Genomic DNA, 484,701 nt, shown 5'->3' on the forward strand with positions numbered 1-484,701 from the left:
AAGTGAGAAAAAGTGGAGAAAAAGTGGAGAAAAAGTGGAGAAAAAGTGAGAAAATGAAAAATGGAGAAAAGTGGAGAAAAAGTGGAGAAAAAAATGTAGAAAAAGTGGAGAAAAAAGTGGAGAAAAAATGGAGAAAAAGTGGAGAAAAAGTGGAGAAAAAGTGGAGAAAAAGTGGAGAAAAAGTGGAGAAAAAGTGGAGAATAAGTGGAGAAAAAGTGGAGAATAAGTGGAGAAAAAGTGGAGAAAAAGTGGAGAAAAAGTGGAGAAAAAATTGGAGAAAAATTAAGAAAAAGTGGAGAAAAAGTGGAGAAAAAAAATGGAAGAAAAAGTGGAGAAAAAGTGGAGAAAAATGGAGAAAAGTGGAGAAAAAGTGGAGAAAAAGTGGAGAATAAGTGGAGAAAAAGTGGAGAAAAAATGGAGAAAAAGTGGAGAAAAAGTGGAGAAAAAGTGGAGAAAAAGTGGAGAAAAGTGGAGAAAAAGTGGAGAAAAAGTGGAGAAAAAGTGGAGAAAAAGTGGAGAAAGTGGAGAAAAGTGGAGAAAAAATGAGAAAAGATGGAGAAAAAGTGGAGAAAAAGTGGAGAAAAGTGGAGAAAAGTGGAGAAAAGTGGAGAAAAAGTGGAGAAAAAGTGGAGAAAAAATGGAGAAAAAGTGGAGAAAAAGTGGAGAAAAAAATGGAGAAAAGTGGAGAAAAGTGGAGAAAAGTGGAGAAAAAAATGGAGAAAAAGTGGAGAAAAAGTGGAGAAAGAGAAAAGTGGAGAAAAAGTGGAGAAAAAGTGGAGAATAAGTGGAGAAAAGTGGAGAAAAAATGGAGAAAAAGTGGAGAAAAAGTGGAGAAAAAATGTAGAAAAAGTGGAGAAAAAATGGAGAAAAAATGGAGAAAAAGTGGAGAAAAAGTGGAGAAAAAGTGGAGAAAAAGTGGAGAAAAAGTGGAGAAAAGTGGAGAAAAGTGGAGAAAAAGTGGAGAATAAGTGGAGAATAAGTGGAGAAAAAGTGGAGAAAAAGTGGAGAAAAAATGAGAAAAATAAGAAAAAGTGGAGAAAAAGTGGAGAAAAAATGGAGAAAAGTGGAGAAAAAGTGGAGAAAAAAATGGAGAAAAAGTGAGAAGAGAAAAGTGGAGAAAAGTGGAGAAAGGAAAGGAAGTGGAGAAAAAGTGGAGAAAAAGTGGAGAAAAAAATGGAGAAAAAATGGAGAAAAAGTGGAGAAAAAGTGGAGAAAAAGTGGAGAAAAAGTGGAGAAAAAGTGGAGAAAAGTGGAGAAAATGGAGAAAGTGGAGAAAAAGTGGAGAAAAAGTGGAGAAAAAGTGGAGAAAAAGTGGAGAAAAAGTGGAGAAAAAATGGAGAAAAATGGAGAAAAAGTGGAGAAAAGTTGGAGAAAAAGTGGAGAAAAAGTGGAGAATAAGTGGAGAAAAAGTGGAGAAAAAGTGGAGAAAAAGTGGAGAAAAAATGGAGAAAAGTGGAGAAAAAGTGGAGAAAAAGTGGAGAAAAAGTGGAGAAAAAGTGGAGAAAAGTGGAGAAAAAATGGAGAAAAAAATGGAGAAAAAGTGGAGAAAAAGTGGAGAAAGTGGAGAAAAGTGGAGAAAAAGTGGAGAAAAGTGGAGAAAAAGTGGAGAAAAGTGGAGAATAAGTGGGAATTGAGTGGGGAAAAAGTGGAGAAAAAGTGGAGAAAGTGGGAAAAATGGAGAAAAAATGGAGAAAAGTGGAGAAAGTGGAGAATAAGTGGAGAAAAAAGTGGAGAAAAAGTGGAGAAAAATGGAGAAAGTGGAGAAAAAGTGGAGAAAAAGTGGAGAAAAATGGAGAAAAAATGGAGAAAAAGTGGAGAAGAAAGTGGAGAAAAGTGGAGAAAAAGTGGAGAAAAAGTGGAGAATAAGTGGAGAAAAGTGGAGAATAAGTGGAGAAAAAGTGGAGAATAAGTGGAGAAAAGTGGAGAAAAGTGGAGAAAAAGTGGAGAAAAAGTGGAGAAAAAGTGGAGAATAAGTGGAGAATAAGTGGAGAATAATGGAGATAAATGGAGAAAAAATGGAGAAAAAGTGGAGAAAAAGTGGAGAAAAGTGGAGAAAAAGTGGAGAAAAAGTGGAGAAAAAGTGGAGAAAAGTGGAGAATAAGTGTGAGAATAAGTGGAGAAAAATGGAGAAAAATGGAGAAAAAGTGGAGAAAAAGTGGAGAAAAAATGTAGAAAAAGTGGAGAAAAATGGAGAAAAAATGGAGAAAAAGTGGAGAAAAAGTGGAGAAAAAGTGGAGAATAAGTGGAGAAAAGTGGAGAAAAAGTGGAGAAAAAGTGGAGAAAAAGTGGAGAAAAGTGGAGAATAAGTGGAGAAAAAGTGGAGAAAAAGTGGAGAAAAAGTGGAGAAAAAATTGGAGAAAAAATAAGAAAAGTGGAGAAAAGTGGAGAAAAAAATGGAGAAAAAGTGGAGAAAAAATGGAGAAAAGTGGAGAAAAAGTGGAGAAAAAGTGGAGAATAAGTGGAGAAAAAGTGGAGAATAAGTGGAGAAAAAATGGAGAAAAAGTGGAGAAAAAATGGAGAAAAAGTGGAGAAAAAGTGGAGAAAAAGTGGAGAAAAGAATGGAGAAAAAGTGGAGAAAAAGTGGAGAAAAAGTGGAGAAAAGTGGAGAAAAGTGGAGAATAAGTGGAGAAAAAGTGGAGAAAAAATGGAGAAAAAGTGGAGAAAAAGTGGAGAAAAAGTGGAGAAAAAGTGGAGAATAAGTGGAGAAAAAGTGGAGAAAAAGTGGAGAAAAAATGGAGAAAAGTGGAGAAAAAGTGGAGAAAAAATGGAGGAAAAGTGGAGAAAAGTGGAGAAAAAGTGGAGAAAAGTGGAGAAAAAATGGAGAAAAAAATGGAGAAAAAGTGGAGAATAAGTGGAGAAAAAGTGGAGAAAAAGTGGAGAAAAAGTGGAGAAAAAGTGGAGAATAAGTGGAGAAAAAGTGGAGAAAAAAATGGAGAAAAAGTGGAGAATAAGTGGAGAAAAAATGGAGAAAAAGTGGAGAAAAAATGGAGAAAAAGTGGAGAAAAAGTGGAGAAAAAGTGGAGAAAAGAATGGAGAAAAAGTGGAGAAAAAGTGGAGAAAAAGTGGAGAAAAGTGGAGAAAAGTGGAGAATAAGTGGAGAAAAGTGGAGAAAAAAATGGAGAAAAAGTGGAGAAAAAGTGGAGAAAAAGTGGAGAAAAAGTGGAGAATAAGTGGAGAAAAAGTGGAGAAAAAGTGGAGAAAAAATGGAGAAAAAGTGGAGAAAAAGTGGAGAAAAAAATGGAGGAAAAGTGGAGAAAAAGTGGAGAAAAAGTGGAGAAAAAGTGGAGAAAAAAATGGAGAAAAAATGGAGAAAAAGTGGAGAATAAGTGGAGAAAAAGTGGAGAAAAAGTGGAGAAAAAGTGGAGAAAAGTGGAGAATAAGTGGAGAAAAAGTGGAGAAAAAAATGGAGAAAAGTGGAGAAAAGTGGAGAAAAAAATGTAGAAAAGTGGAGAAAAAATGGAGAAAAAAAATGGAGAAAAGTGGAGAAAAGTGGAGAATAAGTGGAGAAAAGTGGAGAAAAAGTGGAGAAAAAGTGGAGAAAAAGTGGAGAAAAGTGGAGAATAAGTGGAGAAAAAGTGGAGAAAAAGTGGAGAAAAAGTGGAGAAAAAATGCAGAAAAAATAAAGAAAAAGTGGAGAAAAAGTGGAGAAAAAATGGAGAAAAAGTGGAGAAAAGTGGAGAAAAAAATGGAGAAAAAGTGGAGAAAAAGTGGAGAAAAAGTGGAGAAAAAGTGGAGAAAAAAATGGAGAAAAAAATGGAGAAAAAGTGGAGAATAAGTGGAGAAAAAGTGGAGAAAAAGTGGAGAAAAGTGGAGAAAAAGTGGAGAAAAAGTGGAGAATAAGTGGAGAATAAGTGGAGAAAAAGTGGAGAAAAAATGGAGAAAAAGTGGAGAAAAAGTGGAGAAAAAAATGTAGAAAAGTGGAGAAAAAAATGGAAGAAAAAAATGGAGAAAAAGTGGAGAAAAAAGTGGAGAAAAAGTGGAGAAAAGAAATGGAAGAAAAAGTGGAGCAAAAGTGGAGAAAAAAATGTAGAAAAAGTGGAGAAAAAGTGGAGAAAAAGTGGAGAAAAGTGGAGAAAAAGTGGAGAAAAAAATGGAGAAAAAAATGGAGAAAAAGTGGAGAAAAAGTGGAGAAAAAGTGGAGAAAAAGTGGAGAAAAAAATGGAGAAAAAATAAAGAAAAAGTGGAGAAAAAGTGGAAAAAAAATGGAGAAAAAGTGGAGAAAAAGTGGAGAAAAAAATTGAGAAAAAGTGGAGAAAAAGTGGAGAAAAAGTGGAGAAAAAGTGGAGAAAAAAATGGAGAAAAGTGGAGAAAAAGTGGAGAAAAAATGTAGAAAAAGTGGAGAAAAAGTGGAGAATAAGTGGAGAAAAAAATGGAGAAAAAGTGGAGAAAAAGTGGAGAAAAAAATGGAGAAAAAGTGGAGAAAAAGTGGAGAATAAGTGGAGAAAAAATGGAGAAAAAGTGGAGAATAAGTGGAGAATAAGTGGAGAAAAAGTGGAGAAAAAGTGGAGAAAAGTGGAGAAAAGTGGAGAATAAGTGGAGAATAAGTGGAGAATAAGTGGAGGAAAAAAATGGAGAAAAAGTGGAGAATAAGTGGAGAAAAAAATGTAGAAAAAGTGGAGAAAAAATGGAGAAAAAATGGAGAAAAAGTGGAGAAAAAGTGGAGAAAAAGTGGAGAAAAAGTGGAGAAAAAGTGGAGAAAAAGTGGAGAATAAGTGGAGAAAAAGTGGAGAAAAAGTGGAGAAAAAGTGGAGAAAAAGTGGAGAAAAAGTGGAGAAAAAGTGGAGAAAAGTGGAGAAAAAGTGGAGAAAAAATGGAGAAAAAATAAAGAAAAAGTGGAGAAAAGTGGAAAAAAAATGGAGAAAAAGTGGAGAAAAAGTGGAGAAAAAATGGAGAAAAAGTGGAGAAAAAGTGGAGAAAAAGTGGCAGAAAAAAATGGAGAAAAAGTGGAGAAAAAGTGGAGAAAAAAATGTAGAAAAAGTGGAGAAAAAATGGAGAAAAAAATGGAGAAAAAGTGGAGAAAAAGTGGAGAATAAGTGGAGAAAAAGTGGAGAAAAAGTGGAGAAAAGTGGAGAAAAAGTGGAGAAAAAGTGGAGAAAAAATGGAGAAAAAGTGGAGAAAAGTGGAGAAAAAGTGGAGAAAAAAAATGGAGAAAAAGTGGAGAAAAAGTGGAGAAAAAAATGTAGAAAAAGTGGAGAAAAAAATGGAGAAAAAAATGGAGAAAAAGTGGAGAAAAAGTGGAGAAAAAGTGGAGAAAAAGTGGAGAAAAGTGGAGAAAAAAATGGAGAAAAAGTGGAGAAAAAGTGGAGAAAAAGTGGAGAAAAAGTGGAGAAAAAAATGGAGAAAAAGTGGAGAAAAAGTGGAGAAAAAAATGGAGAAAAAGTGGAGAAAAGTGGAGAAAAAGTGGAGAAAAAGTGGAGAAAAAAATGGAGAAAAAAATGGAGAAAAAATAAAGAAAAAGTGGAGAAAAGTGGAGAAAAAGTGGAGAAAAAGTGGAGAATAAGTGGAGAAAAAATGGAGAAAAAGTGGAGAATAAGTGGAGAATAAGTGGAGAAAAAGTGGAGAAAAAGTGGAGAATAAGTGGAGAATAAGTGGAGAATAAGTGGAGAATAAGTGGAGAAAAAGTGGAGGAAAAAAATGGAGAAAAAGTGGAGAAAAAGTGGAGAATAAGTGGAGAAAAAAATGTAGAAAAGTGGAGAAAAAAATGGAGAAAAAATGGAGAAAAAGTGGAGAAAAAGTGGAGAATAAATGGAGAAAAAGTGGAGAAAAAATGGATAAAAAATGGAGAAAAAAAGTGAGAAAAAGTGGAGAATAAGTGGAGAAAAAGTGGAGAATAAGTGGAGAAAAAGTGGAGAAAAAAATGGAGAAAAAGTGGAGAAAAAGTGGAGAAAAAATGGAGAAAAAGTGGAGAAAAAGTGGAGAAAAAGTGGAGAATAAGTGGAGAATAAGTGGAGAAAAAGTGGAGAAAAAGTGGAGAAAAAAATGGAGAAAAAGTGGAGAAAAAGTGGAGAAAAAAATGGAGAAAAAGTGGAGAAAAAGTGGAGAAAAAAATGGAGAAAAAGTGGAGAAAAAGTGGAGAAAAAAATGGAGAAAAAGTGGAGAAAAAGTGGAGAATAAGTGGAGAAAAAATGGAGAAAAAGTGGAGAATAAGTGGAGAATAAGTGGAGAAAAAGTGGAGAAAAAGTGGAGAAAAAGTGGAGAATAAGTGGAGAATAAGTGGAGGAAAAAAATGGAGAAAAAGTGGAGAAAAAGTGGAGAATAAGTGGAGAAAAAAATGTAGAAAAAGTGGAGAAAAAAATGGAGAAAAAAATGGAGAAAAAGTGGAGAAAAAGTGGAGAAAAAGTGGAGAATAAATGGAGAAAAAGTGGAGAAAAAGTGGAGAAAAAGTGGAGAAAAAGTGGAGAAAAAGTGGAGAAAAAGTGGAGAATAAGTGGAGAAAAAGTGGAGAAAAAAGTGGAGAATAAGTGGAGAAAAAGTGGAGAAAAAGTGGAGAAAAAAATGGAGAAAAAATAAAGAAAAAGTGGAGAAAAAGTGGAGAAAAAAATGGAGAAAAAGTGGAGAAAAAGTGGAGAAAAAAATGGAGAAAAAGTGGAGAAAAAGTGGAGAAAAAGTGGAGAAAAGTGGAGAAAAAATGGAGAAAAAGTGGAGAAAAAGTGGAGAAAAAAATGGAGAAAAAGTGGAGAAAAGTGGAGAAAAAGTGGAGAAAAAGTGGAGAAAAAAATTGGAGAAAAAAATGGAGAAAAATAAAGAAAAAGTGGAGAAAAAGTGGAAGAAAAAGTGGAGAAAAAGTGGAGAATAAGTGGAGAAAAATGGAGAAAAAGTGGAGAATAAGTGGAGAATAAGTGGAGAAAAGTGGAGAAAAAGTGGAGAATAAGTGGAGAATAAGTGGAGAATAAGTGGAGAAAAAGTGGAGGAAAAAATGGAGAAAAAGTGGAGAAAAAGTGGAGAATAAGTGGAGAAAAAATGTAGAAAAAGTGGAGAAAAAAATGGAGAAAAAAATGGAGAAAAAGTGGAGAAAAAGTGGAGAATAAATGGAGAAAAAGTGGAGAAAAAATGGAGAAAAAATGGAGAAAAAAGTGAGAAAAAGTGGAGAATAAGTGGAGAAAAAGTGGAGAATAAGTGGAGAAAAAGTGGAGAAAAAAATGGAGAAAAAGTGGAGAAAAAGTGGAGAAAAAAATGGAGAAAAAGTGGAGAAAAAGTGGAGAAAAAGTGGAGAATAAGTGGAGAATAAGTGGAGAAAAAGTGGAGAAAAAGTGGAGAAAAAATGGAGAAAAAGTGGAGAAAAAGTGGAAGAAAAAATGGAGAAAAAGTGGAGAAAAAGTGGAGAAAAAAATGGAGAAAAGTGGAGAAAAGTGGAGAAAAAAATGGAGAAAAAGTGGAGAAAAAGTGGAGAATAAGTGGAGAAAAAAATGGAGAAAAAGTGGAGAATAAGTGGAGAATAAGTGGAGAAAAAGTGGAGAAAAAGTGGAGAAAAGTGGAGAAAAAGTGGAGAATAAGTGGAGAATAAGTGGAGGAAAAAAATGGAGAAAAAGTGGAGAAAAAGTGGAGAATAAGTGGAGAAAAAATGTAGAAAAAGTGGAGAAAAAATGGAGAAAAAAATGGAGAAAAAGTGGAGAAAAAGTGGAGAAAAGTGGAGAAAAAGTGGAGAATAAATGGAGAAAAAGTGGAGAAAAGTGGAGAAAAAGTGGAGAAAAAGTGGAGAAAAAGTGGAGAAAAAGTGGAGAATAAGTGGAGAAAAAGTGGAGAAAAAAGTGGAGAAAAAGTGGAGAAAAAATGGAGAAAAAGTGGAGAATAAGTGGAGAATAAGTGGAGAATAAGTGGAGAATAAGTGGAGAATAAGTGGAGAAAAGTGGAGAAAAAAATGGAGAAAAAAATGGAGAAAAAATGGAGAAAAAGTGGAGAATAAGTGGAGAAAAAAATGTAGAAAAAGTGGAGAAAAAATGGAGAAAAGTGGAGAAAAAGTGGAGAAAAAAATGGAGAAAAAGTGGAGAAAAAGTGGAGAAAAAGTGGAGAAAAAGTGGAGAATAAGTGGAGAAAAAGTGGAGAAAAAGTGGAGAAAAAATGGAGAAAAAGTGGAGAAAAAAATGGAGAAAAAGTGGAGAAAAAATGGAGAAAAAGTGGAGAAAAAGTGGAGAAAAGTGGAGAAAAGTGGAGAAAAAGTGGAGAAAAAGTGGAGAATAAGTGGAGAATAAGTGGAGAATAAGTGGAGAAAAAGTGGAGAAAAAGTGGAGAAAAAATGGAGAAAAAGTGGAGAAAAAGTGGAGAATAAGTGGAGAACAAAATGTAGAAAAAGTGGAGAAAAAAATGGAGAAAAAATGGAGAAAAAGTGGAGAAAAAGTGGAGAAAAAGTGGAGAAAAAAATGGAGAGAAAGTGGAGAAAAAGTGGAGAAAAAAATGGAGAAAAAGTGGAGAAAAAGTGGAGAATAAGTGGAGAACAAAATGTAGAAAAAGTGGAGAAAAAATGGAGAAAAAATGGAGAAAAAGTGGAGAAAAAGTGGAGAAAAAGTGGAGAATAAGAGGAGAAAAAATGGAGAAAAAAATGGAGAAAAATAAAGAAAAGTGGAAAAAGTGGAAGAAAAAGTGGAGAAAAAGTGGAGAATAAGTGGAGAAAAAATGGAGAAAAAGTGGAGAATAAGTGGAGAATAAGTGGAGAAAAAGTGGAGAAAAAGTGGAGAATAAGTGGAGAATAAGTGGAGAATAAGTGGAGAAAAAGTGGAGGAAAAAATGGAGAAAAAGTGGAGAAAAAGTGGAGAATAAGTGGAGAAAAAATGTAGAAAAAGTGGAGAAAAAAATGGAGAAAAAAATGGAGAAAAAGTGGAGAAAAAGTGGAGAATAAATGGAGAAAAAGTGGAGAAAAAAATGGAGAAAAAAATGGAGAAAAAAAGTGAGAAAAAGTGGAGAATAAGTGGAGAAAAAGTGGAGAATAAGTGGAGAAAAAGTGGAGAAAAAATGGAGAAAAAGTGGAGAAAAAGTGGAGAAAAAAATGGAGAAAAAGTGGAGAAAAAGTGGAGAAAAAGTGGAGAATAAGTGGAGAATAAGTGGAGAAAAAGTGGAGAAAAAGTGGAGAAAAAATGGAGAAAAGTGGAGAAAAAGTGGAGAAAAAATGGAGAAAAAGTGGAGAAAAAGTGGAGAAAAAAATGGAGAAAAAGTGGAGAAAAAGTGGAGAAAAAAATGGAGAAAAAGTGGAGAAAAGTGGAGAATAAGTGGAGAAAAAATGGAGAAAAAGTGGAGAATAAGTGGAGAATAAGTGGAGAAAAAGTGGAGAAAAAGTGGAGAAAAAGTGGAGAAAAAGTGGAGAATAAGTGGAGAATAAGTGGAGGAAAAAAATGGAGAAAAAGTGGAGAAAAGTGGAGAATAAGTGGAGAAAAAATGTAGAAAAGTGGAGAAAAAAATGGAGAAAAAATGGAGAAAAGTGGAGAAAAAGTGGAGAAAAAGTGGAGAAAAAGTGGAGAATAAATGGAGAAAAAGTGGAGAAAAAGTGGAGAAAAAGTGGAGAAAAAGTGGAGAAAAAGTGGAGAAAAGTGGAGAATAAGTGGAGAAAAAGTGGAGAAAAAAGTGGAGAAAAAGTGGAGAAAAAAATGGAGAAAAAGTGGAGAATAAGTGGAGAATAAGTGGAGAATAAGTGGAGAATAAGTGGAGAATAAGTGGAGAAAAGTGGAGAAAAAATGGAGAAAAAAATGGAGAAAAAAATGGAGAAAAAGTGGAGAATAAGTGGAGAAAAAAATGTAGAAAAAGTGGAGAAAAAATGGAGAAAAGTGGAGAAAAAGTGGAGAAAAAATGGAGAAAAAGTGGAGAAAAAGTGGAGAAAAAGTGGAGAAAAAGTGGAGAATAAGTGGAGAAAAAGTGGAGAAAAAGTGGAGAAAAAATGGAGAAAAAGTGGAGAAAAAAATGGAGAAAAAGTGGAGAAAAAATGGAGAAAAAGTGGAGAAAAAGTGGAGAAAAAGTGGAGAAAAAGTGGAGAAAAAGTGGAGAATAAGTGGAGAATAAGTGGAGAATAAGTGGAGAAAAAGTGGAGAAAAAGTGGAGAAAAAAATGGAGAAAAAGTGGAGAAAAAGTGGAGAATAAGTGGAGAACAAAATGTAGAAAAAGTGGAGAAAAAAATGGAGAAAAAATGGAGAAAAAGTGGAGAAAAAGTGGAGAAAAAGTGGAGAAAAAATGGAGAGAAAGTGGAGAAAAAGTGGAGAAAAAAATGGAGAAAAAGTGGAGAAAAAGTGGAGAATAAGTGGAGAACAAAATGTAGAAAAAGTGGAGAAAAAAATGGAGAAAAAAATGGAGAAAAAGTGGAGAAAAAGTGGAGAAAAAGTGGAGAATAAGAGGAGAAAAAAATGGAGAAAAAAATGGAGAAAAAGTGGAGAAAAAGTGGAGAAAAAATGGAGAAAAAGTGGAGAAAAAGTGGAGAAAAAGTGGAGAAAAAATGGAGAATAAGTGTAGAAAAAGTGTAGAAAAAGTGGAGAAAAAGTGGAGAAAAAGTGGAGAATAAGTGGAGAATAAGTGGAGAATAAGTGGAGAAAAAAATGTAGAAAAAGTGGAGAAAAAAATGGAGAAAAAAATGGAGAAAAAGTGGAGAAAAAGTGAAGAAAAAGTGGAGAAAAAGTGGAGAATAAGTGGAGAAAAAGTGGAGAATAAGTGGAGAAAAAGTGGAGAAAAAAATGGAGAAAAAAATGGAGAAAAAAATGGAGAAAAAGTGGAGAATAAGTGGAGAAAAAGTGGAGAAAAAGTGGAGAAAAAAATGGAGAAAAAAATGGAGAAAAAAATGGAGAAAAAGTGGAGAATAAGAGGAGAAAAAAATTGTAGAAAAAGTGGAGAAAAAAATGGAGAAAAAGTGGAGAAAAAGTGGAGAAAAAAATGGAGAAAAAGTGGAGAAAAAGTGGAGAAAAAGTGGAGAATAAGTGGAGAAAAAAATGGAGAAAAAGTGGAGAAAAAGTGGAGAAAAAGTGGAGAATAAGTGGAGAAAAAAATGGAGAAAAAGTGGAGAAAAAGTGGAGAAAAAGTGGAGAAAAAGTGGAGAAAAAGTGGAGAAAAAGTGGAGAATAAGTGGAGAAAAAGTGGAGAAAAAGTGGAGAAAAAAATGGAGAATAAGTGGAGAAAAAAATGTAGAAAAAGTGGAGAAAAAAATGGAGAAAAAAATGGAGAAAAAGTGGAGAAAAAGTGAAGAAAAAGTGGAGAAAAAGTGGAGAATAAGTGGAGAAAAAGTGGAGAATAAGTGGAGAAAAAGTGGAGAAAAAAATGGAGAAAAAAATGGAGAAGAAAATGGAGAAAAAGTGGAGAAAAAAGTGGAGAAAAAGTGGAGAAAAAATGGAGAAAAAGTGGAGAATAAGTGGAGAATAAGTGGAGAATAAGTGGAGAAAAAGTGGAGAAAAAAATGGAGAAAAAAATGGAGAAAAAAATGGAGAAAAAGTGGAGAATAAGTGGAGAAAAAAAATGTAGAAAAAGTGGAGAAAAAAATGGAGAAAAAGTGGAGAAAAAGTGGAGAAAAAAATGGAGAAAAAGTGGAGAAAAAGTGGAGAAAAAGTGGAGAATAAGTGGAGAAAAAAATGGAGAAAAAGTGGAGAAAAAGTGGAGAAAAAGTGGAGAAAAAGTGGAGAAAAAGTGGAGAAAAAGTGGAGAATAAGTGGAGAAAAAGTGGAGAAAAAGTGGAGAAAAAATGGAGAAAAAGTGGAGAAAAAAATGGAGAAAAAGTGGAGAAAAAAATGGAGAAAAAGTGGAGAATAAGTGGAGAAAAAGTGGAGAAAAAAATGGAGAAAAAGTGGAGAATAAGTGGAGAAAAAGTGGAGAAAAAGTGGAGAAAAAGTGGAGAAAAAGTGGAGAAAAAGTGGAGAATAAGTGGAGAATAAGTGGAGAATAAGTGGAGAAAAAGTGGAGAAAAAAATGGAGAAAAAGTGGAGAAAAAGTGGAGAATAAGTGGAGAAAAAAATGTAGAAAAAGTGGAGAAAAAAATGGAGAAAAAAATGGAGAAAAAGTGGAGAAAAAGTGGAGAAAAAGTGGAGAAAAAGTGGAGAATAAGTGGAGAAAAAAATGGAGAAAAAAATGGAGAAAAAGTGGAGAAAAAGTGGAGAAAAAAATGGAGAAAAAGTGGAGAATAAGTGGAGAAAAAATGGAGAAAAAGTGGAGAATAAGTGGAGAATAAGTGTAGAAAAAGTGGAGAAAAAGTGGAGAAAAAGTGGAGAATAAGTGGAGAATAAGTGGAGAATAAGTGGAGAAAAAAATGTAGAAAAAGTGGAGAAAAAAATGGAGAAAAAAATGGAGAAAAAGTGGAGAAAAAGTGAAGAAAAAGTGGAGAAAAAGTGGAGAATAAGTGGAGAAAAAGTGGAGAATAAGTGGAGAAAAAGTGGAGAAAAAAATGGAGAAAAAAATGGAGAAAAAAATGGAGAAAAAGTGGAGAATAAGTGGAGAAAAAGTGGAGAAAAAGTGGAGAAAAAAATGGAGAAAAAAATGGAGAAAAAAATGGAGAAAAAGTGGAGAATAAGTGGAGAAAAAAAATGTAGAAAAAGTGGAGAAAAAAATGGAGAAAAAGTGGAGAAAAAGTGGAGAAAAAAATGGAGAAAAAGTAGAGAAAAAGTGGAGAAAAAGTGGAGAATAAGTGGAGAAAAAAATGGAGAAAAAGTGGAGAAAAAGTGGAGAAAAAGTGGAGAAAAAGTGGAGAATAAGTGGAGAAAAAGTGGAGAAAAAGTGGAGAAAAAAATGGAGAATAAGTGGAGAAAAAATGTAGAAAAAGTGGAGAAAAAAATGGAGAAAAAAATGGAGAAAAAGTGGAGAAAAAGTGAAGAAAAAGTGGAGAAAAAGTGGAGAATAAGTGGAGAAAAAGTGGAGAAAAAGCGGAGAATAAGTGGAGAAAAAGTGGAGAAAAAATGGAGAAAAAAATGGAGAAGAAAATGGAGAAAAAGTGGAGAATAAGTGGAGAAAAAGTGGAGAAAAGTGGAGAAAAAATGGAGAAAAAAATGGAGAAAAAAATGGAGAAAAGTGGAGAATAAGTGGAGAAAAAATATGTAGAAAAAGTGGAGAAAAAAATGGAGAAAAGTGGAGAAAAAGTGGAGAAAAAAATGGAGAAAAAGTGGAGAAAAAGTGGAGAAAAAGTGGAGAATAAGTGGAGAAAAAAATGGAGAAAAAGTGGAGAAAAAGTGGAGAAAAAGTGGAGAATAAGTGGAGAATAAGTGGAGAAAAAGTGGAGAAAAAGTGGAGAAAAAAATGGAGAAAAAAATGGAGAAAAAGTGGAGAAAAAAATGGAGAAAAAGTGGAGAATAAGTGGAGAAAAAGTGGAGAAAAAGTGGAGAAAAAGTGGAGAAAAAGTGGAGAAAAAGTGGAGAATAAGTGGAGAATAAGTGGAGAATAAGTGGAGAAAAAGTGGAGAAAAAAATGGAGAAAAAGTGGAGAAAAAGTGGAGAATAAGTGGAGAAAAAAATGTAGAAAAAGTGGAGAAAAAAATGGAGATAAAAAAGGAGAAAAAGTGGAGAAAAAGTGGAGAAAAAGTGGAGAATAAGTGGAGAAAAAAATGGAGAAAAAAATGGAGAAAAAGTGGAGAAAAAGTGGAGAAAAAAATGGAGAAAAAGTGGAGAAAAAGTGGAGAAAAAGTGGAGAATAAGTGGAGAATAAGTGGAGAATAAGTGGAGAAAAAGTGGAGAAAAAGTGGAGAATAAGTGGAGAATAAGTGGAGAATAAGTGGAGAAAAAGTGGAGAAAAAAATGGAGAAAAAGTGGAGAAAAAGTGGAGAATAAGTGGAGAAAAAAATGTAGAAAAAGTGGAGAAAAAAAATGTAGAAAAAAATGGAGAAAAAAATGGAGAAAAAGTGGAGAATAAGTGGAGAAAAAAAATGTAGAAAAAGTGGAGAAAAAAATGGAGAAAAAGTGGAGAAAAAGTGGAGAAAAAGTGGAGAATAAGTGGAGAAAAAAATGGAGAAAAAGTGGAGAAAAAGTGGAGAAAAAAATGGAGAAAAAGTGGAGAAAAAGTGGAGAATAAGTGGAGAAAAAATGGAGAAAAAGTGGAGAAAAAGTGGAGAAAAAGTGGAGAAAAAGTGGAGAAAAAGTGGAGAAAAAGTGGAGAATAAGTGGAGAAAAAAATGTAGAAAAAGTGGAGAAAAAAATGGAGAAAAAGTGGAGAAAAAGTGGAGAACAAGTGGAGAAAAAGTGGAGAATAAGTGGAGAAAAAGTGGAGAAAAAGTGGAGAAAAAATGGAGAAAAAGTGGAGAAAAAGTGGAGAAAAAATGGAGAAAAAGTGGAGAAAAAGTGGAGAAAAAGTGGAGAATAAGTGGAGAATAAGTGGAGAAAAAGTGGAGAAAAAAATGGAGAAAAAGTGGAGAAAAAGTGGAGAATAAGTGGAGAAAAAAATGTAGAAAAAGTGGAGAAAAAAATGGAGAAAAAGTGGAGAAAAAGTGGAGAACAAGTGGAGAAAAAGTGGAGAATAAGTGGAGAAAAAGTGGAGAAAAAAATGGAGAAGAAGTGGAGAAAAAGTGGAGAAAAAAATGGAGAAAAAGTGGAGAAAAAGTGGAGAATAAGTGGAGAATAAGTGGAGAATAAGTGGAGAAAAAGTGGAGAAAAAGTGGAGAAAAAAATGGAGAAAAAGTGGAGAATAAGTGGAGAAAAAAATGTAGAAAAAATGGAGAAAAAATGGAGAAAAAGTGGAGCACCCTTTGGTGCCTTTCATGTGGCACTAAGGGGTGCTTAGCTTTGTATTTAGCCAAAAAAAAATGAAAAAAAAAATGACGTAGGGTTCCCCCTAGTTTTGTAGCCAGCTAGGGTAAAGCAGACGGCTGCAGCCTGCAGACCGCAGCTGGCAACCTCACCTTGGCTGGTAATCCAAAACTGAGGGCACCCCACGCTGTTATTTTAAATTAAATAAATAATTAAAAAAAAAAACACGTAGGGGTCCCCCCAAAATTGGATCACCAGCCAAGGTAAAGCAGACAGCTGGGGTCTGATATTCTCAGACTAGGGAGGTCCATGGTTATTAGACTCTCCCCAGCCTAAAAATAGCAGGCCGCAGCCGCCCCAGAAGTGGCGCATCCATTAGATGCGCCAATCCTGGAGCTTCGCCCCAGCTCATCCCGCGCCCTGGTGCGGTGGCAAACGGGGTAATATATGGGGTTAATACCAGATGTGTAATGTCACCTGGCATCAAGCCCTGGGGTTGGTGAGTTCAGGCGTCTATCAGATACCCGACATCACCAACCCAGTCAGTAATAAAAAAAATAGACGACAACCACATTTTTATTTGAAAAAACACTCCCCAAAACATTCCCTCTTTAACCAATTTATTAGAATGAAAAACAAATCCAGGTCTGGTGTATTCCAAGGGGTTGCCATGACGATCCACACTCTCCCAGTCAATGAAGAGCAGGATGTTCCCCATTGGCTGGGAGAGCAGTGCAGTGACCTGAGCTAACATCAATGGGTCAGCCCAGGTCACTGCAGGGGATGACAAGTGCTGCTGTCAGCGAGGTACATTACCTGCGCTGATCTCCAGCACACTGACAGCCCCTGTCACTGAGTTCAATGACCGGCGCCTTCACAGCCAAATATCGCGAGAGGCCCGTGACGTCACCGCTAGTCAGTCTCGGGTCGGAAGCGAGAGGTGATGTGACAAGCGGCGGCCATGGAGGACAGTGACAGCGCTGAGGTCGGGATGGCGGGACTTCATCATCGCAGGTAAGCCGAGCGGGGCCATGTGTGTGTGTGTGTGTGTGTGTGTGTGTGCGTGTGCGTGTGCGTGTGTGTGTATGTATGTGTACATGCCGCGGGCAGGAGGGGGCGGAGCGAGCTGAGCGGGGAAGTGTGTGCTTCCTGCACGTAACTAAGATAAACATCGGGTTACTAACCAAAGCGCTTTGCTTGGATACCCGATGTTTATCTTGGTTACCAGCTTGTGGCAGGCTGCCAGCGATGGCTCCTGCACACTGTAGCTGTAAAAAGCCCTGCTTTTTGCTGCTAGAACCGTTCTCGAACGTATCTAGAACTATCGAGCTTTTGCAAAAAGCTCGAGTTCTAGTTCGATCTCGAACAGCCCCCAAAATCACTCGAGCTTAGAACTGGAGAACCGCGAACCGCGAACCGCGCTCAACTCTAGTAGTCTTATTTGATTATATCCTAACATGAGTAAACTAGCAGTATCTTAAGCCTATTTTACAAATTCAACTTTTTCAAAAGCACATAATAAAAATGTAAATGAGATCAATGTAAAAGAACACTGATAAAAATTAGAGAACACTTTCAGATACCTGCAAGTTATTGGTGTTAATCTGGCACCTGGGGATAATTTCTTTAATTATCTGACAAACACTATGTAACTGGCAACCTAACTTTCCAGTTTGCACTGACTTTGCAAAAATGGTGTGTCATTCCAAAGTGACTGAAACCCTCCGGCACCAGGTTGTCCAGATGAGGGCCAAAGGGGTGACCCTTTCAGCCATAGCAAGAGAAGTTGGTTGTTCCAGGTCTGTGATTTCAAAAATATTGCATCTTTACAACATCACAAACTCAAGTCCTCCAAAAAGGCTGGTCACCCTTGAAAGACAATGCGGACAATCTCCATGGGTAATCGTTTCAACACTGCAGCTGGAATTTCTCACCAGTTCAGCACTGAACAGGGTAAGGAGCTGTCTTGTCATACAATGTCACGACGTTTAAGAGCATTTGGACTGAAAGCCCACTTTGCAGTGACCAAACCTCTCAGCAGAAAGTATCAAAGGCTAGACCCATCTTTGGTGAGGAGCATGTTGTATGAAAAGAGGAGAAGCGGTCCACAGTTCATTTTAGCGATGAAAGCAGGTTTGATTTATATGTGTCTGATGGGAAACATTATGTTCGTTAACAAACTGGTTAAAGACTGAACCCAAAGTGTATTAAGGAGTCATTGAAAAGGTGATGGAGGAAGTGTCAAGGATTGGGGAATGTTTTCTGCAGTAGGAGTTGGACCTCTCATTCAGCTACATGACAGAGTGAATACAAGTGTGTATCAGAACCTTCTTCAACAACACGTGGTTCCTTACTTGCGTTCATAACTCAATCAGCCAGCAATTTTCATGCAATCCTGATCTAAACCCAATAGAAAACCTCTGGAAAATCCTTGGTGGAAAAGTTATAGCCAGGGAATCCACAACAGTCAAAGAACTATGGAAGAAACTGGAATAGGAGTGGTCCAAAATCACACCAGAGCACCATGAGAGACTAGTGATGTCCTATGGCCGCAGATATGCTGAAGTCATTCAAACCAAAAGCCTGTACACTTTCTACTGATTGATGACTGTGGTTACCTTCAGAATATGTAGTTATAATTAGGAATGGGCGATCACCCAGATGGTCGGGATCGGGGAGACTCACCCGATTATTTTGTGAAGATCGGTGATTGGGGTCGAAATAACACGATCTTGCATCCCGATCACTGATCTTTGACATTAAAGTTATGGAATGGGGTGGGGGGGGCTCTGAAATAAAGAAAACAGTTAATAATAAACATTGTCATTATACTTTACTTACGGGTCCCGCGACGCATCCTGCAGACTGTCTCCCGCTGCTTCTCCTTTCGAGTCCGATCATTGCTGTGCCACCCGGTAACAAAAAGACCTTCCGTGACGTCATAGCATGTGACCAGTCACGTGTGAATGTTCTATTATCTCATTGGCTAGAGACTAGTCACATGGCTATGACATCATGCTAGGTTCTGTCAGTGCAGCTCGCCGGTACCCGGTGCTCGCCAAAGCATCTCAGTACGCAATATATTCCGCAAGCGCTGTGTATCAGCGAGATGCTCGGGCACATACTCGGCTCCCTGTCCCTGCATGTCGGCGCTCTTTACAGAGTCAGTCTACATGCAGGGATTAGCTGCCACAGCCGGTGAATAGCGACGCCGGGAATCAGGTAATCGGAGATCACCGTTGCTATAATAACCCGCCCTTCTTTTTATTATGGCAGCGGTGACGTTACCGCTTACCAATCCACATCCTCTGCTCACTCATGGAGTGATTAGACGCACGGGGAGCAGCAGCGTTCTTCCTCCCACTCCCCCCCCCCATGCTTTGTGATATAGCAGAGCTGCATGGATTTTAGAAGACAGAAGACCAGATTGTGGAGTGGTAAGAGGGAAAAATAAAGATGGAGTCCCTAAGGGTGTCGGTGTATTTATTTCTAATAAAGTATTTTTTCTCTGTGTGGTGTCTTTTTTTAACCCTTTATTGGAGATTCTTAATGGCTGGGTCAAACTTGGCCAGACATTAAGAATCTCGCGCTTTATATCAGCTGGTAAACAAAGCTGGTATTATACCCTTATTACCCAGCGTGCCAACCGGCCTGCTGAAACAGTTGGGTACAGCACCAGAAGATGGCGCTTCTATGAAAGCGCCATTTTCTGGGGCGGCTGCGGACTGCAATTTGAAGTAGGGGGCCCAGAAAGCTTGGGCCATCCTGTGCTGAAAATTCCAATCCCCAGCTACCTAGTTGTACCTGGCTGGACACAAAAATTGGGCGAAACCCATGTTGGTGTTTTTTTTTTAATTATTTCATGAAATAATTAAAAAAAGGGCTTCCTTATATTTTTTAGTTCTCAGCCAGGTACAAATAGGCAGCTAGGGGTTGGGGGCAGCTCGTACCTGCCTGCTGTACCTGGCTAGCATACAAAAATATGGCGAAGTCAGCATCATTTTTTTTTAGTTTTTGGGCAAAAAGCTGAAGGAATAAAAAAAAAAAAAAGGGCTTTCCTGGATTTGCCATGGCCAGTGAAGGTAACAGCAAGCACTGGTGGTTAGCAGCCAGTAGCTGCTTGGATTACCCTTAGCAATAGAAAATGCAGTGGGAGCCCACACATTTTTTTAATTATTTTTTTAAATAACTAAAAAAAAAAAAATGTGCTTCCCTGTATTTTGATTGCCAGCCAAGGTAAAGCAAGGCAGATGGGGGTGGTAGCCCGTAGCAGTTTTCTTTATGTGCGCTAAGAATCAAAAATACAGTGGGTTATATGTTGTCTCCAGGGGAGGCTTGACACTAGGTTTAAAAAAGAGTTAGCTCCTCCTCCCACTGCATATAACCCCAGCTAGGCGGGAACTAGCTCAGTTTGGTGTAAAAGCAGTAGGAAAAGGATAACCAAAACCACAAGGGCGGGAGCTGTGTCCCCCAATGAAAGGCTCCAAGAAAGACATTTTACGGTGAGTACACAAAAATGTCCTTTCCTTTCTCGACTTTTCATTGGGGGACACAGACAGTGGGACGTCCCAAAGCAGTCCCTGGGTGGGAACTGAACTATTAACAGTGTATAACATCAGACTAAGAGCTGACTAACAACTGCAACAGCAGGGAACTCATATCAAAACACTGTCAAGAACCGAGCAGTGGCCACTTATAAATGGGCCACTGCCACCTGAAGGACTTGTCTTCCAAGAGCAGCATCCGCGGAGGCATGCGTATGCACTCTGTAGAATTGTGTGAACATGTGCACACTGGACCAGGTAGCGGCCTTGCAAAGTTGGGCCGCCGAAGCCTGATGGCGGATAGCCCAGGAGGCACCCACTGCTCGTGTAGAGTGGGCCCGCACAGATTCAGGGGCAATGGCACCTCGTGCTTTGTATGCCTTACAGATGGCCGTCCTGATCCATCGAGAAATCGTGGATTTAGACGCCGGGTTGCCCTTTTTGTGTCCTACTGGGAGGACGAAGAGGGCATCAGACTTGCGCAACGGTGCTGTTCTGGAGATGTACATCTGCAGAGCCCTGACAAGATCGAGAGTGTGAAGGGCTTTCTCAAAGGAGTGGACCGGGGCCGGGCAGAATGACGGCAACACAATGTCCTTGTTCAGGTGAAAAAATTGTTTAAAAGAACAGAGAGTCCTCAGTGGTTGATACCTTTTAATGGCTAACTGAAAAGATGGTAATAATTGCAAGCTTTCGAGACTACTCAGGTCTCTTCATCAGGCATGCAATTATTACCATCTTTTCAGTTAGCCATTAAAAGGTATCAACCACTGAGGACTCTCTGTTCTTTTAAACAATTTTTTTTATCTCTACTGGCTAACACGGTACAAAGATATATTTTACTTGTTCAGGTGGAAAGAGGATACGACCTTCGGAAGGAAGGCGTGGGAAGGCCGAAGGACCACCTTATCAAGATGGAATATCAGGTAAGGTGAGCGAGAGGAAAGAGCTGCCAGTTCGGACACTCGCCTGATAGAGGTAATAGCGACTAAAAAGGCAACTTTCCAAGACAGTCGTTGAAGAGAGATTTCTCTTAGAGGTTCGAAAGGAGGAAGTTGAAGGACTCCCAGAACCAGATTCAGATCCCAGGGATCTAAGGGGTGACGATAAGGGGGGACCAACTGCGCTACCCCTTGAAGAAAGGTACGGACCTGAGGGCGAGAAGCTGCTTCTGGAAAAAAAATCGACAAGGCAGAAACTTGTCCTTTAAGGGTACTGAGAGCAAGACCCGAGTCCAGACCGTCTTGCAGAAAAGCAAGAACATTAGGGATTGAAAAGGTCAGGGGCGACCGATTATGACGGTCACACCAGGAAAGATAGGTCTTCCAGGTCCTGTGGTAAATGCTGGCGGAGGAAGGCTTCCGAGCATTAAGCATGGCATGGAAACTGCGACCATGGAAAGACTAGGGCGTCGGAGCCGAGCGCTAGCGGGTCTCTTGACCAAGATATGAAGGGACGTATTTTGGCATTCATTCGAGACGCCATGAGGTCCACATCCGGGAGTCCCCAACGAAGAGTGATCTGATGGAACACTTCATCGTGGAGGGACCATTTCCCTGCCGCTAGACCTTGCCTGCTGAGAAAGTCTGCGACCCAGTTGTCTACCCCTGGGATATGGAAAGCTGAAATAATGGGGATGTGCTTCTCTGCCCAAAGAAGAATCCTGGATACCTCCTTCATCGCTGCCTTGCTGCGAGTTCCTCCCTGACGGTTGATGTAAGCCACGACCGTGGCATTGTCTGACTGGATCCGAACAGGGAGGCCCAATAGTAAGGGTTGAAAATTCTGAAGGGCCAGAAATATGGCTCTGATCTCCAGAACATTGATGTGCAGAGAGCGCTCGGAAGGAGACCAGCGTCCCTGAACAGTGTGGTGGAGAAACACCGCCCCCCAGCCTATCAGGCTGGCATCCGTCGTGACTACTTGCCAGTGGACCGGGCGGAAAGACTTCCCTTTAGATAGGGATGAGGCTTGAGTCCACCAGACGAGGGAGCTGAGCGCAGACAGAGATAGGCGGACTGACCGGTCCAGGGAAGCTGGATTCTTGTCCTAGGAGGATAGAAGATCCAGTTGTAGAGGGCGCAGATGGAATTGGGCAAAGTACACGGCTTCTATGACTGCCACCATCTTGCCTAACACTCTCATTCCATTCCGAAGGGATGTGTGATGGCGAGAGCGGAGGGATTGGGTGGCCCGGATCAGGGAAGACCTCTTGTCCTCTGGAAGAAAAACCCGGGACTGAGCCGTTTCATCAGCATACCTAAAAAGTTGATGCGCTGATGAGGAATGAGGGATGACTTGTTGAAGTTGATCAGCCACTCTAGCCTTGACAGCGTGTCTAGGCAAATCTGCACGCTTTCTGAGCAAACGTAAAGAGAGCTCCCTTTGACAAGAAGGTCGTCCAAATAGGGAACGACCAGGATGCCTCTGGGGTGTAAAATGGACATGACGGCCGCCATGACCTTTGTGAAGACCCGAGGCGCAGTGGCCAGTCCAAAGGGGAGGGCCCTGAATTGGAAATGACGGTGTCCTATGGCAAATTGAAGGAACCGTTGATGAGAGACACATATGGGAATGTGTAAATAAGCATCTTGAACGTCTATGGAAGCTAGGAATTCTCCAGGATCCATGGCGGCTAGTACTGCTCTCAATGATTCCAATCGGAAAGTTCGAATCCGTACGAATTTGTTCAGCCGTTTGAGGTCCAAGATAGGGCGAACAGAGCCATCTTTTTTGTGAACGACAAAAAGGTTTGAATAGAAACCTTTGCCGCGCTGTTCAAGGGGCACTGGAATGATAACATTTGCTTTCTGTAAAGAGGCTATGGCCTGAAATAAGGCCTGGCTTTGCGTTTTGGACTTTGGAAGACGAGAATGCAGAAACCTGTTGGCCGGCAGGGAATGGAAATCGATCTTGTAACCTGAGGTGACGATTTCTCGAACCAAGCATCGTGAGTGTGGTCTAGCCAGATATCCCGAAAAAGCAGAAGCCGCCCTCCCACAGGAGTCGGGTCTGCGGGATACCTGGCGTCATGCTGAGGGGGCCTGTACAGAGCAAGGTCCTTTGGGTTTAGGTTGCTTGGAGTGGGAACGCCAAGAAGAGCTCCTTGAGTGACCGGATGCTCAAACTGAGCGTTGGGACGGTCCTTGGGCCGATGGTTTTTGGGGGCAGTCCGAAAGCACTGCCTGCGCCAAGAAGATTTTTTGAAATTTCTGGCTACAGGCCGCTTTTGTGGTAGAATGGTACTTTTTCCACCCGTCGCCTCAGATATGAGTTTGTCCAGGGATTCACCAAATAGACGAAGACCCTGGAAGGGAAGTGTGGACAGGGACTTCTTAGAGGCACTGTCCGCATTCCATATTTTTAGCCACAGAACCCTGCGGGCGAAGACAGCATTGGCTGCCGTTAGGGCTGACCAGCTAGCTGCATCTAGGGAGCCGTGAAGAAAATAATTAGAGGCGAGAGAGAACAAATCAAGAATCTCAATAGCCTCCGGAGGAATATTGCAAGGGCAAAGCAACTTGCGCAGGTTCCTACTCCACATGCTCATAGCTCTTGCCACCCATGTCATGGCAAACAGGGGGCGCAGAGAGGAGCCCGAAGCCTGGAAAATAGATTTGACCGCAGCCTCAACTGCGCGGTCAGACGAGTCCTTGAGAGATGCGTTGTCTGAAACAGACATAACCGTGTGTTTAGCCAGTCTGGATACTGGCGGATCCACAACGGGGGGTACCAACCAGGGCTTAACCATTTCCGGAGGAAAGGGATAAGCGAATGAAGAGGAGGATTTTTTATTAAACCTCCTATCAGGGTGATCCCACCATTTAGATATGATTTGCTGAAAAATCAGATCCTGGGCAAAGGACTTAGGAGGCTTCTTGGCTCGCTTGATTGCCGACTGAGAAGTCGGGTCCGAGGGCTGATCAGAAATTGACAGAGAGTGATTGACAGCCGCTATTAAAGTGTCTTCCATATGCCTAGACTCAGAAGGGACATCTGAATCAGAGTCAGAGCCTCGGGAATCGTGACTACTAAAGGTCACGGAGCCTGAGTCAGACTGACCATCATGTGAGTCAAATGAGGCGGAGAGGTCGCAATGGCACCTTTTGGAGACAGCCTTTTTACGTACTGGGGATGATACACCAGACAAAGGCGGGCTCCTCTGAGGGAGCTGAGCCGGGGGGAGGCTGTGGGAGCCTGTGGAAGGCTGAGATATCTGAGCAGCCAGGTCATCTAACCTTTTAGACATCAGAAGAGCCCATGCAGGGATAGCCTCATCAGATGGGGGTGCTGCCTGAATGGCGGCCGGGGCCGAACCCACAGATTGCACGACCCCCTGGTCCGGCAACACCTGTTGTGACATTGTAGTAGGGGCATCGCAGCCCCAGCAGAGTGGATAGCTTTGACCATTGGGAAACGAGCTTCCACAGGTGGTACAAGCATAGTACAAGTCCATAGAGGATGCCTGGGAAGCTTTATCACCCTTACGGTTTTTACGCATGTCAGCAACAAACGTACAATTATACTGTGAGCCTCTAGCAGTATTACACTACTGTGGGTGAGGAGCTACTAGCAGTATTAGAAAGGGACTGCTATACAGAGCTGGTATATACCAATAGTAAAGTGGCATACACTGCCAAACAGTCAGTATATACCTGCAGGCACAGTCAGTATATACCGCTAAAAGCTGATATACACCGCCAGCCAGCAGGCACACACCGCTAAAAAGACAGCGATATACCGCTGAACAGAGCGGTATATAGTGCTGCAGAGTTGCAGAGCCAAGAAGGCGATCTCACCCATGTCTGCTCCCCATGTGTAATGGCGTCCAGTATTCTCTGGCAGCATGGAGGGGAGAGACGGCCCACTAGAGGGAGCGGCTTCTAAAGCAGTGGAAGGGGCATTGCTAAGAATTCAGGCCGACGCCGGGAGCTAAATTAATGATGCTTCCCCGGATCACGGCCTGCATCGCCCCACCGGCGCCTCCTCCGGCGGCGGTTGGATGCAGGGGACAGGTACACGTCGTCTCCCTACCTGCTCTTGCTCCATCTGAAGACGCGTCGGTCCTGGGATGCGGAGATCTCGGGGACGCATCTTCGGCTCAAGGCTAGCAGGTGCTCGGCTCTGCTTAGCCCTCTGGAGCTACCTTTGTGAGGTGCTTCAAGGGAGCCTGGAGGGGTACGCAGACCCGACCACTTGGGCGCGAGGGAAGACTGACGGCTTTTGCACGCCAGGTTTCCTCTGCCCGTAAGCGGGGAGAACGAGGGTGAGCACACCCTGGTATTGCCCCATAGTCAAAAATAGAATAAAATCACAAAGAAAAAGAAATAAATAAACAAAAAACATGAGCTGGCCTGGGGCTCAGGCCAGACATGTCAGCCTCCCTGCTGACACTAAAAAGAACTGAGCTAGTTCCCGCCCAGCTGGGGTTATATGCTGTAGGAGGAGGAGCTAACTCTTTTTTAAACCTAGTGTCAAGCCTCCCCTGGAGACAACATATAACCCACTGTCTGTGTTCCCCAATGAAAAGGTGAGAAAGGAATATATATATATATATATATATATATATATATATATATATATATACACACATACACACAGTATATATAGATACTATATATATATATATATAAATATATATATATATATATATATATTTATTATATATATATATATATATATATATATATATATATATATATATATATATATATATATATATACATATATATATATACAGTTAGTTCCAGAAATATTTGGACAGTCACACAATTTTCGCGAGTTGGGCTCTGCATGCCACCACATTGGATTTGAAATGAAACCTCTACAACAGAATTCAAGTGCAGATTGTAACGTTTAATTTGAAGGTTTGAACAAAAATATCTGATAGAAATTGTAGGAATTGTACACATTTCTTTACAAACACTCCACATTTTAGGAGGTCAAAAGTAATTGGACAAATAAACCAAACCCAAACAAAATATTTTTATTTTCAATATTTTGTTGCGAATCCTTTGGAGGCAATCACTGCCTTAAGTCTGGAACCCATGGACATCACCAAACGCTGGGTTTCCTCCTTCTTAATGCTTTGCCAGGCCTTTACAGCCGCAGCCTTCAGGTCTTGCTTGTTTGTGGGTCTTTCCGTCTTAAGTCTGGATTTGAGCAAGTGAAATGCATGCTCAATTGGGTTAAGATCTGGTGATTGACTTGGCCATTGCAGAATGTTCCACTTTTTTGCACTCATGAACTCCTGGGTAGCTTTGGCTGTATGCTTGGGGTCATTGTCCATCTGTACTATGAAGCGCCGTCCGATCAACTTTGCGGCATTTGGCTGAATCTGGGCTGAAAGTCTCTCCCGGTACACTTCAGAATTCATCCGGCTACTCTTGTCTGCTGTTATGTCATCAATAAACACAAGTGACCCAGTGCCATTGAAAGCCATGCATGCCCATGCCATCACGTTGCCTCCACCATGTTTTACAGAGGATGTGGTGTGCCTTGGATCATGTGCCGTTCCCTTTCTTCTCCAAACTTTTTTCTTCCCATCATTCTGGTACAGGTTGATCTTTGTCTCATCTGTCCATAGAATACTTTTCCAGAACTGAGCTGGCTTCATGAGGTGTTTTTCAGCAAATTTAACTCTGGCCTGTCTATTTTTGGAATTGATGAATGGTTTGCATCTAGATGTGAACCCTTTGTATTTACTTTTCATGGAGTCTTCTCTTTACTGTTGACTTAGAGACAGATACACCTACTTCACTGAGAGTGTTCTGGACTTCAGTTGATGTTGTGAACGGGTTCTTCTTCACCAAAGAAAGTATGCGGCGATCATCCACCACTGTTGTCATCCGTGGACGCCCAGGCCTTTTTGAGTTCCCAAGCTCACCAGTCAATTCCTTTTTTCTCAGAATATACCCGACTGTTGATTTTGCTACTCCAAGCATGTCTGCTATCTCTCTGATGGATTTTTTCTTTTTATTCAGCCTCAGGATGTTCTGCTTCACCTCAATTGAGAGTTCCTTAGGCCGCATGTTGTCTGGTCACAGCAACAGCTTCCAAATGCAAAACCACACACCTGTAATCAACCCCAGACCTTTTAACTACTTCATTGATTACAGGTTAACGAGGGAGACGCCTTCAGAGTTAATTGCAGCCCTTAGAGTCCCTTGTCCAATTACTTTTGGTCCCTTGAAAAAGAGGAGGCTATGCATTACAGAGCTATGATTCCTAAACCCTTTCTCCGATTTGGATGTGAAAACTCTCATATTGCAGCTGGGAGTGTGCACTTTCAGCCCATATTATATATATAAAATTGTATTTCTGAACATGTTTTTGTAAACAGCTAAAATAACAAAACTTGTGTCACTGTCCAAATATTTCTGGACCTAACTGTATATATACCTTCAAATTAAACGTTGCAATCTGCACTTGAATTCTGTTGTAGAGGTTTCATTTCAAATCCAATGTGGTGGCATGCAGAGCCCAACTCGCGAAAATTGTGTCACTGTCCAAATATTTCTGGACCTAACTGTATATATATATGTATATGTGTGATTGGTACGCTCTCCAATCTTTATGGATCGGGATTGCCCATCCCTAGTTATAATCTCTCTCTGTGTTACAGTCATTGCTCTTCTCTAATTATGATCATCTCATTTTGAGCAAAATAAAGGTTTGATGTTTATGAACTTTGGATCTTTTGAAAAACACTGTTCTAGTAGCATGGTGTACCCCTTACAAAAAAACTTCAAATGCTGATCAATGTAGATTACATCATTGCTGACCATACATTGTTCTCTAATTTTGATCTCCACTGTAGGTCGTGCAATGCTCCTTTGGGAAATGAAATATGCAAATTGCCTCTTCAGAGAGGAAAAGGACTTGAACTCTATCGACTTTTATTAGAATAAACAATCCTAAAAGTCATTATTGACCCTTTAAAAAGCCTTTTCATGACGTATGATAAAAGCCAAACCAGAATAAGAATTTGCAGACATTGTGTCCCCGGATATTGACTTTTAGAATTACTAATTCCAATAGGTGGTACTATAGTCAAAGATTTCTCACTCTATGAAGTGGCAATTTGCATATATAATTTCCCAGAGGGGCATTGCATGGCATATAAGCTACTGTAGAGTGACATGAAAGTCCTGTCACTCCACAAGGAGAAATATTAGCCTTACCCAGTGACAGTAATAGCTTCCACCTTTTATGCCTCAATACAGTTGGATCAATAAATTATGTATGAGACAGAATAGGCAATATTAATATTCCACATTGTGTAGTAATTGTGTCCCTTATTCTAACCCCCATAAGTAATATTGTCTCCCAATTGACCGTACACAGTAATAATGTTCCCCACTTGCTACCATAAACATCCCACTTGCTACCATAAATGGATAATGTATGTTCCTCATTATGGCCTCTATCCTGTAATAATATCCCCCATCCTGGCCTCTTTCTTTAATAATGTTCCCCATCTTGTAAAAATGTCTCCATCCTGGCCCATTTCTTTAATAGTGCTCCCTAATCGTGGCCCCTTCTTTTAATAATGCCCCCCAGCCTCACCTTTCCTTTAACAAGGTCCTCTATTATGACCCCTTCCTTTAATAATGTCCGCTGTCTTGGTCTCTATCCTGTAATACTGTCCTTCATCCTTGCCCCTTTCTTTAATAAAGATCACCAGCCTGTAACAATGTCACTGTCCTGGCCCCTCTCTTTAATCGTGTTTCCTGTCCTTGCCTCCTTTAATAAATGTCCCCCATCCTGACCCTTCTTTTAATAATGTCAATGTCCTGAACCCCATCCTGTTATGTCCTTGGTCAAGCTCACCATCCTGTAATAATGTCACCCAACCTTGCACTCTTCCACAACACATATCTAAGAAACAAGAGAGTCTTCTCAACTGTCCTCTATACTTGGTGCAGCATAGCAGGATGGCACACGGTAGTTATGTCACACCCAACACGCACATAAACGTCATCTGCTGGCTTGTGAACAGCTGGTGGTCTGCATAGCTTTTGTTGTGCTTGTAGCTAGTGTCCTATACCAAGGACACCCGTTCAGCTGAAAATGGCGCTGACGATGGTGGGCTCTCTTCGTCCATGGGCCTGATTGTGATTACACTATCTGCTCAGTGCTTAGTGGAAACTGGGCCTGGTAGCGGTCACACTTATGACTTTTATCTGAATCTGCCTATACATATGCTGCGGGATTATACATACTTTTTTAGAGTTATTACAATTGTATAATCATAATCAGCAACTTTGGTTGAAGACACCAAGTTTTGTTTTTTTTTATCAAAGAATATAGAAGACCTGACACTGGACAAGTGATAAAACTGCGGTAGAACTTCTATAGTTTCTTGCACATAAATTGATAACATTTAGATGGATGCACATGAACAGTCCTACAAAATGTTATTAACAAAGTTATTACTACAGGACAGTATGAGAAAGAGACTTATTCTAAAAGAAATGCTAGAGCCAAAAATAAGAGAATCTGGAGTCCGTGGCTGGAGACTTCAGGCCTCCAGTATGTTAGTAAGAGACAGAATCTTTGTCCTGGAGGTTCTCTACTCAGTATAATGAGACTCACTGATCTTGTTCTTATAAGAGCAATGGAGTAAAATTGAAACTGTCTAAATATGAGGTCCTTGCCTAATTTATAAATGCATCTCAATAAATTTGAATATAACTAAAATGTTAATTAATTTCATACTTCAATACAAAAAGAGAAACACACACGGTATATTATATAGAGTCATTACACACAGAATGACCAATTTCAAATGTTTATTTCTGTTAATGTTGATGATTATGGCTTACAGTCAATGAAAATCCAAAAGTCATTATCTCAGAAAAGTAGAATAATTACGACAAAACACCTGCAAAGACTTCCTAAGCATTTAAAATGGTCCCTTCGTCTGGTTCAGTAGGTTACACAATCATGGGGAAGACTGCTGACTTGGCAGTCATTGACACACTCCACAATGAGGGTAAGCCACAAAAAGTCATTGCTAAAGAAAGGCTGGCTGTTCATAGAGTGCTGTATCCAAGGATATTAATGGAAAGTTGAGTGGAAGGAAAACGTGTGGTAGAAAAAGGGGCACAAGCAACCGGGATAACCGCAACCTTGATAGGATTGTTAAGAAAAAGCCATTCAAAAAATTGGGGGAGATTCACAAGGAGTGGACAGGTGCTTAAGTCAGTGCTTCAAGAGCCACCACACACAGACGTATCCAGGACATGGACTACAAGTGTAGCACTCCTTGTGTCAAGCCACTCATGACCAAAAGACAACGCCAGAAGTGTCTTACCTGGGCCAAAGAGAAAAAAGAATTGGACTGTCACTCAGTGGTCCAAGGTGTTGTTTTCAGATGAAAGTAAATTTTGCATTTCATTTGGAAGTCAAGGTCCCAGAGTCTGGAGGAAGAGTGGAGAGGCACAAAAGCCAAGCTGCTTGAGGTCTAGTGTGAAGTTTCCACAATCAGTAATGGATTGGGGAGCCATGTCATCTGCTGATGTAGATCCACTGTGTTTTATCAAGACCAACGATAGCACACCCGTCTACCAGGAAATTTTAGAGCACTTCATGCTTCCCTCTGCCGACAAGCTTTTTGGAGATGGAAATTTCATTTTCCAGCTGGACTTGGTACCTGTCCACACTGCCAAAAATACCAATACCAGGTTTAATAACCACAGTATCACTGTACTTGATTGGCCAGCAAACTCGCCTGACCTAAACCCCTTAGACAATCTATGGGGTATTGTCAAGAGGAAAATAATAAATCTTTTCTAAAAATCCAGGGTATAAAATTTCTTATTTGTTCATTCTACATAGAATTTAATTTAACACCAGAGATATTGTCAAAAATGGATAACAAAAGGAAACCTGAGTATCAGAAGTGACCGATTACAATGGGAAACACCTATTTTATATTATGGTTTCAAATGGAAAAGATTAGAGGTTCTAATTTAAAATTTTACTCAATTATCTCACTAGCCTAATATTGGAGTATAGAAAAAGAAATAAGTTCCCAATGGTGTAGAAAAAAACTGCAATACTTAGTGTGAAAAATAAGTAATGTGAAAAATGGATCGTATATGCAAGTAGTAATTTGCAATATGAACTTATTTATTATTGTAATATAGGAAAGTGAAAGTAGTTTGTTCAAAAATGGAAAATATGGATTGAAAAAAAACTGTAATAAATGGCAGATTGCTGAGATTGAGAGCTAGCAGAAGGAGGGAGGAGGAAATGTTGGATATTTTTTTTAGGGGTATGGGAGAATTTCTAATACATTTGTCCAGATAGTGAATATTTAGCAATGCGAAGTATTCAGTGTACATGGAATATTGCTTTTATTTTATTTGTATATACATAACAGGAATCTAATAGTAACTCCATACATTTTAAATTCTAATGGTAATACTAAATTGCTTACTCTTATCAGTCTTTTATTTAACTGTCTTGTGTATTTTTTGTACAGTTTGTGAAATGATAGTTTTTTCGTGTGAAATTTTCTTAGTGGTCAATAAAATGTGATTTACAAGAGAGAGCTGGTAGAAGGTATCATAGTATCATCATAGTATCATAGTTTATAAGGTTGAAGGGAGACTTTAAGGCAGGCTTTGTACGTTGCGACATCGCAAGCCGATACTGCGATGTCGCACGTGATAGTCCCCGCCCCCGTCGCAGCAGTGATATCTTCTGATTCCTGGCGTAGCGAACATTATCGCTACGGAGGGTTCACATGCACTCACCTGTCCGGCGTTCCGCCTCCTTCCTAAGGGGGCGGGTCGTACAACGTCACAGCGACGTCACACGGCAGGCGGCCAATCAAAGCGGAGGGGCGGAGATGAACAGGATTCAAACATCCCGCCCACCTCCTTCCTTCCGCATAGCAGCCGGCGACAGGTAAGGAGATGTTCCTGCGGCTTTATACACAGCGATGTGTGCTGCCGCAGAAACGAGGAACAACATCGTACCTATCACGGCAGCGTAATTATGAAAAAGTCGGAGCATACACCGATGATACGATAACGACGCTTTTGCGCTCATTAATTGTATCATCTAGGATTTACACACTACGATGTCGAAAGTGACGCTGGATGTGCGTCACTTTCGATTTGACCCCACCGACATCGCACGTGCGATGTTGCAACGTGGAAAGCCGCCCTAAGTCCATCTAGTTCAACCTGTAGCCTAACATGTTGATCCAGAGGAAGGCAAAAAAAAAAAACAATGTGGCAAACAAGTTCCAATGGGGAAAAAAGTTCCTTCCTGACTCCACATACGGCAATCAGACTAGTTCCCTGGATCAACACCCTGTCATAAAATCTAATATACATAACTGGTAATATTAAATTTTTCAAGAAAGGCATCCAGGCTCTGCTTAAATGTTAGTAGTGAATCACTCATTACAACATCATGCGTCAGAGAGTTCCATAGTCTCACTGCTCGTACAGTAAAGAATCCTCGTCTGTGATTATGATTAAACCTTCTTTCCTCAAGACGTAGCGGATGCCCCCGTGTTCCAGTCGCAGGCCAAGGTGTAATAAGATCTTTGGAAAGGTCTCTGTACTGTCCCCTTATATATTTATACATTGTGATTAGATCCCCTCTAAGCCTTCGTTTTTCCAAACTAAATAACCCCAAGTTTAATAACCTGTCTTGGTATTGCAGCCCACCCATTCCTCTAATAATCTTGGTCGCTCTTCTCTGCACCCTCTCCAGTTCAGCTATGTCCTTCTTATACAGTGCCTACAAGTAGTATTCAACCCCCTGCAGATTTAGCAGGTTTGATAAGATGCAAATAAGTTAGAACCTGCAAACTTCAAACAAGAGCAGGATTTATTAACAGATGCATAAATCTTACAAACCAACAAGTTATGTTGCTCAGTTAAATTTTAATAAATTTTCAACATAAAAGTGTGGGTCAATTATTATTCAACCCCTAGGTTTAATATTTTGTGGAATAACCCTTGTTTGCAATTACAGCTAATAATCGTCTTTTATAAGACCTGATCAGGCCGGCACAGGTCTCTGGAGTTATCTTGGCCCACTCCTCCATGCAGATCTTCTCCAAGTTATCTAGGTTCTTTGGGTGTCTCATATGGACTTTAATCTTGAGCTCCTTCCACAAGTTTTCCATTGGGTTAAGGTCAGGAGACTGACTAGGCCACTGCAACACCTTGATTTTTTCTCTCTTGAACCAGGCCTTGGTTTTCTTGGCTGTGTGCTTTGGGTCGTTGTCTTGTTGGAAGATGAAATGATGACCCATCTTAAGATCCTTGATGGAGGAGCGGAGGTTCTTGGCCAAAATCTCCAGGTAGGCCGTGCTATCCATCTTCCCATGGATGCGGACCAGATGGCCAGGCCCCTTGGCTGAGAAACAGCCCCACAGCATGATGCTGCCACCACCATGCTTGACTGTAGGGATGGTATTCTTGGGGTCGTATGCAGTGCCATCCAGTCTCCAAACGTCACGTGTGTGGTTGGCACCAAAGATCTCGATCTTGGTCTCATCAGACCAGAGAACCTTGAACCAGTCTGTCTCAGAGTCCTCCAAGTGATCATGAGCAAACTGTAGACGAGCCTTGACATGACGCTTTGAAAGTAAAGGTACCTTACGGGCTCGTCTGGAACGGAGACCATTGCGGTGGAGTACGTTACTTATGGTATTGACTGAAACCAATGTCCCCACTGCCATGAGATCTTCCCGGAGCTCCTTCTTTGTTGTCCTTGGGTTAGCCTTGACTCTTCGGACAAGCCTGGCCTCGGCACGGGAGGAAACTTTCAAAGGCTGTCCAGGCCGTGGAAGGCTAACAGTAGTTCCATAAGCCTTCCACTTCCGGATGATGCTCCCAACAGTGGAGACAGGTATGCCCAACTCCTTGGAAAGGATTTTGTACCCCTTGCCAGCCTTGTGACCCTCCACGATCTTGTCTCTGATGGCCTTGGAATGCTCCTTTGTCTTTCCCATGTTGACCATGTATGAGTGCTGTTCACAAGTTTGGGGAGGGTCTTAATTAGTCAGAAAAGGCTGGAAAAAGAGATAATTAATCCAAACATGTGAAGCTCATTGTTCTTTGTGCCTGAAATATTTCTTAATACTTTAGGGGAACCAAACAGAATTCTGGTGGTTTGAGGGGTTGAATAATAAATGACCCTCTGAATAAACTTTTCTCAATTTAAAAAAATAAAAAGAAAAAAGAAATAACATTCTTTTTTGCTGCAGTGCATTTCACACTTCCAGGCTGCTCTACAGTCCAAATGTCACAATGCCAAGTTAATTCCGAATGTGTAAACCTGCCAAATCTGCAGGGGGTTGAATACTACTTGTAGGCACTATATATCGGTGACCAGAATTGTACACAGTATTCTAAGTGCGGTCGCACTAGTGATTTGTACAGAGGTAGAACTATATTTTTTTCATGAACACTTATACCTCTTTTAATACATCCCATTATTTTATTAGCCCTGGAAGCAGTTGCCTGACACTGTCCACTAAAGTTAAAGGGAACCTGTCATCAGAAATTTTGCTTTAAACCTAAACGTTTCCCCCTCTGCAGCTCCTGGGCTGCATTCTAGCAAGGTTCCTGTACTTTTTGTGCCCCCTTTTAAACCAAATTAAATACTTTATAAAACTTGTACCTTTTCCTATGTAAATTTTGTAAATCGTCCATGGGGGGGGGCTCTCTGGTGTCCGTTGCTGTTCCTCCAGCACATTGACGCCGTCCCCCCACGCTCCATTTCATCCATCAGGACGCCGCCCACTGCGCCCGAGGTGCCGCCCACGCCAGGATCGCTGGTGACGAGTGTCACAAGCACGAGATTATGGGCGGCGCTGTGATTGCATCGCAAATGCCCGCCCATAATCTCGTGGACGCGCTGTCCCCCACTGCCTCCAGCGTTCTGCGCAAGCGCTCGCCAGCCAAATGACCTGACGTCACCTCCTTCCCATCTTACCCTGCAGCAGGGCAAGATGGGAAAGAGGTGACGTCGGGTCATCTGGCCAGCAAGCGCTTGCGCAGAATGCTGAAGAGGGGAAAGTGCGGTCACGAGGTTATGGGCGGCACTTGCTGATGACACAGCGCCGCCCATAACCTCTTGCCTGCGCAAAAGTCACCAGCGGTCACACGTGCACACAGTGCACAGTCCTGCTACAGTCGCACAGCGCATGCGCGGGACCACGGGTGCCCAGGGGCGGCGTCCTGAGACATGAAATTCAGCGTTGGGTGGCGGCGTCAATGTGCTGGAAGAACAGCAACGGTCACCAGAGAGCCCGCCACCATGGATAATTTACAAAATTTACATAGCAAAAGGTACAAGTTTATAAAGTATTTAATTTGGTTTAAAAGGTGCCACAAAAAGTACAGGAACCTTGCTAGAATTCAGCCCAGGAGCTGCAGAGGGGGAAACGTTTAGGTTTAAAGCAAAATTTCTGATGACAGGTTCCCTTTAAGTTTACCATCCACCTAAGTCTTTTTCTGTGTCTGTTTTACCCAGTGTTCTACAATTAAGTACATAATTATACATTTTATTTCCTCTACCCAAGTGCATGACCTTACATTTATCTACATTAAACTTCAATTGCCACTTCTCAGCCCAATCCTCCAATTTACATAAATCTCCCTGTAATATAAAATTATCCTCCTCTGTATTGATTACCCTGCAGAGTTTAGTATCATCTGCAAATATTGAAATTCTACTCTGCATGCCGCCAACAAGGTCATTAATATGTTGAAAAGAAGTGGGCCCAATACTGACCCCTGTGGTACCCCACTATAAACTGAGACCCAGTCCGAGTACGTACCATTAATAACCATCCTTTGTTTCCAATCACTGAGCCAGTTTTTAACCCAGTTACACATATTTTCCCCTATCCCCATTATTCTCATTTTATGTACCAACCTTTTGTGTGGCACCGTGTCAAAAGCTTTTGAAAAGTCCATATACACAACATTGCATTTCCCTGGTCCAGGCTTGAACTTACCTCTTCATAGAAGCTGATCAAATTCGTTTGACAGGATCGATCCCTCATAAACCCATGTTGATACTCTGTCATAAGGTTATTTTTCTTGAGATACTCCAGTATAGCATCTCTCAAGAAACCCTCAAGGATTTTACCAACCGTAGGGGTTAAACTTACCAGCCTATAATTTCCCGGCACAGTTTTTGTCCCCTTTTTGAATATTGGCACCACATTTGCTATGCGCCAGTCCTGCGGTACCGACCCTATTATTAAGGAATCTGTGAAGATTAAAAATAATGGTCTATCTATCACAGAACTCAATTCCTGTAGTACTCTGGGGTGTATGCCATCCGGGCCCGGAGATTTGTCAACATTAGTGATTTCGAGGCGGCGGCGTACTTCTTGCTGGGTTAAGCAGGTAATATTCAAGGGTGAATTTATGGTATCACTGGTCATGTCATCTGCCATGGAATTTTCTTGTATAAAAACCGTAGAAGAAAAGTAATTCAGCAGGTTGGCTTTACCCTCATCCCCCCTGCACCATTTCACCAAGACTATTTTTAAGGGGGCCAACACTATCGCTTTTCAGTTTTTTACTGGTTATGTAGTTAAAGAATATTTTAGGATTATTTTTACTTTCTCTCGCAATGAGTCTCTCTGTCTCAAACTTAGCTAACTTAATTTGCTTTTTACATATTTTATTTAATTTTCTATAATTATATAATGCCTCATCACTACCTACCCTCTTTAATTCTTTTAAGGCTTTCTGTTTTTCTTTTATTGCTTCCCTTACAGCTCTATTTAGCCATAGGGGTTTCCTCCTATTTCTAGCATGTTTGTTCCCATAGGGTATATTTTCTGCACAAGCCCTATTCAGGATGCTCATAAAAGTCTCCCATTTGCTTTGTGTACTTTTATTACTTAGTACATCATCCCAGTTTATTGCCCTAAGATCATCTCTCAACCGTTTAAAATTTGCTTTCCTGAAGTTTAGTGTCCTTGTAGCCCCTCTACTATATATCTTACTAAAGAATACATGAAAACGTATTCTTTTGTGATCACTATTCCTCAAGTAACCCCCAACTTGTATATTTGATATGCGGTCTGGCCTATTGGTTAGTACAAGGTCTAGTAGTGCTCCCCCTCTTGTGGGGTCCTGTACCATTTGTGAAAGGTAATTATCTTTCATTGTTATCAAAAATCTATTTCCTTTGCTGGAACTGCAAGTTTTTGTTCCCCAATTTATATCAAGATAGTTAAGTCCCCCATAATAATTACCTCTCCGAGACTCGCTGCTTTATCAGTTTGCTTTATGAGGAGATTCTCTACCTCTTCCATAATATTCGGCATCTTATAACACACCCCTATCAGTATTTTATTATTCATTCCCCCCCCCCTTATCTCCACCCATAGGGACTCTACATTCTCAGTACCCTCACATATGTTGTCAAGCAGGATGGGTTTTAAGGATGATTTTACATATAGACACACACCTCCCCCTCGCTTATTTGTACGGTCATTCCTGAATAGGCTATAACCCTGTAAATTAACAGCCCAGTCATAGCTCTCATCCAGCCATGTCTCTGATATCCCCACTATATCATAATTTTTTTCCAACAATATTAATTCTAATTCCTCCACCTTATTTGTGAGGCTTCGGGCATTAGTGTACATGCACGTTACGTATGACTCTGTACCTCTATTCCTGCTTACTGTATTAACTGTTCTAACCCTTTCCCCCGTACCACCCCCAATTTCATTACTTTGGCCCTGGTCACTATCTGCACTACATTCCCCTTCTATAAAGTGAATACCCTCGCCCCCCATTCCTAGTTTAAACACTCCTCCAGGTGGGAGGAGGAAATGTTAGATATTTTTTTTAGGGGTATCGGAGGATTTCTAATACTTTTGTTCAGATAGTAAATATATATTTAGCAATGTGACGTATTCAGAGCACATGGAAAATTGCTTTTTATTATATTTTTATATAACAGGAATTTAATAGTAACTGCATACATTTTAAATTCTAATGGTAATACTAAATTGCTTTCTCTTTTTCCTATCAGTCTTTTTTTTTTAACTGTCTTGTGTATTTTTTATACAGTTTGTGAAATGATATTGTTTTCCCTGTGTGAAATTTTTTTAGTGGTCAATAAAATGTGATTTACAAGTAAAACATTTATCAACTTCTAGATATGAAATCTTTCCATGTCAGATTTTTGATGTTCAAAAATATGTCATTTGCTGGTAAAACATTTTCCACATTCTCAACATAAAAAAGGCTTCTCCCCTGAGTGAATTCTCTGATGGTAAACAAGACTTGATTTTTTTGCAAAACATTTCCCACATTCTGTACATGAATATGGCTTCTCCCCTGTGTGAATTCTCTGGTGCCTACTTAAATGTGATTTATTTGCAAAACATTTCCCACATTCTAAACAAGAAAAGGGCTTGTCCCCTGTGTGAATTCTTTGGTGCCTGACAAAATGTGATTTATTTCTAAAACATTTCCCACATTCTGAACAAGAAAAGGGCTTGTCCCCTGTGTGAATTCTTTGGTGCCTGACAAAATCTGATTTATTTATAAAACATTTCCCACACTCTGAACATGAAAAGGGCTTCTCTCCTGTGTGTATTCTCTGATGAGTAACCAGATTTGATTTACTTGGAAAACATTTTCTACATTCTGAACATGAATATGGTTTCTCCCCTGAGTGAACTCTCTCATGTCTAACAAGCCATGATTTCCGGTTAAAATATTTCCCACACTCTGCACAAGAAAATCTTTTCTCCTCTGTGGGAATTTTTTTACGTGTAACAAAAGACATTTTGAGGGAAAAACTTTTTCCATATTCTGCACTTGAAAATGGCTTCTTTGCTGTAAGAGAGGTTTGATTATTAATGCTTCTCTTTTTACTTTTTTTTTTAACAGTCTGTGATGAATCACAAGATAGGACCTGTTTAACAGGATCAGCTGATAGATGTTTGCTGTGAAGGGATGATGGGATATCTGGAATAATAGCATTCACTTCAGTTATATCTTGTGTCATATCAAGGTCATCAGAGTTAAAGATGGCAGACATCAGTTGAGCCTCTGATCTCCTAGTACAGTCATCTGCCAAAAATAAAAATTATTATTTTTCACTAAAATATCCTTAAAAATTATGTTCTTATAAGATTTTTAAAATATACATAGAAATTGTAAGTTATGTAGGAAAATTTAGTTATTTTCCAAGAAAAAAATATTCCACAATCTTAACATTGGAACTTATAGAGCATGATGTTCAACCCTCTTTGTTCATACTCCCTTAAAACATTGAAATAATAAGCCACCCAAAAATGTGGAGACCAAAATACCAATAAAAACTTCAACTCCGACTGCAAAAAACAAGATCGCAATGGAGTCTGTCAGTTATTAATGGGAAAACAAAGGTTACCACATTACTAGTGGCTGAAAGGCTGTAGAAAAGCAATATGGCTTCCATAAACCAATCTACCAAAATCTGTGCTCCCACAGCTAAATGTTCCCCCTGCTTCTGAGCCTTGCAGTGTGCTCAAACATTGTAAGACTGAGTTCCATTGTCCTGTAATAATACATTAGAATGGATCCTGAAGAGACCCACTGGCAAACTTATTTCTGCTGGATACGTTTTTTTAACATTGGAGTTTATGGCGAACGGATCTGTAACAAATGTAAGAAAAAAGGATGGCTAAATAGCCATCCATTAATTGATCCGTTCTCTATAGACTCCCATGTTAAAAATACGTATCCAGCAGATGTGTGATTGACTCCAATAGCACAAGCTGACTGGACTGCTGGTAACCAGCTCTGTGTGAGTCCAGGGAGCCTATGACATATAACAAAATAATCAAAAAAACACAACATACATAAAGAAATTATTGAGTGTGATAATCTCACCCAAAGTAGAGACAGTGGTCCCAATAGTGAGTGCCAAAACAAAATTATCAGAACTAACTCAATATAAAAAACCAAAATAGCGTGAGGTGGTCCTCAAAGGAGGAATCCACCAACATTAGGCTTATTTATAGAATGAGTTATGAACGATCTCACCCATTCATCGCAGCTTGGGGTAGACAGAGCTTCCTCAGAGGGTCCTCACAGCATCCAGCTGGCCCTATAATGTCCCTGAGGAGAACTAGTAATGTCTATTACCCCAATGACTTCCGCCCTCACAAGGGCAGACCACATCTAACCCTCTCTTGGTACCCCTACAATGTTCCTGGCCCTCGTCCCGACGCGTTTCATCTCTCTAGAATCATCAGGGGACTCTGGATACACATAGGAGGTCAGAGGTCTAAAGCCCAAGCTCACATAGCACACTGAGGAGCTTTCCGTCATGGCGAAATCGCGGCCCCGGAGCCCCCGGTAACTGAGATCGGTTTTCAAAAACTGTAGATTCGGGAAGGAGAGGACTTGTACCTGACCTCAGGAGGGGTGGTGTCTCCTTCCCGGACCTACGGAGGCTGTGATTGGCTGACGAACGCCGCTCAGCCAATCACAGCCAGTGTAATGTATCAGCCATTGAAAATGGCTGAAGCATTTAAATCCAGCCATAATCAGTGCAGCTGTAGCACTGGCCATTGGCTGAAGCTGGGTGAGCTTTGCTGCACCCGCCCCCAGCTCTGATTGGAGAGATCGGTCTTGTGACCGATCTCGCCAAGCACCATGCATCTGGGACCGGGTGAGCTATAGGAGATCGTTCTCCTCAGCTTCTCCCTCCGTGGAATCTGAGGAGAGCGATCCCTGCGGGTGCCCATCTGTGAGTCACAGCCCCAGATCATCCGCTGCCCTCCTCCATCTGCTTCACCCCTGCATGTGACGTCGCTACTCTCCCGAGGAGAGCAGCGGCGTCACATTCAGGGGGGCATCTGACGCCGCTGCTCTCCTCCCGCTGCGCACCCCCCCACATCTGACGCCGCTGCTATCTTTCTGCAGAGTAGCGGCGTCACATACTGGAGCGCAGCAGGAGAGTAGCGACGTCACATGCAGGGGGGCATCTGACACCGCTGCTCTCCTCCTACACCGCCCCTGCATCTGCCGCTCCACTCCCCCATCTGCCATAGCACTCTCCCCATCAGCCACCGCACTCCCCCCATCAGCCACAGCACTCTCCCCATCAGCCACCGCACTCTCCCCATCAGCCACCGCACTCTCCCCATCAGCCACCGCACTCTCCCCATCAGCCACCGCACTCTCCCCATCAGCCACCGCACTCTCCCCATCAGCCACCGCACTCTCCCCATCAGCCACCGCACTCTCCCCATCAGCCACCGCACTCTCCCCATCAGCCACCGCACTCTCCCCATCAGCCACCGCACTCTCCCCATCAGCCACCGCACTCTCCCCATCAGCCACCGCACTCTCCCCATCAGCCACCGCACTCTCCCCATCTGCCGCTGCCCCCTCCCTGATCTGCTGCCTGCTCTCTCCCATCCCCTTAATCCTCTGCCCCCTCTCCCACCTCTCCCCCTCCTGGAGCTGCTGCAATCCTGCTGCCTAGATCCATTCTGTAAGGTAGCTATCCCCAATCTCACCTCCCACTCTCCTTCCACCCTTTCCCCCTCCCCCCCCCCTTCCTCCGCCGCTCCTGCATCCGTTATGCCCTCACCCATCCTCCGCCGCTCCTCCATCCGCCGCGCCCTATCCCTTCCTCCGCCGTGCCCTCTTCCATCCTCCATCCATCTTTTTTTTCCATCCCACCTAGTCCTCCCCCTTTTTGCAGCACATCTGTGCGTGCGTTCTGATTTTTTTATGTTAAGTAAGAAGTACAAATAAACTTAGTTTAGGGCCAGTAAAATTATACTGTAGTAATCATCAACTACAGTATTTTTTACTGCATATTGTAAGGGTCAGCTCAGTGACACACGTGAGAGCGCAAGTCTCACCGCATCATCCGGCATGGTCGCTCTCTTCCAGACAGGAGTGTGCGGCTGTGTCGGGTGATGCGATGCGAGATTTATGCATCGCTCTCACATGTGGCACTTGCCTTAGTGTCAGTTGCAGGCGCTCATATATATATTTTTTTTTACTGACGTCTGTATTTTTTATTTCGACAAACTAATATTTATTTGTATGGGGGGGTCTAGTTTACAACATGGGGTCACATGTGGGGGAGCTCCACTGTTTGGGCACATCAGGGGGATCTCCAAACGCAACATGGTGCGGCTAACGATTCCAGCTAATTTTCCATTTAAAAAGTCAAATGACGCTCCTTCCCTCTGGAGCTCTGCCGTGCACCCAAACAGTGCACATATGAGGTATCAGCATACTCAGAACAAATTTCCCAACAAATTTTGCGGTCCATTTTATCCTGTTACCCCTCTACAAATTAAAATATTGAGCCTAAAATAACATTTTTGTGGAAAAAAAGTACTTTTTTGTTTTTATGCCTCAATGTATGAAGCACATGAGGGTTCAAAGTGCTCATTACCCATCTAGATTTATGCCATGGGGGGGTCTAGTTTCAAAAATGAGGTCACTTGTGGGGGAGCTCCATTGTTTAGGCACCTCAGGGGGTCTCCAAACACAACATGGCGTACGCTAATAATTCCAACCAATTTTGCTGTGAAATGGCGCTCCTTCTCTTCTGAGCCCCTCTGTGTGCCGAAACAATTACTTTCCACCACATATGAGGTATCTGTGTACTCAGGAGAAATTGCACAATACATTTTATGGTGCATTTTTTCCTGATACCCTTGTGGGAAAAAAAGCTGCCTGGTTGAAATAAAAATTTCATGGTAAAAAAAATATATATATATTTTCACGGCTGAACATTCTAAACTTTTGTGAAGCCTCCAGGGGTTCAAAGTGTTCAGTAAAAATCTAGATAAATTCCATGAGGGGTCTAGTTTCCAAAATGGGGTCACTTGTGGTGGAGCTCCATTGTTTAGGAACCTCAGGGGGTCTCCAAACACAACATGGCATCCACTAACGATTCCAGACAATTTTGCGTTTGAAAAGTCAAATGGCGCTCCTTGCCTTCCGAGCCCTGCTGTGCACCGAAACATTTGATTTCCACCACATATGAGGTATCTGTGTACTCAGGAGAAAATGCACAATACATTTTATGTTGCAATTTTTCCTGATACCTTTGTGAAAAAAAAGCTACCTGGTTGAAGTAACAATTTCGTGGTAATTTGTTTTTTTTTTTTATTTTCACGGCTCAAAGTTATTAACTTTTGTGAAGCCCCCAGAGGTTTTAAGTGCTCAATAAACATCTAGATAAATTCCATGAGGGGTCTAGTTTCAAAATGGGGCACTTGTGGGGGAGCTCCATTGTTTAGGCACCTCAGGGGGTCTCCAAACGCAACATCGCATCCGCTAATTATTTCAGACAATTTTGCTTTAAAAAAATTCAAATGATGCTCCTTCTCTTCTGAGCCTTGCCGTGCGCCCAAACAATTGATTTCCCCCACATATGAGATATCGGTGTACTCAGGAGAAATTGCACAATTAATTTTATGGTGCATTTTTCCTGATACCCTTGTAAAAATGCTAAATTTTATGGCTAAAGTAACATTTTTGTGTAAAAAAGTAAAATTTTCATTTTTTCCTTCCACATTTCTTTGGTTGCTGTAAAGCTCCTAAAGGGTTAATAAACTTCTTGGATGTGGTTTTGAGCAGTGTGAGGTGTGCAGATTTTAGAATGGGGTCACTTTTCGGTATTTTCTGTTGCCTAGGCCTCTCAAACTCACTCCAAATGTGATGTGGTACCTAAAAAAATTATTTTTGTAAATTTTATTGGAAAAATGAAATATTGCTGATGAACTTTGAACCCTTCTAACTTTTTAACGGAAAACAAAATTGTTTCGAAAATTGCGCTGGTGTAAAGCAGACATGTGGGAAATGTTATTTAGTAACTATTTTGTGTGACATATCTCAGATTTATGGGCATTTAATTTCAAATTTTGAAAATTGCGAAATTTTCAAAATTTTCGCCAAATTTCCAATATTTTCACAAATAAACGCAAAACATATCGTCCTAAATTTACCACTGACATGACGTACAATATGTCACGAAAAAACAATGTTAGAATCACCAGGATCCGTTGAAGCGTTCCAGAGTTATAACCTGTCAAAGTGACACTGGTCAGAATTGCAAAAAATGGCCTGGTCTTTAAGGTGAAAACAGGCTTGGGGATGAAGGGGTTAAAGAGGGAATTATTGAGGGGGCGTGGCCAGCAGCACATGGAGGCAGAAGCACAATAACTCTGCTCCTGTGCTTACCGGCTCTATACAGCAGCACAAAGCATTTATTTGAGCTAGCTCCAGTCCTATTTGGAGGCTATAAACCCCAGGAAAGCAGGGGTATGAAGGACGTATGGAGCCGACCTGTCAGTGCGAGATAAGGATCAATCAGATAAGGAGAACAATGGGGAGCAGCCAGGACAGGGGGAGGGGGAGCCGGCCGTGACTTTTGAAATCCAGCCCCAGGCTTTCCCCCCCCACCCAGCAGGCTTACAGGCCTTAGGCTGCAGCATAGGGAGAGATAACCAGGATCTTGGTGAACATTTCTCAGAGCCACAGAGACAGAATATACTATGAGGAAACTCATGACAGAACTAATGGCTTCCTTTACAAAGTCTACTGCTTAAGTTTTTCTAATGGCAATTTGCATATACTCCAGAATGTCATAAAGAGTGATCAGCTTAACATCAATTACTTGCAAAGTCAATATTGGCTAAGAAAATGAACTTTAACCCCCAAAACACATTTCAGCAGCATTGCATTCCTGCCTTAAAAGGAGCAGCTAACATTGTTTTAGTGATTGTTCCATTAACACAGGTGTGGGTGTTGATGAGGACAGGGCTGGCGATCAGTCATGATTAAGTAAGAATGACACCACTGGACACCTTAAAAGGAGGCTGGTGCTTGGTATCATTGTTTCTGTGGCGCCCCTGAGGCTTCCGTCGCCACAGAGACATTGCACCCCATCCAGAGGTGTGATGTCCCATCCTGGGTAAGGAAAGGGGTACATGCCAGTTCCCAGGCAAATCTACACTACACCCATTGTTAGGTACACACTGGGACCAGGGAGAGTGGCAGCAACCCTCCCATGCTGCATGCTGGGAGGGGCCATAAGACCCATCCCTGCTCCTATAGGGTACAGCTTAGCAACTGGGGAGGTGGGAGGAGCCACCAGAGAGCAGACAGAGAAAGGAAGGTCAAGTTAGTTTCAGTTTACCTCAGAGAGTGAGAGAGTGAGAAGACAGCATGTAGCTGTGAAAGAGAAAGGAGCTCTGTGAGTTCAGAGTGTCCGCACAGAGAAAGAAAGCAACAGAGAAGGAGAGAAACAGAGAGTAGAAAAAGAGCTTTAGTCAGGCAGGAGCTAAAGAAAGAAGAAAGTGACGCTTCCTGGTGAAGAACCTGGGACTCAGAGGGTCCAGGTGATACCAAGCAGAGGAAAAGAAAGGATTCCAGGGCCACGGATAGCTTTTGAGCTGTGGTGGCCTGTTCCACAAGAACATCAGTGGAGGGATCAAGCTGCAACAAGGGACGGTCCCTAGAAACCGGAGGAGTGAAAAATCATCTCCAACAGTAAAAACCGAGGCCCAGGGAAAGTTGCAAACTCCCCGGGCCACAGCCCACAGCAGAACCTCTAGAAAGGGGGCAAATAACCGACAGGCGAGCTCCCAGCCCGGAGGCTGTTGTGGAGGCCGAGCCAGGTCCATCCTACAAAGGCAAGGTTTAAGAAGTCAGCTGAGAAAGGGACACAATTAGAGGGGTGCACTGGCATTTACCCCCAGATCTACCCGGGATCGGCGGAGGTCCCTGACGGTGGTCCCAGCAGTCCAAAGGCTCCTGCAGGCCTTGACAAGAACTGTGAGTAAAGACCTTGAAACTGCACCCCTGGTGTTGCCTCAGTTATTTCTCTGCATAGACATTTACAAGCACCAACTGTGCCCCGGGGCACCGCTCCACCTGTGGGGAGCAGTATCATCATTGCTGCCATTCCATCACCCCGGAGGCCTCATACAGCAGTGGCGGCTTAATAGCTCCATACCACAGGTGGCGTCACGAACACAAACTTTATTCACCTCCAACACTGCAGCCATATTTAATTGACACCCACCAGGGCCACGGAGTCGGGCCCCGCCACCACTGACGACCCCCGGACTAGTCCGGCCCGGCACCGGTTGTCCCATAGCCCTGGAGTGGGCGAGTCATTTCTCTTCAGTTAACCATGGTTATCTCTAAAGAAACACGTGCAGCCATCATTGCTCTGCACAAAAATGGCCTAACAGGGAAGAGTATCGCAGCTACAAAGATTGCACCTCAGTCAACAATCTATCGTATCATCAAGAACTTCAAGGAGAGAGCTTTCATTGTTGCCAAAAAGGCTCCAGGGCGCCCAAGAAGGACCAGCAAATGCCAGGACCGTATCTTAAAACTGGTTCAGCTGCGTGATTGGACTACCAGCAGTGCCGAGCTAGCTCAGTAATGGCAGCAGGCTGATGTGAGTGCTTCTGCACGCACTGTGAGGCGGAGACTCTTTGAGCAAGGCCTGGTTTCAAGGAGGGCAGCAAAGAAGCCACTTCTCTCGAGAAAAAACATCAGGGACCGACTGATATTCTGCAAAAGGTACAGGGAGTGGACTGCTGAGGACTGGGGTAAAGTCATTTTCTCAGATGAATGCCCTTTTCGATTGTTTGGGACATCTGGAAAACAGCTTATTAGGAGAAGAAGAGGTGAGCGCTACCACCAGTCTTGTCTCATGCCAACTGTTAAGCATTCTGAAACGATTCATGTGTGGGGTTGCTTCTCAGCCAAGGGAATCGGCTCACTCACAGTCTTGCCTAAAAACACAGCCATGAATAAAGAATGGTACCAGAATGTCTTCCAAGAGCAACTTCTCCCAACTGTCCAAGAGCAGTTTGGCGCCCAACAATGCCTTTTCCAGCATGATGGAGCACCTTGCCATAAAGCAAAGGTGATCACTAAATGGCTCATGGAACAAAACAAAGAGATTTTGGGTCCATGGCCTGGAAACTCCCCAGATCTTAATCCCGTTGAGAACTTGTGGGCAATCATCAAGAGACGGGTGGACAAACAAAAACCAACAAATTCTGGCAAAATGCAAGCACTGCTTAAGCAAGAATGGACAGCTATCAGTCAGGATTTGGTCCAGAAGTTGATTGAGAGCATGCCAGGGAGAATTGCAGAGGTCCTGAAGAAGAAGGGTTAACACTGCAAATATTGACTTGCTGCATTAAATCATTCTGTCAATATAACCTTTTGGTACTCATAATATAATTGCAGTTATATTTCTGTATGTGATGTAAACATCAGACAAACACAATTCAAAACCAGAGGGCAACAGATCATGTGAAAAAATAATTTTGGTGTCATTCTCAAAACTTTTGGCCATGACTGTATGCAAAAAGATATCACAGCAATAGGGGACTGCACATCCCATATAGAGGACAAGATGGCAGAACTAACAACTGCGCACAAAAATTCTCAGAGAGAACAACATCTCATACAAGTGGGGCTTTCCAGTGAAATTAATCATATCCAAAGCAGGGCATAAACACGTGGCAGGCAACCCGGAACAAGCCCTTCAAGGAACACCAAGATGGATCCTCACCACCACATCATATTCCAGAAGAATGGTCTAAAGGCTAAAGGCCCCATCACACATAGCGATGTCGTTAGCGAGATCGCTGAAACGTCACAGGTTTTGTGACGCAACAGCGACCTCGCTAGCGATCTCGCTACGTGTGACACATAGCAGAGACCGGCCCCCTGCTGCAATATCGCCAATCGTACCTGAATGTCCTGGTTCATTTTTTGTTCGCTGGTGTCCCGCTGGGTAGCATGCATCGCTGTGTTTGAAGCCATAACAACGACAAATGACCTCATTGACATGCCTGGGTGGCAGGGTCCCAACGACTGCAGAGGTCGTTATATGGATCGCCATATCGTTGCTGCGTCGCTAATTAGATCTGCCTGTTTGACAGCTCACTAGTGACCATGTAGCGATGTACCAGCGAACATGACCAGTTCATATCGTTGTCGGGATCGCTGGAACGTCGCTACATGTAACGGGACCCTAAGTCTGATGAGAACTAGTAACAATAAGGCTATTATGTGGCTCATTAAGTAAAGAGACTGCTCAAAATTCCAGATAAGATGCAGTGACTGTCTTTGGTTAACCTCGGCATCTGCCCCTCCACGCTCTATCTAAATCAGTCTTCATTTTTGGACTTTTGGAGCTAGGAACTGACCCTGGCACAATCCCTCCAGGGACTGAATATGGACCTCTTCATCTTGCCCCTCAGAACCCCCTTGAACTTTTATTTTCTTTTTTCACTCATTGATTTTCCCGATTTTCCTTTTGAGCTTTCCCATTTGGGATCGCCTGGTGCTTTTGTACCGCCCCGCGCTCGGCTACAGCCGAGCCGCTCGGATCCGAGCTCGTTTGGTGGGTGGCTCGAGTGCCTCCGGACCCGGGGGTCACGTCGCTCTGCAAGGGGTTGCTGGTGATCTCGATGGGGGTGGTTAGGTAGGTCTATGGCAGGAGCCGTGTTTTGAGTTTGTGACACCACCCACGGGACGTGGTGAAGGTGTAGACACCACCGCTGCAATTACGGGGCACCCGGGGAGATGGTCATGCAGCAAGATGTTAACCCCTCTGTGGGCAGGGTTAGTGGCCCCGGGACTTTTTTGGGAAGTGTGAAGTGGCTGGGCGGTGCAGGGCGGTGAGCGGCTGGATGGCACAGTTGTACTCACGATTATTGATACACGCAAGTCTCTGGTAAACCAAGTTGATAATGGTCGGTGCCCGCAGCGTCGCCGCCCACCCGGGTCGGTGGTCCTGGTCTTTCTCCTGCACCTCTTTATGTTCATGTTGACTGCCTATGCCTTATCAATGGGAGTCCGCTCCCCGGCTATATATGTGTCGGTGGAGTCCGTTTGCCCGCAGGCGCTGGCCCGTGGGATCTCTCTGCCTGTGCGGTGGCTTTCTATCCCCTCAGTGGGCTGTTGCCGTCAGTCGGGACTTGGGATGGGAAAGGACCTAAGGTCCAGACCTCAATCAGTGAATTCGACATGGTCAAGTGTCTTCTGGGCCTCGTTCTGGGTCTGAGTACTCCCCTGGTGCTCCGGTTTACAGTCGGTTCCCCGGTTCGGTACCGGCGGGCCACTACCCTGTTCCGGTCCCTTACGGTTCCACCTAGCCGTCTTCCCGGCTCCTGCAGGCCAGGCCACCACCTGCCTCCGAGCCATGGTGTGCGGGCTGCGACCCTCACACCTGTCAGACTGTCACCGGCCTGTGCCACAGGCCTGTCCTCTCACTTCTACTTCCTTCTCTCTCCTCAGACTGACTACTAAACACTGTGCTCCCCACGGGGAACTGACCACTGTTCTCCTCCCTCAGGCCCTCTGGACTCCTCGGTGGGCGTGGCCAACCGCCTTGCTCCGCCCCCTGGTGTGACCATCAAGCCCTGAGGAAGGTGACTAGGTTTTAAAAGGTTAGCTGCTGTTACCTTTTTAGGGGGACGGGTGTTTGTGCAAGGGCCTGTCTGTGACTACCTGGCTAGTCCAGGGCGTCACACTTTTGTCAGGTTTTTTTTCTTAGCATCATAGTTAAATTTGGTGAAGGGCTCAGGCAGCCCCAGTTACTGCCCTGTATTGTAGCTCAATTGAGCTATTTTTTTGTTCTAGGTTTACTTGATTCTTTTTTTTTTTTCAGATTGAGAAACTAAGTTTGGTTGACGCAGCATGATCTATGTAGCAAGCAGCAATATTCTCGGAGGATGTAGAGTATGTAAGCTAAGATTTTTAAGATTAATCTCTTTTTGGCTTCCCTTCCCAAAGGTTGGGATAAGGTACTCAATGCAGCCCATGCCAACTCTGTAAATTTCCTCGATGGTGGTTAGATTCATGTCCATTAATGCTAAAGGGTTAAATTCACTATTCAAGAGATCAGAATTGAGGCCCTCCAAATGAACACGGATGTGTTATGCATGCAGGAGACCCACTTAAACAGTGCTGACAGTTTCAGGCTCAGATATAAGAAATTCCCACATATTATTGGGGCAACCAAAAACAGAAAAAAGGGGGATGGTGGCAATAGCGGTAAAGGATATGGTGGCTTTTTCCCAGGTTGAACAAATTGTAGATCCATAAGGCAGATTCATAATTTTAAAATGCCAGGTCAATAATATTCCATATACAGTGGTGAATATATATGCTCTCAATAAGCGACAGTACAAGTATATTAAGAACATTATTACCAAGGCATGTAAGGTTAAAATAGGTTCCTTTATCATCGTGGGAGATTTCAATTTAGCATTATGGCCGAATATGGACACCACATCCAAGTCAAAAAATCTCAATCCCAGCCCACTAACAAAATTTCTTCACCTAAATGAGATTTCTGACATATGGAGGCTGCGGAATCTGTCAACAAGAGATTACGCGTTCCCATCTCACCTCCATAACATATACACAAGAATAATTACTTTTTGGTAGAAAAAGCAGTAATACCGAAAGTGCTTAATACAAAAATAGCAAACATAACTTGGAGCAACCATGCCCCTAGCACATTAGGCATAGAGGAAAGATACACGACGACTTCATCCCCGATATGGCGCCTAAAACACATGTATACTAAATCATCCATCATATATCTCTCAAACACAACAAGCCATTCAAGACAACTTTGCAATCAATGATAATGGGGAAGTCTCAGACACGACATTGAGGTGTGAACATAAAGCCACTATGAGAGGCCATTTTATAAGTCAGGCCTCGCATTACAAAAAAAAAAAACCCAAACGATGACTACTAACCTTCAATGCAAATTTGCGAGCTTATACAGACTAAATAAAAAGTCATACTCAGCAGCATCGGCGATATCTGCCCTGCATAATCAGCTACATGAGCTGAATTTACAAAAATACGACCATGCCCTTAAAAAGCTCAAAATGTCATACTACTGGCAAGGTAATAAGCCTGGGGCCTTATTGGCCAGAAAAGTCAAGGTAGAAGCAGCAAAACTTTGCATACCATACTTGACAACCTCAAATAAGGAGAAAATAATGGACCCTCAGCAAATTGCCAACAAACAAATTCGCTAAATATTATGCCACTCTGTGTAACTTAAAAGAGGACAACCAAACCCCTCAACCAGTTCAAGACGAGATACTAGCCTTCCTAAGAGCAGTGAAGCTTCCAAGATTGTCCGAGATGCTTAGAACGAGCCTTTCCCAAAAGTTTACAGCGATGGAAATAAGCAAAGCTATATACACTTTGAAGCTTCATAAAGCCCCGCGTCAGGACAGCATTTCAAATGACTTTTATAAGAAGTACAAAAAGTTGGTATCCCCTTACCTTGAAAGAGTTTTTAATGAGGCATGACAGAAAAGCTCGTTCCCTACGGAAATGCTAAACACCCATATAAATCACTCTACCCAAGCCGGGGAAAAGCCTGGACATTCCTGCAAACTGCTGGACAATTTCTTTACTTAACACAGATATTAAGCTGTATGCTAAAGTAATATCCCTATGGCTTCTAAATATCCTCCCAGAACTTATTCATAACGATCAGGTCGGATTTGTAAAAAAATAGACAAACTAGTGATGGAACTCGTCGCCTTATTGATCTTATCACAGGAGTGGAGGCCGGTCGGACACCTTCTCTGCTTCTATCCTTGGATGCAGAGAAGGCATTCGACAGGGTACATTGGGGCTATATGGAGAAGGTACTTCAGTGCTTTGGATTTGGGGGGGGGCAATTTTGTCACCTATTTTAGCACTTTATTCCTGTCCCTCAGCCCAGGTGTATTCATCTGGGTTATTGTCTCAGAAATTGTGTATAACCAATAGAACGAGACAGGGATGCCCTCTCTCTCCACTTATTTTTGTTTTACTGATGGAACCATTTGCCCAAACAATTAGGGAGGGGAGTGGAATCTCAGGAATTATGGTAGGTAAGGTGGAGAACAAGATAGGTCTCTTTGCGGACAATGTCATTTTGTGTGTTACAAACCCTAAAGGTATCTCTACGTCATATTTTTTGTTCTATTGCAGAGTTTAGCCAAGTTAGTTATTATAAACTCAATGTGTGTAAATCTCTGATATTAAATATGGGTATTTTAGAGGATGTCAAAAAGAGTATAGAAGTGGAATTCCCACTGATTTGGGCAACAGACAAAATTCCGTACCTGGGCATTCACTTAACATTTCCAATTAAAAACTTAAAAAAAGAAAAAGTTAACTACTCTAATCTAATGCAAACTATAACAAAAGAGATGCAAGCATATACCAAAGCATTAGAATCCTGGATAGGTCGTGTTTTTAATAGTTAAAATGATGATCCTGCCCCGGGTTTTATATTACTTTCGAAATTTACCTATTAAAGTATCAATAAAGACCCTAAAAATATCCAGTTGGCCCTAACAAGCTTTATATAGAGCCGTCAAAAAGCAAGAGTTTCAACAAAGCTTTTGTACATGCCAATAGATGCGGGAGGTTTGGGGTGCCCCATTGTACAGTCATATTACCAAGCCACACTGATGGACCAGCTTAGACACTGGTGGATGGAGGATTCATCCAAGGCTTGGGTATAATTGGAAACCCAGATAGTGAAACACCCCTCTATGGCCTCGATTATAGGGCACCTCCGCCTCTCGAAAAAAAATGAAAATTCCAGAGTATCCAACAATCCGAGCAGCCACAGGTATGTGGTTATCGAGAATGACGGGCCACAGGTTGATCCCTACGAGAATAAACAAGATTCCATTGTCAGTAATTAATAGAGTAATTCCCTTTGTTAATTTAGATGAATGGATAGCAAAAGGCATACTCTTGACGGGTTGCATTATAAGGCGTTTAGAACTAATGAGCTTTTTGGATATAATCGATAAATTTGGAGTCAACAAAACAGATTTTTATACATATCTACAAATTCGGCACTTAGTAACTGGGGTAACACCAGAACATGATATTCTAATATCTAAATATGAGAAATTTTTTGCAGTTAATAAAGATTCGGCCAAAGGGATCTCGATGGCGTACGAGGCCCTTAATACAGTGCAGAGTCCGCATTCCCTACCATATGTGAAAAATTGGGAAAAAGACTTAAGGGTACATTACACACACTCCGTATAACTGGCATCTAAAGGGTACATTACACACTGCGACATCGCTAGCGATCTCATTAGCGAGGTGAAATTCTAGATCGCAAGTGCGATCTTCCGAGATCGCACATAGGTCATTTTACGCATGTGCGATCTCGAAAGATCGCACTTGCGATCTAGAATTTCACATCGCTAACGAGATCGCTAGCGATGTCGCAGTGTGTAAAGTACCCTTTAGATGCCAGTTATACGGAGGAGCAATGGGTACATGCTTTCCAACTACATAAGAAAATGTCGCATTGCATTAACCATTTAGAGATTTCTAGGAAAATCCTTTACAGGTGGTACTATATGCCAATAAGACTCAATAAAATTCAATCATGTACTGGAGGTGTAATAGATTTACAGGCTCTATGCTTCACATATGGTGGGAGTGCGAGATAATACAGCAAGTATGGAAAGAGGTACAACAATTGTTGAGCAAAATTCTGGGGTATGAGTGGATCTTGGGACCGGGAGCAGCTCTATTGTCTTTAGGGCTAGAAACAATGACTCATGATGATGCAATTAATCACAGCTCATTTGCTGACGGTCGTGAGACCAATCATTGCGAATAAGTGGAAACAAACACTAGTACCGACCATCCAAGAAATCATTACGAAAATGCAACATAATTGTACTATGGAACACATGGTCGCAAGTAGAATGAATAAAGGCTTTCAGTGTGAAATTAATTGGGGGAAGTGGCTGGCCTTTTTCAGACTTTCATGTTAAATGAGTTATCGACGATATAGACATCCTATAAAGTAAAATAATAAATGGATTAACGGTTGGTAGAATGTAAGACGGTTCGGAAGAGAGGGTGCAGGAGGGAAAAGGCCTAGATATAAGTGGTAATGGTAACACCCGGGAATGTGGAGGAAATACCCACATTTATTACGATCACGAGTGGGAGTGGCCCTTGTTGATGGGGTTTGTGGGTTCTGAGTGCCACATCCATCCAACTATCCAAGTTTACTTTAAAGTTTGTCTACTTTTATTCATTGCTATAATCACATGCTAGTGTTTGCTAAAGATTTTGATTTCTACATTCTTTAACCCCTTAGTGACGGAGCTAATTTTCACCTTAATGACCAGACCAAATTTTGCAATTCTGACCAGTGTCACTTTATGAGGTTATAGCTCTGGAACGCTTCAACGGATCCCGGTGATTCTGAGACTGTTTTTTCAAGACATATTGGACTTCATGTTAGTACCAAATTTAGGACAATATTTTTTGCATTTATTTATGAAAAAAATGAATTCTGGCAAAATTTTAGAAAATTTTTATACCGTTAAACCAGAAAGTTCTGTGACAAAAAATAGTTAATAAATAACATTTCCCACATCTCTACTTTACATCAGCGCAATTTTGGAAACAACATTTTTTTTTGTTAGGAAGTTAGAAGAGTTCAAAGTTCATCAGCAATTTCTAATTTTTACATCAAAATTTACAAAATCATTTTTTTAGGGACCACATCACATTTGAAGTGACTTTGAGAGGCCTAGATGCCAGAAAATACCCAAAAGTGACCCCATTCTAAAAACTGCACCCACCAAAGTACTCAAAACCACATTCAAGAAGTTATTATCCCTCCAGGTGCTTCACAGGAACTAAAGCAATGTGAAATGGAAAAAAAGCAAAAAATAAAAATTTTACCTAAAAATGTTGCTCTCCCCAAATTTATTCACTTTTAAAAGACGTAACACAACAAAATGGACCCATAACTTGTTACCCACTTTCTTATGAGAGCTCCGATGTGTGAAGGCTCCCAGTCCTGTGTGCCACCAGCCCCTCTTGTGGCGTCTGTGCCACCAGCCCCTCTTGTGGCGTCTGTGCCACCAGCACCTCTTGTGGCGTCTGTGCCACCAGCCCCTCTTGTGGCGTCTGTGCCACCAGCCCCTCTTGTGGCGTCTGTGCCACCAGCCCCTCTTGTGGCGTCTGTGCCACCAGCCCCTCTTGTGGTGTGCATGCCCCCAGCGTCTCCTTTGACTTATACATCATATTGGAGATGCTGGGAGCATATACATCACAGGAGGGGCTAAGACATAAACATCACAGGAGGGGCTGGGGGCATTTACATGGGATGTATATGCCCCCAGCCCCTCCAGTGATGTATGTGCCTCCAGTGATGTATATACAGCAGTCCTAGTGTCTCCTATGTGATATATGTGCCTCCAGCGTCTCCTGTGAATAATATACAGTGTCTGTTATGTGATGTATATGATTTACCAATCATATTAATCACAAAGAGTTGACTGTGCTCCAGACTCAGACAAACCTGAAAAAGCAGCTGTGAGAAGAAACATGATTAATATCACCAAACATCACAGCCGCACCAAAGAGAAGCAGCTCCGGCCCCCACAATAGGGGTGAGTTAATGAATTGTTTCACCAAATATAGCAGGGTCATTTAAAGATTGATAATTTTGTGCGGCCCCCGAAGGTTGGTAGAAATTTTCAAATGGCCCCCGGCAGAAAAAAGGTTCCCACCCCTGAACTAGGACGAGACTCTCACTGATTACTGCACCCTTGACTATTCCTAGATGCTGTAAATTTTAAAGAAAGCTGCGACATCTAATCACTATGGGTGATGAACAATCTAACAAGAGCTTTTTTGGGGGGAGGGAGGGAACTGGGTTCTGGGGTTATGTTAACCCCGATTTTGTTTGCTGTACGTTTTATGGAAAATGTTTAATAAAAATATTCTGGTTAAAAAAAATGTATTGTCACCATATGCTGCCATCAATCCGTTCGTCCAGCCATCCCGGACAGAGCCTCTACACCTGCTGCCGTTTTCATCTACTACCAGTGACTGTTGCACTCGTACCCCTCAGGCCAGCCGACATAACACCAGTCTCCCGAGTAGCACCTGAACCAATCAATGCAGCGTAAGGCTATGTGCGCACGTTGCGTAAATTCATGCAGTTACGCTGCGCTTTGCAGCGCAGCGTAACTGCATGCGTCCTGCGTCCCCTGCACAGTCTATGGAGATTGTGCAGGGGCCGTGCGCACGTGGCGTCTCAGAGCGCAGCGCTTCGGCTACTGCCGAAGCGCTGCGCAAAAAGAAGTGACATGTCACTTCTTTCCTGCGCTTTGCCGGCAGCTCCTGCTCTGTCTATGGCAGGAGCTGCAGGCAGAGCGCATGGAATCGGCGCTCACTACGGACATTTCTGCAGCGATCTAAAGCGCACATGTGCTCTTCAGATCGCTGCAGAAATTTCTGCAGGGCTAGTACGCAACGTGCGCACATAGCCTAACACCTCCAGAATTAGGAGCTCTGGAGAAAACTAGGCTAAAGTCCATAGACAAGCCCCTCTGGGTTTTTGTGTGTTGTGTCCCAGTGAGTTTACTAAAATCCCTGCTCGTCTGGCAAGCATAACAGCTGGAAAGTAAAACAAAGCAACACACAGCAAAAAATAATGTTTACCCAAAGGTGAACCCCTAAGCTGAAGGGCTGGAACTGCTAGAAACAAGTCCACCTAGAGATATAGCCAGCAAGGAAGTTCAGAGAAAGGTGAACATATATAACCCAACCCAGAATGGGATAGGACAGACCAAAATGGGAAAATGAGAAACACTTGGAGAACAGAGAATCAAAAAGGAACAACAAAGACAATAAGAACCATCAGCATGAGGACAAGGAAGAAAAGGCTATAGCCAACAGACAGAGGAACCAACCATGCAACAACAGGTCACCGGATTGAATAGTATATTGTTTTATCCTTTCATTCTTTTTGGTTTATTTATTCTATAGGAGTGAAGATGGATTGTCCTAGTAAAGATCAACTTACTTTACTTATTATTTACAAGGGGAATTATTGATAAGAACTGGATGAAAGGAAAAATAAATGATAATTGTATTTTATTGTGTTTAAGGGTCTACTGCTTAAATTTAAGTATGTAAATATAAAGGAAAAATTGAAGAAAAAAGAAATTCACACTTTGCTCATAGTGCACATGGAATATTGATTTATCATAAAAGCAAGACCTACCATATGGATTATATATTGATTTTCTAAGTTGTCAGCACATTCTATCTACACTGTAATTTGGCCTTACAAACTAGAGACCTGGGCAGGTAATGGTCACCATACTCTAATTCCAGAGGGTTGGATGGATCCTCTGGGCAGTAAAGCTCTAGCCAAAACCAGTCTCACTACAACCATTTACAATGCCTAAGGCCTAAAACACACTTCCGCAAAAAAAAACGTACATGTCTCACGGTACGTTTTTCGGGTCCGTGTTCCGTTTTTTAGGGGCGTTTCTCCGGTACGTATGGCATCCGTGTGATGGCGTATGCGAGCCGTGTGTGCGTGTGTAATGTCCGTATTGACATAAAATACGTACGTGTGCTGTCCGTGTGCTGTCCGTTTTTAAAGGCCCGCATTCTTACCCAATTAACGATTTTAATCATTCGTCATGAGATCCTGGTGTTGTTGTTTGCTTTCAATTGACCTGATATATTGGAAACAAGTGTTGCAGATTTTGTGATGAAAAACGGACACAGACGACACGTGCTGAACACGGACATACTCCGTGTGCGGTCCGTGCAGGCACGGACCCATAGACTAAAGCGGGTCCGTGCATGCGTGCTGCCGGCCAAAAACGGACATGTCGTCCGTGTAGAAAAGCGCACACACGTACTTACCACACGGACGCACGTTTCGTGTGATTTTACGTGTGTGTGCCATCTACCATTGAATTACATGGGTCTCTGTGTCTCCGGTACGTGCAAATACGTACCGCACACGTACAAAAAAAAACGGATGTGTGTTGCAGGTCTAAAGTAAAGGGGACAGTTTGGGTGGAGGAGCATGTAGTGATTTAGCAGGAGAATGGTGACCACTTGATTAGGATATGGCCGGACTACACCGCAGATAAACAAGACACAGACTGAGACTGAGAAGAATCTGTGACTTCTCTGCATTCAGTGGTTACTACTCACCTGGGTCATTCTCTGTAGGAATCTCCTCTTTACACCACTCATCACCCCTCACATATGTCTCTGTAGTATTAATATGGGTCAGATCTTCACCCTGAAACAAATATTGTAAAAGTCACAGACAGATGGAGAAGTCACATCTATGATCAGCTCTAATCCTGCCATCTCCACCGTTCTCATTACACAAGTATAACACATATAATACTGGTGGATAAAACAAGACTGAGCACAAGACCTTCACAGCCGTCTACACATCATAGGGAAATTTCATGACACCTTCTCTCCATCTACCTGATGATCCTGAGGAACATTGGGATCTTCTTGTTTACAGTCCTGTGGGAGAAGAGGATGGGGACATCGCTCTGGTGTTGTCCTCTTACTGGATAGAACTGGAGGAAACACATACAGCGACTGAATTCATTCTTTACATACAGATAATTATAGGCCGTGTGTATTTAGTCCTGTCTATTACCTGGTGATGTGAGGGGCTGGGGAACATCCATCATGATGTCCTTGTACAGATCTTTGTGTCCTTCTAAATACTCCCACTCCTCCATGGAGAAATAGACGGTGACATCCTGACACCTTACAGGAACCTGACACATACAATGATACTGTCATCATCCCCCGATCCCTTCATAGCGTTACTGTATAATGTCCCAGCATTCCCAGCAGTGTCACCTCTCCAGTCAGCAGCTCAATCATCTTGTAGGTGAGTTCTAGGATCTTCTGGTCATTGATGTCCTCATGTATCAGGGGGTGAAGTGGAGGCCCCGTGAGTGGGCTCAGGGGTCTTCCCCATCCCACAGACACAGGGTCCTGACAGCGCTCACTAGAGGTCTTCTTCACTACTGTGTAATCCTGGTTATGGAGAGACGCAGTAATAAACCTCACTACAGACATTTCCAGAGTCCTCACCTCTCCAGTTCTGTCCATCTGTTATTCCCATAGATAAGAATGATGTAATGTGACGTCATCAGAATCTCTCACCTGTCCAGTAAGCCGGAAGAGTATCTCTAGGGTGAGGTGTAATATCCTCGCCGCCATCTTGTCCCTGTCCTTATCCATCCTTGATGGGGCAATCAGTACAATTCTCTGATATAGAAGATCTCCACTGACAGGATCCGATATTGTAGGGACCTGAATGAGAAGATATAAACCGATGTTCTCCATGATCTATTATTACATGATGATAATTGAAAGATTCAAAATCTGGATTTTTAACCCCTTATATGCCGCAATGAATAGCGATTCTCACATGTAGCCGGTTACACAGAGCAGGTATCTCGCTATCTGGCATCGAGTGTTGTCATTGTACATAGATATAATAATACCGCCATGTTGTATGATCGCACTAATGAGCGCTGCTAAAGGCAAATATCAGGTTTAGGAATGAGAAATATCCCTCATTATAGGGAGAACAAACTCCCTGCACAATGTTGGTGAAATCCCCCCATAACGGCCTCATTATCCTCTATTATCTTCTACATCTGCTGTGCGGTGATTATCTCATGTCCCGGGTTCTACATAAAGTGGAATAGGAAGTGAGGATTTATTACTATTATTATTATTATTATCCCCAGTAATTTTTTTTTTCTTTTTTATAAAACCTTTCAGGTTAAGATAGAGTGTCCACCATAGCCCTGTGCTCCCATAGGAAGACAGCCTATGGTCATGTCTTAATCATCATATAAGGTTTTCCTTTAATTCAGTGTCATCACAAAAGAAAAACCTTAACTGTTACAAACTTATAACCATGAAATCCAAATATAAAAAATCACACAAATATCTGTTTCCACTTCAAAAACTTCCACATCCCCTCTGCATCCAGTCCTCTCTCCAAATCATACTTATAATAGAAATGCAATTTCTCTAAGATCATACTGACACAATCAGTCACCTCAATCACCTCCTCCTTATACACATACAGATTTCTACAATTCCAGAGCACTTCCTTCACACAAGCCAAAAATATCCACAACAATCTATCCTCCGTCCTATTTAATTTACATAACCCAAACATAATAATCTTATAAATCAGACACTGTATCCCAGTCAATTCCATACATAACCCACTCATCTTATTCCAGACATCCTTAGCAAAGTTACATGACCACAACACATGACCCACCTCCTCATCACTTCCACACCGCTCTCTTGGACACCGTTCAGACACAGCCAACCCCTTTCTTTTCTGCACGCTCCTCACCGGCAGCACCCCATGCAAAGACATCCACACAAAATCCTTCTGTTTATTAGACAAGTCACAACGCTCCAATTTTTGCCAGACATCTTCCGCTTCTGCAGACTTCAACCCTGCAATCACGCACATCATATCATTCATACACATTCTCTTAGTCAAAACCCTCTTGTTAAGAAAGCTCAACATAGACATTTTCTCCAGATAAAATTTTTTGATAAAGGCTTCCACCCTCAAATACCACAGCGGACACAGAAAAGCAATTGGCTTACTATTGTCCTGAAAAGACCATTGTAGTCGGTTGGCCATAGTGCCGGCCAAATATCTGGCCATACTAGCAGCTTTAGTTTCCTTAGCAAATAAAGTTATTAAAAACCTAATGCAATTTAACCCAATATAAACCTCCAGGTTAGGGAAACCCAAACCCCCATTCCTTCTACTTTTCAAGAGAATCTCTCTTTTAGCTTTCTTTATGTTACTACCCCATAGAAATATAAACAATAATCTATTTATACGCCTAAAAAAGACACACGGCGGAGGAAACACCAACGCCAAATACATAAGCATAGGCAATATTACACTTTTAATGACCAATATTTTCCCTGTGAAGGATAATTCACGCAGCCTCCAAAAATCCAATTTCCTCGCTATCTTACCACTCATTACATCCCAACTTTTCTCACCTTTCAATTCCTCATCCAAACTAACACCCAACACCTCAATACCCTCATTCACACATTCCATATCCACATCCCTCACCTCATGAGGACTAAAAAGAACCTTAATTTTACTTTTCCCCCAATTAATTTTGAAACCAGACGCAATACAAAATAATTTCACCAACAATTTCACCCTTTGCAAATCACACCCAGAGTCACACAACACACACACATCATCCATGTAGCCCACAGCCTTCACGACCTTACCATCACTACCTGGAACCAAAAACCCTTTCACAACCTTATCTTGCCTAATCAATTGTAACAGAGGTTCTAACACACAAATAAATAAAATAGGAAAAAGTGGACAACCTTGTCTAACACCAGACAAAATCCTAAAAGGTTCTGTGAAAAAACCATTCACCTGCACCACACTCTGAGCACCTTCATACAAACACGCAATCAATCTAACCAAACGCTCAGGAAAACCCATTCTAATCAACACACTAAACAAAAACAAATGGGCCACTCGATCGAATGCTTTCTCAAAATCCAATGCACACACAATTATACTTTTCTTCCTATTCTTACAGTCCTCAATCACATCTCTCACCAGGCACACATTGTCATGTATCCTACGCTTGGGCACCGCACAGACCTGTTCCTCACCTATCACTGAAGCAATCACCTCCTTCATTCTACTTGCCAGAATTTTTGCATAGATTTTATAATCTGCATTCAATAAAGTTATGGGTCTCCAATTCACCAAACTCCTCTTATCCCCCTTTTTATAAAGTAAAACCACCAATCCTCTCTTCATAGAGTCCGGCATCTCCTTCCCTGTGAATAAGAATTTCACCACCTCCAAGAATTCTTTACCCACAATGTCCCAGAACTTGACATAAAAGTCACATGGTATCCCGTCATGCCATGGGAACTTGTTCTTAGGTGATTTGCTTATCACATCATGGAGTTCCCCCATAGTAATATCATCCAGCAACCTAAGCCCTTCATCCTCATCCACAAAGTTCTTCACCACCTGCAGAAACTCATTCTCCCTCCCCATATCACATTCCTTCACATCTACAACTCTCTATAAAATCTTGCCACTTCTTTTATCACACCTTCTCCACGCACTTCTTCACCTTCCTCATTCAGCAAAATTCTTATATCTTTCTTCCCTCCACACATTTTCTTAAAGAAAAATCGAGTACATTTCTCATTCTGCTCTTTGATTTTCACTCGAGAGCGGAACACAATCTCTCGACCTTTCTCAGTTATCCAGTCATTCACCTCTTTCTGCGCTCCCTGCAACTCTTTCTCCACACACATACCAAACGATTTACACCTACGCAGAAAAGCAATCCGTCTATTAAAGCGGGTAAAGGCCAATCTTCTCTGTTTAGCCCTGGTGCAACCAACTTTCCGAAAGAAACCGCGTATCCTACATTTAACCCATTCCCACCATTGCAAAATATCACCAAAATCATTTTTCTGCCTCACCCATCCAGCAAACCTCATAGCAAACATTCTTGTAACCCTTTCATCCCCTAGCACACTCACATTCATTCTCCACCTACCCCTTCCATAAGAAAACTCATCCACCTCAAACACTCCCATCAAACATTCATGATCAGAAAAACACACTCTCTCTTGGACATAATTAGTACAGTAAATTTCATCTCAAAGGAAAAAATAATCCAGCCGGGAGTCCGTGCGACCATCCGCGGCATGATAAGTAAATGGTCCCGGTTTAGTAGTCACTGCATCCTTTAAAGAAAAATCTTTCATTATCTTATTACACAAAATACCTGTTGCATCCACCTTGTTTTCACAGGCACTTGCTCTTGCTGATTTGGAAAATACACAATTAAAATCTCCTACCACAAAAACAGGAACTTTACCGTGTAAAAATGAAATTAACTTCTGAAATAACAAAAGACGGTCATGTTTGTCCACATTTGCGTAAATTCATATGAGCCTGAAGTCCCATCCACGGTAACACAAAGAAACCAGCACACATCTTCCTTCTTCAATCACGGTTTATTCCTTGACAGAAATGTCCTTTTTTTGTATCAACACCCCAATGCCATCATTCCTATTCAAAGTAGAAAAAGACCAGATAGAGTCTCCATATTTCCACTCACTTTTCTTGGGAAGTTTCTTTAATCCACACTCTTGTACACAGACAATATCACTGCCCTTTGAGGCCATAAAATCCAATACCACTGTGCACCTAGGCAAAGAGGTAAACATACGCACATTTTGTGATAGGATTCTTAGTTGTAACACCATAGAGGTATAGGTTTATGGGAACCAAAGAGGGGAATAAGAAACCGCATTCAAGCAGGTGCAGAGCATTCACATTACGACGGATCTTCAAGCATATCCTCCAGGAGAGCCACCTTGCCGTCCTCCAAAAAACCCACACTGGGAGATATAGGATTAACTGCAGAAAGCGCCTCAGATTGCAACTCGTCCCCCAAGTCAGGAGACAATATAGCATAAGGATTATGTGTTTCTATAGGAGGCGCATGAACCCTTGCCAATGGATTACTCCTTAACCTCTTCACAGATTTATGAGACATTTTATTTTTGTCCAGCACCTTCTTAAAAATAGCACTGATCTCTGCCCTGGGCATCCTGGCTTCCTCCTTCTCCTCTGGAGACACAGAAAATGTATACATACTAGGGCTCAAGGGAGAAACAGGCTCAGGGCTCAGAAACTCCTCAATCAGCTCTGCAGGAGTGAGATCCACAGAAGAAGCAGGCAGTGGCACACTAGGAGTTTCTGGCACCACACCCAATTGCTCTGCACACACAGAGGGCTCTGCCACCCCCAATAGGGCTTCCACCTTGGGAAAGTCAATGTCCACCAACATGGCTTGCTTCTCTATCTTGGGAAGATCAACTACCACAGCCCCCATTACAGACACAGCTGGCACCTCAGACACCTGGGGGTTAACAGCGACATTCTCCAGAGCTGTTTGCTTCACAGCCTTATCCCTGTCTCTGCGCCTCACAAAGGCTAGTTTCACACTTTCGTTCAGCGCATTCCGTCACTATGGAGATTAGCGCAGTCAGTTAACGGACCGCGCTATTCTCCATAGAGTTGTATGGATGACGCACTGTAACGCAAGTGTCTGCGTTGCATCCGCTAGACAACGCAGCGGCGTTATTTTGATGCTGCGTCTAGCGGATTGAACGCAGCATGTAACGTTTTTTGGATCGTTAAAATAGCGCACCATGACGGATTCCGTTAGAATGCGTCAAGGTGTCTAATGGTGTCCTATGTTAGCAGATTCCTGCGCTCTGCGTTATGAGGCGGAATCCATTAACGGAATCCTGCATGATTAGTTTGCTGTAGCAATTATCTTGTTTGCTCCCAATTACTGATGGGGTATAAATACATCTCATCAGAGAAGGTGTCCAGATCATCACTCCTGAAGCCCTGCCTGACTACCTGGACCCCGAGATTCCATTGGTGAGAAAGGACAACCTTCCTGAACCCCACCAGCCCCAGTAGCCCACCACCACCCTCATCCCCACCCTCAGGCCCAGCACCACCCCACCACCCTCAGCCGCAGCACCTATTTGTATTGTTTTTTCTTGTAATCAATAAAGAGTTTTTACCTTTTCAAAAAAAAAAAAAAAAAATACAAATACAATTTTGCCAAAGCAGTGTTTGTTGCATTATTTCACGTCATTTTCTCTTGTTTAGCCTATGGTTATTGGTTTAGGTTAAGAGGTGCAATTAAAAATTAGTTTGCAGTGGAAGACCAAAATAACTAAACATAGGTTTTTTGTTTTTTTTGGAAGGTAGCATATGCAAGTGTCACTGGTTAAATTTTTTTTTTTTTAACTTTTTTTTTAAATTTTGATAATTTAAACACACCCTCACAATCAAACCAACACCACCAAAACAACTAGCCCCCCCCCAACCCACCCACCTTAATGTTCCTTTTTTTTTTTAACTATTTTTTATTTTTTTTTAAACTATAGGTTACATCAAAGAAAAAATAACCTGTACTACGCACTAAAAATCATAGTGTTCACTTAAAATTTTGAATTTGACAAAAAAAGTAAGTACCGTATTTTTCGCTTTATAAGACGCACCGGATTATAAGACGCACCCCCAAATTTGGTGAAGGAATAGAGAATTTTTTTTAATAAATGGGGTCCGTCTAATAATGCCAGTGTCTGTCTAACAAATCATATAGAGTATATGTCCCTCATAGCCCCCATCCTAAAATTAGCCCCCTTAATCTGGATATGGCCACCTTATATTGAATATAGCCCCCTTGGGCTGGCACACGTCCCCCAGTGATGCAACATGTCCCCTATGGCTGGCACGCTGCCCCCTGTGGCTGGCACAAACTGGCCCCCTGTGGCTGGCACACACGCTACCCCCTGTGGCTGGCACACACGCTGCCCCCTGTGGCTGTCACACACGCTGCCCCCTGTGGCTGGCACACACGCTGCCCCCTGTGGCTGGCACACACACTGCCCTCTGTGGCTGGCACACACGCTGGCCCCTGTGGCTGGCACAAACTGGCCCCCTGTGGCTGGCACACACGCTACCCCCTGTGGCTGGCACACACTCTGCCCCCTGTGGTTGTCACACACGCTGCCCCCTGTGGCTGGCACACACGCTGTCCCCTGTGGCTGGCACACACCCTGGCCCCTGTGGCTGGCACACACCCTGGCCCCTGTGGCTGGCACACACCCTGGCCCCTGTGGCTGGCACACACGCTGCCCCCTGTGGCTGGCACACACGCTGCCCCGTGGCTGGCACACACGCTGCCCCCTGTGGCTGTCACACACGCTGCCCCCTGTGGCTGTCACACACGCAGCCCCCTGTGGCTGTCACACACGCAGCCCCCTGTGGCTGTCACACACGCTGCCCCCTGTGGCTGTCACACACGCTGCCCCCTGTGGCTGTCACACACGCTGCCCCCTGTGGCTGTCAAACACGCTGCCCCCTGTGGCTGGCACACACGCTGCCCCCTGTGGATGGCACACACGCTGCCCCCTGTGGCTGGCACACACGCTGCCCCCTGTGGCTGGCACACACGCTGGCCCCTGTGGCTGGCACACACGCTGGCCCCTGTGGCCGGCACACACGCTGGCCCCTGTGGCTGGCACACTTGCTGGCCCCTGTGGCTGGCACACACCCTGGCCCCTGTGGCTAGCACACTTGCTGGCCCCTGTGGCTGGCACACTTGCTGGCCCCTGTGGCTAGCACACACCCTGGCCCCTGTGGCTGTCACACACGCTGCCCCATGCTGCTGCTTTTAGTAAAATAAACTCTTTCCTTACCTTCTCCAGCGCTGTGCTCCCTCGTGTACCCCTCCTCAGGGTTGAGCTCCGGCCTCCTGCATTTCCTGGTTCACAGTCCCCGTCATGTGATCGGCACAGCAGTGTGTTATCTCTGCATGCCTGATCATAGTGGCAGGAGGGAGACGGCAGATGCTGGAGGAGGTGAGTAACGAGTTTATTATTTTACTATGGGTAGCAGCATGGGGGCCATAGATAACACAGGGGGAGGGGGCATTTGTGAGCAAAGGGAAGCACGGGCAGATATAATATGCACAGCTCCCCCAGCCCATCACCGCGGTGCAATTTCAGCACCACAGGGGTGGACAGCAGCTGTGCATATTATATGAGCGGGTGCAGGAGATCAAACGCTGCTGCCCTCAGCTTCACAAGTCTATACCAGCCTCCACCAGCTCCCCCAGCACCGCTCCAGAGCGGCCCCACCTCCCCTGGACCCTGCAGTATATAATCCGTATATTCGGTTTATAAGACGCACCCCCTACTTTCCCCCAAAATTTGGGGGAACAAAGGTGCGTCTTATAAAGCGAAAAATACGGTATACTTTTAGTGTTAATCAACGCTCTTCTTAAGTATTGTATTGTTTGTGCTGATTTTTAATTTCCCAAAAAATAGATCTATTTCAGAATGTCTGGACAATCCAGCCCAAGCCCTGACCTATTCCAGGTAATATTAATTTTTTTTAAGTTTTTTTTATTAATTTTTGTTTTTTTAATTTTTTTAGGATGAAAATCCAACAGAGGAGGCGGCGGCAGCAGCAGCAGCGGCGGATCCCGCACCGCTCGATGTAGGAAACATTCAAGAAAGGGGTAGATATATGCATGGAGAGAGCTCGCAGGATGTACAGTAAGTATATCCACTTCATTGACATCACAAATAACGCGACATATCTACTAACCAACATACATGCATACCTCACATAGCTTTATACATACATACTATACCTACCCTATCTACATACCTAACATAACTATCTACCTATTGACACATAGCTACCCTACCTACACACATATCGACGCGTAGTAAGCGTAACTACGTAGGTAACATAGCTACGTTAGCTATGGAGGTACCATCACGAACTACGTACAATTAGTTAGTGGATTTCATTACTTATTTATTTTTATTTTTTTTCCTCTAAGGTCGATGTTCCGAACATTAGAGGTCCTCCTCACTGCTCCCGGAGTCGTCGTCGGCATGGCGGTGGTCGCAGCAATGTGAGTTTGTTTATTTGGGGGTTTTTTTCTGATGCCTTCCATGGTTTCTAAATGTTAAAGATTGATTTTTTTACTTTATTTTTAATTAATTTTCTTTTGTTGACAGGTCTTACGGCGGAGGCAGGACGAGGATTCTGATGGGGAGGGAGGTGGCATCGATGTCGAACTCCTCATCGACCTCGTCCATGCTCGAGAGCCGCCGTGGGACATGAGAGACAACCGCCATGCCAATTCTCTCATCACCCGGCGGCTCTGGGAAGAAGTGGCAGCAGAACTCATAGATGGGTGGGAGGACCTTGACACGAGGAACCGTAAAAGAGGAAGTAAGTATTACAAACATGTTTTGCAAAACTTAACATATTCAAAGATGTATTTAATTTTTTTTTATGGTTTTTTTTTCTCTTTTCAGTTACCCGTCTGACGACCCGGTGGCGTTCACTCTGTGATCGCTTCAAGAGGGACTTAAACAAGGAGATCCAGGCTCCAAGCAGTTCGGCGGCACGCAAGGTCACCCAATACCGGTATCGGCGTGCCCTTGCGTTCCTAAGAGGCAGCATGCTTCCAAGAAGGTATGTATATATTTTTTGGGTGTTAGCATCTTTGAATGTATGTATCCTTTGTAATCGATCACATGCTACGGAAAATGTGACTAATATATGTTAATTTTTTATTTTTTTTTTCTCATTCCACAGAACCGTCTGTAGCACCGTGGAGCCTGCATCCCAAATGAACCCTCTTGGAGCGATTGCTGAACAGAACGTCACCGGTGAACCCTCCAACAGGCCCTCCACTTCTGATCCCTCCCTTCCTTCTACCTCTTCTTCTGAACCCTCCCTCCCTTCCACCTCAACTTCACAGCCCTCCCTCCCTTCTACCAATCCCTCTAATCCCTCACTATCTAACCTCCCATCTTTCCCCTCTTACCCAACCTGCCCATCGGCATACTGGCAAACCTCATTACATGAGGCTGGTCAGAGAGTAGGTGTTCCCTTATCTGACCACTCTGACGCTCACGAAACTCGAACCGCGTTAGGTTCGGGTCGTCAGCGACACAGTGGTCAGAATAGGGGCAGCCCCGAGTTCTTACACCTGAACGCATCGATCCATAGCTTCATCAAAGTTTTATCAGACCAAATAATCGCTGGCTTCAACCTTGTAAACCATAGTTTACAAGTGTTGACCAGCAAGATGGATGAGGTGCTTTCAGCTGTAAGGCAAACACCTAGTCAACATTTTTTTCATTCTGTTATCAGTGACCTGGAAAGCCTACCGTCTGACCAGCAAATCCATGTAATGAGGGCTTTCCAGAATGCCATCCAGCAACTACATCAACATCCCCTTCCCACCACTGCACCACATCTATCCACAGCCCCTCAGATGCCACCCCCAGTCCACTTACAGCCTCCGACACAGACTCACCAATACTCACAATCTACAATACCCACACATTACAGAAACACTATGCACAACACCAGATCTGTCCAAACATCCCTTTATTCCCCATCTCCATTTTCAAGCACACACGACAACACTTCTACATCTCCATCCCCAACCGCACTGTCTCCTGCACTTCCTAACCCGTTACATTATTCTTCTTCCTCCTTCCGAACCCCAACATCTTATCCAACCTCCACCTTTCCATTTTCTAACACTCTGCCTTATACCACCCCTCAACCTACTCCAATACCTCACCCTTCTACAAGCTCTCACCCATCTACCAGCCCTCAACTATCTTGTCTTTCAAGCCCTTTTCTGCCCACCACTTCTCTTTCTTTTTCTACACCCTCACCATTACCTCTTACCCAACCTTCACCTACCCAATCCACACTTAATACCCCAACTGTTGGAGGGAACAATTCTGCGAGCGGTTCCAGCGATGTCTCCACCCCACATTACCAACATTTATAGTGTTTTATTTTTTAATAATAATAATTTAATTTTAAATTTGTTTAATAAATCATTATTTTTTCTTTAACATTGTGTTTGATTTTTTTTTAACTTATTTATTTGAAATAAATATTAAAAATGGGATAATGGTACACATACAGTGGCTGGTGACGATGTTGTGTTATAGCAAGATGCATGCCACTACACGGGTAGAGGAGGTATAGTTCAGGGGGAATTGTGGTGACACAGGGACATTATAGTATAACGACATTTGTGGCAGATGTTATGTGTGTTGTCAATTCACAAGGAGGAAGGCGATTCCTGTAAAGGGGGGGACAGTCATCAGACTACCAGGTTTGCCAGGGTGTCACAATTTCACTGTCTGAACTTGGCTGCAGTTCAACTGGTTTTTGTTTCAGTAATAATGATACAAAAATGAAACCAACTTTGTTTTTTATAAACAAACGTTAGAAAAAAAAAACCCAATAACAATTTGCAATTTTGAAATGCAATTTTAATATAATTTGTAAGAAATTTTAGTAAAATTTAGACTATAAACACAGAACATAACCTAATATACATTAACAGACATGGATTAAAATGTTACACAAAATCACAAAATATACAATCTCAGACACGGATTACAATCTAAGTACATCAAACCATTGTATCCTGCCACTCCAAACTACCAATATCCGACACAAAATAGGACGCAAACTCGTCCCGAATACGCAAGACTTCAGTGGTGGTACGGAAGGATATGTTGCTGTATTGTGTTAGGGTACAGTTTGTCATTTCTTCTTCAAGTGGAGGAACGCCATTTGACAACAAAAAGTTATGTAATATGACACAAGCTTTGATTATTTCGTCAACAGTCTCTACTTTCACATTTATTGCAGTTGTCAAGATCCTCCAGCGAGCAGTTAAAATCCCGAAAGCACATTCGACCATGCGCCTTGCGTGACTTAGGCGATAATTAAATATTTTTTTCTCATGTGTTAGCCCACGACTTGAGTATGGTTTTAATAAGTTTTGGGACAATTGAAAGGCCTCATCCCCGAAACATACAAAGGGGAGTGGTGGTCCATCACTTTGTGGAAGTGGTTTTGGTTGCGGGAAAGCAAAATGTCCTCCGTAAAGATTTCTTCCAATTGCCGAATTTTTTAAAACTTAGGAATCATTTGCTCGGCCAAATGCCCCAATGTCCACGGCCAAAAACTTATACTGTGCATCGGCAATTGCCATTAGTACAACAGAATTTTTTTTTTTTATAATTGTAGTATTCAGATCCAGTGTTTTGTGGCTTAAGAATCCTGACATGCTTGCCGTCCACGGCATCGCAGCAATTAGGGAAGTTGCATATTTGGTAGAATTTTTCAGCTGCATCCATCCATTGCTGCTCTGTGGGGTGAGGAATATATTCGTCTTTTAAACATTCCCACAAAGCCTGGCATGTGGAGTTGACGATTGCAGAAATTGTAGAAATCCCCACTCGGAATTGAAAGTGTAAGGAGGAGTAAGATTCTCCAGTAGCAAGATATCTGTAAAAAAAAAATCAAAAGAAAAATTAATAATCAATCATACTTGGAAAAAAATTAGATTACATTTTGTGTACAACATGCTTACCTCAAAGTAATGAGTAGACGCTCGGCAGGACTAATAGCCTTACGGAAAAAAGTATCTTTCCGCTTGATAAAAGGATCCACCCGCTCCAATAGACGATTAAAAGTTTCCTCAGGCATGCGCACATAGTTGACAAATTTTTCAGGGTGCCTTCTCAATTCAAGGTAAAGAGTGTAAAAGACACCACGGAAAATCCTGCTTTCATTAATGGGGTGAACCCAGTAGCGACGCCTTCTCTGTTGACGACGACGTTGCCGTTGAGCTTCTGAAAATCGATACGCCAAGACATTTGCCTGGTAGGTATATTCAATATAGGCTTCAGCGATCTTCCCCGTTATGACATCCATTTCTCTAGTTTGCTGGGCTGTCTGAGATAGATTGTGCCTCCTCTCATATATATATATATATATATATATATATACACACACACTTGAAAATGTAAATTTCATGAGGAACGCCCCCTAATTGTCCAATTAGCAAAGAAACGGATTCCGTTTTTTTTTTGACGGATAACAGAAGCATAACGGACGTAACGGATCCGTTATTTTACTGGAATCCATTAACGGATTCCAGTAAAATAACGCGTCAAAGGTTCCGTTGGAGATCCGTTGTTTGACGGATGCGTCGTTTTAACGCACCTACAGTTTTGACGGAGTCCTGCAAACGCAAGTGTGAAACTAGCCAAACTGAGATCTCTCCAAAAATGACTGGCGATTCAAGCCAGGGCAAGACCTGCAAGTGTGATCTCCTGCACCACAGATATCACACATAGGGGAAAAGGGACACTCCGAGGCTTCATGCCCCACTTGTTTGCAATTCCTGCAGGCTACACCTGCCTCACAGTTATCAGCTACATGTCCATATTTGAAGCATTTCCTGCAAAAAGAAGGCTGCCCAGGATAGAAAAAATAGCCTCTATCTCCCCCAATGGAAAAATTCCCGGGAGGGTGCATTATTCCACCAATGTTCTCTTGATCTTGTTTAAAACGCACCCAGAATTTTATGTTCCCATTAAACACCCTAAACATATTTTTCTGCTTAATCCCTCCTTTAACAGAAGAACAATATCTAGCCAAAAAAGCTCTAATCATGGCTATTTCTACAAAAGGGTTGTACATATGGACGGTGATGGGCCTCTCCACATTAGAAAAAAGTGGTTTAACCAGGATAAACTGCAGAAACTCGTGCGCCTGGTTCCCTCTCAGCAGCTGGTAAAAATTCAGGCAGTCCTCCTCTGTGTAAAAGGAGATGTCAAATTTATCGGCCTTCGCAAATTCCTGGATGCAAAACACCTTTTCTAGGTCCACTCCAGCCAGCCCCATCACAACATTCCTGACAATGTACTCCAGCCCAATATCCATCCGGTCATCCTCCACCACCTCCAACCGCACAGTATTCTTAATAGCTGCCATTTCTAAAGTGCCCAAGTCACGGGATCACTCCTCCTCAACCCGGAACCCTACTGGGCAAGAACCCCCTGGCCCAGCCCAGGTCCCAGCATGTGCAGCAGACGCCATACACACCAGGACAATGGAGCTAATTCCCCCAGAGAGCCTGAGCCCAGTAATGGGGAATCTCCACATATTTGTTTTTTTTTAAAAACCATTTCAGGTTTAAGTTGACGGTCCACCATCATCCGATTCACCCATAAAGGGAGACAAGAGATCGACACCACTTAAATCATCATGCAGGTTTTGAAGGACGTTTAATAAGTATCAGAAGTAACAAAAAATAATCCAGACAATTATTAACTCATAATTATCTGTTGCCACTTTCGGAATTTCCACACTCCCTCCGCATCCAGCCCACCTCTCACATCACATCTATATATATAATTGCCTTATTCTGTCTGTCTCCAAAATTGTGTCCTTACAGTGACAACTTTCGGATTGGCCGCCGGGCTCGGCCTGGCCCCGCCCACCCCCACGGATTGGCCGCTCGCCTCGGCCTGGCCCCGCCCCCCATGGATTGGCCGCTCGCCCCGACACTCCGCACGCATCGACCGCTCGGCCATGCCCCTTCCCCCGAATTCAAACGAAGCCCCGACTCCCCCAGCCCAGACATAACCTTGCGATGCTGGGACGTGACGGAGCCGGTGCACGCTGGTAACCACGATAAACATCGGGTAACTATATCATGGTTACCAGCGTACACCGGTGCGGGCAATAATGAAGTGTCATGCAGCGGAGAAAGAGTTAAAGACACTGCAAGACACTTCATTATAGGCAGCGGGCACCCCCAGAAAAGAGAAGACAGAAGAAAGAAGACCCCCGATCATACTTACCAGACGCCGACCGGGAGCAGGTGAGGTCATCAAGGTCCTGCAGCGGCGGAACACACACACACACACACACACACACACACACATATAAGAAGAGACACACACACATCAGATCACACTCACTCACTCCTCACACACACATCAGATTGCATCCACACACTCACAACATCCGGCGATATCGCTTACTTCTCGGCGGCGATACTGTGCCGTGTGCAGTGACCTTCCAGGACCTGCCAGAGGATCACATGGCCGGAAGCATGTGGTATCTCCGGATGTTGGGAGTGTGTGAGCGTGTATGTGCGATTTCGTCAGTGTGTGTGCGTGTATGCGATCGGATGTGTGCGTGTATGCGATCGGATGTGTGCGTGTATGCGATCGGATGTGTGCGTGTATGCGATCGGATGTGTGCGTGTATGCGATCGGATGTGTGCGTGTATGCGAACGGATGGGTGCGTGTATGCGAACGGATGGGAGCGTGTATGCTGTCTGATGTGTGACTGTGGAGCACGATGGGGAGTGCGTAGCATGGGGGATGGAGCACGATGGGGACTGCGCAGCATGAGGGATGGAGCACGATGGGGGGTGCGCAGCATGGGGGATGGAGCACGATGAAGAATGCGCAGCATGGGGGATGGAGCACGATGAGGAGTGCGCAGCATGGGGGATGGAGCACGATGGGGAGCGCGCAGCATGGGGGATGGAGCACGATGGGGAGCGCGCAGCATGGGGGATGGAGCACGATGGGGAGTGCGCAGCATGGGGGATGGAGCACGATGGGGGGTGCGCAGCATGGGGGATGGAGCACGATGGGGGTGCGCAGAATGAAGGATGGAGCATGATGGGGGGTGCGCAGCATGGGGGATGGAGCACGATGGGGAGTGCGCAGCATGGGGGATGGAGCACAATGAGGAGTGCACAGCATGGGGGATGGAGCACGATGGGGAGAGCGCAGCATGGGGGATGGAGCATGATGGGGGGTGCGCAGCATGGGGGATGGAGACCGATGGGGGGTGCGCACCTCCCCCCAAAACACACACACACCGCCACACACGCACCGCACAACACACCACACACACACACACACACACACACACACACACTGGGAACCACAAACACCGCCCTACACAGACACCCACACACACAGACAACGCCGCACACACACAACACCCAACACACAAACACCGCGGCACACACAAATATACGCACATACCACACAACACACACATTGCACAAAACATACCTCCCCCCAAAACACACACACGCACCCCACACCCACACAGACAAAACTGCAGATACACAGCGCTCCACAAACAACGCAACACACACAACCCAACTCACACCCCCCGCCACACCCAGACAACACCCAGAACATGTACAGCACCCTACACAAACACTTGGCAACTACACACAACATCTATATATATAATTTTTCAATAAAAAAAGAGATTAAACAAATATACATATAACAAAAATCATACATTAACTACACAATACGTAAATTCTAGAATACCCGATGCGTAGAATCGGGCCACCTTCTAGTTTATAATAAAAGTACAGTTTGTCCAGAACCATACTTACACATTCATCTACATCAAAGGTTTCCTTCTTGTACACATACAAATTTCTACTATTCCATAACACTTCCTTCACACACACAAGAAACAACCACAACACCCTGTCTTTCTCACGCCCTAAATTGCATAGCCCAAACATCACAATGCCATAACTCAGCTTCCGTACCCCAGTCAACTCACCACATAAACCACTCAGCTTGTCCCAGACGTCCCTAGCATATCGACACGACCACAACACATGATGCACCTCCTCATTACTTTCACACCGCTCTCTTGGACACCGTTCAGATACAGCCAAACCTTTCCTCTTTTGCACACTCTTAACAGGCAGAACCCCATGCAAGGACATCCACACCAGATCTTTCTGCTGATTAGACATATCACACCAATCAAGTTTCCTCCATACCTCCTCAGCCTCCGCAGACATAAGGCCATTGATATTACACAACATGTCATCCACACACATCCTCTTCACCACAGCCTTGTTCCGTAAGAAACTCACCATTTGCAGTTTTTCCAATCGGTATTTTTTTTATAAAACATTCCATACGCAAATACCACTGGGGGCATAAAAAAGCAATAGGCTTAGCATTATCAGGCGGCAGCCATTTCAGCCGATACACCATGGTACCTGAGAGATATCTGGCCATACAAGCCGCTTTTGTTTGCTTTGAAAGCAGCTCAACAAAAAAACAGATGCAATTAATGCCAATAAAGGATTCCAGATTGGGGAAACCAGCACCACCATTTCTCCTGCTTTTAAGGAGTATTTCCCTTTTGGCCTTTTCTATAGCGCTGCCCCAGAAAAAAATGAATAAAAGCCTATTGATCTTTTTTAACATCTCCACAGAAGGGGGGAAAACCAATGCCAAATAAATCAGCATGGGTAGGATAACACTTTTAATTATCAAAATTTTCCCAGCAAAAGAAAGCTCCCGCAACCGCCACATGTCCAACTTCCTCGCAATCTTCCCTCCTAACTCCTTCCAGCTTTCTTCACCTCTCAGGTCCTCATTCAGACACACACCCAGCACTTTGATCCCACCACTCACCACTTCCATGTCCGCATCCCTCAATACAGTGTTGCTGAAAAACACTTTCACCTTACTTTTTCCCCAATTGATTCTGAATGCCGAGGCAATACAAAATAGGTTGACTAACAGCTTCACTCTTACAAGATCACTCTCAGACTCACACAGCACACATACATCATCCATATAGCCCACCACCTTAATCGTGTTACCACCGCTGCCAGGGACCAATAGACCCTTAAAAGACTTTATCCCTCCTAATTAGCTGAAGCAGAGGCTCCATCACACAAATAAATAATATGGGCGACAGAGGACAGCCTTGTCTCACCCCAGACAAAATTTCAAAGGATGCAGTCAGGACCCCGTTCACTTGCACCCTGCTCCTAGCACCCCCATACATCCCCATAATCAGTCGTAGGGTACGCACACACGAGCGTGAAAATCGGACGAGTGCAATGCGAGAAATTCTCGCATTGCACTCTGACCAATGTTAGGCAATGAGGTTGAGCTGTTGGTCAGCTTTTCTCGCATCCAGATTCTGGATGCGAGAAAAGCGGCAGCATGCTGCATTTTGCTGCTACCGCCGTATCTCTCGCACCCATTCAAGTGAATGGATGCGAGAGATACATCGGACTGCACTCGGATGTTTTCCCAGTGCAGTGCGATATACGCACAGGCTGACAGTGGAGGAGATGGGAGGATTAACCACTCCCTCTCCTCCGCAACGCCTGCACTCAGCTTCACAGCTGTGACCCGATCGCAAGATCGGGTTACAGTCGCATGACACCCGGCTCACGCTCGCAGCAGAGCCTGAGCCGGGGGACATTAGCATATCGCATCCGATGCTCTCGCATCGGATGCCATACGCTCGTGTGAGTCCAGCCTTACTAACCTTTCAGGAAACCCCGTCCTCTCCAACACACTAAATAAAAAGAAATGTGCCACACGGTCAAAGGCGTTCTCAAAGTCCAGTGCACACACAATCACACTCTTCTTCCGGCTCCCACAATCTTCAATCATATCCCTCACCAGGCAAACATTCTCATGCAGTTTACGTTTAGGCACCGCGCACACTTGCTCTTCCTCAATCACAGTATCGATCACTCCTCTCATACGTCCGGCTAAGATCTTAGCAAATATTTTATAATCTGCATTAAGCAACGTAATCGGTCTCCAATTAGATAACCTCTTCCTCTCACCTTTCTTAAATAACAACACAACCAACCCTTCTTTCATTGTTTCAGGCATACTGACACCAGAGAACAATGCACGCACAACTTCTAGGAGATCTTGGGAGATTATGCTCCAGTAACTTCCATAGAAATCACAAGGTATCCCATCATGCCCCGGGGCTTTGTTTTTTGGTGAGTTACATACTGCCTCATACAACTCCTGCTCTGATACATCACATAACAACCCTTCATGCGCACTCTCAGCCACAACATTTGTAATCACATGTAGAAACTCCACATCATTCTCCAAGTCACACACCTTCCTACCATACAACTCTCCATAAAACCTCCCCACTTCCTCCAGCACACCTTCACCTCGCACCTCATCCCCCTCCTCGGTAATCAGCACATTCATTTCCCTTTTGCCACCACACATTTTCCTAAAGAAGAACCGCGTGCACTTCTCATCCTGCTCCCGAACCCTCACTCTGGACCTGAACATGATTTCTCTCCCACGCTCTCGCATCCAGTCATCCACTTCTCTCTTCATCCTCGCCAATTCCTCCTTGACATCCACTCCCATAGACTTACAACTATGCAAAAAGGAAAGTCTCCTGTTCACACGCGCATACAATACCCGCTTCTTTTTAGCTGTGCTGTACCCAAGCCTCCTAAATAAAAGCCTCACCCTTCCCTTGACCCACACCCACCACTGCACAATATTAGTAAACCTTTGTTTCATTCTCGCCCAAGACGCATATTTCAAGCGGAAAGCTCTGTTCACACTCACATCTCCCAACGCACTGACATTCATCTGCCATCTACCTCTACCATACTCAAAACCCTGCACCTCAAACACCCCACCCAAACATTCATGATCCGAAAACCAGACTTTTTCCTGAACATAGACACATTGAATTGAAGATGAAGAAAAAAAAAATAGTCCAACCTCGAGTTTGCCAGTCCATCATCCGCATGGTAAGTAAACGAGGCTGGCTTTACTGAGACTGCGTCCTGTAGGGAAAAAAATCGCCAACAATCCTATTCCAAAGATGGCCAGTACCATCCACCCTGGACTCCCATGTTCCTGCTCTGGCTTCTTTGGAAAGAATGCAATTAAGATCACCCACAATAATCAAAGGTAATTTACCAGGAAGAAAAAATCTCAGTTGTTCAAAAAGTGCCGAACGTTCATTCTGGACAGCATTCGCATAAATGCAAAATAAATGGAACTCCCATCCCATATAGGACAGAATCAGACACATACATCTACCCTCTTGTATAATCGTCTTCTGCTTTACACAAATGTCCTTATTTTGTATAAGAATACCAATCCCATCGTTTCTATTAGTGCTGGAAAATGACCACACTGCTTCACCATGGCTCCATTCGGTCTTTTTCGGAAACCTGGATAAACCACATTCCTGTACGCATATTACATCGCTGCCTTTAGAGGCCAGATAGTCTAGCACCGCAGCCCGCCTAGTGGCAGAAGCAAACACACGTACATTTTGAGAGGTGATTTTAAGTTGTAAGACCATGGCAGACAGCTATTGAGACAGATGAGATTTTAGAAGATCATTCCTCAGGTTTTTGGAGGGAACTGCAGCAGATCCACCAACTCAGCCACACCCTCCTCTCCCAGGTACACCTCACTTAGAGATACAGGTACAGGGTCGTAAGCCCCAGTGTCGCGGGCGGAGGAGGCGACGCCACGCTCTCCCACTGCTCGGGTCCAGCTGCCGCGGCTGCTGCGGCCTGCCGCTGCTCGGTGGCTCGAGCGATGGGCCGGATCCCGGGGACTCGAGCGGCGCACCTCGCCCGTGATTGAAAGGGGGTTTTTGGGGTGTGGGGATTGTTTATTGTCCGTGACGCCACCCACGGTTGTGGTGATTTGTTGACACCACCGCTGCTCTGTATGGGGATCCCGGGAGGGATGGTATGGAGCAGCCAGTTGTTGTGTTGCCCCTCCGTGGGTAGGGGTTGGTGATCCCGGGGCCCAGTGATGAGGTGGGAGATGCAGGGCTTGGTGGGCGCAGGGACGCGGGGGCAGCGCTGTGCCTTGCGGCACTGTGGTACTCACTCAGCCTGAGACGATGACACAGTTCTCGGTAAAACACACGGCTGGAAAGACGGTTCCCACGGACGGCTGCACTTGCTTTCCCAGTAGGTGACGGTGACGGTCCCTCTGTCCTGCACCTATGATGATAATGGTTGCGATTGGTTCCCACCGGTAACCCGCTCCCCGGCTTGGATATGGGCCGGAGGAGCCCTACTTTGCCCGCAGGCGCTGGCCCTGAGAAACTGGTGCCCTGGCGGTGGCGGTGTCTCTCCGTTACGGTTGGACTGTTGCCTTCAATCGGGACTTGCTTGTTGGGAGACAGACGTCCCCTTCACTGACGGATTTGGCAAATTATGGCGACTCCTAGCCTTGCCGGGATCCGAAAAGCCCCTGCCCTGGTGCTGACTGTTCTTCGTATACTGCTCCAGACCGCCGGGTCACTACCCGTCCGCGGTCCTTCCAGCAACCTCCGAGCAGTCCCCCTGCAGACTATCACCGCCGTCTGCTGACCTTGCTGTCACTGTCCGGAGCACACACCCGGACCAACTTCAGGCTTTCTTCACTGTCCCTTTTACTCCTTTGCTCCTCTACCACTTCACTTCCTTCTACTTCACTCCCTAAACTGCACTGCCTGGTTCTTCCCGCCTCCAGGGCTGTGAACTCCTCGGTGGGCGGAGCCAACCGCCTGGCCCGCCCCCTGGTGTGAACACCAGCCCCTGGAGGAAGGCAACAAGGATTTTTGGTTAGCTTTGGTGTTCCTAACTGGGGTGTAGGGTGTGGTGGTGTGATGACCTGTGACCCCTGGCTTGCCCAGGGCGTCACACCAGCAGGGGGCGACTCACTTTCAGAATCCAATACTAAGGCGTCAAAATGATTAGATGTTGTGAGAGGATCATGCAGAGGTTTCTTCAACCTTTTTAACCCTTTAGAGCCCTTTTGCCTAGCTGCAAGCACCTTAGTAAAAAATAGCAACACTCTCAGGATTAGGCATCCTGCTCTCCGCTCTTTCCTCAGGAGATAAAGTCTGGATATCAAGAGAACTGGATAAGAACACTGCCCCTGGGCTCTCCACCCCTCCAGGAAAATCACCCAGGGACAATGCCCCTCCAGACACAGAGGGGAGTTCCACTACTGGGGGCTCCACTGGTGGAGGATCTGCAGCCACAGCAACTAGCTCCTGAGCAATAGGGTCCTCCACCACAGAAGTATTGCTGTCCTCCACCACAGACAGGGTAGGTTCCACCACTTCCATCTCAGACACCACAGGAACAGGGTCTGCAGGCATAGTAGCACTAGGAGGCTCACTTGGTTGGGCTTTCACAGGTCTCCTCTCACGTGCCACGCGCCTCTCACCACTAGAGCTCCCAAACATCGGCCCGCTGACATTAGGGCAGGCCCTACAGGTATGGTCACTTGCACCACAAAAATCACAGTTGGGTGGAAAAGGACACGTGGATGCCTCATGCCCAGGGTTCTTACAATTCCTACAGGAAATGCCCACACCACAGTCCTCAGAAATGTGACCATAGTGAAAGCACCTCCTGCAGGAGGAGGGCTGGCCAGGGTAATGCAGGAATCCTCTATTACCTCCAATGGAGAAGTTAGCAGGTGGGTGCATGATCCCACTGACCCGCCCCAGGGCCGTGGGGTAATCGGTTCCAGGTGTTGGTTAATGGGATTATGTCACAGGGGCCTGTACCCGGTTCCGTGGCCCTGGTGGTTGCTGAAAGTCAATAAATAATAAAAATAAAAATAAATAAAAAAAATAATAAAACATTTTTTTAAAAAAATAAATAAATAAAAGTATTTCGTGACACCACCTACGGTTCCAGTATGGTTACTGGGGCTGCAGGTCAGACCTCTGGGGTGATGGTTAGGCAGCCAGTTATTTACGCTTCCCGTAGGTGAAGCGGGGTCCCCAGGGCAGTATTAGTAGTACACAGATATGGCGGCCGTTTTTCTTCACAGCCTTTTCAACTGTCACTTTAGTGCAGCAGCCTATGGCTCCTCAAATGAAGAAATAAAGTATGTCACACCAATTCATTAACTCTGACCAGGTTTTACTTGCAGATGTTATTAAAGGGGTTCAGTTTCTGATGTTACAGTTTTTTTGGGTAATCTGGGAACAGTTCAGGATCTCTGCACCAGGTCAGTTGTGTGGCCTCCCTGCTGCACTGTTTCTCCTTGGTACTAGGCTGCCTGTAGCTATACCTCGTCCCTCTCTCACTGTCTTCACCTGTATGGCAGGCGGCGGGAGCTTCTCTAAGGGGCACTGCTGTACTCACTGCGGTCCCTAAGCTCTGTGTAGCGGCTTTGCCTTCAGGTGCTGCTGCGGCCAGGAGAACTGCAGTCTCCCTGGCCCCCGGTCTTTATTGCTGGGCAGATTAGATCCCTCACAATCTCGGACGCCGGTGTCCGATAATCAGCGCTGTTCCTTGGGGATGAACCAGTCAGGCTCCACCTCCCCGATCTCTCCTCTTTTGCCTCACTCTTGATCCCTCAGGCGGTCACACAGTTACTTGTGCGGGCTAAGCACTGCCCTCTCCATTTTGATGTCTTCCCTCACTCTCTGCTCGCACAGACTCCTCTTCTCCAACTGTCAACTGTCTCTCTGACTCCGCCTCCAAACCTGGCTTTAAAGGGGACCTCACCTGAACTCGACTTGTAGAGCTCCCCCTCCAGGCTTGGAGTGAAAATGTTGTATGTGGGATTGATTACCTGATGTGGAGATCCTTCCCTGCCCAGGTACACGTATATTTGTGGCAACTGAACCCTGGAGTGCCACATTCCCCCTTAGTTAAATTCAGTACTCCTGGACTGGAAACACAAACTTATAAAACATTAGCAACAATAAAGAGTAGTACAAAGTCTTAAAAAATAAAAATTACAAAAACCAATAAAACAGAAAAATACAGTCCTTCCGCTGCAAAATGTGAGTATGGTATATATAAGAAAGTTTTTGACCACTACCAGTTCTGTGGTACATTGTTCCATAAAAGTTTAAGAAGATGCAAAAGTTCATGCAAAAAGTCCTGCAGGCTAAACACGCTTGACGGTTACGGATTTACTTAGTTGCAATAAACAAATAAATATATTTTTACATTTTACTAACTACTACACTTTCTATTTAATATTCTTTTATATAACGGGACGGGGGCCGACCAAAGTTGCTACGGCTAGACCTACGTAATGCCTGTGTTACAACTGGTCGGTGCAGTGTACTGGTACCTAGTGCTGGTGCTATGCGTGCACTATCTACTAGTCTGCATGAGGATGTACGCAATATTGGTATGCGTGAATGTTGTCTTAGGCGGGCTTTGCACGTTGCAACATCGGTAACAATGTGTTACCGATGCTGCAGCGATAGTCCCGCCCCCGTCGCACGTTCGATATCTAGTGAAAGCTGCCGTAGCGATTATTATCGCTACGGCAGCTTTACACGCACATACCTGCCGTGCGACGTCCCTCTGGCCGGCGTCCCGCCTCCTTCCTTAGGGGGCGGGTCGTGCGGCGTCACAGTGACGTCACACGGCAGGCGGCCAATTGAAGCGGAGGGGCGGAGATGAGCAGGATGTAAACATCCCGCCCACCTCCGTCCTTCTCATTGCAGCCGGTGGCAGGTAAGTTGAAGGTCCTCGCTCCTGCGGCTTCATACACAGCGATGTGTGCTGCCGCAGGAGCGAGGAACAACATCGCACCTGTCGCTGCACCGGCATTATGGAAATGTCGGAGGCTGCAGCGATGATACGATAACGACGCTTTTGCGCTCGTTCACCGTATCATCTAGGATTTACACACTACGACATCGCAAGTGACGCCGGATGTGCGTCACTTTCGATTTGACCCCACCGACATCGCACCTGCGATGTCGTAGTGTGCAAAGCCGCCCTTAGTCTTACCATAGGACTGGCAGGATCCCCAATAGCAGGGTTCTCTGGTTCTACTGCGACAGGTAGTTCTTCTGAAACATTGACCGGTTCTTCCAGTCTTTCTGGGACTTCTACTGGTTGAGTGCCAGTCAATAATGGTATAATTATGGCTCCATTGTACTGAGGCCAACTTTCAGGAAAGTCACCAAGTACTGTTCTTATCATCTTCTCTTTCTTTTCCTCTTTAGGTTGAGGTATACACGGGATTACTTCTTTTTGCTTCACCCGTTCAGGACATTTTTTAAGGTGGTCTCTAGAAACTGCCGCTGACGTTTTTCCCTTATCCTTGCTGATTAAGCAGATTTTCTTGTTGTCAAATTTAGAGGGCAATACTGTGTATGGTTTTGCTTCCCACTGGTCATCAAGCTTATGGGTCTTTCTTTTTCTTTTTAGAACCATTTCTCCAGGTATTAAAGGAGCAGCTGGTGCATTCTTGTTATAATCTTTCTCTTGCCTTTCTCTAATTTGGTCTAGGCTTCTTTCTACGCACTCCTGTACCTTTTTGTACTGCTCTTGGCGCTTAGTGTCCCAATCAGCTTCAGGTGAACTGGTTTCAGGAACAACAATTCCCATTTCTAAGTCAACTGGTAACTTCCTGGGTCTTGCTCTCATCAAGTATGCTGGCGTGCAATTGGTGGAACTCACAGGGATGTTGTTGTACATGTCCACTAAATCAGGCAACTTCTCTGGCCACATGCTTCTTTCTTCCAACGGCAAGGTTTTCAACAGGTCTATAACAACCTGGTTCATTTTCTCACACATGCCGTTTGTCTGTGGGTGATTCGGTGTAGTTCGGATTTTCTTACATCCATACAGGTTGCAAAACTCCTGGAACACTTCAGCTTCGAATGCAGAACCTTGATCCGTCAACACCTGTTCCGGGTAGCCATGTGGTCTGCAGAAGTAGGCTTGAAAGGTTCTCGCTGCGGTTCTTGCTGTCAAGTCCTTTACAGGTACTACCACCAGAAACCGGGAATAGTGGTCCACCATAGTGAGGGCATACGTATAACCGGATCTACTGGGTGTCAATTTCACATGGTCTAAGGCTACAAGTTCCAGCGGCTGCTTGGTGACAATTGGTTGTAGTGGAGCTCTTTGACTGTTACGATCCTTTCTTCTCAGGTTGCATGGGCCACAGTTTCAGCACCAGTTTTCAATGGTAGTTCTCATGCCAACCCAATAGAATCTGTGGCGTAACAGTACCTCAAGCTTCTTCCACCCGAAGTGTCCTGCTCCATCATGGTACGCCTCCAGCACCATCTGAACATCTCTCTTCGGTACCACTATTTGCCACACCCTGTCATAGGTTCGGGGGTTGATGTAATGTCTGCATAGCCTACCCCTGTAGATGAACAATCTGCTCTTTTCCTTCCAGAGGTGCTGCGCTTCCGGTGGGGCATCTGGTCTAAGACTTGAGTCTGGTTGGATTATTAGCTCTTTAACTAGGCAAACAGCCGGATCGCTGTCTTGCGTTTCCTCCCACCCGTGGTAAGGTAACGGGTTCAGCGTGGCCTCTTGGCATTTGCCTTTAACACCTTGGTTACACTGGGATGCACTGTTGCGGTGAAAAGCCGGTAGCTCTATCTCTTCTAGCTCATCCGAGTCTTCTCCTGCATCTGGTAAATGGGGCATTCTCGACAATGCATCAGCGTTAGCGTTTTTACGGCCTGCCCGATATTTGATGGTGAAGTCATAGTTTGACAACCGGGCCATCCATCGCTGCTCTATTGCACCTAGCTTTGCGGAGTCCAAGTGAGTAAGCGGGTTGTTATCCGTAAATATGCTAAACTTCGCAGATGCCAGGTAGTGCTTGAATCGTTCAGTGACGGCCCAGACTAAGGCCAGGAATTCCAGCTTGAACGAACTGTAGTTTTCTGGGTTTCTCTCAGTAGGACGGAGCTTCCTGCTTGCAAAGGCAATTACACGTTCTTTGCCATTCTGCACCTGCGACAGCACAGCTCCCAATCCCACATTACTGGCATCTGTGTACAGCACGAATTGCAGATTATAATCAGGGTAGGCCAGGATTTCCTCACCGGTCAGGGCCCATTTCATGTGCTTGAAGGAGTCTTCTTCTTTCTCATCTCATTCAAATGGAGGGCCGGAAGTCTTGCCCTTTTTGGTCTGGCCTACCAGGAGATCTTGCAAAGGCGCCGCTATTTTCGTGAAGTCCTTTATGAACCTCCTGTAGTATCCTACCAGCCCCAAGAACTGACGCACCTCTTTGACGGTTGTTGGCTTTGGCCAGTCTCTGATAGCAGTGACCTTTTCAGGGTCTGGTGCCACACCATCCGCACTGACCACATGCCCAAGATACTGAACCTTCGGCTTCAGCAAATGGCATTTTGAAGGCTTTAGTTTCATACCAAACTTTGACAATGCTTCAAACACCTCGGCCAGGTGCTCCAGATGTTCCTCATACGTCTTGGAATACACGATGACGTCATCAAGATATATCAGTACAGTCTCGAAGTTTCGGTGCCCCAGGCAACACTCCATTAGCCTTTGGAACGTGCCGGGTGCATTGCAGAGTCCAAACGGCATGCTGTTGAACTCACACAGACCCATCGGCGGCGTGAATGCGGTCTTCTCTCGATCTTCTTCTGCCATGGAAACCTGCCAATACCCACTGGTAAGATCTAAGGTGGAAAAGAAATTAGCAGCTTTCAGTGCAGCAAGTGATTCCTCAATGCGGGGCAACGGGTAAACATCCTTGTGTGTTATGCGGTTTATCTGCCTATAGTCAACGCACATCCTCATTGTGCCATCTTTCTTTCTTACCAGGACAAGTGGAGCTGACCAGGGGCTACAACTATCTCTATTAACCCCAGCTTCCTTCATTTCCCATAACATATCTTTAGCACACTGATAGTGAGCTGGTGGTATAGGCCTGTATCTCTCTTTTATAGGTGGATGGTCTCCCGTGGGTATGCGATGGTGTACCCCTTTTATCCGCCCAAAGTCTAATGGATGCTTACTAAAGACCCGTTCATATTCCTTCACCACCCGATAAACTCCGTGCCTTTGGTAAGAAGGGGTGGAATCAGTGCCGACATGCAGCTTCTGACACCAGTCTTCCAGCTGTCCCTTGGAGCTGTTGTCCTCCGCCTGGTCGGACGGGGTCAAGGGTTCCACTGCCTGAATTGAGTTGTTGTTGACAGTGAACAACTTGGCAACAGTAGCATATCTGGGTAGCTTGACCTCTTCCTCTTCACAGTTTAAAACTCGTACAGGTACCCTTCCTTTGCGTACATCAACTATCCCCCTGGCTGTCAGGACTGTGGGCCTACTATCTGAGTATATGGGCTCTACCATTGCCTGGTAATCCTGCCCTCTGAGGCCTATCGCTGCCCGACACCAAATCATCACTTCACTTCTTGGGGGTAACACAATGGGGAATGGGTCGCTTACCCGTACACTGCCGATTTCTCCACCAGACAACTCTACCTGTTGTCTCTGCAGAAGGGCCTTGATTTCTTTCTGTAGGACCCTCTGCTGCCCGATGCTGGCAGTTTCTGCAACCTGCTGGAGCAAGAAAAGAACTTCTCCTAGACAATTTAAAACAACATTAGTACCTAATATCATTGTTGGATTTCATTCACGACAATCCGTATCCACCACAATAAGTCCTTGGCCCTTTAGCTCCTCCCTCCCCACCTTTATCGTCACCTCCTTGTACCCTACTTGTGATACCGGCTGTCCATTAGCAGCATATATAGTAAGGTCTGGGTCTGGGCGAGTGAGCTGAGAATCGGCCCAAAATCTTTTGTAAAGGATATGTGGGATCGTCGTCACCTGTGAGCCAGTGTCCAATAGAGCAAGTGTGGGAATGGCATCTAGCACGATAGATAGGAATGGTCGTCCTCCCACATATCTATCGCGCCAGTTCGATGGGCCTGGTTGTTTTATTCCTGGTGGCCGGCCCGCTGCCCCAGGAGTCGCTGGTTTAAAGGACATGACCTGGCAAAGTGGCCCGCCTCACTACAACGGCGGCAGATAGGTTGTCCTGACGAGTCGTAGCGGTCGTTGGGTCTTCCTCTGGGCGGTGGGTTCCTCCTTCCTCGCATCCATGGGATGTCCTCAGGGCTGTCAGCCAACTGGATCCTCTCCGATGACTGTGGTTTCTGCTGGAGTTGCATGGCCTTTAGGAGCATGGCCACATCTTTTGTCAGCTGCTGTACCTGGGAACACAAGTCAGCAGAAGCACCAGGTATTACAGTCTGTCCATTGATTTCTGCTGGAGTTAAGGAAAGGGACGCCACCTCTGAGGGAGAGGTGATGGCTTGCCGAGGTTGAGGTGCGGGGTCTGTAGTCACAGGGACTCGCAGTGCTCTAATGGCCCGGTTCTTCAGAGTTACAAAGTTTAGACTCGGATGCTCCATGACCCATAGGCGCAGCTGTGTTTGATGAATTGGTGAATGTAGCCCCTCAAGAAACTGTTCAATTAACATTTTATCTTCCTCTCTTGCACTTTCAGGGTCTACCTGCTTTACAGCCTGCAGCGCCTCCTGAAGGTTCAATGCATAATCCCGTATGCTATCCTGCGGTCTTTGTTTGCAGTTGTAAAACCTCATTCTTAGCTCAGCTACAGTACAAGTTTCAAAAGCAGCTCTTAAATTAGCAAATATCTGGGTTATTGTCCTTTTATCTGTATTCAGCCAGGATTTAACCTCTCGCTCTGCTGCACCCGTCAGTTGCCCCAGCAAAACAGACTTTTTGCTTGTCAGTCATAGAGTATATATCCAGGAAATTGCACATCTTTTCTCTAAATTCAGCTAGGGTATTGGGCTCCCCAGCCTATTGCGGTAACCATGCCGCCCCTGGGACATACGGCAGAGCAAGCGGCATGATCGGGGCTACAGCTTCAGGTGCTAAAGCTGCTCCAGCGGCATCAGCATCGCCTTGCATCTCCATCCTCACTGTGGCGCAGTTAGTTTTTCAAATGCTCAAAATGGCGGCAAAGCAGTTATTATTAAACAGTTTTCAAGGCACACGTTACGCAGGGTTACTGGGCCTTGTCCAGATCCTGTTCGTGACGCCAAAAGCTGACCCGCCCCAGGGCCGTGGGGTACTCGGTTCCGGGTGTTGGTTAATGGGATTATGTCACGGGGGCCTGTACCCGGTTCCGTGGCCCTGGTGGTCGCTGAAAGTCAATAAATAATAAAAAATAAAAATAAATAAATAAATAAATAAATAAAAGTATTTCGTGACGCCACCTACGGTTCCAGTATGGTTACTGGCGCTGCAGGTCAGACCTCTGGGGTGATGGTTAGGCAGCCAGTTGTTTACGCTTCCCGTAGGTGAAGCGGGGTCCCCAGGGCAGTATTAGTAGTACACAGATATGGCGGCCGTTTTTCTTCACAGCCTTTTCAACTGTCACTTTAGTGCAGCAGCCTATGGCTCCTCAAATGAAGAAATAAAGTATGTCACACCAATTCATTAACTCTGACCAGGTTTTACTTGCAGATGTTATTAAAGGGGTTCAGTTTCTGATGTTACAGTTTTTTTGGGTAATCTGGGAACAGTTCAGGATCTCTGCACCAGGTCAGTTGTGTGGCCTCCCTGCTGCGCTGTTTCTCCTTGGTACTAGGCTGCCTGTAGCTATACCTCGTCCCTCTCTCACTGTCTTCACCTGTATGGCAGACGGCGGGAGCTTCTCTAAGGGGCACTGCTGTACTCACTGCGGTCCCTAAGCTCTGTGTAACAGCTTTGCCTTCAGGTGCTGCTGCGGCCAGGAGATCTGCAGTCTCCCTGGCCCCCGGTCTTTATTGCTGGGCAGATTAGATCCCTCAAAATCTCGGACGCCGGTGTCCGATAATCAGCGCTGTTCCTTGGGGATGAACCGGTCAGGCTCCACCTCCCCGATCTCTCCTCTTTTGCCTCACTCTTGATCCCTCAGGCGGTCACACAGTTACTTGTGCGGGCTAAGCACTGCCCTCTCCATTTTGATGTCTTCCCTCACTCTCTGCTCGCACAGTCTCCTTTTCTCCAACTGTCAACTGTCTCTCTGACTCCGCCTCCAAACCTGGCTTTAAAGGGGGCCTCACCTGAACTCGACTTGTAGAGCTCCCCCTTCAGGCTTGGAGTGAAAATGTTGTATGTGGGATTACATTGATGTGGAGATCCTTCCCTGCCCAGGTACACGTATATTTGTGGCAACTGAACCCTGGGGTGCCACACCACCAATACCCTCTGGGTCGGCTTTAAACCCAACCCAGAACTTAACATTCCCATTAAAAATGGCAAAAATGTTTTTCTGAGGTATTCCACCCCTTACTGAGGTACAATAGCGGTACAAAAAGGTCCTGATCATAGGAATCTCCACAAAGTGATTGTACATGTGGATTGTGAGAGGTTTCTCTACATTGGAGAACAGCGGCTTCGGTAAGAGGAATTGCATGTACTCATGGTCACGTTTCCCCTTCAAAAATTCATAGAAATTGACCGCATCCTCCTCTTGGTAAAAAGAGATGTCAAAATTACCGGCTCTATTGAACTCCTGAATGCAAAAAATCTTGTCCAATGTGAAACCGGCCAATTCCATGACCACATTACGCACCACATACTCCAACCCGATCTGCACCCTGCTGTCCTCAATCACCTCCAAACGGACCGTGTTCTTTATAGCCGCCATGATTAAATGCCCAAGGCACAAGATCTCCGCTCCACTCCGGAGTCTGCAGAGACACGCACCTCCGGCCCAGACCGAGGCAGAACCTCAGCCTGAGCCAAAGGCCGAGAATTCCCCCTGAGCCCAGTAATGGGGAATCTCCACATACCTCGACCTGCAGAGCCGCACACTAGAGATATGGGAGATGCTAGACTGTATGGGCTCCTTCCAGGTAGAACGTCATTTCTGTCACGTGATAGGGGCGTGTTCAAAATGCAGCCGGATGTTTCCAGACGGTACATCTAAATCCCAGTGGCCAGAGAGACCTCTGCTGACGTCACGCTCATGTGACCAGAGAAGGGCGGGGCCTCTACCGACATTGCTCATACCAAGAAGATACATTATTCTTCTAAGTCCACGTGGGCACAGAGGTGATTATAATAGAAGCAAGGTCTGGGGGTGAGAGCTCCAGATGGGGGACAGGGGGTGGAGCCTGCATGATTCTAGTGGAGGGGAGGAAACATTGCCACACCAAAACCAAGCCAGACACGCCCACTAACCTGTCAGGAGCCCGTACATTCTAGTAAACATTATTTTTGGCTGCTCTCTGCTTACAGGACCTGTGATGATGTCACATGGAGGGGAGGAGTCAGGGGTCACATGATCAGCTCCTCAGTGTGTGCAGGACTCTGCTGTGCTGGTTGTCATGGTGCTGGATGAGGGGAAGTTTATGTGTGGGGTTAGGAGAGGTTTGGATGTAGCAGAGCCGTGTATGTACAAGGTGTACGGAGTAGAGCCGTGTGTGTACGAAGTGTACGGAGCAGAGCCGTGTGTGTACGAGGTGTACAGAGCGGAGCCGTGTGTGTACGAGGTGTACGGAGCCGAGCCGTGTGTGTACGAAGTGTACGGAGCAGAGCCGTGTGTGTACGAGGTGTACGGAGCAGAGCCGTGTGTGTACGAGGTGTACGGAGCGGAGCCGTGTGTGTACAAGGTGCATGGAGCCGAGCCGTGTGTGTGTACGAGGTGTACAGAGCGGAGCCGTGTGTGTGTACGAGGTGTATGGAGCAGAGCCGCATGTATACGAGGTGTACGGAGTAGAGCCGTGTGTGTACGAAGTGTACGGAGCAGAGCCGTGTGTGTACGAGGTGTACGGAGCGGAGCCGTGTGTGTACAAGGTGCATGGAGCCGAGCCGCATGTGTACGAGGTGCATGGAGCCGAGCCGTGTGTGTACGAGGTGTACAGAGCCGAGCCGTGTGTGTACGAGGTGAACGGAGCGGAGCCGTGTGTGTACGAGGTGAACGGAGCGGAGCCGTGTGTGTACGAGGTGTACGGAGCGGAGCCGTGTGTGTACGAGGTGAACAGAGCGGAGCCGTGTGTGTACGAGGTGTACGGAGCGGAGTCGCCGTGTGTGTATGGAGCGGAGCCGTGTGTGTATGAGGTGTACGGAGCGGATCCATGTGTGTACGAGGTGTACGGTACGGAGCGGAGCCGCGTGTGTACGAGGTGTACGGAGCGGAGCCGCGTGTGTACGAGGTGTACAGAGCGGAGCCGCGTGTGTACGAGGTGTACGGAGCGGAGCCGCGTGTGTACGAGGTGTACGGAGCGGAGCCGCGTGTGTACGAGGTGTACGGAGCGGAGCCGCGTGTGTACGAGGTGTACGGAGCGGAGCCGCGTGTGTACGAGGTGTACGGAGCGGACTCGCGTGTGTACAAGGTGCACGGAGCGGAGCCGCGTGTGTGTACGAGGTGTGTGGAGCGGAGCCGTGTGTGTATGACCTGTGTGGAGTGGAACTGTGACGCCCTGGACTATCCAGGTCGTCCCAGGTAGACACAACAATACTACACACCCCCCTTCCCAGTTAGGTAACATCAGTCAAACTAAAAGACTTGTCACCACCCTCCAGGTTTGATGTCCACACCAGGGGGTGTGGAGCCAGGCGGTTGGCTCCACCCACCGAGGAGTTCACAGGCCTGGAGGCGGGAACCTAGTAGTCTAGTTCAAGTGAGTTGAGAGAGGAGTTTGGACAGTGAAGGAGGGTGGTTGTGTCCAGAAGCAGACCTGTGCTCAGGCCTGCCAAAGACTACTGCGGTGGCTGGGTTGGAGCCCAGTCACCATTGGCAAGGAGGCAGACAGTAGTGGCCGCCTGCAGGAGACTGGTAATACGACCGGTGGAACCGTAAGGGACCGGGACAGGGTAGTGGCCCGCCGGAACTGAACCGGGGAGCCAACTGGATACCGGTGTAAGACCTGTTAACATTTATATGTATATATATATATATATATATATAGGTTAAAAGACTGTTTGGTGGACTTCCTTGTGTTATGCTGCCACCTGCTGCTCAAGTGACTAGATTGAGTCTGGAACAGGAGGAGGAGGAGTCGACATGTGTCTGTGTGTTTTTGGCAGAGAGGAGTGTGCTGGAGTGGGCTGTAAGATAGAAGGCCTCAGTCTGCCCTGTTTTTCCGAGGTCCAAGTACCTCAGAGTGTTGCGTGGTGTCTCCCCCAAGACACAGATCCAAAGAGGCTGGATGTGGAGCGAGGAGCCAGACAGCACGTGCAAATTACAAAATTACAGATCCAAAGAGGCTGGATGTGGAGCGAGGAGCCAGGCAGCACGTGCAAGTTACAGACCCGGGACAAAGACTGAACTTTAGAGGTGTCTGCCAGCGGAATACGGGCCCCAACGGTGACGAGGTACCCCACGCTGAAACCTGCAGTTAAGTGTGCACACTACTTTTAGTTAGGGACAGATAGGAAAAGACTGCACTGTGTTATACGAGTAAGATAACAAGGACTCTGCGTTTTTTTTTGTTGAATAAGGATTTCTGTGTTTTGCTTTTGGGAGTACAATCTGAGGCTTCCTATCCTTGACAAGTTATTCAAAGTGGTTGTATGTATATTGCATTATATCTACTGCTGTGCACATTCCCGCTTTTCTTCCCCCTCCTTTCCCGCACTATTCCTCCACCTGTGTTGTGCAATACATTATTAAATCTGCATAGATTAACCCCCGTGGTTCCGTGCAGTCCTTGCGTATCCCGTTACCTGCAGTATTACACCGGAGCACCAGGCAGGGTACTCAGACCTTCAACTAGGCTAGAAGCCACCACCATAGTCGAATTAACTGATTGCGGTCTGGACCTCAGGGGTTCATTCCTACCTAAGTGCCGATTGAAGGCAACAGCCCAACCATTCCGGATAAGTGCCACCGCCAAAGGGCAAGAGATCCAAAGGGCCAGCGTCTGTGGGCAAACGGGCTCCTACGACAGATACACGGGGAGCGGACTACTGGTGCCTAAGAACAGGAGTCAAGATTCACACACAGAGGTGCAGGAGAAAGGTGGACATTACCAACCTAATCTGGGAAAAGCTGCAGCTGGCTGCGGGCCCCGTTCATCACTCCGTTTGGTTTACCAGTGACTCCAGTGTCTTGTGTCAGAGTGAGTACACCAGTGCCATCCGGCGCCGCGCTGCACCGCAACACTACACCCTGCACCCAGGCCACGGCCCACCGGACCCCGGGACAAACATCCTGAGGGGTCAACACCTAGCTGCGCTACTACACCGCTCCCGGGGGCCCCCACACCTTCACTGCAGCGGTGGTGTCCATGCTCGAGCCACCACCCGCAGTGCGAGCATGGATCCGAGCGGCTTGGCGGTCGCAGCCGAGCCCGCGGGGTGGTACAGAACCATCTGTGTACGATGTACAGAGCGGAACCGTTTGTGTACAATGTATTCGGAGCAGAGCCGTTTGTGTACGCGGTGTACGGAGCAGAGCCGGGTGTGTACGGAGCAGAGCCGGGTTGTACGGAGCAGATTAGTGTATGAACAACATCTAAGGAGCAAAGCTATGTGTGTACAATGTATGTGAAGCAGAGCCATTTGTGTACAACACCTACGGAGAACAGCCGCATGTGGTGCCGTGTGTGTAGAACGTTTATGTAGCGGAACTGTGTATATTTGTTTTGTGTATTTACCCCTTGTCACACCCAGTTTTCCCCCATTTCTCTGCCCTGAGCTCAGTCCTGGGGTCTCTCTGTGTTATAGATTTGCTGCATTTTGGCAGACTGAGTGGTGTGCTGAGCGGAGCCGTGTGTGTACGGAGCGGAGCCGTGTGTGTACGGAGCGGAGCCGTGTGTGTACAAGGTGTACGGAGCGGAGCCGTGTGTGTACAAGGTGTACGGAGCGGAGCCGTGTGTGTACAAGGTGTACGGAGCGGAGCCGTGTGTGTACAAGGTGTACGGAGCGGAGCCGTGTGTGTACAAGGTGTACGGAGCGGAGCCGTGTGTGTACAAGGTGTACGGAGCGGAGCCGTGTGTGTACAAGGTGTACGGAGCGGAGCCGTGTGTGTACAAGGTGTACGGAGCGGAGCCGTGTGTGTACGGAGCGGAGCCGTGTGTGTACGGAGCGGAGCCGTGTGTGTACGAGGTGTACGGAGCGGAGCCGTGTGTGTACGAGGTGTACGGAGCGGAGCCGTGTGTGTACGAGGTGTACGGAGCGGAGCCGTGTGTGTACGAGGTGTACGGAGCGGAGCCGTGTGTGTACGAGGTGTACGGAGTGGAGCCGTGTGTGTACGATGTGTGGAGTAAAGCTGCATGCCGCGTGTGGTGCTGTGTGTGGGAGGGTGAGGGGCATGTGTGTGTAGTACGTTTACGCGGAGCTGTGTATTTTTTATTGTGTGCTTCCCCCTTGTCACTCCCAGTTTTCCCCTCCCTCCCCCATTTCTCTCCCTGAGCTCAGTCCCAGGGTCTCCCTGTGTTATAGAGTTCCTGGATCTTCGCAGACGTTTCTCCCGTTCTCTTACTTCAGCTACGGTCAGACAACCGTAGATTTTCTCATGTGATAGAATCGGGCCACTTACACCCAAAATGGTGCTGCAATAACAGTTCTGCAATTCCATTTTTCCCTACTGGCATGTGTTCTCACAGAGGCCTCTGTTCTCTCACCTTGTGCTCATTTTTTTTATTTTTTTATCTACTATCCCAGAGACAGATAAAACAGGGACATTTACTGGATCCACTCTGCTGTCCCAAGAGAATATTCACCGTCCAAATGACCACTGGTAATTGTGGTATGATATTTTCTATAGGACCTGAGTAATAGTGTTTTACTCTTCAGTCACTTATTACGACGATTATGGGATAGCAGGGAACCGGAAATCCTAAAGTGACACTCAAGCTAGGTGGCTCTATGCTATCCCTAACTTCAGAGATACTCCAGATGGTGGAGAGGCCTGAGTCTCCTCTGGCCCTGCTCCTGACTAGTCCAGAGCAGAGAGGGACAGGAGATTTTTGAAACCCACAGATTAAGACAGACAAGGGAAAACCAAATTTGTCACACAGCACTCACACACAAAAGGTAAAGACAAAAAGAGATTCAGGAGGAAAAACGAGCAGGAAGGAAGCTACAAAACTACAGGGGTAAACTCCACAACCACTCCAAGCAATAAGCACAACTTTCACCAGAGTCTGGGACACCACACCTCACAGACCAACATAGAATAAACTATAGCTGGCATGGGTAGAAGGATTCAACCAGGATAAATAGGAGGGGAGCAGATGTGATAGGTCTCCCAACAACATGTGATTAAAGGAGCAAGCACACTATCAAAGATTAAACCTATGTATCAGCACACAGCAGTAAATGCCCGAGTCTGCCTGTGTTGATTCCAGACACCAGAGAAACCATCGAGCGGAGTGTCCGAATCTGAACAGAGCCCAATGCCGACATGACAGATAGAGAGGTTTGTACAAAAAATGTGCATTGCATTTAATAAATATCCAAGCTTTTGTCACATACCTTACAGCCCATCTTTGATTCTATATCGATCAAGGGAATGGCAGCTGTTCATGGTATTCAATGATTTTCGTTTTTTCTGTTTTTCATTTTTGCTTTTCCCTCCTCTTCTTCCGAGAGCCATAACTTTTTCATTTTTCCGTAAATATTTCCATACGAGAGCTTATTTTTTGTGGGACTAGTTCTACTTTTGAATGACACCATTCATTATACCATATAGTATACTGGAAAACAGGAAAAAAAATCCAAATGTGGAGAAATTGGGGAAAAAAGTTAAATTCCACAATGGTTTTGGTTTTTTTTATTCACCATGTTCACTATATGGTAAAACTGATGTGTCGGTGTGATGCCTCAGGGCGGTACGAGTTTATAGATACTAAACATGTATATTTTTACTGTTATCTAAGTGGTGAAAAAAATTCAGACATTTGTCCAAAAACAGAATTGTGCTATTGTCGCCATTTTCCAAGACCTGTAACGTTCTCACTTTTTGGGATCTGAGGCTCAGTGATGGCTTCTTATTTACGTCTTAAGCTTAAGTTTTTAATTATATCATGTATAGGCAGATGCGATATTTTGATCACTTGTTATTGCATTTTAATGCAATGTTGCAGCAGCCAAAAAATATAATTTGGTGTTTTTTTTTCTCACTACAGCGTGTACTGATCAGATTAATTGATTTTATATTTTAATAGATCAGGCATTTCTCAACTCAAAGAAACCAAATATGTTTATTTTTTAATTGTTTTCTTTTCAATGGGGCAAAAGGGGGGTGATTTGAACTTTTAGATTTTTATTTTGTCATATTTTTTAAGACTTTCTTTTACAGTTTTTATTTATTTTACTAATCCCCTGTGTAATTAATGCCACTGTCAAATTAAAAATCAAAAATTATCTCAATAAGTAGAGCTGCTACAAAAAATGGAATGACATTCTGATTCATAGGACTGATTATACCTAAAGTTAACCTTAATTCATGAGGCACCAAAACATTTTGTTTGTTTGTGACCACTCCCCTACACCTTAAATAGTCTCATATTCCATCACATGATGCTGGTTATAGAGATTCATTCTGAACTGAAGGTAGCATCTTGTAGCTGCTTGGGGTCCTGTTGCCTGCAGCTCTGGTGTCTGGCTACAGCTTTAAAGTAGATCCTTTTTGTCTATGTTCCCTTGTCTGTCTACCTTCCTCTGTGTCAGACTATTGTAGAGGCAAAGTCTAGTGCACTCGCCGGCCTTTGCATTAGCCAGGGTGAGTGGAGGATTAGATAGGGACTAGGAATGTGACGATGACGAGAGGAATGACTAGTATAGGGACGTTAGGGGACCTCAGGGTTCAGACAAAGGTTAGTGTCAGGAGGGGACCCTACCCCTGTTCCCTATCATACATAAGTACCATGGCTCCCTGGTACTTATGGACCCATGACGTGCCAAGTACGTCATGGTAAAATCGCAGCCCCGGTGGCTGCGATCGGTTCACAAAAAAAGAAGATTTGGGAAGGAGGGGACCTCTGCCTGACCTCAGGAGGGGTTGTGTTTCCTCCCCGGACCTACGGAGGCTGGGATTGGATGACAAATGCCACTCAGCCAATCGCAGCCACTGTAATGTTTCATCCATTGAAAATTGCTGAGACATTGAAATTCAGCCATGATCACTGCAGCTATAGCACTGATCATTGGCTGGAGCTGGGTGACCACTGTTTCATCGACCCCCAGCTCTGATTGGAGAGACCGACTTTTTGACCGATCTCTCCAATCACCATAGATCTGGGGCCGGTGACTTGTAGGTGACCGCTCCCCTCAGCTTCACTCCATCCAAGGAAGCTGAGGAGAGTGATCCCTGCGCGTGCCATTTGGTAAGTTAAAGCCACTGCCCCGATCCACCACTGCCTCTGACCTACCGCTGTCCCCGATCAACCACTGCTGCCAGTGCCCCCTTTCAGCCGCCACAGCAGTCACTGCCCTCGATCCACCGTCGCCACTGCCCCTAATCTGCCACCACAGTCCCCAATCCCCCCCTTTTGCAGCACATCCGTGCGTGCGTCCTGATTTTTTTTTTTCATGCCATGGGGAGTCTAGTTTCCAAAATAGGGTCACATGTGGGGGAGCTCCACTGTTTCGGCACATCAGGGGTTCTCCAAACGCAACATGGTGTGGCTAACGATTTCAGCTAATTATCCGTTCAAAATGTCAAATGACACTCCTTCCCTTCATTCGGAGCTCTGCCGTGCGCCCAAACAGTGGTTTTCTGCCACATATGAGGTATCAGCGTACTCAGGACAAATTGCCAACAAATTTTGCAGTCCGTTTTATCATGTTACCCCTGTAAACATTTTAAAATTGAGCCTAAAATAAAATTTTTGTGGAAAAATAAGTACTTTTTTGTTTTTATGGCTCAATGTATGAAGCACGTGAGGGTTCAAAGTGCTCATCACCCATCTAGATTAATGTCATGGAGGGGGTCTAGTTTCCAAAATAGGGTCACATGTGGGGGAGCTCCATGGTTTAGGCACATCAGGGGCTCTCCAAACGCAACATGGTGCGTCTTAACGATTCCAGCTAATTCTCTGTTCAAAAAGTCAAATGACGTTCCTTCCCTTCCGAGTCTTGCCGTACGCCCAAACAGTGTTTTTTTTTTTTTTGCCACATTTAAGGTATTGCGTGCTCAGAAGAAATTGCCCAACAAATTTTGGGGTCCATTTACTCCTTCTACCCTTGTCAAAATGCAATATTTGAGGCTAAATGAACATTTTTGTTGCAAAAAGTAAAATGTTCATTTTTTCCTTCCACATTGCTTTAGTTCCTGTGAAGCATCTAAAGGGTTAATAACCTTCTTGAATGTGGTTTTGAGTAGCCTGATGGGTGCCGTTTTTGGAATGGTGTCACTTTTGGGTGTTTTGTGTCATGTACATCTCTCAAAATCACTTCAAATGTGATGTGGTCCCTAAAAAAAAAAAAAGTCGCTTTGTAAGATTTGTTGTAAAAATGAGAAATTGCTCATAAACTTTGAACCCCTATAACTTCCTTAAACATTTTTTTTCCCAAAATTGTGCTGACGTAAAGTAGACATGTGGGAAATGTTATTTATTCATTGTTTTGTGTCATATGTCTCACTGGTTTAAGAGCATAAAAATTCAAAGTTTGAAAATTGCATAATTTTCATAATTTTTGCCAAATTTCCGATTTTATTTATTTTTTTTTTTTCACAAACATAAAAAATATTGTGCTAAATTTACCACTAACATGGACCCAATATGTCACGAAAAAACAGTCTCAGAATCACTGGGATCCGCTGAAGCGTTCCGGAGTTATACCCTCACAAACTGCCACTGATCAGAATTGCAAAAAATGGCCGGGTCATCAAGGTGAAAACAGGCTGGGGGCTGAAGGGGTTAAAGGAGGGGAGTGAAGGTGTACTGCTAATGTTAATGAGGCAAAACAATCATTGATCTCGGGGAGACCAGCCAGAGAAAACACTGCCGGAAGCCAGCGAGGGTGCACAACACAGTGAAATCCTAGGTGCATTGCCCCCTGGGAAATATGCAAATTAAAAAAGTCCGCGGAGCCTCTGTTAGGAGTTTCGACGCAGAAACCAGCCAGATATTCCTCCGGGAAGAACCCAGCCAAGGAGTGGCTCTTTTTAGTGGACCACCATATTAAGTGGCCCTTTAAGTCAATATCCAACTTTTTAAGGTTGGATATTTAATGGTTAAGGTTTAACTTTTTCAAGTTTAAAGATATGACAAGGGAAATACTAAGGCCAGGTATCCATTCACAGACAGCTGTTTCGGGGTATTGCCCCTCATCAGTTTGGAGTAGGATTCTGGCCAGGTGGGAGCAATGCCTTCTAGACCAACATTACAAAACAGTAAAATGTTCATTTTTTTCCTTCCACATGGCTTTAGTTCCTGTGAAGCACCTGAAGGGTTAATAACCTTCTTGAATGTGTTTTTGAGTAGCCTAAGGGGTGCCGTTTTTGGAATGGTGTCACTTTTGGGTGTTTTGTGTCATGTACACCTCTCAAAATCACTTCAAATGTGATGTGGTCCCTAAAAAAAAAGTCAATTTGTTGTAAAAATGAGAAATTGCTCAAACTTTGAACCCCTTAAGCGGGCTTTACACGCTGCGACATCGCTAATGCGGAGTCGTTGGGGTCACGGAATTTGTGACGCACATCCGGCCGCATTAGCGATGCCGTTGCGTGTGACACCGATAAGCGATTTTGCATCGTTGCAAAAACGTGCAAAATCGCTAATCGGCGACACGGGGGTCCATTCTCAAAAATCGTTACTGCAGCAGTAACGAAGTTGTTCCTCGTTCCTGCGGCAGCACACATCGCTGCGTGTGACGCCGCAGGAACGAGGAAGCTCCCCTTACCTGCCTCCCGGCCGCTATGCGTTAGGAAGGAGGTGGGCGGGATGTTACGTCCCGCTCATCTCCGCCCCTCCGCTGCTGTTGGGCGGCGGTTCAGTGACGCTTCAGTGACGTCGCTGTGACGCCGCACGGACCGCCCCCTTAGAAAGGAGGCGGTTCGCCCGTCACAGCGACGTCGCCGGACAGGTAAGTATGTGTGACGGCTGTTGTGCGACACGGGCAGCGATTTGCCCGTGTCGCGCAACAGATGGGGGCGGGTACCCACACTAGCGATATCGGGACAGATATCGCAGTGTGTAAAGTAGCCTTTATACATTTTTTTTCCCAAAATTGTGCTGATGTAAAGTAGACATGTGGGAAATGTTATTTATTCATTATTTTGTGTCATATGTCTCACTGGTTTAAGAGCATAAAAATTCAAACTTTGAAAATTGCATAATTTTCGCCAAATTTCTGTTTTTTTTTTATCACAATCATAAAAAATATTGTCCTAAATTTACCACTAACATGAAGCCCAATATGTAACGAAAAAACAATCTCAGAATCACTGGGATCTGCTGAAGTGTTTCGGAGTTATACCCTCACAAAGTGCCACTCATCAGAATTGCAAAAAATGGTCGGGTCATCAAGGTGAAAACAGGCTGGGGGCTGAAGGGGTTAAAGCAGGGGAGTGAGGGTGTACAACTAATGTAAATGAGGTTAGGAGTAGAGATGAGCCACCCCCCTAGAGTTCGAGTTCGGTTCGGGTCGTCGAACGGTGCCCCGTTCGACAAACCGTTCGATGAACCTCTCGAACCCCATTGAAAACAATGGGAGGCAATCACAAACACATAAAAACACATTATAAATGTACACATACAGTTAATACACATTGCCATAACACTTACCTGTCCCCGCGATGCGTCCTGCACTCTGTCTCCCGCAGCTTTTCTATTGGATAATTGCTGCATCCTCCCGGTAACCAGCAGTGATGACAGGACCTATCATGACGTCACATTTCTATTATCTCATTGGCTACAGACTGGTCACATGACTTTGACGTCATGCTAGGTCCTGTCATTGCATCTCTCCAGTACACGGTGCACGTTTGTGTATCGCCGTGTACCGGCGACATGCTCTGGCACACGGTTGACTCCCCGTTCTGCTTCCCCGTTCCGTTATTGCCGGCTGACACAGCCGGTCAATAACGGAGATCACCGTTGACATAGCAACGCGCCTGTTAGCGATGATGTCACCGCTATCAGCACGCAGCGGCACCGGGAATCACGTGATCGGAGCACCGTTGCTATGGTAACCCGTCTGTCAGCGGTGACGTTACCGCTAACAGCCAGCAGCACTGATCATTCATGGAGTGAAAAGCCTGCACGGGGAGCAGCAGCGTCTTTCTCTCATGCAGTGCTGCTGATGGAGCAGAGCTGCATAGGCTGAAGGAGAAAGACAGAAGACCATGGATCGTGGAGGGATGAGAGGGAGTAATAAACATGGAGTCTTTAAGTGTGTCTGTGTATTTATTTCTATTAAAGTATTTTTTCTCTGTGTGGTGTCTCTTTTTTTTTTTAACCCTTTATTGGAGATTCTTAATGGCTGGGTCAAACTTGCCTGACATTAAGAATCTCTGACTTAATACTAGCTAGTAAAACAAAGCTAGTATTAACTCATTATTATCCAGCGAGCCACCAGCATCAGGGCAGCTGGAAAAGTTGGATACAGCGCCAGAAGATGGCGCTTCTATGAGCAGTGGGGGTAAGCAGCCAGTAGCTGCTTGGATTACCCTTAGCTAGCAATACAAAAAATGCAGCGGGAGCCCATATATATATTTTTTAGAATTATTTATTTAAATAACTAAAAACAAAAAGGGCTTCCCTGTATTTTGACTGCTGGACATCACAGTGCTGTAAAAATAAATCTTTAAAAAAAAATGACGTAGTGCTCCGCGGTATTTTTGATTCTCAGTGCAGATAAAGCAGACAGCTGCGGGTTGCCACCCCCATCTGCCTGGCGTTACCTTGGCTGCCAATCAAAATACAGGGAAGCCCATTAATTTTTTTTATTTAAAAAAATAGTAAAAAAAAAATGATGTGGGGTCCCCCCATTTTTGATAGCCAGCTAGGGTAAAGCAGACGGCTGTAGCCTGAAATCCACAGCTGGCAACTTTACCGTGGTTGGGGATCCAATGTGGAGGTCACCCCAGGATCTTTTTTTTAAAAAATAGCAGGCCGCAGGCGCCCCAGAAGTGGCGCATCCACTAGATGCGCCAATCCTGGCGCTTCACCCCAGCTCATCCCGTGCCCTGGTGCGGTGGCAAACGGGGTAATAAATGGGGTTGATACTAGCTGTAAGGTCACCTGATATCAAGCCCAGCAGTTTGTGATGTCATGGCGTCTATCAGACACCTGACATCATAAACTGTTAGTACTAAAAAAATTAATAGACAAAACAAAATGTATTTGAAAAAACACTCCCCAAAACATTCCCTCTTTCACCAATTTATTGTAAAGAAAAAAAAATAAGGGGGTCCCACGATGACTCTGGACCGTCTAGAATGTGGGGGGGCCACGCTCAGGGAACGTATCCCCCATTTTCTAGGAGTGCAGACCCTCCATGTGAGGAGTGTGGGTGCAAAGAATCTGCACCCACTCTCCCCGGGTCCACAGCAGCAGAGTCCATGTCGTAAGTGTTGCTACCAAAGCTGCAATGCCCCGCTCATGAGGTAAGAGCATGCCTAATCAGGAGAACTATTCTACATTTCCAAATATTGGTATTTGCTGATATTATTGCTATTCCACCTACTATATATTGGGGATAGGATCTTGGAGATGGAATACCACTTTAAGTCCAGTTATCCAGCTGAATGAATACTAAACAGAGCTCGCTATTTAGATGTGTTTTCTTGTGGCGTATAACGGACTTTCATGTTTGATAGTCGTTCAGCAGGGCAACTATAAAATCAAATACCTCCATTTGGAAATGTAGTATAGCTTTCCTGATTAACTATGTTCCTTACCTCATGAGCAGGGCATTGCAGTAGCTTACAGATGCATGGTTACCACTACTCACTGTGTCTGAATACAGGAAGCTGAGCTGACAGCCGCTCTGTGCATGCGGCAGTGTCTATTGTGAAGGAGGGGGCCGCGGGGGATCAACGCTGCACAGGTAACGTGGGACACCGGGGAACACCGGTGGAGTTATAGGGGGTGACCTGGCAGGGCCTGGGGAGGAGTTTTCTGTCGCATGTGTCATGGCACATGCGATAAAAATCAGAGGAGTAGGGTGAATGCGGCCAGCGCGCTGCTGTGCGCGTGGCCATCTTCGATTTCCGGGAGGGGATCGGGGGGGGCACTTTGGCGACACTGGGGGACTGGAGGGGACCGGGGAGGAGATTTATCTCCCATCTGACATGTTTGTTCATGCCAGATGGGAGATAAATAATTTTTTACCGGCGCTGTCATTTACTGTAACGTGATCATCGGTATACGGTGTATACCGGTGATCACGTGAGCGGGGACCGGAAAAACCGGCCTGAATCATGATCTCCAGGGTCTCAGCTACCCCTGAAACCCCAGAGATTTTCTGACGCTGGGGGCGCTATTTACTTATTTCTGCCTGCTGTTTATAAACGCCAGATCAGAATAAGGCTACATTCACACGACCGATCCGTTTTTGCGGTCCGCAAAAAACGTTCTGTTTTTTTCACGGGTGCATCCGTGTGGCATTCGTTTCCGTTCCATATACGGTCCGTATGTCATCTGTTTGTCATCCATGTTCCTTCCGGTTTTTTTTTGCGTACTGCAAAAAAACTGAAGGAGGGAAAATACATAAATTTACCCAGGATCCATAGCTTCAACCTACATGAGGCGGTCATATGTTCACTCCAGTGCCATTTTCTACTGCTTTTCACAGCGTAGAGCGCTCTGGTGATTTTCTTGTGCTTGTACACTTCATATCAGTCTTTTCTGTCATTATAATGGCAGAAAGACACATCATGTCCCACTCTCCTGCATTTTGTAATTTTGCACCCTTTGGTGCCTTTCATGTGGCATTAAGGGGTGCTGCCTTGTATTTAGCCAAAAAAATAAATACATTTTAAAAAAAAATGACGTAGGGTTCCCCCTTTTTTTGATAGCCAGCTAGGGTAAATCCATTAGATGCGCCAATCCTGGTGCTTTGCCCCAGCTCATCCCGTGCCCTGGTGCGGTGGCAAACGGGGTAATATATGGGGTTAATACCAGATGTGTAATGTCACCTGGCATCAAGCCCTGGGGTTCATGAGGTCAGGCGTCTATCAGATACCCGACAACACCAACCCAGTCACTAATAAAAAAAAAAAAAATAGACGACAAACACATTTTTATTTGAAAAAACACTCCCCAACACATTCCCTCTTTCACCAATTTATTAGAAAGAAAAACAAATCCAGGTCTGGTGTAATCCAAGGGGGTCCCATGACGATCCATACCATAATCACTGTCCCAGTCAATGAAGAACAGAATGTTCCCCTTGGCTGGGAGAGCAATGCAGTGACCTGAGCTAACATCAATAGGTCAGCCCAGGTCACTGCAGGGCATGACAAGTGCTGCTGTCAGGACCGAGGTACATTACCTGCAGTGACAATCTTCTGCACTGCTGATAGCAGAGCTATCACTGACTTCAATGACCGCCGCCTTCACAGCCAAGTATCGCGGGAGCCTGTGACGTCACCGCTAGTCACAGTCTCGGGTCGGCAGCGAGAGGAGGAGATGTGACAAGCGGCGGCCATGGAGGACAGTGACAGCGCTGAGGTTGGGAGGGAGGGACTTCATCACCGCAGGTAAGCCGAGCAGGGTAAAATGTGCGGAGTACGAGGTGGGTGGAGCCAAGCAGGTAATGTGTGTGCGGAATGCAAGGTGGGTGGAGCCAAGCGGGGCCATGTGTGTGGAGTGCGAGGTGGGTGGAGCCAAGTGGGGTAATGTGTGCGGAGTGCGAGGTGGGTGGAGTGCGAGGTGGGTGGAGCCGAACAAGGCCATGTGTGCGAAGTGCGAGGTGGGTGGAGCCTAGCGGGGCCATATGTGCAAGCGGCGGAGTGCAAAGTGGGTGGAGCCTAGTGGGGCCATGTGGCGCTGAGAACGTCAGTGCCGGGGCTGTATGGCTGGGGACAGGTGAGTGTGTGTGTGTGTGTGTACATGCCGAGTGCAGGAGGGGGCGGAGCCGAGCGAGGAAGTGTCGGCTCCCTGCACACGTAACCAGGGTAAATATTGGGTTACCAAGCAAAGCGCTTTGCTTGGATACCCGATATTTACATTGGTTACCAGCTTACCGCAGGCTGCCAGCAATGGCTCCCTGCACACTGTAGCTGTAAAAAGCCCTGCTTTTGGTGATCGAACCGTTCTCGAACGTAACTCGAACTGTCGAGCTTTTAGCAAAAAGCTCGAGTTCGATCTCGAGCACCCCCCAAAATCACTCGAACATGAAATTGGCGAACCTCGAACATCGCTCATCTCTAGTTAGCAGGGTTTCTATGAGAGGTGGTGGGAGGGGGTAAAGTTGGCATGGGGTGGATCGGGATTAGGAAATATATCGCCTGAAAGAAGCAGCAGTAAAAGGAAAAAGATCAGCTTGTTTTTGGCCAGGTCGTGAAGTTGAAAACAAGCTGGGGGCTGAAGGAGTTAAAGAACTAAGAATGATGGAGGACTGACACTTCCAAACCTCTCTTACCTTACAGCACAAAGCCAGCACTTCAGGGGTTGGGGAGAGGGACTAGAAATGGGTGTAATTGGTGACATCTTTGGAATTGATTAACTGCTTTGGAAAATGGCACATTTAATGAAGAAAGGTCCAAACAGATTATTGTTGGGATAATACATACATTGTTGTCTAAAATAAAACAACTAGGAGGAGGTGAAGACCTCACTTTATATACATCTGTGTGGAACAACCAGACCCTTCCTGAATTCTCACAACTAGATGGATTTGGAAATTAGATTTCATCAGATACAGCACTGGGGTACTGGGTAGAGATGAGCGATGTTCAAGGCTCGACGTTCGCCAATTTCATGTTCGAGTGATTTTGGGGGGTGTTCGAGCTCAAGCTCGAATTAGAGCTTTTTGCTAAAAGCTCGACAGTTCGAGTTACGTTCGAGAACGGTTCGATCAACAAAGCCTAGCTATTTACTAGCTGGCTTTTCACTGTAATAGTGTGAGTCACTGTGAATCACGCTATTACCAAATTTTAGCGTATAGTGTGCGGGGGACGGGGTTTAGATCTGTGCTGCTTCTGAGTGCTGAGATAATGCAGATCCCCATTTTTTTTTTTTCCCCAACCGCGCGTGCAGTGGGGCGGGCCAGGATGTCAGCCACACACAGACACACACAGCTAAGTGGATTTTTGCCAGACAAGCAAGGGCATGTGTCATAGGCTGTGCATGTCACATGTCCTTGCCTTATAAGATCTGGTCATTTTCCCCATCGCCGCCATTATCTGTCTTCTGCGTGTGGGTGACAGTCACTGCTCCCGCTGCTGCTGCTGCTCCTGCTGTGTGCGCTATAGAGATACAGTGCAGGCGTTCATAGCTATAGCTGCTAGGCAGGTCCGCGCAAACGCTGTGTAGGGCTTTAGATAACACTGTCTGCCTACCTCAGCTCAGGCAATTCTTTGCTGCAGTTTTTCATTAGCAGGGATAGAAAGTGAGGCTTCCTTTGTTGTCCTGCTACCTACAGCACCCGTGCATTGTACCCACCTGCCCATTTTTGCCACGCTATTTTATTTGCCCAAAGAGCTGACACTTTTGTGCCATCCTAAAAGTGTCTGGAATACTAAGTTAGTGTTTCTTTTCTGTCCACTGACCCACAGCACCCGAGCATTCTACCCACCTGCCCATTTTTTCTACGCAATTCTAATTGCAAACTGTGCTGCCACTGTTAGGGGCATACTAAAATTGACTGTAATAGTCAGTGTTGGTTCTTCAGCTGTCTATAAAGCTAGACCACCTCTGCATTGTATACACCTGTCCATTTTTGCTAACACATTTTAAGGGTCCAATCTTGTTGCTAACAAAATGAGTGGCAAAAGGACAGATGCTGGTGGAAAGGGGAACAGGCGTGTTGGAAAAGGAAAAAAAGTTTGTGTCCGTGGGGTAGGTGTGAAAGCTACATTAACATCTGCTGAAGAAAGGCCATCTTCCAGAAAAAGTAAGATGTCTACTACTTTCTGTGGACAATCGGATGTGTACAGAGTCGGAGTACTGGAAGCACATCCACAACTGCATCCACAACAGCCACAACTCTGCCTCTGAGCACAAGTCGGGGTGGTTCTGCAGGTTGCATGGGCTCTAAGCCTTGCCTAGCCTGGTCCTTTTTTGACATCGCAAAGGATCTCCCAAATCATGTGATCTGTAAGATTTGTCGCCAATCTATAATTAGAGGCCAAAACCTCACTAGTTTGACAACTTCTTCCATGAATCGTCACATGAATAACAAGAATAAGTCCCAGTGGGAAGCTCACCATGCTACAATGCGGCCTAGTGTAGCGGGCCAACCACCATCTGCCCCTTCAAGTGCATCCACGCGCTCTTCATACTCTATGATTGTGGGAACAGCTGTCACACATGTTTTTCCACGCAGACCTTCCACCTCTTTAACCGCAACAGGCAGTTTGCTTGGCAGGTCATCAGTTCTTTTGGAAGGGGAAACAAGTGCTGATGTAGAGCTCTCTCAGACATCAAGAGCACCAAGTTTGGATGAAGGCAACATCATGTCTCCGCCTGCACTTTCCTCACAGACTTGCAGTTTTCCAGGGACACCCTACTCAACACCGTCTCCACACAGCAGCCAGATCTCGTTCCCTCAGATGTGGACAAATAAAAGGCCATTTCCTCCGAGCCATGACAAAGCTAAGAGGTTGACTTTATCCCTCTGTAAGCTCTTGGCTACCGAAATGCTGCCTTTCCGCCTGGTGGACACAGAGGATTTTCGAGACCTTATGTCAGTCGCAGTACCCCAGTACCAGATGCCCAGTCGCCACTACTTATCCAAAAAAGGTGTGACTGCGCTACACCAGCATGTCGCACAGAACATCACCGCTTCCTTGAGAAACTCTGTGAGTGTGACAGGGTGCATTTCACCACCGATACTTGGACCAGTAAGCATGGATAGGGGCGTTACATGTCGCTGACTGAGCACTGGGTAACTATGGTGAGAGATGGAGAAGGGTCTGCTGAACAAGTCTTGCCGTCCCCACGACTTGTGCGTCAATCCTCTGTATGTCGAAGTTCCTCCACTGCTTCTGCCTCCTCAACCTCGTCTGGGTCCTCCACCTCCGCCCCAAGCCTGCCTGGACAGGCCACCCGCGTTGTAACTGCGCAGAAGGAATCCCGCACACCTCCTTACTATGCTGGCAGCATTGCTCAAGTTTAATAAATGGTTGTCTCCACTCAACCTGCAGCCAGGGAAGGCCGTGTGCGATAATGCTGCAAACCTGGGTGCGGCCCTACACCGGGGCAAGGTGACACATGTGCCTTGTATGGCTCACGTGTTGAACCTTGTTGTCCAGCAATTTTTAACCCACTATCCCGGCCTAGATGGGCTTCTGCACAGGGCACGGTCACTCTCTGCTCACTTCCGCCATTCAACCGCTACAGCTGACCAACTTGCATCGCTCCAGAAGTCTTTAGGACGTAAACATCTCACCCACCTTCTTCCTTCCGCATTGCCGGTGGAGGTAAGGAGATGTTCCTCGCTCCTGCGGTGTCACAAGTAGCGATGTGTGCTGCCGCAGGAACGAGGAACAACATCGCTAATTTGAAATAAATGATTTTTGGTTTTAGGACAACCTCTCCACGGCAGACTATTTTTTCCACTTTTGCAATCGTTTTAGGTCGCACAAAAGTGTCACGCTGCGATATTGTTAATGACACCAGATGTGTGTCACTAACGGCGTGACCCCGACGATAAAACATTAACGATATTGTAGCGTGTAAAGCCCCCTAAAGTGTTGTGATGACTAGCTGCTCTTAATAATTCTCTCAATGTTCAAACAGAAACGTAGGAAGAAAAGCTAATTGTCTCATGCAAGAATGAAAATCCTATATGAGTGGAAAGGCCATGTGGTGACTGCTGGAACCAGAAGCAGAGCAGAATCCTAACAGGGAGTATATTACATGCTGTTAGGATTGGGCTACACTGTTTAATTTTACAAGTAAAGGGCTTCTCCAGGTTTGAGATAAAAATCTGCAGTCATTGTGTGTCACTCTGTGACTGTAGACTTCTGAGTTCTCACACTGCACACTGTCAGGATTCTCTGGTGCCGGCGGTGAGTGGGAGGTCACAAAACTTCAAGTATGGGATTTACATACATGTGGTCACGTGCTGACTAGACACGTATGGCCTTGCTCAATAAAAATGAATTGAGTAAGGCCGGACACATCTAGTCAGAATTTGGCCAGAAATATAAAAATCTGATACTTGCGCTCATATGACCGTCCACTCTCGTCACTGGCACCGGAAAATCCGAAAAGTGTGCAAGCGTGAGAATTCAGAAGCCTGCAGTCACCTAGAGAGACTGGAAACTTTCATCTCAAACCTGGACAAGACTTTACTTATAAAATTAAGCAGTGTAGCCCAATTCTAAGTAAAGTTGTTGTCCAATCTCACAATTATGTAACAGCATCACAACCACCAGCAGTACAGAAATTCATCATCCGAACCACCAGCAGCACAGAAATACATCCATATAACCCCATAAGTTTAGAAACGCAGCATCAAAACCCTCATCACTACAGAAATAAATCATCAAAACCACAAGAATGGTACATCAATTGTAATGTTAGGTCAGACACATACACATTTGTATTGCAGGAATCTGCAACTTCCAGTACTTCCTTAAAGGGAATTTGTCACCAGGATTTTAACACCAATCTGAGAGCAGCATAACGTAGGGGCAGAGATCCTGATTCTAGCGGTGTGTCACTTACTGTGCTGCTTAACGTAGTTTTGATAAAATAACTGTTTAATCAGCAGTAGATTATCATTACAGGACTGCTTGGCGGGCTGCTGGTAGTCCAGCATATTTATGAGCTCTGTATAACTGCTAGATCTGCAGCAGAGAAATCATTGATTTTATCAAAATGACAGCAAACAGCTCAGTAAGTGACACATCGCTGGAATCAGGGTCTGTCTCTACATTATGCTGCTCTTAGCTGGGGGAGCAATAACCTGGTGACAGATTCCTTTTAACAATGGTAAGGAGATACTTGGGAGTCATCAGTCATCATCAGACTGAGGACTATACAGGAACTACAGTAAGACCTTGGTTCCACTTACGTTTTGCACGGACGAGTGCAATCCGATAAAACATCGAATTGCACTCGCACCAGTGTAAAATGGTGGGGCAGTGTCCATGTGCGATTTATTTTTTCATGATATATTGGCATGAAAAAAGAATTACAGCATGCTGCGAGTGTCTGAGAGTCTCAGCTCACTCACCCATACAGGTCTACGGAAGCGTGTGAAAAATCGCACTGCACTTGGATGTCATCAGAGTGCAGTACGATGTACGCAGAGACAGGCCGTGGAGAAGGGGTAGAATTACTCCCTCTGTTCCTCTTGTCCAAAGCTGTGATCTGATTACAAGATTAGATCATAGTCGCACGACACTTTGCTCAGGCTCGCAGCAGAGCCTGAGCCAAGTGTCATTAGCATATCGCAACTGATGCTCTCGCATGGGAAGCAATGCGCAAGTGGGACTGAGGCCCAATGATGAGAATTGGTCAGTATCACAAATAAAGGCTGGAGTCACATTAGCGTATGGCATCCAATGCGAGTGCAACTGATGTGATATGCTAATGACCCTCGGCTCAGGCTCTACTGCGAGCGTGAGTCGAGTGTCTTGCGACTGTAACCTGATCTTGCAATACATGCACACACACACAGACACATTACAGATATTATTAATATGGGGAAGCCGGCAGCAGTCTCACTCACCTCCCCCGCTTGTCTCCGTCCAGCTCCTCCTCGGCATGTGGCTGTGCCGCGCTGATTGGTGGCCATGACTAAAGGCCACTTTACACGCAGAGATAAATCTTTGGCAGATCTGTGGTTGCAGTGAAATCATGGACATATTGTTCCATTTGTGCACAGCCACAAACCTGGCACTGATTGTCCACAATTTCACTGCAACCACAGATCTGCCACAGATTTATCTCTGTGTGTAAAGTGGCCTTAACAGACATGGCCACACACAGAGCACAGACACTGCTGTATATATCTCACAGGAGAGGCTGGGGACATACAGCAATGGGGGGGACATACAGCTCTAGAGGGGGGCATTCAGATCTGAGGTGGTATACAGCACTGGGGTGGGGAACGTACAGCTCTGGGGGGGTATATAGCACTGGGGTGGGGGACATACAGCTCTGGGGGTATACAGCTCTGGGGTGGTATACTGCACAGGAGTGGGGGTATACAGCTCTGGGGTGTTATACTGAACTGGAGTGGGGGGGACATACAGCTCTGGGGTTATACAGCACTGGAGTGGTGGACAACCAGCTCTGGGAGGTATATAGCACTGGAGTTGGGGGGGAACAGACAGTTCTGGTGGGTATACAACACTGGGGTGGGTTTAATAGACATTTCTGGGGTTATATAGCACTGGCTGGGGTTAATAGACAGTTCTGGGGGGTATATAGCACTGGCTGGGGTTAATAGACAGTTCTGGGGGATATATAGTACTTGGTGGGGTTAATAGACAGTTCTGGGGTATATAGCACTGAGTGGGGTGAAGACAGTTCTGGGGTATATAGCACTGGGTGGGGGCACAGGACATACAGCTCAGCGTGAAGTTGATGCTTCGGCTCCTGTCTGACAGTGTCTTCATATGTGGGTTCAGCCTAAAATGTATGGGCTCCTTCCATGTTAGTGGGCGTGAGCAGCTTCATGACAAGTCATACCTGGAAGCAGCCCGTACATTCTAGCATCTCTCTTTTCTATTGGACGCAGTGCACGCTGCGTGCTAGCTCCGCCCACAGATGAACTTAGGCTCTGCAAACCGCAGAGAAGACTGTATTCAGGTGTGGATGTAAAAGTCATCAGCCAGGGAAGTGCGGCTGCCGACATAATCACTGCGGGCCCCAGAACTCGGCCCGGGGGGTGCAGCATACATCACCGCCCTCGCTGAAAGGTGCTGACGCCGTGCCTGGCAGCTGGGAAGACTCAGTGCTGTATCAGTCGGCCCGACAGCGCCCCCCCTAACCCTGCGCCCGGGGCAGATGCCCCACCAGCCCCCCTAGATACGCCTCTGCCTATACCCCCCTCTTTCACATCCTGTGTTTTCTCTCTATATCAGCCCCTCTCTCTTTCCCTCTCCCATGTACAACATTGAGGCCCTACTAACATTTATCAATCACTCCACACCATCCACTACTTGCCACACAGCACACAAAACGCTCACACAAATCACTGAACCACCTGCTCTCCCTCGTTTTCCTCCTCCTCCTAGCCGCTGGTGACATTTCTCCTAACTCCGGCCCCCCATCCTTTAGTATATATAACTCTAATCCTGCAACACATAGAAACCCTGCCAATCTTCTTATCTTATTACGCACTCTAGAATTCACGGTCAGTGTGCAACAAACTCCGGTACATTCAAGACTTCTTCCTCTCCAGCTCCCTTAATCTTCTTGCTCTCACAGAAACCTGGATCCAGCAGTGTGACACCACCACTGCAGCTGCTCTCTCGTATGGGGGGCTTTAATTCTCACATACCCCCAGACATGAGAATAGACCAGGGGGAGGTGTTAGGCCAGGGCATCACAAAAGGAGCAGACTATCAGGACGTCACAGGGTATTGTGCAATCTGCCCTTCTATGCAATATCTATCTCCTCCTTGGTTACGGGTCCATAACCAATGGTGTTGCCAAAACCAGCTAATCAAAATCCTATGAACATTCTGCACCACACCCACCAGACACACCAGTGGACGGCCTGAGTGGAATAGGGTCGCCCACTTGGGGAGTTGATTAAGGGGAGGTCAGGAGCAGTTCAGAGTAGTGTTGAAGGTGAAGGAGAGAGGAGGTCAGGAGCTGGGCTCCTTGGAAGTACTAGGTGGCAGATGTTGGTCTGGGCCTGGTAGGAGCTGGACCCCCGGTCGCAGGGAATCGTGACAAGGGGCACGGTACTGCCCAGAAGGGCAGCCGGCGGCCTTGTGCCATCACCGGGCTGGGGCCAGGGCACGACTGGGTACGTGGACCCTAGGGCAGGGAGTAGCTTCAAGCAACCTATCAATTCACCCGACGAGGACGGAGCCTTCAAGATCGTGTAGTTTCATGCTAACAGAGTCCACCCAGTGAAAGACACAGTGCCAAGGAAAAAGGTCACAGATCAACAGGCAACACAGCAGAAACGGGACCCAAAACGTGCTCCCCCCAGTGGCAGCGGTATCCAGAACTCTGGTTTACTAAGTTGTCGGTGTCAGCGTTATTGGACTGAGTGAGTACGCAGTGACCCCTTACTCCCCAACGGCACCCCCCGTTATCATCATCCCCCTACCTGTGGAGGGGTTAAACACCTGGCTGCCCACTCCATTGCCACCGGGTACTCCTATCGGCAGCGGTGGTACTCCATCTTACCACACACCGCGGGTGGTGTCACGAATTATAGACACTGTCCCCTGTATATACCCCCTTTTTAATTCAAGTGTCCGCACGACCCCTGGGTCCGGAGACCCCTCGAGCCACCGCAGATCTGGATCCGCCTGCTGACACGGGGCAGAAAACTTTCACCCCAGTGTGCATTCTAGGTCATCCCCTCAGTACCCTCACTTATGTTTCCTTCCTTTGAAGTTCACACCATTAGACTCTTCAAACCATTCTCCCTGCGAGTGGCAGTGGAGTATCGCCCTCTAGGCTCCTCCCATCAGTTTCTCGATCACTTCGCCACTTGGCTTCCTCACTTTCTATCCTGTGACATTCCCACTCTCATCATGGGAAACTTTAACATCCCTATCGATGACCCGCTCACCCCATCGGCCACCCATTTTCTTTTTCTAACCTCCTCTTTCGACCTCACTCAGCTCACTAACTCTCCTACGCATGAGAGCGGGAATACGCTGGATCTGGCCTTCTCCCGCCTTTGCACTCTTCATGACTTTACAAATTGCCCTCTCCCACTCCCTGACCACAACCTTCTCTCCTTCTCTGTCATGAACTGTCTTCACACCCAGGACATACCCATTTATCGCCCATACAGAAGTCTAAGCACCATCAATACCCAGCTGCTTATGAACAATATTCAGTCATCCTTGGATCACATCTCCTCCCTCTCCTGCGCAGACTCTGCAGTGGCACACTATAATAAGACCTTGCAGAGTGCCCTGGATGAAGTTGCACCAGCTACATGCAGGAAAAAGCCACACAGGCAGCGGCAGCCCTGGCACACACTTCAAACTCTCTTCCTCCAGCACTGTTCAAGGTGTGCAGAGCGTCTGTGGAGAAAATCACATTCAGCAGAAGACTTCATCCACTATAAGTTTATGCTCAAAACCTATAACTCTGCTCTCCATCTGGCTAAACAAGTCTACTGTACCACCCTCATCACATCACATGCCAACAATCCTAAACGACTTTGAAACCTTCCACTCCCTCCTCAGCCCTAAAGTACAGACCCCAGTCACCAGTCTCAGCTCTGATGATCTGGCCACTTTCTTCTTACAAACGATCAACCACATCCGTCAGGATATTTCTCAAAAATCTCCTCGGAGCCTTGATCCCCTCCCCTCCCACGCCTCAAGCTCACTTTCCATCTTCGAGCCTGTCACAGAAGAAGTGACCAAGCTCCTCGCATCTTCTTGTCCGACAACCTGCACCAGTGACCCTATTCCCTCACACCTCTTTCAGGCTCTCTCTCCAGCTGTCACTACCTATCTAACCAAAATTTTTAACCTATTTCTCTCGCTCTCTCTCATCAGGTACCTTTCCTTCACCATTTAAACATGCCATCATAACCCCTCTACTTAAAAAACCTTCCCTCGACCAGAATTGTGCTGCTAACTAAAGACCGGTCTCTAATCTTCCCTTTATCTCCAAGCTCCTGAAAGACGTGGTGCACTCTCGATTAATCCGCTACCTCTCTGAAAACTCAGTTCTTGATCCATTTCAATCCGGTTTCCGCTCCTTACACTCCACCAAAATGGCCCTGACCAAAGTCTTCAGTGATCTATTAGCAGCAAAATCAAATGGCCATTACTCCCTATTGTTTCTCTTGGATCTCTCAGGTGCTTTTGATACTGTGGATCACCAACTCCTCCTCACCATGCTCCGCTCTATTAGCCTCAAGGACACTGACCTCACCTGGTTCTCCTCCTCTCTGACCGCTCCTTCACGGTTTCCTTTTCCAGATCTTGCACCTCTCCTCTCCCCCTCATCCTTGGGGTTCCTCAAAGCTCAGTCTTTGGCCCCCTTCTCTTGTCTCTATACACCGCCCCTATTGGACAAACCATCAGCAGATTTAGTTTACAGTACCATCTCTATGCTGATGACACTCAACTGTACACATCATCTTCTAACATCACCCCTGCATTATTACAAAATACCAGGGATTGTCTGTCTGCTATCTCTCAAAGTATGTCCTCCCTCTATCTGAAACTGAATCTCTCCAAAACTGGATTTCTTGTGTTTCCTCCCTCTACTAACCAACCTATACCCGACATATCAATTGCCTTGATGGTTCAATCATTACTCCCCAACGGCACGTTCGCTTTCTTGGGGTTATATTTGACACAGAACTTTCCTTCATTCCCCATATAAAATCACTCACTCGCACAGGTCACCTGCATCTTAAAAACATCTCCAAAATTCGACCGTTTCTCACTTGTGAAACTGCACAAACCCTTACTGTCTCTCTTATTCATTCCCGCCTGGATTACTGCAACTCATTACTGATCGGTCTCCATCTGACCAAACTTTCTCCTCTGCAATCCATCCTGAACACAGCAGCCAGGGTCGTATTCCTGTCCAGCCGCTTCTCTGATGCCTCCACCTTGTGCCAGTCTCTACACTGGCTACCTATAAGCAATATAATACAATACAAACTTATCTCTCACCCACAAAGCTCTCCACAGCTCTGCACCACCCTATATCTCATCCCTCATCCTGGGCTATCATTCTAACCGTCCTCTCCGTTCCGCTAATGATCTTAGACTAACATCCTCCATAATATGAAGCTCACACTCCCATCTCCAAGACTTCTCTCGTGCTGCACCAGTTTTCTGGAATGCACTACCGCAAAGAATGTGACTAATATCCAGACCCCATGTTTTTAAGCGTGCATTAAAACACATCTCTTCAGACAAGCTTATCACCGTAACTTAATAACCTAACTTTCTCCTATCCCTCCTTTAAAATGCTATCCATAACCTTCTCTCTCCTATTTCTGTCATCACATCCTCCATACAACAAATGGCATGTAAGTGCACCTAAAAAGTTTACTGTCTTAGGACGGGATCATTCAACTATATATGAAATCAATAATCTATCATAACGATGGCCGGACCTGATACTACAAGCATGCCTTGCCTTTTGTGTCCTCCTATTTACCCATAGATTGTAAGCTTTGGAGCAGGACTCTCATTCCTACTATATCTGAACTTTGTACTATTTTGTTTTTTTTCTGTACAAGCCCCCACTTGATTGTAAAGTGCTGCGGAATATGTTGGCGCTATAAAAATAAACATTATTATTATTATTATTAATAATTATAATTATTATTATAATTATTAAAGCCAGGGAAGGAGTCTTGCGAGGATAATTTGCATATTCCCAGTGCCTTCTGGGATAAGTGAAGAGTCACCGCGAGCTCAAGGAGAACCAGGTTTTGGCCGTTACAGCCGGAAGGAAGACTTCTGAAAGCCGCGCGCCTGTCTTCGCCTGTCTTCTTCATTGTGAGCGTGAGTGAGCACAGTGTGAGCAAAAGTAAGTGTGAGTAGAATTGTTTGTATTTAGTTGTTTAATTACTTAACATTTGTTTAGTGCTATCCCCATTAGAAAATGTGCTCCACTATTGCTAATGCGATCCAGTGTACATCTTGTCTCATGTATGCAGTCCTTGAAAATCCGTTCGAGGGTGCATACTGTTGTTCGAGATGTGAGCAAGTTGCACATTTGGAAGCCCAGATACTGGATCTAAATGAGCAGCTGGCAACTCTGAGATGCATTAGCAATATGGAAAGGAATGTGCTGCTCACTGAGCAGCAGCTTGCTGGGTCAGATGTGGGGGGGGATCGTAGTAGGGAGCGGCAGGACGGTGAGGTAGGTAGCTGGGTGACAGTTAGAAAGGGGGGTAAAGGGAAAAGTGCTAGGAAGGCTAGTCCTGAACTGACACACCCCAATAGGTTTGCAAACTTGGCAGATGAGGGGGATGTCATTACAGGGGTAGCATTGCTGCAGCAAGGCATGACCTCTGAACGCCAGAGGAGTGTCTGCTCCAGTAAGGGGGGGAATAGGAGTGCAGGGCAGGCAAGACAGGTACTCGTAGTGGGGGACACAATTATTAGGGGGACAGATCGGCGATCCCTGTCTTTGTGACAGATTGCCCTAACAGTGTGTTGTCTTCCTGGCGCTCGAGTTTGGCACACCGCTGATCAGGTTGACAGATTACTGGGAGGGCCTGGGGAGGACCCAGCGGTCATTGTACACATTGGCACAAATTACAAAGTTAGAGGTAGGTGGAAGGTCCTTAAAGATAATTTCAGGGAATTAGGTTGTAAGCTTAAAGCATGGACCTAAAAGGTGGTATTTTCAGAAATACTACCTGTGCCACGAGCCACACCAGAGAGGCAAAGAGAGATCAGGGAGGTTAACAGGTGGCTCAGGAATTGGTGTAGGAAAGAGGGTTTTGGGTTCCTGGAGAATTGGGCCGACTTTTCAGTTGGCTACAGATTCTATGCTAGGGATGGGCTGCATCTTAATGGGGAAGGTGCAGCTCTGCTGGGGCAGAAAATGGCTAGAAGGTTGGAGGAGTGTTTAAACTAGGAATGGGGGGCGAGGGTATTCACTTTATAGAAGGGGAATGTAGTGCAGATAGTGACCAGGGCACAAGTAATGAAATTGGGGGTGGTACGGGGGGAAGGGTTAGGACAGTTAATACAGTAAGCAGGAATACAGGTACAGAGTCATACGTAACGTGCATGTACACTAGTGATGGGAAATCTAGTTCATTTTGGTGATTAGTTCACCATGAACTAGTTCACTGAAAAGATTAGTTCAAAAGATTAGCTCATTTAGTTCAGTATTTCTCTCCACCCTATCCTGTGAGGAGCTGATAGGAAATGCATCATGTGACCTGTGAACTAAATGAACTATATGAGCTTCTGAACTAAATGTTCTACTGAGAATGAATCAGGACAGCCTAGTTCAGTCTGATGCATCTCACTGAGCCCAGCAGCGCCCCCTGTGTAAAGTGTAGAGTACTGACCCATAATGAATGTGTATGATGGAGCCCAGCAGCGCCCCCTGTGTAGAGTACTGACCCATAATGAATGTGTATGAGGGAGCCCAGCAGCGCCCCCTGTGGTAGTGTAGAGTACTGACCCATAATGAATGTGTATGAGGGAGCTGAGGAGCAGTTCAGCATCCACCATTTTGAGAACAGAACATGAGCCAGTGGTAAAGATTTTAGCAAGACTGATCTAGGCTACAGGAGGGTGATCCTCTACAGGAGGGTGATCCTCTACAGGAGGGTGATCCTCTACAGGAGGGTGATACTCTACAGGAGGCTGATCCTCTACAGGAGGCTGATCCTCTACAGGAGGGTGATCCTATCACACAGACAGGTGAGGGGCATGAACCACACACACAAACACTCTCTCCCATACACACATATGAGCTGTGTCTGTCTACTGTGCAATTTCAGTTTTTATTAATATTATTATTACTATTATATTTGTATGTGATGTGTGGTATAGTGTTACTACCTTCTTTTCCAGCATCAGGAGCTATAAAGAGCCAGTGTGAGAGCAGGAGCCTCCTGCAGCTGTAGAGGATCACTCTCTGTCTTCTCACACTGCTGTTTAGTTCAAAAGATTAGTTCATTTAGTTCAGTATTTCTCTCCACCCTGTCCTATGAGCTGACAGGAAATGCATCATGTGACCTGTGAACTAAATGAACTATATGATATGCTGAACTAAATGTTCTACTGAGAATGAATCAGGACAGTCTAGTTCAATCTGATGCATCTCACTGAGCTCAGCAGCGCCCCCTGTGGTAGTGTAGAGTACTGACCCATAATGAATGTGTATGAGGGAGCTGAGGAGCAGTTCAGCATTCACCATTTTGAGAACAGAACAGGAGCCAGTGGTAAAGTTTTTAGCAAGACTGATCCTCTAGACTACAGGAGGCTGATCCTCTACAGGAGGCTGATCCTCTACAGGAGGCTGATCCTCTCTACAGGAGGCTGATCCTCTCTACAGGAGGCTGATCCTCTACAGGAGGCTGATCCTCTACAGGAGGCTGATCCTCTCTACAGGAGGCTGATCCTCTCTACAGGAGGCTGATCCTCTCTACAGGAGGGTGATCCTCTCTACAGGAGGCTGATCCTCTACAGGAGGCTGTGTGATGGTGGGCTATGGGGGAGGTGTATCTTGCTGTACAGATTCCTATTTCAAGCTGGGTTCATTGTCTTATTTGAACTACTTCTGTGTACATTTCTATTGTTGTAGGTAATCACCCCCTAAAATGCAAGGTTGTATCCTCTTGAGGCACTTCCATCCCTGGGAGTAGGGGGAGGTGGGCCTAGAGTCCAACTAGTGTAAACTCTGCTTACCTGGGAGATTCAGTCAGAGTGAGCTGAAACTTGAAGAGAGCAGGAGCCCCAGCCTGGGTGGCTGTGGACACGGACGGAGCTAGGCCTGTGTGGCGTCCAGTGGATTGTGTGGGATTTCTGGGACTCTGAAAAGGACTATTACGTTGTGATCTGGCACTTTAGATTATCGGGAGGTGCCCCGAATCTGTTTTATTTGGACTTGTCGTGTGCTGTTCCAGTGTTCTTGTGAATAAACCTGTTGGATCGTCCCTCGGCCTCGTCCATCCTTTGCTCTGTTGTACACCCCCGTCACAAACTGGTTGGCAGCGCTGGGATCAGAGCAGAAAGAATGGAGGACAACGGCCCATTAACATCTGGAATCAGAACCTCAGAGTACAAGAACTGGACTGTGGTGAGCCTACAAACAATGGCCCGTGAATTAGGAGTCGGTTACAAAGGACTCTCTAAGGAGCAACTAATTGAGGCATTGGAAAACGCTTGCCTGCAAGATGGCACCGAGGAAGGATTTCCACAGCAAGGGGAGGAAAGACGGGAGCTGGAGGTAAATACCCAAAAAAGTCAATGGATTGTGTGGTATGAGGAGGAAATGGCACTGCTTGGAGATGAGGCCACCATAGTAGATAAGAGGGAGGCCATGCGTGGAGCTAAAGAGAAGGAGCGCAGGATGGAGGAGATGGCACTGCTGGATAAGGAGCTCGCTGTGGAAGCAGCTAGAGGCTCCAGACAGACTGTAACCCCAGCACCCACCATGAGGGAACTTCCCAGGGTGTCCCGCAAAGACTTTAAGCCGTTTAATGAGGCTGCAGGCGACATTGAGGGCTTCTTCCAGGACTTTGAGCATCAGTGTCGATTAATGGAAGTCCCGGACAGGGAGCGTGTCCGGCATCTGGTTGGGCTCCTAGAGGGGGGAGCTGCTGAAGCCTATAGAGCTATGGACCCTCGGTGGAACTGTGAGTATGCGGATATTAAACAGACTATTCTAGAACATTATGCTGTGACCCCAGACACTTACAGGACTCAGTTCCGTGCTTTAGCCTGTGATGGGGAAGTGTCTTTTAAGATATATGCTCATAGACTCAAACAAATATGTAATCGCTGGCTGGAGGCAGAGGAGGCCTTATCTTGGGGGACCTTCCTGCAGGTCATCCTAAAAGAGCAGTTCTATGCCAGGTGCCCAGCGGAAATCAGAGAATGGGTGCGTGAGAGAAAGCCGTCAACTGTGGAACAAGCTGCTGCTCTCGCTGATGAGGTGCTCACCATCAAGCCTCAGTGGAGGGTTCTGTTGGAGGATGGAGAGACGCCTAATAGCTCCACAACACCGGATGCCCCCAGTTATTCTGTCCCCATTGTTCCCCGTTCCTCTAAGCCACCACATGTTGATACCCATGTTAATGTGCCTCCAGTTGCTTCTACTGCACTTTCTGGAATACGCCAGGGAGAGGAAGTAACAGAGCGCAGGTGTTATGTTTGTAGGCATCCCGGGCATTTGCAGGCCTCATGCCCAGCCAGCCCATGGAGGAATCATCCTCAAACCCCTACAGCACCTTCAGGTGGGAGCCGGCCTCCAAGTTCCCCTACCCCTTACCCAAGAGGACGCCTTGGATGGAGGGAGACCCAGCTCAGATGCTATCAATGTGGACAGCCAGGGCATCGGCAAGTCTCCTGCCCAGCTGTTCAAATGAGGACTGATCCTACACCCAATCGGATTGTTAATTATTTACAGCCCAGTGCCATGGAGGAAGATGTGGCACCGTTATGTGAGGACTGGCCTAGTGACTCAGCCCCCCATGTTGCACCACCAGGAGTTTACGGGGTGCGACCCGCAGTTATGATGACTTCTGCTCATCGAGGTAAGCACTTGCAGGAGGTTGTGCTGGATGGACAGAGACTTGTTGGATTTTGTGACTCGGGTGCTTTCCTCACACTGGCTGATCCCCGAGTGGTTCGGCCTGAGGCAATCCATAGAGGACCTGGGATTGTTATTGAACTGGCTGGTGGACAATGGAGGACTATTCCCACAGCCACTGTGGATCTGAACTTTGGTTTTGGGGTCAGGCGATGTGTGGTTGGGGTGATGGGTGGTCTTCCTGCAGACATTCTCCTAGGCAATGATGTGGGAGATATACAATGCCGATTTGTGGGTGCAGAAAGCAGAGTTTGAGTGAGGGAATACACAAAAGGAACCTTGTCCTTCCAACCCTATCGCTCTACAGGGGATTACCTACACCTTTTCCATCCAATACAAGTGTGGAAGCCAACACCAGAATGCTGATGGACTGTCCCAGCCAGAAGAACCATAGACTATTCACAGCTGAGCAACATGGACGTAAGTGAGATGGCCAGAGGTCTGTGTAGACCTCGTGGCATACTCACTTATTAAAAAGGGGGGACAGGTTGTGATGGTGGGCTATGGGGGAGGTGTATCTTGCTGTACAGATTCCTATTTCAAGCTGGGTTCATTGTCTTATTTGAACTACTTCTGTGTACATTTCTATTGTTGTAGGTAATCACCCCCTAAAATGCAAGGTTGTATCCTCTTGAGGCACTTCCATCCCTGGGAGTAGGGGGAGGTGGGCCTAGAGTCCAACTAGTGTAAACTCTGCTTACCTGGGAGATTCAGTCAGAGTGAGCTGAAACTTGAAGAGAGCAGGAGCCCCAGCCTGGGTGGCTGTGGACACGGACGGAGCTAGGCCTGTGTGGCGTCCAGTGGATTGTGTGGGATTTCTGGGACTCTGAAAAGGACTATTACGTTGTGATCTGGCACTTTAGATTATCGGGAGGTGCCCCGAATCTGTTTTATTTGGACTTGTCGTGTGCTGTTCCAGTGTTCTTGTGAATAAACCTGTTGGATCGTCCCTCGGCCTCGTCCATCCTTTGCTCTGTTGTACACCCCCGTCACAGGCTGATCCTCTACAGGAGGGTGATCCTATCACACAGACAGGTGAGGGGCATGAACCACACACAGAAACTCTCTCTCTCTCATACACACATATGAGCTGTGTCTGTCTACTGTGCAATTTCAGTTTTTATTATTATTATTATTATTATTACTATTATATTTGTATTTGATGTGTGCTAGTGTTTTACTACCTTCAAGTGTGAGATCAGGAGCCTCCTGGAGCTGTATGAGAATCACTCTCTGTCTCCTCACACTGCTGTTTAGTTCATAATGAACTAATCTCTGTCAGGATGGTGACTACATGAACTAGTTCACTCTGAAGATTAGTTCATTTTGAACTACTCACTCACGAACTACCCATCACTAATGTACACTAATGCCCGAAGCCTCACAAATAAGGTGGAGGAATTAGAATTAATATTGTTGGAAGAAAATTATGATATAGTGGGGATATCAGAGACATGGCTGGATGAGAGCTATGACTGGGCTGTTAATTTACAGGGTTATAGCCTATTCAGGAATGACCGTACAAATAAGCGAGGGGGAGGTGTGTGTCTATATGTAAAATCATCCTTAACACCCATCCTGCGTGACAACATATGTGAGGGTACTGAGAATGTAGAGTCCCTATGGGTGGAGATAAGGGGGGGGGAGAATGAATAATAAAATACTGATAGGGGTGTGTTATAAGACGCCGAATATTATGGAAGAGGTAGAGAATCTCCTCATAAAGCAAATTGATAAAGCAGCGAGTCTCGGAGAGGTAATTATTATGGGGGACTTAACTATCCTGATATAAATTGGGGAACAGAAACTTGCAGTTCCAGCAAAGGAAATAGATTTTTGATAACAATGAAAGATAATTACCTTTCACAAATGGTACAGGACCCCACAAGAGGGGGAGCACTACTAGACCTTGTACTAACCAATAGGCCAGACCGCATATCAAATATACAAGTTGGGGGTTACTTGGGGAATAGTGATCAGTAATAGTAAGATGTCTAGTAGAGGGGCTACAAGGACACTAAACTTCAGGAAAGCAAATTTTAAACGGTTGAGAGATGATCTTAGTGCAATAAACTGGGATGATGTACTAAGTAATAAAAGTACACAAAGCAAATGGGAGACTTTTATGAGCATCCTGAATAGGGCTTGTGCAGAAAATATACCCTATGGGAACAAACATGCTAGAAATAGGAGGAAACCCCTATGGCTAAATAGAGCTGTAAGGGAAGCAATAAAAGAAAAACAGAAAGCCTTAAAAGAATTAAAGAGGGTAGGTAGTGATGAGGCATTATATAATTATAGAAAATTAAATAAAATATGTAAAAAGCAAATTAAGTTAGCTAAGTTTGAGACAGAGAGACTCATTGCGAGAGAAAGTAAAAATAATCCTAAAATATTCTTTAACTACATAACCAGTAAAAAACTGAAAAGCGATAGTGTTGGCCCCCTTAAAAATAGTCTTGGTGAAATGGTGGAAGGGGATGAGGGTAAAGCCAACCTGCTGAATGACTTTTTTTCTACGGTTTTTATACAAGAAAATGCCATGGCAGATGACATGACCAGTGATACCATAAATTCACCCTTGAATATTACCTGCTTAACCCTTGTGTATATGGACTTTTCAAAAGCTTTTGATACGGTGCCACAACAAAAGGTTGGTACATAAAATGAGAATAATGGGGATAGGGGAAAATATGTGTAACTGGGTTAAAAACTGGCTCAGTGATAGGAAACAAAGGGTGGTTATTAATGGTACGTATTCGGACTGGGTCTCAGTTCATAGTGGGGTACCACAGGGGTCAGTATTGGGCCCGCTTCTTTTCAACATATTTATAAATGACCTTGTTGGGGGCATGCGGAGTAGAATTTCAATATTTGCAGATGATACTAAACTCTGCAGGGTAATCAATACAGAGGAGGATAATTTTATATTACAGGGAGATTTATGTAAATTGGAGGATTGGGCTGAGAAGTGGCAATTGAAGTTTAATGTAGATAAATGTAAGGTCATGCACTTGGGTAGAGGAAATAACATTTATGATTATGTACTTAATTGTAGAACACTGGGTAAAACAGACACAGAAAAAGACTTGGGTGTATGGGTGGATGGTAAACTTCACTTTAGTGGACAGTGTCAGGCAGCTGCTGCCAGGGCTAATAAAATAATGGGATGTATTAAAAGAGGTATAAGTGTTCATGAAAAAAATATAGTTCTACCTCTGTACAAGTCACTAGTGCGACCGCACTTAGAATACTGTGTACAATTCTGGTCACCGATCTATAAGAAGGACATAGCTGAACTGGAGAGGGTGCAGAGAAGAGCGACCAAGATTATTAGAGGAATGGGTGGGCTGCAATACGAAGACAGGTTATTAAACTTGGGGTTATTTAGTTTGGAAAAACGAAGGCTTAGGGGGGATCTAATCACAATGTATAAATATATGAGGGGACAGTACAGAGACCTTTCCAAAGATCTTTTTACACCTAGGCCTGCGACTGGAACATGGGGGCATCTGCTACGTCTTGAGGAAAGAAGGTTTAATCATAATCACAGACGAGGATTCTTTACTGTACGAGCAGTGAGACTATGGAACTCTCTGGCGCATGATGTTGTAATGAGTGATTCACTACTAACATTTAAGCAGAGCCTGGATGCCTTTCTTGAAAAATTTAATATTACCAGTTATGTATATTAGATTTTATGACAGGGTATTGATCCAGGGAACTAGTCTGATTGCCGAATGTGGAGTCAGGAAGGACATTTTTTCCCCATTGGAACTTGTTTGCCACATTGGGTTTTTTTTTGCCTTCCTCTGGATCAACATGTTAGGCTACGGGTTGAACTAGATGGACTTAGAGTCTCCCTTCAACCTTAAAAACTATGATACTATGATTATTAAAACTTTGTTGGATTTTTTTATTGGACCCTTGGTTCTGGAGAAATTCTGGCAAACGCGAGATAGGAAAATCATATTCATTATGAATGAAATGTCCTAGCATCTGTCTCATTTTGAAGGTCACAAATTTCAGACTCCACACCAAAGCTCCTGTATACAGACACCATACCAGAACTACTGTATACAGACCCCAGACCAGAACCTCTGTATACAGACAGAGCTTTTTGGAGGAGACCCTCAGTTTTCATATGAGATGTGACCCGCAAATTAGGCAACCACAGTGACTACTGATTTGTAATGTGAGACTTTGATAGTAAGTACCATATAAGGCTATCACTCTCGCAGTCTCACATTGAAAAATGACCTACCCCGAATCAAGGGATCTGTATACAGGAGGTCACAGATATCTGAAAAAACGTACTAGAAACTCAGTTTAGGTGTCACACTGGGTGTGGGGAGAGACAATTAGCAAGTGGACTTCAGGGAATAAAGGGGGCTGAAACACAAAGGTTGGGGGGGGGAACCAGGGGGCTAATGCGCTGACCCTGACACTGGGGGGCCCTGTGCTAGCCCTCAAACCACAGGTACCTATAAGGGTAAGGAGGTGTGGCCCGCCAACGTGCCCCTGTCTCCTAACAAAACCCTAGGACTAAATCCTACCACCCACCGATCCACAGAGGGAAAAATAGACACAAAAACAAACATCAAAAGGGGAAAAAAAGCAAAACAACAAATTAATCTTGAGAGTCTTCAGAATCTATAGCAACAGTCTGGAGCCACATGCACTTTTGTGAAGCAACTCCTCCAAGTGAAGAGTATAACCCGCACTGGAGGAGTGAGAGGTCCCACATTATAAAGGCCCTTAATTACCAGCTGGAGGAAAGGCTCCTCAAACCTGGCCAACAGAAAAAAAAACCCTAAATCAAGCTCTTAAAAGGGACAGTGTCCATTAATGTCTGGACGATCGCCGGGATCTATTACACCTGGTCCCAGCAGCAATACCAGACACATCCGTGACATTAGGTCTCATGTGAAAGCTGAGGGTCTCTCCCAAAATGTTCTCTGTTGGATCTTTAATTGTACCCTTGGTTCTGGAGAACTACTGGTAAAAGCGAGTTTGGAAAACCCCATATGACTCTTTTTAAACAGGCCCCCAGACCAGAACTCCTGTATACAGACCAAACACCCGGTATGCATACCCAAGACCTTAGCTACTGTATATGTACCACCCCCGCGACATCTGACGGGCTGCTCTGATCCGGATCCGCGGTGGCTCGAGGGGTCTCCAGACCCGAGGGGGGTCGCGCGGTTACTCAAATTAATAGGGGGGGAGTTATATACAGGGGATTGTTCGTGACGTCACCCATGGGTTGTGGTAAGGTGGGATACCACCGCTGCTTTGATGGGGGAGCGTCTGGGGGCGATAGGATGGCAGCTGGAGATGTTAACCCCTCCGTGGGTAAGGGAGAAGGTGCCCCTTGGCTCGGTGAAGAAGGCTATGGGACCCGTTGGGAGGAGAGGGGCACAATGTACTCACATAGGTATAGGTGCCGGAGGAGCCCGTTTTGCCCGCAGGCGCTGGCCCTCTGATTTCTAGTCGGTGGCGGTGGCTGTATATCCTCACGGTGTGAGCGGTTGCCTTCAATCGGGACTTGGTTGTTAGGGAACCCCGGGGGTTCCTGTCACATTCGGATTTGACTATTGACGGCGGCTCCAAGCCTGGTCGGGGTCCGATGGCCCTGCCTCTGTGCTTAGCTTCACTCCGTTCCCCGGTCCGGTACCGTTGGGCCACCGCCCAGCCCCGGTCCTTACGGCTCTGCGGAGTTCCAACTCCTGCAGATGGCCACCACCGTCTGCCAACCTTGCAGTCAGTGCCTGGGCTCCTACCCAGACACCTGCAGTTTGTGACCTCTCCCTTTCACCTCCTGAACTGAACTACTGCTTTTCCCGCCTCCAGGCTTGTGAACTTCTCGGTGGGTGGGGCCAACCGCCTGGCTCCGCCCCACCTGGTGTGGAAATCAGACCCTGGAGGGAGGCAACAAGGGTTTTTGTCTGACTAATGGAACTGTCTGGGGGGGGATGTCTTGTCTGTGGCTACCAGGCTAGTCCAGGGTGCCACACATACAGACCCCATACCAAAACTACTGTATACAGACCCCAGGTCAGAACCCCTGTAAACAGACAGAGATTTTTGGAGGAGACCCTCAGCTTTCATATGAGATGTAAACTGAGTTTCTAGAATGCTTATTTAGAAATCTGTGACCTCCAGTATACAGATCACTTGATTCGGGGTAGATCATCAAGAGAACAATCAAAGATCCAACAGAGAGGTTTGGGGGGGGAACCTCAGCTTTCATATAAAACCTAAACTGAGTTTGTAAGACGTTTATTCAGAACTCTGTGACCCCAAATGAGGCGACCACAGTGACTGCTGATTTGTAATGTGAGACTTTGATAGTAAGTATCATATAAGGCTATCACTCTCGCAGTCTCACAATGAAAAATGACCTACCCCGAATCAAGGGATCTGTATACAGGAGGTCACAGATTCCTGAATAAACATTTTAGAAACTCAGTTTATGCCTCATATGAAAGCTGAGGGTCTCCTCCAAAAAGCTCTCAGCCTGTATACACGGGGTCTGATCTGGGGTCTATATACAGAAGGTCTGGTATGAGGTCTGTATACAGGAGCTTTGGTATGGAGTCTGAAAATTATGACCCCCCCAAAATGAGGCAGCAGCAGTGACCTTTCATTCATAATCTATTGGATTTTCCTATCTTGCTTTTACTGGTCTAGTCTGGGGTCTTTGTACAGAGGGTCTATTTAAAGAGAGGTCTGGTCTGGGGTCTGTATAAAAGGGGTCCTGTCTGGGGCCTATATTCAAGAGGTCTGGTCTGTGGGTCTGTATACAGGAGGTCTGGGGGTCTATATACAGGAGTTTGGTTTGTGTACAGGGGGTCTGGCATATATATATATATATATATATATATATATATATAGGAGGTCTGGGGGTGTCTATACAGGAGGTTTGGTCTGTGTACAGGGGAGTCTCTATACAGGAGGTCTGGCTTGGAGTCTGTATACAAGAGGTCTAGTCTGGGGATATGTGTACAGGGGGTCTTGGATCTGTATACAGGAGGTCTGGTCTGGGGTCTGTATAAAGGGGATCTGATCTGGGAGTCTGTATACAGGATGTCTGATTTGGGGTCTGTATAAAGGGGTTCTGTATATAGGGGGTCAAACATAACCAAAAGCTCACTCTTCCCTGCTCACAAGCTAATTTGTTTTTTGGCTTTTATAAAAAAAAAGTGCTTTCATGCAAAGTGCTTACCCATACCTCCCAACATTTAAAGATGAGAAAGAGGGAAAAAGTATGCGGTGCGCGTAGCGTGCCGTGGCAATTTTAAGTCACGCCCCCTAACCACACCCATTTTGCAATCTGTCACGCCCACATCCAATCCTTTTCAGCACTACTGATCACATTGTTTAAGGCTGTGTGCCCACGATCAGTGTTTGCAGCATTTTGGATGTAGCGTGTTTTTGCTGTGTCTAAAACGCTGCATTGTACAATACAAGCACAGTGGAGGGATTTCTAGAAATCTAGTGCCCACTGTGCTTGTTTTTTCTGCAGCACTGACCTGCAGAGCGTCTTTCCAGACTGCAGCATATCAATTGTTTGCTGTAGTTGCATGCGTCCTCCGTAGCGAGAACACAGCAGGAGACCGCAGCGCACTGAACCCTGATCGTGGGCACAGGCAGCTGCGTTCTCCTGTGGAGGAGACTTGCAGCCCCGCAGGTCAGGACCCGCTGCCTCCAGGACACAGCGAGTCCTGATCGTGGGCATAGGCAGCTGTGGTCTCCTGCGGAGATGTGCAGCCGCGCAGGTCAGGATGCGCTGCCTCCAGGACACAGTGAGTCCTGATCGTGGGCACAGGCATACGCACATATACGGTACATATTTGAAGCCAAATTCCCTAAAATACATATAAACAGACAAATCTATACACAGTCTTCTGCACTGACATGCATAGATATATACATCATACATATACACACATTGGAGGTAATAATATGGGGAAGCCAGCAGCAGCCGCACTCACCTACCCCGCTTCTCTCTATCCAGCTCCTCCTCGGCATGTGATCACTTGGCAACACTTGAAAAGACCTAGCCATGCACAGTGCACACTGACACCGCTGTGTATGTATCACAAGAGAGGATGGGGGTTTTATATACTGTAAATATATATATAATATATATATATTACAGTTAGGTATAGAAATATTTGGACAGTGACACAATTTTCACGAGTTGGGCTCTGCATGCCACCACATTGGATTTGAAATGAAACCTCTACAACAGAATTCAAGTGCAGATTGTAACGTTTAATTTGAAGGTTTGAACAAAAATTTCTGATAGAAATTGTAGGAATTGTACACATTTCTTTACAAACACTCCACATTTTAGGAGGTCAAAAGTAATTGGACAAATAAACCAAACCCAAACAAAATATTTTTATTTTCAATATTTTGTTGCGAATCCTTTGGAGGCAATCACTGCCTTAAGTCTGGAACCCATGGACATCACCAAACGCTGGGTTTCCTCCTTCTTAATGCTTTGCCAGGCCTTTACAGCCGCAGCCTTCAGGTCTTGCTTGTTTGTGGGTCTTTCCGTCTTATGTCTGGATTTGAGCAAGTGAAATGCATGCTCAATTGGGTTAAGATCTGGTGATTGACTTGGCCATTGCAGAATGTTCCACTTTTTTGCACTCATGAACTCCTGGGTAGCTTTGGCTGTATGCTTGGGGTCATTGTCCATCTGTACTATGAAGCGCCGTCCGATCAACTTTGCGGCATTTGGCTGAATCTGGGCTGAAAGTATATCCCGGTACACTTCAGAATTCATCCGGCTACTCTTGTCTGCTGTTATGTCATCAATAAACACAAGTGACCCAGTGCCATTGAAAGCCATGCATGCCCATGCCATCACGTTGCCTCCACCATGTTTTACAGAGGATGTGGTGTGCCTTGGATCATGTGCCGTTCCCTTTCTTCTCCAAACTTTTTCTTCCCATCATTCTGGTACAGGTTGATCTTGGTCTCATCTGTCCATAGAATACTTTTCCAGAACTGAGCTGGCTTCATGAGGTGTTTTTCAGCAAATTTAACTCTGGCCTGTCTATTTTTGGAATTGATGAATGGTTTGCATCTAGATGTGAACCCTTTGTATTTACTTTCATGGAGTCTTCTCTTTACTGTTGACTTAGAGACAGATACACCTACTTCACTGAGAGTGTTCTGGACTTCAGTTGATGTTGTGAACGAGTTCTTCTTCACCACAGAAAGTATGCGGTGATCATCCACCACTTTTGTCATCCGTGGACGCCCAGGCCTTTTTGAGTTCCCAAGCTCACCAGTCAATTCCTTTTTTCTCAGAATGTACCCGACTGTTGATTTTGCTACTCCAAGCATGTCTGCTATCTCTCTGATGGATTTTTTCTTTTTTTTCAGCCTCAGGATGTTCTGCTTCACCTCAATTGAGAGTTCCTTAGACCGCATGTTGTCTTGTCACAGCAACAGCTTCCAAATGCAAAGCCACACACCTGTAATCAACCCCAGACCTTTTAACTACTTCATTGATTACAGGTTAACGAGGGAGACGCCTTCAGAGTTAATTGCAGCCCTTAGAGTCCCTTGTCCAATTACTTTTGGTCCCTTGAAAAAGAGGAGGCTATGCATTACAGAGCTATGATTCCTAACCCCTTTCTCCGATTTCGATGTGAAAACTCTCATATTGCAGCTGGGAGTGTGCACTTTCAGCCCATATTATATATATAATTGTATTTCTGAACATGTTTTTGTAAACAGCTAAAATAACAAAACTTGTGTCACTGTCCAAATATTTCTGGACCTAACTGTATCATTGGTGCAACTTGTGCAGCCAAACAGGGGCCCATTATCTCCTCCAAGGTAGGTGGAATTGTGCATTTTGAAGAGCACTTGGACTATAAAGGGCCCATATACTGTTCTTACACAGGCACCCTTTTCTCTCTGTGTCTACCAGTGACAGAACAAAATACAGAAATTAAGTGAAAATAAACTGTTAGTTGTGTATATGCTAGCTAAAACTGGGGACTGGCTGGTAGAAGTAGAGAACTGTGTTTGTTAATATTATATATAAATAAATATGATAAAAATTTTAATTGTAATTTGCATTTTCTGTATATTATTTTTAGGGACCAACAACATATCTTTCTTTTTGAAACTAAACATTCTGTTAAATGAACACAAGATTGAGATACATCTGTACTTTAGCTAATAAATTTCGTGACTTGTATATCTGTCATACACAGATTTTGTCATAGTTAAGGCTCGGTCACACGTAGCGACGCAGCAGCGACCACGATGATGATCTGACCTTATCAGGATCGCTGCTACGTCGTTACATGATCGCTAGTGAGCTGTCAAACATGAAGTTTTAAGCAACGACGCAGCAGCGATCATAACGACTTCTACAGTCGTTGGGACGTGTCACACGCGTCGCTGTGCGACGACTCAGACCTTGATAGAGGCGTGGTGTTTACTAGAGATGAGCGAACCGGTCGCGGTTCGGTTCGAGGTCGGTTCGCCGAACGGGGGTCCCGTTCGAGTTCGGTTCATCGAACGTTCGACGGACCGAACTCGAACCAATAGGCTATAATGGGAGGCAATCACAAACACATAAAAATGCATTATAAATGTACACAAACAGTTAATAAACATTGCCATAACACTTACCGGTCCCCGCGATCCCTTCTGCACTCTGTCTCCTGCCGCTATTCCATCCGATGATCGCTTAATCCTCCCGGTGACCTGCACTGCCAGCAGAGATGCAGGACCTATCGTGACGTCAAAATAGCCATGTGACCAGTCACGTGGCTATTATCTCATTGGCACGTCCTTTTTTTGTAGTTTTTTGGCAAAAAAAATAAAAAATGCTTCCCTGGATTTTCCATTGCCAGTGAAGGTAACGCCAAGCAGTGGGGGTTAGCAGCCAGTAGCTGCTTGGATTACCCTTAGCTAGCAATACAAAAAATGCAGCGGGAGCCCATATATATTTTTTTTTAATTATTTATTTAAATAACTAAAAATAAAATGGGCTTCCCTGTATTTTGATTGCTGGACATCACAGTGCTGTAAAAATAAATCTTTAAAAAAATGACGTAGCGCTCCGCAGTATTTTTGATTCACAGCGCAGATAAAGCAGACAGCTATGGTTTGCCACCCCCATCTGCCTGTCGTTACCTTGGACCGTCTAGAATATGGGGGGGAGACACTCAGGGAACGTATCCCCCATTTTCTAGGAGTGCGGACCCTTCATGTGAGGAGTGTGGGTGCAATGAATCTGCACTCACTCTTATCGGGTCCACAGCAGCAGAGTCCATGTCGTAATGGTTGCTACCAAAGCTGCAATGCCCTGCTCATGAGGTAAGGGCATGCCTAATCAGGAGAACTACTGTAGAGGAAGCTCTGCTCACTGGTATATAGGTGCTCAGAGGTAATAATAGATAAAATTAGTGAGTAACCTCGGCACTCTAAATCTCCCAGACTAAGTCAGTAAGTCACAACGGATAGTAATGCAAAATCACTCTTTATTGGTCCGTATTAAGAAAAAAAAATGTTTCATAAGCATATATGTTTTTGTCCAAAACAAGTTACAAATGACGTTTCGGCCTGAGCCTTCGTCAGATTGGACTTATCTGCATGTAATCATGAAAAATGACAATAATCAGTATCACATAAGAGTGAGAGAACAATAACATAAACTCGAACAATGTAGAGGTACAATTGGGATGCAGCAAAAAAATTGCAACACAGCAAGAAATGAAACACATGATACAAATGTCATAATACAGTAAAAGGACAATATAGTAATGACAAATATGGGGTCAGAGTAGGCTTAGACAGCTCTGGTACGAAAGAGATGTCAATCATAAAGTAACATGTGCAGTAGGTGTAGAGCTACACTATGCATGGCAGAGCTAATGGGTAGACCGATCATAGAAAAAGTGGAGGAAAAAGTGGAGGAAAAAGTGGAGGAAAAAGTGGAGCACCCTTTGGTGCCTTTCATGTGGCACTAAGGGGTGCTTAGCTTTGTATTTAGCCAAAAAAATGAAAAAAAAAATGACGTAGGGTTCCCCCTAGTTTTGTAGCCAGCTAGGGTAAAGCAGACGGCTGCAGCCTGCAGACCACAGCTGTCAACCTCACCTTGGCTGGTAATCCAAAACTGAGGGCACCCCACGCTGTTATTTTAAATTAAATAATTTAAAAAAAAAACGTAGGGGTCCCCCAAAATTGGATCACCAGCCAAGGTAAAGCAGACAGCTGGGGCCTGATATTCTCAGACTAGGGAGGTCCATGGTTATTGGACTCTCCCCAGCCTAAAAATAGCAGGCCGCAGCCGCCCCAGAAGTGGCGCATCCATTAGATGCGCCAATCCTGGTGCTTCGCCCCAGCTCATCCCGCGCCCTGGTGCGGTGGCAAACGGGGTAATATATGGGGTTAATACCAGATGTGTAATGTCACCTGGCATCAAGCCCTGGGGTTGGTGAGGTCAGGCGTCTATCAGATACCCGACATCACCAACCCAGTCAGTAATAAAAAAAAATAGACAACAAACACATTTTTATTCGAAAAAACACTCCCCAAAACATTCCCTCTTTAACCAATTTATTAGAATGAAAAACAAATCCAGGTCTGCTGTAATCCAAGGGGTTGCCATGACGATCCACACTGTCCCAGTCAATGAAGAGCAGGATGTTCCCCATTGGCTGGGAGAGTAGTGCAGTGACCTGAGCTAACATCAATGGGTCAGCCCAGGTCACTGCAGGGCATGACAAGTGCTGCTGTCAGCGAGGTACATTACCTGCGCTGATCTCCAGCACACTGACAGCCCCTGTCACTGAGTTCAATGACCGCCGCTGTTACGGTTGCTGCGAGCACTGGAGACTATGTCCAGATTTCTTGCTACTGCACATGTGCGAGCGCTGGAGACTAAGTCCTATCTTGGAGTCATTGCACATGTGCGGGTGACATCATCGCTGACACGAGGTCACATGTCTCTGACACCTTCTATGCCGATTGGTCGCTGGTCATGTGCTTGTGATGCCTTGCTCAGTGATAGGCCAGCATGACGTCACTCCTGTCGTTTTGGCAGCGGATTGGCTCTGGTGTCCTCCATCTTGGATGAGGCACAGAGTCTATATAAGACCCTGACACACGCCGCATGGCGCTCAGTCCTCTTGGTTCATGCATAAGAGTAGACGCTCTGTGCGCGTTCCTCTAGGCATTCCTCTGTCTATGCTAGGTGAGCGGTACCGGCAGGGTAGCGTTCTTATACCTTACAGCTTCGGCTGCTGTCCGTATCCTTACCTCTTAGGGGAGCGGACATAGGCAGGTGCCTGAGGCACATGGTCTGGCTGGGCCTTGTGGTTCGACTCGTAGGTGGACGTTGCCGCTAGGGTAACGTTCCTTATACTGCGTCTGGCAGTTGTTCGTATCCTCGCACACTAGGGGAGCGAACAGAGGTAGGAGCTTTGTGCGGCTTACGCTGCTGTTCGTCTCTTTTGCACCACTAGAAGAGCGGACCTAGGCAGGTGCCATATCTAGTGGTTCGTGTCCTCGCACACTAGTGGAGCGAACGCAGGTAGGAGCTTTGTGCGGCTTACGCTGCTGTTCGTCTCTTTTGCACCACTAGAAGAGCGGACCTAGGTAGGTGCCATTTCGCACACATTGCCTTTGTCTCTGATTATTAACAGAGATCATTCCACACACCCTCCAAGTAAGGGAGGAATTGCTTTACTTACTTATTATATCCTTCTGTGAGTTAACAGAGGTATTGCACTCTGCCATAGTCTGCAGCAAAGTCTTTGCACGGTGGACCCTGACTTTCTGATACTCCTTTAGGTTATTATCAGACAGCCCCCCGTAACAGCCGCCTTCACAGCCAAATATCGCGAGAGGCCCGTGACGTCACCGCTAGTAAGTCTCGGGTCGGAAGCGAGAGGTGATGTGACAAGCGGCGGCCATGGAGGACAGTGACAGCGCTGAGGTCGGGATGGCGGGACTTCATCACCGCAGGTAAGCCGAGCGGGACCGTGTGTGTGTGTGTGTGTATATGTGTACATGCCGCGGGCAGGAGGGGGTGGAGCGAGCTGAGCGGGGAAGTGTGTGCTTCCTGCACGTAACTAAGATAAACATCGGGTTACTAACCAAAGCGCTTTGCTTGGATACCCGATGTTTATCTTGGTTACTAGCTTCTGGCAGGCTGCCAGCGATGGCTCCTGCACACTGTAGCTGTAAAAAGCCCTGCTTTTTGCTGCTAGAACCGTTCTCGAACGTATCTAGAACTATCGAGCTTTTGCAAAAAGCTCGAGTTCTAGTTCGATCTCGAACAGCCCCCAAAATCACTCGAGCCTAGAACTGGAGAATCTCGAACCACGAACCGCGCTCAACTCTAGTGTTTACCCCTTTGAGTTGCCTTTTTCACGCCCCTCTGTTCCGATTGGTGATCGCTACAGTGCATTTGCATTGCCTTTTTTCACGCCCTCTGTTCCGATTATTGATCGCTACAGCGCATTTGCATTGCCTTTTTCACGCCCCTCTGTTCCGATTGGTGATCACTACAGCAGTACAGGTGTTGAAAGTTCCACAAAGAACGATGCACTAACGACACAGAGACTCTACGGCAAACCGCAAGAAACAAAGAATGGAACAAAGAATGAAATCACTGTAACGTCTTCGGCAAGAATCGGAACGCTGTTATGACCACCAATCGGAGTCGAGGGGGCGTTGTAAAATACACCGCAAAAGCACGCCCATGTCACTGCCTTCAGCGTCGTCGCGATCGTCGTTGCTACGGTGTCAAACACAAGGATGCATGTGGCGCAGCGGGATAGCAGCGATCAAAAAATGACCTGGGATATTCGAGTGCGAGCAGCGATCTCGCAGCAGGGGTCTGATCGTTGTTATGTATCACACATAGCGACGTCGCTGTCAAGGTCACTGCTACGTCACAGAAAATGGTGACTTAGCAGCGACGTCGTTGTCGCCGTCGTTGTGTGTGACACCACCATTACATTATGCAGCCCAACAGCTGACAAAAATAAAAGTGGACAAAAGTAGAAGCCTTCTCTGAAGCCATCTTCTTCAGGCCCCCCAAAACTGGAGGGGGACAAGTAACTCCTCAACTTGCACCTAAACCCAAAAAACATTCAGGTGTCTCACTATTAGATTTTTCCATTGTGCAGGCCTATGGCTGACAAAAGTAAAAGCCCCAAAGTAACTCCTTAAGGCTATGTCCGCACGTTGCTTTTTACCTGCTTTTTACCTGCTTTTTTGCTGCTTTTTCAACTGCAGCGTTTAATGCCAAAATGGTTGTGTTCTGCTTTTCAAGCAACGTCTATGGGAATTTGGGTTTCTTGTCCGCACTATGCAGTTCAAACTGCAGCCTTTTTGTTGCAGAACTTTGGTCAAAAACTCAGCTTTGCAGTGCAAAACCCAAATGGCAAAAACAATTGACCTGTTTGTCACTTCCAGTCCTGTGACTCAGGTCCATGGTTACTGGTTAACTTTTGAAACTGTTAAAACGTTCAAGGCATTAAAACATTTTACTGAAAACTTTAACTGGATAACTGGAACAGGTTGGCAGTCACTGAAATAACTGGGCACAGTTACCTTATTGTGGTGTTGCTGAAGGGTGTGCGGGGCTTGGTGTTTCTTCAACAACCCTAGCTGGTTGTGGCTCCACATCTAGAGCGTACCAGCCCTGCTCCCCCTGGTGCCTGGTATAGGACACCACGTCGCCCACTTTCAGGTCTTGACCAGGGTGGCCCCTGGGAAGGTGGGTCCTCACGTCCCGCCAGGACACAAACACGCCCACACTCAGGCCCGGTTCGGAGATAAACCTCCATCCCTTTTTCTGTTGGAACCGGTCCACCACTCCAATGTAGCGGGCCCCACATGCTCCCCAAGTCGCTAACCAAAGGGTCTGCTTTTCTTGCAGGTCACGAGCCTCCGCTTGGGCCCTCCAGGTCTCCCTTTCCTCTTGCTCCCGGGCCATGGCCTGGCTCGCCTCCTCAACCTCCTGTGACGGGGCAGCACCCAAGTCGGCGGCGTGAGTTGGGATCCTGCGCAGGGCAGGTTGGCTCACCTCCAGAAGTTCCGTTGCCAGAGCTCCGGCAACGGCAGCTGGCAGGGCCTCCAGGGCTGGATCGGCGGTGCTCCTCTCCGTGATAGTGGTAGGCGAGGTCATCACCAGTGGGGTGTCAGGTGTCGCTGCTGTGTCTTCGGTTGGTGACGGCAGCGGTGCGGCCTGGTCTCGTTGTTGGGACTGGGGTTGCAGACTGCTCCACGGCTGGGGTCAGTATCAGGACACTGCTGGTGGTCGGCTCCAACTGGTGCTCTCCAGTGGTACAGTACTCTCATTCCACCTCCACCCCAAGTGACATCAGCAAGGGGGTGTGGGTGGCCACCTCCTGGCCCAGCACTGGTCATGCAGCCTGGCTCTCATGGGCCCGCACCGCCACAGCTAAGTCCTGCAGCTCCGCACGGCTCTCCATCATTTGCTGAAGTGACTGCGCCCGGACGCAGGACTGGGTGAGCTCCCAGTCCAGCCAGGCGGCAGTGCCTGGCTCCAAGTCGCTGGACTCCTGCTCCCCTGAAGCAGACAATCCTTTCTCCCCAGCATCCAGAAACTTGTTTTTGCAGAGTTACGGTGTCTCTGCCTTGAGCCGTCCTCTTACATCTTGGACACACCTTAGTGGTGGGGAGTTCAGGTTTCGCGCCCTTTACTGATAGCGCAGCAGTTTTACAGTCCAGAAAATGGCGGCAAGTTCAAATTTGGCAATAAAGTCCAAAAAGGCGCGCTTGTCACCAATTTTGGCGGGTCTAGTCTGAATCCTGCGGACTACGCCAGTTTTTAAAAGCTGTCGCTCCCCGGGGCACCCGAGCTGCTCGGATCTGGGCGGTACGTGGTTCGAAGGGTCCCGGACTCGGGGGCACCGTCGAACAGTTTTTAAATGAAAAGGAAAAAATAATAAAAAAGTCTGACTACGCCACTCACGGTGAGCGGCCAGGGATAGTAGGGCCGCCGCTGGCAGTCTTCCCTGGGGGTGATGGATGGGGCAGCATGGATGGTAGAGCCCTCCACAAGCAGGGCTTTTTCCCCAGGAGTAGGTAACAGTTAACGTGGAGGCGCAGGGCAATAAATCAGTCCAGACAGGGGAGTGCAGTTTGGTTGCTTTTACTTACAGCTGGGTTCGCACCCTGGAGACGTCCTGGATCCCAGATGGGCCCGAGTCCACTATAGCTGTGCCAGCCAACCTAGTGCCACTCTCCCACCGATGCACTCTGGTGTGTTTGTCAGTCCTCCCTGGCGTGGAGCTCTTGGAGGTCCGTCTGGTGTCTGGGCCTGCTGCAGGCAGCTTGGACTATTTAAGGGAATATGTCCTGGTCCTCCCTTTGCTGCTCATGCCTCGGACGTTAGTGGTGGCAGATGAGTCCTGGAAACACACCCGCCTGGCAGAGTTAACAGATGGCTTGAAGTCCCGCCTGGCAGAGTTAACAGATGGCTTGAAGTCCCGGTCTGTTCTGGGATCTGCACCCCCGTGCGTGCAAAGTACTGGGAACCGTGGATGTCCACCCCACAGGATCCCTCTGTCCTTGGAGCTTGCTCTATCGCCCTCCAGCTACTTTATTCCCTGAGTGGCTGTTGTTTCTCCTCAGGTCCTTGCGGTGTCTTTCTACTCCTCTTTCCCTGTGTCTCAAGAGTCCTTTGTCTGTCTTGACACCTTTGTTACGACTGCTCACTTTCACCTACTTCACTTCCTCCTCACTCTCTTCCTCCAACTTCACTCACTTTTTCTAAACTCACTGTTCCGCTGTCTACCCACATCTCCCAGGCCACCCGCTCCTCCTCCAGGTCTGATCTCTCCCTCCCCAATTGGCTGCCTGTTAGCTCACAGTGCCCAGCCCTGTCACCTGGTTCTATGGGAGTCTCCCGTCCGGTTTTTGGAGTGTATGTTTCCTGGTGAGCTAGTGTGTGTATTGACTGGCGCAGTTATGCAGGACCCGAGGTGCTGCTGTGGTGTTACTTTGTTTTGGGACACCTGGTTACCGCAGGGGCATTACACTACCATAAATGGATTATGTATGTTCCTCATTATGGCCTCTATCCTGTAAAAATATCCCCCATTCTGGCCCCTTTCTTTAATAATGTCAATATCCTGAAACCCATCCTGTTATAATGTCCTTGGTCCTGGTCACGATCCTGTTATAATGTCACCCAACCTGGCACTCTTCCACAACACATATCTAAAAAATAAGAGAGTCTTCTCAACTGTCCTCCTCTATACTTGGTGCAGCATAGCAGGATGGCACATGGCAGTTATGTCACACCCAACACGCACACCAACGTCATCTGCAGGCTTGTGAATGGCTGTTGGTCTGCATAGCTTTTGCTGTGCTTGTAGCTACTGTCCTATACCAAGGACACCCAATCAACTGAAAATGGCACTGACGATGGTGGGCTCTCTTCCTACATGAGCCTGATTGTGATTACACTATCTGCTAAGTGCTTAGTGGAAACTGGGCCTGGTAGCGGTCACACTTATGCCCTTTATCTGAATGTGCTGACCCTATACATATACTGCAGGATTATACATACTTTTTTAGAGTTATGTTATTACAATTGTATAATCATAAGTTTGGTTGAAGACACCAAGTTTTCTTTTTATCAAAGAATATAGAAGATCTGACACTGGACAAGTGATAAAACTGCGGTAGAACTTCTACAGTTTCTTTCACATAAATTGATAATATTTAGATGGATGCACATGAACTGTCCTTCAAAATGTGATTAACAAAGTCATTACTACAGGACTGTATGAGAAAGAGACTTATTCTAAAAGAAATACTAGAGCCATAAATAAGAGAATCTGGACGCCATAGCTGGAGACTTCAGTCCTCCAGTATGTTAGTAAGAGACAGGATCTTTGTCCTGGAGGTTCTCTACTCAGTATAATGAGACTCACTGATCTTGTTCATAAAAAGAGCAATGGAGTAAAATTGAAACTGTCTAAATATGAGGTGCTTGTCTAATCTATAAATGCATATTAATAAACTACAATATAATAAAAAAGTTAATTCATTTCGTAATTCAATACAAAAAGGGAAATACATTAGAGTCATTACACACAGAATGATGAATTCAAGTGTTTATTTCTGTTTATGTTGATGAATATGGCTTACAGCCAATGAAAACCCAAGTCATTATCTCAGAATATTAGAATAATTACCACAAAACACCTGCAAAGACTTCCTAAGCATTTAAAATAATAATAATAATTTTATTATTTTATATAGCGCTATTAATTCCACAGTGCTATACATACATTGGCAATGTATGTAATGGTCCCTTAGTCTGGTTCAGTAGGTTACACAATCATAGGGAAGACTGCTGACTTGACAGATGTCCAGAAGGCAGTAATTAACAAACTCCACAGGGATGGTAAGGCACAAAAGGTCATTGCTAAAGAAGCTGGCTGTATCCAAGCATATTAATGGAAAGTTGAGTGGAAGGAAAAAGTGTGGTAGAAAGGTGCACAAGCAATCGGGATAATCGCAACCTTGATAGGATTGTTAAGAAAAGGCCATTCAAAAATTTGGGGGAGATTCATAAGGAGTGGACTTCTGCTGAAGTCAGGGCTTCAAGAGCCACCACACACAGACGTATCCATGACCAATGACCAATAGACAACGCCAGAAATGTCTTACCTGGGCCAAAGAGAAAAAGAACTGGACTGTTACTCAGTGATCCAAGGTGTTATTTACAGATGAAAGAAAATTTTGCATTTCATTTGGAAGTCAAGGTTCCAGAGTCTGGAGGAAGAGTGTAGAGGCACAAAAGGCAAGCTGCTTGAGGTCTAGTGTGAAGTTTCCACAATCAGTAATGGTTTGGGGAGCCATGTCATCTGCTGGTGTGTAGAACCACTGTTTTATCAAGACCAACTTTAGCGCAACCGGCTAGCAGGAAATTTTAGAGCACGTCATGCTTCCCTCTGCCGACAAGCTTTTTGGAGATGGAAATTTCATTTTACAGCAGGACTTGGCTCCTGTTCACACTGTCAAAAGTACCAATACCTGGCTTAATAACCACAGTATCACTGTGCTTGATTGGCCAGCAAACTCGCCTGATCTAAATACCATAGAGAATCTATGGGTTATTGTCAAGAGGAAGATGAGAGACATAATTGTCTAGAATACTAAGACTTCCCTTTCTAAAAATCCAGGGTATGACATTTCTTACTTGTTCATTCTACATTCTAGAATTTAATTTAAAACCAGATATAGTAAAAAATGGATAATAACAGGAAACCTGAGTATCAGAAGTGACAAATTACAATGGGAAGCACCTATTTTATGTTATGGCTTAAAATGCAAAAGTTTAAAGGTTTTATTTTAAACTTTCACTCAATTATCTCAATAGCCTAATATTGGGTTATAGAAAAAGAAATCAGTTTCCATTGGTGTAGAAAAAACTGCAATACTTAGTGTGAAAAGTGAGTTTTTAAAAAAAAAGATCATACCAGATGTTCCGACGAAGTAGGAATGGATCGTTTATGCAAGTAGTAATTTGCAGTATGAACTTATTTATTATTGTAATATAGGAAAGTGAAAGTAGTTTGTTCAAAAATGGAAAATATGGATTGAAAAAAACTGTAATAAATGGCAGATTGCTGAGATTGAGAGCTAGTAGAAGGAGGGAGGAGGAAATGTTGGATATTTTTTTTAGGGGTATGGGAGAATTTCTAATACATTTGTCCAGATAGTGAATATTTAGCAATGCGAAGTATTCAGTATACATGGAATATTGCTTTTATTTTATTTTTATATACATAACAGGAATCTAATAGTAACTCCATACATTTTAAATTCTAATGGTAATACTAAATTGCTTACTCTTATCAGTCTGTTATTTAACTGTCTTGTGTATTTTTTGTACAGTTTATGAAATAGTTTTTTCGTGTGAAATTTTCTTAGTGGTCAATAAAATGTGATTTACAAGTAAAACATTTCTCAACTTCTAGATATGAAATCTCCCCATGTGAGATTTTTGATGTTCAAAAATATGTTTATTTGCTGGTAAAATATTTTTTGTATTCTGAACATTAAAAAGGCTTCTTCCCCAAATGAACTCTCTGATGTTTAACAAGACTTGATTTTTCTACAAAACATTTTCCACATTTTGTACATGAATATGGCTTCTCCCCTGTGTGAGTTCTCAGGTGGCAGTCTAATTGTGAACTTTGATGAAAACATTTCCCACATTCTGAACATAAATATGGCTTCTCGCCTGTGTGAATTCTCAGGTGCGTAACTAAATGTGATTTAGTTGTAAAACATTTTCCACATTCTGAACATGAAAAAGGCCTCTTCCCTGAGTGCATATTCTGATGGTTAATCAAATTTGATTTACTTGCAAAACATTTACCACATTCTGAACATGAATATGGCTTCTCCCCTGTGTGTATCCTCTGATGTGTATAAAGACTTGATATATCAGCATAACATTTCCCACATTCTGAACATGAAAAGGGCTTCTCTCCTGTGTGAGTTCTCAGGTGGTAGTCTAATTGTGAACTTCGATGAAAACATTTCCCACATTCTGAACATAAATATGGCTTCTCGCCTGTGTGAATTCTCAGGTGCGTAACTAAATGTGATTTTTCTGCAAAACATTTCCCACATTCTGAACAAGAAAAGGGCTTGTCCCCTGTGTGAATTCTTTGGTGACATTCAAATTGTGATTTAGTTATAAAACATTTCCCACATTCTGAACAAGAAAAGGGCTTGTCCCCTGTGTGAATTCTTTGGTGCCTATCAAAATGTGATTTACCTCTAAAACATTTTCCACATTCTGAACATGAAAAAGGCCTCTTCCCTAAGTGCATATTCTGATGGTTAATGAAATTTGATTTACTTGCAAAACATTTACCACATTCTGAACATGAATATGGCTTCTCCCCTGTGTGTATCCTCTGATGTGTATAAAGACTTGATTTATCAGCATAAGATTTCCCACATTCTGAACATGAAAAGGGCTTCTCTCCTGTGTGAGTTCTCTGGTGTCTACTAAAATTTGATTTAATTGCAAAACATTTCCCACATTCTGAACAAGAAAAGGGCTTGTCCCCTGTGTGAATTCTTTGGTGCATATCAAAATGTGATTTAGCTGTAAAACATTTTCCACATTCTGAACACGAAAAAGGCTTCTTACCAGAGTGCATTTTCTGATGGTTAATCAAATTTGATTTACTTGCAAAACATTTACCACATTCTGAACATGAATATAGCTTCTCCCCTGTGTGTATGCTCCGATGTGTAAGAAGACTTGATTTATCAGGATAACATTTCCCACATTCTGAACATGAAAAGGGCTTCTCTCCTGTGTGTATTCTCTGATGGATAACCAGATTTGATTTACTTGCAAAACATTTTCTACATTCTGAACATGAAAAGGGCTTATCCCCTGTGTGAATTCTTTGATGCCTATTAAAATTTGATTTACTTACAAAACATTTTCTACATTCTGAACATGAATATGGCTTCTCCCCGGAGTGAACTCTCTCATGGCTAACAAGCGAGGCTTTCTGGTTAAAATATTTCCCACACTCTGCACAAGAAAATCTTTTCTCCTCTGTGTGAATTATTTTACGTGTAACAAAAGACATTTTGAAGGAAACACTTTTTCCATATTCTGCACTTGAAAATGGCTTCTTTGCTGTAAGAGAGGTTTGATTATTAATGCTTTTCTTTTTACTTTTATTTTTCTTAACAGTCTGTGATGAATCAGAAGATAGGCCCTTTTTAACAGGATCAGATGATAGATTTTTACTGTGACGGGATGATGGGATATCTGGAATAATAACATTCACTTCAGTTATATCTTGTGTGATAACAAGGTCATCAGTGTTAAAAATGGCAGACATCAGTAGAGCCTCTGATCTCCTAGTACAGTCATCTGCCAAAAATAAAAATGTATTTTTTTCACTAAAATATCCTTAAAAATTATGTTCTTATAACATTTTTAAACTATACATATAAATTGTCAGTTATGTAGCAAAAAAGAGAATTTTGTTGACTTACCGTAAATTCTTTTTCTTATAGTTCCGTATTGGGAGACCCAGACCATGGGTGTTTAGCTTCTGCCTCCGGAGGACACACAAAGTACTACACTTAAAAGTGTAGCTCCTCCCTCTGAGCTAATACAATCCCTGGTGAGCAGACCCAGCCAGTTTAGTGCAAAAGCTGAAGGAGAATAGCCACCCACAAGTAGAACAGAGCAAGAGCCGGAACAACCGGAGACTCTGTCCACGACAACAGCCGGTGATAACACGCAGAACAAGAAATTGCCAACAGGCAACAGGGAGGGTGCTGGGTCTCCCAATACGGAACTATAAGAAAAAGAATTTACGGTAAGTAAACAAAATTCTCTTTTTCTTTATCGTTCCTTTGGGAGACCCAGACCATGGGACGTTCCAAAGCAGTCCCTGGGTGGGAATATACAGAAAAAACTAAGAAGTAGGCAGAACCTAACTTCACAAATGGGCGACAGCCGCCTGAAGGATGCGTCTGCCCAAGCTCGCATCTGCCGAAGCATGAGCATGCACTTGGTAGTGCTTCGAGAAGGTATGCAGGCTAGTCCAAGTGGCAGCCTGACACACTTGTTGAGCCGTAGCCTGGTGCCTGAAAGCCCAAGAGGCACAGACAGCTCTGGTCGAATGTGCCTTGATCCCCGGCGGGGGAGGCACCTGAGTACTCTGGTAGGCGTCCGAAATGGTCGATCTAATCCAACGGGCTAAGGTCGGCTTAGAAGCAGGGAGGCCCTTGCGCCGACCTGTGGATAGCACAAAAAGAGAAGTGCACCGCCTAAGTGCAGCGGTGCGAGACACATAGATCCGGAGAGCACGCACCAGATCCAGAGTATGCAGCGCTTTTTCAAAGCGATGAACAGGAGCCGGACAGAAGGAAGGTAAGGTAATGTCCTGGTTAAGGTGGAAAGGAGAGACAACCTTAGGAAGAAAGTCCGGAGTCGGACGGAGAACCACCTTGTCTTGATGAAAAACTAAAAAAGGTGACTCCGAAGAGAGAGCAGCCAAATCAGAGACTCTCCTGAGGGAGGTTATGGCCACCAGAAAGGCCACCTTCTGAGAAAGACGATACAAAGAAACCTCCCTAAGAGGCTCAAAGGGGGGTTTCTGCAAAACCGTGAGAACCAAGTTAAGGTCCCAGGGATCCAAGGGCCGCCGGTAAGGCGGAATGATGTGAGACGCGCCTTGCATGAAGGTGCGGATCTGAGCCAGCCGAGCGAGACGCCGCTGGAACAGAACTGACAGAGCTGAGACTTGTCCCTTGAGAGAGTTGAGGGACAGTCCTAGCTGCAGACTGGACTGTAGAAAAGACAGAAGGGTCGGCAAGGAGAATGGCCAAGGAGGATGGTCGGTAGAGTGACACCAGGACAGGAAAATCTTCCAAGTCCTGTGATAGATCTTAGCGGAGGATGACTTACGGGCCCGAGTCATAGTGGAGATGACTTCAGGAGGAATACCAGAAGCCGTCAAAATCCAGGACTCAAGAGCCACGCCGTCAATTTGAGAGCCGCAGAATTCGGACGGAAAAACGGACCTTGCGAGAGTAGGTCTGGACGGTCCGGGAGATGCCACGGCATCTCTACAGACAGATGGAGTAGGTCTGTATACCAAGCTCGCCTGGGCCAGTCCGGAGCAATGAGGATGACTCGATGGCCCTCCATTCTGATCTTGCGCAGGACTCTGGGCAAGAGAGCTAGAGGGGGAAACACGTAGGACAGACGAAACTGGGACCAGTCTTGAACCAGAGCGTCCGCGGCGAAGGCCTGAGGATCGTGGGAGCGAGCCACGTAAACAGGAACTTTGTTGTTGTGACGGGATGCCATTAGGTCCACGTCCGGAGTGCCCCATTTGCGGCAGATTGACTGAAACACTGCCGGGTGCAGGGACCACTCGCCACCGTCCACGGTTTGACGGCTGAGATAATCTGCCTCCCAGTTTTCCACGCCTGGGATGTGGACTGCGGATATGGTGGACTTGGAGTCCTCTGCCCATTGAAGGATGCGTTGTACCTCCATCATTGCCAGGCAGCTGTGTGTCCCGCCTTGGTGATTGATGTAGGCAACCGCTGTCGCGTTGTCTGACTGGACTCGAATGTGCCTGCCTGCCAACAGGTGGTGAAAAGCTAGGAGAGCTAGAAGCACGGCTCTGGTTTCCAGCACATTGATTGAAAGGGCTGACTCGGACGGAGTCCAAGTGCCCTGCGCTCTGTGGTGGAGACATACCGCTCCCCAGCCGGATAGACTGGTATCCGTGGTGAGAATCACCCAGGACGGGGCCAGGAAGGAGCGCCCTTGGGACAGGGAGAGGGGCCGAAGCCACCACTGAAGAGAGCTCCTGGTCCGTGGCGACAGAGCCACTAACCTGTGTAAGGAGGAAGGCCGCTTGTCCCAACAGCGGAGAATGTCCAGCTGCAGGGGGCGCAGATGGAACTGGGCAAAGGGAACAGCCTACATGGACGCCACCATTTGACCCAGCACCTGCATCAGACGCCTGAGGGTATAACTGCGGGGCCTCAGTAGAGAGTGCACCGCTAGCTGGAGTGACTGCTGTTTGACTAAGGGCAACTTCACAAGTGCCGGCAAAGTATCGAACTGCATCCCTAGGTACGTGAGACTCTGGGTCGGAGTCAGGGTGGATTTGGGAAGATTGACCAGCCACCCGAATTGGGCTAGAGTGGCGAGAGTGAGCGAGACACTCCGCTGACAGTCTGCGCTGGATGAGGCCTTGACTAGAAGGCCGTCCAGGTAAGGAATCACTGCCAACCCCTGGAGGTGCAGAACCGCAATCACTGCTGCCATGACCTTGGTGAATACCCGAAGGGCCGTGGCTAACCCGAAGGGGAGAGCCACGAATTGGAAATGATCTTCTCCTATTGCAAAACGTAGCCAACACTGGTGTGAAACTGCAATTGGCAAATGCAGATAGGCCCTCTCTGATGTTGATGGATGCCAGGAAATCCCTTGGGTCATAGAGGCAATGACTGATCGCAGAGACTCCATGCGAAAGTGCCACACCTGAACATGCTTGTTGAGAAGCTTGAGATCCAGGATGGGCCGGAAGGTACCGTCCTTTTTGGGAACTAGGAAGAGATTTGAGTAGAAACCTCTGAACCGTTCCCGGGCGGGAACCGGTACAATTACTCCGTTGGCCTGCAAGGTGGCATGGCCTGTGAGAAGGCGGCGGCCTTGGAGCAAGGGGGGGGTTGAGAGAAAAAATCTGTTTGGCGGGCTGGAAGAGAATTCAATCCTGTAGCCGTGGGAGATGATATCTCTCACCCACTGATCGGAGACGTGTTGAAACCAAGCGTCGCCAAAGTGGGAGAGCCTGCCACCGACTAAGGACGTTGCTGGAGCGGGCAGCCTTAGTGGCAGCACCTCCTGCGGTCTTCTGTGGACGTGCTTTTGGGCGCCAGTTGGATTTCTGGTCCTTGGCTGAGTTAGCGGACGAGGCCGAGGGCTTAGAGGACGACCAGTTGGAGGAACGAAAGGAGCGAAATCTCGACTAATTCCTACCCTGGGCAGGTTTCCTGGTTTTGGTTTGTGGCATGGAAGTACTCTTCCCGCCAGTAGCTTCCTTAATAATTTCATCCAGCTGTTCTCCGAACAGCCGGGACCCAGCAAAAGGGAGCCCAGCAAATAACTTCTTAGAAGAAGCATCTGCCTTCCACTCTCGAAGCCACAAGATCCTGCGGATAGCGAGGGAATTAGCCGAAGCCACCGCAGTGCGGTGAGAAGCCTCCAGCATGGCAGACATGGCATAAGATGAAAAAGCTGAAGCTTGGGAAGTTGAGGCAACAATTTCGGGCATAGATTCCCTGGTGAGGGAATGCATCTCCTCTAGAGAAGCAGAGATGGCTTTAAGAGCCCACACTGCTGCAAAAGTCGGGGAAAACGCGGCCCCCGCCGCTTCATACACGGATTTGGCCAGAAGGTCAATCTGACGGTCAGTGGAATCCTTAAGGTAGGTGCCATCAGCCACCGACACAACGGTCCGGGCTGAGAGCCTAGACACCGGAGGATCTACCTTTGGGGAATGAGCCCACTCCTTGACCACCTCAGGTGGAAAGGGAAAACTGTCATCAGAACCACGCTTTGGGAAGCGTTTGTCAGGACGGGCCCTGGGCTTGGTCACAGCGGCCTGAAAACTGGAGTGGTTAAAGAACACACTCTTTTCTCTCTTAGGCGAGGTAAACTGGTGCTTTTCTGCCAGTTCCAGTACAGAATTAATGGAAGCAATCAAGTCACTAATATCTGAGTCACTCTCGGACAGATCAATGGGGTACATGGAGTTAGCCTCCGAGCCCCCTGTAAAGGCATCCTCCTCATCCTGCGAGTCAGCTCTTGAATCAGAGCCACGGGAGGAGGAGGGAGAGGGAACCCTGCGTCTCTTCTTAGGAGGACGGGGTCTGGGCCCTGATGATGAATCCTCTGTGAGCTCCGGTCCTGAGGGACCCTTAGCAGCAGAGGCACCCTGTGAAGGGGGCTGATGCATATTCATCAAAGTCCTGGACAGAAGTCCCATGGACTCAGCAAAAGACTGGGAGATAGACCTAGAAAAGGATTCTACCCAAGCCGGGGGTTCAGCCACAGGAGCAGGAGCAGCCTGAGAGACCACTGGGGGTGAGACTCCAGGCTGTGGCACCGCCAAGTTAGAGCAGACATCACAATGTGGGTAGGTGCTCGGTTCAGGCAGCAGGAGCTTATATGCAGCGCATACAGCATAAAGCTTTGGAGCCTTGCTCCTCGTGTGAGACATGCTGCTGGAGTGGGGGCTCTGCCAGAGAATGAACCCCAGAGAGTATATATAGAGGTCCACAACCAGAGACCGGTTGTGGCTTACCAGACCGCTGGAGCGGTGTTGTGTGCCCTCCAGATCCCAAAGCCCGGACCCCCAAGCACAGCACCTCAGCAGGGATGCAGAGTGCAGACCAGTGCCGAGTGAACTCTGAAAAAATGGCCGCCGGAGCGAAGAGAGGGGGCGGGACTTGCTTGACGAGCGGGATCTGGAGGGCCATAGAGACCTACAGGGGAGGAGACACGCACAGCAGTGGGGAGTGTCCCTCCCCTGTGCAGAACGGCCGCCGGGAGGAGCCGAGCCTGTCCCTCTGCATGAGTGACATGCGAGGACAGTGAACAGAAACAAGGCCTTCGGCAAAGCCGGGGCCTAAATTTGAGTGGCGAGGCCGACGCGCAGGCACCATCGGTGCGGTTCTCGGGCGACAGCTAGAGAACCCGCCGGAAATGCCAATAAATACAGTAAGCACACTCTCCCCAAACAATAAAGCACAGGGACCCCCAATATATAAACGTCTCAGGTACTTAGCTGCTGAGACGCAGGGCCAGGTCCCTGGGGATGAGTGCTCCGGTCCAGCAGGGTCCTGAAGGGCTGCGGATGGAAACCGGTCTCCTGCCAGGCATGGAGACCGTGCTGGCTCCCACTTCAAGCCAGAGCCCAGGAGGGATGGTGAAGGAGCACGGCATGTAAGGCTCCAGCCTAGGAAATCAACCTTACAACACCGCCGACACAGTGGGGTGAGAAGGGACATGCCGGGGGTCCAGACGTGGACCCGCACTTCTTCAATCTCATTCCAAAAGGAAAAAATCATATGAGAATGCATGTGTGGATGTATGCCTCCTGAACACAAAGCGATAAACTGGCTGGGTCTGCTCACCAGGGGGTGTATTAGCTCAGAGGGAGGAGCTACACTTTTAAGTGTAGTACTTTGTGTGTCCTCCGGAGACAGAAGCTAAACACCCATGGTCTGGGTCTCCCAAAGGAACGATAAAGAAATTCAGTTATTTACCAAGAAAAAAATATTCCACAATCTTAACATTGGAACTAATAGAGCATGATGTTCAACCCTCTTTATTCATACTCCCTTAAAACATTGAAATAATAAGCCACCCAAAAATGTGGAGACCAAAATGATACCAATAAATACTTCAACTCCGCCTGCAAAAAAACAAGATCCCAATGGAGTCTGTCAATTATCAATGGAAAAACAAAGAATACCACATTACTAGTGGCTGAAAGGCTGTAGAAAAGCAATATGGCTTCCATAAACCAAACCACCAAAATCTGTGATCCCACAGCTAAATGTTCCCCTCGCTTCTGAGCCTTGCAGTGTGCTCAAACATTGTAAGACTGAGTTCCAATGTCCTGTAATCATCCATTAGACTGGATCCTGAAGAGACCCACTGGCAAAATTAGTTCTGCTGGATCCGTTTTTTTAACCTTGGAGTCTACGGCGAACGGATCTGTAACAAATGTAAGAAATAAGGATGGCTAAATAGCCATCTGTTAATGGATCCATTCTCTATAGACTCCCATGTTAAAAATACGTATCCAGCAGATGTGTGCATGAATCCAATAGCACAAGCTGGGCACTAACATGGCATATTTGTAGTTTCTCTCTGCAACATCCACTGCATGCTAATTTCAATAAAAAACAATTATTTTTATTTATACAGCGCCAATGTATTTCACAGCAGTTTACAATTTAGAGGGGACATGTACAGACAATATCAGACATTACAGAATAACACAATTCAACTCATACCAAGAGGAGTGAGGGCCCTGCTCATAAGCTCCAATCTATGAGGAAATAGGGGAGGCACAAACGGTGAATGGTAAAAAGTGTTGGTATTGTATGGTCCGGCCATCAATATAATAAATAGGGGATTCAAATAACGCTGCATGAACCCGTCACCAGCCAGTATGTGTACAAGACTGATATACTGTATTTTTCTAACTAGAAGACGCACTTTTTTTCCACAAAATTTTGAGGAAAACTGGGGGGTGCATCTTATAGTCCGATGGCTGCAGTGCTATGGTGGTGGAGCGGGTGAACGGGGGTGCGGTGGTGGTGGAGCGGGTCATCAGAGGCAGGAGCAGGCTGTAGCAGCACCTACCGTGACCATGTGGGCCCGCTCATTAGCCTCATTTCATATGCACTGCATCCCAACGCATATCATCTCTCAGCCCTGAAGCTGCTGAGAGGTAGCCGGGATGATGGGCGGAGGGTGCGCGCATACTAAACAGCCAGCCAGCGTGATCATTCCTGGCTCCTACAGCCTCGAGTGATCATGTGTGGCTATATTCACTGCCTCCCGCGTATCATCATCAGCACAGGGGGCAGTGAATAAGTATACTCACCGGTCCCTGCAGCATCGTGTTGTCCTCCTGTCTGCCAGCCCGCTGATGTGTGTGGAGAGCGGTGCGCACAGCGATTATGTCTCCTCACAGGTCAGCGGCGCTGCTGCTGGCACAGACAGGAAGACGAGCGAGGCTGCGTGGAGTGAGGAAAGGTGAGTATACAGCAGGAGTCCTCCACTTGTAACCGCATATCAGTCCGCGGCTGATGTGAATGCGGGATCAGCGGTGACTTCAGTCAGGTGATGTGGTGACAGCTGAAGTCACTGCTGATCCCGCGCGGCTCACTTCACTTGCGGCCTGACCCACACTGTTGTTCTCTATGGCCGCTCTCTGTGATTATCAGATGTAGCAAAGCTGGATGTGTCGTGGGACCTCGTTTGGATTACGTCGGACCTGGAGGGGTGTTTTAGGGATTAATGAAGTGGTGAAAGACAGGGCTTTTTTGTGTTTTGTTTCAAATAAAGGATTTTTGGGTGATTGTGTTTATTTACTTTCACTTACAGTTTAGTGATGAGGGGGTGTCTCATAGACGCCTGCCATCACTAAGCTAGGACTTAGTGGCAACTATGGGCTGCTGACATTAACTCATTATTACCCCGATTGCCACCGCATCAGGGCAATCGGGATGAGCCGGGAAACTTCCCGGGACTGTCGCATCTAATGGATGCGGCAATTCCGGTTGGCTGCTGGCTGATATTTTTAAGCTTGAGGTACTCCCAATAATGTAGGTCTCCCCAGCCTGAGAATACCAGCCTCCAGCTGTGAGACATTATCTTGGCTGTTTATCAAAATTGGGGGGGACCGCACGTCGTTTCTTTTTTAAATTAATTTACTGTACAATATAGACCCTCCCACCAAGGTCTGTGATTGGCTGTAGTCAGACAGCTGTCACTTAGCGTGGGTGCGGGTCTGCCTGCAACCAATCACTGCCACCGGTGAGCAGGAAAGAGTGAATATGTTATGAGACTAATGTGCGGACAGCAAAAAAGAAAACTCAGACTTTGCTGGGGAAGGACATTCATGCAGTTTTGAGACCAAAACTACACCCAAAAAACGTGCAAAAATGCGTCAAAAAACGCAGCGTGCGCATATAGCCTAAACGTTTATGTTTTTATGTGATGGGGACATATATACAAGGATGGGGATAATATGCAAGGCAGGAGAATCATTACCAGGATGGGTTACCTTAGTAGAGAATTTGGGGACATTACCCCCATAACAGTGACAGCAGCAGATCCTCGCCCTATAACAGTGCATATCCGGTGCAAAATTCTGAGTAAAGAATTGCAACTAATAGGGGTGTATAATCCTCCACCTTATAACAATAGTGTCATGAATTTGGTGGCGGAAGCTATCCAGGATAATCCAGATGTACAGGTGATATGTATGGGAAATTTCAATAACACTATCCAACCATATTGGGACAAATTTAACAATGACCCGTCCACGGCGAAACTGCTTATTTGAGGGTTTGGCGAGATAATAAAGGATCTGGCACTGACAGACGTTTCAAGGGTTAGATACCCGGGAGTTCGCCAGTTTTCCTGTTACTCAAAGTCAAATGAAACCCTATCTAGAAATTACACAACACTGGGGTCTGTGGGCACTCTGCAGCTGGTGGAATCAGTGGCATACCTGCCTAGAGCCATCTCAGACCATTCCCCCATATTGACCTGCCTCCGGTTCCTTCCTGGGCCTGACCTTTCTGGCTGCAAATTATTGAGGCTGAACCCATTATTTCCACCCTAAATCACTACTTTAGAGTAAACAACAGAGAGTGTGTATCTCAAAATACTATATGGGATGCCATGAAAGCCTGCTTACGAGGGGCACTAACACAAGGAGTTAGTAGGTCTAAGACTAAGGGGTACTTTACACGTTGCAACATCGCTAGCATCGGCTAGCGATGTCCAGCGTGCTAGTACCCACCACCGTCGCACATGCGATATCTTGTGATTGCTGCCGTAGCGAACATAATCGCTACGACAGCTTCACACGCACATACCTGGACGGCGACGTCGCTCTGGCCGCAGGACAATCCCTCCTTCAAGGGGGAGGTCCGTTCGGCGTCACAGTGACGTCACCGCAACGTCACTAACCGGCCGGCCAATAGAAGCGGAGGGGTGGAGATGAGCGGGACATAACATCCCACCCACCTTCTTCCTTCCTCATTGCCGCCGGCGGCAGGTAAGGAGATGTTTGTCGTTCCTGATGCTTCACACACAGTGATGTGTGACGCCGCAGGAGCGACAAACAACATTGTATCTCCTATTGGTGCGACATTATGGAAATGAACGACGTGACACAGACCAGCGATTTTTGACGCTTCTGTGCTCGTTCATTGTCGCACATAGGATTTACACGTTGCGATGTCGCTACCGGCGCCGGATGTGCGTCACTAACAACGTGACCCCGATGATATAACCGTAGCGATGTCGCAACGTGTAAAGTACCCCTAAAGCCCACTTTACACGTTGCAATTAGTTGTACAATCGCATTTGCGATGTGACACGCCCAGGTTGCATACGGGATCTATGAGATTTCACGTTGGTCGTTCATTTGCTGTCACACGAGCGTTAGTAGTCTATGTTAAATTGGTCAATTTTGTGTGCGATCCTTTAGATCATGTGTTCTGTGACGTATGCATTGAGCACCTTTTTTTTTTTTTTATTTATTGACTTGCCAAGCGTGTGTAATGTGGGATGCGTTTTTACTATGTCATCTGCCATTCAGCTCTGCTACATGGCCGCTAACAGCAGACACAGACAGCCATGTAGCAGAGCTGAATGGCAGATGACAGCAGACACAGACAGAGCCGCACTGTCAGAATGAACTCGGGTGAACTTCACCCGACTTCATTGTGATGCTGCGGCTCTGTCTGTGTCGCGCCCTGATTAGCGGTCACCTGTGAAGACTCACCGGTGACCGCTAATCTCCTGAGTAACTGAAGTTAGCAGCCCTCTCTCATATACTCACCAATCCCCGATCCCCGGCGCTGCACGGCATTCACACTGCTCCGGCGGCTTTTACTGTTTTGAAAAAGCCGGCCGCCCATTAAACAATTTCGTATTCCCTGCTTTCCCCGCCCACCAGCGCCTATGATTGGTTACAGTGAGACACGCCCCCACTCTGAGTGACAGGTGTCACACTGCACCCAATCACAGCAGCCGGTGGGCGTGTCTATACTGTGTAGTGAAATAAATAATTAAATAATTAAAAAAAACGGCGTACGGTTCCCCCCATTTTTAAAACCAGCCAGATAAAGCCATACGGCTGAAGGCTGGTATTCTCAGGATGGGGAGCTCCACGTTATGGGGAGCCCCCCACCCTAACAATATCAGCCAACAGCCGCCCAGAATTGCCGCATACATTATATGCGGCAGTTCTGGGACTGTACCCGGCTCTTCCCGATTTACCCTGGTGCGTTGGCAAATCGGGGTAATAAGGAGTTATTGGCAGCCCATAGCTGCCAATAAGTCCTAGATTAATCATGTCAGGCGTCTATGAGACACCCTCCATGATTAATCTGTAAGTTACAGTAAATAAACACACACACCCGAAAAAAATCATTTATTAGAAATAAAAACACACACATATACCCTGGTTCACCACTTTAATCAGCCCCAAAAAGCCCTCCTTGTCCGGCGTAATCCAGGATGATCCAGCGTCGCTTCCACCGCAGCTGCATGGAGGTGACCGGAGCTGCAGCACACAGCCGCTCCGGTCACCTCCACACAGCAAATGAACACAGCCGCGCGATCAGCTGCTGTCACTGAGGTTACCCGCGGCCACCGCTGCATCCACCGCTGGATCCAGTGACAGCGGGTAACCTCAGTGACAGCAGCTGATCGCACGGCTGTCTTCATTTGCTGTGTGGAGGTGACCGGAGCGGCTGTGTCTGCTGCGGCTCCGGTCACCTCCATGCAGCTGCGGTGGAAGCGACGCTGCATCATCCTGGATTACGCCGGACAAGGAGGGCTTTTTGGGGCTGATTAAAGTGGTGAACCAGGGTATATGTGTGTGTTTTTATTTCTAATAAAGGATTTTTTCGGGTGTGTTTATTTACTGTAACTTACAGATTAATCATGGAGGGTGTCTCATAGACGCCTGACATGATTAATCTAGGACTTATTGGCAGCTATGGGCTGCCAATAACTCCTTATTACCCCGATTTGCCAACGCACCAGGGTAAATCGGGAAGAGCCGGGTACAGTCCCAGAACTGTCGCACCTAATGTATGCGGCAATTCTGGGCGGCTGTTGGCTGATATTGTTAGGGTGGGGGGCTCCCCATAACGTGGAGCTCCCCATCCTGAGAATACCAGCCTTCAGCCGTATGGCTTTATCTGGCTGGTTTTAAAAATGGGGGGAACCGCACGCCGTTTTTTTTAATTATTTAATTATTTATTTCACTACACAGTATAGACACGCCCACCGGCTGCTGTGATTGGGTGCAGTGTGACACCTGTCACTCAGAGTGGGGGCGTGTCTCACTGTAACCAATCATAGGCGCTGGTGGGCGGGGAAAGCAGGGAATACGAAATTGTTTAATGGACGGCCGGCTTTTTCAAAACAGTAAAAGCCGCCGGAGCAGTGAGAAAGCCGTGCAGCGCCGGGGATCGGGGATCGGTGAGTATATGAGAGAGGGGGATAGACTGACATGGACAGAGAGTGAGGGACAGAGATAGTGACCGACTGACAGAGATTAGTGCATGACAGACATTGTGAGGCGCTTCAGAACTCAGCTTTTCAGCTGCGCTCTGAAGCAGACCTTTTTTAAGCTGCGGTGCAGAGCGCACACCTGCGCACATAGCATCAGACAACAAAATCGTATGAGGGATGTCACACGTTACAATTGACTAGGTTCGTGCAACAAAACGCTCAATTCTAGAGAATGATACGATGTGTTTGCGATCAACGGTTTTGCGTTCAATCCTGATCGCATGTAGCTGTCACACGCAGATACCTCACAAACGATGCCGGATGTGCGTCACTTACAACTTGACCCCAACGACGGATTGTGAGATATATTGAAGCGTGTGTAGCGGGCTTAAGTCGCGTCAATTTGGGATATTTCTTCGGGATAGGGTTCAGACCACGGAATGCATGTACATAGAATCTGCAACTACTCAGAACCTGCTGGAATGGAAAGAGGCTCAGAAGTCATACGATACACACCTTAGGGAAAAGGCTAAGAATAGGCGGATATTTTCACAACACAATTTTTTTGAGGAGGGTGAGAAAGCGGGGCATTTATAATAGCCAGGGCGCAGTAGGGAAATTCCTTTGTGGGAGCCAAAAGAGAGAGTACGGGCTCGGTGGTCCATGAATCAGAGCGGATCTTACAGGTTTTTGCTGACTTTTATCAACATTTATATAGATCCAAATTAAGTTTCAATGAGGACCAGATTGACTCTTATCTTGCAGATATATCCCTCCCCAGGCTCTCAGAGACTGATCGGGTCTATCTGAACGGCCCACTGCAACTGGAGGAACTGCAGTTGGCGGTGACTTCCCCGTCTAATGGCCAGTCCCCGGGATCAGATGGTCTTCCCATAGAGATATACAAAAAATTTAGGGTCATTCTACTGCCGCAGCTTCTGGACACGTTCCGAGGGGTGGCTGAGGCGGGTTGTCTGCCTCCATCAATGCAGGAGGCAATTGTTCTGGTCATACCTAAACCAGGTAAAGATATCCTACTCCCCGATTCATATAGACCAATTTCTCTCCTCACCACAGACATCAAAATCATAGCCAAGGTATTAGCAACTAGATTGAACAAGGGTATGTCCTCTCTGATTCATTCCGACCAGTCCGGTTTTATGCCCTCTAGAGCTACGGCAGTTAATATTAGATGCCTTCACCTCATTTTGCAGCTTCCAGTGGATAATCCAGGAGATAGGGTTATCTGTTCCCTAGACACAGCTAAAGTGTTCGAATCTATCGAATGGAACTTTCTATGGGCAGTTCTTCGCAAATTTGGGTTGGGCACGAACTTTATCTTGAGGGTAAAATTACTATACGGCATGCCCACAGCCAGGATTAGGATTAACGGGCGTCTTACTCCAACATTCAGTTTAGCTAGGGGTACTCGACAAGGGTGCCATCTTTCACCTCTACTATTTGCAATGGCTATAGAGCCCATGGCAGAAGTCTTGCGTCGACACCCAAACATTATAGGTTTCAAAAGAGGGGGCTGGGAGAAAAAGGTGGCCCTATACTCACATGATACTCTACTTTTTCTGGCGATGCGTACGTCTCACTACCCTTGGCTATGGAAACAATTCAGGATTTTGGGAGATACTCCGGATTGATGATAAATTGGGGGAAGTCTGTAGATCACATGGATAATATCCCTAGATATCCCTCCTCAGGATTACAAATTTCCTTGCAATTGAAATATTTGGGAATCAAAGAGTCTTATTGCAGCAATATTTTAAATCATCTAGTCTCTCTGAGGTCCTAGAATCAGATTCCATTCGTCACCGGAAACCGCACCCACCCTTTTACTGATACATAAGCTATGAGAACAGATTAAAAGCATGCAAGATATTCATGAGCCCTCGCAGTTTACCTCTATCTGGGAGACCCCATGGTTGTCCAACCTAAATAATTTGGAGGGGTTTGGAGATTGGGGAAGGAGAGGACTAACCAGACTTGTACAATTGCTAGACGGACACAGTTTTAAGGAATTCTCTAAATTAAAATAAGAGTTTGATCTTTTGAATGGGGAATTCTATAGAATACCAATAAGGGATATCAAAAGTAGATAAATTGCTTCAAAACCTCACACTTTTCTACTTTTAATAAAAAATAATTTTTATTGAAGATCAAAATTTGCATACATACATATAACCAACACTAAAAACAATAGTAGGAGAGGAAAGGGATAGAGGGGTACAATAGACTCCCTGATGTTAAACAAGATAGATCTCGTTAACTATTTATGCTCCCTGCTGCTGATTTTTGTTTATAGGATTTTCTATAGCACTGCTGAGCCTGCATTTTTTTGATTGCTGAAGGGGAACCCTACAGAGATTTGATTGTGTTCCTGGGGGGGTTAACATTATTATCTGCTCTGGTCATATAACAGGTCACGGACCCTATCTGTGTGATTAAACTGGAATCCAGTCCTCTTAAGCTGGGTTCACACATAGCGATAGCGACAACGACGTCGCTGTTACGTCACCATTTTCTGTGACGCAACAGCGACCTTGTAAGTCACTGTTATGACACGCGTCGCTGTGCTACATGTGCAGAGAGCAGGGAGCCGCACTTAGCGCTGGCTCCCTGCACTCCTAGCTACAGTACACATCGGGTTAATTACCCGATGTGTACTGCAGCTACATGTGCAGAGAAAACTCCACACATAAACAGATAAAATCATTTGTATTTTTATTAAATTCTCAAAATAAAAACACTTAAAAAGGGAGAAGAGGACACCAGATCAAAAAGGTCCAAGCGATAACAAAGTATAAAATACAATTAATATTCCATGGAAAAATAGATAAATATGGTTACATAAAATACAAATGCATATAACAACCAAGTGCCAGTAAAGCGTAATATTACAGAGTAAAAGATAAATACAAAGAGCACCATAGATAGTAAAAAATGAAAAAATAAAGTGCAATGCATATGATTCACAACCAGGTGGCAGTGGAGAATGAGAAAAAATTATAAAAGTGCAATAGCTTCAAAAGCCACTAGGTGGCATAGAAACGCCTATTAGGGTAAGAGTATAAATATAAAGGTTAAAGTGCATATTCTCACACGGCCACAAGGTGGCAATGTAACCATACAAAAGAAAGTCCTGGTCAGAAGAACCAGAGACTTAAGTATATTGTGTCTTGTTCAGCAAAAGGACGCTGTACAGGCAAGTAATTACTGACCAGGAAGGATGCAAGAGGGAATATCAGATAAAAATAAATAAAAATACTTCAAAATGAAACAATCAATCTTGCTAATATATAAATACAAAAACTATATAATAATACAGTGCGTAAAATGTGTTAAACATATTGCAAACTACATGTTATTTTTATCTAGAAAATGAAATAACTAACAAGGTAAAGACGTGTGCATAAATATGCACACATGAAAACTCAGAGTGTAAATATATATATGTATAATCACATATTCATATATAAACCGAGATGTGAAAAAAATACATGAGAAAAAATATATAGAAAAATGTGAAAAAATATGTGTAAAAAAGTGAAAAAGCTGCATCAAAAGTTGATACAGAACACACACAAAAAAAAACAAAAAGCTAAAAATAAAGCTGATCTACCAGATCAGACACCCACAATACTTTGCACTGACGAGGGGCAAGCACCCCGAAACACCGTGTCTGCAAATTGGGATTCTGATCTGGCTTATATATCCTGAGTCATATTGCAAAGGATTGTTAAAAATCGACTTGTGACTTTTAGGATCGCTACTTCCAATAGGTGGTGCTGCACTAGAGTTTGTCTCCTTTACTGTAGAGACAATTTGAATATTTCTTAGAGGGGCGTGGCAGCTATAAGTCCCCTTACTTGGCATCCAGACTGGCTTGCAAAGTCTCCTTAAGGAGAATAGTGTTCCCCCATGGTCCCCACATAGCTTTCTCTTGAGCCAGATCAGACACCCCCATACTTTGCACTGACGAGGGGCAAGCACCCCGAAACACCGTGTCTGCAAATTGGGATTCTGATCTGGCTTATATATCCTGAGCCATATTGCAAAGGATTGTTAAAAATCCACTTGTGACTTTTAGGATCGCTACTTCGAATAGGTGGCGCTGTGCTAGAGTTTGTCTCCTTTACTGGAGAGACAATGAGAACTGGCAAGAAATGAGAGAAGCCCTGGAGAAATTTTGGCCAATTCTTATGACAGACCCGACCCTCAAGAAAATCGTATCAGGAGGTCCATCCTTTACATACCGTAGGGCTGACAATCTGAGGGACAAACTAGTTAGGAGCCATTTTTTGGGGGATAGTGTGAGTAAACCATTTGGTTCAAAATTACCCAGCTGGGGTTTTTTCCCCTGCGGCAAATGTATTTTGTGCCCAAACATGGCAAGGACATCAGAATTTTTTTCTAGTGATGCTTCGAGAAAATTTAGGATCACAAAACATATCACTTGTGATTCCGAAGCGGTGGTGTATTATGCTAAATGCCCTTGTAATCTTATATATGTCGGACTCACAACAAGGAAGCTAAAAGTGAGGATTCGGGAACATGTGTTGGACATTAACAATGCGCTAAAATCGGACGAAATTGCTAGTCTTAAACCTCTGCCGAGACACTTTAAAACCCACCATGGTTGTGACTCTTCTCTCTTGAAAGTGTCAGGGATTGACAAAATTTTGATCAATTCACGAGGTGGAGATGTGAAGAAATGCCTGTCCAAAATGGAAACTCAATGGATATGGCGCCTTGACACTGTACGACCACATGGCCTTAATGAGGTTCTTAGCTTTGTACCCTTTCTCTGAAGTGTTCTGTATTTATCTCCAATTCTAGTGTGTTGTGTTGTTTTTAATTGTTTTTAGAATGATTTTAAAATCCCTTTTCTATATTCTAGTGTCCCATTGTGCCTTTTTGCTTTGCCGGTTGGTTGAAAGTGACTGGAGGAGGAGCTATCAACTGATGAAAATCTCATTGCATTTATGCCCTTTTTGTACCATTTGTATTAATTGTGTTTTTTATGTATTTGTATCCATATATATATAATTTTTTTCCTTATATTCTGTGTTTATACACATCTTTTTTATAATGTGAGGCATGTTCTTGCCCTATATTTATTCATAATCTCTTTTGCACGATAGTTTTTTTTAGTTTTTTTTTGTGTGTGCGTGTTCTGTATCAACTTTTGATGCAGCTTTTTCACTTTTTTACACATTTTTTCACATATTTTTTCACATTTTTCTATATATTTTTTCTCATGTATTTTTTTCACATCTCGGTTTATATATGAATATATATTTACACTCTGTGAGTTTTCATGTGTGCATATTTATGCACACATGTCTTTAACTTTTTAGTTATTTCATTTTCTAGATAAAAATAACATGTAGTTTGCAATATGTGTAACACATTTTACGCACTGTATTATTATATAGTTTTTGTATTTATATATTAGCAAGATTGATTGTTTCATTTTGAAGTATTTTTATTTATTTTTGTCTCACACCAACCTTGAACTCATGGCCTTGGAGCCAATATGGCTGTGTCTATGTCTCTTGCTTCTTGAGCCACATTGCTCGCTTTCTTTTCTTGTTGTAGTTTTGGCACGCTTAGTCTTCACTTCCTTTTGTTTTGAGTAAAAACATATGTAACAAGTATTTATGCATAAAAATTTTTGTGCACATATTTTTGTATTTACTTTTTCATGAAAAAGGTACATTCACGATTCGTTGTTTTACGCAATTTTTAGTGTAATTTTTACCAGCTTCGAACTTGAGGCTTTTTTATCTAAGTGATTATGTTCAGTTCCTTGCCCTTGAGCCATTGTGCTCGTCTAAATAGGATTCTTTTCCTACCATGGTTTCAGCGTCTGTGTGCTGGGGGCAGGCCTCCCTGTGTGGCGTATTCCGGATACGTCATCATTGGGGGTGTGCCCTCCAGTGTCTGGATGCTGTCTATGGCTGGAAATGTTGCTCTAGTAAACTCCTCCCCTTCCGATGGCACGCCCCCCTTTTCCGATAGCCGATTGGCTATCATTTGCTTAAATAGTGTCACTCACTACACTTACAACCACACCCCTTCTGAGGAAGCGACGGTGAAACACGTGTCAAGGGTTGTCCTTGCGGTAATTATACATACATTCTTTATCTTCCATGTGGTTACTTTATCTGATGTTCCCTCTTGCATCCTTCCTGGTCACTAATTACTTGTCTGTACAGCGTCCTTTTGCTGAACAAGACACAATATACTTAAGTCTTTGGTTCTTCTGACCAGGACTTTCTTTTGTATGGTTACATTGCCACCTTGTGGCCGTGTGAGAATATGCACTTTAACCTTTATATTTATACTTTTACCCTAATAGGCGTTTCTATGCCACCTAGTGGCTTTTGAAGCTATTGCACTTTTATAATTTTTTCTCATTCTCCACTTCCACCTGGTTGTGAATCATATGCATTGCACTTTATTTTTTCATTTTTTACTATCTATGGTGCTCTTTGTATTTATCTTTTACCCTGTAATATTACGCTTTACTGGCACTTGGTTGTTACATGCATTTGTATTTTATGTAACCATATTTATCTATTTTTCCATGGAATATTGATTGTATTTTATACTTTGTTATCGCTTGGACCTTTATGATCTGGTGTCCTCTTCTCCCTTTTTAAGTGTTTTTATTTTGAGATTTTAATAAAAATACAAATGATTTTATCTATTTATGTGTGGAGTTTTTTCATGTAGGCTTTAATTGACACTTTTTTGAACTCCCTTACTTGTTCAGTGTTGGTATATCTACATGTGCAGAGAGCAGGGAGCCGCGCACACTGCTTAGCACTGGCTCCCTGCACTCCTAGCTACAGTACACATAGGGTTAATTATCCGATGTGTACTGCAGCTACATGTGCACAGAGCAGGGAGCCGCGCACACTGCTTAGCACTGGCTCCCTGCACTCCTAGCTACAGTACACATAGGGTTAATTATCCGATGTGTACTGCAGCTACATGTGCACAGAGCAGGGAGCCGCGCACACTGCTTAGCACTGGCTCCCTGCACTCCTAGCTACAGTACACATCGGGTTAATTATCCGATGTGTACTGCAGCTACTTGTGCAGAGAGCAGGAGCCGGCACTGGCAGCGAGAGCGGCGGACGCTGGTAACGACGGTAAATATCGGGTAACCAGGGAAAGATCTTCCCTTGGTTACCCGATGTTTACCCTGGTTACAGCTTACCGCAGCTGACAGATACCGGCTCCTGCTCCCTGCTCGCTTCATTTCGTCGCTCTCTCGCTGTCACACACAGCAATGAGTGTGTAACAGCGGGAGAGCGACGACCAAAAAATGAAGCTGGACATTCAGCAACGACCGGCGACCTCACAGCAGGGGCCAGGTCATTGCTGGATGTCACAGAAATGCTGGATGTCACGGGACGTCGCTGCAACGTCACAGAAAATGGTGACGTAGCAGCGCCGTCGTTGTCGCTATCTCTGACACCACCCTTAGACATACTGCGACAGGTGAAGGTAATGAGCCTGTGGGGAAACTAATATAGGTAATACTGGAATAGCCACACACATATGATAAACAGCACACAATGTGGTATTCTTTGACCATGGATAATTTTGTTATAGACCCATTGAAGCCTGTTCTATGGATAACCAGTGATGAAGAATTTCCACTATACCATTATGAACTGAGGCGGTACTATTCTTTGTGAGGGGGTGTTTCCTGACCAATTAAGATATTGGATATACTGGACCCATTCTTGTCATTCTAAGTGTGGATTCATCCAGTTTCTGGTCAGTATATTTATGGAGACTAGCACATGTCTATATAATGATTGGCGAAGGGCACTACTGGACTCCAAGGTAACAATGACCCTTTGTTGTTTTTATACAGATTGGAATTAATGAATAAACTTTTCAAGGATCTAGTTAAGACGCCCCTGATGAGCCCTGAGACTACTACTATCAAAGGGCGAAAAGCGTTGGAAGATTCTTGGATAGTATAATCTTGTATTTACCTTCTATTCAGTTATTACCGGCTACTGAACCCACAGACTGTTTGATATACGCGACCAACCTTAGGCACCCTATCGCTGTCAGCCCCGGATGATGATACAAATTAGTTACCCTGGACTGTGCACTCTTTTCTCTCTGTGGTTTTACTGCTTTGGGTTAATACACTCCTTTGAGTCAGTGCACTTATCCTAGTACTAGGAAGGGACTGCCTAGGGTCCAGTCACCGCGGAACGGGGGCGTCACTACAAATCAGGACGCCGACCCCCGTGCTCGAGGAAGGGAAAGGTTAGGGCTGTGGCCCCTCTATCCCTTTCCTACTATTGTTTTTAGTGTTGGTTATATGTATGTATGCAAATTTTGATCTTCAATAAAATAAATTTTTTATTAAAAGAAGAAAAGTCTGAGGTTTTCAATAGCGAATTCTACAAATAACCAGTTAAGGCATGCATATTTAGCAGAAGGCAATATTGCCGGTCAGGCAATTCAACACCACAGAATAATACAGAGAATAGCTTTTTTGAGTGGTTCCTCTGGTTTAAATATCTGTAACGTATAATGAAATATTAGATGGAGTATTAGTACACCATTTGCCGAACTCTAAAGGGAGATGGGAACAGGAGCTCGGTCCTATAGAGGATAATCAGTGGACGGAAATTTTGAAAAGAGTAACTCACCTGTCTCTGGGGGAAGCCCACAGATTGTCTCAGCTCTATGTGATTCCTCGAGTTTTTGACACAGTACAGACCAAAAGTTTGGACACACCTCATCTCTAGAACAACTGTTAAGGGGAGACTTTGTGCAGCAGGCCTTCATGGTAAAATAGCTGCTAGAAAACCACTACTAAGGACAGGCAACAAGCAGAAGAGACTTGTTTGGGCTACAGAACACAAGGAATGGTCATTAGATTAGTGGAAATCTGTGCTTTGGTCTGATGAGTCCAAATTTGAGATCTTTAGATCCAACCACCGTGTCTTTGTAGAAAAGGTGAACGGATGGACTCTACATGCCTCGTTCCCACTGTGAAGCATGGAGGAAGAGGTGTGATGGTGTGGGGGTGCTTTGCTGGTGACACTGTTGGGGATTAATTCAATATTGAAGGCATACAGAACCAGTATGCCTACCACAGCATCTTGCAGCGGCGTGCTATTCCATCCGGTTTGCGTTTAGTTGGAGCATCATTTATTTTTCAACAGGACAATGATCCCAAACACACCTCCAGGCTGTGTAAGGGCTATTTGACTAAGAAGGAGAGTGATGGGTTGCTACGCCAGATGACCTGGTCTTCACAGTCACCAGACCTGAACCCAATCGAGATAGTATGGGGTGAGCTGGACGACAGAGTGAAGGCAAAAGGGCCAACAAGTGCTACGCATCTCTGGGAACTCCTTCGAGACTGTTGGAAAACCATTTCCGGTGACTACCTCTTGAAGCTCATCAAGAGAATGCCAAGAGTGTGCAAAGTAGTAATGAAAGCAAAAGTTGGCTACTTTGAAGAACCTAGAATATAAGACATATTTTCAGTTGTTTCACACTTTTTTAAGTATTTCATTCCACATGTTTTAATGCATAGTTTTTATTGCCTTCAATGTGAATCTACAATTTTCAGAGTCCTGAAAATAAAAAAAAACTCTTTGAATGAGGTGTGTCCAAACTTTTGGTCTGTACTGTAGGTGCCAGACCGGACTCTACCTGTCCATAATGTGGGGCAGACTTTGCATCCATGCTTCACATGTTGTGGTCTTGCCCCAACCTGGAGGCGTTTTGAAAAGGTCTAGCCGAAATCATTAATAGAGTGTATAACATACATCTGAACCTCACCCCCTTTGTGTGCATACTGGGATATTCTGAAGATCTGAAGGTGGAAGAGGAGGGAAAGCTAGCAGTTGCCCGTATGCTATTCATGGCCAGAAAATTAATAGCACAAAACTGGATCTCAGACCAAGTTCCAACTATCTCAGAGTTTGTCAACAAGATTAACTTGCTGGTAAATCTGGAAAAAGAAATGTATTTGAAAAGGAACTGTATGGTCAAATTCGAAAAGATCTGGGCCCCGTGTATAGATGACTCTGGTCTGGCATCTAGGGATTTGTTTAGGTTCAGAATTGGCTTATTTTAATCCATGGTAGGAATAACTGAAATGCTGCACGGATCTAGGAATTGTTATGTCTCCCTCTGAATGTATAACTCATCTCTGACCAAACACTGGCATGTACTTCACCAACTAGGACAGGAGTGGGGAACCTCCGACCTGCGGGCTGCATGTGGCCTGCCATCACCTTTTCTGCGACCCCCGGGAAGATTCCCGAGGGCGGCAGTGCTCGTGCCGTCAATGCGGTCTTGCAGGTCGCTGGCCCTTTAAATCCCCACATGCGCTGCTTGTGCGCTCCGAGGGGTTCTCCCGCTGGACAGTGCTAACGTGATCAGGAATTACTTTGTGGGCGGGTTTAGCGCTCTGCGCTTCCGTCCCACAGCAGCTTCACAGCTTCCAGCGTTGTGTGGCCTCCCTCTGCCATCCGGAGTGGAGTGCCCACCCTCTCCCTCCGATGCGGTGTGTCCAGCACCCGCTCTCTGTTGCTGTGTGCCCAGTCCAGTGCTTTGTGCTCCCCATCCCAGTTCTGTATAACCTCCCCAGAGTTGCGTGCAACCCTCAGCGCTGTGTGCCCCCGAATGCTGTATATCACTCCAGGTTTGCACCCCCCCAGTGATGTCAGGGCTCCACAAGTGCTGTGTGCAGCCCCCCAGTCCTGTGTGCAGAACCCTCAGTGATATCTGTGCCTGCCCCCAGCCCCTCTTGTAGTGTCTGTGCCCCCAGCCCCTCTTGTGGTGTCTGTGCCCCCAGCCCCTCTTGCGGTGTCTGTGCCCCCAGCCCCTCTTGCGGTGTCTGTGCCCCCAGCCCCTCTTGTGGTGTCTGTGCCCCCAGCCCCTATTGTGTTATGCATGCCCACAGGAGGGGCTGGGACATATACATCACAGGAGGGGCTGGGGGCATTTACTTGTCTCCAGCCCCTTGTGTGATATATGAGCCTCCAGTGTCTCCTGTGAATAATATACAGCGTCTGTTATGTGATGTATATGATTTACCAATCATATTATCACAAAGAGTTGACTGTGCTCCAGACCGAGACAAACCTGAAAAAGCAACTGTGAGAAGGAACATGATTAGTATCACCAAACATCACAGCCGCACCAAACAGAAGCAGCTCCAACCGCCACAGTAGGAGTGATTTAATTGTTTCACAAAATATAGCAGGGTCATTTAAAGATTGATAATTTCGTGCGGCCCCCGAAGGATGGTAGAAATTTCCAAATGGCCCCAGGCAGAAAAAAGGTTCCCCACCCCTGAACTAGGACGAGACTCTCGCTGATTACTGCACCCTCGACTATTCCTGGATACTGTAAATTTTAAAGAGAGCTGCGACATCTAATCACTATGGATGATGAACAATCTAACAAGAGCTTTTTTGGGGGGGGGAGGGAGGGAACTGGGTTCTGGGGTTATGTTAACCCTGATTTTGTTTACTTTATGTTTTACGGAAAATCTTTAATAAAAATATTCTGGTAAAAAAAAAAAAAAAGTATCACCAGCTGCCGCCATCCATCCGTTCGTCCATCCATCCCGGGCAGAGCCTCTATACCTGCTGCCGTTTTTATCTACTGCCAGTGACTGTTGCTCTTGTACCCCTCCGGGCAGCCGACGTAACACCAGTCTCCCCAGTAGCACGCGAACTGCTGCCTGCAGCGCAACACCTCCAGCATTAGGGGCTCTGGAGAAATCTAGGCTAAAGTCCTTAGTCAAGCCCCTCCGGGTTTTTGTGTGTTGTGTCCCAGTGGGTTTACTAAAATCCCTGCTCATCCGGCAAGCATAACAGCTGGAAAGTAAAACAAAACAACACACAGCAAAAACTAGAGTTTACTTAAAGGTGAACCCCTAAGCTGAAGGGCTGGAACTCCTAGAAACAAATCCACCTAGAGATATAGCCAGCAAGGAAGTTCAGAGAAAGGTGAACATATATAACCCAACCCAGAATGTGATAGGGCAGACCAAAATGGGAAAATGAGAAACACCTGGAGAACAGAGAATCAAAAAGGAACAACAAAGACAATAAGAACCATCAGCATGAGGACAAGGAAGAAAAGGCTATAGCCCAACAGACAGAGGAACTGACCATGCAACAACAGTTCACCGGATTGCATAGTATATTGTTTTGTCATTTCATTCTTTTTTGTTTACTTATTTATTCTATAGGAGTGACGATGGATTCTCCTAGTAAAGATCAACTTACTTTACTTATTATTTACAAGGGGAATTATTGATAAGAACTGGATGAAAGGAAATAAATGATAATTGTATTTTATTGTGTTTACGTGTCTTCTGCTTAAATGTAAGTATGGAAATATGAAGGAAAAATTGAAGACAAAAAGAAATTCACACTTTGCTCTTAGTGCACATGGGATATTGATTTATCATAAAAGCAAGACCTACCATATGGATTATATACTGATTTTCTAAGTTGTCAGCACATTCTATCTACACTGTAATTTGGCCTTGCAAATTTGAGACCAGGGCAGGTAATGGTCACCATACTCTAATTCCAGAGGGTTGGATGGATCCTCTGGGCAGTAAGCTCTGGCCAAAACCAGTCTCACTGCAACCATTTACAATGCCTAAAGTAAAGGCTATGTGCACACTTTGAGTCGAGGTAGTTGCAGTTCTAAACGCATCCTCTGGCAGAAATTGTTTTTGTCATATTTGGTTTTGTTTGCAAAAACGCTAAAATTACGCTTGCGTTTTTGCAGCGTTTGCTTTTTGAATACAAATACACTACTAAATAAAGTTTTAACATCCAAACACTATAAAAAAAAGGAAAAAAATAGTAACAAATTTCTTGATTACAAACATATACAAAATAGCTAATTTTATTAAAATGATAACTGTATTCTATTATTTATGTATAAAATAACGATAAATTATTGATTTTCATTATTTAAATTGTCGGCCTGCGTGTGTAAGGCCCCTTTCACACGTCAGTGATTCAATACGTTTGTGCTTTTTTTTAAACGTACCAGAATCACTGACATACGCAGACCCGTTATAATGAATGGGTCTGCTCACACATCAGTGATTTTTCACTGCACGTGTCTCCGTGCGGCGTACCCGCGTGTCCGTGATTGCCGCACGGAGACATGTCCATTTTTTTCTGGCATCACTGATGTCCCACGGACCACGCAGTGGTGTGATCCGTGAGACGCGTGCCAGAAAAAAAGTACTTTTAAAATAAAAAACATTTTTACTCACTGGGCTTCAGCGGCGCTCTTTGCAGCCCGTGCAGCCTGCTGCTTCTGAGCTGGCTCATTACTGTCGCGCATATTCATGATGCACGACACAGCCGACCCAGAAGCAGCTGCTGCGGGGGTCAGCGCCGGCCGGATGCTGCACCGCGGGAGCGATCAGCACCATGGAGAGCGGGAGCGCGAACAGGTGAGTTAATCTCTAAGTGCAATCACGGGCCACGGAGAATGGAGCCCGGATTGCACTTAGACAACCCACGTGTGCCATGATTCACGGCACACGGAGGGACATGTGCGTGTTGTACACGCCAGTGAAAAACGTCAGTGTTTTTCACTGACGTGTGAAACGGGCCTAAAGGTACATATCATCCCTTAATATAATGGCAAAAACGCATGCGTTTATTTTGTCCAAAAAGCATGCTTTCTGCATCAAAAAAGCATGCTAAACGCTTGAATTTTGATTAAGGATGTGTTTTGAAACATCTCATTGACTCTGTTTTCAAAACGCTGCCAAAATGGCAAAAACAATTGACATGTTGCTTCTTTAAACGCTGTTTTTTTGACAAAATTTCTGCATCCAAAACGCAGCGTTTTTAACAGCATTGTGCGCACAATAAATCCATATTTCCCATAGACTTTGCTTGAAAACCAAAACGCATGCCTTTTTGCATTAAAACACTGCAGTTGAGGAGTCCAAAATGGCCGCCGATGCAGGAGGATGTATCTGACAGAGCTCTGAGACATCCAGAGACATCTGAGCCCCTGCCCGACTTAGATCCATCTGAAGCCTCCATATACCGTCCCTGAGAGCCAGCGGACCCCAGGAGACGAGTATTGTGGGACAGGACCCTACCTGAATCCCAGCAGACATCATTCTCCAGGGAGGCCTGGGACCACGCTGCAGACGCTGAGACCAGGAGTGCGGTGAAAACCGCCCAGAGGAAGGAGAGCCGACGGGTGAAGAAGGAGCAGAGGCTTGAAAATCCGGGAAGAACACAAGGGAGGAAGGGATACCCAGAAGTCCCAAAGCAGAGGAGAAGCAGACACTTACCCGGCCTGGAGGAGGGAGAGACACTGAAGCAGAGTGGAGCACGAGCCAGACACAGTGAGGGGGAGCCGCCTGGTGACTGTCGGGCCTGAGAGAGAGCCGGCTGGAAGCAGGCAGTGAAGTGACAGGCGACCGGCAAGAGAGAGGAGGCTGGTGAGTGGAAATCCCCCGTGCATAGGGGGTGACAACCAGCCGGGTAACTGGCTGGTCCTAGGACACATACACCCCCTGGCTCTAAAGCCAGTGCCATGCACGAGAGCACCATTATTCACTAGGGCTGTAAATTAACCCTCACCCCCGCAGCACGAGTCGCATTGCTCTGATAAGAAACACAGGGGCTGCATACGGGTGTGGAGGAGTCTGAGGCTGGTTTACCTGGAGGGGGGGAGAAGAGGGAAAGCTAAGACCTCCAGAGAAGAAAGTAAGCCCTGAGATCTGATAACATCCGGTGCCCTTATAACATCTGAAGAGTTAACCCCTGACTCAAGTCTGATCCTGTGGCAGTACAAGGAGAGGGGTGCTACGGTTTCCTCTTCCATGATATAAGTAAAGAAGGGAGAAGGAAGAAAATTCGGGGTAGTGCTGTATAACTGTCTTTTCAGAGCCTGCCTTTTCTCTATATAGAAAAATCCCTCACTTTCTGCACTGTACTCTGCTGCCATCTTGTGGACATTGGAATAATAACTTGCTGCAAAAGAGATTTTCACAGAATGGAGCCATGAAAGAGATGTGCACCCCTGTATAATGTCTGAGTAGAGGGGGGCTTGTCTTACCGCCCAGATAGAGGACATAAGTGAACAACTATAACTTTAACGGTCTTACATCTATAAACAATATTGAAAGGTGACATAATATATTGTGCAGACCAGGTGACGATCAGGGTGGGGTGAGGAGGAGAAGAGGTCCAAGCTGGTCATATAGACTGAAAGGGGGGCAGTCGTTTGTGACCCCTCTAGACAAGTTTCTTACTAAAAGAGACCGTGCAGTGAGTGACACCATGCCACCAAAGTCACGACAACAATCAACCCATAAAAGCAATCAAGCGAAAAATAAAACTACGCAGTCGGGTTCTGTGAATATGGACCTAGACTCTACGCCTTCGCTGTCTGCTTTGATGTCTCAACAGGAAGACGGAGGAGGGTCACGCGACTCCCCATCAGAATCTGAGCCGGGAGATATGGAACACCATTTTGACCACAGAAAATTAAAAAAGTATCTGGATCTCCTTCCTACCAAGGAAGACTTCAGATCCCTGATCTCGGAAGTAAAAGAAACCTGTAAGTCAGAGATTAACTCAATCCGCCAAGATGTTGGGCTTCTAGCAGATAGAGTGGACTCAGTGGAAAAGGATCACGATACCACTAGACAGTACATCATCAAATTACAAAAGAACGTGACCTCTTATGCTCGGGCACTGAGTGAAACTAACAAACATCTGGAGGACCTAGACAATAGGGGGCGCCGTAATAATATCCGAGTGAGAGGCGTCCCTGAGGCTACAGGTAGTGAAGACGTCCACGCCATACTTGAAACCATATTCAACACTGTACTGGAGCGCCCTACAACTCAAAGGATAAAATTGGACAGAGCACATAGAGCATTACGCCCCAGGGGGCCTCAAAATTACTCTCGTGACATTATTTGTTGTGTCCATGACTTCCAACTAAAAGAGTCTATCATGGCCAAAGCCCGCACTTCGGAGGGAATTGAATATAAAGGGACTCGGATCCAATTATTCCCTGATCTATCTTGGATCACCTTACAGAAAAGGAGACATCTGCAGCCACTACTTGCATCCCTAAAAGATAAGGGCATCCGATACCGCTGGGGGTTCCCGTTTGCCCTCATAGCCTCAAAAGATGGTCGTACGGCTGTGCTACGCTCTACTCAGGACCTCCCAGCCTTCTGCACTGATCTGGGAATCCCTTCGCCTTCCCTGGTGGACTGGGAATTGGAGATGCCATCCAATCCACCCCGTCCGATCTGGCAACAAGTGGACTCTAAGGGGGGTTCTCCCTCATCACGGCCTAAGGCACAACCGGCTCCGACCTGAGACGACAATTTTATTTTTTCTTTCTTCTAGGAACAGGAGCCCTGAGTTTGAGTCTCTGGTTCCAGGCTGTAGTCCCCCCCTTGGGGGGTGGCTTCATGCCTTCCCCGATTTATTATAAGGACTTTGGTTGGTCTTTTCTTTCATAACTAGTTGTTCACTTTCTTTTTTCTTTTCTGATATTGATATATCTGGTTACGATTCCTCATATCATTTGCATTGGTTTGCTACTAGGGTGGTGAGATCCGAGTGCTCCCCTCTCTTAGATGTTTAGAATCTAGCTTTAGACACTGACTGTGATAGCAGTGTGTCCATAGCCACAAACTCCCTTTAAGGGTTAGAATTACCCTGGTTCCTCCTACGGAAGAGTGGGTATAGGAGGTTAGGGTTTAGATATTGGTAAAGTTTTAAATTATGCCAATTTTTTCTTCTTTGACCCTGACCGGGGAGGACGGAGGCGGAGGTGAAGGCTTTTGCCTGCGGCTTCACTCCTCACCGGTAACATTTATGACATGTAAATGTTATGCTTTATATGTTATGTGTTTTGTCATTGTCTTTTACCATTCCTTATGTGTTTACCCTGATTGTGGTGAGGGAATCTTTAGTACCCCATTGAGAGACATCCATCATGGGCCGTCAGGCAAGTTTGAGATGGGCAATACCCGGTTAGCCTTCGTATGTAATGCTAATTTTGCTTTATACTACTATAACTTAAAATATGGTTAAAATTTTAACACTAAATGTTAAGGGTTTAAACTCAAACATTAAGAGGCGAATGGCACTAGGTGAGATGCGGACCCAGCGAGCTGATGTGGTTTTCTTGCAGGAAACGCACTTGAATCTCAACGGGAACTGCAATTTCGCCAAACACCTTTACCCTACGATTTTTTTAGCCTCTCAGGAAAGGAAAAAAGCCGGTGTGGCGATCTTGATATCAAGGACCTGTCCCATTCAAGTTACTACTTCCCTGGCAGACCCACAGGGTAGATACCTTATCCTACAAGGGACATATAAGGAAGTTCCAATCCTTTTGTGTAACATTTATGCCCCTAACACCTCCCAGATCCTTTTTTTGAACCGGGTATTCCTCAAATTAACACGCCTTCCCCCCTCAGTGTGGATAGTGGGTGGAGATTTTAACACTATTTTCTCTGACTCTTTAGACAGGTTGACCATTAACAATCAATTGTCGAGCCCGTCTCAACTTAAATTGACAGCTGCCTTTCGAAGACTGATCCGCAGGTTTGCCTTATTTGATTTGTGGCGAGTTAAACATCCCTCAGAAAAAACCTTTACCTTCTACTCTCCCCCTCATGGTACACACACCAGGATCGATTTCTTCTTTGGCAACATTCAGGCCCTTAGATGGACGAGCAAAGTGGATATTGGTGCAATAACGTGGTCAGACCACGCGCCAATGACTCTCACCCTAGATCAGACAACCCAACGTACAAGAGTCTGCCACTGGAGGCTCAATGAGTCCCTCCTCAAGAGAACTTCCTACAGAGACAAACTGGAAGCAGGATTGATGGAATACTTTGAGAACAATGAGGGGTCAGTGCCCAATTTTTCTACTATCTGGGAAGCCCATAAGGCCGTCTTTAGAGGGCAATGCATAGCTTTAAGCTCCCGCATCAAAAAAGATAGACTATATCAGAGAGATCAGCTCCTTAAAAGTCTCAGAGACTTAGAAAATAGGATGACCCTTAACCCATCAATACGTACCCTTAGAGGTATAGTAAAGACTCGTGCCCAACTGAAGGACCTAGAGGTCAATATAACAGAAAAATTACTACTCTATAGCAGGCATAAATACTATGACAAAGGAAATAAATCGCACTCTCTTTTAGCCCACCAACTTAGGGAGGAGAGGGGGAACTCATCCGTTTATGCCTTGAGAGATTCGGGAGGGAATACGTTATATGACCCCACTAAAGTTGCAAAGATTTTTCAGGATTATTTGTCAAGATTGTATTCTTTGCCCAGCACCCTTCCTACAGACCCAGGAAAACAGAGGGAGCTAATCCACTCCTTTCTTGAGCAGTGTAAAGCTGGTGTCACACACAGCGACAACGACAACGACGTCGCTGCTACGTCACCATTTTCTGTGACGTTGCAGCGACGTCCCGTCGCTGTCGCTGTGTGTGACATCCAGCAACGACCTGGCCCCTGCTGTGAGGTCGCCGGTCGTTGCTGAATGTCCAGCTTCATTTTTTGGTCGTCACTCTCCCGCTGTGACACACACATCGCTGTGTGTGACAGCGAGAGAGCGACGAAATGAAGCGAGCAGGAGCCGGCACTGGCAGCTGCGGTAAGCTGTAACCAGCGTAAACATCGGGTAACCAAGGGAAGACCTTTCCCTGGTTACCCGATGTTTACGCTGGTTACCAGCCTCCGCCGCCCTTGCTGCCAGTGCCGGCTCCTGCACTGTGACATGTGGCTGCAGTATGCATCGGGTAATTAACCCGATGTATACTGTAGCAAGGAGAGCAAGGAGCCAGCGCTAAGCAGTGCGCGCGGCTCCCTGCTCTCTGAACTGTGACATGTAGCTGCAGCACACATCGGGTTAATTAACCCGATGTGTGCTGCAGGAGAGCAAGGAGCCAGCGCTAAGCGCGGCTCCCTGCTCTCTGAACTGTGACATGTAGCTGCAGCACACATCGGGTTAATTAACCCGATGTGTGCTGCAGGAGAGCAAGGAGCCAGCGCTAAGCGCGGCTCCCTGCTCTCTGAACATGTAGCACAGCGACCTTATGATCGCTGCTTCTGCTGTGTTTGACAGCTAAGCAGCGATCATTACAGCGACTTACAAGGTCGCTGTTACGTCACCGAAAATGGTGACGTAACAGCGACGTCGTTGTCGCTGTCGTTTAGTGTGAACCCAGCTTAAGCTGCCTACCCTTACTAAGACTGCCGTAAACACACTAAATAAAGAAATCACGTGTGAAGAGGTGGGGGAGGTGCTTAAACTACTTCCTAATGGAAAATCACCGGGTCCAGACGGCCTGACATACTTCTACTACAAGGCATTTGCGGATCGACTTACCCCCTATTTAGTTAAATTATTTAATAGCTTCCTCACGGGCTCCCCTATACCCACAAGTATGTTACATTCATATATTACGCTTATACCCAAACCTGGGAAGGATGCTATGGAATGTGCCAACTATAGGCCCATAGCACTCCTTAATGCTGATTTGAAAATCTTCACTAAACTACTAGCTCTACGCCTTTCAGTTCTACTTCCTCACCTAATACATAAAGACCAGGTGGGTTTTGTCCCTTGTAGACAGGGAGGGGACAATACTAGGAAGATCATTGACTTAGTAGAGGTTGTTAATAAGACAGAGAGTGAAGCACTCCTTCTTAGTTTGGATGCGGAGAAGGCGTTTGACCGTCTGGGGTGGCCATTCATGTTCGAAACATTGCATCAATTTGGAATTTCAGGTCCATTTACTACTGCCCTGAAAAGTCTATATTCATGCCCCTCAGCTTCGGTCAAGCTTCCTTATGCCACATCCCAACCCTTTCAAATACACAATGGCACTCGTCAGGGATGCCCTTTGTCCCCCCTTCTCTTTGTCATGTGTATTGAACCATTGGCTGCTGCTATTCGCAATGACCCTAATATACATGGAGTAATGGTACGGGATAAGGAATTTAAGCTATCTCTATATGCGGATGATGTCCTATTGATCTTGTCCCAACCACATATCACCCTCCCGAATTTGCATTCCTTGTTACTACAATTTGGAAGGTTGTCAGGGTATAAGGTCAATCAGAACAAAACAGAAGCTCTGCCTCTTAATATTCCACAGATGCGGGTCTCCTCCTTACAGGGAAACTACAATTATAAATGGAGAAATATATCCTTGACATACCTTGGGATACAATTAACATCTCAGTATAAGCTCTTGTATCAGCAGAACTATCCTAGTTTATTTACTGAGATAAAAAGGCTCCTGCTCAATTGGATCAAGCTCCCATTGTCTCTGTTTGGCAGAATCTCTGCAGTCAAAATGTCTGTTCTGCCAAAGCTCCTTTACCTGTTTGAGACCCTTCCGGTGTGTGTGCCATACAAAGAATTGCGCAACATTCAGTCTAGTATACTTCAATTTGTTTGGGCCCATAAGAGACATAGAATCAAGAAAACAACATTATTTGACAGTAAACTGAGAGGAGGCCTGGGGGTCCCTGATATTACTAGGTACTATTGGGCAGCACACTTACGTCACATCCCTGCATGGTCTAATCGCAGTGCCTTCTCTAGATGGATGGAAATAGAGAAGTTATGGCTAGCCCCAATACACCCTAACTCCTACCTTTGGGGCACCTCATCTAATAAGCCTGACCCACATACTCTGGGCCCTATAGCCTTTACGAAGAGGATATGGGACTGTTGTGTCAAGAAGTTTCCACTTAAATCTGAACACTCTCCATTGACTTCTTTTCTTTTTAATCCCAGAATGCTAGACGGTATGCATGGTATAACGACAAAAACATGGTTTGACAGGAAACTCTTTTGCTTTGCTGACATAGTAGACGCACACTCCAGAGTCCTTCTCCCCTACGCCACCATAGCTGCTAAATTTAATCTCCCAGGCAATTCCCAATATCGGTATTTACAAGTTAGACACCTGATGCACTCCCTTTTTGCCTCATTAGAAGTCTCTATCCCTACACTTTTTGAGAGATTGTGCAGAGCTGGGGCCTCTACTAAAGGCCTCATCTCCGATATATATCGTATTTTAATGGCTCCGTGCCCGGAAGACAAGCCAAATCATACATATATGAGGAAATGGGAAGATTTCCTTGGTGAGTCCATTCCCTTGTGTATGTGGAGGCGGATCTGGGATACGGCCTCTAAGACATCTTCATGCTATGTCTATAAGGAAAATCAGTATAAATTACTCATGTATTGGTATCACACCCCATCACTACTACATAAACTAAACCCAGCTATACCTGACAACTGTTGGAGGTGTGGAGCCACAGGAGGAGACATACCACACATATTCTGGGTATGCCCCAATATCCAGTGTTTCTGGAGGTTGGTGCAATCTCTTATTTATAAAGTAACTAATCTTCGGATTCCCCTGGACCCTAAATTCTATTTATTAAATATACCACTTGCTCAGCTGGGGAAAAGAGTGAAGCGGTTACTATTACACATGACCACAGCAGCTAGATGTCTGATTGCCCGCAACTGGAAGTTAGCTCATCCACCCTCACTTACCGATCTCCAATCTCGGATCCAAGATGTGAGAAGGATGGAGTATTTATCTGCCCTGTCAAATAACACAGTAGATCTTTTTGAGAGTGTTTGGTCACTTTGGGATACTTATTGGGCCAACAAAGAATAACAGTGAAATACGGCCTTGATGGAAGCCTGATATGCTCACCCTCCTCAATCCATCCCCCCTCCCTTATGTTTCCCTGTCTAGTATTGTATTGTTCGTCTTGTCATATTCCCTGTTTTCAGTGTATTAGTGGATAATATGGATACTGATTTCTGGTTTACAGTCATTAACAAGTTTGTGAGACATATCCATGCATCCATGTATTTTTTTTTGTATCTGTTTTGAAAATCTTAATAAAACATTCAGTTATAAAAAAAAAAAAAACACTGCAGTTGAAAACGCTGCGGAAACGCATGAAAAAACGCAAAGTGCGCACATAGCCTAAAGGGGAAAGTTTGGGTGCAGGAGCATGTAGTGATTTAGCAGGAGAATGGTGACCACTTGATTAGGATATGGCCGGACTACACCGCAGATAAAGCAGCCACAGACTGAGACTGAGAAGAATCTGTGACTTCTCTACATTAAGTGGTTACTACTCACCTGGGCGGTTATCTGTAGGAATCTCCTCTTTACAGCACTCATCACCCCTCACATATGTCTCTGTAGTATTAATATGGGTCAGATCTTCAGCCTGAAACAAATATTGTAAAAGTCACAGACAGATGGAGAAGTCACATCTATGATCAGCTCTAATCCTGCCATCTCCACCGCTCTCATTACACAAGTATAAAACATATAATACTGGAGGATAAAACAAGACTGAGCACAAGACCTTCACAGCCGTCTACACATCATAGGGAGATTTCATGTCACCTTGTCTCCATCTACCTGATGATCCTGAGGAACACTGGGACCTTCTTGTTTACAGTCCTGTGGAAGAAGAGGACGGGGACATCTCTCTGGTGTTGTCCTCTTACTGGAAAGAACTGGAGGAGACACATACAGGGACTGAATTAATTCCTTACATACAGATAATTATAGGCCGTGTGTATTTAGTCCTGTCTATTACCTGGTGATGTGAGGGACTGGGGAACCTCCATCATGACGTCCTTGTACAGATCTTTGTGTCCTTCTAAATACTCCCACTCCTCCATGGAGAAATAGACGGCGACGTCCTGACACCTTATAGGAACCTGACACATACAATGATACTGTTATGGTTAATATTTTATATTAAGTTAGATTATCATTTAAGCAATTTATATATCTATATATCTTTGATAATTTTGTACTTTTATATTAGCTTCATAAGTGTTATTCATAAAAGCAATAACACAGGGTGTACTCTTTGTTATAAAGATGCTTTTAGTCTCAAATGTCTTTGTTAATGAATGTCCAGAAAACTGGACAGAACTAGACTTTTAGGAATGCAGCAGGATCCATCATTTACGATCTTGTTTTTGTCAACCTATATACCCATTTAAGGTAATCTATTAGGTCATGCCCCTTTCTTTGTGACAGTAATAAAACTAGTGTCTTGGGCATCTGAGATTTCAGACAAGCCTAGCACACTGACACAATTGGCTGTGTGTGTGTCCTTGTTCTCCGATCGATCGACCAACTTGTTTTAGTTAACACTGGCAAACGTGTGAGACCATTTGTCTTTCTCCTATAGCTTTTTTTGTATAGCAAGGTTTCCACGACATTACATGGTGCCGAAACCCGGGAATTGTCAAACTGGACCTTCTTTGGACCCGACTACAAGGATCTCTCTGGGAACCACTGAATAAAACCGCGGTGAGTAACCCATTGTGTTACAAATAATTCAGTGTTACCTAGAGGGCTCTGGGACGGGTAATTGGTGGTCCTAACAAGACAATTTCTGTTGAACCTTTGCCAGTGTTTGAATTATTTTTTTTTTCTCTGTTCTATGTATCAATGTGTCTTTAGATGTATAATTGAATTGAATGATGGATGAATGAAAATTGAATGAAGTGAAAAGTAACCAACCTTGCCCAACGATTCTGGACAGGAACCTCCGCAATTCTACCTGTATATTTCAGGAGTCGGAGGATTGTTATATGTTGTCTCCATTGTCTATGTGATTGTTATGTCTGGACTGATGTGGTTGTAAACTATGAGGATCCTTGAATGTGGGACTGATTGATCTTTGAGTGACTAATAAGGGACTACGGTCTCTGATTGATAAGGGATCCCGTTAGGTGTGTTCCTTTACATGTGGTGAAGAGAAAAATCGGTCCTTATCAGGATCAGGGAAGTATAATTGTCCATAACAGAGGAATCCTTCATGGTAAGGTAGTACTCTGAGGGTATTGAATCTCTCCTGTAAATTGATAAGGGTACTCTCTTGAAAGAGGTGCTGAATGCAGCTTTGACCTGAATACAGCAGGAGTGTTAATACCAGCGACTGTGGAAGTGTGGATTGTGTAACTGACGTATTGTAAAGTTGTGTTGATGAATCAGAATCGTTGTCCTCAGTGTCTGTTCTGTTTTGTGTGAACTCAAGAGAGGAAAACTCACAGTAGTTGAAGTTTTTGCTCAGCCTATTTACCCAGACCAGGGAATATACAGTATAAGAAGTAAAACTTACTGTAGATATAATTGTCATGCAGTGCCATTACAGGGAGTTGAAGGAAAGCTTTTGAACTGGGTAGTAAATACACATCACTACGCCCCCACCTGGGTGACATCCTTCTTTTGTCCAGGAATTGATTCAGTTGACTGAGAAACTGCAGAGGCGGCTATTGAATAATTACAGATTACCTCAGGAAATGTTATATGAACCCATAGAGACTGTTACAATTGTTTTTGGTGCAGTAGGGTTTGTATTGCTGTTCATTTGGTTGTGTGTCAGAATCTCTCTAGCTCACAGGGCTGGACAACCGGTGTTAGTGCTTCCTTAGAATCCGTCTTGCGAGTCCTGAAGAAGACTGGGACAGGATTAAATTGAGAGTCTGAGAGACTCAAGCTGTGCTAAAAGGAGTTCTACGGTTAACTCAGCACAGGCACAGGTGTTGCAGTCATGGGGACTGGCAATAGTAAGGAATTCACTAACTCAACGGCCATTGTCCCAGTTCCAGCATGTGAGATAGTGGAGAGGCTGAAAGGAAAGGAAGCAGTAGATGGATGTGAATTTATACTGAAGAAATTTGGTATGGGCAAGTGGGGTAATCTAGAAGAGGGGGAATGGGAGAAGTGTATTTGCAACTGGGAAGGATGGCTGAAAGATAAGAACAAGTTTGAACAGGCTAGGATGTGGTTAGATGTAGCCAAGCGTCTCTCTATGAGTGAGCATAAATCAGAAGAAACCAAGCATGGTACTGTCTATCAAATCTATGATAGTATTAAAAACCCTGAAACTCTTGAAGTCCCTATACTGAATGTAAAACATACAATCCCTTCAGCACCCCCACCTTATACAGGATCAAAGGGATGGGCATGCAGGTCTTGTGGTCAACAGAACTCCCCTGGGGCTAACTATTGTTTGTCTTGTGGGTCCCCACGCCCAGAAATAATGCACAAGGTGCCTCTGTTCCCAATGAGGACCACAAGTCATGTACAGTTTACACCCCCGGGAGTGGATGGGAATAACCAACCAGTACACCATCACCCTCAGGTATGGCCAATAGAAACATATCGGCCCTGGTCCCCCAGTGAGCTTATTGCCCTTGCTACTCAACTCCCCGATCCCCGAAAAACCCCCCTTACATTTAGAACGCGCCTTCAGGGTGTCCAAGAGGCATATCGGGCCACGTGGGATGATCTTGTTTCAGTCATTTTACAGAAAGGGAGCGACCCCTTACTCATGGAAATTACTCAAATGATGCCAGGGCAGGAACCTGCTATTAAGAACACAACAGATTCAGGACGAGACTTTGTACAGAGGTTGCTGCACTGGGCTCGTGCAGAACAGGATAAGAAACAAGATCTGTTGCAGACTGTAGTGCAGGACAAAACGCAGTCAGTCTCAGAATATGCCTCTGTGTTAGAACAAGCATGGCTAGATTTTGGGTATGAGCATAATGATGATAAAGATCGCCGATTATTGTTGCAGTGTTTCATGAATGGCCTTAGACCTACAGTACAGACTGCTGTGCGTACTAGTCGCCCAGAATGGCGCAATATGCAATGGGTTGATTTGAAAGAAATAGCCAGGGGTGCTGAACTAGAAGCCATGTCAAAAAAAAAGGGTTAATTTGGCCCCTATGCAGCCCAGAAGAGGAAGGGGGAGGGGGAGAGGAGGAAACTGTCGACAATCAGGGGATAGAGACTACAGCAATGTAGAATGTTGGTCTTGTGGGAAAAAAGGGCATTTTTCTGCCAAATGTCCCACGAAATCAACAGCTACTACTCTGACCCCTCCATAGGAAACTGGCAATCCAGATGTCTCCCTTTGCCCCGTTGTCACCCCTCAGGGACCTACACTTACTGTTCCTATTTCTCTGGGGGAGGGACAAACTGTTACATTCATGGTAGACACTGGAGCAGCCCGTACAGTATTAATGCAAGAACATGTTCCGGAGGACATATTGTCGCCTGAATTTGTGACTTGCGAAGGGGTAGAGGGACGACCTACTAAATTACAAATGACTCAGCCTCTCCGACTGAATTTGCATGACTCACTTTCAATTGTGACCCAGGTTTTAGTCTCCCCTGATGTACCTTTTAATTTGTTAGGGACAGATGTGTTACAGAAGATTGGAGCCTGCATAGAATTCACTCCAAATGGCCCCATTGTTCCAATGCCTTAAAACTGAACCTTTTACTATTGGCCCTGAAGCAGTTGATGCATTCCACACCCTCAGGTCCACCCTCTCTGCCTCACCAGCTCTTGGGATCCCAAACTATGACAAATCTTTTACTCTTTACTGTCACGAACAGGCAGGCCATGCATCTGGCGTCCTCACTCAAGAACATGGTGGGCGACAACGCCCTGTAGGATATTACTCTGTAACTCTAGATTCAGTCATTATGGGTTCCCCTTCATGTGTACGAGCTGTGGCGGCTGCTTCAGAACTCGTTAAAAAGACAGAGGACATAGTGTTAGGCAACACTCTCACAATTCAGGTTCCTCATGCTGTATCTGAAATACTCCAACAGGCTCAGACCCGCCATCTGTCAGCATCCAGACTGACAAAATATGAAGTATCTCTTCTCACACCCCCTCATATTGTTATCAAACGTTGTAATGTTCTAAATCCAGCCACACTATTACCAGTGGATTTAGAAAAGGGAGGAAAAGTTCAGGATGGGGAAAAGGGAGAGACTGTGAGCCAAGACGTGGAAGCTAAGGTAGACATGACACATGAACATAACTGTCAGGCATTGATGGAAGCAGAAACAAAGGGCTTGGCAAATATCACTGATGTACCACTCACTAACCCCTCAGCTGAGTATTTTGTAGATGGTTCCAGAGGTTGGGACAATGATCAAGGACGGTTCATCACCGGGTATGCAGTAGTCCACGATGGTAAGGCAGTAATAAAAGAACCACTCCCCTCCAGCAGTTCTGCGCAAGAGGCTGAGCTGAAAGCACTCTCTGCAGCGTGCAATCTGGGAAGGGGTAAGGAGATTAATGTATTTTCTGACTCACAATATGCTTTTGGGGTAGCACACGACTTTGGCGCCATTTGGCGAAGCCGTAATTTCCTGACCTCTGCTGGCAAACCCATAAAGAATGCGCAGGCGGTAGAGCAGCTACTGACAGCACTCACCCTTCCCCGAAGGGCAGCCATAGTCAAAGTATCGGCACACACACGGGAACAAACTCCCCTTGCAGTAGGGAATGCACTGGCCGACAAGGTGGCTAAAGAAGCAGCAAGACTACCTCTGACAGACATACTGGCCATTACAGACATAGCCCTCTCAGGGAGCTTAGTGACCGATAGTGCGGGGTGCCCCCTTACAGCAAAGGAGGCTGGCACCGTACCGGCCCCAGTGGCCGTTGATCGTGAACTGTTGCAGGTCTTCCAGACCCAGGCCCCCTCAAACGAACAGAATGCGTGGGTCAAAGTGGGCGCTGTACGGTCAGAGTCAGGGGTATGGCAGGTAAACACCCGGATTTGCCTCCCACGCTGCCTGTTCCCCATGATGGCTGCCCTTGCACATTCCCCGGTGCATAATTCAAAGGGTGTGATGTGTGCAGTAGTGTTACAAAACTGGTGTGCCCCAGGGTTCCCGAATGCGGCTGCAAAGTATGTTCAGGGATGTCTTGTTTGTGCAAAACATAACCCCGGTAGGCCTATTCGAGTCCCACAGAAATGCACACCAAAACCAGATTACCCGTTTCAGAGACTGCAGGTGGACTACATACAGCTACCTAAGGTGGGTACTTATGAATACGCCCTGGTATGCATTGATCTTTTCTCTGGGTGGCCGGAAGCTTGGGCAGTATCCAAAGCAAATACAAAAACTACTGCCAAGAAGTTGATAAGTGAGGTGGTTTGCAGATATGGGGTTCCCGAAACCATAGAAAGTGACAGGGGTACTCACTTCACTGGGGAATTAATGAAACAGATCATGGCTACTTTGCAGATAGAACAGGCTTTCCATGTTCCCTATCACCCACAAAGTAGTGGGAAGGTGGAACGCCTTAACGGTACTCTTAAATTAAAAATCCAGAAGTGCATGGAGGAAACACACTTGTCCTGGGTAGATTGTTTGCCCATCGCATTGTTTTCAGTGCGAACTGCCCCAAGGGGTATAGAGAAGCTGTCCCCATATGAAATACTGTTTGGTGGTGTTCCTAAGACAGGATTGTATTTTCCACAGCAATTGCAGGCTTCATATGGTACTCTCACTGAGTATGTCCTTGAGTTGCATAAACATTTGAATGTCACTCATAAACGTGTTCTCTCCTCCATCCCAGACCCCAACTGTATACGTGGCACACACACACTGGCACCAGGAGACTGGGTTGTGGTCAAGAGACACATAAGGAGACCACTGGAACCTAGATACAGTGAGCCATTTCAAGTGATACTGACCACTGCCACTTCTGTCAAGCTCGAAGGCAAAGACACTTGGATCCATGCGAGCCACTGCAAAAAGATCCTGAACCCTGGTAAAAGCAGAAATGATGACCCTGCCCCTCTGGACCATGCTGATGTCAATTGTGTCCCTTGCCTGGTCTCTCAATGAGGAGCTAAAAGAGGACTGGGATAATAAACTGATAAAGCATCACCAAGTCTTGCTCCGAGACATGGACTCTGGAGACCGCCCTAAGAACTGCTGGATATGCACTCATAGCCCAATAGCCTCTAATTCTATGCCATATCTCGCTGTGCCTCTGACTCCATATGAGGTTTTCAACTATAGCTGTTTCCACGAAGAGACTTTTGATTCCGTCTACTATAATGGAGGAAACCTCACCAGCAGCCATGTGGTTCCGATCCAAATTGCGGGGTGGGTGGAGAGCCCATGGTTACAGACAAATGGTTACAGGAACACCATGAAAACAAGGACTCTTGGTGGAACAATACTTTTTCATTTCTTAATCCCGCTAATTGGTTTAAGGGTATAGGTGGGTGGCTGATGGGCATTCTGCAAGGCATCCTACAGATGGGAATGTTGGTACTATTAGTGTATGTAGCTGCAAGAATTGGTATATTTGTTGTGACAACATTATGTAAAGAGACTCGTAAGATCAAACATCACAGGCCGTCAGTTAACACATCTGCAAAACATCAAAGTGCTCCCTTGGTAAACATATATGATGAAGTTTACAAACAAGATATCTATCGGTGAACGGGGTTGGCCCCTTCATGCTGTCACAGCATGGGGATATAGCTGGTGGATAAATTGTCTGTAAATAATAAAAAGGGAGGAATTGTTATGGTTAATATTTTATATTAAGTTAGATTATCATTTAAGCAATTTATATATCTATATATCTTTGATAATTTTGTACTTTTATATTAGCTTCATAAGTGTTATTCATAAAAGCAATAACACAGGGTGTACTCTTTGTTATAAAGATGCTTTTAAGGCCCCGTCACACTAAGCAACATCGCTAGCAACATCGCTGGTAACGAACAACTTTTGTGACGTTGCTAGCGATGTTGCTGTGTGTGACATCCAGCAACAACCTGGCCCCTGCTGTGAGGTCGTTGGTTGTTGCTGAATGTCCTGGGCCATTTTTTAGTTGTTGCTGTCCTGCTGTGAAGCACAGATCGCTGTGTGTGACAGCGAGACAGCAACAACTAAATGTGCAGGCAGCAGAAGCCGGCTTCTGCAGAGGCTGGTAACTAATGTAAACATCGGGTAACCAAGAAGCCCTGTCCTTGGTTACCCGATATTTACCTTTGATACCAGCCTCCTCCACTCTCACTGTCAGTGCCGGCTCCTGCTCTGTGCACATGTAGCTGCAGCACACATCAGGCAATTAACCCGATGTGTGCTGTAACTAGGAGAGCAAGGAGCCAGCGCTCAGTGTGCGCTGCTCCCTGCTCTGTGCACATTTAGCTGCAGCACACATCGGGTTAATTAACCTGATGTGTGCTGTAACTAGGAGACTGGGGGCTGGTCACTGGTTGCTGGTGAGCTCACCAGCAACTCGTGTAGCCACGCTCCAGCGATCCCTGCCAGGTCAGGTTGCTGGTGGGATCGCTGGAGCGTCGCAGTGTGACAGCTCACCAGCAACCTCCTAGCAACTTACCAGCGATCCCTATCGTTGTTGGGATCGCTGGTAAGTTGCTTAGTGTGACTGGACCTTTAGTCTCAAATGTCTTTGTTAATGAATGTCCAGAAAACTGGACAGAACTAGACTTTTAGGAATGCAGCAGGATCCATCATTTACGATCTTGTTTTTGTCAACCTATATACCCATTTAAGGTAATCTATTAGGTCATGCCCCTTTCTTTGTGACAGTAATAAAACTAGTGTCTTGGGCATCTGAGATTTCAGACAAGCCTAGCACACTGACACAATTGGCTGTGTGTGTGTCCTTGTTCTCCGATCGATCGACCAACTTGTTTTAGTTAACACTGGCAAACGTGTGAGACCATTTGTCTTTCTCCTATAGCTTTTTTTGTATAGCAAGGTTTCCACGACAATACAGTCACCCCCGATCCCTTCATAGCGTTACTGTATAATGTCCCAGCATTCCCAGCAGTGTCACCTCTCCAGTCAGCAGCTCAATCATCTTGTAGGTGAGTTCTAGGATCTTCTGGTCATTGATGTCCTCATGTATCAGGGGGTGAGGTGGAGGCCCCGTGATTGGGCTCAGGGGTCTTCCCCATCCCCCAGACACAGGTTCCTGACAGCGCTCACTAGAGGTCTTCTTCACTACTGTGTAATCCTGGTTATGGAGAGACACATTAATAAACCTCACTACAGACATTTCCAGAGTCCTCACCTCTCCAGCTCTGTCCATTATTCCCATAGATAAGAATGATGTAATGTGACGTCATCAGAATCTCTCACCTCTCCAGTAAGCCGGAACAGTATCTCTAGGGTGAGGTGTAATATCCTCTCCGCCATCTTGTCCCTGTCCATATCCATCCTTGATGGGGCAATCAGGACAATTCTCTGATATAGAAGATCTCCACTGACAGGATCCGATATTGTAGGGACCTGAATGAGAAGATATAAACCGATGTTCTCCATGATCTATTATTACATGATGATGATTGAAAGATTCAAAATCTGGATTTTTAACCCCTTATATGCCACAATCAATAGCGATTCTCACATGTAGCCGGTTACACAGAGCAGGTATCTCGCTATCTGGCATCGAGTGTTGTCATTGTACACAGAGATATAATAATACCGCCATGTTGTATGATCGCACTAATGAGCCCTGCTAAAGACCCGCAACACACATCCGTGTAATTTGTACGTGTGCGGTACGTATTTGCACGTACCGGAGACACGTACACACGGAGACCCATGTTATTCAATGGTAGATGGCACACACACGTAAAATCGCACGGAACGTGTGTCCGTGAGGTAAGTAAGTGTGTGCGCTTTTCTACACGGACAACATGTCTGTTTTTGGCCAGCAGCACGCAGGCACGGACCCGCTTTAGTCTATGGGTCTGTGCCTGCACGTACCGCACACGGAGTATGTCCGTGTTCAGCACGTTTCGTGCATGTGCGTTTTTACACTAGCGATCTTATTTTTATTTTTTTTAATTAAATTCAGTAAAATTACTTTTTTTTCTGCTGTTCTCAGTCATACTTACATTGGCGCTCGGTTTTTTTCTTCCCCCGGCTCATACCGCTCCCCGATCACCAGCGCGGCGAGGAACAGCTGTGCAGAGAATACGCGGTAACAATTACTTTGAATATGCCAGCCGCTCATTAATCAATCTCGTATTCCCTGCTTTCCCTACCCACCGACACCTATGATTGGTTGCAGTCAGACACGCCCCCCCACGCTGAGTGACAGCCGTCTCACTGCACCCAATCACAGCAGCCGGTGGGCGTGTCTATACTGATGCATGGAGGTGACCGGAGCTGCAGCAGACACCGCCGCTCCTGTCACCTCCACGCAGCTAATGAAGGCAATAGCGCGATCAGCTGTATTCAGCGTTGGCCGCGAGTAACCTCAGTGACAGCTCAGCTGATCGCGCTATTGCCTTCATTAGCTGCATGGAGGTGACAGGAGCGGCGGTGTCTGCTGCAGCTCCGGTCACCTCCATGCAGCAGAGCTGGAAGCGACGCTGGACCATCCTGGAGTACGCCGGACATGGAGGGCTTTTTCGGGCTTATTAAAGTGGTGAACCAGGGTATATGTTTGTGTTTTTTATTTCTAATAAAGGATTTTTTTGGGTGTGTGTGTTTATTTACTGTAATTTACAGATTAATCATGGAAGGTATCTCAGGGAGACGCCTGACATGATTAATCTAGGACTTATTGGCAGCTATGGGCTGCCAATAACTCCTTATTACCCCGATTTGCCAACGCACCAGGGCAAATCGGGAAGAGCCGGGTACAGTCCCAAAACTGTCGCATATAATGTATGTGGCAATTCTGGGCGGCTGCTGACTGATATTGTTAGGCTGGGGGGCTCCCCATAACGTGGGGCTCCCCATCCTGAGAATACCAGCCTTCAGCCGTATGGCTTTATCTGGCTGGTATTAAAATGGGGGGGACCGCACGCCGTTTTTTTAAATTATTTATTTATTTTACTGCACAGTATAGACACGCCCACTGGCTGCTGTGATTGGGTGCAGTGAGACAGCTGTCACTCAGCGTGGGGGGCGTGTCTGACTGCAACCAATCATAGGCGCCGGTGGGTGGGGAAAGCAGGGAATACAAGATTGATTAATGAGCGGCCGGCATATTCAAAGTAATTGTTGCCGCGTATTCTCTGCACAGCTGTTCCTCGCCGCGCTGGTGATCGGGGAGCGGTATGAGCCGGGGGAAGAAAAAAACCGAGCGCCAATGTAAGTATGACTGAGAACAGCACAAGACCTTCACAGCCGTCTACACATCATACAGAGATTTCATGACACCTTCTCTCCATCTACCTGATGATCCTGAGGAACATTGGGATCTTCTTGTTTACAGTCCTGGGGAAGAAGAGGACGGGGACATCTCTCTGGTGTTGTCCTCTCACTGGATAGAACTGGAGGAGACACATACAGGGACTGAATTCTTTATTTACATACAGATAATTATAGGCCATGTGTATTTAGTCCTGTCTATTACCTGGTGATGTGAGGGGCTGGGGAACCTCCATCATGACGTCCTTGTACAGATCTTTGTGTTTTTCTAAATACTCCCACTCCTCCATGGAGAAATAGACAGCGGCATCCTGACACCTTATAGGAACCTGACACATACAATGATACCGTCATCCCCCGATCCCTTCATAGCGTTACTGTATAATGTCCCAGCATTCCCAGCAGTGTCACCTCTCCAGTCAGCAGCTCAATCATCTTGTAGGTGAGTTCTAGGATCTTCTGGTCATTGATGTCCTCATGTATCAGGGGGTGAGGTGGAGGGCCTGTGATTGGGCTCAGGGGTCTTCCCCATCCCTCAGACACAGGGTCCTGACAGCGCTCACTAGAGGTCTTCTTCACTACTGTGTAATCCTGGTTATGGAGAGACGCAGTAATAAACCTCACTACAGACATTTCCAGAGTCCTCACCTCTCCAGTTCTGTCCATCTGTTATTCCCATAGATAAGAATGATGTAATGTGACGTCATCAGAATCTCTCACCTCTCCAGTAAGCCGGAAGAGTATCTCTAGGGTGAGGTGTAATATCCTCTCCGCCATCTTGTCCCTGTCCATATCCAGCCTTGATGGGGCAATCAGGACAATTCTCTGATATAGAAGATCTCCACTGACAGGATCTGATATTGTAGGAACCTGAATGAGAAGATATAAACCGATGTTCTCCATGATCTATTATTACATGATGATGATTGAATGGTTCAAAATCTGGATTTTTAACTCCTTATATGCTGCAATCAATAGCGATTCTCACATGTAGCCGGTTACACAGAGCAGGTATCTCGCTATCTGGCATCGAGTGTTGTCATTGTACAGAGATATAATAATACCGCCATGTTGTATGATCGCACTAATGAGCGCTGCTAAAGGCAAATATCAGGTTTAGGAATGAGAAATCTCCCTCATTATAGGGAGGACAAACTCCCTGCACAATGTTGGTGAAATCCCCCCATAACGGCCTCATTATGCTCTACATCTGCTGTGCGGGGATTATCTCATGTCCCGGGTTCTACATAAAGTGTAATAGGAAGCGAGGATTTATTATTATTATTATTATTATTATTATTATCCCCAGTAATGGGGACTCTCCACATACCTCCTCCTGCAGAGCCGCACACTAGAGATATGGGAGATGCTAGACTGTATGGGCTCCTTCCAGGTAGAACGTCATTTCTGTCACGTGATAGGGGCGTGTTCAAAATGCAGCCGGATGTTTCCAGACGGTACATCTAAATCCCAGTGGCCAGAGAGGGGCGGGGCCTCTACCGACATTGCTCATACCAAGAAGATACATTATTCTTCTAAGTCCACGTGGGCACAGAGGTGATTATAATAGAAGCAAGGTCTGGGGGTGAGAGCTCCAGATGGGGGGCAGGGGGCGGAGCCTGCATGATTCTAGTGGAGGGGAGGAAACAGCCACGCCAAAACCAAGCCAGCCACGCCCACTAACCTGTCAGGAGCCCGTACATTCTAGTAAACATTATTTTTGGCTGCTCTGTGCTTACAGGACCTGTGATGATGTCACATGGAGGGGAGGAGTCAGGGGTCACATGATCAGCTCCTCAGCATATGCAGGACTCTGCTGTGCTGGGTGTCATGGTGTTAGATGAGGGGATGTTTATGTGTGGGGTCAGGAGGGGTTTACAGTGTGGATGTAGCAGAGCCGCGTGTCTACGAGGCGCACGGAGCGGAGCCGTGTGTGTACGAGGTGTACGGAGAAGATTAGTGTATGAACATCTAAGGAGCAAAGCTGTGTGTACAATGTATGTGAAGCAGAGCCATTTGTGTACAACACCTACGGAGCACAGCCGTGTGTGTAGTACGTTTATGTAGCGGAGCTGTGTATTTTTTATTGTTTCCCCCTTGTCACTCCCAGTTTTCTCCTCCCTCCCCCATTTCTCTCCCTGAGCTCAGTCCCGGGGTCTGTCTGTGTTATAGAGTTACTGGGTCTTCGCAGACGTTTCTCCCGTTCTCTTACTTCAGCTGCGGTCAGACAACCGCCAGGAGCGGCGGTGTCTGCTGCAGCTCCGGTCACCTCCATGCATCAGTATAGACACGCCCACCGGCTGCTGTGATTGGGTGCAGTGAGACAGCTGTCACTCAGCATGGGGGGGCGTGTCTGACTGCAACCAATCATAGGCGCCGGTGGGTGGGGAAAGCAAGGAATACGAGATTGATTAATGAGCGGCCGGCATATTCAAAGTAATTGTTGCCGCGTATTCTCTGCACAGCTGTTCCTCGCCGCGCTGGTGATTGGGGAGCGGTAAGTATGAGAGAGGGCTGCTCACTTCAGTCACTCGGGGGATTAGCGGTCACTGGTGAATCCTTCACAGGTGACCGCTAATCAGTACGCGACACACAGACAGAGCCGCGGCATGACAATGAAGTCGGGTGAAGTTCACCCGAGTTCATTCTCATCGCGCAACTCTGTCTGCTGTCAGCCGACATGTATCAACGACATTGTGCAACACACAAACGGACATCCCACACGGACATTCCACGTACACATACACGGGCATTTTAAACACAAACACGGACATTTTACACGTACACACGGCTCGCATACGCCATCACACGGATGCCATACGTACCGGAGAAACGCCCCTAAAAAACGGAACACGGACCCGAAAAACGGACCGTAAGACACGTACGTTTTTTTTTGTGGAAGTGTGCTTTAGGCCAAAGACAAAATCTCAGGTTTAGGAATGAGAAATAGCCCTCATTATAGGGAGGACAAACTCCCTGCACAATGTTGGTGAAATCCCCCCATAACGGCCTCATTATGACCAGATTCAAGTTAGTCTGCAGTTAGACGTTAGCTGTTAGATATTCATTCATCTATGCTGCACCAACTGTTTTAAAACCAACTGATCATACATAATTTTTATTTTGATCAAGGTACCCTGGACCCCAAGTGCTCAAAATCAATGTCTCAATGTCTTGAATAATATTTGCTAAAAAAATGATCAAGTCTATGTGTAGTTCAGAAGTTATTCATGGAAATCTCTGTTACATAATTCAATACGCGCATAACCAAACGCACTTAATCGTACATAAGTTTAATTTGAAAAGAGGTACCCTGGACCACAAGTCCTCAAAATGAACATCTTAATGTCCTGAATAATATTTGATAGAAAAATTATCACGTCTATGTGTAGTTTAGAAGTTATTCACGTAAATCTGTGTTATATAACGCTATACGCGCATAATCAAACATACTCAATCGTCCATACGATTAATTTGAAAAGAGGTACCCTGGACCACAAGTACCCAAAATGAACATCTCAATGTCCTGAATAATATTTGACCGAAAATTTATCAAGTCTATGTGTAGTTTAGAAGTTAATCACGTAAATGTGTGTTACATAATGCTATACGCGCATAATGAAACGTAATCAATCAGACATAAGTTTAATTTTAAAAGAGGTACCCTGGACCACAAGTACTCAAAATGAATATCTTATTGTCCTGAATAATATTTGCTAAAAAAATTATCACATCTATGTGTAGTTTAGAAGTTATTCACGTAAATCTGTGTTATATAATGCTATACACGCGCAGAATCAAACGTACTCAATCGTCCATACGTTTAATTTGAAAAGAGGTACCCTGGACCACAAGTCCTCAAAATGAACATCTTAATGTCCTTAATAATATTTGACCGAAAATGTATCAAGTCTATGTGTGGTTTAGAAGTTATTCACGTAAATCTGTGTTACATAACGCTATACGCGCATAATGAAACGTAAACAATCGTACATAAGTTTAATTTTAAAAGAGGTACCCTGGACCACAAGTACTCAAAATGAACATCTCAATGTCCTGAATAATACTTGATAGAAAAATTACAAAGTCTATGTGTAGTTTAGAAGTTATTCACGTAAATCTATGTTATATAATGCTATACGCGCAGAATCAAACGTACTCAATCGTCCATACGATTAATTTGAAAAGAGGTACCCTGGACCACAAGTACTCAAAATGAACATCTCAATGTCCTGAATAATATTTGCTAAAAATATAATCAAGTCTATGTGTAGTTCAGAAGTTATTCACGTAAATCTGTGTTACATAACGCTATACGCGCAGAATCAAACGTACTCAATCGTCCATACGTTTAATTTGAAAAGAGGTACCCTGGACCACAAGTACTCAAAATGAACATCTCAATGTCCTGAATAATATTTGACTGAAAATTTATCAAGTCTATGTGTAGTTTAGAAGTTATTCACGTAAATCTGTGTCACATAACTCTATACACGCATAATCAAACGTACTCAATCGTTCATACGATTAATTTGAAAAGAGGTACCCTGGACCACAAGTACTCAAAATTAACATCTTAATGTCCTGAATAATATTTGCTAAAAAAATTATCAAGTCTATGTGTAGTTTAGAAGTTATTCACGTAAATCTATGTTATATAATGCTATACGCGCATAATCAAACATACTCAATCGTTCATACGATTAATTTGAAAAGAGGTACCCTGGACCACAAGTACTCAAAATGAACATCTTAATGTCCTGAATAATATTTGCTAAAAAAATTATCAAGTCTATGTGTAGTTTAGAAGTTATTCACGTAAATCTGTGTCACATAACGCTATACGCGCAGAATCAAACGTACTCAATCGTTCATACGATTAATTTGAAAAGAGGTACCCTGGACCATAAGTACTCAAAATGAACATCTTAATGTCCTGAATAATATTTGCTAAAAAAATTATCAAGTCTATGTGTAGTTTAGAAGTTATTCACGTAAATCTGTGTCACATAACGCTATACGCGCAGAATCAAACGTACTCAATCGTCCATACGTTTAATTTGAAAAGAGGTACCCTGGACCACAAGTCCTCAAAATGAACATTTTAATGTCCTGAATAATATTTGACCGAAAATTTATCAAGTCTATGTGTAGTTTAGAAGTTATTCACGTAAATCTGTGTCACATAACGCTATACGCGCATAATCAAACGTACTCAATCGTCCATACGATTAATTTGAAAAGAGGTACACTGGACTACAAGTACTCAAAATGAACATCTCAATGTCCTGAATAAAATTTGCCAAAAATATAATCAAGTCTATGTGTAGTTCAGAAGTTATTCACGTAAATCTGTGTCACATAACGCTATACACGCAGAATCAAACGTACTCAATCGTCCATACGTTTAATTTGAAAAGAGGTACCCTGGACCACAAGTACTCAAAATGAACATCTCAATGACCTGAATAATATTTGACCGAAAATTTATCAAGTCTATGTGTAGTTTAGAAGTTATTCACGTAAATCTGTGTTACATAACGCTATACGCGCATAATCAAACGTAATCAATTAGACATAAGTTTAATTTTAAAAGAGGTACCCTGGACCACAAGTACTCAAAATGAACATCTCAATGTCATGAATAAAATTTGCCAAAAATATAATCAAGTCTATGTGTAGTTTAGAAGTTATTCACGTAAATCTGTGTTACATAACGCTATACGCGCATAATGAAACGTAAACAATCGTACATAAGTTTAATTTTAAAAGAGGTACCCTGGACTACAAGTACTCAAAATGAACATCTCAATGTCCTGAATAAAATTTGATAGAAAAATTATAAAGTCTATGTGTAGTTTAGAAGTTATTCACGTAAATCTATGTTATATTATGCTATACACGCATAATCAAACGTACTCAATCGTCCATACGATTAATTTGAAAAGAGGTACCCTGGACCACAAGTACTCAAAATGAACATCTCAATGTCCTGAATAATATTTGCTAAAAGAATTATCAAGTCTATGTGTAGTTTAGAAGTTATTCACGTAAATCTGTTACATAACGCTATACGCGCATAATGAAACGTAATCAATCGTACATAAGTTTAGATTGAAAAGAGTTACCCTGGACCACAAGTCCTCAAAATGAACATCTCAATGTCCTGAATACTATTTGATAGAAAAATTATCAAGTCTATGTGTAGTTTAGAAGTTATTCACGTGAATCTGTGTTATATAATGCTATACGCGCAGAATAAAACGTACTCAATCGTCCATACGTTTAATTTGAAAAGAGGTACCCTGGACCACAAGTGCTCAAAATGAACATCTCAATGTCCTGAATAATATTTGACCGAAAATTTATCAAGTCTATGTGTAGTTTAGAAGTTATTCACGTAAATCTGTGTTACATAACGCTATACGCGCATAATGAAACGTAATCAATCGTACATAAGTTTAATTTTAAAACAGGTACCCTGGACCACAAGTACTCAAAATGAACATCTCAATGTCCTGAATAAAATTTGCCAAAAATATAATCAAGTCTATGTGTAGTTCAGAAGTTATTCACGTAAATCTGTGTCACATAACTCTATACACGCGTAATCAAACGTACTCAATCGTCCATACGATTAATTTGAAAAGAGGTACCCTGGACCACAAGTACTCAAAATGAACATCTCAATGTCCTGAATAAAATTTGCCAAAAATATAATCAAGTTTATGTGTAGTTCAGAAGTTATTCACGTAAATCTGTGTCACATAACTCTATACACGCATAATCAAACGTACTCAATCGTCCATACGATTAATTTGAAAAGAGGTACCCTGGACCACAAGTACTCAAAATGAACATCTCAATGTCCTGAATAAAATTTGCCAAAAATATAATCAAGTCTATGTGTAGTTCAGAAGTTATTCACGTAAATCTGTGTCACATAACTCTATACACGCGTAATCAAACGTACTCAATCGTCCATACGATTAATTTGAAAAGAGGTACCCTGGACCACAAGTACTCAAAATGAACATCTTAATGTCCTGAATAATATTTGACCGAAAATTTATCAAGTCTATGTGTAGTTTAGAAGTTATTCACGTAAATCTGTGTCACATAACGCTATACGCGCATAATCAAACGTACTCAATCGTCCATACGATTAATTTGAAAAGAGGTACCCTGGACCCCAAGTACTCAAAATGAACATCTCAATGTCCTGAATAATATTTGCTAAAAATATAATCAAGTCTATGTGTAGTTCAGAAGTTATTCACGTAAATCTGTGTTACATAACGCTATACGCGCAGAATCAAACGTACTCAATCGTCCATACGTTTAATTTGAAAAGAGGTACCCTGGACCACAAGTACTCAAAATGAACATCTCAATGTCCTGAATAATATTTGACTGAAAATTTATCAAGTCTATGTGTAGTTTAGAAGTTATTCACGTAAATCTGTGTCACATAACTCTATACACGCATAATCAAACGTACTCAATCGTTCATACGATTAATTTGAAAAGAGGTACCCTGGACCACAAGTACTCAAAATGAACATCTTAATGTCCTGAATAATATTTGCTAAAAAAATTATCAAGTCTATGTGTAGTTTAGAAGTTATTCACGTAAATCTATGTTATATAATGCTATACGCGCATAATCAAACATACTCAATCGTTCATACGATTAATTTGAAAAGAGGTACCCTGGACCACAAGTACTCAAAATGAACATCTTAATGTCCTGAATAATATTTGCTAAAAAAATTATCAAGTCTATGTGTAGTTTAGAAGTTATTCACGTAAATCTGTCACATAACGCTATACGCGCAGAATCAAACGTACTCAATCGTTCATACGATTAATTTGAAAAGAGGTACCCTGGACCATAAGTACTCAAAATGAACATCTTAATGTCCTGAATAATATTTGCTAAAAAAATTATCAAGTCTATGTGTAGTTTAGAAGTTATTCACGTAAATCTGTGTCACATAACTCTATACACGCGTAATCAAACGTACTCAATCGTCCATACGATTAATTTGAAAAGAGGTACCCTGGACCACAAGTACTCAAAATGAACATCTTAATGTCCTGAATAATATTTGACCGAAAATTTATCAAGTCTATGTGTAGTTTAGAAGTTATTCACGTAAATCTGTGTCACATAACGCTATACGCGCATAATCAAACGTACTCAATCGTCCATACGATTAATTTGAAAAGAGGTACCCTGGACCCCAAGTACTCAAAATGAACATCTCAATGTCCTGAATAATATTTGCTAAAAAAATTATCAAGTCTATGTGTAGTTTAAAAGTTATTCACGTAAATCTGTGTCACATAACGCTATACGCGCAGAATCAAACGTAAACAATCGTACATAGGTTTAATTTGAAAAGAGGTACCCTGGACCCCAAGTGCTCAAAATGAGCATCTATTTAGTTTTTTCAGTTTTTTATGCATTTATCCATAAAAATAACACATCACAATAATAAAATACAATGCACTGATGTGCCCTAATATAAATACACTCAAATTCAGGTGTGAAAAATATAAAACTGGCAAAAAAATGGGCATCAAAGTGGGCACCAAAGTATGTTAGTGAAAGGGTTAAATTGTTTTGGGCCACTGATCTAACACCACAAGTGCATATCTAGTGATGCCCCTAATCAAACTCAAGTGACTCCAGCCTGGCCCAAAGGGGTTCTGGGCATCAAAACTGGCATCAAACTGGGCACACAACCAATTTTCACAGATTTGAATAAGTAACTGGTGTTTTTGAGGGGTTAAATGGCTTTGGGCCACTAATCTCACACCACACTTACATACCTAGTGATGCCACACATCAAATTCAGATCACTCCAGCCTGGCCCAAACAGGTTCTGGGCATCAGAACTGGCATTAAAGTGGGCAAATGGCCAATTTTCACAGATTTGAATAAGTAACTGGTGTTTTTGAGGGGTTAAATGGCTTTGGGCCACTGATATCACACCACACTTACATACCTAGTGATGCCACACATCAAATTCAGTTCACTCCAGCCTGGCCCAAACAGATTCTGGGCATCAGAACTGGCATCAAAGTGGGCAAATGGTCAGTTTTCACAGATTTGAATAAGTAACTGATGTTTTTGAGGGGATAAATGACTTTGGGCCACTGATCTCACAACACATTTACATACCTAGTGATGCCACACATCAAATTCAGATCACTATAGTCTGTTTGGGCCAGGCTGGAGTGATCTGATATTGATGTGTGGCATCACTAGGTATGTGAATGTGTTGTGAGATCAGTGGCCCAAAGCCATTTAACCCCTCAAAAACACCAGTCACTTATTCAAATCTGTGAAAACTGGCCATTTGCCCACTTTGATGCCAGTTCTGATGCCCAGAACCTGTTTGGGCCAGGCTGGGATGATCTGAATTTGATGTGTGGTACCACTAGGTATGTGAATGTGTTGTGAGATCAGTTGCCCAAAGCCATTTAACCCCTCAAAAACACCAGTTACTTATTCAAATCTGTGAAAATTGGCTGTGTGCCCACTTTGATGCCAGTTCTGATGCCCAGAACCTGTTTGGGCCAGGCTGGAGTGATCTGAATTTGATGTGTGGCATCACTAGGTATGTAAATGTGGTGTGAGATCAGTGCCCCAAAGCCATTTAACCCCTCAAAAACATCAGTTACTTATTCAAATCTGTGAAAACTGGCCATTTGCCCACTTTGATGCCAGTTCTGATGCCCAGAACCTGTTTCGGCCAGGCTGGGATGATCTGAATTTGATGTGTGGTACCACTAGGTATGTGAATGTGTTGTGAGATCAATTGCCCAAAGCCATTTAACCCCTCAAAAACACCAGTTACTTACTCAAATCTTTGAAAAGTGGGTTTTGCCCACTTTGATGCCAGTTCTGATGCCCAGAACCTGTTTGGGCCAGGCTGGAGTGATCTGAATTTGATGTGTGGCATCACTAGGTATGTAAATGTGTTGTGAGATCAGTGGCCCAAAGCCATTTAACCCCTCAAAAACACTAGTTACTTACTCAAATCTGTGAAAATTGGCTGTGTGCCCACTTTGATGCCAGTTCTGATGCCCAGAACCTGTTTGGGCCAGGCTGGAGTGATCTGAATTTGATGTGTGGCATCACTAGGTATGTAAATGTGTTGTGAAATCAGTGGCCCAAAGCCATTTAACCCCTCAAAAACACCAGTTACTTATTCAAATCTGTGAAAATTGGCTGCGTGCCCACTTTGATGCCAGTTCTGATGCCCAGAACCTGTTTGGGTCAGGCTTGAGTGATCTGAATTTGATGTGTGGCATCACTAGGTATGTAAATGTTGTGTGAGATCAGTGGCCCAAAGCCATTTAATCCCTCAAAAACACCAGTTACTTATTCAAATCTGTGAAAATTGGGTGTGTGCCCACTTTGATGCCAGTTCTGATGCCCAGATCCTGTTTGGGCCAGGCTGGAGTGATCTGAATTTGATGTGTGGCATCACTAGGTATGTAAATGTGGTGTGAGATCAGTGGCCCAAAGTCATTTAACCCCTCAAAAACACCAGTTACTTATTCAAATCTGTGAAAACTGGGGTTTTGCCCACTTTGATGCCAGTTCTGATGCCCAGAACCTGTTTGGGCAAGGCTGGAGTGATCTGAATTTGATGTGTGGCATCAGTAGGTATGTAAATATGGTGTGAGATCAGTGGCCCAAAGCCATTTAACCCCTCAAAAACATCAGTTACTCATTCAAATCTGTGAAAACTGGGTTTTTGCCCACTTTGATGCCAGTTCTGATGCCCAGAACCTGTTTGGGCCAGGCTGGAGTGATCTGAATTTGATGTGTGGCATCACTAGGTATGTAAATGACGTGTGAGATCAGTGGCCCAAAGCCATTTAACCCCTCAAAAACATCAGTTACTTATTCAAATCTGTGAAAACTGGGGTTTTGCCCACTTTGATGCCAGTTCTGATGCCCAGAACCTGTTTGGGCCAGGCTGGAGTGATCTGAATTTGATGTGTGGCATCACTAGGTATGTAAATGTGGTGTGAGATCAGTGGCCCAAAGCCATTTAACCCCTCAAAAACACCAGTTACTTATTCAAATCTGTGAAAATTGGCTGTTTGCCCACTTTGATGCCAGTTCTGATGCCCAGAACCTGTTTGGGCCAGGCTGGAGTCACTTGAGTTTGATTAGAGGCATCACTAGATAGGCAATTCTGGTGTTAGATCAGTGGCTCAAAGCCATTTAACCCTTTCACTAACATACTTTGGTGCCCACTTTGATGCCCATTTTTTTGCCAGTTTTATAACTTTTGCAGCCTATTTTGAGTGTATTTATATTAGGGCACATCAGTGCATTGTATTTTATTATTGTCATGTGTTATTTTTGTTGTTAAATGCATAAAAAACTGAAAAAAAAAATTGCCGAATAAGAAACTGACGAATAAGAAACCAACTTCAGCCCCGAATAAGAAACTGACGAATAAGAAACCAACTTCAGCATCGTGCATAATGAAACGTACTCAATCGTACATAAGTTTAATTTTCAAAGAGGTACCCTGGACCACAAGTGCTCAAAATGAACATCTCAATGTCCTGAATAATATTAGACAAAAAAATTATTAAGTCTATGCGTGGTTCAGAAGTTATTCACATAAATCTGTGTTACATAACGCTAGACACGCGCATAATGAAACGTACTCAATCGTCCATAAGTTTAATTTTAAAAGAGGTACCCTGGACCACAAGTACTCAAAAAGAACATCTCAATGTCCTGAATAATATTTCATAGAAAAATAATCAAGTCTATGTGTAGTTTAGAAGTTATTCACGTAAATCTGTGTTACATAACGCTATACATGCGTAATCAAACGTACTCAATCGTCCATACGATTAATTTGAAAAGAGGTACCCTGGACCACAAGTACTCAAAATGAACATCTCAATGTCCTGAATAATGTTTGACCGAAAATTTATCAAGTCTATGTGTAGTTCAGAAGTTATTCACGTAAATCTGTGTTACATAACGCTATACACGCATAATCTTCTTCGGTTGGCAATGAACAAGGAATGTATGTCGATTACTGTGGAATGAACATTTATCCTATATAAAGTTATGTATTTTATTTCTTGTATTTGTTATGCGGGGAATAAACTTGAAGTATTATTAATATTATTATTATTATTAGGTGCTTTACATGTTAAAGGGGTGTACATAATAGTATCTACAAAGTATTTGTAATCATTTTTACATTTACGTTATATTGTGTACTTACCAATCTCTTTGTGAAAGTCTGTCAGTAGAGATAGACGGCAAAAACTAACGATTAGTCTGTAACACAGGGAACAGCGAAAGGAATAAATCAGGGGATTCTACTCAGTAATCCGACATCAATGAAATTACGACACTGGTCGTCCTTAGAACCGCTCTCCAAGTCCAGCAGAGGCAAGACAACACAATACCACATGGAAAAGGGTCCACATTCTCCAACAACCCAAGTAGTGGCTGATCTGAACGCTTCCAAGACACAGCAATAACATCCCCTATAAATTTGTATTTTTGTTTCTTCCTGCTTCTAGGGGTCAGACACCTTGTTGGGTAGATAACATTACACTCCACCTCTTTACACAATTATATCATTCAATTCAAAGTGTGGACAACTCCATAATGTCTGTAACATTGTGTAACATGAAGCCTCCTTCAGAGAGAGGAACAAAGGCCACACTCCCCCACTAGATAGGGCAGAGAATGCTAATTGTATTAATGGCTAGAGACCTAGGGGTGCATCACACATAGCGAGATCGCTATTGAGATCGCTGCTGAGTCACGGTTTTTGTGACGCAGCAATGACCTCAGTCATTAGCGATCTCACTGTGTGGGACACTGAGCAGCGATCTGGCCCTTCTGTGAGATCGCTGCTCGTTACACACAGTGCTGGTTCGTTTTTTGGTCTTTGCTTTCCCGCTGTGAAGCACACATTGCTGTGTGTGACAGCGAGAGAGCAAAGATCTGAATGTGCATGGAGCAGGGAGCCAGCGTCTGTAAGCTGTGGTAAGCTGTAACTAAGGTAAATATCGGGTAACCAAGGAAGCCCTTTCTTTGGTTACCCGATATTTACCTTAGTTACTAGCGTCCGCCGCTCCCACGCTGCCAGTGCCGGGTCCCTGCTCCCTGCACATGTAGCCGTAGTACACATCGGGCAATTAACCCGATGTGTACTCTAGCTTGGAGTGCAGGGAGCCAACGCTAAACTGTGTGCGTTGGTAACCAAGGTAAATATCGGGTAACAAGCGCTTGGTTACCCGATGTTTACCGTGGTTACCATTGTCCGCAGCTTCCAGATGCCGGCTCCCTGCAAGTGCAGCATCGCTTCCACTCGTCGCTGCTGGTTGGGGGCTGGTCACTGGTCGCTGGTGAGATCTGCCTGATTGACAGCTCACCAGCGACCATGTAGCGAAGCAGCAGCGATCCTGACCAGGTCAGATCGCTGGTGGGATCGCTGCTGCGTTGCTAAAGTGTGACGGTACCCCTAATTATATTATGTCCATAATAATAGATCAAATCATCAAAAAATGTTCAACTGCTACTGTGAAAAATCCATATGTCCTAAACTAAATGTAGAGCAGATTCCAACTCTGAAGTCAGAATTGTTGTAACACATCAGTAAATTTTGTTCTGCATAAGTTTGACCAAATGAATCAAGCACTTGGAGAGCCATGGACTATTCTGTTCAGAACGAGTTTTTCACCAAAAATTATCTGATAAAAAAAATGTATATGCAAATGTAATGTAATAACAGAATTTCAAAAAGTCTCGTATTCCATTTCAAAAGTTTTACTTCAGCATGGTCCAGTACTGTTCTAAGCGCTTCATGTATCTGGTTTTGCACTTGGAAGTATCATATCTGCCAGTTGCAAAAACCAGCTCTAGTTCCCCGTCATATTGGGATTCCAGCAGCCTTGGTATCTGATCTCCAGTTACGTCTCCCAAATTGGATGGAAGAAGTCAAGATGGAACAGTAAAAAATACATTTCCAATGACATTTGGCAGCCATGTTGCTCATCTGCTTTAAGCATGTTGTCTATTTCTTCAGCTCGTCTGTTCCAAAGTCAGTTCTGTACAGTGAGCACAAATGCTCCAAGCTGTTGAGTTTTGTTCGGACTGGGTCATCATGCATTAGTTTGTTGATTTCGCTGCCAATCTCGACCTTTATTTTAGCCTCAGTTTTCAGTTCTTCAAACATAATGGAAACCATTTTTATAATGATCAATTGCAACTACAACATTTTTTGTTAAACCAAGTTTAGTGTGAAGCCATGGAAGGCTAAATTTTTCTTTTGTTTATTAAACAACAAAGATATAACAGGTACGATATATAGACATATACAGTGTGTCCACCCATATCCTATCCACCGCCATTAACTTGAGAACGGCGGCAGCTATAGGCATAGAAATGGTGTCTAGGTATAGTAAAGTTGCCATGCGCTACGCAATGAAACCACCTATAGAGCACCTGGTGGAAAATAATGGAGTTAGCATTGTTATCTCAAACGGAATGAGATAGAGAAAAAAAGTGATTTACAAAGTTGTAGGGCATCATCAATTCAATACGAATCGACACCTTCCATGCAGAAATGCTATGATATGAAACCCATAACCCCCCCAAAACATTGAATGCTGGTCACGCATATGGCGCTCATTTAACTTTGATGCTCAAAGTGGCCCCCGTCAGCTGCAATGCACATCTGGACTCTGGACAGCATACTGTATCTTGCTGCACCTTGTGCAATATAGTAGGTGACACGTTTGCACAAGTATCTGTGATACGTGGTCGTAGCTCCTGCAATGTTGGTGGAGGGGTCGCATACACGTGCTGTTTGATGTGACCTCACAGAAAGAAGTCCAATTGGGTCAGGTCAGGTGAGCGTGGAAGCCACTCCACGCAGCCACAATACCCAATGACTTGTAGTCAAATTTTAAAATAGTACAGTTTGGAATTTTAGTCCAGTGCACATTTTATAATACATGCCATTTTGAGTTGAGCTGGCTTTATTGTTTTTTCTTCATATAAGTTTCCTACCCATAAAAAAGCCAGAACGTTTTGTGAACAGGTTCTCTCATCCAAGACTCCAAATAGACAACAGCGGATCGAGAGGTATAGGGACAGAGGCCAGGGAGAACAGGATCAATACCACCTCACGCCAAAAGGAGGCAATTACCAGGCATCCCCAGATCATATGGACAGAGTCTGCGTCCTCCAACTGGCACCGCAAGAATTTCAACGTCACCTAGTGATGCAGCCTAAATAATCATAGTGGGGTTAAATATGCTTGGTGCACTATATATATTTCAGTCATTTTAGTGTTAATTGAGGGGGGAGACCTTAGGCTAGGATCACATTTCCGTCAATTTGTATCAGTCACAATCTGCAGCTCTGGTAAACAACGGAATCCGTTTGGCGGATTCCGTTGTTCACATAGACTTGTATGAGCGGCGCATTGTGACTGATTACCTTGCGTTGCATCCTCTGCCCGACTTATCAGTCGTGGAACGACTGACCGTGGTGCGGAAAAAACGCAGTATGCAACGTTTTTTGAGCAGCACAATCCGTAGGATTTCGCCGTGCATGCTCTCTCTGGCTCCCTGCACACGTAACCAGGGTAAACATCGGGTACTAAGTAAAGCGCTTTGCTTAGTTATCCGATATTTACCCTGGCTACGAGTGCAAGGAGCACACACGCGCGCACATACACACACACACTCACACTCAACTGTCCCCAGCCATGCAGTCCCCGGCACTGACGTCCTCAGCGCCCTGGTCCCGCTCAGCTACACCCACCCCGCACTCCGCCCCCCGCACACATTCTCAGCGGCGGAGCGATCAGCTGATCACCCGGCGGCCGTCTCCTGTGAGCGATCAGCAGATCACCCGGCGGCCAGCTGATGTGAGCGATCAGCTGATCACCCGCTGGCTGGCTGCTGAGCGATCAGCTGACCACCCGCGGCCGGCTGCTGTGAGCCATCAGCTGATCACCCGGCGGCTGGCTGCTGTGAGCGATCAGCTGATCACCTGGTGGCCGGCGGCTGGGAACGATCAGCTGATCGCTCTCATTAGCCGGCCGCATGGAGATCATCTGTTCGCTCTCAAAAGCCGGCCGGCTATTGTGAACGATCAGCTCTTTTACAACGGAGTCCGACAGTGAATTCTCATTCTTGTCATCCGTTGTACAACGAATCACTCACGTGCATCAAGCAATGCATAAGACTGATGCAAAACAATGGAAATGTGAACCTAGCCTTAGGCTACTTTCACACATCCGGCTTGAGCTCTGCGGCTCAATCCGGCTGTGCAAGCTATGCAACGGATGCGGTGAAAACACCGCATCCTTTGCATAAGTTTTTCCTTTGCGGCCAGTCCGGTTTTTGCCGCTTGCGGCATGCCACTGAGCATGCGCAGTGGCAAAAACCGCATGCGGCGGCCGGATGCGGTTATTGCCGCATCGCGCCGCATCCGGCCGCCATAGGCATGCATTGAAAAATGCGCCGCATCGGCCGAATGCGGCGCGATGCGGTTTTTATTGCCGCACGAAAAAACGTGCCAGGCAACGTTCCATCCGGCCGACACATCGGCTAAATCTGCCGCATGCGGCAAAAACCGGACGGAACGCAAGGCCATGCGGCACAATGCGGCACTAATTAAAGTCTATGCAGGAAAATCACAACCGGCAGCCAAAAAAAAACGGTTGCGATTTTCCTGCAAAGTGCCGGATTGTGCCGCATAGCAAAAACCGGAGGTGTGAAAGCAGCCTTAGTTGGTGATTCCAAAACCTCCTTCCAGTCCTCCTCTTGCATATTTGGAACTAACAATTCTCAAGTTTTTTTTAAATGCTAAAGGCTGAGATTTGTTCCCCACGGACAACAAGTACGTGTACATAGAGTAAAATTAGCCCTTTGGCCCTTGAGATCAAAGTATCCCTATCAAAGGAAAGGAACAAGGAATGTATAGTTCAGCTCACCTTCAGTAGTCCAGTTTAATTCTGCTACTGCTCAGACTTGCAGACGCTGTGCCTGAATCAAATGAATGAAGAACACATTGTTTTTGTCCAGCTGTGTTAATATTTTTCTATCTGTGGAGTGTTTTTATATCTGACCACTGATGTATTTTTATGGAACACCTTGTGTGGAATAAATATTTGGAAATTTACCTGGCTGAATTTTATAAAAGGAAAGGAGGATATTAAAACAGCCCCCGGTGTTTTTTGCATGTCATGTATCTCTGTTTTGAGCTCCCAGTATAAAAAAAAATAAATAAATGACACCTATCAAAATTAAATTTGGATTGCATCTGGTCAAAGGACAACAAGACATTTTGTTCGTATATATCATTAAGAGCGAAAGCACCGTGCCAGCTTCAGAATGTGGAAGATGAGTGGTCAGACAGTGTGGGCAGATATACATTTTGACATAGGGGTATTTCAGCAATGGTGTCTGAGAAGTGAACGACCCTCTTCGCCTGCCTCCAACCTGCTGCGACAATCTAAGGAGGGGCAGAGGTTTTTGTGTGCCTAGCCTATCTGTTTCCAGGAAACAGAGTAAACAATTTGTCCCTGCTGCATAAGCTAAGTGGCTCACAGAGTTGGCAAGTAAGAACTGGGCATCCAAAACAATGTTGCCTTTAGGTGACCAGCTAAATAATGAAAGAAGAAATCTGGTACCGCTGCCCCCCCAGTTGTTTGGACCTATGAAATGTAGTCAGTTTTAATTTAGGCCTTGCATTGGCCCACACAAACCCAGATATTAACGTATTTAGGGATGAAAAGAAGAATTTAGGAACTGGATCAGGGTTGTGTTGAAGTAAATAGCTAAATTTAGGAAGCAATATCATCGTTATTAAATTAATACGCGCTGGAACCGATAGAGGTAGCTTGATCCACAGTTGAAATTTAGACTTTGCCAGTTCTAATAGAGGGAATATATTGGATGGGCGGTCTTGTTTACCATCTTTTTGTATGATAATTCCCAAGTATTAAAAATTAGAAACCAAATGCAGTGGGGATAGGGTCTCTATATGGGATGCAAGACCATGGGAAAGGGACATCACATTTGGTTTCTTCCACTTTATGCCTAATCCAGAATATTTAGTAAAATCATCTATGATGTTGAGAACCCGAGTTAATGACAGCCCCACATCAGCCATAAATATAATCATGTCATCTGTGTACAGGCCTATAGTATCCACCCAGTCTGCAATATGAATGCCTTTTATCAATCTATCAGAACAAATCTTTTTCACTAAAACTGGCCAGGGCAAAAATAAGAGCTGGAGACAAAAGGCACCCTTGCCAAGTCCCTCTTTCCAACAAGAAAAGTTCAGATTAGATTCCATTAACCACCATTCTGGCCCTAGGAGCCCGATATATGAATTTGGATCCAAGCGCAGAATCTGGGACCAAATCAAAAGTTTTGAAGACATGCCATCTGGAAGTTTCATTCCAGAAAATCAAATGCCTTGGCCACGTCCAGCGAGGCTAAGGCCCATTTATTGTCATAAAGCGCATGGCTCGAAACGTGTCTGATGTGCGGTATAAACATTGGAATTTTTTCTAGACCTCGATATGGTATATTTTTGTACATGGACAATATGAACTTTTGTTTTTAAAAATGAATCATTAAAAGTTGGATTTTATTTACAAGCTAGATGTATCATTCCTTTGTTACATGAGATGTGCGGCACACAATCTACACCTCAAGGGGAAAAAATGCATTAAAAAAACATGAGGTTTTGATGCAATAGTGATGCGATTTCTATTTTCGATGAGGTGTAGATGTGGTGCTGGAATATGGTGTAACTATCACCCCCAAATCTGCATCTCTTGGCAAAAAAAAACAAAAACACAAACGGTTTTCACGCCTTTTTTGTGTGGTTTTCTGCCAGGTAGTGGCAGTTTGGTGCTGAAATCTAGATGCTGGATAGCTTTGAAAGATATAGAATAAACCACATGTTCTCCACTCATGTGTCCTCAAATTCATCCTCACAGATGATTTTTTTATAGCAGCGTAGAACAAACACTTTTTTCATTCGTCTGATCCCTGCACTTAGATGTGTGTGTACAGCCGCTGATTATACGTCTCTTTCGGTGTTGCGCTCATGTGACGCCCTGGCAAAACCAGGTAGTCACACAATAGGCCCCCACATAACACCTTCCCTCACCTAGGTGTGAGGAAAGAGTTAACCTTTTTCACTGACTTAGAAAAATAATAGAAATTCATTCTCCCTGGCAAGACCAAACCAGACTTATTTACGTAATAAACTATGAGACCAACCTCAAGGACGCAGAATGTTTTGACTTAGAGACGACTGAAAAACATCTTGTTATGGAAGAAGAAATATTATAGATTATTATGGGAATATAAGTCATTATGTTAATTTCTCTTGCTGTGAATATGTAATTCAAGCCTTTAATGAATATGTATATTGCATAGTTACGCCCTAATCAACTTTGTATAACCTTGTAATGTAAACAAAATAATACACTTTCTATTCAGAGCCACACATCTCCAGTCTTATGTGTATAACAGCGTCTGCTTGTTTTCATTGCGACGGAATAGCAGGGGGGGGACACCGGTACCCTCTCTGCATTCGGACATCGCTGGCAACAGCTGAGACCGTTAGGTCAACCTAACATAGGTCACATACAGCTGACCTGAAACCCTAGTCACCCCCCGCAGGCACATCAGTGGGCGGGACCAGGCGGTTAGGAAATGCCCACCTAGGGGTCTAGACAGCCCGGGGCGGGAAAACAGTCAGTTAAGCAAACAGCAGTTTGAAGTTGTAGTTCAAGTTGAGAGGAGTAGAGGCTGGAGCTAGGTGTAGCTCCAGCGGAGGAGCAGTTCAAGTTGAACGGTGCCAGGGTCGGAGACCTGGTACCTTGGCTAGGTGGCAGACGGTAGTCTCCATCAGCAGAAGACGGGAAGATGGCTTGGCAGATCCGAGGAGGACCAGGACAGGGTTGGAGCTCGCCGGTACCGACACCGGAGACCGGACCAGAAAGCATGCACAGAGGGGGTACTCGGACCCTGAAGCCAGGACCGGAAACAACGGCCTAGCTAATCAACTGATTGAGGGCAGGATTACAGGTCCTGTCCCAACCAAAGTCCCAAAAGCAGACAACCACCCACAGAGAGGGATAGGGCAACCGCCAGGGCCCATAGATCCCATGGGTCAGCGTCAGCGGGCACGGCTCCTCAGGCACACAGAAAGCCAGGAGCGGACTCCCGTGTTCCCTACCAGGAAGTCTAAACACACAACCATAACTAGTGCAGAGGAACAGATGGCAATCACCAGCCCAGGTGGGGGACCAGAGTACAACCGGCCGCGGCGGCCAGCCACCAGCACCTTGGTTTACCAAAAGAGTTGTGTGATTCATTTACTTGTGAGTAACCAAACATCCCCTGGTATGTCCGGGCGCGCAAGCCCCTGCCATGGCCATACCCTGCACAGAGACACTGGGCCCCGGGGCAACCATCCCTACCCACGGAGAGGTTAACATCCGGCTGCCATTACATATCCCCCGGGTATCCCACAACAGCAGTGGTGGTGTCCCACTTCACCACACACCGTGGGTGGCGTCACGAACCGAATACGGTCAAGGCCGTACAACTACGTCCCCCTTTTCATTCGGCATGTCCGCGTGACCCCCGGGTCCTGAGGATCCCTCGAGCCACACAGCATGTCTGGATCCGAGAAGCCCGGCTGCTGCGGGCGTGGGGGCGGCACACTCACTTGGAGTGGTTGTGTGATACACACTATCATCTATACCCTGTTGTTTAACTAGTTAAACACCTCTTTGGTCCCCTATTACATATTTCTTATGCCTATGGCACAGTTATGATGAAAGCTGTCATTACAAAATGAGACAGTGTCACCTTACAGTCCAGCTCACAGTTGGTTGGCACAATGTACAACACAAATCTCTGGTTGATCAACTACATGTTTATCTTCCACCACTTCCCACTAAACTTGGTTTACTAAAAAAAAGTTGTAGTTGGAATTCATCATTATAAAAATGGTTTCCAGTATCTGAAGAAGTTTAGCACTGTAAACTGAGGGTAAAATAAAGGTTGAAATTGGCAGCGGAATCAGCAAACTAATGCATGATGACCTATGCTGAACAAAACTCATCAGCTTGCAGCATTTGTGCTCGCTGTACAGAACTGACTTGGGAGCAGACGAGCTGAACACATAGACAACATACTTTAAGCATATGAGCAACATGGCTGCCAAATGTCAGCGTAAAGGTATTTTTTACTGTTCCGTCTTGACTTTTTTCAACCCAATTTGGGAGACGTAACTAACGAACATGGAGAAAGGTTTCTACTCTGGAGATCAGATACCAAGCCTGCTGGAATCCCAATATGATGGGGAACTAGAGCTGGTTTTACCAATACTGGTCCTTGTTCTAGAAAGACATTTAAACTGGAATACGAGACTTTTTGAAATTCTGTTATTACATTACATTTTTATATACTATTTTCTATGAAAACTTTGATGCAGATCATATAATTGTTGGTGAAAAACTCGTTCTGAACAGAATAGTCCAAAGCTTTCCAAGTGCTTGATTCAGTTGGCCCAGCTTCTGCAGAACAAAATTTCCTGATGTGTTACAATTCTGACTTCAGAGTTGGAATCTGCTCTACATTTAGTATAGGACATATGGATTTTTCCCAGTAGCAGATGAACATTTTTTGATGGTTTCATCTTTTATTATGGACATAATATAATTAGGTCTCTAGCCACTAATACAATTAACATTCCCTGTCCTATCTAGTGGGGGAGTGTGGCCTTTGTTCCTCTCTCTGAAGGAGGCTTCATGTTACACAATGTTACAGACATTATGGAGTTGTCCACACTTTGAATTGAAAGATATCATTGTGTAAAGAGGTGGAGTGTAATGTTATCTACCTAACAAGGTGTCTGACCCCTAGAAGCAGGAAGAAATAAAAATACAAATTTATGGGGAATGTTATTGCTGTGTCTTGGAAGCGTTCAGATCGGCCACTACTTGGGTTGTTGGAGAATGTGGACCCTTTTCCACCACTTGGTATTGTGTTGTCTTGCCTCTGCTGTATTTGGAGAATGGTTCTAAGGACCAGTGTTGTTATTTCCTTGATGTCGGATTAATGGGTAGAATCCCGATTTATTGTTTTTGCTGTTTTCAGTGTGAAAGACTAATCGTTACTTTTTGGCATCTACCTCTCTAGACAGACTTTCACAAAGAGAGATCGGTAAGTACACAATATAATGGAAATGTAAAAATTGTTACAAATACTTTGTAGACACTTCAAGTTTATTCCCCTCATAACAAATACAAGAAATCTAATACATAACTGTTTATATAGGATAAATGTTCATTCCGCTGTAATCTACATACATTCCTTGTTCATTGCCAACCAAAGAAGCACAGAGAGTAATATACACCTGTTTATATGGGATATGTGTTCATTTCACTATTATCTAAATATATTCCTTGTTCAATCACCACATAAGAAGCACATGGAATAAAATATACACCTGTATACCGTATTTTTCGGATTATAAGATGCACTTTTCCTCCCAAAAAATTTGGAGGAAAATGAGGGTTGCGTCTTAAAATCCGAATGTAGCTTACCGGGTGCTGCCGGCGCTTATCAGTATGGCGCTGTTGTGTGCATCGGCTCCACTCTGCTCTGTGTGAGGCTGGTCTGTTCTGCTCGGTGTGCGGCTGCTTTGTGCTGCTCAGTGCGTGGCTGCTTTGTGCTGCTCGGCGCGTGGCTGTTTTGTGCTGCTCGGTGCGTGGCTGCTTTGTGCTGCTCGGCAAGCGGCTGCTCTGTGCGGCGGTCGGTCATTCTGAAGATGTCAGCGGTCGGGGATTCAAATAATGGCGCCTAGAGTCAGCGCCTCTTTTCAAATTAAACGTTTGCACAATTGAGTACATTTGATTACACGTGTATAGCATTATATAACATAGATTTACGTGAATAACTTCTGAACTACACATAGACTTGATAATTTTTTTAGCTAATATTATTTAAGACATTGAGATGTTCATTTTGAGTACTTGTAGTCTAGGGTACCTCTTTTCAAATTAATCGTATGGACGATTAAGTATGTTTGATTATGCGCGTATAGCGTTATGTGACACAGATTTCCGTGAATAACTTCTGAACTACACATAGACTTGATAATTTTTTTCGCTAATATTATTCAGGACATTGAGATGTTCATTTTGAGAACTTGTAGTCTAGGGTACCTCTTTTCAAATTAAACATATGAACGATTGAGTATGTTTGATTATGCGCGTATAGCGTTATGTGACACAGATTTACGTGAATAACTTCTGAACTACACATAGACTTGATAATTTTTTTAGTAATTATTATTTAGGACATTCAGATGTTCATTTTGAGTACTTGTAGTCCAGGGTACCTCTTTTCAAATTAATCGTATGGACGATTGAGTACGTTTGATTACGCGTGTATAGCATAATATAACATAGATTTGCTTTAATAACTTCTGAACTACACATAAACTTGATAATTTTTTTATCAAATATTATTCAGGACATGGAGATGTTCATTTTGAGTACTTGTGGTCCAGGGTACCTCTTTTCAAATAAACGTATGGGCAATTGAGTACGTTTGATTACACGTGTATAGCATAATATAACATAGATTTACGTGAATAACTTCTGAACTACACATAGACTTGATAATTTTTTTAGTAATTATTATTTAGGACATTCAGATGTTCATTTTGAGTACTTGTAGTCCAGGGTACCTCTTTTCAAATTAATCGTATGGACGATTGAGTACGTTTGATTACGCGTGTATAGCATAATATAACATAGATTTGCTTTAATAACTTCTGAACTACACATAAACTTGATAATTTTTTTATCAAATATTATTCAGGACATGGAGATGTTCATTTTGAGTACTTGTGGTCCAGGGTACCTCTTTTCAAATAAACGTATGGACAATTGAGTACGTTTGATTACGCGTGTATAGCATAATATAGCATAGATTTGCTTTAATAACTTCTGAACTACAGATAAACTTGATAATTTTTTTATCAAATATTATTCAGGACATGGAGATGTTCATTTTGAGTACTTGTAGTCTAGGATACCTCTTTTCAAATTAATCGTATGGACGATTGAGTATGTTTGATTATGCGCGTATAGCGTTATGTGACACAGATTTCCGTGAATAACTTCTGAACTACACATAGACTTGATAATTTTTTTAGCTAATATTATTTAGGACATTGAGATGTTCATTTTGAGTACTTGTGGTCCAGGGTACCTCTTTTCAAATTAATCGTATAGACGATTGAGTATGTTTGATTATGCGCGTATAGCATAATATAACATAGATTTACGTGAATAACTTCTGAACTACACATAGACTTGATAATATTTTTAGCAAATATTATTCAGGACATTGAGATGTTCATTTTGAGTACTTGTAGTCTAGGGTACCTCTTTTCAAATTAATCGTATGGACGATTGAGTATGTTTGATTATGCGCGTATAGCGTTATGTGACACAGATTTACGTGAATAACTTCTGAACTACACATAGACTTGGTAATTTTTTTAGCTAATATTATTTAGGACATTGAGATGTTCATTTTGAGTACTTGTAGTCCAGGGTACCTCTTTTCAAATTAATCGTATGGACGATTGAGTACGTTTGATTACGCTTTTATAGCATAATATAACATAGATTTGCTTTAATAACTTCTGAACTACACATAAACTTGATATTTTTTTATCAAATATTATTCAAGACATGGTGATGTTTATTTTGAGTACTTGTGGTCCAGGGTACCTCTTTTCAAATTAATCGTATAGACGATTGAGTACGTTTGATTATGCGCGTATAGCATAATATAACATAGATTTACGTGAATAACTTCTGAACTACACATAGACTTGATAATGTTTTTAGCAAATATTATTCAGGACATTGAGATGTTCATTTTGAGTACTTGTGGTCCAGGGTACCTCTTTTCAAATTAAACGTATGGGCAATTGAGTACGTTTGATTACACGTGTATAGCATAATATAACATAGATTTACGTGAATAACTTCTGAACTACACATAGACTTGATAATTGTTTTAGCTAATATTATATAGGACATTGAAATGTTCATTTTGAGTACTTGTGGTCCAGGGTACCTCTTTTCAAATTAATCGTATGGACGATTGAGTACGTTTGATTACGCGTGTATAGCATAATATAACATAGATTTACGTGAATAACTTCTGAACTACACATAGACTTGGTAATTTTTTTTAGCAAATATTATTCAGGACATTGAGATGTTCATTTTGAGTACTTGTAGTCTAGGGTACCTCTTTTCAAATTAATCGTATGGACGATTGAGTATGTTTGATTATGCGCGTATAGCGTTATGTGACACAGATTTCCGTGAATAACTTCTGAACTACACATAGACTTGATAATTTTTTTAGCTAATATTATTTAGGACATTGAGATGTTCTTTTTGAGTACATGTGGTCCAGGGTACTACTTTTCAAATTAAACGTATGGACGATTGAGTACGTTTGATTACACGTGTATAGCATAATATAACATAGATTTACGTGAATAACTTCTGAACTACACATAGACTTGATCATATTTTTACAAATATTATTCAGGACATTCAGATGTTCATTTTGAGTTCTTGTGGTCCAGGGTACCTCTTTTCAAATTAATCGTATGGACGATTGAGTACGTTTGATTACGCGTTTATAGCATAATATAACATAGATTTGCTTTAATAACTTCTGAACTACACATAGACTTGATAATTTTTTTAGCAAGTATTATTCAGGACATAGAGATGTTCATTTTGAGTACTTGTAGTCCAGGGTACCTCTTTTCAAATTAATCGTATGAACGATTGAGTATGTTTGATTATGCGCGTATATCGTTATGTGACACAGATTTACGTGAATAACTTCTGAACTACACATAGACTTGGTAATTTTTTTAGCTAATATTATTTAGGACATTGAGATGTTCATTTTGAGTACTTGTGGTCCAGGGTACCTCTTTTCAAATTAATCGTATGGACGATTGAGTACGTTTGATTACGCTTTTATAGCATAATATAACATAGATTTGCTTTAATAAGTTCTGAACTACACATAAACTTGATAATTTTTTTATCAAATATTATTCAGGACATGGAGATGTTCATTTTGAGTACTTGTGGTCCAGGGTACCTTTTTTCAAATTAATCGTATGGACAATTGAGTACGTTTGATTACACGTGTATAGCATAATATAACATAGATTTACGTGAATAACTTCTGAACTACACATAGACTTGATAATGTTTTTAGCAAATATTATTCAGGACATTGAGATGTTCATTTTGAGTACTTGTGGTCCAGGGTACCTGTTTTCAAATTAAACGTATGGACAATTGAGTACGTTTGATTATACGTGTATAGCATAATATAACATAGATTTACGTGAATAACTTCTGAACTACACATAGACGATAATTTTTTTACAAATATTATTCAGGACATTCAGATGTTCATTTTGAGTACTTGTAGTCCAGGGTACCTCTTTTCAAATTAAACGTATGAACGATTGAGTATGTTTGATTATGCGCGTATAGCATAATATAACATAGATTTGCTTTAATAACTTCTGAACTACACATAAACTTGATAATTTTTTTAGCAAATATTATTCAGGACATGGAGATGTTCATTTTGAGTACTTGTGGTCCAGGGTACCTCTTTTCAAATTAATCGTATAGACGATTGAGTACGTTTGATTACGCGCGTATAGCATAATATAATATAGATTTACGTGAATAACTTCTGAACTACACATAGACTTGATAATGTTTTTAGCAAATATTATTTAGGACATTCAGATGTTCATTTTGAGTACTTGTAGTCCAGGGTACCTCTTTTCAAATTAATCGTATGGACGATTGAGTACGTTTGATTCTGCGCGTATAGCATTATGTGACACAGATTTACGTGAATAACTTCTGAACTACACATAGACTTGATAATTTTTTTAGCTAATATTATTTAGGACATTGAGATGTTCATTTTGAGTACTTGTAGCCCAGGGTACCTCTTTTCAAATTAATCGTATGGACGATTGAGTACGTTTGATTACACGTGTATAGCATAATATAACATAGATTTGCTTTAATAACTTCTGAACTACACATAGACTTGATAATTTTTTTAGCAAATATTATTCAGGACATTGAGATGTTCATTTTGAGTACTTGTGGTACAGGGTACCTCTTTTCAAATTAATCGTATAGACGATTGAGTACGTTTGATTATGCGCGTATAGCATAATATAACATAGATTTACGTGAATAACTTCTGAACTACACATAGACTTGGTAATTTTTTTAGCTAATATTATATAGGACATTGAGATGTTCATTTTGAGTACATGTGGTCCAGGGTACTACTTTTCAAATTAATCGTATGGACAATTGAGTACGTTTGATTACGCTTGTATATAGCATTATATATCTTAGAATTTCAAATTCATACAGAAACCTTGAGACATTCATTTTGAGCACTTGTGGACTAGGCACCTTGATCAAAATAAAAATTATGTTTGATCAGTTTGTTTTAAAACAGTTGGTGCATCATAGATGAATGAATATCTAATAGCTAACGTCTAACTGCAGACTAACTTGAATCTGGTCTCATTATGCTCTACATCTGCTGTGCGGGGATTATCTCATGTCCCGGGTTCTACATAAAGTGTAAAAGGAAGCGAGGATTTATTACTATTACTATTATTATTATCCCCAGTAATGGGGACTCTCCACATACCTCCTCCTGCAGAGCCGCACACTAGAGATATGGGAGATGCTAGACTGTATGGGCTCCTTCCAGGTAGAACGTCATTTCTGTCACGTGATAGGGGCGTGTTCAAGATGCAGCCGGATGTTTCCAGACGGTACATCTAAATCCCAGTGGCCAGAGAGGGGCGGGGCCTCTACCGACATTGCTCATAATACCAACATTATTCTTCTAAGTCCACGTGGGCACAGAGGTGATTATAATAGAAGCGGGGTCTGGGGGTGAGAGCTCCAGATGGGGGGCAGGGGGCGGAGCCTGCATGATTCTAGTGGAGGGGAGGAAACAGCCACGCCAAAACCAAGCCAGACACGCCCACTAACCTGTCAGGAGCCCGTACAATCTAGTAAACATTATTTTTGGCTGCTCTCTGCTTCCAGGACCTGTGATGATGTCACATGGAGGGGAGGAGTCAGGGGTCACATGATCAGCTCCTCAGCATATGCAGGACTCTGCTGTGCTGGGTGTCATGGTGCTGGATGAGGGGAAGGTTATGTGTGGGGTCAGGAGGGGTTTACAGTGTGGATGTAGCAGAGCCGTGTGTGTACGAGATGTACGGGGCGGAGCCGTGTGTGTACGAGATGTACGGAGCGGAGCCGTGTGTGTACGAGGTGTGCGGAGCGGAGCCGTGTGTGTACGAGGTGTACGGAGCGGAGCCGTGTGTGTACGAGGTGTGCGGAGCGGAGCCGTGTGTGTACGAGGTGTACGGAGCGGAGCCGTGTGTGTACGAGGTGTACGGAGCGGAGCCGTGTGTGTACGAGATGTACGGAGCGGTGCCGTGTGTGTACGAGGTGTACGGAGCGGAGCCGTGTGTGTACGAGGTGTACGGAGCGGAGCCGTGTGTGTACGAGGTGTACGGAGCGGAGCCGTGTGTGTACGAGGTGTACGGAGCGGAGCCGTGTGTGTACGAGGTGTGCGGAGCGGAGCTGTGTGTGTACGAGGTGTACGGAGCGGAGCCGTGTGTGTACGAGGTGTACGGAGCGGAGCCGTGTGTGTACGAGGTGTACGGAGCGGAGCCGTGTGTGTACGAGATGTACGGAGCGGAGCCGTGTGTGTACGAGGTGTACGGAGCGGAGCCGTGTGTGTACGAGGTGTACGGAGCGGAGCCGTGTGTGTACGAGGTGTACGGAGCGGAGCCGTGTGTGTACGTGGTGTACGGAGCGGAGCCGTGTGTGTACGAGGTGTACGGAGCGGAGCCGTGTGTGTACGAGGTGTACGGAGCGGAGCCGTGTGTGTACGAGGTGTACGGAGCGGAGCCGTGTGTGTACGAGGTGTACGGAGCGGAACAGTGTGTGTACGAGGTGTACGGAGCGGAGCCGTGTGTGTACGAGGTGTGCGGAGCGGAGCCGTGTGTGTACGAGGTGTGCGGAGCGGAGCCGTGTGTGTACGAGGTGTGCGGAGCGGAGCCGTGTGTGTACGAGGTGTGCGGAGCGGAGCCGTGTGTGTACGAGGTGTGCGGAGCGGAGCCGTGTGTGTACGAGGTGTGCGGAGCGGAGCCGTGTGTGTACGAGGTGTGCGGAGCGGAGCCGTGTGTGTACGAGGTGTACGGAGCGGAGCCGTGTGTGTACGAGGTGTGCGGAGCGGAGCCGTGTGTGTACGAGGTGTATAGAGCAGATTAGTGTATTAACAACATCTAAGGAGCAAAGCTGTGTGTGTACAATGTATGTGAAGCAGAGCCATTTGTGTACAACACCTACGGAGCAGAGCCGCATGTGGTGCTGTGTGTGGTGCCGTGTGTGTGTGGGTGGTGGACGTTTATGTAGCGGAGCTGTGTGTATTTTTTATTGTGTTTCCCCCTTGTCACACCCAGTTTTCTCCTCCCTCCCCCATTTCTCTCCCTGAGCTCAGTCCCGGGGTCTCTCTGTGTTATAGAGTTCCTGGGTCTTCGCAGACGTTTCTCTCGTTCTCTTACTTTAGCTGCGGTCAGACAACCGTAGATTTTGTCACGTGATAGAATCGGGCCACTTACACAAAAAATGGTGCTGCAATAACAGTTCTGCAATTCCATTTTCCCTACCACCATGTGTTCTCACAGAGGCCTCGGTTCTCTCATTCTACAGAGACAGATAAAACAGGGACACTTACTGTATCCACTCTGCTGTCCCAAGAGAATATTCACCGTCCAAATGACCACTGGTAATTGTGGTATGATATTTTCTATAGGACCAGAGTAATTGTGTTTTACTCTTCAGTCACTTATCAAGAAGAGTATGGGATAGCAGGGAACCGGAAATCCTACAGTGACCCTCAAGCTAGGTGGCTCTATGCTAGCCCTAACTTCAGAGATACTCCTGATGGTGGAGAGGCCTGAGTCTCCTCTGGCCCTGCTCCTGACTAGTCCAGAACAGAGAGGGACAGGACAGGAGAGTGTTGAAACCCACAGATTACGACAGACAAGGGAAAACCAAATTTGTCACACAGCACTCACACACAAAAGGTAAAGACAATAAGAGATTCAGGAGGAAAAACGAGCAGGAAGGAAGCTACAAAACTACAGGGGTAAACTCCACAACCACTCCAAGCAATAAGCACAACTTCCACCAGAGTCTGGGACACCATACCTCACAGACCAACATAGAGTAAACTATAGCTGGCATGGGTAGAAGGATTCAACCAGGATAAATAGGAGGGGAGCAGATGTGATAGGTCTCCCCACAACATGTGATTAAAGGAGCAAGCACACTAGCAAAGATTAAACCTATGTATCAGCACACAGCAGTAAATGCCCGAGTCTGCCTGTGTTGATCCCAGACACCAGAGAAACCATCGAGTCGACTGTCAGAATCTGAAAAGAGCCCAATGCCGACATGACAGATAGAGATGTTTGTATAAGAAATGTGCATTGCATTTAATAAATATCCAAGCTTTTGTCACTTACCTTACAGACCATCTTTGATTCTATATCGATCAAGGGAATGGCAGCTGTTCATGGTATTCACGAATTTTCGTTTTTCTGATTTTCATTTTTGCTTTTCCCTCCTTTTCTTCCAAGAGCCATATCTTTTTCATTTTTCCGTCAATATTTCCATACGAGAGCTTATTTTTTGTGGGACTAGTTCTACTTTTGAATGACACCATTCATTATACCATATAGTATACTGGAAAACAGGAAAAAAAATCCAAATGTGGAGAAATTGGGAAAAAAGTTAAATTTCACAATGATTTTGGGATTTTTTTTTCACCATTATTCACTATATGGTAAAACTGATGTGTCGGTGTGATGCCTCAGGTCGGAACGAGTTTATAGATACCAAACGTATTTTACTGTTATCTAAGTGGTGAAAAAAATTCAGAAGTTTGTCCAAAAACAGAATTGCGCTATTGTTGCCATTTTCCAAGACCTGTAACGTTGTCACTTTTCAGGATCTGAGGCTCAGTGATGGCTTATTATTTGCATTTTGAGCCTAAGTTTTTAATTATATCATGTATAGGCAGATGCGATATTTTGATCACCTGTTATTGCATTTTAATGCAATGTTGCAGCAACCAAAAAATATAATGTAATTGCTTGAGTTTTTGCTTTTTTGTGCACACCAAATAAAAAAAAGACAAAACTTGAACAATTAGGTACCCGATCAACAAGTGTCCTGCAGCCATACTTGAATTTGGACAGGACTTCTTTATTCCATCCCACCTAGTCCTCCCCCCTTTTGCAGCACATCTGTGCGTGCGTCCTGATTTTTTTTCAAGCCATGGGGAGTCTAGTTTCCAAAATGGGGTCACATGTGGGGGAGCTCCACGGTTTTGGCACATCAGGGGCTTTCCAAACGCAACATGGTGCGGCTAACGATTCCAGGTAATTCTCTGTTCAAAAAGTCAAATGACGTTCCTTCCCTTCCAAGTCTTGCCGAACGCCCAAACAGTGTTTCTTTTGCCACATTTAAGGTATTTGTGTGCTCGGAAGAAATTTCCCAACAAACTTTGGGGTCCATTTAATCCTTGTGCCCTTGTGAAAATGCAATTTTTGAGACTAAATGAACATTTTTGTTGCAAAAAGTAAAATGTTCATTTTTTCCTTCCACATTGCTTTAGTTCCTGTGAAGCACGTGAAGGGTTAATAACCTTCTTGAATGTGGTTTTGAGTAGCCTGAGGGGTGCCGTTTTTTGAATGGGGTCACTTTTGGGTGTTTTGTGTCATGTAGACCTCTCAAAATCACTTCAAATGTGATTTGGTCCCTAAAAAAAAGTCCTTTGTAAAATTTGTTGTAAAAATGAGAAATTGCTCAAACTTTGACCCCCTATAACTTCCTTTTTTTCCCAAAATTGTGCTGACGTAAAGTAGAAATGTTGGAAATGTTATTTATTCATTATATATATATATATATATATATATATATATATATATATATATATATGATTCAATAATTTTTATTAGGTTTTCAAAGTTTATACATAAAACAGTTCTAACAAAAACAATAAAACAGAATGTGCTGTATAGCATTACTTCATGCTATATCAAACAAATAATATTATAGACATATACAAAAGGAGAAACAAAACAAATAACATTGGTAAAAACTATGACATACAGTTGGATTAAGAATTTACAAAGTATGATTTTCAAATAATATGTCAGGAGATGGATGTAGACAAACAATTTTCTTATTAAACTAATTGAATAAGTATCATGTATTACGTTTATACCAGAATTAGGACTAGATTAGATTTAACATTTTCTGTATAGTTGTTAATAAAGTCAGTCCATGGGTCCCATTTTTTATCAATTGTGTTCCAAGAGTTATTAATCAGAGCATGCTTCTCATCATAGAACTTATGAAGGGATATTTTTTCTATTAGACCGTAAATATTTGGAATTTTATTGTATTTCCAACGTGCCGCCAATTCGACTTTGGTAACTAGAAGGATATGAATTACGATGGCCCTGTATTTTATGTTTATTGTATCCAAATCTATCGATAAGAGAGCTAATTGTGGGGTTAGACTTATTTTTGAGTGTATTATCAGATTTATTATTTTAGACACTTTCTGCCATAAGCTTCTGATTCTAGGACAGCTCCAAAAATTATGAACGTCACCTTTTGTATCGCAACCTCTCCAGCATGTTGGTTTTTGGCTTGGGAATATTTTAGCTACTTTGCTTGATTCATTATTTTGTGTCATATGTCTCACTGGTTTAAGAGCATACAAATTCAAACTTTGAAAATTGCATAATTTTAAAAATTTCGCCAAATTTCCATTTTTTTTTCATAAACAAAAAATATTGTCCTAAATTTACCACTAACATAAAGCCCAATATGTCACAAAAAACAATCTCAGAATCACTGGGATCCGCTGAAGTGTTCCGGAGTTATACCCTCACAAAGTGCCACTGATCAGAATTGCAAAAAATGGCCGGGTCATCAAGGTGAAAACAGGTTGGGGGCTGAAGGGGTTAAAGGAGGGGAGTGAGGGTGTATTACTAATGTTAATGAGGTTAGCAGGGTTTCTATGAGAGGTGGCGGGAGGGGGTAAAGTTGGCATGGGGTTGACCGGGATTAGGAAAGATATCGCCTGAAAGAAGCAGCAGTAAAAGGAAAAAGATCAGCTGGTTTTTGGCCAGGTCGTAAAGGTGAAAACAGGCTGGAGACTGAAGTGGTTAAAGAACTAAGAATGATGGAGGACTGACACTTCCAAACCTCTCTTACCTTACAGCACAAAGCCAGCACTGCAGGGGTTGGGGAGAGGAACTATAAATGGGTGTAAGTGGTGACATCTTTGGAATTATTAACTACTTTGGAAAATGGCACATTTAATGAAGAAAGGTCCAAACAGATGGGATAATACATAAATTGTTGTCTAAAATAAAACAATTAAGAGGAGGTGAAGACCTCACTTTATATACAGTACAGACCAAAAGTTTGGGCACACCTTCTCATTCAAAGACTTTTCTTTATTTTCAGGACTCTAAAAATTGTAGATTCACATTGAAGGCATCAAAACTATGAATTAAAACGTGGAATGAAATACTTAAAAAAGTGTGAAACAACTGATAATATGTCTTATATTCTAGATTCTTTAAAGTAGCCACCTTTTGCTAGGATTACTGTGTTGTACACTCTTGGCATTCTCTTAATGAGCTTCAAAAGGTAGTCACCGGAAATGGTTTTCCAACAGTCTTGAAGGAGTTCCCAGAGATGCTTAGCACTTGTTGGCCCTTTGCCTTCACTTTGTGGTCCAGCTCGCCCCAAACCATCTCGATTGGGTTCAGGTCTGGTGACTGTGGAGACCAGGTCATCTGGCATAGCACCCCATCACTCTCCTTCTTAGTCAAATAGCTTTACACAGCCTGGAGGTGTCTTTGGGGTCATTGTCCTAATGAAAAATAAATGATGGTCCAACTAAACGCAAACCGGATGGAATAGCACGCCACTGCAAGATGCTGTGGTAGGCATACTGGTTCTGTATGCCTTCAATTTTGAATAAATCCCCAACAGTGTCACCAGCAAAGCACCCCCACACCATCACACCTCCTCCTCCATGCTTCACGGTGGGAACCAGCCATGTAGAGTCCATCCGTTCACCTTTTCTACAAAGACACGGTGGTTGGATCCAAAGATCTCAAATCATCACACCTCCTCCTCAATGCTTCACGGTGGGAACCAGCCATGTAGAGTACATCCGTTCACCTTTTCTACAAAGACACGGTGGTTGGATCCAAAGATCTCAAATTTGGACTCATCAGACCAAAGCACAGATTTTCACTGGTCTAATGTCCATTCCTTGTGTTCTTTAGCCCAAACAACTCTTCTGCTTGTTGCCTGTCCTTATAACAGAGAGAGGTAGAAAAGGGCCTGTCGGTCCTGAGGAAGGGAGCTGAGCCCCCAGAAACGCGTAGACCAGTGCAAAATAAAGTTACATTAATCCTACAATTTCATCAGTGATCATTGGCGCGGTGAACAAAAGAATTTTCTACCTCTCTCTGTTATCAGCCACCTGGGGTATTGCTGCCGTGATCTGGATTTTACGTGCTTTTACAGGAGTTGTGACTTTCACAACTCCATTTGGTGAGTAGGATTGCTCATTGTGTTTACCCTGCATATATTAGGGTAAGACCCTATTGCGCTTTTCTTTCCACAGCTTTTTTATCTGTTGCCTGTCCTTAGCAGTGGTTTCCTAGCAGCTATTTTCCCATGAAGGCCTGCTGCACAAAGTCTCCTCTTAACAGTTGTTCTAGAGATGAGAAGGTGTGTCCAAACTTTTGGTCTGTACTGTACATCTGTGTGGAACAACCAGACCCTTCATGAATTCTCACAACTAAATGGGTTTGGAAATTAAATTTCATCAGATACAGCACTGGGGTCCTGGGTTCAAATCACACCAAGGGCAACATCTGCAAGGAGTTTGTATGTTCTCCCCGTGTTTGCATGGGTTTCCTCCGGGTTCTCCGATTTCCTTCCACACTCCAAAGACTGATAGGGAATATAGATTGTGAGCCCCAATGGTGACAATGTTGCTGTTGTATGTAAAGCGCTATGGAATTAATAACGTTATATAAATGAATAAATATTATATTATATTCCGAGATTTAGCCGCCTATTGTCCAATCATGGGTTCTGTTCATCGCAGCAATTACAGGAGGAATTTATCCTCCCTCATAGATGATTTTATCATTATATTCAGGTCTAAAACACATTCAAGAAACAAAATAGGATATAAAAAGCTAAAATGCTTTCAGACATGATGCTGAGCACAATATCTAATGCTGGGAGGTCTGGTGAGATTTCTATCTAATATATAAAGCTGAATGTGTGTATGTATGTGTGTGTGTATGTCTGGGATTCGCATCTGCACCGTCGCAGCTACAGCCACAAAATTTTGCACACTCACACTTCTGGACCCTGAGAGCGTCATAAGCTATGTTTTGAGGGGAAATTTTAACCCCGCGCTTTACAGTTATTCACCAAAAAACCTGCCTCCATTAAAGCGAATGGAGCTGGGAGCCACAGTGCAGCCAGAACTTCAGAAGAATGCGCAGCCACGCCCTTATATGGAATGTTGGCGTGTCACAATGTAGCCAGGGAAAGAGACAGACACAGACAGGGAAAGAGGCAGACACAGACAGGCTAAGAAACAGACATAGACAGGGTAAGAGACAGACACAAAGAGACAGACACAGACAAAAAGACAGACTGACAGGGAAAGAGAGAGACAGGTTAACAGACAGACACAGACAGGTAAAGAGACAGACAAAAAGACAGACACAGGGAAAGAGACACACAGGGAAAGAGGGACAGGGAAAGAAACAGACAGGGAAAGTGACAGAGATAGACAGACAGGGAAATAGATAGACAGACAGGGAAATAGACAGAGACAGTCAGAGACAGACAGGGAAAGAGACAGAGACAAAGAGATAGAGAGAGACAGAGAGATATGTACAGAGGGGGAGACAGACAGAGAATGGGAGAGAAACAGAGAGACAGTTACTATCCCAGGCAGCGCCCGGTGCTATGTTGTGAGGTGAAATTTTAACCCCGCGCGTTCCAATTTACCAATCAATTTTGCCCCTATCTACATAATGGGGAAAAAGTGAAACGAAAAGTGTTGGGGGCAAATTGACAGCTGCCAGATGTGAACAAGGGGGACTTAAAGAATGAGAGCGATGGCGCCAAAGAGTATATACCGTACAGTTGCTAAGGTGGGGCCCCGACATGGGATACTCACCACACTCCAGGATATGAACACACACACAAAATGCGCCACACACTACCACGTACTTGAACACATATACCACCCTCAGCACATATTTCACCACACATACACCAACCTCGCCACATAATCGCCCTAAAACACACACAAGTCTGGTATTATCCTTCAAAAATAAAAATCTGATTAATAAGCAGCCAAACTACAAGAACAATAAATGTACCATATAGGAAATACGGCAGCTGTCAGTCACATGACCTGTCTATATGTGTATGTGTGAGCTAATATATACTGTCAGGGGGGAGGGCTTTCTGTTGTCTGGAGATTTATCAGGCTGCCAATAGCAACCAATCACAGCTTAGCTTCTATTTTGCTACAGTTAATTAATCTGAGCTCTGATTGGTTAATATAGGCAACAATTTAATAATTACATTTCTATCTATTTGTTTTGTGTTTTTTGTGTGCAGAATACATTTTTGTTAATACATTCTATTTTGTTAACAGCAGTTATTAACCCGGGCGAAGCTTGGTAGTACAGCTAGTACTCTATAAAATGCCGCTATTTAAATATGTGGAGAATTATCCTCTGTATGAGTAAATGGCAAAGTCACATTGGGACCAGTCACTGATGACCAACGGACAATCATACTTGAAGTGGTCAGATATACTGTATATCCATAAGAGAATTTTGCAGACTGTCACAACTATATATTAGCCATTAGGAATACACTGTATGACCCCTCTGTTTCTCCACAGATCAGAATAAAAATCTGCAGGTCTGGGCAGATAGGCTTCTGGCTATATAGAGTGGTGAACAGAGCATAGCAGTCGAGCGGGGTTCTCAGACAGAAATAACTGAATACTAATGAGAAAAGACTGTCTGGAACACCAATGTGTGTGAACTAAGTGCTAGCTTGAAAAACACATAACTATAATACAGTGGAACCTTGGTTAATGAGAACAATCCGTTCTGGGACTGTGCTTGTTAACCAAGTTACTCGTTCAGCAAAGCAAGATTTCCCATAGGAAATCATTGCAATTCAGACAATTCGTTCCACAACTTGTTAAATGTCTCATCTTAGTCCCCTATTGTGTCATTCCACACATGCACAAACACACACAAACACGTACAAGCACACACAAACACGTACAAACACACACAAACACACAAGCACACACACACATATTATGCTCACCTTACCTTCTGTTCCATCGCCGGTCTCCTGGGACTTGCTGTTCGCCGGTACGGGCTGTGTATCGGGTTACCATTGCGACGAGGGAGGAACGTCCGCACCCAGAGCGCTGACGTCCAAGGCAGGAGACGCTTGCCTCTGATTGGTCAGCGCGCTGCCTTTGAGTAGCGGTGACAGAGGAAGTTCCTGCTTCGTCGCTATGGTTGCCGATACACATCCTGGAGCGGCGAACTACAGGACCCAGGAGGCCGGTGATGGAACAGAAGGTACACATATTATGTTCACCTTACCTTCCGTTCCATCGCCGGCCTCCTGGGTCCTGTAGTTCGCCGCGAGGATTCCTCCCTCGTTGCAATATACCGGCGAACTACAATAACCATGAGGGGAAAGCTGAGAAGGAAAAAGGCAGGGCACTACTCTATATAGTCAGGATCAGTTCACAACCAAGCATGTCACTGCTGTACACTCTGCCGGTAATGCGTTTAACTGTTTTTTGCCAGGATAATCACAGCTCCGTGGTGCTCATATACAAAGTCCACAAGAGTTCAAGGCATAAAAGGTAAGAAAAATTATGAGCACTCACCGGTTGTTTGCTGTGTCACACAGCAAACAATCGGTGAGTGCACATATTTTTTCTTAACTTTTATACAATAACCATGAGGCCGGCGATGGAACGTCAGAAGGTAAGATGAGCATAATACTGTATGTGTGTTTTGTGTGTGTTTGTGTGTGTTTGAGTGGACTGCAAGAGTGGGTTAGAGCGCGGTGGATGTACGGAACCGGAAATGTGTGCGGTGAGTATTTTGCTTGTACAGCAAAGCTTTCTCATAAACCATGTTACAAATTTACAGAAAGCTTTGCTTGTTAAGCGAAATTCTTGTTAACTGGGTTACTCGTTAAGCGAGGTTCCACTGTAAAGTGAAAAAGCTGCACACTAAATACTATAGTATAAGGAAATATTGGAAAGTGTTTTTTAAAGCTAGCACGTAGTTCATAGACATTGGTGTTCCAGACAGTCTGTTCTCATTAGTATTCAGTTATTTCTGTCTGACAACCCCACCCATCTGCTATGCTCTGTTCACCACTCTATATAGCCAGGAGCCTAGCTGCCCAGACCTGCAGATTTTTAGTCGCACATGGAGACGCATTTACAGTTAGTTTCCCGAATAATAAGAGATTACCTTGTCGTGGTTTTCGGGCACAATTGCATTGATCAGAACATTTGTTAAATATCTCTTCTATTTCCAATATCCTTAGCAGTTATGCAATTTTCATTTTACATGTTTTCCATTTTTTCCAGTTAGCCAAATGTATTTTTCATTATTCTAATATTGCTATAGCGGTTATGCTCTACCAATATTTCCATATAATATAGTGTTTAGTGTGCAGCTTTTTCACTTTTTCCTGCTATTGCAGCAGCAGCAACTGAATCAGCTGCTATCAATCTTCATGCTGCTGTTCCAGCATCTCTGTCTCCTGCTGCTCGACCAGCTGTTGGGGCTCCTCATACTGTTGGGCCATAACAACAAGTCTTAGGTTTTCATCATCTTCACCCCCACATCACATGGGCAAAGAATTTTTGCCCCTTACACTGATCCCTATGTTTTCCCTTTTAACTATGTCCCCATCCTGTACCACTTCCTGTAAAATATGTCCCCCATCCTGGTGTATGACCCCATCATGGCTACATCAGGTACGTATGTCACCATCATGGCCCCATCCTTGTATATATGTCACCCTCATGTCACCATTATGGGATCTATAGCCCCATCTTGTCCATATCCTGGGCGCAAACTGTTATGTAGGCCCATCCTGGTATATCTCACAATCATGTCCCCATCCTGGTATATATGCACCCTCCTGGCTCTATCCTGGTATGATCCCCCATCATGCCATGCACCGTTTGAATAATTTAAAAAAAAAAAAAGGACTCACATTCTCTACGCTCCACCCATGTCCTCCTCCGTCGCTGACATGCAGTGCATGAAGTCACTGCCATGTGTGGCCCCTTACAGCGCAGGCAGCTGCCAGAATATTTACTGCTCCACATGGCCGGGATTGTGGGTGTGGGGTTTTGAAAGTATTCATGTCCTTCATTTTCGTCTGGCACGTCGCAGTGAAGGGACCCAACAGGTCTCTGCGCTGCGATGGATTTCTGCTGGTTCGCATTCTCGGATGCACATATAAATGAAACGGGCTTGGCTCGGTGGCCATCCTGCACACCCAGGCCGATTAGCGATACCTGCAACCGCAATTGTTAAGCCCTTGACTGTAGTGCCTCACTTACAAATTCCAGACCTTAAAGACACATTCCTAAACGGCTATTTATAAAGAGTCCTCTTCATTTCTGTCCAAACTCCGATTGTTTTTATTGTATGGGGTCCATGGAATAAGTTCATGATGTCATGATGTGTTGGATTACCGTATTCTTCGGATTATAAAACACAATTTTCCTCCCAAACATTTGGGAGGAAAGTGAGAGGTGTGTCTTAAAATCCGAATGTAGCTTATCAGGGCCTGATGGAGAGGGGTAGCAGGAGGCAAGGGCAATGCTGTGGCGGCTGTACAGGGTCTGCGGCAGCCGTGCAGGGTCTGCAGCGGCCTGTGCAGGGTGTGCGGAGGCTGTGCAGGGTGTGAGGTGGCTGTGCACGGGCTGCGGTGGCTGTTCAGGGTCTGCGGTGGCATTGGCTGTGGGTGATGGGGGCTTCAAATAATGCGTGTGCAGATAGAGCTCTCAGCTCAAGATCTCCGGCCCAGCAGCAGACTTAAGAAAAATGTCGCCCTGAAATCTAGACTTGTCATTGAACAGAGAGCTCAATCTGCGTATGCAATGGTTCCTGGTGCTATTATTTGAAGGCCTCACGACCCGCTGCCGCAGCAGCACCAGCACAGCCGCACCGCACAGCTGCCACTGCCAACTGTTTCTGGGACACCCGACGGCTGCACTGCCCACATCAGAACCCTAGTCCACCATCACTGACGGCCCCCTTTGGTAAGACACTACCGGATTATAAGACAAACCCCCCCCCTTTTTTCCCTCTAAATTTGGGGTGAGTCTTATAAACCAAACAATATGGCAAGAAAAATAGAAACTTGTATAGAAGAGAAAAAGAAATTATGTTAAGGCCTTGTGTGCACAGGGCGTTATTCTAGTGTTTTTTCTAGCGCTTTTTCAAGCGTTTTTCATTGCTTTTTTTTAATCAATAAAAGCAGGCAAAAAGCGTCCCAGCAGTGTCTATGAGAATAGGGACTTGCTGTGCCCACGTTGCTTCTTTTTCAGTTGCTTTTTTTGTTGCTGAAAATAGAAGCACCATGTCAATTGTTTTACCGTTTTTTCCTGCTTTTTTCCCCAATTGACTTCAATGGAGTCAGGGAAAAAAGAAAAACCGCATGTGTAATGCCCACGTTGCTTTATATTTCATCTGCTTTCACACTACATTTTTTTAACATGTCTTGAACTTTTTTGCAGCAAAAGTTGATCCAGTGCAAATATCTTTTAATTTCAATGCATTTGCAATGGACGAGCGTCAACATGCGTTTGCATGCGTTATAGTGAGGATCCAGAGAGTTGCAGTATTTTAACATTTTTCAAAAACACTACTTGTAGCGTTTTTGAGCTTTGTCCAAATACTGTTTGTCACTGGATCCTGACTATACCGCACTCAAACGCATGTGAACTCTGACATGCTTATAGGCAGGATCCTGTTGGGCACAAACCAGCCTGTGATCACAGAGTCTCTCTGTCGGTCTCTCTCTCTCTTTCGGTCAGTCTCTCGCTCTCCGTCTTGTCGGTCAGTCTCTCTCTATCTCTCTCTCTCTCCCTCACACCCCCTCACTCATACTCACCGATCACAGGCGCGGCACGGCTGTCACACTACTCTGGCGGCTTCTCCTCTTTTGAAAATGCCAGCCACTCATTATTCCATCTCGTATTCCCTGCTTCCCCTGCCCACCGGTGCCTATGATTGGTTTCAGTCAGACACGTCCCCACGCTGAGTGACAGCTGTCTCACTGCAACCAATCACAGCCGCCGGTGGGCGGGTCTATATCGTGCAGTACAATACATAAATAAATAATTAAACCCAGTAATGAACTTTTCATCTCTTCCTCCATCCTCCCCACCCATCTCACCTTTCCCTCATATATTTTCCTCCACATTTCACCCAGTGTCCCTAGACACACACGACCTCCTCATGGCCTCTCCTGCTCCCACCTACTAACACTCTCTCTGCTTCTCCTCACTGCTGGAGATATCTCTCCTAATCCTAGTCCTCCTCACCACATCCCTATTGTCACTTCAAACCCTCACCGCAACCTATCACAAATTTTCGCAACCTCTCTAACCTCATACCCATCCACCCAGCCCCCGCTCCCACAGTCCCACCTACATTCATGATCTTTTCATGACTAATTAAGTTTCCTTCCTCGCCATCACAGAAACCTAGCTCACACCCTCTGACACAGCCTCTACTGCTGCACCGGTCTCCAACTCTCTCACACCCCCCGCCCCAGTAACAAGCATGGAGGAGTTGGCTTGCTCCTGTCCGACCAATGCTCCTTTACACCAATTCCACTGCCACCCTCTGTTACCCTTCCCTCTTTTAAGGTGCACTCCGTATGCATCTACGCCCCCTCCAACCTTCAACTGGCTGTCATTTTCCGCCCTCCAGGGCCAGCTACTGCTCTTTTTTTGATCATTTCACCACCTGGCTACTACACTTCCCTTCCACCGACATCCCACCATCATCATGGGTGATTTCAACATCACCATTGACACTTCTCATTCATCTGTCTCCAAACTTCTAACACTCACTTCTTCCTTTGGCCTCACCCAATGGTCTTCTGCTGCTTCTCACAAAGATGGCCACACACTGGACCTCATCTTCACTCGCCTTTGTTCCCTATGTAACCTCTCTAACTCACCTCTCCCCCTGTCTGACCACAACCTACTCACATTCTCTTCCCTCTCTTCTCCAAGTACGCAGCCCCCTCCAACTTTCACACCCTTGCAGAAATATCAAACACCTTGATTTGCACACACTTTCTCAGTCCCTTCTCCCTCTCACAGACATTAATTTTTTACACGATGCAGATGCTGCTGCAACTTTATACAACACTACAATATCTGCAGCTCTCGAATCAGCTGCCCCCCTCACACACATCAAAACCCGCACAATCGACAGGCAACCCTGGCACACGAGTCAGACTAAAGAACTGAGATGGGCTTCCAGAATTGCTGAGCACAGATGGAAGAGGTCTCATTCCACTGAGCACTTCATTGCATATAAAGAGTCCCTCAGGGGGCGTGGCCTAGCAGAGCACGGTGCTAGTCACATAATCTAGGAACTCTGACAACTTCAGGCAGTGAAGCGGCTCACACATTTTACCGGCTCCGGAGCTCCCCCAGAAAGTTATCTGACTTCTTTGCCAGAGGCTCCGGGCTGAAGAGGATTTCTAAGATGGCTGCTGCCTCCCCTCATGCTGCAAAGTCTGCAAGGCCTGCATGCTCTGCTACTTCCTCTGTCTCAAGCAGAGAAAGCTCCATGGAGACTGCAGGCACTGTGGAAATGGTAAGCCCTGATAACCAGCCTCTCGCAAAGGAGGAGATGAAATCCCTCTTTGCAGCTTTCAGGAAATCTATGCAAAATGATATAAAGAGCATGTTGGCAAAGCTGAAGGGGGAAGTTGGAGCCATAGGGAACCGCACAGATCATTTGGAGAACAAAATGGAGGAGTTAACAGGGTCCCACAAAGCCCTGATAGATGAGCATGAGGAGCTTAAAGTTGAAGTTCGAAAGTTAACATCTTAAATGCTGGACCTGGAGGACAGATCCAGGAGAAACAATGTTAGAATAAGAAGAATACCAGAAGAAGTACATGATAAAGATTTGCTCCCTCTGTTACAGGACTTTATTCAAGCTGTTGTGCCTGAAGCAGAAGGGAGAGATATCTTAGTGGACCGGATCCATAGAATCCCTAAGCCTCAAGGACTTAACCCTTCGATTCCCAGAGATACTATTGCCCGCATTCACTTCTATAAAACAAAGGAGGCCTTTCTGCTTGGTTTAAAGAAGAAACCTTCCCTACCAGACAGATTTGCTCGCCTTTTGGTGTTCCCAGATCTCTCAGCTGGCACGCTTGTGAGGAGGAGAGAATTCACCCCTTTTAGGCCCCCTTCACACGTCAGTGATTCTGGTACGTATGTGCTTTTTTTTTTATACGTACCAGAATCACTGACATACGCAGACCCATTATAATCAATGGGTCTGCTCACACATCAGTGATTTTTCACTGAACGTGTCTCCGTGCAGCATGCACCCTTGGACGTGATTCTGCATGGAGACATGTCTGTTTTGTCTGGCATCACTGATGACCCACGGACCACACTATGATGTGATCCGTGAAACACGTACAAGAAAATCACGGACATATTAAATATTAAAAATGTTCAACTTACCTTGCCTGCGATTCGCTCTGCAGCCTCTGCTTTCGGCAGCTCCTGCCTGGCTCATGAATATTCATGAAAGCAGGAACTGCCGACCAGAAAGTAGGTGCGGAGGGCGAACGCTGGAGACCCGAGGAGATCAGCACCATGGACAGCAGTAGTGAAGGCAGGTGAGTAATATCCATGTGCAATTACGGGATCACGGATCACGGATTGCATATGGACAACCCACGTGTGCCGTGAATCACGGAACACGGAGGGACATGTGCGAGTTTTACACGTCAGTGAAGAACGTCTGTGTTTTTCACTAACGTGTGAAACGGGCCTTACAAAGATTCTACGGGATAAAGGCATTATATATCGTTGGGGTTTCCCTATCAAGCTCATTGTCAGTAAAGGTGGTAATACTCGGGTTTGCTTCTCTACTGCGCAACTTGGGAAAGTGTTTGAGGACTGGTATATTCCACCCCCTCCGCCATCTACCTTGGATAAAGATTCACCCCAAAACAGGAGAATTAACCCTGAATTGTTTAAAGCTTTAAGTTCCCATAACTTTCGCCTTTTAAGGTCGTGGTCTCCATTTTTCTGGATTTTTTTTTTGTTTCTGCAGTGGGTGCTGGCTGCTACATTTTGTGGCCGCATCCTGCCCACCTGCAGTTCCTGCCCCACGATCGTCTTTTTTTCGCTCTTAAGGGGGCTTTACACCCTACGATATCGTTAATGTTTGATCGTCGGGGTCACATTGTTAGTGACGCACATCCGGTGTCATTAACAATATTGCAGCGTGTGATACTTACCAGCGACCTTAGGCGACCTCAAAAATGGTGAAAATGTCTCCTTACCTGCTGCCGGCCCCAATGCGGAAGGAAGAGGTGGGCGGAATGTTTACATCACGCTCAGCTCCGCCTCTCCCTTTGATTGGCCGGCCGCTGTGTGACGTTGCGGTGACGTCGCTGTGATGCCGAACGTCCCTGCCGCTTGAAGGAGGGATAGTTCGACAGTCACAGCGACGCCGCCGACCAGGTAAGTACGTGTGACGCTACCGTAGCGATAATGTTCGCTACGGCAGCGATCACAAACAATCGCATGCGCGACGGGGCGGGTACTTACACGCTCGCTATCGCTACAAATTGCTAGCGATATCGCTACCGTGTAAAGCCCCCTTTACTGTTTTGACTGCTTGTCAGTCCATGTGTAGTTCCATCATGTTATGTGAGGAGCAACTTGTTTCTCAGTTTTTCTTTAATTGTTATGTCATGTTATTTGTTGATAGGTCTTGCCTGTTTGTACCGTTTCTTTCTGCAGGGTTAATACTACTTTGCACACAGAGATAAATCTGCGGCAGATCTGTGGTTGCAGTGAAATTATGGACAATCAGTGCCAGGTTTCTGGCTGTGTACAAATGGAACAATATGTCAATGATTTCACTGCAACCACAGATCTGCCAAAGATTTATCTCTGTGTGCAAAGTAGCCCTAAATGTAAAGGGATTAAATTCTCTGCATAAAAGGTCATGGGTCTGGAAGGAGGCAAGGTAGGCGAGCTTGAAAGGGTGGTGGGGGATATTGAGGGGAGATATGTCATTTTAATTGGTCTACTAAACAATGTGCAATTCACTATTGCTTCAGTGTACACTCCCAATGTGGGCCAATTAAAATTCATACGTAAATTTTTGAAGACTTTTAGGGGAGTGGCAAAGGGTTCCTCGTTGATATGCGGAGACTTTAATGTCCCTATGGGTAAATCCCTAGATTGTTCCCACCAAGCACCGGCCAGAAAAGAAATTGGCCACCTGATCCGTGAGTTTCGTTTTCATGATATATGGCGATATGCTCATGCAGGAGAGAGAGACTACTCTTTTCACTCCCTAAGGTTTAATACATACTCTATAATAGATTATATCTTAGTGGATGATTCATTACTGTTGGGTTGTGACCAGATTAACATTGGCCCCATTACATGGTCAGACCACGTGCCCGTTATGTTAACAATTTCAGACGAGGGTCCTACCCGGTCTCCTTCCAAATGGAAACTTAATTATTATATCCTCACTAACCAAGATACCAGCGATGAAATCGCTCGGCAATTAAAAGAATTTTTTGCCATTAATGATAATCAAATGGTCTCGGATGAAACTCTTTGGGCGGCCCATAAGGCATTTGCTAGAGGTGTCCTCATCAAAATTGCAGCAAAGGAGAAAAGGAAAAGGTTAAAAGCATTTAATGATATTTTGTCTAAACTCCAGCTCCTGGAAAGGGCAAACAAGGCCCACCCCTCTGACATTTTCCTTGACTCTATTAGAGGTCTGAGAGATCAGCTGAGATCATTTATGCTGTATTCCTATGAAAAAAATCTAAAAAACCTTAAATCCAAATTCTATAGCTTGGGTGATAGAGCCGGTAGGGTCCTAGCAAGTCGTGTGAAGAAAAGGGAGGCTCAGATGGCCATTCCCTTTTTGATTAAGCACGACGGGTCCAAAGTTTTAAACCCTACTCATATAGCTAGTGAGTTTAAAGAATACTTTTCCCAACTATATAATCTCAAGTCATATCCTCAAACACACCAGCCCACAAAGGGTGAAATTTCTTCTTTCCTTGCTAAACTAAATTTGCCCAAACTTTCCCCCACGGCTCTGGCTGCTCTTAATACCCCCCTTACTGAGGAGGAAGTAGTTCGGGTTGTTAATTCCTCTAAGAGACTTTCTGCCCCTGTGCCAGATGGTTTTTTCTAATTCTTACTACTACCAGTTTGCGCACATCTTGGCTCCATTTTTGGTTACAACGTTCTCACTATGGAGGGACTCATCTGATATCCAATCTGAAAGCTTGGCTGCGACAATCACTACTATTCCTAAACCGGGGAAGCCTCCAACCTCTCCTGGTAACTTCAGACCTATCTCTCTTTTGAATTGTGATGTGAAGTTATATGCAAAAGTCTGGGTACCGGGAGACCTAGTCTCCCGGTACCCACCTGCATGCAACCTCAGATCCTCACATGATCTCCTTCTCTACTCCTCTCTTATCTCCTCTTCCCACAATCGTGTACAAGATTCCTCCCGTGCTTTCCCCATACTCTGGAATGCTCTACCTCAGCATATTAGACTCTTCCCCTACCTTGAAAAGCCTCAGAGGAACTTGAAGACCCATCTCTCCCAACAAGCCTACAACCAACAAAAACCCTCAGTCCAGTACACCACTGCGCAAATAGCTCTGTCCTCACCTATTGTACCATCACCCATTCCCTGTTGACTGTGAGCCCTCGCGGCCAGGGTCCTCTCTCCTCCTATACCAGTCTGTTTTGTATTGTTTATTGTTGTACGTATACCCTCTTTCACTTGTAAAGCGCCATGGAGTAAATGGAGCTATAATAAATAATAATTTAAAAAAACGGCATGCGGTCCCCCCAATTTCAAAACCAGCCAAAGTAAAGCCACACGGCTGAAGGCTGGTATTTTCAAGATGGGGAGCCCACGTTATGGGAAGCCCCCCAGCCTAAAAATATCAGCCAGCAGGCGCCCGGAATTGCCGCATCCATTAGACGCGACAGTCCCGGGACTCTACCCGGCTCATCCCGAATTGCCCTGGTGCGGTGGCAATCGGGGTAATAAGGAGTTAATGGCAGCCCATAGCTGCCACTAAGTCCTAGGTTAATTGTGGAAGGCGTCTATGAGACACCCCCAATGATTAACCTGTAAGTGAAAGTAAATAAAACACATACACCCGAAAAAATCCTTTATTTGAAATTAAAGACAAAAAAAACACCCTCTTTCATCACTTTATTAAAATCTCTAAATACCCCTCCAAGTCCGGCGTAGTCCAAGTCCGGCATAGTCCACAGGAGGTCCCACGACGCATCCAGCTCTGCTACATGAAGCTGACTGGAGCGGCAGTGGAACACCGCCGTTCTCTGTCAGCTGTACGCATCAACTGAAGTGAATCACACTGTCAGCGGAGACGTCACTCATGTAGTGTTTGCGTGTCTGCGGTGATGATGGGTGCGGTAGTGCCGGTGTGTGCGGTGATGATGGGGGTGGTAGTACCGGTGTGAGTGGTGATGATGGGTGCGGTAGTGCCGGTGTGTGTGCGGTGATGTTGGGTGCGGTAGTGCCTGCGTGTGTGCGGTGATGATGGGGGCAGTAGTGCCGGTGTGAGCGGTGATGGGGGTGATAGTGCTGGTGTGTGTGCGGTGATAATGGGTGCGGTAGTGCCTGCGTGTGTGCGGTGATGATGGGGGGCTGTAGGGCCTCCGTGTGTGCGGTGATGATGGAGGCAGTAGTGCCGGTGTGAGCGGTGATGGGGTGGTAGTGCTGGGGTGTGTGCGGTGATATTGGGTGCTGTAGTGCCTCCGTGTGTGTGGTGATGATGGGTGCAGTAGTGCTGGTGTATGCGGTGATGATGGGTGCGGTAGTGCCTGCGTGTGTGCGGTGATAATGGAGGCGGTAGTCTCTCTCTCTCACCCCCTCTCTCATACTCACCGATCACGGGTGCGGCACTGCACGGCTGTCACACTGCTCTGGCTTCACCTTACTCACCTCTCTGCAGACTCCCGGGTCACGTCCGATGGGCTCCAGGACCCACTGGAAAGCAGCTGATGCTGTCACCTGACAGCATCATCTGATCGTTTACGTCCAGCAGTGAAAAGCCGCCGGCTTTTTAACAATCAGATGATGAATCATCTGATCTTCATGAGCCCATGGGACCTGACCCGCGAGTCTGCAAAGGCTTTTAAATAATCAGCTGATGTGTCATCTGATTCAGATCCTTGAACCTGTGTCAGGTTCAAAGACCTGAATCCAATATCATCTGATCGGAAGGGACCCTGGACTCAGGACTACAGCAGAGAGGGGGTTCTTTAGTTCAATAAAGATGGAGTCACTAATTGTGTTGTGTTTTATTTCTAATCAAAATATTTTTCTGTGTTGTTTTTTTTTTTTTTTTTATCTTTACTAGAAATTCATGGTGGCCATGTCTAATATTGGCGTGACACCATGAATTTCGGGCTTAGGGCCAGCTGATAATACACAGCTGGCCCTAACCCCATTATTACCAAAGCGAGGCACCCGATACCAGGGCCGCTGGAAGAGTTGGATACAGTACCAGAATATGACACTTCTATAAACGCGCCATTTTCTGGGGCGGCTGCAGACTGCAATTCGCAGCGGGAAGGCCCCAGAAAGCTTGGGCCACCCTGTACTACGGATTCCAATCCCCAGCTGCCTAGTTGTACCTGGCTGGACACCTAAATTAGGCGAAGCACACGTTGTTTTTTTTTTAATTATTTTATGAAAGTCATGAAATAATTAAAAAAGGGCTTCCCTATATTTTTTGTTCCCAGCTGGGTACAAATAGGCAGCTGGGGGTTGGAGGCAGCCCGTACCTGCCTGCTGTACCTGGCTAGCATACAAAAATATGGTGAAGTCCATGTCGATTTTATTTTTTTAAATTCATTAAAAAAAACAAAAACACATGCTACATTTTCTATTGCTAGCTAAGGGTAACCCAAATAGCTACTGGCTGTTAACCCCCACTGCTTGGTGTTGCCTTCACTGGCAATGGAAAATCTAGGGAAGCCCTTTTTTCTTGAGTTTTTTGCCAAAAAACTGAAAAAAAATTACATGGGTTTCGCCCAATTTTTGTGTCCAGCCAGGTACAACCAGGCAGCTGGGGACTGGAATCCACAGCGCAGAGAGCCCCAAGCTTTCTGCCCCCCCCCGCTGCGTATTGCAGTCCGCAGCCACCCCAGAAAACGGTGCTGTCATAGAAGCGCCATCTTCTGGCGCTGTATCCAACTCTTCCAGCGGACCTGGTGCCGGGTGGCATGCTGGCTAATAAAGGGTTAATACCAGCTTTGTTTTACCAGCTGGTATTAAGTCCGAGATTCTTAATGTCAGGCCAAGTTTGACCCAGCCATTAGGAATTTCCAATAAAGGGTTAAAAATAGACACCACACAGAGAAAAAATAGTTTATTAGAATTAAATACACAGACACACTTAGGGACTCCATCTGTAATACTCCCTCTCACCCCTCCTCGATCCTAGTCTTCTGTCACCGATCTAGCTCTGCTATATCAGAAATCACGGGGGGAAGGAAGAATGCCTCTGCTCCCCATGCTGTGTAATCATTTAATGAATGATCAGAGACTGTGGGTTGGTAAGCAATAACCTCACCGCTGCCACCATTGCCATAGTAACCTAACTTTTGGGTTACTATATCAACGATGGTCTCCGAGCATGAGCCGGTGAATAGCGGTGTCGGTAAACAATCTAATAGATAATCATTTTCCTGTCACTTTTATGCCTAAATGTAGATTGAAGAAAATGGGTTGAACAAGGAAATGACAGATGATCAGAACATTTTTTTTTCACATCTAACTTTAATGAGCTAAAACAAGCAGTCAATAGTAAAAAAAAAAGCATGAAAAGAAGCAGGAAAAAAAGCATGAAGAAAGCATGAAAAGAAGCAAGAAAAAGCATGAAAGCACGAAAACAAGCACAAAAAAAGCAGCTTTTTTGTGCTGAAAAAAAAAGCACCGTGGGCAGATAGTCTTAGGGCGGCTTTGCACGTTGCGACATTCCACGTGCGATGTCGATGGGGTCAAATCGAAAGTGACGCACATCCGGCGTCGCAGTCAATATCGCAACGTGTAAAACCTTTTTGATACGATGAACGAGCGCAAAAGCGTCGTTATCGTATCATCGCTGCAGCCTCCGATATTTCCATAATGCCGGTGCAGCGATAGGTGCGATGTTGTTCCTCGCTCCTGCGGCAGCACACATCGCTGTGTGTGAAACCGCAGGAGCGAGGAACTTCACCTTACCTGCCGTCGGCTGCAATGAGAAGGACGGAGGTGGGCGGGATGTTTACATCCTGCTCATCTCCGCCCCTCCACTTCAATTGGCCGCCTGCCGTCGCTGCGACGCCGCACGACCCGCCCCCTTAGGAAGGAGGCGGGTCGCCGGCCAGAGGGACGTCGCACGGCAGGTATGTGCGTGTGAAACTGCCGTAGCGATAATAATCGCTACGGCAGCTTTCACTATATATTGCACGTGCGACGGGGGCGGGACTATCGCTGCAGCATCGGTAACACATTGTTACCGATGTCGCAGCGTGCAAAGCCCGCCTTAGGCCTTGTGCCCACAGGGCTTTTTTCCATGCTTTTTTTCACCGATAAAAAGGCAAGGACAATGCATCCCAGCAAAGTCTATGAGAATCGTGACGTGCTGTGCCCACAGTGCTTCTTTTTTTCTTGCATTTTTTCTTGCTCAAAAAAGAAGCGATATATCAAAAAATTGTTTCTCTTTTTTCCCTATCTCAATATATAAAAAGAAGCATAAAAGAATCTTGAGAAAAAAATATGAAAAAAAGCAAGAAAGCATGACAAAAAGCATGAAATGACCCACAAAAATGTAGCTTTTTGTGCTGAAAAAAAGCACTGTAGGCACATAGCCTTAGTGTGGTGTGTAAGTGTAGTGTTGTGGTTAGCCTGAAAATAATTACAGATTAAATAAATTCATTGCATAAAGTGCAGTGCATAATGTTGTGAAAACAACGTAGTGATATACAACGTCTAGTGACCGATATGAGAGAGTTTGTGAGGGATAACACCAAATGTAACACACTTGCTCCCCAGTCACACCTGAGTCTTTGTAACGCTAATGAGTCACATGGCACCGAGGAGGGAAAATGGCTAATTGGGCACAATGTGACTGTTTTCAATTAGAGGTGTACTCACATTTCTTGCCAGCAATTTTGACATTAATGGCTGTGTATTGAGTTATTTAGAGGGCACCAAATTTACACTGTTACACAAGCTGTACACTGACTACTGTACATTGTATTATTATTAATTATTATAACGCCATTTATTCCACGGCACTGTACATAAGAAATCAAAGTGTCGTCAGTGTTGTCCCATCAAAAGATCTAATAAAATATATAGAAAAATGTGAGGGGTGTAGTCAATTTTGTGAAATACTGTTAATATTACAGGTTAAATCCAGTGACTTACTGGTAATGTAACCAAATAAAGTTATTAATTTTCACTTTTCCTCTTCTGGCGCAGACTGCTTAGACATTATCCACAAACATAAAATATATTGTCATATCAGTCTCCCTTTGTGACCCCCTCACAGTAAAAATACCCCCTATACAGTATAAATACATATGTCCCCTTTTGTGGCCCCTGTGCAAAATTAAAAAACTTCTTTGTGCCTCTGTTTAGTATTAATGTCTGTCTTTGTACTCAAATACAACAGTAGTGCCCCATTCAAACTGGCAACAATACAGTAGTAACCATTTATTCCCTCATACATGCAAATTACCTATTTAGAGAGGAAGAGTACTCAAGTGCCACATTTTCTTCAATAGCAATCTGAAAAGTCAATATCGACCCTTTAACCAGCTAATCCATATGACTTAGGATAAAAGCCAAACCAGAATCTCAATTTGCAGACACAATGTTTGAGGTATTGTCCCTCATCAGTGTAAAGTATGAGATCTCATTTGGCTGGGTGAGAGGCTCAGACTGGGATCTAATGGGTAATGTTTCTCCTTGTGAAGAGTGACATGGCTAGCAAGTAATTGTAAGGATGTTTATACACTGGAGATCCAAATTAGAGAACAACACACAATTGACTAAATTTTACAGTCATTGAGTAGTCTTGTTTGATTATATCCTAACATGAGTAAACTAGCAGTATCTTAAGCCTTTTTTACAAATTCAACTTTTTCAAAAGCACATAATAAAAATGTAAATGAGATCAATGTAAAAGAACACTGATCAAAATTAGAGAACACTGTCAGATACCTGCAAGTTATTGGTGTTACTCTGGCACCTGGGGATAGTTTCCTTAATTATCTGACAAACACTATGTAACTGGCAACCTAACTTTCCAGTTTGCACTGAGTTTGCAAAAATGGTGTGTCATTCCAAAGTGACTGAAACCCTCTGGCACCAGGTTGTCCAGATGAGGGGCAAAGGGGTGACCATTTCAGCCATAGCAAGAGAAGTTGGTTGTTCCAGGTCTGTGATTTAAAAAATATTGCATCTTTACAACATCACAAACTCAAGTCCCCCAAAAAGGCTGGTCGCCCTTGAAAGACAATGCGGACAATCTCCATGGGTAATCGTTTCAACACTGCAGCTGGATTTACTCGCCAGTTCAGCACTGAACAGGGTAAGGAGCTGTCTTGTCATACAGTGTCACGACGTTTAAGAGCATTTGGACTGAAAGCCCACTCTGCAGTGACCAAACCTCTCAGCAGAAAGTATCAAAGGCTAGACTTATCTTTGGTGAGGAGCATGTTGTATGAAAAGAGGAGAAGCGGTCCACAGTTCATTTTAGCGATGAAAGCAGGTTTGATTTATTTGGGTCTGATGGGAAACATTATGTTCGTTAACAAACTGGTTAAAGACTGAACCCAAAGTGTGTTAAGGAGTCATTGAAAGGTGGTGGAGGAAGTGTCATGGATTGGGGAATGTTTTCTGCAGCAGGAGTTGGATCTCTCATTCAGCTACATGGCAGAGTGAATACAAGTGTGTATCAGAACCTTCTTCAACAACACGTGGTTCCTTACTTGCGTTCATCACTCAATCAGACAGCAATTTTCATGCATGACAATGTCTCCTGTCGCATAGCAAAACGGGTAAAGCAGTTCCTTGAAACAGAAAACATTGAAACAATGAAATGGCCAGCCTTGAGTCCTGATCTAAACCCAATAGAAAACCTCTGGCTGGAAAATCCTTGGTGGAAAAGTTATAGCCAAGGAATCCACAACAAAGAACTGTGGAAGAAGCTGGAATAGGAGTGGACCAAAATCACACCAGAGCACCATGGGAGACTAGTGATGTCCTATGGCCGCAGATATGCTGAAGTCATTCAAAGCAAAAGCCTGTACACTTTCTACTGATTGGTGACTGCGGTGACCTTCAGAATATGTAGTTATAATGAGGAATGGGCGATCCCACCGATGGCCGGGATAGGGGAGACTCGCCCGATTATTTTGTGAAGATCGGGATCGAGATAACATGATCTTGCGTCCCGATCACTGATCTTTGACTTTAAAGTTATGGAATGGGGTGGGGGGGGGAGGGCTATGAAATGAAGAATACAGTTAATAATAAACATTTTCATTATACTTTACTTACAGGTCCCGCGACGCATCCTGCAGACTGTCTCCCGCCGCTTCTCCTTCTGAGTCCGATCATTGCTGTGCCACCCGGTAACAAAAAGACCTTCCGTGATGTCATAGCATGTGACTAGTCACATGTGAATGTTCTATTATCTCATTGGCTAGAGACTGGTCACATGGCTATGACGTCATGCTAGGTCCTGTCAGTGCAGCTCGCCGGTACCCGGTGTTCGCCAAAGCATCTCAGTACGCGATATACTCGGCAAGCGCTGTGTACCAGTGAGATGCTCGGGCACATACTCGGCTGCCTGTCCCTGCATGTCGGCGCTCTTTACAGTCAGTCTACATGCAGGGATTAGCTGCCAAAGCCGGTGAATAGCGGCGCCGGGAATCAGGTAATCGGAGATCACCGTTGCTATAATAACCCGCCCATCAGGTTATTATGGCAGCGGTAACGTCACCGCTTACCAACCCACAGCCTCTACTCACTCATGGAGTGATTAGACGCACGGGGAGCAGCAGCGTTCTTCCTCCCACTCCCCCCCCCCCCCCCGTGCTTTGTGATATAGCAGAGTTGCATGGATTGAAGAAGACAAAAGACCATATTGTGGAGTGGTAAGAGAGAATAATAAAGATGGAGTCCCTAAGTGTGTCGGTGTATTTATTTCTAATAAAGTATTTTTTCTCTGTGTGGTGTCTTTTTTTTAACCCTTTATTGGAGATTCTTAATGGCTGGGTCAAACGTGGCCTAACATTAAGAATATCGGGCTTTAAATCAGCTGGTAAACAAAGCTGGTATTATACCCTTATTACCCAGCATGCCACCTGGCCCGCTGAAAGAGTTAGATACAGCGCCAAAAGAGGGCACTTCTATGAAAGTGCCATTTTCTGGTGCGGCTGCGGACTGCAATTTGCAGTGGGGGGGCCCAGAAAGCTTGGGCCATCCTGCACTGAAAATTCCAATCCCCAGCTGCCTAGTTGTACCTGGCTGGACACAAAAATTGGGCAAAGCCCAAGTTGGTGGTTTTTTTTTAATTATTTCATGAAATAATTAAAAAAAGGGCTTCCCTATATTTTTAGTTCTCAGCCAGGTACAAATAGGCAGCTAGGGGTTGGGGGCATCCCGTACCTCCCTGCTGTACCTGGCTAGCATACAAAAATATGGTGAAGCCAGCATAATTTTTTTTTTAGTTTTTGGGCAAAAAACTGAAGAAGAAAAAAAAAGGACTTTCCTGGATTTGCCATTGCCAGTGAAGGTAACAGCAAGCACTGGTGGTTAGCAGCCAGTAGCTGCTTGGATTACCCTTAGCAATAGAAAATGTAGTGGGAGTCCACACATTTTTTTAATTATTTTTTTAAATAACTAAAAAAAAAAAATGTGCTTCCCTGTATTCTGATTGCCAGCCAAGGTAAAGCCAGGCAGATGGGGGTGGTAGCCGTTTTCTTTATGTGCACTAAGAATCAAAAATACAGTGGAGTGCTATGAGATTTTTTTAAATTATTTATTTATTGTTATACAACTATATATTGAGTACATATATATATATATATATATATATATATATATATATAAAAAAAAAAAAAATATATATATATATATATATATATACACACACACATACATATATAAATATACATACACACACAGTACAGACCAAAAGTTTGGACACTACTCATCTCTAGAACAACTGTTGAGAGGAGACTTTGTGCAGCAGGCCTTCATGGTAAAATAGCTGCTAGGAAACCACTGCTAAGGACAGGCAACAAGCAGAAGAGACTTGTTTGGGCTAAAGAACACAAGGAATGGACATTAGACCAGTGGAGATCTGTGCTTTGGTCTGATGAGTCCAACTTTGAGATCTTTGGATCCAACCACCGTGTCTTTGTAGAAAAGGTGAATGGATGGACTCTACATGGCCGATTCCCACTATGAAGCATGGAGGAGGAGGTGTGATGGTGTGGGGGTGCGTTGCTGCTGACAGTTTTATTCAAAATTAAAGGCATACAGAACCAGCATGCCTACCACAGCATCTTGCAGTGGCGTGCTATTCCATCCGGTTTGCGTTTAGTTGGACCATCATTTATTTTTCAACAAGACATCGACCCCAAACACACCTCCAGGCTGTGTAAGGGCTATTTGACTAAGAAGGAGAGTGATGGGGTGCTACGCCAGATGACCTGGTCTCCACGGTCACCAGACCTGAACCCAATCGAGATGGTTTGAGGTGAGCTGGACCGCAGAGTGAAGGCAAAAGGGCCAACAAGTGCTAAGCATCTCTGGGAACTCCTTCAAGACTGTTGGAAAACCATTTCCGGTGACTACCTCTTGAAGCTCATCAAGAGAATGTCAAGAGTGTGCAAAGCAGTAATCAAAGCAAAAGGTGGCTACTTTGAAGAACCTAGAATATAAGACATATTTTCAGATGTTTCACACTTTAAGTATTTCATTCCACATGTTTTAATTCATAGTTTTGATGCCTTCAATGTGAATATACAATTTTCAGAGTCATGAAAATAAAGAAAACTCATTGAATAAGGTGTGCCCAAACTTTTGGTCTGTACTGTATATACACACACAGTATATACATACAGTGTGTGTACATATATATATATATATATATATATATATATATATATACACATACATACAGTGTATATATATATATGTATATATATATATATATATACATATATATATATATACACAGTATGTGATTGGTACGATCTCCGATCTTTATGGATCGGGATTGCCCATCTCTAGTTATAATCTCTGTGTTACAGTCATAGCTCTTCTCTAATTATGATCATCACATTTTATGCAAAATAAAGGTTTGATGTTTATGTACTTTGGATCTTTTGAAAAACATTGTTCGAGTGGTATGATGTATCCCTTACAAAAAAACCTTCAAATGCTGATTAATGTAGATTACATCATTCCCAACCATACATTGTTCTCTAATTTTGATCTCCACTGTAGGTCGTGCAATGCTCCTTTGGGAAATGAAATATGCTAATTGCCTCTTCAGAGAGGAAAAGGACTTGAACTCTAGCGACATCTATTGGAAGAAGCAATCCTAAAAGTCATTATTGACCCTTTAACAAGCCTTTTCATATGACTTATGATAAAAGCCAAACCAGAGTTAGAATTTGCAGACATTGTGTTCCCAGATATTGACTTTTAGAATTACCAATTCCAATAGGTGGTACTATAGTCAAAGATTTCTCACTCTATGAAGTGGCAATTTGCATATTTAATTTCCCAGAGGAGCATTGATGGTATGTAAACCTTTGTAGAGTGACATGAAAGTCATGTAGCTTCACAAGGAGAAATATTAGTCTTACCCAGTGACAGTAATAGCTTCCACCTTTTATGCCTCAATACAGTTGGATCAATAAATTATGTATGGGACAGAGTAGGCAATATTAATATCCCACATTGTGGAGTAATAGTGTCCCTTATTCTGACCCCCGTACAGTAATATTGTCCCCCAATTGACCGTACACAGTAATAATGATCCCCACTTGCTACCTTAAATATACCACTTGCTACCATAAATGGATAATGTATGTTCCTCATTATGGCCTCTATCCTGTAATAATATCCCCCATCCTGGCCTCTTTCTTTAATAATGTTCCCCATCTTATAACAATGTCTCCATCCTGGCCCATTTCTTTAATAGTGCTCCCCCGTCTTGGCCCCTTCTTTTAATAATGCCCCCCAGCCTCACCTTTCCTTTAACAAGGTCCTCTATTATGACCCCTTCCTTTATTAATGTCCGCTGTCTTGGTCTCTATCCTGTAATACTGTCCTTCATCCTGGCCCCTTTCTTTAATAATGATCCCCAGCCTGTAACAATGTCACTGTCCTGGCCCCTCTCTTTAATCATGTTTCCCGTCCTTGCCTCCTTCTTCAATAATGTCCCCCATCCTGGCCCCTTCTTTTAATAATGTCAATATCCTGAACCCCATCCTGTTATGTCCTTGGTCCTGGTCACCATCCTGTAATAATGTCACCCAACCTGGCACTCTTCCACAACACATATCTAAGAAACAAGAGACTCTTCTCAACTGTCCTCTATACTTGGTGCAGCATTGCAGGATTGCACATGGTAGTTATGTCACACCCAACACGCACAACAACGTCATCTGCTGGCTTGTGAATGGCTGGTGGTCTGCATAGCTTTTGTTGTGCTTCTAGCTAGTGTCCTATACCAAGGACACCCGTTCAGCTGAAAATGGCACTGACGATGGTGGGCTCTCTTCGTCCATGGGCCTGATTGTGATTACACTATCTGCTTAGTGGAAACTGGGCCTGGTAGCGGTCACACTTATGACTTTTATCTGAGTCTGCCTATACATATGCTGCGGGATTATACATACTTTTTTAGAGTTATTACAATTGTATAATCATAAATCAGCAACTTTGGTTGAAGACACCAAGTTTGTTTTTTTATCAAAGAATATAGAATACCTGACACTGGACAAGTGATAAAACTGCGGTAGGACTTCTATAGTTTCTTGCACATAAATTGATAACATTTAGATGGATTCACATGAACAGTCCTACAAAATGTTATTAACAAAGTCATTACTACAGGACACTATGAGAAAGAGACTTATTCTAAAAGAAATGCTAGAGCCAAAAATAAGAGAATCTGGAGTCTGTGGCTGGAGACTTTGAGCCTCCAGTATGTTAGTAAGAGACAGGACCTTTGTCCTGGAGGTTCTCTACGCAGTATAATGAGACTCACTGATCTTGTTCCTATAAAGAGCAATGGAGTAAAATTAAAACTGCCTAAATATGAGGTCCTCGCCTAATTTATAAATGCATCTCAATAAATTAGAATATAACTAAAATGTTAATTAATTTCAAACTACAAAATAAAAAGAGAAACACACACGGTATATTACATAGAGTCATTACACACAGAATGATCTATTTCAAATGTTTATTTCTGTTAATGTTGATGATTATGGCTTACAGTCAATGAAAACTCAAAAGTCATTATCTCAGAAAAGTAGAATAATTACGACAAAACACCTGCAAAGACTTCCTAAGCATTTAAAATGGTCCCTTAGTCTGGTTCAGTGGGTTACACAATCATGGGGAAGACTGCTGACTTGGCAGTCATTGACACACTCCACAATGAGGGTAAGCCACAAAAGGTCATTGCTAAAGAAAAGCTGGCTGTTCATAGAGTGCTGTATCCAAGGATATTAATGGAAAGTTGAGTGGAAGGAAAAAAAGTGTGGTAGAAAAAGGTGCACAAGCAACCGGGATAACCGCAACCTTGATAGGATTGTTAAGAAAAAGCCATTGAAAAATTTGGGAGAGATTCACAAGGAGTGGACAGGTGCTGAAGTCAGTGCTTCAAGAGCCACCACACACAGACGTATCCAGGACATGGGCTACAAGTGTAGCACTCCTTATGTCAAGCCACTCATGACCAATAGAAAACGCCAGAAGTGTCTTACCTGGGCCAAAGAGAAAAAAGAATTGGACTGTCACTCAGTGGTCCAAGGTGTTGTTTTCAGATGAAAGTAAATTTTGCATTTCATTTGGAAGTCAAGGTCCCAGAGTCTGGAGGAAGAGTGGAAAGGCACAAAAGCCAAGCTGCTTGAGGTCTAGTGTGAAGTTTCCACAATCAGTAATGGTTTGGGGAGCCATGTCATCTGCTGGTGTAGATCCACTGTGTTTTATCAAGACCAACAATAGCGCACCCGTCTACCAGGAAATTTTAGAGTACTTCATGCTTCCCTCTGCCAACAAGCTTTTGGAGATGGAAATTTCATTTTCCAGCAGGACTTGGTACCTGTCCACACTGACAAAAGTACCAATACCTGGTTTAATAACCACAGTATCACTGTACTTGATTGGCCAGCAAACTCGCCTGATCTAAACCCCATAGAGAATATATGGGGTATTGTCAAGAGGAAGATGAGAGACATAATTGTCTAAAATACTAAATCTTTTCGAAAAATCCACGGTATAAAATTTCTTATTTGTTCATTCTACATAGAATTTAATTGAACACCAGAGATATTGTCAAAAATGGATAACAAAAGGAAACCTGAGTATCAGAAGTGACCGATTACAATGGGAAACACCTATTTTATATTATGGTTTAAAATGCAAAAGATTAGAGGTTTTAATTTAAAATTTGACTCAATTATCTCAATAGCCTAATATTGGAGTATAGAAAAAGAAATCAGTTCCCAATGGTGTAAAAAAAACAACTGCAATACTTAGTGTGAAAAATAAGTAATGTGAAAAATGGATCGTATATGCAAGTAGTAATTTGCAATATGAACTTATTTATTATTGTAATATAGGAAAGTGAAAGTAGTTTGTTCAAAAATGGAAATTATGGATTGAAAAAAAACTGTAATAAATGGCAGATTGCTGAGATTGAGAGCTGGGAGAAGGAGGGAGGAGGAAATGTTGGATATTTTTTTTTTGGGATATCGGAGGATTTCTAATACTTTTGTCCAGATAGTGAATATATATTTAGAAATGTGAAGTATTCAGAGCACATGGAAAATTACTTCTTATTTTATTTTTATATAACAGGAATCTAATAGTAACTGCATTTTAAATTCTAATGGTAATACTAAATTGCTTTCTCTTTCTCCTATCACTCTTTTATTTAACTATCTTGTGTATTTTTTGTACAGTTTGTGAAATGATATTGTTTTCCCAGTGTGAAATTTTCTTAGTGGTCAATAAAATGTGATTTACAAGTAAAACATTTCTCAACTTCTAGATATGAAATCTTTCCATGTCAGATTTTTGATGTTCAAAAATATGTCACTTTCTGGTCAAACATTTTCTACATTCTCAAGATGAAAAAGGCTTCTCCCCTGAGTGAATTTTCTGATGGTAAACAACACTTGATTTTTCTGCAAAACATTTCCCACATTCTGTACATGAATATGGCTTCTCCCCCGTGTGAGTTCTCAGGTGGCAGTCTAATTGTGAACTTTGATTAAAACATTTCCCACATTCTGAACATAAATATGGCTTTTCACCTGTGTGAATTCTCTGGTGCCTACTTAAATGTGATTTATTTGCAAAACATTTTCCACATTCTGAACAAGAAAAGGGCTTGTCCCCTGTGTGAATTCTTTGGTGCCTGTCAAAATGTGATTTATTTATAAAACATTTCCCACATTCTGAACAAGAAAAGGGCTTGTCCCCTGTGTGAATTCTTTGATGTCTATCAAAATGTGATTTACCTGTAAAACATTTTCCACATTCTGAACACGAAAAAGGCTTCTTACCAGAGTGCATTTTCTGATGGTTAATCAAATTTGATTTACTTGCAAAACATTTACCACATTCTGAACATGAATATGGCTTCTCCCCTGTGTGTATGCTCTGATGTGTAAGAAGACTTGATTTATCAGCATAACATTTCCCACATTCTGAACATGAAAAGGGCTTCTCTCCTGTGTGAGTTCTCAGATGCCTACCAAAATATGATTTATCTGCAAAACATTTCCCACATTCTGAACAAGAAAAGGGTTTATCCCCTGTGTGGATTCTTTTGTGCCTATCAAAACGTGATTTATCTGTAAAACATTTCCCACATTCTGAGCATGAAAAGGGCTTCTCTCCTGTGTGAGTTCTCTGGTGCCTACAAAAATTTGATTTACTTGCAAAACATTTCCCGCATTCTGAACAAGAAAAGGGCTTATCCCCTGTGTGAATTCTTTGGTGCCCTTCAAAATTTGATTTACTTGCAAAACATTTCCCACATTCTGAACAAGAAAAAGGCTTATCCCCTGTGTGAATTCTTTGGTGCCCTTCAAAATTTGATTTACTTGCAAAACATTTCCCACATTCTGAACAAGAAAAGGGCTTATCCCCTGTGTGAATTCTTTGATGCCTATCAAAACGTGATTTATCTGTAAAACATTTTCCACATTCTGAACATGAAAAGGGCTTCTCTCCTGTGTGTATTCTCTGATGAGTAACCAGATTTGATTTACTTGCAAAACATTTTCTACATTCTGAACATGAATATGGCGTCTCCCCTGAGTGAACTCTCTCATGTCTAACAAGCCAGGATTTCCGGGTAAAATATTTCCCACACTCTGCACAAGAAAATCTTTTCTCCTTTGTGTTAATTTTTTTACGTGTAACAAAAGACATTTTGAGGGAAAAACGTTTTCCACATTCTGCACTTGAAAATGGCTTCTTTGCTGTAAGAGATGTTTGATTATTAATGCTTCTCTTTTTAGTTTTTTTCTTAACAGTCTGTGATGAATCAGAAGATAGGACCTGTTTAACAGGATCAGCTGATAGATGTTTGCTGTGAAGGGATGATGGGATGTCTGGAATAATAGCATTCACTTCAGTTATATCTTGTGTCATATCAAGGTCATCAGAGTTAAAAATGGCAGACATCAGTTGAGCCTCTGATCTCCTAGTACAGTCATCTGCCAAAAATAAAAATTATTATTTTTCACTAAAATATCCTTAAAAATTATGTTCTTATAACATTTTTAAAATATACACAAAAATTGTAAGTTATGTAGGAAAATTTAGTTATTTTCCAAGAAAAAAATATTCCACAATCTTAACATTGGAACTTATAGAGCATGATGTTCAACCCTCTTTGTTCATACTCCCTTAAAACATTGAAATAATAAGCCACCCAAAAATGTGGAGACCAAAATAATACCAATAAAAACTTCAACTCCACATACAAAAAACAAGATCGCAATGGAGTCTGTCAGTTATTAATGGGAAAACAATGGTTACCACATTACTAGTGGCTGAAGGGCTGTAGAAAAGCAATATGGCTTCCATAAACCAATCCAGCAAAATCTGTGCTCTTACAGCTAAATGTTCCCCTCGCTTCTGAGCCTTGCAGTGTGCTCAAACATTGTAAGACTGAGTTCCAATGTCCTGTAATAATCCATTAGAATGGATCCTGAAGAGACCCACTGGCAAAATTATTTCTGCTGGATCCGTTTTTTTAACATTGGAGTTCATGGCGAACGGATCTGTAACAAATGTAAGAAAAAAGGATGGCTAAATAGCCATCCATTAATGGATCCGTTCTGTATAGACTCCCATGTTAAAAATACGTATCCAGCAGATGTGTGATTGACTCCAATAGCACAAGCTGGGCACGAGAATGGCATCTTTGTAGTTTCTCTCTGCAACATCCACTGCGTGCTAATTTCATTGAATAATAACTATTTTTATTTATACAGCGGCAATGTATTCCACAACATTTTACAATTTAGAGGGGACATGTACAGACAATATCCGACATTACAGAATAACACAATTCATCTCATACCAAGAGGAGTGAGGGCCCTGCTCATAAGCTCCAATCTATGAGGAAATAGGGGAGGCACAAAGGGTGAATGGTAAAAAGTGCTGGTATTGTATGGTCCGGCCATCAATATAATAGATAGGGGATTCCAATAATGCTGCATGATGCAGTCACCAGCCAGTATGTGTACAAGACTGATATAGATGGAGTGTAAAGAGTGTGTGAAAGGGCGGTAGATATGAGTGGTGCAAGTTTTTATATAATGGACATTTGTAGAATTCTTAGAGAAAATATCTTTCAGGCTCTTGAAGGCAAAATATCCGACCTTTATGGAATATTTACTGTTCTTTTTTTTTATAACTACATTTTGAGAGGCATTTAGAAAAGCTCCTGTGGGTGGGCTGAACGACCCCCATATACTCACTGTGGATAATACTAATCTCCCGCAATTCTTACAATTACCCTGTGCCAAATGTTGAATTAAAAAGGGATTACTGTCACAGATATTAAAGAGGGACTCGTCATACAAGGAGGATTCAGATTTCTATTGTTATTTGTTGCTGAGTGTTATGAATGTAAACACTCTTACACACAGGTAACGAAAAATGGGAGAACCTCCTACAGATAGAACTCGCGCCCGCACCGATCTGGTCCTTGTACAGACTGGAAAGACACTAGCCGCACAACTACAAACACCACCTGTAACCTAACTCCCTAAAAAGCCATCGAGGGTTTTCATATACCTCCTGAAGGATCAGAGTGGAGGCTGCAAGATACTGCCTACAACAGGAGAGGAAGAAGTGCAGGACGACACAAAAACTCAGAGTGAGAAAATAAGAGCATGTTCATATAAGGTAAAAGGAATAAGTGCTGGTGTAACATCCATGCCGGCGACCTCGCATTCTCCTGCTTCCCTCCCCCAGTGTGGTTGTTGGTTCCCTCACCTGTCCAGGCATCCTGCTGCTGTGGCTCCTTCTCTGCCCCATGCTGCAGCTCCACAGAGTATCTGTACTCCTAGCAGGACACCAAACCCCTGCCCGTAGGGAAGGCCTGCGACAATGCCCTCTTTCTTAAAGGGCCAGCGTCCTCCTAACACAGAAGTACCTCTAATGTCAGCTGGGACGCTGTAGGTATTTAAGGAAACTCTGGCATTTGTGAAGATGCCTGGGCAATGAGTTACACATCGACTCATTGCTGTAGTCAGGTTCAATAGCACTGTACTGCTGCTGTTTAAGTTGTGCTAGTTCTGTTGCTTATTCCTGTCTGTATTGGAGTGCTGCTGCCATTATATCTACCTGCTGCTGCCATTATATCTACCTGCTGCTGCTGTGAGCCACCACCTCGGCCGCCTTCCACGATAACTGCCTCCACTAAGTATCGTCACCAGGGGGCGGGGCCTGACCTGGCATGAGAAAGGACGTGTAATAGTAGAGCTCCAGGGAAGGCTGCCAACAAACTGCTCCACTGGGCCGCCGAGACAGCACTCACCACATATTCCATCACCAGACACCTCCCTGCACCCACCGCACACCCTGGCTACAGAACTATGACCGGAGGAGTCAGCAGGTAGCGGCGGGAAGCAGCAGTCATGGAGCACGGGAAGTCCCAAGATGGCGCCAGCTGGCAGCAGGCAGGTAAGACTGCGGCTGCACATGCGGCAATAAAGCTGGTGGGGTTTGTGAGAGCTCTTGGCAAGGGGAGCCTGGCTTCAGCTGGTGGGGCCCCAAAGAGCCCAGTAACTTTGGGCAGATATGCTCCGCTTATGCAGGCGGAGGGGGAGGAGGACAGAGTGGCAGCTAGGGAGGGAGAGATGTCTCCACAGAGCCAAAATGGCCAGGCCCTTGTTGCATAGGAGGCTCAAGCAGCACCAGGTGAAGTTGGCCACCAGGGTGAATGAGCCCACATTAAAAGATGTAACAATAAAATATGTCCTCTCTGCTATCAAGCAATTTGGCACTACCATGAATTCTCTAAATACACAGATGGGGTGTATTAAGGACAAAATTTCCCACATAAGCCAAGGCCTGCAAAAAGTATCCGAGCGCATGGCAGCCTCAGAAGGGAGAATAAGTGACTTAGAAGATAAGCTGCCTCAAGTGTCCAGAAAGGTTGGCAGCTATGAACAAAAACTTGCTGCCTTGATGAACAAAACCGATAACTTGGAGAATAGACTGAGGAGAAACAATGTGAGAGTGATTGGAATGCCGGAAAAAACAGAGGGAACAAAGTGATCTGAATTTTTTGAGAAATGGCTGCACGAGATATTCGGAGATGAGGTCCTTGCCAATTTTATGCAGTTGAAAGAGCACACAGGGTCCCCTCGAGACCACTGCCACCGGGTGCCCCCCCCCAAGACCGGTGCTGATTAAACTGCTTCACAACAAGGACGACATCCTCCGGGCAGCCCGCAACAAAGGAGATGTCATAGTCAATGGTCACAGAGTCTCATTCTTTCCGGACTTCTCCATGGAAATATCGAAACGGAGGCCATATTTCACTGATGTAAAACAATGCTTAAGGACCCTGCAAGTCCCCTACGCCATGTTATACCTGGCAAAGCTTAGAGAGGCAGCATTAAAGGGGTGGTTCACCCATACTTATTATTTGGTAGATCGATATTATGTTGAGAAACAATGTTTCTTTCAAATACCTTATGTTGGCAATAGTGCCTGTGAGAGGTTCTACTGCGGACCGCTGTTCCCCATCGTCTGACCCCCGGGGTCCTTTGACCTCGGGGATCCAGTGATGTCATGTCAAATTCCTGTTAACCTGACATCACCACGGATGGCTGCAGTCTTCCTGACTCACTGAGCTGTGGGCGGTGATTCACCGCTCGTCACAGCCCAGCATCCCTCCTGCTTGCAGCACTCTGTTGTGAGGGAGGAGGGAGCTGATGGGCAGTGCTGAGCGGTGAAACACCGCCCACAGCCCATCATTCACGGACACCGCAGCCAGCAACAAATCAAACAATCCCTGCAACAATGATTTTTTTTGTTCTTTTCCCTTTTCTGAAAGTCAAGTGCCACCGATGTACGTATAATTGGTAGACTGGTCTACTTGCATGATTACTCTCTATTCTTTTCAAAAACCGCTTAGGCCCAGTTGTAAAAGAAGGATTTTTGTGTACTCACCGTAAAATCTCTTTCTCTGAGTCTTCATTGGGGGACACAGGACCATGGGTGTATGCTGCTGTGACTAGGAGGCTGACACTAAGTAGACATAAAAAAAGTTAGCTCCTCCCTAGCAGTGTACACCCTGAGCCGGAGGCGGATCTATGCCAGTTTAGTGTACAAGCAGTAGTAGGAAAAACCTGAACAACCATAACTAATCAAGGCAATAACAGAAAACACACAGTATCTTATCTAAACCTATACTGTATATAAAAACATAAATAAGCCGGGGACAGAAGAACGTGTTTCCATAAAGAACCAGTAACATCCGGCAACTAAGAGCAACCCAATATCCAAACAGGGTGGGTGCTGTGTCCCCCAATGAAGACTCAGAGAAAGAGATTTTACGGTGAGTACACAAAAATCCTTCTTTCTCTATCGCTTTCATTGGGGGACACAGGACCATGGGACGTCCAAAAGCAGTCCCTGGGTGGGTACAGGAGTAATCATACAGATTCAAGACATATCCAAAACTCTGTAAGAATGCTCGGTGCAAAAGTAAACCGGCTTATCATAGGTGTGCGACAGCCCCTTGCTGTGTCCTGAAAACCCTGGAACAGGTAAGAAAGGCTTGACTACGCGGCGGCTCTGTAGAGTTGCTTGGCTGACGCCTGGCGTCTGATTGTCCTAGACGCCCCAATTGCACAGGTGGAAAGGTTTTTACACCCCTTGGAGAAAACCTGACTCTAATCCTGTAGGCCTCTGAAATGGTCGGCCTGATCCAATTCGCAGTGGTAGCCTTGGACGCCAGCATGCCCCTCCTGGGTCCAGTAGACAGGACGAATAGGCCGTCGAAGATGCAGAAGGGCGCGGATCTCGAAACGTAACTCCTCCGAACTCGCACTAGATACGGTGTAAGCCAAGACTTCACCAAGGCTTGAATGGAGGCTGGACCGAAGGATGGAAGTACAATCACCTCATTCAGATACTACTTCCGGTAGGAAAAAACCTGAGACGGGTGCCGAACAATCTCGTCTTGGTGAAAAAACAAGAAAAAAGTGACCCGCATGAGAGGGCTGACAGAGCAGACCTTCCTCCGATTGAAGTGACTGTCCTCAACCAAGCCAACTTCCCGGCTAGGCGTGAGAATGAGGATCGAACGGAGCTAATTGACGAGACCCTAGAGCCAGCTGGAGGTCCCATGGTTCTAGCGGGGAACGATCTAGCGGTGCCAGATGGACGACTCCTTGGATGAACGTCCTGACTTGCGGCCGAGATGCAAGATTTTCTCTGGAAAAGAGAGATAGAGCCGACACCTGCCCTTTGAAGGTTGCTGGCGAGAGACCCGCCAGTAAGCCTGACTGTAGAAAGGCCAGTAACACTGGGAGTAACAATTCAGTGTAGATGAGTTGATGTTGACCTTACACTCTTGAAAGGAGGCCTTTCCGGTGTGGTAGTAGATGTTTGAAGATGGAGGCTTCTGAGTTCTGACCATGGTCTGTAACCCCTGTGGGATAAAGCCTGCCTGGGCTAGTAGCCATGGTTCCACAGCCATGCGGTCAAATTGAGAACCCCTGAATATTGATGGCAAAGAGGACTTTGCGACAGGAGGTTCAGACGATCTGGAAACCACCATGGGGTGGCTGATGAGCTGCGTGAGTTCTGCGAACAACACTTGCCTGGGTCAATCCCTGGCAATGAGAGACACTGGGATGCCCTCTGCTCTGAGATTCTTGAGGACTCTTGTGACTTGATTGTGGAATCGAGACGCCATCAGGTCCACGTTCGGAATATCTCATCTGAGGCAGATCCATTCGAAAGCCTCTCTGTTGAGGGATCATTCACCTGCTGCCAGACCTTGCTGATATAGTCTGCTGCCCAATTCTCCACGGCGGGGAAAATGATTGCGGACAAAATCTGGAGTGGTGAGGCTATGCCCACTGTAAGATCTTCTTCACCAATGTCATTGCCATGACGGCTGAAAAAAATCTGTAGGGCTCGGAGAAAAAAACTCTGATCCCTGAAAAAAAATTGATAGGCAGACGGCTCTCCTGGGAGGACCACCGACCGTGAGCCGTGTGTTTCGGAACACCACTCTCCAGAGTGGAGACTGCCTGCCAGTGTACTGGTATGAAAGACATTTCACTGGACCGGTGAGGGCCGCTGGTCCACCATAAAAACGAGCGGCGGGTTCCCGGAGTCAATTGGATCCTGCGATTCAAGGTGAATAGAGAATTGCCCATCTGTTCGGCCCAGTCAGCTGAAGGAGACGAAGGTGGAAGCGGCAAACGGAACCGCCTCTATTGCCGCCACCATCCAACTGAGGACTCTCCGGCTTGGAGTGACAGAGGATCTGGAAGTCTCTTTGAAGGGACAAGCGTCCTTGGATGGTATCGAACTCCATGCCTAGACCGGTAATCCTGCTGGCCGGGGCCAGAGAGCGCTTCTTCCAATTGATGAGCTAGCCGAGTCGGGACAGGATATCGATGATGACCTGAACACTTAGGAGACAGTCGTCAAAAAGAAGAACCCCTGATCAACAAGGCGACCAGGTATGGAATCACCAAAAATGATCGTCTGCTATTGCGAGACGCAGGAACATCTGTGCTGTTGGCAAATTAGGTGCGACCTGTATGTCTGACGATAGACCTGCTGAAAAACTCTATTATGTACCCTGAGTCCAGCATCTCTCCGACCCAGGCGTCTGTGATCCAAGTCCGCCAGACGTGATTGGGATGAGACAGGCGCCCCCCCCCTCCACCTGGTCTGCGCCCGCGTGCAACGACGAAGAGTCATCTTGTGGGGTAGCACTGTGATCCGGACGTCGTCGTCGTCGTCGATGGCTGGCGTGGCTGAGAAACGACAGAAAGGGCATGCGTTGAGGTACGGAATCTTCCTGTTCCTCTGCGGGGACCTGGTTTTCTTGTGCGTGTGGAACCGAAGCTCCCGTGACCTCGTCGATAACCTGATCCAGCCAGTCCCCAAACAAACGACCTCTTGTAAAGGGGAGGGCTGTAAGTGATATCCTAGAAGCCGCGTCCGCATACTAGGCTCTGCGCCAGATCGCCCGACAGATGGTCCCCGTGCTGCTAGCCGCTTTCACTGGGCAGTAAGCTGCTGACCGAGATGCGATGAGTATGTACTCACCCGCTAGAGCAAACTGTGTGCTAGGTTGTGAACTCCGGATTGCTCGATCCCGCGCGACAAACCGTTGTGGAGGTTATCGGACCCAGACATCTTGGATGCTGCCAGCTAGATGGCGGTGAGGGCAGTAGGAGTACCGTGTCTGCCATCTGAAGAAAAACTGAACAGGCAACTCTCTCGGTGTTTTGATCTGTGGCGTCTCGGAGCGATGCCCCGTGCGGGAGATAGTACTGGAAGATGACCGCTGGAAAAAAACAGCAGGGCGACCATAGGCGAGCCTGCCCATTCCTTCTTGAGAGCCTCAGGAAGGGGGAAAATGAAAATCAAACGACTTACCCTTGTTGAATATCTTGACCGGTTGTCGTCAGTGCTTGTACTGACTTTCAGCAACGACTGGATGGTCACCGAATTGCCTGTCTGCCCGCTTAACCTGTTTTAAGGAGACATGCAAGCACTGGGTAGCCACAGGGTCCGTCTGGAGCTCTAGCGTATGACTTACCGCTTTGGCCGGACTATCCACCCTACCTCTGACATCAGTCCTCTGATCTGGAATCAGCCTCGAGGCTGCATCCGACTCTTCTCCTGAAAAAAGGGTCGGCCGGTCTCGGGGACGAGGAACCCTCGGGGCCTGGAGGTGATGAGATCTCCGGGAGGGCTTGAAACGAGGGCCAGCAGGTCCCCTTCTGCGCTCCAGTGGTAGGGTCTGGATCAGACCAACTGTTGTCCAGAGCCAGCTGGACCGGGGGAGCATGGCCGGGCGTAGGAAGCGACTGCACTGCGCGATGGTCCTAGACGCCCTTGAAAGAGAGTCCACAGACTGGGACAGAGGGTCTACCCCTCCGGAAAAGGGCGCGCAGCGGAGCTCGGGTGCTGGCGGTGACATGGGGCGCAAGCAGAGCGTGGGGCGTAGCCAGGATTGGGAGGATTTTACCTAGCAGGCTGTACATGCATAAAAAAAACTATAAGGTGCTTAGAAAAAAAACACTAGTGACGCTAGGGGGGAAACAGGAGAAAAGGGGAAAAAAATTAAGGAGATATCGTCTGTTCCTAAGCAGGAGCAGCACCCACCCAGGTCCTGTGTCCCACCCAGGTCAGTAGGGGACTCAGAGACTGCGGGGACAGTATTGCTAAAGGAAAAAACGCAGTCCTTCAATTATATATTTTTTTTTTTTTACAGTAGGGGAGGTCGGTCGAGGGATCGAGCAGGAACTGCAGGGGTTATGCTTGGGAAAGAAGCACACGCGCGCAAACAGTGAGGCGGAGGGCTGAGGCCTGAGACATGCCGAAGCAGGGGGCTAGAGTAGTGGGTGGCCCCCGGGAGAAGTCTTACCTGCGTTCTGCCGGCGTCGCTGTGCTCCTCGGCCCCATCCTGCCTGCCGGAGAGTTGTCTGGGGAGATGTGGTGACCACGATCCCCTGCCTGGGCCCAGTGAAGAAGTGAACGCTGGGGAGGCCTGTTGATGCAGAGCGCTCCTGCGCTGCAGTTGTGATCCTCTCTCTGGGTCCTGTAGGGGACGCTGGGAGGAATGGGGGCGTGCTGCAGGCTGAGCTGGCTGTCTCCGAGCAGAAGAAGAGGGGGGGGGCGTAGCCGGAAAAAACGCGCGCGCGCGCAAACCGGGGGATGGAGCGCTCCGGCCCGAGGTAGGCCCCAAGCCGGGGACTAAATTAGTGAGCGGCGGCCGCCGGGAGCGCAGCGCTGCGCGGGGAGCAGATCTTACCTGCGTCCCTGCGTGTCGCTCAGATCCACGGGTCCCATCCTCGACTGCTGCAGCCCCTGGTGAGTGAATCTGCTTCTGGAAGGCATCAGGAGGGGGCTGGGGAGCTGTGAGGGAGACTGCAGAGCGCTCCTGCGCTGCAGTGAAAAATCCTCTGCCTGGGCCCAGGGTACAGGAAAGAAACGCTGGGGGAGGCCTGGTGCTGTGAGCGCTCCTGCGCTGCCGAGCCTGCGATCCCGACACCGGGCGCAGATAATTCCTCGCCGGCTCCACCAGAAGCACCCCTTGGGACGGTACCATAGGGGTCGACGGGGAGTGTGTGCCCTTAAAAAATTAACAATGTCAGTCCCCAAGCAGCCCCTGGGGTGGTACCATGGGGCCGGAGGGGGATAGGGCCTGAGGTCGACTCAAGCGACCCTGGGGACGGTACTCCGTAGAGAAGAGAAGGCAAGGGTTCACTCTGATGCTGGCCTGCAGAAGAGACAAAAGCCTAGAAGAGATGAGAAGGCTGAGCGGCGCCGTATGGCACGAAAAAAACGGAAAAAAGGAATAGCCTAGGCTGAGGTTGGCCCACAGAGATATGGGCCCACTTCAGCCTCCTACGACACTAAGCAAAAAACTGGCATAGATCCGCCTCCGGCTCAGGGTGTACACTGCTAGGGAGGAGCTAACTTTTTTTATGTCTACTTAGTGTCAGCCTCCTAGTCACAGCAGCATACACCCATGGTCCTGTGTCCCCCAATGAAAGCGATAGAGAAATAATCCTGCTTTGACTATCCTGAGGAGGCAGCACCCTGGCAGACTATTCCTTCTCATCACGCTCTTCGTTTTACGCTAGGTTACAGGATGAACTGGTGTCCTCTGTTCGGCTTCTTTTTTTGTGTTTTTCATCCTTGTTTTATGGGGAGTTAAGAATGTATGATACTAATTATGTTGTAGCTCTATATATATTTTTGCCTTTTGAGGTCCTACAGATCTGGGTGCGGAGACGTGTAATACCACTCAGGGGTTGCCAGGAAGGTAAGAGCATGTCTCATATTATTATGTGCCCATTATATCTACTCTACTGTTATGGCAGGGAAAATTAACATCTTAAAGTGGAATGTCCGTGGCCTGGGTGAACCTACAAAGAGGGCGGCGGTTACGGATTATGTCAGGGATTATTTCCTTGCCATAATCTGCCTACAGGAAACACACTTGGATGGGGAGAAAATGACATATTTGAACCGTTCATGGATTAGCCGTAGCTATCACTCCACTTTTTCATCTTACTCCAGAGGAGTCAGCATATTACCATTCCCTCCTACTACAGATTCTCTCATCTCTGGGCATCACAGACTTGGCCCTATCTTGGATTTCTTCATACCAAACCAACCGAACTTTCAGCGTCTCCCATTCTCACACCACTTCCTCATCTCGCCCCCTATCTGTCGGTGTCCCAAATGGCTCAGTTCTTGAACCCCTGCTGTTCTCCATCTACACCTTCGGCCTGGGACAGCTCATAGAGTCCCACGGCTTCCAGTATCATCTCTATGCCGATGACACACAGATCTACCTCTCTGGACCCGACATTACCTCTACTAACCAAAATTCCACAATGTCTGTCTGCTATTTCATCCTTCTGCTCTGCGCGATTCCTAAAACTTAACATGGACAAAACAGAGCTCATTGTTTTTCCTCCTCCTCACTCATCTCCTCCAACAAGCCTTTCCATCAAACTCGATGGTTGCTTACTCTCCCCAGTCTCACAAGCTCGATGCCTTGGAGTGACCCTCGACTCTGCTCTATCCTTCAAGCCCTCTTCAACTCATGCCGATTACAACTCAAAAACATCTCCGTGCTTTCCTTAACCAAGAATCAGCAAAAACATTAGTGCATGCCCTCATCATCTCCCGCCTCGACTACTGCAACCTCCTGCTCTCTGGCCTCCCTTCCAACACTCTTGCACCCCTCCAATCTATCCTAAACTCTGCGGCCCGCTTAATCCACCTCTCCCCTCGCTACTCCCCAGCCTCGCCACTCTGCCAATCCCTTCACTGGCTTCCCATCACCCAACGACTCCAGTTCAAAACACTAACCATGACTAGAGATGAGCGAACCGGTCGCGGTTCGGCTCGAGGTTGGTTCGCCGAACGGACCTCCCGTTCGAGTTCGGTTCGTCGAACGTTCGACGAACCGAACTCGAACTGCATAGGAAACAATGGCAGGCAATCACAAACACAGAAAAACACCTAGAAAACACCCTCAAAGGTGTCCTAAAGGTGACAAACAACTCAAACACATTGGAAAGTGACAAGGACATATACTCATGCGAAAACAAAACAGCTGGACAAGGAAAAAGAGGAGGACACACAGATATAGGCATGGCACGCCCTTCTAAAATCATGTAAAACACCGCAAGGTGACTCCAAGCGGAGTCTCCCTTTTTTCCAAAAATTGGGCCACACACACACCCACCCCTTCAGTGGCAGCACTTGTGCCCCAGTTGTACACTTCACAGCTACATTTGCATCAAGCACATTCAAAAATACGCCATTCTTATCCGTCCCCAGGATGACACCGGGGTAGGTAGCAAAGTCTTTCCTGATCCCAGCTCTGTTCATCTTGGCTTCTTTTAAAAACACAGCAAGCAAGGGTTACTCCAAGCGGAGTCTCCCTTTTTTCCAAAAATTGGGCCACACAGACACCCACCCCATCAGTGGCAGCACTTGTGCCCTAGTTGCAAACAGGATGTTTTGATTTGCATCAAGCACATTCAAAAATACGCCATTCTTATCCGTCCCCAGGATGACACCGGGGTACGTAGATAAAGTCTTTGCTGATCCATGACTTGTTCATCTTGGCTTCTTTTAAAAACAATGTAAGCAAGGGTTACTCCAAGCGGAGTCTCCCTTTTTTTCCAAAAATTGGGCCACACAGACACCCACCCCATCAGTGGCAGCACTTGGGCCCTAGTTGCAAACAGGATGTTTTGATTTGCATCAAGCACATTCAAAAATACGCCATTCTTATCCGTCCCCAGGATGACACCGGGGTAGGTAGCAAAGTCTTTCCTGATCCCAGCTCTGTTCATCTTGGCTTCTTTTAAAAACACAGCAAGCAAGGGTTACTCCAAGCGGAGTCTCCCTTTTTTCCAAAAATTGGGCCCACACACACCCACCCCTTCAGTGGCAGCAGTTGTGCCCCAGTTGTACACTTCACAGCTAGATTTGCATCAAGCACATTCAAAAATACGCCATTCTTATCCGTCCCCAGGATGACACCGGGGTAGGTAGCAAAGTCTTTCCTGATCCCAGCTCTGTTCATCTTGGCTTCTTTTAAAAACACAGCAAGCAAGGGTTACTCCAAGCGGAGTCTCCCTTTTTTCCAAAAATTGGGCCACACAGACACCCACCCCATCAGTGGCAGCACTTGGGCCCTAGTTGCAAACAGGATGTTTTGATTTGCATCAAGCACATTCAAAAATACGCCATTCTTATCCGTCCCCAGGATGACACCGGGGTACGTAGATAAAGTCTTTGCTGATCCATGACTTGTTCATCTTGGCTTCTTTTAAAAACAATGTAAGCAAGGGTTACTCCAAGCGGAGTCTCCCTTTTTTTCCAAAAATTGGGCCACACAGACACCCACCCCATCAGTGGCAGCACTTGGGCCCTAGTTGCAAACAGGATGTTTTGATTTGCATCAAGCACATTCAAAAATACGCCATTCTTATCCGTCCCCAGGATGACACCGGGGTAGGTAGCAAAGTCTTTCCTGATCCCAGCTCTGTTCATCTTGGCTTCTTTTAAAAACACAGCAAGCAAGGGTTACTCCAAGCGGAGTCTCCCTTTTTTCCAAAAATTGGGCCCACACACACCCACCCCTTCAGTGGCAGCAGTTGTGCCCCAGTTGTACACTTCACAGCTAGATTTGCATCAAGCACATTCAAAAATACGCCATTCTTATCCGTCCCCAGGATGACACCGGGGTAGGTAGCAAAGTCTTTCCTGATCCCAGCTCTGTTCATCTTGGCTTCTTTTAAAAACACAGCAAGCAAGGGTTACTCCAAGCGGAGTCTCCCTTTTTTCCAAAAATTGGGCCACACAGACACCCACCCCATCAGTGGCAGCACTTGGGCCCTAGTTGCAAACAGGATGTTTTGATTTGCATCAAGCACATTCCAAATCCACAAGCATTTACTCTCCCCAGGATGACACAGGGGTAGTAAATTCCTTCTGGATCCATGACTTGTTCATTTTGATGAACGTCAGTCTGTCCACATTGTCACTGGACAGACGCATGCGCTTATCTGTCAGCACACACCCAGCAGCACTGAATACACGTTCAGAGACAACGCTGGCAGCTGGACACGACAAAATCTCCAAGGCGTAACTGGAGAGCTCTGGACATTTTTCTATGTTTGAAGCCCAAAAGGAGCAAGGCTCCAGTTGCACAGTCATGGCATCGATGTTCATTTGGAGATACTCCTGTATCATCCTCTCCAGCCGTTGAGTATGTGTCAGACTTGTTGTCTCTGGTGGCCTTGCAAAAGAGGGTCTAAAAAAATTATGAAAAGATTCCATAAAATTGCTGTTACCGGCACCAGATACGGTCCTACTGGTACGGGTAGACTGGTGAAGATGACGAGACCGTCCCATGTTTGTCAAGTTACAACTGGGAGATTCCCTCCCTGCACCTGCACGGTTGTTTAGTGGAAAAGCCGAGCTAAGATCGAGTAACAGCTTCTGCTGATACTCCTGCATACGTGCGTCCCTTTCTATGGCTGGAATTATGTCACAAAATTTGGACTTGTACCGGGGATCTAATAGTGTGGCAATCCAGTAGTCATCATCACTTCTAATTTTGACAATACGACTGTCATGTTGGAGGTAGTGCAACAAGAAGGCACTCATGTGTCTTGCGCAGCCATGCGGACCAAGTCCACGCTGTGTTTGTGGCATAGAGGTGCTAACCGTTCTTTCTTCCTCTGACATCTCCCCCCAACCTCTTTCAACTGAAATTTGACCAAGGTCTCCCTCATCCGCTGAGTCTTCCATGTCCATGGACAGTTCGTCCTCCATTTCTTCATGTTCTCCTGCACCTTGCTCAACATTTCGCCTGCTACTATGCGCCCTTGTCGATCCCTGTTCCCCATGGTCCCATGCCTGCTGCGTTGGTGATGATGAACGTCTGGATCTTGGTGATGTTGTTGTCCCTTGCACATATGAATCCTCCTGTAGTTCCTCCCCTTCATGTTGTCCCACCCCCTGACTCCGAATAGTGTTTAGCGTGTGCTCCAGCATGTAAATGACTGGAATCGTCATGCTGATAATGGCATTGTCAGAGCTAAACATATTCGTCGCCATGTCGAAACTGTGCAGAAGGGTGCATAGGTCCTTGATCTGAGACCACTCCATCGGGTGATCTGCCCCACCTCTGCATCTCGTTGGCCCAGGCTATACGTCATGACGTATTGCACCAGGGCTCTGCGGTGCTGCCACAGTCGCTGTAACATGTGTAGAGTTGAATTCCAGCGTGTCGCCACATCGCATTTCAGGCGATGAACCGGCAGGCCGAAAGACTTCTGGAGCGATGCAAGTCGCTCAGCTGCGGCGCTTGAACGCCGGAAGTGAGCAGACAGTTTTCGTGCCCTGTTCAGAAGGCCATCTAGGCCGGGATAGTGTGTTAAAAATTGCTGCACGACAAGGTTCAACACGTGAGCCATACAAGGTACGTGTGTCACCTTGCCCAGGCGAAGGGCCGCACCCAGGTTTGCAGCATTGTCGCACACGGCCTTACCAGGCTGCAGGTTGAGTGGAGACAACCATTTATTAAACTCGGACCGCAGAGCTGACCACAACTCCTCAGCTGTGTGACTCTTATTACCAAGACATGTCAAGCTAAAGACCGCCTGATGCCGTTGCGCTCGGCTGCCAGCATAGTAATGAGGCGTGCGTGATTCCTTCTGCGCAGTGAGAACGCTGGTGGCCTGACCAGGCAGGCTTGGGGCGGAGGTGGAGGACCCAGATGAGGTGGAGGATGCAGAAGCTGTGGCGGAACTTGGACAGACAGAGGATTGACACACAAGTCGTGGGGACGGCAAGACTTGTGCAGCAGACCCTTCACCATCTATCACCATAGTTACCCAGTGCCCAGTCAGCGACATGTAACGTCCCTGTCCATGCTTACTGGTCCAAGTATCGGTGGTGAAATGCACCCGTTCACACACAGAGTTTCTCAAGGAAGCGGTGATGTTGTGTGCGACATGCTGGTGTAGCGCGGGCACACCTTTCTTAGAGAAGTAGTGGCGACTAGGCATCTGGTACTGGGGCACAGCGACAGACATAAGGTCTCTAAAATCCTGTGTGTCCACTAGGCGGAAAGGCAGCATTTCGGTAGCCAACAGCTTACAGAGGGATAGAGTCAACCTCTTAGCTTTGTCATGGGTCGGAGGAAGTGGCCTTTTATTTGACCACATCTGAGGGACAGAGATCTGGCTGCTGTGTGTAGACGGTGTTGAGTAGGGTGTCCCTGGAAAAATGCAGGTTTGTGAGGAAAGTGCAGGCGGAGACATGATGTTGCCTTCATCCAACGTTGGTGCTATCGATGTCTGAGAGAGCTGTACACACTCACTTGTTTCCCCTTCCAAACCAACTGACGACCTTACAAGCAAACTGCCTGTTGCGGTTACAGTGGTGGAAGTTTTGCGTGGAAAAACAGGTGTGACAGCTGTCCCCACAGTCCTAGAAGATGAAGAGCGCGCGGATTCACTGGAAGGGGCGGGCGGTGGATGGTTCGCTCCGCTAGCCGGCATTGCAGCACGGTGAGCTTCCCACCGGGACTTATGATATTTATTCATGTGACGATTCATGGAAGAAGTTGTCAAACTGCTGAGGTTTTGACCTCTACTAACAGAATCATGACAAATGTTACATATCACATGAGTTGGGCGATCTTTTTCGATGTGAAAAAAGGCCCAGGCTAGGCAAGGCTTAGAGGCCATGCGACCTGTTGATCCACCCCGAATAATGCTCATAGGCAGAGTGGTGGCTGAGGATGCAGTTGTAGACGTGCTACCAGTGCTCCGACTCTGTCCAGGAAGGCGCAAGGTAACTTCGTCGTCGGTTGCATCCTCCTCCACCGCCTCTGTTGACCTCCTCGAGTGCCTGACTGGGGGTTGACAGTAGGTGGGATCTAGAACGTCATCATCAATTGTTGTGTTTGCACTCCCCTCCCCCTCAGACCGAGCCTCTTCTTGCCCTGACCGAATATTTAAGTTGTCATCCCAATCGGGTATCTGCGTCTCATCTTCATCAGTATGTTCCTCATTGTCTATAACCACAGGTGTTACAGTTTGTGACAAAGGGTCAACATTATGCTCAGAAACTTGGTCCTCACGGCCTGAATCTGAGTCACAAAGGTTCTGGGCATCACTGCAGACCATTTCCTGTTCTGTACTCACTGTAGCTTGGGAGCAGACCTCTGATTCCCAGGCTATAGTGTGACTGAACAGCTCTGCAGACTCAGCCATCTCAGTTCCACCATACTGTGCAGGGCTGATGGAGACTTCAGAGCTGGGAGAAATCAAGTGTGATTGGGATGACAACTCAGAGGAATGGTGTTTTTTGGATGCGGTACTTGAAGTGGCTGAGAGGGCACTTGTTGGACCACTTGAGATCCATTCAAGCATTTTCCTTTTTTGCCCATCATCTACCTTTGTTCCTCTTGTTCGTGTCCGTAAAAAAGGGAGCACATCGGATTGTCCACAATAAGTAGTAGACATCTTACTTTTGCTAGTAGATGGTCTATCTTCAGCAGATGATAATGGAGCTTTGCCACCTTCCCCACTGACAAAACATTTTTTGCCTTTTCCACCACGCCTCTTCCCCTTTCCACCAGCATCTGTCATTTTGCCACTCATGTTGATTGCGACAAGATTGTGGACTGAAAATGTGGTAGTAAAAATTGAGAGGTGGTGAAGATTGCAGTGGTGGTCTAGCTTTATTAACAGCAGAATAATAAAGAATAAATATCCCTGACAATGTAACTTAGTTATAATTCGTTGGAGTGTGCAACGCAGGCAGACGTGCTGCAAATGTCTTGGCACTAGTGGGACTATAGCAAAGTCCAATAGCCACGTATAGGATGCCACTAGGTACACTGAGTGTTTGCTAGTATAATGGCTTCGTTATAATTAGTTGGAGTGTGCAACGCAGGCAGATGTGCTCTGCAAATGTCTTGGCACTAGTGGGACTATAGCAAAGTCCAATAGCCACGTATAGGATGCCACTAGGTACACTGAGTGTTTGCTAGTATAATGGCTTCGTTATAATTAGTTGGAGTGTGCAACGCAGGCAGATGCGCTTTGCAAATGTCTTGGCACTAGAGGGACTATAGCAAAGTCCAATAGCCACGTATAGGATGCCACTAGGTACACTGAGTGTTTGCTAGTATAATGGCTGAGTTTAAAAAACTTGGAGTGTGCAATGCAGGCAGATGTGCTCTGCTAATGTCTTTGCACTAGTGGGACTATAGCAAAGTCCAATAGCCACGTATAGGATGCCACTAGGTACACTGAGTGTTTGCTAGTATAATGGCTTCGTTATAATTAGTTGGAGTGTGCAATGCAGGCAGATGTGCTCTGCAAATGTCTTGGCCCTAGTGGGACTATAGCAAAGTCCAATAGCCACGTATAGGATGCCACTAGGTACACTGAGTGTGTGCTAGTATAATGGCTTCGTTATAATTAGTTGGAGTGTGCAACGCAGGCAGATGCGCTCTGCAAATGTCTTGGCACTAGTGGGACTATAGCAAAGTCCAATAGCCACGTATAGGATGCCACTAGGTACACTGAGTGTTTGCTAGTATAATGGCTTCGTTATAATTTGTTGTAGTGTGCAACGCAGGCAGATGCGCTCTGCAAATGTCTTGGCACTAGTGGGACTATAGCAAAGTCCAATAGCCACGTATAGGATGCCACTAGGTACACTGAGTGTGTGCTAGTATAATGGCTTCGTTATAATTAGTTGGAGTGTGCAACGCAGGCAGATGCGCTCTGCAAATGTCTTGGCACTAGTGGGACTATAGCAAAGTCCAATAGCCACGTATAGGATGCCACTAGGTACACTGAGTGTTTGCTAGTATAATGGCTTCGTTATAATTAGTTGGAGTGTGCAACGCAGGCAGATGCGCTCTGCAAATGTCTTGGCACTAGTGGGACTATAGCAAAGTCCAATAGCCACGTATAGGATGCCACTAGGTACACTGTGTGTTTGCTAGTATAATGGCTGAGTTTAAAAAACTTGGAGTGTGCAATGCAGGCAGATGTGCTCTGCTAATGTCTTTGCACTAGTGGGACTATAGCAAAGTCCAATAGCCACGTATAGGATGCCACTAGGTACACTGAGTGTGTGCTAGTATAATGGCTTCGTTATAATTAGTTGGAGTGTGCAACGCAGGCAGATGCGCTCTGCAAATGTCTTGGCACTAGTGGGACTATAGCAAAGTCCAATAGCCACGTATAGGATGCCACTAGGTACACTGAGTGTTTGCTAGTATAATGGCTTCGTTATAATTTGTTGTAGTGTGCAACGCAGGCAGATGCGCTCTGCAAATGTCTTGGCACTAGTGGGACTATAGCAAAGTCCAATAGCCACGTATAGGATGCCACTAGGTACACTGAGTGTGTGCTAGTATAATGGCTTCGTTATAATTAGTTGGAGTGTGCAAAGCAGGCAGATGCGCTCTGCAAATGTCTTGGCACTAGTGGGACTATAGCAAAGTCCAATAGCCACGTATAGGATGCCACTAGGTACACTGAGTGTTTGCTAGTATAATGGCTTCGTTATAATTTGTTGGAGTGTGCAACGCAGGCAGATGCGCTCTGCAAATGTCTTGGCACTAGTGGGACTATAGCAAAGTCCAATAGCCACGTATAGGATGCCACTAGGTACACTGAGTGTTTGCTAGTATAATGGCTTCGTTATAATTAGTTGGAGTGTGCAACGCAGGCAGATGCGCTCTGCAAATGTCTTGGCACTAGTGGGACTATAGCAAAGTCCAATAGCCACGTATAGGATGCCACTAGGTACACTGAGTGTTTGCTAGTATAATGGCTGAGTTTAAAAAACTTGGAGTGTGCAATGCAGGCAGATGTGCTCTGCTAATGTCTTTGCACTAGTGGGACTATAGCAAAGTCCAATAGCCACGTATAGGATGCCACTAGGTACACTGAGTGTTTGCTAGTAAAATTGCTTAGTTTAAAAAACTTGGAGTGTGCAATGCAGGCAGATGTGCTCTGCTAATGTCTTTGCACTAGTGGGACTATAGCAAAGTCCAATAGCCACGTATAGGATGCCACTAGGTACACTGAGTGTGTGCTAGTATAATGGCTTCGTTATAATTAGTTGGAGTGTGCAACGCAGGCAGATGCGCTCTGCAAATGTCTTGGCACTAGTGGGACTATAGCAAAGTCCAATAGCCACGTATAGGATGCCACTAGGTACACTGAGTGTTTGCTAGTATAATGGCTTTGTTATAATTTGTTGTAGTGTGCAACGCAGGCAGATGCGCTCTGCAAATGTCTTGGCACTAGTGGGACTATAGCAAAGTCCAATAGCCACGTATAGGATGCCACTAGGTACACTGAGTGTTTGCTAGTATAATGGCTTCGTTATAATTAGTTGGAGTGTGCAACGCAGGCAGATGCGCTCTGCAAATGTCTTGGCACTAGTGGGACTATAGCAAAGTCCAATAGCCACGTATAGGATGCCACTAGGTACACTGTGTGTTTGCTAGTATAATGGCTGAGTTTAAAAAACTTGGAGTGTGCAATGCAGGCAGATGTGCTCTGCTAATGTCTTTGCACTAGTGGGACTATAGCAAAGTCCAATAGCCACGTATAGGATGCCACTAGGTACACTGAGTGTTTGCTAGTATAATGGCTTCGTTATAATTAGTTGGAGTGTGCAACGCAGGCAGATGCGCTCTGCAAATGTCTTGGCACTAGTGGGACTATAGCAAAGTCCAATAGCCACGTATAGGATGCCACTAGGTACACTGAGTGTGTGCTAGTATAATGGCTTTGTTATAATTAGTTGGAGTGTGCAACGCAGGCAGATGCGCTCTGCAAATGTCTTGGCACTAGTGGGACTATAGCAAAGTCCAATAGCCACGTATAGGATGCCACTAGGTACACTGAGTGTTTGCTAGTATAATGGCTTCGTTATAATTTGTTGTAGTGTGCAACGCAGGCAGATGCGCTCTGCAAATGTCTTGGCACTAGTGGGACTATAGCAAAGTCCAATAGCCACGTATAGGATGCCACTAGGTACACTGAGTGTGTGCTAGTATAATGGCTTCGTTATAATTAGTTGGAGTGTGCAAAGCAGGCAGATGCGCTCTGCAAATGTCTTGGCACTAGTGGGACTATAGCAAAGTCCAATAGCCACGTATAGGATGCCACTAGGTACACTGAGTGTTTGCTAGTATAATGGCTTCGTTATAATTTGTTGGAGTGTGCAACGCAGGCAGATGCGCTCTGCAAATGTCTTGGCACTAGTGGGACTATAGCAAAGTCCAATAGCCACGTATAGGATGCCACTAGGTACACTGAGTGTTTGCTAGTATAATGGCTTCGTTATAATTAGTTGGAGTGTGCAACGCAGGCAGATGCGCTCTGCAAATGTCTTGGCACTAGTGGGACTATAGCAAAGTCCAATAGCCACGTATAGGATGCCACTAGGTACACTGAGTGTTTGCTAGTATAATGGCTGAGTTTAAAAAACTTGGAGTGTGCAATGCAGGCAGATGTGCTCTGCTAATGTCTTTGCACTAGTGGGACTATAGCAAAGTCCAATAGCCACGTATAGGATGCCACTAGGTACACTGAGTGTTTGCTAGTATAATGGCTTCGTTATAATTAGTTGGAGTGTGCAACGCAGGCAGATGCGCTCTGCAAATGTCTTGGCACTAGAGGGACTATAGCAAAGTCCAATAGCCACGTATAGGATGCCACTAGGTACACTGAGTGTTTGCTAGTAAAATTGCTTAGTTTAAAAAACTTGGAGTGTGCAATGCAGGCAGATGTGCTCTGCAAATGTCTTGGCCCTAGTGGGACTATAGCAAAGTCCAATAGCCACGTATAGGATGCCACTAGGTACACTGAGTGTGTGCTAGTATAATGGCTTCGTTATAATTAGTTGGAGTGTGCAACGCAGGCAGATGCGCTCTGCAAATGTCTTGGCACTAGTGGGACTATAGCAAAGTCCAATAGCCACGTATAGGATGCCACTAGGTACACTGAGTGTTTGCTAGTATAATGGCTTCGTTATAATTTGTTGTAGTGTGCAACGCAGGCAGATGCGCTCTGCAAATGTCTTGGCACTAGTGGGACTATAGCAAAGTCCAATAGCCACGTATAGGATGCCACTAGGTACACTGAGTGTGTGCTAGTATAATGGCTTCGTTATAATTAGTTGGAGTGTGCAACGCAGGCAGATGCGCTCTGCAAATGTCTTGGCACTAGTGGGACTATAGCAAAGTCCAATAGCCACGTATAGGATGCCACTAGGTACACTGAGTGTTTGCTAGTATAATGGCTTCGTTATAATTAGTTGGAGTGTGCAACGCAGGCAGATGCGCTCTGCAAATGTCTTGGCACTAGTGGGACTATAGCAAAGTCCAATAGCCACGTATAGGATGCCACTAGGTACACTGTGTGTTTGCTAGTATAATGGCTGAGTTTAAAAAACTTGGAGTGTGCAATGCAGGCAGATGTGCTCTGCTAATGTCTTTGCACTAGTGGTACTATAGCAAAGTCCAATAGCCACGTATAGGATGCCACTAGGTACACTGAGTGTTTGCTAGTAAAATTGCTTAGTTTAAAAAACTTGGAGTGTGCAATGCAGGCAGATGTGCTCTGCAAATGTCTTGGCCCTAGTGGGACTATAGCAAAGTCCAATAGCCACGTATAGGATGCCACTAGGTACACTGAGTGTGTGCTAGTATAATGGCTTCGTTATAATTAGTTGGAGTGTGCAACGCAGGCAGATGCGCTCTGCAAATGTCTTGGCACTAGTGGGACTATAGCAAAGTCCAATAGCCACGTATAGGATGCCACTAGGTACACTGAGTGTTTGCTAGTATAGTGGCTTCGTTATAATTTGTTGTAGTGTGCAACGCAGGCAGATGCGCTCTGCAAATGTCTTGGCACTAGTGGGACTATAGCAAAGTCCAATAGCCACGTATAGGATGCCACTAGGTACACTGAGTGTTTGCTAGTATAATGGCTTCGTTATAATTAGTTGGAGTGTGCAACGCAGGCAGATGCGCTCTGCAAATGTCTTGGCACTAGTGGGACTATAGCAAAGTCCAATAGCCACGTATAGGATGCCACTAGGTACACTGTGTGTTTGCTAGTATAATGGCTGAGTTTAAAAAACTTGGAGTGTGCAATGCAGGCAGATGTGCTCTGCTAATGTCTTTGCACTAGTGGGACTATAGCAAAGTCCAATAGCCACGTATAGGATGCCACTAGGTACACTGAGTGTTTGCTAGTAAAATTGCTTAGTTTAAAAAACTTGGAGTGTGCAATGCAGGCAGATGTGCTCTGCAAATGTCTTGGCCCTAGTGGGACTATAGCAAAGTCCAATAGCCACGTATAGGATGCCACTAGGTACACTGAGTGTGTGCTAGTATAATGGCTTCGTTATAATTAGTTGGAGTGTGCAACGCAGGCAGATGCGCTCTGCAAATGTCTTGGCACTAGTGGGACTATAGCAAAGTCCAATAGCCACGTATAGGATGCCACTAGGTACACTGAGTGTTTGCTAGTATAATGGCTTAGTTAGAATGAGTTGGAGTGTGCAGAGGACAAGAGGGTACAGTGGCAGGATTGTGGTGCTCTGGGTAGAGGAATGGAAGCCTGCCTTTCTATTCCCTCCTAATGGTGAAATGCAGGGAGGAAATCCCTGACCTGGGCTACACAGACGCTGTTGCTGTTTGCAGGACCTGTCACCTATGGCTCTCTGACCCTGCCGGTACGAGCCCTTAAAAGGACTGCTAGAATGTGCTCTCCCTAAGCTGTCTAACGCTGTGTATGCAGCGCATAGAGCTGTATCGGCGATAGGACAAAGGACGGAACTGCGACAGTGATGTCTGACACCAAAGACGCAGAAGGCAGATAATGGCGATCGTGAAGAAAATGTCCGGTTTTATAATGCAGGGACATGTGACATGCAGATCCTATCACACATGCCGTTGCTTCTCTGCCTCAAAGTCCACTTAGGTGTGTGTGTGTCTGTGATTGGCTGACATGCTGGCCAGCCCCACAAGACGCGCGCGCTTAGGGAAGGAAGACAAGAAAAAAAAAAAAAAAATGGCGATCGCCATTATAGAAACAGCAGTGATCTGAAGGCGCTGTTCACGCACACTATACACTGAAATGTGATAATAGTTTGATTCACAGAGTGACTTACACTATTACAGCAGAAACCAAGCTAAGATTTAGCTGTTTTTTGGCTGCTAGAACTGTTCTCGAACGTTTCTAGAACTATCGAGCTTTTGCAAAAAGCTCGAGTTCTAGTTCGATCTAGAACATGCCCCAAAATCACTCGAGCCTAGAACTGGAGAACCACGAACCACGAACCGCGCTCAACTCTAACCATGACATACAAAGCCATGCACAACCTGTCTCCTCCCTACATCTGTGACCTAGTCTCCCGGTACCTACCTGCACGCAACCTCAGATCCTCACAAGATCTCCTTCTCTGCTCCTCTCTTATCTCCTCTTCCCACAATCGCGTACAAGATTTCTCCCGTGCATCCCCCATACTCTGGAATGCTCTACCTCAGCACATCAGACTCTCCCCCACCGTGGAAAGCTTCAAGAGGAACCTCAAGACCCACCTCTTCCAACAAGCCTACAACCACCAATAGCCCTCAGTCCAGTAGACCACTGCGCAACCAGCTCTGTCCTCACCTATTGTACCATCACCCATTCCCTGTAGACTGTGAGCCCTCGCGGGCAGGGTCCTCTTCTCCTCCTATACCAGTCTGTTTTGTACTGTTAATGATTGTTGTACGTATACCCTCTTTCACTTGTAAAGCGCCATGGAATAAATGGCGCTATAATAATAAATTATAATAATAATATTAGTAGTACATAAAGCCAGCCCGTTTGAACCTGTTTCTTCCAAAGTGGATGAAGAGGGGAGGTTACTATGTATCTGGTGCAAAATTTTGAATAAAGAATTGCTACTAATAGGGGTGTATATTCCTCCACCTTATAACAATAGTGTCATGAAAATGGTGGCGGAAGCTATCCAGGATTATCCAGATGTACAGGTGATATGTATGGGGGATTTCAATAACACGATCCACACATACTGGGACTAATTTAACAATAACCCGTCCACGGCTACACTGCCTATTTCAGGGTTTGGCGAGATAACAAAGGATCTAGCACTGACCGACTTTTGGAGGGTTAGATACCCGGGAGTTCGCCAGTTTTTCTGTTACTCAAAGTCAAATGAAACCCTATCTAGAATTGACATGACACTGGGGTCTGCGGGCACACTGCCACTAGTGGAATCGGTGGCATACCTGCCTAGAGCCATCTCAGACCATTCCTCCATGTTGACCTGCCTCTGATTCCTTCCTCGGCCTGACACTGCTCTTGTTACATGGTCCCTCAATCCTTTCTGGCTGCAAATTGTTGAGGCTGAACCCACTATTTCAATCCTAAATCACTACTTTAGAGAAAACAACAGAGAGAGTGTTTCTCAAAATATTATATGAGATGCCATGAAAGCCTGCTTACGAGGGGCACTAACACAAGGGGTTAGTAGGTCCAAGACTAAGGCCGGCGTCACACGCTACGATATATCGGGCGATATGTCGTCGGGGTCACGGATTCCGTGATGGACATCCGTCATCGTTAGACATATCGTAGCGTGTAACAGCTACGAACGACTGTGAACCAGCAAAAATACTCACCTTATCGTTGCTCGTTGACAAGTCGTTCATTTTCAAAATGTCGGTCCTCCTTCTATGCTCCGATTGGGGTATGAACTTTACCTTGTGGGTAAAATTACTATACGGCAGGCTCACAGCCAGGATTACGATTAACGGGCAGCTTACTCCAACATTCAGTTTCGCTAGGGGTACCTCTACTATTCGCAATGGCTATAGAGCCCATGCATGAAAGAGGTCTGGCATCAACACCCAAACATTATAGGTTTCAAAAGAGGGGACCGGGAGGAAAAGGTGGCCCTATACGCAGATGATACTTTACTTTTTCTGGCGGATGCGTCCGTCTCACTACCCTTCGCTATGGAAATGATTCAGGATTTTGGGAGATGCTCCGGATTGATGATAAATTGGGGAAAGTCTGTCTTAAGGTGGCTTCACACGCTACGACATCACTAAAGCGATGTTGTTGGGGTCACGGATTTTGTGACGCACATCTGGCCGCGTTAGCGATGTCGTTGCGTGTGACACCTATTAGCGATTTTGAATCGTTGCAAAAACGTTCAAAATCGCTAATCAGTGAAATGCCCCCTATTCCCAATTATTGTTGCTGCTGCAGTTACGATGTTGTTCGTCGTTCCTGCAGCAGCACACATCGCTATGTGTGACACCGCAGGAACGAGGAACCTCACCTTACCTGCGTCCCGCCAGCAATGAGGAAGGAAGGATGTGGGCGGGATGTTACGTCCCGCTCATCTCCGCCCCTCTTCTTTGATTGGGCGGCCGCTTAGTGACCTCGCTGTGACGCCGAACAAACCGCCCCCTTAGAAAGGAGGCGGTTCGCCGGTCACAGCGACGTCGCTAAGCAGGTAAGTAGTGTGACGGGTCCGCGCGATTTTGGACAAACGATGGGGGCGGGTACGCAAACTAGCGATCTTGCTAGCGAGATCGCAGCGTGTAAAGCAGGCTTTACTCCCTGTCCATGGATAATATCCCTAGATATACCTCCTCAGGATTACAAATTTCCTCGCAATTTAAATATTTGGGAATCAATGTCATCGCTAAAGTGAAACTTAACCTGACCCCGATCCTTAAAAATTTTAAAGATAAAATTGATATATGGACCTGGCTACCTCTGTCAGTGGTGGGACGGACGAACCTGGTCAATGTGATCTGGATGCCCCAGCTTCTTTATGTTTTACATAACTCTCCACATTGGATACCCCAACGATACTTCTATAAGGTCAACTCACTTTTCAGAGAATTGATCTGGGGACGGCGCAGTCCAAGAATTAAATTAGAAACATTACAATGAAATAAAAGGAATTGGGGACTCTCAGTGCCGAATCCATGGGCGTATTTTGCAGCTGCCCAAATGCAACATATCCGAGGATGGGATGACCTGAGGATGGGGGGGGCCCACAAAGAGTCTTATTGCAGCAACATTTTAAATCATTTAGTCTCTATGGAGGTCCTAGAATCAGACAGATTCCATTCGTCACCGGAAACCTCACCCACCCATTTACTGATACCTAAGCTATGGGAAAAAATTAAAGGCATGCAAGAAATTCAAGAGCCCTCACAGTTTACCTCTATCTGGGAGACCCCATGGTTGTCCAATCTAAATATATTGGAGGGGTTTGGAGACTGGAGAAGGAGAGGACTAGCCAGACTTGTACAACCGCTAGACGGAGACAGTTTTAAGGAATTCTCTAAATTACAATCTGAGTTTGGTCTTTTGAATGGCGAATTCTACAAATACCTTCAATTAAGGCATGCATATTTAGTGGAAGGCAATATTGCCGGTCAGGCGATTCAACACAACAGAATAATACAGAGAATAGCTTTTTCGAGTGGTTCCTCTGGTTCAATATCTGTAATGTATAATGAAGTATTAGATGGATTAGTACACCAGTTGCCGAACTCTAAAAGGGAGATGGGAACAGGAGCTCGGTCCTATTGAGGATAATCAATGGTCGGAAATTTTGGAAAAATTACCTGACCTGTCTCTCGTGGAAGCCCACAGATTGTCTCAGCTGTATGTGATTCATCGAGTTTACCGTACTTCTAAATTTCTATTTGACATAGGTGCCAGACCAAACTCCACCTGTCCACGATATGGGGCAGACTTCGCATCCATGCTTCACATGTTGTGGTCCTGGCCCAACCTGGAGATGTTTTGGAAAGATCTAGCCACAATCATTAATAGAGAGTGTATAACATAGATCTGAGCCTCACCCCCTTTGTATACGTACTGGGATATATTGAAAATCTGAAAGTGGAAGAGAAGTGAAAGCTGGCCGTTGACCGTATGCTATTCATGGCCAGAAAATTAATAGCACAATACTGGATCTCAGACCAATTCCAACTATCTCAGAGTTTGTCAACAAGATTAATTGGCTGGTAAATCTGGAAAAGGAAATTTAATTGAAAAGGAACTGTATGGTCAAATTCGAAAAGATCTGGGCCCCGTGGATAGACGACTCTAGTGTGGCATCTAGGGATTTGTTTAGGTTCAGAATTGGCTTGTATTAATCCATGGTAGGAATAACTGAAATGCTGCATGGATCTAGGAATTGTTATGTCTCCCTCTGAATGTATAACTCATCTCTGACCAAACACTGGCATGTACTTCACCAACTAGGACAGGGGTGGGGAATCACCGGCCAGCGGGTCGCATGCGGCCCACCATGACCTTTTCTGCAGTGCTCGTGCCATCACCGCGGTCTTGCAGGTCGCCGGCCCTTTAAATCCCCACATGCGCTGCTTGTGTGCACTGATGGGTTCTCCCACTGGCCACTGCCAACGTGATCTGGACTAACGTGGACTTACTCTGTGGGCGGGTTTAGCGCTCTGCGCTTCCGTCCCACAGCAGCTTCACAGCTTCTAGCGGTGTGTGGCCACCCTCTGCCCTCCAGAGCTGAGTACACGTCCTCTCCCTCCGATGCTGTGTGTCCGGCGCCTGCACTTCAGTGCTGTGAGTCTGGTGCTGCTTTGTGTCCAGCACCCGCCCTCTGCTGCTGTGTGCCCCGTCCAGTGCTTTGTGCCCCCCCACCCCAGTTCTGTATAACCCTCACCAGAGTTGCGTGCATCCCTCAGCATTGTGTGCCCCCGAATCCTGTGTATCACATCAGGTTTGCACTCCCCACAGTGATGTCTTGGCTCCGCAAGTCCTGTGTGCTGTCCCCACCAGTCCTGTGTGCAGCTCCCCTAGTGAGGTCTGTGCCCCCAGCCCCTCTTGTGGTGTCTGTGCCCCCAGCCCCTCTTGTGGTGTGCATGCCCCCAGCCCCTATTGTGTTGTGCATGCCCCCAGCCCCTCTTGTGTTGTGCATGCCCCCAGCCCCTATTGTGTTGTGCATGCCGCCAGCCCCTATTGTGTTGTGCATGCCCCCAGCCCCTATTGTGTTGTGCGTGCCCCCAGCCCCTCTTGTGTTGTGCGTGCCCCCAGCCCCTCTTGTGTTGTGCGTGCCCCCAGCCCCTCTTGTGTTGTGCGTGCCCCCAGCCCCTCTTGTGTTGTGCGTGCCCCCAGCCCCTCTTGTGTTGTACATGCCTCCAGCCCCTCTTGTGTTGTGCATGCCCCCAGCCCCTCTTGTGTTGTGCATGCCCCCAGCTCCTCTTGTGTTGTGCATGCCCCCAGCCCCTCTTGTATTGTGCATGCCCCCAGCCACTCTTGTGTGGTGCATGCCCCCAGCCCCTCTTGTGTTGTGCATGCCCCCAGCCCCTCTTGTGTTGTGCATGCCCCCAGCCCCTCTTGTGTTGTGCATGCCCCCAGCCCCTCTTGTGTTGTGCATGCCCCCAGCCCCTCTTGTGTTGTGCATGCCCCCAGCCCCTCTTGTGTTGTGCATGCCCCCAGCGTCTCCTGTGACTTATACATCACATTGGAGATGCTGTTGGCATATACATCACAGGAGGGGCTGAGACATTTACATGTCTCCATGCCTTTGTGAGATGTATGTGCCCCCAGTGTCTCCTGTGATGTATATACAGCAGTCCCAGCATCTACTATGTGATGTATATGCCCACAGCCCCTCCAGTGATGTATGAGCCTCCAATGTCTCCTGTGATGTATATATAGCAGTCCTAGTGTCTCCTATATGATATATGTGCCTCCAGCGTCTCCTGTGAATAATATACAGCGTCTGTTATGTGATGTATATGATTTTCCAATCATATTATCACAAAGAGTTAACTGTGCTCCAGACTCAGACAAACCTGAAAAAGCAGCTGTGAAAAGAAACATGATTAGTATCACCAAACATCACAGCCGCACCAAAGAGAAGCAGCTCCGGCCCCCACAGTAGGGGTGAGTTAATTAATTGTTTTACCAAATATAGCAGGGTCATTTAAAGATTGAAATTTTGTGCGGCCCCCGAAAGTTGGTAGAAATTTCCAAATGGCCCCCGGCAGAAAAAAGGTTGCCCACCCCTGAAATAGGAGGAGACTTTCGCTGATTACTGCACCCTCGACTATTCCTGTATATACTGCGACATCTAATCACTATGGGTAATGAACAATCTAGCAAGAGCTTTTTTGGGGGGAGGGAGGGAATTGGGTTCTGGGGTTATGTTAACCCTGATTTTGTTTGATGTATGTTTTTTTTTTTTTTTTTTTTATCATAAAGGTTTTTATTGAGTTTTCAGAAAAATACAAACTTCTCATACAACAACATCAAGAACAGGAGCATTGAGTAGCAAGAGGTGGAATAGCCTCGAGCCATTATCAGAATATCAATCTGGGACATTAAATACCCCTTACAACAACAACCTGAACATAGGAGCAGGGAGGGAGGGGGGAAAGAGAGGGGGTGGGGGAAGCAGCTCTACAAGACATTCTTAGGCATAATCAATTTATTTATGGTGTAGGTGTCGGTATCTGGGGGAGGGCCGTTGCATAAAGGGAAGTGGCCCACGGGTGCCATTGTTTAAGTCTCGCCGTTCTCTTCTCTAGGTTGGGGGCCAAGTTGGTTTCGTATAGCCAGTGTAGGTTGATCCTCTCAATTAGATCTCTTTTTGTAGGGGGGCTCACCGACCTCCACTTGTATGCCACACAGTACCTGCCAGCTATGAGAATGTGAGAAATGATGTTTTTTAAAAGATCCGGGATCCCATCTAAGCCAATGTGTAGCACCGCTAAGGTTGGGTTTGGAGAAAGGCGGAGACTAGTAACCTCATGGATTAGATTGAACACCTCCTGCCAGAAGTTAGATAACTTAGGGCAAAACCACCACATATGACATAAGGTGCCCCTGTGGTTGCAGCCCCTCCAGCACAGTGGTGACACATGTGGGGAAAAAGAAGCCAGTTTAGTAGGGGAGTTGTACCACCTCAGATGAACCTTTTTTAATTGCTCTATATGATTGAGACAAGAAGAGAACTTGTGGATCCATTTTGAGGCCGCGAACCATTCTTGCGGCGGAAGCGGAGAAGCTAGATCTTTTTCCCATTTGAGCATATACGGCAATTGTTTGTCCGGTTGTGGGGAGTTTAGCATATTATGGATATATGAAAGGCCTTTGATTTTGCTATTTTGAAAGAATTTTTTAATTGAGGCATGGTCAGCTGTCGTGGGAGCCGGGAGATGAGGAGCGGACTGAAGAAAGTGACGTATTTGAAAAAACTGGAATAGACTGTGTCGGGGAAGGTTAAATTTATCACACATTTCTGAGTACGGGAGTAGGACGCCTTCTCTATAGAGATCTGCTAGGGTGATTGGACCTCCACGTGTCCAGGCGGCAAGATTCAAGTTCGGAATGAAGGCTTCTAGCGATCTAAGGGGAATGCTGGGACCTAAAGCATGTGACACTGGCTTGCTCCACAAGGACCAAGCTTTCTTTAGAGCTGCTGTGGTGGGTAGAAGATCGCCGGGGGGCGAAGGGGTTAGGAGCAGGGAGTCTATGAATTGTTTAGGGGAGTGGACCTGTGCCCAGGTGTACTCAATCTGTAACCATCTTAAGTCTGAATCATTCCTCCACCAATCTCGAGCCGGTTCCAGGATAGCGGCTCTGTGGTATGTTAGAATATTAGGAATACCCATTCCTCCACCACTTAACGGGGCATGCATGCATCTCAGGGCTATTCTAGGTTTTTTCCCAGCCCATATAAATTTACTCATTAGCGAATGAATTTTGGTGAGATACCGTTGCGGAATTGTTAGGGGCAGGCACCGAAGTAAGTAGATAATTTTTGGGAGGCAGATCATTTTAAAGGTCTGCATTCTCGCCACCCAAGAGAGCGGGAGAAGAGAAAGGCGAGTAAGTTCTCTATCCAGTGAGGTGTGCAGGGTCAGCAGATTTTTCCGGATCACGGAGTGTAGCGGGGCCAGTATAATACCCAGGTAGGGGATACCCTCGTCTTCCCATTTGAAAGGGTAAAGATGAGAAAGAGTGGCTCTAGTTGAGGCGGGCAGGAAGAGCGGAAAAATTAAGGACTTGGTAATATTAAGCTTGTAATACGAGACTTGAGCGAAGGAGGACAGGATCTCCATTACGTGTTTTAGGGACACCTCTACATTAGTGCAGGATAAAATCACATCATCCGCATATAGACTGATCACATGGTTTGTACTCCCCACTCGAATCCCCGAGATCCGAGGGCATTCACGGATAGTCTGCGCCAGAGGCTCTAAAGCAAGGGCATAGATGATAGGGGAGAGCGGACACCCCTGGCGTGTCCCATTGGATAATTCAAAACTCCGAGATATAAATCCGGATGCCAGAACTTTGGCGTTAGGGTTAGAGTATAGTGCCATTATGGCGGTAAGTATGGGGCCTTCAAATCCAAACTTGGCCAGTACAGATTTCAGATATCCCCAGTGCACCCTGTCAAACGCCTTCTCTGCGTCCAAGGACAGGAATACACTGGGGATTTTCCTCCCCTCAGCCACCGCAATCAGGTCCAGCATACGTCTCGTCCCATCTTTCGCCTGCCTCCCCGCCACAAACCCCACTTGATCCGGGGAAATCAGTGATGGAAGGACTTTATGTATTCTAGCTGAGATTATTTTGGCGTATAATTTTAAGTCGCAGTTTAGGAGGGATAGTGGCCTGAAGTTTCCTGGTGATGTAGGGGGTTTTCCTGGCTTTGGCAGGGTAGTTATAATGGCCTCTAGATTATTTGGTGAAATATCTGCTGTGGTTCGCCAAGAGGAGAAAAGTCTCAGGAGGAAAGGAGACAGGGTTTCAGTGAATTGCCTATAATAGGAGTTAGTGAGGCCGTCTGGGCCTGGAGCTGAATTTCTTTTGGCTGTGATCACCGCCTGGCGAACCTCTTCCAGGGAGAAAGGGGAATTTAGTTGCTCTAGATGTACTGTAGATAACCGAGGAAGATTAATATTGTTTAAGAAGGAATTAATTGCCGATTGGGTAGGCTTTGGGGCAGTGGGGTCATTTTTAAGGTTGTAGAGAGACTGATAAAAATCAGCGAATGCATTGGCTATTCCCGTTGGGTTGCGTATTGTGGCATTAGAATCCGTCACGAGGTATTCAATTTTGTTTTGCATTTCTCGTTTTTTAACCCTCCTGGCTAGTAAGGCACCCGCCCTGTCACCCATCATATAGTACCGCTGTTTGAGGGATCTTAAATTTTTCTCATAGTCTACCATCAGCAATTGGCGGAGCTGTGTTCTTAGTTTCCTGAGTTCGTCAGATGTTGACATGTTTGGGGCAGATTTATTGTGGGCTTCTAAAAGCGCTATGTGGGACAGTAGAGCTTTGGAAGTTGCCTGACGCCTCCTTTTCTCCCTAGTGGCAATTTTGATGAATGACCCCCTAAATAAAGGCCTTGTGTGCAGACCATAGCGTTTCCTCTGTCACCTCCTTGTTGTCATTAAATTTAAAAAACTCTGCGAGGTCGGCCTGCAACTCCTCAGAGAGTTGTCTACAGGCCAGGAGGGAGTCATTCATGCGCCACCGGGTAAAAACGGGCGTGCGGCTTTGCTCCTGGACTGTCAGGTATATGGGGGCATGGTCCGACCAAGCTATAAGTCCAATTTTTGAATCTGAGCAATCCAAAATAAGTGAGCTTTCAACCAGAAAGTAGTCCAATCTGCTGTATGAGGTGAACCGAGGTGAGAAGAATGTGTAGTCCCTCTCATTTGCATGTTGGTATCTCCATATATCATGGAGATGCCTTTCTGAAATTATTGTGCTCATTTCCTTCCTCTTTACAGCAGTATTGGAGCAATCCAGAGTGCTGGACATTAACATGTTAAAATCCCCGCAGATTATTTGCTTACCCTCTGTAACGGATGAAAGCTTGGAAAGAAACCTCCGCAGAAAGCTGATCTGACCAGAGTTGGGGGCGTAAAGGGTTGCAATAGTATACTTAGAGCCATTTATGGAGCAATTAATAATGGCGTATCTACCTTCAGGGTCTAAATGTTGGGAATGTAGTGTGAACGCAACAGTATTTTTTACACAAATGAATACTCCAGCCTTTTTTTTTTTCCCACAAGCCAGCAGTATGAAAGGAAATTTAGCATTATTTAACCTGTGCGAGTCCCCCTGGAGGAGATGAGACTCTTGACCACAAATCACGTCACATTTGGATTTAACCACTTCCCGCCAAAACATGGATCTCTTGGCCGGCGAGTTCAGGCCCCTAACATTTATAGACATACAGTTCAATACCATTGTACATGAAAAAAAGTCTCTTGCCTAGAGCTGCGGGGGGAGAAAGGAAGGTTAGGCAGGAAAGAGGTAACACTGACAACATTAACATCACTAACATTACTGATGTAGGGAGCATCAGTCCACATAGAAAAAAGCCCAAAAAGGGGGCCTGCGGTATGGTGGAAATGTACCGCCATGGGGGCTCAGGGTCCTGGTTGAACAGAACCAGCGGACCTTAAAAGTAGCAACTAAGTCTCAGCCGCGACTCAGACATATCACATAACTCACGCGACGGACCAATCTTCATTCACTTTATCCCTTTGGGATGATCCTGTGGCTCTTGGAGATCTGGCCGGGAGATTTGCCATGTTCCATGAGGATAGGAGCTTTGCCAACTGTTGTGGGGAATGGCAGACGTGGGTGTTTCCTGCACGGAAAAGCAGGATCTTTACAGGGAAACCCCATCTATAGGATATAGCTTCATCCCTGAGAATTTTGGTATAAGGGGTAAATTCCCTCCTTTTTGCCAGGGTTCCTGCAGACAGATCCGGAAAAATGGACAGGTGCCGGAATTGCTCAGACAGAGGCGGCCTCCTTCTCAGGGCTTGCAGCAGGGCTTCTTTGGTCTTGTAAAAGTGCAGGCGAGCCAAAGTGTCCCGGGGGACATCAGCACTGAGGGATTTAGGCTTAGGGACTCTGTGTATTCTGTCCACCAGGAAATCAGTTGCAGACAGGTCTGGGAGCAGCTCCTGCAGCAAGGAGCCTAGAAAGCTCTGCAGCCCCTTGTCTGGTATGGCCTCTGGAATTCCTCTGATTCTTATGTTGTTTCTGCGGGACCTGTCCTCTAAATCCAAGACCTTGGTATGGAGCTTTTGCACTTGTTCCTCCAGTGCTGCATTAGCATCAATGAGGCTATTGTGTGACTTTGTCAGCTCCTGCATTTTAGTTTCAATGTGTGCTGTGCGACTGCCTATGGCAGTGATATCTCCCCTCAGCTCAGCCACCATATCTTTCCAATCCTGCTGCAGTGATGAGCGGAGGGCACTGAGCAGTTTCTGCATGGTACCTTTGGTAAGCGGTATATCTGCAGCGTCTGTGTCCAAGTCTGGGCCTGCTGTGGATCCCCTCCTGGATGAGCGTGAGGAAGCTGTGGAGGAGGATGCTGCTGCCATTTTCCCTCGTCCCGTGCTGGAGAAGAAGTCTGTAACTTTCGCCGGGGACGGCTTCTTCTGGGACTTTCCCCTTGGCATGCCACGTTCCTGGGTACCTCCGCAGCACTTTCCCCCCGTGTGCAGAGAGATTGGTGCCACTGGTGAGCCGCAGTGAGCCGGTTAGGAGTCGAGGTGGCTGGAGCTCAGCAGCTAGGTGACCGGTGCCATTAGCAAGCAGCTTTGATGTATGTTTTAAAGGAAAATCTTTAATAAAAATATTCTGGTTGAAAAAAAAAAGTATCGTCATTAGCAGCTGTTAGCCATCCGTTCGTCCATCCATCCTGGACAGAGCCTCTATACCTGCTGACGTTTTCATCTACTGCCAGTGACTGTTGCTCTTGTAGTCCTCTGGCCAGCCGATGCAACACCAGTCTCCCGACTAGCACCAGGACTAATCCCTGCAGCGTAACACCTCCAGCATTAGAGCAGTAAGCTCCAGCCAAAACCAGTCTCACTACAACCATTTACAATGCCTAAAGTAAAGGGGACAGTTTGGGTGGAGGAGCATGTAGTGATTTAGCAGGAGAATGGTGACCACTTGATTGTGATATGGCCGGACTACACCGCAGATAAACCAGGCACAGACTGAGACTGAGAAGAATCTGTGACTTCTCTGCATTTAGTGGTCACTACTCACCTGGGTAGCCATATGTAGGAATCTCCTCTTTGCACTGCTCATCACCCCTCACATATGTCTCTGTAGTATTAATATGGGTCAGATCTTCACCCTGAAACAAATATTGTAATAGTCACACACAGATGGAGAAGTCACATCTATGATCAGCTCTAATCCTGCCATCTCCACCGCTCTCATTACACAAGTATAACACATATACAGTTAGGTCCAGAAATATTTGGACAGTGACACAATTTTCGCGAGTTGGGCTCTGCATGCCACCACATTGGATTTGAAATTAAATCTCTACAACAGAATTCAAGTGCAGATTGTAACGTTTAATTTGAAGGTTTGAACAAAAATATCTGATAGAAATTGTAGGAATTGTACACATTTCTTTACAAACACTCCACATTTTAGGAGGTCAAAAGTAATTGGACAAATAAACCAAACCCAAACAAAATATTTTTATTTTCAATATTTTGTTGCGAATCCTTTGGAGCCAATCACTGCCTTAAGTCTGGAACCCATGGACAACACCAAACGCTGGGTTTCCTCCTTCTTAATGCTTTGCCAGGCCTTTACAGCCGCAGCCTTCAGGTCTTGCTTGTTTGTGGGTCTTTCCGTCTTAAGTCTGGATTTGAGCAAGTGAAATGCATGCTCAATTGGGTTAAGATCTGGTGATTGACTTGGCCATTGCAGAATGTTCCACTTTTTTGCACTCATGAACTCCTGGGTAGCTTTGGCTGTATGCCTGGGGTCATTGTCCATCTGTACTACGAAGCGCCGTCCGATCAACTTTGCGGCATTTGGCTGAATCTGGGCTGAAAGTATATCCCGGTACACTTCAGAATTCATCCGGCTACTCTTGTCTGCTGTTATGTCATCAATAAACACAAGTGACCCAGTGCCATTGAAAGCCATGCATGCCCATGCCATCACGTTGCCTCCACCATGTTTTACAGAGGATGTGGTGTGCCTTGGATCATGTGCCATTCCCTTTCTTCTCCAAACTTTTTTCTTTCCATCATTCTGGTACAGGTTGATCTTTGTCTCATCTGTCCATAGAATACTTTTCCAGAACTGAGCTGGCTTCATGAGGTGTTTTTCAGCAAATTTAACTCTGGCCTGTCTATTTTTGGAATTGATGAATGGTTTGCATCTAGATGTGAACCCTTTGTATTTACTTTCATGGAGTCTTCTCTTTACTGTTGACTTAGAGACAGATACACCTACTTCACTGAGAGTGTTCTGGACTTCAGTTGACGTTGTGAACGGGTTCTTCTTCACCAAAGAAAGTATGCGGCGATCATCCACCACTGTTGTCATCCGTGGACGCCCAGGCCTTTTTGAGTTCACAAGCTCACCAGTCAATTCCTTTTTTCTCAGAATGTACCCGACTGTTGATTTTGCTACTCCAAGCATGTCTGCTATCTCTCTGATGGATTTTTTCTTTTTTTTCAGCCTCAGGATGTTCTGCTTCACCTCAATTGAGAGTTCCTTAGACCGCATGTTGTCTGGTCACAGCAACAACTTCCAAATGCAAAACCACACACCTGTAATAAACCCCAGACCTTTTAACTACTTCATTGATTACAGGTTAACGAGGGAGACGCCTTCAGAGTTAATTGCAGCCCTTAGAGTCCCTTGTCCAATTACTTTTGGTCCCTTGAAAAAGAGGAGGCTATGCATTACAGAGCTATGATTCCTAAACCCTTTCTCCGATTTGGATGTGAAAACTCTCATATTGCAGCTGGGAGTGTGCACTTTCAGCCCATATTATATATATAATTGTATTTCTGAACATGTTTTTGTAAACAGCTAAAATAACAAAACTTGTGTCACTGTCCAAATATTTCTGGCCCTGACTGTAATACTGGTGGATAAAACAAGACTGAGCACAAGACCTTCCCAGCCGCCTACACATCATAGGAGATTTCATGTCACCTTCTCTCCATCTACCTGATGATCTTCAGGAACATCTGGATCTTCTTGTTTACAGTCCTGTGGGAGAAGAGGATGGGGACATCTCTCTGGTGTTGTCCTCTTACTGGATAGAACTGGAGGAGACACATACAGGGACTGAATTCATTCCTTACATACAGATAATTATAGGTCGTGTGTATTTAGTCCTGTCTATTACCTGGTGATGTGAGAGGCTGGGGAACCTCCATCATGACGTCCTTGTACAGATCTTTGTGTTCTTCTAAATACTCCCACTCCTCCATGGAAAAATAGATGGCGACATCCTGACACCTTATAGGAACCTGACAGATACAATGATACCGTCATCCCCCGATCCCTTCATAGCGTTACTGTATAATGTCCCACCATTCCCAGCAGTGTCACCTCTCCAGTCAGCAGCTCAATCATCTTGTAGGTGAGTTCTAGGATCTTCTGGTCATTGATGTCCTCATGTATCAGGGGGTGAGGTGGAGGCCCCGTGATTGGGCTCAGGGGTCTTCCCCATCCCTCAGACACAGGGTCCTGACAGCGCTCACTAGAGGTCTTCTTCACTACTGTGTAATCCTGGTTATGGAGAGACACATTAATAAATCTCACTACAGACATTTCCAGAGTCCTCACCTCTCCAGTTCTGTCCATCTGTTATTCCCATAGATAAGAATGATGTAATGTGACGTCATCAGAATCTCTCACCTCTCCAGTAAGCCGGAAGAGGATCTCTAGGGTGAGGTGTAATATCCTCTCCGCCATCTTGTCCCTGTCCGTATCCATCCTTGATGGGTCAATCAGGACAATTCTCTGATATAGAAGATCTCCACTGACAGGTTCCAATATTGCAGGGACCTAAATGAGAAGATATAAACCGATGTTCTCCATGATCTATTATTACATTATGATGATTGGAAAATCTGGATTTTTAACCCCTTATATGCTGTAATCAATAGCGATTCTCACATGTAGCCGGTTAAACAGAGCAGGTATCTCGCTATCTGGCATCGAGTGTTGTCATTGTACACAGAAAAAAATAATAATACCTCCATGTTGTATGATCGCACTAAAGAGCGCTGCTACATACATATCAGTTTTAGGAATGAGAAATATCCCTCATTATAGGGAGCAGGGCTGTGGAGTCGGTAAGCCAAACCTGTGACTCCGACTCCTCAATTTCCCTTGCACCGACTCTGACTTCCACATATATTGCTTATATTTAAGTGGAAAATGTATTATAGTACAATGTGAACATCAGACATTTAATCATTTTTTCTGATACAATAATCAAGATATTTAGATTTAGAACATAAAATATATTTATTGGAATACAACTTTAGAACACAAAAAACTAATTGTAAATATTTAATACACGAATATACTGTAGATTACACACATTATATATATATATATATATATATATATATATATATATATATATATATATATATTATATATTATATATTATATATATATATTCATTTTGTTTAGGTTCTATTGTGACACCCTGTCAAAACCAGGTAGTCACAAATAGACCCCCGCATAACACCATTCCCTCACTAGGCAACACACAGCCAACCAGAAACCCTAGTCACCCCCTTAGGGACAGACAGACACACCAGTGGGTGTGACCAGGCGGTTGGGACATGCCAACCCAGGGGTCTAGACAGCCAGGGGCAGGAAAACAGTCAGTTCAGTCAAGTTCTGTGGTAGAGTTCAGTTTGGAGAGGAGTGTGGGCTGGAGCTAGGGGTAGCTCCAGCAGTGAAGTCCAAGTTGAACGGTACCAGGGTAGGAGCCCTGGTGCCACTGGCTAGGAGGCAGACTTTGGTCTCTGTCAGCAGGAGAAGGGAAGACGTCTCGGCAGAACCGAGGTGGACCGGGACAGGTTTGTAGCCCGCCGATACCGACACGGGGAACCGACCCGGAAACCATAGCACAAAGGGGGGTACTCGGACCCTGAGGCCCGAACTGGAAACAAGCGGACTGGTTAATTCACCGATTGAGGCCAGGACTAGAGGTCCTGTCCCACCCAAAGTCCCTCATAGAAGACAACAGCCCACCGAAAGGGATAAGAGGTCACCGCCAGGGCCCATAGATCCCACGAGCCAGCGTCTGCAGGCACGGCTCCTTAGGCCACATCCAGCCGGGAGCGGACTCCTGAGTTTCACGCTAGGAAGTCTACCTTACTTAAAGCAGGGCAGGAAAAGGGATAGAGACCACCAGCCGGGTGGGGGACTCGAATGCAACAGGCCGCGGCTCCGGCCACCATCACCTTGGTTTACCAGAGACTTGTGTGGTTTCTTAACAGTGAGTACATCAACACTCCCTGCGGTCGCCATACCCTGCACTGAGACACTGGGCTCCGGGGCCACCATCCCTACCCATGGAGGGGTTAACAACTAGCTGCCACAACATCCTCCCCGGGTGCACCATACTGCAGCGGTGGTGGCCTACTTACCACACACCGTGGGTGGCGTCACGAACTTACTACGGCCCAGCCCGTATATCTACGTCCCCCCATTTATTCGGCGTGTCCGCGAGACCCCTGGGTCCGGGGACCCTCGAGCCACCACCCACAGAAGGCCCAGATCCGAGCAGCACCGGCTGCTGGCCACGGGGGCGGCACACTATTGTATAATGCATATAACAGGGAGTGATGCTCTGTTTTTGCTGCATTTGCACTTTAGCTCCAGGAAGCTTCATTAGCCTTCTTTCTGTTCACCTGCTGATCTTGTAGGTTTTTATAGCCCAGAAAAGATGCAGTTTAGTGTAGGACCCAGCAAAGGAGGGTGCCGTGAAGGGGCACTGGGCTACTATTACAATGGCCATTATAATATACCAAGTACCTCCATTTATAACTTTTAAGGTGGAATTTATTTTGGTTTTTCACAGTGTGCGACTGGTCCCCCTTTTTTGTCTTATACATATATATAATACACATACATTTTTATATATATATATATATATATATATATATATATATACACACACAAACAAACACACACACAATATATATATAAACTCTATGTAATAAACTATGTACCATATTTTTCGGATTATAAGGCGCACCGGACCATAAGACGCTTCCTGGTTTTAGAGGAGGAAAATAGGAAAATGAAATTTTAAGCAAAAATGTGGTCATGACACACTGTTATGGGGCGAGGATCTGCTGCTGACACTGTTATGGGGGTGATGTCCCCAAATTCTCTACTAAGGTACCCCATCCTGGTAATGATCCTCCTGCCTTGTATATGATCCCCATCCTTGTATATATGTCCCTCATACTGGTATAGCCCCCATCCTGATAAATACCCCCATCCTGATAAATACCCCCATTTTGATGAATACCCCATCCTGCTCATAATATACCCCCATCCTGCTATATATCCCCATCCTGCTCATAATATACCCCCATCCTGCTATATAGCCCCATCCTGCTCATAATATACCCCCATCCTGCTATATACCCCCATCCTGCTCATAATATACCCCCATCCTCGTATATGCCCTCTTCCTGCTATATGGACTGTATCCTATGGCACAGAAAAAAATAAACGTTTATACTCACCTTTCCTCACTCCCTGCAGCATCGATCATCTTCCTCTCTGTACCAGCAGCAGCGCCGCTGACCTCTGTGGAGCCGTTCCCCTGCAGAATCGCGATGTTCTCCTGTCTGCTGGCCGCTGATGTGTGTGGAGAGCGGTGAGCACAGGGATGACGTCATCGCTGTGCACACCGCTAGTCTCCACACACATCAGTGAGCCGGCAGACAGGAGGACATCGCAATGCTGCAGGGAACGGTGAGTATATCGTACTTAATCACTGCCCCCCGCGCTGATGATGATGCGCAGGGGGCAGTGAATACAGCCGCACATGGTCACTCCAGGCTGTAGTTGCCAGGGGTGATCATGCAAGCCGGCTGTTTACTATGCATGCAGCCCCCGCCCACCTGTCAGCACCGGCTTCAGCTGATGATGGGCGGGAGGATGGGCGTGCATATGAAATGAGCAGGCCCACGTGGTCACAGTAGGCGCTGTTACAGTCTGCTCGTGTCGCCGATGACCCGCTCCACCGCAGCACCCTCATTCCCCGCAGCCCTACATTCAGAATATAAGACGCACCCCCCTTTTCCCCCAACATTTCGGGGGAAAAAAGTACGTCTTATAGTCCGAAAAATACAGTAAGTGGCAAAAATCAGTTTTCAACAAAAATATACTAAATAACATCTGTGCAGTTTGTGAATTTGTTCTAAGAAATAGAATTGCCTCCATCAGATCCTCCTTCATAGATGACCTCAAATCTGACCTAATAATTTTAAGGCTATTTCTTTGAGAGCAAGTGAAAAATTTTGCTGAAATATGGTCAATCTGATTGCTATAGGTCAGGAGATGGAGTGAAATATTTTTCCTTGCGGCAACGCTTTGCCTCCTCCATGTCATCCAAATACTTGTCAAAAGTAAACTTCTAATCTGATGAGGATGAAGATATGGCAGCAGTAGCACTGTCAGGACCCAAGTCCTCTTGCACGTGACAGTCCTGTAGGCCACTCATCCTAACTGCTACCTCAGTCAGAGCTTCTTTCCTTTAGTAAGCTGTTGATCATCAAGCAGTATACTATGACTTGGGTCCACATAAACAGCTGCCAAAAGAATTTTATTTTCCGATAGTTGAATCAGAAATGCCTTCTGCGATTAAACCTCTTCTTTGGAACAGGCAAAATAGCAAGTTCTTCCACTCCCTTATGAAACTGCCAGGAGTTAAATCCTCAGCTTGTAATTTTTTAGACACTGTAAATGGGTGATTAAGCAATTCCTTCATATTCAGCCACCTGTGTCCATTGACCTTCATTTAGGGTTACCTGAGGGTTCGCCATAAATTTGAAAACATATCTATGAGCTTAAAAACCTTTTAAGTGATGTGGTTTTTTAAAAAGTTGATCTGCTTTTGCAGCTGAATAAACGTATCCTCAAAAAACACAGCAAAAACGCTGTGTGAATGTAGCCTTAGATCATGGATAGAACAGCCATTTATAGGACATTTCATAACTTTCCCAAATTCCTATGAATAAATATTCAGCACATTCTGCATTGAACTACTGTACCCAATTTATTATATATTTAGTCGGAGTCGGTCCATTTTATACCTACTTCACCAAAATGAACACCGACTGCGACTCCACAGACCTGATAGGGAGAACAAACTCCCTGCACAATGTTGGTGAAATCCCCTCCATAACAGCCTCATTATCCTCAATTATACTGTACATCTGCTGTGCGGTGATTATCTCATGTCCTGGGTTCGACATAAAGTGTAATAGGAAGTGAGGATTTTTTATTATTATCATCATCATCATCATCATCCTCCTCCTCCCCAGTAATAGGGAATCTCCACATACCTCCACCTGCAGAGACACACACTAGATATATGATAGATGCTAGACTGTACGTGTCGCGGGCGGAGGAGGGAACGCTGCGCTCTCCCACTACTCGGGTCCGGCTGCTGCTGCTGCTCGGTGGTGGCTCGAGCGGTGGGCCGGATCCCGGGGACTCGAGCGGCGTTCCTCGCCCGTGAGTGAAAAGAGGAATGGTTTGGGTTTAGGGATATTGTCCGTGACGCCACCCACGGTTGTGGTGAGATTGGTGACACCACCGCTGCTCTGGATGGGGATCCCGGGAGCGGTGACAGGGAGCAGCTTGGATGTTGTTTTCTCCCCTCCATGGGTAGGGGGGTTGGTTGTCACGGGGCCCGGTGAGGGGTAGGGATGTATGGCAGGCGGGTTACGGGGCCTGGTGAGGTGCAGGGTCGCAGGGGCAGCGCTGTGCCGCACGGCACGGTGGTACTCACTCAGCCAGTAACGAATACACAGTCTCCGGTAAAACAAACGGCTGGATGGACGGGTCCCACAGACGGCTGCGGTGTTTCTCCTCCCGGCAGGTTGATGGTGACTGCCTTTCCCTGCACCTGTGTAGTGTAGACGGCTCCGATGGGTTCCCACCGGTAACCCGCTCCCCAGCTTGGATATGTGCTGAAGGAGCCCCTTTTGCCCGCAGGCTCTGGCCCTGGGAACTGTAGCCTTGGCGGTGGCTGTGTTTCCCTCTAACGGTTGGACTGTTGCCTTCTATCGGGACTTGGCTGCTGGGAAACCCTGGAGGTTCCCTTCGCTAACGGATTTGACAATTTCAGCGGCGACTCCTAGCCTTGTCGGGGTCCGTAAGCCCTGCCGGTTGGTGCTGGCTTCTCTTTGCGTACCGGTCCGGTACCGCTGGGCCACCGCCCATCCACGGTCCTTATGGCTAGCTCCAATAGGCCTCTCCTGCAGACGGTCACCACCGTCTGCCAACCTTGCTGTTCCGTCCGGGCCACACACCTGGACCGCTTTCTGTCTGCTCCACTACCACTTTCCTTCCACTTCCAACTCCAACTCTCAAACTCCACTCTCTGACTGACTTCCTTTTCCCGCCTCCAGGACTGTGAACTCCTCGGTGGGCGGGACCAACCGCCTGGCCCACCCCCTTGGTGTGGACATCAGCCCCTGGAGGAAGGCAACAAGGATTTTATGTTTTGGCTTTGGTGTGCCTAACCGGGGTGTGGGGTGTGTTGGTGTAGTTCCTGTGATGGCCTGGCTTGACCAGGGCGCCACATACGGGCTCCTTCCAGGTATAACGTAATTTCTGTCACGTGATAGGGGCGTGTTCAAAATAGGCGAAGCTCCAGGATTGGCGCATCTATTGGATGCACCACTTCTGGGGGGCTAGAGCCTCCTAATTTTTAGGCTGGGAAGGGCCAAATAACCATGGACCTTCCCACCCTGAGAATACCAGACCCCAGCTTTCCGCCTTGGCTGGTAAACCAATTTGGGGGGGAGGACCTCACGTTTTTTATAATTGTAATAATTTTTAAAAAACAGGGGTGACGTCCAAATTGGATCACCAGCCAAGGTGAAGCTGTCAGCTGTGGTCTGTAGGCTGCAGCCGTCTACTTAACCCTAGCTGGCTGTCAAAAATAGTGAGGACAACACGTCTTTTTTTAATATATTTATTTTTTGGCTCAACACCCTTTAGTGCCACATGAAAGTCACTAAAGGGTGCCAGCTTAGAATATATAGGGGGTGGGACATTATATATGTGTTTTACCTGTCTGTCTATCCATCCATCCTAGCTTTTTAGTCTGTGTGTCCACGATTAAGGTTTGAAGAGTTTTGGACGCAGAGCGTTTTCACTGCGTCCATAACGCTGCGTTGTGTAGTATAAGCGCAGTGGAAGGATTTTTTTAAATCTGTCCACTGTGCTTCTTTTCACTGCAGTATAAACTGACCTGTGGCGTGGCTTTCTGAGCCGCAGCATGTCAATTGTTTGCTGCGGAGACAAGTGTTCTCAGCAGCAGCCCAAACCCTGATCATGGGCAGGGTCAGCTACATTCTTTTGGGGACAACACTCGCATCTCCGCATGAGGGCTGGCACTGTGTCCTAGACGCAGTAACACAAGATCGTGGGCACATAGCCTAAATGTGAAGTACCTGTGGATTTAAAATGATCACTATACCCCTGAATAAAATCCTTGAGGGGTCTAGTTTCCAAAATAGGGTCACTTGTGGTGGTTTTCTGCTGTATAGGAACCTTAGGGACCCTGCAAATGTGATATGGTGCCTGCAATTTATTTCAACTTTTCCAAAATTCAAATGGTGCTTCTTCCATTCCAAGCCCTTCCATTTGTCTAAACAGAGGTTTATGGCCACATGTGGGGTATCCTTGCGCTCTTAAAAAAATAAATAAACTGTGAGGTCCACTTTTTGGTGATGCCTCTTGAAAAAGTGAGAAATTTGGTGCTAAATCAACATTTCTGTAAAAAAAAAAAATGAAACTTTTCAATATGACGACCTAAGATTATCAAATTCTGTGAAGTACCTGTAGTTCAAAATGTTCACTATAACCCTAAATAAAATCATTGAGGGGTCTAGTTTCCAGAATGGGGTCACTTGTGGGGAGTGTCTGCTGTTTCGTTACCTTAGGGGCCAAGCAAATGCAACATGGTGTTCGCAATCTATTTCAGCTAAATTTGCGTTCCAAAATTCAAATATTACTCCTTCTGTTTCGAGCCCTCCCATTTGTCCAAGCAAAGGTTTCTGACCACATGTAGGGTATCAGCGCGCTCAGAACAAACTGGGTAACAAATTTTTTGGTGCACTTTGATGTGTTATTTCTTCTAAACAGAAATAAATTGGGTCTAGAGCAACATTTTTAAGGTAAAATGATAGAAAAAAAAATTTCATTTCACATTGCTTTAGTTCCTGTGAAGGCCACATTCACACGAGCACTGTTCCTGAGCGCTTTTTCTCAGGACTGTGAAAGCACCTGTGAAAAGCGCTGTTGTATAAGCAGGCTAAGGACAGTTCCACATTAGCGCTTTTTTCAGCAGTGATTAGCGCTGAAAAATAGAACATGAGGTTTTATTACAAAATAAAATCTGAAGGAAAAGCCGACACTTTTCAAGGCAGCATTAACTAAACGAGGCGCACACTCCAGCGGGAAAACGACGCGCTTGTCCCAAGCGCTAGGCTACTGTTTGATCCCCGTTAGAGGACTTTCACACTAGCGCTTTTCACGAGCACTTAGCACTCGGCAAAAGCGCTGCGCTTCTCCAGACGGAGAGCGCACCAGCTGTATTTAATGCCGCTGGCAAAAGCGCCTGCTTTTTCTGGGTTCTATTTTCCATCACTAATCGCCGCTGCCAAAGAGCACTGATTAGCAATGGAAAAAGCGCTCATGTGAACATGTGAAGTTAGCCTAAAGGGGGCTTTACACGCTACGATATCGTTAATGTTTTGTCGTCGGGTCAAGTTGTTAGTGACGCACATCCGGCGTCATTAACGATATCGCAGCGTGTGACACTGACCTGCGACCTTAAGCGACCTCAAAAATGGTGAAAATCGTTCACCATGGAGAGGTCGTCCCAAACTCAAAAATTGGTAAGGGTTGTTTATCCAGGTGTTTCATCGCTCATGCGGCAGCACACATCACTATGTGTGACACCGCAGGAGCGAGGAACGTCTCCTTACCTGCCGCCGGCCACAATGTGGAAGGAAGGAGGTGGGCGGGATGTTACATGGGTGGTGACGCCGCTGTGATGCCGAACGTCCCTCCCCCTTGAAGGAGGGATTGTTCGGCAGTCACAGCGACGCCGCCGACCAGGTAAGTATGTGTGACGCTGCCGTAGCGATAATGTTCGCTACGGCAGCGATCACAAACAATCGCATGCGCGACGGGGGCGGGTACTTACACGCTCGCTATCGCTACAAATTGCTAGCGATATCGCTACCGTGTAAAGCTCCCTTAAGGCCTCTCTCACACCATCGCTTTTGAGAGCGCTAAATCTCTGCGAAAAAGAAAGATTTTTAATATTGCTTCCTTTGGCCTTTTAAGCCCTAGCACTTAAAATTCCTTAGGGCATAAGCTATTTTCCAGTGCTGGAAAATAGCTCACATATTGCTATGACGCTCTGTTCACTAGCACTTTTTTGCACGCTTTTCATGGTTTTTCAGAGATCTCATGACCCTTTGCAAAGGGTCATAGCATATCTTGAAAATGCAGAGAAAAAGCGCGCTTGAGAAAGTGCGCGAAAAGTGCACAAACCGCGCAGGTAAAGCGCATGCTTTAAAACCATGCGATTTTGGCGCTTGTAAAGCACTTGCAATTAGCGCTGTTAAAAGCGCCAAAATGAAAGCCCCCTTAGGTCTCTTTCACACCAGCACTTTTGCAAGTTCTAATCACTGCGATTTTGAGAGCGGTGATTAGTGCTGAAAATTAGAACATGGGATTTTATAAAAAAAATTAAAAATTGAAAGGAAAAGCCGGCGCAAAAGTGCTCAATTTATGGGCGTTTTTATATAATAGAAAACAATGGAAAAAAAATGCGATGAGGCTATTTTCCAGTGCCAAGCGCTAGAAAATAGCCCATGTTCTTCAACGGGGCTGTGCTCACCGACGCTTTTCTGAACACTTTTTACAAGCGCTTTGCTGGGCGTAACATGGGCGCTTTTCATAGCGCTTTTCCAGACATGGGCTACAAGTGTCGCATTTCCTTTGTTAAGCCACTCATGAACAACAGACAATGCCAGAAGCCACTCACCTTTATAGACCCTCATATATGCAGCCAACCCATGTAAATGTGGTGCCCCTGAGTGTCAGGGTACTACATCAACCCTGGATTCCTGGAAGGCCAGTGCTGGTAAAACACTACAAACACACCCATCCACGCCCTTTTCCCCACACTGGGTGACAAGCTAGAGCTGGAACTGAAGGATGGCCACCTATTGGTCGGGACTCATGCAATCCACTAGTTAGAAACCAGGGAGGAGGAGGGGCTAGTCAGTGGAGTGGACGGACATCTTGGGAGACAGTGAGAAGTCAACCATATATGACTACCATATATGATGCTGGAATCTTCCTTCTTACCTTTATTACCCTGGGCCTCCTGATGATCCGATGACGGGCGGGGAAACGTGATGAGGCCATGCACATAGCATCAGCGTGAGGGAAGTACCTTTATTTTTGATCATGTATATTAACATGCTCTGAGCTTATTGTGGCAACAGGTGTTAGAGCATATGTACCCAATTAGTTATTTTCTAAGGTATTGTTCTTATATGATTTACAGTGGATTATTATAATTCCTGTTAGATGTGATATCATTAGGTACAGTATTAATTATTGATTGATAGGGTTTTCTAGGGAGAGTAAGGTATAGCCGACGAGGAACGGAGGCGCCCAGCTACGTTAGGGTGTCATACCCTCCGTTGATAGGCAGAGCCAGACACAGTGACATATTAGGGTCAAAGGAGTGTAGATGTGTATATTGGATTATTAATCTTTATACCTTTTGACTTCTGTCTATATGATTTATGGATTCGGCTAGCCCTATTCTATGTCACCTCCCCATTATTTATTGATTTATTGTTTGAGTTTTTGGGTTTATTCACCTGGGCAATTTTAATATTATTTAATAAAACCGATTTTTAAAGGGATTTGTATTGTACACTTGTAAAGATAGTGAGAAGTCAGTCAGAAGTCCGTGCACAGACAGAAAGGAATAGCCCGGACCGCTGCCCCAGAGGGGCTCAAGGGTGAGCAGCATGACTAGGAGGAATGCTAGGCCATCGGGTTAATAAAGGGGTAAATGTAAAGTATAATTTAGTCGTACAGGAAAGCTGTGAGTGGAACTAAAGGGGCAGCTAGGATTAAGAGTTAGTTTGATTGGTCAGGGGGTGGTGCTAGAGAGGGTCGTATATATATAGGTCAGGCCAGGGGTGAGGGTGAGCATTCTTACCTGGACGGCGTTCTGAATCATTCCTACCTGGACGGCAGCTTGATTCGTTGGATCCTGAAGATGGAAGGCCTCATGGCACAGATGAGGATAGTGGAGCAGCGCGGCCAGCAGTGGATGGAGGAGCAGCTGCAGCGATGATCCGGTGACGGCGACGGCGGTGAAGATGGGACCCCTCTGCCTCCGAAGTGGCAGCGTCGATTGCGACCTCCTGAGTGCCTCAGCTCGGAGATGACAACAAGGAACCGGCAGCAGAGGAAGAGCCAATCGGCAGACCCACGGCAGAGATGGATCCAGAAGACGGGACATCGCGGGGCGTAAGCCAGAAGTCAGGACGCAGGCAGAAAAGAAGCGGGGCGGTGAATGATGTGGCCGGCCTTCCCTCTACTTCCGGATCCCAGCGCTCAGTGGTGACGCGCGTGTCGCATCCGCATGACCCGGCGCGGTCATCTGGCACGGCGCGGTCATCTGACTCGGCGCGGTCACCTGACCCAACTCAGTCACTTGACCCGGCACACTCACCTGACCCCGCGCACTCACCTGGCCCGTTGCACTTGCCTGGCTCGGCGCGCTCACGTGACCCAGCGCGGTCACGTGGAGCGTCACGGTCACGTGGAGCGGCGCGGTCACATGGGGCGGCGGCGCGGTCATGTGCTTCTGAACCAGTGTCACCTGACCCGGAAATGGCAGCGCAGAACCTGGCAGCAGCTTTAGGGGGATGAGAAGGATTAGGGCGGCTTCCCAAAAAGCGGCGTGCGGTGCCTATGCAGGAGTATAGGGCTCAGGTGGCAGCAGCAGTGACATCAAGAAGGCGGCCCAGATCAGCGGGGTCAGGCCGACGAGGGAGGAGATCAGAGGACGACATGGCGGCATCGGAATCAAGAATATCGTGTGGGGATGCCGTCCGGCAGGCCTCAGGCAGGAGTAATACAAGAAAATCGGCTTATGGAGCGTCGGGGACGGCACCGCAGGCAAACGTTTTTGCGGGCGGATTGGGTCATAGGTCGAGCCTACCGGACGGTGGGCTCCCTGGACCAGAATCCAGTGAGGAGGACAACATTGTGGAGGACAACGGCGCAGAGGATGACATCTCGGGTGATATCGATGACGACGACGAACCGGCTGGAACGTGACGAGGAGGACATGTGACGGCTGTTTCGGGACCCTCTCGGAGTTTGGCAGTTGGTTTGGCAGTTGGTGGTGAGTCTGGTGGTATGAGTGGCGTGCAGAGTTTGAATGTGGTTTCTGGCGGTATGGGCGGTTTGCTCGCTGGCCCGAGTGGTGGGCAGGGTATGAATGTGGTGCCTGGTGACGGCAGTTTGGCATCCGAATTGTTAAGTATAGTTAGGGGTTTATTCACCCACGTGGGGAGCCCTGGCATGGTTTGGCAGGGGGCGTCTGGCATGATGGTTCAGGATAGTTTGGGCACTACAGCAGGTGTGGTAGACAGTGGGAGTGGTGTTAGTGTGTCGGTTGTGGCGGCTCCAGTTACTTCAGCAGCGGCTACGGTAGATGCAGTCCGTTTGGACGACAAGGCGAAAGGGGAGGTGAAGGTATGCTTTGATGGGCCGTTGGGGGGGCATTTGAAACAAGAGGTTAGGGAGAAAATATGGAAAGACGAATATGTGGAAATATTTTCTTTGCTTCCTTTGGACAAGTTTAACCTTGATCGGGTTAAACCGGATGAGAGTAAAAAAGATGATGAAGAGCGGCAGCGTTATCGCCTTATTCCGCGCATGTTTCAGAATTGGTTGCAAGCGTTTGTGATATTGGCCAGTGTGGTAGTGGAGAAGGCTCCGGATAAGTGTTCGGCGCTTTTTTGTTACTTGGACTCCATAAGTGAGGCGTATAGAACTTACGGGGGGACTGCTTGGCTACAATATGATGAGCAGTTTCGTCAGAGAAAGGCGGTTAGGCCCAGCCTACGGTGGGATCACAAAGAAATTAGCTTGTGGATGCGGTTGATGGCTGCGCCGAAGCCGGCCTCGCAGTCCTTTTCATGGAGTTCCGGCGGGGGATCTTTTGGCGCCTCGTTGGGGCCCAAGAAAGGTGTTTGTTGGCAGTTCAACGAAAAAGACTGCCGTTTTGGATCCACCTGCCGGTTTAAGCACGAGTGTTCGGGCTGTGGCGGCACACACAGTTAACTCAAGTGCTTTAGGAAAGGAAAAGGGAAGGCCGCAGAGCCTTCGTCAAAAAGGAAATACCCGGGTGAGGGTAGATCGGATGGTGCCGTTCCTAAGTAGATATCCAGATCGGGTGGCGGCAGAGTTGTTGCATGAAGGTTTCAGTGTCGGTTTTAAAATACCGTCAGTTGTTGTGCCTGGCGAGATTGGTTTGAAGAATTTGCAGTCGACTCGGTTACATGGGGAGATTGTTTCAGAAAAGTTGCGGAAGGAGGTGGAATTAGGACGGATGGCGGGGCCATTTGATGCCCCCCCATTGCCTGACTTTGTGGTGTCCACGTTGGGTTTGGTTCCAAAAAAGGAAACTAATAAGTTTCGTCTGATCCACCATTTGTCCTATCCTACTGGTATGTCGGTGAATGACGGGATTGATCCTGAGCTGGTATCAGTATCGTATGTTCGTTTTGATAGGGCGGTAGAATGGCTGAGGAAGTTGGGCCGGGGTTCACTTTTAGCAAAAACGGATGTGGAGGCCGCCTTCTGCCTTTTACCTGTGCACCCAGAAAGTTTTCACCTTCTGGGGTGTTTGTGTGAGAACAAGTTTTATGTAGATTGTTGTTTGCCTATGGGCTGTTCGATTTATTGTTCTTATTTTGAGAAGTTTAGTTGTTTTTTGGAGTGGGTAATTAAGCAGGAGGCGGGTTTGGATTCAGTTTTGCATTACTTGGATGACTTTTTGTACATGGGGCCTGCTGGATCTCAGCAGTGCTCCCTTTTGCTTAGGACAGTGGAGCAGGTTGCTCGCCGCTTTGGCGTTCCGTTGGCACCTGAAAAGACTGAAGGTCCAGTTACGGTTTTGAAATTCTTGGGAATTGAGTTATATACGGTTGCTATGGAGTGCCGTTTGCCGGAGGACAAGTTGTTGGATTTGAGGAATGGTGTTCAAAGGGCTTTGGAGGCTAAAAAAAATCATTTGCGGGATTTACAGTCCCTATTGGGGAAGTTGAATTTCGCTTGTAGGATTTTGCCTATGGGAAGAGTTTTTCCCGTTGTTTGGCCCAAGCCACTGCAGGGGTGTCGCATCCTTTACATTTCATATGTTTGAAGGTTGAGCACAAGGCGGACTTGAGAGTGTGGTCCCGTTTTTTACAGTTGTATAACGGGAGGTCATTATGGATTCGGGAAGTGGTGTCAAATGATGAGTTGGTCCTTTATACGGACGCAGCGGGGTCTAGTGGCTTTGGGGCATACTTTGGGGGGAGATGGTGTGTTGGCAAGTGGCCTGATTCTTGGCAGGTTTCCGGTTTAACTAAGAATTTGGCTTTGTTGGAGCTTTTTCCTATTGTTGTGGCTATAGAGGTTTGGGGTCAATGTTTGAGAGACAGAAAGGTGCGTTTCATGTGTGACAACCTGGGGGAAGTTCAGTGTGTCAATAAGCTGACAGCGGATTCTCCTCCAGTTGTGGATCTTTTGCGGCATATGGTGTTGAAATGTCTGAAGCTTAATTTGTGGATCTGTGCTGTACATGTGCTGGGGGTTCTGAATTCTGTGGCTGACGCTTTATCTCGCTTCCAGTGGGACCGTTTTTGATTGCTGGCGCCGGACGCGGAGCAGCAGGAGACCGTGTGGCCTGTTTGGTTGTAGGACCTAGTTTGCGGCCAGCCTGGGAATTGATCAAAAAGTCGGTAGCACACAGTACTTGGCGAAGTTATACTGCAGCGTGGAATCATTGGCTTGAGTTGGTTGACGAGGTTGGGGGTGAGGTACCTGAAAGTGACAGGGTTTATTTAGTATTATTCATGATGGGCAGAGCGAGGGAAGAAGGTTGGGCATGGTCGGCGGTTGCTGGCAGGCTGGCTGGAATGGCTTTCTTTTTTAAATTGCTGGGTTGGAAGGACGTCACTAAAGATTTCATGGTGCGTCAGGCGTTGAAGGGCTACCAAAAGACAAGGGTGAGTCAGGACCTTAGGCGCCCGGTGTCTTTTGAACTGCTGGGTGATTTGCTTTCGGTATTGCATCGGGTGTGTTTTTCGGTGCGGTGCGGTGTTGTTTGAAAAGGTCCAAGAAGGATCAACTGGGTAGAGGTCGCGTGGTGGAACTGTGGTGTGTACCGGGTTTAGTGGAGTGCCCCGTCAGACAGGTGTCATTTTTGGAGATGAGGGGAACCCACACAGGGTCCTTTTTGTCTCATCAAGACAGGTCAGCCTTGTCCAGTTACCAGTTTCTCTGCATATTTCGGAAGTGCCTGCAGTGTTGCGGTCTCAATGAGACAGAGTTTGCGTCTCGTTCCTTTCGGATTGGGGCGGCGACTCAGGCGGCTCGTTGGGGCCTGAGCGAGCAGGCTGTCCGTAAGATTGGACGCTGGGAATCGGCTAGGTATAGATCTTATGTGCGGCTGGCCCTGTTGTAAGATGTTCAGGGGTGGGGGAGGTCTAGGGTGGTTTTTTGCTTGGTCTTCATTACCCTTTTACTTCCCTATGTTCTCCACCTTCCCGCCCTTCTGTAGATCACTTTTATTTCGCAGGTTTACCATTGTTGGTATGGGTGCTCGGTCACTCGTATGTCTACTGGGGTGCTTTTCGTGCAGGCGTCAGACATAATGGCCGTCAGTTGGGGGTCCCCAGAGAGAAGGTGACGGTGCGATGGATCGGAGTTAGAGGCATGCTGTGGAGCGAAGTTTTGCCTACCTGGCGCTATCATTCGGAGTTGGATAGACCACCGGATATCTTAGTGCTGCACGCGGGTGGGAATGACTTGAGTCTTCGGGCGTCTAGGGATCTCATTCAAGACATAGAATGTGACTGCCTTTGGGTCTTGTCATCCCACCCGGGTCTAGTGATTGTGTGGTCTGACATAGTTGCGCGGCGGGTATGGCGGTGGGCCAGATTGGTTGAGGGAGTAAATAGAGCGCGAGTTAAAGTTAATCGTGAAATTGGGCATTTTGATTCTCGCGTGGGGGGTGTCGCGGTTAGGCACCCAGATTTGGAATCTTCATCCGCTGAATTTTTGCGTCGGGACAGTGTCCATTTGAATTCGGTCGGCATTGATATGTGGGCCTTGAGGCTTATGGATGGGTTAGAGAAGGCGTTGGTATTGTGGGAGGACTCGCGCGCACAAGGGATCATGCGCGGTGGCGGAAAGGAAGGGGGTGTCTGAAGGTGGGGGTTTGCACAGAAGGGTGGACAGAACCCAGTGCAAGAGCGGGTTACCTCTAGTAGTGCAAGTGTTTGGTGAAAAGGGTCCTTGCTGGGTTGAGTCTCAGTGGGACATGGTGTGGGCAACATCTGGCCAGGTGCTCTTGAGTCGGTGTGGTGCGGCTGAGGGCAGGAGTTGGGCCGATGTTGCAATGAACAGTTTTGTCAACCTTCAGTTACCCCCCCCCCTCCTTTTTTGGGTGTTCTTTAATGAAGATTTGAAATATTATATTGTTTATGCTTTGTTATTAATAAATGGGTCTGTTGTGGGGGGCGTGGCCTAGATCAGTATGTGAGTGGAAGCAGATCCTGTAGCTCCTGCCAAGCATCTAGGAAATCCCTAGGGAAGAAACCCAAAAAAACACTCTCAAGTCACAGGCTGCAGCTGGACGACCCTCTGACCCCCCCTGACCTGATTGCAGTGCTTACTGGCACAGATATGACAAGGAGGGGGCCGAAAAAGTTGGTGGGAGAAGTGGAGAAGCAGAATCAAGATGGTGCCATGGGCAGCATGGAGCAGAGAAAAGATAATGGTGCAGACGCTGAGGGGATCAGAAGACAGGCTGCAACACGGCTGGAGCGTTTTGCCAGGCAGGAGAGCAGTGGCCATCGCAGGGAGACAGTGAGAGGTGAGCTGCAGATGAATATGGGACTTGCAGACAGCATGGTGCTGACAGGCTGTGGAGTCGGTAAGCCAAACCTTCGACTCCGACTCCGACTCCGACTCCTCAAATTCTCTGGCTCCGACTCCGACTCCGGCTCCGACTCCGACTCCGGCTCCGACTCCGGCTCCTACATATATTGCTTAGTTAGGTGAAAAATTTATTGTAGTACATGAATATGTGTATGTGAACATCAGACATTTAATAATTTTTATGATACGATAATCAAGATATTTGGATAGAACATAAAATATATTTATTGGAATACAACTTTAGAACACAAAAAACTGTAATAAATTGTAAATATGTAATACACTATGTAATATACAGTAGATTACATATATATCTTGTGTGTGTATATACACTGTGTGTATATATATATATATATATATATATATATATATATATATATATATATATATTACATATTTACAATTTATTAGTTTTTTGTGTTCTAAAGTTGTATTCCAATAAATATTTTATGTTCTATCCAAATATCTTGATTATTGTATCATAAAAACAATTAAATGTCTGATGTTCACATTGTACTACAATAAATTTTTCACTTAAATATAAGCATTATACTAAATGTTATTATTTAGTAAAATATTCAGCACATTCTGCATTGCACTACTGTCCCCAATTTATTATATATTTTAGGAGTCGGAGTCGGTGCATTTTATACCGACTCCGACTCCGACTCCGACTCCACCAAAATGAGCTCCGACTCCGACTCCGACTCCACGACTCCGACTCCGACTCCACAGCCCTGGTGCTGAGTGAAGGAGGGGGGAGGGGTGAGAGCAGCAAGGGGGCTCAGGCCTGCATGGCAGAGACAAATCCCAGATCTCAGGCAGCACAGCTAGGGGAGCTGACAGGCACACCGAATATCCCTGAAGAGCCCACACTGAGAGACATCCTCACAGCAGTAATGCTATGCAGAGCATCTATTACTGAGGTGACCCAGCAGTTGGGGAGCCTCAGAGAAGACATGGCATCCATGTTGCACAAGCTTCATGAAGTGAAAGAGAGAACAGGAGAAGTTGAGCAGAGAGTCAGTATCATGGAGGACAGCATGGCAGGATCTGACAGAGACGGGCAGCGTGCAGCACAGCAAATAGCACCACTCCTAGCAAAAACGGATGACCTTGAAAATAGATCAAGGCGTAACAACCTGAGATTAATTGGCGTCCCAGAGAAAGTGGAAGGTACATCCCCAACTGAATTTTTTGAGGAATGGCTGAAAAGTAAAATTGGATCTGAGCATCTCACCCCTCTATATGCGGTGGAAAGAGCCCATAGGGTTCCCACCCGCCCCCTCCCTCCTGGACACCCACCGCGACCTGTCCTGGCCAAAATACTGCATAAGGGTATGTGCGCACTAGGCGTTTTTTTCACGCTGCGTTTTTATGTGCGTTTTTGTCTCAAAAAACGCAACCGCGGCTAAAAAACGCGACAAAAACGCATGCGTTTTTGCCGCGATTTGGTGCGTTTTTTGCTGCGTTTTTGCTCACTGCGTTTTTAATCAGTGCACAATGCCATTAAAGATTGTTGATGAAAAAAAAAAAAAAAAAAAGGTCTGATGTCATTTCCTTCTTCAAAATGTTCATTGTATGCAGGAGAGCAGACAGACAGCTGAAGAACTAGTGTATGCAGGAGAGCAGACAGCAGCTGGAGAACTATAAGGCTCAGCATCCTCCATCCAGGACTGTATGCAGTTTTTTGCCCAAAAAGAAAAAAAAAAATGACATGGGCTTCGCCATATTTTTGTATGCTAGCCGGGTACAGCAGGCAGGTACGGGCTGCCCCCAACCCCCAGCTGCCTATTTGTACCCGGCTGGGAACCAAAAATATAGAGAAGCCCTTTTTTTTAATTATTTCATGAATTTCATGAAATAATTAAAAAAAAAAAAAAATGACGTGAGCTTCGCCTAATTTTTGAGTCCAGCCGGGTACAACTAGGCAGCTGGGGATTGGAATCCACAGTGCAGGGTGCCCAAGCTTTCTGGGCACCCCCACTGCGAATTGCAGTCCGCAGCCACCCCAGAAAATGGCGCTTTCATAGAAGCGCCATCTTCTGGCGCTGTATCCAACTCTTCTAGCTGCCCTGATGCCGGGTGGCTAGCTAGGTAATAATGGAGTTAGGGCTAGCTGTATATTATCAGCTATCCCTAAGCCCGAAATTCATGGTGTCACGCCAATATTAGACATGGCCACCATGAATTTCTAGTAATGATAAAAAAAAAAAAACACAACACACAGAAAAATATTTTTATTAGAAATAAAACACAACACAATTAGTGACTCCATCTTTATTGAAAAAAAGAACCCCCCTCCGCAGTAATCCTGGGTCAAGGGTCCCGCGCCGTCCAATCCGGATCCAATATCATCTGATCGGTTTGCTGGAAGGCAGAGCGATCAGATGATGTGTCAGGATCAAGTGCCTGAATCCCATCACACATCAGCTGATTGTATAAAAGCCGGTTATACAATCAGCTGATGCATCAGTAGAAAAAAAAAAATAAAAAAAATAATACTCACTTATGTGCTGTGCTGATTACCGGCAGCTCCTGGAGCGATCGATTGGACAGGAGTCTGATCCCGTCCAATCGCTGCAGGAGCTGCCGGTAATCAGCTGATGAAGTCCCCTGACGGCAGGATCAGCTGATAGCCGGCTGGGCGCGAAAAAGCCGGCGAGACTACGATCAGCTGATGCGTCAGGTGACTGCATCAGGTGATCCACCGCCAGGTCCTGCAAGCAAGGTCCTGCCCCGGGGAGACTGCACACAGCCAGAGCGGCGGTACCGAGACAGGGGCTGGGAGCGGGCATGGCACCGGCACCCTGCAGACAGGTGAGTATATATGACATTTTTTTTTTTTCTACTGTTCACTTTGGTTTTCGCCGCTGCCTCCACCTCCCGCCCAGACATGGCGCAGCACGGAGCTGACATGGCACCGGGCGGGTTGTGGACGCAGCGGTGACGGTACCGGGAGGATTCATGCTTCTGTGTTTACCAACAGAAGGAATCCTCTTCCTGTACACGTCACTATACTGCCCACCTCCTGCGTTTATAGCTGCGTTTTTAGTCATAGAAACGCGGCTATATGCGTTTTTCATTGCGTTGTTGAACATCTCATTGAACTCAATGGGTGAAAAACGCAGTGAAAAACGCAGAAATAATTGACATGCTGCATTTTTGTGGTCACCACAAAAACGCAGCTACAAAAAAACGCTGTGTGAGGACAGCACTTCTGAAAACCCATAGACATTGCTGGGGAAGCAATGTCACTGCGTTTTCAGCACAAAAACGCGGTAAAAACGCCGCTAAAAACGCGGCAAAAACGCCTAGTGCGCACAAGGCCTTACAGAGACAGGGATAATATCATGAAGCATGCCAGAGGACACCTGGACTTGATCATCAATGGCTCCAAGATATCCATTTTTACAGACTACTCCATAGAAGTGCAAAAGCAAAGAGCCAAGTTCATTGACATCAAGAGAAGGCTGAGACAACTAAATCTGGTATACTCCATGATGTACCCGGCGCAACTGATAGTGGTAGCGGGAGGAACAGTGCACTTATTCCTGGATCCTAAGGAAGCGCTAAGATGGCTAGATGGCAATGAACAACGCTTGTAGGGGGAAGGTCATGAAGGGGAAGCTGGAGACTGACTTTTGGGGACACCCTACCTCTCATTGCATGCAGTGGTGTAGAGGAAGAATAATATGTTATGGTTGCCGGGGAGGAGTTCCTGTTTGAAAATGTAAAAAAAAATATATTTTTTTTGTTTACCCCGGCAATCTAAATTTAAATCTACATTTAATGGACTCTAGAGGAAAGGGGTCTGCAAACACCACTGAGGATGGGAGGAAATGAAATCCTGGCTAAGGAAAGGGACTTTGCAACTCATACTGGACTCGCAATGCATAAATACTGAATTAATTTTTATTCCCCCCCCCCCTCTTTTTTGTTTATCTTTTTCTCCCCTCTCTTTCCTCTTATTCTACCTTCTTTCTTCTTCTTATACTACTTTTCTCTTTCCCTCCTTTGTTTTACCCACTTCCCCTCCCCCTTTCTTTCTCCCTTTTTTTTCTGTTTCCCCTTCTTCTTTCCCATAACTTGCTTTCGTTCTTCCCCCTTAATATTAAAAAAAAAAAAAAAAAAAAAAAAGGGGCATTGCGAGAATATAGCAGGACTGCAATACTGATCAGATGGACAGCCGGATACCGTGCATGACAAACAGGTGGGTACCGCCCCTCCTTCTGGAGGTCCTGGTTCTGCGGTTATTGATGGTTGATTGGGCCCTGTCCGTCGTAAAAGAGGAAACGCGACAAAAGATGGACACGGTATCTGGCAGACTTGCCAAGGCAAACATATGCCCTTCGTCCCTGATACAAAGGGGACTGGTGGCAACGATGTGTTACTATGTTTATTGTTGTGGGGGGTGTTTATATTGGGGGGGTAGGGGGAGGGTGGGCCGGTTGACAGTCTCATTTGGCCTATTAAGGAGCTCTGAGAGTACGAGAATTTGTCAATTAATCATATGGCGGGAAGCATTGAGCTAATTAGTTGGAATGTTAGGGGCTTAGCCTCTAGCATCAAAAGGCAAGCAGTATTTCAATTTTTACGCACAGAAAAACCTGACCTAATTTGCTTGCAGGAAACACACATGATACCGGAGAAGCTGCATCTACTGGATAGAAGGTGGCTCAGGGTGGGGTATCATTCTACATATTCTGCATACTCCAGAGGGGCCAGTATACAAGTCCGCTCAGGCGCACGGTTTGAATTTCTAAAGGTCATCGTGGATAAAGATAGGTGGTATGTATGTCTTTCCTGTAGGCTGGGGACAAGAGCCGTAGTAATTATATCCCTATACATACCTCCGCCATATTGCAGCAAACTACTTCACAGTCTGATAAATTTATTGGCAGACTTTCCGGGGGTTCCCTTTATGATAATGGGAGATTTTAATAATATTCCGAATTCACATTGGGACAAAGGGAGACATGAGGTACGAAAAATGGGGGGTAACTGTACACCATTCGGTAATTTACTTAAAGAAACGGCGCTGATTGACCTGTGGAGGACTCGGCATCCGGAAGTGTATCAATGCTCCTGTTATTCGGCTACGTTCTCATCCCTTTCGCGCATTGATCTGGCCTTGGGCAATGAAGCAATGCAAGGTTTGGTAGTGGGTACTAAATACTTTCCCAGGACGGTATCAGATCATTCGCCCCTGTGTATAGAAATAGACCTGGGGGAACAACAAAACCAAAATAGACCCTTATGGAAATTAAATCCCTTTTAGTTACAATTAGTGGAAGAAGGGGGGGGTATTAGTGATAGTTTAAGGGAATACCTTAGGTTCAATGAACGATCAGCGTCTATTGGAATGGTTTGGGAGGCAATGAAGGCGTACTTGAGGGGATTGTATATAAGGGGTATATCTAAGGTAAAGTCAGAGGCAAGAAGGCAGAATCAGCTTGCGTTTCAGGAATTGGGGGAGGCGGAAGATGCTTTAAGGCTAGTTTCACACTTGCGCTATTTTGATGCAAACGGAATCCGTCACTAATGTAGTACAGTTCATTTATTTACAGTGGAAGCGCGTTACTATGGCGCATGTGTGTGTGTCATGCAATACCCGCTTGTGTCCACACGATGTCGCGCTTCCACTGTAAATAAATGAACTGTACTACATTAGTGACGGATTCCGTTTGCGTCAAAATAGCGCAAGTGTGAGTGAGCCCTAATATCAAACCCCAGGCCGGCGGCAAAAGCTAGGATGAAGGCAGCTCAAAAGATGGTTAATAGATTGACCATACAGGCAGCGGAGAGAAAGAAAATGTTCCAGACCATGCAGTCCTTTGAGAATGGAGAATGGGCGGGTCACCTATTATCAGTGATAGCTGCGGCACAGAGGGAATCGACATATATTGCACGGTTACAGTCAGTAGATGGGGCAGTTGTCATGGACAACTCGGGGATCCTAAAAGTACTAGAAACATTCTACTCTGATCTATACTCAGACAAGGTGCACCCGGAGGCGGGGGAGGTGGATGGATTTCTAGGCAGGGCTCAGGTGCCAGTCCTCTCAGGCTAGTTTCACACTTGCGTTGAACGGTATCCGTTGCATTGCGTTGTGTGACGGATTCAATGGATGTGTTGCATACAGTGGCACAACGGATGCAAGGATGCTGCAAAACAACGGAATCCGTTTTGATTTTTTTTTTTTTCCCACAGTTTTACCGGCGGCAGACTATTGTGAACGATCAGCTGATCGCTCCCTGCAGCCGGCCGCCGGGTGATCAGCTGATCGCTCCCTGCAGCCGGCCGCCGGGTGATCAGCTGATCGCTCCCTGCAGCCGGCCGCCGGGTGATCAGCTGATCGCTCCCTGCAGCCGGGTGATCAGCTGATCGCTCCCTGCAGCCGGCCGCCGGGTGATTAGCTGATCGCTCCCAGTAACCGGCCACCGGGTGATCAGCTGATCGCTCCCTGCAGCCGGCCGCCGGGTGATCAGCTGATCGCTCCCTGCAGCCGACCGCCGGGTGATCAACTGAGCGCTGTCACTTGCCGGCGCCTGGGCATGCAGGTGGGCGGGCGCTCAGCTGAGCGCTGTCACTTGCCGGCGCCCGGGCATGCCGGCGGGCGAGCGCTCAGCTGAACGTTTGGCCACCGCGAGTTTGTGATTTTGAAAAAAAAAAAGAGCATGCGCAGTGAAATCCAGAGGATTCCGCTGCTCAAAACAACGTTACATGCTGCGTTCCTCCCGCTGGGCGGAAGCAACGGAGCGTCGCCCAGCGGAAGCAACGCAGGTCCTTTTGGTACAATCCGTCATCCATACAAGTCTATGGGAAACAGCGGAATCCGTTAACTGATTCCGCTGTTTTCCAAAAGGGCGGATTGTAACGGAAGGAAAACAACGCAAGTGTGAAAGTACCCTAAAGGGAATCTAGAGAGTTACTAGACGAGCCATTTGACTTAGAGGAGTTGGAGTTAGCTCTGAGTGATATGGCGACGATAAGGCGCCGGGGGTAGATGGGTTTCCGGCTGAAGTATATAAGCAACATAGGGAGGTTTTACTGCCGGTGCTGCTTAAGGTATATAATTCATGTCTGGAGAGAGGAGAGCTGCTGCCGTCTATGCAGGAGGCAATAATTGTGGTACTCCCTAAAGAAAGCAAAGACCCCGGTTTGCCAGCCACTTACAGACCGATTTCACTATTGACGGTAGATGTAAAGCTACTGGCTAAGATGCTTGCAAATAGGCTCACCAAAGTCATTACATCCCTAATACACCCAGATCAAGCAGGGTTTATGCCCAACAAATCCACGGCAACTAATCTTAGGAGACTGTACCTGAATATGCAGATACCGGCGGAAAATAAGGGGAGGCGGGTTATTCTCTCCCTAGACACGGCCAAAGCTTTTGACAGCGTAGAGTGGGGGTACCTATGGGCTACGATGCGATCAATGGGGTTTGGGGAAGTGTATATTAGGTGGGCGCAGCTGTTGTACTCTGCTCCTACAGCAAGAATTAGGGCAAATGGCAGCATGTCAGATAGATTTTCTGTCTATAGGGGCACAAGGCAGGGGTGCCCACTGTCCCCCCTGTTTGCTATCGCTATCGAACCACTGGCGGCAGTGATGCGGCGGGATCCTGGTGTAGTGGGTTACCGATATGGGAGTGTGGAGGAGAAAGTGGCCTTATATGCGGACAATTTATTATTGTTTCTAGGAGATGCAGGGAGTTCCTTGGAGGCGGTAATGAGGGTCATATCTAACTTTGGAAGGATATCAGGGCTCACGATAAATTGGGACAAATCGGTTTTGATGCCACTAGATGAAACGCCTTCCAATGTGGTGGTGACTTGTGCTCCGGTTCAGGTGGTGTCAGAGTTTAAATATCTGGGAATTATGATATCCAATAAACTGACTGAGTATGAACGTCTTAATCTCGCCCCCCTTTTACTTAAGTTCAAACAAAAGATTCTGGCCTGGTCCAAACTGTACCTTACGATGGTGGGAAGAGTCAAAAATGATACTAATGCCCCAACTGCTCTATGTGCTCCATAACGCCCCGGTGTGGCTACCACAAAATAGGTTTTATAAAATAAATTCTATTTTCCGAGGCTTAATATGGGGAAGGAAGCACCCACGGATGAGGTTAGAATATTTACAGAGACCAAAGACGAAGGGGGACTGGCTCTACCTAATCCTTGGTGCTATTACTTAGCTGCCCAGAGTCAACACATGGTGGGGTGGGGTGTGACAGGTTTGGAGACCTCGGCGGGGAAAATATTACAGTATGTGATCGGAAAAGGTCCTCTGCTGGCAAGTCTGGAGGCGGGAAAGTTTGGTGCACATTCTGCATCATATCCTACTATACAGTTGATAGATAAAGTATGGGGTAAGATCAAACAGGTGAGACAGGTAACTGGGTTCACTAGATATACCCCCATGTGGGACAACCCCAACATTCCGGAATTTTTATCCCTTAAAAAATTTGGGCAATGGAGGAGAATTGGTATCTGGTACCTCTCCCAAGTGATGGATGGAAACATATTTAAGACTTTTGAAGTACTGCTAAAAGACTTCCCACTGGGACATAGTATGTTTTATAAATACCTGTAGCTACGTCACGCATTTGAATCACAGAACAGAATAACACCAATTGTTATTCAATCAGATAGTGTAATTAATATACTAGGGACGCAGAGAGGGACGGCAGGATGTATATCGATGGTAAACGGGGGACTACTGTTCATGTCGGTTGAGAGGCAACAAATTGGGGCATATGCAAGGTGGGTGGAAGATTTGGGAGAAATTGGGGAGGAGAAATGGGAGTCTATTTTGCAATATGTCATCAAAATATCTCTGAGCGAGGCAAAACGGCTATCGCAATTATATATTATACACAGAGTATATAGAACCCCGTGTGGATGAAGAAAGTGGGAGTGAGAACGGATTCCAAGTGTCCAAAATGTACTGTGGAAGAAGCAGGGATCATGCACATGTTGTGGGAATGCCCGTGTTAACAAGGGTTCTGGATCACAACGTTAAATTTAATTCAATCAGTGATGCAAGTGGACCTACCCAGAAACCTGCTGGTGTGTGTGCTGGGGTATGTGGATGAAGTGGGGGCGGATGAACAAGAGAAACTGGCAGTGGCACAATTGTTGTATGCAGCAAGGAAACTAATTGCGTTGTATTGGCTATCTGAAAAAGCACCGACACGTAAGGAATTTGTTGAAAAAGTGAATTATATTATTTATATGGAGAAAAATGTTTATATTAAAAAGGGGAAGAAGAACTCAATATGAGGAGATCTGGAGCAAGTGGCTGGACTTTCCAGGATTAGCGTCATTTGTGCTATGGAATTAATAGCGCTATATAAATGAATAAAATTATTATTAAATTATAATTAATTATTATTATTTGATCTACTGAAAGATAGGATATTTAGACTATAGGTAGGAAAGGAAAGATCGCAGTGGCTGAGAAATAAGGAGGGCAGGTCATTAGGTGAATAAAGAGGGATGTAGAGAGTGGAGGGGTGAGACTGTCAATACTGTCGACCTGAAGAGGGTGGGGGGAGGGGAGGGAGTATGTGTGAGGACTACCCTCACAATTTGTTGTTATGTTTATGAAAGTTTTAAAATGCAATAAAAATGTATCCGATTTAAAAAAAAATGGGGCTGCTGTGGCCTTTTATATCCAATGTCACGCAGTACTTGTGTTTGTTTTAAATAAGAGTCTTAGTGGGTAGGGGACGTTTCGTTAATGGTAAGGCCTTTAGTCAGACTTTTCAGAGTCAAGGAATAGCCCAGACTGCTGCCCCAGAGGGGCTCAAGGGAGGGCAGCATGACTAGGGGGGATGCTAGACCATAGGATTAATAAAGGGTTAAATGTAAAGTATAATTTAGTCGTACAGGAAAGCTGGGAGTGGAACTAAAGGGGCAGCTAGGATTAAGGGTTAGTTTGATTGGTCAGGGGGTGGTGCTAGAGAGGGTCGTATATATAGGTCAGGCCAGGGGTGAGGGTGAGCATGCTTACCTGAACGGTGTTCTGAATCATTCCCGCCCACTCACCCTGATGGTGGATTCAACGTCGGCGAAGAAGAGGAGGAAGATCGTGATTTGTCGCAGCGGCGGAAAGGAGGGGGGTGTCTGAAGGTGGGGGGTTTGCACAGAAGAGAGGACGGAACCCAGTGCAAGAGCGGATTACCTCTAGTGGTGCAAGTGTTTGGTGAAACGGGTCCTTGCTGGGTTGAGTCTCAGAGGGACATGGTGTGGGCAACATCTGGCCACAAGCTCTCGAGTCGGTGTGGTGCGCCTGAGGGCAGGAGGTGGGCCGATGTTGCAATGAACAGTTTTGTCAACCTTCAGTTACACCCCCCCTCCTTTTTCGGGTGTTCTTCAATGAAGCACTTTTGTTCCCCCAAAAAAGTAGGGAAAGTAGGGGGTGCTTCCTATAAATGGAATCTACGGGGGGGGGTGTATATATATATATATTATATATATATATATACTGCAGGGGCCGCTCTGGAGCGGTGCTGGGGGCTGGTGAAGCTGCGGGCGGCAGCGTTAGCTCTCCTGCTCCCGCTCATATAATATACACAGCCGCTGTCCATCAGCGTGGTGCTGAATCCGCATCGCGCTGATGGGCTGGGGCAGCGGAGCATATTATATCTGCCTGTGCCCTCCTTTGATCGCACATGATCCCCCCTGTGTTAGATATGGCCCCCATGCTGCTGCCCTTAGTAAAATAAAAAAAGCTTTACTTACCTCCAGCGCTGATCTCCCGATGTCTCTGCTGCTGCTGTCTGTGATCAGGCACGCAGAGATGATATCACTCTGCCGTGTCGATCACATGACCGGCAGCAAGAACCAGGAAGTGGAGGAGGAGCTCAACTGCAAGGAGGGAGACACGAGGAGGGACAGCGCTGAGAAGGTAAGGAAAGAGTGTTTTATTTTATTATGGGCAGCAGCATGGGGGGCATATCTAACACAGGGGAGGTGTGCCATCTATAGTGGCCATGGGCAGCAGTATGGGGGCCATATCAAACACAGGGGAGGTGTGTCATCTATAGTGGCCATGGGCAGCAGTATGGGGGCCATATCAAACACAGGGGAGATGTGCCATCTATAGTGGCCATGGGCAGCAGTATGGGGGCCATATCAAACACAGGGGAGATGTGCCATCTATAGTGGCCATGGGCAGCAGTATGGGGGCCATATCTAACAGGGGAGGTGTGCCATCTATAGTGGCCATAGGCAACAGTATGGGGGTCATATCAAACACAGGGGAGATGTGCCATCTATAGTGACCATGGGCAGCAGTATGGGGACCATATCAAACACAGGGGAGATGTGCCATCTATAGTAGCCATGGGCAGCAGTATGGGGGCCATATTAAACACAGGGGAGGTGTGCCATCTATAGTGGCCATGGGCAACAGTATGGGGGCCATATCAAACACAGGGGAGATGTGCCATCTATAGTGACCATGGGCAGCAGTATGGGGGCCATATCAAACACAGGGGAGGTGTGCAATCTATAGTGGCCATGGGCAGCAGTATGGGGGCCATATCAAACACAGGGGAGGTGTGCCATCTATAGTGGCCATGGGCAGCAGTATGGGGGCCATATCAAACACAGGGGAGATGTGCCATCTATAGTGGCCATGGGCAGCAGTATGGGGGCCATATCAAACACAGGGGAGATGTGCCATCTATAGTGGCCATGGGCAGCAGTATGGGGGCCATATCAAACACAGGGGAGATGTGCCATCTATAGTGACCATGGGCAGCAGTATGGGGACCATATCAAACACAGGGGAGATGTGCCATCTATAGTGGCCATGGGCAGCAGTATGGGGGCCATATTAAACACAGGGGAGGTGTGCCATATATAGGCGCCATAGGCAGCACAGGGGGACGTGTCCCAGCACAAGGGGGCTATATTCAATATAAGGGGGCCATATCCAGATTAAGGGGGGCTAATTTTACGATGGGGGGCTATGAGGGACATATACCCTATATGATTTGTTACACGGACACTGGCATTATAAGATGGACCCCATTTAACATTAAAAAAAAAAACATCCTTTTTCCTTCACCAAATTTGGGGGTGCGTCTTATAATCAGGTGCGTCTTATAAAGCGAAAAATATGGTAAGCTTTGTTATTAATAAATGGGGCTGTTGTGGCCTTTTATATCCAATGTCCCACAGTATTTGTGTTTGTTTTAGATAAGAGTCTTAGTGGGTAGGGGACGTTTGGTTAATGGTAAGGCCTTTAGTCAGACTTTCCGGAGTCAAGTGTAAAGTGACTAACTGAGAAAAAGGAGTACAGTTGCTGGGAGAGTACGTGTCAGTACTCACGGGACTGAGCACCGGTGGGGCACAGGGCCCTAGTTCAGGATGACGCTACAAACTCACCTGATACATACCTGCCCGGGAAGGGGACCATCAAGGACCTCACTGACGTTATTGTCCGATGCACAGCAGCAAAGAGGGAACCTGGGAACGGGGACAGAGATCCGACCCAAGAGAGGTTCAAGCTGCCTGCCATACGGGCCAGGACTGCGACAAAAGGAGGGGGCCCCCAAAACGCTCCAGCCCACGGGGACCCACCACTACATACAGGTGCAAGGAAGAACAGCACACCAGGTCACTACACCGGCACTGGAACAAAGGAAATATTGGATTGGTAAAGACCAGCACCAGCCGGGTTGCAGCAACTCCAAACCAGTGAGTAAAGCACAAGTTAAACCGTAGCCCCTGTGTTGTCTGAATTCTTCCTGCACCTCTGTATTAGGCCTAATGCGGGTGTCACACGAGACGATCTATCGTGCGATGTATCGCCGGGGTCACAGTTTTCGTGACGCACATCCAGCATCGTTCACGACGTCGTCTCGTGTGACACCTACGTGCGACTCCAAATCGGTTATAAATCGTGGATCGTTTACTCGTCGGTCATTTTTAAAAAATCGTTTAATATTATTTGCGCAAGTTGTTCATCGTTCCCGGGGCAGCACACGTTGCTCCATGTGACCCCCCGGGAATGACGAACACAGCTTACCTGCGTCCCGCGGAACTCGCCGGCTATGCAGGAGGAAGGAGGTGGGCGGGATGTTTACGTCCCGCTCATCTCCGCCCCTCTGCTTCTATTGGCCGGCGGCTGTGTGATGTCGCTGTGATGCTGAATGTCCCTCCCCATTCAGGAAGAGTATGTTTGCCGCCCACAGTGAGGTCACTCAGCAGGTAAGTACGTGTGACGGTGGTTTAACGACTTTGTGCACCACGGGCAACTAATTGCCCGTGACGCACAAACAACGGGGGCAGGTACGATCGCTCATGCAATCGCACGATAGATCGTACCATGTGAAGCCCACATAAGAAACACGGCATGAAAATCGGACTGAGTGGAATGCGATAAAACATCACATTCCACTCGGACCAATATTAGCCTATGTGTCAGCACCCATGAGCGATTATTTTCTCAGCCCCAATCAGACCAAGAAAACAATCAAAGCATGCTGCGACTGTAATGCGAGACTCTTTCTCTCACACCCATTCAAGTCTATGGGGAGAGAGAAAGATCGCACTGCACTCGCAGACACCGGTGTACCGCGAGTGCAGGGCGAGAATCGCAATAGCCGGCTACGGAGGAGAGAGATAAATCCCTCCCTCTCGTCCTCCGTGCCGGCCCGCCCCTCCTCAGTGCTGGCCCACCCCTCCTTAGTGCCGGCCCGCCCCCCCGCAGCTGAAATCCGATCGCATGATCAGACCTCAGTCGCAGTGACAATCGCATGACACTCGGCTCCTGCTGTGCTTCTAGCGTGAGCCGAGTGTCATGCGAGGATCACATTAGTCCCCGTGTGGCCCTGGCCTTAGTATACTACTACCACCATCCTCTCCTGGGGCCTAGCTCTACTTGTGGAGAGCCATCACATCTAAGCTGCCTAATACCACCAGCCCCAGCCATGAGAGACTTTGCAGCGGCGGCTTTCTCCATATAGCCACATACCGCAAGTGGCATCACGAAACACTTTGCTTTTATTTTCCCTTGTACAAACTCCCCTATTAAGCGACCTCCAGAGTCACGTAACTGGGCAATGGCCACAATGTGAAATATCCCAGTAATATACAGCCCGGGAGAGAGTACCCCAATGCCCTAGGGCGAGTTATATGTGACCCCCCCATGCATGCGATCCCCCATATATGCAGCCACCCTGTACGCAGCCCCCCTTGCCTCGGTATAGTGCCCTTATGTGTCGATATAGAGGTCCTCCCATTTCTCCATATGAAGCGTCGGTTTCACAGAAAAAACAATACTGGAGGTATCAGAACCTAACATTTTCACAGACAACTCCTAAAATATAAATATTTAGGCCCTGTGCGCACTAGAAAATTAGATTTTCTTAAGAAAATTCTGCAGGGTCTGAAAGATTACCGCACCCGCAATAAAAAAACACGGCAAACCGCATCCGAAATCCGTATGCGTTTTGGTGCGTTTTTTCCGCAGGTTGGTACATATGTTTTAATGCATTCAATGCAATAAAGCGCATTGAAAGAAAAAAAAAAGTGTAATTTCCTTCTGATAGATAGATAATAGAGGGATAGATAGATAGATAGATAGATAGATAATAGAGGGATAGATAGATAGATAATAGATGGATAGATAGATAGATAGATAATAGAGGGATAGATAGATAGATAATAGATGGATAGATAGATAGATGGATAGATGGATAGGGGGATAGATGGATAGGGGGATAGATGGATAGATAGATAGATAGATAATGGATAGATAAATAGATAGATAGGGGGATAGATAGATAATGGATAGATAGCTACTGTAGATAATGTGTTGACATCACCGACCATGAGAAATTACCTGGAGTTACCCCTGCAGCCTCGTTCACGGGGCTGCATTGAGTGCTGTGTGTCAGACACCACTGGATCAGTATGCAAGCGTCGTGGGACATCGTGAAGCGTCGTAGGACATCGTGTGGATTACACAGGACCTGGAGGGGTATTTGGGGATTTTAATAAAGTGGTGAAAGAGGGGGCTTTTTTGTGTTTTATTTTAAATACAGGATTTTTCGGTGTATGTGTTTATTTACTGTCACTTACAGATTAGTCATGGCGTGTCATAGATGCTGCCATTACTAATCTTAGACTTAGTGGCAGCTATGGGCTGCCATTACCCCGATTGCCACCACATCACGGCTATCGGGATGAGCCGGGTAGTGTCCCGGGACTGTCGCATCTAATGGATGCGGCAATGCCGGGCGGCTGCTGGCTGATATTTTTAAGCTAGGGGGCTCCCCATAACGTGGGGCAGACCCTCCTGAGATTACCAGCCTTCAGCCGTGAGGCTTTATCTTGGCTGGTATCAAAATTGGGGGGACCGTGTGCCGTTTTTTTAAATTATTTATTTATTTATTGTACTGTACGATATATACCTGCCTACCGGTGGCTTTGATTGGTTACACTGAGACAGCTGTCATTCAGCGTGGGGGCTCATCTGAATGCAACCAATCACAGCCACCGGTGAGCATGGAAGGCATGAATATGTTATGAGACTAATGAGCGGTGGCTCAGGAAGATGAAAGAGCTGCCTCGGGAACAGTGTGACAGCCGCCCGGCGCCCGGTGATCGGTAAGTATGAAGCGCTTGCTCCTACCCCTTTGCGCCCGATTTTGGTCCCCATAGACTGTAAATGGGGAGCAGTATCTGGCCAAATACCAGTCCTCTGAATGTATGTTGCCTGATTTCTGTGTATGATATATGTATGTGAGTGTGATTGTGATATGTGTGTGTTTATTGTCTGATCAATTTCATATTCCTCTTCTAGTGACATCACTTCCTTGCAAAACGCGAAATACTGCGGGAATAACGCAATGAAACGCACATAATTTGCTACCCGCGTTATTCCCTGCGGTATTTCATGATTACATTACAGTCAATGGGTTAAAATACCACAGGTACCTGCGGAAAAGTAGTGACATGTAATTCTTTTTCGTAGTGGAATTTTCGCAGAAAAGTGAAAAAACCGCAGTGTGCACACAGCATTTTTTTTACCATAGGTTTTGCTGGGGAAGGACTGCAGCAAGCTTATGAACATTTTCTGCAGCAAAACCACGGTAAAAACCACAGTGTGCGCACAGGGCCTTATTCAATATCTTTAAAAGTAAGACAAAGCTTACCGAACACTTAAAAAACAAGATCTATACTCAGGTAGATGTACTGTAGACACAAAAGACAATATGAAACCCCCTTCCAAGAAGATATCACATATGATTGAGATATATTATCAGCGTTACCCCTCATGTTTGTGACTCTAGAGGAGCCAAATATCAGTCATTGGATAGTACTATTAAGGGGGACCTCTGACAGAGAAGGGGATAGTTTCCCCGAAATGTGAATATAGCAGTCAGGACAACCCCTAATCCGGCCGGTAGTCAATAGTCCTATAGTCAAGCATCTAAGGAACATCCAAAGTCTATATCCTCAGATAAAAACAAGGGTATTGATGTCATAGCTGCTTATTACACCATAAACCATAGGGTCGCTCATCTAACAACCCATGTACTGCTAACCGACCCGACGCGTTTCTCCTCTCAACGGGAGGTTCCTCATGGGTCGTTTGTAGAATAAATTGAATAACATAACATGGTGTATAGCATGAATGACTTTTTCAACATGTAGTATCCTCCAACTTTGTATAAAATCAATAAGTTAGTTGCAGGTGGTCCAATGTGTTATGACAAGAATTAATAATTATAATACAAATTTCATGGACTGAAGCAGAGGTAACAAATGGTTAGTCTTGAGGTTAGTCTTATGTTAGTTGTTGCCCCTCAAAGGATAGTGCTGTTAGTCCAAGGTACATACCGCTTTCACCTGCAAAGTCAAAGCAATCCTGTCAGCTCCTGAATACAATACATGGCTGCTAAGACTAAATAGGCTGATATCCCATATTTACCTCACAAGAGACCACTCTACATCAAATAGTGACTCTAAAGGCCCCTTTAAAGACTGAGACTTTCTAGCGATCCCAACCTGGCCGGGATTGCTACAAAGTCTCTGGTGAGTCTCTGGTGAGCTGTCAAACAGGCAGACCTGGCCAACGACGCAACAGCGATACGGACCTGCAGAACGACCTAGCTAGTCATTGGGGACGTTGTAAAGCAGCTTTTTGAAAGGGAAGTCGCTAACGAAGTCGCTGTAAAGTCCTTTTACACACTGAGACTTTCTAGCGATCATGCTGCACAGCGGGAAACAAAGGACCAAAGAATGGTCCTGAACGATTTGTAGCCATCAGCAACTTCACAGCAGGGGCCAGGTCGCTGATGTGTTTCACACACTGCAATGTCGCTGGGGAGGTCGCTGTAACGTCACAAAACCGGTGACGTTACAGCGATGTCGTTTGCGATGTTTCAGTGTGTAAAGCCACCTTAAGGGTATGATACAGCGGGTTGCCTCAAGTGAGGATACAAACATCTAATGTGTCATGTGTATAAAGGCCATCACCTCAGATTAGTACACCCTAGTGCAAGTTTAACAGGTACCTCAAAAGCAAACAATCATCACATTCATGCTCTGGCGATCTCCAAAGCACATAGTATCAGCAAACGCGGCTATTCCAGGGTTTCCTGGTTTGGGGAGAACACTCCCTCTGACATCATCGTACCCAGAAGACACCACAAGGGGAACCAGGAAGTGAGCGCTGCAGATACCATATCAGAAACTGGCAAATGTAAGGGCAAGAAGATAAAGCTCCTAAATGTATAAACTTCATTTAGTACAAAGATCTTCTAATGGCGATGTAAAAGTACATCCCCAAAATAGTCACAAAAAGGCCTTTTTGTGCAAGAAACAAACACTGCATAAAATATACATGGAGCAAACACTGGAATAGCCGCGTTTGCTGATACTATGCGCTCCTGTGACCCATGTAGCATGCCAGGTGATGCAGATTTGTCTTGATCTGACCAGGCATATAAACCCAGCAATTAATTACCTAAGTCCAATATTTATATACACTTCAGTTACACTGAACTACCAAAACTTGGCACCGGAGTACCGACCAAGAATGAAGGGAATCGATACAATTTACTATGAAATCTTATTTTATTTTCAATAAATTTATTCAATTAACAATATCAAACAAGAGAGCCACCTGGGGGGCACATGGTTCCAAGGTCTAAAATATCATTCCTATCCATTGTAACATGTATTAGTTAGAAATATCATATAAGACAGTAAACATTAATATATGGAACACCATCTATTGTCCTGCTACTTCAGTTTGACACATACTGGGACAAGAAGGTCTATTTTCATCCTGGGTAATGGTATATGGCCACAGGTCACAATTCTATGGCTGGATCGGCTTACCTATTATTTGTAAATCCTCAACACAAGCTGACATATTGTATAGTAATGGTAATAGCCGATACCGCCATCTTATATGCCACACCACCTTCCATCACCCCAGATGAATCATCCCATCATGTTACGCTCGTTTAGCAACAGGAAATCCATCATCTGGCTGAACAATTATAAAACTATCTGTATGAAATAACACAGCGAACCAATGCCGCTAATTACACAATGATTAACATCACAACAGATTGGAAGTACTTATGTCGCGGGCGGAGGAGGTGCGCTGCGCTCACCCACTGCTCGGGTCCGGCTGCTGCTGCTACTGCTGCTCGGTGGTGGCTCGAGCAGTGGGCCGGATCCCGGGGCCTCGAGCGGCGCTCCTTGCCCGTGAGTGAAAAGGGGGGTTGATTGTGGGGATTGGATATTGTCCGTGACGCCACCCACGGTTGTGGTGAGGTTGTGACACCACCGCTGCTTTGGATGGGGATCCCGGGAGCGATGACAGGGAGCAGCTTTTATGTTGGTTCTCCCCTCCGTGGGTAGGGGGTTGGTTGTCACGGGGCACAATGAGGGGTAGGGGATGGAGGGCAGGCGGGTTACGGGGCATGGTGAGGTGCAGGGTCGCGGGGGCAGCGCTGTGCAGCACGGCACGGTGGTACTCACTCAGCCAATGATGAAGACACAGTTCTTGGTAAAACACACGGCTAGATGGACGGGTCCCACAGACGGCTGCAGTGTTTTCGGCTCCCGGCAAGTTGATGGTGACTGCCTTTTCCTGCACCTGTGTACTGTTTGGTTCAAATGGGTTCCCACCGATAACCTGCTCCCCAGCTTGGAAATGGGCTGGAGGAGCCCCTTTTGCCCGCAGGCTCTGGCCCTGGGAACGGTAGCCTTGGCAGTGGCTGTGTTTCCCTCTCTTGGTTGGACTGTTGCCTTCTGTCGGGACTTGGCTGCTGGGAAACCCAGGAGGTTCCCTTCGCTAACGGATTTGACAAATTCACGGCGACTCCTAGCCTTGTCAGGGTCCGTAAGCCCCTGCCGGATGGTGCTGGCTTCTCTTTGCATACCGGTCCGGTACCGCCGGGCCACCGCCCGTCCACGGTCCTTACGGCTAGCTCCAATAGGCCACTCCTGCAGACGGTCACCACCGTCTGCCAACCTTGCTGCTCCGTCCGGGCCACACACCCGGACCGACTTCAGTCTGCTCTACTAGCACTTCACTTGGTCTCACTTTCTCCTTCAAAGCTTAACTGACTGTTTTCCCGCCTCCAGGACTGTGAACTCCTCGGTGGGCGGAGACTAACCGCCTGGCTCCACCCCCTGGTGTGGACATCAGCCCCTGTAGGAAGGCAACAAGGGTTTTTGTTTGACTTTGGTGTGCCTGACCGGGAGTGTGGGGTGTGTTGGTGTTGTTTTGTGACGACCTGGCTTGCCCAGGGCGCCACATTCCCCCTTAGTAAAATGCAGACCGTCCGCGGGCTGCCCGTCCATCACCGGTTTTATTTTCACAACTGAAAAAGAGATAAAACGGTAAACACATTACAATTATAATAACTTCTTCCCACACCGGGAGGCATATTTACTTAAACGTTGCAAACGGTAACGGCTTCCGCTCTCTCCCACCCAAGTAACCTGGCCCTGATGCTGCCCCTAAGCAAACGGGCAGCACCCCTTGACCCCAGTCCAGCACAAGTTAACCGAGCGGGTTCTGTCCTTTTCAGGGGACCCACGTCCATGGGGAACCCCTGAACCCCTCCAGAGGATCGCCACCGGTTCCGAAGGTGGCTGGGCCCCAGCCTGCTCCACTGCGGGCCCTTCCTCCAATCTGCCTCTCCGGAGGCGGTCACGGTAAAGCCAACAACATATTTTTATTTACATGCCACAAGTTTGTGGTTGCCCTGCTAGTTCTCGGGCTTTTCCGTAGTAGTTTCTACGCATTTGTGGTAAGGGGTCCCAACGGGGACCAGTTGCCGTCAACGACCGGTTCAATCAGCAGTAAATCAGGTAACTTCTTCTTCAATTAGCTTATCATTCTTATAATTTTCAAACTTGCAAACGGTACTTTCAACACACAAAGTTTCCCCCCTCTAAATAGTAGTTTCCCTGTACCTAAGTGGGGGTCTACCTAGGTTGGGACGAGTGGACCTCCGGGGTCCGGTATCAGTGGTGACAGGCAGCGGGGGAGAGGGAACAATCAGTTCCTCTTCCCCGCTATCGTGTGGGGCAGGCGGAGGCATAGGGGAGCTGGGTACAGGTTCATCCCTGGGCACTGGCTCACGGTTGACCACTTCCATCACTTCCTCATCCACGGGTTGTGGGAACAGTATCATTGGAAGAATCACCGCGCCGTTCTGTGTGGGCCAGTCTGCTGGAAAATCACCCATCATGGTGTGGATTACCTCTTTTGCTTTCTCCGCCGCTCTGGGAACCGGAGCTTCAGCCGCTACCCTCAATGCTGGTAAGCACCTCTTTAGATGGTCCCGGGAAACCGTGGCCAGAGTTCCTCCCTGGTCACGGCTGATCTGATAAGCCTTCCCATTCTCCCATCCTGTGGGCTGTATGACATACGGGGTTTGTTCCCATTGATCATCCAGCTTGTGGGTTCTTCTTTTCCGCTTCAGCACTACATCTCCAGGCTGGAAGGGACCAGCAGACGCCTTCTGGTTGAAGCGCTGCTCTTGTTGTTCCCGACTTCGGCTCAAGTTCATTTTAACATATTCCTGGACCTGTCGGTACTGCTCCCTCCGCCAAGTGTCCCATTCAGCTGTCGAGGAAAGTGCTTCCGGGGCTTCCAACCCCATTTCCAAATCCACTGGCAGCCGGCCAGGGCGAACTCTCATCAGATATGCTGGGGTACACTTCGTTGAGCTGGAGGGGATATTGTTATACATATCGACCAGGTCAGGTAGCTTCTCCGGCCACAGGTTCCGCTCTTCTAGCGGCAACGTCTTAAGGAGGCCCAGGACCAGGTGGTTCATCTTTTCACACATGCCGTTGGTTTGGGCATGGTAAAGCGTGGTCCGGATTTTCTTGCAGCCGTACAACTGGCAAAATTCTTGGAATACCTCCGCTTCAAAGGCCGGGCCTTGGTCAGTGAGCACCTTCTCAGGGTACCCATGTGGTCGGCAGAAATAAGCCTGGAACGCTCTAGCGGCAGTACGGCCGGTTAGGTCCTTGACAGGGACAACCACCATGAATCTTGAATAGTGGTCAACAATGGTCAGAGCGTAGGTGTACCCACTTCGGCTGGGGCTGAGCTTTACATGGTCCAGGGCAACCAGCTCCAGCGGTTGATGCGTAATGATCGGGTGTAGGGGCGCCTTTTGGCTGGCCTCATCTTTCCTCCTCAGCGCGCAAGGGCCACATTCCCGGCACCAGGCCTCTACAGATTCCCGCATTCCACTCCAATAGAACTGCTCTCTCAACAGCATCTCTAGTTTCTTCCACCCGAAGTGCCCAGCACCATCATGGTATGCTTGCAGGACGGTGGGCACGCTAGCTTGGGGAATCACCAATTGGCGGATCTTCTCATGGGTTTTTGGGTTAATCAGCTCACGATACAACTTCCCCTGGTGTAGGTACTGCCGGGTCTGTTCTCGCCACAGGTGTTGGGCTTCGTCCGGACCGGCAGGGTCTATCCCAGCAGCGCCTTGTTCCACCAGGATCTTGACTAGGCGGACAGCGGGTGCCTGGTCTTGAGCTTTCTGCCACTCCTGACTGGGCAGCGGGTCCAGGTTCACCCGTTGTTGATGGACATGCACCTTCTCAGTTGGCGGCTGATGAAATGCAGGCAACTCAATCTCTTCGAGGTCGTCATCCTCGGACCCTTCTTCCGACAGGTAGGGCATCCGAGAGAGTGCATCAGCATTAACATTGGCACAGCCGGCCCTGTATTTGATGGTGAAATTGTAGTTGGCTAGCCTGGCCACCCAGCGCTGCTCCAACGCGCCCAGCTTGGCTGTGTCCAGGTGGGTCAGCGGATTATTATCCGTGAAAGCGGTGAATTTCGCTGCTGCCAGGTAATGGCGGAACCGCTCAGTGATAGCCCACACCAGTGCCAGGAGCTCAAACTTGAAAGAGCTGTAGTTCTCAGGGTTCCTTTCAGTCGGTCGGAGCTTTCGGCTAGCATAAGCGATCACCTTTTCCTTCCCGTCTTGGACCTGGGATAGGACTGCCCCCAAGCCCACATTGCTAGCATCGGTGTAGAGGATGAATGGGTGGCTGTAATCAGGGTACGCTAGGATCTCCTCTGCGGTCAAGGCCGCTTTCAGCTGGCGGAAGGATTCCTCATGCCTTTCTTCCCACACCAGTGGGGCTCCGAGGGGTCTACCACCTTTGGTCTGTCCCACGAGAAGGTCTTGCATGGGGGCAGCCATCTTCGTGTACCCCTTGATGAAGCGACGGTAGTACCCCACCAGACCCAGAAACTGCCTTACTTCCCTCAACGTGGTTGGTCTCGGCCAGTCTTGGATGGCAGTGATCTTCTCGGGGTCGGGGGAGACACCTTCGGCACCCACCACATGCCCAAGGTACTGCACTCTGGGCTTCAGCAGATGACACTTGAAGGGCTTCAACTTCATCCCATACTTGGCAAGGGACGCGAACACCTCGGACAGGTGCTCAAGGTGAGCCTCGTACGTCTGCGAGTACACAATCACATCATCTAAGTACAGCAAGACGGTCTCGAAGTTTAGGTGTCCCAGACAACATTCCATCAGCCGCTGGAAGGTTCCAGGAGCGTTGCACGGCCCGAACGGCATACTGTTGAATTGACAGAGTCCCATAGGAGTGGTGAAGGCAGTTTTCTCTCGGTCCTCGGGCGCCACGGCCACCTGCCAGTACCCGCTGGTGAGGTCAAGGGTAGAGAAGTAGTTCGCGGTTCTCAGCGCGGCTAGGGACTCTTCAATACGGGGCAGAAAGTAAGCATCCTTATGCGTTATTTGGTTAATCTTCCGGTAATCCACACACATCCGCATGGTGCCGTCCTTCTTCTTAACCAGCACCAACGGGGCAGCCCAGGGACTACAGCTGTCCCTAATAACGCCTGTCTCCTTCATGTTCCTCAACATGTCTTTGGCGCATTGGTAGTGTGCAGGAGGAATAGGCCTATACCTCTCTTTAATAGGGGGGTGTTCCCCGGTGGGGATGTGGTGTTGGACCCCTTTAATCTGTCCAAAATCCAGAGGGTGTTTACTAAAAACTCGCTCATATTCTCGTACCACCCGGTATACCCCTTCCTTGTGGTGTGTGGGGGTATCGTCAGTGCCCACGTGTAGCTCTCGGCACCACTCATCTAACTCTCCTAAGGATGGATGAGGACTGGCAGTAGGCGGTGGGATCGGGGGAACGGCCTCATGGATGGTGTGGGGATCTAGAGTGAGCAGTTTGGCAAGGGTAGCGTACCGGGGAAGCCAAACCTCTTCTTCCCCACAGTTCAGCACCCTCACAGGCACTCTCCCTTTCTTGACGTCTACCACCCCTCTGGCAGCCATCACGGTGGGCCAGTGTTCAGAGGGTATGGGCTCTACCATGGCAGGATAGTCCCGCCCTTGGGGACCTACCGCTTCCCTACACCAAATCATCATCTCACTCCTGGGAGGAACAATCAAAGGGGCCACATCCATCACTCTCACTCCCCCAATCTCTCCTCCTGTCGAGTTCACATGCTGGCGATACATCAGGGCCTTGATCTCACGCTGCACCGCTCTTTGTCGGCTCCATGCCGCTGTGGCGGCCAGCTGCTGCAGTAGGGTCAGCACATCACTCATGCAGTGCTCCATCACATTGGTCCCTAGCACCACTTTCGGGTCATGATCACTGGGTTCATTCATTATCACGATCATTCCCTGGTGTTGCAGTTCAGCTCGTCCCACAGTCATAGCCACCTGTTTGTACCCCACTTGGGTCAATGGGAGCCCGTCAGCGGCAATCAGTGTCATGCTACCATCGGGGGGAGTGAGTTCGTCCTTCCCCCAATACCGTTGATACAGTGTGTATGGTATGGTGGTTACCTGAGATCTAGTGTTCAGGAGAGCCATCACCGGTATGCCGTCCACTGCCACGGGGATGATGGGCCGGGCCCCGATGTACTGGTCCCGCCAGTCTGGGGGGCCATGGGGTTCTACTCCTGAGGATTGGCCCGTGGCCCCAGGGGTTGCTCGTTTAACGGACACCGTCGGGAGTAGTGGCCGGGTTTTCTGCACCTGTAAGAAATCGGGGGTCCATACCGTGAGTCATTGGCCCTTCTCCGCTGCATCCAGGGGACGTCCTCATGGCAGTCAGCGAGCTGCATCTTCACCGGGGGCTGGGATCTGGTCGGAGGCTGAAGTGCGGCGAGGATCTTGGTGAGGTCTCCATCCATGCGGCGGACCTGGGCAGCCAGTTTTTCCATCGTTCCGCTTGGGGCTGTAGGTACTGGAGATGCTGGCAGGGCAGGGGTTACCAAGACAGGGGCCGTCTCAGCTGGCCATGGGGCTGGCTCAGGGACTTCCGATGCTGGGGGTTGCAGAGCTTTAATGGCCCGTTCCTTTAACACCGCAAAGTCCACATCAGGGTGTTCCAGGGCCCACAGCCGAAGTTGTTTGCGGTCCTCCAAGGACCTCATCCCCTGCACGAACTGCTCGCTTAACATTTTGATGCTGTCCGTACTGTTGATGGTGTCCATCCGCTTTAGTGTGCGGAGGGCAGTTTGCAGGCGCAGGGCATAGTCACGAAAACTGTCCATAGGCCGTTGCCGGCATTGGTAAAACTGCATCCGCAACTCGGCTTCAGTACGGGTCTCAAAGGCAGTGTGCAGCTTCTCAAAGAAGGTGGCTACAGAGGACCGGTCCCCCTCGGCCCAGGTCTCCGCTTCCTGCTCAGCCTCGCTGGTTAGCTGCCCTAGCACTAGCGCTGCACGTTGCTTATCAGTCAGGGGGTACAGTTCTAGTAGCGGACTAAGCTTCTTCCGGAAGACCTGCAAGGCGTCAGGTTTCCCATCGTACTGCGGCAGCCAGGCAGCCCCGGGCACATAGGGCAAGGAGAACGGCATCACCTGAGCGAGAGCTGGGGCCGCGGCGCCCCCCCGCCAGCGCGGCCGGGACCTGGGCGGGCCCGTTCCCATCGACGGGTGCCGCTGCGGCTGCGGCCGCTGCTCCTCCAGCGGCTCCGTCGGGCGCAGACATCTTGTTTCCGTCCCCCTTAGTCTCTTTCCGGCTCCTCCTCTACAGGGACGGGGTTTAGGCCTTCGCGCCTCCACTGCTCGAGGAGACGCTCGAGCGGGAATGTTTCGCGCCCAAGATGGTGGCTTCTCCAAATTTTCGGCCGGACACCTCCGGCGGTCACAAGGCGCACCTCTACCAGATGGCAGAGCGGTAAGATCCTGTTCGTGACGCTAAGTTGTCGCGGGCGGAGGAGGTGCGCTGCGCTCACCCACTGTTCAGGTCCGGCTGCTGCTGCTACTGCTGCTCGGTGGTGGCTCGAGCGGTGGGCCGGATCCCGGGGCCTCGAGCGGCGCTCCTCGCCCGTGAGTGAAAAGGGGGGTTGATTGTGGGGATTCGATATTGTCCGTGACGCCACCCACGGTTGTGGTGAGGTTGTGACACCACCGCTGCTCTGGACGGGGATCCCGGGAGCGATGACAGGGAGCAGCTTGGATGTTGATTCTCCCCTCCGTGGGTAGGGGGTTGGTTGTCCTGGGGCCCGATGAGGGGTAGGGGATGGAGGGCAGGCGGGTTACGGGGCCTGGTGAGGTGCAGGGTCACGGGGGCAGCGATGTGCCGCACGGCACGGTGGTACTCACTCAGCCAATGATGAAGACACAGTTCTTGGTAAAACACACGGCTAGATGGACGGGTCCCACAGACGGCTGCGGTGTTTTCGGCTCCCGGCAGGTTGATGGTGACTGCCTTTTCCTGCACCTGTGTACTGTTTGGTTCCAATGGGTTCCCACCGGTAACCTGCTCCCCAGCTTTGATATGGGCTGGAGGAGCCCATTTTGCCCGCAGGCTCTGGCCCTGGGAATGGTAGCCTTGGCAGTGGCTGTATTTCCCTCTCTCGGTTGGACTGTTGCCTTCTGTCGGGACTTGGCTGCTGGGAAACCCAGGAGGTTCCCTTCGCTAACGGATTTGACAAATTCACGGCGACTCCTAGCCTTGTCAGGGTCCGTAAGCCCCTGCCGGATGGTGCTGGCTTCTCTTTGCATACCGGTCCGGTACCGCCGGGCCACCGCCCGTCCACGGTCCTTACGGCTAGCTGCAATAGGCCACTCCTGCAGACGGTTACCACCGTCTGCCAACCTTGCTGCTCCGTCCGGGCCACACACCCGGACCGACTTCAGTCTGCTCTACTAGCACTTCACTTGCTCTCATTTTCTCCTCCAAAGCTTAACTGACTGTTTTCCCGCCTCCAGGACTGTGAACTCCTTGGTGGGCGGAGACCAACCGCCTGGCTCCACCCCCTGGTGTGGACATCAGCCCCTGTAGGAAGGCAACAAGGGTTTTTGTTTGACTTTGGTGTGCCTGACCGGGAGTGTGGGGTGTGTTGGTGTTGTTTTGTGATGACCTGGCTTGCCCAGGGCACCACAGTTACATTATACAATGAATTGATTGGCCATGCGTCCCTCCACCCCTGAAAGGCCTTTTTGTGCAAGAAACAAACACTGCATAAAATATACATGGAGAAAACACTGGAATAGCCGCGTTTGCTGATACTATGCGCTCCTGTCACCCATGTAGCATGCCAGGTGATGCAGATTTGTCTTGATCTGACCAGGCATATAAACCCAGCACCCTGCACTTTATTTCCACGGTCCCCCGAGGAAGCGGTAACCCGCAAAACACGTGTAGGGACTTTCCTTCCCCACACCTACCCTGGCCTTGGTTACTACTTGGTAAGCTCTGGATATGGTGGTATTGCTCATATAATGTGATGTACCATGACATTGGATTTAGGTTTCCCCCCCCCCCAGTTTGGTCCCTATTTGACTATTAGTAACATCCCTGTTGGGAGGCACTGTGGGGTTACCATCTGGGTGAATGTCCTTTGTACTTTGTAATATACAGTGTGTCCACCCATATCATAGCATTTCTGTATGCAAGGTGTCGATTCGTATTGAATTGATGATACCCTACAACTTTGTAATTCACTTTTTTTCTCTATCTCGTTCCGTTTTCGAAATAAAAATGCTAACTCCGTTGTTTTCCACCAGGTGGCGCTATAGGTGGTTTCATTGCGTAGCGCTTGGCTACTTTGCTATTCCTAGACATGACTTCTATGCCTATAGCTGCCGCTGTTCTCAAGTTAATGACGGTGGACAGGATATGGGTGGACACACTATATATTCACTTGCTGGCAATAACATACCTGAGCTCTATATGGCTGTACTATCTGGGTAGATGTGTGGAGCTCTTTCATCCTCATCTGTCGTTTTTCCTGGTTATTTATTATATTTATTACATGTATTTTCCATCTCCCTGCACCTTTTTTGATATTTATTAAAAACATATTCTTTCTATACCTTGATACCAGTGCTTTTTTCCAATCAATTCTGATTTGGAGATGTGATGTTTTTTGGGCAAATATAAAGACTTTTTCGTTCTCTGTTTGCATATTCAGTACAGCACCAAAAGTTTGGACACACCTTCTCATCTCTAGAACAACTGTTAAGAGGAAACGTTGTGCAGCAGGCCTTCATGGTAAAATAGCTGCTAGGAAACCACTGCTAAGGACAGGCAACAAGCAGAAAGACTTGTTTGGGCTAAAGAACACAAGGGATGGACATTAGACCAGTGGAAATCTGTGGTTTGGTCTGATGAGTCCAAATTTGAGATCTTTGGATCCAACCACCGTGTCTTTGTAGAAAAGGTGAACGGACGGACTCTACATGGCTGGTTCCCACTATGAAGCATGGAGGAGGAGGTGTGATGGTGTGGGAGTGTTTTGCTGGTGACACTGTTGGGGATTTATTCAAAATTGAAGGCATACTGAACCAGCATGCCTACCACAGCATCTTGCAGCGGCGTGCTATTCCATCCGGTTTGCGTTTAGTTGGACCATCATTTATTTTTCAACAGGACAATGACCCTAAACACACCTCCTGGCAGTGTAAGGGCTATTTGACTAAGAAGGAGAGTGATGGGGTGCTACGCCAGATGACCTGTTCTCCACACTCACCAGACCTGAACCCAATCGAGATGGTTTGGGATGAGCTGGACCGCAGAGTGAAGGCAAAAGGGCCAACAAGTGCTACGCATCTCTGGGAACTCCTTCAAGACTGTTGGAAAACCATTTCCGGTGACTACGTCTTGAAGCTCGCCAAGAGTGTGCAAAGTAGTAATGAAAGCAAAAGGTGGCTACTTTGAAGAACATAGAATATAAGACATATTTTCAGTTGTTTCACACTTTTTTAAGTATTTCATTCCACATGTTTTAATTCATAGTTTTGATGCCTTCAATGTCAATCTACAATTTTCAGAGTCCTGAAAATAAAGAAAACTCTTTGGATGAGAAGGTGTGTCCAAACTTTTGGTTTGTACGGTATAATGAAGTACTAGACAAAATATAATATTCATCCACACTTATGTGATATCGGATCCCTTCCAATGGCTAAAGTGATGCTAGGCTCTCCTGTGCATTGCCTCTATAACACCACGTAGGATGTCGTTCCCCTCTTCCTGTTTCCTTGGGAGTTACGATCATGTGTTCCCAGCAGGCCAATTAAAACAGAAGCTCAGCCTGCATTCCAGCCTGACACGCACGCCGATATTCGCCCCGTCATGTGACCGTTGACCGCAGTGAAAATACTGAGAGATAAAGTCCCCAATGCTCCGGAATGGGGGGCGATTACCAAATCTGCATATGTGGGGGTGTTTAGTCCTCCATATAACAATATGTAAGATGGAATATGCATGTAGATTTACACATATGAGTCTTATACATTGCGATACACAAATAATTTGACTGGACATGTGTGATGCCCTGGACTAGCCAGGTTGTCAGACACAACATCACCACCCCCTTCCTGGATAGGTCACACCAGTCACACATCAAAATCCTTGTTGCAACCCTCCAGGGTTGATGTCCACACTAGGTGGGGTGGAGCCAGGTGGTTGACCCTGCCCTCCGAGGAGTTCACAGGCCTGGAGGCGGGAAAAACACAGTTAGTCAGTGAGGAGTCCAGTTGTGGACAGTAGAGAGTGAGGAGTGAAACTGTTGGTGTCTGGGTTGGAGCCCAGGCACTTCCAGCAAGGTCGGCAGACGGTGGTGGCCGTCTGCAGGAGTTGGTGACAGTCAGCGGAACCGTAGGACCGGGGTCGGATGGTGGCCCGCCGGGTACCGAACCGGGGAGCCGATTGGAGCCAAGCACCAGGCAGGGTACTCAGACCCCGACTAGGCTAGAAGCCGCCCTTTAGTCAAATTTGCTGATTGCGGTCTGGACCTCAGGGGTTCATTCTCAACCAAGACCCGATTGAAGGCAACAGCCCAACCATTCCGGATAAGTGCCACCGCCAAGGGCCAGAGATCCACAGGGCCAGCGTCTGCGGCCAACGGGCTCCTCCGACACGTATACGCCGGGGAGCGGACTACCGGTGCCCAGGCATTGGAGTCAAGATGCAAAACACAGATGCAGGGAAACGACAGCCACCATCAACCCATCCAGGGAGAACACTGCAGCTGGCTGCGGACCCCGTCCATCCAGCCGTATGGTTTACCAGAGACTCTGTCAATCTGTGTCTGAGTGAGTACACCTGTGCCATCCGGCACCGCGCTGCGCCGCACCGCAACACTGCACCCTGCAAACCCCTGCTAAGGAACTCCCTCTCCCTGCCACCGGGCCTCGGGACCAACAGCCCCTACCCACGGAGTGGTCAACACCTAGCTGCTCCCCGTCATCGCTCCCAGGAGACCCGTCACCAGCAGCGGTGATGCCCACCATCACCACAACCCGTGAGTGGCGTCACAAACTCTATATATCCCACAAATCCAACTCCCCTTTTCACTCGTGGGTGAGGAGCGCTGCTCGAGCCCCGGGTCCGGCCCACTCGAACCACCAAGAAGAAGGCACCGGATCCGAGCGCAATCTTCCCCGAGCAGCCCCCGCGACGGGGAACCCGCCCCCGACACATGCACATCCACATACAGTGCCTACAAGTAGTATTCAACCCCCTGCAGATTTAGCAGGTTTGATAAGATGCAAATAAGTTAGAGCCTGCAAACTTCAAACAGGAGCAGGATTTATTAACAGATGCATAAATCTTACAAACCAACAAGTTATGTTGCTCAGTTAAATTTTAATAAATTTTCAACATAAAAGTGTGGGCAATTATTATTCAACCCCTAGGTTTAATATTTTGTGGAATAACCCTTGTTTGCAATTACAGCTAATAATCGTTTTATAAGACCTGATCAGGCCGGCACAGGTCTCTGGAGTTATCTTGGCCCACTCCTCCATGCAGATCTTCTCCAAGTTATCTAGGTTCTTTGGGTGTCTCATGTGGACTTTAATCTTGAGCTCCTTCCACAAGTTTTCAATTGGGTTAAGGTCAGGAGACTGACTAGGCCACTGCAACACCTTGATTTTTTCCCTCTTGAACCAGGCCTTGGTTTTCTTGGCTGTGTGCTTTGGGTCGTTGTCTTGTTGGAAGATGAAATGACGACCCATCTTAAGATCCTTGATGGAGGAGCGGAGGTTCTTGGCCAAAATCTCCAGGTAGGCCGTGCTATCCATCTTCCCATGGATGCGGACCAGATGTCCAAGCCCCTTGGCTGAGAAACAGCCCCACAGCATGATGCTGCCACCACCATGCTTGACTGTAGGGATGGTATTCTTGGGGTCGTATGCAGTGCCATCCAGTCTCCAAACGTCACGTGTGTGGTTGGCACCAAAGATCTCGATCTTGGTCTCATCAGACCAGAGAACCTTGAACCAGTCTGTCTCAGAGTCCTCCAAGTGATCATGAGCGAACTGTAGACGAGCCTTGACATGACGCTTTGAAAGTAAAGGTACCTTACGGGCTTGTCTGGAATGGAGACCATTGCGGTGGAGTACGTTACTTATGGTATTAACTGAAACCAATGTCCCCACTGCCATGAGATCTTCCCGGAGCTCCTTCCTTGTTGTCCTTGGGTTAGCCTTGACTCTTCGGACAAGCCTGGCCTCGGCACGGGTGGAAACTTTCAAAGGCTGTCCAGGCCGTGGAAGGCTAACAGTAGTTCCATAAGCCTTCCACTTCCGGATGATGCTCCCAACAGTGGAGACAGGTAGGCCCAACTCCTTGGAAAGAGTTTTGTACCCCTTGCCAGCCTTGTGACCCTCCACGATCTTGTCTCTGATGGCCTTGGAATGCTCCTTTGTCTTTCCCATGTTGACCAAGTATGAGTGCTGTTCACAAGTTTGGGGAGGGTCTTAATTAGTCAGAAAAGGCTGGAAAAAGAGATAATTAATCCAAACATGTGAATCTCATTGTTCTTTGTGCCTGAAATACTTCTTAATACTTTAGGGGAACCAAACAGAATTCTTGTGTTTTGAGGGGTTGAATAATAAATGACCCTCTGAATAAACTTTTCACAATTTAAAAAAAAAATAAAAAAAGAAATAACATTCTTTTTTGCTGCAGTGCATTTCACACTTCCAGGCTGATCTACAGTCCAAATGTCACAATGCCAAGTTAATTCCGAATGTGTAAACCTGCTAAATCTGCAGGGGGTTGAATACTACTTGTAGGAACTGTATGTGAATATGCATAGTCCTGTATATGGCAATATATACGATGTAAAAAACCTTTATTAGGCATAGTGGAGTATACAATGTAAAAACACCTTTACTAGGGATAGTGAAGTATAATCGGCATATATGGAGAAAATAGAATGGATTCTACGCTGCAGTAAAATCTGCAGTTATAACCAGGATTATATATGTACCATTCAGGTGATGCAACATATTAATCCAATATATCTGGGAGCAATTCAAATCACAAATATCAATTATCCATATGGATCAATGGGGTAAAGGATGGACAGGTTAATAAACCGGGGCAGATTTCTCATCAAATACTAAAGACAGTAGACCTATGCTGGGTAGCTCAAACAGATTACCAGAAAGTTATGGTGAAATCACAGAAAACAGCCAAAATTAAGCAGCTCGTTAAGCCCATCCGGTCTTACTGTTTTTAATCTACGAATCCACCTCGCCTCTTTTTACAACAAGAGGCTATCCCAGTGCCACCCCCCCTCGTCTGCGAGTTCACAACTTCAATCATGTTGAATTTACAAACCTTTATGTCACCCCCGTGTACCAGCCTGAAGTGACGTGAGATTGGGGTGTCCCTTTCATTCCTGATGTCTCCCAGGTGTTCCCCAATTCTCTTCCTAAATTCTCTTCTCGTCTTCCCTATATATTCCAAGTTGCAAATACATTTAAACTATAGATGACGCCTACGGTCTTACAATTTGTAAAATGCCTAATTTCATAGGTACACCCAGTCACTGCACTCTGAAAGCTATTGCCCGTCTGTATGTGCTCACAGTACGAACATCTCCCACATCTGAATGTGCCTTAACTCCTATTATCCAGCCATGATTTCCCTTTCACTAGTTTGCATTCACTGTGTATAAGCTGGTCCTTCAGGGATCTACCTTTTTTATATTTTAGGCTATGTGCCCACGTGTGTGCACTCTGCACAGCAGCGTAACGTCACTGCATGTGCGCTTCAGAGCGCAGCTGAAAAGCTACCTTCTAAAGCTTCGGTGACTGCAGAATTTGTGCGCTCTGGATGCTGCCTCTGCCATAGACAGAGCGGGGGCTGCATGCAAAGCGCACGAAAGAAGTGACATGTCACTTCTTAGAACACAGCGATTTGGCAGCAGCCGAATCACTGCGTTCTAATACGCCACGTGGGCATGGATTAGGCACAATCTTCATAGATTGTGCTGGGGACGCAGGACGCATGCAGTTACGTTGCGGTGCAGATCGCAGCGTAACTGCATGAAAATACACCACGTGGGCACATAGCCTTACAGTGTGGCTCCCCTGAGCCTTCAGTCGCACAGAGTATTGCACCCAACATTGGGTGTAATGCTAAATCCGGTTCCTGAGGAGGTCAGTCCCAGTTTCACCACATTACACACTCAATACACATCAGGTTGCCCTGTTCCCACTGGGGACAGGGCTAGGGTCGGATAATCAAGGGGTCGCCGACAGAGGAAGCATTTACAGGATGCCCTCAACAGGGGCCCCAGTCCCACTAGCTTAGGACCTGGGAGGGAGGAGGAGCAGCTAGCAGGGGGAATCAGGAGCCAACACAACAGTTAGAGAGTTCTCCAGTAGGTGAACAGCAGAGCAGTCGCATCTACAGGTACTCCGATGGGAAGGAGAGGTTCACAATGCTTGCCGCGTGGAGAGGGATCTCTGCTCCCCATAGAACCGACGCCATACAGGGCAACAGGACCCTAGGGAAGATCATACTTCACGTTGGTTTTCCAGAATCTGCCTGGACGGGGAAAGTTTCAAGCTTCCCTGACCACACAGCGCCCAACAGCACAGTGCCATATAGGATTCGGGTCCTCACTTCAAGCCGGACCCTGTTGTGAATACGTTTTCCAGTTTGGGGCTCCCTCTTGTGGTCAGTGCTGGCGGTGCAGTTGATGTGTGGAATGAAAGCCACACACCTGTGGAGGACTGGCAATCAGGGTCAGATTGGGCTATTTAACTGAGTAGTTTTCTCTTGTTACTTGCTGGTGGTCATTGTCTCATGTGTGTTAAGGACATTCTGTTACCAGCTCTGCTCACTACCAGAACTCCTCTCAGATAAGTGGTCTTTGTACCTCTGCTGTTTGTTTTCCACTTTATTGTTGTTGTTTTTCTGCTTTAATACTAATGCTTGATTCCTATTTTGTCTGTGTGGAGTTCTTGGTGGAATGGGATAATTCCCTGCTGGGAGTGTCTGTATACTTAGCTCCATGATTCTGCAAGGTATTGTGTTTTTCATGCTTGGTATTAATTCAGTCCCTCATCTGTATTAGTGTTTTTGGATCCCAGTAACATCAGAGTGCTAATACTGTGGGGGAGAGGTTGTGTGACCTCAGGATTTTTCCATATCAGAAGTGCTGGTATATATTAGGGTTTTTACAGCTGCAGACAGTTGCTCTTTCCTATCCTTTCCTATAAAGATAGTTTGGACCTCACCTTTGCTGAAATCTGTGTTTTCTAGCTTTGTATTGTGTTTTTCTATATCACCGTAGCCTTTACATGTGGGGGGCTATCTATCTATCTTTAGGGACTGCTCCAAGGCAGATTAGCTTTCTTATATCTCTATCTGTGAAATTATTTCGTTCTCTGGCTTTGTCGAGGCATCCAGGTCATCGTAGGCATGCCCCACGGCTACTTCTTGTTGTGTGTCAAGATTAGGTCTGCAGTCCGTTAAGGTTCCAGCCACTCTGTTACCTTTTGGGATTCCGCATTTTTTGATCCTCCTCGGTCAATGAATCATAACAGGACCCCACATTGGAACCGCGGCGCCTGCAGATGGGGACAAGAGTACATGTCGTGAAACCCAGGGTCCCCTCGTAGCCTCAAGCCAGGAGATCCACAGACAGGCATTACAAGGAGAAACCCACCGAACACCAAACCGGGCTGTTCTCTAAAGGGATTTGGGTTCGACGGAGCCCATCATAGCAAATGACTGGCATTACCTAGGTGAGTAGCATCGTACAAAAGTGAGTAAAACAACCTGGAACCGCAGCCATAGACTATGACCCTTTATTACTCATGGTGCCGCTCCCCGCCGCCATTACTACTTCTCTCATCATTCTCCCTGGGGCCCGCTCTACCATCCCTGGCTGCTACTACCACCTGCCCCGGAGGACAGCGACAGCAGCGGCGGGCCATTCCCTGGCCGCATACTGCAGGTGGCGTCACGACAAACACCTCCCAACTACCCCCAACATCTCGTACACACACGGCTCCGCTCCGTACACACACGGCTCCGCTCCGTACACCTCATACACACACGGCTCCACACACCTCGTACACACACGGCTCTGCTCCGTACACCTCGTACACACACGGCTCTGCTCCGTACACCTCGTACACACACACACACACGGCTCTGATCCATCCACACTGTAAACCCCTCCTGACCCCACACATAAACATCCCCTCATCTAACACTATGACAACCAGCACAGCAGAGTCCTGCATACACTGAGGAGCTGATCATGTGACCCCTGACTCCTCCCCTCCATGTGACATCATCACAGGTCCTGGAAGCACTGAACAGCCAAAAATCATGTTTATTAGAATGTACGGGCTCCTGACAGGTTAGAGGGCGTGGCTGGCTTGGTTGGGGCGTGGCAATGTTTCCTCCCCTCCACTATAACTCCGCCCCCTGCACCCCCCCATCTGGAGCTCTCACCCCCAGACCCCGCTTCTATTATAATTACCTTTGTGCCCATGTGGACTTAGAAAAAGATTATATATTCTGTCTGGAAACCTCTTCCTGCATTTTGAACACGCCCCATCACGTGACAAGTTACGTCATACCTGTCAGGAGCCCATACATTCTAGCATCTACCATTCTGTTTAAAACATCCGGCTGCATGTTGAACACGCCCCTATCACGTGACAGAAATAACTTCTACCTGGAAGGAGCCCATACAGTCTAGCATATATCTAGTGTGCGGCTCTGCAGGTGGAGGTATGTGGAGATTCCCCATTACTGGGGATGAAAATAAAGCTGAAATCACACTTGCGAGTGTAACATCGGTCCGATTCTCATGCTGGAAAGTCGGACTATTTTAGATCACTTTTCATCAGTGTGCTGTCAGTGTGCAATCAGTTTTTACCCTCAGCAGCTGCTACTCATGCACTGTTATGTACAGGAGCATTTACATTATTCTCTGCTGCTTGCTAGAAATCTATTGTGAAAAACGCTTGTTACCAGGATGGTCCGTGTGACATGCGGTTTTTTCACGCACCCATAGACTTGCATTGAAGAGACCTGCTTGAGAAACTCACCAAAACGCAGCGTGCTGCAATTTTTTTCTCAGTCCGATTTGGACTGAGTAAAAAATAGCAGATGGGAGCTGCCTCATTGATTAACATGGGTCCGAGTTCAATGCGAGAATTTCTCGCATTGCACTACTACGAGAAAATCGCAAGTGTGAAGCCAGCCTAATAATAATAATTAATAATAGTAAATCCTCGCTTCCTATTACACTTTATGTAGAACCCGGGACATGAGATAATCCCCGCACAGCAGATGTAGAGGATAATAGAGGATAATGAGGCCGTTATGGGGGGATTTCACCAACATTGTGCAGGGAGTTTGTCCTCCCTATAATGAGGGATATTTCTCATTCCTAAACCTGATATTTGCCTTTAGCAGCGCTCATTAGTGCGATCATACAACATGGCGGTATTATTATATCTCTGTACAATGACAACACTCGATGCCAGATAGCGAGATACCTGCTCTGTGTAACCGGCTACATGTGAGAATCGCTATAAATTGCAACATATAAGGAGTTAAAAATCCAGATTTTGAATCTTTCAATCATCATCATCATGTAATAATAGATCATGGAGAACATCGGTTTATATCTTCTCATTCAGGTCCCTACAATATCGGATCCTGTCAGTGGAGATCTTCTATATCAGAGAATTGTCCTGATTGCCCCATCAAGAATGGATAAGGACAAGGACAAGATGGCGGAGAGGATATTACACCTCACCCTAGAGATCCTCTTCCGGCTTACTGGAGAGGTGAGATTCTGATGATATCACATTACATCATTCTTCTCTATGGGAATAACAGATGGACAGAACTGGAGAGGTGAGGACTCTGGAAATGTCTGTAGTGAGATTTATTACTGTGTCTCTCCATAACCAGGATTACACAGTAGTGAAGAAGACCTCTAGTGAGCGCTGTCAGGACCCTGTGTCTGAGGGATGGGCAAGACCCCTGAGCCCAATCACGGGGCCTCCACCTCACCCCCTGATACATGAGGACATCAATGACCAGAAGATCCTAGAACTCACCTACAAGATGATTGAGCTGCTGACTGGAGAGGTGACACTGCTGGGAATGCTGGGACATTATACAGTAACGCTATGAAGGGATCGGGGGGTGACGGTATCATTGTATGTGTCAGGTTCCTATAAGGTGTCAGGATGTCACCGTCTATTTCTCCATGGAGGAGTGGGAGTATTTAGAAAAACACAAAGATCTGTACAAGGACGTCATGATGGAGGTTCCCCAGCCCCTCACACCACCAGGTAATAGACAGGACTAAATACACACAGCCTATAATTATCTGTATGTAAAGAATGAATTCAGCCCTTGTATGTGTCTCCTCCAGTTCTATCCAGTAAGAGGACAACACCAGAGAGATGTCCCCTTCCTCTTCTCTCACAGGACTGTAAACAAGAAAATCCCAATGTTCCTCAGGATCATCAGGTAGATGGAGAGAAGGTGTCATGAAATCTCCCTATGATGTGTAGACGGCTGTGAAGGTCTTGTGCTCAGTCTTGTTTTATCCACCAGTATTATATATTTTATACTTGTGTAATGAGAACGGTGGAGATGGCAGGATTAGAGCTGATCATAGATGGGACTTCTTCATCTGTCTGTGACTTTTACAATACTTCTTTCAGGGTGAAGATCTGATCCTTATTAATACTGCAGGGACATATGTGAGGGGTGATGAGTGGTGTAAAGAGGAGATTCCTACAGATAACCTTCCAGGTGAGTAGTGACCACTAAATGCAGAGAAGTCACAGATTCTTCTCAGTCTGTGGCTGCTTTATCTGCGGTGTAGTCCGGCCATATCCTAATCAAGTGGTCACCATTCTCCGGCTAAATCACTACATGCTCCTCCACCCAAACTGTCCCCTTTACTTTAGGCATTGTAAATGGTTGGCCAGAGCTTACTGCCCAGAAGAACCATCCAACCCTCTGGAATTACCTGCCCAGGTCTCTAATTTGCAAGGCCAAATTACAGTGTAGATAGAATGTGCTGACAACTTAGAAAATCAATATATAATCCATATGGTAGGTCTTGCTTTTATGATAAATCAATATTCCATGTGCACTAAGAGCAAAATGTGAATTTCTTTTTTTCGTCTTCAATTTTTCCTTTATATTTACATACTTAAATTTAAGCAGTAGACACTTAAACACAGTAAAATACAATTATTATTTTTTTTTCCTTTCACCCAGATCTTATCAATAATTCCCCTTGTAAATAATAAGTAAAGTAAGTTGATCTTTACTAGGACAATCCATCTTTACTCCTATAGAATAAATAAATAAACAAACAAAAAAGAATGAAATTACAAAACAATATACTATTCAATCCGGTGACCACTTGTTGCGTGGTCAGTTCCTCTGTCTGTTGGGATATAGCCTTTTCTTTCTTGTCCTCATGCTGATGGTTCTTATTGTCTTTGTTATTCCTTTTTGATTCTCTGTTCTTCAGGTGTTTCTCATTTCCCATTTTGGTCTGTCCTATCACATTCTGGGTTGGGTTATATATGTTCACCTTTCTCTGAACTTCCTTGCTGGCTATATCTCTAGGTGGACTTGTTTCTAGGAGTTCCAGCCCTTCAGCTTAGGGGTTCACCTTTTGGGTAAACACTACGTTTTCCTCTGTGTTGCTTTGTTTTACTTTCCAGCTGTAATGCTTGCCGAGCGAGCAGGGATTTTAGTAAACCCACTGGGACACAACACACAAAAACCCGGAGGGGCTTGACTACGGACTTTAGCTTAGTTTTCTCCAGAGCCCCTAATGCTGGAGGTGTTACCATGCAGGGAGTGGTCAGGTGCTACTTGTGAGACTAGTGTTGGGTCGGCTGGCTCGGGGGGGTACGAGAGCAACAGTCACTGGCAGTAGATAAAAATGGCTGCAGGTATAGAGGATCTGTCCGGGATGGATGGACGAATGGATGGATAACAGCTGCTGGTGACGATACTTTTTTTTTTTTCTTAACCATAATATGTTTATGAAATATTTTCTGTACAACATACAGAAATCAAAATCGGGGTTAACATAACCCCAGAACCCAGTTCCCTCTCTCCCCCCAAAAAGCTCTTGTTAGATTGTGATTAGATGTCGCAGCATATCCGGGAATAGTCGAGGGTGCAGTAATCAGCGAGAGTCTCTCCCTAGTTCAGGGGTGCAGAACCTTTTTTCTGCCAGGGGCCATTTGGAAATTGCTACCAACTTTCGGGGGCCACACAAAATCATCAATCTTTAAATGACCCTGCTATATTTGGTGAAACAATTAACTCACCCCTACTGTGCCAGCTGGAGCTGCTTCTCTTTGGTGCGGCTGTGATGTTTGATGATACTAATCATGTTTCTTCTCACAGCTGCTTTTTTAAGTTTGTCTTTCGGTCTGTAGCACAGTCAACTCTTTGTGATAATATGATTAGTAAATCATATACATCACATAACAGACGGTGTATATTATTCCCAGGAGACACTGGAGGTGTCGCGGGCGGAGGAGGGGACGCCGCGCTCTCCCACTGCTCGGGTCCGGCTGCTGCGGCCTGCCGCTGCTCGGTGGCTCGAGCGATGGGCCGGATCCCGGGGACTCGAGCGGCGCTCCTCGCCCATGAGTGAAAGGGGGTTTTTGGGTGTGGGGATTGTTTATTGTCCGTGACGCCACCCACGGTTGTGGTGATTTGTGGACACCACCGCTGCTCTGTATCCCGGGAGGGATGGTATGGAGCAGCCAGTTGTTGTGTTGCCCCTCCGTGGGTAGGGGTTGGTGATCCCGGGGCCCAGTGATGAGGTGGGAGATGCAGGGCTTGGTGGGCGCAGGGACGCGGGGGCAGCGCTGTGCCTTGAGGCACTGTGGTACTCACTCAGCCTGAGACGATGACACAGTTCTCGGTAAAACACACGGCTGGAAAGACGGTTCCCACGGATGGCTGCACTTGCTTTCCCCAGTAGGTGACGGTGACGGTCCCTCTGTCCTGCACCTATGATGATAATGGTTGCGATGGGTTCCCACCGGTAACCCGCTCCCCGGCTTGGATATGGGCCGGAGGAGTCCTACTTTGCCCGCAGGCGCTGGCCCTGAGAAACTGGTGCCCTGGCGGTGGCGGTGTCTCTCCGTTACGGTTGGACTGTTGCCTTCAATCGGGACTTGGTTGTTGGGAGACAGACGTCCCCTTCACTGACGGATTTGGCAAATTATGGTGACTCCTAGCCTTGCCGGGATCCAAAAGGCCCCTGCCCTGGTGCTGACTGTTCTTCGTATACTGCTCCAGACCGCCGGGTCACTACCCGTCCGCAGTCCTTCCAGCAACCTCCGAGCAGTCCCCCTGCAGACTATCACCGCCGTCTGCTGACCTTGCTGTTACAGTCTGGGGCACACACCCGGACCAGCTTCAGGCTTTTCAAACTGTCACTACTCTCACTTTCCTCCTTTACCACTTCACTTCACTGTTTACTCCTTCACTTCCCTAGCTTAACTCTGTTCCTCACTCAAGCTCTGCCTGAGCTCAACTGCCTGGTTCCTCCCGCCTCCAGGGCTGTGTACTCCTCGGTGGGCGGAGCCAACCGCCTGGCCCACCCCCTGGTGTGAACACCATCCCCTGGAGGAAGGCAACAAGGATTTTGGTTAGCTTTGATGTTCCTAACTGGGGTGTAGGGTGTGGTGGTGTCATGACCTGTGACCCCTGGCTTGCCTAGGGCGTCACAGAGGCACATACATCACTGGACGAGCTGGGAGAATATACATCACATAGGAGACGCTGGAACTACTGTATATACATCACAGGAGACACTGGGGACACAAACATCACACAAGGGGCTGGAGACCTGTAAATTCCCCCAGCACCTCCTGTAATGTATATGTCCAATTCCCTCCTGTGATGTATATGCCCCCAGAATCCCCAATGTGATGTATAAGTCACAGGAGATGCTGAGGGCATACACACCACAAGAGGGGCTGGGCCACATACACATTATAAAAGGGGCTGTGGCACAGACATCACTGGGGGGAGGCTCAGATATCACTGGGGGGCAGCACACAGGACTGGGGAGTCTGCATACAGGACTTACGGAGCCCTGACATCACTGGGGGGGCGCAAACCTAGAGTGATAGACAGTATTCGGGGGCACACAGTGCTGAGGGTTGCACGCAATTCTGGGGAGTGGTTATACAGAACTGGGGTGGGAGGCACAAAGCATTGGACGTGGCACAGAGCAGCAGAGGGTGGGCGCTGGATACACAGCAGCATCGGACTCACAGCACTGAAGTGCAGGCGCCGGACATGCAGCATCAGAGGGAGAGGGGATGCTCTCAGCTCCGGAGGGCAGAGGGCGGCCACACACCAATGGAAGCTGTGAAGCTGCTGTGGTGTGCACAAGTGGCGCATGTGGGGATTTAAAAAGTCGGCGACCTGCAAGACCGCGGTGACGGCACGAGCACTGCCGCCCCCGGGAAACTGTCCGGAGGCCGAAAAAATGGTCATGGCGGGCCGGAGGTTCCCCACCCCTGTTTTATTTGGTGAATTCAATTATTCCTACCATGGTTAAACAAGCCAATTGTGAACCTAAACAAATCCCTAGATGCCAGACCAGAGTCGTCTATCCACGGGACCCAGATCTTTTCGAATTTGGATTTTCCCTGCTGCTCCCTGGCTATGACAGCTAATAAATGCCCCGCTTTCTCACCCTCCTCAACAAATTTGTGTTGTGAAAACATCTGCCTATTTTTAGCCTTTCCCTAAGATGTGTATCGTACGACTTCTGAGCCTCTTTCCATTCCAGGAGCTTCTGAGTAGTTGCAGATTCTATGTACATGCGTTCCATGGTCTGAACCCTATCCCGGAGAAATATCCCAAATTGACGCGACTTAAGGGTGCTTTCCACGCTGCGACATCGCTAGCGATCTCGTTAGCGATGTGACACGCCAGATCACATGCCAGATTACAGATGCGATCTTCCGAGATCGCACATAGGTCGTTTTTTATAGCGCCGGTCGCATGTGCGATTTCAGCAGATCGCATCTGAGATCTGGCGTGTCACATCGCTAACAAGATCGCTAGCGATGTCGCAGCGTGTAAAGCACACTTTAGTCTTGGACCTACTAAACCCTTGTGTTAGTGCCTTTCGTAAGCAGGCTTTCATGGCATCCCATAGAGTATTTTGAGAATCACGCACTCTGTTGTTTTCTCTAAAGTAGTGATTTAGGGTGGAAATAATGGGTTCAGCCTCAATATTTTGCAGCCAGAAATGATTGAGAGACCATGTAACGAGCAGGGTCAGGCCCAGGAAGGAATCGGGGGAAGATCAACATGGGGGAATGGTCTGAGATGGCTATAGGCAGATATGCCACCGATTCCACCAGTGGCAGTGTGCCCGCAGACCCCAGTGTCATGTCAAATCTAGATACGGTTTCATTTGACTTTGAGTAACAGGAAAACTGGCAAACTCCTGGGTATCTAACCCTCCAAAAGTCTGTCAGTGCCAGATCCTTTATTATCTCGCCAAACCCTGAAATAGGCAGTGTCGCCGTGGACGGATCATTGTTAAATTTGTCCCAGTATGGGTGGATAGTGTTATTGAAATCCCCCATACGTTTCACCTGTAAATCTGGATTATCCTGGATAGCTTCCGCCACCATTTTCATAACACTATTGTTATAAGGCGATGGAATATACATCCCTATTAGTAGCAATTTTTTATTCAGAATTTTACACCGCATACATAGGAACCTCCCCTCTTTATCTACTTTGGAAGAAACAGGTTCAAACGGGATGGCTTTAGGTACTAATAGGCTGACCCCTCTGGAATAAGATGAAAAAGTGGAGTGATAGCTTTGGCTGATCCATGAACGGTTCAATTATGTCATTTTCTCCCCACCCAAGTGTGATTCCTGTAGACAGATTGTGGCAGGGAAATAATCCCTGACATAATCCATAACTGCCGCCCTCTTTGTAGGATCACCCAGGCCACGGACATTCCACATTAGGATGTTAATTTTTCCTACCATAACAGTAGAGTAGATATAATGTGCACATAATAATATAAGACATGCTCTTCCCTCCTGGCAACCCCTGAGTGGTATTACACGTCTCCGCACCCAGACCTGTAGGACCTCAAAATGCAAAAACATATATAGAGCTATGACATAATTAGTATCATACATTCTTAACTCCCCATCATCCTGTAACCTAGCGTAAAACGAAGAGAGTGATGAAAATGGATTTCCCCTGAGGATGCTGCCTCCTCAGGATAGTCAGAGCAGGGTTATTTTATCACTGGGTCTAAGTGGTTCTTGAAAAGAATAGAGAGTAGTGATGCAAGTAGAACAGTCTACCGATTATACATCGGTGGCACTTGACTTTCAGAAAAGGGAAAAGAACAAAAAAAAATTCATTGTTACAGGGATTGTTTGATTCGTTGCTCATTCATATCCAGCCACCGGAGGGCATCCTTCGGGTTTTCGATGAAGAAGGTCTCCTTTAATGCTGCCACTCTAAGCTTTGCTGGGTATAGCATGGCGTAGGGGACTTGCAGAGCCCTTAATCGTCGTTTTACATCAATGAAATATGCCCTCTGTTTCGATATTTCCATGGAGAATTCCATAAAGAATGAGCCTCTGTGACCATTGACTGTGACATCTCCTTTGTTGCGCGCTGCCCTGAGGATGGCGTCGCTGTCCCTGTAGTGAAGCAGTTTAATCAGCACTGGTCTTGGAGGGGCACCTGGTGGCAGTGGTGTCGTGGGGACCCTGTGTGCTCTGCATAAAATTGTGAAAGGACCTCATCTCCAAATATCTTGTGCAGCCATTTTTCAAAAAAATTCAGATGGATTTGTTCCCTCTGGTTTTATCTGGCATTCCAATCGCTCTCACATTGTTCCTCCTCAGTCTATTCTCCAAGTCATCAGTTTTGTTCATGAAGGCTGCTAGTTTTTGTTCATGGCTGCCAACTTTTGTTCATGGCTACCAACCTTTCTGGACACTTGCGGCAGATTATCTTCTAAGTCACTTATTCTCCCTTCTGAGGCTGCTATGTGCTCGGATACTTTTTGCAGGATTTGGCTTATGTGGGAAATTTTGTCATTGATATGCCCCATCTGTGTATTTAGGGAATTCATGGTAGTTCCAAATTACTTGATAGCAGAGAGGACATCTTTTAATGTGGGCTCCTTCACCCTGGAGCCCATTTCACCTGGTGCTGCCTGAACCTCCTCTGCAACAAGTGCCTGGCCATTTTGGCTCTGTGGGGACATCTCTCCCTTAATTGCTGCCACTCTGTCCTCCTCCTCCTGCATAAGTGGAGTGTACCTGCCTGAAGTTACTGGGCTCTTCGGTGCCCCACCAGCTGATGGGGGCTCCCCTTGCCAGGAGCTCTCACAATCCCCACCAGCTTTATTGCCGCATGTGCAGCCGCGGTCTTTCCTGCCTTTTGTACCTGCCTGCTGCCGGCCGGCGCTATTTTGGGACTTCATGCGCTCCATTACTGCTGCTTCCCGCTGCCGCCTGCTGACTCCTCCGGTCATGGTTCTGTAGCGCAGGGTGTGCGGAGGGTGCATGGAGGTGTCCGGTGATGGAATATGCGGTGAGTGCTATCTAAGCGGCCCGGTGGAGCAGTTTGTTTGCAGCCTTTCTCGGAGCTCTCCCACTACACGTCCTTTCTCATAACAGGTCAGGCCCCGCCCCCTGGCAACGATACTTAGTGGCAGCAGGTATCGTGGAAGGCGGCCGAAGTGGCGGCTCACATATAATGGCAGCAGCACTCGAATACAGATAGAAATAAGCAACAGAACTAGCACAACTTAAATAGCAGCAATGAGTCTATATGTAACTCATTACCCAGGCAACTTCACAAATGCCAGAGTTGCCTTAAATACCTACGGTCTTCCAGCTGACCTGGGAGATACTTCTGGATTAGGAGGACGCTGGCCCTTTAAGAAAGAGGGCATGGCCGCAGGCTTGCCCTTCGGGCAGGGGCCGGGTTCTTGCTAGGAGTACAGATACTCCGTGGAGCTGCAGCATGGGACGGAGACTGGACCACAGCAGCAGGATGCCTGAACAGGTGAGGGAACCATCAACCACTCTGGGGGAGGGAAGCAGGAGAATGTGAGGTTGCCATCATGGGTGTTACACCAGCACTTATTCCTTTTACCTTATATGAACATGCTTTTATTTTCTCACTATGTTGTGGCCTCTACTCTGATCCTTCAGGAGGTATAAGAAACCCCTTGATCGCTTTTTAGGGAGTTAGGTTACAGGTGGTGTTTTTAGTTGTGCGGCTAGTGTCTTTCCAGTCTGTACAAGAATAAGATTGGTGCGGGCGCGAGTTCTACCTGTAGGAGGTTCTCCTATTTTCGTTACCTGTGTGTAAGAGTGTTTATGTTCATAACACTCGGCAACAAATAAGAAAAGAAATCTGAATCCTCCTTGTATGACGAGTCCCTCTTTAATATCGGGGACAGCAATAATTCCCTTTTTTAATCCAATGTTCAGCACAGGGTATTTGTAAGAAATGCGGGAGGGTAGTATTATCCACAGTGAGCACATGGGGTCGGGCAGCCCACCCACAGGAGCTTTTCTAAATGCCTCTCAAAATGTAGTTAGAAAAAAAATAACAGTAAATATTACATGAGGGTCGGATATTTTACTTTCAAGAGCCTTAAAGATATTTTCTCTAAGAATTCTACAAATGTCCATTATATAAAAACTTGCACCACTCATATCTACTGCCATATCACACACTCTTTACACTCCATCTATATCAGTCTTGTACGCATACTGGCTTTTGACCAGTTCATGCAGCATTATTTGAATCCCCTATTTGTTATATTGATGGCCGGACCATACAATACCAGCACGTTTTACCATTCACCCTTTCTGCCTCCTCTATTTCCTCATAGATTGTAGTGGATGTAGAGAGAATCTACAAATATGCCATTTTAGTGCCCAGCTTGTGCTTCTGGAGTCATGCACACATCTGCTGGATACGTTTTTTTAACATGGGAGTCTATGGAGAACGGATCCATTAACAGATGGCTATTTAGTCAACCTTTTTTCTTGCATTTGTTACAGATCCGTTTGCCGTAGACTCCAAGGCTAAAAAAAATGTATCCAGCAGAAATAATTTTGCCAGTGGGTCTCTTCAGGATCCATTCTAATGGATGATTACATGACATTGGAACTCAGTCTTACAATGTTTGAGCACACTGCAAGGGTCAGAAGTGAGGGAATTCTGTCTCTTCCTGGTAGCTGTGAATCCCAAGTGCTCTAATTATCAGTCCCTTAGATAACTGTATGCTTGTACTCACACTACCGGCATCCACAGATAGTTCAACTCAGCCAGAAACGATGACTTGTCGGAAGACCAGGAGAAACGCTGTAGTTTTCTTCTAGAATCTTGTATTAAGTACAAAGTAATGGCAGGTGAAAAGGAATAATCTGTACAGGGTGTACACATGTGTCTTCAGCAATGGTTCCTCTAGACTAAACTGAAGAAGAAGGGAGGAGCATTCTATACAGAAGCGAAAGCGAACTAAAGGAGGAACATAGGGACAATCTTCATACAGTCTAAATCTACCTAGTAACAATAAAGGAATTTCCTGATAGGAGGAAAAATATGCAATGCAAGAAATGTATACAACAGTTTGTTCCCATTCATGGGACACAACACTCACCGTCTGAAATCAACTGATTTCACAAGTCCTTGTATGACGTAAGGAGTCAATCCTGTCCCTTGATGTCACGAAACCTGTAACGAGAAAAACACAAAAAATGCAACAGTAATGCAATGAATTCAAGTCCATGCTTGGTCAATGACGTCCTTGCTTAAAAAATGGAAAGTTGGAAGAAAATGGAAAATGAATTGAAGTTGAACAAACCCACCTTCAGATTGGGGAACCCAAGCCGCAAACATGCCAACTCTTCCTCCAACCTAATAATCCAACGGTAAAATTTTAGTACAAAGGAAAAGTTCAAGGTTCAATTGGACACGGACAGTTCTGTCTCAGTACAGCAGGGGTAACAGAAGGTGCGCTTCCCGCTGTAGCAGTGTCCAACGACAAAGTTAGTTCATGTAACGTCCTCCTTCGGTAAAAGCAGCGCAAGTTCGGTGACTGGACAAAAGAAGATTCTGGTTAAACCACCCCTCGTCACCTTCACTTCTACCTTCCGGGTCTTTCCATCGTCGCTGAGTACAGCCTTGGTGATGAGTCCCATTGGCCACTCGTTGCGATGAGCCTCTCTGTCTTTCAGCAAGACAATGTCTCCTACTTGCAGGTTCATGCAAGGGAAGAGAAGAAAGAACCGCATGTAAAGGAGGGGCACGCCAAGTTGCAATGGTACAAGTAAATAGAATAGGCTTTATTCAACACACAAATATAAAAACATTAAAAACATGGAAGACAACACACTCTGAGCCAAGCTATATCAAACCATCCATGGTAATGGAGAACAGAAAGGCAATTGCTTATAAATGCATGAAAATATGCATGCACATTATAGAGATCACAATGTGTTCCTATCAGAAAATGATGCACCAGCGTAGTTCAAACAGTATTCTTGCCAGAAACCCAAATATGGATGGCGGTATCAGACATGCGTTAAACCAGATCACATATAGGGCAAGGAAAATAACGTCCAATAAAGATGAATCAATATATCATTAGATGACACCTGGTTCTAGCATGCTGATATACATGAGGTGAAGGGTCAGAGACCAGAACATCATATATGTATAATGTAGTATATGCCCATGGTGAAAGAAGGAATTGTAAATATGTCACCTAATACTGACATGCTAATATACATGAAGCGGAGGGTCAAAGACCTGAACACTGTTAATGTGCAGAGTGGTAAATACACATAACAGAGAAAGGAAACTTATATACATACATATATATATATATAGTAAACAAGTCAGAACAACCAATCCTTTAGGTAGATAGATGGAAATAATGTCTACTAAAACCTTCCCATGAGACAGATGAACTCAGTTATGCCGGTGGCAGAAAAAATAGGCTGTTGTGCCCTATGTGTGAAGAGCACAAGTGCTGGCAAAAATACACAGTTGGTGTTGCCAACACCTGGGCACTTTTCCCTGATGAAGCCACTCTGGTGGCGATACGCGTGGGGTTGCCCACTCTGAGCCATTCCACATGCTTCCCACATGGTAATGGTCTCTCTCGGATCCTGTGTTCCTCCTATTTGCCATCCTGTGCCCCACGGGTGCCTTGGCCCCCTCTTTATGGTAACTCATGCCTTATATTGTTTCTTGACATGGGGTGCCGCACTCTAATGGGACTGTATGCATCCTCATCTTTATAGATATTTTTCAGGACCCAGGTGTTGGCAACACCAACTGTGTATTTTTGCCAGCACTTGTGCTCTTCACACATAGGGCACAACAGCCTATTTTTTCTGCCACCGGCATAACTGAGTTCATCTGTCTCATGGGAAGGTTTTGGTAGACATTATTTCCATCTATCTACCTAAAGGATTGGTTGTTCTGACTTGTTTACTATATATATATGTATGTATATAAGTTTCCTTTCTCTGTTATGTGTATTTACCACTCTGCACATTAACAGTGTTCAGGTCTTTGACCCTCCGCTTCATGTATATTAGCATGTCAGTATTAGGTGACATATTTACAATTCCTTCTTTCACCATGGGCATATACTACATTATACATATATGATGTTCTGGTCTCTGACCCTTCACCTCATGTATATCAGCATGCTAGAACCAGGTGTCGTCTAATGATATATTGATTCATCTTTATTGGACGTTATTTTCCTTGCCCTATATGTGATCTGGTTTAACGCATGTCTGATACCGCCATCCATATTTGGGTTTCTGGCAAGAATACTGTTTGAACTACGCTGGTGCATCATTTTCTGATAGGAACACATTGTGATCTCTATAATGTGCATGCATATTTTCATGCATTTATAAGCAATTGCCTTTCTGTTCTCCATTACCATGGATGGTTTGATATAGCTTGGCTCAGAGTGTGTTGTCTTCCATGTTTTTAATGTTTTTATATTTGTGTGTTGAATAAAGCCTATTCTATTTACTTGTACCATTGCAACTTGGCGTGCCCCTCCTTTACATGCGGTTCTTTCTTCTCTTCCCTTGCATATACTTTTTTCCGCATTAGGGAGCACCCACCCTTTATTAGCTTGACTAGTGGTGCACCCCAACCAACCCTCCCACCCAGTTTCCTACTTGCAGGTTAGGAGATGACTTCTGCCATTTGTGACTGCTTTGAAGCAGATGCAAATACTCGGTCTTCCACCGATGCCAGAACACGTTGGACAGATGTTGTACTTGCTTCCATTGACGTCTGAAAATATCCTTTTGATTGAAGTCCCCAGGAGGGACTGAAACAACTCCAGTTTTCTGTGTGAGGAGTATATGGCTGGAGTGAGAATCATTGGAGCGTCGGGATCGGATGATACAGGAACCAGAGGTTTGGCGTTTATTATAGCGGATACGTCTGCGAGGAAGGTCACCAGCACTTCGTGGGTGAGAGGAAGTTTGTGATTTAGTAGCATGGAATCAAGGATTCTTCGTGTGATTCCGATCATGCGTTCACAGGATCCACCCATGTGTGACAAGTGTGTGGGATTGAACACCCAGGTACAGCCATTGTCAGCCAAGAAGTTGTTTAGCTGCAATTCCTTACAAGCCCCTGTGAAATTAGTTCCACGGTCGGACCGGAATTGTTTGGCAGGCCCACGGATGGAGAAGAACCTTCTTAGGGTATTGATGGAGCAGGAAGAGTCCATGGATTCAATTACTTCAATGTGAACTGCACAGATGCTGAGACAGGTAAATAGGACAGCCCATCGCTTACTACTTGCAGCTCCTTTACTAGTTCTTCTTGTGATGACTGACCATGGACCAAAGACGTCTACACCGACATACGAGAATGGCTGATCTGTACTTAAACGATCTGTCGGAAGATTTGCCATCTGCTGGTGTTGATGTCTTCCTCTTAACTTTTGGCACTTGACGCATCCTATGAAGCACTGAAGAGACACACCTTTTCACCCCAACAATCCATAAACCGGCGGACATGATCCTGCCTTCGGTAAGCTGTCTACCTTGATGCTGCACTTGTTCATGATAGTGTCGGAGTAACAAGGTAGCAACGTAGTGTCAACCTGAAATTATAATAGTTTTCTGTTCCTTGTTATGCAGATCAGATTTTCCAATCCGGCCGCCCACTCATAGCAACTTGTTGTGATCGAGCACTGGATTCAGGTTGAAGAGCAAACTGGTTTTGGAAAGGTTAACACCCTTTGTGATGCTGTCAATCTCGTGGCGATATACTTCTTGCTGTACACACCTGAGTATGACTTGTTCGGCACGTTTTTTGTTGATGACACCAGGATGATTCACGCACATGTGCCAGCCGTGGCACGTTGAAGACTTGTAGAAAAAGTGAGCGATATGAATAAGACGAGCTATGGCTCGTACCGCAGATGACCAACTTGAGAAGCGCTCGAAGCGATGAGATCTCAACTTCTGTTTTGATGTAACTGAAGTGTAGCAAGCGGAGATGATTGGTCTAATTTCCTTGTCGGATTCTGGTTACACCAGCTCGTACATGTTGCCGACGTAGTTATCGCAGGTCTCCTCGTATAAGATACTTGGAGGTGTCAGCCACATGTTGTCGCCGAGTTTGGATGCAGCAGTGAGTCTCGTTCCTCGGTCAGCTGGGTTTTGTTTGGTGGGAATGTGGTGCCACTGTTCGGGACGATCTCTATCAAGGATATTTTGCATGAGGTCGACAAAGTGTTTCTCCATCTCTGGTTTTCTTTTCAAGGTGCGTTTTAGAGAGGAGAACCTTGCGGTTGCTTGCTAGAAGTTGTTTGGCAACCTTGGCCTTGGAGACCGAAAGGGTAATGGGGCTACCCAACTGTTAGAGTCGTTTTGAGAGAACTCTTTATCCATAATCTTTATGAATTCCTTGTCTTCTCTTGTCGGTGCCAACTTGTTGTCTTCGTTAGTAGCCTCAAACACTGTTGACCCAAAGTTGTCATCCCAGAGATGGTGTGCGTCCACGCAGTCGGGCGGCTGCTGTCTCCACCTGGTGTCGCTCAGCCTCTCTTTCACCCAGTAGTGGTGCGGACATGGTTGAAAGTGAGTGCCACGACCGTTTGGGAGGATGTGCGTCTTGTAGGATTAGATCGCATCGGGACTTTTCATTCTGCCTACTCAGACGTTTCCTATGATCACCCAGCCTAAGTTGTAGCGCTGAGCGAATGGCGCGTTTTGTGGCCCATTGATTTGTTGGCGTACTTTGTGTAGCCGGAGGATGTCCCTTCCAAGCAGAATCAAGATTTTTGCACTATGATCAAGAGCTGGGATCTTGCTGGCGATAGTTCTTAGGTGAGGGTGGTGAAGACCTGCCTCCGGTGTCGGAATCTCTTCCCGGTTAGCCGATATTTGGTTGCATTCGACAAGTGTCGGTAGAGGTATCTCTACGGTATTTTCAAGAGATGTTACCACGAGACCACTGGCTCTTCTTCTGCAAGCTTCTGAGATGCTGCTGCAAGTACCTAGTGTGTAAGGGTAGGCATTTCCTTTTAAGCCGAACAAGTCGAAGAGTTCAGATCTGGCTAGTGACCTGTTGCTCTGGTCATCCAGGATGCTGTACACCTTCACGGCCCTTTGGGATATACCCTTACTAGGCATATTTTCACATAGGACTTGTCCCAGAGATCTTCTCTGCAGACTTCGGTGCACGAGGAGGCTACTGTGAGGTGGTTTGCAGCTTGGCCTGTACTCTCCCCACCATGACTTGTGGTAGGAGAAGGCGTAGGTGCAGGGTCAGGCTGAAATGGGTGGAGCACTTGTACGTGATCCATGCTGTCACACTCCATGCACTTAATTGTAACCTTACAGTCCTTGGCAAGGTGTTCTGTAGAGGCACAACACCTGAAAAATACCCCAAACCTTTTCAAGAGTTCCTTTTGTTCTTGAAGGGGTTTCTTACTAAAGCCAATGCACTTCTTCAGAGGATGTGGAAGTTTGTGAATAGGACACTGGCGGTTTGGATTTTCTGCTTTCCCGCCTTCATTGCCCTTGTCTGGTGCTGACGTTGGTGTAGGTGGTAGAACGTCAGTCTTTTTGACTGATACTGGACCCCTACGTTTTCTGTCATTTTGATGAGGGCTCTCATATCTGGGAGCTGGTGAAGTGGAGCCGGTTGGTACTCCACAGGTGAAGCTGGGGTCTGCATTACGTTCCGCGATGCCGTTGATGAACTCGCAGAAGTAGGAGAATGGAGGGAAGGAGACTTGGTGCTCTTTTTTATAGTTTGTTCCTACTGTGGTCCACCTTTCCTGCACGTTGTAAGATAACTTGACAACTATGGGTTTCACCCCATGAGCGGTGTCCAGGTAGCTGAGGCCAGGTAGGTGGGTGTCTGTTTTGCCAGCTGGAGCTGGGACAGCAGGTTGCTAAGTTCCTGGTACTTTGAAGCTTCTTTGCCAGATATTTTGGGAAGGTCATATAGTTGTATGAGTAATGCATCTTCAATTGCTTCAGGACTGCCGAAGCCTTTCTCTAGTCTGTCCCATGCGGTTGCGAGACCAGTTATTGGGTCGCTGATGTAGACGGATCTGAGTCTCTTGATTCTCTTGGTAGACCGTGGCCCTAGCCACCTGATTAGCAAGTCCAGCTCTTCAGAAGCCGTAATGCCGAGGTCACACGTTGCGGTTTTGAAGCCACACTTCCACCCCCTGTAGTTTTCGGGCTGGTCATCAAACTTTGTGAGACCGGTGTTGGTGAGTTCTCGGCGGATCATGTACCTCGCAAAGTCGGACACGTCTGTTCTTTCCGACATTGGGGGCACATTTGCTGACTTTGTGGTGCTGTTTGCATGGTTCGTAGCTTCTTGGTTCGGGAACATGGGAAGGTACGGAGTGGCGTAGGCATTTAGACCAGTAATCGGTTTGGTGTTTACAGTCTCTGTTGTATGAGGGGCCGGAACTACACAGTTGTTGGGAGTGTAGCACCTTGCCGGCATGTTAGGTTGCATGTAGACATGGGCATACAGAGGTTGCTGATGCGCAGGGTGTGGCTGTGCATTGGAATATGAAGCAAGTTTTAGGCTTGAAAGTCTGAGGTGCATTGGATTGACCTGGATAGCTGGAAGCTGTTTTTGGATCAGTGTCTTGAAGCTCTGGAGAAGTGTTAACGCTGACGGGAATGTTGATGGTAGTTGGCAGTTCGTCGGCTTGGCTCAGCACGTAATCTCTTGTATGCTTAAGTGAGTCTTCTGTGTCAAGATCACACAAACTGGCGCTGCCTTCTTGGCTCCCACCCAGAGCTTGCTCAAAGACCTTTAGCCTTGCCATGGCCACCACATGTTCACATTCCTTCTGTAAGGCTTCAATTTCCGCCTTTTTGCGTGCAGATTCTGCAATATTTTCTGCTTACTTGCGTGCAGATTCTGCTTTCATCTCTGCTTCTCTCTGGGCGAAGATGGCTTGTACTTTCGTTTTTTCTGCTTCAGCACGCGCCTTTATGAGCTGCTCATTGAGGGTTGAGTACCTTGATGAGCCTGATTTGAGTGAGTGCCTTGAGCTCTTAACGGACCTGGATTTGTAAGATGCCGCTCCTGACATTTGCTTGATTTGAGCTTCAGTCTTGCTCACAATGTCGCGTATGGTGCGGTCTTGTTCAGCATTAAGCTGTTTGGAAGTCCTGTAGTTCTTTTTGAGACTCCGACATATTTGATCTCAGCAGGGTAAAGGAATATTTTTTACAAATGTCTTTGTAGGACCGGTATGTTGACTACAGTTGTTCAAGGGCTCCCTCCGGTGGTAGCTCATGAGCACCGGGCGCAGATAAAACAGTCACTTGTTTTTGCACTCTTTGCCACAATAAAGTTGTGTGGGTAAGCAGTTCACTTCTGGCTGTTTCTAGGTTCTCTTTAACCTTCCATGTTGGTTTGGTCAACCGCTTAGATCTTTCACTGTAATTTAAGTGTGAGTCCATGTCTTTCTCTTGTTGCTCTAGGACAGGCAGTGAGAGGGTTCTTTTTACCTCCATCAAGAAGGGTGAATGCTGCTCTGCACTGGTTCAGGGAGACCAATACAATGTTGCAGTCTTACCTGAGGAGCAGCCTGACTTTCCAGAATGTACTTGCAGAGTCTCTGGCTGCAACTTACAATTAGCTTATGGGTGATTCTAGGTTTATAGCTGCACACAGTTCTGATAACAGGTTAATACTTTACAGGGCACTTTCTGTCTGCAAGCTGCTATAAAGTTTTATGCTGTGGCTTGTTATCAGCCCCTGGGGTAATCCTTTCTCTGGGTTGTATGCAGTATAGCACTCCTGGTAAGGCTGCTCTCACACTACGTTTTTTTAACGCAAACACGGATCCAGTGCAAATGCGTTTCAATTTCAATGCATTTGCAATAGACTCGCATCAACATGCGTTCACATGCGTTTGCGTGTGTTATAGTGAGGATCCAGCGACTTGCAATTTTTTAACTTTTTTCAAAAACGCTACTTGTAGCGTTTGTGAGCTGCGTCCAAATACTGCCAATTGCTGGATCCTGACTATACTGCATGCAAACATATGTGAACGCTGGCATGCTGATAGATGGGATCATGCTTGCTCTACTGAGCATGCACAGAAACCAGCCTCGAGTGATCAGTCCCTCTCTCCCCCTCCCTCTCTCCCCCTCCCTCTCTCCCCCTCCCTCTCTCCCCCTCCCTCTCTCACCCCTCCCTCTCTCACCCCTCCCTCTCTCACCCCTCCCTCTCTCACCCCTCCCTCTCTCACCCCTCCCTCTCTCACCCCTCCCTCTCTCTCTCTCTCCCCCGTCTGAGAGCTGTGGACACTCATAACCAAGGTAAATATCAGGTAACCAAGCAAAGCGCTTCGCTTAGTTACCCGATGTTTACCTTGGTTACGTGTGCAGACGCTCGTAACCAAGGTAAATATCGGGTATCCAAGCAAGTTACCTGATGTTCACCTTGGTTATGTAAGGGCCCAGATGTTCCCTGCTATCCACCCCCACACAGTATCCACAGCTGATGGACAGTCCACAGATACGGTCTTGGGGATAACAGTTGCTTTAATATAGCAGGAACAAAGCAAATCAATACGGAATATATGTTTCACAGTCTCTCGTGGGTAGGCCACGGCAAATACAGCTTGGAGTTGAATGCTGAAGTGCAATTAGGGTACTGGAGCTTTAAGTGCATGATTTGTGTCAGAATTAATACTGGTATGCTTTAGGTTCAGAGTCTCTTCAGTTTAGAGGGTAGATATGATAAGATTGTACAGACCTGGAGTCCTGGGGTTAATTTCACTGCTAGTTCAGACACGTGCAGTACTTGTAAGCAAATGAAGACAATTGCCCAGCGTGCTACGGGGAGCGGACGGCTGGTGCGTGGACAATGGCATGAAAGCCACTAATATTGCAGTGGGGCGGAAGACCCTCAAACTTCCCCAATCTGCATGCAGTAGGGTCTGGTATATACTCAGTATGCCCTACTGTCTGAAGAGATACACAATGTCAGGATAGGAAGCCTTCAGCATATTGGCTGTAAAAATCAGGAAATGATGAAATTCTAGGCCTCGGACCTAGGAGGAGTCTTGTGGTGAAGAGATTCTCCACATAATGTCTTCCCTCAGAGGAGAGTCAGCCAGAACCAGCTCATTCCAGTTCTTTCCAGACCGAAGCTGGAGAATAGCCCCACCTATTGAGCCATCTGACCAAGAACTAGCCAATAGGATAACACCCAATGAACACTTCAGATTCTTACAGTTTTCACCAGTAAATGGTGCTAGAACACAACAAATGAAAAATGCTTTACTTATAACATATAGCATAATATTACATATAAGTAAAAGTACTTAAAGAAACAGACACAATCTGGACCGGGCCACTACATACTCCCCCTCTGAAGGTGAGCCGTCCTCGGCGATTGTGCGAGTGGAGGACTGCTAAGAAAGGAAGGAAATATATATTTAAGGCACAGTAACAATAAGGCAATGAACAAATGCAAAATATGAATGTGGTAGTGCCAATATGAGATAGAGTCTCTTTCCGCAATATACTATCGTCCATATGAAAGGCTCTGGAAAGGCACTTTAGTGGTCCAGTCCATAAGTCCATGGCTGTATACAGAAAATTGTGCAAATAATAAACAAGGTGCTTGGTATTACTCAGGTGCAGAGGCTTAAACATTACTAAACTGACCATCCAGCTAAATAAATAAACACAAGATTATATACTCATGGAAAAGGATATGACCTTTTAGTCTCTGTAGCGGGCTGGAAGTGTTCCTTTTGTGCTTCGCTCTGAACGCCTCAACACTTGATCTTCCTCTTGAGCAAGAAAGATATTGTTTGATAGCTCAGGTGAAGTTGGCAGAGGAGCAGCAACTGGAACAGGAACCGAGACGGGGACATATTGATAGCATGGAAGGATAAATTGATTGTTGTAGAGGGACTTTTCCACAGTAGGTTGTCTGGCTGGTGTTTCCATTGCAGGAATTGGTGTGTAGACCGGCAAGACTTGTGGAGGAGGTGATGACATCACCAGTAGATCCTCTTTGGTGCATAGCTTCATGCGGTTCCTGTGCACTGTCTGTGGGGCCATTCCGGGTTTCATAGTATCATAGTATCATAGATTTTAAGGTTGAAGGGAGACTCTAAGTCCATCTAGTTCAACCCGTAGCCTAACATGTTGATCCAGAGGAAGGCAAAAAAACCCCAATGTGGCAAACAAGTTCCAATGGGGAAAAAATTCCCTTCCTGACTCCACATCCGGCAATCAGACTAGTTCCCTGGATCAATACCCTGTCATAAAATCTAATATACATAACTGGTAATATTAAATTTTTCAAGAAAGGCATCCAGGCTCTGCTTAAATGTTAGTAGTGAATCACTCATTACAACATAGTTACATAGTTACATAGTTACTTAGGTTGAAAAAAGACCTAGGTCCATCTAGTTCAACCTTCCTCCACCAGTTCTACATTTAGTCACTAAGTCATTTATAACCAACAATGTTTTGTGTACTGGGGAAATCATCCAGCCCTTTTTTAAAAGCTGTTATAGTATCTGCCAGTACAACCTCTTGTGGTAGTGTATTCCACAGTCTGACCGCTCTAACTGTAAAGAACCCTTTCCTATTTAGGTGTCGGAATCGCTTTTCTTCCACTCGCAGTGAGTGCCCCCTGGTCCTTAGTATTGTTTTTGGAAGAAATAAGTCATGTGCCAGTCCTTTATATTGACCACACATGTATTTATACATATAAATGAGATCTCCTCTGAGACGTCTTTTTTCTAAGCTAAACATATCTAACTTTTTCAACCTGCCATCATATGGGAGGCCTTCCATTCCTTGTAATAGTCTAGTTGCCCGCCTTTGAACTGACTCTAATTTCTGAATGTCCTTTTTAAAATGTGGAGCCCAAAACTGGATCCCGTATTCCAGATGTGGTCTTGCAAGTGATTTATAGAGGGGTAACAATACGTTGGGATCACGGGATCTAATCTCTCTTTTTATACACCCTAAAATCTTGTTTGCTTTAGCAGCTGCTGCTTGACATTGAGTGCTGCTGCTCAGCTTATTTGTAATGAGAATACCCAAGTCCTTCTCCTGTTCTGTAGTCCCGAGTTTACTTCCATTTAATGTATACGCAGCTATAGGATTACTCCGTCCTAGGTGCATTACTTTACATTTATCAACATTAAATCTCATTTGCCAAGTATCTGCCCATTCTGACATCTTATCCAGATCTTTTTGTAATATTGTACTATCCAGGTCAGTTTTTAATATCCTACATAGTTTGGTGTCATCGACAAAGACTGACACTGTACTATCAATCCCATCCACAAGGTCATTAATAAAGAGAGTAAAAAGAATCGGTCCAAGCACAGATCCCTGCGGCACCCCACTGCTGACTATAGCCCATTTAGAGAATGTACCATTTATGACTACTCTTTGTTTCCTATCTCTTAGCCAATTCCTTACCCAGTTGCATATTGTGTCCCCTAGTCCTTGCTTCTGGAGCTTTAGTATAAGGCTATTATGTGGTACAGTATCAAATGCCTTTGCAAAGTTCAAATAAATCACATCAGCTGCATTACCAATATCCAGGTTTGAACTTACCCCCTCATAGAACCCCAACAGGTTGGTTAGACACGACTTATCTTTCATGAATCCATGCTGTTTGTCAGTTATCATATTATTTTCTGCAATATATTTTTGCATGTCATCCCTTAAAATGCCCTCAAAAACTTTGCATACTACTGATGTCAGGCTTACTGGACGGTAGTTGCCTGAATCTACCCTCTTACCTTTCTTAAATATCGGTACCACATCAGCAATCCTCCAATCCTGAGGCACCAACCCCGTTACAAGTGAGTCTAAAAAGATGAGATACAGCGGTCTGTCGATTACGGAGCTCAATTCCCTCAATATTCGTGGATGAATGCCATCTGGCCCTGGGGATTTGTCAATGTTTAATTTACTCAGACGTAGGCGTACTTCATCTTGTGTTAAATTAATTATATCGGGTGGTGGACTTTGATTTTTCACTTGTTGAATGATCCCTGGTACAGTCAGTTCCTTGGTGAATACAGATGAGAAATGCCTATTTAATATCTCAGTCTTTTGTTTGTCCTCTATAACTAACTTGTTATTATATTTTAAGGGTCCGATACTATCCTTTGTTTTCCTTTTGGCATTAATGTATTTATAAAAGATTTTGGGATTTATTTTAATGTCATTGGCGATTTTTGTTTCAGTAGCTAGTTTTGCTTGTTTGATTTCTTTTTTGCATTGCCTATTGATATCTTTATACTCCTGCAATGCTATTTCTGTATTCTCAGCCTTTAAGATTTTAAACGCCCTTTGTTTTTGTTTTATTATACTTTGTACAGTCTTATTTATCCATAGTGGTTTCTTTTTATTCCTGGACATTTTATTACCAGAGGGTATACATTTTTTACAGGACTCTAGTAGTATATCCTTAAACTTACCCCATTTATGTTCGGTATCCCCAGTTACCATGACTCTGTCCCAATCTACACATTTAAGCTCTTCCCTTAATTTGTTGAAATCAGCTTTCCTAAAATTCCAGGTTTTAGCATTCCCCCTTTGAAATGTTCTATTGAATATTACGTTGAAGCTTACCATATTATGATCACTGGTGCCCAAGTGCTCCCGGACCTGTAGATCTGAAATTGTATCCGGTCTATTTGACAGGACCAGATCTAGCAAATTATCTCCCCTGGTCGGTTCACCTACCATCTGAGAGAGGAAATGGTCTTGAATGGTAGATAAGAACTTACAGCTTTTAGCAGAACCAGAAGATTCTATGTCCCACTGTATGTCTGGATAGTTGAAATCCCCCATAATAAGAACCCGATTATTATTATTAGCTGCCTTTTCAATTTGTTCCAGCATTTCACCCTCTATTTGTTCAGGTATGTTAGGAGGCTTATAGCAAACTCCAATTAGCATTTTTCCATTATTCCCCTCCCCATGTACATTTACCCATACTGACTACATTGTTGCTGTTCCCCTCAATGTCATCATACAACACAGGTTTTAGGTTAGATTTGATAAATATACACACCCCACCACCTTTTTGGCCTTTCCTGTCCTTCCTAAATGTACTATAACCCTGTATGTTTGTCACCCAGTCATGGCTTTCATCCAGCCAGGTTTCCGTAATGCCCACCACATCATAATCCATGGTTGACATAAGAGTCTCCAATTCATTCATTTTGTTTGCAAGACTTCTTGCATTTGCCAGTAGACATTTAATCCTATTAACACCTTTATTACTCCTAGCCTCCCTACATTCCTTGTATGTCCCATCCCCCCCTAATCCTTCATTGACCCCTACCGTTTCCCTGTCTCTATCTGCTCTATCTATCCCCTTATTTGCTCCACTACCCTCCCTCCCCCCCTCATGCGGCAGAGAGTTCCATAGTCTCACTGCTCGTACAGTAAAGAATCCTCGTCTGTGATTATGATTAAACCTTCTTTCCTCAAGACGTAGCGGATGCCCCCGTGTTCCAGTCGCAGGCCTAGGTGTAAAAAGATCTTTGGAAAGGTCTCTGTACTGTCCCCTCATATATTTATACATTGTGATTAGATCCCCCCTAAGCCTTCGTTTTTCCAAACTAAATAACCCCAAGTTTAATAACCTGTCTTGGTATTGCAGCCCACCCATTCCTCTAATAATCTTGGTCGCTCTTCTCTGCACCCTCTCCAGTTCAGCTATGTCCTTCTTATATATCGGTGACCAGAATTGTACACAGTATTCTAAGTGCGGTCGCACTAGTGACTTGTACAGAGGTAGAACTATATTTTTTTCATGAACACTTATACCTCTTTTAATACATCCCATTATTTTATTAGCCCTGGCAGCAGTTGCCTGACACTGTCCACTAAAGTGAAGTTTACCATCCACCCAAACACCCAAGTCTTTTTCTGTGTCTGTTTTACCCAGTGTTCTACAATTAAGTACATAATCATAAATGTTATTTCCTCTACCCAAGTGCATGACCTTACATTTATCTACATTAAACTTCAATTGCCACTTCTCAGCCCAATCCTCCAATTTACATAAATCTCCCTGTAATATAAAATTATCCTCCTCTGTATTGATTACCCTGCAGAGTTTAGTATCATCTGCAAATATTGAAATTCTACTCCGCATGCCCCCAACAAGGTCATTTATAAATATGTTGAAAAGAAGCGGGCCCAATACTGACCCCTGTGGTACCCCACTATGAACTGAGACCCAGTCCGAGTACGTACCATTAATAACCACCCTTTGTTTCCTATCACTGAGCCAGTTTTTAACCCAGTAACACATATTTTCCCCTATCCCCATTATTCTCATTTTATGTACCAACCTTTTGTGTGGCACCGTATCAAAAGCTTTTGAAAAGTCCATATACACAACATCCACTGCATTTCCCTGGTCCAGGCTTGAACTTACCTCTTCATAGAAGCTGATCAAATTAGTTTGACAGGATCGATCCCTCATAAACCCATGTTGATACTCTGTCATAAGGTTATTTTTCTTGAGATACTCCAGTATAGCATCTCTCAAGAAACCCTCAAGGATTTTACCAACCGTAGAGGTTAAACTTACCAGCCTATAATTTCCCGGCTCAGTTTTTGTCCCCTTTTTGTATATTGGCACCACATTTGCTATGCGCCAGTCCTGCGGTACCGACCCTGTTATTAAGGAATCTGAGAAGATTAAAAATAATGGTCTATCTATCACAGAACTCAATTCCTGTAGTACTCTGGGGTGTATGCCATCCGGGCCCGGAGATTTGTCAACCTTAGTGATTTCGAGGCAACGGCGTACTTCCTGCTGGGTTAAGCAGGTAATATTCAAGGGTGAATTTATGGTATCACTGGTCATGTCATCTGCCATGGCATTTTCTTGTATAAAAACCGTAGAAAAAAAGTCATTCAGCAGGTTGGCTTTACCCTCATCCCCTTCCACCATTTCACCAAGACTATTTTTAAGGGGGCCAACACTATCGCTTTTCAGTTTTTTACTGTTTATGTAGTTAAAGAATATTTTAGGATTATTTTTACTTTCTCTCGCAATGAGTCTCTCTGTCTCAAACTTAGCTAACTTAATTTGCTTTTTACATATTTTATTTAATTTTCTATAATTATATAATGCCCCATCACTTCCTACCCTCTTTAATTCTTTTAAGGCTTTCTGTTTTTCTTTTATTGCTTCCCTTACAGCTCTATTTAGCCATCGGGGTTTCCTCCTATTTCCAGCATGTTTGTTCCCATAGGGTATATTTTCTGCACAAGCCCTATTCAGGATGCTCATAAAAGTCTCCCATTTGCTTTGTGTACTTTTATTACTTAGTACATCATCCCAGTTTATTGCACTAAGATCATCTCTCAACCGTTTAAAATTTGCTTTCCTGAAGTTTAGTGTCCTTGTAGCCCCTCTACTATACATCTTACTAAAGAATACATGAAAACTTATTATTTTGTGATCACTATTCCCCAAGTAACCCCCAACTTGTATATTTGATATGCGGTCTGGCCTATTGGTTAGTACAAGGTCTAGTAGTGCTCCCCCTCTTGTGGGGTCCTGTACCATTTGTGAAAGGTAATTATCTTTCATTGTTATCAAAAATCTATTTCCTTTGCTGGAACTGCAAGTTTTTGTTCCCCAATTTATATCAGGATAGTTAAAGTCCCCCATAATAATTACCTCTCCGAGACTCGTTGCTTTATCAATTTGCTTTATGAGGAGATTCTCTACCTCTTCCATAATATTCGGCGTCTTATAACACACCCCTATCAGTATTTTATTATTCATTCTCCCCCCACTTATCTCCACCCATAGGGACTCTACATTCTCAGTACCCTCACATATGTTGTCACGCAGGATGGGTTTTAAGGATGATTTTACATATAGACACACACCTCCCCCTCGCTTATTTGTACGGTCATTCCTGAATAGGCTATAACCCTGTAAATTAATAGCCCAGTTATAGCTCTCATCCAGCCATGTCTCTGATATCCCCACTATATCATAATTTTCTTCCAACAATATTAATTCTAATTCCTCCACCTTATTTGTGAGGCTTCAAGCATTAGTGTACATGCACGTTACGTATGACTCTGTACCTATATTCCTGCTTACTGTATTGACTGTCCTAACCCTTCCCCCAGTACCACCCCCAATTTCATTACTTGTGCCCTGGTCACTATCTGCACTACATTCCCCTTCTATAAAGTGAATACCCTCGCCCCCCATTCCTAGTTTAAACACTCCTTCAACCTTCTAGCCATTTTCTGCCCCAGCAGAGCTGCACCCTCCCCATTAAGATGCAGCCCATCCCTAGCATAGAATCTGTAGCCAACTGAAAAGTCGGCCCAATTCTCCAGGAACCCAAAAACCTCTTTCCTACACCAATTCCTGAGCCACCTGTTAACCTCCCTGATCTCTCTTTGCCTCTCTGGTGTGGCTCGTGGCACAGGTAGTATTTCCGAAAATACCACCTTTGAGGTCCATGCTTTAAGCTTACAACGTAATTCCCTGAAATCATCTTTAAGGACCTTCCACCTACCTCTAACTTTGTCATTTGTGCCAATGTGTACAATGACCGCTGGGTCCTCCCCAGCCCCTCCCAGTAATCTGTCAACCCGATCAGCGATGTGCCGAACTCGAGCGCCAGGAAGACAACACACTGTTCGGCGATCCCTGTCTTAGGGCAATCTGTCACAATCTGTCCCCCTAATAATTGAGTCCCCCACTACCAGTACCTGTCTTGCCTGCCCTGCACTCCTATTCCCCCCCTTACTGGAGCAGACACTCCTCTGGCATTTAGAGGTCATGCCTTGCTGCAGCAATGCTACCCCTGTAATGACATCCCCCTCATCTGCCAAGTTTGCAAACCTATTGGGGTGTGTCAGTTCAGGACTAGCCTTCCTAGCACTTTTCCCTTTACCCCCCCTTTCTAACTGTCACCCAGCTACCTACCTTACCGTCCTGCCGCTCCCTACTACGATCCTCCCCCACATCTGACCCAGCAAGCTGCTGCTCAGTGAGCAGCAGACTCCTTTCCATATTGCTAATGCATCTCAGAGTTGCCAGCTGCTCATTTAGATCCAGTATCTGGGCTTCCAAACGTGCAACTTGCGCACAACTCGAACAACAGTATGCACCCTCGAACGGCTTTTCAAGGACTGCATACATGAGACAAGATGTACACTGGATCGCATTAGCAATAGTGGAGCACATTTTCTAATGGGGATAGCACTAAACAAATGTTAAGTAATTAAACAACTAAATACAAACAATTCTACTCACACTTACTTTTGCTCACACTTTGCTCACTCACGCTGACAATGAAGAAGACAGGCTAAAAGTCTTCCTTCCGGCTGTAACGGCCAAAACCCGGTTCTCCTTGAGCTCGCGGTGACTCTTCACTTATCCCAGGTTTATTCACTTAATAGACATCTGACTCAGGATATGGGATAGCTGTAACTGTGTATGGCTCTGTTTCCCAGAGTGAGTCGAGTTTTCCTGTACGGTGGTACTTCTTTAGCCATACCTTGTCTCCAACTTGAAGTGGGGAAGCATTAGCTCTTTGATTGTAGCTCTCTTCTTGTTGACGGTGAGCTTCACCCATGCGGTAATCAACAATCTGTTGGGCTTCGTGTATTCTTCGCTGATGCTCTGAGACCCAATCAGTTTTTGGCAGGGGATTGATCAAGTCAGGGACTTGGATTCCAAAAGAACGATCTTTTGGGAGCTGACCTTGTCTTCCAAACATCAGATAATATGGCGAGTAGCCTGTAGAACAGTGGACAGTATTGTTGTAGATTTCCACTAACTCGTCAAGCAATTGAGGCCATTCAGCTTGTTTGGTAACAGATGCTGTTCGCAGCATATTGATGAAGGTCTGGTTGACTTTCTCACAGAGGCCATTCCCTTGGGGATGATAGGCGTTTGTTCTCAGCTTTTTGCACTCATGGAATTGGCAGAGTTCTTGAAATAATTGTGACTCAAAGGCAGAGCCACGATCTGTGAGGACTGCTTCAGGGCAACCGTAATGTCTCACATATTCACGGTAGAAGGTGATAGCTGTAGTCCGAGCTGTAAGGTCTTTTACTGGCACAACAGCAACCCACTTAGTATAGTGATCCACCATGGTTAAGGCATACGTGAAGCCTGAACGAGTTGGTGCTAGCTTCACATGATCAAGAGCGACTAGCTCGTTTGATTTCTGAGAATGGATTGGATGAAGAGGAGCTCTGACATCTTTCTTACCGACTTTGGTGAGGTTGCAAGCTGGACATTCACTACACCAATTTTCTATGTCTGACCGCATCCCAATCCGATAGAAGCGTTGGCGTATGGTGGCTTCAGTTTTGTGCACGCCAAAGTGCCCAGACTGGTCGTGGTAGGCATCAAGAACAATTCTGGCATCTCGCCGTGGGATTAGAATCTGATGTAGCCTTTCACCTGAAACCAGGTCTAAGGTATTGCGCAGGATCAAGCCCTTTTGAATGAAGAGTCTTTTGCGCTGTCTCCAGAGACGATTAAGCTCAACATCAGGACATCTTCTGCGTCGTCTGAAAGGTATTCTCCCAGTAGTCAGGTAATCATAGATCTCACCTAGGACACGAGACTCATTTTAAAGAGTTTTCCATCTCGATTGATCTTGGAATAGGTCAGGTTTCTGTGGAGAAACATCATCAGTTTGTGTAGCAGCAACAGCATTTTGTGTAGCAAACCTTTGATAGAAGGGAGGCATCTCAACATCTTCCCACAGATCTTCCTCAGGAAGCTCTTCTTCTCCTTCGGGCAAACGGGATAACATATCAGCATTGATGTTGATCTTGCCACTGCGATACTTAATATCAAAGCAGAAATTCGCTAATCTTGAAGCCCATCTCTGTTCAAGAGCACCTAGCCGTGCAGTATTGAGATGAGCGAGAGGATTATTGTCCATGTAAACGGTGAAGGGTGTAGCAGCAAGGTAATCTTTGAACTTCTCTGTGACTGCCCACACAAGAGCTAGCAGCTCTAACTTGAACGAACTGTAATTGCTATCGTTTTTCTCTGCACCTCTCAAGCTTCGGCTGGCATATGCAATGACTCTCTCTTTGTCACCCTGGACTTGTGATAGTACCGCTCCGAGGCCTTGGTGGCTGGCATCCATGTAGACACAGAAAGGATGATGGTAGTCAGGGTACGCCAGAATTGGAGGTGAAGTCAATAGACTTTTCAACATCTGAAAGGCAGTTTCTTGTCGCACAGACCAATTAATTGGAAGTCTTCTGTCGTAGTTTTCTCTAGGGCAACCTAGTAGGAGCTCTGTAAGGGGTTCTGCTATTTGCGCAAAATGAGGTATGAAGCGGCGGTAGTAGCCCTCAAAACCTAGGAAACTTCTGATTTCTTTGACGGTTCCTGGGGTGTTCCAGTTGTTCACAGCTGAGATCTTTTCAGGGTCAGGCTGGACACCTTCGGCACTTACAACATGACCCAGGTAGTTGACTTTCGGCTTGAGCAGATGACACTTTGACGGTTTTAGTTTCAGGCCATGTTCAATAAGTACCTGGAATACTTCTACAAGGTGGCATAGGAGGTCTTCATAAGTGCGAGAGTATACGACAACATCATCAAGATATAACAGAACGCTCTGGAAGTTGAGGTGACCAAGACATCTTTCAATGAGTCGCTGAAATGTAGCAGGGGCAACGCATAACCCAAACGGCATACCGTTAAACTCAAAGAGTCCCATTGGGGTGGTGAAAGCTGTCTTCTCTCTATCCTCAGGAGCCATGGGTACTTGCCAGTAACCGCTGGTTAAATCAAGAGTGGAGAAGTATGCAGCTGAGCCAAGAGCGGTGATGGATTCTTCAATCCGTGGAAGAGGATAGGCATCTTTGTGTGTAACATGATTCAACTTTCGGTAGTCGACACAAAATCTGATGTTGCCATTCTTTTTCTTCACCAGGACGATGGGTGCAGCCCATGGGCTTTGACTTTCTCGGATGACTTCAGAATCTTTCATCTCTTTTAACAGCTTCTTTACTTGTTGATAGTTAGCAGGAGGTACTGGACGATGTCTTTCTTTGATCGGAGGATGATCACCTGTGTTGAACTTGTGCTGGATCAGAGTAGTCTTGCCGAAGTCAAGGGGGTGTTTGCTGAAAGCTTGGCTATGTCGCTTAGCAAGTTTAGTTACACCATTGATGTATTCGAAGGTTGAACTAGATGGACCTAGGTCTTTTTTCAACCTAAGTAACTATGTAACTATGATAGGAGTGTTAGCATCTCCAACATTAAGTTCATTCCACCAGAAGTTAGTGGGTGTATTAGAGCCTTTGGGAGTGGCTTTTAATGACTTTTGATGAGCAAGTGTCTCTTCATCTATGATGTCTTCTGGATCAAGACTATACAGTTGAGCAACTGAATTAAACTTGTATAGCTCGATAGGAATTTCACTTAGGTTGACTAGCCGTACTGGTACTCTACCGTTTGAGACGGTGACAATACTTCTGGCAGCTTTTACCAGGGGCTGTCCTTCAATCTGGATGGAGTCAAGAAGAGCTACATAGTCCTCATTGTCAATTCCTGGTCAAGCTCGACACCAGACTAGAGTCTCGCTGTTGGCTGAGAGGGTAACTGGTCGTGCGTCGGTGATTCGAACACGGCAGATCTCACCTTTTACTGTTGGCAAACTTCTGTTGGGCACAGAGCACTTTGATAGTCCGCTGAACAGCTTGCCTGTAAGGGGAAGAAGCAGAAGGGAGAGAAGCATGCAAGGCAGCGAGCAATTCAGTAAACACATGGCGAATGACATTCATGCCTAACACAACTGCTGTTGTATCTCCCTCAGCCTCAGTAACAATTACACCTTGACCTGGTAACTTGCGATCACCAATTTGGATTGTGGGTTCCCAGTAGCCTAGCTGGGAAATAGGTTGACCATTACTTGCAATTAAGTCTAACTTTGCTTTACCCACTGGATTCAGGAGATCAAAGTCCCAATTCTTTTCAAAGGCTCGTCACTCAATTGTGGTGACTTGTGAACCAGTGTCCACTAAAGCTTCTAGAGGTGCACCATCGATCCAATTGGTTATATACGGGCATTTGGAGATGAACCGGGAAATCCATTGTGATTGTCCCTTTGGACCCTTGTATTCACCTCCCGAGGGATGGCCCTTTGCCTCGGGGGTGTCCCGTTTAACTTATAACATTGATACTTGTAGTGTCCAAGACGCTCACAATAAGTACAGTACACACAATCACCAGATGGAGGCCTTCCAGGAGGGGGCCTATCAGGACTTGACCTACTAGAATGTGGCTCTTGGGACAATGTCCGATTTACAGATGATTCACATGATGCAGGGGGTTGGTCTTTTAGCTTCTTTAAGGCTTGGCATACGGATTCAATGACTTGGACAAGTGCATCCGTGGTAGGTGGTGCATGAATGAGAGTAGGGGCTTGCACAGACTGTGTGGCCTGCATAGGGGAAACAGGTGAAAGAGGAGACACAGTAGAAGTTCCAGCAGCAAGGTCTGAGGAACGAGGCGCAAGAGCATAGCTGGTACAAGGTGAGTCAGTACCCACTACTCGCAGGGCTAGAGCTTTAAAGTCTAAGAAAGTCATGTTTGGATTTTGTGCTGCTAGCATGTGGAGTTGACTTTGTACTAGCCTGGAGTCTACACCTTCTATGAATCTGTCGGTGATTATGTTTTCTGCAGCAGCAGGATCTATAGTGTCTATTTGCTGTAAGGCCCTGTATGCAGACTGAAGGGCTAGTGCGTAGTCCCTAAGAGTCTCACCTGGTCCCTGACGTCTGTTGTAAAATTTGAGACGAACCTCGGTGGGTGATTGGCGTTCAAATTCTTTTCTCAGGCGGGTAAGGATCTGTTCTACATTGGTTTTCTCAGTAGATGGCCAGGAACGGACTTCCTCAGCAGCTGGTCCATCAAGCTGTCCCAGGAGAAGTTGTATCTTCTGATGGGGAGAAAGTGAGAAAAGCTCAAGAGTATGCATCATCTTTTCTTTGAACCCAGCAAGTGTATGAGGATCTCCTCTGTAGCTTGGGAGACTAGAGGTTCCAATGAAGAATGGCATGCCGGTAGCCATGACAGGGGCTGGAACTGGGTTGGCGGCATTAGCCCATTCCACTGGAGCACTAGCTGATGAGGATGATGATACAGAGTTAACAAATAGAATGGTGTTCCAAACGTTATTCCTAAGTCCGAACTGGGTGCAAAAACCTAAAAAAACATCACTATGGGGAGATAAGGTATGCACACCAGTGACTATGTAAGGGGAATACATGAAATAGCAGAAACTGCTGTGTGAATACTGACTTGAAAAATCCAATAGCTATATGCAAGAGTGAATATGTGAAAAATGGAATCTGCATTACTGCCATGAACATATGAATCAAGAGAAATTTAGCTACTGAATTGATCAATGCAATAGAGCCCCAACACTACGCCAAAGTATTTCTCTACGTTGGGGTCCCTAGCTTGTGTGTGTCCTCTCATGCAGTTAAAAAACCTACCGTGTATGGGAAGCTGAGACCCAGGCTATTTATGCGTATGATATGGATTGGCAATAGGTGTGGTTGGGGAGGGTTCACAAACGAAAAAATACTAACAAATAGGAATAACGTTTGGAACACCATTCTAAGTCCGAACTATTGCATTGATCAATTCAGTAGCTAAATTTCTCTTGATTCATATGTTCATGGCAGTAATGCAGATTCCATTTTTCACATATTCACTCTTGCATATAGATACAGAGTTAACAGACTCGGCCTGGCCATTATGAAGAGGTTCAGACATTTTGGTGATGATGCAAGTACTGTCTCTTTAAGAAGAATGATGACACTGTAGCTTTAAGGGATGCACTGTTATGCACCAACACAGTCTCTGAGATGGAAGGCTCCCCCTCTTGAAAATAGCACTGCGGTGAATGAGAATTTGCACTTATTTGAGTAACTTGAAAGGCAGCAGAGTAAAAGAGCTGGTGCAGGTGCTGTTAACCCCAGCATGAAACAGGAAGCAGTCTTTGGCAGTATTCACTGGCAAGATAGAGGTTAATGAGCAATGCTGAGACTTGTAGTGCAGTAAGAGAAGATAGGCACGGAGGAATGATCCTGTTCGTGACGCTAAATTCGACCTTTGTAAGGGCCCAGATGTTCTCTGCTATCCACCCCCACACAGTATCCACAGCTGATGGACAGTCCACAGACACGGTCTTGGGGATAACAGTTGCTTTAATATAGCAGGAACAAAGCAATTCAATACGGAATATATGTTTCACAGTGTCTCGTGGGTAGGCCACGGCAAATACAGCTTGGAGTTGAATGCTGAAGTGCAATTAGGGTACTGGAGCTTTAAGTGCATGATTTGTGTCAGAATTAATACTGGTATGCTTTAGGTTCAGAGTCTCTTCAGTTTAGAGGGTAGATATGATAAGATTGTACAGACCTGGAGTCCTGGGGTTAATTTCACTGCTAGTTCAGACACGTGTAGTACTTGTAAGCAAATGAAGACAGTTGCCCAGCGTGCTACGGGGAGAGGACGGCTGGTGCGTGGACAATGGCATGAAAGCCACTAATATTGCAGTGGGGCGGGAGACCCTCAAACTTCCCCAATCTGCATGCAGTAGGGTCTGGTATATACTCAGTATGCCCTACTGTCTGAAGAGATGCACAATGTCAGGATAGGAAGCTTTCAGCATATTGGCTGTAAAAATCAGGAAATGATGAAATTCTAGGCCTCGGACCTAGGAGGAGTCTTGTGGTGAAGAGATTCTCCACATAATGTCTTCCCTCAGAGGAGAGTCAGCCAGAACCAGCTCATTCCAGTTCTTTCCAGACAGAAGCCGGAGAATAGCCCCACCTATTGAGCCATCTGACCAAGAACTAGCCAATAGGATAACACCCAATGAACACTTCAGATTCTTACAGTTTTCACCAGTAGATGGTGCTAGAACACAACAAATGAAAAATGCTTTACTTATAACATATAGCATAATATTACATATAAGTAAATGTACTTAAAGAAACAGACACAATCTGGACCGGGCCACTACAGTTACGAGCCTCCGCAGCTGTCAGATGCCGGCTCCCAGTTTGTCACGTTCAGTTCCCCTCACTCCCGATCACATGACTCCAATGCCCGCCCCTAAACTTCAAGTGACAGGATCCTGCAAAATAACACATGCGTTTGCATGCGTTTTTCTTTGTAAAAGCAGGATCCGCTTTTACAGCAAAAAATCGTTCATGACGCATGTTAAAAAAACATAGTGTGAAAGCAGCCTAATAGGTTCTTTACTGATATATGTATACTAATCCCAGTCACGGCTATTCCTTTTCACTATTCTGTCTCTTCCTGGTAGCTGTGAATCCCAAGTGCTCTAATTATCAGTCCCTTAGATAATTGTATGCTTGTACTCACACTACCGTCTTCCACAGATAGTTCAACTCAGCCAGAAACGATGACTTGTAGGAAGACCAGGAGAAACACTGTAGTTTTCTTCTAGAATCTTGTATTAAGTACAAAGTAAAGGCAGGTGAAAAGGAATAATCTGTACAGGGTGTACACATGTCTTCAGCAATGGTTCCTCTAGACTAAACTGAAGAAGAAGGGAGGAGCATTCTATACAGAAGCCAACTAAAGGAGGAACATAGGGACAATCTTCATACAGTCTAAATCTACCTAGTAACAATACAGGAATTTCCTGATAGGAGGGAAAATATGCAATGCAAGAAATATATACAACAGGTTGTTCCCATTCATGGGACACAACAGAGAGGAACATTTAGATGTGGGACCACAGATTTTGTTGGATTGGTTTATGGAAGCCATATTGCTTTTCTACAGCCCTTCAGCCACTAGAAATGTGGTAACCTTTGTTTTCCCATTAATAACTAACAGACTCCATTGGGATCTTGTTTTTTTGCAGGCGTAGTTGAAGTATTTATTGGTATCATTTTGGCCTCCACATTTTTGGGTGGCTTATTATTTCAATGTTTTCAATGTTGGGAGTATGAACAAAAAGGGTTAAACATCATGCTCTATTAGTTCCAATGTTAAGATTGTGGAATGTTTTTTTCTTGGTAAATAATTTAATTTTGCTACATAATTTACAATTTCTATGTATATTTTAAAAATGTTATATGAACATAACTTTGAAGGATATTTTAGTGAAAAATAATATTTTTTATTTTTGGCAGATGACTGTACTAGGAGATCAGAGGCTCAACTGATGTCTGCAAGTTTTAACTCTGATGACCTTTATATCACCCAAGATATAACTGAAGTGAATGCTATTATTCCAGATATCGCATCATCCCTTCACAGCAAAAATCTATCAGCTGATTCTGTTAAACAGGTCCTATCTTCTGATTCATCACAGACTGTTAAGAAAAATAAAAGTAAAAAGAGAAGCATTAATAATCAAACCTCTCTTACAGCAAATAAGCCATTTTCAAGTGCAAAATATGGAAAAAGTTTTTCCCTCAAAATGCCTTTTGTTACACGTAAACACATTCACACAGAGGAGAAAAGATTTTCTTGTGCAGAGTGTGGGAAATATTTTAACCGGAAATTCTTGCTTGTTAGACATGAGAGAGTTCACACAGGAGAGAAGCCGTTTTCATGTTTAGAATGTGGGAAATGTTTTGCTAATAAATCAAGTCTTCTTACACATCAAAGAATACACACAGGGGAGAAGCCTTTTTTTTGTTCAGAATGTGGGAAATGTTTTGCAATTAAATCACATTTTAATGGGCACCAAAGAATTCACACAGGGAATAAGCCCTTTTCTTGTTCAGAATGTGGGAAATGTTTTGCAAGTAAATCAAATTTTGGAAGGCACCAGAGAACTCACACAGGAGAGAAGCCCTTTTCATGTTCAGAATGTGGGAAATGTTTTGCTGCTAAATCAAGTCTTCTTACACATCAGAGAATACACACAGGGGACAAGCCTTTTTTATGTTCAGAATGTGGAAAATGTTTTACAGGTAAATCACATTTTAATAGGCACCAAAGAATTCACACAGGGTACAAGCCCTTTTCTTGTTCAGAATGTGGGAAATGTTTTGCAGATAAATCACATTTTGTTAAGCACCAAAGAATTCACACAGGCGAGAAGCCATATGTATGTTTAGAATCTGGTAAATGTTTTACTCAAAGTTGACAATTAGATTGCCACCTGAGAACTCACACAGGGGAGCAGCCATATTCATGTTGAGAATGTGGAAAATGTTTTGCCAAAAAATCAAGTCTTGTTAAACATCAGAGAGTTCACTCGGGGAAGAAGCCTGTTCAGAATACAAAAATATTTGTATTCAAAAATATTTTACCAGCAAATAAACATCTTTTTGAACATCAAAAATCTCACATGGGGAGATTCCATATCTAGAAGTTGAGAAATGTTTTACTTGTAAAGCACATTTTATTGACCACAAAGAAAATTTCACACAGGGAAAAACATTATTTCACTAACGGTACAAAAAATACACAAGACAGTTAAATAAAAGACTGATAAGAGAAAGCAATTTAGTATTACCATTAGAATTTAAAATGTATGCAGTTACTATTAGATTCCTGATATATAAAAATAAAATAAAAAGCAATTTTCCATGTGCTCTGAATACTTCACATTGCTAAATATATATTCACTATGTGGACAAATGTATTAGAAATCCTCTCATACCCCTAAAAAAAATATCCAACATTTCCTCCTCCTTCCTTCTCTCAGCTCTCAATCTCAGCAATCTGCCATTTATTACAGTTTTTTTCAATCCATAATTTCCATTTTTGAACAAACTACTTTCACTTTCCTATATTACAATGATAAATAAGTTCATATTGAGGGGGCGTGGCCTGGCCATGGAGGGATAGAGAAGTGCTTTACATCAGCTCCTCAGCCGGCGCGGGGAAATATCATACCAGAGCAACACTTCAGGACCCCTAAAGACATGAATGGGCAATAGAAGAAAGAAGGAGGACCCCCAGCTCACCTCATCCTGCTCAAGTACCCCAGACCAGAGCATTCGGCGGTACATGGTGCGGACAGCGCCTGCAGGGCCCGCTCCCACAATGGCCGACACTGCGGTAACAACCAGAAGCAGCCGCGCGTCCTGCAGAGAGATGGCGGCGGCTGCAGAGAGGGAGGAAGCTGCACAGGAGACGCGGGCGGCGGAGGCAACGGAGACGGTGGAGGCAGCTCGGGGAGCGGTGAGTGCCGGCCAGCCCAGGGTTAATGGGGTAGCCGGGGCGGCCGCGCTGGAGGCCCAAAATGGCGCTGAGACGCCGGAGCCCAGCAGACAGAAAAGCAGTGGGGGAGGGCACCGAGCAATGCCCGAGGAGAAGCGGTCAGAGTGTGCAGGAGCAGATGGGTCCACAGAAGGGCACAGAACAGAGCATGCAGCAGGCTCCCAAGCCCAGACACAGATTCTTCTGCAGCCAAATAAAATGACAGCTACCTTCTCAGCCCCTGATAAACCCCCAAATACTGACATGCTACATACCACTAGTCAGGAAGGGGTGCAAGGGGACCAAGATATCAGCCAGCTATGGCGGACCATTGGGGAGCTGAGTTCCCATATTTAAAAACATCCCCACAAAAAAGGACATGGAGCAGTATATATCCAGACTGGAGAATTCATATAAGGCTGAACTTTCTGGACTCAAAGATGAAGTACAAAAGTTGGGAGAAAGAGTCACAACAGCAGAATCCACAGTCCAGGCTCTGTCAGTAAAGGCAACAGAACAGGAGGCTGGATATGCATCTCATAATATACAACTTCAGTATCTGGCAGAAATGCTAGACGATGCTGAAAACAGAAACCGGCGTAATAATATTAGAGTACGCGGCATTCCTGAGACGGTTGAGCACACAGCCTTAGATGAGACTTTATGCCACATTTTCAATGACATACTGCAAGTACCCATAGATTCTCCTCTGGAGCTGGACAGGGCTCATAGAGCACTGGGCCCTAAAGCAATGGATCCAGAGTTCCCCAGAGACGTCATATGCAAAGTACACAAGTATAAGTTGAAAGATAATATCATGGCCCAAGCACGGAAACTTGACAATATCTCCTTTAAAGGACAAAAGATCCTAATTCTACCTGACCTGTCCAAGTGGACTCTCCAGAAGAGAAAGGCTCTGAGACCCTTATTAGACATACTACGCCAGCGGAACATACAGTACACTTTGGGCTTCCCATTCCGCCTGAGAGTCCGGAGGGCAGGAAGGATGCACGTCCTCAGTCACCCAGGGGGCATACCTGCGTTCACCGCAGCCCTCCAAATTCCTTCAGTGACAATTCGGGACTGGCCATTTCTGCCTCCGGGGGCCCCCGGAGGGGTCCCACCTAGAGAAGCCCCTCAGAGGAGGCGAAGAGAGGCGCCTATGGATCTCGGTTGAATATGGAGTCTCAATGGACGGGAAAAGAGACTTTGAATTGTCCTAAAGACAGTATACAAATAGGATAATATAGTTGAAGTTTGGAAGATGGCTTATTGTTACAGTTAAAGTCAAATTGAAAAAAGGGGTTTTGATATGAAAGGGGAATAATATCAGAAAATTGTTTATGATCTAGTATGGAGGAGTCAGAGAGGTACATGGAATAGAGACATAGTAATACATATTGGACCAAGTCCCAATTCATCCATGGATTAACATAGTTAATATACAGTTAACATAGATGGGAAATATATGTTCAGAAAGATGATGCAGATCTGCGCCGGCGGGGAGCAACTCTCCCTGGAAAGACTACCGCACTTAAGGGGGTGCTATACCGTGCTGGACAAGGTATAGTTAGATACAGCCTCCCCCAACAAAGTAGGTGGGTTGGAACACCAGGATATAGTTGCTGGTGCCTTAGTCCAACACCACCTTCCTATACTTGGGAACAAATTTTTTTTTGTGTTTTTGGTTTCTCTTCTTCTTCTTCTTCTCTTCTTCTTCTTTATTTCTATTTCAACTTACTATTTCTACCGTTATTTCTGGGCTTTCCTATATCCTTACTATAAATCTCTCAAAAATCTCACTTGATCTAACCCCTTGCTGATAGTTTCCCCGTCCATACGTGTCCTTCCCTTGTTTGTCTAACGGCTAAAAATAGACATGGCGGAACTAAAATTTGGATCTTTCAACACAAAGGGCTTTAATACGCCACAAAAAAGGACCCAAATATTAGCTGAAATGCACAAACAGAAAGTTCACATATTGCTCCTTCAAGAAACACATTTTAAAGTGGGACATGTCCCAAACTTGAGAGACCGCAACTATATATCATGGTTCCACAGCGCCAACGCTGAATCTCGGTCAAGGGGGGTATCGCTGGCCATACACAGAAAGCTGCCTCATTCTATTCTAGACACGAAACAGGACGTAGAAGGCAGATACATTATAGTTAAACTACGGATTTATGACACAGTGTATACGGTGGCAGGATGGTATGCCCCTAATACGGGACAGACACAGACATGCAGGGCCTTTCTAAAGGTTTTATCCGAGTTCGCAGAGGGAATAATGATTCTGGGGGGAGATTTTAATTTGTCTCTGAATCCCTTAGTAGATACCTCGGCTGGAAGGAGCAACATTTCCACAAAAAGATTGACCTCTTTGAAGCGAGACATACATCAGATGCACCTTAATGACGCGTGGCGCAGCATGCATCCTACGGGTTGGGATTATACCTTTTATTCCACCCCTCATGATTCGTATAGCCGCATAGATCTATTTTTAGTGAGTCAGTGTGTTTTGGCTTGGAGACCGAATCCCACGATTGGTAGTATAGTTTGGTTCGATCATGCCCCTGTCTTTTTGGCCTTTGCTCCCCCAGATGGAAGGAAACTGGAGTGGACATGGAGACTCAACGATAACTTGCTCAAAGATGTAATCTGTATGAATGACATCAGGGAGACGGTTGGGGTCTTCATGTCCTCTCACGAAACGGACCCCACTTCGATGCCACTGCAGTGGGAGGCGTTCAAGTGTGTCATAAGAGGGGTGCTGATAAAGCATGGGGCGCGTACCAAAAAAATAAGGAATATCCGCATAAAAGAATTGTTGGATAGGATTCATAAGTTGGAAACAGCACACAAAAATAAACAGTTGAGGGAAACACTAGCAGAACTCACAAAATGCAGAGAGGAACTTAGGACAGTACTGAATGAAAGATTTCTCAGATACCGGAACCATTATAAACGCTTCCTCTATCAGCATTCTAATAAATGCGGTAGATCCTTGTCCAACCTTTTACACCCCCGCAATCTCACCACATTAATACCTAGCCTGCGGAGACGGGGAGGAGGGGAAGCGAGCAATCCGGCGGAGGTCTTGGAAGAATTGAGGGGCTTCTATTCGGAATTGTATAACATTCAAGGGAGGTTCTCTGGCATGTCGTCACAAGCATTGACTGAGCGCATTAAGGGGTACATGATAGACACGGCTTTGCCAACTCTGAAAAATGAGGAAGTGCAACAATTGGAAAACCGGTTCTCAGAGGAGGAAGTGGGAGAGGCAATCAGGAATACCCCAAAGGGGAAGAGTCCGGGCCCGGACGGATTTTCTCCTACATTTTATAAAACATTTGGGGAATTGCTTACCCCATTTCTGACTAAGGTCTTTAATGCAATCTCAGAGGAGACTCCCTTTGCGGCTCAGTCACTGGAGGCACATGTCACGGTCCTTCCGAAACCTGGCAAAGACCCCATGATAGTGTCGAACTACAGACCAATATCTTTACTAAATGTAGATATAAAGTTATTCTCCAAGATCCTAGCTAACAGGCTGGCTCCCCTTCTCCCCTCCATCATAGATACAGACCAAGTAGGATTCATACAGGGTAGGGAGGCGCGAGACAATGTCAACAAAACTTTGCTGCTCATAGCGCACGCCAAAAGCACAAATCAGCCCCTGGGAATACTATCAGTAGACGCAGAAAAAGCGTTTGATCGAGTACAGTGGGATTTTTTGAGGGCGGCTTTAATACAAATAGGGATAGGCCCTGGCTTTTTGAATAAAGTATTGGCACTTTATACTTGTCCATCGGCAAGGATAAAGGCAAATGGTTTCTTATCACAGCCTATACAAATCAGAAATGGAACAAGACAGGGGTGCCCTCTTTCTCCGCTATTATATGTTATTACAATGGAGCATCTTGCCAACGCAATCAGGAGAAATCCCAATGTGCACGGTATAGATGTAGGGGGGAAAACATACAAGACGGCATTATATGCGGATGACTTGTTGATATACGTGTCTCAGCCACACATATCTTTCCCCTCTTTGATAGCGGAGTTCGAGAGATTTGGGGATTTAAGTAATTTCAAAGTTAACGGCTCAAAAACAGAAGCTTTAAATATCACACTGCAGCCCCATGAGGTTTCATTAGCCCAAAGTAACTTTCCATTTAAATGGCAATCCCAGACTTTGAAATATCTAGGCATCAATGTCCCGGCAGATTTGGAATTATTGTATTCCAAGAACTATTTACCGCTATTGTCACGAACAATTAAAGAGCTTAGGTCATATCATAAAAAACCCTTGTCCTGGTTTGGCCGTATAAACACATTTAAAATGGATATCCTCCCACGGTTTTTATATATATTTCAGGCAGTCCCGCTTCTTCCCCCTACCGGGTTTTTTCGGACACTCAGGTCTACTCTATCTCAATTTGTATGGGGTCACTCTAGGGCTAGAATAAAATACCACACACTCACTAGACATATCACTGTAGGGGGCGCAGGACTACCAGATGTGCGCAGATATCATAGGGCGGCACTGATGGTCCGAATGTTTGACTGGCATTTTAACGACCAGAATAAGAAATGGGTCAAACTTGAACAGGAAAGCTCATCAACTCCACTAAAGTATCTACCATGGGTTGGGTCCAGGGAGGGGGTGAGATCGGTTGCGGCAAGTCTTTTTATTAAGGCTACACTCAGGACATGGGACCAGGTTAAACAGAATGGCGGATTGGTGGGCTGCCCTTTTCTCCTTGCTCCTATCATCCAATCCAGAATTCCCTCCGGGAGTCGGTCGGACTAAATTTCTAAGATGGGGAGCACAACAAGATGGTAGGATATATCATACCCTTAGGGGGTCTAAATTGAGATCCTTTGAGGATATGCAAAATATGGAACCTCCCCAGACATTATCCTGGATAGAATATAGACAACTCTATTCATTCGTGAACTCTAAGACACAAGGAATGGACGGAATATCAGAGGGCTTGGCCCTACCCTTTGAAAAGTTATTTATGCAGGACGCTATACCCACACATCTGATGTCACTTATATATAAGATGATTGGACAGGCAGATCCCTATGCGGGCTCGGATCCCACATACATGACCAAGTGGGAAGAAGAAATGGAAACGACATTCACAGACACAGAAAAACAGAAAGCTTACATATTTACACATAAAATGTCGATTGCAGGGTACACCAAGGAGAAAAATTATAAGATCCTAACAAGATGGTATCAGTATCCGGTGAGGCTTCACAGAATTTTTCCTTCTGTTTCCGAGATGTGCTGGCGATGTGGAACAATAAAGGGTACAATGATACATATATGGTGGGACTGTGATAAAATTAAGCCATTTTGGGAGGCAATTTTTCAAACATACACAAAAATAACAGGAAAGGGAACAGCACGGACCCCACAAATAGCCTTGTTGTCAATGCTTCCCGGCTCAATCAAAGCCCAAAAGGGGGATATACTGCGGTTTTGTCTGGCGGCAGCAAGAGCAGTGATTCCAAAACATTGGAGAACTCAGGAGGCCCCGTCATTGAGGGAATGGACACAGGAATTTGAACACATTCATCATATGGAGGAATTAGTGGCAGAGGCAGTGGGACACACTGAAAGATACCTGAGAATTTGGACGCCATGGATAACATTTAAAAGTTCAGACGATTACCATACGTTATTTTGAGGCTCAGCAGGTGCAGTATGAGCAGAGATAGGAGAAGGGCTACGATAGGACTCGTGTGTGGCTCCCCCCCCGCCCCCCAACCCTTAAAAGGTCCCCCCCTTCTCCCTCCTTGTTTTTTCAGCTTTCTTTTCTATTTCATGCATGTCTATTTATTTCTCTTCTTTGTTCATTTCTGAAGGTTTTTATTATTTCTTTCAAACTTACTGATAAAGATATAACGAATAGAGATAGGCTACGGTTCAAGGTTATACGGGAAGGTTGGTTACCAAAAATAAACAGACAGCAGTCTGGAGCTTGTGGGACAGAAAGGGAGGAATGTAAGATTTGTAACAGTGAATTATTCTAAGTCATAAGTGGAAATATAATATAGAAATGTTATTCAAAATGTGGTGTCATATGCAATGATCTTTCTATAACCTTGGTTGTTTGTATGTTTTTTCCTATGTTTCTTTATTCTTCTCTTCTACTCAATAAAGAAAGATTATACATAAATAAGTTAATATTGCAAATTACTACTTGCATATATGATCCATTCCTACTTTGTCAGAACATCTGGTGTGATCGATTTTTAAAAAACTCACTTTTCACACTAAGTATTGCAGTTTTTTTTCTACACCAATGGGAACTGATTTCTTTTCTATACCCCAATATTAGGCTATTGAGATAATTGAGTAAAAGTTTAAAATAAAACCTCTAAACTTTTTCATTTTAAACCATAACATAAAATAGGTGCTTCCCATTGTAATTTGTCACTTCTGATACTCAGGTTTCCTTTTATCATCTATTTTTTACAATATATCTGGTGTTAAATTAAATTCTATGTAGAATGAACAAATAAGAAATGTTACACCCTGGATTTTTAGGAAAGATTTAGTATTCTAGACAATTATGTCTCTCATCTCCCTCTTGACAATACCCCATAGATTCTCTAAGGGATTTAGATCAGGCGAGTTTGCTGGCTAATCAAGCACAGTGATACTGTGGTTATTAAGCCATGTATTGTTACTTATGGCAGTGTGAACAGGTGCCAAGTTCTGCTGGAAAATGAAATATCCATCTTTAAAAACCTTGTCGACAGAGGGAAGCATGAAGTGCTATAAAATTTCCTGGTAGACGGCTGCGCTAACGTTGGTCTTGATAAAACACAGTGGACCTACACCAGCAGATGACATGGCTCCTCAAACCATTACTGATTGTGGAAACTTCACACTAGACCTCAAGCAGCTTGGATTGTGGCATCTCCACTCTTCCTCCAGACTCTGGGACCTTGCCTTCCAAATGAAATGCAAAATTTACTTTCATCTGAAAACAACACCTTGGACCACTGAGCACCAGTCCAGTTTTTTTTTCTCTTTGCCCCAGGTAAGACGCTTCTAGCATTGTCTATTGGTCATGAGTGGCTTGACACAAGGAGTGCTACACTTTTAGCCCATGTCCTGAATACGTCTGTGTGTGGTGGCTCTTGAAGCACTGACTTCAGCACCAGTTCACTCCTTGTGAATCTCCCCCAAATTTTTGAATGGCCTTTTCTTAATCCTATCAAGGTTGCGGTTATCCCGGTTGCTTGTGAACCTTTTTCTACCACACTTTTTCCTTCCACTCAACTTCCCATTAATATTCTTGGATGCAGCAATCTGTGAACAGCCAGCTTCTTTAGCAATGACCTTTTGTGGCTTACTCTCCTTGTGGAGTGTGTCAATGACTGCCTTCTGGACATCTGTCAAGTCAGCAGTCTTCACCATGATTGTGTAACCTACTGAACCAGACTAATGGACCATTTTAAATGCTTAGGATGTCTTTGCAGGTGTTTTGTGGTAATTATTGTAATTTTCTGAGATAATGACTTTTGGGTTTTCATTGGCTGTAAGCCATAATCATCAACATTAACAGAAATAAACACTTGAAATAGATCCTTCTGTGTGTAATGACTCTATATAATGTGTTTCCCTTTTTGTATTGAATTACGAAATTAATTAACTTTTTATTTATATTCTAATTTATTGAGATGCATTTATAGATTAGATGAGGACCTCAAATTTAGACAGTTTCAATTTTACTCCATTGTTCTTTATATGAACAAGATCAGTGAGTCTCATTATACTGAGTAGAGAACCTCCAGGACAAAGATCCTGTCTCTTACTAACATACTGGAGGCCTGAAGTCTCCAGACATGAAGTCCAGATTCTCTTCTTTTTGGCTCTAGCATTTCTTTTAGAATAAGTCTCTTTCTCATACAGTCCTGTAGTAATTAGTGATGGGCGAACTCCCCCCGTTCTGGAGACTCGCCCGAACATTTTGTAAAGTCCGTGTTCGGGGTCGGAGATAACGTGAACTTGCGTCCGAACACCGAACTTGGACTTTACAGTTATGGCATGGGGCGGGGGCTGTAAAATAAAGACTATCGTTAATAATAAAATTTGTCATCATACTTTTCAGGTCCCACGACACATCCTGCAGACTCAGTCTCCCGCCACTTCTTCTGTGTCCGATCAGCTGTGCCGCCCGGTAGCCATCAAAAAGGACCTTACGTGACGTCATAACCACATGACCAGTCACGTGTGAATGTGTATTATCTCCTTGGATACAGACTGTTCACAAGACTATGACGTCATGCAAAGTCCTGGAGTGTCAGCATGCTCGCTTGTACTCGGTGCTCGCCCGAGCATCTCAGTATGCTGTATACTCGACAAGTGCCGTGTACCGGCGAGCATGCTCTGGCACATGCTTGTCTCCCTGTCACTGCATGTCGGCGCTCTTTACAGAGTCAGCCCACATGCAGGGATTGGCTGCTACACACTAATGCCACAGCCGTGAATAGCGGCATCGGGAATCAGGTGATCGCAGATTACCGTTGCTATAGTAACCCAATCGAAAGGTTACTATGGCAACGGTGGCAGCGGGGACGTCACCGCTTACCAACCCACCGCAGCCTCTGCATGATTACACAGCACGGGGAGCAGCAGTATTCTTCTTCCCTGTGCTGTCTGATATAGCAAAGCTGCATGGGTTGAAGAAGACAGAAGACCAGGATCGTGGAGGGGTGAGAGGGAGTAAGAAAGATGGAGTCCCTAAGTGTGTTTGTGTATTTATTTCTAATAAAGTATTTTTTCTCTGTGTGGTGTCTTTTTTTTTTTTTTTTATAACCCTTTATTGGAGATTCTTAATGGCTGGGTCAAACTTGGCCTGACATAAAGAATTTCTGGCTTAATACTAGCTGGTAAAACAGAGCTGGTATTAACCCCTTATTACCCAGCGTGCCTGTACCAGGGCCGCTGGAAGAGATACAGCGCCAGATGATGGCGCTTCTATGAAAGCGCCATCTTTCTGGGGTGGCTGTGGACTGCAATTCGCAGCGGAGGAAGCCAGAAAGCTTGTCCCACCCAGTGTTGCGGATTCCAATCCCCAGCTGCCTAGTTGAGCCTGGCTGGACAGAAAAATTAGGCAATTCCCACGTGGTTTTTTTTTTTTTTAGTTATTTCATGAAATTCATTAAATAATTAAAAAAAGGACTTCCCTATATTTTTGGTTCCCAGCCGGGTACAAATAGGCAGCTGGGGATTGGGGGCAGCCCATACCTGCCTTCTGTACCTGGCTAGGTACAGTTTTTTTGTAATCAGTAGCTGCTTGGATTACCCTTAGATAGCAATAGAAAATGCAGAGGGAGCGCACGCATATTTTTTAAAATTATTTATTTGAATAACTAAAAAAAACAAAAATAGGTTTCCCTGTATTTTGATTGCCTAACATCATAGTACTGTAAACATAAATCATTAAAAAAAATGACGTAGTGCTCCATGGTATTTTTGATTCTCAGCGCAGATAAAGCAGAGGGCTAGGGGCTGCCACTCCATCTGCCTGATTTACCTTGGTTGACCATCAAAATACAGGAAAGCCCATTAATTTTTTTTTTATTTAAAAAAAAAAAATGCTTGGGCTCCCGCCGTATTTTGATTTTTTGATTGCCAGTCAGGTAAAGCCAGGCAGGTGGGGGCTAAATTCTCGACAGCCTGCAGCCGCCCATGGAAATGGTGCATTGTTTCTTAGCGCCATTTCCAGGTGCTTTTCTCGGCTCATCCAGCGACCGTGATGGCGGTGGCTCACTGTGTAATAAAGGAGTTAATACCAGCTTTGTATTATCAGATGGTACTGAGCCTGAAATTCATGGTGTCACGCCAAATAAGACATGGCCACAATGAATTTCTAGGAAACAGTAAAAAAAAACACAACACATAACATAACATTTTTTTTATTAGCGCTAAAACAAAAAAACATTTAGAGACTCCATCTTTATTATAAAAAAAATTCTTAGTCCATTGTAATCCACTGGGACAGCATTGTCAACTCTGCTTCATCACTGTGCACAGCAAGAGTCTATACTCAGTGAGAAGCAGAGAGAGCCATGTCAGGTCTGCTACATCGCTCTGGACAGAGCAATGTAGCAGGCTGACAGTGAGGGTATGATTGCACTTACAGTGCTGGCCAAAAGTATTGGCACCCCTCCAATTCTGTCAGATAATACTCAGTTTCTTCCTGAAAATGATTGCACAAATTCTTTGGTATTATTATCCTCATTTAATTTGTCTTCAATGAAAAAAAAAAAATTGTCATAAAGCCAAATTGGATATAATTCCACACCAAACATAAAAAGGGTGGACGAAAGTATTGGCACTGTTTGAAAAATCATGTGATGCTTCTCTAATTTGTGTAATTAACAGCACCTGTAACTTACCTGTGGCACCTAACAGGTGTTGTCAATAACTAAATCACACTTGCAGCCAGTTGACATGGATTAAAGTCGACTCAACCTCTGTCCTGTGTCCTTGTGTGTACCACATTGAGCATGGAGAAAAGAAAGAAGACCAAAGAACTGTCTGAGGACTTGAGAATCCAAATTGTGAGGAAGCATGCACAATCTCAAGGCTACTAGTCCATCTCCAAAGACCTTAATGTTCCTGTGTCTACGGTGCGCAGTGTCATCAAGAAGTTTAAAGCCCATGACACTGTGGCTAACCTCCCTAGATGTGGAAGGAAAAGAAAAATAGAGAGATTTCAACGCAAGATTGTGCGGATGGAGGATAAAGAACCTCGACTAACATCCAAACAAGTTCAAGCTGCCCTGCAGTCCGAGGGTACAACAGTGACAACCTGTACTATCCTTCGGCGTCTGAATGAAAAGGGACTGTATGGTAGGATACCCAGGAAAACCCCACTTCTTACCCCGAGACATAAAAAAGCCAGGCTGGAGTTTGCCAAAACTTACCTGAGAAACGCTAAAACATTTTGGAAGAATATTCTCTGGTCAGATGCGACAAAAGTAGAGCTTTTTGGGAAAAGCAATCAACAGAGTTTACAGGAAAAGAAAAGAACACGGTCCCTACAGTCAAACATGGTGGAGGTTCCCTGATGTTTTGGGGTTGCTTTGCTGCCTCTGGCACTGGACTGCTTGACGGTGTGCATGGCATTATGAAGTCTGAAGACTACCAACAAATTTTAAAGCATAATGTAGGGCCCAGTGTGAGAAAGCTGGGTCTCTCTCAGAGGTCATGGGTCTTCCAGCAGGACAATGACCCAAAACACACTTCAAAAAGCACTGGAAAATGGTTTGAGAGAAAGCACTGGAGACTACTAAAGTGGCCAGCAATGAGTCCAGACCTGAATCCCATAGAACACCTGTGGAGAGATCTCAAAATGGCAGTTTGGAGAAGGCACCCTTCAAATCTCAGGGACCTGGAGCAGTTTGCCAAAGAAGAATGGTCTAAAATTCCTGCAAAGCATTGTAATAAACTCATTGATGGTTGCCGGAAGCGGTTGTTTGCAGTTATTTTGGCTAAAGGTTGTGCATCCAAGTATTAGGCTGAGGGTGCCAATACTTTTGTCTGGCCCATTTTTGGAGTTTTGTGTGAAATGATCAATGATTTGATTTTTGTTTTATTCTCTTTTGTGTTTTTTTATTGCAAGCAAAATAAATGAAGATAATAATACCAAAGAATATGTGATTGCAATCATTTTCAAGAAGAAACTGAGTATTTTCTGACAGAATTGCAGGGGTGCCAATACTTTTGGCCAGCACTGTACGTCTCGCATTGCATCACCCCACTCTCAGGACAGGAGTGCCTCAGCTGCATAGAAATACATGCAGCTGACCTGCTGTTTTCATGAGATTGTGTGCCGTGATGGGATGACACTCGCATCATGGCGCACCAAAACCTTTGATGACGTCATACTCACATGACCAGTCTGTAGCCAATGAGGTAGTACAACATGATGGCCACATGGGTATGATGTCACGGCAGGTCCTTTTAGCCAGAGGTGCTTACCGAGGGGCACAGCAATGTTCGGACGGACGTGGAAGCAGAAGCTCTGAGAGTCTGCAGGATGCGTTGCGGGGCCTGTAAATATGATCATAATGTTTTTTTAATATCGTGCTTTTTTCACAGCCCCTGGACCCGATCTGTAACACGAACTGTAACATGAACGTCCCAGAAAGCTCGTGTTCGGGGTCATGTGCACGAACACGTGTGTTTGGTACCGACCACGAACTTTACAGTTCGGGTTCACCCGTCCATACTAGTAATGACTTTGTTAATCATATTTTGTAGGACAGTTCATTTGAATCCATCTATATGTTATCAATTTATGTGCAAGAAACAATAAAAGTCCTACTACAGTTTTATCCATTGTCTAGTGTCAGGTCTTCTATATTCTTTATTAAAAAAAACGGTGTCTTCAACCAAACGTGCTAATTATGATTATACAATTGTAATATTGTGACTCCAAAAAAGTATGTATAATCCTGCAGCATTTGTATAGGGTCAGTAGATTCAGATAAAGGGCATAAGTGTGACCGCTACCAGGCCCAGTTTTCACTAAGCACTTCGCAGATAGTGTACTCACAATCAGGCTCATGGAGGAAAAGAGCCCACCATCGTCAGCGCCATTTTCAGCTGAACGGGTGTCCTTGGTATAGGACGCTAGCTATAAGCACAACAAAAGCTATGCAGACCACCAGCCATTCACAAGCCAGCAGATGACGTTGGTGTGCATGTTGGGTGTGACATAACTACCATGTGCCATCCTGCTATGCTGCACTAAGTATAGAAGAAGACAGTTGAGGAGACGCTCATATTTTTTAGATATGTGTTGTGGAAGAGTGCCAGGTTGGGTGACATTATTACAGGATGGTGACCAGGACCAAGGACATTATAACAGGATGGGGTTCAGGACATTGTCATTATCAAAGGAAGCGGCCAGGATGGGGGACATTATTAAAGAATGAGGAAAGGATGGGAAACACGTTTAAAGAAAGGGGCCAGGACAGAGATATTGTTACAGGCTGGGGAACATTATTAAAAAAAGGGGCCAGGATGAAGGACAGTATTACAGGATAGAGACCAAGACAGTGGACATTATTACAAGAAGGGGCCATAATAGAAGACCTTGTTAATGGAAAGGTGAGGCTGGGGACATTATTAAAAGAAGGGACCAAGACGGGGGAGCACTATTAAAGAAATGGGCCAGGATGGAGATTTTGTGAAAGAAAGTGGACAGGACAGAGACATTGTTACAAGATGGGGAAAATTATTAAAGCAAGAGGCCAGGAATGGGGATATTATAACAGGATAGAGGCCATAATGAGGAACATACATTATCCATTTATGGTAGCAAGTGGGGAACATTATTACTGTGTAAGGTCAATTGGGGGACAATATTACTGTATGTGGGTCAGAATAAGGGACACAATTACTCCACAATGTGGCATATTAATATTGCCTATTCTGACCCATACATAATTTATTGATCCAACTGCATTGAGGTATAAAAGGTGGAAGCTATTACCGTCACTAGGTAAGGGCTAATATTTCTCCATGTGGAGTGACATGACTTTCATGTCACTCTATAAAGGCTTATACGCCATGCAATGCTCTTCTGGGAAATTAAATATGCAAATTGCCGATTCATAGAGTAAGAAATCTTTGACTATAGTACCACCTATTGGAATTAGTAATTCTAAAAGTCAATATCCGGGGACACAATGTCTGTAAATTCTGATTCTGGTTTGGCTTTTATCATAAACTGAGGACAAAACAGGGGACAAAAACTGAGCCGGGAAATTATAGGCCGGTAAGTTTAACCTCTACGGTTGGTAAAATTCTTGAGGGTTTCTTGAGAGATGCTATACTGGAGTATCTCAAGAAAAATAACCTTATGACAGAGTATCAACATGGGTTTATGAGGGATCGATCCTGTCAAACTAATTTGATCAGCTTCTATGAAGAGGTAAGTTCAAGTCTGGACCAGGGAAATGCAGTGGATGTTGTGTATATGGACTTTTCAAAAGCTTTTGATACGGTGCCACACAAAAGGTTGGTACATAAAATGAGAATAATGGGGATAGGGGAAAATATGTGTAACTGGGTTAAAAACTGGCTCAGTGATAGGAAACAAAGGGTGGTTATTAATGGTACGTACTCGGACTGGGTCTCAGTTCATAGTGGGGTACCACAGGGGTCAGTATTGGGCCCGCTTCTTTTCAACATATTTATTAATGACCTTGTTGGGGGCATGCGGAGTAGAATTTCAATATTTGCAGATGATACTAAACTCTGCAGGGTAATCAATACAGAGGAGGATAATTTTATATTACAGGGATATTTATGTAAATTGGAGGATTGGGCTGAGAAGTGGCAATTGAAGTTTAATGTAGATAAATGTAAGGTCATGCACTTGGGTAGAGGAAATAACATTTATGATTATGTACTTAATTGTACAACACTGGGTAAAACAGACACTGAAAAAGACTTGGGTGTATGGGTGGATGGTAAACTTCACTTTAGTGGACAGTGTCAGGCAGCTGCTGCCAGGGCTAATAAAATAATGGGATGTATTAAAAGAGGTATAAGTGTTCATGAAAAAAATATAGTTCTACCTCTGTACAAGTCACTAGTGCAACCGCACTTAGAATACTGTGTACAATTCTGGTCACCGATATATAAGAAGGACATAGCTGAACTGGAGAGGGTGCAGAGAAGAGCGACCAAGATTATTAGAGGAATGGGTGGGCTGCAATACCAAGACAGGTTATTAAACTTGGGGTTATTTAGTTTGGAAAAACGAAGGCTTAGGGGGGATCTAATCACAATGTATAAATATATGAGGGGACAGTAGAGAGAACTTTCCAAAGATCTTTTTACACCTAGGCCTGCGACTGGAACACGGGGGCATCCGCTACGTCTTGAGGAAAGAAGGTTTAATCATAATCACAGACGAGGATTCTTTACTGTACGAGCAGTGAGACTATGGAACTCTCTGCCGCATGATGTTGTAATGAGTGATTCACTACTAACATTTAAGCAGAGCCTGGACGCCTTTCTTGAAAAATTTAATATTACCAGTTATGTATATTAGATTTTATGACAGGGTATTGATCCAGGGAACTAGTCTGATTGCCGGATGTGGAGTCAGGAAGGAAATTTTTTCCCCATTGGAACTTGTTTGCCACATTGGGGGGTTTTTTTGCCTTCCTCTGGATCAACATGTTAGGCTACGGGTTGAACTAGATGGACTTAGAGTCTCCCTTCAACCTTAAAAACTATGATACTATGATACTATGATAAGTCATATGAAAAGGCTTGTTAAAGGGTCAATAGAGGAACAGCCCGTACTGCTGCCCCAAAGGGGCTCAAGGGAAGGCAGCATGACTAGGAGGGATGCCAGGCCACTGGGTCAGCATAGGGTGAATGTGAATAAGGCAGCTGAGCACCAAAAGGCAGGGTGGAGTTGTAGGGTCATTTAGGGCAAGGGGGATTTGATTGGTCCTGGTCACTCAGGGGGTGATGGGGGTCCTATATAGGTTAGGTCAGGGGTGAGGGGGGATGGTCTTTCTTACCTGGACAGCATCCTGAATCATTTGTATCCCGAAGATCGGCAGGATGGAGGGCCTCATGGAGGAGATGAAGAAGATGGCTGAGCAGCGGGGACAGCGATGGCTGCAGGAGCAGCTACAGCAGTAGTCCGTGGACGGCGGCGGTGTGAAGGATTCGGCGACCACCCTACCTACGAAGCGACAGAGAAGATCAAGGCCACCTGAACGCCTCAGCCCGGAGTCGACCCCCAGGAGCCGGCGGCGGAATGGGAGCAGCAGAAGACCATCGGCAGTAGCGAGAGATCCAGGAGCGACGGCGTCCAGAGGCCTACTACGGAAGCCAGGCCACAGGCAGAAAGGCATCGGTGCAGTGAGTGACGCCACTCTCCCCTCCCCTTCCGGATCGCAGCGCGAGCCGATGATGCGTTTGTCGCGGTCGCATGACCCAGTGACGTGGTCCGGCGGCGCGGTCATGTCACTCAGCGTCAGCTAACTTGGAAGTGGCTTTGCGGGATCCCAACATGTCCTCCGGCGAACCAGAACTGACGTCGCGGGACCCCAGTGCGTCCTCCGGTGGCCTTGAAGTGAAGTCGCGGGGTCTCAGCGTGTCCTCCGGTGAACTGGAAGTGATGTTGTGGGATCCTAAAACGACCTACGGTGTCTCGGGGGTGGCATCACGGGTCCCCGGGGTGTTCTTCAGGGACCCGGAAGTGGGTTGGTGGGCCTCATCCCAGGCCTTGCGGCCTGTGCAGGGTCACCGGGCTATGTCGGTGGTGATACGGAAGCGGCCTGCTTCCGTGGGGTCTGGACGCCGGAGAGAGCGGAGGAATAGCCTGATGGGCGACAGGATATTGTCAGGGGCAGGAGGACCTAGCGGGGATGCTGTCCGGCACGCGACAGGCAGAGAAAGGACCTCAGAGGAGGACGACGCAGACAGCACAGTTATATAAAGTCGTAGGCAGATCGGGTCGCAGGTTGAGCTGACAGAATGGTGGGCTCCCTGGTCCTGGGTCCTGTTCAGAGAGCGATATCGATGACGATGATTCTCGTGGGGAGGAACTGGCTAGAGTGCGACACGAAGAGTATGCAACGGCTGTTCCAGGACCTTGCCGGAGTAAGCCTGGTAAGAACACCGTTTCCCCTTTCTCTAACTCTACTTGTACAGATGCGGAAGATGTAGGTGGCGTGTCTGGTGGTATGAGTGGCGTGAAGGGTGTGAATACGGTTCCAGGTGAGGCCAGTCTTGCGTACGAATTATTGTGATTGGCCAGGGGTTTGTTTACCCCCGTGGGGGGCCCTACTACGGTATGGCAGGGTATGTCTGGGGGAGAGTCTGGCGTGACAGGGCAGGGTGTCTGGTGTCACGGTGTTGCGGCTGGCGCGGCGGTACTTAGCGATAATGTGGTTAGTGCGCCGGTTTTGGCGGCACCGATTCCAACATCGGCGACTGCAGTAGATATATGACAAGGCGAGAGGAGAGGTTTATGTCTGTTTTGATGGGCCGCTAGGGGCGGACCTGAAACAGGAGGTTAGAGAGAAAATATGGAAAGATGAGTATGTGGAGATATTTTCTTTGCTCCCGCTTGAGACGTCTAACCTTGATTGGGTTAAACCCGATGAGAGTAAGAAAGATGAGAAATTGCGGCGGTGTTATCGACTCATTCCACGTTCCACATTCGCATGTTTCAAAACTGGCTGCAAGCCTTTGTGATTTTGGCTAGTGTAGTAGGGGAAAAAGCCCCTGACAACTGTTTGGCGCTTTTTTGTTATTTAGATTCAATAAGTGAGGCATAGAGAACTTATGGGGGGACGGCGTGGCTATGCTACGACGAGCAGTTTTGTCAGCGGACGGCAGTTAGGCCCAGTTTGAGGTGGGATCACAAGGACATTAGTTTGTGGATGTGGCTGATGTCTGCGCCAAAGTTAACCCTGCAGTCCTTTCCCGAGAATTCCGGTCGGGGGGTCATCTGTCACCTCGCCGGGACCCAAAAAAGGGGTATGTTGGCAGTTCAATGAGAAAGAATGTCATTTCGGGTCCAGTTGCCGGTTTAGGCATGAGTGTTCGGGCTGTGGTGGCACCCCACTTAAGTGCTTCAAGTAGTGAAAAGAAAAGGCCGCAGAGTCTTTCTCAAAAAGGGAGGACTCCAGTGAGGGTAGATCGGATGGTGCTGTTTTTAAGTAGACACCATGACCAGGTGGCGTCAGAATTGTTGCGGGAAGGCTTTAGTTTCGGTTTTAAAATTCCGTCAGTCGTTCATCGTGGCGAGAGCTGTCTAAAAAATTTACAGTCAACCCGCTCACATAAAGAAGTATTTTCCGTGAAGTTACGAAAGGAAGTGGAACTAGGGCACATGGCAGGGCCATTTGATTACCCTCCATCGCCCAACTTAATAGTTTCGCCGTTTGGGCTTGTCCCTAAACAGGCAGCTAATACGTTTCGGCTGATTCACCATTTGGCCTATCCTGCCGGGAATTCGGTGAACGACGGTGTTGACCCCGAGCTTGTATCGGTATCATATGTCCGTTTTGACAGGGCAGTGGAATGACTGAGGAAACTGGGCCGGTGTTCACTTTTGGCAAAACCGGACATTGAGGCCGCTTTCCGCCTTTTGCCGGTACATCCAGAGAGTTTTTACCTGTTAGGATGTTGGTAGGAGGACAAGTTTTATGTGGTTTGTTGTTTCCATCTCCTGTTATTACTTTGAAAAGTTCAGTTGTTTTTTGGGTGATTAAGAAGGAGGCAGGTTTGGATTCAGTGTTGCATTACCTGGAGGATTTTTTGTGCATGGTGCCTGCGGGATCTACGCAATGTTCCCTTTTACTGCGGACAGTCAGTGGAGCAGGTAGCACGCCACTTTGGTGTCCCGTTGGTACCAGAGAAGACGGAGGGTCCGGTGACGGTATTGAAGTTCTTGTTAATAGAATTGGATACTGTTGCTATGGAGTGCCGTTTGCCAGAAGATAAGCTGTTAGATCTAAGAGATTGTGTTCAAAGAGCCTTGATGACCAAAAAGGTTCATTTGCGGGATATACAATCCCTTCTAGGAAAGCTTAATTTTGCTTGTAGGATTCTGCCTATGGGAAGAGTTGTTTTTTCCCGTGTGTGTCACACCCTTTACATTTTGTGCGCTTGAAGGTGGAGCACAAGGCAGACCTCTGAGTATGGTCCCGGTCTCTGCAGCTGTATAACGGACAGTCGTTGTGGATTCGGGAGGCGGCGTCTAATGATGACCTGGTCCTTTTTTTTTTTTTTTCCAATTTAAAATTTTTTATTAAATTTTCATAAGCATACAATAAAAGAACATGAGACCATGTAATGATAGATAGTTTTCATCAAACATCTGGACAATGTTAAACTGTCATTAGAGTCATAATGGATTATAAGTCATTGCCGTGACACATGGGTCCTCATTTTAAACCGTTAAAACCAGTAAAAACCAGTAACACAGAGAGGAAAGACAGAAAAGCGTAGCAGTCATGAGATGCAGGAAAGATAGCGTAAGTCGGAGAGAAAGGAGGAAAAACAGAAAGTAGAGCGCGGTGACCGGGGCTAATACACTGTCCGCTGGACCAAGACCATTCGAAAAGAAGGTGTATGTCGTCTGAAGAAGAGAGGGGGCCAGGGTGCTTGTTCTTCAGGAGTTACACAGATCCAAGAATTTTTTACTAGACAGAAAAGATTCCCACTGGAACCATTTGGTGGCTGTCTCCACTGTCTGCCCGCGTGACTGGGCCATCACCACCTCCATACGGTGGATCAGATTTACCTCCATTACCCATTCTTCCAACGAAGGGGGAGCAGAGTCCTTCCATCGTCGTGGGATCACTGTCTTGGCTGCCTGGAGAAGATGGCCTAGGATAGAATTTTTATAGACCTTTTCGGATACATTAAAGATGTACAATAATACCGCCTCTGGGCGACTCGGGACCACGACCCCGGTGACCTCATGAATGGCTGCCAGTATTTTATTCCAAAAGGCCGACAAGCTCGGGCAGTACCACCAGATATGCGACATAGTGCCCCCCTGCGCTCCACAGCGCCAGCACGTGTCAGGAATTTCGGGATACCATGCATGAAGAGATGCTGGGACCCTATACCATCTAGAAAGTATTTTATAGCTGGTTTCTTGCATCCTGGTGGCTACCACGGACCTGTGGGTCAAACGGAAACAACGTTTCCACTGATTCCCAGGGAAAGTCTGGCCGAGCTCCGCTTCCCTTGCCGCACAGAAGCGGGGGGGAGACGTCTCCGCCGCGTTCGTCATACATTTGTACACCTTTGAGATTGCATGGCGTGCATCAGAGGACCCACTACAAAGGTTTTCAAAAGGCGTTTGGGGCAAGTGGTGAGCTATGTCAATGTCCTGGGAGGTTATGAAATGTTTGAGCTGGGCATATTCAAAGTGGAACCGTAGTTTGAAATTGCGGTTCTCTACAATCTCTCGGAGTGGAAGGAGGGATCCTCCCAAAGCTACCTGGTTTAATCTCAGGGTTGTTAGACGACGCTCCCGGTAGAAACTCCGGGTTGTCAGTTAGTGGCATAACGGGTCCCCTAGGCTGGATCATGAGGTTGCGAGATGACATAGAGTGTATCGTTCGTAGTGTTTGTTTGGTACTATAGGACATCTCAATTTTATGTTTGGTGAGGAGGGGCCAGGTCCACGGCAAGGTCGATGTCGATAAACGGCACAGATCCTGTGCCAGGCAGACCCAGAGCTTAGACCTAGAGCAGTGCAAAAGGTCCAAGACCCTGGCATAAGCGGCTGCCATATAATATCGCCTACAATCGGGCAGACCTGTTCCCCCCGCGTTTTTGGTCCTGGTTAAGACACTGCATCTCAAGCGAGCGCGTTTTTTGGACCAGACAAATTGGTTAAATATGCGTTGCATCTTGGTCCAATATGCTGCCGGGATATATACCGGAACCGTCTGAACCAGGTACAGTAATCGCGGCAGGGCGGTCATCCTGAGAGCGCCAATCCTTCCAAACCACGAAAGAGTGCCTTTTTGCCATGAGGCTAGGTCTCCCTCGAGTCTTGACAGAAAAGTTTGATAGTTTAATTGAAAGAGCCTAGTCAGGTCGGAGGGAATCTTTATGCCCAGGTATTCAATGCTACCATGGGATGGCCATTTAAAGGGAAAGCTTGGTTTTAGGGCGTTTACCATTGTGTGGGGCAGAGAGATATTCAACGCCTCTGACTTGTCAAAATTGATTTTGAAGTTGGACCATTTACTAAAGCGGTTTAGCTCCACTAGCAGGGACGGGAGGGACGTAAGAGGGTTACATAAATAAATAAGGAGATCATCGGCAAACGCGGCACATTTATGTTCCCGGTTGGCAACCCGAATGCCCTGAATATCCGGGTTAGCCCTAATGGCCGACAGTAAGTGTTCCATTACTAATACGTATAATAAAGGTGATAGGGGGCATCCTTGCCGGGTCCCGTTCCGGATGGGGAAGGGCCTCGACAGAGTGCCATTAATCTTAATATATGCAGTCGGAGAGTGATATAGAGCCATAATCTTAGAGGAGCAAATGGGTCCCAGGCCCATATGCTCCAATGTCTGTGAAAGTGACTGCCATGAGACTCTGTCGAAGGCCTTCTCAGCATCCAAAGATAATAACATCAAGGAGAGTTTTTTAGTGTGCGCGTGTTGGATTAAGTCCAAGGTCTTTATAGTATTGTCCCTAGCTTCTCTGCCCTGGACAAACCCGACCTGGTCTGGATGGATCAGGTCAGGAAGCAAAGGGCCCAGTCTATTTGCCAAAAGCTTAGCATAGATTTTTAAATCTACATTAAGGAGTGATATCGGTCTGAAACTGCTACATATTGTGGGGTCCTTTCCAGCCTTACGAATCAAATAAATATGGGCAGTGGTTGAATGGGGCGGGAAAGGGACCGAGTCCGAGATGGAGTTGAAAGAGAGGAGCATTAAGGGTGCTAGCTGTTCCGAGAAGGCTTTATAAAATTTAGCGGGGAATCCGTCAGGTCCAGGACTCTTATTACCCGGTGTATCACGGATCACCATCAACAATTCATTCAATAAAAATGGACTTTCCAGGTCCTCAATTGTGGAGCTACCAAGGCGCTTAAAGGGTGAGGGCATTGAGGGGCATTCGGCACTCGACTCAGAGGATTCGGCAGGTAAATTATATAGCTTGGAATAGTAGTCATGAAACGTGTTGGAGATGTCGGGGGTGGCATAGAGTAGCTCGTCACGTGGGTTCTTGATACAAGGTATAAGGGTGTGGGCTCTTCCCTCTCTCAACGCGTTGGCCAGTAATCTGCCCGGTTTATCTCCAAACTCATAAAACCTCCCTTTCCCTACCTGTATCAGGCGCTTATATGAGGAATCCAACAACTTTTTGACCTCCATCCTGGCCTGTAGAAGGGCCTGTAAGTTCGTGGCCGATAGTGCTCGTTTGTGGATAAGCTCACGTTCAGAAACCCTACGAAGGGCTGTTACTATATCTTGGGCCCGTTCTTTTTTGATTCGGGACCCATGCTTAATAAAAATACCTCGTATGACACATTTCAATGCTTCCCACTTATAAGTGGGGGCTTTGTCATCCGTTAAGTGGTCTGCTACGAACCCCGTGATAGAGGTCTGAACGTCGGAAACACAGAGCTCATCCAGCAGCAACGACTCATTTAGCCGCCACGAACCCCCGGGGGCCTGGAGGGAGGGTATCTCAATTGTACAATAGACCGGAGCATGGTCCGACCATAGTATGTTGTCCATCCCAGTGTGTCGAATCCAGGGGAGAGCGTTATGTTGTAGAAGTATATAGTCTATACGACTGTATGAGTCTTGAGTATGGGAATAGAAACTATAATCTCTGTCGGACGGGTGTTTCAGTCTCCAGGTGTCGAACAGTTGAATACGCAATAAAGCTTTTTTGATACGTTTGATCGTGCTGTAAGCAATGCTAGATTTCCCCCTGGAGTTGTCCAATGTGGGGTCGAGGGAGACATTGAGGTCGCCACACAGAACCACTGTACCCTGTATCAGAGGGACCGCAGCGTCTACCAGGCGGGTGATAAAGCTGTCTTGCTTTTGGTTTGGGGCATATGCGTTAATGACTGTGAGTGTTTGATCTCCTACCTTCATCGAGAGGATGATGTACCGTCCAAGACTATCAGTCGTACATTTTAGGATTTGATGTGGGAGGGATTTATGGAAGGCTATCGCCACCCCTTTAGATTGGGAATCCGGGTTGTCTGAGGATACCCATGTCTGATAATACTTATTTTTGATAATGGGGGCATGCCCTTGTTTGAAGTGGGTCTCCTGGAAACACACCATGCTCACCTTCTGTTTATGGAAATGGTACAGGATCTGTGTTCGTTTCTCCGGAACATTGAGGCCCCTGGCGTTAAAAGAGGCAATGGTCAGGTCCGCCATCTATAAGAGAGTGTGACATTAAAGATAAATGAGAGAGGGGATCGAACACGATCAGCCCGGCCGCCAAGAGAGGAGGGAGGAAGAGGGTTGAAAGAAAAGAGTATAGCGAAGAAGAAGACAAAGAGAACATCAGAGCACAAAACCTTGTATGATAAACTAGATTCGAACAAACGTTCCTAGGGAACATATCCGCCTTTGCTTGGCAGGACAGGGGATCCCAACCTATTTGGGGAGAAAGGATGTCAAACATAGCAAAGCAAAACAGAACTCCGGATATACTAAAAACATTAAGGATAACCATAAGCACCGGCTAAGGAATTGATGGCTAATGTAGTACGGGCAATGAATAGGCTTAAACGCAGCAGATGAAAGTCACTTAGTTGTAAATAACTGTAAATAACTGTGTGTAGAATAAGTCATAAAGGCACACACGGCCTCAGGGCTTCTCTATGTCGGGTATCGAGAGCGTCCTGCCCCACGGCCCCGTTCTCCTCTCGGAGGCAGGCCCCTATTGGGCCCCGGGAATGGGGTTGGTCTGGTGGATGTGATCCTTTCCCTGGGGGTCCAGGTCTGAAGCAGAGTAGTTGGCCAGGCTGCTATAGAGATTGTGGGTAGGCCCAAGCTCCTGATGAACGCCGGGAGGTCCTCCGGGGAGCGCAGGACCCGCCATTGAGAGTCTTTTTGCACCGCCAAGGAGAATGGGAACCCCCACCGGAACGGAAGTCCCTTTTCTTTCAAAACATCCAGAAGGGGCTTCAAAGTAGCACGTTGGGCTAGAGTGTGCCTGGAGAGATCTGGCATTATGCGGATGGCAGATCCATTGTATGACAAGTTTGGTTTCTTCCTGGCTGCCTGCAGAATAGCCTCCTTTGCTGCAAAGAAATGCACCCTACAGACCACATCTCTTGGGCGGGGATCATCTGGATCTGGGGGACGTAGAGCCCTATGTGCTCTATCGAGCTCTAGAGGGGCACCCGGCGGTTTCTTTAACAAATTATTAAAAATGGAACGGAGGACGCCGGGGATGTCAGGAGCAGCTATAGATTCAGAAAGGCCTCTAATTCTTAAATTGTTCCTTCTATTTCTGTTCTCCTGATCATCAACGTGTTGTTGAAGGGCAAATAGCTGCTTAGACTGGTTTTGTACTGTCTCTTGGATAGATTGTATGGAGATTTGTGAATTTGATTGCTGCTCAGTGAGGGTATCAACCCTATGGGTGAGTGAGGAAAGATCAGATCGTAGTTGGATAAATTCTTGCTTACATTCCGCCACCACTTGATTAGCAAGTGCTGCAATGTCATTCTTGGTGGGGATCGCTTGTAGTAGTGATCGCAGATCTGCCAAGGACGCCGGGCGGTCCTCACTTGTCGAGGCGGCAGCGTAGGATATATTGGGGTATGCACAGAAAGAGTCCTGAACAGCTGGACCGTATATCATTTGCTGCGTACTTTGGGGATTATTTATGCCGCTCCATGATGGTGACACGGTTACAAGACGAAGTGGGGCTGCCCCTGATACCATGGGCCCTTTATTCATGGGCATCAGTACACCCCCTTCCGGAACCCCGTCTGTGTCCCCCAGGCTCTCAGCCCAGGAGGATCCTGTGCACCAACTATTGGGTGAGGTGGGGGGCATTTCCATCTGGGGCGCCCCCCAGAACTCGGTGGCTGTCTCCCTGGATTCATGCGGTCCCCCTCCAGTCACTGGGCCCCCCAGGGGTTGTGTGTCCCTTGGCAAGGAAGTGTGGCTTGTGTTGTTGTTGCCACTACTGATATGAGCCCTCGTCAGCGGGTCCCCCCTCCAGCCCTGTACTGGGGGCCTGTGATAAGGCAGTCTGTTAGGGGTATCTGCTGCTCCCATCTGGGCCTCAGCCGCTCTGCGTGGAGCCTGCTCTCCCTGAGTCTGAGGCTGGAGCGGTGACTCATCCCCCAGGCCCGACCTCGCGTGCAATCCACGGCCGCACGCCGAGATCTCCCTAATCTCGCCGACACCAGCTGCGGGTGGGCTGCGAGGACTCACCGCTCCCATCAGCGATGCTGCAGCGCGTGAGGCAGGCGAGGCCGCGGCTGCGAGCGTCCCGTCTTCCAGCACCAGACCCTTGGGCTGCGGTTCAGGTAGGTGAGCGCCATCTTGGAATGGCGTCTGCAGCTTCACTAATTCCCCCGCCGCAGGGCTTTGTATCTTGCTCACCGCTGCTGCGGGTCTCCCGATGGGTCCTCTCGCATCATGGGGGGTCTCAGGTGTTTCACCCTTCTTTCGGGTCTCCGATGTTGCTGTGTCCTCAGGCATCTGGACAGGGGCAGGATCCATTTCAGATTCTGCAGGCCGCAATTCCTGCTCCAGCTGCGAGGTTGCCCCTGATTCCTTGGAGCGGGTAAAGTAGGCACCAATATTATTCAGGGGTGCCGGTGGCCGCCCTGGGGTACAGGGCTTGCCCTTCTTGGCCGATGATTTGCCCATTTTATGTATAAAAGCCGGCGTTATGGGGGATTATAAGAAGGAGCTCCAGAGAAGCACGTCTTTACCCAGCCATGTCTAGCTCCGCCCCCTGACCTGGTCCTTTTTAAGGACGCAGCTGGGTCCAGTGGCTTTGGGGAATACTTCGGGGGGGTAGATGGTGTGTTGGCAAGTGGCCTGAGGCTTGGTGGTCTTCAGGTCTGACCAGAAATTCTGCGTTTTTGGAGCTTTTCCCTATCATCGTGGCCATTGAGATTTGGGGACAGGATTTGGGAAATAGGAAGGTGCGCTTTATGCGTGATAATATGGGTGTAGTTCAGTGTGTCAATAAGTTGACGGCAGATTCCCTCCCCGGTGGTGGACCTTTTAATGCATATGGTGTTGCAGTGTCTTAACCTTAATCTGTGGATTTGTGCAGTGCATGTCCCAGGTGTGTTGAATTCCGTGACTGATGCATTATCTCGCTTCCAGTGGGACCGTTTTCGGGTTCTGGCACCGGATGCGGAGCAGCAGGAGACCGTTTGGCCTGCCTGGTTGTGGGATCTGGTTTGCGTCCGGCCTGGGAATTGATTTGAGAATCGGTGGCGCCCAGTACTTGGCGAAGTTACACAGCAGCGTGGGACCAATGACTCCAGCTGGTTGACCATGTTGGTGGTAATGTACCTGAGGACGAAAGGGTTTATCTCCTTTTGTCCATGTTGGGCTGAGCGATAAAAGATGGTCTGTCGTGGTCGGCTGTTGCTAGCAGGCTATCCGGCATAGCTTTCTTTTTCAAATTGCTCGGCTGGAGGGACATCACTAAAGATTTTATGGTGCATCAGGGGCTAAAAGACTGTTACGGGCCGAGATCCTGCCTTGTCTCGGCCGGATTCCTCCCCATCTGCTTCCTGGTTGCGGCGTGCCACTCGTCGGTCTGCTTCTTAGTCTTTGGGCTGAATTCTGTGTGGTTTGGGGACTAAAGGGTACTTTATACGCGAGCGTACCCGCCCCCGTCGGTTGTGTGTCACGGGCAAATCGCTGCCCGTGGTGCACAACATTGCTAACACCCGTCACACGGACTTACCTTCCCTGAGACGTTTCTCTGGCCGGCGATCCGCCTCCTTTCTAAGGGGGGCAGTTCGTGCGGCGTCACAGCGACGTCACACGACAGCCGTCCAATAGCAGAGGAGGGGCGGAGATGAGCGGCCGGAACATGCCACCCACCACCTTCCTTCCTCATTGCTGGTGGACGCAGGTAAGGAGATGTTCGTCATTCCTGCGGTGTCACACATAGCGATGTGTGCTGCCACAGGAACGACGAACAACATCGTACCTGCAGGACCAACGATATTTGGGAAAGGAGCGACGTGTCAACGAGCAATGATTTTTCACGTTTTTGCGCTCGTTGATCGTCGCTCCTTGGTGTCACATGCTGCGATGTCGCTAACGGTGCCGGATGTGCGTCACTAACAACGTGACCCCGACGATATATCGTTAGCGATGTTGCAGCGTGTAAAGCACCCTTAAGTCCAAAGAACAGGGCAACTGCGCATGCGTTAAGTAAAGTAACAGAGTTTTGCACTAAGTGTGGTTTAATCCGTTCTGAGCATGTCTGCCACGTGGCAGCCGTTCATCGGCTGTGGGTGACATCAAAGATGATGTGGGGATCACACTACGCGTTTCAGGTGAAAACACTCACCCTTAATCATGATCATGATTAAGGGTGAGTGTTTTCACCTGAAACGCGTAGTGCTGGTCATGTCATTCTCTGTGTCTGCATGATGAAATAAAGACGTGATTCTTTGCCTGAAGAGCTGGACATCCTTTTCTTTTCTACATTATACCGGGCTGTGGCAGTGCCTGTCCGCGCTCCAGGACGGAATCGGGATTGAGCCTCTACACGGTGAGCTGATTCACACAATTGTCGATTGTTTAGCACTGCTTTTGTTCCGGCCTTTTTCAGTGCATTTAGGATCAGTGAGCTAGTCAGTAAAAACACAAAATGTCACGGTGGTTTGGGGTTGAATGATGTTGAATGTGGGGTGGATGCAGTACGATGCTGTTTGAAGCGGTCCAAGACGGATCAGGTGTGTAGAGGTCACGTGGTGGAACTCTGTGGGCTACCGGGCATGGCAGAGTGCCCGGTCAAACAAGTTTCGTCATTCCTGGAGGTGAGGGGAACTTGAGTGGGGTCCTTTTTGTCGCACCAAGATGGATCTGCCTTGTCTAGCTATCAGTTTGTCTGCATCTTTCGGAGATGCCTGCAGCAGTGCAGTCTCAGCAAGGCAGAGTTTGCATCCCATTCCTTCAGGATCGGGGCAGCAACTCAAGCGACTCATTGGGGACTGAGTGCATAGGCTGTCCGGAAGATTGGACGCTGGGAGTCCACGAGGCATAGATCTTACGTGGGGCCTGCTCTGCTGTGAATGGGCTCTGGGAGGGAGGTACGGTTACGGGTTCTTTGGATTATACTTGTTCCTCATTGCCCCTTTTCCTCTCCCCTTTTCCTCCCCACCCCCACCCACCGCTCCATTGTGTCTCCCTTTGTTTTGTAGGTTCTCCTTTGCTGGTATGGGTACTTGGCCATTCGTTCGTACATTGGGGCGCCCTTCGGGCTGATGTAAGACCCAATGGCCGTCAGTTGGGGATCCCCAAGGAAACAGCAACAGTGCGCTGGATCGGGGTGAGAGGCATGCTGTGGAGTGAGGTGTTGCCTACCTAGCGACGTCACTCTGAGCTGGACAGACCACCGGATGTTCTGCTGCTGCACGTGGGTGGGAACAACTTAGGTATCCGGGCGTCCAGGGACCTGATACGTAATATCAAGTGCGACTACCTCCGGTTCCTGTCATACCACCCGGGTCTAGTACAAGTGTGGTCAGACATTGTTGCGCGTCAGGAATGGAGGCGTGCCAGATCTATCGAGGGTGTAAACAGGACGTGAGTAGAAATTAACCGGGAGGTCGCGCGTTTTATTTCTCGGGTGGGCAGTATTGCGGTGCGACACATAGGGGTACTTTGCACGCTGCGACATCGCTAACCGATGCCAACGATGCCGAACGCGATAGTACCCGCACCTGTCGCGCATGCGATATCTTGTGATAGCTGCCGTCGCGAACATTATCGCTACGGCAGCTTCACACGCACTTACCTGCCCTGCGACGTCGCTCTGGCCAGCGGACCGCCTCCTTACTAAGGGGGCGGGTTGTGCAGCGTCATAGCGACATCACACGGCAGGCGGCCAATAGAAGCGGAGGGGCGGAGATGAGCGGGACGTAAACATCCCACCCACCTCCTTCCTTCCGCATAGCTGGCGGGACACAGGTAAGGAGATGTTCTTCGCTCTTGCGGCTTCACACACAGCGATGTGTGCTGCCGCAGGAACGAGGAACAACATCGTAACAGCGGTCGTCCCGACATTATGGAAATGACCGACGCTACACAGATCGCCGATTTACGACGCTTTTGCGATCGTAAATCGGCGCATCTAGGCTTTACACGTTGCGACATCGTTACTTGCGTCGGATGTGCGTCACTTTCGATTTGACCCCAACGATATCACAGTAGCGATGTCGCAACGGGCAATGTACCCCATATAGTTAGAGTCCCCGTCCTCCGAGTTATTACGCCAGGATGGTGTTCATCTGAACGCGGTGGTTATCAATATGTGGGCCCTGGGGCTCATGGATGGGGGGGAGAAAGCTCTGTTGTTGTGGGAGGGCTCGCACACACAAGGAGTCATGCATGCTCGCTGTGTCAAAAAGGAGGGGGGTATCTGAAGATGGGGGGTCTGCACAGAAGAGAGGGGGGAACCCAGTGCAAGAGCGAGTTACTCCTGGTGGTGCAAGTAATTGGTGATTCAGGTCCTTGCTGGGTTGAGTCTCAGCGAGACATTGGGTGGGCAACATTTGGCTTTGTCGCACCAAGATGGATCTGCCTTGTCTAACATTTGGAGCCCCGGTGCCACTGGCTAGGAGGCAGACGATGTTCTCCATCAGCAGGACATGGGAAGATAGCTCGTCAGAACCGAGGTGGACTGGAACAGGGTTGTACCGACACGGGGAACCGACCCGGAAACTGTAGGACAAAGGGGGGTACTCGGACCCTGAAGCCAGAACCGGAAACAAGCGGACTGGTTAATTCCCCGATTGAGGCCAGGACTAGAGGTTCTGTCCCACCCAAAGTCCCTCATAGAAGACAACAGCCCACCGATAGGGATAAGAGGTGACCGCCAGGGCCCATAGATCCCACGGGCCAGCGTCTCCGGGCACGGCTCCTTAGGCCACATCCAGCCGGGAGCGGACTCCTGAGTTTCACGCTAGCAAGTCCACCTTACACAAAACAGTGCAGAGAAAAGGATACAGACCACCAGCCGGTTGGAGGACCCGAATGCAACCCGCCGTGGCACCGGCCACCAGCACCTTGGTTTACCAGAGACTTGTGTAGTTTATTAACTGTGAGTACACAAACACTCCCTATGGTCGCTATACCCTGCACAGAGACACCGGGTCCCGGGGCCACCATCCCTACCCGTGGAGGGGTTAACAACTAGCTGCACAACATCTCCCCCGGGTGCCCTACAACAGCAGTGGTGGTGTCCCACGTCACCACACACCATGTGTGACGTCACAAACTTACTACGGCCTAGCCCGTACATTTACGTCCCCCCTTTTTATTCGGCGTGTCCGCGAGATCCCCGGGTCCGGAGACCCTCGAGCCACTACCCCTGCAGGTCTGGATCCGAGCAGCGCCGGCTGCTGGCACGGGGGCGGCACACTCCGAAACTTGGCGTCATGAACAAGATACTTACCCATCCACTTACCTTGTGGAAGTGCGCCTTATATTGGACAGTCAGCAGTGATCCGTTGCAAAATTTTCAGAAGTCGCCGTTTTGCCGCCATTTTGGGCTCAAAAACTACAGCCCAGCGTCTTCTTCCACGAGAAAAGGGCGTGAAAGCCGAAACCCCGCCCCCTGGGAAAGCGGCCGGAAAGCGAGCCGAAAGTCGAAAAACGAAACTAACAGGCCGCAGAAAGAAGTTCCAGCAAAAGACCAAGGGGGAGCAGCGGGAAGATGTTTGCGCCTAACCCCGATGGTGGAGTGGCGCCGGCCGCTGGAGCGGCGGCGGCCGCAGATGTGGCCTATGACGGAAATGTGGCGGCTCTTGCTCCGGTCGCAGGATTGGGGGGAGCTGTAGCCCCAGTGGTCACCCAGGTAATGCCGATCTCCTTGCCATATGTGCCCGGTGCTGCCTGGCTACCCCAGTACGATGGGAAACCCTGGAAAAAAATCTGTACTACCCTCGATCTGTATGCCATGACTGGCAAGCAGCATGCATCTGTGGTACTCAGGCAGCTGACCGTCGCCGCTGAGCAGGAGGTGGAGACCTGGGCAGATGCTGACCGGGTCTCAGTAACCGCCATCTTTGACAAACTGCAGGTTGCTTTTGAAACCCGCACTGAAGCGGAGTTGCGGATGCATTTCTATAACTGCCGACAGCGCCCGCAGGACAGCATCCGAGACTACGCTTTGAGGCTGCAGACAGCGCTACGCACCGTGAAGCAGGTAGACCCTATTACTGAGGCCGAGAGCAACAAAATGCTGGTGGAGCAGTTCCTGTAGGGGCTAGGGTCCACTGAAGATCGTAAACAACTACGGCTGTGGTCCCTGGAGCACTCGGACTTGAGCTTTGCAGTTCTAAAAGACCGGGACATTAAAGCACTACAGATGGTCGATGCTGGTGCTCCCGACCCGCCATCCTGGCCGGCTGACACCGCTCCCATCTCAGTAGCAGCCCCCTTGTTGGCCATGCCGGCTCCCGCAGCAGTGGCCGGGACGCCGAAGGACCTGTCGTCACAAGTCCAGCGCCTGAGTGATGACGTCACTAGGATCCTCGCTGCCTTACAGCTACCATCGAAAGCCAAGCCAGCAGAGAAGATACAGCTCGCCGACAGCCCGGAGGACGTCCCGTGGATGCAGCGGAGGAGGAACAACGACAGCTGGTATGGACCACCCGTCTGCTATAAGTGCAACAAGACTGGTCACTACTCTCTCCGCTGCCCTTTAAACAAGCAACCCCTGAGGCCAAGGGTTAATCCTCAGGAATAGACCCTCAAAGCCCACCTGACTGGCGTGATCGATACGTTGGAGATTGCCCCATCATCTCCCTTGCTGTGGATGGTATCCCGACCTACGCCCTTCTCGACACCGGTTTGCAGGTAACGACTATGCCCTATATACTGTAAAAGCAATACTGGTCTGATAGTGAGCTCACCCCCCCAGACGCCAGTTTGACCATCATTGCAGCTAATGGACGCCCTATGACCCAGGTGGGGTTTAAGGAGGTAACCTTGAAGGTGGGGCGGGTGGAGCTGAAACATCAAAAGCTAATTGTAGTGCAGAATGACCCCAGTGACCGTAACCCAAAAATCGTCCTAGGGACCAACGTGATCAAGAACTGCATGGGGGAAGTGCTGCACCTATTGCAACAACTGTCTGTCACAGCAGGAGGGGGGCAGCAGAGGGCTCTGCAACGTGAAATCCGAGCCCTCCTGCAGTGGCAATAAGTTGAACATGTCAGGTGGAGAGATTGGTGGCGTGCGAGTGATGGATGTGGCGCCTCTAGTGGTGCCTCCGTGGAGTGAAATGATGATTTGGCGCAGAGTGGCAGTGGGTCCCCGTGGACAGGATTACTCGGCAGTGGTGGAGCCTCTGCCTTCCGAGCATTGGCCCACAGTAATGGCAGCCAGGGGGGTGATTGATGTCAAGAAAGGACGAGTGCCAGTGAGAGTGATGAACTGTGGAGAGGAAGAGGTTAGGCTACCCCGCTACGCCACTATTGCTAAATTATTCATTGTACACGCAGACGCCATCCACGCGGCAACCTCCACTATCACCATATCAGCCAGGCAGTGATACCCCATCCAAACAGTTAGCAGAGTGGTGTCAGGAACTACATGTAGGCACCGAATCCACACCCGTACATCACAAGGAAGGGGTGTACTGGGTAGTGCAAGAGTACGAGCAGGTATTTAGTAAACACCTGTTAGATTTCGGGAGGATTAAGGGTGTGCAGCACCACATTCCCATTGGCACACATCCACCTATCAAGGAGAGGTATAGGCCAATCCCACCTGCACACTACTAGTGCGCCAAAGATATGTTGAGGAACATTAAAGAGGCAGGGGTCATCCGTGATAGTTGTAGTCCCTGGGCAGCTCCGTTGGTCCTGGTAAAGAAAAAGGACGGCACCATGCGAATGTGTGTGGATTACCGAAAAATAAATCAGATAACGCATAAAAATGCGTACCCTCTCCCTCGCATTAAAGAATCGCTGGCTGCACTGAAGACACCTAACTATTTCTCTACTCTTGACCTCACTAATGGCTACTGGCAGGTGTTGGTTGTGGAGGAAGACCGCGAGAAGACTGCGTTCGCTACCCCGATGGGGCTCTGCAAGTTCAACAGCATGCCTTTTGGGCTGTGTAATGCCTCGGGAACCTTCCAGAGGCTCATGGAGTGCTGCTTGGGACATTGCAACTTTGAAACGGTCCTGCTGTACCTGGATGATGTGATCGTCTATTCCAAGACATATGAAGCCCATTTAGAACACCTCGCGGAAGTGTTTGAGGCCCACATATGGGATGAAATTGAAGCCCTCTAAGTGCCATCTGCTGAAGCCCAGAGTGCAGTACCTCGGGCATGTGGTGAGTGCTGAAGGTGTGGCCCCGGATCCCAAGAAAATCACTGCCATCCAGAGTTGGCCGCAGCCTGCCACGATTAAAGAGGTGCGGCAGTTCCCGGGCCTGGTGGGCTACTACCGTCGCTTCATCAAGGGATACACTAAAATGGCCGCTCCCATGCAGGACCTCCTCGTGGGACAGACCAAGAGTGGCAGAAGCCCCGGGCCCCCGTTTGTCTGGGGTGAAAAGTATGAGGAATCCTTACAGCAATTGAAGTCGGCCCTAACTTGAGAGAAACTTCTGGCCTATCCCGACTATGGTCTCCCGTTCATTCTCTACACGGATGCCAGCAATGGGGGCTTGGGTGCCAACCGGTCCCAGGTGCAAGATGGAAGGAAGAAGGTGATTGCCTATGCAAGCAGAAAGCTCTGGCCGACGGAGAGAAACCCCGAGAATTATAGCTCTTTCAAGTTGGAGTTCTTGGCGCTCGTCTGGGCAATAACGGAGAGGTTTAAGCATTACCTGGCATCGGCGAAGTTCACCGCTTATACGGACAACAAGCCTCTGACACACTTGGACACGGCAAAACTGGGGGCCCTGGAACAGCAATGGGTAGCCCAGCTAGCCAACTATGACTTCACCATTAAGTACAGGGCCGGCCGCAAGAACACCAACGCGGATGCCTTGTCCTGGATGCCCCACCTATCCGATGAAGGGGTGGAGGAAGATGGCTTGGAGGAAATCGAGCTGCCCGCATTCCATCAGCCAAGGGACGAAAATCCCTATGTCGGCCAGCAACAAGCGAACTTTGACCCGTTACCCCGCCATGGGTGGCGAGAAGCCCAAGATCAGGAACCCGCGGTCCGGCTAGTCAAAACAATGATTTCTCAAGATGCTTCCAGGTTAGAGCCTGCTGCCCCCTTCAAAGCTCAGCGGTTATGGAAAGAGAGGGACCGCCTTTACTTGCAACAGGGTAAGCTGTACAGGGAATTAATCAACCCGAAGACGCACAAGAAGGTCCACCAGCTGGTGGTGCCGCAGGCATATGTACCCATGGTCCTGAAGGCTTATCATGACGGGGCTGGACATTTCGGCTGGAAGAAGTTGGAGATGCTGCTGAGGGAGCGCTTCTACTGGAGCGGGATGCGAGAGTCCATAGAGGCCTGGTGTAGAGAGTGTGGTCCCTGTGCGCTGAGAAGACGGGACGAAACCAGTCAAAAGGCCCCGCTGCAGCCGATTATCACCCGCCAGCCGTTGGAGTTGGTGGCCTTGGACCATGTCAAGCTCACGCCTAGCTGAAGCAGATATACGTACGCCCTGACCATCGTAGACCATTATTCCAGGTTTATGGTGGTGGTCCCCGTCAAGGACTTAACAGGCCGCAATGCAGCAAGGGTCTTCCAGGCGTACTTCTGCCGGCCGCATGGTTCCCGGAAAAGGTGCTTACGGACCGGGGCCCGGCCTTCGAGGCAGAGGTTTTTCAAGAATTCTGCAACTAGTACGGGTGCAAGAAGATCCGGACCACAGCCTACCATGCCCAGACTAAGGGGATGTGTGAAAAAATTAATCACTTGGTTCTCAACCTCCTCAAAACCCTGCCTATGGAAGAAAGAAACTTGTGGCCCGAGAAACTGCCCGACTTGGTGGACATGTACAATAATATCCCCTGCAGCTCCACTATGTGTGCGCCTGCGTACCTGATGAGAGCCTGGGAAGTTGCCGGTGGATCTAGAATTGGACGTCGAAGTACCTGAGGCCATCTCCCCCACTGCCAATTGGGATGTCAAGCGCCAGAAGCAGTACCGGCAGATCCAGGAATATGTAGAAAGGAACCTGCGCCAGAGCAGAGAGAGGCAAGAGCAACATTTCAACAAGCGAGCTCAGGCTGCCCCCTTTGGACCCGGAGATGTGGTACTCAAGAGAAAGAGAAGGATGCACAAGCTGGACGACCAGTGGGAATGGACCCCTTATGCTATCCAACCCACTGGATGGGAAGACCAGAAAACATACCTTGTTAGTCATGATCAGGGAAGGACTACTGTTTCCAGAGACCACCTGAAAAAGTGCCCAGAGCCCCTGAGGATGGTGGAAGAGGTTCCCCCTCCTACACCGAACGTGGAGCAAAAGAAAGAGGTGATCCACACTGTAATGGGTGATTTTCCGGCCGATTGGCCTATGCAGAATGGAGCGGTGATTGTTCCCATTATCATCTTCTCACAACCCGTGGAAGATAGAGAGCCAGAAGAGCCTATCAGCAATACACCGACACCAGCGCCCAGGGATGCACCTACACCCGCCCCCGTAGGTCTCTGCCAGCTATACCTGATGCTGGGGAAGAGGGATCTGTGCTTCCCTCTCCCCCACCGGTTCCATGCGAACCTGGAGGGCCCAGAAGGTCCACACGCCCTAACGTGGGCCAGCCACCACTTAGGTACAGAGAGACCGCAATCTAGTGAGTGGTGTCTGTTCATTGTGTAAATACGAGTGTGAATGAATGCCAATCAACTGAGGTCGTCACCAGATTATGATGATTAGGTAGCAGTTCCCGGCTACCTCCCCTGCAAAGTCCCCATTGGGACCATCTGTTGATCCCATTACAGTTACCGTGTTTCAGTTAAAAAAGACAATGACTTTGAACTTGCGGGCCAGCCCATAAACTTTTGGGTTTTGTAAATAGCCCCCGACCAACCTTCTCACCATGCCGCAGTCTCTGGAGAGGCTGATTGGAGGATGGGCCTGCGGTAGAGTCGGCCGAGGCCCTGTCACCAGCGAAACCGGTGACTACCCTCCGGATCAGGGGTCCCCTGGACGTGGGGCCCTTGAAAGGACTGCCGGGTAAGGAACTTTTTACCCGGCCCGTTTGGGCAACACCCAGACCTACCCTGGACTTGGGCAAGGGGTGTCAACCTGTGCTTTAGAGGTGGCATCAGGGCTAGGTTGTTTTGGGTGGGTGAGGTGAGAAGGACCTGGTCCATCCCGTCCTAGTTTTATATGTGTAACGTTAAAGTAAAATGCCTCCCGTAAGGGAAGAAACCATAAACATGCTTGATTGTAAATATGTTATTATAATTGTAAACTGTTTACCCATTTATCTTTTCCAGTTCAATAAATGTTAGTGGTCGGACAGCCCGCGGACGGTCTGTATTAAACCAAAGGGGAATGTGACGCCCTGGCAAAACTAGGTAGTCACAAATAGGCCCCCGCATAACACCTTCCCTCACTAGGAAAAATACAGCCAACCTATAGAAACCCTAGTCACCCCCCCTTAGGGAAAGATAGACACACCAGTGGGCGTGACCAGGCGGTTGGGACAGGCCCACCCAGGGGTCCAGACAGCCCGGGGCGGGAAAACAAGAAGAAAGTGTTGAGAGTTCAGTTTGGAGAGGAGTGTGGGCTGGAGCTAATTGTAGCTCCAGTAGGAAAGTTCAAGTTGAACGGTACCAGGGTAGGAGCCCTGGTGCCATTGGCTAGGAGGCAGACGGTAGTCTTCGTCAGCAGGATACGGGAAGACGGCTCGGCAGAATTGAGGTGGACCGGGACAGGGTTGTAGCTCGCCGTAACCGACATGGGGAACCGACCCGGAAACCATAGCACAAAGGGGGGTACTCGGACCCTGAAGACAGAACCGGAAATAAGCGGACTGGTTAATTCACCGATTGAGGCCAGGACTAGAGGTTCTGTCCCTCCCAAAGTCCCTCATAGAAGACAACAGCCAACCGATAGGGATAAGAGTTCACCCCCAGGGCCCATAGATCCCATGGGCCAGCGTCTGCGGGCATGGCTCCTTAGGCCACATCCAGCTGGGAGCGGACTCCTGAGTTTCACACTAGGAAGTCCACTTTACACAAAACAGTGCAGAGAAAAGGATACAGACCACCAGCCGGGTGGGGGACCCGAATGCAACCGGCCGCACCACCGGCCACCAGCACCTTGGTTTACCAGAGACTTGTGTGGTTTAATAACTATGAGTACACAAACACTCCCTGCGGTCGCTATACCCTGCACAGAGACACCGGTTCCCAGGGTCATCTCCCTACCCACGGAGGGGTTAACAACTAGCTGCATAACATCTCCCCCGGGTGCCCTACAACAGCAGTGGTGGTGTCCCACTTCACCACACACCATGAGTGGCGTCACGAACTTACTATGGCCTAGCCCGTACATTTACGTCCCCCCTTTTTATTCGGCATGTCCGCGAGACCCCCGGGTCCGGAGACCCTCGAGCCACTACCCCAGCAGGCCCGGATCCGAGCAGCGCCAGCTGCTGGCATGGGGACGGCACAGTTGCAGGTATCGCTAATGGGTCTGGGTGTGCAGGATGGCCACCGAGCCAAGCCCGTTTCATTTATATGTGCATCCGAGAGTGCGTACCAGCAGAAATCCATCGCAGCGCAGAGAAAATTAAGCACATGAATATTTTCAAAACCCCACACCCACAACGGAGGAGGACATCGGTAGAGCGTAGAGAAGGTGAGTCCTTTTTTTTTTAATTATTCAAACTGTGTACGGCATGATGGGGGATCATACTAGGATAGAGCTAGGAGGGCGCTTATATACCAGGATGGGGACATGATTGTGAGATACACCAGGATGGGCCTATATAACAGTTTGCGCCCAGGTTGTGGACAGGATAGGGCTATAGATACCATAATGGTGATATGATTTTGACATATATACAAGGATGTGGCCATGTGGGTGACATACAGTCATGGCCAAAGGTTTTGAGAATGCTACAAATATTAATTTTTACAAAGTCTACTGCTTAAGTTTTTCTAATGGCAATTTGCATATACTCCAGAATGTCATAAAGAGTGATCAGCTTAACAGTAATTACTTGCAAAGTCAATATTGGCTAAGAAAATGAACTTTAACCCCCAAAACACATTTCAACATCATTGCATTCCTGCCTAAGGGGTGCTTCACACACAGCGAGCTCGCTGCCGAGATCGCTGCTGAGTCACGCTTTTTGTGACGCAGCAGTGACCTCATTAGCGATCTCGCTGTGTGTGACACTGAGCAGCGATCTGGCCCCTGCTGCGAGATCGCTGCTCGTTACACACAGCCCTGGTTCGTTTTCTTCAAAGGCGCTCTCCCGCTAACCCGATGTGTACTGTAGCTAGGAGAGCAAGGAGCCAGCGCTCAGTGTGCGCGGCTCCCTGCTCCCTGCACACACAGCTAAGCGGTGTGCGCTGGTAACTAATGTAAACATCGGGTAACCATACCCGATGTTTACCTTAGTTACCAGTGTCCGCAGCTTCCAGACGCCGGCTCCGTGCAAGCGCAGCGTCGCTTGCACGTCGCTGCTGGCTGGGGGCTGTTCACTGGTCGCTGGTGAGATCTGCCTGTTTGACAGCTCACCAGCGACCATGTAGCGATGCAGCAGCGATCCTGACCAGGTCAGATCGCTGGTCGGATCGCTGCTGCATCGCTAAAGTGTGAAGGTACCCTTAAAAGGAGCAGCTAACATTGTTTTAGTGATTGTTCCATTAACACAGGTGTGGGTGTTGATGAGGACAGGGCTGGCGATCAGTCATGATTAAGTAAGAATGACACCACTAGACACTTTAAAAGGAGGCTGGTGCTTGGTATCATTGTTTCTCTTCTGTTAACCATGGTTATCTCTAAAGAAACACGTGCAGCCATCATTGCTCTGCACAAAAATGGCCTAACAGGGAAGAGTATCGCAGCTACAAAGATGGCACCTCAGTCAACAATCTATCGCATCATCAAGAACTTCAAGGAGAGAGCTTTCATTGTTGCCAAAAAGGCTCCAGGGCACCCAAGAAGGACCAGCAAACGCCAGGACCATATCTTAAAACTGTTTCAGCTGTGGGATCGGACTACCAGCAGTGCCGAGCTAGCTCAGCAATGGCAGCAGGCTGGTGTGAGTGCTTCTGCACGCACTGTGAGGCGGAAACTCTTTGAGCAAGGCCTGCTTTCAAGGAGGACAGCAAAGAAGCCACTTCTCTCCAGAAAAAACATCAGGGACCGACTGATATTCTGCAAAAGGTACAGGGAGTGGACTGCTGAGGACTGGGGTAAAGTCATTTTCTCAGATGAATCCCCTTTTCGATTGTTTGGGACATATGGAAAACAGCTTATTAGGAGAAGAAGAGGTGAGCACTACCACCAGTCTTGTCTCATGCCAACTGTTAAGCATCCTGAAACGATTCATGTGTGGGGTTGCTTCTCAGCCAAGGGAATCGGCTCACTCACAGTCTTGCCTAAAAACACAGCCATGAATAAAGAATAGTACCAGAATGTCCTCCAAGAGCAACTTCTCCCAACTGTCCAAGAGCAGTTTGGCGCCCAAAAATGCCTTTTCCAGCATAATGGAGCACCTTGCCATAAAGCAAAGGTGATCACTAAATGGCTCATGGAACAAAACATAGAGATTTTGGGTCCATGGCCTGGAAACTCCCCAGATCTTAATCCCATTGAGAACTTGTGGGCAATCATCAAGAGACGGGTGGACAAACAAAAACCAACAAATTCTGGCAAAATGCAAGCATTGCTTATGCAAGAATGGACAGCTATCAGTCAGGATTTGATCCAGAAGTTGATTGAGAGCATGCCAAGGAGAATTGCAGAGGTCCTGAAGAAGAAGGGTCAACACTGCAAATATTGACTTGCTGCATTAACTCATTCTAACTGTCAATATAACCTTTTGGTACTCATAATATGATTGCAATTATATTTCTGTATGTGCTGTAAACATCAGACAAACACAATTAAAAACCAGAGGGCAACAGATCATGTGAAAATATAATTTTGGTGTCATTCTCAAAACTTTTGGCCATGACTGTACATACCATGATATAGCCAAGATGGGGGTCATACACCAGGATGGGGGATATATTTTCCAGGAAATGGTACAGGATGGGGACATAGTTACCAGGAATTGGGCCAGGATTGGGGACTTTTGTACAGGATGATAGTCATTCCTACACAACTAAGGTGGAGGGGGGTGTAAATAGTATGTTTTTTACGGATTTGGAATGCTCCAAGGGGGTGGGGGTCCTGGACAAAATTGGCACTGGGGCACATCGGACTCTAGTTACGCCACTGCCTGCAGTGTTTGAACTTGGATCATGCTACTTGAGTATGGGGTGCAGAGTAGACAATAGTTTGTCCAATATAGTATGTGTACAGTGCCATACATGCATGGATTAAACACATATATGTTTGGCTTTGGACACACATACACACACTCGCGCACACACATACACGCGCACACACACACACAAATCTCTGCACACCCTTCCAATGGCCTAATTTGCTTGGCAAACACCTTCCCTAAACACATGTAATGAGCCATAAATTGCCTTTTGGTAAAACAAAAAACATTTATTAAGTTGCCAAACTTTGGTCAAAGTCAAACATATTTAACAACACTGGGATGGCATCAATCTATATAAATTGTATAAAATCCGCCTGGTCGCTCCCTCCTTGAGGATGTTGACTGTCTCCCTCCTTGGACAATGACTGTGCGGACCTCAAACACTGGGCCCTATGAATATTAATTGGACCTTGGGCCAAAAGCATGGGAACTTTCAGAGGGATAGTATGTGACATTTGGGAAGGGAAAATGTGACGCCCTGTACCCCAGGGGTCACAGGTCACAACACTCACCACATACACCCCCACAATAGTAAGGTACCATCAGTCAACCACAAAGACCTGATTAACACTGAGGGAGGCAGACAGGCACACCAGGTGGGTGAGTCAGGCGGAAAGACACTCCCCTCGAGGAGTCTGCTGGCCTGAGGCAGGAAAACAGTAAACAGTTGAGTTCAGACAGTGAGTCAGTGCAGACAGACGGTTCAAACAGTCAGATAGGCAGACGGCAGTGGCAGCCTGCTGGAGACCGGGAATACGACCAGCGGAACCATAAGGGACCGGGACAGGGTAGTGGCCCGCCGGAACCGTATCGGGGAGCTAAGAGGATACCGGAGAACCAGGCAGGGTACTCAGACCCCGAACTAGGCTATATGCCACCACCATAGTCGAATTAACTGATTGCTTTCTGGACCTCAGGGATTCATTCCCACCAAAGTCGCGATTGAAGGCAACAGCCCAACCCATCCGGATAGTAGCCACTGCCAAAGGCCAGAGATCCAAGGGCCAGCGCCTGCGGGTAAAGGGGCTCATCCGACATCTACACGCCGGGGAGCGGACTAGCAATGCTCAGGCACAGTGGTCAAACTACAACATAGGTGCAGGAGAAAGGTGGACATTGTCAACCCGACTAGGAAGCTGCAGCCGGTTGCGGGCCCCGTTCATACCTTCGTTTGGTTTACCAGTGACTCTGTGTGGTTTAATCGTGAGTACACCAGTGCCATCAGGCACCGCATCACGCTGCACTGCAACACTGCGCCCTGCACCCCTGCCCACAGCCCGACCGGGCCCCGGGACCAACATCTCCTACCCACGAAGGGGTCACCACCTAGCTGCGCCACTACACCGCTCCTGGGAGTCCCCGTACCTTCACCGCAGCAGTGGTGTCCACCATCACCACAACCCGTGGGTGGCGTCACGAACAATCATCCCAAAACCAAATACCCGCATCCCCTGTGTGTAACGCCAACCATCTGTCCGTGAGAGGCTCGAGCCACCACCCGTAGAACGCGAGAACTTATCCGAGCGGCTCGGCGGCCGCAGCCAAGGCTGCGGGGTGGTACACATCGACTCTTCTGGCGTCACGAACATGATAGAACCAGTCTACTTACCGGTAGAAGTGCGCTTTGTGATCCCCATCAGCGGTGTCCCGCTGAAAAATCTGAAGATCCGCCATCTTGGGCGCTAAGGTTTCCCACTCGAGTCGTCTTCCACGAGTAGTGGAGGCGCGAAAGTGAAGCCCCGCCCCCAAAGGGAGAAGTGCTGTAGAAAAACCAAGGGGGGGCGGGCGAGGAGCTGGCCTCATGTGATCCCGGGGATAAGCAGCAGGGACGCCAGGACTCTGCACCCGTCTTGTTCCTGAATCCCGAGCAAGAAACATGTCCGCCCCGTCCAGCAAGCCTGAAGCCCCGGAGCCCGCGCCCGAAACACCGGCGTGGCTGGAGGCCCAAACGATGCTGCTGTGTCGCCACAACCAAGCGGAAATGCGCCGCCTGTTGGATCGATGGACGGCCGAGGTGGGGGAGCTGGTTACAGTCGCGTGGTTGTACGAAGTGGAGACCATTCTTGAGGAGCAGGTAGGTGACCCACGCTCCTATATCCTTGAGGGACCGGCCGCTGCGGCTGAGGGACCCGGTCTGCCCCCGGCTCCTACACGGTCTCTCCTGCTGCCCGCGCCGGCCGCCGCTACTTCGCAGCCCGGACCGCTGACGTCTCCACCGGCAGTGGAGGCCGTGGTGCCGGCCCAAGGAGACCCGCCAACAGGGAAGTCCGCCAGCAGAAAAGTTGAAGCAACAGTCCCCGCGTGGGCTGCAGGAGCGGCGCCCGCCCAAGACGCTGAAGCTGAGGTGGCATGGGGCCCGTTACCACCGGGAACGGCGACGTGGCTGGAAAGAAAGTTGGCACAGTTCTGCATCCAGGTCTGGGTCGAGTCGATGTAGCAGGCTCTGGGCTGGAAGCAGGAGATAGAAGAGATGGCAGCCGTGGTGCAGGTGAGTGAGAGGCCCGCCTCGGGAAAATGCCCCTGCAGGATCAAACCTTCCCAGACCTGCTGGCCCGCCAGGAGGCAGGGCCCGTTCATGGTGAGACCCGTGAATCCCAGATGTCCCAAATCTCTGTGCAAGCCCTGGGCGTAAGGAGGGCGCGCCTGGGTGCTCAGCTGCACGTCCAAGCCTCCCCGCCACCTTCTCACAATGAAAAGTAAGGCAGCGGACTCCCATTGTCAACAGTGACAGTCCCCGTTGGGACCAACAGTTTATTTTATGGTAGCCCGTTGGCTGCTGAAGTGCCCGTCCCCGTTGGGACTGATGTTGTCCCCTTTACCCCTTAAAGACAAGGCTGAGAAAACGCAAGCCACCCAAAAACTATTGGGTTTGTAAATAGTCCCCAACTGTCCCTTCCCGCAATTGCCAGTCCCCGGAGAGGCTGGTTGGAGGAAGGACCCACAGCAGAGCAGGCTGGGGTCCGGTCACCACCAGGACTGGTGACCATCCTCCGGGTCAGGGGTCCCCTTCGCCGTGGGGCCTCTGAAGGACTGCCGGGTGCGTAGCACCGTACTCGTTCCCGCTTGGGTGGCCTGGGCCAGTTCCTGTTTTCCGGACTGGGGAAAAAGGGGTGCTGCCTGTTTCTTAGGGGCAGCATCAAGGTTCAGGTTGCTTGGGTGGGAAAGCGGAAGGACCCGTCCCCGTTAATGTTATTAAAAATGTTTTCCCGTTTGCAATGGTTCAAGTGATATGCCTCCCGTAAGGGAGGAAATGAAAATGCTTATTGAATGTTTTTACCTGTTATTTATCTTTTTGCAGTTAACAGAAAAATAAACCAGTGTGGACGGGCAGCCCATGGATGGTCTGCATTAAACCAAGGGGGAATGTGACGCCCTGGACCCCAGGGGTCACAGGTCACAACACTCACCACATACACCTCCACACTAGAAAGGTACCATCAGTCAACTACAAAGACCTGATTGCCTCCTTCAGTCTTAGACAGGCACACCAGGTGGGCGGAGTCAAGCAGAAAGACACGCTCCCCGAGGAGTCTGCTGGCCTGAGGCAGGAAATCAGTAAACAGTCAAGTTCAGACAGTGAGTCAGTGCAGACAGACGGTTCACACAGTCAGGCAGGCAGACGGCAGTGGCCGCCTGCAGGAGACCGGGAATACGACCAGCGGAACCATTATGGACCGGGACAGGGTAGTGGCCCGTCGGAACCGAACCAGGGAGCTAACAGGATACCGGAGCACCAGGAAGAGTACTCAGACCCCGAACTAGGCTATATGCCACCACCATTGTCGAATTAACTGATTGCGGTCTGGACCTCAGGGGTTCATTCCCATCAAAGTCCCGATTGAAGGCAACAGCCCAACCCGTCCGGATAGTAGCCACTGCCAAAGGCCAGAGATCCAAGGGCCAGTGCCTGCGGGCAAAGGGGCTCCTCCGACATCTACACACCGGGGAGCGGACTACCAGTGCTCAGGCACAGTGGTCAAAGTACAACATAGGTGCAGGAGAAAGGTGGACATTGCCAACCCGACTAGGAAGCTGCAGCCGGCTGCGGGCCCCGTTCATACCTTCGTTTGGTTTACCAGTGACTCTGTGTGGTTTAATCGTGAGTACACCAGTGCCGTGCCATCAGACACCGCACCGCGCTGCACTGCAACACTGCGCCCTGCACCCCTGCCCACAGCCCGACCGGGCCCCGGGACCAACATCCCCTACCCGCGGAGGGGTCAACACCTAGCTGCGCCACTACACCGCTCCCGGGAGTCCCCGTACCTTCACCTCAGCGGTGGTGTCCACCATCACCACAACCCGTGGGTGGCGTCACGAACAATCGTCCCAAAACCAAATACCTGCATCCCCCGTGTGTAACGCCAATCCCCCATGCAGAGCGACGTGACCCCCGGGTCCGTGAGAGGCTCGAGCCACCACCCGTAGAACGCGATCACAGATCCGAGCGGCTCGGCAGCCGCAGCCGAGGCCACGGGGCGGTACAAAAACATAGGGATCAAATCCATTGCCCTTGTAAAGTGGGGGTGAGGATGTTAATTACCTAGGGCTTGTTGTTATGGCCCAGCAGCATGAGGAGCCACAACAGCTGGTCGAGCAGCAGGAAGCAGAGTTGCTGGAACAGCAGCATGAAGATTGGTAGCAGCTGATTCAGTTGCTGCTGCTGCAATAGCAGGAAGACGTGAAAAAGCTGCACACTAAACACTGTATTAGAAGGAAATATTGGTAAAGCATAACTGCTATAGGAATATTAGAACAATGAAAAATACATTTGGCTAACTGGAAAAAAATGAAAAATGAAAATTGCATAACTGCTAAGGATATTTTAAATAGAAGAGATATTTAGCAAATGTATTGATCAATTCAATTGTGCCCGAATATCACAACAAGGTAATCTCTTATTATTCGGGAAACTAAACGTAAATGCCTCTCTATATGCGACTAAAAATCTGCAGGTCTGGGCAGATAGGCTTCTGGCTATATAGAGTGGTGAACAGAGCATAGCAGACGGGCGGGGTTCACAGACAGAAATAACTGAATACTAATGAAAAAAGACTGCCTGGAACACCAATGTGTGTGAACTAAGTGCTAGCTTAAAAAAACACATTTACCAACATTTCCTTATACTATAGTGCTTAGTGTGCAGCTTTTTCACTTTACTATATTTATGTAGGTTTTTTTCAGCTAGCACCTAGATTTTTATTCTGATCTGTGGAGAAACAGAGGGGTCATATATTCTTAATGGCTAATATATAGTTGTGATAGTCTGCAAAATTCTCTTATGGATATACTGTATATTTGACCACTTCAATTATGATTGTCCGTTTGTCATCAGTGACTGCTCCCGATGTCACTTTCCCATTTACTCATACAGAGGATAATTCTCCACATATTTAGATATTAGCATTTTATATATAGTGTATAGTATAGTATAGAAATCACACCAGATCTCCCAGCATTAGATATTGTCCTCAGCATCATGTCTGAAAGCATTTTAGCTTTTTTTTTTGACCATTTTAACAATTTATTTTTTTATTAGGTTATTTAGTTAAACAACCATACAAACATGGATTCAGTGAGAATAAAACAGATACCAAAACAGGCACAAAATGTCCAAAACTGACAAGATTAATAATTATCAATTAAAAATTGATGTTGAGAGAGAGGGGACCGGCCACATTGGACTCCCTCAAATGAGGGACCGTTATGTCAGAAGGAGAGAAAAGAAAGAAAACTAGAACATAGGAAGAAAGAGAGAGCAAGGGTAAAAGGCGAGATTATTTGAGAATATGACGATATAAGGGAGAAGAGAGAAAGGCCTCCCAATGAGACCACTTCATTGCTACGAAGAGGGGTCTGGGGACTTCCAATGCCGGGGGGATCACCGTCTGTCCGGCCTGGATGAGATGTCTCAGAAGTGATTTTTTTTGTAGAAGGAATTGGGCATGGCCAACATGTATATCAAAATTGCTTCAGGAGATGAGGGGACCAATACACCCGTCACCTCCAGTGCCACCTTAAGAAGCCACTTCCAAAAGGCACTGAGAGTAGGGCAAGAGCACCAAATGTGTGACATTGTCCCAGCAGCTGTCCCACAGCGCCAGCATCTGTCCGAGACTCCGGGATACCATTTGTTCAAAGTGTAGGGGACCCTATACCATCTAGAGATAATATGGAAACGAATCTCCTGGGATTTAGAGGCTATCACAGATTTATGTGAGAGGGAGAAACACCTATCCCACTGAACTTTGCTAAATGTTTTGCCTAGCTTGGTTTCCCAGGCTTTAAAGAAAGGTGGAAGGGAGTTGAGATCCTTATTGAATAGAATCTTATACATCACCGAAGTCGTGTGAATGATGACAGGCTGTGTCAGGCATAATTTCTCAAACGTCGTAAAGGGGCGTATTAGAGCTCTACGGTTAGGTAGGGAAGAGTAAAAGTGTTCAAGCTGGGTATATTCGAAGTCAAAGCGCGGGGAAGAAGCCTGGTCTCCTATGATGGAACTCAATGGTAGCAGCACGCCAGCTGGGGCAACTTGATGCACACATAAAGGTTGGAGTATCGAGCCACCCAAGAAGGCCGGGGAGGTATAGTCTGGGTGGAAATTGGGGTTGCCAGTGATAGGTAACATAGAGCCAACTGGGCCCAACAACATTCCTTTCTGAAAGGGAGTATTAACTGTTTTCAGTGTGTGGGCGACCGTATAGGAAATATCATTGGTTTTCATGCTGGTGGTTGAGTGTAACCAAGGGAGGACTCCCACCGGGATGGTGCAGATATCTATAGCAATGCATACCCACAATTTGGACTAGTAGCTATGGCGTAAGTCCAATACCCGCGCATTTGCCGCCGCAATGTAATAACGACGACAGTCCGGAAGGCCCACTCCCCCTGCCTCCTTTGGTCTAGTGAGGGTCTCCCATCTAAGTCTCGAATGGCTCGATGACCAAACAAAATGCCTAAACAACCACTGGAGTCCCACCCAAAAGGAAGCAGGTATGTATGTAGGAATGGTGTGTAAAAGATGGGAGAATCGTGGGAGAATGGTCATTTTAAGGATGGTGATTCGTCCAAACCACGAAGAGCCCCTCTTGCTCCCAAGTTTTCAAATTGGTTTCCAACTTAGCAAGAAAAGGTTGGAAGTTCAGCAAAAATAGTCTAGATGGATCTGAGGGCAAACGGGTACCCTAAATATGTGATGACATTGCCCGGGGGCCGACATGTCTTCCACTGTGCCCACCCCATCATGGACGCCTTGCAGCTACCGATGGCATCCAGCTTCATTCTCCGCAGCATTTGGCTCACCCGAGCCACCTCCGCCTCCAGGTCTCAAGTGCTCAATGACGACCACGAGACGACGAGGCTCGGTTCCGGCAGCGGCGGTGAGTGTGGGGAGAAGGGAAAAGATCCGCGCTCCCCATCCCCTACTGCAGAACGGAGCGGGCACCCTCAATCCCCGCAGCAGAGCAGCCATATACAGGGGGAGATGAAGCTCGGGGGAACCCTTCACACTTCCACCAGATCCAGGGAAGAAATACAGGGGGAGGGAAGAGGAGACACTGGAAAGGACTCCAGAGTAGACCTGAAGAAAATGGCGACGGGAGACTTCGTGTGGGGTCGGGACCAGGAATCATCCTTCTTGGCCCAGGTAGCTCAGGGCTTCAGTTCCTCTCGATCACCTACCTACCAGCATACTAAGATGACATACACAGCAGAGGGCAGCCAACAGACTCCCCCACAGGCAGCGGCCTCTAGCAATGTGGGAGGTTGTGGGGAGGCCTTACCAGTGAAGGATACTGTTCAAGAAAGGGGGTTACCCTCCAGAGGGGACCCTCTGCTAGCCTTATCGGGCCCGGTCACAGACTGCTCTCAGCCTGCTCTTTTTCATCAGAGCCCTGGTCCCATGGGATCCCGTGAAGAGACTGCCTCCCTCCCCAGTACAGATGGTACCCCGGTTGAGGGACCAGGACGCACGGATTGCCCCCAGGATCCTCCTCAGGAGCAGCCATCTTGGTGCGAGCCTCCCATAGAGCAAGATAACAGCTCCCTTCCTGGCTGGTCCATGGGTTCATCCTGGTCAATGTCGCCCACACATCAGATTGAGTCGCATGGGATTAAATTATCTCCATCTAAAACAACAACAGACGACCAGAGGTGCTACACTGTAGTCCCGGCACAGGTTAGACACGTGACTCCTCCTGGTGGGAGGGATGGGATCCAGGTTCCAGTTAAGAAGATGTGTGAAGGGGCTTATAAGTTACCCCCACACACAAGGAGAGGACCAGAGACCAGCCTCATTGGCTGACTTGCGTATCCCCATGCAGTCCATCCCCAAAAAAGAGGACATTTCCACTTTAATAACAAAATTAATCGCGGAATGCAAAGAGGAATTTGCACAGTTCCGCACGGAGCTTACTTCTCTCAAAACCAAATTTAACACTATTGCTCAAGCACAAGAGTCAAACAACACCTGTATCAGAACCTTGACGGAGACGGTTTCCCAGCAGGCCTCACAGATTCGAGAGCTTCAACAGAGACTTGGACGATCTTGAAAACCGCAACCGTAGGAACAACCTAAGGATGCGGGGCATACCGGAATTCATCATCACAGCAGATATTCCTTCTGTACTTATGTCCATTTTCAACGGCCTCTTGGGACGCCCTCCAGGGGCACATATTGAAATGGACAACACTCATAGGGCTTTACGTCAGCCAGATACCAAAGATCCTCGCCCCAGAGATATTATCTGTCACATTCATTTCTACGCCATTAAAGAGCATATCCTCCAAGCATTCTGCAAAAAGCAGAAGATTGCATATAATGGCCACCAGAGCAGAATAATGCCTGACTTATCTCGACTCACCCTCCTTCAGCGTACTGCTGTTAAACCGGTGTTAGATCTACTTCATGAAAGAGGCATACCCTTCAGGTGGGGGTTGCCTTTTCGCTGATGGTGACAAGGGGCTCCCGTGTGTTCACGTTGCGGACACCATAAGACCTACCAGCTTTTCCTTCCGGCCTGAACTTACCAAATTTAATAGTGACAAAATGGCCTGAGGTACTTGCGGGATCCACTGGTCCTTACAAGGGTCAGAACGTGCCCCCTATCCAACATGATATGAGACTCCGTCGTGACCCTTCTTCTTAAGGCCCCGTCACACACAGAGATAAATCTTTGGCAGATCTGTGGTTGCAGTGAAATCATGGACATATTGTTCCATTTGTACACAGCCACAAACCTGGCACTGATTGACCACAATTTCACTGCAGCCACAGATCTGCTGCAAATGTATCTCTGTGTGTGACAGGGCCTTTAGGGACGGAGCCGTAGAGAGAGGAAAAGAAGTCCTGCTTGGGGTAGCACCGGGTAGGGGTGGGATATCCTCGGGGAATATCAGAGTCTCCTCAAAACAAGTCTCATAATGTATGCTATTAGTTGCAAGTTATAGTGTAATGCCCACAGTCTGTTATCCAATAGTTTAATGGGAATCTGCTCAGATTGAAGTATTTGCTTGTCCCTATGCTCAAAAGCACAAGCCTCCATACGTCTAATCTCTCTCTCCCCAATAGATTGGGAGCCCCTGCTTAGCCCTGCGGGAGCTATCATACTCCCGTTTAATGTTAGTAGAGAATTAAATCTGGTTGCAGAGGCTGTCCCCCTGCTTTTGTGTTTTTATGATACTCTCTCTTTTTAGTTCTTCTTTTTCCTCTTTAACAAACTATGTTTCTTTCCTTCCCAACTTCGGATGTGCAAATCCATCTCATCACCTCAAAGAAATGCATCCAGCAGTGTATAAATGGCGAACTTAAATGTAGCTTAATTAACTGCCAAGGGCCTCAACACTCCTGAGAAACGGGCGCAGATCCTTCACTAGTTTCATCGACGACAGGTACACATCATTTGTTTTCAGGAGACACACTTTAAAGCCAGTAACCCACCCATGATCAAACACAAACACTACACGACCTGGCATTTTGCCAATAACCCCATAGCACGGTCAAAAGGGGTTGCAATAGCTATACCTAAATTCCTCACCCATCAACATATAAAATGCATCAGTGATCCGGACGCCAGGTATATAGTCTTTACATTGTCAATAGAGGGGCAGTTATTCACAATAGTTAATTTATATGCCCTAATCAGGATCAGGCAAAATACAACCCTAAGGTGATCGACTTGATCTCCCCTTTAGTTAGTGGTACAGTTATTTTGTGTGCTGACTTGAACGTTACGTTAGACCCGGTCTTGGATAACTCCAAAAAAAGATCTCATCTTTGGTTTAAGGCCATTAAACGTATTAAAAAGGCCCTGCTTAAGCTACAGTTGTGCGATGCCTGGAGAATCCAACACCCAGCTGACAGGGACTATAGTTATTATTCTCCACCCCACGAGTCTTATAGTAGGATAGACTATATTCTACTACAACATAATGCCTTGCATTGGCTCTCTTCGTCCAGCATCGGTAACATTCTGTGGTCGGACCATGCCCCAATATATTGCTCCCTCTGGGTGCCCTCCTTCTCTAAATCATCAATCCCTTGGAGGTTGAATGAGACGCTACTGCTTGATTCAATGTGTATAGCGGAGATCAATGATTCTATTTCAAATTTTCTCCTGGATCACGTGAACGATGACACTGCCCCTAATATAAAATGGGAAGCATTAAAATGCGTGCTTAGGGGGGTGCTTATCAAGACTGGAGCCAGGCGGAAAAGAGAAAGGGCCCAAGAAATAGCGTCAGCACTCCAAAACATTGGACAACAGTCGATTGGAGATGGTACATAAATGTGCCCTCTCCACTGAGACTCTTCCGGATCTAGGCTGGAAGTGAAACGCCTGTTGGAAGCTGGCAACAAGCCAGGCAACATGTTGGCCAGGGCATTGAAAGCCAGAATCACCCAAAACCATGTGCCATGTATAAAGAACAGACAAGATATAATGGTGAATTCCAATCCGGAAATTCTGGATGTATTCAAAAGCTTATATAGTCTGTCCTCTCTGCCTGCTTGGTCCCTTGATCTACCCTCCCCATTTCAGCCTTAGGACCCAGAGGTGGTTTCGGAGTTGGAGGCCCCCTTTTCACCGCAGGAGGTAGCCGATGTAATTGGCGATCTACCGGGTAATAAGAGCCCTGGCCCCAATGGCCTGACCTCTACATTTTATAAAACATTTGGGGAGCAGTTGTCTCCGCTGATGTTGGCGGCCTTCAATTCCATGACAGATTCATCTCCGTTCCCGCACCAAGCTACCACTGCTTTTATTTTAGTGATTCCTAAACCGGGCAAAACCTGAATTCGTGTGCAAGCTATCGGCCAATCTCTCTACTAAACGCTAATTTGAAAGTGTATGCCAAGATGCTGGCGAAGAGACTCAATCCCCTTCTATTCAAATTAATTTACCTGGACCAGGCCAGGTTTGTTCCTGAGAGGGAAGCCTGTGAAAACACCTTCAAAACAATTGACATTATACACCACGCTAAAGGCCCCGTCACACTAAGCAACATCGCTAGCAACATCGCTGCTAACGAACAACTTTTGTGACGTTGCTAGCGATGTTGCTGTGTGTGACATCCAGCAACAACCCGGCCCCTGCTGTGAGGTCGTTGGTTGTTGCTGAATGTCTTGGGCCATTTCTTAGTTGTTGCTGTCCCGCTGTGAAGCACAGATCGCTGTGTGTGACAGCGAGACAGCAACAACTAAATGTGCAGGCAGCAGGAGCCGGCTTCTGCGGAGGCTGGTAACCACAGTAAACATCGGGTAACCAAGAAGCTCTGTCCTTGGTTACCCGATATTTACCTTTGTTACCAGCCTCCGCCGCTCTCACTGTCAGTGCCGGCTCCTGCTCTGTGCACATGTAGCTGCAGGACACATCGGGTTAATTAACCCGATGTGTGCTGTAACTAGGAGAGCAGGGAGCCAGCGCTCAGTGTGTGCTGCTCCCTGTTCTCTGCACGTGTAGCTCCGTGCGCTGGTAACCAAGGTAAATATCGGGTTGGTTACCCGATATTTACCTTAGTTACCAAGCGCAGCATCTTCCACGCCGCGCTGGGGGCTGGTCACTGGTTGCTGGTGAGCTCACCAGCAACTCGTGTAGCGACGCTCCAGCGATCCCTGCCAGGTCAGGTTGCTGGTGGGATCGCTGGAGCGTCGCAGTGTGACATCTCACCAGCAACCTCCTAGCAACTTACCAGCGATCCCTATCGTTGTTGGGATCGCTGGTAAGTTGCTTAGTATGACTGGACCTTTAGGTCAATAAGATTCCATTGATTGTGTTGTCATTGGACGCGGAGAAGGCCTTCGACCGTATTTCTTGGTCTTCTTGGTCTTGGTCTGCATGTAATCTCCCGCGTCAGAACTGTTTGTCCCCCCACCCCAGAGCCACTGCCCCCTTCTAGAGCTGTATGCCCCCATTGCTGTATACCCCTTTCCTCAGTAATATGTATGCCACCCAGTAATGTGTATGACCCCAGCCTCTCTTGTGATGTATATACAGCAGTGTTAGTGTTCTGTATGTGCGGCCATGTCTGTTAGGCCTCTTTCACACGTACTTGGCTCCGGTACGTGTTTGGTCCTTTTCCTCACGTACTGGAGATACGGGCACACGTAAACCCATTAAAATCAATGGGTCTGCGCTCACGTGCGTGCTCTGCCATGGACCGTGTGTATGTGTGGAGCATACGTGTCTCCGTGTGCTCAACACGTCAACATGTCCGTTTTTCTCCGGCATCACGGGTGTCACACGGAACGCAAACGGACCACACGGAGGTGTCCGTGTGACACACGCTGTAGAAAACACACGTGTCTGAGCAAAAAAAAACAAAAAAAAAACACTTTACTCACCTTCTCCAGCCCTCCTGTCTGTGCCGCTGCTGTCACTTGCTTCCGACCGCCGCTCATTATGCTCATTGCATATTCACTTCACTGCGGCCGGAAGCAGCAGCAGCGGGGAGTCGGCAGGGCTGGAGACTGAAGATCAGCACCACGGACAGCGACGCAAGGGATAGGTGAGCAGAAAGTTCCTGTTCTCCGTGTGCCATAAACACGGCTCATGGAGGGCAAAATGCCCTTTTGACACGTCCGTGAAAAACGTGCGTGATTTTCACGAACGTGTGAAAGAGGCCTTAGTGACGGCCACCAATCAGCGTGGCACAGACACATGCCCAGGAGGAGCTGGATGGAGACAAGCGGGGAGGTGAATGAGTCTGTTGCCGGCTTCCCAATATTAGAAATATCTCTAATGTGTCTGTGTGTGCATGTATGATGTGTATCTATGTATGTCAGTGTATGTGACTGTGTCTAGATTTATGTCTGTTTATATGTGTTTTAGTGAATTTCTCTTTAAATACAGTATATATGTGTACGTATGCCTGTATGTGTATGTATCTGTGCATGTCTATGTGTGGATGGGGCCCACTGACACTTTTTCGCCCAGGGCCCACAAAAACCTGGAGCCAGCCCTGACTTGGACGGTGAATATTCTCTTGGGACAGCAGAGTGCATATAGTAAGGGGTACTCTGCGATATCGTCGGTGTCAAATCGAAAGTGACGCACATCCGGCGCCGGTAATGACGTCGCAACGTCTAAAGCCTAGATGCGCCGATAAACGATCGCAAAAGCGTTGAAAATCAGTGATCTGTGTAACGTCGGTCATTTCATAATGTCGCACCAATAGGAGATACGATGTTGTTCCTCGTTCCTGCGGCAGCACACATCGCTGTGTGTGAAGCCGCTGGAGCGAGGAACATCTCCTTACCTGCCTCCACCGGCTATGAGGAAGGAAGGAGGTGGGCGGGATGTTTACGTCCCGCTCATCTCCACCCCTCCGCTTCTATTGGCCGCCTGCCGTGTGACGTCGCTGTGACGCCTCACGACCCGCCCATTTAGGAAGGAGGCGGGTCACCGGCCAGGGCAGGGCTGGTGAGTGTGCGTGTGAAGCTGCCGTAGCGATAATGTTCGCTACGGCAGCTATCACAAGATATCGCATGTGCGACACGGGCGCTTACTATCGCGCTCGGTATAGCTATCATCGGCTAGCGATGTCGCAGCGTGCAAAGTGTCCCTGTTTTATCTGTCTCTGTAGAATGAGAGAACCGAGGCCTCTGTGAGAACACATGGCAGTAGGGAAAAATGGAATTGCAGAACTGTTATTGCAGCACCATTTTTTGTGTACATGACCCGATTCTCTTGTGTAAGAAAATCTACAGTTGTCTGACCGCAGCTGAAGTAAGAGAACGGGAGAAACGTCTGCGAAGACCCAGGAACTACAGAGAGACCCCGGGACTGAGCTCAGGGAGAGAAATGGGGGAGTGAGGGGAAAACTGGGTGTGAAAAGGGGGAAACTCAATAAAAAAATACACAGCTCCGCTACATAAACGTACTACACACACATGCCCCTCACCCACACATAGCACCACACGCGGCTCCGCTCCGTACACCTCGTACACACACGGCTCCGCTCCGTACACCTCGTACACACACGGCTCCGCTCCGTACACCTCGTACACACACGGCTCCGCTCCGTACACCTCGTACACACACGGCTCCGCTCCGTACACACACGGCTCCGCACACACACGGCTCCGCTCCGTACAGCTCGTACACGCACAGGTCTGCTCCATCTGATGTGACCGCAGGTCTGACCGCGGCTGAGTTCCCATAATCTGCGCCAACAAAATCCCCACGCTCAGATTTTATGCAAGGGTACATTTCTTTACTGGTAAACATTTCAATAACACACACAGCTGGCTTAGCAGCACACATAATAAGAGTTTGCTATAGGGGTCTCTAACTTCGGACACACGGCACAGAACACAAAAAAACAGCAATGATAAACAAGAATTCTGTCCCTGACTTGCCCTATGGGTTATATTACCAGGCCAAAACACAAGGAGGGAGGGCTCCCACGTAGCAGGCCTGGACTCCGGGTAAACAGCGGCGACTCCAAGGAGCAGAGATGGGGAAATCTTCAGCCCTCTCGCCAGAGGACTAGCTTACAGTCTCTTGGAATGGAGGAAGGAGACGGTCCAGAGGTCCCTTGAGTCCAGGATCACCTCTGCAGCAGTTCTGGCAATCCCTCACACGTCAGCGATGAGGGCAGTCCGAGGCAGGTCTGTTCAGGTACAGCTCCAGTAGCTCAGTGTCTTTTTTCCCCGCACTTTTTTTCCTGCACAACCAGTGCCTGTGGGAGGGGGATCAGATTTTACAGCGTCCGCCCCGCTTCTGCTGCTGCTTCACCCATTGTTTGAGTAGGGCACATTCAGCATTCCGGTCCTGGATTCTGCACCATTCCTGTGGGGACAGTGGGGACCCTACTGGAGTGCCAGCCTCATCCACAGCATACTGGCGGCAATCCATCATCTGCAGGGCTAATCTTGCGAAGTCAGGCATCTCGTCTCCTTCCAGCTCTTCGTCCCGGTCCTTAGTGGGCGAGGGGGATGTCCTTCTGGACAGGCTGTCCGCATTCTGATTTTCAGCCCCAGCTCTATATTTAATCTTGTGGTTAAACTTGGAGAACCGAGCCATCCATCGCTGCTCCATAGCCCCAAGTTTAGCATTTTCTAAGTGGGCCAAAGGGTTGTTATCCGTCAGGACTAGTACTTCTGTCCCCGTCAGATATCCGGCAAATTTCTCAGTCATTGCCCACATCAAGGCCAACAGCTCCAGCCGGAATGAACTGTGATTGGTGGGATTCTTTTCACCTTCATGTAGGGACCTGCTGGCATAGGCTATAACACGCTCCTTGCCTTCTTGTACCTGTGAGAGTACTGCCCCCAGACCCTGTAGGCTGGCGTCAGTATGTAATTGAAAGGGCAGGGTGTAATCTGCATATGCCAGGATGGGGGACGACGTCAAGGCACCCTTTAGAGCTTGGAAGGACTCTTCTTGGGTAGGCCCCCAATTGATGCGGCGTCCTCTGGGACTGTTGGTGGTCCCTCGAAGCAGGTCGTGCAGTGGTGCGGCAAGCCGGGCGAAGTTCTTGACGAACCGACGGTAGTAGCCTGCCAGTCCCAGGAAAGCCTCCTCCTCCTTGACAGTTGTGGGCTTGGGCCAGTCCCGTACGGCGGCTATTTTCTCCGGCGATGGTTGTACACCTTTGGCCGAGATCCTGTGGCCCAGGTAATCGATCTCCTGCTGCAGAAGACGGCACTTGCTGGGTTTCAACTTCAAGCCATGTTCCCTTAACCTCTGGAACACGCGGCCCAGCTTCTGTAGATGTTCTTCGAATGTGGCTGAATAGACCACAATGTCATCAAGGTAGATAAGGGTGAAGTCGAAATTGAAGTCTCCCAAGCAGCGCTCCATCAGCCTCTGGAAAGTTCCTGGCGCGTTGTTCAGGCCGAAGGGCATCCTGTCAAACTCATACAGGCCCATGGGTAGGATGAAAGCGGTCTTTTCTCTGTCCTTTTCGCTCATGGGTACCTGCCAATAGCCGCTGGCCAGATCCAGGGAGGAAAAGTACTTGGCTTTCTTCAGAGCCGTCAGGGATTCTTCGATCCTTGGCACAGGGTATGAGTCCCGGGTGGTGCAAGCATTCAGGAGGCGGTAGTCCACACAGAACCTCAGGGATCCGTCTTTCTTTTTAACGATTACCACCGGTGCAGCCCAGGGGCTCTGGCTCTCTCGTACCACTCCGGCATGGAGCATGGAATTCAGGAGGCTTTTCACTTCTTGGTATTGCTGGGGTGGTATCTGCCGGTATCTCTCACAGATAGGAGAAGCGTTACCCATAGGGATCTCATGTTGGATACTGGTGGTGCATCCAAAGTCGGTGTCATGCCGGGCAATGGACGCCTGGTGTTCCTGTAGTAGTTTTTCCACCTGTGACACTTCATGTTTAGAGTATTGGGATGTATCCAGCTGACACTTCTCTAGCAGCTCCTTTCCAGCTACAGTGTCATCTGTGGTGGTGGCCATGGCGGAGACAGTCACTGTCCAGTCTCCCTCTGTCGATGAGGCAAACTGGAGGGGGCCCCTGGGATTCACCTCTGTAGGTAGGGCATAGACTCTGGCGAGCTGTATCCCCGCTTCTAGGTCGACGCCTACACTAGCCGTATCGCTCAGACGGACAGGGATCCTTCCCCTCTTCACGACAGCCAGAGTGCGAGCGACTAATGGGTTCAGTTTTCCCTCCCTCGGGGTTTGCGGCTCAATCAGTACCTCCACCCCTTCAAGCGGTCTTGCGGTGCTAAGGGGTAGCGAGATAATTGTCTCCTTTTCAGCTGGTAAGGTGATCCTGGTGTGGCGAGGCACGGTGATAGTGGCTATGGGCCGTTGTTCCTCTGCCATTTGCTGTAGGCTGCAGGCCCGAACCACTCTTCGGAATGCTCGGCGGGTGGCCCCGTGTGTGGTAACTTCCTGCCAGTACTTGGGACCCCGCTTGGTAAACAATACCAGGTCCAGGTCTTTCAGGATGTTCATCCCAATAATCATGGGCATTTCCGAACCGAAGCCTTCTTTGACCACGATTATCCCCCTCTTCCCGAGGTCCTGTCCACACATTTCGGTGCTCATCCAAGCTACTCCCGTTACTGGAATGGGTAGATTATTGGCCGCTTTGATCTTGATGACGGTACTCGGGTCATAAGCAGCCCATGGTTGTAGATATTTCTCGTAAAACTGTTCTGAGATGGTGGACACCTGGGATCCAGTATCCATTAGTCCTTGCACGGCAATCCCCTCTAGCATTACTTTCAGTGTAGGGCTGTTTGATGCAAGCTTGCTCCTTTGTTGGCTCCTTTTCTCCGTGGTCTTCCCGGTCGAGTGAGCCTCCTCAGCCGGGGTGTCTAGTTTAAAAGGTGCCCGCTGTTGAGAGTCACGGCTTGGCGGTTCTAGTGAATAGGCCTGGGGTTCCATCTGCTGTTTCGAGTGAAACTCCACTTGCTGGGGTGTTTGAGAGTCCATTCGATGGAATGGCTGCGGGTCGGGTTGGAAAGAGTTCTGGGGGCAACGGTTTGCTCTGTGACGGGGGTCACCCCATGTCCAGCACTTTCCCATAGGCTGGCTAGGTTGCCGTCTCACTTGCCTATCCGCCTGTTGGTCTAATGTGAGCTGCAGCACCTGCTTCTGTAAATCCGCCACCATCTGCTTCAGTTCCTCCGTGTCGCTGTTCGGAGTATTTGTACTGTACATGGATCTGTATAAGTCTCTGTTCCGATAACAGGTCCCCTAGAACGTTCTATGGCTTCTTGTTTAACCTCAGCAAACGTAAGGGCTGGATTCATCCGGAGTAAGTCCTGCAATGAGCGGTTGAGATACGGATCTCTCAGTCCTATTACGAATTGGTCCCTCAGCACCAGGTCGCGGGAGGATGTACCAACCTAGATTTTCTCCATTTTTGCAGGCTTGTTCCAGCAGTACTTGGAGGGCGTTCGCATATCGGGGAATGTCCTCCCACTCGAGCGGTGTATGCTGGAAGAACATGTAGCGCAGTGTTCCCAGGTATCTGGTCGGCCCATAGGTGTTCTCTAGCACCCGCACCAAGTCATCTAATGTACGCTGGCCCCTAACCGTCTCCAGTCTGACCGTCGTCCATGCCTCCCCCTCTAACGTCAGCATAGCCATTTCCGCTAAGGTCTTAGGATCAACATTATACATTTCCCCCACTATCCTAAGTTGTTCCGCCCATTCAGGTACAGGGTAATTCCGTCCATTAAACTTTCTCACTTGATTTACAATAGACGCCGGAGGAGCTGTCTGACTATAAGCTACCACCGGAAGGGGATTTTGCTGGTCCCAGATCCTGCCGACTACGCCAGATGAAGTGGCCGCAGGTCTGACCGCGGCTGAGTTCCCATAATCTGCCCCAACAAAATCCCCACGCTCAGATTTTATGCAAGGGTACATTTCTTTACTGGTAAACATTTCAATGACACACGCATATGGCTTAGCAGCACACATAACCAGAGTTTGCTATCCGGATCTTTAACTTCAGACACACGGCACAGAACACAAAAAAACAGCAATGATAAACAAGAATTCTGTCCCTGACTTGCCCTATGGGTTATATTACCAGTCCAAAACACAAGGAGGGAGGGCTCCCACGTAGCAGGCCTGGACTCCGGGTAAATGGCGGCAACTCCAAGGAGCAGAGATGGGGAAATCTTCAGCCCTCTCGCCAGAGGACTAGCTTACAGTCTCTTGGAATGGAGGAAGGAGACGGTCCGGAGGTCCCTTGAGTCCAGGATCACCTCTGCAGCAGTTCTGGCAACCCCTCACACTTCAGCAATGAGGGCAGTCCGAGGCAGGTCTGTTCAGGTACAGCTCCAGTAGCTCAGTGTCCCCCCCCCCCCCCCCCGCACTTTTTTTCCTGCACAACCAGTGCCTGTGGGAGGGGATCAGATTTTACAGCGTCCGCCCCTCGAGCAATTTCAGCACTTGTCTACAAGGTGGCAGCACCATCCTGTGTAATGTCAGTCTCCATGTCTTTTTCAGTCACAACACAGTGAGAGCTGTTCGCCTCCATACACATCCACACTGTAAACCCCTCCTGACCCCACACATAACCTTCCCCTCATCCAGCACCATGACACCCAGCACAGCAGAGTCCTGCACACACTGAGGAGCTGATCATGTGACCCCTGACTCCTCCCCTCCATGTGACATCATCACAGGTCCTGGAAGCACAGAGCAGCCATATCTCTAGGGTTGAGCCTAGAATGTACAGGCTGTAGTCATGCCCAGGAAGGAGCCCGTACATTCTAGCTTCTTCAGTAGTGAAGCAGCTAGAATGTACAGGCTGCAGTCATAATCTGGAAGGAGCCCGTACATTCTAGCTGACTCACTACTGAAGAAGCTAGAATGTACGGGCTCCTTCCTGGGCCTGACTGTAGCCTGTATATTCTAGCTGTTTCACTACTGAAGACACTAGAATGTACGGGCTCCTTCCAGGTGTATATTACTGAGGATTTCAGATTTACAGGCTCCTTCCCTGACCTTACTGCAGCCCGTACATTGTAATACACTCTTTACTGAAGAAACTAGAATGTACAGGCTCCTTTCAGGTGTATATTATTATTATTTATTATTATTATAGCACCATTTATTCCATGGCCATTTACATGTGGAAAGGGTATACATAAAAACAAGCACTATAATCATGAACATTACAAGACACAGACTGGTACAGGAGGAGAGAGCACCATGCCTGCGAGGGTTCACAGTCTAATTACTGAGAATTTCAGATATATGGGCTCCTTCCAGGGCCTGACTGCAGCCCGTACATTCTAGCTGTTTCACTACTGAAGACGCTAGAATGTACGGACTCCTTCCTGGGCCTGACTGCAGCCTGTACATTCTAGCTGTTTCACTACTGAAGACGCTAGAATGTGCAGGCTCCTTCCAGGTGTATATTACTGAGGATTTCAGATATATGGGCTCCTTCCAGGGCCTGACTGCAGCCCGTACATTCTAGCTGTTTCACTACTGAAGAAGCTAGAATGTACGGACTCCTTCCTGGGCCTGACTGCAGCCTGTACATTCTAGCTGTTTCACTACTGAAGACGCTAGAATGTACAGGCTCCATCCAGGTGTATATTACTGGAGATTTCAGATATACAGGCTCCTTCCCGGACCTTACTGCAGCCCGTACATTGCAATATACTCTTTAATGAAAAAACTAAAGTGTGCAGGCTCCTTCCAGGTGTATATTATTATTATTTATTATTATAGCACCATTTATTCCATGGCGATTTACATGTGAAAGGGGTATACATAAAAACCAAGTACAATAATCATGAACAGTACCAGACACAGACAGGTACAGGAGGAGAGAGGACCCTGCCTGCGAGGGCTCACAGTCTAATTACTGAGGATTTCAGATATACGGGCTCCTTCCAGGTCCTGAGTGCAGCCTGTACATTCTAGCTAATTCACTACTGAATACACTAGAATGTATGTGCTCCTTCCAGGTACAGTTGTGCTCAAAATAATAATGTGTTTAAAAACATGAAAACGCATCAGATGTTAACATGCTGCAGTTTTTTTAGTGTTCTGAAAATGCTTTGAATAAAGATTTTTGTATTATACTCATTGCTCCTTGGAAGCCGCTGTTCCTTCACGCCTTCATTTCTAATTGTGGTTCAGTCACATTTCTGTGGGTCAGAAGAGATGGGGACATTTGCGTTTAGTAGCAGATATTTAAATAGATTTCTTTGGGTGAGACGCATGTTGCTATTCCTGAACCTTTGTGATACCAGTAATGTGGACACCTCTTATATTTCTTTGACAAGATTACATACCTGAGTGGTGACTTTTTCGGGGGTGGGTTGAGTTGAAGGTGTGATTGGTGGCATTTTTGGGTACAAACATTTTGTATCAATTTACAAGTATCTTGTGCTCTACACTGAGTAATTACATCGGGGTTTCCATCTAAAAATCTGAAACGGGTGGTTGAGATAAAAATCACGACAGATCCATTTACTAATGAGGCAGCAGAGTTACTCTGGGGTGTACTAACCTGTGTCCGATTGTGCATGCCTAAAAAAAGGGACACTACTGGATCATAGGCCAGTGTCTCCATCTGCCTCATTATAGTGAATTTTCAGTCAGGGGTTCTGTCTGAAGCCCGTGTTTCAGAGATGTTCACGGATTCTCCTGTGTAAGAGCTCAGCTCTGAGTTCAGGATAAATGTGTGCAGAGCCCTTCTGCGATTTTCGGGAGGAACAATGAACAAATTCACAGTAGGTCAATAATTTCTTTTATTTAGTTTTTACACAGGTCACTGTGCGGTATACATGATTAGACGTTGCAATTACACCAGTTTCAGATTTATATTGTGTGTCTTTTTAGGTTTGGGTGCCATCACACACAGAGAACACCGTTTCTTAACCCCTTAAGGACGGAGCCCGTTTTGTCCTTAATGCCCAGGCCATTTTTTGCAATTCTGACCAGTGTCACTTTATGAGGTTCTAACTCTGGAACGCTTCAACGGATCCCGGTGATTCTGACATTGTTTTTTCGTGACATATTGTACTTCATGATAGTTATAAATTTAGAACGATATTTTTTGCTTTTATTTGTGAAAAAATCGGAAATTTGATGAAAATTTTGCAATTTTCAAACTTTTAATTTTTATGCCCTTAACCCAGAGAGTTATGTCACACAAAACAGTTAATAAATAACATTTCCCACATGTCTACTTTACATTAGCGCAATTTCTGAAACAAAATGTTTTGGGGTTAGGAAGTTAGAAGGGGTCAAAGTTCATCTGCAATTTCCCATTTTTTCAACAAAATTCACAAAACCATTTTTTAGGGACCACATCACATTTGAAATGACTTTGAGAGGCCTAAGTGACAGAAAATACCTAAAAGTGACACCATTCTCAAAACAGCACCCCTCAAAGTACTCAAAACCACATCCAAGAAGTTTATTAACCCTTCAGGTGCTTCACAGGAACTAAAGCAAAGTGGAATGAAAAAAAGCAAAAAATAAAATTTTACCTAAAATGTTGCTCTACCCCAAATTTATTCACTTTTAGAAGAAATAACACAACAAAATGAACCCCAAAACTTGTTACCCACTTTCTTATGAACGCGCCAACACCCCACATGTGGTCAGAAACCTTTGTTTGGACAAATGGGAGAGCTCGGAACAGGAGCAGCAATATTTGAATTTTGGAAAGCAAATTTGGCTGAAATAGATTGCGGGCACCATGTTGCATTTACAGGTCCGCTAAGTTACCTAAACAGAAGAAACCCCTCACAAGTGACGCCATTTTGGAAACTGGACCCCTCAAGGCTTCTATCTAGGGGTATAGTGAGCATTTTGGATCCACAGGTACTTCACAGATTTTGATAACGTTACATTGTCACATTGAAAAGTTTCATTTTTTTCTCAAAAATGTTGCTTTAGCATCAATTTTTTCACTTTTTCAAGAGGTAATGCCAAAAATTTCACCCCAATGTTTGTTACCCACTTTTTTTATGAGCGCGGTGATACCTCACTTGTGGTCTGAAACCTTTGTTTGGAGAATTGGGAGGGCTTGGAACGGGAGGAGCAATATTTGAATTTTGGAAAGGAAATTTGGCTGAAAAAGATTGCGGGCACCATGTCGCATTTGGAGGACCCCTAAGGTATGTAAACAGCAAAAAACCACCACAAGTGACCGCATATTGGAAACTAGGCCCCTCAAGGAATTTATCTAGATGTTTGGTGAGTACCCTGAACCTCCAGGTGCTTTACAGAAGTTTATAATGTTGAGCCATGAAAAGAAAAAAATAAAATTTTACCACAAAATTGTTACTTCAACCAGTGTAGCTTTTTTTTCACAAGGGTAACAGGAAAAAAATCACCATGAAATTTATTGCGCAATTTCTCCTGAGTTTGGTGATATCTTGTACGTGGTGGAAATCAACTGTTTGGGCACACTGCAGGGCTCGGAAGAGAAGGAGTGCAACTTGACTGCAAAATTGGCTGGAATCAATAGCGGACGCCATGTTGCATTAGGAGAGCCCCTGAGGTGCCTAAGCAGTGGAGGTCCCCCACAAGTGACCCCATTCTGGAAAATAGACCCCACAAGGAATTTATCTAGATGTTTGGCGAGTACCCTGAACCCCCAGGTGCTTCACAAAAGTTTATAATGTTGAGCTGTGAAAATAAAAAATATATATTTTTACCACAAAATTGTTACTTCAACCAGATAGCTTTTTTTAACAAAAGTACACGGAAAACTATCAGCATAAAATTTATTGTGCCATTTCTCCTGAGTATGCTGATACCTTATGTGTAGTGGAAATCAACTGTTTGGGTGCACAGCAGGGCTCGGAAGGGAAAAAGTGCCATTTGACTGAACAATTGGCTGGAATAATTAGCGGACGCTATGTCACATTTGGAAAGCCCCTAAGGTGCCTAAACAGTGGAGGTCCCCCACAAGTGACCCCATTCTGGAAACAAGACACCTCAAGGCTTTTATCGAGGTGTATATTGAGCATTTTGAATCCACGAATACTTCACAGAATTTGATAAGCTTAGGTTGCCATATTGAAATTTTCATTTTTTTCACAAAAATGTTGATTTAGCGACACATTTCTCACTTTTTCAAGAGGCAACAACAAAACGTGTACTCCACAGGTTGTTATCTAATTTCTTGTGAGCGCAGGGATACCCCACATGTGGCCAAAAACCTTTGTTTGGATAAATGGGAGGGCTTGGAATGGAAGGAGCACCATTTGAATTTTGGAAAAGTTGAAGTAAATTGCGCGCACCATGTCACATTAGCAGGGTCCCTTGGGTACCTATACATCAGAAACCCCCCACAAGTGACCTCATTTTGGAAACTAGACCCCTCAAGGATTTTATTCAGGAGTATAGTAAGCATTTTGAATCCACAGGTACTTCAGAAAAATGTTGCTAGTACACAGTGTCAGCCTTCCTGCAGAGATGTGAGTGTTGTCCACGGGAGAACGCAGCTGCCCATGCCCACGATTTGGGTTCAGGCTGCTGTGGACTTTGGCTCTATTCTACCTGCAAAAAACACTCATCTCCGCAGCATAAATTGATATGCTGAGGCTCGGGAAGCTGCGCCACAGATCGGTTTATGCTGCAGAGAAAAACACAGTGGGCACGGGATTTCTAAAAATCCTTCCACTGTGCTTCTACTGCACAACGCAGCGTTATGGACGCAGGGAAAACACTCTGCGCCCAAAACGCTGCAAACCCTGATTGTGGGCACACAGCGTAAAATGCTACAATGGATGAATGGATAGATGTCAAACATATATATAATGTCCACCCCCCTCTGCAGATTCTAAGCTGGCGCCCTTTAGGGGTGCTTCACACACAGCGAGCTCACTGCCGAGATCGCTGCTGAGTCACGCTTTTTGTGACGCAGCAGTGACCTCATTAGCGATCTCGCTGTGTGTGACACTGAGCAGCGATCTGGCCCCTGCTGCGAGATCGCTGCTCGTTACACACAGCCCTGGTTCGTTTTCTTCAAAGGCGCTCTCCCGCTGTGACACACAGATCGCTGTGTGTGACAGCGAGAGAGCGACGAATGAAGCGAGCAGGGAGCAGGAGCCGGCGTCTGACAGCTGAGGTAAGCTTGTAACCAAGATAAACATCGGGTAACCAAGGTGGTTACCCGATATTTACCTTAGTTACCAGCCTCTGCAACTCTCACGCTGCCTGTGCTGCCGGCTCCGGCTCTCTGCACATGTAGCTGCTGTACACATCGGGTTAATTAACCCGATGTGTACAGCAGCTAGGAGAGCAAGGAGCCAGCGCTCAGTGTGCGCGGCTCCCTGCTCCCTGCACACACAGCTAAGCGGTGTGCGCTGGTAACTAATGTAAACATCGGGTAACCATACCCGATGTTTACCTTAGTTACCAGTCTCCGCAGCTTCCAGACGGCGGCTCCGTGCAAGCGCAGCGTCGCTTGCACGTCGCTGCTGGCTGGGGGCTGTTCACTGGTCGCTGGTGAGATCTGCCTGTTTGACAGCTCACCAGCGACCATGTAGCGATGCAGCAGCGATCCTGACCAGGTCAGATCGCTGGTCGGATCGCTGCTGCATCGCTAAGTGTGAAGGTACCCTTAGTGCCTTTCACGTGACACTAGCCTTGTATTTAGCCCAAAAGAAAAAAAAATAATTAAAATAAATGACGTGGGGTCCCCCCTATTTTTGATAGCCAGCTAGGGTAAAGCAGACAGCTGTAGCCTGCAAACCACAGCTGACAGCTTCATCTTGTCTGGTGATCAATTTGGAGGGCTCCCCAAGCTGTTTTTTTTTTTAATTATTTATAAATAAATTAAAAAAAACAAAACAAACGTGGGGTCCCCCCAAATTAGATCACCAGCCAAGGTGAAGCTGACAGCTGGGGTCTGGTATTCTCAGGATGGGAAGAGCCATGGTTATTGGACTCTTCCCAGCCTAAAAATAGCAGGCCGCAGCCGCCCCAGAAATGGCGCATCCATTAGATGCGCCAATTCTGGCGCTTCGCCCCAGCTCATCCCGTGCCCTGGTGCGTTGGCAAACGGGGTAATAAATGGGGTTGATACCAGATGTGTAATGTCACCTGGCATCAAGCCCAGCAATTAGTTATGTCACGGCGTCTATCAGATACCCGACATAACTAATTGACAGTAATAAAAAAAAAAATTGACAACAAAAAAAAATTTATTTGAAAAAACTCCCCAAAACATTCCCTGATTAGCCAATTTATTGAAAAGAAAAGAAAAAAAAATCCGCTGTAATCCATTTGGACGTCCCACGTCGACTCTGGACCTTCTAGAATATGGGGGACACGTTCAGGGAACGTATCCCCCATTTTCTAGGTGTGAGGACCCTCCATCTGAGGAGAGTGGGTGCAAAGAATCTGCACCCACCCTCCCTGGGTCACAGCTGCAGTGTGCCGAGCAGCAGCAGCAGCCAGCGTCCTGAACACAGGAAGCTCACAGCCGCGCTCTGCACATGTGACCGGCGTCTGCTGTGAAGGAGCCGGAGGAGGGGGCCGCGGGGGATCAGCGCTCCGACAGGTATGTAGGACACCGGGGAACACCGGGGGGGATAGGGGGGGACCCAGCAGGGCCTGGGGAGCAGGTTTCTGTCGCATGTGTTATCGCATGTGTTATTTCGTGGATCACGTGACTGGGGACCGGAAAAACCGGCCCGAATCATGATCTCCAGGGTCTCAGCTACCCCCGGTAGCTGAAACCCCAGAGATTTTCTGACGCTGGGGGGCGCTATACACTTTTTTTTCTGCCCGCCGTTTTAAAACGGCAGAAAGGAATAAGTACCCTTTTTTGGTGCAGTTTTAAAACGTAACGCGGTCGTAATGGGGTTAAACAAAAAAAACCCTTTTTGCATCAAACTATTTTGAGAGCTTTCATTTTTCTTTGTTTTAACAGTCATCTAAGATGGTGTTTTCTGCAGCACTAGTTTACGTTTTTATTGTTAACATTTACATGCACATACCATTTTTTAATTGCTTTATAGTAATATTTTTAGTAGGCAGGATGAACAAAAAAAACAATAATTCAGGACTTTCACACCATTCCGCGTGTGTTACAAGTGAGATGGCTTTATTCTTTGGGTCAGTACGATTACAGTGATACCGGATTTGTATTGTTTTTGGTGATTTTGCACAAAAAATATCCAATATAAAAATACCGTATTTTTCGGACTATAAGATGCACCGGACAATAAGACGCACCCTGGTTTTTAGAGAAGGAAAATTTCCTCGCTCCACGCAGCATCGCTCGTCCTCCTGTCTGTGCCGGCCGCGCTGTGTGGAGCCGGCCACGATCCCTGCAGCATCACGATGTCCTCCTGTCTGTGCCGGCGCGGCTTGGGGACACGTGTGCACAGCGATGACACAGCCGCAGCCGGCAGACAGGAGATCGCGGTGCTGCAGGGGAATGGTGACGGGTGAGTATACTTATTCACTGCGCCCCGCGCTGACGATGATGCTCGGGAGGGGGAGGGGGGGGGCAGTGAATTCAGCTGCACATAATCACTCCAGGCTGTAGTTTCCAGGGGTGATCATGCTGCCAGCTGTTTAATAAGCGCGCATCCCTCGCCCACCTGTCAACGCCGGCTTCGGTGCTGAGAGATGGGCGTGCATACGTAATGAGCGGGTCCACGTGGTCACGGCAGGTGCTGCTGCAACCTGCTCATGCCCCCGATGACCCGCTCCACCCTCATTCCCCGCAGCCACATTCAGACTATAAGACGCAACCCCCACTTTCCCCCAACATTTGGGGGGGAAAAAAAGTGCGCCTTATAGTCTAAAAAATACTGTAATTATTTTGTTATTGTCATTCTATGAGATGTATATTTAGTATTTTTCTCATGAGAGAGTTGTGTGGTATCTTTATTTTTGCAGGACAATTCAATTTCTAGTGATACCTTTTTATTTCCACTCGTCTTTTCGATCATGTTTTAGTCCAATTTTTGTTTGACGCTTTGAGTAAAAAGTATAATATACCGTATTTTTCGCTTTATAAGACACACACCCAAGTTTGGTGAAGGAAAAAAGATTTTTTTTTTATATTAAAGTTAAATGGGGTCCTTCTTATGCCAGTGTCCGTCTAACAAATCATATAGGGCAGAGGTTCCCAACTCCAGTCCTCAAGGCACACCAACAGTGCATGTTTTCAGGATTTCTTTAGCATTGCATGGGTGTTGGATTCAGCACCTTTGCAGGTGATTAAATTATCACCTGTGAAATACTAAGGAAATCCTGAAAACATGCACTGTTGGTGTGCCTTGAGGACTGGAGTTGGGAACCTCTGATATAGGGTATATGTCCCTCATAGCCCCCATCCTAAAATTAGCCCCCTTATTCAATATAAGGGGGCCATATCTAGATTATGGCCCCCTATGGATGGCACGCGTCCCCCTGTGCTGGCCATGGCCCCCTATGGATGGCACGCGCTGTGCTGGCCATGGCCCCCTATGGATGACACGCGCCCCCTGTGCTGCCCATGGCCCCCTATGGATGGCACGCGGCCCCCTATGGATGGCATGCGCCCCCTGTGCTGCCCATGGCCCCCTATGGATGGCACGCGGCCCCCTATGGATGGCACACGTCTCCCTGTGCTGCCCATGGCCCCCTATGGATGGCACACGTCTCCCTGTGCTGCCCATGGCCCCCTATGGATGGCACACGTCTCCCTGTGCTGCCCATGGCCCCCTATGGATGGCACACGTCTCCCTGTGCTGCCCATGGCCCCCTATGGGTGGCACACGTCTCCCTGTGCTGCCCATGGCCCCCTATGGATGGCACACGTTCTCCTGTGTTTGATATGGTCCCACATGCTGCTGCCCATAGTAAAATAAATTCTCTATTGTCTCCAGCGCTGTCCTCCCTCGTGTCTCCCTCTGTTCTGCTGAGCTCCTGCACTTCCTGGTTCTCTGTGCCGGTCATGTGATCGGCACAGCAGAGTGACATCATCTGTGTGCCTGATCACAGCGGCAGCAGGGAAACCGGGGAGACACGCTGGAGGCAAGTAGTTTTTTTATTTTATTATGGGCAGCAGCATGGGGGCCATATCCAACACATCTGCCTCCTGCAACCTTCACCAACCCTGCCTCAGCCTCCATCACCGCTCCAGAGCTGCCCCCACCTCCCCTGGGCCCTGCAGCTGTATAATCCGATTATAAACGAACCCACTACGTTCCCCAAAAATTTGGGGGAACAAAAGTGCGTCTTATAAAGCGAAAAAATACAGTAATTTTTTTGTTGTGTTCACTGAAGGGGTTAAATCATTTTCCATAAGCTTCTGCTTTGAAATACATTATATCTGTGAGTTGTTCAATGACAAGCCTCTCAAACCATGCTCTTGGACAGAGGATTTCCATAGGCTGGTAACCTGGTGGTTGTCAAGAGGTCTCTTGAGGAGCGGCCAAAATACCCGTCGAGAGGCGCAGAAGTCTCATTAACAATTACAGGAATCGTTTGTTTGCCTCGAAAAGTTGTGCAACAAAATATTAGGTTAAGGGATCATCATTTCTGTCCAGGCATGTATCACTAGTTTCATTATTTAAAATAATTCTGTGGAAGCAGAAAAGCAGCAATGTCCGACTTTCATTTGTTCATTTTCATAGATTTTTATATTACTTTTGTCAGGTTCAAGTTATTTCTGTGAGCATTGTGGGTTTTTCTTTAATTAACCCCTTCACGACCGGCCGTTTTTTCGCTTTCCGTTTTTTTTTTTCGTCATTCTTTTTCTGAGAGACGTAACTTTTTTATTTTTCAGTCAATATGGTCATGTGGAGGGCTCATTTTTTGCGGAACGAGCTGTACTTTTAAATGAAACCATCAGTTTTATCATATAGTGTACTGGAAAACGGCAAAAAAAATTCCAAATGCAGAAAAATTGCAAAAAAAGTGCAATAGCACTATGGTTTTTGAGATATTTTATTCACTATATGATAAAACTGATGTGTGGGTGTGATGCCTCAGGTCAGTGCGAGTTTGTAGACACCAAACATGTATAGGTTTACTTTTATATAAGGGGTTAAAAAAAAAAATAAAAATCGGAAGTTTGTCCGAAAAGAGTGGCGCACGTTTTATGCCATATTCCGTGACCCGTAGCGTTCTCATATTTCGGGCTCTATGGCTCAGTGACGGCTTATTTTTTGCGTCTCGAGCTGACGTTTTTAACGGTACCATTTTTGCGCACATGCTAAGTTTTGATCGGCTCTTATTGCATTTTGCGCAAAAGTTGTGGCGACAAACGTCGTTTTGGCATTTGGAATTTTTTTCTGCTACGCCGTATACTGATCAGATTAATTGTTTTTATATTTTGATAAATCGGGCGTTTCTGAACGCGGCGATACCAAATTTGTGTATATTTTTTTAACCCTTTAATTTTTAATGGGGCGAATGGGGGGTGATTTGAACTTTTAGGTTTTTTTTTTAAATTTACAATTTTTTTTTAACTTTTTTATTTTACTAGTCCCCCTAGGGGGCTATTGCGATCAGCAATCCGATCGCTCTGCAGTATCTGCTGATCACAGCTACAAGGCTGTAAACAGCAGATACGCTCTCTTTTGCTGTGCCGCTGGCACAGCGAAAGCGAAAGCAAGTCAGGTGTAGTACAGGAGTCATCACATGACCCTGTGCTACCATGACAACTATCGTGAACCACGTGATCGCGTCACGTGACTTCCGGTATCGTGCGGTAAGTACATTTTTACCACGATCGCGCTTATAATGGCGCTGTCACATATTTACAGTGCCATATAAGGGGTTAAACGGCACGAGCAGATAACGATTCTGCTCGTGCCTAGCAGGCACACCTCAGCTGTGAAAATCAGCTGAGATGTGTGCCGATCGCAGCATGATTCTGCCGGCAGACCGCGGGCAGTAACGTTATGACCGCTAGGACGTAATTTTACTGCCCGCGGTCGTTAAGGGGTTAATCGAGGGGGACCAATAATTTTGACCATGGATGTAGCTTGAAGATTTTCAAATTTCTAAAAATTTAGTTCTCCTTATTTGTGACTGTCCCAGGGACTTTAAACCACCTTTACAATTGCAGAACGCACCTAAACCTATGATCTACATGTTCTAAAGATGTCACTGGGAAAATATTTTAGTCTTCAAGCTGCAGTACAGGCTGACACCACAGGCATGTTATACTGGTACATAGAAATACATTGGACATGGAAATCCTTTTCTATGTTCCCGTATTCTAGAATGAGAACATTTTTCATTTTTTTTTGGGTGGGGGGTGGGTGGTCAGAAATTATAAAATGTACTATATATTCTGTTTTAAAAAAAACGTAAAGAACAAAATTTTTAATACGCTTTGAAAGTAGCTGCAAAGGTGAGAGACAGCGGCCGGATGCTGCATCGCGGGACTCTTCAGCACCACAGACAGCAGGAACGGGAGAGGTGAGTTTATGTCCATGTACAATCATGTATAACGGAGGGACATATTCGTGTTTTACACGTCGGTGAAAAACGTCTGTTTTTCACTGACGCGTGAAACAGTCCTTAGGTCTGTGTCACACTTGCGATTGCCTTGCGTGTAGCTTGCGGTGCATCACCCGTCACGGACTCTCACTCTCCTCACAGGAGCGGGTCGGTTGCATGTATATCTATGCAGCTAAGACACTCCTGTGAGGAAAGTGTGAGTTCGTGAAGGGTGATGCACCGCGAGACTCCCTCGAGATACACGCGAGGCCATCGCAAACATGACACCGGCCTTAAGGATATTTTCATCCATGCAGCTTGTGCAAGTGAACATCATTGTTACAAAAGTATTTTTCTTGTCCATGGCATTCTTATAAGGACCTTCTGCTTTACACAGATGCATCAAACTTCTCCTGCATATGCATGTAACTAAAATGTAAATTTCAATATGGAAACTGACCAATTTTATAACTACATACTGAAGATGTGTTAAAAGGGGGAAAAAAAACAAAAAAAAACAAAACATTCCCATCCATTACTCATCGAAATTTAGTCATTTTACTGTGAAAAATAAATTGGCATAAACACATTTTCACAAATATTTAAATAAAATGAACAGATTTAAATACAAATAACAGGACTAAATGTTGTACAAATACAACTTTATTATATTTATCACAAATTAAACTTTTGTACAAAAAATACATTATTTTTTACAGTGGCTACAGCTGTGCATCGCCTCTGCATCCATGTGTTCACCCCTGGAGAATATGTGGAGGGGCTGGGCTTTGGATTCTCATTCATCTGATATCTAGGACCTATCCTTGTGACCATAAAATCCTTTTAATGGAGAAAAAAAAACAAAAAAAAAACAACAACTTATTTGGTGGTAACAGTTATAATTAAAAGAAAATCTATGGATTGAAAAACACAAGCCATAAGACCATGACATGAAGTTTCCATCATCAATTCTGCAGCAGATCTGTGTCAAAACCTGAAAAAAATAAATGAAAAAAATTAGAAGTGCATTTAATTGTGTAATTATGGGTTTCTGGTGACTGCAGGGGAGCAAGAAAGGAAAACAAAAGTTGTATTATGAAGCAACTTATAACCCAAAATTGAATTTAACCCCCCAATAAAACATCTGAAGTCTCTTGAATGCAGCAGTCAGCATCATAGCTCACTGAAAACGCTAAACCCATGCCTCTACCCTGTGCCAGCTGCTGCCCATCCGCTACAGAGTACAATCTAAAGTGCTCTCTCAACCACAAAGCAATCCACAGATCTGCACCAACTACATCCCCCTCCCCATCTGTCCATCACCTACCCATCCTCTCCACAGATCTGCACCCCCCTACATCCCCTCCCCATCTCTGTCCATCCTCTCCACAGTGCGGCACACGCTACATCCCCTCCCCATCTCTGTCCATCCTCTCCACAGATCTGCACCACCTACATCCCCTCCCCATCTCTGTCCATCACCTACCCATCCTCTCCACAGATCTGCACCACCTACATCCCCTCCCCATCTCTGTCCATCACCTACCCATCCTCTCCACAGATCTGCACCACCTACATCCCCTCCCCATCTCTGTCCATCACCTACCCATCCTCTCCACAGATCTGCACCACCTACATCCCCTCCCCATCTCTGTCCATCACCTACCCATCCTCTCCACAGATCTGCACCACCTACATCCCCTCCCCATCTCTGTCCATCACCTACCCATCCTCTCCACAGATCTGCACCACCTACATCCCCTCCCCATCTCTGTCCATCACCTACCCATCCTCTCCACAGATCTGCACCACCCTACATCTACCCGTCCTCCCCACAGTGCTGCACCACCTACATCCCCTCCCCATCTCTGTCCATCACCTACCCATCCTCTCCACAGATCTGCACCACCCTACATCCCCTCCCCATCTCTGTCCATCACCTACCCATCCTCTCCACAGATCTGCACCAACCTACATCATCTACCATCCACTCCACAGATCTGCACCATCCTACATTCCCTCCCCATCTCGATCACCTACCACCCTCCCCACAGTGCTGCACCACCCTACATCTCATCCTCATCAGTCTGTCACGCCCCAGGGCTATGGGGTACTCTGTCCTGGTTTAACTGGGGAGGTGTCACGGGTCTAGTAGCCTGTACCGGGGGGGGGGGGGGGGAACGCTTTTAAAAATGGGTATGTACAGGGAGTAAGAATAATAGTTTGTCGTGACGCCACTTGCGGGTTGCGGCCATAGAGGGAGCCGCCGCTGCACAGTCTCTCACTGTGGCTGAGGTTAATAGCAGCCAAGATGTTGCTGTCCCCCGCAAGTATGTCTTGGTCTCAGGGGATAAATAATGGAAAGTACTTGTCTGCCAGTGACGCCAGGGTGCACAAAGAAGGTAGACCACACAGAGGGGCTGCAGTGTAATTGGTGTTTTACTCACACTGTGTTGCTGGCAACCAGATGGCAGCTGGTCCTCACCACTAGTCCCCTTAGTTCCCAGTGCCGTATGGTGACCTGGTGGCTTACTTCCCCTACACCTGTCTCTGGTTGGTGGGTCCCTGTGGCTTGGAGCGTCTGGGGTTCCCCGGTTCTCCCGTTGCTACTGTGTCCCGAAATTTACGGTTGGTGAGGTCCTTGATGGTCTACTCACCGTGCAGATTTTATCAGGTCTGCCTGGAGCGTTTTCCAGACCTAGGGCTCTCCATCGTTGCTATGGTCACGCCTGAGCCCTCAGGTCACCGCTACACTCCCCTTCAGTACTCTGCGTCCGTCCTCTTTCACGTCTCTCTCTCTCTCTCCTCACCCCCGCGATCCCGCTGCCCCGTCTCTCTCCTCTCTCTCTCCTCACCCCTCGCCCCCGTGATCCGCTGCCCCCTCTCTCTCTCCTCGCCCCCGTGATCCGCTGCCCCCTCTCTCTCTCCTCGCCCCCGTGATCCGCTGCCCCCTCTCTCTCCTCCTCGCTCCCCCGTGATCCGCTGCCCCCTCTCTCTCTCCTCGCCCCCGTGATCCGCTGCCCCCTCTCGTCTCTCTCTCCTCGCCCCCGTGATCCGCTGCCCCCTCTCTCTCATCCTCGCCCCCGTGATCCGCTGCCCCCTCTCTCTCTCCTCGCCCCCGTGATCCGCTGCCCCCTCTCTCTCTCCTCGCCCCCGTGATCCGCTGCCCCCTCTCTCTCTCCTCGCCCCCGTGATCCGCTGCCCCCTCTCTCTCTCCTCGCCCCCCGTGATCCGCTGCCCCCCTCTCTCTCTCCTCGCCCCCGTGATCCGCTGCCCCCTCTCTCTCTCCTCGCCCCCGTGATCCGCTGCCCCCTCTCTCTCTCCTCGCCCCCGTGATCCGCTGCCCCCTCTCTCTCGCTCCCCTCTCTCTCCTCGCCCCCGTGATCCGCTGCCCCCTCTCTCTCTCCTCGCCCCCCGTGATCCGCTGCCCCCTCTCTCTCTCCTCGCCCCCGTGATCCGCTGCCCCCTCTCTCTCTCCTCGCCCCCGTGATCCGCTGCCCCCTCTCTCTCTCCTCGCCCCCGTGATCCGCTGCCCCCTCTCTCTCTCCTCGCCCCCGTGATCCGCTGCCCCCTCTCTCTCCTCGCCCCCGTGATCCGCTGCCCCCTCTCTCTCTCGCCCCCCGTGATCCGCTGCCCCCTCTCTCCTCGCCCCCCGTGATCCGCTGCCCCCTCTCTCCTCGCCCCCCGTGATCCGCTGCCCCCTCACTCCTCGCCCCCGTGATCCGCTGCCCCCTCTCTCCTCGCCCCCCGTGATCCGCTGCCCCCTCTCTCCTCGCCCCCCGTGATCCGCTGCCCCTCTCTCCTCGCCCCGTGATCCGCTGCCCCTCACCTCTCCCCCTTCCCCCGACCCCCTCCTCTACTGCCTCCATCATCTGCTACCTAGATCCATCCTGTAAGGTAACTATCCCCAATTTCACCTCCCCTTACCCCCTGTCCCCCCATCCTTTGCTGCTCCTGCATCCACTGCGCCCTCTCCCAGCTGCCGCCGTCTCACTTCCACCGATGCTCCCTTTATCTGCCGCTGCCCCCCCCCCCCCCATCTGCTGCCATCTCTTCTGTGATCCTGCTGCTGTTCTGATCCATCCTGTAAGTATTGTTCGTGGTTCTTTTCTAACTATCCCCAATCCCAACTCCCTATTTCAACCCCCCCCCCCGTGATCCGCTGCCCCCTCTCTCCTCACCTCTCACCTTCCCCGATCTACTGCCTCCATCATCTGCTACCTAGATCCATCCTGTAAGGTAACTATCCCCAATTTCACCTCCCCTTACCCCCTGTCCCCCCCATCCTTTGCTGCTCCTGCATCCACTGCGCCCTCTCCCAGCTGCCGCCGTCTCACTTCCACCGATGCTCCCTTTATCTGCCGCTGCCCCCCCCCCCCCCCATCTGCTGCCATCCTCTTCTGTGATCCTGCTGCTGTTCTGATCCATCCTGTAAGTATTGTTCGTGGTTCTTTTCTAACTATCCCCCAATCCCAACTCCCTATTTCAACCCCCCCCCCCCCAAGCCCACCACCACCGATTCCCCCACCAACGATCCCCCCCCCCTACCCCCCACCAACGATCCCCCCCTACCCACGATCCCCCCCCCTACCCCCACCAACGATCCCCCCCCCCCTACCCCACCAACGATCCTACCCCTACCCCCACCAACGATCCTACCCCCCACCAACGATCCCACCCCCACCAACGATCCCACCCCCACCAACGATCCCACCCCCACCAACGATCCCCGATCCTACCCCCACCAATGATCCCCCCCCTACCCCCACCAACGATTCCCCCCCCACCACCCACCAACGATTCCCCCCCCACCAATGATTCCCCCCCCTACCCCCACCAACGATCCCCCCCCCCTACCCCCACCAACGATTCCCCCCCCCTACCCCCAATTCCCCCCTACCCCCAAGCACCACCAATTCCCCCCCCTACCCCTTGATTCCCCCATTCCCCCCACCGATTCCCCGACCCCAGCAGAGGACCGACCCCCCCCCCGACCCCAGCACTGGCCACCGTCCCCAGCAGAGGACCGACCCCAGCACTGGCCACCGTCCCAGCAGAGGACCGACCCCCCCCCCCCCCGACCCCAGCACTGGCCACCGTCCCCAGCAGAGGACCGACCCCCCCCCCCCCGACCCCAGCACTGGCCACCGTCCCCAGCAGAGGACCGACCCCCCCCCCCCGACCCCAGCACTGGCCACCGTCCCCAGCAGAGGACCGACCCCCCCCCCCCCGACCCCAGCACTGGCCACCGTCCCCAGCAGAGGACCGACCCCCCCCCCCCCGACCCCAGCACTGGCCACCGTCCCAGCAGAGACCGACCCCCCCCCCCCCCGACCCCAGCACTGGCCACCGTCCCCAGCAGAGGACCGACCCCCCCCCCCCCGACCCCAGCACTGGCCACCGTCCCCAGCAGAGGGACCGACCCCCCCCCCCCGACCCCAGCACTGGCCACCGTCCCCAGCAGAGGACCGACCCCCCCCCCCCGACCCCAGCACTGGCCACCGTCCCCAGCAGAGGACCGACCCCCCCCCCCGACCCCAGCACTGGCCACCGTCCCCAGCAGAGGACCGACCCCCCCCCCCCCGACCCCAGCACTGGCCACCGTCCCCAGCAGAGGACCGACCCCCCCCCCCCCGACCCCAGCACTGGCCACCGTCCCCAGCAGAGGACCGACCCCCCCCCCCCCGACCCCAGCACTGGCCACCGTCCCCCAGCAGAGGACCGACCCCCCCCCCCCCGACCCCAGCACTGGCCACCGTCCCCAGCAGAGGACCGACCCCCCCCCCCCCGACCCCAGCACTGGCCACCGTCCCCAGCAGAGGACCGACCCCCCCCCCCGACCCCAGCACTGGCCACCGTCCCCAGCAGAGGACCGACCCCCCCCCCCCGACCCCAGCATTGGCCACCGTCCCCAGCAGAGGACCGACCCCCCCCCCCCCGACCCCAGCACTGGCCACCGTCCCCAGCAGAGGACCGACCCCCCCCCCCCCCCGACCCCAGCACTGGCCACCGTCCCCAGCAGAGGACCGACCCCCCCCCCCCGACCCCAGCACTGGCCACCGTCCCCAGCAGAGGACCGACCCCCCCTGATCCCAGCACTGGCCACCGTCCCCAGCAGAGGACCGACCCCCCCCGACCCCAGCACTGGCCACCGTCCCCAGCAGAGGACCGACCCCCCCCCGACCCCAGCACTGGCCACCGTCCCCAGCAGAGGACCCGACCCCCCCCCCCGACCCCAGCACTGGCCACCATCCCCAGCAGAGGACCGACCCCCCCGACCCCAGCACTGGCCACCGTCCCCAGCAGATGACCGGCCCCCTCTGACCCCCAGCAGCACTGAGCCTCCCGCAAAAAAGTTCCAGGACAGGCACACAGCATGAAGCTTCCACACACAGTAATGAAAGAACTCCCGTTTATAAGTATGAAGCCACTGACCTTGTTCTGTGCAGGAAAGAGTCATCCATAGCGCGGAGTCCTGAGGAAGAGGCTGCAGCAGAAGCAGCGTCCACACATCCGAGAAGCAGCGACCACACATGCCGAGAAGCAGCGACCACACATGCCGAGAAGCAGCGACCACACATGCCGAGAAGCAGCGACCACACATGCCGAGAAGCAGCGACCACACATGCCGAGAAGCAGCGACCACACATGCCGAGAAGCAGCGACCACACATGCCGAGAAGCAGCGACCACACATGCCGAGAAGCAGCGACCACACATGCCGAGAAGCAGGAGGAACTGGCGTCTCCTCGTGCAGTGTGACATTAGACCACGCCTCTAACACGTGACAGTAGTGACGTCATGCCGGGAAGGAGCCTGTACACTCTAGCATCTACCATATCTCTAGGGTTGCGTCTAGATCAGAGTTGATTTTTTGTGGTACTCAAAAAATCAACTCTGATCTAGCTGCTTCAGTAGTGAGCCGGCTATATCGGAGTTGATTTTTTGAGGCCTCATTTTTTCCACTCTGATCCAGCCGGCTCACTACTGAAGTGTCTAGATCAGAGTGGGTTTTTTGTGGTCCTCATTTTTTCCACTCTGATCTAGCCGGTTCAGTGCTGAGGTGACTAGATCAGAGTTGATTTCTTGAGGCCTCGCTGCAGTCACATGTTTTTGGTCACCTCATTTTATCCACTCCGTTCTAGCTGCTTCACCAGTGAGGTGGCTATAGATCAGAGTTGATTTTTTGATGATCTCTGTGATCTTTTCTCCATACAACACAGTTCAGTTTCTACAGCAGGGGCTGGAATCAGATTTATAATTGGAATGATTTCATGTTTTTATTTATTAGATGCTCACACTGTTATATTTATTATTTTTTTCCAAAGGGCAAATTTTTATTTTCATTATTATTATAACTTACATTTTATTATTATTTTTTACAATATAAATAATGACACACAGCGCTGATTGTTCAGTTTTGCTGGAATTTTAATTTTACCGTATTTCCACAAGTCGTGGCCGCATGACTGACATTGAAAGAGTGGGCGGAGCCTCACAAGGAAAAACGGAACCGCGCAGCTGACAGTCTTCATAACTTACCATATTGGATCAGAGTGGATTTTTTGAGGATCTCTCTGTAGCCTTCATTATGTACATTTGGTACTGAAGTGACTGAAATTCAGTTTTTTGAAGAGTGGGAGGAGCCTCATGGCGAAAAACGTAACAGAGCGCAACCGAGAAAGTGCTTATAATTTCACACATTGTGTCGTAGTGGATTTTTTGAGGACCTCATTTTAGCCACTACATTATGTACATTTGGTACTGAGGTGACTGCAGTGGATTTTTTCGAAGAGTGGGAGGAGCCTCACGGCGAAAAACGTAACAGAGCGCAGCCGAGAAAGTGCTTATAATTTCACACATTGTGTCGTAGTGGATTTTTTGAGGACCTCATTTTAGCCACTACATTATGTACATTTGGTACTGAGGTGACTGCAATGGATTTTTTCGAAGAGTGGGAGGAGCCTCAAAGCAAAAAGCGTAACAGAGCGCAGCTGAAAGTCCTCATAATATCCACATTGTGTCGTAGTGGATTTTTTGAGGACCTCAAAAAAGCCACTCCGTTCTAGCTGCTTCAGTAGTGAGCCGTCTATATCAGAGTGGATTTTTTGAGGACCTCATTTTAGCCACTACATTATGTACATTTGGTACTGAGGTGACTGCAATGGATTTTTTCGAAGAGTGGGAGGAGCCTCAAAGCAAAAAGCGTAACAGAGCGCAGCTGAAAGTCCTCATAATATCCACATTGTGTCGTAGTGGATTTTTTGAGGACCTCAAAAAAGCCACTCCGTTCTAGCTGCTTCAGTAGTGAGCCGTCTATATCAGAGTGGATTTTTTGAGGACCTCATTTTAGCCACTACATTATGTACATTTGGTACTGAGGTGACTGCAATGGATTTTTTCGAAGAGTGGGAGGAGCCTCAAAGCAAAAAGCGTAACAGAGCGCAGCTGAAAGTCCTCATAATATCCACATTGTGTCGTAGTGGATTTTTTGAGGACCTCAAAAAAGCCACTCCGTTCTAGCTGCTTCAGTAGTGAGCCGTCTATATCAGAGTGGATTTTTTGAGGACCTCATTTTAGCCACTACATTATGTACATTTGGTACTGAGGTGACTGCAATGGATTTTTTCGAAGAGTGGGAGGAGCCTCAAAGCAAAAAGCGTAACAGAGCGCAGCTGAAAGTCCTCATAATATCCACATTGTGTCGTAGTGGATTTTTTGAGGACCTCAAAAAAGCCACTCCGTTCTAGCTGCTTCAGTAGTGAGCCGTCTATATCAGAGTGGATTTTTTGAGGACCTCATTTTAGCCACTACATTATGTATATTTGGTACTGAGGTGACTGCAATGGATTTTTTCGAAGAGTGGGAGGAGCCTCAAAGCAAAAAGCGTAACAGTGCGCAGCTGAAAGTCCTCATAATATCCACATTGTGTCGTAGTGGATTTTTTGAGGACCTCAAAAAAGCCACTCCGTTCTAGCTGCTTCAGTAGTGAGCCGTCTATATCAGAGTGGATTTTTTGAGGACCTCATTTTAGCCACTACATTATGTACATTTGGTACTGAGGTGACTGCAATGGATTTTTTCGAAGAGTGGGAGGAGCCTCAAAGCAAAAAGCGTAACAGAGCGCAGCTGAAAGTCCTCATAATATCCACATTGTGTCGTAGTGGATTTTTTGAGGACCTCAAAAAAGCCACTCCGTTCTAGCTGCTTCAGTAGTGAGCCGTCTATATCAGAGTGGATTTTTTGAGGACCTCATTTTAGCCACTACATTATGTATATTTGGTACTGAGGTGACTGCAATGGATTTTTTCGAAGAGTGGGAGGAGCCTCAAAGCAAAAACCGTAACAGTGCGCAGCTGAAAGTCCTCATAATATCCACATTGCGTCGTAGTGGATTTTTTGAGGACCTCAAAAAAGCCACTCCGTTCTAGCTGCTTCAGTAGTGAGCCGTCTATATCAGAGTGGATTTTTTGAGGACCTCATTTTAGCCACTACATTATGTACATTTGGTACTGAGGTGACTGCAATGGATTTTTTCGAAGAGTGGGAGGAGCCTCAAAGCAAAAAGCGTAACAGTGCGCAGCTGAAAGTCCTCATAATATCCACATTGTGTCGTAGTGGATTTTTTGAGGACCTCAAAAAAGCCACTCCGTTCTAGCTGCTTCAGTAGTGAGCCGTCTATATCAGAGTGGATTTTTTGAGGACCTCATTTTAGCCACTACATTAGGTACATTTGGTACTGAGGTGACTGCAATGGATTTTTTTGAAGAGTGGGAGGAGCCTCAAAGCAAAAACCGTAACAGAGCGCAGCTGAAAGTCCTCATAATATCCACATTGTGTCGTAGTGTATTTTTTGAGGACCTCAAAAAAGCCACTCCGTTCTAGCTGCTTCAGTAGTGAGCCGTCTATATCAGAGTGGATTTTTTGAGGACCTCATTTTAGCCACTACATTAGGTACATTTGGTACTGAGGTGACTGCAATGGATTTTTTCGAAGAGTGGGAGGAGCCTCAAAGCAAAAAGCGTAACAGAGTGCAGCTGAAAGTCCTCATAATATCCACATTGTGTCGTAGTGGATTTTTTGAGGACCTCAAAAAAGCCACTCCGTTCTAGCTGCTTCAGTAGTGAGCCGTCTATATCAGAGTGGATTTTTTGAGGACCTCATTTTAGCCACTACATTATGTACATTTGGTACTGAGGTGACTGCAATGGATTTTTTCGAAGAGTGGGAGGAGCCTCAAAGCAAAAAGCGTAACAGAGCGCAGCTGAAAGTCCTCATAATATCCACATTGTGTCGTAGTGGATTTTTTGAGGACCTCAAAAAAGCCACTCCGTTCTAGCTGCTTCAGTAGTGAGCCGTCTATATCAGAGTGGATTTTTTGAGGACCTCATTTTAGCCACTACATTATGTACATTTGGTACTGAGGTGACTGCAATGGATTTTTTCGAAGAGTGGGAGGAGCCTCAAAGCAAAAAGCGTAACAGTGTGCAGCTGAAAGTCCTCATAATATCCACATTGTGTCGTAGTGGATTTTTTGAGGACCTCAAAAAAGCCACTCCGTTCTAGCTGCTTCAGTAGTGAGCCGTCTATATCAGAGTGGATTTTTTGAGGACCTCATTTTAGCCACTACATTAGGTACATTTGGTACTGAGGTGACTGCAATGGATTTTTTCGAAGAGTGGGAGGAGCCTCAAAGCAAAAACCGTAACAGAGCGCAGCTGAAAGTCCTCATAATATCCACATTGTGTCGTAGTGGATTTTTTGAGGACCTCATTTTAGCCACTCCGTTCTAGCTGCTTCAGTAGTGAGCCGTCTATATCAGAGTGGATTTTTTGAGGACCTCATTTTAGCCACTCTGTTTTAGGTGATTCAGCAGTGAGCCGTCTAGATCAGAGTGGATATTTTGAGCACCTCATTTTTGCCACTCTATTCTAGATGATTCACTAGTGAGCTGTCTAGATTGGGCCCGTGAGTCACTGTGGCCCCGTGGACCTCCTGACGACGATCGTACTTTCATTTATATCGGCATCACCATCACAGATGCCAATACAATTGAAAGGAACAATGCGAGGAGGAGCAGAACACTCTATTTCTAATCATTCTACTACTATGTGTCTGTGAGACACTGATGTTTCAGCATGGAGGACTGCGGTTACTAGAGATGAGCGAGCCTCTGAAGGCTCCGTTCGAGGTGCCGTTCGACGAACCGTTTGACGAACCTCTCGAACCCCATTGAAAACAATGGGAGGCAAACACCTAAAAACACATAGAAAACACCTTCAAAGGTGTCCAAAAGGTGACAAACAACTCACAACATACCACAAACACATGGGAAAGTGACAAGGACATATACTCATGCGAAAACGAAACAGCTGGATGAGGAAAAAGAGGAGGAGACACAGATATAGGCATGGCACGCCCTTCTAAAATCATGTAAAACACAGCAAAGGGACTCTAAGCAGAGTCTCCCTTTTTTCCAAAAATTGGGCCACACACACCCCTTCAGTGGCATCACTTGTGCCCCAGTTGCAAACTTGACCTGTTGATTTGCATCAAGCACATTCAAAAATACGCCAGCCTTAACTGTCTTCAGGATGACACCTGGGTAGGTAGCAAAGTCCTTGCTGAACTATGACTTGTTCATCTTGGATCATTTTTAAAAACACAGCAAGGGGACTCCAAGCGGAGTCTCCCTTTTTTCCAAAAATTGGGCCCCACACACACCACTTCAGTGGCATCACTTGTGCCCTAGTTGTAAACTTCACATGTTGACTTGCATCAAGCACAATCCAAATCCACAAGCCTTTACTCTCCCCAGGATGACACCGGGGTAGCAAAGTCCTTGCTGATCCATGACTTGTTCATCTTGATGAACATTAGTCTGTCCACATTGTCACTGGACAGACGCGTGCGCTTATCTGTCAGCACACACCCAGCAGCACTGAAGACACATTCAGAGACATCGCTGGCCGCGGGACATGACAAGATCTCCAAGGCGTAAGTGGAGAGCTCTGGCCATTTTTCAAGATTTGAAGCCCAAAATGAGCAAGGCTCCATTTGCAAAGTCATGGCATCGATGTTCATTTGGAGATACTCCTGTATCATCCTCTCCAGCCGTTGACTATGTGTCAGACTTCTTGTCTCTGGTGGCCTTGCAAAGGAGGGTCTAAAAAATTATGAAACGATTCAATAAAACTGCTGTTACCACCAGATACGGTGCTGCTGGTACGGTTTGACTGTTGATGACGAGACAGTCCCCTGTTTGTCAAGTTACAACTGGGAGATTAACTCCCTGCACCTGCACGGTTGTTTGGTGGAAAAGCCGAGCTAAGATCGAGTAACAGCTTCTGCTGATACTCCTGCATACGTGCGTCCCTTTCTATGGCTGGAATTATTTTGCAAAACTTGGACTTGTACCGGGGATCTAAGAGTGTGGCAAGCCAGTAGTCATCATTACTTCTAATTCGGACAATCCGAGGGTCATGTTGAAGGTAGTGCAGCAAGAAGGCACTCATGTGTCTTGCGCATCCCTGCGGACCAAGTCCTTGCTGTGTTGGTGGCGGCGAGGTGATAACCATGCTGCCTTCCTCTGACATATCCTCCCAACCTCGAACAACCGAAATTTGACCAAGGTCTCCCTCATCAGCTGAGTCTTCCATGCCCATCGACAGTTCGTCCTCCATTTCTTCATGGGCTCCTGCCCCTTCCTAAACAGTTTGGCTGCTACCATGCGCCCTTGTTAATCCCTCTCCCCCACTGTCCCATGCCTGCCGCCTTGTTGATGATGAACGTCTGGTCCTTGTAGATCTTGTTAACCCTTCCGTTGTCATGCTAATAATGGCATTGTCAGCGCTAAACATATTCGTCGCCATGTCGAAGCTGTGCAGAAGGGTGCATAGGTCCTTGATCTGAGACCACTCCATCAGCGTGATCTGCCCCACCTCTGCATCTCGTTGGCCCAGGCTATACGTCATAACGTATTGCACCAGGGCTCGGCGGTGCTGCCACAGTCGCTGTAACATGTGGAGAGTCGAATTCCAGCGTGTCGTCACATCGCATTTCAGGCGATGAACCAGCAGGCCGAAAGACCTCTGCAGCGATGCAAGTCGGTCAGCTGCGGCGGTTGAACAGCGGAAGTGAGCAGAGAGTGACCGTGCCCTGTGCAGAAGCCCATCTAGGTCGGGATAGTGGGTGAAAAATTGCTGGACAACAAGGTTCAAAATGTGAGCCATACAAGGCACGTGTGTCACCTTGCCCCGGCGAGGGGCCGCACCCAGGTTTGCAGCATTGTCGCACACGGCCTTACCTGGCTGCAGGTTGAGTGGAGACAACCATTTACGAAACTCTGAGTGCAGAGCTGACCACAACTCCTCAGCTGTGTGACTCTTATTTCCCAGACATTTCAACGTAAAGACCGCCTGATGCCGTTGAGCTCTACTGCCAGCATAGTAAGGAGGTGTGTGGGATTCCTTGTGCACAGTTACAACGCGGGTGGCCTGACCACACAGGCTTTGGGCGGAGGTGGAGGACCCAGATGAGGTTGAGGAGGCAGAAGCAGTGGAGGAACGTCGACATACAGAGGATTGACGCACAAGTCGTGGGGACGGCAAGACTTGTTCAGCAGACCCCTCACCATCTCTCACCATAGTTACCCAGTGCCCAGTCAGCGACATGTAACGCCCATGTCCATGCTTACTGGTCCAAGTATCGGTGGGGAAATGCACCCTGTCACACACAGAGTTTCTCAAGGAAGCGGCGATGTTGTGTGCGACATGCTGGTGTAGCGCAGGCATACCTTTCTTGGAGAAGTAGTGGCGACTGGGCATCTGGCACTGTGGCACTGCGACTGATATAAGGTCTTGAAAATCCTCTGTGTCCACCAGGTGGAAAGGCAGCATTTCGGTAGCCAAGAGTTTACAGAGGGTGAAAGTCAACCTCTTAGCTTTGTCATGGCTCGGAGGAAATGGCCTTTTATTTGTCCACATCTGAGGGACCGAGATCTGGCTGCTGTGTGGAGACGGTGGTGAGTAGGGTGTCCCTGGAAAACTGCAGATCTGTGAGGAAAGTGCAGGCGGAGACATGATGTTGCCTTCATCCAAAGTTGATGCTCTCGATGTCTGAGAGAGCTCTACACCAGCACTTGTTCCCCCTTCCAAACCAACTGACAACCTGCCAAGCAAACTGGCTGTTGCGGTTAAAGAGGTGGAAGATCTGCGTGGAAAAACATGTGTGACAGCTGTCCCCACAGTCATAGAAGATGAAGGGCGCGCGGAGGAATTTGAAGGGGCAGGCGGTGGTTGGCTCGCTCCGCTAGGCCGCATTGCAGCACGGTGAGCTTCCCACTGGGACTTATGCTTGTTATTCATGTGACGATTCATGGAAGAAGTTGTCAAACTGGTGAGGTTTTGGCCTTTACTTATAGATTGGTGACAAATTTTACAGATCACATGATTTGGGAGATCCTTTGCAAGGTCAAAAAAGGACCCGGCTAGGCAAGGCTTAGAGGCCATGCGACCTGCAGAGCCACCCCGACTTGTGCTCAGAGGCAGAGTTGTGGCTGAGGATGCAGTTGTTGACGTGCTTCCAGTTCTCCGACTCTGTCCAGGAAGGCGCAAGGTAACTTCGTCATCAGTTGCATCCTCCTCCACCGCCTCTGGTGTCCTCCTCGAGTGCCTGACTGTGGGTTGACAGTAAGTGGGATCTAGAACTTCATTATCAAGTTAAGTTGTCATCCCAATCTGGTATCTGCGTCTCATCGTCATCAGTATGTTCCTCATTGTCTCTACCAACAGGTGTTACAGTTTGGGAATGAGGGTCTACATTATGCTCAGAAACTTGGTCATCAAGGCCTGAATCAGACTCACAAAGCTTCTGGGCATCACTGCAGACCATTTCCTGGTCTGTACTCACTGTAGCTTGGCAACAGACCTCTGATTCCCAGAGGCTATAGTGTGACTGAACAGCTCTGCAGACTCAGCCATCTCTGTTACACCATACTCTTCAGGGCGGGTGGAGACTTGAGAGCTGGGAGAAAGCAAGTGCGATTGGGATGACAACTCAGAGGACTGTTGTTTTTTGGATGTTGAAGTTGAGGTGGAGGAGAGGCCACTTGTTGGAGCACTTGAGATCCATTCAAGCTTGTTTTTTTTTGTGCATCATCTACCTTTGTTACAGTTGTTCGGTTCCGTAAAAAAGGAAGCACATCGGATTGTCCACGGAAAGTAGTAGACATCTTACTTTTGCTGGAAGATGGCATTTCTTCAGCAGATGTTAATGTAGCTTTCCCACCTACCCCACGGACACAAACTTTTTTTCCTTTTCCAACACGCCTGTTCCCCTTTCCACCAGCATCTGTCCTTTTGCCACTCATTTTGTTAGCGAAAAGATTGGACACTTAAAATGTGGTAGCAAAAATGGAGAGGTGCTGTAGATTGCAGCGGTGGTCTAGCTTTATTGACAGCTGAAGAACCAACACTGACTATCCCAGACAATTTTAATATGCCCCTAACAGTGGCAGCACAGTTTGCAAATAGAATTGTGTGGGAAAAATGGGCAGTTGGGTAGAATGCCCGGGTGCTGTGGGTAGCAGGACAGCAAAGGGACACTAACGTAGTATTCCAGACACTTTTAGGATGGCACAAAAAGTGTCAGCTCTTTGGTCAAATAAAATAGCATGGCAAAAATGGGCAGGTGGGTATAATGCACGGGTGCTGTGGGTAGCAGGACAGCAAAGGAACACTAAGGCGGGCTTTGCACGTTGCGACATCGCAAGCCGATGCTGCGATGTCGCACGCGATAGTCCCCGCCCCCGTCTCAGGTACGATATCGTGTGATAGCTGGCGTAGCAAAAATTATCGCTACGCCAGCTTCACGCGCACTCACCTGCCCTGCGACCGTCGCTCTGGCCGGCGACCCGCCTCCTTCCTAAGGGGGCGGGTCGTGCGGCGTCATAGCGACGTCACACGGCAGGCGGCCAATAGCGGCGGAGGGGCGGAGATGAGCAGGATGTGAACATCCTGCCCACCTCCTTCCTTCCGCATATCCTACGGAAGCCGCGGTGACGCCGGTAGGAGATGTTCCTCGCTCCTGCGGCTTCACACACAGTGATGTGTGCTGCCGCAGGAACGAGGAACAACATCGGACCGTCGCGTCAGTGTAATTATGGATTACGCCGACGCTGCACCGATGATACGATTACGACGATTTTGCGCTCGTTAATCGTATCATCTAGGCTTTACACACTACGATGTCGCATGCGATGCCGGATGTGCGTCACTTTCAATTTGACCCCACCGACATCGCACCTGCGATGTCGTAGTGTGCAAAGCCGCCCTAAGGTACTATCTCAGACACTTTTAGGATGTCACAAAAAGTGTCAGCTCTTAGGGCAAATAAAATAGCATGGCAAAAATGGGCAGGTGGGTATAATGCACGGGTGCTGTAGGTAGCAAGACAGCAAAGGAACACTAAGGTAGTATTCCAGACACTTTTAGGATGGCACAAAAAGTGTCAGCTCCTTGGGCAAATAAAATAGCGTGGCAAAAATGTGCATGTGGGTAGAATGCACGGGTGCTCTGGGGAGCAGGACAGCAAAGGAAGCCTCACTTTCTATCCCTGCTAATGAAAAAATGCAGTAAGGAATTGCCTGAGCTGAGGTAGCCAGACGCTGTTATCTAAATCCCTACACCGCATTTGCACGGACATGCTTAGCAGCTATGGCTATGAATGCCTGTAAATCAGCCCTGAAAAGGGCTGAAATAACCAGCAGTCCCTAATCCCTAAAGCGCTGTGTAGATTGCACTGTATCTCTATAGCGCACACAGCAGCAGCAGCAGCAGCGTGAGCGGTGACTGTCACCCACACGCAGAAGACAGATAATAGCGGCGAAGGGGAAAATGGCCGTATCTTATAGGTTAAGGACATGTGACATGCACAGCCTATGACACATGCCCTTGCTTGTCTGGCAAAAATCAACTTAGCTGTGTTTGTGTCTGTGATTTGCTGACAGCTTGGAACGCTCCACTGCACGCGCGGTTAGGGGAAAAAAAATTAATAAATGGTGATCGGCATTCTCTCAGCACTTTGCAGTAGCACAGATCTAAACCCCGTCCCCCCCGCACACTATAAGCTGAAATTTGATAATAGTGTGAATCACAGAGTGACTCACACTATTACAGTGAAAAGCCAGCTAGTAACTAGCTAGGCTTTTTGGTGATCGAACCGTTCTCGAACGTAACTCGAACTGTCGAGCTTTTAGCAAAAATCACTCGAACATGAAATTGGCGAACCTCGAACATCGCTCATCTCTAGCAGTGACGTCACTACTGCGCACTGATGTGCTAAAATGTCAGAGTGGCATAACAGTGGACACACGCTGAGGAGACTGGGGCAGTGGCTGAATGAGGAGAAGTGAGTATATTTGTGTATTTAATCAGGAATTCCAGAGGACTATGGGGAAGCATTTATTGGGGTTGCAAAATAGTATATGGGGCTGCATATTGTTAGGACCAGGATGACGGGTAGGCCCAGGAGGTGGATCCACTGGACTGAGCACCCAACCGAGGGCAAGGTGCCCGGTAGCCGAAGCACTACGGGTAGCAGGACAGTCCGTTCAGAGGAGTGGGTGTAGAAGTCCCTGGGATCACGGAGTCTCTGAAGGTAGTCCGGGTGACGGAGCGCAGGTTCGGAGGCCGAGATGATGTCAGGCAGGGTCCACAACCAGCGGAACGGGGAGATCGGTCACCGCACAGATCCAGGAATCGGAGACGGTAGGGACTGAGAAGATGGCGGACAGTCCGTTCGGGGTTCTGGAACCGTCAGGACCGGTTGGCGGGACAGGAGCGGCTCTACAAGAGAGATAGGTGAGTACGAGACAATGGCACAGGGAGACCTGACTCCTAGCTTAGCAAACACGAAGAACAGGCCCCGCCCACTTGGAAAGGAACCCCCTATATACCCTGTACCTGCATCTTCAATATCCTGTTGGAGGACGCTGGCCCTTTAAGAAAAGGTCAATGACCGCGCGCACGCCCTAATGCGCATGCGCGAGGCCCGGGTGCCAGAAGCCAGAGCAGGATGCGGTGTACAGGAGGCAGGAGTGCCGGGCCGGCTCAGGACAGCAGACGGGCGCCGGGACCGGGGACCGGGTTGCCTGGAGGACGCAGGTGAGGGAGCATGGAGGCTGAGGAGCAGGGGACCGGGGAGCGTGGCACGGGAGTGGGGAAGCGAGGTCCGGGAGCGGGGGAGCGTGGCAGAGGAGCCGGGGAGCGTGGCAGGGGAGCCGGGGAGCGTGGCAGGGGAACCGGGGAGCGTGGCACGGGCACCGGGGAGCATGGCACGGGCACCGGGGAGCGTGACACATATAACTATATGTTGGCGCACAATATTATATTGGGGCACACAATATGGTGGTGCACTATATGGGGGCTGCATACTAGTATATGGCAGAATATAAGGGGTGCATACTACTATATGGAGGAATATAAGGCGTGTACTAAACTATATGAAGGAATATAAGGGGAGCATAATACTATATGGAGGAATATAAGGGGTGCATAATACTATATGCAGGAATATAAGGGGTGCATAATACTATATGAAGGATCCCTTTTACATGGAATATAGGGGTGCATTATACATGGAGGACTATGGAGCTGCATAATCCAATATGAAGAACTATGGGGTGCATTTTAATACATATAGGACTTAGGGGGTTGCATTATATGGAGGACTAATTGGGTTACCTTATACATGGACTTTAGGGGTGCATTATACAGTGCCTACAAGTAGTATTCAACCCCCTGCAGATTTAGCAGGTTTGATAAGATGCAAATAAGTTAGAGCCTGCAAACCTCAAACAAGAGCAGGATTTATTAACAGATGCATAAATCCTACAAACCAACAAGTTATGTTGCTCAGTTAAATTTTAATAAATTTTCAACATAAAAGTGTGGGTCAATTATTATTCAACCCCTAGGTTTAATATTTTGTGGAATAACCCTTGTTTGCAATTACAGCTAATAATCGTCTTTTATAAGACCTGATCAGGCCAGCACAGGTCTCTGGAGTTATCTTGGCCCACTCCTCCATGCAGATCTTCTCCAAGTTATCTAGGTTCTTTGGGTGTCTCATGTGGACTTTAATCTTGAGCTCCTTCCACAAGTTTTCAATTGGGTTAAGGTCAGGAGACTGACTAGGCCACTGCAACACCTTGATTTTTCCCTCTTGAACCAGGCCTTGGTTTTCATGGCTGTGAGCTTTGGGTCGTTGTCTTGTTGGAAGATGAAATGACGACCCATCTTAAGATCCTTGATGGAGGAGCGGAGGTTCTTGGCCAAAATCTCCAGGTAGGCCGTGCTATCCATCTTCCCATGGATGCGGACCAGATGGCCAGGCCCCTTGGCTGAGAAACAGCCCCACAGCATGATGCTGCCATCACCATGCTTGACTGTAGGGATGGTATTCTTGGGGTCGTATGCAGTGCCATCCAGTCTCCAAACGTCACGTATGTGGTTGGCACCAAAGATCTCGATCTTGGTCTCATCAGACCAGAGAACCTTGAACCAGTCTGTCTCAGAGTCCTCCAAGTGATCATGAGCAAACTGTAGACGAGCCTTGACATGACGCTTTGAAAGTAAAGGTACCTTACGGGCTCGTCTGGAATGGAGACCATTGCGGTGGAGTACGTTACTTATGGTATTGACTGAAACCAATGTCCCCACTGCCATGAGATCTTCCCGGAGCTCCTTCCTTGTTGTCCTTGGGTTAGCCTTGACTCTTCGGACAAGCCTGGCCTCGGCACGGGTGGAAACTTTCAAAGGCTGTCCAGGCCGTGGAAGGCTAACAGTAGTTCCATAAGCCTTCCACTTCCGGATGATGCTCCCAACAGTGGAGACAGGTAGGCCCAACTCCTTGGAAAGGGTTTAGTACCCCTTGCCAGCCTTGTGACCCTCCACGATCTTGTCTCTGATGGCCTTGGAATGCTCCTTTGTCTTTCCCATGTTGACTATGTATGAGTGCTGTTCACAAGTTTGGGGAGGGTCTTAATTAGTCAGAAAAGGCTGGAAAAAGAGATAATTAATCCAAACATGTGAAGCTCATTGTTCTTTGTGCCTGAAATACTTCTTAATACTTTAGGGGAACCAAACAGTTCTGGTGGTTTGAGGGGTTGAATAATAAATGACCCTCTGAATAAACTTTTCACAATTTAAAAAAAAAATAAAAAAAGAAATAACATTCTTTTTTGCTGCATTTCACACTTCCAGGCTGATCTACAGTCCAAATGTCACAATGCCAAGTTAATTCCGAATGTGTAAACCTGCTAAATCTGCAGGGGGTTGAATACTACTTGTAGGCACTGTATATGGAGGATTATAGGGCTGCATAATACAATATGAAGGACTATGGGGATGCGTTATAATACATATAGGATTATGGGGGCTGCATTATATGAGGACTAATGGCGTTACCTTATACATGGACAATAGGGCTGCATTAGAATACATTAAGGACTATGGGGTGAATAATACAATACACTGTGTGCAGAATTATTAGGCAAATTAGTATTTTGATCACATGATACTTTTTCTACATGTTGTCCTACTCCAAGCTGTATATAGTGAAAGCCAACTGCCAATTAAGTAAATCAGGTGATGTGCATCTCTGTAATGAGGAGGGGTGCGGTGTAATGACATCAACACCCTATATAAGGTGTGCTTAATTATTAGGCAACTTCCTTTCCTTTGACAAAATGGGTCAGAAGAGAGATTTGACGGGCTCTGAAAAGTCTAAAATTGTGAGATGTCTTGCAGAGGGATGCAGCAGTCTTGAAATTGCCAAACCTTTGAAGCGTGATCACCTAACAATCAAGCGTTTCATGTCAAATAGCCAACAGGGTCGCAAGAAGCGTTCCGGGACAAAAAGGCACAAAATAACTGCCCATGAATTGAGGAAAATCAAGATGCCATTTGCCACCAGTTTGGCCATATTTCACAGCTGCAACGTTACTGGAGTATCAAAAAGCACAAGGTGTGCCATACTCAGGGACATGGCCAAGGTAAGGAAGGCTGATAAACCACCACCTCTGACCAAGAAACATAAGATAAAACGTCAAGGCTGGGCCAAGAAATATCTTAAGACTGATTTTTCAAAGGTTTTATGGACTGATGAAATGAGAGTGACTCTTGATGGGCAGATGGATGGGCCAGAGGCTGGATCAGTAAAGGGCAGAGAGCTCCGCTCCGACTCAGACACCAGCAAGGTGGAGGTGGGTACTGGTATGGGCTGGGATCATCAAAGATCAACTTGTGTGACCTTTTCGGGTTGAGAATGGAGTGAAGCTCAACTCCCAGACCTACTGCCAGTTTCTGGAAGACAACTTCTTCAAGCAGTGGTACAGGAAGAAATCAGTATCGTTCAAGAAAAACATGATTTTCATGCAGGACAATGCTCCATCAGATGCATCCAACTACTCCACAGCGTGGCTGGCCAGTAAAGGTCTAAAAGATGAAAAAATAATGACATGGCCCCCTTGTTCACCTGATCTGAACCCCATAGAGAATCTGTGGTCCCTCATAAAATGTGAGATCTACAGGGAAAGAAAACAGTCCACCTCTGGGAGCAGTGTCTGGAGGCTGTGGTGGCTGGAGGCTGTGGTGACTGGAGGCTGTGGTGTCTGGAGGCTGTGGTGTCTGGAGGCTGTGGCGGCTGCTGCACGCAATGCTGAGTGTAAACAGATCAAGCAATGACAGAATCTATGGATAGTCGGCTGTTAAGTGTCATCATAAAGAAAGGGGGCTATATTGGTCACTAATTTTTTGTGGTTTTTTTTGCATGTCAGAAATGTTTATTTCTAAATTTTGTGCAGTTATATTGGTTTACCTGGTGAAAATAAACAAGTGAGATGGGAATAGATTTGGTTTTTATTAAGTTGCCTAATAATTCTGCACAGTAATAGTTACCCGCACAGACAGATATCCTCCTAAGGCTATGTGTCCACGAGAGAATGTAGCTGCGGATTTTTCTGCATCAAAATCCGCAGCTTTCCCGCAAAATCCGCACCTTTTCAAAGGTGCGGATTTGCCGTGGATTTACCGCGTAATTGCCGCGGATTTGATGCGGATTTTTTTTTCCCAATTTTAAAGCCAAAATCCGGATGAAAATCCGCAACAATAATTGACATGTTGCAGATTTTTCCGGACCAAAATCCGCACGAAATCCGCTGCGGAAAAATCCACAGCATGGACACAGCATTTCCAAAATGCCATAGAAATGGCTGGGAAGTGCCGGTGCTGCAGATTTTCGTGAAATCCGCGGCTTTTCTGCGAGAAATCCGCGGCAAAATCCGTGCATTTTCCGCTGCGTGGACCTAAGATAGCCAAATCTAGCCTAAGATAGCCAAATCTAAAAAACCCCACTCCAACTGCCAAAAATATTAAGCTTTGATATTTATGAGTCTTTTGGGTGATTGAGAACATAGTTGTTGATCAATAATAGAAAAAAATCCTCTGAAATACAACTTGCCTAATAATTCTGCACACAGTGTATGAAGGACTATGGTGACTGCATTATAATACATATAGGACTATGGGGGTGCATTATAATATATGGAAAACTATGGGGTGCAGTATAATATACGCAGGACTGTGGGGTGCAGTATAATATACAGTTAGGTCCAGAAATATTTGGACAGTGACACAAGTTTTGTTATTTTAGCTGTTTACAAAAACATGTTCAGAAATACAATTATATATATAATATGGGCTGAAAGTGCACACTCCCAGCTGTAATATGAGAGTTTTCATATCCAAATCGGAGAAAGGGTTTAGGAATCATAGCTCTGTAATGCATAAGCCTCCTCTTTTTCAAGGGACCAAAAGTAATTGGACAAGGGACTCTAAGGGCTGCAATTAACTCTGGAGGCGTCTCCCTCGTTAACCTGTAATCAATGAAGTAGTTAAAAGGTCTGGGGTTGATTACAGGTGTGTGGTTTTGCATTTGGAAGCTGTTGCTGTGACCAGACAACATGCGGTCTAAGGAACTCTCAATTGAGGTGAAGCAGAACATCCTGAGGCTGAAAAAAAAAGAAAAAATCCATCAGAGAGATAGCAGACATGCTTGGAGTAGCAAAATCAACAGTCGGGTACATTCTGAGAAAAAAGGAATTGACTGGTAAGCTTGGGAACTCAAAAAGGCCTGGGCGTCCACGGATGACAACAGTGGTGGATGATCGCCGCATACTTTCTTTGGTGAAAAAGAACCCGTTCACAGCATCAACTGAAGTCCAGAACACTCTCAGTGAAGTAGGTGTATCTGTCTCTAAGTCAACAGTAAAGAGAAGACTCCATGAAAGTAAATACAAAGGGTTCACATCTAGATGGAAACCATTCATCAATTCCAAAAATAGACAGGCCAGAGTTAAATTTGCTGAAAAACACCTCATGAAGCCAGCTCAGTTCTGGAAAAGTATTCTATGGACAGATGAGACAAAGATCAACCTGTACCAGAATGATGGGAAGAAAAAAGTTTGGAGAAGAAAGGGAACGGCACATGATCCAAGGCACACCACATCCTCTGTAAAACATGGTGGAGGCAACGTGATCACGTGGTCACTTGTGTTTATTGATGACATAACAGCAGACAAGAGTAGCCGGATGAATTCTGAAGTGTACCAGGATATACTTTCAGCCCAGATTCAGCCAAATGCCGCAAAGTTGATCGGACGGCGCTTCATAGTACAGATGGACAATGACCCCAAACATACAGCCAAAGCTACCCAGGAGTTCATGAGTGCAAAAAAGTGGAACATTCTGCAATGGCCAAGTCAATCACCAGATCTTAACCCAATTGAGCATGCATTTCACTTGCTCAAATCCAGACTTAAGACGGAAAGACCCACAAACAAGCAAGACCTGAAGGCTGCGGCTGTAAAGGCCTGGCAAAGCATTAAGAAGGAGGAAACCCAGCGTTTGGTGATGTCCATGGGTTCCAGACTTAAGGCAGTGATTGCCTCCAAAGGATTGGCAACAAAATATTGAAATTAAAAATATTTTGTTTGGGTTTGGTTTATTTGTCCAATTACTTTTGACCTCCTAAAATGTGGAGTGTTTGTAAAGAAATGTGTACAATTCCTACAATTTCTATCAGATATTTTTGTTCAAACCTTCAAATTAAACGTTACAATCTGCACTTGAATTCTGTTGTAGAGGTTTCATTTCAAATCCAATGTGGTGGCATGCAGAGCCCAACTCGCCAAAATTGTGTCACTGGCCAAAGATTTCTGGACCTAACTGTATGTAGTACTATGGGGTGCAGTATAATACATGGAGAACTATGTGGTGCAGTATAATATATGGAGTACTATGGGGTGAATTTTACATAGATGGCTATGGGGTGCAGTATATGTAGGACAATGGGGTTCAGTATAATATACAGAGGACTTTGAGGGCTGCATTATAATACATGAATGACTATGGGGAGTGCATTATACAGTAATACATGGAGTACTATGTGAGCTGTATTAATAATATTAATAATAATAATAATAATAATCTTTATTTCTATAGCGCCAACATATTCCGCAGCGCTTTACAATTCAGGAGGATCATATACAAAAAAGTAACAGTAATAACAGTAATAGAAAATGCAATATTTAGAGGGGAAAAAAAAGACAACCCTGCTCGTGAGAGCTTACAATCTACAATGAGATATGGGTGGGGTGGGGGGGGCAAGGTACAAGTGCTTATTTACAATGACAATCCAGCAATTTCAAGGAAATGGGGGATAGATAATGGCTTCCTGGACCAGTGGGCCTGAATCTTGAGATGCATTTGGGTGGCATGGAGTTTGACGTGAGGTTATGTTGTGAGAAGTTGTAGAGGCACTGTGTGAATTGGATTAGATTAGGGAGTGTGGTAGGCCGCCCTAAAAAGATGCGTTTTTAGGGAGCGTCTGAAGCAGAGTAAGTTATGATTCATTATAACTTCTTGGGGTAGATGTCACGCTCTCCGGCTCCCCTGCTCTGCTCCCCGGCTCACCTGCCACGCTCCCCGGCTTCCCTGCTTCTCTCCCCGGTCCCCAGCCTCCATTGCCTGCGGTCTCCAGGCGGTCCGGTCCCCGCTCCCGGCGCCCGTCGGCTGCTCAGCCCCAGCCCGGCTCTCCTGCTTCCTGCTCACCGCTCCCTGCCCTGGCTTCTGGCACCCGGGCCTCGCGCATGCGCATTAGGGCGCGCGCGCGGTCATTGACCCTTTCTTAAAGGGCCAGCGTCCACTGACAGGAAATTGAGCACACAGGTACAGGGTATAAAGGGGTTTAGTGTCCAAGTGGGCGGGGCCTGTTCTTTGTGTTTCCCAAGCTAGGAGTCAGGTCTCCTTGTGTCTCTGTGCCATACTTACCTATCTCTCTTCTAGAGCCGCTCCTGCCTCGCCATCCGGTCCTGCCGATTCCCGAACCCAGAACGCTGACTATCTGCCATCCTGTCAGTCCGTACCATCTCTGATCCCTGAGGTGACCCGTCCTCTCGCTCCATCGGTTCCGGACTCCGCCTGACAACATCTCGGCCTCCGAACCTGAGCTCCGTCACCCGGACTACCATCAGTGACTCCGTGGTCCCAGGGACTTCTCCATTCTACTCTTGTATACGGACTGTCCTGCTACCCGTAGTGCTCCGGCTACCGGACCCCTTGCCTTCATCAAGGAGTTCGGCCCAGTGGATCCGCCTCCTGGGTCTGCCCGTCCACCTGGCCCTAACAGTAGAGCGTTCCAGAGGATTGGTGCAGCTCGGAAGAAGTCTTGGATCCGGGAGTGGGAGGTTCGGATTAGTGTTGATGTTAGTCGAAAGTCGTTTTCAGAGCGTAGAGACCGGGTGGGGTGAGACAGACAGAGAGGAGGGTGGAGATGTAGGGGGGTGCCGCACTGTGGAGAGCTTTGTGGTGATAGACAGAGAGGAGGGTGGAGATGTAGGGGGTGCTGTACTGTGGAGAGCTTTGTGGGTGAGAACAAGCAGTTTGAATTGGATCCTGTGATATATGGGCAGCCAGTGCAATGACTGGCACAGAGCAGAGGCATCCGAGTAGCGATTAGCCAGATAGATGACCCTAGCTGCTGCATTAAGGATGGACTGTAGAGGAGAGAGTCTAGTTAGGGGGAGACCAATTAATAGAGAGTTACAGTAGTCAAGGCGAGAGTGGATCAGGGCCACGGTGAGTGTTTTTGTCATTTCCATTGTGAGAAAGGGGCGGATTCTAGAGATGTTCTTGAGGTGCAAGCGGCAGGAGCGGGCAGTTTTGGAAAGGTTAAGTTTGAGATAGAGAGCAGACATGACATTGCAAACTGCAGTCAGGCAGTCACTTCTGTTCTGTAGTACAGCGGGGGTGAGCTCAGGGGATGAGGTGTATAGCTGTGTGTCATCAGCATAAAGATGGTACTGAAAACCAAATCTGCTAATGGTCATTCCAATTGGGGCAGTGTAGAGGGAGAAAAGAAGAGGGCCGAGGACTGAACCTTGAGGGACCCCAACAGTGAGAGGAAGAGGAGAAGATGTGGAGCCAGCAAATGATACATTGAATGAACGGCGAGAAAGATAGTTAGAGAACCACGAGAGCACAGTGTCCTTTAGGCCGATAGAATGGAGCATAGAGAGAAGGAGATGGTGGTCAACAGTGTCGAAGGCGGCAGAGAGGTCAAGAAGGATAAGCAGAGAGTGGTCACCATTATGTTTTGCAGTCAATAGGTCATTGGTCACTTTGACAAGGGCAGTTTCTGTTGAGTGTAAAGGGCGGAAGCCAGACTGTAAAGGATCTAGAGGAGAGTGAGAGGACAGGTAGCGGGTGAGGCGAGAGTAGACCAGGCGCTCCAAGAGTTTGAAGATGAAGGGGAGATTGGAGACTGGTCTGTAGTTGCTTGTGCAGGACGGATCAAGGGAAGGGTTTTTTTAATAATGGAGTAATAATAGAGTGTTTGAGGGAGGAGGGGAAGATACCCGAAGAGAGAGAGAGATTGAAGATTTTAGTTAGGTGAGTGGTGACAACCAGAGTAGGTGTGAGGGAAAGGGATCAGTAGGGCAAGTGGTAGGATGAGAAGAAGAGAGGAGCCTGGAGACTTCCTCCTCTGTGACTGGGTCAAATGTGGAAAGTGAGCTTGATGGGATATATGGAGGGATGGGATTCACAACGCTTGGTAGCTGGGAGCTGATCTCCTGGCGGATGTTTTCTATTTTATCTGTGAAATATGAGGCCAGGTCATCAGCATGAAGGTCTGTGATGGGGGTATGTACTTTGGGACTGAGGAGGGAGTGAAAGGTGTCAAAGAGCTTTTTTGGATTGTTGGATAGTGAGGAAATAAGGGTGGTGAAGTAGGTCTGTTTGGCGAGGTGAAGAGTTGTAGGTCCTTAAGATGAACTTGTAGTGGATGACGTTTTCTGGTGTGCGGGTTTTCCTCCATATGCGTTTGGCACTCCTAGAGCATCACTGGAGAAATCGAGTTTGGGAAGTGAGCCAAGGCTGTTTTACTCTGTGTTTGGAGGTTCTGAGGGTGAGGGGTGCTACTTGGTCTAGGGTATTTCTGAGTGTGTCATTGTAATGGTTTACAGCCAGATCAGGACAGGAAAGTGAGGAGATAGGGGACAGTGATGAGTGTAAAGAGTCTGTAAGGGTCTGAAAGTCAATGGCCTGTAGGTTTCTGAATGTGTGATAGGTGGGAGTGTACTGGGGTGGACGAGGGTTTGTGAGCTTGAAGGAGAGGATGTTGTGGTCAGAGAGGGGAAGAGGTGAGTTGTCAAAGTCAGAGATTGAGCAGAGGCGGATAAAGACCAGGTCAAGAGTGTTACCATCTTCATGTGTCTCAGAAGATGAGAGCTGTGAGAGGCCAAGGGAGGTGGTGAGAGATAGAAGCTGGGATGCAGATGGGGAGGAGGGGCTGATCATGGGTATGTTAAAGTCTCCTCGGATGAGGGTTGGTAATTCTGAGGACATGAAGTGCGGCAGCCAGGCTGAAAAGTGGTCAAGGAACTGGGTGGGTGGGCCTGGGGGACGGTATATGACAGCTACTATTATAATATATGGAGGATTATGGGGGCTGCATTATTATACATGGAGGCCTATGAGGTCTGCATTATAATACATGGTGAGCTGTGGGGTGCATTATAATACATGCTTGACTATGGGGGCTGCATTATAATATATGAAGGCCTGTGAGGGCTACCTTATCCATGGACTATGGGGGTGCATTATAAAACATGGAGGACTATGGGGGTGCATTATAATATATGGAGGACTATGGGGTGCAGTATAATATATGGAGGACTATGGAGTGAATTATAATACATGGAGGACTATGGGAGTTGTAGTATAATAATTGGAGGGCTATAAGAGTTACCTTATACATAGAGGACTATGGGAAATGCATTATAATACAAGGAGGACTATGGGGCGCATTCTAGTAAAATGAAGGGTTACGTGGGACCCAATATGCTATATGGAAGGCTATGTGGGGGCCATTATAGTATTTGGAGAACTATATATACGAGGGGGGACAAAGACATAAGCTTGGGATGGGAACGTTTTGTGCTGATGGAAAGAGGCTCTTACCCGCAGCACCCAGCTTTACGATGCTATGATATGGGAAAGCTGGGTGCTGAGGGAAAGATGTATAGCAGAGCCTAGGGAAGCTGGGTGCTGAGGACAAGATGGATATCAGAACATAGGAAAGCTGGATGATGATAGAAAGAGGGATTTCAGATCATGGGAAACCTGAGTGCTGAGGGAAAGAGCCAAGTGTTAACTTCATTATCCCGCACCCTGAGTGTCAGCGTCATTATCCCATGCCCCGAGTGTCGGTGTCATTATCCTGTACCCAGTGTATCTGTGTTGGGGGGGGCAGGTCCTAATTTTGCATTGGGGCCCATCAAATTCTAGTTACAACACTGCCCAGCACAGAGATGACTAGATCACAGTTGTTGCACTAAGGTTCATGATTTCTGATCTCACAGCACTGTCTGTAAGGAACATCCCCTGTACAGTAACTCCATTCTATCTCACTAGAGGTGACTAGAGCGGAGTTGCTGAACTGAGGTTCATGATTTCTGAGCTCACAGCACTGTCTATAAGGACGGCCTCAGCCAGTCCATGCATTGTGTTCAGAGATTGTACTGACGTTCATAGATGTTTGAATAAGCCCTTATACAGATTACATGAAAGCTCCCATAAACATAGGGCTAAAATTGCCCGGATCAGACAACAATATGATGTGTATGGGGGCTATCTGACTTACCTCGAGAATGGATGTAAAGCTGGTGTCACACACAGCGACAACAACAACGAGGTCGCTGCTACGTCACCATTTTCTGTGACGTTGCAGCGACGTCCAGTCGCTGTCGCTGTGTGTGACATCCAGCAACGACCTGGCCCCTGCTGTGAGGTCGCCGGTCGTTGCTGAATGTCCAGCTTAATTTTTTGGTCGTCACTCTCCCGCTGTGACACACACATCGCTGTGTGTGACAGCGAGAGAGCGACGAAATGAAGCGAGCAGGGAGCAGGAGCCGGCGTCTGGCAGCTGCGTTAAGCTGTAACCAGCGTAAACATCGGGTAACCAAGGGAAGACCTTTCCCTGGTTACCCGATATTTACCTTCGTTACCAGCCTCCGCCCTTGCTGCCAGTGCCGGCTCCTGCTCTGTGCACATGTGGCTGCAGTACGCATCGGGTAATTAACCCAATGTATACTGTAGCAAGGAGAGCAAGGAGCCAGCGCTAAGCAGTGTGCGCAGCTCCCTGCTCTCTGCACTGTGACATGTAGCTGCAGCACACATCGGGTTAATTAACCCGATGTGTACTGTACCTAGGAGAGCAAGGAGCCAGCGCTAAGCGCGGCTCCCTGCTCTCTGCACATGTAGCACAGCGACGTTATGATCGCTGCTGCGTCGCTGTGTTTGACAGCTAAGCAGCGATCATAACAGCGACTTACAAGGTCGCTGTTACGTCACAGAAAATGGTGACGTAACAGCGACGTCGTTGTCGCTGTCGATTAGTGTGAACCCAGCTTAAAGGGAGGGAAGGAACCGGCGTGTTTGAATTCCACTTGTTGATGCTTTTGATCTCTTGAAAGATAATCCACCCCCAGAGGAGGCGACATCAGCTCTCAGAGAGAGAACACAAGAACATTTGGCCGAGCACTCCTGTATGTGATAGTCAAGAGAGAGCTGTCGGACAAATAATTGTAGGGATTGTTTACACGCCTTAAAGGGATTGTTTAGTGAAAACAAGTTATCACCTATCCATGGGCAAGGTGATCACCTGCTGATCAGTGTCCGATCACTGGAACCCGCACCGATTGGGAAAACGGGGAATTTTTATCCATATGTTTCAGGTATGTGTGACATCCATTTTTAACACGGATGCCACACGTACTCATGTTATTCTATAGTGTTCCTCACACATGCATGTTTTTACATGGACCGTGTTGCCCCACATTTCCCTGCACGCAGACATTGTTTTTTTTTCTCAGGCAGCACGGGTGTCACACACTGATGTAATCCGTGTGACAAGAACCAGAGAAAACACGTGTCTCTGAAATAAAATGAATTTTTATACTTACTTGTCTCCAGCCCTGCTGTCACTTGCTTCCGATCCCCGCTCATTATACTCAATGAATATGCACTCAACGGAGGACCTGGAAGCAGCAGCACCATAGACATCAGTTCCAGGGACAGCATCGCTGGGGACAGGTGAGTATCCAAGGAACTCTGATATCCTGACAACGCCTACGCCACCGCGGGTGTAGCGACAGTGACTTCACGGGTTCTTCAAAGTTTGAGAACTCCGATGAACCCATGACGTTACTGCCGCGACCCCCACAGTAGCGCGGGTGTCATCAGGATGTCATCTGAGTTCATTGTGAACTCTGATTAACCTGTGACATCACTGCCGCGCCCGCACACATACTGCTGACCTGAATAACCTGAGCTCACCTTATGAGATGAAGGTCATCAAACAGAAGCATCCACAGCAGTGTGTGTGTGAGTACTCTCACAACCAATGAGGAATGTCCGGTTCTCCATTGAGTGTGACAGCAGTATTGACGTGACCGCCCCCAATTGGCTTTCGGCAGACCAGGATTAGGGCTTTGATAGAGAAATAAATTGGAAAAGAGGGTGTCTTTTGTCTTTATTTATTGAATGATTTTCTCTTTTATGTCTTTCCAGGTTTGCTTTTGGGGAATGTCGTGGGACCTCACCATAGATTACGGTAGAACTGTTTTTTATTTATAAAAATCAAATAAATTGGTGAATGAGGTCTGAGTCGAAGGTTTTTTGTTCAAATAAAGTTTGTTATTCTCCTTTCATCTACTGGATTAGTAGTAGGGGTGTATGCTGGAGCTGGCGTCAACCCCACAAATATTACCCAGTTTGCCATTGCACCAAAGCAACGGGAAAAGCCAGGTCCAGCACCACAATTGCTGCATCTAATTGATGTGCCACTTCTCGGGCGTCTGTGGGCTGCTATTGTTAGGCTGGAAAGGGCCAAATAACCATGGCCCTTTCCACCCTAAGAATATCATCCCCCAGTTGTCTGCTGTACCATGGCTGTTTTTTTAGTAAAAATAGAGGGGACCACACGTAATTTTTTTTAATCTAAAAATGTAAAGAATAAGCGTGGGATCCCCTCTATTTTTCATAACCAGCCAAGGTACTGCAAAGAGCTGAGGATTTCAGCCTACAGCTGCTGCTGTTCCTGTGCTGGATATGAAAGTTGGGGGGACCCCACTTTTTTTTTTTTAAATTAAAAAATAAAAATGGTGTAAAAATGCTGGTCAAGCTAACTATCTCTAGAACACTATTCTATAAGCTCTATTTATCTTCCTATATCTTTAATTTTTCAGGCTTTCCACATTAAACAAAAAAAAAAAACAAAAAAAAAAAACAAAACCAAAAAACATTCATTTCAGTATCTTACTTTTTTTTTTACCGGTACCACACGGACAACCATACTGGTACGTGTGGCTTGCACCTGTTTAAACACGGACATCTGAAAGGGGCCTTATAGATACCCATCTACTGTATGTACTATCATTTTGAGTTGCTGCAAATTATGATGTTCTCCTCAGCGGCTAAAAATACTTCTCAAAATTTCTAAGAAGTATTGTTTCCCCTCTGTAAAATATGTAGTGTCACCTCTGCCAGAGCCCGTCCTATGGAACAGTGGTGGCAACAGCTTCAGACGCTCAGCAAAAAGCAACTTACGTCCCTTTAAATTTAAAGAAAAAAAAACAAAAACGTTTCACCCCATATGACCGGAATCAGGCGGTGTGAGCCTCATGGAGTTATGTTGCCACCAAAGGAGGGAAACACGGTGAAACAGGACTGGGGCCTAATAAATGGGGGGCGTGAGAGAGGATCAGGGGTCTGCTAAAGACAGAAAATAAATTGTCAGCGAGATCTGATCAGTTTACTGTGGGTCTACATGTGAGGACAGATGTTTTGGAAACTACCTACAACACTGTGACCGCAGCCCCGACCGGCAGTGACTGCTCACTAATGTCACACCGAGCTTTATCATTATAGAAATGAACATTCAGCCCAAACTTCTAGAACAGTTTTATTAAAATAAGTATATCAATTAAAAATACAGATATAAATTACAGTGAATAAACCAATCCTGACAGACTGGTACAGAGGGGAGCGGACCCTGCCCTCAGGGGCTTACAGTCTACAGGGTAAAGGGGAGGAGACAGAAGGTCGGGGATACAAATATATAACACTGACAGACTGGTACAGAGGGGAGCGGACCCTGCCCACAGGGGCTTACAGTCTACAGGGTAATGGGGAGGAGACAGAAGGTCGGGGATACAAATATATAACACTGACAGACGGGTACAGAGGGGCGCAGACCCTGCTCTCGGGGGGGGTTACAGTCTACAGGGTAATTAGGGAGGGGGAGACAGAAGGTCGGGGATACAAATATACACTGTAACAATTAACTTTACAAATTAATACGTAGAATAAAGCCATGTTGGACATTGGCAACAATGAAAGAAAAAAAATCTTTTGTATCGGAGT

General features: G+C 46.2%; 3 protein-coding genes across 5 annotated transcripts; 1 reads left to right on the top strand and 2 right to left on the bottom strand.

Moving 5' to 3' along the window:
• Positions 1–34,636: 34,636 nt before the first annotated feature.
• Positions 34,637–89,059, bottom strand: LOC142312128 (uncharacterized). Of its 3 annotated transcripts, none has more exons than XM_075351019.1 (7): positions 88,980–89,059; positions 58,225–58,374; positions 57,916–58,095; positions 57,707–57,830; positions 57,526–57,623; positions 57,238–57,328; positions 34,637–38,259 (listed from the first exon to the last, which is right to left on the bottom strand). In XM_075351019.1, the coding sequence occupies exons 2-7, from the start codon at positions 58,300–58,302 to the stop codon at positions 37,412–37,414; spliced, it is 1,419 nt and encodes a 472-aa protein (XP_075207134.1). In that variant the 5' UTR covers positions 58,303–58,374; positions 88,980–89,059; the 3' UTR covers positions 34,637–37,411. The 3 variants fall into 3 exon arrangements, with proteins under 3 accessions (XP_075207134.1, XP_075207133.1, XP_075207132.1); XM_075351018.1 differs by having other exon boundaries at positions 88,760–89,052; XM_075351017.1 differs by having other exon boundaries at positions 85,612–89,052.
• Positions 89,060–139,809: 50,750 nt separating this feature from the next.
• Positions 139,810–323,586, bottom strand: LOC142312920 (uncharacterized). Its single transcript, XM_075351909.1, has 17 exons — positions 323,505–323,586; positions 289,328–289,477; positions 289,019–289,198; positions 288,813–288,936; positions 288,632–288,729; positions 286,691–286,781; positions 249,867–251,467; positions 189,419–189,604; positions 189,110–189,289; positions 188,904–189,027; positions 188,723–188,820; positions 186,671–186,820; positions 186,366–186,545; positions 178,296–178,419; positions 178,115–178,212; positions 177,827–177,917; positions 139,810–143,625 (listed from the first exon to the last, which is right to left on the bottom strand). Exons 2-17 carry the CDS (start codon positions 289,403–289,405, stop codon positions 141,773–141,775), a joined length of 5,256 nt encoding a protein of 1,751 aa, XP_075208024.1. The 5' UTR covers positions 289,406–289,477; positions 323,505–323,586; the 3' UTR covers positions 139,810–141,772.
• On the top strand, positions 302,166–379,438 carry LOC142312921 (uncharacterized). Its single transcript, XM_075351910.1, has 6 exons — positions 302,166–302,507; positions 343,188–343,367; positions 343,450–343,573; positions 343,657–343,754; positions 343,952–344,042; positions 378,065–379,438. The coding sequence occupies exons 1-6, from the start codon at positions 302,166–302,168 to the stop codon at positions 379,027–379,029; spliced, it is 1,800 nt and encodes a 599-aa protein (XP_075208025.1). The 3' UTR covers positions 379,030–379,438.
• The last annotated feature ends 105,263 nt before the right edge of the window (positions 379,439–484,701 follow it).

This window comes from Anomaloglossus baeobatrachus, chromosome 5 (assembly GCF_048569485.1).
Source record: "Anomaloglossus baeobatrachus isolate aAnoBae1 chromosome 5, aAnoBae1.hap1, whole genome shotgun sequence".
Taxonomy (NCBI): domain Eukaryota; kingdom Metazoa; phylum Chordata; class Amphibia; order Anura; family Aromobatidae; genus Anomaloglossus; species Anomaloglossus baeobatrachus.

What these genes read in the sequence shown, in the direction of transcription:
- LOC142312921 (XM_075351910.1), top strand. Translation starts at nt 302,166, where the DNA reads ATGGTGCCGTTCCTAAGTAGATATCCAGATCGGGTGGCGGCAGAGTTG. An exon ending in TTGAGCTGCTGACTGGAGAG is followed by an intron (nt 343,368 to 343,449) that starts GTGACACTGCTG and finishes TGTATGTGTCAG; the next exon opens with GTTCCTATAAGGTGTCAGGA. An exon ending in CCAGCCCCTCACACCACCAG is followed by an intron (nt 343,574 to 343,656) that starts GTAATAGACAGG and finishes TGTCTCCTCCAG; the next exon opens with TTCTATCCAGTAAGAGGACA.
- LOC142312920 (XM_075351909.1), bottom strand. Translation starts at nt 289,405, where the DNA reads ATGGATACGGACAGGGACAAGATGGCGGAGAGGATATTACACCTCACC. An exon ending in CCAGCCCCTCACATCACCAG is followed by an intron (nt 188,821 to 188,903) that starts GTAATAGACAGG and finishes TGTCTCCTCCAG; the next exon opens with TTCTATCCAGTGAGAGGACA. An exon ending in TCCTACAGATAACCGCCCAG is followed by an intron (nt 143,626 to 177,826) that starts GTGAGTAGTAAC and finishes TATTTTTGGCAG; the next exon opens with ATGACTGTACTAGGAGATCA.
- LOC142312128 (XM_075351017.1), bottom strand. Translation starts at nt 85,785, where the DNA reads ATGATATTAGGTACTAATGTTGTTTTAAATTGTCTAGGAGAAGTTCTT. An exon ending in TCTTCCGGCTTACTGGACAG is followed by an intron (nt 58,096 to 58,224) that starts GTGAGAGATTCT and finishes CTCCATAACCAG; the next exon opens with GATTACACAGTAGTGAAGAA. An exon ending in CCAGCCCCTCACATCACCAG is followed by an intron (nt 57,624 to 57,706) that starts GTAATAGACAGG and finishes TGTTTCCTCCAG; the next exon opens with TTCTATCCAGTAAGAGGACA.